The sequence below is a fragment of the Aotus nancymaae genome, unplaced genomic scaffold (genome assembly GCF_030222135.1).
Source record: "Aotus nancymaae isolate 86718 unplaced genomic scaffold, 86718_ANA_hifiasm-v0.15.2.pri h1tg000019l, whole genome shotgun sequence".
Taxonomy (NCBI): domain Eukaryota; kingdom Metazoa; phylum Chordata; class Mammalia; order Primates; family Aotidae; genus Aotus; species Aotus nancymaae.
The window spans coordinates 24,875,609-25,363,195 of record NW_026988431.1 but is presented as its reverse complement, the minus strand read 5'-3'; the positions used below and the strand labels follow the sequence as shown (position 1 = coordinate 25,363,195).

The 487,587-nt window shown below is 40.4% G+C and overlaps 6 protein-coding genes, 1 long non-coding RNA gene, 1 other non-coding gene and 1 pseudogene across 37 annotated transcripts; 3 read left to right on the top strand and 6 right to left on the bottom strand.

Moving 5' to 3' along the window:
• Window positions 1-632: 632 nt before the first annotated feature.
• On the bottom strand, window positions 633-37,547 carry METTL6 (methyltransferase 6, tRNA N3-cytidine). Of its 7 annotated transcripts, none has more exons than XM_064378670.1 (7): window positions 37,355-37,523; window positions 36,283-36,635; window positions 35,284-35,418; window positions 26,292-26,462; window positions 24,000-24,141; window positions 20,627-20,819; window positions 3,501-3,569 (listed from the first exon to the last, which is right to left on the bottom strand). In XM_064378670.1, the coding sequence occupies exons 2-6, from the start codon at window positions 36,505-36,507 to the stop codon at window positions 20,638-20,640; spliced, it is 855 nt and encodes a 284-aa protein (XP_064234740.1). In that variant the 5' UTR covers window positions 36,508-36,635; window positions 37,355-37,523; the 3' UTR covers window positions 3,501-3,569; window positions 20,627-20,637. The 7 variants fall into 7 exon arrangements, with proteins under 7 accessions (XP_064234742.1, XP_064234740.1, XP_064234739.1 ...); XM_064378669.1 differs by lacking the exon at window positions 3,501-3,569 and adding an exon at window positions 13,240-19,253; XM_064378671.1 differs by lacking the exon at window positions 3,501-3,569 and adding an exon at window positions 13,240-15,236.
• A 37-nt stretch (window positions 37,548-37,584) lies between these two features.
• On the top strand, window positions 37,585-52,261 carry EAF1 (ELL associated factor 1). Its single transcript, XM_012466786.3, has 6 exons — window positions 37,585-37,888; window positions 40,077-40,171; window positions 42,235-42,371; window positions 44,454-44,644; window positions 46,420-46,653; window positions 48,827-52,261. Exons 1-6 carry the CDS (start codon window positions 37,786-37,788, stop codon window positions 48,871-48,873), a joined length of 807 nt encoding a protein of 268 aa, XP_012322209.2. The 5' UTR covers window positions 37,585-37,785; the 3' UTR covers window positions 48,874-52,261.
• On the bottom strand, window positions 43,246-43,349 carry LOC135275932 (U6 spliceosomal RNA). The gene has a single exon (XR_010343521.1). It is a non-coding gene; the product is annotated as a U6 spliceosomal RNA (small nuclear RNA).
• LOC135275874 (uncharacterized) lies at window positions 51,868-56,614 on the bottom strand. The gene is made up of 2 exons (XR_010343447.1): window positions 55,715-56,614; window positions 51,868-54,812 (listed from the first exon to the last, which is right to left on the bottom strand). It is a non-coding gene; the product is annotated as an uncharacterized LOC135275874 (long non-coding RNA).
• Window positions 56,615-58,122: 1,508 nt separating this feature from the next.
• COLQ (collagen like tail subunit of asymmetric acetylcholinesterase) lies at window positions 58,123-122,256 on the bottom strand. Of its 4 annotated transcripts, none has more exons than XM_012466780.2 (17): window positions 122,009-122,254; window positions 91,128-91,240; window positions 89,812-89,913; window positions 86,286-86,330; window positions 85,924-85,950; window positions 84,181-84,252; window positions 82,470-82,532; window positions 81,950-81,976; window positions 81,264-81,308; window positions 81,038-81,073; window positions 77,324-77,404; window positions 73,083-73,188; window positions 65,492-65,631; window positions 64,387-64,506; window positions 63,825-63,945; window positions 61,793-61,895; window positions 58,123-59,707 (listed from the first exon to the last, which is right to left on the bottom strand). In XM_012466780.2, exons 1-17 carry the CDS (start codon window positions 122,112-122,114, stop codon window positions 59,638-59,640), a joined length of 1,377 nt encoding a protein of 458 aa, XP_012322203.2. In that variant the 5' UTR covers window positions 122,115-122,254; the 3' UTR covers window positions 58,123-59,637. The 4 variants fall into 4 exon arrangements, with proteins under 4 accessions (XP_012322203.2, XP_012322205.2, XP_012322208.2 ...); XM_012466782.3 differs by lacking the exon at window positions 122,009-122,254 and adding an exon at window positions 99,464-99,922; XM_012466784.2 differs by having other exon boundaries at window positions 59,618-59,707; window positions 63,825-63,911; window positions 122,009-122,256.
• A 628-nt stretch (window positions 122,257-122,884) lies between these two features.
• HACL1 (2-hydroxyacyl-CoA lyase 1) lies at window positions 122,885-202,035 on the bottom strand. 5 transcript variants are annotated; one of them, XM_064378666.1, is made up of 17 exons: window positions 201,722-202,033; window positions 201,430-201,534; window positions 196,318-196,358; window positions 193,223-193,303; window positions 191,033-191,105; window positions 187,584-187,661; window positions 186,167-186,261; window positions 183,382-183,494; window positions 180,731-180,866; window positions 175,911-176,016; window positions 173,802-173,885; window positions 172,446-172,547; window positions 170,123-170,277; window positions 169,533-169,691; window positions 166,101-166,208; window positions 164,914-165,100; window positions 122,885-123,148 (listed from the first exon to the last, which is right to left on the bottom strand). In XM_064378666.1, exons 1-17 carry the CDS (start codon window positions 201,800-201,802, stop codon window positions 123,107-123,109), a joined length of 1,746 nt encoding a protein of 581 aa, XP_064234736.1. In that variant the 5' UTR covers window positions 201,803-202,033; the 3' UTR covers window positions 122,885-123,106. The 5 variants fall into 5 exon arrangements, with proteins under 5 accessions (XP_064234736.1, XP_064234735.1, XP_064234737.1 ...); XM_064378665.1 differs by lacking the exon at window positions 122,885-123,148 and adding an exon at window positions 156,521-156,738 and having other exon boundaries at window positions 201,722-202,035; XM_064378667.1 differs by lacking the exon at window positions 122,885-123,148 and adding an exon at window positions 156,524-156,738 and having other exon boundaries at window positions 201,726-201,808.
• LOC135275968 (U6atac minor spliceosomal RNA) lies at window positions 191,141-191,239 on the top strand (annotated as a pseudogene).
• On the top strand, window positions 201,723-237,716 carry BTD (biotinidase). 3 transcript variants are annotated; one of them, XM_012466777.3, is made up of 4 exons: window positions 201,723-202,110; window positions 228,418-228,682; window positions 233,966-234,115; window positions 236,222-237,716. In XM_012466777.3, the coding sequence occupies exons 1-4, from the start codon at window positions 202,001-202,003 to the stop codon at window positions 237,392-237,394; spliced, it is 1,698 nt and encodes a 565-aa protein (XP_012322200.2). In that variant the 5' UTR covers window positions 201,723-202,000; the 3' UTR covers window positions 237,395-237,716. The 3 variants fall into 3 exon arrangements, with proteins under 3 accessions (XP_012322200.2, XP_012322201.2, XP_012322202.2); XM_012466778.3 differs by having other exon boundaries at window positions 202,085-202,234; XM_012466779.3 differs by lacking the exon at window positions 201,723-202,110 and adding an exon at window positions 203,183-203,309.
• A 20,938-nt stretch (window positions 237,717-258,654) lies between these two features.
• On the bottom strand, window positions 258,655-459,115 carry ANKRD28 (ankyrin repeat domain 28). Of its 15 annotated transcripts, none has more exons than XR_002479185.2 (29): window positions 389,383-390,985; window positions 388,186-388,269; window positions 352,571-352,649; window positions 337,142-337,212; window positions 324,918-325,118; window positions 323,250-323,337; window positions 315,460-315,602; window positions 311,726-311,938; window positions 305,039-305,117; window positions 303,704-303,818; window positions 302,365-302,447; window positions 301,440-301,503; window positions 299,893-299,961; window positions 298,165-298,305; window positions 290,528-290,639; window positions 289,597-289,623; window positions 289,170-289,244; window positions 284,535-284,736; window positions 280,925-281,012; window positions 280,707-280,824; window positions 279,259-279,478; window positions 271,303-271,390; window positions 271,128-271,211; window positions 269,717-269,862; window positions 269,001-269,083; window positions 268,498-268,580; window positions 267,435-267,526; window positions 261,679-262,128; window positions 258,655-259,887 (listed from the first exon to the last, which is right to left on the bottom strand). XR_002479185.2 is itself a non-coding variant. In XM_012466765.3 (29 exons), the coding sequence occupies exons 2-29, from the start codon at window positions 410,675-410,677 to the stop codon at window positions 261,842-261,844; spliced, it is 3,153 nt and encodes a 1,050-aa protein (XP_012322188.1). In that variant the 5' UTR covers window positions 410,678-410,725; window positions 458,682-459,115; the 3' UTR covers window positions 258,655-261,841. The 15 variants fall into 15 exon arrangements, 13 of the variants coding, with proteins under 13 accessions (XP_012322188.1, XP_012322187.1, XP_012322194.1 ...); XR_010343446.1 differs by having other exon boundaries at window positions 389,374-390,893; XM_012466765.3 differs by lacking the exon at window positions 389,383-390,985 and adding exons at window positions 410,660-410,725; window positions 458,682-459,115 and having other exon boundaries at window positions 258,655-262,128.
• Between the last annotated feature and the right edge of the window lie 28,472 nt (window positions 459,116-487,587).

The following is a 487,587-nucleotide window of genomic DNA, read 5'->3' as shown; positions in this document are numbered from 1 at the left end:
CCGCCCCTGCTGCCCTCACCCCAGCACCCTAGCATTGCAGGGCCCACAGCTGCCTACCATACCTACTGATAAACATCATCAACAGAAAAAAATGGCCTCTCCCTCCCACCTTCCAACCAACTTCACATAAGTGCCTTCCGCTAGCAGAACCTACCTGGCAAGGAACCCAGCTGACCAGGAAGTGTGGGAAATGCAGTTTCCAGGCTTCTAGCCCCTGAGATCTAGAGGAGAATGTGGGCTGGGTGTGATGACTCACGTCTGTAGTCTCAGCACTTTGGGAGGCCAAGGTGGGAGGATCACCTTGAGCCTAGGAGTTTGAGACCAGCCTGAGCAAAATAGTGAGACCCCATCTCCAAAAAAATAAGAGAATGTGGAAAGGCAGGAAAAGCCATAGACAATCTCTGCGTATAGTTACTAGGAGGAAGTGAACAGGCAAGAATGTGATACCTGAAGGTGAAGTTTTAGAATTCAGACATGTCCCACCAAGAATAATCAGCAGTGCTGAGGATGTCACAAATTCCATCTAGAAGAGGCTTTTTTCTCTGGTTTTCTCAACAAAACTAGCCCAGAGGAGAATCTGCTCTCCTGCCTCAGAGGAACAGCTGAAAGAAGCTGAGTACCTCCTCCAGGAGGTCAGAAAATTCTGCTCAAACCAAGAAGCCAAGAAGCCCAGAGGTGCCGCTCCACACTCAGGCCAGGAGCTAGATTGGTCAGCTGGAGCTGCCATGACAAAATGCCACGGTCTAGGTGCCTTTAACAATAGAAATTTGTTTTCTCATACTTCTGGAGGCTAAAGTCCAAGATCAAGGCAGGTTTGGCATCTCCTTAGGCCTCTCTCTGAGACATGCACGGTCTCCTTCCTGCTGTGTCCTTGTGTGCATGGCATCCCTGGTGCATCTTCCTCTTTTATAAGAATGCCAGTCCTATATGATTAGGACTCCACCCCTATGCGCTCATTTAATCTTAATTACCTCTTTAAAGGCCTCATCTCCAAACAGAGTCATGGGGGATGGGAGGTTAGGGCTTCAATTTAGAACAAGGGATACAATTCAGTCCATAACAGGAACTGAGTTGATATCTGCAACTCTGAGAATAAACAGACCTCACTTTATTTTTATTTTTTCTTTTGAGTGTCTCTCTCTCTTGCCAGGCTGGAGTGCAGTGGTGCAATCTCAGTTCACTGCAACCTCCACCTCCTGTGTTCAAGTGATTCTTGTGCCTCAGCCTCCCAAGTAACTGGGACTACAGGCATGCGCCACTAATCCCGGCTAATTTTTGTATTTTCAGTAGAGACAGGGTTTCATCGTGTTGGCCAGGCCAATCTTGAACTCCTGACCTCAAGGGATCTGCCTGTCTCGGCCTCCCAAAGTGCTGGGATTTCAGGCGTGAGCCACCATGCCCATCCCAGAGTCCTAACTTTTAAGCCCTGGTCAGGAATATGCTGAGTCATCCCTGACTCCCACCTCTAGTTTTAATTTACGTTGGTTTGTTCTTCCATTTACTTACACCACAAATATTGAATTCCAATTATGTGCCGGACACTGTACTAGCACTGGGAACATGGGTGTTGACACTGGGCAGGTGACTACAGTGCAATACGACAGAGGCATGCTCACAGTGCTTAGGGTCAGGCTGTTGGTGGGATGCACTGCAGGCAAAGATGCCAGACAAGGCTTTCTAGAGGACGTGGGATGGGAACCCAGTTCCGAAATGTGAGGAAGAAGTATCTGGTTGTGGAGGGGATTTGTTTAATCAGTGGGCCTCGGGAGAGGTCTCTATTTGCCTAGACTTGTACAGGAGAGGAAGGTAGGGTTTATGTAAAACTTTTCTACTCCAGGTGTGGCCCACAGATCAGGAGTATTAGAATCAGCTGGGAGCTTCTTAGATCGACTCACTGACTCTCAGAGTCCATCCCAGACTTACTGAATTAAAAGCTACTGTTTAACAAGCTCCCCAGGGCACAGGTGGACATTAAAATTTGGGAAATGCTGATGCAGTGAAATCCTATTGCTTCACAGATGGACAAACCAAGACCCAGAGAGAGCAAGGAATTCTTTTAAGATAATGCAGATAACACAGCATTGACAGGAAAAAAAGAAAAGTCTTAAATCTAAATTGGGGTCGGGCACAGTGGCTCACGCCTGTAATCCCAGCACTTTGGGAGGCTGAGGTCAGGAGATCGAGATCATCCTGGCAAAAATGGTGAAACCCCGTCTCTTTTAAAAATGCAAAAAATTAGCTGGATGTGGTGGCACGTGCCTGTAGTCCCAGCTACTCGGGAGGCTGAGGCAGGAGAATCGCTTGAACCTAGGAGGTAGAGGTTGCAGAGAGCCAAGATTGCACCACTGTGCTCAAGCCTAGGTGACAGAGCGAGACTCTGTCTCAAAAAAAAAAAAAAAAAAAATCTAAATTCGACACCCCCCTCCAGTCCGACGGATTGACACATTTGGCAGTCCACCTACAGCCTGGCCAACATGGTGAAACCCTGTCTCTACTAAAAATACAAAAAATTAGCCAGGTGTGGTGGCAGGAGTCTGTAGTTCCAGCTACTCAGCAGACTGAGGTGGGAGAACAGCTTGAACCTGTGAGGCAGAGGTTGCAGTGAGCCGAGATCGCGCCATTGCACTCCAGCCTGGGTAACAAGAGCGAAACTCCTTCTCAAAAAAGAAAAATATATAAAACTGAAGAGGGAAGTAGAGAATTGGGAGACATGACTGGAGAACATAATTCTGCTGCAGGATAGCGAGCCCCAAAATTGGGGTTTAGCCCTGAAGGTTGTCAGCCTCACGAGGAAAGAATTCAAGGACAAGCCTGTGGTGTTAAACAGCAATCTTAATGAATTGTACCTCTCCTGGCAGAGCAGTGGTAACTCCTAGGCAGTCAGCCCAGAGTCTGCAATGTGTGGGCTGTTGGCAGCTCTATTTATAGCTACTTGTACCCAGTTTCAATTACTTGCAAATTAAGGGGCAAGTTATTTAGAAAGAGCTAGGAAGTTACTGCCCCTTTCCATGACTACTCCGGGTCGTTGCCATGACATTTATAAACTGTCATGGCGCTGGCGGGCGTGTCCTATGCTAATAAGCAACGAGGTTGGCTAGGGATTGCTTTTGTCGCCATCTGCTGGTTTCCGCCGGTTTCTTCACTTGATCCTGTGTGGACCATCTTCTTTCGGTCAGCACGGTTGTGACCAGAAGACAAGTCCTGCCGGTCTCCTTCCTCATTTCCAAGAGACAAAAAGATAGGGTGTGCAGAGAAATATAAAAAAGACTTCGAAAACATTTAAACATCTAATGAACATTTGTCAGAGACCCAGAAGGAGGAGTGAGAGAATGGGCAGCGACGACGTTGAAGATGGAGTGGCTGGAAAGCGGACCTTCACGGCACCACCCATGAGTAAGGGGCTGCTGTAAAGAGACAGGGGTGGTCGCCATGCTCCTGCAGCCCAGCGGGTTCCTTCTTGGAATCAGAGAATCAAAACAAAAGGGCCGAGTTCCACCTCCAGTCTCATTCTTGGCTTCAATATTTCCCCTCCAGATGTCTTTTTCATCTATTTCCAGTAGGTCCTTATTCTATGTGAAAAAATTAAAAATCCGGTGTTTATTTTGGATTTCAAAAACACAGCAGGCACAGTCCCTAGACAAAAATACATAACTCAGTGCTCAAGAAAGAGTTTTGCATTTCCTGGCACTGTGGATGTTAGAGGCACCTGGGCCAGGGAGCAGATCTCTCTGGCGTCTGAGTGGCAGGTCTGCCGCCTGCAATGGTGTGGTTTGTGCACTGTACGAAGGTGCCTGCTAAGAGGACAGGGTCCTGAATTCCAGCTGTGGCGCTGCTTGACAAGCTGTGTGCCTCAGCTACGGCCTAACAGAAGGCTACCTTCTACCAAACTACGAGGCCTGCATTTACCCAGAGCAGGCCCTTTTTCTGTTTTTGCACAAAAGCACTCACTGAGTAATGGTGTTCCAATCCAACTGTCCACTGGAGAAGTGTCTAACAAGAGGCAAATCCATTCTTAGGTACTTCGCAAAGGCCAGCCAAGGCTATGTAATGGTGTGGTTGCTCTATAGATACTGTACCCACTTTCAATTACTTGCAAATTAAGGGGCAAGTTAATTTGGTATAGCATGGTTGTAGGGTGGCCAACTGTGAGCCCACACTAAGGGGTTTCCTGCCATGTGTGGCTGCCATGCTAAAGTCAAGACAGTGTCAGCAAACCCAGATGGCTGGTCATCTTACTCTTGGAGCTCCCTGGAGTTTGGGCAGCTGTTGCCTGTCACTACACAAAGGACTGAATTCTTGATGTCGCCCTTTCCCTTCCCCTGTTGCTCCCTTGCCTTGTGCTGACACTTACATTTGTAGGACACAGACCATGTTGTAGCAGGAAGAATTCTCCCCATACAAAGTTTGCATCTAATGGGGATGTTCCTGTGTCAACGCCTCAGTCACCATGGCTGATTTGGAAAGTCACTTCTTTTCTCCCCACACTAATGCTCCTACAGGGGTCGGCTTATCTACTGCTTTTTTACTCTGTGCAGCATCCTGTTCTCTAACTACCCCCTGCATTACCTCAGAGCACCATGTCTCACCTTTTGGATTTCTGGATATAACCAGTTCATTTCCTAATCTGAACCCCCCAAGTTCTACCTCTGACCTTCTGGCTGTTGTACAGAAAAGTACTAATACTTTATGGCCAGGTATGGTGGCTCAGGCTTGTAATCCCAGCATCCCAGCACTTTGGGAGACTGAGGCAGGAGGCTCACTTGAAACCAAGAATTCTTTTTTTCTCTTTTTTTGAGACAGAATCTCTCATTCTGTCACCCAGGCTGGAGTACAGTGGCACAATCTTGGCTCACTGCAACCTCTGCCTCCTGGTTCAGGCAATTATCCTGCTTCAGCCTCCCAAGTAGCTGGGACTACAGGCAAGTGCCACCATATCTGGCTAATTTTTGTATTTTTAGTAGAGATGGGGTTTCGACATGTTGGTCTGGAACTCCTGACCTCAGATAATCCACCCGCCTCAGCCTCCTAAAGTGCTGGGATTATAGGCGTGAGCCATCATGCCCAGCAAAGCCATGAGTTCTTTTTCTTTTTCTTCTTCTTTTATTTTTTTCAGAAGTATGTGATGAGAGAAACCAGAAGTTCAAGACCAGCCTGGGCAACATAAAGAGACCCCATCTCTACAAAAAGTAGTAAAAATTAGCTGATGTGTGCCTGTAGTCCTAGCTACTCAGGAGACTGAGGTGGGACAATTTCTTGAGCCCAGGAGTTAAGGCTGCAGTGCGCTATGATTGCACCACTGAACTCCAGCCTGAGTGCCAGAGCAAGACCCTGTCTCTCTAACAACAACAACAGAAAAACTGAATGAAAATATTTTAGGCTGGGTGCAGTGGCTCATGCCTATAATCCCAACACTTCGGAAGGCCAAGGCGGATGGATTACCTGAGGTCAGGAGTTCAAGACCAGTCTGGCCAATATGGTGAGACCCACTCACCATACATACTAAAAATACAAAAATTAGCTGGGCATGGTGATGCGTGCCTGTAATCCCAGCTACTTGGGAGGCTAAGGCAGAAGAATTGCTTGAACCTAGGAGGCGGAGGTTGCAGTGAGCTGAGATCATGCCACTTCACTCCAGCCTGGGTGACAGAATGAGACTCTATCTCAGAAAAGTAAAATAAAATAAAATATTTTATTTTATGGTACTAAATTTCTTGCCAGTTTATTTTTCTGTATATATTTTTATATAGTTCAGAACAGATTGTATACTTTCATATTTAGCTTTTTTTAACCTAACATTATAATGTGAACATTCTATTAAAATGTTGAAAACAGTGTTTTTCCTAGACACAATGTTCATTGACTATATTCAGCTCCATCATATGGCTGTATCTTAGCTTGACTATTCCCCTACCAGTCATCTACACCGGGGTCAACAAACTTTTCCTTAAAGGTCCAGATAGCCAGGCACGGTGGCTCACACCTGTAATCCCAGCACTTTGGGAGGCTGAGGCAGGAGGATCACTTGAGCCCAGGAGTTTTGAGACCAGCCTGGGCAACATAGCAAGTTCCATTTCTCAAAATAAATAAATAAATAAAAGGTCCAGATAGTAAATATTTTAGGCTTTGTTGGCCATATAGTCTCTGCCCTTGTAGCATGAAAAGAGCCATAAGCCATAAACAATACATATACGGGTGTGGCTGTATTTCATACAACTTTACCAAAATCACAGGAGGATTAGATGATTCCGTGGGTCATGTAACCAAGTCCAAAGCAGGTACCACTCACTACAGGACATCTAATAAGTTGAGAAACAAGGGGTTGAGGCAAGGAAAGTGACTTTTATCCAGAGAGTCAGCAAACCAAGAAAATGACAGAGTAGAGTCCTAAAGAACCATTTTAAGTCAATACAAATTTCAGGCTCCTTCTGTGTGAGGGGAAGGTGGAAGAGGGCGAGAGCTGAGGTCAAGAAGTCACCCATGATCACAGACACCTGGGTGGCAGCAAACGTCCAAGGAGGTGGTGAAACTTTGTCCTTGGTCAGGTCACAAGGCTCTTATAAAATCTTTAACATCACATTATTATTTGCATGCAGCCTCCTTATCTCCTCAGGGGTTAGTTTTGGGGGAGGCACTATTACCATCCTTGCTTTAAAGTTAAACTATAAACTATTTTCCTCCCATAGTTAGTTTGGCCTATGTGCAAAGATAAGCAAAAGCAGTTAACCTAAACGCTATAGGTTATCCCTGCAGGGGATCAGGAGCAAAATGGAGTTAGTCACGCTAGGCCTCTTTGTCACAAAGTTAGATGGAGTCTCACTTTGTCGTCCAGGCTGGAGTGCAGTGGTGTGATCTTGGCTCACTGCAACCTCCGCCTCCTGGGTTCAAGCAATTCTCCTGCCCCAGCTTCCCGAGTAGCTAGGATTACAGGCGCGCACCACCGCACTGGGCTAATTTTTGTATATTTAGTAGAGACAAGTTGGCCAGGCTGGTCTCGAACTCCTGACCTTAAGTGATCCACCTGCCTCTGCCTCCCAAAGTGCTGGGATTACAGGCATGAGCCACTGCACCTGGCCCAATGCTGAGAATTTATTTTCTTTGTGCAGTGGGCAGGAAGAACCTGTCAGGCAGTTACAATAAGAGTTCCAGGCCATAGCTCACACCTGTAATACCAGCACTTTGAAAGGCCAAGGCAGGCTGATCACATGAGCCCAGAAGTTGCAGACCAGCCTAGGCAACGTGGTAAAACCACATCTCTATAAAAAAAAAAAGTGTAAAAATTTAGCCAGGCATGGTGGCATGTAACTGTAGTCCTAGCTACTTGGGAGGCTGAGGTGGGAGGATCATCTGAGCCTAGGAAGTTGAGGCTGCAGGGAGCCATGATCACGTCAGAGGTGTTTGAACCACAATGACTCCATCTTGAATAGGGGCTGGGTAAAATAAGGCCTGAGACCTACTGGGCTGCATTCCCAAGAGGTCAGTATTCTAAGTCACAGGATAAGTCAGCACAACATACAGATCACAAAGACCTTGCTGACAAAAGGATGTGGTAAAGAAGCTGGCCAAAACCCACCAAAAACCAAGATGGCAAGGAAAGTGCCCCCGGTGGTCCTCACTGCTCATGATACGCTAATTAAATACATTAGCATGCAAAAAGACATGCCCACCAGTGCCATGACTGTTTACAAATGCCATGGCAATGTCAGGAAGTTACCCTATAGAGTCTAAAAGGGGAAGAACCCTCAGTTCCAGGAATTGCCCACCCTTTCCCCCTACCCAAAAAACTCATGAATAATCCACCCCTTGTTTAGCATATAATCAAGAAATAACCATAAAAATAGCCAACTAGCAGCCCTCAGTCTGCTCTGCCTACAGAATAGCCATTCTTTTATTTCTTTACTTTCTTAACTTGCTCTCACTTTACTCAAATTCTTTCTTTTTTCCCAAATTCTTTTTTACTCGAGCTCCAAGAACCCTCTCTTGGGGTCTGGATTGGGACACCTTTTCGGTAACAATCGCACCACTGCACTCCAGCCTAGGTGACAGGAGTGAGAAACTGTCTCAAGAAAAAAAAAAAGGAGCGTCAGGAGAAACCATGTGTGTGTGTGTGTGTGTGTGTGTGTGTGTGTGTGTGTGTGTGTGTGTTGGAGGTGGTGGGGGTAGTCCTGGAAACCGTGTGTGTGTGTGTGTCGGAGGGGTGTGTGTGTATTTGGAGGTGTGTGTGTGTGTTGGAGGGGGGTGTGTGTGTGTGTTGGAGGTGGTGGGGGTAGTCCTGGAAACCGTGTGTGTGTGTGTGTATTTGGAGGTGTGTGTGTGTGTTGGAGGGGTGTGTGTGTGTTGGAGGGGTGTGTGTGTTGGAGGTGGTGGGGGTAGTCCTGGAAACCGTGTGTGTGTGTGTGTGTGTCGGAGGTGTGTGTGTGTATTTGGAGGTGTGTGTGTGTGTTGGAGGGGTGTGTGTGTGTGTTGGAGGTGGTGGGGGTAGTCCTGGAAACCGTGTGTGTGTGTGTCTGTGTGTTGGAGGGGTGTGTGTGTGTATTTGGAGGTGTGTGTGTGTGTTGGAGGGGTGTGTGTGTTGAAGGTGGTGGGGGTAGTCCTGGAAACCGTGTGTGTGTGTGTGTCTGTGTCTGTGTGTGTGTTGAAGGTGTGTTGGAGGTTGGAAGTGTGTGTGTGTGTCTGTGTGTGTGTGTGCACGTGTGTGTTGGAGGTGGTGGGGGTAGTCCTAGAAACCATGTGTGTGTGGGTGTGGGTGTGGGTGTGTGAGTTTGTGGGTGTGTGGGTGTGGGTGTGTGTTGGAGGTGGTAGGGATAGTCCTGGAAGTGTTAGGGAATCATTAAATAAATAATTCAAGTAAGTAAATTTCCCCAAACTATAGAATAAACATTTCCAAAATCATAGCAGCCATGGAGAGCCCAGCCCAACAGGTGAAAATATCCCATCCAAGGCACCTCACCATGACATTCAGGAACTGGGGGACTGGAATGTTGGGGCTCAAAACATCACCCTAAAATATGACTGTGGAAGACAAAAATATGCCACCTCAAAAAATATTTTGGCATATTTTGAGATGGCTGTTCTGAGAAACTGAAGACACGGGAATAGCTCTGAAAAAAACCTCTTTTTTGTGAAAGAAATTTACAAAAGAATTTTGTAAAAGGAAATCTACATTAGCAAACAGCAGATGCAGTCAGAGGCTTTCTCTCAGGCCCCCTTATCTGCCTAGAGATGGAGCTAGGAAAAATCATATCACAGGAAGAAGAGATAGTGGGTGGACACCTCTCAGATAGAGATGGCTACAAGCGGCCCCCTTCTGAAGGGTGCTACCTGAGAGATTTTATCTGCATAGGACAACCTTTGTGGGCTGTGCATTTCCTCCCATCTCCCTTCGATAATTTGTGCCGTTACCTCCTCTCTCCGCATCCCCACCAAGTGCAGCACCAAGTGTACCCTCTCCACACCCTCTCTGCACCTCACCAAGCACCGGGTCCCCTATTCCTTTCTGTGGTCTTAAGATGGTATGCAAACTGGCCTTCTAGGAGTTTCATATTTTGTGAGGCCCCCATGCATATGTGCACATAATAAATTTGTATGTCTGTCCTCTTGTTAATCTGCCTACTGTCAAGTTTATTCCAGAGACTCAAATTACTGAACCTTCAAAGAGTGAATGAAAAGTTCCCCTTTCCCCTATAGAAAAAAGAAAATATCCTAAAAGAACTCATTTTCTTATTTCTGAGAGATATCATTTAGCTCATGGTGGGTAAGAATCTTACATGTTGAAACAGCATTTCTACTAGAATTGTCACAAGGATTTAGTTCACTTAAGTTCAGAAAGAAGTTCTACGGATGCTAGACTGCTTTATTTTTTGGGTAATGTAAAAGTAATAAAGGGCCATTACAGAAAACAGGAATTTCAGAAAAGTATAAAGAAGAAAAAGTAACAGCTACAATTGAACAACCCTGAAATAAATAGTGTAACTGTTTTGGATTGCTTCCTTCTTGCAAGTGAAGTTTTTTTCCCATATATCATCTCTCTATCCTTTAATAATATTTAACATTAAACGTAACTGAAACTATACTTGTGTACAGTTTTGAAGTGCTGGAGAGCCACGGTTGGATATCAGCTCACTGCAACCTCAACTTACCCAGGCTCAGGTGATCCTCTCGCCTCAGCTTCCCGAGTAGCCAGGACTACGGTCACGCACCACCATACCCAGATCAGTTTTGTACTTTTCGTAGAGACAGGATTTCAACATATTGTCCAGGCTGGTCTCGAATTCCTGGGCTCAACTGATCCACCAACCTCAGCCTCCCAAAGTGCTGGGAATACAGGCATGAGCTACTTGTGTCTGGCCCAGTTTTATAATGTTTATGTACATGACATTATATTATGAGCATTTTCTACTTTGTAATGATTGATTGAATGATACTAATTATACTATAATTTATATAACCAATCGCCTAATTTATTTTCTATTTTTGAGATGCAGTCTTGCTTTGTCATCCAGGATGGAGTACAGTGGCATAATCTTGGCTCACTGCAACCTCTGCTTCCTGGGTTCAAGCAATTCTCCTGCCTCAGCCTCCTGACTAGTTGGGACTACAGGCACCAGCCACCTTGCCCAGCTAATTTTTGTATTTTTAGTAGAGATGGAGTTTTACCATGTTGGCCAGTCTGGTCTTGAACTCCTGACTACAGGTGATCCACCCGCCTCAGCCTTCCAAACTTCTAGATTACAGGCATGAGGCATGGTGCCCAGCCCAATCTTCTCTCTTTAGACATTTGAGCTGTTGCCATTTTTTCACTGTTCTAAATAACATCATGATGAAAATCTAAATAGCATCATGACGAAAATGTCTGGAAGTTACCCTATACGGTCTAAAGCAGGAAGGAACCCTTAGTTCTGAGGATTGTATAAACACCTCTGATTACTAAATTGGATTACAAAACATACCAAAGATCATATATAGATTTAAGGCATTTGATATATGATGAATACTTGTGTTCTAGATCTGTCCTGTACAATATGGTAGCCACCAGCCACATGCGGCTATTATCATAATTTTGTCCCAGGAAGGTGGCTCACACCTGTGATCCCAGCACTTTCCAAGGTGGGCAGATCACTTGAGATCAGAAGTTTGAGACTAGACTTATTAACATGGTGAAGCCTAGTCTCTACCAAAAAATATAAAAATTAGCCAAGCATGGTGGTGCACACCTTAGTCCCAGCTACTCGGGAGGCTGAAGCATAAGAATTGCTTGAACCCAGGAGGTGGAGGTTGTAGTGAGCCAAGATCACACCATTAGGCACTCTAGCCTGGGTGACAGAGTAAAACCTTGTCTCAAAAAAAAAAAAAAAAAAGTGTATATACACTTTGGGCGGCTGAGGCAGGCAGATAGCCTGAGATCAGGAGTTCAAGACCTGGCTTGACAGCATAGCAAAAACCCTGTCTTTACAAAAAAATTTAAAAAATTAACTGGGTGTGATGGCATGTGCCTGTAGTCCCAGGTACACAGGAGGCTGAGGTAGGAGAAGAGCCCGAGCCTCAAAGGTGGAGGATACAGTGAGCCATGTTCACGAAAAAATAGAAAAGAAAAAAAAAAGAAACAGGTCACAAAGACCCTGCTAATAAGACAGTTTGCAGTAAAGAAGCCTGTCAAAACCTACCAAAATCAAGATGGTGATGAAAGTGACCTCGGGTCATCCTCAATGCTCAAAGTACACTAATTATAATGTATTAGATGTATTTTGTATTTTGGGCATGGTAAAACACACACCCACCAGTGCCATGACAGTTTACAAATGTCTGGAAGTTACCCTATATGGTCTAAAGCAGGAAGGAACCCTTAGTTCTGAGGATTGCCCACCCCTTTTTCAGAACACTCATGAATAATCTACTCTTTATTTAGCATACGATCAAGAAATAACTGTAAGTATACTCAGCTGAGCAGCCTATGCCACTACCATGACTACAGAGTAGCCATTCTTGTTTCTTTACTTCTCTAATAAGTTTGCTTTCACTTTATTCTATGGACCCGCCCCAAGTTCTTTCTTGCATGAGGTTCAAGAATCCTCTCCTGGGGTCTGGATCAGGACCCCTTTCTAGTAACACAGTGGATTCATTTTGCTTACTGCCCAGATAGAGCCAATCTATCAAGGCAGAGGAACTGCAATGGGGAGAGAGTTTCATTCCCAGCTGAACGAGAGACCAGAGTTTTATTACTCAAAACAGTCTCTCCACAAATTCGGAGACTAGGGTTTTTCTTTTCTTTTTTTGTGTTTCAAGGATAGTTTGGTGGGCAGGGGGCCAGGGAGTGGGGAGCCCATTGGTTGGGTTGGAGATGAGATCTTATAGAGTTGAAGCTATCCTCTTGGGTTGAAGTGATTCCTGGGTGGGGACCACAGGAACAGTTGGCAGGTCGGAGTGGCAGTCATCAGAGATGCAAAAACCTAACCAGATATGGTGGCATTTTGAGAGGCTGAGGCAGGCGAATCACCTGAAGTCAGGAGTTTGAGATCGGCCTGGCCAACATGGTGAAACCCCATCTCTACTAAAAATACAAAAATTAGCCAGGTGTGGTGGCACATGCCTGTAATCCCAGTTACTTGGGAGTCTGAGGCAGGAGGATCACTGCTCTCCCAACTCCTGGTCTCAAGCGATTTTCATGTCCTCAGCCTCCTGAAGTGCAGGGATTAAAGGTATGAGCCAATGTGCCTGGCCTCGTTTAATTTATAATTATTTCTTTTTTTTTTCCCCAATCCTATATTGAATAGGAGTGGTGAGACAGGGCATAATTTATAATTATTTCTAATTAGAATTGACCATTTTGCTAGCAGTTTACTTCAGGAATTGTCTCATTTTGCCAGTCCTGGTATTTTCCTTATAGATCTAGACATGTTTGGCAGCGTGCTCTGAGGATCTACGTGTCATGTTCTCATCTCCGTGGCCATGCCCCAGACCAGAGAATATAAGGCCTCTAGTGTGAAAATGTGGAAATATTCTTTCCAAATAACAGTGACAGTTATGGCACTCATGTTTTCCACAGCTGTTCTTCCTCTTTTTTCTTCCGCTGGTTTTCTGTTTGTATTTGGTTTCCTAGTGTATCTTACTCTGGTGGCTGGGTGAACATACGACTGGAGCTGTTTCCCCACCTTCTAGCACATGCACATGTTACTGGGAAGGGGTCCCTCTATTGGAAGACTCCAATAGAGGGTTCTTGGATCTAGTACAATAGTTCAGAGTCCATAAAGTGAAAGCAAGTTTATTAGGAAGGTAAAGGAATAAAAAATGGTTACTCCACAGACAGAGCAGCCCTAAGGGCTGCTGGTTGCCCATTTTTATGGTTATTCCTTGATGATATGCTAAACAAGGGGTGGATTATTCATGCCTCCCCCTTTTAGACCATATACGGCAACTTGCTGACATTGCCATAGCATTTGTAAACTGTCATGGCGCTGGTGGGAGTGTAGCAGTGAGGATGACCAGAGGTCACTCTTGTCGTTATCTTAGTTTTGCTGTAATTTGGCTGGCTTCCTTATTACAACCTGTTTATAAGCAAGGTCTTTATGACCTATATCTTATGCTGACCTCCTATCTCATCCTGTGACTAAGAATGCCTTAACCTCCTAGGAATACAGCCCAGCAGGTCCCAGCCTCATTTCACTCAGCCCCAATTCAAAATGGAGTTGCTCTGGTTCAAATGCCTCTGATACCACACTCTCCCCTCATCCCAACCCTGCACTCCAGCCAGAGTGACCCCAGAGTGCCCTGAACCCAGTTGGTACCCACTGAACACTATTTAATGAAATACCACACATTTGAGAAGGACAGGAAGGAAAAGTGAAAAACATCTAATTTATTTTATTTTGCTTTATTTTTTGAGATAGAGTTTTGCCCTTGTCACTCAGGCTGGAGTGCAGCGACACGATCTGAGCTCACCGTAATCTCTGCCTCCCAGGTTCAAGTGATTCACCTGCCTCAGCCTCCCAAGTACCAGCTAATTTTTCTTTCTTTTTTTTTTCTTTTTTGTATTTTTAGTAGAGACAGGGTTTCACCATGTTGGTCAGGCTGGTCTCAAACTCCTGACTTTAGGTGATCCACCTGCCTCAGCCTCCCAAAGTACTGGGAATACAGGCATGAGCCACAGTGCCTGGCCCTTCTTTTTAAATTTTTATATTTTTAAAGACAAGGTCCTGCTATGTTGCTTAGGCTGGAGTGCAGTGGCTGGTTTATTCACAGGTGAGATCATAGTGCACTGTAGCCTTGAACACCTGGCCTCCAGTGATTCCCCTGCCTCAGCCTCCTAAGTAGCTGAGACTACAGGCATGTGCTACTGTGCCCTACTAATTTTATTTTTAATAAAGCATTGGTTTCAGTTGCAGAACTTATTTAAATTTGTGAGAAATGTCTGCTTCCCAATAGAGAACATGGCCCTGAAAAAGAGTCTTGGTTTACCTATTTCCCAATTTTCCTTTCCTCAGTTGACAACTGTGAAATAGGGAACCAAATGCTATCATCAAAGATAGCTATAAACAATATTTGTGTGAGGCAGACAATTATCTGGGCTGCAGTCCCTTCTCTGCTTTGGCTTTAATTCTGAACAACAGTAAAAGCAAATCCACAAAACCATTTGGGGATAGGAAGTGCAAAGGGGTATTTACTCACAGGAAAAAATTAGGACCCTGATTGGCGTCCAGCACGTATTCATGCTCCCCAGTGTGTGGGGGGCATTGCAGACACCTTTTGAGCCCATCACAGACATTACCTTAAAATGCTTCCCAGATTTAACTGACAGCAAACACTTTCCGTAGGTAAAACAGACTGAACGTTGGGTAAAAGCACCCTTCTTTCTAATCTCCAGTGAAGCCACAATTGATCTTATGAACTCATAAGTTGATCTAGAAAACACATTTGTAATAAATATTTTCCATGATCTTCAATGACAATTAAAAATGGACACTATATAACTAATTAAGATGGGATTGATCTTATGAGTTCATAAGTTGATCTAGAAAACACATTTGTAATAAATATTTTCCATATTTTTCAGTAACAATAAAAAATGGACACTATGTAACTAATTAAGATGGGAGTAGAAGGCCAGTAAGAACATTTAGTGTCTAGCACCACCTTGTGGTGCTACGTGCAAATCCCAAGCCCTTGCAAGGACCCCAAGATTAAACCTTCTTGAAAAAGAGTTGGTTCGTGAGCTGCTCCACCATTTCGATGTAACAATATACTTCCTGGAGAAATACAAAATAATAGAAATAACTAGTACTTGACTGGTACTTTATAGTAAACCAAGCACTCCCATCTGAATTATCTCATTTAATCCTGGCAGCAGCCCCGACAGGTACTAGGTACTAAGATCTCAGTCTTAGACATGTGAAGTCTGAAGTTCAAAGAAGTTGGTAATTTGTACTGGGCAAGTTTTGCACTTGAACCCATTTATTCATATTCCAAATCCTGTAATAAAATTGTATTAGTACTATTGTATGGTGTGCATATATATATATATATATATATATATATAATCACTATATGTATTAATACACGTGAAAAGTTCGAAAGAAACATTTAGTGCTATATAGGATATTTTAACATAATATAGTATTTCTACTATTTTTTATAGTATTTAACGTTAAACAGTATTCACTACATTTCTGGGGGCTGTTTTGTCTGTGAAGACAGTGCAATATTGGTTGACTGTTTGTGGTCTATATGATTCCACAGTTTTGCTACTAAACCCACCATGGTCTTGCTTTCCTGGGCCCTAAGCACCCAAACTGTGGGAGAACCTGATCCTCTGTTGTCTTAATTTGGGGTGCACTGATGGAAATGTGCCCAGGGAGAATGAACACAACAACATAGAGGCAGTGAGACTGAAGTCATTTTTATGTTTGGCCTTTAAAATGCTTGTGAACCAATCTACTGTCTCACAGTTAAAATACTGAAGGACTGCGTCATCTCATTAATTTAACAAGAAGCACATTTTACAATCAACATATCTTAAAGTTGTCAGCTGCCTGGGCCCACTTCCAATCCTGGCCTACCCATGAAAAAAAATCTTAAGTTATAATTTTTTTTTAAATGGAATCTCACTGTTGCCCAGGCCGGAGTGCAATGGCACAATCTTGGCTCAGTGCAACTACCACCTCCCAGGTTCAGGCAATTCTCCTGCCTCAGCTTCCTGAGTAGCTGAGACTAAAGACACTTGCCACCACGTCTGGTTAATTTTTTGTATTTTTAGTAGAGATGGGGTTTCACCATGTTGGGCAAGCTGGTCTCAAACTCCTAACCTCAGGTGATCCACCCAGCTCGGTCTCCCAAAGTGCTGGGATTACAAGCATGAGCCACTGTACCCAGCCAGTTAAAATCTTAATGTTTCTTAAATATATGAAAGGCCACTTGCTCAGTATCATGTCATTAAACCAGCTTTAAGCATTGTATGCATGTATTTATTTATTTGAGACAGAGTCTTACTCTGTCACCCAGGCTGGAGTGCAGTGGCACAACCTGGGCTCATTGTAATCTCCACCTCCTGGGTTCAAGTGAGCCTCAGCCTCTTAATTAGCTGGGATTACAGACATGCAACACAACACCCAGATAATTTTTATATTTTTAGTAGAGATGGGGTTTCGACATGTTGGCCAGGCTGGTCTCTAACTCTCGGTCTCATGTTATCCACCCACCCCAGCCTCCCAAAGTGCTGGGACTACAGGCATGAGCCACCACATCCAGCTTCAGCTTTAAATATTCTAAATGAAAACTTTTGCAGCCTGGCTTTATGGGATTAGAATCTGGGGCCATAATTACTCCTGTGGGTAGAGACAACTCCAAGTTGTATTTGGAGGAAACTGTTGGCCCTTTTCACAGGTGTACCCCCAGCCAGCACTGGCAAAGGAAGAGGGCTTCATCAACCTGTTTTGCTTTCTCTGAAGTCATTCCTACTCGTCTCTTGGCCAGACGGTCTGCCCAATACCTGCCCTTCTAAGGGAGAAGAACCTAGACCTCCTGGTTCTTATCATCAAACCCTCCACTGAGAACACTACTGATGGAAGACTGCCAAAAGGACCAACAGCCCGTTAGTCTACCAGAGATTCTAAAACCCACCTAGACCATCTCCTTTCAGTCCTCTCCAGCTACAAAGTATTTGACTAGTCCTTTAGGGAGTATATCTATGTTATGCAACATCAACAGAAACAATGCTTTGATACTTGTGTTTATCATTGGTAAAGCTGTTAAGTTTGCTATGTTATAGTGTTCTCTTAATGGGAACTAGAGAAAGGTTCCTTAGATCTCCAGATTAGGTGTAGCAGCCTCAGGCTAATCGCATGGAGTCTGGACTTGATCTTGTTTCCCTCTTTACGCTGACTACTAGGAAGCAAAATTGGTTATTTATCCTTAAGTGTATAAGACCTCCTGTAATGCAGTTTGTGTGGTAAGGTTATTTTCCTGGGCTCAACTTATTTTTTCCTTTAGCCCAATTTCCTTACTTAAAATCATGTAATTTTTGTATTTTTGTAAGTTGTCCTTGAACTCTTTGGGGAAGAATTTTAAATAGAAGAAAAACTACTTTCTGGTGTTAGACTTCAGAACAGAGGATATCCTTACAGGGATAGTGACTGGAACGAGACACAGAGGTGGGGAGGTTTCTGGGGTGCCAGTCCTGCTGGACGCATCACACAGGTGTGTTCACTTTGTGATGTCAGTGAGCTATTTATGATTTGTACACTTTTCCGTATGAATGTGTAACTTCTATGCTCAAAAAATGATTAAAGGAAATGATACTTATGTGCCATATATATGTACTTCCTTTAATCCTCTGAACATTTTGGAGTTAGTAGTTATCCCCATTATAAAAATGAGGAATGTGAGGTTCAAACAGGTTAAGGAATGAGGCCAAAATTCCAAATAACTTCTGATAACAAAAGCACAGGCTTATCATACTATACTACACTATACTGCTCCTTGCTCCTTTTTTTTAAAATTGGAGACAGGGTCTTGCTCTGCACCCAGGCTGTCGTGCAGTGGAGTGATAACGGCTCACTCCATTGCTGCAGCCTCCAATTCCTGGGCTCATGCAATCCTTCAACCTCAGTCTCCTGAGTAGCTGGGACTACAGGAGTACACCAGCACACCTGGCTAATTTTCTTTTTTTTTTTTTTTTTCATAGAGATGGGGTCTTGCTACATCACCCAGGGTTCCACTTTTCTACTTTAAATGGCCTGTCTTTAACCAGCTTAGCCACTAAAATCCAAGAAACATAGGCCAGACTTAGCAAAGACACAGGTGAAAGGACTTCTGTGGAGGGGACAGCGTCTGGGGCTAAAGCTGAAGTGGGATTCATGTGGTGGAGGGGGCTTTGGGAAGGAGCACTGGACTGAAAGCGGGGAGCCTGAGGCTGCTTTTGGTCAGGGCTGGACTCTCACTGTGAGAAGGCCAATGAGGCTCCCTTTAGGTCCTCCTTCTTTATAAGTTCCATCAGCGCCTCCCAAGAAGTCGAGGACTGATGGCAGAATCACAAAGCCCAGCAAGCACAGTCTGAGCCCTGCTGCCTGTCCCTCTTCTCTTCAGGGGCCAGGAGGATTTATTCTGATTGTACAGTGACTATGACTATTATCCAACCCTTCAATCTGGGACCCATCCTCCAGATGTGGTTGGAATTGAAGGGCCCAGGCCTGCTGCACGCAGTCCAGTCACATACTCAAGACTGTTCTCACAAACAGCTTTCTACAGAAAGGCAAACAGAAAGGTTTACAGGCTTAACTCTTGTGAGCAGAACAAAAGAACTTGGATTTTACTTCATAGAGGAAAAGTCATTATAAGGCAATGATTGGGAAACAGGTCAGTAGACCAATTTAGGGATTTCCCCATATTCCATAACACTAGCTACGTGGTTTTGGGCTCATCGTTTACCTTTTGCTACTGCTTCCTCATTTACCAAGAGGGAGTTGGAACAATCCATTCTAACGCCCCTCTCAACTCTGAAATTCTAACTCTAAATTAGACACCAGCCATCTTCTCAGAGAAACAGCACTGGACAAATGGGCAGAGGGGAGGACAGGTGGTGGCCATCCCCTCTCTCCCAAGGCAAACAGTGTGGCAAGGAACTGGCGCAATGACAGAGGGTCTCAACAATCAGGCAGGGAGCCATGGAGAGTTCTTGAGCACAGACAGAGCAAAAGTGTATTTGTGGAAAACTGGTTTTGAGAAATACATAAATGAACTAAAGTGGAGACCAATGGGCAAATTTGACACTGGAAAAAGAAGAAAAGAGAACAATCCTTTAGGCTAAAAATACATATGAGTATCTTATTTTAGTCTACTTAGCCTCATTTTTCTCCATGGCTGTCCATCTGACATGCTGCCTGGAGGAAAGGAACACTCACAGAGTCACATGAGTAACGACAAGGATCTCTACGTGTTACGGACTCCTTAGGCTTTTCTTTGTGGAATTTTACAGTGAACAATATGGCTAAATTATGTTATTCTATAAAACTTTCATTACTTTTCAGGCCTTGAAGTTTTATTTACAGGTCCTTAACACACACACACACACACACACATACACTTCCTATTTTTTAATACAAAAAGTACATAGCAGTTTCCCCTTATCTGTGGGAGATATGTTTCAAAACCCCCAGTGGTGGCCTAAAATCACAGATGGTACCAAATCCTAACTTTTTGTAATAAAGTTAAGTGAATGTGATCTCTCTTTCAAAATATCTTTTTTTTTGAGATAGATTCTCGCTTTGTTGCCCAGGCTGCAGTGCAGTAGCATCATCTCGACTTACCGCAACCTCCACCTTCCAGGCTCAAGCCATTCTCCCACCCTAGCTGGGACTACAGCCACATGCCACCACGTCTGGCTAATTTTTGTATTTTCTGTAGAGACAGGGTTTCTCCATGTTGCTCACACTGGTCTTGAACTCCTGGGCTCAAGGGATCTCCTGGCCTCAGCCTCCCAAAGTGCTAGGGTTATAGTCATAAGTCTATAACTTACTTCAAAATATCTAAGTAACTGACTGCAGTTGAAAACAGGTAATTGAAACTGTGTTAAGTGAAACCATGGATAAGGGGGGACTACCGTACATGCTCATTAAAAAAAATTAAAGGCCAGGCATGGTGGCTCACACCTGTAGTCCTAGCTACTCAGAAGCCTGAGACAAGAGGATTACTAGAGCCCAGGGAGGTCAAGGCTGCAATCACACCACTGCACTCCAGCCTGAGCACCACGAGATCCTGTCTCAAAAAATATATAAAGTAAAAAGAGTAATTTTATTTATTTATTTATTTATGAAACAGGGTCTCGCTCTGGTGCCCAGGCTGAGTGCACTGGCATGATCTCGGCTCACTGCAACCTCCGCCTCTCAGCTTCAAGCAATTCTCCTGCCTCAGCCTCCTGAGTAGCTGGGATTACATGCACCCGCCACCATGCCCGGCTAACTTTTTTGTATTTTTAGTACAGATGGGGTTTCAACATGTTGGCCAGGTTGGTCTCGAACTCCTGGCCTCAGGTGATCCCCCAACCTCGGCCTCCCAAAGTGCTGGGATTACAGGCATGAGCCACCGTGCCTGGCCAAAAGAGTAATTTTAAATTTCCTCTTCAAGGGAAGGTATGAATGCCAACCTCATGAAAGGTCAGGACTTATGATCCAGGCCCAGGATCACAGGAGATGGGTTCTTAGGAGGCTTCTGAAATTTGCTCTGAAGGAAAACTCTCGGCACACACAGGCCTTCTTTTTTATTCACCGTCTCTCGAAACACATACTCGTTTACCACTTCTTCATAACCTGTGTCCATAAAGAGCTGGGCCAGGAATGCTGTAAGACAAGTATCAACAATGCTCAAAAGTCTTGATAACATTACAGTTGCTTTGCAGTCCTTGAGGAGGAGGAATAGAGGGCTGAGACTATTTTAATATTTTTTAAATGAAAACCTCAGTGCTACAATGTAAAGGTTTTGATTAGAGAACTAATACACTCCTTCTCTTCTACCCAAACAGAAACCTTTAATTAAACAATTTAATCAGAACAAGGTGAAGAACAACCTGGTGTGTGCATCTTGCCCTATTATGAATTCTCAAATACAAAAGCCTGAGTAAAAAGAAACAATTTCAAATTGGTTATATTCCTTTTTTTTTTTTTCTTTTTTTTGAGACGGAGCCTTGCTGTCTCCCAGGCTGGAGTGCAGTGGCGCAATCTCAGCTCGCTACAACCTCCGCCTCCTGGGTTCAAGCAATTCTTCTGCCTCAGCCTCCCAAGTAGCTAGGACTACAGGTGCACACTACCACGCCCAGCTAATTTTTGTATCCTTAGTAGAGATGGGGTTTCAACATATTGGTCAGGCTGGTCTTGAACTCCTGACCTCGTGATCCACCCGCCTCGGCCTCCCAAAGTGCTGGGATTACAGGCGTGAGCCACCACGCCTGGCCTATATTCCTTTTTTAAATTAAATATTCTTTTTTTTTTTTGAGACAGAGCATGGCTCTGTCACCCAGGCTAGAGGGCAACCTCCGCCTCCTGGGCTTAAGTGATCCTCTTGCCTCAGCCTCTTAAGTAGCTGGGACTACAGGCACACACTACCATGCCTGGTTAATTTTTTTTGTATTTTTAGTAGAGACAGGGTTTCACCATGTTGGCCAGGCTGGTCTCAAACCTGTGACCTCAAATGATCCACCCATCTTGGCCTCCCAAAGTGCTGAGATTACAGGTGTGAACCACTGCGCCCAGCTGATTATATTCCTTTTTAAAATTTATCTTATTATTTCCCATCTCTGAACAAAAACATAAAAATTGACAACATTCCTACAAGGTCTGCATGTGCTAAATTTGTTTACCTCAAACATCTTATTCTTCATAACACGAAGGAGGAAAATCTGTGATCAGAGTGGAGAAACATATCCAATGGTGACCTAGCTGCAGGAAAATCTAACCCAAATAATACATCACTACACCTTAAATGAAACAAGTAGAATAAATGGCTAGGCGGCAAAAATAAGGACTCTTAAGAGTACTGCTCCAGAGAACATGCTCTGAAGCACTTTGCAGGTTTCACTGCATCTTCTCAAGATTCACAATTGGTTTAGATGTTACGAATTAAAACTGCTTTTGAATTTTAATCTATTTTAATAATTTTGCAGGTTTTTTTTTTTGTTCTGTTTTATTTGAGACAGCTTTCTCACCTTGTCACCCAAGCTGGAGTGCGGTGGCATGATCATAGCTCACCGCAATCTCTATCTTCTGGGGCCAAACAATCCTCTTGCCTCAGCCTCCTAAGCAGCTGGGACCACAAGTGCATGCCACCAATCCTGGCTAATATATTTTTTAAAATTTTTAGTAGAGACAAAGTTTCACTGTTGCCCAGGCTGGTACTGAACTCCTGAGTTTAAGTGATCCTCCTGCCTCAGCCTCCCAAATAATTTTGCAGCTTTAATAGTAATCACTCAATTTTAGCTCATTTTGGTATCTAAAAGAATATTTCATTTCAAGATGAAAAATATTTGTTAAAATAGAGGTTAAGGAGGTAATTATCTCCTGGTCTAGATGATTAGGCAGCCTTTGTTCAAGACACCTAGAAGACTGAAATAATGTTCCACATTTTCTTATCAAAAATGACTTTTTTTTTTTTTAGATGGAGTTTCATTCTTGTTGCCCAGGCTGGAGTGCAATGGCGCTATCTTGGCTCACCACAACCTCTGCCTCCCAGGTTCAAGCCATTCTCCTGCCTCAGCCTCCCTAGTAGATGGGATTACAGGCATGCGCCACCACCTCAGCTAATTTTGTATTTTCAGTAGAGACAGGGTTTCTCCATGTTGGTCAGGCTGGTCTCAAGCTCCCAACCTCAGGTGATCCACCTGCCTCAGCCTCCCAAAGTACTGGGATTATAGGCATGAGCCACCGTGCCTGGCCAAAAATGACTTTTTAAATACCTCTTTGGGCTGGGCATGGTGGCTCATGCCTGCAGTCCCACAACTTTGGGAGGCTGAGGTGGGCAGATCACTTGAGACCAGGAGTTTCAGACCAGCCTGGCCAACACAGCAAAATTCCATCTCTACTAAAAATACAAAAATTAGCTGGGTGTGGTGGCACACACTTTAATTCCTGCTACTTGGGAGGCTGAGGCATGAGAATCACTTGAGCCTGGGTAGTGGAGGTTACAGTGAGCCAAGATCATATCACTGCACTCCAGTGTGGACAACAGAATAAGAATCTGTCTTAAAAATAAATAAATAAATATATCTTTACAGCAGATATGCATATTTAGTTAAAAACAGATCCAGGCCAGGTATAGTGACTCATGCCTGTAATGCCATCTATTTCGGAGGCTGAGACAAACGGATCATTTGAGCTCAGGAGTTCGAGACCAGCCTGGGCAACATGGTTAAAACCTCAACTATACCAAAAATACAAAAAATTAGCCAGGCATGGTGGCATGTGTCTGTGGTCCCAGCAACTTGGGAGGGTACGGTGGATCACTTAAGTCTGGAAGGTTGGAGGTTGCAGTGAGCTGAGATCATGCCACTGCACTCCAGTCCGGGTGACAGAGTGAGACTCTGTCTCAAAAACAACAACAACAACAAAAACCCAAAACAGATCCAATCAATTCTACAGAAAAAGGTTTCCTCACTTTGTGCCATGAGAAAGTAATTTCAAGGCATTATACTATCTGATTTGCTTTATTTTTAACTAGACAAGGAGAAGTTTCTGACTTGCCCTCCCTCTTATTCCAGCACAATTCCCAGTAGGGCATCAACATAGTATGTCGAGGCTGTCCACTAAGGGAGTCACTGACACCACAGAAGGCTTGTGAGCTCCTCAAGGGCAGGGGCCAGGTCTGTGCCTTCCAGGTGCTGGGTAAGTGTTGTGCAGCAGATGGCTTGCTTCGGGGTCTTGTGCATGTGTGCTAAGTGTAGTCGCAAGTCTCCAAGCAGCCTTGCAGTGATAATGCAATCAAATAAACAGAAACAAAGAATAAAACATTCTAGATTCCATTCATCTTACCATCAGTAAAAAAATATGATCTGGTCCCATCTTGTCTAACATAAAAGTTTTCTCCAAGTTTGCTGCCGGCTTTAAACCTAAGCATGGCATGATCATACAGCCCGTAGTCACGAAACAAGACACTTTTTCCTGGTTTTAATACCTATGAAACAAAAGCAGGCTAAATGTGACTTTGGAGAACCCTGTCCAAATAAAACCTGATTAAGTTAGGACTTAAAATGAATTTGTGATCATTATTAAGGGGACAGACTGAAATACACATAATATGGAACCAAAATGGCCTATTAGTTAAAAAGATATTAAGATCGGTCAGGATGATTCCACAACACCAAGACACTTCTGGTTTTTTGTTTTTTTTTTTTAGATGAAGTTCTGCTCTGTTGCCCAGGCTGGAGTGCAGTGGCATGATCTCAGCTCACTGCAACCTCCACCTTCCGTGTTCAAGTGATTCTCAAGCCCTAGCCTCCCAAGTAGCTGGGATTATAGGTGCCTGCCATCATGCCCAGCTAATTTTTTTTATTTTAGTAGAGATGAGGTTTCACCACGTTGGCCAGGCTGGTCTCAAACTCTTGACCTCAAGTGATCTGCCCAACTTGGGCTCCCAAAGTGCAGGGATTACAGGCATGAGCCACCTTGCCAAGCCCTGAAGACACTTTTTGAGTACCTCAAAGAGCACTTTGGAATGTCCAGTGTCACAGGATTAAAATGTTAGAGACCAACCTGGGCAATATAGTGAGACCACATCTCTACAAAAAATTTAAAATCAGCTGGATGTGATGGTGTGTGCCTGTAGTTCTAGCTACTTGAGAGGCTCAGGTGGGAGAACTGCTTGAACCCAGGAGGTTGAGGTTGCAGTGAGCCACGTCCATGCCACTGCCCTCCAGCGTGAGTGACACAGCAAGACTCTGTCTCAAAAAAATAAAGTGTTAGAGACAATAAATAAAAGTGTTATCCTCATCAAAGCACTTACAACATTTTATTCACCATCTCCTAGTACTCAAACTGTATTCAATTCTTTTTTTTTTTTTTAACAGTCCAGAGGTCTTCTATTTTTTTTAACAACTATTATGCCATGAATTCATAGGGAATAGGTTCCAGCAGCTCAGGCTCCTTCCCATTGGTTCTCACACAGTACACCTCTCTGGGTGGAGCAGGCTGGCGCTTCACTTGAACCTAGGTACCTTTCTCTTTGGCTTCTTTCTTTTTCTGATCATTCTCCTTCATGCATTTCAGGAAGCTATCTCAACTCTTAGAGTGCTTGATGTGCTCAATACGCACATTAATTCTCTTGGCAAGAATCTTGCCCTTGTTTGCTTACAGCAATGCCAACAGCATGCTAGGGAACATTGTAGACTCTTCCAGTTTTGCCATGATAACATTGGTGGGGCATTCCTTTTTGAACAGTACCCATTCCCTTGATGTCCACAATAGCACCTTTCTTATAGATTCGCATATACATGGCCAAAGGACAACTCCATGTTTTCTAAGAGGCCTAGAGAACATATATCGAGTGCCTCTCCTCTTTCCCTTTGTGTTTGTCATTTTGGCGAATTACTGGAAGATGGCGGTTCCTCAACTCTTTCTTTAAAAAAGAAAAAAAACAGAATGTCATTTTGGCTTTTTACTGATTCAGGTTGGTTTTCCTCATTCTGAGTCTCAGCTCTCATTTCACTGTGCCACAATATGTAGCTCAATGACAGTGCTAATGACTGATACACGCCTAGCATTTGACAGCTTAACCATACATTTTCTCATTGTATCTTCACCCAATTGTGAGACAAAGGAATGTGATTATTATTCTCATGTGAGATAAGGAAACCAATACTCAAAAGGGTTAAGTGATCATGCATTAACTTTTTTTAAGAGACAAGTAATCGCTATGTTGGCCAGGCTGGTTTCGAACTCCTGACCTCAAGTGATTCACACACCTCGGCCTCCCAAAGTGCTGGGATTACAGATGTGAGCCACTGCACCTGGCCAAACTGTGTACTCTTGACCACTGAACCATAACTCCTCTCACCTCATAGCAGGACTCCATGGATGCCAGGTAACTGCAAAATCATCCTTGTCCCAGGGCTGGCCAAGCTCTAAAGAGCAGCCATGCCACTACACAAATCAGAATTTAGAGTGAATGTTTTATGCCAGAGGACCCCTTTCTAAACACTGACTACAGTCTACCTAGTGAGGATGGAGAGACCATGTTAATTTAGACAGTACATGAGCCTCATGAGAGAGGGTAAGCAAAAGAATCAGGACTGTCCAACCCTCAAGTGCAGGCCCCAAATCACTAACCTTGTAAATGTTTTGTAAGACAAGGTACATCTTATCAGGATGAATAGCTGAGAGCACAAATATCAACATAACAACATCCACAGATTCTGGTGGTACATGATCCAGAAGATCATCTTTCGTTAGATCACACTGGAATACCTTGCATCTTTCCGTGTCATATAAAGGATTTTGCTAGAGGGGAAAAAATACAAATGGATTTCAATGCAACCACTATGCTGATACATACAGAAAAATACAACATTAAAAGGTGATCCTATTTCCACTTGTATACATAGAAATGATCACTTTGTTACCAGATAAAACTGATTAACAAATCACTCGCATATAAAGCATGTAATATTCACTACTGCTACAAGGGGCAAGACTTCATTTTAATAAATCATTTTTAACTGAGGAGAGAATAAGAGTATCATATATTCAAAACTGAGCATTTTAGAAGCCTATTATTTCCAGAGGGATGATGATCCAAAACTGGCCTCTGCTTCTTTCTGTTTCTTTAAAGAGACAGGGTCTCACTCTGTCCCCTGGGCTACATGTAGTGGCATGATGATGGCTCACTGAAGCCTTCACCTTTTGAGCCCAAGTCATCCTCCCACCTCAGCCTCCAGAGCAGCTGCTGGAACTATAGGTAGGCACCAGTGCATCTGGCTAAATTTTTATTTTTGTAAAGACGGGGTCTTGCTATGTTTCCAGGTTAGTCTTGAACTCCTGGCCCCGAATGATCCTCCGACTTCAGCCTCACAAAGTGCCGGGATTACAGGCATGAACCACCATGTCCTGCTGGCCTCTGGCTTCCTTAATCCTCCTTTGAATCATCTGCTACAAGCCTAAACTCTATGAGAAGCGCATCCAATTCCCCTTGTTGAGATATTCCCACAGTTCTTCTGTGGTATATTTTCTCTTGATGCAGCAAGTTAAATAAAGTTAACCTTTTTTTGAATACAAATGTGTCCCTGGTACATTTTGGTTCGTAGGCTTCAACACATGTATAAGAGTATTATGAAGAAAAGTATTAAACTTTTCTTTCATGTAAATGGGGACCCGAATAAATAGATAAACAAAGTTACTGGATGGGAAAATTAAATGCAAAGTTAAAAAGATGTCAATTTTATTCATAATTCCATTTGTAAATCCAATGCAATCTCAACTGAATCCCAATAGATTTCTAGAAACTTGACAGGATGAATCTAATTCATCAGAAAAAATCTTTAAGAATAGCCAAGTCAGCCAGGCAAGGTGGCTCAGGTCTGTAAACCTAGCACTTTGGGAGGCCGAGGTGGGCAGATCACGAGGTCAAGAGATGGAGACCATCTTGGCCAACATAGTGAAACCCTGTCTCTACTAAAAATACAAAAATTAGCCGGGCATGGAGTGTCTGTAATCCCAGCTACTTGGGAGGCGGAGGCAGGAGAATCCCTTGAATCCAGGAGGTAGAGGTCGCAGTGAACCAAGATTGTGCCACTGTACTCCAGCCTGGTGAAAGAGCAAGATTCCGTCTCAAAAACAAACAAACAAAATCATAGCCAAGTCAATTTTTTAAATGATGAACAACGATGTGGGTGTGGTGGCTCATGCCTGTAATCCCAGCAACTTGGGAGGTTAAAGTGAAAGGACTGCTTTACTTCAAAGCTGCAGTGAGCTATGATCTGTGTCACTGCACACCAATCTCATCTTATAAAAAAGAAATAAAAGAATACTAAAGGAGGAGGTACACTACTGGACATCAAAATATATTACAAAATGTAGTAATAAAACACAGTTTGAGAATGGAGACAAATATATCACTGAGACAAAACAGAGTCCCAAAACAGACCTGTGTATACTGTATATATAAACAGGAATTTTGTATGTTATATGATAAAAGATAGACAAAGATGACAACTAGATAAAAAGGCAGATAAATAAAGATGACAATTACTAGTGAGGAAAAATTAATTTCTCATTCAATTTACAGTGTTCAGAAGAACTGGCTACCCATTTGAACTAAAGGACAAACACAGGCCCACTGTACCAGGTCAAATACGGACAAGCAGAACATTAGAGAACAACCCCCTCTCCCACACCCTACCACCAAGTCTCCAAGAATAACAGTAAACTGCAGCTGGGAGAGCTGCAACACACAGACTCTTTGGGAAACAGTACAAAGGGAAGAACCAAATCCAAGAGAGGAGACAAAGCAAGTTGCTAGAGGAGTTTGAAGTCTCTGGTACCCACAGCAACAACAAACCTCACAGACAGCAACAACAGACTTCAAACAACAGCCCAATTCCTGACTAGATCACTACAAATCCCTATCCCTCAGTGTCTACTGGCCCTTAGAATAAATCTGTCCAGCTTGAACAGAAAAGTAGAAAATATCCCAGAAAGCAAGAAAAAATACAGTGTGAAGAGAATAAGCAATCACCAGAGCCAGACTCAAATATGACAGATGCTGGATCCAAAAGCTTGGGTATTTAAAATAATTACGATTAAAACGTCAAAGATTTTGATGGAAAAGATAGATAACATGCAAAATCAGATACATAATTTCAGGGATGGAAACTATAAAAAGACTCAAAGAGAAATGCTAAAAATCAAAAACATGGTAACAGAAAATGAACACTTTCGATAGGTTCCTCAATAAAACATGTACTGTCTAGGAAAGAGTCAGTGAACTTGATGATAGGACAATAGAAATTACACAGACTGAAAACGCAAAAAGGAAAAAACTGTGGGAAAAACCCTAAAACAACAGCATCTGAGGGTTGTGGGGAAATAGTAAATGTTACACATGTAACTGGAATCCCAGAGGGAGAAGAGAGAACAAGAGCTAAAGAAAGAATTTGAAGAAATAATGAACCTAATTTTTCCAGATTAAAAAACATAACCAAAATTATAAAATAACTATTTAATCAAGAATTACTAAGAGCAATATGTAGGTGATTATGTCTAAATCCTAGCAGTAGCTGGGCGCAGTGGCTCACACCTGTAATCCTAGTAGTTTGGGAGGCTGGGGCAGGAGGATCGCTTGAGCCCAGGAGTTCAAGACCAGCCTGGGCTAGTAAGACCTTATCTCTAAGAAAAATAAAGTCAATCCTAGGAGTAAAGGACTCCTAAACAAGACATAAAAATGCACTTCAAAAGGAAAAGATTAATATTTTGCCATAATAACTTAAATCCTTTGTAGCCTGGGCAACACAATAGGTCCTCATTGCTACAAAAATAAAAAAAATTTTTTTTTGAGACGGAGTTTCTCTCTTGTTGCCCAGGCTGGAATGCAGTGGTGCAATCTCGGCTCACTGCAACCTCCACCTCCTGAGTTTAAGTGATTCTCCAGCCTCAGCCTCCAGAGTAGCTGAGATTACAGGCATTCGCCACCACACCCGACTAATTTTTTTATTTTTAGTAGAGACGGGGTTTCACCATGTTGGCCAGGCTGGTCTCAAACTTCTGACCTCAGGTGATCCACCCGCCTCAGCCTCCCAAAGTGCCAGTATTACAGGCATGAGCCACCACGCCCGGTTCTACAAAAAAAATTTTGAAAATTAGGCAGACATGGTGGCGCATGCCCATGGTCCCAGCTCAGGAAGCTGAGGATCACCTGAACCCACAAGGTTGAGGCTGCAGTGAGCTGCGCTTGTACCACTATACTCCAACCTAGGCTACAGTGAGACCTTGTCTAAAAAAAAAAAATCCTGTGTGGATATCATAAAGCAATGCTGAACATACTGGAAGAAATATTTGCAACATATATACCACAATATCTAGAATATATCCTGAAAATAAGAAAGAAAATGACAATCCAGTAGAAAAATGGGCAGAGGTTATGAATGGACAATATAAGCTTCATGTGGGTGGGAATTTTTGTCTGTTCACTGTTTAACTCTAGTGCTTAAAATAGTGATTGGCACACATTAATCTCTCAATAAACAAATGTGGACCAAAGGAACTCACAGCTAACTAATGCTATCGACCTTCCACAAGGTCTTCAACCTCTCTAGTAATAAGGAAAACCAAATTAAAATATGGAGACATTTTTTGCCTACAAGATTGGTAAATATAAAAAAGACTGATATCAAGTGTTGAGGCAATAAAGAAAAAGGTACCTTTATATTATTGGTGAAATTATAAATTAGTATGATCTTTTTGGAAGGAAACTTAGCATTGTCTATTAAAATGTAAATGTGCATGCTCTTCTTCCAAAGAATTCTACTTCTTCCATTTTTCATCATAGACAAATGTGCACGCACGTTTTGGGAAGCATATGCATGATGCTGATCACATTAACTCTATTTATAAGAACAAAAAATTAGAAACAATTCAAATAAATATCAATAGGGTAACTTAAATAAAGTATGGTATTAAATAAAATCTGCATGTACTAACATGAAAAACTCTGCAAAATATAATAATGTAAAGTGAGGAAAGCATGTTATAGTAAATATGATACCACAACTATTTAAAAAAAAATCTACCATGTATATAATGGACAAACAAGGGCTTATTTAAAACATCTAGACTTTCTAGATGTTTAGAAGTGCACAAAGTATGTTAAAAAGTAGAGGTAGTACACATTTTGTAGATATCCTTTTGTTAAAATTCACTGAAGTATCACCTTTTGGAAATGAAATGATCAAACCACTTCTCTAAGCAGTATACATCATTACGTTTGGCTCAGGGGAAAAGGAGGAGAATAAAGTGCAAAGAGCTTTATACCAATGTGCTTATAGTGAGGCAAGACTGACCACTGTACCTTATTGTCCATGCATTTTCTTTTACTTTGCTGAGCATATAGTGTATATGAAGGACAAATGCATCCTAGTTTAGAACATCTAGTTCTAGATGTTAAAGAGGTTGCCAGCGTATGACAAGAGTCAGTAACCTAATACATTGAGTACACTTTGTGTTCAAACTCATAGGAAAGACTGTTCTTAAAAACACTTACGGAAGTGAAATTGTTAAAGTCCCCTCTAGGCATTACAGATGCTTATACCTATCCACTGAGTTGATACAGGTGGGAAGTGTTCTGTGCCAGAATGTTCCTATTTAGATGGCACTTTCAAATGATAGCTTATTATTTATGTGTATCACTTATTCAATGCTATGGTATATATAGTGGAAAACTTAAGTCCTATTTGAAACATCTAGTCTTTTCTAGACATTTTAAAGTACACAACATATGTGTACTTCTGGCATTGTAGAGGGCTAAAGTAACAAAAGTAGAGGGCTAATGTAACATCCTGTAAGCATTTTCTGTTATTTCATAGGACTGGTTGCATTTTGGGAATGGAATTTTTGAAACTGATGATGTCTTAGAGGGTATGCTGACTATTCACTGGGTAGTAGTGGGCAGGGGGAGGAGGAAGTATGCAGAGAGAAGGATTCTGTGCCCTTGAGTCAGATTACTTCAGATTGTCTAGCCATTGTTTCATATGTGCGTCTCAGTGAATACTGCTGTGTATTAAAGGATAAACAAGTCCCTGATGCTCAAACTATGCTAAAAGTAGAGGTAGTAAAATAATCCGTTTTTTAGTTTTTAGGAAGGACTATCCTCTGGGAGTGACGTTTGTTAACTGACCTCTTGGAACTGGACATAGTCCTGACTTAGTCACTGGAATGGTAGAAGAGGAGGAAGAAGGGGTAGAGGGAAGGGCTCTTTGCCAGAATTTCCATATTTAGAAGATGGTTTGAGATAACCACAGGTCTATATGTACATTTTTTTAGTAAAGTACCTGTGTTTATTGTGGACAGAGTTCATTATTTTGCAACACCTAACCTTTATAGATGTCTTGATGTGACAACATGATAAAAAGCAGAGCTACCCCATAACTATATATGTCTACTATGTACCTATAAAATTATTTTAAAACTAGGGCTAGTGAATTTGCCAATTTGTAAATAGCTTTTTGTTATAATTGATAAAAAAGATGAATGTTGGACATGGAATTGTTAAACCACCTCCGAGCAATGTATATATCAGGATTTGTTCATTAGAGGGGAACAGAGGGATAGAAGTATAAAGAGACAGACGTATGCAGATGTATTCATATTTACGTTTTGACAATAGCCACTAATATATGTTAGTTTCTCTTGGTTGTACTATGGGAATACGTTAAGTAATTCAATGGAAACATATCTTCTCCGTAATATTTTAGTGGTAAAGATCTCATAATAAATTCTCTCGGAAACATTATACTTGGTATACTCTGTTACTTTATGTTCCATTTTAAATTGAGCATTAAGGCAATACAGTCTTTTAATGGGAACTCTGCCAATACTTCTACCTAGACGTCTGTTGCCATTTTTGTCTTCTACGAAATTTCTTTCCCAAGACAGGTGAGATTATATTTTCTTCAAACAGATTGAGTTGGTGTAGGGTGTTCTTGGTTATCAAAATACTCATACAGCTTTGAGATTTTCAATTGGTAAATATTCATAATGTGTGATAAAACATGATACATACTACATGATATCAATCCCATAAAATGGGATAATGTGTCTATACATACACAGGACCTAGAAGGACAAGGTAAACTGTAAACTGGCTGTGATTGTCGATGACTTTGTTCTTTGCTTCTTGTGTTTCTCAGTTTCCTATAGTAAACATACTAACTTTTTAAAAATAAAGGGTTTAGGTTTTGCTTTTGGTTTTGTTTTTTTTGAGATAGGGTCCTGCTCTGTCACCCAGGCTAGAATGCAGTAGCATGATCATAGCTCATGTGGCCTCAAACTCCTGAGCTCAAGTGGTTTTCCTGCCTCAGTCTCCCAAACAGTTGGGACTACAGGCACACACCACCACACCTGGCTAATTAAAACTTTTTTGGCCAGGCGAGGTGGCTCACACCTGTAATCCCAACACTTTGGGAGGCTGAGGTGAATGGATCACCTGAGGTCAGGAATTCGAGACCAGCCTGTCCAACACAGTGAAACCCCATCTCTACTAAAAATACAAAAAAATTAGCTAGGCGTGGTGGCAGGTGGCTGTAATTCTAGCTATTTGGGAGGCTGAGACAGGAGAAATACTTGAACCCGGGAGGTGGAGGTTGCAGTGAGCTGAGATTGCACCACTGCACTCCAGTCTGGGCAACAGAGGAGAGACTCCATCTCAAAAAATAAAATAAAATAAAAAAATAAAGGACATAAGCATAAGAGGTAGTGCTTGACTGGATTATAAAAAGCTATAGGTAGCGGGTGGTGGCTCATGCCTGTAATCCCACACTCTGGGAGGTCAAGGCAGAAGAATCGCTCGAGCCCAAGAGTTTGAGACCAGCCTAGGCAATATAGGGAGACCTCATTTCTACAAAAATTTGAAAATTAGCCAGGGTCAGGTGCCATGGCTAGCACCTGTAATCTCAGCACTTTGGGAGGCCGAGTTGGGAGGACTGCTTGAGCCCAGGAGTTCCAGCCCAGCAACGTAGTGAGACCATATCTCTAAAATTTAAAAAAACAAAAAAAATTTTTTAATAAAAAATAAAATACTAGCTGGGCATGGTGGCACATGCCTGTAGTCTCAGCTACTTGGGAGACTGAGGTGGGAGAATCTGCTTCAGCCAAGGAGGTCAAGACTGCAGTGAGTTGTGATTGTGCCACTGTATTCCAGCCTGGGTTACAGAGTAAAATCATGTATCAAACAAAAACAAAAACCAGCTATAAAAGACACTTGGAAGCCAGATGCAGTGGCTTATGCCTGTAATCTCAGCACTTTGGGAGGCCGAGGCTGGTTGATCACTTGAGCCCAGAAGTTCGAGACCATCCTGGACAACACAGTGAGACCCCATCTCTACAAAAAATTTTAAAAATTAGCCAGGCGTGGTAGTGCACGCCTGTAGTCTCCGCTACTTGGGAGGCTAAGGTGGAAGAATCACTCAAGCCCAGGAGGTGAAGGCTGCAGTGAGCCATGTTCATGCCACTGCACTTCAAACTGGGTGATAGAGAAAGATCCCCTCTCTAAAAAAAGTTAAAAAATAAAACTAAAAGACACCTGGAACTATCTGGGGAAATCTGAATCTGGAATGGATGTTAATGACATTGGGGGATTATAGTTATTTTATTTATTTATTTATTTTAAGACAGTCTCGCTCTGTTGCCTAGGCTGGAGTGTAATGCTACAATCTTGACTCACTGCAACCTCCACTTCCCGGACTCAACTTATCTTCCCACCTCAGCCTCCTGATTAGCTGGGATTACAGGCGTGCACCACCATATTCTGCTAATTTTTCTATTTTTTTTTTTTTTTTGTAAAGACAAGGTTTCACCAGCTGGGCACAGTGGTTCATGCCTGTAATCCACACTTTGGGAGGCTGAGGCAGACGAATCACCTGAGGTCAGGAGTTCAAGACCAGCCTGGCTAACATAGTGAAACCCTGTTTCTAGTAAAAATACAAAAGATTAGCCGAGTGTGGTGGTGGGTGTCTATAATCCCAGCTACTTGGGAGGCTGAGGCAGGTTCACTTGAACCCAGAAGGCAGAGGTTACAGTGAGCTGAGATCACACCATTGCACTCCAACTTGGGCAACAAAAGCAAAACCCCATCTCAGAAAAAAAAAAAAAAAAAGGCTTCACCATGTTGCCCAGGTTAGTCTTGAAGTACTGGGTGCAAGCCATCCACCAGCGTCAGCCTCCCAAAGTGTTGGGATTACAAGTATGGCAGGCCAGATTATAGTTATTTTTGTTACATATGACAAACTTATTGTGGCTGTGTACAAGGGGAAATATATGCAAACATATTTAGGAGTGAAATGTCTTGACATTTGTAATATACTTTAAAATGGTTCATCAAAGAAAAATTGTAAAGCAAAAGATATTAATTATATGGGTGTCACTATTTTTCTTAAATAAAGCTGTGTTTCTGCATGCACTGTATATGTATGTAAGCAGGAAAACTACATTTATGGTGACTATAGCTGGTTAGCTCCAGGGAAGACTAGAATTGGGCAAATGGGTATAGAAGGCAGATCACACAAGATCTGCAAGAAAACAGAAACATAACAGAATACATGGATGGTATACCAACCTTAACATATTCAACTGCTCTTGGAGAAAAATCACAGGCATAGGCAAAGATATTCGGATCTTCTTCTAAAAGTGGGAATAAACAGTTTCCAACCCCACAGCCAGCTTCAAGCATTGTTAACTTTTGATCTTCAAACTGGAGAAAAATAGCCCAAAGTTATAGTACATTACATTTGCATAACGAAGAAATAAACCAAACTAAAAGGTCCAGAATATGAGAGGTTTCTGACCCCATGGAGCAGATGATAAACAAGTGAACTAATAAGCAAAAAAAAGCTAAGACTGGTACTTCATTTGTCATCCAACATTAACAGTTCGGTGTGGAGGATAAAAACAGCACAATGGCTAACTCAGCTCTGGAATTAAACTCTCAGCACTCAAATCTCAACTCCTTGGGCAAATCACAGCTCTGTGCCTCAATTTTACCTTGGGACAAATGAGGACAATACTAATACACTTCACAGAGCCTGTAGAAGGCTCAAATGATAGGACATGTAAAGTTCTTAGAAAAGGGCCATGGTAAATAGTTCACTAACATTATTATTAATATTATTATTATTTTGACTTTGTCACTGAAGTCACTCAGTATGAATTTATATTTTTGTTCTTTTTAAATTCTAATGTTTAAATTTTTTAAAATTTAGAACACAGGGTCTCACCATGCTGCCCAGGATTGGCTAATTCACACAGGCACAAGCTGCCTGCCAGAGCCTCTGGAGTAGCTGGGCAACAGCCACCATATCTAGCTCTTGAATTCAATATTTAATGTTTACAACTATCAGATCAGCTTAAAGAAACAGAAAACACCCTCTAAAGTTCTCTCTCCAAATGAGAAAACTTTGGTGTTAAGACCGAACAGTATATTTCTCTCCTAAAATGCAAAGCTTTTGGATAGGCTTCTTAAATTTTCTACTTCACACTCTCCCTAAGGTTGCAATAAAGCACACCTTTTCACATTTTAAATGAAGAACAGCTCAGATAAGGTGTAATATTAGCTTACCTCTCTACATGATCTTAGCTCCTTAAACTCTCTGGTGGTCCAGTGTCTATCTTTGAAGAAATTAGTGCTATTTCTTTTGTAAAAAAGATCCCAGTTTTTCTGAGCCTCTTGTTCCAATTTTTGCTGTTTAAAATCAGACACCAAAGTTTGGTCTCTTTTCAGTTTCTCCTCTTCTTCAGAGCTGAGAATCCTTGCCTGCAGCCCTTTCCTTTGCAAAGAAGCCATCTCAGAAACTGACAGTAACAGAAATTTAAGGCAGCTGAAGATTCTCCATCCCCAAATAATATAAATCCATGCTAATGGATCAGATGCATTTCCTCAGGTGAGTTTCACGCCTCAAACAGCATAGGGTGCTTCGCAGAAAAAAGAATGAGATTCTGGTTAGTGGTTCTAGAACAGTGCAAGACGCCAGGTTCAATTCACCAAATATTTATGAGATGCCAACTGTACAAAAAAAGATCCTGCCCGCTATAGGAGAGGTCACAAAGAAGATCAAGACACAGTTTGTACTTCAGAGAGGATACATTCATTCAGTGGCCAGGACTATCTCATGCACCATACTTTTATTCAAACCAGATGAGTCAACTATTACAATAAATCGATTTAGTTTAGAAAAAGGCCCTCTCACGAACTGACTGGGAAACCTTGTGGAGAAAATACTCCTCAATTTTTGGTGCCCATGAAAGGGGTAACTTAAAAACCACAATGGCCTTAGCTGCAAGCGGGTGGTCAACTGCCAGATACAATTGAGTTCACCGTTTCCCAAGGGTCGGAGCTCCGTTTTTTGGGGGGAAATGAAGCGAAGCCTGGCGGGGGGGCTCCGTTCCTGATCGCACTCACAAGAGGCTGTCGTACGGACCAGAGGGGACGTCACTTTCCAGGGACTGAGGCCCTCGCACCCCTATCACCGCACAAAGTGGAGGAAGAGACCCAGTGACGCGTGGCTGAGGTCCGGAGGATCCACCTCAGGACACTCAGGATAAACTAGGCCACGTGAGGCCCTAGACCCTGAGGAGGACGCCCTTAATGACTAGCCGACCCTCGTATCTACTCAGCCACGCTCAGGGCTTACCGTCATCAGTTCCTAAATTCAACTGTAGGGGTAGGGCCAGGAGCACTCACCCCACAGCCAGTCTCAAGCTTCGGAGGCAGAATATGGGAAACATTGCGGCACAACTCTGAGCCAATCCTGGGGACCTCGCATTGGGATTCTCCGGGAGGAGTTCTTTTGCCATGGCACCGCCCCCGCCACTTCCGCTGGGAACCCGGAAGTTCCTACCCAACGTCGGAAGTCCAGCGGCCTTTCCGCCTCAGATTTTTCCCCCACCTCGAGGCAGAGAAGAGGGCTTGCTTGTGAACCCCTGTGGGCGCCGGCTCGGCTCTCCTTGCTCTTCAGTGCGGTGTCCTCCCAGGAGCACCGTCCTTCCAGACGCCAACGCCGGAAGCTCGGGTCGCGGCTGCGCCAGGAGAGCACCGATCCGGGTGCGAGGTCGGTGCGGGACCATGAACGGGACCGCGAACCCGCTGCTGGACCGCGAGGAACATTGCCTGCGGCTTGGGGAGAGCTTCGAGAAGCGGCCGCGGGCCTCCTTCCACACGATTCGTTGTAAGTCAGCGCTCCCCACAGTTCCCTTCGGCCGCTCCAGGCGCCACATATCAACCCCTACTCCTTCCTTTCTTCCCTCGACCCTTCAGATTCCAGGCCAGCGTCAGTTACCTTCTCTCGAACCCCAAATCCTTTGGTACCTCGATTTGTTCCTTCTTTTACCCAGATTATTTCTCCCAAATCTTCGTGACCCCCTTCTATTCTTGTACTTCATAGTCTCAAACACTGGTTCCAAAGCTTATTGGCCTCTTTCCATTCCCCGACCCCCACCTCACCCCTAAGGCAAACCTTCCCCTCCTTCACCAGGCAAACCTTTCCTCTCTTATCCAGGTCCACTTCTCCCCCCTTGATACCCCTCTTCCTCCTTTCTGATGCTCCCATCAGGGTTCCCCACATTTAAAAGACAGTTCTTGTTTGCTATGAGCCTCATCCACTCCCTCCGAATCCATTCTCTTCCCTGTTTTCCTCCTCCGACTTGGTCCTGGACACCCAGATACTGTGCTTTGTCTCCCGCCAAAGAATTGGCATCCTCTCTGCCCTCATCAGAGTCTTCTTCCATCTCCTTTCTGTGCTTCCTTTGACTTGGATCTCTTTTGAGGTTACCTTTACCACCCTGACTTTTCCTCCAGACCAAGTTCCTTGGTCAAATTAGAGTTCGTGAGCCTGGGGTAGGTTAAAGATTGGTCTATGTTTGGAAGCAGAAGCGATCAGGCGCAAGGAAGGCCGAAATAGTCATTATGCCGGACCTTTTTCTACATGATTATAGACTCTGTTGAGCGAGTGCACTTCCACCCTATGTCCTGGGTGAAGATTTGGCAGTTAGGAATTGGCTGACAGAGCATCCCTCCGTGATTCATGAACTTCTGGTTTCCGTGGCACTAACGCTGTCGTTAAGACTTGTTTTTGTCAGAGGACCTAATAGATGTGACTCAACACATGTGAAGAGGGCGTCTTAGATAATGAAATTCCATCTTTGTGTGGTCACTTGCCATGCCATTACTATGCTTCCTACTGACAGATCCAGCACTTTCAGAGAGAGGAGATTGGGAATGAGATAAGAACATCATTTCCTGAACAGTTTACTAAGTTGATGTTTTCTTCTGGTGAAGGGCAAGGTGGAATTTATCATACCGTTCATGTGTGCACCTGGCCTGCAGTTTGAGGCAGGTGTGAATGTGAATTAAGATGGCTATTCATGTTGTACTCTTAACTGCAATTTAGAAACACGAGCAGGATAAATTTTGGAGATACAGTTGTCTGCTCCAAACATCTACAGAAGTGTCTTGGTTAAAGCTGTGGAACTGGCCAAGAGTGGTGGCTGACACTATAATCCCAGTACTGTGGGAGGCCTAGGAAGGCAGATAGCTTGAGCCCAGGAGTTTGAGACCAGCCTGGGCAGCATAGTGAGACCCCATCACTATTCTTTTTCATATGCTATTACTTTTGATCCTCACAACCCTAAAAAAGCAACTTATTATGGATGATGAGGCATTAATTTTCATCTCTCCCTTGGGAGAAGGGAATGTCTTTGTTTAATAAAATAACCTGTAAATTCCTTTTCCCCCCTAGAATAACTCAAAGAGGGTCAGAGGAAAAGTATGTGGAGGTGTAGATGAAACAAGATTGTCCCTGAGTTGGTAATAATTGAAACCAGATAATGGTACACCAGGGCTCATTGTACTATTCTCTCTACTTTTGTGTATCTGAGGTTTTCCATAATGAAACAGTTTTTTAAGGCGGGATGCAGTGGCTCATTCCTGTAATCCTAGCATTTCGGGAGGCCAAGGTGGGCGGATTGCCTGAGTTCAGGAATTTGATACCAGTCTGGGCAACATAGTGAAACCCCGTCTCTACTAAAAAAATATAAAAAATTAGCCAGGCGTGGCAGCATGCACCTGTAGTCCCAGCTATTCGGGAAGCTGAGGCAGAAGAATGTCTTGAAACTGGGAGGCAGAAGTTGCAGTGAGCTGAGACCATGCCATTGCGCTCCAACCTGGGTGACAGAGTGAGATTGTGAGACTTTGTCTCCAAAAAAAAAAAAAAAGAAAGATAGATGTTTAAGAATTCTAAATTAGTTTTATTTTCTATTAATCTGAGTAATAACAGTTTAAATTCTTAAATGGAGATGCCCAGGAAGCCTTATTATTAGTAACCTGAGGGATAAGTGCCTTGTTTCCTTTCCCTTTAGATGATTTTAAACCAGCATCTATAGACACTTCCTGTGAAGGAGAGCTTCAAGTTGGCAAAGGAGATGAAGTCACAATTACACTGCCACATATTCCTGTGAGTTTATTTCATTGTTTTTTTAAATATGGGGTCACAGTGAATTCTTGTCTTTTATATTATTGCAATTTAAACTTCCTACTTTTAAAAATGTTTAGATTTCTAAAGTGGCAACATAAGCAAATAAGGGATTTGGGGGAGTGGGGTGGGGTGGACTTCATGCTAGGCAGGTGCTTGATTAAAAATAATTCCTGTAATCCTAGCACTTTGTGAGGCGGAAGTGGATGGATAACTTGAGCTCAGGGGTTCAAGACCAGCCTGGGCAATATGGTGAAGCCCCGTCTGTACAAAAAAAAAACAAAAAATGAGCTGGGGGTGATGGCACATGTCTCTGGTCCCAGGTACTTGGGAAGCTGAGGCGGGAGGATCGCTTGAGCCTGGGAGGTAGAGGTTGCAGTGAGCCAAGATGATGCCACTGCACTCCAGCCTGGACGACGGAATGAAACTCCCTCTCATTAAAAAAAAAAAAAAAAAAAAAAGATTCTTTGTCGTTTTGCCCAAGCTTCCTTTTCCCCTATCTGCTACTGAGTAGACAAGGTTCCTGTTTGGACACCTAGCCCCTCTTTTGATATAGCTTTTCTCCCAAGCAACTCCAGAGAGAAAAGCCCTAGGTGCCCTGCTGATTATATGGCCACAACAGCTCAGGAATGTGAGGCAACCAAGCCAGGAGTTAAGGCAGGCAGGAGCCGGAAGTTTGGCACATTCCGCTGATCCAGGGATGGAGAACTAAGTTAAAAGCTGGATTAAGAACCCTTGCAGAGAAAGACTTTTGTGAATTAGTGCCCAAGGCAGCACTAATCACAAAGCACCAGAGGGTCACATGATGCTCTTAGTGAACATGTGTTATTGCATGTCACACCCCCATCCTGGAACATTGAAGTTCTTGGTAGCTGGTGACAGAATGAAAAGTGTCTGGACAGGGAGTTCTGGAAAGCTTTATACTGAGGAAAAATGGTCTGCCTGTTCAAACTGCTGTTTGATTACTTGTTGCCTTTGGCAAGTTACATCATCTCCCTTTGGACCTTAGTTTCCCATATGTAAAATGAAAGGTTTAGATAAATGGTCCCTAAAGTCCTTTCTAGCACTATAGTTTTACTATATAAATAAGCAGTCAAAGAGCCAAGTGGTTTTTGATTCTAAGCAAGGCATTAAATACTATATTCAACAAATATTAATCAAATGCCTCCCACATATTGGCCCATTACTAGGCATGAAGAATACAACCTTGAACAAAACAAGCACATTTCTTGCCCTTGTGGAGCAAGGTCTGGAGTTTAAATAAATATTAGAAAATACAGCAGTTATTCTAAATCAGGGGCGGCTTCCTTATGGAAGTAACCTGTGAGCAGATCTGGAGGTTGGGTAATTTAAAGAGAGCGGGCAGGATATAGCCAGAGAAGCCTTGTTAAACCCAGAGGCAGGAGAGAGCTTGAGGATCTGAGAGAAGCCAGTTGCCTTCTGCTTTGAAGCACATGCCCAGGGGCATCTGCGGCAGGGTAAGGTGGAGAGCCAGGGAAGGGCCCAGTAGTGCAGGGTTTAAAGATTTTATCCTTTGGCTTGAGAGCAACTGAGGAGTGATTGAAAGGCTTAGGCAGATGAGTGACCTGACTGATTTATTCTGAGCCAACCAGGATAATGACCTGCTCTTGGAGAATGCTCTGTTGGTTGCTTGACTTGAGAAGGGGAAACCCTGGACTCCCTAATTTTGAAGAAATAAAGGGATCACTCACAGTTGTAACATATAGAGTGATAGCTCTGCTTAGTATAATGCAAGTAATGGTTGATTTGTTTTTATCTCTTGGAACATATACAGTAATTTAAAATTTTTATACTACCTTTCTTGATTACTTAGAACGCATTGCACATTCACAGATTCTTGCTATATTATTTCTCCTTTATTTTTGCCTGGGAAACCAGAAGGAGTTAAAATAGAAATCAGTTCAGTCTATTCTTTTTAAATAGCTCTAATAAAACATTTTATTAGGTAGCGTCATCTATAAATTCAGTTGATATTCATAACTGGTATGTTTAGTTTGATCATCTTATACTTTTGTGGCAAATAGGGATCCACGCCACCCATGACTGTGTTCAAGGGGAACAAACGGCCTTACCAGAAAGACTGTGTGCTTATTATTAATCATGACACTGGTGAATATGTACTGGAAAAACTCAGTAGCAGCATTCAGGTGAAGAAAACAAGGTATGTGAATAGCTAGATGCAGGTTTATATCATGTTTCTAAACCTGTCTTATCTATTTAGTTTTTATAAGGTTGTGAACATCTGCTTATTCATAGTGTTCTGTCAATAATCTTAACAGCTCTACCTGTGTCTTCTCAGACAAATTGGTAAAATATGTCTTACTCAAATGCAATAAAAAGAAATAATGTTTTTAAGACCTAAAACATGGGAACCATTAGGGAAAGGGATGTACTTTATAATTAAGCCAATTTTGTTAATCTCATGATTGCTACAGTACCACCTAAGGATTAAGATAACTTATAGACTTATAATTATGAAAGAATAATATATACTATACTTCATTGGAGTGAAGACATTAATTTTTTTACAAGATACATTTGAGATCACTATAATACCAAAATAAAACTTTGCCTGTTTTTTAATATAGTGAACTCTTTAATTCAAGTTATTACATGTCTAAAATGAAGGCAGTTAGAGTTAATTTGAAAATAAAAAATGCATTATATAAACAGAAATAACTGAGTGGTTCTATTTGTTACCTTATTATACAGTAGTATTATTATTATTAAGAGTCAAGGTCTCTTGCCCTGTCATCCAGGCTAGAGTGCAGTGGCATGATCATAGCTCACTTAGAATACAGTAATTATTATAATACAGGCATTAAATTATAAAGATTGTCACAACCTGATTTTTTTTGTTTATGTTTCAGTAAGCCATTTTTTTGTCCCTCACTCATTGCACAGAAAATGAAAATAGGTAGCATTTATTGAGGGGCTATCATGCCCCAGGCTCTGCTAGATGCTTTATGTGCATTGTTTTTGCTAACAAGTAATTTTTAGAAAGGTGCTATTATTATTTTTTACCCCTTTTTATTAAAAATATGGAGTGCTTCATGAATTTGTGTGTTTTCCTTGCACAGGGTCCATGCTAATTTCTGTATTGTTCCAATTTTAGTATATGTGCTGCCGAAGCGAGTATGAAAGGTGTATGATTATCTTTAAAAACAAAAAGAACATATGGAGACTGAGGGTTAGAGAGCTTGACCTACCCCAAAAAGTGTGCTGCAGAGTCCTTGCTCCTGCCTTGCCTCTCTGTTTGTGTTTATTACCTACAGTGAACCAGGTGCTACTGTTACTCCTCCAATATCTGATGGTTGTGGTCTGTTCCCTTACTACTCAGTGTGATATGGGAACTAACAGCATCATATCATCTGGGTTCTGTTAGACAGGCAGAATCTCAGCACCTATTAGATCTGAATCCACAGAGATTACAAGGTGATTTGTGCATATGCAAAAGTTTTAGAAGCACTGGGCTAGTCCATTTACAAAAGAAATTGTTAACTAATAGAATATTCTCAGCTTGGGGTGGAGCTCTGCTTGTCTGTGACCAAGAGCTGGCATGTGATGAAATGAATAAGCAGTATATAGATAATGGAAAAAAATGCAAGCTGGGCAGTATTGTAAGAGCTAGTTCATTTAGGAACTCCTGCATTCATGATTTTAACTACATAATGATGTTTCAGTCAGTAAGTGAACTACATATATGACATTGGATTCTAATGGAGCATATATGGAAACCTGATATATGGCACCTGATACTGGCATTGCAGATCAGGTAGGGGAAGTGATTGATAGTAATGATGGAACGTTTGGTTTTTCATGTGAAAAAATTATATAACATGCTATCTATGTTTGTGTAAATACACTCTGATGTTTGCATTATGAAATCACCTCATGATGCATTTCTCATTGTTAAGGGATGCATGACTGTATTTTCTACTAGTAAATGGATTCTCATAGTTGCATTGTATCCTACATTGTTTGCTATAACATTTGAGCTCATTGAAGGCAATGAATATTCTATTCATCTCTGTATCCCTGATGCATAATATAGTACTGGAATACAATAGACACTCAAATGTTGAATGAATAGCTCACATGATAAAATTACAAATATCAGCATTTTGAAGTGGTCTGGAAAGAGCATGGGGTTCTACAGAGACTTCTGAGTTTTCAGTCACCTGGACAAATTTGAGAACCACTATTTTTGCCCTTCTGATTTAATGTCTATATTTCCTTTCAGAGCTGAGGGGAGCAGTAAAATCCAGGCCCGAATGGAACAGCAGCCCACTCGTCCTCCACAGACGTCACAGCCGCCACCACCTCCACCACCTATGCCATTCAGAGCTCCAACAAAGCCTCCAGTTGGACCCAAAACTTCTCCCTTGAAAGATAACCCCTCACCTGAACCTCAGTTGGATGATATCAAAAGAGGTAGAGAAATTTTCTGGATCCATGGTAGCAACATGGAGATCACATGACTGCTGTATTGCTATGGTGGCTGGGGCATTCAATGCCATCAAAAAAATTTCTGCAGAGCTCACTGTTCAGAGATGGGGAGGGTGGGGCCCTCTACCACTTACCACATTTGACAAGGGTGAGTCCTGGAATAGTGACTTGAGTTTGTGGCTATCTTGGTAGCATTCTGCTTAGGGGCCCAGGATTTAAACAAGCATGACTCCCATCCAAAGCTCCATGTGGCACACCTCTAAGGCTCTGGAGAAAGGATTCTAGGTGTTGGAGGTGAAGATTAAGTGTAGGTGGCAATATTTCTGAGCTCTACATTAGTATAGCAGCTGGAGGGGCTGACCATGGTGCTGCACACTAATAGTTTCAGCTACTTTCAAGGCTGAGGCAGGAGGATCACGTGAAGTTGGGAGTTCAAGGCCACAGTGTGTTATGATCATGTCTGTTGGTAGCTACTGAACTCCAGCCTGGGCAGTAACATCTCTTTTTTGGCAGCGGGGGGGAGATTAAAGTGCCATTTAAAATACCGTAAGCAAATGTTCTGTGCTAACACAAAGTTTGTGAATATGAGAGGCCACGAAGACTAATGGAAACAGATACTGGCCTAGAAAGACTTAGAGGTCTGGTTTGGTTGTCTCCACTGCAAACCTGAGACAAAGAGGCTTACCTTGACTTTTTCCTTCACATGATGAATGGTTTTAGTCCTCCAGACTCTTTAGAAGTTGTGAGGCCAAGTGTCATGTTTCATATTTGTAGGTTTTAGAAAACAAATCAATACTAATAGTAGGGAAAGATAAAGAGTTGTCCTTGGGCAGTTTGCCTTTTCCACCCTGTAGAAGGGCTGCAGACATCACTCTGCACTGTGCACAGTTGTTTTGCCTCTTGTTGTTTTTTTTTTCCCTCATGGCTACTGGAATGCTGTTATGAAAGTTTTCACTTTGGCTGAATAGGAATCAGAGCATGAGTGGTTAATTGCTGCCAATTATGCTTAAAGGAGCCATAGCCATTTAAGGCTACATGGTACGCTTGGACAGGAAAATCTAGCATCTTTCTTGAAATGGTTAGTTAACATTGAAATGGTTAGGTAAGGCATGTTTTTCCTTCCCTATTTTATATCTGTAAAAAATGTAGTACCTGACAGGCATATGTAAAGAGTGAAGAGGAAAAATGTTGTTTCACCATTTTTCTTCAGTCACCGTGGTTCTTCCTGCAAGCCTCCATTTATTTGTGGGACATGAGAGCTGGAAAGGACCTTAAAGGCTGTCTGGCTTTCATTTTTCCAGAGGGGCTTAGAAAATTCATTGACTTCTACCTGGGTGTCACTGCTGGTTACAGGTAAATCTAGAACAAGCACTCAGACCTTCGAAGTCCTAGTCAAATTTTTCAACCACTTTACATAATAGTTGTTTTCTTTTATGTGAGAATGATGGTTTTATCCCATAGTTCACAATATTCCTGATTTTTTTTTGTTAGTAGATAAAGGCAATTCATTTTTTATACAGAACAGTCATTATTCTGAAACAGTCTTGCTTTTTGTTTATTTTGAGTGAATTTAATGTTCCCATTGATTCTCTGTCTGGTTTTGGTAATTTTCTATGTTTTTTAAGGAATTGAAAAGTAAGATTTTGTTTTAAATGATTTCTTATTGCTGTTGGTTTTGCTGATTTACTATTTATAGGAGCTCCAATGTGTTGCTTTGAAAAGGGCTGCTTTGCTGACCCATGTCATATCATTTATTCCAGAGCTGAGGGCTGAAGTTGACATTATTGAACAGATGAGCAGCAGCAGCGGGAGCAGCTCTTCAGACTCTGAGAGCTCTTCGGGAAGTGATGACGACAGCTCCAGCAGTGGAGGCGAGGACAATGGCCCAGCGTCTCCTCTGCAGCCTTCACACCAGCAGCCCTGTAACAGTAGGCCTGCCGTTGCCAACGGAACCAGCCGGCCACAAGGAAGCAACCAGCTCATGAACACCCTCAGTAAGTGTGTGCTCCCCTTTATGGCTGAGAGAGGGCCATAGGTGCAGCTTCTGTTTATCTTATTGCTAAAACCTATAAACCTAAAGACATTTAAGGTATTATTAAAGATAATGTGCAGCAGAAAGGTGTGAGGTACTAAATAGTAAAAAGGGGAAATGAGATGAAAAATCTGTTCTTTGTCTTTCTATTCCCCACTGGCTCATACTGGTGTTTGTGAACTCTGGAAAATGCTAAAGCATGAACAGGTAGGCTGTTTTTGCTTTTACTTCAGGGAGCTACCTGCCATCACACTGCTCTCGGCCTCTTGGTCTTCTTTTTTTTTTTTTTGGAGATGAAGTCTTGCTCTGTTGCCCAGGCTGGAGTGCAGTGGCATGATCTTTTTATTTTTTTGCAGAGACAGTGTTTCCCCATGTTGCCCAGGATGGTCTGGAACTCCTAGACTCAAGCAATCCACCTACCTTGGCTTCCCAAAGTGCCGAGATTACATGCAGGAGCCACCATGCATGGCCATTTTTTAAATTTTCAGTAGAGACAAGGTCTCACTGTTTTGCCCAGGCTGGTCTTGAACTCCTGAGTACAAGTAATCTCCCCACCTCCCAAAGTGCTGGGATTACAAGCATGAGCCACCATGCCCAGCCTGGGTGGCTTTTAATGGAGTTGATGCTAAAATAAAACAGGAAAACAAAAACAAATTTACTTGTTTTGAAGGTGAGCAGAGGGCTAATTTGCTATGCTTTTCTCTCTTTGGAACCCTGATGAATGTTCTCTTTTGGTACACCTTCCTTTGAGGAAGTTGGAAGGTCTAGAGGCAACAGTGGGGAAGTTAACCTAGTTAACACAACTATTGTGGATCAGGCAGAGATAATCTCAGCCTCAGCACTATGGACATTTTGGGCCAGATAAGTCTTTGTTGTGGGAGGTTGTCCTGCACTGTTGGATGTTTAAGAGCATCCCTGACCTCTATCCACTAGATGCCAGTACCAATCTTCTCCCACCTCCCCAGCCCTGTAACAGCCAAAAATGTCTCAAGACATTGCCATATGTGCACCATCTTTAACATAGACTGAAGTATATGAAGAAAATCTGGCATTGTAGGTAGTTAGAAAAGGGGTGACTTCAGGATCAGCCCCCCTGAAAGGGTTTTGTGGACCCCAGAGTCCTCAGAATAGACTTTGAAGAGAACTGGCTTAAAGATTCAGAAATAGAGAAATTCACAAGTAGTATCAACTGGAGTTCTGTTGTATGTATTCCTATTGTATTAGATTGAAATGTTGAGAATTATGTTCTTCTAAATTCTGCACAGTAAAGAAGAATCTGGGGCTTTGTAAAGCTCGTTAGTTCAGATTTGAAGTTTAAGGTAATGTGAATATCCTGGAGGTATGAATATTCTGGCATACCTCTGTGTGCCAGAACAGATACTGCATTAGCATATTACTGGTGTTAACAGTATTCACTTTTCTTAATGGGAAACCTAACAATATTTTCTTAAGTTGCTTTTATAAAGCAACTTAATGTGATTAGTTCTACCAAATGGTGAATCAGTTATTTTAAATATATATATTTTTTTCTTCCCTTTGAGAGGGAGTCTTGCTCTGTTGCCCAGGCTGGAGTGCAGTTGTGCAATCTTGACTCACTGCAACAACCTCCACCTCCCAGTTTCAAATGATTCTCCAACCTCAGCCTCCAGAGTAGCTGGGATTATAGGCATGCGTCACCACGCCTGAATAATTTTTGTATTTTTAGTAGAGACGAGGTTTCACCATGTAGGCCAGGCTGATCTCGAACTCCTGACCTCAAGTCATCCTCCCACCTTGGCCTCCCAAAGTCTTGGGATTACAGGCATGACCCATTGTACCCGACCATATTTTAAATATTTTCTTGCTATTTATTAAGCCACTTAAAAGCTATTTAGCTTATTCCTTCTTTGTTCTACCCTAATAAGCAGTATTGCTGTGCTTTGCAGATGCCAAAAATAGCATCTGTTTTAAAATGTTGACTGCACTGTTTTGTTTCAGTGAGCCAAATATATTTTTTTTCTTCCCTAAGTTGAATTAACAAGGTTTTACTGTATGTAGTGTGATATAGCCAAGGCACCAAAAAATTGTGAGGAAGTCATTTTTAAATTCTGCACTTTTGTTTGATTCTACTATTTGACTTTTTTTTTTTTCAATAGGAAATGACTTGCAGTTGAGTGAGTCTGGCAGTGACAGTGATGACTAGTGCTGGATCTTTCGAAATCTACTTTTTGGTGCACAAACATGCTGCAAGACCGGGCTACATTGGCGTGGAGTCCATTGCCAAGAGGAAAATGTTATGAATCAGTGACTGTAGTAGGAGTTTGAGGCTCTGGAGCTCTCACATATTCAAGTCTTTAACTTAGTGGTGATGGGTGATTTTCTCGTGTCATATTTGAACAATCTCATCTTTCAAAGTTTAAATAGACCTGTAGAAGAGCTAACAATTATGTTTCTATTTAGTTAACATTGTTAATGAAAAACAAGACAAATGATGTGCCCTGCTCTAGGTTACTCACAGGCCGTATCTTCACCAGGCCAGGGATTCAGTTTTAAACCTCAGCAGCCATCAGTTTGGCCAAGTGGTTGTCACCAGTGACGTGAAAGTCTTTGAGGGCTAGGAGAGAGAGGGAAAACCTCAAACTACATCATAGAAATATATATGTTAAAACCGCTTTAAATTGTTGACACAAAGTGGTAAGGAAGTTTTGTCTGAATCAGCCTGACAAGCCTGGATAGAAATGGATCTGAGAATTCAGAATGGAGTCCTTGAGTGTCAGCTGGTAAGGACCATCATTTACAGACTAAGAAAGGGAAGTACACACCAGCTTGTGGCCAGTCTCCTGCCCCCTCTCTGGGCTTTCCTCACTCTTCTCTCCCTTGAATCTCATTTGTAGGAATCAAGAGATTTCTGTACATAGGACTTGTAGATGTACATTGGCACGTTGATTAGATTCTAAAAGACAAAAGTGTCGGGTGCTTCTAGCTTGAATTCAGATCTGGGCATCCCTAAATACATGAGACTGGGTGAGCAGATGAAACTGGTAGCCGCTGTGCCGATGCATGTGACTCCGTTCAGTTCGTACTTTTGGTTCCATGTGGATCCATACTAAGGATTCTTCAGCCAGTGGATTTTAGCGGGGGAGGAGTAGCACAAGAGAGGTGTGACCTCTCTGAACAAATGAACCAGCAGTAAGTTTCTAAAAATCAGAATCTAGATAGGAGTTCTGCAATATGAAATGAGCACATTCTTTGATAAGGCATTTCTGTTCATGCTTTTGTACCACTGTTTGTACCTGACTCCCTGACTGATTTGTGTTTTTTATATACAACTAGAAGAAAGTCACAAGATTGTCTTCTTCAGTGTGCCGTTTCCAAATGAATCTGTTGTTGCAGGAAACTGGTTGCTAGTAAATGTTCTATATTTGGTGAATGTGTGATAAGTCATCCTATAATCAGTATGGAGTCGCCTCTTTCTGTAGTTTGGATGAGTATGTCCTGAGAAATTTTCATCCACTTTGGTTCAGCAGACATCGAGATAGTAATAATAGTTTTTCCTTCGCAGGTCCCTCCACTCAGATGGCCTCTCCCTTCCCCGCTAGTGGAGGGAAGCAGTCTGTACTTAGAAAGGAAATAGGTGGTCTGTGGTGGGGGCTTTGATTACAATTACACCTCATAGAGTCAACTGTTGCATCATTATAGTAAGCCCAGGGAGCTATTGCCCAGCAGCATTCTCACACCATCTACCCTAGTGTAGGTAATAGGTCTACGCTAGGACCCCGTGCTGGGTTCTTAGCCCATCATGAGATTTTGTGGATTTAATGGCAGGTAGGAGCTTATTTAAATGGATTGGTAATTGCTTTATAATTCCTTGGTAATGACAGCTCAGGGAAGGTTTTACAAGGTCATGATTAGGAGACTTGAATTGTTACTGGATGTAAGAATTGTTTTACTGCTCTTAACTTGCTCAAACCGGGGCAGGTTCCAGGAACCTGAACTAAAAATACCTAGTTAAAGCTCTCTCTCTTTTTTCCCTACCTTTTCTCTGAAAGCCTTGATTTCTGTAGACAGACTGTGGCATTTGGCATGTTGGGTCAAGACGTGTTTCTATAGGAAATGCTTGCATGTGGCACTGGCTTGGTGAGTCAAGCTTCCTGAGCTTCAGACTCTCAGGTCCTGCCATCTGTCCTGCCCAACACTCTATGGTTTTTCTCTAGCATAGCTTCAGTTTTATTCTCTGCACAAAACCTTTGGTGGGTCTGTCCCTCTGCCCTCTAGCTTTACCCACCAGAGTAAAAATCTTTTCTTTTTGGAAGTCAAGAATTTGGCTTCACAGATGGCTTCTCACGGATGCCCTCCTGCCAGCCAAACCAGACTTGTTCTTCCTGCCTCTATGCCTTCTCTCATTCTCCTTCTCTCCCGCTCCGAGCCCCTGTTCTGAGGCTCTGTGGAGTGCCCTGTGTGTACATACTGACTTTTTTTTTTTTTTTTTTGCTTGAACTCTGGTTAGTATGAGCTCCTTAAAAGCAGGAACTGGGCTGGGTGTGGTGACTCATGCCTGTAATCCCAGCACTTTGGGAGGCTGAGGTGGGAGGATTGCTTGAGTCCAGGAGTTTGAGAACAATCTGGGCAACGTGGTGAGACCCCATTTCTGCAAAAAGAAAAAAATAGCAGGGACTATTCTTATCTCTTCTCTGGGGTAGCCACAGGAATGTACATTCAAATGATTGTAGCCTAGTAGGGGAGGGAGAAGGCAGAGAAAACTACTCAGCCAGTGAAGTGCAGAGGATAGACATAAGAAAGCATTCCAGGCACTTGGAGACAGCTGAAAGTATCCATGCTGACTTACATGAGTTAGAAGTCTTTAACTGAATTGTTAAAATTGCCTTTTCTTTGCGCTGTACAATGTCTACTGTACTGTGGGTCATTTAGACGAGATTAAAGACTTAATTAAATCTGGTGTCTGAAGCGCTTAGTAAACCTTAGTAAAGTTGTGATTGAGGAAACAATACAAATGAACTAGAGATTTGTAATCATGCCACTCATTAATGATTTTATTTCTGTATTAGAATTATTTTTTCTGTGTCAGAGGTTAACGTATGTGTATGTATGTGCTTTGGTTGTAGGAAAACTTGAAAATTCCAAAATCCTTAAATCCTTATTTCCCTATTTGAGAGGCTGGTTCAGCAGGGTGTGTGTGTGTGTGTGTGATGTATTTATTATTTTATTTTGAAAGAGTATTAGTGTGTTACAGGGATAATGTTAGATACAGCCAAATTGGATGTTTCTATTTGGCAAGGAAGATAGGATTTCTGAAACTCAGGCCTTAACCAGTAGGTTGGAAGATAAGACCAATTGAAGAGTTATGAAATGTGAGTTTCTGTTGCTTCCATTATTTCTGTCTTGGTTTTGTTGTCTCATTCTTTATTTTTAAAATCTTGTGCCTGAAAGTTGTTGTTGTTGTTTTGCTTAATTATGAAGTAGACGTGCATGTTTACATTTATGTAAAATATTTTCTGTGTGAAGTATTTTTTGTTTATTCTCTTAAAAGATCACTATATTTAAATAAAAATGAAGGTCAGCAATACCTTTAACATCTTGGTGGGTTTCATTTTCTTTCTAGAAATCAATGATCAATATAGGTTTCTTTTAAGAACCTTCTGTGCTTAAGCCTAAATAGCTAACTAAATGGATTCCTTTTTAATTTGATGTTTATAATCATTAGGAAATATACCTCAGCTTTTAAAAGGTATGAAGTTCAAAACTAAATCACATCTGAGGCCATTTTACTTGGTCTGAAAAGGTAGGCTTAGTTTTGGGTCTGAGAACCATACAATGGCTAAACTGAATCCCTAGACATAGCCTATTGTCATTTTAGTTTAGCGGATTCTTTTTGCCTGGAATGCCGTGCCACACACACATACACCTCTGACCCCCAGCCGACATTTGGCTAGAAGTGATCCTTCCCTCCTGCTTCCATTCTACACTTTTGCTTCTGCAGTGCTCACATTTACCTGTGGTCTTGGCTCCCTTGCTAGACTGTATAAACTTTTAGGTGGGCAGTGGCCATATTCCTTTTAAATTCTCTGTAGCATCATAATGGGTACTCAATACATTTGGATTGAATTAAACAACTACATGTTAAGTCTAGAAATCCTCTACTACTTATTCTGCGATACGCTCGTTCCCTCAGATGGCAATAGGAGTTAGACTTGAACCATCTCCATGGGGAAGTCATGTTCATCACTGAAGGGAGACCTATCTTCATTAACTATTGCCTCCGTAATGTTATGTAACAAACCATCCCAAAACTCAATGACTAATAAGCATTTATTTTGCTCACAAGTTTGGGTTGGCTTTAGACTGGCCTTGGCTGGACAGTTCTGGTCTTGACTGGATCCTTCATACGCCTGGCAGTTGACTGAGGTTCACCTGATCTAGGATGGCCTTGGCCAGCACAGTGGGGGCAACAGCTCTGCTCCATGTCATCTCCAGTCCAGGCATGTTGTCATGGCAAAGGCAAAGAGGTGTAAGAGTAAGAGAGGAAACAAAATGCTTCTGTCACAATTGCTAAGATGTCCTTAGCCAAAGCAAGTTAGAGGGCCAAGTTCAGAATGAAGGGGTGGGGAAATACATCCCACAAAATTGATGGGAGGAGTTGCAAAAGACATTGGAAAGGGTATAAATATAGGGAGGTGGGAAGAATTGGGGCTATTAATACCATCTATTACATTCACATGCCCTGTGACTCCACCATGGTTGAGAACACTAGGCCACATGAGCTCTAAGTCCCCTCCCAACTCTGGCATTGTCCCTGGACAGATAAATGAAAGTTCCAGTAGGAGTTAAGACATTTATCTTTTTTTTTTTTTTTTTTCCCTAGAGGGAGTCTGGCTCTGTCGCCAGGCTGGAGTGCAGTGGTGCGATCTAAGCTCACTGCAGCCTCCACCTCCCGGGTTCAAGTGACTCTCCAGCCTCACCCTCCTGAGTAGTTGGGATTACAGGTGTCCACCACCACGCCCAGCTCACTTTCGTATTTTTAGTAGAGACGGGGTTTCACCATATGGCCAGGATGGTCTCGATCTCTTGACCTCGTGATCCACCCGCCCTGGCCTCCCAAAGTGCTGGGATTACAGGTGTGAGCTACTGTGCCCAGCTTGAGTTAAGACATTTCTATTCATGGTTCATGCAGAGGGCACCAAAAGCAAGCCAATGGCTTCTCTTGGGTTGGCACTCCCTCCTTTATTCACTGCGTATAGTGTGCTTCCCTCTTGCCATTTCTTAACAAGAGCACTATTTCCCTTATCTGCTGCTAAGTAACAAGCTCCTCCCCAGAACTTGGCTTAAAACAATCAATCACCATTTTATGTCATGGAATTTGTTTGTTAGGAGTTAGGACAGAGCTTGTCTAGGTAGCTCAGCTTCTTGTGGCTTCAACTGAGATCACTCAGCGGTACTTAGCTGGCAAATGGGCTGGACTGCAGGGTCCAAGCTAACTTCACTCACATGCCTGGCACCATAATGGGATGGCTGAAAGCAGGCTCCTGGAAGCTCTGGGCCCATGGATTTTAATGGTGAATTGCTCAAATGTAACAATCTACTTGGTGAGTCGCCAAGGTCCTTGACCTGTAAGCTGATTATTACTACACAGGTGCTGAAGAACTGCTTCATTGAAAATTTAAATTGACTCACTCTACTATGGGGGAAGGATGGGGCCAAACAACTCCAGTAGAGCAGGCATTGTAGCATAGGTCAGCCCACTAATTGTAATGAGCTTTGGAGTTTCTTTAGCAATTTGACCCACACATACCCTCCATGCCCCTAACGGAGTGATGGCCTGTGTGTCTGTCCCAGGAGACACTCAGAAATTGTCCCACCCCCTTCCCTAGCACTGGTTCCTAAGTGAAGTGCTGGTGACCAAGCTTCCATCAAAAACCTTACTTTGGTTACAAATCTGTTACTAAAACGGCTTTGCAGGTGAATAGGTAAGAGGCCTAGGGCCAAACCCCAACCCTACACTTCCCTGGTCATGGTAAGAGTTCCGGGACAGCCTATAGAATCCCAGAGACAGCCTGGATCCTTGGAGGTCAGTTGAGCAGAGCCTGAGCTTCTGTTACTGGTGAAAACATCAAAACCAGTCCAGCACTGAAAGAGTAAAAAAATCAGTCCAGATCAAGAGAATAAGTCAGCTCCGTGCCCCTACCATGCCTCAAACTCTCATAGCCGACACTCAGAAAGCCAGCTGCAATATTACCAGGAGGAATATTTCTCCCACACTGCTGCAATTGAAAAGTGTCATAACCAATTTTTTTTTTTTTTTTTTTTTAACCTTGAGAGGGAGTCTTGCCCTGTCACCCAGGCTGGAGTGTAATGCATGATCTCAGCTCACTGTAACCTCTGCCTCAAGGGTTCAAGTGATTCTCCTGCCTCAGCCTCCTAAGTAGCTGGGATTACAGGCACCCACCACCACGCCCAGCTAAGTTTTTTGTATTTTTATTAGAGATGGGGTTTCACCATGTTGGCCAGGCTGGTCTCGAATTCCTGACCTAAGGTGATCCACCTGCCTCGGCCTCCCAAAGTGCTGGGATTACAGGCATGAGCCACTGCGCCCGACCAACCATTCCTTTTTTTGAGTGACTACTACTTTCTTTCCAATGACATCTCTACCTTTGCTTTGTTACTCCCGATACCTGAAAAAAATCACTGTGAAACTTTGTGAATACCCCTAAATCCCCAAAGAAGTGACTGATTTGGCCTGAGCCACTAAATAATAATGACAAATAAAATCCAACACTTCTTAAACAGTTTTGGTTTTTTTTTGACAGTCTCGCTCTGTCACCCAGACTGGAGTGCAGTGGCACAATCTCGGCTCACTGCAGCCTCAACCTGCTAGGCCCAAGAGATCCTCCTGCCTCAGCCTCCCAAGTAGCTGGGACTGCAGGTGCACGCCACCCCACCCAGCTGATTTTTGTATTTTTTGTAGAGATGGGGTTTTACCATGTTGCCCAGGCTGATCTCAAACTCCTAGACTCAAGCGATTCACCCACCTTGGCCTCCCAAAGTGCTGGGATTACAGGCATGAGCCACCATGCCTTGCTGGAAAAGAATTTCTTGAGAGCCACTGGAATAGGCATTGTCTCTTCCTCTGGATTTTGCAGGGTGCAGATGTAAGCTTGAAACTGCAGCAGTCAACACTCTAAGGATCAAATTAATGGAAAGGTTCAAATAGTTGAGAGGATAGCAGAGGATGGAGTGGGGACCTTGATTGAGTCATGCCTGATCTCCACCCCACCCTAGTGGACTTTTAAAGTTATATGAACCAATAAATATCACCTTATGGTATTCAGATTGGATTATCTGTTCTTGCCAACAAAAGCATATGGACTGGCATAGCCTTCTTTGGTGACCAACTGCATCTCTGAGACCCTGTCTTATTCTAAGCCACCCCATGTGATAGCCTCAGGAGCAACTGAGGGAATCCATTCCTGCTCCTAGGGCATGTGCTGTCAGAGCTGAAGGACAAGGGCCACACTCACAACCTGTTAGACTTGGAAGAAAAATCAGCCCTTATTGAAAGTCTTTTTCACATGAGGAAATTGAGACCATGAGAAGTGATGAACCCAGCCCGAATCCAGGTACCTGCAACCCCCCTGTTCAGTGCTCTTCCAACTTCCTCCTGGACCAGCAGATTATCTCAGGAAACATTTACTTGGCACAGATGAGCTCTTGGATACCAACTCTGTGGCTCCCTGGGCAGCACACCCATTTCTGTTCATGGGGAAGCAGCTCCTTACATCACAGTTAGCATTTCAAGGGAGGGCTTGGAGCCATTCATCTTCCCTGATCTCTCATCTTTTCATTTCAAAATGCCAAAGGGGCAGAATTACTACTATTATACATATTCTTAAAACATGTGACTTTGAATCCTTCCATTTCCTGAGCCTTTCAGAACTGTCCCTTGAAATAGCTCAAGACAGGCACAGCCCTAATGTTTCAGGTTCCAGGAAATAACACATATGGACACTCACATACCAAATGTCTACGTATTTACATTACAATCAAAGAATAGACTATTTTTGTTGTTTTGCTTTTTGTTTTTTAGAGGTGGGGGGGTTCACTGTGTTCCCCAGGCTGGCTTGAATTCCTGGACTCAAGTGATCTGCTCACCACAGCCTCCCAAGTAGCTGGGACTGCAGGCACATGCTACCTGATATGGTTTGGCTGTATCCCCACCCAGATCTCATCTTGAATTCCCACATGTTGTGGGAGGGACCTGGTGGGAGGTAATTGAATCATGGGAGCAATTCTTTCCCGTGCTGTTCTCGTGATAGTGAGTAAGTCTCACGAGATCTGATGGTTTTAAAAAGAGTTCTCCTGCACAAGCTCTCTTTCTCTCTTTGCCTGCCGCCATCCATGTAGGAAGTGACTTGCTCCTCCTTGCCTTCCACCATGATTGTGAGGCCTCCCCAGCCATGTGGAACTGTTAAGTCCATTAAACCTCTTTCTTTTGTAAATTGCCCAGTCTCAGGTATGTCTTTATCAGCAGCATGAAAATGGACTAATGGAAATTCCTGGACTCAAGTGATCCTCTTGCCACAGCCTCCCATATATCTGGGACTATGGGCACATGCCACGACTCCCAGCTAAAAGATTCAATATATTCTATTTGTTTCCCTCAAAAAGGATACTTTCATAAAGAATAGAAGGCCAGGTTTGAATTTGGAATTTTGGATTCCATAAAGTCTTGTGGTAGCAAGAAGAGAGCAGGGTCCAGCCCCCTGCCAGACCTGCTTGTTTTTACCCCCTGCCCATCCCACACTGAGAAGAGCCTCATGTGTGCCCATGAGGAAACCCCAGCCCACATTCTAAGCCCCATCTATCATTCCTCCAAACAACTTTTTGCTGGCCACCCCCAGGCCTGCATGTGCAGGTCACACTCAGGAGAACAGACATGGGCAAGAGGCCTGCAGGTACAGGAAGCAGGCTCAGGACCACTTGCGTGGGGAACTGTGGTTTCCCAGGTGCCTGGAGCATGGTCTAGGAGTGGGGTGTGCAAGTGCCAGTGGGTGTGTCACTTTGGCCACATAGACACCTCGCTCTGTGGGGAGGGTAATGGCCAGAGGAGGGCCAGAGTGGGGCCCTCCAGCCTTGGGACCCAGGACAGGGCCTCTCTTGGCCAGGTCCAGAAGTAGTACTAGACCTCCATTCCATCCTCAACAAGGTCCTAAAACTAAGGCTGGGGACGAGACTGGGCTAGCACGACTGGGTTTTGTGATCTTGGGCAAGTCCATGACATCCCTGGATCTGTTTCCTCCCTTGTCCCTGAGGGAGCTGGAATGCTTCCACATTCCAGAACCCTCCACAGAATTCAGAAGCAGATTTGAATTCAGACTCCTCACTCCATCTGGCAATGTTAAGACACCAGCCCCACCCCACCACGGAAGAGAGAGCCACGGAAGGGAAATGAACTGCCTTTATTTTTTGACTTCCCATCCGGAAACCCCAGTGTGATGGTGGAAGCAGCATGAAAACCACATCTCCCCTGGCCTCGCAGTAGAGGTGAAGGGGACAAGGCTGACCATGTGCCTCCCTCTAAATACACCACCCTCGGGTTGATGTCACCTGTGGGAGACAGGGTCCACCTACAGACACCAGGCGATGGTTCACCGGATCCCAAGCTCCAGCCTGCTGAGTCCCCAAGACTCAGGCTCATTAAATAGCTTCATACAAAAACCCAGGAGTGTCCCTCCAGCTGGTAACAAATGGGCAAATTCCACTTGAGGTCTGCTGTAGCGGTGGACCTCACCTTGGAGATGTCTTTCCAAAATAAAACTAAGCCCCACTCCAGAAAAATGGTGATGAAAGGCAGCTCACAGACATGCAGGACTAATAATCTTATCGAAAAGGGAGCAGCTCAGGCACACAGGAGGACAAGGCTATGCAATATGCAGACACGAAAGGAGGGCCACAGGGTACTGTCGGGGGTCAGCAAGAGGCAAGGAGGTAGCGCTCCGGCCAGGAACGCTCTGCCTAGAGACAGCACTCACGGTGGGCCCTAGATGGGGGACCCAGGACAGTATCTGTCTAAGGACCAAGGAGACACCAACGGCTTGCCCAGGTGTGGGCTTGTGCAAGTCACACAGTCCTCATGAGTCTCCTGGACAGGAAATGGACATGAGGGACATTTGCGAGACAGGGGCCAAAGTACAGAGAGAGCCAAGAGGTCAGGATGGTGCTGGAGATTTTGAAACCACAAGAGCCGCCCCTTTGGGAAACACTGAGAAGAGGAGGCTCATCTCTAGCCTCTGCTTGGGGGAAGCTTGTGTCAGGTGGGTTCTCAGTACTTTTTCACAGTTAAGTCTCTTCCTGGGCAGCCACATCCATATCAGGCTGGGCTGGGCTGTGGCCAGTTGCGGGGTCCTGTGGCACGTTCAAGGCTGTGAGCCACACCGAGAGAACGTGCCCACTTCCCTACTTAGTGGTCCACAGGCCCTGAGAGCCCTGAGAGCTGGCTGCCCAGGCCGAGTGAGAATGCCTGTTCCTTTCGGAGGCCAGGGGGCAGAGAGGCCTGTACTCCAGATTCCCCAATGAGATCCAAACATACCAAAACAGCCCTGCAGGTCTATGTGTGTCTCACAGTGCTCAGCCACGTTGGCGGCCTGGGTCAGCGACGTTCCAGAAGAGGAAGAGCATTGCAACCGGTTGTTTGGCCTATGGCAGCGATGGGGAACAGTTCTCAGGTCGGGCATGTGGAAGGTTTTCCGGTACTTTGGATTAAGACAGGATGCAGTGGTCCTAAATTCTTCCAGTCACACTGAGTTAACAGCACGTCTTAGTAGCAGGAATTTGTCCTTGTTTTTGTCACACAAAGACTGGTGGAGACGGGGCCAGGACAGTGCATGGCCAGTTTGATGATGGTGAGAAGCTGCTGCCAGTTCCGTGGGGCGCAGCCCACCTCCTCCTCACAGCCTCAGGTGAAGTAGCGGCAGGGCGTGGAGTCGATGTAGCAGTACTGGGTGCATCGCAGGTCTCCATATGACCTGAGGGAGGCAAAGACACGTTCTAAAAGGCCACCTCTTACCTGCTGGTGACTCCTGGTCAAACCTTATCAAACAGTGGCCAACGGCCAGTGGTTCTATAAAAACTTTTCCCATTCTCATTTGGGGTGAGAGGCCTGGGGGAGCTGAATCATGTCTCTGGGATTTTTGTCTTGAGCCCCCGCTAGGGGTCTGGGTGGAAGGAGATGGTCACCCTGCTCTTAGCACAGCATCTATAAGATAATCACCCCCTTCTCAAGGTCTGAAAAGTTACAATGCGCCATACTGACAAAAATGTCCTGTATCTGTGAAGCTACTAGCCAGATGTGGCTATTGAGCTCTTGAAATGTAGCTACTGTGACTGAATAACTGCATTTTTTTCCTTTTCTTTGAGACACAGTTTCGCTCTGTCCCCCAGGCTGGAGTGCAGTGGTGTGATCTTGGCTCACTGCAACCTCTGCCTCCTGGGTTCAAGTGATTCTCCTGCCTCAGCTTCCTGAGCAGCTGGGATTACAGGTGCGTGCCACCATGCTCGGCTAATGTTTGTATTTTTAGTAGAGGCGTGGTTTCACCATGCTGGCCAGGATGGTCTTGAACTCCTGACCTCAGATGATCCACCTGCCTCGGCCTCCTACAGTGCTGGAACAGGCGTGAGCCACAGTGCCTGGCCTGAATAGCTGCATTTTCAGTTTACTTACAATTACTTTAAATTTGAACAGTGGCCTGTGAGATTGGACAGTGCAGTTTATACCTCTGTAGGCCAGAATGATCATTTGAGACAGGGTGTTAAACCTCACATGCACAGTCACAAGCGTCCCTCTGAGACTTCTGGGAAGAAGCTGCATAACCACAGTGAGCATGGGGGAGCCCTCGGCTCTACTTGATCCTGCACTCTATCTGATCGTCTACACTCATTTGTCTCCGTGGAGCCATGAAGAGCCAATTCTCTAGCAGAGGCCTATCAGGGGTCTTCCTTCCTTCAGGGAGAGGGGCACTGCACATACATGGAGTGGGGTCCTGGCTGAGCCTAAACGGGCTTGGAGTCTGGGGGAGACTATAGGTCTGTAGTTCTCCCAGCCTGGTTGAACATGCTAATATATGAGTGTTAGGGAGACCCCCTAGGAAGAGAGCAGAGAGCAGGCAATGGAGGGACAGGCATGGCTCCCCAGCCCTGCCAAAGGCCCAGGTCTGAGTCTATAAGAGGAAAAGGGATGGGAGCAAAAGCTGAAGAGACTGGACTCAAGAACAGAAGAGGTTGGAGATACCAGTAGGATCCACTCTGGAACCAAGGGAAGGGCAGGGCATGGCCTGGGTGGGAAGGAATGGCCTCCCCATTTTCCTGAGAACATTGTACAACTCTGATTCTGTAAGGACTGGGGAGACATGTATCTTCTGCACCTTGGAAGGAGCCCAGGGGTTACAATCTGGGCATGGAATCAGCGCCTCATGGGATGGTGGCCCTCAGTTGGCTTGGCAGATGCCAGCGTGGAGCCAGGACATGTGGAATACTTGTCCTGAGCAACATAAATAGCCACTGAGGAGTCTCAGAAATAACTAGAGGTGTCCTTGGAGGGAGTAGTTTCTTGGAGGGGCCATGAGCTTGCAAACTTAGATATTAAGGCTGATTTGATCTCACTTGCATTCACAGGCATGCCTGAGGGGTGGGCAGCGTGTTCCAGGGAAGTCAGGTTAGGGAGACGTATGGATTCTTTGAAATGCGCTGAGACCTTTACTCTCCACTGGGCTTCCCACCTAGGCCCGCAGCCCAGGAGACTAAGTGGTCACAGTGACCGCTGGGTTTCGGGTCTGCTCATACAGGGCAGCAGCTGATCTCAGAGACTGCACTTCCCCTCTGGGCCTTAGAGCAGGTGGCTGTGTGTGCCGTGGCTCAGCCTCAGTGGCATGCAGGCAGTGCTGACCAAGAGGGCACATGATGGGCGGGGAGCATGTGTCATTCATCCCCATGCCTCAGTGTCTAGAAGGCACTACGAAATGGAGAGGCACTCAAAATATTTGTGAAGGAAAGAAGGAAAGCAAGGAGGAGAGCGGGAGAAAGAGGGAGAAGGGGGAAGAGGGAGTCATCCCTACCCAGGGAGATAGGTCTCGCACGTCAGGTAGCCAAAGTCGGAGCCATCACAGTCCTCCACACCCTCATGCCGGTGACCGTCTCCACAGTAGGCACGGTGACAGCCTGAGGGGACATAAGGAGGTGCAGTCCTGAGAAGGCGCAGAGGTGCCAGGCTTGCCTCAGCTTGTAAGGACCATGCAGCCTAAGGGATCCCCCCTAAATACTGCACTGCTGAAAGAACTTGCCTCCAGTAAGCTTCAGACTCCTCCAGGGACTGCCCCTCAGGCTCTGGTCCCACACTGATGTACTATGGGACAAGAATGAGGAAACCCTGGCTCTGGCCCCGCCTAACCACTTACTAGCTGAGGGGTGGGGAGACTCCAGTTGGTTATCTGCAAAACTGGGACACTGACATGACCTCCATCTCATAGAGCCAGTGTGGGGGTCCTGGGAGTGAGCGCTGGGAGACTGCTGATCCCCAGTGAGGGTGCATGGGGACTCTCATGGTCAACAGAGAGCTTCTGTGTGACACTGGTGAGCCCAGCCTTGGGTCCCTGGGGAGCCACATGATCTTCAGCAAAGACCTCTGCTCTCACACAACGGGAGGGTCTTGGAGTATGGACTCCAGCATCATTTTCACAGGACGGGAGAGCCCATTTGCTCCTTCCTCCTGTGAGAGCTCCTATTTGACACTGCACCAGAGGCAGAAGGGACTCTGGGCTGGGCCAGCCTCCTAGGGGATGCCATCCCTGGAGCTGTTGGGAGACAGCAAGACCACGCTGAGATAATCAGCAGCATCTCCTGACACCCACTCTGCCCTGTCATCCTTCCTCTGAACTTTTTTTTTTGAGAGAGAGTCTCATGCTGTCACCAGCCTGGAGTGCAGTGGTGCAATTGCAGCTCACTGCAGCCTTGAACCCCTGGGCTCAAGCCATCCTCCCACCTCACCCTCCTGAGTAGCTGGGACTACAGGTGTGCACCACCAGGCCTGGCTAATTTTTTAAAATTTTTAATTATTTTGAAGAGATTGGGTCTTGCTCTTGCCCAGGCTGGTCTTGAACTCCTAGGCTCAAGTGATCCTCCAACCTCAGCTTCCCAAAATGTTGCAATTACAGGTATAAGCCACTGCGCCCAGCCTCCCCTGAGCTTCTTGAGAGCAAGGACCATGACTTTGCATCCACACCCACCCAGCCCGGAGCCCCAGCCTGGCTCTTCAGAGGAGGGGCTTAAACCACACTCCCTAAATGAATTCTGTGAACGGTGGTTGAACCCTTACTATATCCAGATAATCCCTGCACATGTTAGCTAACAGGATCTCTAGGGACTTGAGCAGCCAGCACATTTCACAGCTAAGGAAAGTGAGGCTCAGAGCCATAAACTGCCCCCCATACCCCACCCACCGTGTGGCCTCTGCCTTGAGCCTGAGGGTGGTTGGTGGTTCTCAGAACCTACATTCAATCTCTGTTGACTCTTCAGCTCATGCTTTCCACCACACCTCCTGGTTTTGTTACTTGATTTAAAGAAGAGAAAAAAAGCAAACCCTCCAGAGCTTGCTGCCTACCAGTTAACGCAGCAGCCCATGAGGCTGATGAAAGCTCTGGCTGGCCCAGCGTCCTCTATGGAGGGCTTTGCCACTAGAGCTCTACCTGGCAAATGAGCCCTCATTCAGATTCTTGGCCTCACCCTTTTGCCTTTCACTCCTCCTTGCAAAGTGAGAGCCCATCACCTTTATCTTCTGCACCTATAACATGGATTTTGCTAAGATGTAGGACTGGAAGGATCTGGTGGCTACATTTTGGGATAAAGAAGGTCTAACTGGGGGAGGACCCTTGACATCCACCCCTGGTGAGGTGCTTGAGTGGTGGGAGAGTTAACATCTGGGCTGAAATTGGGGAAGCAGGGGCTAAGGTGGATGGCACAAGACAGCCTGGGTACACCCTTCTCTGGGTCTAGAATGGTCCCAAAGCACTACAGCTGGTGTTCAGGGCTAGTCCCCAGTCCCACCCTCCTGCTGTTCAGGCCTCAGGTCCTCCTGGGCTGGACCTCACTCACTGATGCAGTCGTCACCCACATCGTTGTTACCGTCGTCACACTCCTCCCCAGGCTGCAGGAGCCCATCCCCGCAGGTGCCGCGCTGGTCTACAGTGTAATCCACAGGGTAGAGAGGGGTCAGCTGGCCAAGGAAGCACACAGCATTAACTGGAGCATGGCATGCCTGGGCAGCCGCAGGCAGGGAGGTCACTGGTTCTGGGTCCCACGGCACTGCTGGGCGGCATGCCTTGACTTCCTCCCAGGGGTGGGAAAGATACTCCTTTCTTGCCACCTAGAGCTCTGTAGCTGGGTGAATGCTGGGTCACATCAAAATGGCAACCTGGCACGCAGGGATGTGGAGACCATCTGGAACCTTGGCTCAGAGAGGGGCTTCTAATTGGGGGTCAGGGTAGGGGAATGGAGGGCTTCTCAGAAACAGTTTGAGGGAGGATGCTCAGCCCTCCCATGCAGATAGACTGCAGAAAGCCCTCCCCAGGCCCAGTGGGGTGGCCTGCCCTTCCTTTAATGGATGCATCTCTTCCCTGGGCAGGGAGTATGTCCTGAGATGATGGCCTGGGGGTACCTGGATGGGGAGCCAGCCAAGGCTGTCCTTGAAGTAGAGAGATCTCTGGTCTCTGCGGAAGGCAATGGCATTTTGGGTGTTCAGCCTCTCAAGCTCCTCCTGGTTGTTGACCACAAAAATCTGCCAGAGAACACAATGGTGAGGATTCCAGAAAACAATTCTACAGGGGACAGGGAAAAAGCTGGCAGAGGAAACCATCTCTATCCTTGGGCTGCTCAACAGTGGGAAGAGGGATTTGCACATTACACTCTAGCATTCCTTCTGAAGTGAGAGGAGTGTCTTGATTCCCACACCTTCTCAATCCAGTTCCTAATGTCTGAGTTTGAAACTAAAATATTCACTTGGATTTAACACTTTTTCATATTTAAAATGCTCCCAAGACTTAAATCAAAAGGCAATGTCATATAGTCAAGTAATTTGACATCTGGAAGTGATTCTTAAAATTATCATACTCAAAGATGTTCTCTACAGTATTATTTACATTAGTAAAAAGCTTGGGGGTGGCCAATAAACAATATGTTGCTTAAACACCAACACTGATTAAATAAATTGTAGCCCAGTCACACTGAATGGATGATTGTGATGAATTGATGTCCAAGGTTTACTTCAAAATAATCCGACAGAAGATGGGCAGTAGTGAGTGGGCATAAAGAGAAAACTAGGATACAAGGCTCGCCATGAGTTAACCATTATTCAATTGGGTGAAGGGCACACGGTGTAATAGTTTATTACACTATTCTGCTTTTATATGTATTTGAAATTTTCCCTTAAAAAAGCTTAAAATGTTATTTCTAGAGGGTGGAAACATGGCAGGATTTCAACTAAGATAACAAAGTACGACATTTTTATACAATATAATCTCAACCATATAAAAGTTAGATTTTAAAAAGACAAAGAAAATACCCCCAAAATGCACTCACAATCAAATGGACAGTTTGGTTTTCCTCTTTTGATTTTCTCATATTTTCCAATTTCCTATAATGAACGTGTACCCAGAGTCATGAAAGAAAGTAAGTTTTACTGAAAGAATTTTACAAAGCCCCATAAGGATCAGATGAGAGGTCCTCACAGATAACCACCCTAGACTTCTCCCAGAAAGCCTTACCACAGGAACTCGCGAGGAACTGGGCCCATACACGGATTCCCCGTAGGAAGGGTTATTCACATTCATAGGGGGTCCACAAAGACATCTTCCTGGAGGCCCGGGAAATCCTCTTTCCCCTTTGGGTCCCATTATAAGTTGTCCTAGGAAGCAACAGACTGCTGTATTACTAGAGCCAAGGAAGAGAAGACCAAACAACCCAGGGAGATGTGAGCGATCTATGCAACAGAAAAAAAGGTTAAAGTCCACAGCATTTCAGGGTATGCTTGAGGAAGAGGTTAAAGAAATGCTTTTGGCCAGGCGCAGTGGCTCACACCTGTAATCCCAGCACTTTGGGAGGCTGAGGCGGGCGGATCATGAGGTCAAGAGATCAACATCATCCTGGCCAACATAATGAAACCCCGTTTCCACTAAAAATACAAAAATTAGCTGGGCTTGGTGGCACGCACCTGCAGTCCCAGCTACTTGGGAGGCTGAGGCGGAAGAATCGCTTTAACCCGGGAGGGAGAGGTTGCAGTGAGCCAAGATTGTGCCACTGCACTCCAGCCTGGTGAGACTCTGTCAAAACAAACAAAAAAATAGATGCTTTTGATCCAAGATATGGAGGAGATAAGGTAAGAAAAATAGTTGTGAGGAGACAGTTTCCCCCTCCTTCCCGCCTTGAAGACAGGGAAAACGTCTGGTGCTGCAGCAGCCATGTTGCCAACAGGAAGTCACAAGCATGAGGAGATAAGCCAACACGCAGGAAAAGACAAAAGGCTCATGGGGTCTGGGGCCCTGACAGTGACAGTCAGAGGCTGAATCAAAGCCAGCTATTGTCTACCTCTGGATTTCTTTTTTCATTTTGTTGTTGTTGTTGTTGTTGTTTTTTTGAGATGGAGTTTTGCTCTTATTGCCCAGGCTGGAGTGCAATGGCACGATCTCGGCTCATTGCAACCTCCGCCTCCTGGGTTCAAGTGATTCTCTTGCCTCAGCCTCCCGAGTAGCTGGGACTATAGGCATGCGCCACCATGCCGGGCTAATCTTGTATTTTTGGTAGAAACAGGCTTTCTCCATGTTGGTCAGGCTGGTCTCGAACTCCTGACCTCAGGTGATCTGCCTGCTTTGGCCTCCCACAGTGCTGGAATTATAGGCATGAGCCACTGCGCCCGGCCTGGATTTCTTTATTGGAGAAAAACAATGCCCTATTTGTTTAGACCATTATTAACAGAGGGCTTCTTGCCTACAGACACATTATTGACTGATGACTTTAATTGTTTTAAACATTTTTTGTTTTTCTCATATATAGAATCTTTTTTTTTTTGAGACAGAGTCTTGCTCTGTTGTCCAGGACGGAGTGCAGTGAAGCAATCTTGACTCACTGCAACCTTCGCCTCCCAGGTTCAAGCGATTCTCCTGCCTCAGCCTCCTGTGTAGCTGGGATTACAGGTGTATGCCACCAAGCCTAACTTTTGTATTTTTAGTAGAGATGGGGTTTTGCCATGTTGGTCAGGCTGGTCTCAGTCTCCTGACTTCAAGTGATCGACCCACCTCAGCCTCCCAAGGTGCTGGGATTACAGGCGTGAGCCACCACGCCCGGCCAATGTAGGATCTTTACAGAATAATTTCTGGGTGAGGGTTTCTTTCATTTCTTCTGGAAGAAAATAGAATGTTAGTATATGCTCAGCCCATTTACCCTCCCCTGGTGCTGAATAAGTCAGGACATGTCTTGAAAAGATATGATCAGAAAATATATTCCCTAGCAATGTGGAAAAACAGTGAGGGTAATACCTTGGCTTTTAAAGGCCCTGATGCCCAGGATACATCCCAGACCAAATTCCACCAAGGCTTCTGAAAACTGAACTGAATGTAGGCAGCATCCACACTTTTATTTATTTATTTAAAATTTTTTTTATCACATTAGCATAAGGCATCCCCCTTTTTTTTTTTCTTTTTTTTGAGACTGAGTCTCACTCTGTTTCCCAGGCTGGAGTGCAGTGGTATAATCTCAGTTAACTGCAACCTCTGTCTCCCAGGTTCAAGTGATTCTCCTGCCTCAACCTCCCGAGTAGCTGGGACTACAGGAGCGTGCCACCACGCTTGGCTAATTTTTCTGTTTTTAGTAAAGACAGGGTTTTGCCGTGTTGGCCAGGCTCATCTCGAACTCCTGAGCTCAACTGAGCCACCCGCTTCGGCCTCCCAAAGTGCTGGAATTACAGGCGTGAGCCACTGAGCCTGGTCAGGCAAATTTGTGCCAAGGTTGAGAACTGGTCCATTCCTCTGCCAGATCATCCTCCCTTCATCCTCCATCCCTCCCAGCTGCCTCTCAACTGCCTTCTGATCTGGGTTCAAACATCATTTCCTGAGGGAAGTCTTTTTGAATCCTCAGTCTCTGTCATGTACACCTGGGATACAATTTCATGGTTTCCTGTTCCTTTTCTTCACAGCACTTCTCTTTGTTTATGATTCTATATATTTCGGGATTATTCCATCAAGGTTGATCTCCAGTAGAATATGGGTCCACAAGGACAGGGCTAGTGCCTGTTTTCATCCACCACGGCTGACACAAAGTAGGGGCACGGAAAATGTTTGATGATTGAATGAATGAATGCAGACTAATTGGAGAGAAAAAGTCTTCAGAAAAAGCTAGAAGTCACATTCTGGCTGGCAGGAAAGCACCAGAACAAGAGCCATCCAACAGGAAGTGGGGAAAGAGAAGAAAAGATGGAGACTGAGAAGAGAAATAAGGATCCCTTCTTTGGGAAATGGGGGGAGGGGTGGGTTTGGAGGCCAGCCAGTCGTTGGTGTCAAGTAGTATGATATCTAGGGCAGCCAGGGGTTGGGAACACAGTTCACAGATCCAGGAGGGCAGGAAATAAAATGACCCCAGGGGAGAGATCTGGCCAGGACACCAGGGAAGCTACTATAACCAGAGAGGGAGACTGAACCTTCCCAAGCAGATTGACAGGTGTTCCTACAATCAGAATGCTGACAGATCGAGGGGAAGGGAGCTTTGCCAACATCTTATCCTAAGCTATGGTTGTTTGTTCTAACAAGAAATGCAAATATAATTCTGTGGGAAGAGCTCCAGTCTGTGTTCTGATATTTTCAGAAGAGCCCAGAGAGACAGGGAATCCACCAGCCTAGGAAAATTCTGGGTAATTAAGTACTTGGGGAAATTGAAGTGGAAAAGCTCTGTGATCAAGAATGTGAGGGTGGCATTGGAGCAACCTTCCAACTGCTCTGTGACCCCAACAAATCCTCCAGAACTGTGGCCTGAGACAGAGTCAGGAGTTGGTCCTATTAGCTGCTGATGAATGGTGGGGCTGAGATTTTAATTCATGTTTGACTTAACACTATGCTGTTTAAAAGACAAACATCCAAGAATACTGATGCTCTCAGGAAGCTGGCAATTCCCAGGTACCACACTGATTCACTTATACTCTGTCTGGGTATAGGAAGGACTCAGCCAAATTTGTAATTTGATTATTGCAAATTACATCCTAAAAGCATTTAGTCTTTATTCCCTCCCCACCCTTCCCACCCCTTAGCCCCTCTTTCCCTGTGACTTGGGTAATTACAAAGCTCTCACCCTTTCCACCTCCCTCAGCACCATCCGTTCCCACAGAGCTGGGCACCAAAACTCGAGGTCACCTCCTGACAGGACATGGCAAGGAGCCTGCTGCCACCACTACAGTTTCCATGCAGCTTCCTCCCAGCTGCTGGAGGGCATCCGTTAGCCCTGCCTGTTTTCTGCCAGGCCATGCTGAAGGACACAGCAACCTGAACTTCCCCACCCCAACCTCTGGGAGATCATGTCTCAGCCTGGTTTCATCCCTACCCCCTGCAGCCAGAAGACCCGGCTCTCCATCTTCACCTAGGCAGCCTCCCACTTCCATTGGCTGCCTCGGTGGGAAAAGGTCAGGAGTGAGGAATCTAGGAGAAGGCAGAGGAACCAGCACAACAACCTCCAGAGGCCGCCTGGCTGACAGTCACAGGAGTCACAGACCGATTCTGGACCAGAGTGGCCCGCAGTCACTGCTGTGACCTTGCAGGCATCACTTCTGTTTGAGGTTCAAGATTCTTATCTCTAAGGGGAGGGTAGGACTAGACCAGGGGTGTTTTCACCTGTGGTCCGCAGAGGCCAAGGCTATCTCACGAGGGCTCTGGGGCAGGGGTTCTGGAACCCTGGGAAATGAGGTGCAAAACCTTGGGTGTAGGTATACTCAGTTTCCTTCTCTCTGAGAGGGGGTTTGGGACTTTTAACAGACTGTCAAAGGTAGTGTTGGAACTGCTTTGGGGGGCCTGTTCCAACTCTGGATGATTATCCAACTGGGCCCAGGCACAGGGATATCTCTTTTGTTTATTTAATTAATTTATTTATTTTTGAGATGGAGTCTCACTCTGTCACCCAGGCTGGAGTGCACTGATCTGATCTCAGCTCACTGCAACCTCCGCCTCCTGGGTTCAAGCTATTCTCCTGCCTCACCCTCCTAAGTAGCTAGGATTACATGTGTACACCATCATACCCGGCTAATTTTTGTATTTTTAGTAGAGACAGGAGTTTCACCATGTTGACCAGGCTGGTCTTGAATTCCTGACCTCAAGTGATCTGCCCGCCTCAGCCCCGCAAAGTGTTGAGATTACAGGCGTGAGCCACCACACCTGGCTAGATATCTCTTATAAACTCCTTCCCTGCCCTCTCTCCTACCCCTCCAAAATTTTCCACATAGCAGGATTATTTATTGCCCCGTCTTCTCTTTTCCCTCTTCAGCCCCCTCACTCAGGAAGGCTCCTCAGAAAGGAATTGGCTCAAAGGAAGGGAGGGAACATCACTCCAAAGAGATGGCCATACCCTGCTTGGCTCCTAAGGAGATGGGCTGTGAACCCACAGAGCCCCTGCCTGGGAGCCCCTGCAGGAAGCAGCCCTGCCCACCCACCTGCTAGGTGCCACTGGGGACATGATGCTGACTCAGCCACAGACCCTGCCCTTCAAGGATGTAGCAGGAAGATGAAACACATCTGCAGAAACGTTACCAATGGAGGGGCCATAACAGAGAGGCAATATGTGATCAGGGCTCAGGGGAGGGTGGTCTATCCTGTTAGGGGCCAAGAAGGCCTTATTGAAAAGAGAGCTTTGAAGGAAGAGAGATTTCGCTGGACGGCAGGCAGGTGAGAGGAGTGGCATGTCAGGCCACGTGAACCCAGAGAGACCATAGGAATAGCTCCAGCTCCACAGATGGCAAGCTGTCCTCTGAAGGGTAGAGGGCAGGGTGGCTGGGATTGGGCAGAGGCTGGAGTAGTCCAGGAAGAGAGAGGTAGCCGTACTGGGTGGAAGAGAGGGAGGTGGAAGGCCAGGGAGAAGGACGACGACTCTGTGGGGCCTGCTGACAGGACAGGATTGCAATACACCGAAGACTGACAAGACAAGAGAAACAGCAGGCACCAAGGAGCTGCTGACAGCTCCGGCCGAGCCCTTCTCATCCATTCCGCAGCCCCAGGAGGGAACCAGAGTTCAAGTCGGGTGAGGGCTGGCCTTTACAAAGAGATAAACACAGTGAGACCATTAAGATCTCAGTCTGCTAAGGACATCCTACATATCCACCCATCACATGCCCCTGGACTACTCCTCAGTTTTGTGAGCCCCTAGGTACCCTAACGGCCAAGAGTCCCTTCTGAAGGCACAACCCAGACCTCAGGCCATGCTGTCAGTCTCTGGGGTTGGTAGTTTATAGTCATAGGGCTCCAGGGGGACATCATGCCTTCCAGAACCAAGGAGGATGAGAACTAGTTGAAAGGACCTCCATTCAGATCATCCAGCCAACTCCAGAAATGAATTATGGAGTGTGGGCATGTGGCCTGGACTGCATCTCCAATCTCCCCTAACAGCATGGAAACAGCTGCAGCAACATAAGTTACTACCATACTAACCAATGTTTGTTCTATTAGTATTTCCTTCCTCCTCTCCCAATTTCAAGGACACAGCAAGAGTTCGTGCTCTCTCGCCCTTGCTAAAAGCAGGTACTACTGGAAACAAACTTGCCTTTCTACTTTCTGTTCCCTGAAGGACAAAGCTCCTAATTGGGGTGCTGGTATATGAGTATGAGGAGGGAGGGGGTCAGGGATGGAAGAGGAGAGACTTCCATAGGCATGGACAGGAGAGGGACCTCTTGTGCCCTGGGGAAGAGACAGGTTTCAGAAAGAATGGTTGTGGGGTGCTCTCTGGGAAGTCGAACCGGAGGGACCAGGACTCCCAGCCTTCAAAATGTTCTGATACCCAAGTATGGCATGAGGACAGCAGCTACCAGCTATCTATGGGCCACAGGGACTTGGACAAGGACAAGTCTATTTCTATTTCTACTCGATTTCAGATGTGAATAGAGTAGACCAAAGGCTGGAGGGACCTTCCCTGCCATAATTCACCAGGATCTTTGCCCAACCCTTTCATGGCAGTTGAGGGAGTAGTGAAAATCCTAATAATGCCTGAATTAAATTTTTTGGCATCCTAGCAGGTTGGACTCTCTGAGCCAGATTTAACTTCATTTAAAGGATCTAACAAAATACGACATTTCTTTCCCATCCCACGATGTGGCTGCAAATATATTTCCATAAACACAGGAGGAGGGGGAATACACTATGGAATTGCAAATGTCTTCATTTTCTTAAGAAAAAAAGCTGGAATAAAAATTGTTTGGATCCCTTTTTTATAACTGAAGACAAAAAATATTGCACAGTCAACAAATGAGGTTTCTGATACTGTCTTTATATAGTTGATGTGCTGTGAAAGCCCCTACCATCAGCTGATAAGGGAACGAAATAAAGGGCTTAGCTCCCCCTTTTTTTTGCAAGCAGAGTATGCCCTTTTCAATAGTGGACTTTTAATTTTTTTTATTCCATTTTAGTAATTTCTTTCTATATCTATTTTTTTTGAGACGGAGTTTCGAGACAGCACGATCTCAGCTCACTGCAATCTCCACCTCCCAGGTTCAAGTGATACTTCTGCCTCAGCCTCAGAGTAGCTGGGATTACAGGTGTGTGCCACCATGCCAGGCTGATTTTTGTATTTTTAGCAGAGACGGGGTTTCACCATGTTGGCCAGGCTGGTCTCAAACTCCTGACCTCAAGTGATCCAGCTGCCTTGGCCTCCCACAGGGATAACAGGCGTGAGCCACCGCACCCGGCCTCTTTCTCTATCTGTTGCAAACAAATAATGACTCTTTTATAACACTGTAAGATGGAAAAACAATGTTACCGTTACTTCTAGGTTTAAGAGAACTGCTTGGAGCCATGAAACTTTTTTATCTAGAAAAAGGTATTAGTTGATGAAATATGTTCCTGTTATTTTTCACTTAAGGTATAAATGACATCATTAATGCACTTTTTTTCTTTCCTCTATTTGTTCTCCAGAATGCTAAAACAAATTCAGAATGGCGTTTATCTCTCTTGCATAAAAGTTGAATGAGCTAAATTGTGGAGAAATTATAAAGATATTGGAGTGCCTCTGGTAGTTTCTAACTTGAAACACAAGCCATCTCTGCTAGCATCTCCTTGCGTCCTCTCTGGGAGGCTGGCCAGTATTGCAATAGTGGATCAAGTGAAGCAGTGTAGCTCTTACCTGCAGATGGGGGGCCTGGGGCGCCTGGGGAGCCTGGACGGCCAGGTTGACCAGAAGGCCCAGGCTTGCCGGGTGGGCCCATAACTCCACTATCCCCTTTCTGTCCCTGACAGAGAGAAAGGCAGAGCCTGTTACGAAAGCATGACATAGCAAGCTTCCTGCCTCATTTTGTCACTAAATCAGAGTTCACCTTGCACTTAAGGAGAGCCCAGTGGGAGATGCAGCTCCAGAGGGCTTGACCATCAATCAAGCTCCTAAGCAGCTTGGGGCAAGTGACATTTGAGATAATGAAGGTTACAAATTTGCAGACCTTAGTTCTTTCTTGCTATGTCCTAGAAACGTGGCACATGGCAGCTAAAAGGAACTAGTCCAATCTACTCCAGGCCCCGGGTGGATGAGGAAATGGAGGCCTAGAAAAGAGCTGTTTTCACTCATTGGCTTCCCATTGTCTCAGGATTAGCTCCTTACTGCAGCCTGTGAGGCCCCACATGGCCAAGCTTTCCAGCCTTATTCCAGCCTTTTGGTCTTTTTGGTCTTCAAGAGCACCATGTCTATTATCTCCCTTCTCAAGACCCTTCTCTCTGCCCCAAACCCTCCTCCTTCCCCACTGCCTAGTTAACTGCCACTCACCCTTTGGCTCTCAACTCAAATGCCCTTATGTCAAAGCCTTCCCTGACCTTCCTGGGCGGAGTCAGTTCACCCCACTATAAGCTCTCATAACTCAGCCTGTTTCCTTCATGGCGTTTATCCCAGATCGTAGCATATGGATTATTTGTGTGGTCATTTCATCAATATCTCCCCATGAGACATACGCTCCCTATGGGCTGGAATTTGTCTAGCTCACCTCCTTTCCCCAGATGAAATGAGGGAGGAGAAAGACGCTAGAAACACAAAGGTAGGCAGCTTTGCTGATCTGTAAGTCCAGAGGTTTCACCTTGACTATGAGACTCCAGGTAACTCATGTCATTGCTTTGTACCTCAGTTTTGTCATCTTTAAAATGGGGCCAGTAAATTTACACCCACATAGGTTTGCTGTGAGACTAACAAAGATCTCAGAGGTGAAAATGTGGTTTGTACACAATGAAGAGCTATGTGGGGCAAGCCAATTATCACAGCAACTGGTCTGGTTCCATCTATCTCACGCAGTTAAACAAGTCCTGATTTTATTAAAAAAGGCACACCTGTGGCTACAGCTGTTCCACATGGAGTGTCCTCTTTGCTGCCTATTTCGCAAGCATCATGAGCAAAGACTGGGCTCTTGGTTCTCCCTCAGGGTTGCCCTGAGGAGTCACACCGAAGCCACGGCTGCTGCAAGCTATCCACTGTTCCCCTGAGCAATTTGCTAACTGTCCGTTCTTGCCTTAGGCCTAATCAAAGCAGTGATTGATACCTGACGTTTTTGGCCTGGTTCTTCCTACTGCACTTGTGCCTTGGCAGGCTTGCCCTAATGAAATATAATCTTCCTCAAATCTGGGGAGCAGGCATGCCAGGGACTCCTTTCCAGCCACAATGGTGACAGGTGACCTGCCGCCTTGTCCACATGACACTGGGGGCCCTCTCAGCAATGTTCAAGGAGTTCTTACGCTCTCAATATGGGACCTGGGAGGTCAGAGTTTATTTCCGATTCCATGTTTATGGAGGGAGTTCTTAAGCCTCAGCCCAAGCTGAAGCATTCCCTGCAGTAACCAAGCTGGGTCCCAGGATGGCAAAGGAAGTCACACTGTCTTAATATAGCCACAGTTCAGGCTTGTTTTTCTAACGGCCATGTCAGCTGGTTCTGAGCACAGGAAGTGCCAAAGCTTGAAGGAGGTGGAAATGCTCCTTGATTCTGACACCAGCAGTAATGGAATATTCCGCTTATCAGTCATTGCTCAGAATGAGCCACGTCTCTATCAGCAGGACTCACTGAGCAGAGCTTTCCAGGAAAGACATTCTTAATTCCTTATTTGCCACAAAGTTGGGTGATCTCTCTCAAGGAAATTGTTTCTCAGTTACTAAAGCTTTTTTTTTTTTTCCATTTTAAACAGACATTGCAGGAGAGGATTTTTTTTTTTTTTTTTTTTTTTTGAAAGACAGAGTCTTTCTCTGTCCCCCAGCCTGGAGTGCAGTGGTACGATGTTAACTCACTGCAACGCCCACCTCCCAGGTTCAAGCTATTCTCCTGCCTCAGCTTCCCAAGTAGCTGGAACTACAGGCATGTAATACCTTGCCCAGCTAATTTTTGTATTTTTTAGTAGAGATGGGGTTTTACTATATGTTAGCCAGGCTGATCTCAAACTCCTGACCTCAGGTGATCTACCTGCCTCAACCTCTGAAAGTGCTGGGTTATAGGCATGAGTCACGGTGCCAGGCCAAGATTTTTAAAATAAAGTCAACAGCTGCTTTTCTGGGCTTGCCTGAAGGCAAGTCCTGAAGCATGAAGGTAAGAGAAGAAGTGATGTGGGGAAAATTGGCCTCAACTCTCTAGATTCTAACCCTGGCTTTGAAACTAGCTGAGTGGAGGGGTCTTGGGCAAGCAAATCCACCTCCTTGGCCCTCAGCTTCCTTGTGAATAACCTGAGGAGACTGGATTAAGTGGTCTCTGTAATCTTCTGGCACAGCAATTACTATCCTAAATTCCTTCTGAATTTCCGATTTTTGCCTTTGGACTGACTTAACAATAACTTGCAGAGACTCTCAGCACTGCTGGCCCAACAAACAAATAGTATGTGAGACTCTATGCTAGGATATTAATTCATGATAAAAACAAAGTACTCCGGCAGGCTTCTAAGGCTAGCAACTCATTATCTGCCGACTGGAACAGCACCAACACCGAGGGTTTTCAGCATCCCCGGGTTGTTTGCAACGTCTTGTCGAAAGCGTGAGCTCATTTCTCTAACTTCTCTGAGCTCTCAGATGTGGTTTTGGTGTAGCTTTTACAATTCCAATGGAATCAGTCTCAGCAGGCTCAAGAAATGGCCTTCCTGGCTTTGGTTATCACCAGGAACAAGGAAAAGACAAATACTGACCAAGACAGAAGGAAGCCAGGAGGCTTCTTGAACCCAAGCTTAAAATATTATGGATGGAAATCATTAGGAGGGGATAAAGTGATATCAGAAAAGATTTCTCCCCTATTTTTTTTCCTTTTTTATCTGAGCCTACTTTTAAGAAATTTGTATCTGTGGCATCATTGTGAAACCATTACCATGTTACTCATGATCAAACTTTGAAAACTGGACTGGAAGACTGTAACTTCAAAAGTTACTGTGCAGTCTAAATTATCCAGGTTGGAGTCTGTGTTCTTTCTAAATTGACTGGGAAAAGACCAGAATTGGCTTCATAGTGTTATTATGGTTCTGAACCCTGGCTGCACATTAGAATCACATGGAGCTTAAAAAAAATAGCCAAACCCATGCCGAAAGCTCACTCCAGGTCTTTGGAAAATAAGGCCTAGACACGGTGGGCAAGGAGTAGCAAACTTGGTACTACAACCATTGCTCCTGATGTGGGGGAATCTGCACATCTGTATTCAATCACCGGCCCCACCCCCAGATGATCTTGATGTAAGATTAAGTTTGTAGGCCACAGATCTAGCCTAAGGAAATAATTAAAAGAATGGGAAAAGCTTCCATCCAAAGATGTTTACCTCTCAGTATTATATATAAGACACCCAAGGCTGTCTCTAGAGCAGTCATGTCACATCACATGGCTTAACACAAGAGCCTGCTGACCAGAGGGAGTTCAGAATGAACAACTGCCTTAAGTGCATTAAGAAACCCAAGAAAAATGGTCACTTACAAATTGCAGGCCTGAGTAGGGGAAAACCACCCTATTGTTGAGACCCAGAAGACCCCTCAACAGCAGGAAAATATCTAGGCTCATTTTCAAAACTCCATTTGTGTCTGGGACACTGAAGCATAAAATAGGTTTTCTGGCTAAATGACCATATCTGGCTTCCACTCCTAGCTGCTTTGGTTGAGACAGCCTTGTTCTCATGAACCAAATATCCACTCTTGCTTCTGGCCTTGGGCACAATTTGAATGGAGCATCGTATCTCATCCACTTCAAACTATGGCTAGCCCAGAAATGCCAGCAGCTTCTGGAAGTGGTGCTGCTCCTGTCCGCTAGCCCAGAGGACATTGGAGTCTAGGTCTACAGAATATCTCTGATTGACACCACTTGTCTGCCACTCCCCACGCCTCCCCCACTCCCAGGTCAAGAAGTTCTGACCTCAGGCAGGTGGTAAGCCCTGGGATCCTTACCTGCTTCCCTCGTTTTCCTGGTCTTCCTGTGGGTCCTCGGTGTCCTGCTATCCCAGGTTCACCCTTTGGACCCATTTCACCCTGGAAAGGGGAAAGAGAAGCAAGAGAGGAATTAGGGCATGTGGAGGAGGCACATCTACACAGGTCTAGCCAGTCATTGGCTACAAGGGCAGTCTACTTGATTCTTCTGAATTTATTCCAACTGGGCTTCCCTGAAAGGTTGGGAGAGTGATGAAGTCATGAGAAAGGTAGACATGTCTTTCAAGGAAAAGGAGGGAAGGAAGAAGGTAACTCTGAGTGGGTTATCTGTTATCTGACAGGGACAGCTGTGGAGTAGCGCATATTTTGATGGCCAAACAGGAGAGACAAACCATCACCCAGAACAGACAGCGGAATGCTTGGGCATCCAGCACAATGTGCCTGTGCGACTTAATACAAGCTGTCTAGGAATACGCTTTCCCTTCTAGTTAGAATTTTATGTTGTGCTTTGTTATGTCTCGTTTTTAGCACAAATTTAAATCTGGAGGTTTTTAAATGACTGGACACAGTTTTGCCAACTGTCATATTTGGGAAATTTCTGCTCATTTAATGACTCTTACTTAGAATCACGTACTTGCCCACTCTTAGTAAGCACTGGTTTGAGTTCCAGCTTACTTCCATTTGATTTGGATGAAAGCTTTTTTGTGGGGAGAGATGTTCCAAACATATGTTCAAATATTCAATGTAATTATTGAAAAAGGCATGGAGAACAATGGCAACAATATTCCTATTTGAAAAGCTCTGTGTTCAACTATCCAAACCAAATGTACTCGGGCAGGGCGTATTGGCTCACGCTTGTAATCCCAACACTTTGGGAGGCCAAGGTGGGCAGGTCACCTGAGGTCGGGAGTTTGAGATCAGCCTGGCCAACATGGTGAAACCCCTTCTCTACTAAAAAAAAAAAAATTAGTCGGGCACGGTGGTGCATGCCTGTAATCCCAGCTACTCAGGAGGGTGAGGCAGGAGAATTGCTTGACCCTGGGAGGTGGAATTTGCGGTGAGCCAAGACTGTGCCATTGCACTCCGGCCTGGGCGATAAGAACGAAACTCTGTCCCCCTACTCCAAAAAAAAATGTATCCATTGCAGAATTTCATAGTTTAAGGCCAATATTTCACAAAACCCATTTCTCCATCTTAGTTTCTCTCCCTCTTCCCCATGTTCTTCTTGGACTCCGGCCCCACTTACTGTTTCTTCGGGTTATGGACCCACAGCATACTTCATTCCTATCTCCAGTAATCCCCCAACAGCCCAGAATGTGCTGCCAACAAGATAAATTTAGCAATAGCAACCATGAGTGTCTGTTAGTCAGCAGCCAGTGCCCACGAAGAGCTGCCCAGCTACCCAGAGAGAACAATAAACATCCAGGCACTTTTTCACATGGGGGTCAGAGGAGGTATAACACAATGGAAAATTCCAGGGAACACCTGTATTTGGAAAGGATCAAGCGTAAAGCTCTGAAATTATCTGTCAGCTCAGCCAGTGTTTCCTTACCCAAGCCACCAGTGTCTTGTTTCACCAAGAATTGTCCTTAAATGTATTATTTCTTTCCAACACACACATCCTTCAACATTCTCTAGGGAATGGGAGTGTGAGAGGATAGGATGGATGCTACATGGCCATGGAGATGATTGCAGCTTTCCCCTGGCTGTTTAGAGAGGCTCGGGATGTCGTCTTGGCTGGGAGAAAACAACAACACAGCAGCATGTTTTCCCCCCAGATATTGTCAGAAGGAAGTGTGGCCCTTCTCTATATCAGCTGGAAGCAGTCAGGAATTCCTTGATCTAATTTCTCTCTCAAGACCTAATTATGGTCATCATATCAGCTCTGTCTTAAAACAGCCTGTCATAAAAGGGGAAGACAACTCTTCAGATGGGAAGTCTAGTAAATGGTGCAGAGGACAGAGGAGCTGCCATACTTCATTTACAGTAATTTATTATGCTTTGACGTTCACTGTTGCCCTGAATGAAAAGCTAGTCTAAATATTTTTAAGTAAAACTGGTTTTTCTCTTTTAACATTTCTTTTAATTTGCTTATATAATTAATCTATTTTTTTTAACCCAACACCCTACCTGAAGCAGCAGAGTATAGTTGCTGACAGCTTAAGGTGGTGATATAATACATTAACGCAGGATGATTGAAAATATTTAAGCATGTTCCACTGACTAGAAAAGGTCAGATAAAAATTGTCTTAGTATGGGAAATAAAACTTTAAGGTGAACTTTTAAAAATCAAAAATACTAACAAAGCATCCCCTTTGCATGCTTGAAGAATATGATGGTTTGAGACCTAGGTTAAAATAACAATTTCCAATGTCAGTGTCTCACGGTGTGAGGCGCCAGCACGATGTTAGCTTAGGAGCTGTTCCAAATGGCCATGTATGCACTTTCCTCTCTTTATTCTCTCACATTCCCCCTCATCTACTCTCATTCTTCTTCCCCAACTCTAACCCTCAGTAAAAGTTTCAAAAAATCTGTCGGTCAACAGTCACCTTCACAATTTTTGTTGTCTCTATATACAACTGTTTTGCTATTTACTGAATATTTTTTCTTTTTCTTTTTTTTGCAGAGACATGGTCTTGCTCTGTCGCTCAGGCTGGAGTGCAGTGGGGTAATCTCAGCTCACTGCAGCCTCAATCTCCTGGGCTCAAGCAATTCTCCCACCTCAGCCTCCTGAGCCGCTGGGACTACAGACATGTGCCACCATGAACTGCTAATTTTTTTCTTAGAGATGGGGTAGCAGTATATTGCCCACGCTGAACATTTTTTTCTTTAAGTTACCTGAACAGATTCCTTTTTGATTAAGCCCTGTTGCAAGCAAGATATCCACTAAATATTTAACTATTTATTTATTTTTTGAGACAGGGTCTGGCCCTGTGGCCCAGGCTGGAGTGCAGTGGTGCGATCATGGCTCACTGCAGCTTTGATTCCTGGGCTCAGACCACCCTCCTGCCTCAGCTTCCTGAGTATCTGGGACTATGAGTACGCACTACCATGCATAGTTTTGTATGTTTTTCTTGGTAGAGATGGGATTTCACCATGTTGCCCAGGCTGGTCTTGAACTCCTGGGCTCAAGCCATCTGCCCACCTTGGCCTCCCTAAGTACTGGCCAATATTTAACTATTTAAATATAAAATTTAACTATAAAAAAATGTTAGCAGTCTTCACTTCAAATACTTTTGTGTCCTTCTGGCAGTGTGTGCACCACCCTTGAAGAAGGACTGCAATAAGGCATGATGCCCTTCAGCTAAAGACACCTGGGCCTTACACTGGGGCCTGCGTGCTGAGAGGGGCTTTCACCCTTGTGGCTAAGATCTGAGTCCCTTGTGAGAAAGGTTTCTGCATTTTAATATGACCACAGCCCTATACGAGGTAGGAAAAGGAAAAAAGCAAAAACAAAAAACAAACAAACGAAAACCACACACACACAAAAAAACAAAAAATCCAAAACCCAGAAGGGTTGTCCTTTCCTTCCCATTGAGCTGGAGGGAGGCCCCAGACCATCCTGCCACCCTCTCCCCAGGGTGAAAGGCAACTTGCTTCCCACCCCAAACTAGAAGTTTCCATGGTTAAACCCACCAGTCCTCCTGATAACAAGGAGGCAAAGCTCTTTTTGTTGTGCTTGGAGGACCTCATATTTTTACTGAGGCCTATTTTCACTACCTCAAGGTTACTTACTTTCTGCCCCAACATTCCAGGAAATCCCGGGAAACCCTGTGAAAAGAGCAACAGATATTATTACTGCCTCTGAAATAAACCTGTAACAGCTGTGGATGGACTTGGTCGGTCATTTTCAAGATGGAGGCCTCTCCATCAGTCCATCCTCAGTCCACAGATAGGGGTGGGTGGGGACTACCACTTGCATTGACATTTATTATTTCTATGGAAAGGTTTTCTCCATTACCTTTTCTCCTTTGGGACCCAAGTCACCCTTTTCACCTCTGGATCCCTAGGAAGAAACCACGGGAGAAAAAGTCAATGAGTTAATATCTTGGGAGGGAAATTCAAGCATTCCAAACTGAAAAGCTCCCTAAACCAAAACTCTAATTTTACAAGTGAAGAAACAGGCTCAGAGATGTCAGGTGACTTGTCCAGGGAAGGAATGCTTTGTGATCTACTTTTTGTTGAACCTCGAAGACCTCTTGCATTCATAAAGGACAACTCACAGAAAATTCTGGGCCCCAAATCCTCTCTCATCCCATAGGAAATTTGTCCACAGGTTGATGCTGGTTTTTTTTTTGCCAGGTCAGAAGGTTGTGTGGTGACAGCTTGGCCTAAAGACATGCATCACCAATTTCCTCCAGCACTCCGTGCAAACTGTGCTTTTTCTCTACCTGGCACGGCCTTCATTTGCTTATCTGCTCCACATGAGGGGCCTCTGCTGCTACCGGGAGCCCTTCTCTTACAGGCCTGCCCTGGTTCAGGAGGTCTCTCACTTCTCTCAGTCCACTGGCAAAGTGCAGGGAATAGCTAGGGATGGTGGCTTCAGTTGCAGACTAAAGAGAGGCCTGGGCCCATCCTCTGTACATCTGATTCTAAAGCCAGTAGCCCAGACCAGGCTCTGGGATACCATCCAAGAAAAGCACTAACCTTTTCCCCTCTGGATCCAGGATAGCCCTAAAAGAAAGCAGAAGATACATTTACAATCAGCCCTGTAGGACTTTTGAGTCTGGTGCAAGAATAGAGGGAATCCCTGAATGTGGTGATAAGGTGTGTCTCCACATTGCACTGTTTTAGTGGGGCTGCAGCACCAAACACAAAGATGTCCCAGAAGGTTGTGTTTATACCAGGCTTAAAGGGAACATTGCTTTTATCACCCTGCAAAGGGCTGATCAAAGGTTTCCATCTGCTCTGATGTCCAGAAACTTGGTTCTTCCTGCCCAGGAGAATAGTGGGAATGGCATCCCTATGCCCCTGCATCCCAGGGCATGATATTCTCCAAAGTACTCATAAAGGCAAGCACCCTGGCTGGTAAGGGCAGGCTCTCCAATATCCGTGACATTCCCTAGTTCACGACTGCTGCCCCACCTAGTCCCTATGTTTGTAGACAGCAGCTGCTCCAGAGCCTTACTGAGAAGATCTGGAATGTCCATCTGGATCACACACTGACCTTGGAGCCCATTGGTCCTCTTGACCCTGGCAAGCCCATCATACCCAGGTCACCTTTTTCACCCTGTGGGAATTAGAAGAAGAAAAGACCCATAGTGACATTTCTTAGAGAAATGGAGCCAGGAGAGTCACAGGCAAGACTGGGAAGGAACTGGGGATATCAGGGATGGCTTGTAAACTGGAGAACCCCAGATGCACCCACTTTCTCCCTCCCAGGGTCCTGAAGCTCCATACTCTACATTTCATTCTTGGGTTTAAGATTAAATATAAAATGAAAATGCCCAAGTTGAAGCAGATATCCACACCAACTGCTCACTAAGATGTTGTAAGTGGTAGTACATAGTATTTTCTTAGTGAGGATAGTGAGAGAGTAGTGGAGGAGGCATGAGGGAACTGGGGCCTCAGAAAACAAGGTGTCAACACATGCAAAAAATTTGCCTGCTTTGCTCTTTACATAGGAAGGCTCTTCAGAATGATTTGTAGTTCGGACTTCCAGCACTCACCCTGTGTACTGAAAACACTCTAAACCAGTACTAACCAATAGAAATATAAGGTGAGCCACATACTTAATTTTAAACTTTTAAAAGATGTCACCTTAAAGTAAAAGTAAATGAATGAAGTTAATTTTAATATATCTTATTTAATCTAATTAATTTAATCATCATAACATGTAATCTATATAAACATTATTGAGATATTTTACATTGTGTTTTTCATAATAAGTAGCTGAAATCTGCTGTGTAATTTACATTTAAAACACATCTCCATTCAGGTGCTAAATTTTCATCCAAAATATTTGACCCGTATTTAGAGATCATAAAATTTATAGTTGAAAAAGCAGATTCACACATTCAAGTTGCTCCAAACATACTTTAACATTTTCAAATAACTGAATTTACTAAAGATTTTGAAATTCAAACAGTTAAAATTTAAAAATTAAGTTCCTTAGTAGCACTAGCAACATTCCACGGGCTTGAGGGTCACATGTGGCCACTGACTGCTGTGCTGGTCAGCTCAACTCTATGCAGAGGATTTTTAAAACATCCTTAGGACTTTTCCTAAGAGGACTGGAAACACAGTTTTCCACAGCTATGATACAGCCAGTAAATGAATCAGAGCAGATGGTGAAATCTACCTGCCCAGCCCTGACTTCTGCAGATAAAACTCCAAGTCACAGCCTCTGAACCCTCTAGTCTATGACTACCAATGAGAAAAACAGAGGCACCGATGGGGGTGTGCTTGCTTTCCATACCCCGAGTGAGGAAGGGGATTTCATCAGCACTCAGCAATCCCTCTCTGGATGTAGGATTTCCATCCTTCAGCCAGACAACACCACCCCCTCCACTCTCCATTCCCTGCCAAGTCAGCATGACAGGTAAGAGCTTCCCAGACATAAGCCCCTCTTAGGTCATCTCAGGGAAACCAAAGTGGGGTGCTAGTTCTAAGGACAAAGGAGAACCGGGGCCTCTGTAAAACAGGGGAGCAGCCCCCTATTTCTCCTCCCACAGGAGCAGAGCTGTTGCACTGACCAAGGTCTTGCAGGCCAAGTGAAGGAGGAAGTGTCTGGGGCCCTGTGGCCAGTTCTTAAGCTCTTTTCTCTTCCCCGTCTTGAGGAAGGGATTCCCTGACTATGTGCCAGAAGCCAGGACAGCTGCCATCTTCCCCACTCTTGTTTTGACACCACATGAGCCCCAAGAGCATGCCACACTTACCCTAGGTCCTTCAGGGCCTGGCCAACCGATGGGCCCAGGCATGCCAGGAACACCTGGGGGGCCAGGTCTACCCTTCAAAGACCAAGAACAAAAGTCAGGGCAACTGGGCTTGTTTCTTTACTTCCAGTAAATATGTTTTGTCACACTGTGTCACCAAACGAGATCTTATTCTTCTCAAGAAATGGAGGGTGGTGTGAAAGGGATTCTAAACTTCTTGGCTTTTCAGTTTTTATCACTCTACCCACCCCCACCCCAAAATCCCCTGTGTTCCAATGGGTTCTTCCCAAGGACGTGCTATGGAATGAGATAGGATGACATTTGAGGGGCAGCAGCAGATGCTGTTGGCACTCTTTCAAGGTCTTTTTGACCTGCTCAGATTGCCCATTGCCCAGAGGCTACTTTCCTTGCTGCTAACAGCTCATTCCTGCAACCTATAACTGCGGTTTGCCCTTGAGCAACTGGAACTGCCCAGTAATTTATGTAACTCCCCTTCCTGCAGCCAATAGCCCAGCTCCCTTGCCTTTGGGCAGTTCATACTCTCAAGTTCTCCTTAGGGATCAAACTGCTAAAGCTGTACTTCACCTGATACCACACCCTTGCTTGGCTTCTTCCACTCCTCCTACAGGCTCCTCCTGAGAGTGGCCCCATAATAATGTATTCACTTGCACATGGTACCTGTCACCTCTGTCTCTGCCTAAGCCAGGGCTATGGAATAGCAAGCCCTGCCAGAGAGAGTGGGTGCAGGTGCTAAGGGCCTATCCTGACCTTGTACCCATTAGCTAATTTCACAGTTAGTTAGAGATGTGAAGGGCTCAGCCCCTAAACCAGATATGCCAAATCCTGGCATGTATACTGGTTTCTACTCTTGCCTCTCACATCCATGGCAGACATCACTAATCAATCATGGTCCTTGTAAAGTCTGAGCATGGAGACCACAGCAGAATATTCTTTGACCATTGCATGGAGACCACCCCAGCACTTCAGACAGCCGCTGTGCTTCGCTATCGTTTTCATCTGTGCCCTAAAGAGTTGTAACTTTGTCTTTCAAAGGACTGTTTCAGGATCTTGTTGACAATGAAACCATTTAATAAACTATTTAACAAGAAATACAGTAATTTATATTTAGAGCCAGGGACATCTTTCTTGGCCAAAGTTTTGCACCCCTGTCTATAACCAAGACCTATAAATTCAGTGCCAATATCCACTGACCTCAGCAAATAAATATAATAGTCTGCTGATTTACTCCCTCTTGACACTAATGAGAGCCTTGATAACATGAGTTTGTGACCTTAAGTAACCTCCATTTATTTCAGCTGAGCCAAAAAGCAAAAGCCATTTGTTTCTGTCTGCTCTGGCACTTTATTCCAATTTAATCAAACAGACAATGAGAGTCATTCTGTGTCACTGGTTGGAGCTATGGAGGGTTTCTCTGATGGGTAGCAGAACGATATGGTCTGAGGTGGGGGCAGGAAGTGAGAGGGGTGGAACCTGGCCAGGCTTGGCAGCCCCTGGAAGAAGTGTGAATGCCTGGTAGTAGCAGGCTCCTGCTCCTGACCAAAGAAGCTGGCAGAAAGGGCAAGGTTACTACTGTTACCATCAAGACAGCAGCACCATCACTGTCCACCTGGGTGTTAGTAGCCACTGAAGTGCATTGTTGGTCCCCCATCCCTAGGAGCACATGTACACACATGCACGTGGAGCACAGATGCCCATGTGACACTCACAGAACAGCGCAGACCATACCTTCCTTCCTGGTCGGCCAAGCTCCCCCTACGGATGGAGAAGACAGGTGAGGAGAGGCTGCTTTGGAAGACATGTTCTGGAAGCAGAAGGCTAAGTAGAGCTGATAACTGGGCAAGGCGATGTGGCTCAGTTGCTTGGCTGCTGCTCAAAGCCCCACTGCAAGTCAGTGTGCCATGTCAAAATACACCAGTGGTAACTCACACCTGCTGCAGCAGCTCAGCCACCACGGAGCCCATCCTCTCACACCAAGGCAGAGGTAGCACATGTTTGGAAATCTCAACTAGGAAATTCTCAGTGGCACCCCCAGAAAACAGGCTGGAATTACCAAGGAAAGAAGGGTTGAAGAAAGCAGTGGTTCATACCTTTTCTCCCTTTGGTCCTGTCTTGCCAGGAAGCCCTGGTGGACCCTAATCAATCAAGATAAAAAGTGAAGAAAATATATATCAGTCCAAAGCCAGATGGATAAGGAGGCTTTTGGTACACTGGGCTCCTACAGCAGCAGCCTCATTCTCTGGGCAGATGTAGGGCTACAGGGTCCCATGGCTCTTCCTGTGCCCTCCAGCCCAGTCCCCTCCTCTGTTCTTCCTCCTCTTTAGCTTTCTCTGAGCTGTGTTTCCAGTGGCTCCATGGTTGCAATGCTTACATATCTACTCTCTGTGGTTTTAATTTTTTCCCTGTAACTCTTTGTTTGCCTAAAACATCCCAAGTGTTTGTTGAGAGTAACCAAAGAGTCTTGAATAAATGTCATTTGTTGAAAACAAGAGGCTTCATCACCTCTCATATCTTTTCAGTAACTCTTGCCAAACTTTCCTGGGGGCTTGACAAGAGACAAGTTAAGTTTTGCACACAGCAGCAGCTGCCACCTTGGGAATTCCCATGGTCAATCTGTGGGTACTAGGTGCCAAATAATAATAATTTTCCTTTCTTCAGCAGGAAAAAGTCTTCTTTTTAAGACACTAAGAATGTGGGCAAATAAACAGTGCATTATTATCCCATTGGAGGGAGCTGACTCCAGCTCAGGGACTCTACAACTCACTGCATCAAAGCTTTGCACATCCACAGCCAGAATGTGTCTGCAAAATGCTCAGTCAGCTGTTTTCCAAATTCTCCAAAATAGCAGAGAGGAAATTCATCAAAATTTCCCAGGCCCCCATTGCACTCCCAGGATCTGCAGGTGAACAAGCATAATGCAAAGCCTGTTTGAAATATGATTTCTACAAAACTTGTCCAAATGACAAACAGCTCCCCTCAGCCAGTGATTCCCAAGTCTATCAGCACATTACAATTCCCTGGAGATGTTTGAAAAGTCCCACAACCCAGGCCCCGTCCCAGCCCAATTAAATAACAACCTCAGGCTGGGTGGGGTGGCTCATGCCTGTAGTCTCAGTGTTTTGGGAGGCCAACATGGGAGGATTGCTTGAGCCCAGGAGTTCGACACCAACCTGGTCAACATGGTGAGACCCTGTCTCCACAAAATATTAAGAAATTAGCCAGGTATGGTGGCACATGCACCTGTGGTCCCAGCTACTTGGGAGGCTGAGGTAGGAGGATCACTTGGAGGCTACAGTTAGTTGTGATCAAGCCACTGCACTCAAACCTCGGTGGCACAGTGAGACCCTTTCTCTAATAATAATAATCATAAATAGCAATCTCAGGTGAGGAGGAACAAGCATCAGTAATTTCTGAAGCTCCCCCAGGGAACTGTAATGTGTAGATAAGTTTGAAAATCACTATCTTTGCTTTATGTATCTTCTATTTTTGGATGGGGAAGCCGAGTGGCGGTTTGGCAGGGGGAGGGCGGGGGGCTCATTCCATTCTCTTGATTCTTCCAAGCCTTAGTTCTTTCTGTTTCTTGAAGTGGACTAGAACTATTTCACAAGATCACTGTGCTCTATCTCAGTGCCTCTCAAACTTTAATATGAGGATGACTCACTCCATTCACTTGTTGGAGGGGTGGTATCTTGTTAGAATGCAGATTCTGATAGAATGAATTTGTCAGGGGGATGAGACTCTGCATTTCTAACCAGCTCCCATATGATGCCAATGTTGCTGGTTCATGGACCTCACTTTGAGTAGGGGCAGCATCCACAGTCCCATGTTCTGGCTACACAGGACCCTGCAGCTGGCTACACAGGACCCTGCAGCTGGCAACACAGCCTCCACGTGCTTCAGAGGGGATTGCACAAGGTTAGAGATGTGTGTGACCAGAGAGTTGCTGTTCTGAGGTCAGCAGAAAATCCCCCTTTCCTTTTCTATGATCCATGGGTTCTCACATGCCTGAGACCTATTAGAGTAAACTGTTGAAGATGGGAAGATAGAAATGCACCTCCAAGGATTCTCATCTTGTTTTTCTGCAGGCTTCCCAGCTTCTCCATGGCAGCCTCTGGCCAACTCTGGGTTCAAAGTCCTGTTTTCTTTCCTGCATTCAACAAGTAATTATGGAGAACCTATCCCAACCCCGTGCACAGTTGTAGACGGGGAATATAACAGTGAGAGAGATGGACAGTGTCTCTGTTCCCATAGACAAAGGCTTGATACATGCTTTCTTTAGAAGTCTACATCATTAATATCTTAGGATTTGTGGGCCACATTTGCTCTCTGTCACAACTACTCAACTCTGCCTTTGTCCTTCAAAAGCAGCCACAGACAGTAAAACTTCAACGTTTTATTGAAACTTTGTCACAGGATTTGATCCAGAGGTATAGTTTGCCAGCCCCTGCCACTGAACTTACGTTTTACAGAGGGGAGACCAGGAACAGAAAAACAAATAAGAAAACTGTAACAGGATGAGAAAATCATGCAGAGAATTAAAATAGATCATTGTGGCAGAGAGTGACTGGTGGTGGGTGCAGGCAGGAGGCGACTTTAGACTAAGTGGTTGAGTGGCTGGTAGAAGGCATGTCTAAGGAGGTGGCATGGAAACTGAGTCCTGAGTGGCTACAAGGAGCTAGACAGGATAGAAACCAGAAAGATGAACATTCCAAATAGCAGGAACCGCAAGTACAAAGGCCCTGTGGCTGAAGCAAGCTTGGAGTATCTGAGGACCCAAGAGATGGTCACTGTGGCTGAGTCAAGGGGACAACAGTGGTGTGAGATGCTGTAGGAGACATAGGCCGGAGTCCCCTCCTGTGGGGCTTTGCCATCCAGGTGAACCTTCAAGTGTCCAGAAGCCATAGGAGAGTTTACCCAGGTGGGTGATGTCATTTCTACGCCCCCTGCATGGGAAGGCACTTGGGGAACTAACTTCTCCCTGCACCCTCTTTTTCCGTGTGGAAGGCCCAGGCCCAGCGGTCCCTTACCGATGGAGCACCCTCTTGGAGGCAGGCCAGAGGGGCCAGGAGTCTGTGGGGTGGGGTCTCTGGAAGGTACTCTTGTTTGTCTAGGAATCTTTTCTCCAGCATTTTGCCTGTTCATCACTCTCCCCTGTAGCTTTGGTGGGAAGGGGTAGGCTGCTTGGGGGCCCAGTGAGGCAGGAAACAAGCTCCTCTGTGCCTCCACTTTCCTGTGCTGAGCACAGGCACCTCTGGGTCCACAGGTGGGGTCAATGGTTCCATAAGGGGCACTACCATCAACTGTTTGTTTGATTGTAACTATAATAAAAACCACATCCATAGAGGCAGCATCCTTATTTGATTCCCCTAAAATCTAGTATTGGAGGGACAATTATTATCCCCATTGCATAGATGAGGAAATCAAGACTGGGAGGCCAGAATTCACCCAGCAAAGAGCCAGTGTTCTATCCATGTGGCTTTGGAACAGGAATTAAACAAGAGAAGGAAAAACAGTTTTGCATCACATGAGAAGGGGCAGACACTAAGAAGCTCTGTGCAGTGGGCTTTCCTGCTCTAAACAGAAGACCACGAGAGGGGACCGGTAGAGTGCACCAACCTGGGGGCCAGGAGGTCCAGGGGAGCCTAGTGAGCCTTGCATGCACGGAGACTGCGAGGTCTCCAGTTCCAGGATGAGATTCTTCATGTCTGGGGAGAGAAGCTTCAATACAAAGCAACACACAGTTAGAGGTCAGGCGTGGGAGACAGAGGAAGGGTCACCATCCTGGACATAGACCTGCTCCGGGGTCAGGTCTCTAAGCCTGGCAATTCCCTGACACCCCAATGACTGCCCCAAGAAGATGGCATCTTGGGCCACCAGCTTCTGTTCTCTCATCTGCTCTTGAGGCAAACCTGGCTTATATGGATTCTTGCAGACACCTTGCAGCTACTTTAGATAGAGTTAGGAAGCTCATTTCAGGGGCCTCTATCCAATGTCTAGGTTAGCACTGTCCAATGGAAACACAACTAACACAAGCCACCGATAAGAGCAACGTTGTAATTTTAAATTGTCTAGTAAGTCACATTTCTACCTTTTAAGAAGGTAAGAAGAAAAAAATGAAATTAATTTTAACAATATACTTTCTTTAACCCAACAAAACCCAAATATTATCATTTAACATATATTCAATACTGGAAAGTTAACTAATGAGATGGTTTACATTCTTTTTTCATACTAATTCTTCAAAATCCAGTATGCATTTTACATTTACAGCACATCTCATCTTGAACTAGCCACACTGCAAGTGCCAGAGAGCTACATATGGCTAGTGATTCCTGAACTGGACAGCCCAGGAGAACGAGCATTGGGAAGGAGCTGAGAATCCCACGTCCCTAGAATGCCCCGGCTGTTGTCTTCTAGGCCAGTTTCCCAAATCTTGCTCTTTTCCTCACCTGGTCCTTTCTTTCCAAATTCTGCTCCCTCTCACACCTCAGTGTGGCTACAGGAGGACTATTTCCTGAGTCACCTCATGGAAATGGTCTATGTTAGGCACGGGCTGTAGAAGGGAATTTCATAAACACTTGGGGAGAAGAAAAACAGAAGGGGAAATTCCATATTTGAGCAGCTGATGGGAACCCATAAAGTTATATTATAAATTCACCTCATTGTTTATGAGATGAGAAACTTTGCCCAATCCAATTCCTGCTGAGAAGAATCTCCCCCCATCATTTATGTAAGATAATTGGAGAATGGACATGCCCCAGAAACTGCAAAATGTCCATTCCAGGTCTCAGCCTCTGGGTGAGAGTGGAGGCTTGAGACTCTCAAAACGATTCTGGAGGCAGCGCAGGTTGAGTGGGGCAGGCAGGCGGGGCTGTGTGCTGGGCACTAAGTAGCCTGCCCTTTTTTTCTCTCATAAATCCCAAAGTACTCACCGGACTTCGGCCACCTCTGAAGAATGGTGGTGGGAACAGTGGTGGTGGAGGGGGCGTCAGCAGGCAGCATGCTTTGTGGCCGGCACGCTTCTTCTGATCCAGGCCAGGAAGGGCTGTTCAGAGAAAACTGCTGCTCGTTAGGGTGTAGTCAGTGGTGGGCCTTTGTCATACCCACTGTGCCCAGGGAAGACCCATCCTGCCACCCCAGACTTCCAAATCTAAATATAGCCTGTTAGATGTGGGGAGAACTCCTATTTGCTACTTGACATAGCAATTACGTCCTTGCCCTTGCCGTTGCTGGATTAAGATGGTTCATAAACAAGGAGATTACTTGTTTGGACACTGTGACCGTTAGAAGGTTGATTTCTCCTTCCTCAGACACTGACTTGTCACCTTCTAGATGTAGCAGGAAATGCAAAGTTCAAACAGACTCATCATATGCACCCAGTAGTTGAGGAGAAAAAAGTGCTTGCTAATAACTTTACTATTGTACTCAGAAAGACATTGTTTAGACAGGGAGGCAGGCAGGGCTGGAGGCAGCATCACTTACAGGACACCCAGATCCACGATTTAAACACACATATTGATTCTAGACTTTACTAACACATTCACGTGTCACCCATTTCACTACAGAGTTACGGTTTAATGTCTCAATATATGGGTAGCCTAATCCGCAGTGTTAGGAAATGAAGGGCCCTGGGCCTCTGAAGCTTTATTTTCACAAAGAGTCTTGCCCATGTTCAATGTTAGTAAGTGTTCAGTGTTGAAATATGCCTTACAAAAAGTACACAGATCAGTTAAGTTACAGCCCACTAGATCTCCATAAGGTGAACATATCCTAGAAACTAGCACCCAAGTCAAGAAACAGCATTCTCCAGCACCAAGAAGCCCCTTCAAGCTCAAATCTCTTCACCCCTTTTCCTCCTGAATTCTAACACTAGAGATTCATTTTGGCTAATTTTAAATTTTATGTAAATGGAATCATACAATATGAACTCTAGTCTTCGGCTTCTCTCTCTTTATGTAGCGTCTGTGGGAATCATCTAGGTTGTTGCTTATCGCTGTCACTGCTGAATAGAGTCCCACTGAGTGACTATATCACAACCTACTCATCCATTCTGCTGAACATTGCTGATGTTCATTGGGTTGATACCACTACACACCCACCAGAATGGGTAACGTGAAAAGGACAGAATATAAGAAATGTGGCAAGGATGTGGAACAACCACAACTATCACACATTAGCTGCCAGAATGTAAACTAATGCAACCTCTTTGAAAAATTGCATGTTATCTTCTATTACAACTGAACATAGACATACACTCCAGCCCAGCAATTTCACTCCTAGGTATTTACCAATAGAAAAGTGGGTGTATTTTCACCAAAATGCATGTACTAAAATGTTCATAGCAGCGAAATCCATAATCACCCAAAGCTATGGTTTTCCAGTTCTCAGTTTTGGTGTCACGATGGTACCTTCACTTCCACCCCTTCACGATACCTCTGATCTCACAGAACACACATGCCAGTTGATCACCACATGCTCTCGGCCCTGATCCCAATTTTCTGTCTTATCTCCCAGGGGCCAGCATCTGTCAACCATCTCCACCTTGTGCTCCAGGACCTGCCTCAGACACTAGGCAAGTGCCGAGTGCTTCCCAGAAATCGCCAGGTCGTGCGGTGTCCACAGGAATGCTGGCTTCGTGCACACACACTCCCTCGCACCCTTGATGATGGAGCATTCTACTGGCCTGTGCCAAAGGCCCTCAGCCTTCTGAGGCCAAATGCCACCTTTTGTGAGAAATATTTTGTAAAGACACCTGTAGTATCTGGAAATGAAATTCATAAATAATACAGGACGCTGATACATGATTTGAAAAATCAATATCGTGCTCTGAACGCTATGTAAAAGAGAAATATAAGCAAGTGATTTATGATATAAAAGTAAACATTTTGAGTATAAGTGGTCAGACACAACCATATTAGAATACACAATGCTGTAGTTAGATGCTCGCACTTATACGAAATCATGGTGAATGCAACAGCTCAAATACAGATTATGGTATTGGCAACTCACATGCTACAAGGGATGTGTCCACCATGTGATGTGATTTTCTGAAATAATAAACAACACTGGGTAAAAATCCTGACTAGACAAAGCACAACCATTACTCTGTAATTGTAGTCTTAGAAAACTCAATTTATATTAAAACAGTGCTTTAAAAATGTTGCATAAAAGAGAATCTGGTTCTAGAATGAGATAATTATATATAGGTTTAAATGTTCCTTGGGACATTTCAAAGTCATGTAGGATGTGGGACAATTGTGTCCCACCCTTTGCAAGGTAGCTCTTACTTCTGACCCGGCTCAACAAAGAGAGTGGTGCTACCCATCCCAGCCTTTGAAACAACCAAAAATATCTTGAAAATTTCCAAAATGACCCCAGAGAAAACTGTTGGCCATCCAATGCTTGGTGCCTAGCTTGGTCACAAAAAGTTCTATAGGACCCAGCATCCAACACCAAAGCAGCATCCACTCCAAGTCGTACAAGTTAACAAGGGACTGAAGGAATTCAGAAAAACAGGAACAACAGGTGGCCATCAGCTGGGATGGACCTGGCCATCTTTTGGGAAAGATGGCATTCCTGCTAATTCTGGAAGACCAAGGAGAATTCAGACAAGAAGTCTTCCAGTCCACAAAAATATCTGGGGAAGTCACGGGTACTTGAGCTAGGCCTTGAAGGGCAAGGGCCAGCTGGAGAGGCAGGTGATGGGAGGAGGGGAGGCTCCCCAGGGAACAGGAGGAATGGCAGGAGAGAGACTGTTCCATTCAGGGCTACTTGGATTGTGAGAAACAGAGCTTCACTCACAGGGGATCTGGGGAAAAAGGAGATTTAATGTAAAGTTAAAAATGACAGAAAGAGCTGGAACCAACGCGTCAATGGGATATGACACTGTCATGGTATTTCTGTCACCTTCCCCGGTCCGCTGTCCCCATCTCCCCTTTCGTGCTTCTTTCTGTGCACCTGACCCATTCCACCTTCTCTGGTGTCTTCACACCCATTTCCCCATGACGGCTGACCCAGTTTTGCCTCACCTCTTTTACCTCCCCCATCTTTTTTGTCTGGAACATCCCCTTGTGGGTCTTAGTTCAAACATCCACCATAGGAAATCTGTTTGCCTAGCCAGGTGACAGGCCATGGGGGTGGCTGAGCAGAGCCTGGCCTGGACTGGGCTCAGACCCAGTCTTTAGCAGGATCTCAGGGTCTGTCACCAGCTCAACAAAGGCTGTGGGAGGAGTTTCTCCTGAGGAAGGCAAGGCAGAAAAGGAACTCAATATGTCAAACAGGTCAGGTGTGGTGGTTCACGCCTGTAATCCTAGCACTTTGCGGGACCGAGGCTACACAGGGTGCTGGGTGAAGGAAGGGACTGGAGGCCATATATGGTCTGGAAAAATAATGGTGATGAGTGCATATTAGCCATGTGGGCCTGCCGGCCTCCCACTTGCTTTTGGAACACTGCAGCCTCAGCCCTGAGGCAAAAGAGAAGCAAAGGAGGAACTGCAGCCAGGGGACCTTAAAAAGGTTCCAGGATTGCTGTGAGCCTGCTGGCCTCCACCACCCGACAATGGAAGCTGGGGTTAGGAGTTCGAGACCAGTCTGGCCAAATGGCGAAACCCTGTCTCTACTAAAAATACCAAAATGTGCTGGGTGTGGTGGCACGTGCCTGTAATTCCAGCTACTCAGGAAGCTGAGACAGGAGACTCACTCTAACTTGGGAGGCAGAGGTTGTAGTGAGCTGAGATAGTGCCGTTGCACTCTAGCCTGGGCAAGAGCTAAACTCCACCTCAAAAAAAAAAAAAGTTAAACACAGCACAGAGCCAAGACACTTCAAGGTGGTGGCCTAATGAAGAGCAGGCTCTCAAAGGAACAGTGGGTGGTGGGGCCAGGATGCAGGGAAAGCTAGAAAGTTAATTTGGGGCTAGATTGTGCCGTTTAAGCTTTAATCAGAAAGTTGTAGGAAGCCACGGCAGGTGGAGGGTAAAAGGAGGACAGGATCAAAATGGTGCTGGAGAACACGTGTGCAGGGAAGTGCAGGTGTGGGGAGGACAGGCTTGGAGGATGCAAGCATGCAGCAGGGCATGGGACAGGAAAGGAGGTACCAATGCAGAGAAACTGCGGGCCAACGTGCTGCAGCATAAAAAGAGCAGGGAGAATCGAGGGTGGTTTTGAAGTTGCAGGGGACCTGGGGCAACAGCAGTCACAGTTTGAGACAGAAAAGTCACAGCAAGCACTAGTGTATAGGGAATGCTGCTAATTTGGTGTTCGACATTTATTCATTTGAGCACGCTCTTCACCAGTACAGGGCCAGGCTTTGTGGGAAGCAGAAATTACCTAAATGATGTCTGTAGCTGGAAAGGCTTGCAGAGCTTAGAGGCCTTCTGTTTATACCCCAGTCCCTGCCCTCCCATAAGCAGCCCATCAAGAAGTGTTCAGGTGCCACCTCCACCAGGAAGCTTTCCTTGACTTCCGAGGCCAAGATTGAGTGGCCCTGCTATGTTTTTCTCTGGGTTTACCCCTATGTTAGGTTTTCTCCATGGGGAAAAATATTTCCTTGTATCTCTCTGACCAAACTGTGCTTTGAAGGCAAGAGCCAGTTTTTATCCCCAGAGTCTAGCACTGTATCTGGAATACACCAAACCTTCCACAAATGTTTGCTGAATGAATAATGACAAATACCACATGCAATGCACCATTTAAGTGATTCACACATATATATTCACCTAATCCTCACAGCAACCTTGAAAGCTAGGTACTACTCTTATCATCATCTCCATTTTACAGATCCATTGACTGAGGCAAAGAGGTTAAGCAATTTGTCCGAAGTTATATAGCTAGTAAGTGACAGAGCCAGGCAGTCTGGTTCCAGATCCCTTCCTCTTAAACTCTCCACCATGACTGCATGCGGTAGAAATGAAGGTCTGGAACTACAAGTCCCATAACAACTTGGGGCTACAGTATCAATGCCCTCCAAGCAAAGGCCGCAGGGAACCAACCTGGGTTTACTGACTCACTGCAAAGAGGGAGAACACACGCCAGAAGGAACCACGGGGCATCTCAGTTAGAGGGTGCAGGAAAGGACTGATTCTTTTCCAGCTGAAAGGGTTGGGGCTTTTGCTAGGTGATTGAGGGGAGACTCTGATGAAGCAAAGTCTGGCTTCACTCTGGATTGGATGCCATCAGGAAGAAAGGGCTATTCTATAATTGAGTATCTTAATTCATATCTAGAAGAAGAGAGGGGAGCAGCCTAAAGCTGTGATTGGCTTTTTAAAAAGCAGCAGTCACTCATCTTACCAAGGATAGGAGAATGTTTAGTCATTTTTGTGGTTGGATGATAGTCCTGTTTTCGTCTGTTCGGTTGTGCTAATAGAGTGATTCTTACTTTTGCCTCGATCCATCAAGGTCACAAGGTGCCCCTGTCTGATGTTGGTGTTCTGTGACATCGCTTCTTTGTGGCAGAACACCATGCCGAGCTCTGCGTGTCCAGCAGCTCCAGCTGTCATGGGCTACTTTTCTTTTCTCAGTGGTAAAATAATCTGGCTACATTGTTCCAGAACTTGACATTAATGCCAATGTATTCCTCTTCGAGCTTCTCCAAGTTTCCTAGAGTGTAAAGTCGCTAGGAGTGGGCAGCTTCAGCTGTAGGGTGGTGGAGGCCGGCAGGCTCCCACCAATCCTGGAACCTTTTTAAGGTCCCCTGGCTGCAGTTCCTCCTTTGCTTCTCTTTTGCCTCAGGATTGAGGCTGCAGTGTTCCAAAAGCACCTGGGAGGCTGGCAGGCCCACATGGCTAATATGCACTCATCACCATTATTTTTCCAGACCATATATGGCCTCCAGTCCCTTCCTTCACCCAGCACCCTGTGTGGCCTTCCACTGATGAAGAATCTTGTATCATTTAAAGCATCGCCTCTCTCCTTTCTTGCTGGAAACTGGAGGCTTCTTCAGTGACCACAAATTACCAGCTGCACTTCTGGCTGAGGGCTCTGCATCATTCATCCCCCGCACCCCACCCCATTCCCCTCAACCTTTCCCCCTCAACCCACTTTCTTCCCAGCAGGGGAAGGCTATCTATTTCTGCCCTTCCCCCACTCCCTGGAGCTGTTTGTTTTTAGCAGCCTAGTTTATTTACAGCTCCTTCCAGCTCAGAATATTTCCATCAGGTGGACGTGTTTGGGAGCAGCTTCCCCCTCCCGCTCCTTCCCAATCAACTAAGCCAGGACTTCACATGTCTATTTTGGTGTCATCCGAGTGGCCTGTGGGTATCTCTCATGGACCTTCTCTGTAGAATCATGTTTGAGCTCAGGCTTCAGTCTGGAAAAGCCCCGGAAGGCTCTGTTGTATTGAAAGCAATCCTGTGAGTATCTCCGTGGAGCCTGCAGAAACCTGGGTGCAGCTCGTGGCTCAGCCCCAGGCAGCTGCCTTGGAAATGCCAATCATCACGGAACTTCAGGAACTTGTGCCCCAACTTAAAGACATCAAGGTCATGTTGTATGTGGCCAGTGCATTGCCAAATTGCGGGTAATTGTTTAATGCAGGCTTTGGGCAAGTGTTGGGGGCTTTTGTTGTTGATAATGCTGATTTTGCCCTTTGGACTCAATACCCATTCTTGAAAAGAAGACTTTCTCCTGTTTCATTTCAAGAAACTGAGGCACATCTTTGGAAAGTGATTCTCTCCAATTTACTCTTGGAAAGACATGGACTGGGATCAAAGAGTGTTAAGTCCGGGTGCAAGTGGCCATGTAAGCCAGTGCAACTCACTTACTCAATCTGAAATTTAATTTCCTCATCTGTACCACAAGGACTTTTGCCCAAATCATCCCCAAAGTCCTTTAGTCTTTTGTTTGTTTGGTTTTTGAGATGAAGTCTCTGTTGCCCAGGCTGGAGTGCAATGGTGCATTCGTGGCCTACTGCAACCTCCGCCTCCCAGGTTCAAGCCATTCTCATGCCTCAGCCTCCTGAGTAGCTGGGATTACAGGTGTGTGCCACCACGCCCAGCTAATATTTGCATTTTTAGTAGAGACGGTTTTGTCATGTTGGCCAGGCTAGTCTTGAACTCTTGACCTCAGGTGATCCACCTGCCTCAGCTTCCCAAAGTGCTGGGATTACAGGCATGAGCCACTGCACCTGGCCTCCTTTAGTCCCTTTTTAAAATAAGTATGACACCAGGACCACCACCGTGTCCCTCTTCATCTCTCCTCTTGCAAGGCCAGCCCCACAACAGGTTACTAGAAACAGCCTTTTCTGTTTCTGCCTTCTCTCTTTGCATCAAGTAGCCTCCCCTCCCAACCCCTCAATTCAACAAATGTGTCATGAGATGCTGCCAAAGGAAAGAAGTGACATAAGCATCCTGCCTCAGCAGTTTGGGATAATTACAAGTGCAGCCATATAACTGTTCTGCACCTGCCTGTCCAGTTGGTGAACTGGTCAGCTTTTTACTTCCTCCTCCTCCTTTGGGGCCTTTCCCTGCCTATGGGAACTTGCATGAGAAAGCCACCCAAGAGAAGAGAGAAGGCCAAAGGCACACTCTGTATGACATCTCGGACTGCTTTGACTTTACTGCAGTGAGTTGGGTCTCAGCTACAATAAAGTTCTTACATTAACTGAATGAAATTTGCCCCAAATTTCCCCCGAGTCACATGTTCCATAGAAGGCTGCCCCCTACAACTTTCCTTCAATCCCCACCACAAACCTTGAAAAACAAATTCTGATCCTAAAAGTTGCAGGTAATTTGAACTTCTCTCTGAAGGAGTTTGCCTTCTGCTGTATGTCTGCGAACAGGCAAGGATGCAACCTACGAAGAAAAATTTGGTGGCTTGGTGGCCGTGCCTCTGAGCCAAATTACCGAAGGCAGTCCACTCAAGAGTGATGGAGAGTGTCTCAGCCACCAATGCCAGCGGGTGCCCAGACCACAGAACACGATTTTACTTCAAAGCCAAGGTAGCAAGTGCCAGCCAGCCAGCCTGAAGTCAAGGACACAAGAGGGACACAGACAAGTGCACACACTCGTAAGTATGTATGCCAGGTCCCCACCAACTCTACTGCGAAACCCCTTTGCATTGCAATTTCAAAACTGGCTGAGAAGTTTAAAATTTAAAGGCTTTCACACTGAGAAACTGCCCTGTGAAAGAAAAAAAAATTTAAAGAAAAAAAATTTAAAGGCTCCTAAAACCTCCTAGTACAGTCTGCTTTCATAGAGCCTTTTTTCCAAAACAATGCGTGCATGTGCGTGTGCACACAACACACACACACACACACACACACACACACACAACTCACCCAAGCAGCCCGCTGAGTAACAGAGCAGTCCTGAAATGATGAGCAGATGAGCGAGGCTGAATGATGAGCCCGTCATTGTGAGGCAAGGCCCAAAACAGACTGGCCAGGGAACACTAGCTGGAGACAGGCTGAGATTCGTCACGCCTCCGAGTGCTCTCAGTGCATGGCCTGTTTGGCATTAGGGGTGGGAGTTGGCCAATCCCTGCTTTGATGTTGCTTCTGCCCCAGATGCCAGGGGTCTGGGGCCAGTCCTGAGCTCTCGGGAGAAGCAATGGGTAAGCAGCCCTGCTCTAGCTGGCCAAACACTGCTCTAGGGGAGGCTTGGAGGACAAGAGTGCCTTCAGGCCAGGGGAGGACATGAGGTTGGGAGCCCAGGGATACTTATCCCCCTGCAAGCCAAGAGGAAATGGAGTGCAATCAGTCACACAGGCTGCTTTTTATTTGGCTCAAAAACCGCCTTGTCAATACTGCTCTGGTAAGCCTCAAAGTCAACCCCCCACAGAGACTGTCCAAGGGGAGCCTGCCCTCCTCTGCTTCAGGGAAGACCTTCATGGCCAGGGGTCCCAGCTCTCATCTGGTCTGGGCCAAAGTGTTGCTGACAAAGCTAAAAGTAACTAAAGAACAACAACAACAAAACCACAAGCAAACAAACAAAATATATGGATTCCCAAAGGGTATGTGGGCAGTTGCATGAAGCCTGCCTATAAAATAGTAAAGTGGCATATACCAGTTATATGCTCAAATCTGTCTTGATACTTTATAGGCACACCCAGGGCACAAGCATGGATACACACAATATTTTAGATTATGAAAGACAAGCTTATTAGTATACCACTTAGCAATAAGCACTATTCTTTTAATCAGCTTAGTAAAGACCACAGGCTATAGCAGAAGTCAGCAAACTTTTGCTATAAAGGGCCATATAGTAAACATTTCGGCTTTGTGGGTCACACGGTCTCTGTTACAACCTCACTTTGCCATTGTACAGGAAAGCAGTCATAGACAGTACATAAAGGAATGAGTGTGGCCATGTTGTGTAAAAATTTATTTACAAAAATAGGAGGCAGGCTGGATTTGGCCTACAGGCTGCAGTCTGCCAAGCCCTGCACTATAGCCTTCAAAAGAAAGGACCCTTCTCGTGTTCATTCATTCATTTACTGTTTTATTCATTCAAAACACAGCAAGTACCAAATTGTGCAAGACACAATGACTAGACACAGTTCCCGCCCTTGGAATATCTTGTTCAGTGTCACAGGAAGAGTACTGGCCCTGGAGTCATCCAAGTTGGGCTTAAGTCCTTGTTTTGCCACCTAGTACTACCGTATGACCTAAGGAAGTTATTCATTCTTTGGGAGTCTAAGCTTTCTTACTAATAAAGTGGGCGTGCAAAGCCGACTTTGATAGTTTGTTGTAAGATTAGAGCTACAGCTTTTGGAATTCCTGGCACAGAATAAGGGCTCTCTTATCGACATATTCTTGGATAACTGTTGTATGAGGTAAAAGAGAAGAGTGGCTAACATAGGGTAGGGATGCCTGAAGGGATTCATAGAAGGAAGAAATGGGTAACAGTTGAGAGGGAGAGGGTCCAAGTGAGATATCAAGGAAGGGTTCCTGGAAGAGGTGGCATTTGAGCTGATACTTGAAAGCAGAAATTTGCTGTATCAAGATGGGAGGAGTGGGAGGTGAGGCTTAGGATGTGCTCCTTCTCTGGGGAATTCCCTTTTGTCTTCTCAGAAACTGGGTCTAAGACCTCAGATAAAGTAACAGTAAGGTCAGGGAGTCCTCAGTCCTGAGTCCTGGAGACTTGCAGAAGTATCTGCATCACATTTTCCCGACTTTCTCTATTCTAAGTCATATTCTTGCAGCTCTTCATTTTTCAAATTTCATTTCACAAACCTTCAGAGATGGAAGTTTTGCCACTTTTCACACCAAAAGCACTTACATTTTTTTTTTAACCACATGGCATCAAACTTCTTCTAAAAAGGTTGACATATGTAAACCACTCAGCTGTACTTTGTTTCATTATTGTAAAAACAAAAGTAGCTGGAGTAGATGATTGCTGGGGTCCTGTCCAACTCAGCAGGCGTATGAATCTCTCTTTGAACCTAATGGTTCAGGCTCACGAATATCTTCTGCCTCTTCTCTGTGTTTCTCTCCTTCTGCCACTCTTTTCTGTCTCTGTCTTACCCTCTCTGCCTCTGTCTCTCTCTGTTTATAACTTTGTCTCATTCTCTGGCATTGTCTCTGTCTTTCCAAGCACACACCATTGAATTTAAGTCAAATTTCTGGATGTATGCTCAACTACTTTTAACTGCTCTCCAGCCAAGTGCGCCAGCTTGGGATTAAGAGCCCTGGTCTTTAGCCCTGGCAGTAACTCACTGTGTGACCTAGGACAGTTCATTTCCCCTGTGGGTCTGGATTTTTCTAGATGTATAATGAAAGCCATTGGACCATATGAGCTCTAAGCCCTTTCCAGCTTTGGCCTCTACCAGGGTCTGTGATGCCTGAGACATCAAGGGTTCTTAGACAGAGGTGGAGAAATTCCCCTCTTTCCACTTGGTGAGCAATCTTCGCCCTCAAGTTCCCTCAGGTGCCTTGGTCTGGCACCAGCTCACCACAGCAGAGCTGCCTGCAAAATCTAATTCACAATACAAGTTTCCGGGGCCTTCCTGCAGCTGTCAGCAGGTGTCACAGTCACAATATTTTGTCTTAATTACAGCTCTGGGATTTGTCAGCCAGGCTAGAGACCACTTCTGGAATACGGCATCCCTGGGAGCTGTTCCAGGCGCTCCTGTGCCTGCTGCTGCCACACACAGGCTTGTTCCCTGCCTATGGGGCCAAAGTGGATTCTGCTTTGCATGGTTCTCCTGCTGTGTCTCCCACACTACCGCACAGAGAGCCTGTGGGGCTTAGATAACTCCCTTCCCAGGGACCCAGAGGCAAAGACATCTACTGTTTGGGGGCAGTGCCAAGGGTCCCACCATCCCTAGAGCATTTCATGTCCTCTGTCCCATCCCAAAACCTTGGTGGGCAGAGCAATAGGTAGGAGGACCCAAGTTCTACCTTCCCACTGACAACGATTCTCTCCTCGGCCAAGCTTTGGTCAGGCTCTCCTAAGCCCTCTTGACTAAGCCTTGAAAGTGGGCTTCCGTGTCCATCCTTGCAGAGTCCAGTTACAGCCAGAGTCTTGATAAGTCAGTTTAGAGAGAATCCCCCTCCCTTGAGAACTGATCATCCTGGTCTGCCTTCAGCAAGAATCTGTTAAGTTGGTCAGCCGAAATCCCCCTACCCTGATGTTTTCGCTTAGTATTTTTAATCCACTGACCCACCCGACCTGCTTCTTGGTTATAAATCCCCATTTGTCCTTGTTGTAATGGAGCTAAGGCTGACTCTGCCTCCTATTAGGATAGTCTTTAAACCTATTGCAACAGTCTTGGATAAAATCTTCCTTACCTGGCTCATTGCAACCTCCACCTCCCGGGTTCAGTGTCAGAATAATTTTTTCTTTAATTTCACCTCTAGATCCAATGGTTTTGCTTAGTCAGGAGAGTTTTGTAATAGAACAACATGTTGGGGACAAAGAGTTTTCATGTCATCTGCTAACATGCACTAATTTTTTTTTTTTTTTTTTTTTTTTGAGATACAGTTTTGCTCGTGTTGCCAAGGCTGGAGTACAATGACATGATCTCGGATTATTGCAACCTCTGCCTCTGGGATTCAAGTGATTCTCATGCCCCAGCTTCCTGAGTAGCTGAGATTACAGGCACTTGCCACCACGCTTGGCTAATCTTTTGTATTTTTAGTAGAGATGGGGTTTCACCATGTTGGCTAGGCCACTCTTGAACTCCTGACCTCAGGTGATCCACCCACCTCAGCCTCCCAAGGTGCTGGGATTACAGACATGAGCCACTGTGCCCAGACTTTTTTTTTTTTTTTTTTTTTTTTTGCCCAAGTCTTGCTCTGTTGCCCAGGCTGGAGTGCAATGGCATGATCTCCACTCACTGCAACCTCTGCCTTCTGGGTCCAAGCAATTCTCCTGCCTCAGCCTCCTGAGTAGCTGGAGTTTCAGGTATGTACCACCATGCCCGGCTAATTTTTTGTATTTTTAGAAGAGACGGGATTTCACCATTTGGCCAGGCTGGTCTCCAACTCCTGACCTTGTGATCAGCCCAGCTTGGCCTCCCAAAGTGCTGGGATTACAGGCGTGAGCCATTGCTCTCGGTCTATACATTTTTTTTTCAGACAAAGTCTCTCTCTGTCATTCAGACTAGAGTGCAGCAGCGCGATCCTGGCTCACTACAACCTCCACCTCCTGGGTTCAAGAGATTCTAGTGCCTCAGCCTCTGGAGTAGCTGGAATTACAGGCACACGCCTCCATGCCTGGCTAAGTTTTTTGTATTTTTAGTAGAGACAGGGTCTCACCATGTTGCCCAGGCTGGTCCTGAACTCCTAGCCTCCCAAACTGCTGAGTTTACAGGTGTGAGCCACTGTGCCCAGCCTAACTTGCACTGATTAATACAGGTTTCCTGGAATGCTGTGTTAAGAAGGACTCTGAGGAAAGGGGGCCATGACTTGTTAGTATCACGTTCCCTGAGATGAGGGGAAGGAGTATTGTCTGCACTGCATACTCACAGACTCTTGTTTGGCAAGACCCACATCATGAAGCGACAATGATCCAGGCTCAGCATTTCCTAGGCGTTATTGCATTTAACTCTCACAGCTGATTATCCCCATTTACAGAGGAGAAAATTACTCTTGGAGAAGTCAAATCAATTGATCTGGACCACACAGCTAGTACAGAATTGAGGTTAGAGTTCCAAAGAAATCTTGCACACAGCCCTAGGAGGAGGTGCCCTCCTGCAGTCATCTGCCCCTGCCCCTTGGGGACAGCTCACTGGTTCAACCACTTCCAACCTTCCTGCTTTCCTCACTGCTCTGGTCTAGTGGGGAAGTTTCCCAGGCTAGCTGGCTGTCTCCACCACTAACTCCCAGCCACTGACTTCCCATCAGAGGACGTCCTCCGAGTTAGGCTGTGTGGAGAAGGCTAATATTCCCTCCAAAATGTGTGTTCCCTCTTCCACAGGCCGGAGAGATCCTTGTGAAGTAGCTGCATTTCCCAGCCCCCTGCAGTATAGAGAGATGGGGGCATGTCATTATTCTTGCCAATGATTCTGCCTGGGTGCACAGACTCAATCCCTGGGGGACGGTGGAGCTACGGGATGGAAAGGACCTGCATCCCTGAATGCCAGAAGGGAGGTGCGCTGTCCCCCACCAGGGACACTGGACTGTCAGGTGAGCAAAAAATAAATTTTGATTCGGATAAGCCACTAAAATGCTTACCTGTTATAGGAGATAGCATTGCCCTAACCCAGTAGTGAGGTGCCAACATGGGAGACATTCCATGATGTGCCCCACTAATCCTTCTTTGATCCCCATAAGGTATATATTAGTACTATCATCCTTGTTTTCAGATAAAGCTCAGGGAGATGCACCCAAAGTCACATGCAACCAGAAGGCAGTAGGCCAGGACTGAATCTGGATTCTGACTCTAGAGATTTCTGAAGATTCAGTTACCAGCACACAGTGGAGACCTTCCTCCACCACCACCACCTACAGAGAACGAGCAGAAAACCTCAGAAGAAATGGCACCCAAAGGAGCCAGAGGTGTTGCCTCAGCCAGCTAAGGTTGGAGTCACTTATCAACACCCAGAATCACATCTTTCTAATCAAACCCAATGACTGTTCATCTCTGGGTTTCAGTTTCTTGGTTTGTAAACTCCCATGAGTAAATAATCTCTGATTATCCCAACTACAGAGAAGGTTCAATCAGGTGTGCTGGTGGTCATCAATCAAACATGGGTTTACCTTCCCTATTCAATTTTGCAAAGAGGGTGACAAATCAGCAACTCACTTGAAATCCATCAATAAAAAAGATGAATAAACAGATATACGATAGAGTAATTACAGCAAAATGATAGCCAGTGCAGAATCGATGCAGTGTGTGTATTCGTTTGCTAGGGCTGCCGTAACAAAGTATCACAGACTAAATGGCTTAAACAACAGAGACTTGTTTGTCATAGATCTGGAGGCTGGAAGGTCAAAACCAAGGTGTGGTAGGTTTGTTTTCTCCTGAGGCCTCTCTCCTTGGCTTGGGCATGGCCACCTGCTTGCCATGTCCTCACATGGCCTTTCCTCTGCCTATATCCCTCATGTCTCTTTGTGTGTTCAGATTTCCTCTTCTTTTAAGAACACCAGTCAAGTTGGATTAAAGCCCAATCTAATGGCCTTATCTTAACTTAATCACTTTTATAAAGACCTCATCTCCAAATACAGTCACACTCTGGCTGGGCGCGGAGGCTCATGCCTGAAATCCCAGCACTTTGCGAGGCCAAGGCAGGTAGATCACTTGAGGTCAGGAGTGGGAGACCAGCCTGGCCAACATGATGAAACCCTGTCTCTACTAAAAATACAAAAATTAGCCAGGTGTGGTGGTGGGTGCCTGTAATCCCAGCTATTTGTGAGGCTGAGGCAGGAGAATCACTTGAACCTGAGAAGTGAAGGTTGCAGTAAGCCGAGATTGCGCCACTGCACTCTAGCCTGGGCAACAGAGCGAGACTCCGTCTCAAAAAACAAAAACAAATACAGTCACATTCTAAAGTACTGGGTATTATTGGGTCTTCAACATGAATTTGGGGGAGACACAATTCAGCCCCAAACAGTGGACATATTGGTGTTCCTTGAACAATTATCTTTACTTTTTCTGAATGTTTGAAATTGCTGGTAATTTTAAGAAGAATAAAATTTAAAAGTTTAGGTAGGCAACACAGAACCAGAAGATATGTTCACAAGGATTAGGGATGGGAGTAGGTCTGCCCAACTTCCTTATTGGCCCCTGAAGCTGCTGCACAGAGCTAAGGCACCAGCATTGCCTGGAGGTACCTGAAGCCACTCACTGAGAGGCCTTGAGCAGGTCACTGAATCACTGCAAACAACATGAGAAGGATATTCTCTTCTGCCTCCCACCCCTAACTCACAGAGACATCTTGAGGAGGAAAAGTCTGCCCTCACTACAAGGATGAAAGAAAATCAGTCATCTCATATCCATCATTATTGTATATAAGTCATATATCAAAAGTGCCTCCTTTGCACACATAGAGACGAGGAAACAAATCCATTCCTCTTTCCCCTGACAAGGGAATTATTTTCGACCTTATCTAAAGAAAGCCATCTGCTTTTTGAGTTCAAGTTCTAATTTGACCAAATGGCATGTGGTAAGTAGAGAGGAAGGAGGAGACAATGCTATTAGGAGCCAAGGGAACATAAAGAAACCTCCCCATGGCTGGCTGCGCCTTGGCTCTGAATTTGATTACAGCGGCCAGCATAAATCAGCCAGTGCTATTAAATCTTCTGCCAGAGCTTGATAGCGGAGGACAAGTTTGTAGAATTATTTGGGAGAATTGGCCATAGGTCAGAGACAAAGCCCTCCAGCTGCATCGGGCCCAAAGGGTGGGTTATTTCCAACACCTGCTGACAACTGTGACTGTGACTGTGGAAAGACCCTGTGTTTCCAGCCACTGCGTCTCCATGCCTTCATTTTTCCATGGTGACAGTTTAGCTCTATGAGCACTTGTAATTCAAAACCACCTGGCTCAATTATTCCTTTCCCCAGATCCACCCCTGCACCCCCCACCCCACTTCTAGGATCTATTGTCCAAGGGTCCACAACAGGTGGGGAGGAGGAAGGTTGGCTTCCTGGGAGTCCCATGGCTGCCCACTGGCACAGACTGGCATCTCTACCCATTGGTCTCAAAGTCACTCAAATCCTTGGATTCCAGAAATTGGGGAACCTAGGGCTGATCCCTTTGGACTCAGCTGAGCACTAGCACTTATCACCTGAGCAAGTTGGCAGGATGAACCTTAGGCTTTTTGTAGCACTATAATCCTGTGATTCTACTAATCTGGAAACTCTCTGAGATCTCAATTTTCCTTGCTGCTTTGGATCTAAGAGACTTTTAAAGACAGAAAAATTCCATCTTATGCTCCAGATGAAAGGTGGCACTTGATATGTACAGATGGTGTTTTGTTTAATTGTTCAGAATAGGTAATACACACATGTGATTCAAAGTTCAAAACATATAAACAAGTATACATTGTAATTCTCTCTCCCACCCCTCTCCCTCAGCTACCCAGTTCGAATTATTTATTATCAATCATTACTTAGTTTTCTATGTATACTTCTGGGAATATTTTATGCATATACAAGCAAAGAGGTACGTATAATATTTCCCCCTCTCACTCAAAGGGTTACTTGTAGTACTATATTATACATATGGTACTCCCTCTTGGTTTCTTCACAGTATTTTTATTTAAGAGACAGCATCTCAGCCAGGCGCAGTGGCTCACGCCTGTAATCCCAGCACTATAGGAGGCCGAGGAGGCAGATCATCTGAGGTCAGGAGTTAGAGACCACCCTGGCCAACATGGTGAAACCCCATCTCTACTAAAAATACAAAAATTAGCTGGGTGTGGCAGCGTGTGCTTGTAATCCCACCTACTCAGGAGGCTGAGGCAGGAGAATCATTTGAACCCAGAAGGGAAAGGTTGTAGTGAGGCCAGATCATGCCACTGCACTCCAGCCTGGTGACAAAGCTAGACTCCATCTTAAAAAAAAAAAAGAGAGAGAGAGACAGCACCTCATTATGCTGCCCAAGCTGGAGTGCAGGTGTAATCCCATTAATGATCAGCACAGGAGTTTTGACCTGCTCTGTTTCTAACCTGAGCGGGTTCACCCCCTCCTGGAGCAGTGGGACACTCCGCTCCTGAAAGGTCACTGTAGTGATGCCAAAATTGGTGTGAACATCCCATCATCATAGTGCACTATAGCCCAGAACTTCTAGATTCAAGCAATCCTCCTGCCTCAGTCTCCTGAGTAGCTGGGACTATAAGCACACATCAGTGCATCAGGCTCTTCAGAGTATGTCTAAGAAATTATTCTGTAACCACATAAAATGCATCCACATTGCTTTCTTTTCTTTTTTTTTTCCCTCTTAGAGTCAGGATCTTGCTATGTTGCCTAGGCTGGTCTCATATTCCTGATCTCAAATGACCCTCCTACCTTGCCCTCCCAAATTGCTAGGATTACAGGTGTGAGCCACTGTGCCCAGCCCACATTCTTATCTATGGCTGCATAATATCCCTTCCTTTGGAAGAACCAAAATTTGTTCACTCTGCCCCCTACTGATGTGCATTTGGATGATTTACAAACATTTGCTGATGCAAACAATGGAACTAAATAATCTTCCACATGCATCTCTGTGTATGTTGGTAAGAATATCCATGAAATAAATTCCTAGAAATAAAAATACTGGGTCAAAAAGTATGGACACTTGTAATTTTTACACATACTGCCTAATTCATCTCCAGAAAGCATCCATCAATTCAGGTCCCCTCCCGGGAGCAGTGGATGAGAGCGCCTGTTCCCACACAACTTCACCAACAGTCTGATGTCCGACCTCTTGAATTTTGCCCATTTGATAGGTGAAAAGTGGATCTCACTCTGTTGCCCAGGCTGGAGTGTGGTGGTACAATCACAGTTCACTGCAGCCTTGACCTCCCAGGCTTAAGCAATCCTCTACCTCAGCCTCCCAAGTAGCTGGGACTACAGGTGTGTGCCACCATGCCCAGGTAATTTTTTTTATTTTTTAGTAAGATGGGGTTTTGCCATGTTAGCCAGCTGGTCTCAAACATTTGGGCTCAAGTGATCTGCTAGCCTCAGCCTCCTAAAGTGCTGGCATTACAGGCGTGAGCCACTGCACTCAGCCTTCGGCATGGTTTTAATTTTCATTTCTCATATAGCAAATGAGACTGAGAAAATTTTCAAACATTTTGAAGCCATGTATACTTTTTAAATTTTTTTCATTGGGTTGTCATTTTTTCTCTTACGTTTTTTTTTCTTATATATAGGAAAAAAACACTTTGTTATATGACTTGCAAATACTTTCCCTCATTTGTTTCGACCTTCTGACTTTGTTTTTGCCACACATAATTTTTTTTATGTAGCAGAATTTAATGTATAATCATTTTCTTTTATGGTTTCTGGGTTTTTCCACACACTAAAGTTACTCCCCAAAAAATCTCCCAAGGTTTCTTCTAATAATTTTATAGTTTCATATTTCAAATTTAATTCTTAATTCATTTGTAACTCATTCTGGTGTTTTCCAGAAGACATCTTACCTGTGGCCTAAAGCAGAACACAAAAACAGTCTTACAACTAACTTAGGTAGCCTGCCAACACCAACTATCACAACTCTCAACAACATGTATGTATTAAGCACTTACTATGTGCTAAGCATTGGCCTACAATGGCCTGAATGTTGCCTTCATTTGAGACGTTACTTATCTGAGATAAATAAACTGAAGCTCAAAGAAGTGCCCAGGTAAATGGCAGAGTCTGACTTGAACATAGGTGGGTTGTCTTCTTGATTGCTTCGCTCTTACACAAACTCCAACCACTTGTATAATGAGTAGCCAAGTATATTGTAGGAGGTATAATAAATACTGGTCATTTGATTTAGGGGAAGTATCTCAAATGCTATGTATCTTAAGTAATGGTCATAATGAATCTAAAGACTGAAAGACAGGTTTGACGAATGAATAATTCATCAAATAATTCCACAAACCATCCATCAATTCACATCCCCTCCTAGGAGTAGTGGATGAGAATGCCTGTTTCCACACACCTTAACTAACAGTCTGATGTTTCACCTTTTGAATTCTGCCCATTAGATAGATGAAAAACGGCCAAATTTTCAGTCTCATTCATTATAAGAGAAATGAAAATTAAAACCACACTGCCAGCCAGGTGTAGTGGTTCACGCCTGTCATCTCAACACTTTGGGAGGCTGAGGCAGGCAGATCATCTGAGCTGAGGAGTTCAAGACCAGCCTAGGCAACATGCCGAGACCCCGTCTTTACTAAAAATACAAAAATTACATACATAATAATTATAAGAAGAACAAGTATCTCAATCAATTCAAGTGGATTGTATTGCTTCAATTACAAAAAAATATTGAGCAAAATGCAAAGCAGCAGTGGATGAGTATATGGCCAGAAAATTGGGCATCTATGTCACATCAGCCACTATTTACTGGAGCTCCACTTGAAAATCTCATATTTAATCATCTTCCTCTGATTGCCCAGGAGGACCTGCACTTGGCAGGCCTGGTGACTTGATGGCCACTGTCCATCTCAAAGGGGGCGTGCAAGGCAGATGCCATATGGACAGAGGGCCTGTTCTGATGATGAATTGGATACAGTAAGTGGTTTGTCTTCTTGCTAGGTTTTGCATAGAGTTGCACAATTTCCAAAGAGCAGACACTCTCAGGATTGCAGTGCCTTGTGGGGTTTCCACGTAAGATCACCCCTGTCTCAGAAGGGGAGAAGCTTCCTCCCTCACAGTCACAGGAAGAGCTCCTGCCTGTGAACTTTGCCAGTTTGCAGGCCTCTCTGCTGAGAACTCAGAATGGCTAAGGTGCTGTCCTCAGGTGTGACCATCCCATGCCCTGAAAGTCAAATGTGGCCCCTCGAAGTACAACAATAATTCCTGAGTACATACTCTGACCTGGGCCCAGAGCTGGGCCCTTCCCAGGCTCTCTCCTTGGATTCTCGTAATGACGTTATGAATTGTATTTTATTATGTCTCCCTTTTCCAGGTGAGGAAAACTGAGGCTATGACATCCAAGGTCCTGTGCAGCTGGGATTCCGAATCCAGACCTCCGGTTCCATTGCCTATGCACTGGGATGTCCCCAACTCCGCCTTAGACTTTAGATGGAGCCTCTCAATTCTGAAACTGGAATCTTCAGCACCGAATAAGAGCAGATGGGATGAAAATGGAATGAAGCATCCCAGGAGGAGGCAATTCCAGTTCCTCTCCACCATTTGGAATAATGGGTTGCAACCAGAAATTGAGAGCCAACTGCGTGACAGGTGCAGTGCAAAGCTCTGTATGTATTAGCTCATTTTATCCCCATCACCATCTAAAATGGAGACTCATACTATCCCCATTTTACACATGTGGAAACAAATATGAAGAAATTAAACCATGGCTGGGCATAGTGGCTCATGCCTATAATTCCAGCACTTTGGGAGGCCAAGACAGGTGTATCACTTGAGCCCAGGCGTTCAGGACCAGCTGGGGCAACACGGCAAAACCCCGTTTCTACAAAAAATACAAAAATTGGCTGGGGATGGTGGCACGTGCCTGTAATCCCAGCTACTGGAGAGAGAGCTGAGGCAGAGACTGCAGTGATTGCACCTCAGCACTCCAGCCTGGTGACAGAATGAAAAAGAAGGGGAGGGGAGAAAGAAGGAGAAGGAAGGAAGGAAGGAAGGAAGGAGGGAGGGAGGGAGGGAGGGAGGGAAGGAAGGAAGGAAAGAAGGAATTAAACCAAAACCAAAAAAGATCATACAGTCAAGATTCCTCAGCTCATGGGTTAGAGACTCACTAAGCCCAGAGCTGTCTGAATGGGAACTCCATGCCTTTTACTCTCACATCATGGTTCTCAGTGCCAATGCTCAGAAGAGAAACACACCAAGACCCTTTCTTTGTGTGGCGCTAATTCTGTAAATTTCCAAACAGCATATTAGCCACAAAGTCAGGGAAACACTAAGTCTAAAAGGATATTTAAGGTCTGGTCTATCCCTTAATTTTACAGATGAGGAAATTTATAAGAGAGCAAATGGCTTGTGCAACACTATAAATGTGTCCTGATTTTACTTGAGCTCCTAAGCACTGCGTGGCAAGTCTGTCTAAAAACACAAGTAAACAGGCAAATGGCTAACCTCCTGCCTACATGTCTCTACTGGACATGAACAAAATAACCTTGGCAGTTATGCCCAGGGCAGCTGGCTCCTAAGCCTGTCCAGCCAATGCACTCTTATTCTGTTTGCCTTCTCCGAACTTCTCAAAGACACCCATAGAAAGAGGTGAGTGAACCAACCCAAATGCCCATCGATGATAGACTGGACAGGGAAAATGTGGCACAAATACACCATGGAATATTATACAGCCATCAAAAATGATGAGTTCACGTCCTTTGTAGGGACATGGATGAACCTGGAAACCATCATTCTCAGCAAACTGACACAAGAACACAAAATCAAACACCGCATGTTCTCACTCATAGGCGGGTGTTGAACAATGAGAACACATGTACACAGGGAGGGGAGCACTACACACTGGGGTCTGTTGGGGGGAAATAAGGGAGGGACAGCGGCGGGTGGGGAGTTGGGGAGAGATAGCATGGGAAGGAAGGCAGCAAATCACACTGCCACGTATGCACCTATGCAACAATCTTGCATGTTCTTCACAAGTAACCCAAAACCTAAAATGCAATTAAAAAAAAAAAAAAAGAAAAGAAAGAGGTGAGTGGTGCAGAAGGATGAGGAGTAAGTGTGGGATGCCTGGGAGGGGAGGAACCTGCCCAACTCACATGGATGCCTCCTTCTTTTCTTTCCTCTCTATTTTCATGTGCAGCCCCCAGCTGGTTGGCGGTGCAAAGCCTGTAGCAGCCATGAGGCCTCTCCTTCAGCTGTCGCCAGCTCCCAAACACGCGCCTCATGCCTGTGTTTATGCTGGTTGCCATGAGAGATAAGTGAGGGCTTGAATGGAGCTAACTGCTCCTGAGCTGGGAGATGGAAGAGGGCCAGGTGTATTTTTAAAGCATCTGGGAAAGCTGGTCACCACAAGAAGAGCCTCCTTCTCTGGGCAACGTGTTCCTTCTTTAGGGGCTGGTTTACAAATGCAAAGTGGGTGGAAGCTGAGTCTCTTCTTTTTTGCCCTAACTCACTGGATATTTTAAGCAAAAAGTTCTTTGGGTTGTATTTGAAATTTTTGCCTTTTGACACAATTAATTATAGAAAAAAATCGTGACCTCTTGCCATGTGTAGAGACATCATGAGGTTCTAGAAAGAATGACAGAAAATATGTATATATCACCATTGTATGCCAGGCACTATTGAAAGTACTTTATGTTCACAATTAGACCACTTAATCCTTACAATTTCTCTGGGAATTAAATCCTACTTTTAGAGCCATTTCATAGACAAGGAAGCTGAGGCACCAACAGGGTAAACTGCCAAGATCACAAAGCTAAGGGAATACAGGATGTGAACCCCAGCAGTGTGGCACCAGAGGTCCTACTCCTAACCACTCTGCAATTGTGCCTTTGCCATGATTTGGGATCAGAAGTCCTGATGTGGAATGTTGACCCAGCCACTGGGTGACTGCACCTCTACGAATGTTCCTTTCCTCTTTGGTAAAATAGGGGTACTAATGGCTCCCTTGTGACATTATAGTGAAGACTAAAAATAGTATGTGTCAAGAGTCTGGTGACTAAAAAGTACTCAATGAAAGGTAACTTTAGTGTCTTAGTGGCGGTTCCATGTGCCCGCTGGATCCCAACTTCTGATCCCAGCAGGGAAGGGCTGCTGAGCTGTAACTGTTACTGTCCAGAGGGGTGACGGAGGCAGGGAACTGAGTAATGGCCAGCAGGACACAGCTGGTCTCTCACACTGTCTACAGCAGACAATGCTTCCCTGCCCATATTCAGCAATCCCGCCCATTCATCCATCCTGTCCACGCTTTCACCTTCCCACCACATGGTCTTGTGCCTACGCCAGAGCGCTTCTCCAACCCTAAGGAAGGTGTTTGGGGTAAGCAGGAAGAATAGAGTGGTGAAAATCCCCAGCAGTTGGTGGATAAATAAACCAGTCCCTGCCTGTCTCCCTAAGGCCCCCAGTCGAATTGAGCCCCAGTTGCTCCTAGCAGTAACCTGCTCCGGAACACACTCCATACTGACTGCCTTCTCTTCCCTGTCTCACTTCCCCACTGCCCTTCTGGGATCACCTTCCAAATGAACTACTTGCACCCAAATCCTTGTTTGGCTCTGCTTCTGAGAAGGAACCCAAATGAAGGCAGTACACATCCCTGTGCCTTTGATTCTGATGTCACTTTAACAAAACACTCATGGGTCTGTTTACCTAGTGGAAAAACTAGGTAACCAGCCCCCACGGATATCCAGATCCTGATTCCTGGAACCTGTAAATGTTACTTTATATGGAAAATGGGACATGGTAGATGTGATTAAATTAAGAAATTTAAAAAGAGGGGATTATCCTGGATTACTTGGGTGGACCCTAAATACAACCACAAGGGTCCTTATAAGAGACAGGCAGAGTACATCTGAAATAGAATGAGGCAATTGACCACTGAAGCAAGACACTATGCTGCTTGCTTTGAAGGTGGAGAAAGGGGCCAGGAACCAAAGAATGAAAGAAATGAAGCTCTAGAGCCAGACAAGGCAGGAAACAGATGCTTCTCGAGAGCCTTCTGAGGGAGCTCGGCCTTAGCAACACCTTGATCCTACCCAGTGAAACTGATTTCAGACTTCTGACCTCCAGAACCATAATCGATGTGTGCTGTTTTAAGCCACTAAGTTTGTGATGATTTATGACAGTAGCCATAGGAAACTAATACAGGAACTCAGAGGTGAGCTAGAGCAGAGGCTCTTACAGGGTGGTCCACAGATGGGCAGTGTCACAGCTCCTGGGATCTTGTTAGAAATGCACTCTTGGGCCCCATCCTAGAACTACTAAATTCAAAACTCCCAAGGTGTGTCTCAGTGGTCTGCAGTTTAACAAGCTCTCCAGCTGATTTTGATGCTGGCCATAGTTCAGCGATTAGCCCTGGTCAGACATTAGAATCACCTGGAGGACTTTAAGCACTCCCGATGCCTGATCCAATACCCAGAGATTCTGATTTAATTGGTCTGCTCAGCTTGGACTCTGGACTTTCATAATGCACCCCGGGTGCATATTGTTTTGTCTAGCCAGGGCTGGGAACCAGTGCTGTAGTTGTAGAGGATTGTAGATCCTCTGATCTAGAATGCTGACTTTCAAACTGAGCTGTGCAGGGCTTTGGGATTCTAGATAGATGCTGAAGAAGGGGAAGGCAGAGGCCATGCCAGCAGGGATCCTGGTCCCAGAGACCAAAGAGTCACATGCCCAGAGGGGGGTCAGAAAGGTAGATGCAGTACAAGAGACAGACCAGGGTTAAGAGCAGACTTGGCAAGTTAGAGCAGCTCCACTCCAAATAGTGATAGCCATGCCAGAATGTGGGTCCAGGACTGCCAGCCTGTCCTGCATTTCAAGATGTTTGCTTCTTTATTTATTTATTGCTAAGAGACATCAGAAATACTTTTTAAAAAAATGTTAAAGCATTCAATTTTTAAATGTTAGCAACTAAGGCAATTTTCAGAAATCACCACCATCCAACCACCCAACCGCCCTTTAGTACTATAAGGGCTAAGCATAAAGGCTGGATTTGGTCTTTGGGCAGCTGGTTCACAAGCTCCGTCTCTGCCCCATGTGTCTTTCATTCATCTCTTAGGACTGGCAGGCTCGCCTGGACAAGTTCTCAGAGAGATGACAGAAACTCCGTATGAGTGAGATATTTTTGTCTGCCTGCTCACTGCTGCATCCCCAGGCATATAGTTGGCACTCATGAAATGTTTGTTGAATTAATAAATCCTCATAGCAATTCTGTGAGACAGAGACTATTATATCCATTTTTCAGATGAGAAACTTGGGGTTCACTGCATGAAGTGAACACTCCACCATCACACAATTCATAACTGAGAGAGGTGCAATTGGCACCCAGGACCCCTCACAGTAGGGGCTACTGTGAAGAGCAAGACAACTGTAGTTGTGTCTTCGTAAAACAAGAGGCTTGTGGGATCACTGGTGCCAATCCATAGGAGAAATACAAGTGGTACTCATGACTGAACTGCATTTAAAGAAGATGGGACATGAGCTTATTTGGTGTCTCATCGACGCCAGAGCAGCTCTTTGTTCACTCTGGGGCTGTGTTGTTTTTGTACAGATGTGGCAGTGGTGGCTGTGGACCTGAAGAAAGGAGGTGTGGGTGTGGCGAACAGTAAGGTCAGGGCGGGGCGGGGGGGGTTGGCCCAACTTATCAGAAGGGAAAGTCTTCCATCTCTCACACCCACCTCTCTCTTTGTCTGAACGGGACATGAGCCCTCTGCTGCATGCAGAGGCTTGGGATGGGGTGCAGCAGGAAGCCTGGGACCCCTTAGAGAGTTATTTAATTTAAGAACCTCTCTGATGTTATTATCCATAGGAAATATGGGGCGGTAAATCAGAGGAGATGGCTGGCAAGTGCATTACAGAGCATTAAACAATAGCTGATCAGCATCAGACACAAATAAATGGTCCATAATCTAGTGCCAAGAACATGGATGGTTCCCAAGTGGTGGCATGGCTGGTTTCCAGACAGGGGAGCACGGGGCTGGACATCAGGCCCTACAGGCCACAAAATGCCTGTCCTGGGTCACATCCCAGCAGGCAACAGGAGAAGATTCCAGTACCCAGACAGAAATCACAACCTTCCATCTGATCTCACTCTGTAGGACTGGATTTGGGTGTTCTCTCCATCTGGTTTCTGAGACCTGAATCCAAGCATTACCTGGAGAGTCCCTGCCTTCCTGGAAAATCCTGTATTCCATGAGGGAAGCCACATATGTCTGTGGGGGCACTGATGGGTCGGCTCACAATGCCTAAAGAGAAAGCTTGTGAAGTGGATTCCCCTGGCTCCCCACCCTCAAACACCCTGGTTGACACCATTTCACTAGAGCATTGTTTAGCTTAGATCCTTAACCTCCATTAAAATGCAAGAACCATAAAGGAGAGATAAATCAGTACCCTGGCAAGTCACGCACACTTTAGTATAAAGCAATATTCAATCTTTTGCTAGAGTTTTGGGCATTGATATCCTGAAGAAAAAGTAGGAGAGAACAGAAAATAAAGAATCCAGACCAGGTGTGGTGGCTCACGGCTGTAATCTCAGCACTTTGGGAGGCTAAGGCCAGCGGATCACTTGAGGTCAGGAGTTTGAGACCAGCCTGGCCAACATGGCAAAACCCCATCTCTACTAAAAATACAAAAATTTGCCGGGCATGGTGGCGCATGCCTGTAGTCCTAGCTACTCAGGAGGTGGAGGTATGACAATCACTTGAACCTGGGAGGAGGTTGCAGTGAGCCGAGATTGTGCCACTGCACTCCAGCCTGGGCAACAAAGCAAGACCCTGTCTCAAAAAAAAAAAAAAAAGAAAGAAAGAAGTAAAGAAAAAGGATCCAGAGGAGAGTTTCCAGAGGATAGGAGGGTAGCCTGCAGGACTTTAAAAGCCAATATCACTATTTATCCAGAACCATAAGCAGATTTGGTGTATATTGGTGAAAGCCCTGGACTTAGAGTAAAGAAGCAGGATTCCAGTCTCCAGCTCTCCCACGTACCAGCTGCATGACTTTGGACAAGTCACTTAACCTTTCTTAGCTGCCATTTCCTCATCTGAAACGGGAAGTGGTGCTGCCCCCATTCAGGAGTGCTGTGAGAATTACATAGATTAAACTGTGTGGAAGGCCCGCCCTCCTGTAAATGTTGCTCTTTGTGTCTGTGCCTCCACATTCTGGAAATGGTACTGCTACTGAGCTACAACTGTGGGTGGATACTGGAGCCAAGCCAATCCACAGACCCGTAAGTGAGCCCTGCCAGGGCTAGCCAAACCCAAGCTGGATCAGCTGACCCTTAGTTTACCCACAAACACATGAACTTCAACAATAAATGATTGTTGTTTTAATCCACCAAGTGTCACGGTGGTTTATTACCCACCAATGGTTAAGTCAATACACCAAATGTGGGGCTCTTGGCATTTTTAATAATTGCCATGTTCAACAGAAATCATTCCAAGATATAAATGGCATTTATCTACCTTCTTAAGCAAGATAAAGTGGGCACAATCCAGTCATCACTGGAGCTTCATGCTCATCATAATGAAAACCAGTTAATATGCTGCAGTCAATGATGCCTTCAGGGGTTACAGACAGAGCAGAGGCTCTAGGAGTAGTTCTAGTCTACTTTTTATTTTTGTTTTTGTCTTTTTTTTTTTTGAGACAGAGTTTCATTCTTGTTGTCCAGGCTGGAGTGCAATGGTGCGATCATGGCTCACCGCAACCTCCGCCTCTCGGGTTCAAGAGATTCTCCTGCCTCAGCCTCCTGACTATCTAGGATTACAGGCATGCGCCACCATGCCTGGTTAAATTTGTATTTTTAGTAGAGACGGGTTTATCCATGTTGGTCAAGCTGGTCTCGAACTCCCAACCTCAGGTGATCTGCCTGCCTTGACCTCCCAAAGTGCTGGGATTACAGGTGTGAGCCACTGAGCCCAGCCTACTATTCTTTTTGAAATCTCAGACCCATTTCCTAATTCTTTATTGTTTTTCTTGTAATCATTCTTATCATCTGTCATTATGTCCAACTTAAGCAGCAAATCTTCCCTCCCCAGTAATTCACCACATTTCAAGACACCTACTATCTATGTCTATTAGAGTGCTGTCCAAAATAAGAGTTAATAGGCTTAGAGTAAGGGCCCAAGATAGTTTTGTGTGTATCAAATATTATGTGCTTTAGCAGTGGCATTTCTATCATTAGCTCTGGCCTCTGATGTTTTTTTGCTCCCTCCCTGGTTCTCCTCTGGGACCCAGCAGTGGAGGTTGCCAGGTAATGAGCCTCAGATCCAGATAGCTGGTGCTAGGCAACTGCTAGAATACAGTCTTTCCTGAAGACAGTGAAGGAGTGGATTATCTATGAAGGTAAGCACTGGCCTACAGGCCCATGAGAGCTCTTCCTCCAGCACAGCCCCTTTCCAGGGCATTTACCATATGCCGCCTGTGTTTCAAAAGCAGGTGATCATGGAATCCCCCAGAGCAGAGGCTATATCCTACTTGTCTCTGTGTCCCCTGAAGCACACATTAGAGTGCCAGGCACACAGTAGGTACTCACTAAGTTATAATGCATAGAATGAAAAGATTTTCCTAGTTGCCCAAATTTTTTGTGCATACACAGCCTATCTTCAGAAGAATAAGAGTTTATAAGCTTCTGAATATGGAATATTTCACATCAAAATGTTGGAAAATATTTTCAAAGGATTAAAGTTGTCTTTTCAAGGAACGGTTTCCATTTTAAGGCTCAACTTTATTTCTGAACTGTGCTATCATAAAGCCATGGTGACTACATTAGGGGGACAAAGCCAAGTGACCACTGGAGAAAACATATCTTTGTGATACTGAGCTGGTTACCTTAGTGATTCCCCCTAGGTCTATTCCATTGTTTTACCAAATGTCTAATGACCACACTCCCAGCCAGAAGAACCTGTGGATGTGCACACTGGTTGTTCTCCATCCCAACCCTTCCCTTTGCTCTCTGCACTAAGTGTTCTGGTCCCTGACCTCCATGGTCTGCCCTCTGGCATCAAGTTGGGTTGGCCAATGAGAGGCATTGCCAATAGGTACTTGGATGGGAGGAGAGAGAAGTTGCCGTATTTCTCCTTCACTTTCTCCCTGCTTTAGGTCCCTCCATGACCAATGCTTCTGCTTGATGGCCCCTCCTCCAAGGCTCCAAATCTCCCTGGGATCCATTTCCCTATTTTCCCCTCTTGTCTTTTCAAGCACAGGGTGGTAAAAGCATCCTGCAATTGCTAATCTCTAGGTGCCTCAACGTTCCTTGTTGGTTCCCTTAACTCCACCCACACCTCTCAAAGTGATCATCCCTTCATTCAAGTCTTTTCATCTGAACCATCTGAGTTGCTTCTTTATCCTGCTGTTGCCCTGACTGATACAGTCTGCAAAAACCTTACCTAAGAGATATCTATGCTGGCCAGGGTGCTCTCCAAATGAGAGTTCGAAAGAAAACCAGAGGTTCTTTTCTCTCTAGTTTTCAGAACTCCTTAACCACTTTGGTGCTATTTAAATTAAGTAATACAAAATGATGGTAAACCCCAGTTTGTAGATGAGAAGTCTGTATTCATTCATTCATTCATCAAATATTTATTGAGTACTATGTGCCAGGCACTGTTCTGATCCTGGGAAAACAATAATGTACAAGACAGACACATGCCCTGCCCACATGGTGCTTATAGTGTAAGGTCACTGTCTCTCAGAAGTCAGAGAGCTCATCAGAGACACGGCTGGAACCAGAAAACTGAGTTTCCTTAAGTCCTAACCTTCAGCAGATTCTCAAAGGAATCTATGACCCAAACATGATTAAGAACTGCCAAATTAAGCCAAATTAACTCTTAAGCTTCTCCCTTGAACAGGGCAATAATGACTACTCACTCCTATAAGCTTGATGCTCTTAACTTGAATTTGCAGGAGCATGTGGGCACACACCCATGGTGACACCACCACCCACCTTTCCTGCCTACCCTCCTCAATTCTCCACAAATCCGCCCCCACCTCCATTTCTCACACTTTTATAATTAGTCCCACACCAGTCTCTGAGTCACTCCCTCACGGCTCACAAACGTTGGCTACACAACTTGTTGATGAGCTGTTTTTATCAATGGACAGCAGCTGGGAGCGGGATTCAGCGATGTGCCCTCTCCAGGAGCCTGGCATTTCTGGCCCTCCCTGTGTTTCCAGCAAAGGCAGTGACAGTGAAATTTCTGTCTCAGTTGGAGTATTTATGAGATTCATGTTGGAGGGCATAACTAAAACTTTGCTGGGGAGAGCCAGGGGTCACTGAGGTGAATTGAGGGGGGCTGTGAGGGTCTGCCTGCCTTTTTCAAGCCCTCCGGAAGCATGTGAGTTTCCTCAGACAGGTTTTAATAGGCCATACCAGTAACCCAATACTTCCCCTGCTCTGGGCCAGACAGGACAAGGGCAACAGCCTGGTGACCTCAGAAAAGGTTGCTAGGCTGGCAGACACAGCCCCTTCCCCAAATCTCCCAGCCCCGTACCCAGCAGACACACTCAGCTCCAGACCTGGCTGTCACTCTGGAACCCCCTCCACTTCTCCCCGGAAAGCCCGCTTCTCTCAGGACCTCCAGCTGCCTTGTCTGAGGCTGAAGGGAAGTCGCACCCAGGAAGACAGGGCTGGAGAAAGGCAGAAACCTAGTCCTGAGGCTACAACTGCCCCCGCTGCCCTCCCTTCCACCTGCATTTTCCCTTCGCGGGACTGCTGTGCCCATGGATGCTGCCTGGGTCTGGAGAGAGGCTTGTTTACTCCACAGCATCCCCTGTGAGGCAAGCCCCCTTCAAAGAGGTCAGAGATCCATTTATAGAAACATCTGAGATTCACTGCTCTATCACTTGTACTCCTCTGTCTCTTTTAAGCTCTCCCAAATTCCTGACCAAGAAGAAATCATGCAGCAAATGGGGAGAAGTAGGGAAGAAACCATTTTTCAAAGCATCTCTGCTTTGAGCAGCCAGGTAGGAGCTGGTTGGAACAAGGACAGAAGGGGTTTCCAAGACAAGCTCAGGTGACAGGAAGCTGCAGGGTGGCCGTCTCCCTTCCAGCTTCCCTCCACCAAGAGTTGAATGGCAAAAATATCAGGACACATTGCAAAACAATCTTCCTTCCTCCCCCTGTCCCCTGACAGATGGAAGAGAGGAAAGTTGTGGCCATCATTTACCTGCTGAGATTGGGAGGACGCTGTTGATGAAAGTCGGCTGAGACACCACAGAGCGGAAAAAAAGCTGAAGATAAATTCCCAAAGTCATTGGATTCAGGACAACCATGCTGGCCAGGGTCTGGCGAGTGTCAAGTTAGAAAGAAGGCTGCTGCGGAGCCTTGCTTATCTCTGCTTTTCTCTTCCTCACTGCTGCTGCATGCGTGTGCGTGTGTGTGTGTGTGTGTGTGTGTGTGTGTCTTTCCCTCTTTCTCTCTCCCTCTCCCTCCTCCTCACCTCCCCCTCCCTCCCCCACCTCTCCTGTCCCCCATGCCTTTACCAAGAAAGAATGCCAACCATTTCCCATTAAACCGTCTCCATACTACACAGAGTTATATTTATCTCAAGCACCATATCAAATGCTCACATTAAAATTAAGATGTCAAAATGTTCTTTTTTGGAGACTGAAGTAAGTGGCTAGTGAAGAGGTGATGAGAAGGCAGCCAAGTCTCAGATGTTCACTGGAAGCAGTCCTCAAGGGCAGAGAGATTCCTAACTGGTCATGCGTCACCATCTACCTGCTTGGAACTGAGCAGAAACAACTCTCCTGATTCAAACCGGACTTCATGGAGACAAACCCCTCTGCTGTCAACCTGTGACATTTTTACCCACTGTGTAACAAATGTAAAGTTGACTTTTAATTTTTTTCTTTAATTATCCAATAAAAAGGAGGAGGGAAGTAGTTTATATTTCCAAACAGCTTTCTCTGTGAAAAAGTGTTTCTCTCTTCAAAAGCTGCAACCTTTTGATTCAATGTAAAGCAAAATAAATGAAACAGTAAAAGGATAGAAAAGTGAATGATTTTTATCAAAAAAATAATGGCTGGGCACAGTGGCTCATGCCTGTAATCCCAGCACGTTGGGAGGCAGAGGCAGGCAGATTATGAGGTCAGGAGTTCGAGACCAGCCTGGCCAACATGGTAAAACCCTGTCTCTACTAAAGATACAAAAAAATTAGCCAGCAGGGTGGGATGGTGGTGTGCGCCTGTAATCCCAGCTACTTGGGAGGCTGAAGCAGGAGAATAGCTTGAACCTGGGGGGTGGAGGTTGCAGTGAGCCAAAATCACGCCATTTGTTGTTCCAGCCCGGGCAACAGGGTGAGACTCTGTCTCAAAAAAAAAAAAAAACAAAAAAAAATCATTAACTTAATCTTTGGCTAGACGAAATTCTCCAAATAAAAATTATCATACTCTTAATGTTTATATTAAGTTTATATGAGTTTATAAAGCTGGTTATAGAGATGATTAGATTACTAAAACAAAATAATAATTCACAGAGTTGTTCATTTTGCTTTAATCTACATATTACATGCCCCATAGGAGTTAACTCAGAAACTGGTAGTTACTGGATGCTGGGGTGGGCATCGTGCCCCCGTGCTCATTTTGGGGCAGGTGGATTTGGGTCAGAGCATGGTATAAGGCAATACTTTACAGCTATAGTACCACACTTCGGCTTGACTCTCAGCTCTGAGTGGCAGTGGACAAACTGACCTCTCTAAGCCTCAGTTTTCTCATCCATAAAATGGAGACAATGTTCTCTTTACAGGTTTGTTGGAAAGTTAAGTGAGGTAGCGGGGATGAACCCTACACAGATTAGAACTTGCATATAGAGACAGCACAAAGCAGACCCAGGGAGCCATGGGAGCCTGGGTGCAAAGATGGCCTCCAAAAGTCCTCCCACCCCAGTATGAGCATGTCATTCTTCCCAGCAAAAAGCGGGGCTAGTTCCCCTCCCTTGAATCTGAGGTGGTGCTGTGACTTACTTTAACCAATAGAATGGCTAAAGGGATACTGTGGCATGTCCTGGCCTAGGTCTTAAAAGCCTGGCAGCTTCTGCTTTTGCCTTTTCTTGAAAATTAGCTGCCACTTAAAAAAGTCTAGACTATTGAGGAGGCCACATGAAGCGGGAAGCAGCCAGCCTCCAGCTGTTCCGACTATCCCAGATGCAGCATCAACAGACAAGTGAGGCCATTTTGGAACATCTAGCCCTGTTCCAATCTCAGCCACAGGAGTGACCCCAAGTGAGACCCTCCGAAGAACTGCCCAGCCTAGATTACAGAGTCATGAGCAAATAAAATGGCTATTGTTTGAAACCAGTAAGTTTTAGGATGATTTGTTATGCAGCAATAGCTAACTGATACAGAGTTGGTAAGGAAAGCTTTTGAAAGCATGAAAAATATACCTGAACTACATTCAAAATGTACAGGACAGAGTAAAGAGGGGGTACCCCCATTTAGCTTCTCCCAAAATTTTTACCAGAAGGAGCTATGATTGTTGGCCAAACCAAATCAGGACATTCTCAGGCTCACTCTTGTTAACTCTTGCTGCCCAGCAGCCAGCTTCCGGTGGCTTGGAGAATGTACGGTCTACCTGGGAGGAAGGTATCTCTTGAGTAACTTGGTGTCGGAATATGAGCTTTCACTATCTAATTCAATTCCTCCTCTGCAAAGCCAGTATGACTTCTTCCTTCTCTCAGCACAAAGAGTTCACCACTGACCATGCCCTTGGAACAAGTTATGTCAATATGTCCTACCAGTGACACCTGCTGCTATTTTTGAACATCACCTTGTGTTGCTGTTTAGTGGGCATTAACATCCCTAAACATAGGGGACTGTCCCACAGCTCTGTGTACTCTCAAGGCTCCCAGGACAGTCTTTGTCACCTAACAGATCCTCAATAATGTAAGTAACTTTGATCAAGTCACACCACTGGATAGGATGAAAAGAGAAGAATGCAGAAAAATAGCATAACTTTATGCTTCAGCTTCCTGCACAACTTACATTTCCCCAGCACCCCTTAGAGCCTCTGCACATACAGCTGGCTGGCCTGGGCCTGGTACAAGGTAGGGCTTTGACAAGTATGGTGAGAGCATGATAGGGACTATGGATGGCCATCTTGAATTAGGACCTGCAAACAGAGAAGCTAAATTTATAATTCAAGTCACTGGGGAATGAGCTACTGCTGATCTAAGGTTACTACAGGAGCCTCTACCCTTTGGGGAGGCCCCAACACAGAGTTACTTATAACGCCTCAATACTTATCAAACAATTTTTAGTAAATTTCCATCTCCTCAGGCATCTTACATTTTACGAGCCCATTTCTTTTTTTTTTTTTTTTTTTTTGAGATGGAGTTTCGCTCTTGTTACCCAGGCTGGAGTGCAATGGCGCGATCTAGGCTCACTGCAACCTCCGCCTCCTGGGTTCAGGCAATTCTCCTGCCTCAGCCTCCTGAGTAGCTGGGATTACAGGCACGCACCACCATGCCCAGCTAATTTTTTTTTGTATTTTTAGTAGAGACGGGGTTTCACTATGTTGACCAGGGTGGTCTCGATCTCTTGACCTCGTGATCCACCCACCTCGACCTCCCACAGTGCTGGGATTACAGGCGTGAGCCACCGCGCCCAGCCCACGAGCCCATTTCTTATAAGATTACCCTAACTGACCAAGACAGAAATTACCATCTTTCTTCAAATCCTCCTGGAAGGGCTCTGATATTTCCAGAATCCAATCACATAGGCTATTAGATTTGTCCAGAAGGAAAATATTTGAGATTTGAGAAAAGCTGACACCAATAAAGCCATTCAAAGTCAGAGTCTTCCCTCTCAGACCTTGTAGGCTAGAGTGTATACTGGAGAACAATCTGTTGGCCCCATCAAACTTAAAATATGCTTGCCATCTGCCCCAGAAGTTCTCAGAAATACTTATTCAACTGCCCACTGGTTTAGGTGCAAGGATGTGCATTGTTGCTCAAATTGGAAACAGCCTCACTGTCCGTGAATAAAACATTGGTGGAATAAATCATGGGACATCCATTCAAAATGTTATGCAGTGATTAGAAAGAATAAGGTAGTCTTTGCAACAAATGGTGCTGGAAAAATTTGACTTCCATATGCAAAACAAACAAATAAAGTTTAACCCTTACCTTGCCCCATGCATAAAAATTATTTAAAAAATAGATCATAGACCTAATTGTAAATGCAAAAATATTAAACTTCTGGCAGAAAACAGGAGAAAATCTTAGTGACCCTGAGTTAGGCAGAGATTTCTTAAATAAGATGCAAATACAAATCTTAAATTAAAAAGAAGTTAAATTGGACTTTATAAAAACTTTAATGCTTCTGCTCTTCAAAATATAATACTAAATTGGAAAGCCAAGTCAAAAAGTAGGAGATAATATTTGCAAAACACATATGTAATAAATTATTTGCAGCTAGAATATATTAAAACATTCACAACTCAATTAAAAGAAATGGAAACAACTCAATTAAAAGAAATGGAAGGCCAGCATGGCTCACACCTGTAATCCCAGCACCTTGGGAAACTGAAGTGGGCAGATCACTTGAGGCCAGGAGTTTGAGACCAGCCTGGCCATCATGTGAAACCTCATCTCCACACAAAATACAAAAATTAGCTTGGTATGGTAACACACACCTGTAATTCTAGGTACTCAGGAGGCTGAGGCACAAGAATCACTTGAACCTGGAAAGCAGAGGTTCCAGTGAGCTAAGATTACGCCACTGCACTCCAGACTGGGTGACAGAGCGAGACTCTGTCTCAAAAAAAAAAAAGAAAGAAAGAAATGGTTACGGACCCTGTATCTACCAAAAAGAAAATTAGCTGGGCGTGGTGGTGCATGCCTGTAGTCTCAGTTACCTGGGAGGCTGAAGATGGGGATGTCACCTGAGCCCAGGAGGTCAAAGCTGCAGTGAGCTATTACTGCACCACTCCAGCCTGGGTGACAGAGTGAGACCCTGACTCAAAAAAGGTAGGGAAGAAAGGAAGGAAGGAAGGAGGAAGGGAAGGAGGGAAGGAGGGAAAGAGGGAAGGAGGGAAGGAGGGAAAGAGGGAAGGAGGGAAGGAGGGAAGGAAGGAAGGGAGAGAAGGAAAAAGATGCAAATAGATATTTCACCAAAGAAGATACATTAATGACAAAAAAAAATTTGTAAAGATATCCAACATCTTTAGTCATTAGGGAAATGCAAATTAAAACCACAGTGAGATACCACTACACAGTTAAAATTTAAAAGACTGACAATACCAAGTGTTGGTGAGGATATGGAGCAACTGGAACTCTCAAACATTGCTAGTGAGAATGCAAAATGGTGTAACCACTTTGGGAAAAAAATGTCAGTTTCTTATAAAGTCAAATATACACTTATTATACATCCAACAATTCTACTCCTCAGTATTTATCCAAGAGAAATGAAGCACATGTCCATCATAAAGACTGTACATGAAAGTTCATATCTACTTCATTTGTAATAGCTAAAACTAGAAACAAGTCAAATGGCCATCAATCAGTGAATGGATAAACAAACTGCATGTGTACATACAATGCAAAACTACTCAGCAATAAAATGAAATAAACTAAGTAACATGGAAGAATCTCAAGTTCATTATGCTAAGTGAAGGATGCCAGACACAACAGGCTGCATACTGTGTAATTCCATTAGTAGGACATTCTGGAAAAGGCAAAACTATGGAGCTGGAGAACAGATCCATGGTGCCAGGAGTTAAAGCTGTGAGAAGAGAAGGGGGCCCAAGAGAACTAGTAGCGATGGAAATAATCTTTATATTGATTAGAGTGGTTGTTTGTACATTTTGTCAAAACTCATCAAACCATACTCTCAAAAGGGTGAGTTTTATTATATGTACATTTTCCATCAGTAAACTTGACTTTGAAAATTAAGAAAAATGTCACATGTATGCACTGACATGGAAGATTGTCAGTGGAATACTGTTGAGTGAAATAGGAAAGTGGCAGTATATCTGACCAAATTTCTGAACAAACAAGCAAATCTATTTATCAATTTTTATATGCACATATAGAAAGATCTAGAATGATGTACATCCCAAGAATATGGGATGAGGGAAGATAAAAGGAGAATTCCCTTTCCAAGTTTATACATATTTGTATTGTTTAAAATTTTTACAAAATTAAATAAATTTTATTTAATTTGTAATTTAAAAACAAAATTCTTTTTTTTTTACAAAATCAAGTTATGGCAATCTTAGGAGTAAAGAAAAAAGCAGAAAGGAAAAAGGCGCCAATCCTGCATTTGGTGAGGTCCAACAGGTCCTTTGCAGACGTGTTGTGAAGAGCAGACAGAGTTATTGGTTGGTCCTGGCACAGAAACAGAGCTCTGAGCCTGGTCTCTCTGGCCCAGAACTGATGATACTTCAGTTATGCAGAGGTCATAGCCACCTTCTGCCAGCAGGCCGGAGGCAAGTCTGGGCAACTGAGAAGCCCCAGGAAAGCCCCTCCTCACAGCTCACTGTTCCCTGGCAACTCAGGCTTAAATCAGAGCCAGAACTGACGTGGCCTGGCAGTGCAAAGGGTAGCTTCATCAGAGGACCAGAAGAGCTAACAAGTCTGATAAGACCTATCAAACATATCCAGGCATCTAGCCCACAGTTACATCTCCAGGGTCAGGAGTTTGGTTTTCCTCACTTTCCAGGCAGAGATAGTAGGCTGGCCTTGAGCCACCTGGAGTGCAATCACAACACTAGCGACAATAATCTTATCCAATACAGTGTTTTTCACACTATGCTGGGAGGTGTGCTCATTCTGATATATGCAGTTTTTGAAAAGCAGAGGAGTCCATGGACATTAGGAAACCCTGCCTATTTTATGTTGCTGCTGAAAATTTACAATGTATAGTAGCATATGAAAAACACTGAGAAGTCCTGCAGTAAAGAAATGCATTGACTTTGCTTTTACCCCAAAAATATTTGATCCTCAAACCCATTTTTATTTATTATTTAGCTCCCCACTTTTCTCTTATCTACATGTTATACACTAAAAATGTTACTGGTATGATAAATAATTTTTATATAGGGCTTTACTTGTCTTTTTTCTCATTTGATACTCATAAGTGAGGCAACAAGATTAGAATTATAATTCCTATTTTACAGATGAGAAAACTGAGGCTTATGTGAGGTTTGGGGACGGCAGCAGAGGTTCAGGTCACTGGCTGAACAATGACTAACAAGACTAGATATGAATCATGCAGGCTGCTGAATGACACATCAAGCCAGATGTCACCAGTGCTCTAGCTTTTAGGGCTAGACATGTTCTCCATGGAACATCAACCAACCTCATCTTTACCCAAAACCAGACTCAAGAAAAGCTGTGAGTCCAAGAATCATTCAACTCTGAGGATGTAAAACCACATTCTTGGTAGGGAGACAGGAAATCAGGGAAGGCCAGGGACTTCAGAGGGACCCCAAAATGGTTTACAACAACCCGAGGATTGATGGTTCTTGAACTAAAGCCCGTAAGAAGGAAAAACATCCTGAATCCTGAACGAATAAATCCTAATGTTATTTATTTCAAGAATCACAGGAATAAGTGAGCTCATAATATTTAGTAAGCCACCAAAGGGCAAAACAAATCTGCCTCACTCTGTCAGGTGGAGTTTGCCCCAGATTTCCCCTAAGGTAAACCCTGGGAAACTTAGGTGACATTCACTGCAAACTCTTCTAGCCAGTCCAAATACACATTTGTAGTATACTATTTGTACTTAACACAAGTTAATTGTAAATTTTTATTTTTATATATTTATTGCAATAATATTACCACCACAATCCCATTACCTACTCCAACACCATTAGCCCATCACTGGCCTCCCCACTCCCCCACCCCACCACCTTGCCTCCCAGAGAGATGGTTCCTCTTGCATTTGAGGAGATTGGATGGGGTGGGGAGGAAGGCTCACCTAGCAACTTGATTTGGCCCAAGGCCATTTTCAAAACTTGAATCTTGTTTCTGCCCAGCTAAAGGTGGAAATGGAGGGCATGTGGCTGTGTTTGGCAAAACCTTTAACAACAACAGGCTAATGCTGACTGAGACTGAGAAGTAAAGGGTAAGAAAGGGAACTGCTCTAACTGCATATGATTATGCATTCTGCATTCCAGTTATGAGAAGAGAGATACTGGCCAATATGCACAATAATCAGACACTGCTGGGGAGTATCGTAGAGTCACCTACTAGCTGAGGCTGGCTGTGTAGGAAATAATCTCCTCAGAGATGGACAAGAACATACGAAGGCACCCACGCTGCTCCAGTGAAGCGTTACAATCCCTGCAACAAGGAGATTCTTCCAATCCTGCAGGTTGTAGTAGAACAAGTTGCACAAACCAGAGGCCTCAGTATGTTCTGTATTTAATCCACTCCTTAAGGCCTTAAAGGGCTTTAAAAATACTCAGCCACAGGGAAAGGGTTATCTCCAAGGCCAAAATGTAAACATACACAGTCTGAGATAAGAGGAACAGGTGATTTTTTTTTTAAGCACAAGAGAGATTAAAAATTTCCACCCAGTTATCATGGATTATGTGGCAATTCCTTATATAAAGAGTTACCAAATATAACTGTGATGTTTTAAAACCACAAGTGTGTCCTCAGGAAGTAGATGAACAAGACTAAACTGGAGAAGACAGAAACAGAAAAGCAATGATTCAGGAAGGTAAGAGAGGTCAGAGAATTCATTCATTTACTATTTTTATTTTCTTTCTCTTTTTTTTTTCGAGACAGAGTCTCACTCTGCCACCCAGGCTGGAATGCAGTGGCACAATCTTGACTCAGTGTCACCTCTGCTTCCCATGTTCAAGTGATTCTCATGCCTCAGTCTCCCAAGTAGCTGGGATTACAAATGTGCACCACCACGCCCAGCAAATTTTTTGTATTTTTAGTAGAGAGAGGGTTTCACCACGTTGGCCAGGCTGGTGTTGACCTCCTGGCCTCATGTGATCTGCCTGCCTCGGCCTCCCAAAGTGCTAGAATTACAGGCGTGAACCACCCCACCTGGCCCATTATTTTTTTCATTCAATAAATATTTACTGAGTTCCTACCGCAACACAGGCCACGATCTAGGAGTTGGAGATTCAGCATGCACAGAATGTACAAAAGTCCTTGCCCTTAGGAACTTACATTCTACGGAGGTCTCAAGACCGAAGCACACTGGTGTTCAGTGTAATGCAGAATAACGGAAAGATATAATTGATCATGGAGGGCCTCCCTGAGGAGGTGATGTCGGAGCAGAGACCTGAGAAAATAAGCCATGCAGGTATCTGAGAGGAAAGCATTCTAAGACATCAGGTGCAAACATCCTAAGGCACCAACAGGCTTGGTTCCAAGAGGAGCAGAATGGAGTTACGTGTAGCTGGAGCAGAGTAAGCAAGAAGGAGAGTGAAGGAAATAGAATCCAAGAAGCCACTGGGGCCAGGTCACGTGGTATTTGTAAGCAATGCATGGAGTTTGGACTTTGTTTTAAGATGGAAGTCAGTGGAGGGTTTTAAACAGGACAGTGGCAGCTCTGATTTATGTTGTAACAGGATCACCCCTGACTTCACCATAGTAGATTGTAGGGAGAAGTAGGAGACCCAATAGGAGGACACTGAAGGTGGAGATGATGGTTGGTTTTCCAAGAAGTGACAATGGAGGTGATGAGTAATGATCAGATTGGATATTTAAGATAGTATAGCAGATTGTATTTTCCAAAGTCTGCAGCGCCACCAAATACCCCACCTCCACTGTCTTCTTCCGATGGAATGTTGCCACTTCTCCTTGAGGGATGGTGTGTGTTTGCCTTCTCTGAACCCTGGCTCCTTTGCCTCCCAACTCTCTGTACCTCTATTGTTTCCCAGGTCACACTTATCCCAACCTAATGCCTCCTTCTCCCCAGCCTCCAGGCCTTTATTAAAGTTACCAGAACACAGAAAGGGCCTTCTCGCAGACACAGATGCCTCCTTCTCCCCAGCCTCCAGGCCTTTATTAAAGTTACCAGAACACAGAAAGAGCCTTCTCACAGACACAGGTGCAGGTGCCAGGCTCGGCTTCTAGGCTAGCGTAGGATAAAGTAGGGACGGGATAGGGGAGAAAAAGTCTTTCCCCAGACTCTGCAGAAATCTGGAGGGAACTTAGCATGATCAGAGCTATGGAACTGGGGTCAGTGGTGATCTGAGAGACTTCACTGCCATCTGAGTTACAGGAATTTGGAAGGAGGTGTACCAGAGTTGATGAAGAAGGTAAGAGATGAATTTTAATTGTAGTTCTCTGGGAAGTATGCATGCAATAGTCATTTCTGACCTTAAGGGATGAAAATATCAACTATAACCACCATTCATTAAATACCTATAAGGTTCATATACATGTGATTTATTGAAAGCCTCTAGGCTTTTGGGCTAACTCTATGAGGTAGGTATTACTATCTCCACGTATAGAGGTTGACAAAGGTAGCTTAGGTAATCTGCTCAAGGCCACAGAGATAGAACGCAAAGCCAGCCCACCTCCCCGAAGGCCTGTATTCTCTACACCACACTACCCAGCTCCAGGACCAGACACAGTAGGGGAATGAGGAGGCAGGTGAGTGAACTGCCCCATCCCAGGGCACAGAGTGGGCATGATCATGGCCCTTTGGGGGCCAGTGGCAGGGCCTCTTGGCTGGAAGCCCTTGAAGAAAAATAGAATGAGCTATGCTTGGATGACAGACTGCTGGCAGATTCTGGTGGCTCAGCATAGCAGAAGGCTACTTCCAAATTTGGACGGCTAGACAGTGGAGGAACATTTTATTTGGGCTCAGTGCACTCCAATTCCTGCTCCTGCTGGGAATTGCCAGCAAGGACACCTTGCCCTGTGTTTTCCCTGGCCTGACATCCTATTCCAGAATCCCTGCACCTCCTCCACCTGGAAAGCCTCCTGTCCCCATCCCTTGGTGTCCAAATCCTCCCAATTCTCCCAAGTTTAAATGTTTCCCCTCAACAAAGCCTTTGCCAGGAGGAATGTGTTCCCTCTGGGAACTTCGCTAGTTCACTCTCTGCTTTTCTTCCTTGGCACCTGTAGGGCAGTGTGCTTAAGGGCAAGAGCACCATGGTTTAAAGCAGACAGTACCTGGTCTGATTCCTGGCTCTGTAACTCCTTAGCTAGGAAACTCTTCAGAGTTCCTCTGAAGGAATCCTTCTGGAGTTTTGATAAAGTGTCAGAGATTACTGCTGAGGCTCCTTAGACAATGACAATCCAGATCTCAGGACTCAGCCCTCCTCCCTCCTTCCTTCAGGACCCGTAACTAGGGAAGCTCCTTGTAAGACTTAGCAGGCAAGTGGAAATGGGAGGTCACCTTAATAATTGTGGTAACAACCAAACAGGTTCTGCTAAAGTTGGGGGATGTAGGTTAGGCCTGGAGATGACAGAAAATTGCCTGCTTCCTCCCCATGGAATCTAAGATGGCCAGCCCCTCTTTGGGCTCCTGTCTGCCTCCCCTCCAGGGATAGGAAGGATAGAGGTGGCATAGAAACCAGATCTGTGTAAGCCGCTGTTAGCAAGCCTCCTGACCATATGCATGGGACAAAGGTGGCCCATGCCGTGGTGCTGATCATTATGGTAGGGTGACACCCACCCATGAGTAAAATGACCCAAAGAGTGTCCTTGGTTCTGATCAATCAAACTGACAACTCCTTTTTTTCTTTTAGGACATGGTGGCATGGATTTAGATGGGGGTAGCCCAGGTAGAAATGTGGGGAAAGGGGTCTCCTCTTCAACAGTATGGATTAGACATACAGCATCTAAAACACCTTATAAAGGCCAGGCACAGTGGCTCATGCCTGTAATCCCAGCACTCTGGGAGGTGAAGGTGGGCAGATCACCTGAGGTGAGGAGTTTGAGACCAGCCTGGCCAACATGGCAAAATCCCATCTCTAATAATAATAATACAAAAATTAGCCAGGTGTGGTGGCACATGCCTATAATCTCAGCTACTTGGGAGGCTGAGGCAGGAGAATCACTTGAACCTGGGAGGCAGAGTTTGCAGTGAGCTGAGATCATGCCACTACACTCCAGAATGGATGACAGAGTGAGACTTAGTCTCAAACAAACAAACAAACAACCTCATAGAATGTCTTGCCATGTGGCGAGAGTGATCTATTCTGAAATATGAATACTGATGTTTGTGTGTATGTAAACGTAAATGAAGCTCTAGTCTGTTCTTTCAACCTTGCAATATAATTGTCTTGGTCTGTTTGGGATGCTGCAACAGAATATATTTTGCTGGGTGGCTTATAAACAATGAAGATTTATTTATCATAAGCTCTAGGGGCTGGGAAGTCCAAGATCAAGGTGGTGGCAGATTTGGTGTCTGGTGAGAGCTCATTTTCTGATACATAGATGGCAGTCTTCTCACTGTGTCCTCAACATGGCAGAAGGGACAAGGGGTCTCTCTGAGACCTCTTTTTAAAGGCGCTAATCCCATTCATAAAGGCACTAAACTCATGACTTAATCACCTTCCAAAGACCCTATCTCCTCATACCATCACTTGGGGATTAAGTTTCAACATATGAATTTGAAGTGGGGGACACAAATGTTGGTCTACAGCCGTAATTATTTACATATGTGCTTTATTTCTCTGAGTAGATTATTAATTCTTGAGCACAAGGCCCTGGCTGCTTTATCTCTTTATTCCTCTAGGTACCAAATCTGATTCACAGTAGGCGTTCAATAGTGTTGAATGAATTAATGAGTTGATATGCATGATGCATGCAAGATAAATAAACTACATTGCATATATCTAGAACCTTGAAAGTAATTCAGGCCAGGCGTGATGGTTCATACCAATAATCCTAACACTTTGGGAGGCAGAGACAGGCAGATCATTTGAGATCAGGAGTCAAAACCAGCCTGGCCAACATGGTGAAACACCACCTCTACTAAAAATACAAAAATTAGCCGAGTGTGGTGGTGGGCACCTGTAATCCCTGCTACCTGGGAGGCTGAGGCAGGAGAATTGCTTGAGCCTGGGAGGTGGAGGTGGCAGTGAGCAGAGATGGCGCCATTGCACTCCTGCCTGGGTGACAGAGCAAGACTCTATCTCAAAAAAAAAAAAAGGCAATTCAGCTCGGATCAAGCTTCCTTTATCAAGTCTCAGAACAGATGTGCCTCTTGCCAAGAGAACCATGGATTTGCAGCTCCAGGGGCCTTTGCTTTAAATGGAATGACACATGGAAGGCATTTTACACAAAGTCTGGCCCAGAAATGTGAGGTTCCGGGGCCCTCTGTGTGAGCTGACAGCTAAGTAAGTGCCTTGATGCCCACCTGCCTCCTCTAGTCTCTCTCCACGATATGCCAGACAGCTCCCACATCAGGGATGCCACCTAGCCTGGGACAAAAGAACCAGCTCTCCTCAGCTCTGGCTTCAGGAAGTGCCAGGTCACTGATCCTTGAAAAACTAGTCTTTAGATAGGAAGACGCTGACATAACCTCAATGACAGCCTGTGATTGATTCTCCACATGCTGCCTGGAAAATGCATTAGCCCGGTGTATTAGTTTGCTAGGGCTCCCATAATAAAAAGTACCCCATGTTGAGAGGCTTAAACAACAGAATCTATTTCTCATAGTTCAGGGGGCTAGAAGTCCAAGATCAACATGCAGATGGAGTTGGTTTCTTCTCTGACTTCTCTCCTTGGCTTGCAGATGGTCACGTTCTTGCTGTGTCCTCACATAGTCTGACCTCTGTGTACACATCCCTGGTGTCTCATGTGTCCAAATTGCTTCCTCTTATAAGGACACCAGTCGGATTGGATTGGGGCCCACTCTCATGACCTCATTTTATCCTGACTACTTCTTAAAGACTCAATCTCCAGATACAGTCATATCTGAAGTACTAGAGGTTAGGGCTTCAACATATGAATTTGGAGAAGACACATAATACCCAGCTTAAATGGTTTCAGCTGTGGAAGAAAGCGGTGCACATCTCTGGGGTCAGAAGGACCTGAATTTAAGTCCATTTATTTCCCAGCTATATGATCATGGGCAAGTTGTTAAACCTGTCTGAGCCTTTGCTTCCTCATTTGCAAACTGGGGTTTCTAGGTTTGTGAGAATCAAAGAACAGTCATGTGGAAAGTTTCCCCCTCAGCCTACATATAGGAATGTCTGGACTCTTGAATACACATGGCAACTTGCTGATGGAGCCCTGGGGAAGAGGGGGAAGAAGGAGGAGTGCTCATGGCTCCCTTTAGCCCTGCCTTACCCTAAGGAGAAAGAAGGCCGCAATGGAGCAGATGCATTAAGGACATCTTCCCTACCCCTGTGCTGCTGGGAGGCATCACTGTGCCAGGCACAGAAAATGGATCAGGTTTTAGGCTACCTAGTGTCAGCCACATAGAGACGGCCAGTACCTCTCTTTAGGGAGAGACAGCCCTTGCTATTTGAATTGAATAACGACAAGTTGTGATATAGACAAGGCTGGACTTTCTCTTTTTTTTTTCTTTCTTTTTTTTTTGAGAAGAAATCTCACAATGTCACTCAGGCTGGAGTGCAGTGGTGCAATCTCGGCTCACGGCAACTTTCGCCTCCCCAGTTCAAGCAATTCTCCTGCCTCAGCCTCCTGAGTAGCTGGACTTTCTAAAGTTTGAAAATGAGCAATCTGGTTAATAGCTGAAACTAACAATGAAAGCTATGATTCCTGCTTAAACTATAGTCCAAATCTGGGAAAGGGAAATGTGATAAAACTCTTTTAAGAGCCCCAAACTTTCAATAAACTAGTTATTGATACTTATTATTTCTTGTCTCTTTGGCGTCTTAGATTCCTAATACTTCTTCAAAGCACTGAAAGTTCAGATCTTCCAACTTTTCCCACAATACAAGGGTCAAGCCAAAGCACTCTCCTAACTGATTTATCCCCTTTGAATAAAATCTTACATCTCACTTGATTTTTACCATTTGCCCCACACAAAAAAATCCCAAACCTCTTATAAAGCACTCTTTAAAAAGCATGTTAAAATGTAATACAGACTGAAACGGAGGGTTCCAGTGCAAGTGTGGGTGAGGAGAGGTGGCAGAGGGTGGAGACAGGAAATATGAGTCAGGGTGCAGGAGGATGCAATGAGTTCAGTCTTTGCAGTTACCTGAAGAGTTAACTGGGACTGGAAAATCTTCAGAAACCTAGACTTCTTCATAGGGCTTCATGAGCATCTTCAGAACATGTCAAGTGGCTTCCCCAAGAGCAAGTGATCCAAAAGCAATATAAAGGAAAATGCCACCAGGCCTTTTGATGACTTACTCCCGGAAGTGACAAACTACCACTAGAGCTAAGTCACTAAGTCCAGGCCACACTCAAGAAGAGAATTAAGCTTTACCACTTGAAGGAAGGAGTACATATGAATCTGTAGACATATTTCAAAACCATCACTTTCTCCTACTCATCTGCTTTTCTTGAGTTAAGCTTGTGCACACCAAGGTTCTCCTTCCTTAGAGTGACTTCCTTCTCATAAGGCTCCCTGGTTCATTATGCAAATGGATCCTAGCATCCTCTCTGCCAGCTCCCCAAATTTTCAGGGGCACACAGCCTGGTCTTTCTCCTGAGCCTGGCACACTTGCATCCTATTTGTATGCCATCATGGCCCAAAACAAACTTACACCCAAAATCCACTTCCCTATCCTTTTGATATCCTGTACCTCAGGAATGAGACCAAACATCCATGTACACCTGGACAGAAGAAAAACTGACCAACTTTTCTTCTTAAATACTTAAAACTAAAAACATATCACCCTGTGGGTAAGCAGAGAGGCCAAATCTTAGCATGCATCGGGTCACCCAGAAAATGTGTTAAAACAAAGATTTTCAAGTTTCTGACTCAGAAAGCCTTGGGAGTTGGGTGGGGATTTCCATTTCTTATATTTCCAGATGACACTCCTGCTGCTTGTCCAAGGGCTACACTGTGAGAACCACTGGTATAAGGATTAATGGAGCAAAATGAATGCACCTATGGTGATTGAATTATTGGGACACACTTATGCAGAAAGTCATTTTCAGCAGGATAATTTGGACAAACTTAGAGCTTACCTGCAAAATTCTGATTTGTGGCCATGTTCTTCTGGTCTTTTATCTCCTTCCTACGTTCTTCCCCTCCCATTAAATATATCCACCCTAAAAGCATATATAATCTATTTTTTCTTTTAGATTTTTGTTCATAACTGCCTTTCACATTACTGGTACACAAATTCTGAGAATTGAGGTCTTGGAGGAGGCTTGTGGTTTGCAAATTCAAAAACACATTTTGAATTCAGGCCAACTTAAAAGCATATCTCATTACTTTTTTTTAGACTTTCTTACATGCTCCAACTTTCCATTACATTTCTCCTCTTACCTATCAGTTTGAATCTGCAAAGTACTTGTCTTAGGAATTTCACAAACTCAAAGCAACTAATATGTGGTAGCATCTAATATGCAAATGACCTTCTAAAGTAATTTTCCATTTTTATTCTGCTCTATTTCAGTCAGTCTGGGAGATTTCTGGAAAGAGCATGTTCTAAAAACATTTCCATTTATATTAATAATTGGCTCCACAAATGGCCAATTTGTTTTACTTTTCTGTGGATCATTCTCAACCTTATTTGTTCCAGTTGAGTCAAATTGTCAAAGAAAGCTGAAATGGCTTATATTCCCGATGTACAATTTTAAACATATTTCAAGAAAAGGAAAACTACAGTAGCATATAACATTGTTTTTATTGGTAACCTCTCTCTCTAGCCAGCTAGTAATCTAGTTCTATTTAAAATGGAGCCTGGCTTTTAAAAATAATGAATGCTGGCCAGGCATGGTGGCTCATGACTATAATCCCAACACTTTGGGAGGCTGAGATGTGTGGATTGCTTGAGGCCAGGAGTTCAAGACCAGCCTGGCCAACATGGCAAAGCCCGGTCTCTACTAAAAATACAAAAATCAGCTAGCGTGGTGGCACACACCAGTAGTCCCAGCTACTCAGGAGGCTTAGGCACAATAACTGCTTGAACCCTGGAGGTGGAGGCTGCAGTGAGCTGACTGTGCCACTGCACTCCAGCCTGGGCAACACAGCAAGACTCTTTCTCAATAATAATAATAATAATAAATAATGAATGCTGTTGATAGTGGGGAAGGTTACGCCTGTGTGGGAACCAGAGGTATATGAGATATCTCAGCAATCATGTTCACTTTTAATGGGAAAAAAGAAAAAAGAGATATCTCCATGCCTCCTCTAAATTTTGCTATGAACTTAAAACTGCTCTTTAAAAATAAAGTCTTTTAAAAAATGAATGCAGGCCGGGCACGGTGGCTCAAGCCTGTAATCCCAGCACTTTGGGAGGCCGAGGTGAGCGGATCACGAGGTCAAGAGATCGAGACCATCCTGGCCAACATGGTGAAACCCTGTTTCTACTAAAAATACAAAAATTAGCTGGGCGTGATGGTGTGCACCTGTAGTCCCAGCTACTGGGGAGGCTGAGGCAGGAGAATTGCTCGAACCCGGGAGGCAGAGGTTGCGGTGAGCCGAGATCGCGCCACTGCACTCCAGCCTGGCGCCTGGCGACAAAGGGAGACTCTGTCTCAAAAAAAAAAAAAAATGTAAAGTGTTTATTGCATAATAACTTAACACCAGGATGAAAATATATTAAAATATCCATTGGGAAGAAATTTTCAAAGTTAAGACCCCAATGTCAAAGTCTTTGGTGAGCACTTTCCCACACTGGCTGGGACTCATTAAAGCTCCCTCCTGTTGTGTTGAGTTCCATGCTGCCCTGATTTTGAGGAGGAGCAGATTCGGATGCACACTGTCAGGCACACTGTCACATGTTATTTTTGCTTAGGTGCTAAATGTATCCCCTAGGTGGTCACTACTCAGGGCCCTGAATCCTGTGTCCCTGGAGAAGCCCACCTCATGTCTCCTCCAATTTGAGGAGCACCATCTCCCCCGCTTTTTCTTCTTTATCAATCTCACTGAATCAAATCTCATCCAATAGTTTGTCTAGTTGCCCCTTCAGCTGTCCTGTGGGAAGTGTGTGTAGTGTCTTTTCTCAGATGAGCAATCTAGAGGCTGACATCTTGCCACACACAAGGTTAGCAAAGTGCATGGCACACAGCAGTGACTCAGTAGAAGCTGAATGAAATGGAAACATTATGATCTATTTCTTTACCACGTTATCACTGCTCCTCCTTGTACTTTGCCATTGCTGTTCTTTAGGTAATCCTGAGTTTTGTCACCTAAATATTAAGACCAGAACTTTGCAAGAAAATCAAAATGGAAAAATTCAAAAATTCTCATTTTAAAACCACAGGCCTATTTGTTCTCTTTTGAATCTTTTCTCTTTTAAAATTCCACTCTTCAAGATTAAAACCACACAATATGTGACCTTGAAAAAGCCACTTAATTTCCTTGAGCCTCTTTCCTTACCTGGGGATAATAACCACTCCCTTCAAAAGGTTTCTGTGAAGATTGAAATAAAATTATGTGTATGAACACTCCTAAGAGTTAGGTAAACTTGATTATCATTATTCCCTCAATGTAGATCAAAACAATACCAATAATCAACATTGATAGCTACCTAAAACAGAACATTAGCCATTTTCTCTTCCACATTTTCCTCTAATTTTTCCAAAGTCCTCCATTCCTTGGGTCATCTCAGGGAATGGATGGGTCAGCCAAGTCTGGGGAACCCCTGAGCCGAAGAGACCATTGCCTGACTCTCCAGAGTGTGGACCCCAAGGAGAAGCCCTTGCCCAACATGACATCCAGTGGCAGCATTCCAGTGTCTGAAGAAGTCCAGGCAGATGGGCCTGAGAGACCTGCAGAGATCTGTTCATCCTAGCATAGCATAAGAAAAGCTGCCAGAAACTTCCCAGGTCCCCACGGGGATGTGGAAGAGCCTAAGCAGATGGCAAACTGGAAGAGTTCTGTTTGCAAAGAGTAGATCCATTAGCAAATTAAAAGTGGAGCCTCAGGATGGGAACGCCATGAGGAGAGGGGACAACTGTAGTAGCAGGTCTCCAAAGATGGCCCCCCGCCAACCATACCTCCCAGTGATTACATCCCTGTGCAGTCCCCTCCCACAATGAAACTGGCTTGGTCCTGTCATTTGCTGTAACCATCAGAATGCAGCAGAAGTGACACTGTGCCAGTTCCAGGACTGGTAACTTTTACTTTTCCCCTCATGAGAAAAACCAGGTACCCTACTGGAGAGAGACCACATGGAGGAGCACCAAGGGGCCACGGTTGTCCTGGACCAATCAGCTTAAGGCTGTCAGGAACAAACTTGAGGTCTGACAAAATCAGGTTTATTCACCCATTGCAGTGAGGGAGACAGCAACCCAGAGGAACTGTGGGGCAGCTAGCCAAACAAACGTAAAGTGGAGTTAGTTTAGGATTTGGGGGAAAGGTGGAATTTAGGTGGAATTTAAATGAAGTAGATTATTTGATTGTTTTAGAATTAAAAAATTGTTCTATAAATTGAAGTCATAAAGGAAACTTGAAAGTGACATTAAGAGTCAATTTTCACACAAAGCATTTGAAAAATGTATGTGTATTATGTAGATGAGAAGGCGGCTCAAGAAAAATGAGTGCGGGGTAGCCACGGTGGCTCATGCCTGTAATCCTAGAACTCTGAGAGACCAGTGCAGGTGGATCACTTGAGACCAGGAGTTTGAGACCAGCCTGGACAACACGGTGAAACTGTCTTTACAAAAAATACAAAAATTGTCTGGACATGGTGGCACATGCCTGTAGTTCCAGCTACTCAGGAGGCTGACGTCAGAGGGTCACTAGAGCCTGGGAGGTAGAGGTTGCAGTGAGCTGAGATTGTGCCACTGCACTGCAGCCTGGGCCACAGAGCAAGACCCAATCTTGGAAAATAAAAAAAAGAAGGATGAGGGGAGTATAGACCAGAGGGTGAGGGATGAGGGGGATGAGGGAAACTTAGGATCCTAGCCCAGTTACACTGAAGCAATGGAGATTTGCTGGGAGCCAAGTAATAAGAATAAGGTAATACTGTGCCTGGCTGGCCCAGGAAATGCCAACAGATGCAAAGCCATATACAACATTCAAAGTCTTTTAATGTCCGTCACTTCAACAGACTGAGATGTCATATTCCACAGACCATAAATTCATGTAAGTCACCATCTTAGACTACACAATTTTTAGTATTGATCTGAGTGTTGATGGTCTCAAAGCAAAGCAGGCTCTGTGTAAAGGGTTTAACATCAGGTCTGGACTATGAAGAAGACCCCAGAGTCCTCCTGCTTCCTTGGATATTAGAAAGCTGTGGTAGATGTAGGAGTGGAGTGTCCAGAAAGCCCTCTGCATCTGAGTTGCAAATTAAAACTGTTTATCTGCCAAGTGACTTGGCGCCTCCAGGCAAAAGTGGAGTATATCAATCTGACTTATAAAAGTTTCCAATAATCTGTGATTTTAGAAAACAAAGCTTCTCACTGAATAAGAAAGGCAGTTGTTAGCCACTTACAGCTGCTATGTGCCTCTGGATGAAAAATTTCCTCCTGTTAATTTTGCATCTGGCTTTATCCATGTATTAGTGCATTCTTGCACTGCTATAAAGAAATACCTGAGACTGGGTAATATATAAAGAAAAGAGGTTTAATTGGCTAATGGTTCCACAGGCTGTAGAAGAAACATGGATGCTGCCATCTTCTTGGCTTCTGGGAAGGCCCAAGGAAATCTATTATGGCAGAAGGCGAAAGGGAAATAGACATGTCTTATGTGGCCGGAGCAGGAGTAAGTGGGAGTGGGGACACCACACACTTTTAAACAACCAGGTCTCACGATAATTCGCTTACTCACCATCATGAGAACAGCACCAAGGGGATGGTGCTAACCCATTTATGAGCACTCTGCCCCCATAAGCCAATAACCTCCCACCATCTCCAACAGGAGAGATTACAATTTGACATGAGATTTGCTGGAGACACAGATTCAAACCATGTCAATCTGACTTTATTATTCCAGCCTAATGTCTATCTAGGTGGATTTTTTTTTTTTTTTTTTACATTCTTAGCCCAAGCTCATTTTTATTTTCTCAGAGTGAAGAAGGCAGACCTTCCAGCCCAGTGCTGTCCTTGAGAGGACCCAGCTTTAGCTGCCATCTGCCTGCAGCTGCATAAGATAGCTCAAGTGGGATAAGCAGAAGAACGACTGAATCCAGTCAACCCACAAAAAAGTGAGAGAATAATGCCTCGGATTTAGCCAATCTAGTTTGGGATGGTTTGTTGCATATAAATGGATTATCGAATCAGTTATTCTTCAAGAACTCTCCCCTGATGGCAGGATGGTAATAAGACCCCTGAAAATTAGATCCTACCCAGAGAAGAAGGAAACAAGGAAGAGGAATGAGCCTAAATTAAAGACTTACTCAAAAGAGACCTGAGTTTTAACCTCTAGTGATGGAAGTCAGAAAAGTAATGCCTCTGGGGGATGGGGCTTGGCTGGAGAGGGCATAAGGGAGCCTTTTGGATTGCTGGCAATGCCCTATACTTTGATCTGGGTGGTGGTTACATGGCCACATACATATGAAAAATTCAGTGAGCTGTACACTTAAATACCAAGTGGGAATAGAGTTCGAGAGCTAATTTCTATTATAGAGTAATAAAGAAAAGTTAATGAATTATGTGAAATCTACACCTGCCACAAACATGTAAGTGAAAACAAAGAGTGGCAGACACATGAAGTAAACAAACATTTATATAGAAAGAAGTAGTATTTATGAATCTAAACACTGAGTGACCAAGATGCCAAACAGAAACATGATTAAGAACAGGGAACTTGAGAATATAAAATTATAAAACATTGCTGGAATACTCATTCTTGTAACTCCTACTTCAATTTAATTTAGAAGTAGACTATACCCTTTTCAAGGTCATCATCCCTAGAATTAGAGATGGAAAGAAGCTTTGAAATCCTCCTACACTGGTTCTCAAACTGGGCTGCACACTGGAATCACCTGGAGAGCTTTAAAAAATACTGATGCCTGGGTCCCACTCCAGAGATTCTGATGTAATGGGTCTGAGGTGTGGCTTGGGAATCAGGAGTTTTAAAACTTCCCCAGGTGATTTCAATGTGCCGCCAGGGTTAAGAATTATGGGTCAATTTCAACCACTCTTCTCACAAATGAGAACACAGAGGCCCAGGACTGGCAAATGGTTTGCTAAATATCCATTAATTGGCTGCAGCCAATTTTCTCTGATGTGCTCTAATAGGAGGGAGCTGTGGTATGGATAATACCAAACAGTGAATAATCTAAGAATAATTTCTATTTGGTTCGGGAAAGCAGCACATGACTTCCTGGCTGCCGACTGGCCTGGCTAATTCAGTTGGGTCAAAATGAATGTGCTTTCTCCTGCACTGACACTGACAACCCAGCTCTGTGCTGAGATGTGGAAAGAAGGTGGCCGAATTAAACGCCGGCTGGGGCCAGTTCTCCAGTGGGCAACAGTCAGGCTGTCAATGGCACATAGTCACCATATGGATGTAGGAACTTGTCTTACCAGAGGGTTCCACAATGGATCAAAGCTAGCTTTCTCCTTACCCTATACTCCATGAGGGTTGGGGACCAGAGGCATAAAGAGGGAACAAAGGAAGAGGGGATAATATTTTTCAAGGAGCTATTTGGTGCCAAGTTTCATACTAAGCATTTCTATAAACACCACATTGTCTTAGGCAGCTCTATGAGTTAGGCATTCTATAACACACAATATAGAGATGAGGAAACTGAGGTTGAGAGAGGTATATAACCCAAAGCAGAGCCAGAATAGAAACTCCGGCTTATCACACTCAACACTTTCCAACATACCACCTGTCTGTCGAAGAGGGAGAGATGCAGATGGACTTGGGTCATATCCTTAGATTTTAAGTGCTGCTAAGCAAACTTCACCTCCCAATTTTTCAATTCTAATAGTCTAAAGGTAGCAAGCAGCAAAGATACCTCCAGAAAGTGCCTGTGACGCCATGAGAATCTGTCTACAACCACAGGAGCATAACTGACCAAGAGCCCCAGCTGCCACTCTCAGACATCTGTCACCCACATTTATACTGAGGCCACATTTCCCAGGCATTGTGCTGCTCCTCTCCAATGTCTGAGTCCAGTAGGAATACAAAGGTGGGCCTGTTCCTGGGAGGCATGGGATTCCTCTGATGGAAGACTTGCTAAATTCTCCTCAGATGGCACCCAGCCTGGATGCTTCTGCCCATCCTTCCTCCCCTCTCTCCTCATTGGGGTCTGACCTGCATTGCAGTCAGATGGCTCTCAGCCTTTTCCAGCTCTTCTGTTTTCTCTCACGAGGCATTTCCCTAAATAAAGTCCCTCATGTATTTAATCCTACCTTGGCATCTACTTTTCAGACGACCTGGACGACAGCAATGCCCCTCCATAATGGTGCCCCCAACCATATACACATCACAGTAGGGAAAGGGAGGGAGAAAAGGTCACCTGTGACTCATTAAGGGGAAGCTGGACTGAATTTTTTTAAAAAAATTATAGGTACATAGGTGTAAAAATTTATGGGGTGTATATTTTCATACAGCCATATAATACATAATAATCACATCAGGGTAAATGGGGTATCCATCACCTCACACATTTATCCTTCCTTTGTGTTACAAACAATCCAATTATACTCTTTCAGTTATTTTAAAATGTACAATTGTTGACTAAGTCATCCTGTTGTGCTATCAAATACTAGGTCTTATTCATTCTTTTTATTTTTTTGTACCCATTAACCACTCCCACTGCCCCCTCTCCTGACCACTGTTGGCAGCCTCTGGTAACCGTCTTTCTACTCTCTATGTCCATGAGTTCGATTGTTTTAATTTTTAGCTCCCACAAATAAGGGAGAACACGTGGTTTGTCTTTCTGTGGCTGGTTTATTTTACTTAACATAATGGCCTCCAATTCCATCCATGTTGTTGCAAATTACAGGATCTCATTCTTTTTATGGCTGAAGAGTACTACATTGTGTATATGTACCATATTTTCTTTTATCGATCCATCTGCTAATGGACACTTAGGATGTTTCCAGAACTTGGCTATTGTAAACAGTGCTACAATAAACATGGGAGTGCAGATACTGCCTTGATATACTGATTCCTTTCTTTTGGGTATAAACTTAGTAGTGGGTTGCTGGGTCATATTGTAGCTCTATTTTTAGTGAGGTTTTTTTTTTGTTTTTTTTTTTGAGACAGGGTCTTGCTCTGTCACCTAGGCAAGAGAGCAGGGGCACAGTGTCGACTCATTGCAGCCTCTCAACCTCTTGGGCTCAAGCAATCCCCCATCCGTAGTCTCCCAAGTAGCTGGGACTACAAGCATTTATCATCACACCTGGCTAATTTTTTTTTGTATTTTTGTAGAGACAGGGTTTTGCGGTATTTCCCAGGCTGGTCTCAAATGCCTGAGCTGAAGCAATCTGCCCTCTTTAGCCTCCCAAAGTGTGGAGATTACAGCTGTGAGCCACCGCACCCAGCCCTCCACTTTGTTTTTTGAGGAACCTCCAAACTGCTCTCCACAGTGGTTATACTAATTTATATTCCACCAACAGTGTACAAGGGGTTCTTTTTTCTCCACATCCTCTCCAGCACTTGTTATTGCCTGTCTTTTGAATAAAAGCCATTTTAACTGGGGCAAGATAATATATCATTGCAGTTTTCATATACATTTTTCTGATGATCATGATATTGAGCACCTTTTCATGTACCTGTTTCACATTTGTATGACTTATTTTGAGAAATGTCTATTCAGATCTCTTGCCCATTTTTTTAATTGTATTAGATTTTTTTCCCTACAGAGTTGTTTGAGCTCCTTATATATTTTGATGGGTAGTTTGCAAATATTTTCTCCTGTTCTGTGGGTTGTCTCTTCACTTTGTTTCCTTTGCTGTGCAGAAGCTTTTTAACTTGACGTGACCCCATTCATCTATTTTTGCTTTGGTTGCCTTTGCTTGTGGGGTATTACTTATGGTTCAATCTTGGTAGGTTGTATGTACTTAGGAATTTATCTATTTCTTCTGGGTTTTCCAATTTATTGTCATATAGTTGCTCATAGTGGCCTCTAATGATCCTTTGAGTTTCTGTGGTATCAGTTGTAATGTCTCTTTTTTCATCTCTGATTTATTTGAGATGAAATAATTTTTTTTCCTTCATTAATCTGGCTAAAGGATTTTATCTTTTAAAAAACAATTTTGTTGACCTTTTGCATTGCTTTCTTTATTTCAATTACATTTATTTCTGCTCTGATCTTTATTATTTCTTCTATTTATCTTAAGTTTGGTTTGCTCTTGCTTTTCTAATTTCTAAAGATGCATTGTTAGGTTAAGTTTTTCTTTTTCTTTTCTTTCCTTTTTTTTTTTTTGAGATGGAGTCTTGCTCTGTCTCCCAGGTTGGAGTGCAGTGGTGTGATCTTGGCTCAGTGCAACCTCTGCCTTCTGGGTTCAAGTGATTCTCTTGCCTCAGCCTCCCAAGTAGCTGGGATTATAGGCATATGCCACCACACCCAGCTAATTAATTTTTTTCTGTATTTTTAGTAGAGACAGAGTTTCACCACGTTGACCCAGGCTGGTCTCAAACTCCTGACCTCAGGTGATCTGCCCAGCTCAGCCTCCCAGAGTGCTGGGATTACAGGCATGAGCCACTGTGCCTGGTCAGTTTTTCTACTTTTTCAAGGTAGGCACTTACAGCTACAAACTTCCCTCTTAGTACTGCTTTTGCTGTATTCCATAGGTTTTGGTATGCTGTGTTTCCATTATCATTTGCTTCAATAATTTTTTCAGTTTCCTTCTTAATATCCTCACTAACCCATTGGTTACTCAGGCATATATTGTTTAATTTCCATGTGTTTGTATAGTTTCCAAAATTCCTCGTTATTCTAGTTTTAGTCCATTGAGATCAGGGAAGATACCTGATATTACTTCAGTTTTTTTAATGTTTTAAGACTTGTTTTGTGGCCTAACATATGGCCTATTCTTGAGAATAATCTATATGCTGAGAAGAATGTGTACTCTGCAGCCATTGCATGAAATGTTCTGTAAATATCTGTTAGGCCCATTTGGTCTGTAGTGCAGATTAAGTCCAATGTTACTTTGTTTTCTGTCTGGATGATCTGTCCAATGCTGAAAGTGGGGTGTTGAAGTCTCCCACTATTATTATATTGGGGTCTATCTCCCTCTTTAACTCTAATATTTGCTTTATATACCTAGGTGCTCCAGTATTGGGTGCATATGTACTTATAATTGTTATCATCTCTTGCTAAATTGACTCCTCTATAATTATATAATAATCTGGTCTCTTTTTACAGTTTTTGTCTTGAAGTCTATTTTGTCCAACATAGATACAGCTACTCCTGCTTTTTTATTTCCATTTGCTTGGAATATCTTTTTCCATCCCTTTACTTTGTCTATGAGTATCTTTATAGGTGAAGTGTGTTTCTTGTAGGTAACAGATCATTGGGTCTTTTTTTTTTTTAAATCCAAGATTGGAGATTTTAGTCCATTTACATTCACTGTTATTATTGGTAAGTAATGACTTGTTTTCTGGCTGTTTTGTAATCTTCTCTTCCTTCTTTCCTTCCTTCCTGTCTTCCTTTTAGTGACGATGATTTTCTCTGGTGGTATGTTTTAATTTCTTGCTTTTTATTTTTTGTGTTATCTATTGTATGTTTTTTAATTTGAGGTTACCATGAAGCTTGCAAATAGTATCTTATAATCCATTTTTTAAAACTGATGACAATGTTTGTATAAACAAGCAAAGAGAAAATGAATTAAAATGCTAGTTTTTACATCCGTGTAGTATGGGAAATAAAAATAAAAATAAAAATCTCTACACTTTAACTTCTTTACCCTACTTTTTATTATGTTGTTGTTTTAATTTATATCTTATTGTACTCTCTGTCTCGAAAGTTGTTGCGATTGTTTTGTTTTGAGATAGGGTCTCACTTGATGCCCAGGCTGGCTGCAGCCTCAACCTCCAAGACTCAGGTGACTCATACCTCAGCCTCCTGAGTAGCTGAAACTACAGGCACATGCCACACTACCCAACGAATTTGTTTTGTATTTTTTCGTAGTGACAGGGTTTCACTATGTTTCCCAGGCTAGTCTTGAACTTTGGGTTCAAGTGACCTGTCTACCTTGGACTCTCAAAGTGCTGGGATTACAGGCAAAAGCCACTGTGCATGGCCATTTTTGACTAGTTCATCATTTAGTCTTTCTACTTAAGATATGAGTCTGTATACCACAATTACAGTGTTAAAATATTCTACGTCCTTCTGTACCAATAACAGTGAATTTTGTAGCTTCAGATAATTTCTTATTGCTCACTAACGTCTTTTTCTTTCAGATTGAAGAACTTCCCTTTAGCATTTCTTGTAGGACAGGTCTGATGTTGATGAAACTCCTCAGCTTTTATCTGGAAAAGTATTTCTTCTTCATGGTTGAAAGATATATTTGCTGTATATATTATTCTAGGGTAAAAAATTTTTCCTTCAGCACTTGAAATGTGCCATGTCACTCTTTCTACTGGTTTGTAAAGTTTCCACTGAAAAGTCTGCTGCCAGATGTATTGGAGCTTCATTGTATATTGTTTCTTTTCTCTTTGATTTTAGGATTATTTATTTATCCTTGACCTTAGGGAGTTTGATTATTAAATGCCTTGAGGTAGGCTTCTTTAGGTTAAATCTGCTTGGTGTTCTATAACTGTCTTGTACTTGAATATTGATTTCTTTCTCTAGGTCTGGGAAGCTCTCTGTTGTCATCTTTTTGAATAAACTTTCTACCCTCATCTCTCTCTCTACCTCCTCTTTAAAGCCAGTAACTCTTAGATTTGGCCTTTTGAAGCTATTTTCTAGATCTTGTAGGCATGCTTCATTCTTTATTCTTTTTTTCGTCTCCTCTGACCATGTATTTTCAAGTAGCTTGAAATTGAAAGCTCACTAATTCTTTCTTCTGTGTAATCAGTTCTGCTGTTAAGAGACTGATACATCCTTCAATATGTCAACTACATTTTTCAACTCCAGAATTTTTGCTTGATTTTACTTAGTCATTTCAATCTCTTTGTTAAATTTATCTAACAGGATTCTGAATTCCTTCCCAGTGTATCTTGAATTTCTTTGACTTTCCTCAAAACAGCTATTTTGAATTCTGTCTGAAAGGTCACATATCTCTGTCTCTTTGGGATTGCTCCATAGTGCTTTAGTTAGTTTGATGAGGTCATGTTTTCCTGGATGGTCTTGATGCTTGTGGATGTTCATCATCAGTGTGTGCACACTGAAGAATTAGGTATTGATATGGTGTGGCTGTGTCCCACCCAAATCTCAACTTGAATTGTATCTCCCAGAATTCCCACGTGTTGTGGAAGGGACCCGGGGAGATCATTGAATCATGGGGGGCTGGTCTTTCATGTGCTATTCTCGTAATAGTGAATAAGTCTCATGAGATCCGATGGGTTTAACAGGGGTTTCCGCTTTTGCTTCTTCCCCATTTTCTCTTGCTGCTGCCATGTAAGAAGTGCCTTTCACCTCTCATCATGATTCTGAGGCCTCTCCAGCCATGTGGAACTGTAAGTCCAATTAAACCTCTTTTTCTTCCCAGTCTTGGGTATGTCTTTATAAGCAGCATGAAAATGAACTAATACAGTAACTTGGTACCAGCAGAGTGGGATGTTGCTAAAAAGATACCTGAATATGTGAAAGCAACTTTGGAACTGGGTAACAAGAAGAGACTGGAATAGTTTGAAGGGCTCAGAAGACAGGAAAATGTGGAAAAGTTTGGAACTTCCTAGAAACTTGTTAAATAGCTTTGTCCAAAATGCTGATAGCAATATGGACAATAAAATTAAAGCTGAGGTGGTCTCAGATAGAGATGAGGAACTTGTTGGGAACTGGAGCAAAGGTGACTCTTGTTATGTTTTAGCAAAGAGAATGGCAGCGTTTTGCCTCTGCACTAGAGATCTGTGGATCTTTGAATTTGAAAGAGATGATTTAGGGTTACGTGGTGGAAGAAATTTCTAAGCATCAAAGCATACAAGAGGTGACTTGGGGCTGAGCACAGTGGCTCACCCCTGTAATCTCAGAACTTTGGGAGTCCAAGGTGGGTAGATCACAAGGTCAGGAGTTCAAGACCAGCCTGGCCAAGATGGTGAAACCCTGTCTCTACTAAAAATACAAAAATTAGCCAGGCATGGTGGCAGAAGCCTGTAATCCCAGCTACTCGGGAGGCTGAGGCAGAGAACTGCTTGTACCCAGGTGACGGAGGTTACAGTGAGCTGAGATTGCACCACTGCATTTCAGCCTGAGCAACAAAGCAAGACTTGGTCTCAAAGAAAGAAAAAAAAAAGAGATGACTTGGGTGCTGTTATAGGTATTCACTTTTATAAGGGAAGCAGAGCATAAAAGTTTGGAAAATGTGCAGCCAAACTGTGCAATAGAAAAGAAAAACCCATTTTCTGGAGAGAATTTCAAGCCAGCTGCAGAAATCTGCTAAGTAGCAAGGAGTCTAATGTTAATCCCCAAGACCATGGGGAAAATGTCTCAAGGCAACGTCAAAGAACTTCACAGCAGCCCCTTCCAACACAGACCTGAAGGGCCAATGAGGAAAAAGTGGTTTCGTAGGCCAGGTCCAGGGTCCCCATGCTGTGTGCAGCCCAGGGACTTGGTGCCCTGTGTCCTAGCTGCTCCAGCATGGCTGAAAGGGGCCAATGTACAGCTCAGGCTATGGCTTCAGAGGGTGGAAGCCTCAAGCCTTGGCAGCTTGCACGTGGTGTTGAGCCTGCAGGTGCACAGATGTCAAGAACTGAGGTTTGCAAACCTCCGCCTACATTTCAGAAGATGTATGGAAACACCTGGATGCCCAGGCACAAGTTTGCTGCAGGTGTGGGGCCCTCATGGAGAACGTCTGCTAGGGCAGTGCAGAAGGGAAATGTGGGGTCTGGGCCCCCACACAGCGTCCCTACTGGGGCACCACTTAGTGGAGCTATGAGAAGAGGGCCACTGTCCTCCAGACCCCAGAATGGTAGATCCACTGAAAGCTTGCACCGTGTGCCTGGAAAAGCCAGAGACGCTCAATGCCAGCCCATGAAAACAGCCAGGAGGGAAACTGTAACCTACAAAGCCACAGGGGTGGAGCTGCCCAAGACCAAGGGAACCCACCTCTTGTATCAGCATGACCTGGATGTGAGACCTGGAGTCAAAAGAGATCATTCTGGAGCTTTAAAATTTGACTACCCCACTGGATTTAGGACTTGCATGGGCCCTGCAGCCCCTTAGTTTTGGCCAATGTCTCCCATTTGGAATGGTATTTACCCAATACCTCTACCCCTGCTGTATCTAGGAAGCAACTAGCTTGCTTTTGATTTTACAGGCTCATAGGCTGAAGAAACTTGCCTTGTCTCAGATGAGACTTTGGCCTGTGGACTTTTGGGTTAATGCTGAAATGAGTTAAGACTTCGGAGGACTAACATTGGGAAGGCATGATTGGTTTTGAAATGTGAAGATGTAAGATTTGGAGGGGCCAGAGGCAGAATGATTTGGTTTGGTTGTGTCCCCAGCCAAATCTCAACTTGAATTGTATCTCCCAGAATTCCCATGTTTTGCGGGGGGGAACCCAAAGGTAAGTAATTTAATCATGGGGGCTGGTCTTTCCTGTGCTATTCTCATGATAGTAAGTGTCATGAGATCTGATGGGTTTATCAGGGGTTTCTGTTTTTAATTCTTCCTCGTTTTCTCTTGCCGCCACCATGTAAGAAGTGCCTTTCACCTCCTGCCATGATTCTGAGGCCTCCCCAGCCAAGTGGAACTGTAAGTCCAATTAAACCTCTTTTTCTTTCCAGTTTCCAGTATGTCTTTACTAGCAGCATGAAAACAGACTAACAAAGGTATTTTTTGTAGTCTTCACAATCTGGGCTTGTTTGTACCTATTGTTCTTAGGAAGGCTTTCCAGGCATTTGAAGGAATTTAAGTGTTGTGATCCAAGTTTTTGGCTGCTGCAGCCATATCTGCATTAGGGAGCACCCCAAGCCCAGTAATGCTGTGTAATGCTCCAAGACTTTGGTGGTCTTGGATAAGATCCAGAAGAATTCTCTGAATTGCCAGGCCTAGACTCTTGTTCTCTTACCTTACTTTCTCCCAAGCAAATGTAATCTGCCCGTGCTGACCTGCCTGGAGCTGGGGGAAAGATGACACAAGCATCCCTATGGCTACTACCACTGGGACTGCACCAGGTCAGACCTGAAGCCAGCACAGCACTGGGTCTTGCCCAAGGTCCATGGTAACCACTATCTGGCTACTGTGTATGTTCACTCAAGGCTCTAGGGCTCTACAATCAGTTGGACAAAGCCAGCCAGGCTTGTGTCCTTCCCTTTAGGGCAGTGAGTTCCCCTCTGCCTTGAGTGGGTCCAGAGATGCCATCTGGGAACAGGACAGAAAACTTTGTAATTTACCTGGTTCTCTATTTTACTGAGGCTGAGCTGGCACCTAAGTCACAAGAAAAAGTCCTTCCCACTCTTCCTCCTACCATTTCCACAAGGAGAGGAATCTCTTTGTGGTCACCAACACCCAGGCACACAGCAACTACTGCCTGGCCACTGCCAATGTTCACCCAAGGTTGAAGTGCTCTTCAGTCAGCTTGTGAAGAATTCAGCAAGGCCTGGGACTCTCCCTTCAGGTCACTGGGCTCCCCTCTGGCCCAGGGCAGGACCAGGAGTGCCATCCAAGAGCCAAGGCCTGGAACTGGGGACTCCAGGAGCCTGCTCGGTGCTCTATTCACTGTGGCTGAACTGGTAGCTAAGCTACAAGACAAAGTCACCTTTACTCTTCCCTCTCCTTTTCTCAAGCAGAAGGAATCTCTCTCTAGAGACACCACAGCTGGGAATGCGCTGGGTCACACCTGAAGCCAGCACATCTGAGTCTCACCCAAAGCCCATGATGAGTACCACCTGGCTACTACTGCTGCTGATTATTCAGGGCCCAAGGGCTCTTTAGTCAGCAGGTGATGAATCCTGCCAGGACTGGGTCCTTTCCTTCAAGGCAGTGGGTTCTGGCCCACGTATGTCTAAAAATGTCATCAAGCACTTAGGGCCTGGAACAGAACCTCAGGACTGCCTGGTCTGCTACCCTACCGTGGCTGAGCTGGTATCCAAGTTCCAAGACAAAGTCCTCTTTACTCTTCCCTCTCTGTAGGCAGAAGGAATGAGGTTCTCCTAGAGCTGCGAGGTGTGCTGCCTAGGGCTGGGGGGAGGGGTGGTATAAGCATTCCCTTGGCTACCCTGGCTGGTGTCTCCCTGGATTGTGCGCCCCTGAAGTCTACTGGCTCCAAGCCCAACACAACATCAAGACTTGCCCAGGAATTGAAGTCCCTATGGCTTGAACTGCCTTTCAAGTTTATTTAGGACCCCAAAGCACTTTAGCCCTTCTGACTAGGACTGATCTAATGCTCCCTCAATGGACACCAGCTAAGTTCTGCCTCATGATGCTTTCTGCTGTGACACAGCAGCACTAAAATGCAAAGTCCCACAATCATTGCACTTTTCCTCCCCTAAATGCACAGATTCTCTCCATAACACACAACCACTACTGGGGCATGGGGGAGGGGTGGCATCAGCAATTCAAGATTGTCTTTCCTATCCTCTTCAGTGCCTCTTTCAGTGATCAGGGATAGGAAGTTAAAAGCAGGTATTGTGACTGCTCACCTTATTTTTGGTTCTTATGAAGGTGCTTTATTGTGTGGATAGCTAAATTCGGTGTAAGGAGGACAATTGGTGGAGGCTCCTATTCAGCCATCTTGTGCCACCGCCTCCCTCTTTTCTGGTCTGAGATTTTGAAAGTGAAGACTACAGAGGAACAGCTTTTTCAATATGTTTGCCTTTGTCATTGGTCTTGGTGCTATGAAGTAAGGTGGTTTAGACAAGTAAATGACTAGCATTTCAACTAGCCCTGATTGAGGGCTAATTGCCAATAAGTCACTTGTTACTGCAGGTGACAACAAGTCCCAACTTGGAAATGAGAGGTGCTCTTTTTTGATCTTGTCATGTATTTTTGGGAAAGACATTCAAACCCTGCAGCCTCAATAACTCCTAATAGTGAGGTTTTCTTGTCATCTTTTACTCCTCCTGAAGAAGGAAAGTAGATGACATGGTAATTCTAAAACACCTAGAAGGAAACGTGCATGCCCACCAATGCCATTTATCATTGCTTTGGAAGTACTTGCCAATGCCACTAAATAGCAAAAAAAAAAACAAAAAAAACAAAAACCAAAAAACAGAATAATGTCTAGAAACAAATCTAACAAAAATTGCGTAAGATCAATATAATGAAAACTTTAAAACTCCACTGACAACTGGGCCTCAATGACCCTGAAAGAACTGCCCAGCACAGGGTTAGACAATTCCCAGTGACAGCAAATGATTCATCTGCTTGAGCCTTGCAGACCGTGGAGAGGGCAAAGAACTCGCCTTTCATACACAAGCTGTTCAATCCAGAGCTCATAACCCCAGCTTCCCTCTTCATGGCCCTCTTTATGGTGCTCTCATAGTCTGGGAGACTATACAACTGCCCAAATCACCCAGGCCCACATCCAGACAGCTAGGGACAGCCTCTGCACCATTCCTGAGCTCATCGACATTGTTCAAACAAATCAATCCTAAACTTGTTTACCCTGCCTCATTTTCTTCTTCCTGCAGTAATCACAATAGGGCTTTAGCCCACTAGTTCTCATTCCCTTTCTACCTGACACCTCTTCTTGGGAACTCTTGAGTAGTAACTATTTTTTTCAATGGCAACAGTCTCCTGATATGTTGGCCTTACTGAATGTTAAGATTTTCTGTGAACACACTCTATTTTAAAACACACTCTAATTAAAATATCAGATTTTTTTGCTACTAAAGTTAATATGGAAAAATAATCAAGTGAAAACAACTGCTGGGCAGGGTGGCTCACACCTGTAATCCCAGCACTTTGGGAGGGTGAGGTAGGTGAATCACTGAGGTCAGGAGTTCAAGACTGGCCTGACCAACATGATGAAACCCCATCTATACTAAAAATACAAAAATTAGCTGGGTGTGACTGTGGGCACCTGTAATCTCAGCTACTAGGGAGACTGAGGCAGGAGAATCGCTTGAACCCAGGAGGAGGAGGTTGCAGTGAGCTGAGATCATGCCACTGCACTCCAGCCTGGGCGATAGAGAAAGACTCCACCTCAAAAAGAGAAAAGAAAAGAACCATAAAAATTCTGAAACACAAGAGTAATGTAGGGTGGTGGGGAGAGGGGATGGATAGAGTGGCTGATGGAGGGTGGGGAGGCAGGGATGGCACTACGAACCATTAAATGGTTTGATGAACATAGCGGTATAAATCTCAGTCAGCAACAGTATGAAAGAAATATTTTCAGTAATTCTATCTAATTTTCATTTTGACCTTCATTTTGCCAGGGTGGAAATAAAACGTCAGTCATTTCAGGGTCTCATGCCCACCAGCCCCATCCCCAGCATTGCTCTAAAAACTGTTGAGCTTACTTAATACCCAGGCATCAGGGTGGGCTTCTAATCCTTGGTAGCTCATCTATCTACCCTGCATCCTTGTTTAAAATTGTCTGCTATAGCTTTTGTGATATAAATCCTTCCTGAATTACCTCCTTCCCAAGACAAGATGGTGAAGGAGATGGGAATGTAACTCACCATGAACACTGTGAATTTGTGACGGGGTGCACCCCAGGTGCTGCAGGACCATCCAAAGAAAGAAGGCTTCATGGAAGAGGGGACTGTTGAGCTGGGCCTTGAAATATTAGCCAATTCCACACGGCAAAAATGGGTGGCTGTGTACATAGCATCACAGCAGAAACAGCACAAGCAAAGCTGGGGCTGAAGTGAAACCAGGTCTGACTTCTTGAACCCAACTTGACCACGCACTGGGTAGGCAATTCCTGGAAATATGGAGGGACCAGGGAAGTGAGCCGTGGGAGTGAACGACATGGCTGTAGATTAGCCACTCCACAGAGCAGGCTCCAGAAACCACTGGATAGAAGGAAAATCATGGGGCCAGGCGCGGTGGCTCATGCCTGTAATCCCAACACTTTGGGAGGTCAAGGCAGATGGATCACAAGTTCAAGAGATCGAGACCAACCTTGCAAACATGATGAAACCTGGTCTCTATTGAAAACACAAAAATTAGCTGGGTGTGGTGGTATGCGCCTGTAGTCCCAGCTACTCGGGAGGTTAAGGCAGGAGAATTGCTTGAATCTGGGAAAATCATGGATCTTGCCATCTCTGCAGGTATTTCTAGACCCTGAATCAAAATTTAAAGTGGTCCCTTTAAACTCTGAAACAGGAAATCCAGGAGTTTCTATGTGTTCCTTTCACAGCTCCCTAATTGGAAGAGTGATTATACAACCTGAATGTGTCATGGGTTCACTGGCCAGCTAGCCCTCTTCTGAAAGAGAGGGCCCTGGAAGGGAGGGAAGATTCAAGATAATCTAGTGAAAGCCAGAGGTGTAGGCAATCCTGCCAGTCAGATCAGAATCCAAGGCTACAGTTCTATCTCCACCTCTTTCAAGAGTAAAATTGAAGGATTGTCAATTTCTTCTTTCCACATTATTCCATTTATTCAGATTAGCACCAGCCAATGCAACCAGAAAACGCTAGGTAATTCACACTTTTTCTGTATTTTACCCTCCATAATAGTCAGTAGTCAGTTTTCTCGGGGTTTCTCAGTCACAATTCCCATCTGGAATGTAACTGGTTTCCTACTTTCTTAATAAATTCATATGCTATTCTACTGTCATCCCTTTACATTTGCATTATTTCAGAGTTACGGGCTGCTTCTTCACTGGCATGCACTGCTTCCCCATTGCCTAGCTAAGTGTCTTGAAAATAATAAAGGAACAAGAATGTTTTTAGATTCAATATAATTTTCCTTTTCATTTTCTTTTTCCTTCAGTGTCCAAAAGTCCTATTATTTTCTTCCAATGGATTTGAGACTTTTTTCCCCATGGCAAATATACTCACTTCACAAAACAAGCTGAACTACTTCAAAATAGCATGTATGAAATAACTGTAGAACATCTCCACTGAGCTGTTTTTAACTATTATGAGTTCCCATTCAACTAGTAGTTAGTGAACTCTTACAGAGCACTATGGTTATATAAAGACGTGAAAACACACAACCCCTGATTTCCAGAAAATGTCTAATTTACTTGAAGTAAGACCCACTTACTTGAGAAAAGGGAAACCACTATGTCTACTTTTACATTCACTGCTAAGCAGGGATTCCAGTTGGTGTTCTCTAAATTCTCACTTTCCAAAAAGGCAGTGGCACTTACTGAGTGCCTTTTCTATGCCAGGCATTGGGCTAGCAGCTTCTGGGTGCCTTTCTGAATCCCCAAATAACCCCATGAAATATGAAAGACTTTTGGAAAGAATATTAGTAGAGAAAGCAACCTAAAAAACCATTTCACTTTGGGAGGTTGAAGTGGGAGGACCACGTGAGCCCAGGAGTTTGAGAGCAGCCTCAGCAACAGTGTGAGACTCATCTCTACAAAAAATTTTAAAATTAGCCAGGTGTGGTGGCATGTACCTGTAGTTCTAGCTACTTGGGAGGGTGAGGTGGAGAATTACTTGAGCTCAGGAGGTCAAGTCTACAGTAAGCTATGATTGTGTCACTGTACTCCAGCCTGGCCAACAGGAATACACTGTCTCAAAAAACTAATAATAGTAAAACTCTTTTCCCATTGATCTCCTCAACCCTGGATTCTGGGTTTTCCTAAATTAAGAAAACTGCCATAATCTTTCAAAGCTCAGTTTTTATGAGGCAATTGGTTATTATTATTACATATACTAGAATCACATAAGAAGTTCATTATTAAACTTGGGGCTGCAAAATATTCTATGAAATATCTATCAACCAACAGATTCATTTTAGAGAGGTATTTTCAATATTTTATCCTTCTAAGGAAAATCTTCTATAAGGGAACTAATTTCAAGATCATTTTTACTAAATAAGCTGTCACTGGATTCTGTCAATTAGTGTCCCTGGACTAATATGGTCTTTATACATTTAGACTGACCTCTGCTGGACAGTCTAATAACCTTTCAGCATTTTTTTTTCTCTTTAAGATAATATGATTAGGAAAGGGGCATGCCCCCACCCTCTTTATTTTTTTTGAGACAGAGTCTTGCTCTGTCGCCAGGCTGGAGTGCAATGGCGCAATCTCGGCTCACTGCAACCTCCACCTCCTGGATTCAAGCAGTTCTCCTGCCTCAGCCTCCTGAGTAGCTGGGACTACAGGTGCGCGCCACCATGCCCAGCTAATTTTTGTATTTTTAATAGAGACGGGGTTAACCCTGTTGCCCAGGATAGTCTTGATCGCTTGACCTCTTGATCCACCCACCTCAGCCTCCCAAAGTGCTGGGATTACAGGTGTGAGCCACCACACCTGGCCCCTGCCCCAAATTTTATCTAGTATTTAGTAACAGATTTACATAGTTCAATTTACAAATATTAATCAAGCCCTCTACGCCACCTAATGGCAAAATCTTATATTGCATTTGGCTGCCAGAGATGTGCCCGGAGGCAGAGTGGGAGGCTGATGAGGTTAAATGATCTATCCAGTCTGAATACTCCTTGTCATAGTCTCTTCCTCCTGTGCAGGCCAGGCTCTCTATCGTATACATAAGAATACCTGCGAAATGGGGCTGCTTCCAGGGGCCTGTCAGGGGCCAAACCACCGTATCTTCTGGGTTCACCTTAAAACTAAAGTCTACCACTTTGTGGTGGTCACTTGTGCCCAAACTAGCCAGCATAGATAAGTCTGATTTGGGTGGTGCAAACAAGCTGAATTTTGATACAAAGTGCTAGGCTTCAATTTATATAAAATTGCAGATAAAAAACATGAATGACCCTGAAAATAAGTGATGCTTTTCCATTTCAAATACTCTTTTAAAACAACGCCTGCTTCTGATAATAAAAATATATAATTATTTTTAAAATGCTATAAAGGAAAAAATTAAAGAAAAATTGCCTACAATTCCATCTACCAAGTTGTATTACAATTTTAGTTTATTTGTGCCAATCTCTTTTCTGTAAGCGCGTATGCATAAGTATGGGTATTTCCTTACTTCACTCCATTTTGTAGCTTGCCTTTTTCACATATTGTGTTGTGATTATTTCTCAAACACAATTTTTATTTTATGATGATACACCATTATTTACGTAACCAATGTCCTACTACTAAACATTGGCGTTGTTTATAAATAAAACTATGCTAAATGGCCTTTTATATAAATATCTGACCAAATATTTTATTATTTTGTTAGGATATATTCCCTAAATAAGGTCACTGGGGCCTGGCACAGTGGCTCTTGCCCGTACTCCCAGCACCCTGAGGCAGAAGCAAGAGGATAGCGCGAGTCCATGAGTTTGAGACCAATCTAGGCAACCTAGTGAGACCCTGTGTCTACAAAAACAAAGTAAAAAATTAGGCAGGCATGGTGGCATGCACTTGTAGTTCTAGCTACTCGGGAGACTGAAGTGGGAGGATCACTTGAGCCCAGGAAGTCAAGGATGCAGTGAGCCATGATCATGTCATTGCACTCGAGCCTGAGCAACAGAGCGGTCTTGAAAAAAAAAAAAAAAGTGAAAGCTCATGGGGTCAAAACTTACGGAGTATAAACATTTTCAAGGTCCCAAATACAAGCAATGCTAGAATTATTCTACAGAAATGTACCAATTTCAACTTCCATCAGCAGCATGGGAGTCTCTATTTTTACTTCCACTTCACCAAAATTCAGAATAATTTAGAAAGTTCTTTGCCAAATGGATAGTCCAGGAAAAAAAAATTTCCAGTATAACTAACATATTCATATTTATTTATACTCATACTTTTATTGGGCATATGTATTTTTTGTGAATTATACACTCATGCCCTTTGCCCATTTTTCTATTGGTACTTTAATATTTTTCTTATATATGAGTTATCTATTTATTTTCAGATAGAGTCATGCTAAGTCTGTTGCCCAGGCTAGAGAGCAATGGCGTGATCTCAGCTCATTGCAACCTCTGCCTCCCAGGTTCAAGCGATTCTCATGCCTCAGCTTCCTGAGTAGCTGGGATTACAGGAGTGTGCCACCACGCCTGGCTAACTTTTGCATTTTTAGTAGAGATGGAGTTTCACCATGTTGGCCAGGCTGGTCCTGAACTGCTGACCTCAAATGATTCACCCACCTCGGTCCCCCCAAAGTGCTGGGATTACAGGCACCAACCACTCTACCCGGCCTGAGTTCTTTATATAATAAGGTTAACTCTGTTGGTCTCGATGTGGTAGCATGAACTTAGGTCACTAGTCCAAATATACCCTGAAATTATTAGTTTCGGTGTGCTGTAACTTTACCTTTGGCTCAGTAAATTCTTCCCAGGAAAAAAAAGAAAAACCCAACTCATAAAGTATAGGACAAGCCCTACTAAATACTGGGGACACTTAGGTATTGAGTGGTCAAAACATAAAATAGGAAGGGCCAGGCACAGTGGCTCACGCCTGTAATCCCAGCACTTTGGGAGGCTGAGTGGGGTGGATCACCTGAGGTCAGGAGTTTGAGACCAGCCTGACCAACAGGGCAAAACCCGTCTCTACTAAAAATACAAAAATTGGTCGGGTGTGGTGGTGGGCACCTGTAGTCTCAGCTACTCAAGAGGCTGAGGCATGAGAATCACTTGAACGCAGGAGGCAGAAGTTCCAGTGAGAACAATTGTGCCACTATACACTCCAGCCAGGAGGCTAAAGCAAGACTCTTGTCTCCAAAAAAAAAAGGAAGTAGAAAAAGGCTATGTATCTCAACAACTAACTGAACATGTCTCTTTATTAGATAATTCTTACAGCTTTTTTTTCAGTTTTTAAAAGATAGGTAACTGCCTTAGTCTGTTTAGTATTGCTATAAAGGAATATTTACTAAAGCTAAGTAACTTGTTTTAAAAAGAGGTTTATTTAGCTCACAATTTTGATAGCTGGAAGGTTCCCGACTGGGCATCTGGTGAGGGCTCAGGCTGCCCCACTCATGGCAGAAGTGAAGGGGAGCCAGTGTGTGCAGAGTCCACATGGAGAGAGAGGAAGCAGGAGAGAGGCGGGGAAGGTGCTAGGTTCCTTTTAACCACCAGCTCTAGTGGTAACTAATAGAGGGAGAGCTCATTACCTTGAGAATTCACCAAACCATTCGTGAGGGAGCCACCCCCATGACCCAAACACCTCCCATTAGGCCCTACCTCCACCACCAGCGGTCAGATTTCTAAATGAGGTTTTGGGGAACAAACATCCAAGCTATAGCAGTAAGAGAACATTGATCAGTAAATCAACATTTAGGCAGTTACAATGCTATTATAAAGCTCTCCATTCATCTGTAAGTAGTTATATTTGTGGCAGAATAACTTTCTCTGTTACTTTTTCTAACTTTTTCTGTTTTTAATCAATTCCTTTACTGTAAAATGTCATTTTAAAATGTTTATTTTATACAATTTTAACAGTAGAGTGATTTTGCTGTGGAAAATAAAATTTCATCTTGCAAGAAAGAGAAAACTCAAGACCAACTGGCATCTTTATTTACATATTAGAGCGGGTCAACCAATGAAAATCCTAGAAAAAGAAGACAACAAACATTCAGTCAAAAGAAATAATTGTCTTAAATTATATCCTCATTGTTTCACTTGTTCTAAAACCTAAAAGTCCTATACAATGGTGGCAAAATGAGGTTTGTCTTTGTTCTGGTGCTTTTCTCAAAAAGGACCTAAAAACCTATTAGTGAATCTTCCTGCTGTGTCCTACAAAACAACCTAAAATGGCATTCTGGGTCCTCTTCCATTAACAGTAATCAGAGCACAAAAACCAGAAGTACACTAAAAGGACCAGAAGTACACTCAGAAGGAGAAGGGAGACGAAGGAGGCCCACAGAGGGCTGAGCTCCCGGGTCTGAGAACATGAGTAGGAAGAACTGGGAACGGAAGCCTTTTCCAGAACTAACACCAGCCTACACATATGGCCTGGACACAGGCACAGATTTACGCACTCCCATATGGAGGCAGGAAGTGGCCAGCCTACACTGAGAATCAATGACAAATGGCAGATTGACAGACAGAAAAAAATCAAGTTTGGAAAGTATAATGTATGTAAATTCTACTAAATGAAGATAAATAATTTCAAGTGATAAATGCAAGAAATATAAAGATAATCCTCATAGAATTGTGAAGGAGGAAGATAGGAACTTATATTTCTCCAGCAATATCCAAACAAAATTCATAGAGAAATTATAGAACAGATCATTGGAAGCAAATCAATAGAAGTGTGAACTCACTAGCAGAGATGACAAAATTTGTTAGAGATTTTGTGATTAATATAGGTCTCAAGATGATGATGATGATGATTATTTTGAGAGAGAGTCTCACTCCATCACGCAGGCTGGAGTGCAGTGGTGCAATCTCAGCCCACTGCAACCTCCACCTCCCGGGTTCAAGCGATTCTTGGACCTCAGCCTCCTGAGTAGCCGAGATTACAGACATGCACCACCATGCCCAGCTAATTTTTTCTATTTTTAACAGAGACAGGGTTTCACCATGTTCGCCAGGCTGGTCTCAAACTCTCAGCCTCAAGTGATCTGCCCACTTCAGCTTTCCAAAGTGCTGGGATTACAAGCATGAACTGCTGTGCCCAGCCACCAAGATTATATGTATTCATCAGGCTTCTTATAATGGCTTTAGTTTCCCTAGTCCTTTGATGGCCTGATGCCAGGAGGAGGGTGTTTTTGGTTACCAAACTAACATCCCAGTCACTGGAAAGTATAAACTGTTATAAATCCATAAATCGGCATGAGATGAAAAAACCTGTCTATTGAGTGTCTGACTGGCAGAAATCATTTTACCAAATAGAACTTAAGAAAAGACAATCCACAAGCCCATAAGAGTACAGATAGATTCTGAAAGTTGCTGACCCTCCCTCCAAACAGTCTGCCTGCTTGCTCCGCAGAAATCCCTGCTAATGCCCCCTGCCCTCCAGCTTACTGGCCTAGTATTTCTGCATTCATCTTCCTCATCACTAGGCTTCTTGAGTATCTCCTCTCTCTGCTAGGAGGTAAATGCCAAAGTCTCTTAAATCTGTTTTTATACAAACAGAATTTCAGTAAAATTCTATATATTTTAGTGTCTAAATTAGTTAATTTATATTTCATTGATTATCCAGGTGTCTGTTTGCCCATTCATCCACTGCTTTGTTCACAAAAGAAAGAGATCTCATATGTTTAAGAACCAATACAGAAAGGACTTGAAAAAAGTATCTGCTCTGGAATGAGTGGCTGATACGCAGTGTTCACATGGAAGACAGATTATAAGAGGAGGCAAGTGGCAGTACCAGGACAGCAGTACAAAATTAAGTATGAAATGCAACTTAATCTGGGATAGGAAAGGCTCATGCTATGAACTTTGTCATTTACTTTACTGCTGTAATCAATACTGCAGTTTCATTTTAGTCAAAGTAACTAATTTTCAATGTACCTGTGCAAATCCTCGTATTACAGTTGCATCTCCCTCAGTCTTCTGGCCTCTTTGGCTGGAAGTCACTTCCTCAGACTTGCCATGCTTCCTCTTTCCTCTTGCTACAGGGCCTTTGCCCACCTCTCCCCTCTTCCCTTTGCTGAGTTAGTCTCTGCTTATCCTTCCGATCTCAGTTTAAGAATCACCTCCTCTGAGAAGCCGTCCCTGGAACCCCAACATAAATTGGATTCCTTTGTGGTATGTTTGCTTAGACCTGGGTTCCTCTCCTTCCAAGCAATTGCTTCACTGTCACGGTGTGTTCAGTTGTGAGGTTACCAGACTGTCCCTCTTTCCTACCAGACTATAAAAGCTCCATGAAGGTGAGGACTGAGCCTGGTTTGGCTCACCATGCTATTCATAGCACCTAACACGTATCTCAATATTCACTGAATGAACAAATGAAACTGCCAAACTCAGAAATGGTTTAGAAAGACTTCTGTGGATGATACAGGGTGTTCTGTTTGGTAGACACTTTTTGGATAGGGGTAAGGGAGGCAGATGCATTTCTTGCTTTCTGCTTAGCAATTGTATTTACCTGGGCCTTCCGTGTAGCTTGTGGCTCAATCATGATGTTGATAAGAGAGGGTTTAGTTGTGTCCGCTAGGCTCTGTCTCAGGGATTTTTGGAGTTCTTCTGGTGTTTCTACAAAATACCCCTTGCCTCCAAATGCAGTCATGACTTGCTCATAATGTGAATTTGGCAGTAAACACATTGGAGGGACCCTGAAAAACAAGGTCATGAGTCAATGAAATTTAAATTTTAAACCTCGTACAAAAAAAAAGTCATTCTCTGAAATACTTCATTAAAGAATTTAGGCTGAACTGAAAGGCATACTTTTATCTTCAACACTTAAGCTGAGATGCCAGTACACTGAGTTTTTCCTGTATTTACAATTGTCTATATAGCAATGTCCAATAGAACTTTCTGTGATGATAGAAATGTTTTAAACCTGTGCTATCCAAGATAGTAGCCACTATCCACCTGTTGCTGTGAGCCCTTGAAATGTGACTAAACTGAGGAACTATATTTTTAACTTCATTTACTTTGAAGTAATTTAAATCTAAACTGCAACAGTTGCAACATGCCTAGTGACCACTATACTAGACAGTACAGGCTACACTATCAGCTATTATGAATCCAGAAGAAAAACATGGAAAAAAAAAAAGATTACTGCAAAACAATAAATAACAAGAAAACAACAAAGAAAGTTAGTGAGGCATAAACAGACACACCCAGACCCTGTTCCACCCCAAGACTGGTTCACAAATTCACATCTGTCTCACATTCCATGGCCAGCTACAATACCTTCTTAATCTGGCTCTGCCATCAGATGATCAAGATTTAGCCAAGTGGTTAAAAGGAAGGTAGACCTCTGGAACATAAATAATCTGTAAACATCCACATTTCTACATGGTGTAACAGGAATAGTAGGACTGTGAGCATTTTGCAATAAGCCCTTTCATTAACAAGGCTCAGACATTACACTCACTTATCTGAATCTTTAGTGGCTCCCTGATTATAAACCATTTATTGAAGTGCCTAATTATGGATATTTGTGCAAAGAGGAACTAAGACAGGATTCCTGCCCTTTAGAAGGACTGACAATCAAAACAGACAATACTCATACCATGTAGGCAATACTCATTCCAATATAGAAGACTTTTTTAAAAGAGATGAAAACAGGTGAGAGAAAGTAAATATACATTGGTCTTGGTTACTTACACTGCAGTAGGATCTCGAAATTTTAACGTTTCTTTCCAAGTATTCATATCAAAACCTTGGTAAATTCCATTGTTATTCACTACCAAGAGTATGATTGGCAAGTTGTATCTAAAGTGAGAGTAAAATATGAAGGAAATCATTCTTCATTCTAAAGTAATTTCTTTTCTTTGTGTTGAAATTATAACTTAAAAATGAATAGTTTTCCGTAAGCTTTTTGTAATATTAGAGGAAGACTAAAAATTAAGCATTTATTGTCCTAAGACAGGCTAGCAAATCATTAACAGAAACATCATGGAAAAGCAGAAAGAATGCAAGATTAAAAGTTGATAGTCCTGACTGGGCACAGTGGCTCATGCCTGTAATTCCAGCACTCTGAAAGCCAAGGCGGGCAGATCACAAGGTCAAGAGTTCAAGACCAGCCTGGCCAATATGGTGAAAGCCCAATTCTACAAAAAATACAAAAATTAGCTGGGCGAGGTGGCTCATGGCTGTAATCCCAGCACTTCGGGAGGCTGAGGCAGGCAGATCACCTTACATCAGGAGTTCGAGACAAGCCTGGCCAACATGGTGAAACCCCATCCCTAATAAAAAATACAAAAATTAGCAGGGTGTTGTGGTAGGCACCTGTAATCCCAGCTATTTGGGAAGCCGAGGCAGGAGAAATGCTTAAACCCAGGAGAGAGGTTTGCAGTGAGCCAACATGGTACCACTGTACTTCAGCCTGGGTGACAGAGAGAGACTCTGTCTCAAAAAAAAAAAGAAAAAAGAAAAAAAAAAAGAGTTCATAGTCCTTTAGGGATTAGCTATGGATCTCAGACAAATCACTGAACTTTTCAGAATCTGGGTTTTCATAAGTCTAGATGGTATATGAAGAACACCTTCCCTATTTAATATTCTCTAAAGTATCACCTCTAGCTGGTTCCTAGGAGCAGTGTTTGCACAGTACCTTTCTATTTACTGAGCTCCTCACAGACACCCAGTCCTTGCTAGATGCTGTGGGAGATATACAAGAGACTAGCATACATAATCTGTGCTCAAACCACCACACCCATAATCAGAAACACATGACATGGTGTAATCACCATTAATCAGTACAGAAAAGAAGTATTTAACGTTGTGCTAAACAGTACAGCAAAGACAAAAAAGAAAAGCTTGATTAAATGTTCTTGACTGAAAAGAAAGTAGGTTTTATTTTCTAACATAATTTCCAAGGGCAAATGGTAAAAATAAAACTAAACTGCATACTGTTAAATAACAGGATTGTGGTAATCATCTGCTCTCCATGCTCAAAAGGCATCATTATTTCCACTAAAAGGCTGACTGCCCCATAAGTCATCTTTTTTGTGTATATCACTTGGTTGTCAATAAAGACACTCTAACAGACACATATAGTCAGACCTCATTATCTGAGTTCTGCATCCACGGATTTAAACAACTGGTCAAAAATATTTGGGAAAAAAATGGGTCTGTACTCAACATACACAGACTATGTTCTTGTCATTATTTCCTAAGCAATACAGCACAACAATTATTTATATAGCATTTATATTATATTCAGTATTTTAAAGTAATCTAGAGATCATTACAAACATATGGGGGGATATGTGTAGGTTGTTTGCAAATATTACTCCATTTTATATCAAGGACTTACTTGAGCATCCTTGGATTTTGGTATTTGAGGAAGGTCCTGGAACCAATCCCCCATGGATACGGAGGGACAACTATACCTTCCCAAATCTTGAACATTTTATATACTGAAGCTTTGCCAGTCCCAAAGCATGGTTCACAAAAGCCCTGATAAGAGCCCTGGCTAAGAACAGGATCTACAGTCTAAATACAGTTGGAAAAATAAAACCCCCATCCTTCTATAGTAGGATCTGTAATTAATGAGTTTCTCCATGAATTCTCATAACTACACACATGATCCAAATGGCTCATGTTCACTGAGCATCACCTCAGAATTCAGCTGGGGCCAAACACGGTGGCTCACACCTATAATTCTAGCACTTAGGGAGGCCAAGGCAGGTGGATCGCTTGAGCTCAGGAGTTTGAGACCAGTGTGGCCAACATGGCAAAACTCTGTCTCTACAAAAAAATACCAAAAACTAGCTGGGCGTGGTGGTGCATGCCTGTGATCCCAGCTACTCTGAAGGCTAAGGAGTGGGGATCGCTTGAACTTGAGTGATTGAGGCTGCAGTGAGCTGCAACTGTGCCACTGCACTCCAGCCTCGGTGATAGAGCAAGACCCTGTCTCAAAAAAAAAAAAAATGGCTTGGATTATCTCATTTGTTCCTCATAATCATCTTTCTAAGGTAGGAACTATCACTATTCCTACATTTTTTTTTCAAGGAATTTCTGCCTAAAGGATACCATTCCAATTTTAGAAGAGAGGAGACAGGCTAGGTTAAGTGACTTTTTTTTTTTTTTTTGAGACAGGTTCTCACTCTGTTGCCCAGGCTGGAGTGTAGTGGTGTGATCTTGGCTCACTGTAACCTACGCCTCCCGGGTTCAAGCAATTCTCCTGCCTCAGCCTTCCAAGTAGCTGAGACTACAGGTGTGCACCACCACACCTGGCTATTTTTTGTATTTTTAGTAGAGATGGGGTTTCACCATGTTGGCCAGACTGGTTTCTAACTCCTGACCTCAGGTGATTTGCCCGCCTCAACCTCCGAAAGTACTGGGATTACAAGCATGAGCTGTCATGTGGCTTTAGTTAAGTGACTTAAAATCACATGGCTCTCACTTGATAGAACCAGTATTTAAATCCAGGCCATTTGTCTCACAAGCCATGCTGCCTTTTTTTTTTTTTTTTGAGACGGAGTCTTGCTCTGTCACTCAAGCTGGAGCGCAGTGGCTGGATTTCAGCTCAATGCAACCTCCGCCTCCCAGTTCAAGCAATTCTCCTGCCTCAGCCTCCAGGGTAGCAGGGACTACAGGCGTGCATTACCACATCTGGCTAATTTTATTTTTTTATTTTTTTGGATTTTTAGTAGAGACAGGGTTTCACCATGTTGGCCAGACTGGTCTTGAACTCCTGACCTAAAGTGATCCGCCTGCCTTGGCCTCCCAAACTGCTGGGATTATAGGTATGAGCTAGCGCACCTAGCAGAGGCCATGCTCTTAACCACCATACTCGCTATTTCCCACAGGAAACAAGCTTCTTTCAAGTCCCAATATTTTTTTCTCAGTGACCTCAAAACCACTCCCCAGAGTTTTACAGGTTTTTAGCACACAGTGAAGAGGCCAGAAACATAGTGTTCTGGAAGAGAAAGACTGTGGGTTACTGGCACTAGCAATCCTCAGGATAGAACACAGTGCTATGCACAGGGCACCTGGTGAACACTGGGTAAGTATTTGTTAGGTGACTGAGTCTTGTGTGTCATTTTTCATATTCTGGAGAATGACATGCTCTGATTCAGGGTGATTTTTTACCTGCAGATGGTTTCCACCTCCATGCCAGAAAACCCAAATGCACTGTCTCCTTCCACACAGATAACCCGTTGCTCAGGGCTTCTATCTTTAGCCACCATGGCAGCTGCAATAGCAAATCCTAAACCAACTCCCATTGTTCCAAAAGTACCAGCATCAAGCCTGTTGGAAAACAAAGCTAAAATGAAACCCTCTGGGGCATGTCATAGAGGGTGGGGTTGGCACAAACCTTCTAGTCATATTTACACAGTTCACAGAAAAATAAAGAGCCATAAAAGCATTCTCTTTCTTCAATATAAAATCATTAGACTGTTAGGAACTAATTTGTCAAGGACAGAAAAAAGCGTCTCATGTTTGCTTGGAAGACTGTGAACAGACTCCTAGAACACTAAGTAAACAAATTATTACATGATACCAAGAACACATTAAGCATAAAAACTCTATAAAACCTCATCTAAGGATACTTTTATGAAATATGTCATTACATACTGAACATGTATAATTCTCAAATGTTTTCTTAATCAGCACTATTGTAGTTTCATATTAAACGCATTATAATGAATTATCATTTCTTTCTGCTTTAGAAGTCTTACCTGTGACGAGGAAGGTAGTTCTGAAGCACAGTCCGTCCAATGTCCATAGTATTTGCTCCTTCACTTACCACAAAACAGTCTCTAGGTAGTTGTTCTTGAACATGGTAGAATACCGTGTAATAATTCATAGGCAGGGATTTTTTGGAAGCTAATTCCTGAAAAGTAGATGGGAATACAATTAAATTAAATTGGGATACAATGAAAATAACCAATGTAAACAAGCTACTATCAAACTTATTTGGAAATAGGCAACAACTACAAGCCACAAGGTTCCCAAATGGCTACAAAATGGCCACTCTGAGAAGTTAGCTGATCTGTGAACAGCCCTGGGGGACATGTGTCCCACAGTCCCAGTTTGGAACACAATTAAATAAGCTCAGGAGTATCCCTCCTCTTGGAGATCTGCAATGTATAGGAGCATATTAAAGACTCTGAGAAGCCCTATCGTAAAAAGAGCTGGGAAGCATTGGGTTAAATAAAACTAAACATTCTTATTTGAGCACTCTTAGGAAAACAGTGCCTTAGAAAAAGTGAAATTTATTCTAGAATATTTTCATCTGAAATATGACCCTAAACTTAAAATGTCACGATTTTAGGATACAATCTGAAAAGCCAGTTTTCCTCCCAACACACTTGAGAGTAAAGGAGATAATGTTACCCCCACTATTCTAAAGAGTCCCTGAATGGAGAGAAAAACAGCAAGGTAAATGCCTTTGTCTAGCCACATGCCTTTCAGGGCTAAGAGAAAGCTACAGAGAACTTTAGCAGCAAAAGTCCCATCTGACCCCGGCACTGCCTCTTCACCTATGCTACTTTGTTCTGCTGGAAATTACACCCAGCATAAATGAGGGACCCTCCCATACGCCTGCACCAGAGAAGAGAGGCAAATCCCTTCCATCTTAAACCAACATCATTCCTATGGGAAGGAAAAGATTAGTCATGATATGACATAGGAAATAAAATTGAGACTTGCTCTGGAAAGGAACAGTCACTGATTAAAATTCCAATGTAAGATAGATTCATGTATAATCAATTCTGCTATAATGTTTGATGCAAAAACGTGAATTTATTCTAAGACAATTGATATATTAGGAACAAGTGAGCATAACTTGAATTTTGTATTTGCTCATGCATGATTCCACCAGTAAGAAACACGGGTGGAATCGTGCATAAGACACAGAAAACTGCACCCAGCTGAACAAAGATACATAGGAACACATAAAACAATTTTAAAAATCATCTTTCTCACATAGGGAAAGCACCACACACACACACACACACACACACACACACACACACTCTTAACTAGAAATCGCCAAATCCTGCAGCACTGACCCATCTTAGTGCTAGTAGTAGTTTGATGGTTTCTAGCATCACCACAATTTCTAAAACCTTAGCTACCAGGCAAAGCCAAGAGTGCAAATGAGAGCACCACAAAAGAATTTCCAGCATTGATACAAAAATTAAAAAAAAAAAGGAGGCTATACATTGGAGGAAAATTTCAATTTTGACGAAACAGGTATATAATATAATAGCATGCCCTGAAGGACATATATCTTAAAAGCAGAAATACATCTCAAAAGCCCTAAGACTTAAGGATTCCAACAACAACAACAAAATCACCTAATGGTTAATTTTTTTTTCTTTTAGAGACATGGTATCACTGTCACCTACGCTTGAGTACAGTGGTATGATCTACCGCATTGCCACTTCAACTCCTACACTCAAGCAATCCTCCCACCCCAGCCTCTGAGTATATAGGACAACAGGTGTGCCATTTTTTTTTTTTTTTTGGTAGAGACAAAATCTTGCTATGTTGCCCAGGCTCTCAAACTTCAGGCCTCAACTGATCTTACTGCCTTGGCCTCCCAAAGCGCTAGGATTACAGGTGTTTAATTGTGATGTTCTATGCCAACATCAAACTGAAGACACACCCATCCACTTCCATGATTATCACTTTCCATCCAATGTCCAATCACCCTCCTTCCACCAGCTCACAGTAATTCACAAGCTACAACCCTTCAGAAACTCCAGGCCTTTTTCAAGGTAAAATGCTATATTAATTGGCATGTATTCCTTAACCATTTAACATGTTTAAAACTTGGCTACCATTTCTATTAGGTTCTTATGTTATTTTTATGTTACAAAAAGTTTTTGAGCGTTGTGCCACCTAAGCTCCTTCTTCCATGAGCCCTGCCTGAGGTTTTCATTGTACAATTTTGCACAGCAAGGTGATTTTTAGGAATGCACATGTCACATTACAGCAGAAGTAACTGAACCATGAACCTGATGTGTTCTTGAGCTTCAGTAGGTCCCCTTTTACCTTGGATGCAGCTTCATTGCTCTTCATTTTTTCTCTCAGAGTTTTCCACCACTTGCTCTCTGGAGGATACTCCCATGATGTTTTATCAAGTTCCTCTAAAAGCTAAAAAACAAAACAAAAACCCACAAACTTTTTCTTTGCCTTTTTTTTTTTTGAGATGAAGTCTCAACCCATTCTGTCACCCAGGCTAGAGTGCAGTGGTGTGATCTTGGCTCACTGCACACTCCACCTCCCAGGTTCAAACAATTCTCCTGCCTCAACCTCCTGAATAGCTTGGACTACAGGCACCTGCCACCATATCCGGGTAATTTTTGTATTTTAAGTAGAGACAGAGTTTCACCATGTTGGCCACACTGATCTCAAACTCCTGACTTCAGGTGATCCATCCGCCTCAGCCTCCCAAAGTGCTGGGATTACAGGGATGGGCACCATGCCTGCTCTGCTTTTCAAAAATAAATTTAAATCATATCAACATGGAAATCTCTTCTTAAGGAAGACAATACTGCCCCACTACCCTTCACATCACTCAGACTCTTTTTTTTTCTCTAATTAGCAAACACCTGATAGAAGATCAATGGGTAACATGCAAGGCTTTTGTTTGGGTCAGTATGGGCTTCTGCCAGACGCTGGGATGTCCATAGGACAGACTGAAGTGCTACTCCTCCATACTTCAAGCAGGCGCTCTGAGACCCTCCTCAGTTTTTGACACTAGGAGAAAAACCACTCCTTCCACAGAACTCTTACAGGAAGACCAAAAAATAATCATGGACTCCTATGATACAGACCAAATGCTCCAGAGTGATTTAATATGCGATTCAGGATTACATCCTATATTGTGTAATCATCACAACAATACCAGTTGTATCATCCAAAATCAAGTGATAAATGTGACTACATTTTATCTCCTGTACAGTGAAATGTACAAACTATGTACAAATAATAAGAACCTGGAAAAGTCAATGATCAGTTTGAAGAGTAAAAAGCTCTTTTTTACCTAAAGAAATACTGTTAGATTTTTCCAGTGCTAAGCCATTTCTTGGCAGTAAGTTCAGTTCCTTTGGAAGGCATCCTTTTTCAGATAGCTGGATGCTATTTAGTAAAGTACTGTTTGCCTACTGAAGGATGTTACATTTTCAACCACCTTCCAAAAATGCTTAACTTCCATGAAAATGAGCCATATACAAGAAGTTGGATTTATCGAGTTCCAAAGTTATATTTAAGAATAGTTTTCAAGCATACATTTTGTTTAAAACAGATATTAATAGTAGACCTGTTACCAAGTGAATCAAGATTAAAACATTTTCAAGAATTGACTATTCCCTAAAGAGCACTCCACATAAACTAAAAAGTTCTCACCTGCTTACTGACAGCACTTATGTCTCCTAGCAAAGTAACAGCAGGCTTTAAATTATTACCCAATTCTTCTGCACAGATATCAACCTAAAAAAGAGACAAGGCTAAAGAACAACCCATGTTTATTTTGAAAAATCTGTAAGAAGTCAATTAAGACTGAATAAATGAACTGTGTATATAGGACACACGATAAAGATTTGATATTCAGAAGTTCCTTAATAAAAAAAGTAAAAGTCCACAGAACTATGTTAGTATCACAGCTAGTATAGAGAGCCTCATTATCTTCCCTCGTTTAAAAATCTACTCTATTGAACTTTGGTATTGCTTCATTATACCCACAGGGAATGCATTTGACCTGCAATGATAGTTTTGCATCTAATCAGTAAGTTTTACTGAATTATATTTGGAATTCCTGCCTAGAGTGTGGGTTGTCAAATTTGAGCATATATCAGAGTCACCTGGTATATTCTGGGCTTGATAAACAATAGACTGTAGGCGTTTACTTCAGAGTTTGTTATTTTAATAGGTCTAGGGTAGGGTCAAGAAATGTGCATTTCTAACAAGTTTCACAGATGGTGCTGATGCAGCTGGCCAAGATCATGGTGTCATTACTTCTTCATTTACTCAGAAGTTCCATTTCTGGATGGCCATGAACAAGTGAAAATGGCTTCTGCAAAGAGGAATAATTTAGCCACTCCAAAGGAGATGTATCTTATTCTGTAATCGAGAGGGGCAATCAAGAGGTAGCAGCATCTTCCAGGTAACTCAGTCTCGCTTGTCTGTAGTTTTAGTTCTCAATGGCTGCAGGTGGGAAAGGAACAATTGGAAGTTGACTCCTTAAGAAGTAAAATGCAGGCCAGGCATGGTGGCTCATGACTATAATCCCAGCACTTTGGGAGGCTGTGGCGGGCAGAACACGAGGTCAAGAGATCAAGACCATCATGGCCAACATGGTAAAACCCTGTCTCTACTAAAAATACAAACAAAAACTACTTTTAGTATTAAAATACTACAGGTGGTACATGCCTGTAGTCCCAGCTACTCGGGAGGCTGAGGAAGGAGAATCGCTTGAATCAGGGAGGCGGAGGTTGCAGTGAGTGGAGATCACGCCACTTCAGCCTGGTGACAGAGCGAGACTCCATCTCAGTAAAAGGTAGACTGGAAAAAGAGCAGCTGTAGCTGGGTCATCCAACATCAAGCAAGCCAAGCACAGAGGCTCAAGTCTGTAATCCAGCATTTGGGAGGCTGAGGTAGGAGAATCGCTGGAGGCCAGGAGACTGAGATCAGCTTGGGCAACATGGTGAGACTTTGTCTTTACAAAAAATAAAAAATTACCCAGGCACTGTTGTACGCGTCTATAGTCCCAGCACGTCAGGAAGCTGAGGTGGGAGGATTGCCTGACCTTGAGAGGTTGAGGTTTCAGTGAGCAATTATTGTGTCACTGCACGCCAGCATGGGTGACAGAGCAAGATGCTGTCTCAAAAACAACAACCAAACAAAAACATCAAGCAAAATGGGGCCAATCCATGTAGAGCAAAAAGGTTTGCATGCCACTTTGTAGGCAGTACTGTCTGCACCAGTAAGGGAACTGGCTTATAAGGTGGGTCATAATGATACAAGAATCAACAAAGACAAGTCAAAATACATTCCCGATGCTGTTTAATGACATGTAAAAGCAGTGTCATTTAGAAATTCCCATCCGAAACGTGAAAGTTTTGGCATCTGAAAGAAAACTTCACTCCCTAACAATGCTGAATGTTTTGTTCTAATCTACCATCCTACCTAAGTCTCTTTTCTCTACCTTTAAATATACTTGAATTGTGAAGAAAAGACAAATTAGGCTTTTTAAATTATTTGAAACTTGATTTTGAAAGGTTTTCTGGCTAGAAATAAAGCAGCACATTATGTTTCATAGGCTTGAAAAGGAAACTTATTTTGGTACCTGTAATTATGTTAGACAATTTATAAAATTCTACCTGTGTAAAAAGAGAACAGTTTTTTCTTTTTCTTTTTTTTTTTTTTTTTTTTGCACAAACCAAGAAGAAAACAGGGCTGACAGGGAGAATAATGAATATAAACATTTCTGATTTTAAGTTCCTCCTCTCTAAGTACCTGGATAAACTTCACATCTGGCTGATATCTTGGAGGCAGTCCAAAATGTAAAATCCAATTTAGTCTGGCACCAAATAAAACAATCACATCAGCAAATTGCAAAGCCCTATTAAAAAAAATTGATATAAAAGTATAACTGTATTTCTTATGTGAATTATTCTAAAATTTATCTCTAAAGTATTTGAGATGTCTAAATCATTTGAAGCTTACATCAGACATCAGAAATCAGCTTTTGGGTTTATTTGATCTTTCAAGCTAAAATAATTTATAAAACCATTTTAAATAAGTAACAATCTAAAATATAAATTAAGTAAAATACAATAAGCTGTATTTATACTCTTTTATTTATTACTTTTTTATCATTAGAAAAATTGATACAAGTCTACTGTAGACAATCCAGAAAGAACAGAAAAAGTCTAAGGCAAAAAACAAATTCACTCCATAATACTTTCAACTTATAAATTATTATAAATATGCTGGCATATTTTCATCTACTTTTTTTTCCATGCAAGTATATTTTTACATAGTTGAGCTTATATACTAACAACTGTATCATACACATTTTTTGTTTTGTTTTGAGATAGGGTCTCAATCTTTTGCCCAGGCTGGAGTGCAGTGGTGCAATCACAGCTCACTGCAGCCTCAACCTCTCGGGCTTAAGTGATGCTCCTACCTTAGCCTCCTGTGTAGTTGAGACTGCAGGCACATGCCACTGCACCTGGCTAATTTTTAATTTTTGTAGAGATGGGGTTTTACCATCTTGCCTAAGCTGGTCTTGAACTCCTGGTCTCAAGCAATTCGCCCACCTTGGCCTCTCAAATTGTTTGGATTACAGTCATGAACCACTAGGCCTGGCTGTCTCATATACTTTTGCTTACCATAAATGTTTTCCTTTGTCATTAAGTACTTAAATACAACTTTTAAAGGCTACATATTTTGCTGAACACATATACCAAAATTTATTTAATGTTTCCTCAATTGCTGGATATTTTGTTGTTAATAGTGCTGGGTTGCACATCGTCATACTTAAGTCTTAATGCACTCTTCACATTGGTCCCTAGAAGCAGGTATTTTAAGACTATTGATTCATATTCCAGAATTGCTTTCTAAAATATTACATCTGTTAAAACACGCATACTGAATGAAGAGACCCCCCCAAACAGGCTTTGTGTGAGCAAGATGGCTGTTTATTCACCTGGGTACAGGGGCGGGCTGAGGCTGAAAAGGGTATCACCGAAAGGCGGTGGGATAGGAGTTGGTTTTATAGGTTGTGAGGGAGGTAGTGGAAAGTTACAAAAGTTAAGTTTAGGGCAGTTTTTTGCAAGCTGGGAGGGGGTCGTAGGTTTGCAAGCTGGGAGAGGATCTTAGGGTGTGGATCACAAGGTTGTCCAAGCTGGGAGGGGTCGGAGGGTGTGATGTCAAGAGGTTGGCCAAGGTCAGTTACAAAGTCCAATGGCCTTGTCAATTGAGGCCGGAATAAGAAACAATAGAAGAATGTCTCTAGTTAGGCACTGCAGAGGTTGATTGGGTGTACATGCAGGTTACAGAAATTACCATGCAGTTCATGGCGTGGTCAGACCTTACAATACCAACTAGATTTCTAAGTTTTATTTTATAGATTTTAATACTATTGTCAATATAACTTCTAATATTTTAATGATTTTTACTTTCATAAGACAATCATCCTTGCTTTCTTTTTGTTTACTTCACTTATCTTTGCCCGGTCTCGTTTTAAAGCTGTATCATTATGTTTTAGATGTAGCTCTTATAACACACATAGTTGCTGTTATTACTAATCCAATCTGAATGTCTGACTTTTTCCTGGAGAGTTTATTATCATAATTGCCGTGGGTTTTGTTTTGTTTTTCACTTCTCATTTTCCTGCTTCTTATATCTGTTTCTCATTTTTCCTGCCTTTTGCCACACAGGATCTCTATTTACTGCTTTTGTCTTCTTTGGTGATAAATGCAATTTTTCACAGAAATTATATACTCAAAAATAAAATACACACTCAAAAATCATCTTCAATATTGTGTTAGTCCTATGAGACCCAATTTAACAAACAGCAATCAGCAGGACAGACTTGCTTACTGATACTCTAAAACTCTTGAAATCATTGATTCAATTATTTTTAGCTCCTTGCAACCTTTTTTACACTAGTAATGTCATTAATACTATCCTCTTAAAATCTGGCTAGATTGAAGATAAACTTCAACCTAAGCATAAAAAAATTAATAGTGTAAGAATTAACTTGGTTACTGTATAAAGTATACTGATATAAAGTAAAGACAATATATTAAGATAGTATTAAGTGGGCGACAATTAAAAATCTAGCAGCAAACATTACATTTTAGTATACATTACACATGTATACATATAGTATACATTAGTATACTGTATAAAGTATACTAATATAAAAAGACACTATATTAAGATGTCATTAAATGAGCAACAATTAAACATCTAGCAGAAAACATTAAATTTTAAAAACCCTCAGAAGCCAGGCACTCACACCTGTAATCTCAGCACTTTGGGAGGCCAAGGTGGGAGGATCACTTGAGCCCAGGAGTCTGAGACCAGCCTAGGCAACACAGTGAGGCCCTGTCTCTACAAAATAAAAATAAAAAACTCTCAGAATTAATTTTATTCCATGAATGAAAATATGAAGAACACCAAATACATGACAGTGGTAAACTATGGAAAGGGACAGAAGAAATGGGATCAAAAAAGATACATAAGAGACGACAAATGAATCCATAATTTTTTGCTTCCTAAAAAGAAAACAAAAACCCTAGGCTGGGCATGGTGGCTTATGCCTGTAATCCTAGCACTTTGGGAGGCCTAGGTGGGTAGATTCCTTGAGCCCAGGAGATCGAGACCAGCATGGGCAACATGGTGAAACCTCGTTTCTACAAAAAATACAAAAATGAGCCAGTGTAGTGGCACATGCCTGTAGTCCCAGCTATTAATACTTAGGAGGCTGAGGTGGGAGGACTGCTTTAGCCCAGTAGGCAGAGGTTGCAAACAGCTGTGATTGTGCCACTGCACTCCTACCTGGGCAACAGAGCAAGACCTTGTCTCCAAAAAAAACCCTAAAGCAAAATAAAATAATGTTAGTAACTGACACAATCCTACTTCTTATGTATTATTCCCAAATGAAACCTTTTTTTACTTAGAGATTCATCTGTCTACTTTTTATGTTGACAGTGATAAAGTCGAGTGGTGGTTACGTAAGTGTTCATTACATTATTCTTTCTTCCTGTGTGTATAGTTAGAATATTTCATAATAAAGAAATTTCAAGAAATTAAAAATAAAAAAGGTATAGTACATCAAAAAGCATGTCTTAAAAATCTAAAAAGAGGAAGCTTCCAATGCCAGCCAAGATTGGATACATTGGAAGAAGCAACCCACACAGAGGGCGAGTTTCCAAGGTATTTCTCCCCCATGTTTTGTCTCCTAGCTTTGACTCAAAAGCAGTCCTAGTTGCAGAATAGCAAGCAACCAAAACTTGGAGAGAAACTGTTTTTTTGGCCAAAGGATCAGGAAAAGGACCCCTGCAAGTTGGGGAGTATGGGGGGAAATTGTCAGATTTTTTTTCTTTTTTCTTTCTCTCCCAGTTCTGTTCTGAGGGCAGCCCTACTACAGAGCTGCATTGTGGTGGCTTCCAAGCAGCTAAAATTCCAAGAGAAATGTGCGGTCTGAAGAGCATGGGGACAATCCCCATTATTTTTTTCTTCCGCAGCTTGTCCAGAGGGCAGCTTTAGTTATATGATACTACAGGGGAGCAGCAAGAGCCAGGAAAAGGGGGACCTGGGAATGGGAGAGTTGGGGGTGGGGAGACTACAGAGGAGAGAAAATAAATCCCTAATTCTGGGTATGAACCAGTACATGTCTGGGGCTCACCCCAGGGCTAGGCATGTGCCGACAGCCCCAAAATAGCACAGCAAAGGCTCTGAAACTGAACTGACCCTGAAACTACTTACTTATGGTAAGTTCACACTTCAATTTGTAGTCTGAAGCTAATGTAATCATGTTGATTGTCTGCTAAGAGAAACCAACAAAAACCAACGTTCTACAGAGGATTTTAATATGGCCCAGAATCTCAAAATATAATATTCAAAATTCCAGGACAAATCCAAAATTACTCAGTACAAAAAGAGCCAGAAAAATGTGACCAACTCTCAAAAGAAAAGATGATGAATAGATGCCAATCTGAGATGACTCAGATGTTGGAATTAATAAACAAAGACTGCAGAAACTATCATAACTATACTCCATCATGAAGTATAAAACAATATTCTTGAAAGCAATGTAAAAATAGAGGATCTCAGCAGAGAAACAAAATATAAAATAAAAGGATTAAAAAGAAATGAACAGATACTCAGGGGCATGTCAAACAGTATCAACATGGATAAAGGTTGATGTAGAAAAAAACATTTGAAGAAAGAATGGTGAAAACTTTCCAAATGTAGAGAAAGACGTAAATTTTCAGATTCAAGATCTGAGAATCCCAAACAGGCTAAACTAAAATAAACCATCTCCAGACACATCATAATTAAACTGCTGGAAATGAAAGATAAAGGAAATTCTTGGGAGCAGCCACAGAAAAACAACATATTACATACAAAGGAACAATAATTTGAATGACTGCAGATTTCTCATATGAAACCATGAAAGCCAGAAGATAGTCCAAAAATAAACATATGCTTAAAATTCCACGATTCTTTCAGAACTCCATCCTAGATTAAGATCACAAAATAATTTAAATTAGCCTACCATCTACCAAGCCACTGGATTGAAAATCTGGAATGTCACATACCTGGATCTGGCTGCACCTACACAGTTTGGATGGTTGTCAGGGACAACCCCCTTCCCCATAGGGGTGGGCAAAAATGGCAGTTTATATTGCTCCACCAATTTCTTGATATTCTGTTCTGCATGAGCATAGGCAGCACCTACAAGAAATGCAAATATATTGGACGATTCAGTTAAGCTATAGGCACTGTGACCCTTAAAACAGTTCATGTGAAACTGCTTTTTATTTATTTTTTCGAGACAGGGACTCACTCTATCACCCAGGCTGGAGTGCAGTGGCACGATTTTGGCTCACTGTAACCTCCACCTCCCTGGCTCAAGCAATCCTCCCTCCTTAGCTTCCCAAGTTGCTGGGACTATAGGCACACACCACCACCACACTTGGCTACTTCTAAAATTTTCTGTAGAGACAAGGTCTCCCTATATTGCCCAGGCTGGTCTGCTGGTGTTGAAAACTCATGGGGTCAAGCAATCCTCATTCCTTTACCTCCTAAGAAATAGATCTTCTTAAATATTCTCCTTCTGCCCAAACCTGGGCTTAAACTCAAAACAAATTGTGACTATAGTTTTTATCACTGGCATTTTAAAATGCTTAACAAAGTAAGAGTTCTAATTGCCCACCAATAACTCTCAATTATTCTGAAAGATGTCTATCCCAAAACAAAAGTCACATCTCACAGCTCTTGCTAGTGTCACTTACCCATTCTATGCTATGGTCCTACTGAGCTACTATCTACAATTCCCTGGACACACTATCTTTACTGGGAGGCCCAGGTGGCCAGGGAAGAATGTTGTCCTGAAAGAGAAAGGCTCTCTCTACCCTCACATGTTGGTCCTCATCTCCAGCAAACCTCCTGTTCTACACAAGGTCTCCTACTCTAGGCATGGAAATCCTAAGGTGCATTAAGTTTCTAAAGATCTGCAGATCTTTCTACAGGCTCTATAATTCTGTGATTGTAACAGAGCTAACTCCAGGGGGACACATTATCATTTGTTTTCACAGTTGTGTGCCTGGGAATAACCCTATGCCCTGTTCCCTTGATGAGACTAAAAATATCTTACTGTTCAAATATTCCATTTCTAATGTCATCAAGACCACTGTATTTTTTGCTATTTTATACTTTCCAAGGCCAGTATATTATTCCATATTCTGTATTTATAATTATCTACTGAATCCTAGTAAACAGTATCATGCACTTGCAGATTCAATATAATGTTCCACGCTACAAAACTACCTTAAAATCCCTTCTCATACACGCATGATGAAAAATAGTTCCGTTTTTTTCATCCAGAAAGTTTTCTTGTATTCTCCTTCCCATCTCAATGTCTCTGTACACTCAGTTCTCTCTTCCTGCTTTGTCTTTGGTCTCTGTCCATTTGGGAACTACTGTCTGCTTTTTCAAGATATAGCTGTTGTGCTATCTCTTCTGGATAGTCCTTCCATACTACCTACACAAGCAAACTGTTGCTGCTTTCCTGAAGACCTGCCTTACTCTCTGTACACACCACCCAAGAGTATATTACACTTATTTGTTACTAGGTCTATCTCCCCTCCCCAATAGGTAGGAACCACTATTTCTCTGTATCCCTCATGAATGTTCTGTATAATCCCTGCCTTATCATAAGTACTCATCAAATGTTTGTTAAAAGAAGAATAAAAACTGGCATCCACTGAGTGCTTTCCACATGTTTTGCTATTTAATTATATCCTGTTGAGGCAGTTAATATCTCTGTTTTACAAGTGAGGTAATTTGAAACTCGAAGCAGTTGTTTGCCAAAGTCACAGAGCTAATACATCATATAACACATTCAACTTAGTTCTGACCTCAATTTTTTTGTCATCCACTACCAAACTTTTTTTGTTTCTACATACTTAGTTCCCAAGCAGTTCATAATTGATTAGCATGGTCATAGATGATCCCAGCAGCCTCAGTTCTAGAACACGAAATGAATACTATAATAAATTGCTGACAGGAGTATAAATTGGTTGGTTCATTACCTCCGGAGAAAGCAATATGACAATATGTACCAAAAGCCTTAAAAATATTCATATCCTCTAACTTTTCTTTCTAGGAATCTTAAATCCTAAATACAGAAAAAGTTTTAGGCACAAACATGTTTGCTACAGCTACTCTACACAAACAAACGGTAAATGGCAAAGATGTAAATGTTTGCCAGGAAAGAAAGTGTTAATGTACATATGAAGAGACATTAAAAATTATATTTAAGAAATGCTTTTAAGATGAAAAATATTATAATCTTAAATGAATAAGGCAGAATATGAAACTGTCTAGTATGAGCACAGTACGTAATATACATGTAAAAAGTAATAGAAAAGTATTGCATGTTAAAAATGGTTACCTCAGATGAAGGAACTTCTACTTTTCTTGATTTTTCAAAATGTTTTAAAATAGAATAAACGCATTTTACTCATAAGACCAAAGAAATTAAATAGGTGGTATTTCCTTAAAAGCATGAAATCTCTGGGCATTAAAGAATAATTCTATAATTTCAAAACAAATAATGCAAAATGGATGAAGAGAATTCTTATTCCAATTTCAAACATTAGAAAAGACGTTAATAAACAATTAAAATGTATGAAAAGAATCAGTACTTTCAAAAGCCTAGCAAGACTTAGAGTTCTGTTCATGCTACCTTTTCCGATGATAAGAAGGGGCTGTTTGGCGTTCCTAATAACAGAAGCTGCCATGCGTACAGCAGAGGTTTCTGCCATGCTGATAGGAGGTGACATGCAGCACTCCATGTACCTGGGAAAAAAGAGCCCTGTTAATTAAAAGAGGCCAACTCTAATCTTTTTATTGTGGACATCCCAAATATATAGAAAGGTAGGAAAAATAGCACAATAAGCCCCCATATGCCACCATGTAGATCTAACAACTTAATCTCATTTTACCACATTTGTTTCATATATATATACACAAACAAGCGTTTGTTTCCTGAACTATTTTAAAGCAAATAATACGCATCAAGACACTTCACCCTTAAAAATTTCTCCATGTGGCTGTGAATAAGGACTTTCTCCTATATTCAACCATCACATTATTATCACATCCAGTAAATTAATAGTTATTCTCCAATATCATCTAATAGCCAGTGAAATGGCCAATTCATTGACAGAAAATCTGAGTTAATGGCTTTGTACTGTAGTAGCAGTAGTGCCGTTGTAACAGTAAAAACATACTAAAATCTAATATTTGCTATGTGCCATTTATTCTCGTTTAATTATCAAAACAATGAGGTCAGGTATTAACATCATCTCCATTTCACCACTGAGGAAAAAAAAGACTCAAGAGAAAGTAACTTGTCCAAGATCTCCAGATGACATGTGGCAGAGACTGGATTGAACCAGTCATTCTGTCTCCAAAGTCCATGCTTTTAAACACCTTACCACATTTCTTTTCTTTTTTTTGGAGACAGAGTCTCACTCTGTCACCCAGGCTGGAGTGCAGTGGTGCAATCTTGGCTCAATGCAACCTCCACTTCTTGGGTTCAAGTAATTCTCCTGCCTCAGCCTCCCGAGTAGATGGGACTACAGGAACATGCCACCACGCCTGGCTGATTTTTGTATTTTTAGTAGAGACAGGTTTTTGCCATGTTGGCCAGGCAGTTCTCAAACTCCTGACCTCAGGTGATCCACCCACCTAGGCCTCCCAAAGTGCTGGAATTACAGGCATGAGCTACACTACATTCCACTCACTACATTCCACTCACTGGGTGTTAATATTCTAGTATCACAATATGCATTAGTAAAAGAAACATTAAAACTGTCACAGTTGCCGGGCGCGGTGGCTCACGCCTGTAATCCCAGCACTTTGGGAGGCTGAGGCAGGTGGATCACGAGGTGAAGAGATCGAGACCATCCTGGTCAACATGGTGAAACCCCATCTCTACTAAAAATACAAAAAAAAAAAAAAAAAAAAAAATTGTCACAGTTAAGTATTTCTGGACATCAAGTTCTGTGACATTTCATTTATTCTAATTAATATAAATTATACTGTAAAAAATTTAGACATATAGTCAAAATATTTAGACATATATTAAAAAAGAACAATCTGCATAAAATTTAAAAGGTTTATAGAGTTAACTTACCTGACACTAGCCTTTTTCCCCTTAGTATTATTTTGATTATCATGTTCAGGTATTATGCAGAATAAACAGATATCCTTTTTATCTGACTATCCCAAATAAAAATCACTCCTTGGTACACAGAGTATACAGTAAGATATACTGTCTGTCTGTAGTCACTAGAGAACCATTTGGTCCACAATGGCACTTGGTACACAGAGTACACAGTAAGATCCACTGTGTGTCTGTAGTCACTAGAGAACCATTTGGTCCACAATGGCACTTGGTACACAGAGTACACAGTAAGACACAGTATGTCTGTAGTCGCTAGAGAACCATTTGGTCCACAACGGCACTTGGTACACAGAGTACACAGGAAGACACACCGTGTGTCTGTAGTCGCTAGAGAACCATTTGGAGCACAACGGCACTTGGTACACACAGATACAGTAAGACACATTGTGCGTCTGTAGTCACTACAGAACCATTTGGTCCACAATGGCAGAAATGCACAAAACGGTACCCACGATGCTTTAACCCAAGTAGCTATCCTTATCAGGGGAAGACTTAGATACCACTGAAAAATGTTTTTTGTACTTCTTTTACTTAGTGTTTATTTAAAAAATATGAGAAATCATAGAAACCTCTGTTTGGAATATTTGTTAACCATAGAGAGAGACAGCTAGATACTTTCTTTTCTTGAGTCCTAATAATTTTCAATAATCAATCTCTTGGCTTACGTTATAAAGATTCTCAAGGGCCCATACCACATTAACAAGGGATGTATATTTATGGTTACTGAAGGAATAATTTCAATGAAGAGTTCAGGAAGTTCCAAGTATTTGGTTTAGTAATTAAATCCAGAAATAACTACTAATAAATTTCTTTTTCTTTTTTTTGAGATGGAGTCTCGCTCTGTCAGCCAGGCTGGAGTGCAGTGGCGCGATCTCAGCTCACTGTAACCTCCACCTCCTGGATTCAAGCAATTCTCCTACAGAAGCCTCCCAAGTAGCTACAGGCGCCTGCCACTAAACCCAGCTAATTTTTGCATTTTTAGTAGAGACGGGGTTTCACCACATTGGCCAGACTGCTCTCGAACTCCTGACCTCAGGTGACCTGCCCGCCTCAGCCTCCCAAAGTGCTAGGTTTACAGGCGTGAGCCACTGTGCCTGATAATATCATTTTAATTGAGAGAATTAAGCCCTTTGGCTAGGATTCAGTTTAATTACTAAATCATCAAGTTAAGACAAACGGAAATTAACTCATAAACTGCTGGGTAAATTCTTTTAAAAAGGTAGGCATTATAATAACACATGTATATTGAAGAAAGAATTCCAGTATAACTATTACTCACTTTATAGAATTCACATTCACCTGGAGGTTCACAAAATCTGCTGGTATGTCAACATAGCAAGCACCTGGACGACCATAGATACTGGTTCTCACTGCCTACATTTATTACAAGTAGAAGAAAAGATTTGTAAAATCTCAGTCTTATCATATTCCACTCAAAGATAATTTAAAACTGTAAAATAACACTATTTTCATTTTTCTAGACATCCTTAGGTAGAGAAAAAATAATTATAATCAAAATTGAAATGTGCTCTATTGACTACATTTTTAAAGATTTTTTGTTTAAAAGGGAAGAGAGATAACAAAGTATTCATTTAGGGCTTTAAAATTCACGTTCTATTACACTTTGGTTTTGGAAATTATTCACGAGGCTCTGCATGCCAAGTTTTTGCACTGTACTATGTACTTTCACCTGCTTCCTAATCTTCTTTTTTGTTTTTCTATTTTTTGTTTTTTTACCTGCTTCCTAATCTTAATAATCTGGCAGTGTTTACAGAAACTGTGATATGGTTACATGTATCAAATGGTTTCTGTAACTCCTGGTTTTGAAACAGCTCAAACATAATTTCATGTATAAATGCTGATTATAATTTATAATATAGGCTAAGTATCTGTAATCCAAAAATCCAAAATCCTCCAAAATGTGAAACTTACTGTGTGCCAACATGATGATACAAGTGGAAAACTCCACATCTGACCTCATGTGACAGCTCACAGTCAAAATGCAGGTGTATAAACAGTTTATTCAGTGTCCCCAAGGGAAAAATAAAGTTACCATCAGACTATGTATATAAAGAACCTATGAAACATAAATGAATTTCATATTTAGACTTGGGTCCCATTCCCAAGATGTCTCATTATATATATGCAAATATTCTAAAATCTGAAAAAATCTGCAGTCAGAAACTCTATGAAAAGCATTTCAGGTAAGGAATAATCAACCCATATGCTGCTTAATTAACTAACAGAGGGTCTTATATGGTTTTGGTTTAGTCCCAATTTTCAAAAATAATCTTTTCCGAAAGCACAAGAGAAAAGGTACTCAGGGGTTCATTATACCTTTCTCTTTACTTTTGCATAATTAAAAAGATAATTTTAAAAACTAAAGCACAAGAGAAACTTTTTCCAAAAATAACTTATTTTACCTCTCTATAATTAAATGTAATGATAGCGAACATTAAAATGTAAATAGTTTTTTAAGAATGCCATTTTTAACTGCCTGGGTATATTCCTAACTGTCACTCATTCTCTTGAGAATAAAAATAACATAAGTATGAGCAACTGAGAAAAACCAGTTGATCTGGAGCAATTCTCATTCCACAGCCTCCTGAGTATCGGAGTCACAATCTTGTCACAAAGGTGTATTTCTTGAAAGCTTGTTTCTAAGCAGGGCGTAAGCTCACCCTTAAATACTGTACCTTTTCAATAACAAAAGGAATAGCTTCTATGCTGCTTGGACGGGCAGAGAACTTGGTATATAATCTACAAGCTTCAACCTACATGAAAAATGAAAATCACTTATAATTAATCTCAAAACTATATTACTATCCTGAAAGAAGACAAAATGTTAAGTCATTACTTTCTTTATGTTTAGAGGCAAGACGGAGAAGATGCATTACCTAGACTGTCCTTCAAAAGCCTATTCAAAGCACAAAGTTTTGCCTTGGTATGATTCAGGAAGCATATTAAAACAAGATATAATTTTCATTTCTCAGATTGGCAAAGATGCAAAGGTTTGATAATACCCACCATCTAACACAACCCAGGAAAATAGGCATTTCTATAAACTGCTGGTCAGACGATAAATAGGAAAGTTAACAAAATCTACAAAAAATTTAAATCAGCATACCTTTGGATCCAGCAGTTTCACAGATAAGAATATGCAACTTCATCTGTTATATTTTGTTACAATAACTTATATTTCTGTCAGTATTCCTTTTATATACTTTCTTGCTATGCTGTTTAGAACATATGAATTCAGTAGTGATAATTTTTCACTGTTTAATAGATCTTGAAGCATTATATAGAAACTGTTTCTCTTGATATGTTTTAGTATGAAATCTATGAAAAACTGATAGTCCCACAAGCATGACAGAATTAAGATCACCCCCCGCCCCCCCCCCCGATTTTCAGTCTATGTTCATGTCCTTTAGTTTTAAGGACTTCCACAAGAAACAGATATTTGGATTATCTTCTGATTTATTAATTTATTATTATTTTTTTTCTTTTTGAGACAGGCTGGAGTGTGGTGGCCCAATCTTGGCTCACTGCAACCTCTGCCTCCCAGGTTTAAGCAATTCTCCTACCTCAGCCTCCCGAGTAGCTGGGATTACAGGCGTGAACCACCGCACCCAGCATCTCCTCTGTTTTTAAATTTGATCTAATAAACTATTATTTTCCATTTCAGGAAAAAAAAAATGTAGTGGACATTTAACCTGTTTTCTTTTTCACCTATATAGTTTTTGAAGTAACTTTAGATTTCCTTTTAATTAACTTATCTGCCCTACTTATTTTTCAAACACATCAGCATCTTCTAAATAACTGTTGTCTACCATTAACTAAGTAAAACTTAATTCCCTTCTAAGAGTATAAAAATATGACTTTTGCATTAACTTATACTAGAGTTCAGTATTTTATATTAGTTTATCATATATAAAATTTTACTTTTGAAGTTCTTAACAATTACTTCTGATTTACAAACAGATTTTGCCTAATGATTTTATTTATGTATTTATTTTTGAGACGGAGTTTTGCTCTTGTTGCTCAGGCTGGAGAGCAGTAGTACGATCTCAGCTCACTGCAACCTCTGCCTCCTGGGTTTAATTGATCCTCCTGCCTCAGCCTCCCAAGTAGCTGGAATTACAGGTGACCATCACCAAGCCTGGCTAATTTCTGTATTTTTTAGTACAGACAGGGTTTCACCATGTTGGCAGGCTGGTCTCAAACTCCTGACCTCAGGTGATCCACCCACCTTGGTCTCCCAAAGTTCTGTAATTACAGGGGTGAGCCACTGCACCTGGCTGTCTAATGATTTTAACTTTGTCCTGTAAATGCTCAAATATATTTATATCTTAAGTGTCAATCATTCACTTTGTTTCCTACAACTCTTCCTTTTTTTTTTTTTTTTTTTTAAGACCAGGTCTCTTGGATGGGTGCAATGGCTCACGCCTATAATTCCAGCACTTCAGGAGGCTGAGGCGGGCGGATCACTTAAGGTCAGGAGTTCAAGAACAGCCTGGGCAAGATAGCAAAACCCTGTCTCTACAAAAAATACAAAAATTATCTGGTCTTAGTGGCATATGCCTACAGTCCCAGCTACTTGGGAGGCTGAGGTGAGAAAATGGCTTAAGCCCAGGAGGTGAAGGTTGCAGTGAGCCGAAGATCAGGCACTACACTCCAGACTGGGCAACACAGCCATACCCTGTCTCAAAAAAAAAAAGAGAGAGAGAGAGACAAGATTTGAATACGTTGCACAGACTAGTCTCAAACACCTGGGCTCAGCAATCCTCCCATCTGAGTCTCCTGAGTAACTAGGAATACAGGTATGAACTACCGTGCTCAGCTTTATTCCTAAAGCTATAGCATTTTGTTGACATATTCTTTCAAGTTTCTTTTAATTTTGAAATGTTTTCCTTCCTCCTTCTAAAATAAAAATATACTTGTCTAGAGTCTACTGATAATCATTTTGAGTAAGATTTTTCCTCTCAAGTGTTTATTCCCCCAAGTCTGGGAGGTATAGTCCAAAATCATTTTTATTCCTCTATCTTCTTGACTCTTTTAATAGTCTATCTTCAGAGCTTAACGTCCTGTCACAAAGGTGTATTTCTTGAAAGCTTGTTTCTAGGCAGGGCCTAAGCTCACCCTTAATATCTACCCTGAGGTTGTCTTGTAGTAGCTCAAGATAATTACCTTTAAGCTACTTCAGGTACTTCTAATTGACTTATATTATTTTGCAAACAGGAGGCTTTTTTATATCTTCTCCCTAACTCTTAATGGTGTGTATGTATTGTGTTACTAAAATCTTAGAGTTGCAGGCCAGGCGCAGTGGCTCATGTCTGTAATCCCAGCACTTTGGGAAGCTAAGGCAGGCAGATTGCTTGAGCTCAGGAGTTCAAGACTAGCCTGGGCAACATGGTGAAATCTCGTCTCTACAAAAAATTAAAAAATTAGTCAGGTGTGGTGGTGTGAACCTGTAGTCCCAGCTGCTTGGGAGGCCAAGGTGGGAGGATTGCTTGAGGTCAGGGGGTCAAGGCTGCAGTGAGCTAAGATCGCACCACTGCACTCCAGCCTGGGCTGAAGAAGGAAATTAAATAATAGCAATAATAGTAAAACAAAGCCTTATAATTTGTAGTTTCTATATAATAAAGTTTGTTGTGCATTGTTTAATGTACTCTCTCCTTCTCAGCTCTGCTTAAGCAGAAATGTTAAACTGACTTCCTGCAAACCATTTAACCTTTATCTATTTTCCCCACATTCTTAGCAAAGTTCACAGGCATCTAGAAATTCCTGTTTTTCTTGCTAACCAGCTGCAAGGTCACAGAGCAGCTAAAAACTGCAGAAAAATGTTACTTTTCAATTGTAAAGTACACCACAAGGCATGTTACAAATTAATTAACTGTTCTTTGTTCTGACTTCTGTAAACCTGTTTACTGCTGCATCATCCTAAATGTGTAAAAGTTACCCCATTTTCTTTGTCCTTTGCTCAGTTTTCGGATACAAATCCATGGAGCCAGTGCACCTAAACAAAATCCTCCTGTTTCACCCATTGGTCTCTCCACTCTCCTGATATCCGCAATAGGGCAATAAAGCGAGACCCTGTTTCAAAAATTAAAAATAAAAAAAATAATAAAATCTTAAAGTTGGATACCTGAGGAAACTCCTGGAAAGCTCCCATTGTTTCCTGATTTCTTTCAGAGGAACCACCAATCACAAGCAAGGGCCTGAAAAAGTCATTTATTTTAAAAAGATAATTACAGTGTTGTATGTAAGGAGAGAAGGTTAGCACTCCCCTTGACAAAAGGATAATTACAAATGAGATCATCAAATAAAATACTAAACAGAGTGTTCAATTCATAACAAATATTCAATAAATGTTAAAGAGAGAGAATATTACATTTTTCTCTTAGAAACTGTAGATTAAGGCTGAGCAAGGTGGCTCAGCCTGTAATCCCAGCACTTTGGGAGGCCCAGGAGGGTGGATCACTCGAGGTCAGGAGTTCAAGATCAGCCTGGCCAACATGGTGACACCCCATCTGTATAAAAAATTCAAAAAGTAGCCAGCATGGTAGCAGGCACCTGTAATGCCAGCTACTCGGGAGGCTAGGGTAGAAGAACTGCTTGAACCTGGGAGGCAGAGGTTGCAGTGAGCCAAGATTGTGCCACTGAATTCCAGCCTAGGCGACAGAGCAAGACTCTGTCTCAAATTTAAAAAAAAAAAAAAGTAGATTAAAAAATATGTAGGAAGCAACCTGATATAAGAGAACCTTTCCTCAATATCAGAGAAAGACAAAATGTATAGCAAATGTTTTCCTTCCCTTCTTCCCTTTCCCCTCTTGGATGCTGATGCTTAATTTCCAGCTATATTGACATAAAATAAATTTTTACACCTTTCTTATTATTCTTGGGACAAGGGGAAGAAAAATTTTACATTCTCCTAAGTGAATCTATTTGGAAATGGCAAAATGAGTGACATTCCTCAGCAACGAAATTCTTATCCTTCAACGTGGGGAAAAAAAGGATATGGCAAACCTTAAGGTACTTAAAAAATATAAGACCCTAAGGTAGATAAAGAAGAGAAAAACCAAAGCAAAGTACAGAAGAAACTATAAGAAACACAGGGCAAGAAAGAAAACAATGTCCTTTCCACTAGAAAGACTTCGTTTTTTTTGAGACGGAGTCTTGCTCTGTCACCAGGCTAGAGTGCAGTGGCGCGATCCCGACTCACTGCAAGCTCTGCCTCCTGGATTCAAGCGATTCTCATGCCTCAGCCTCCCATGTTTCAAATTGACTAGAACCTAACCCTCTTTAACCCGATCTCATCGGTAAAGTGCCAGAGATAGAGTTAAGGGCAAGATCAGAGAATACGTACTAAGTAGTCTACATATAAAGCAAACTCAATGAATGCAAGAATTTCAAATATCTTCCTACCTATGCAAAACAAGGTGAAAAATTGGCCACATTTTTACAATCTTTAAAAAAAAAATTCTTCACTTAAAGTAAATGGAACCACATACACATTCACACACACACACACACACACACACACACACACATTTTAGGAAACTCAAAAATGTTAAAAGTATTTATCTCAACTGGGCGCGGCGGCTCATGCATGTAATCCCAGCACTTTGAGAGGCAAAGGCAGGGAGATATCCTGAGGTCAGGAGTTTGAGACCAGCCTGACCAACATGGTGAAACCTCGTCTCTACTAAAAATACAAAAATTAGCCAGGCGTGGTGGCGGGTACCTATAATCCCAGCTACTCAGGAGGCTGAGTCAGGAGAATCACTTGAACCCAGGAGGTGGAGGTTGTGGTGAGCCAAGATACCAACACTGCACTCCAGCCTGGGTGACAGGGTGAGACTCTGTCTCAAAAAAAAAAAAAAGTATTTATCTCTAAGGAAATAAATTAGTGGTGCTTTGAATTTTCTTTCTAATGCTCTTTTTTTATATATATTTAAAGTATACCATGTGATGTTTTGACATACATGTAGTGAAATGATTACTATAGTCAAGCAAATTAACATATTCATGTTACTTTTTTCTCTTAGCAAATTTACAATACACAGTGTTATTAACTATAGCTTTCTTGTTGTACATTAGATCTCTGGGCTTTATCCTGCTTGACTGAAACTTAGTACTCTTTGACTTTTATCTCCCTATTCCCCTCCTCCTCCTCATTCCCTCCCTGGTAACTAACTTTCTGCTTTCAGTTTCTAAGAATTCAAGGGTGTTTTTTTTCCAAGTCTTTCTACTCTAGATCAGTATTAGCTCTACTCAGCATAATCCTGCAGTGACCTTTTTAAGAAAATGTTTTCAGTAATAATAACATGATTACCAGCAGTTCATGTTTGCATTTGCCATACCACCCAAGGCATGGATGAGACCTGGGCCAGAAACAACAAGGCAGACTCCTGGCCTAAAAGCAAAACAGAATTTATTTTATTAACATCAAGCCAAATTTAACAACTGATTGATAACACTTCAGCGTGAAACACGGCAATCCTGGACTTCAAAGGAAGGACATACAGGTCTTTACTATAACTGGTAAAACAATTATTAGAATATTTTTAATTTAAAAATGTGTGTGTGTGTGTGTATATATATATATATATATATATATATATATATATATATATATACTTTTTTTTTTGAGATAGTATCTCACTCTGCCTCCCAGGCTGGAGTCCAGTGGCACAATCAGGGCTCATTGTGGACTCCAGCCTGGGCAACAGAGTGAGCTGCTATCTCAAAAAAAAAAAAAAAGTATATATATAATCAACCTCCCAGGTTCAGGTGATCTTCCCACCACAGCCTCCCAAGTAACTGGGACTACAGGTGGGCGCCACTACACCCAGCTAATTTTTTGTATTTTTTTTTTTTTGGTAGAGACAGGGTTTCACTATGTTGCCCAGGCTGGTCTCAAACTCCTGGGCTCAAGAGATCTGCCTGCCTTGGCCTCCCAAAGTGCTGGGATTATCTTTCTTTCTTTGGGCATGAGCCAGCATGCCTGGCCCAAAGAAAGAAAGATTACATCGGTTTTCTAGCGAGAAATAAGGTACCTATCACCTTCACAACGTATATTACTAACCACTTATTTTGATCCTACATCTGGCCTAAGTCAAGAGTACATTTTTGTATGAAAAAAGGTTTTTTCCATTTCTTAACAAATAAATATAGCATCAACTGACCTTTGATAGGAAATTCTGAATGCAGTGCTCTGCCCAAAATCTTTTAAACCTGAACATGAGGCTGGGTGTGGTGGCTGACATCTGTAATCCCAGCACACTGTGAGGTTGAGGCGATGGATCGCTTGAGCCCTGGGGAACATGGTGAAACCCTGTCTCTATAAAAAATACAAAAATTAGCTGGGTGTGGTGGTGCGCACCTGTAGACCCAGCTATTTGGGAGGTTGAGGCATGAGAATTGCTGGAAACTGGGAGGTGGAGGTTGTAGCGAGCAGAGACGGCACCATTGCACTCCAGCCTTGAGGCAACAGAGTGGGCCTCTGTCTCCAAATAAAAATAAATATTGAACTTGAATGTTTTACCTTTGGTGTGACTAAGCTTAAAGCACTCAGGGAAAAGGTATCTCAATATAATTCAGTTTGCCATTTTACATTTATAAAATAATTTCTTAAAATTTTCTGTTCAAGACAGACTTGAAAATAGATAAGTATCACTAAGTAAACTAAACTTCTAAAACAGTACTATCCAACAAGAACTCTGCATAGTAATAGAAATGTTCTGCATTTGCAGTCTGATATGGTAGCCACTACTGACATGGTTACTGAGCACCTGAAATGTGGCTACTACAAACTGAAAAACTATAATTTAAATATTATTTAATTTTAATTAACTTAAATATAAATAGGTACATACAGCTCGTGACGACATTTGCCAGTGCAGTTCCAGAAGTTCATTCAAATAGCAAAAATTTTTTAAACTATGAACTTTTAACCATTCTCTGAATCATCATTCTAGCATTTTTTTACCTTAAAACATTAATTAATGACTATAAATGCTTTCCAAGCTAACTGAAAAGATTAAAGTATTTGCCATATGTAAATAGAGTGGCAGAAAATGGTGACAATAGTGTTTCTCTTCAGGCCCAAATTCACAACTTTCTTATTACAGAAAAAAAACTATTCTGATGAGGTCTAGACTTTGAGATCTTATTAGTTTTCATTTCTTGGCAACTCAATTACTAGTTTCATTTTTGGAAATAAAAACATGTATTAAAGCTAACATAAATGAAAAAAGTATGATACATATTACCGTGAGAGTCCAAATTCTGCTTTAAAAATACATATATGTAGGGGAAAAAAATTTGGAAGAAAATGACAAATTCTTAACAGCTGTGAGATCACAGGTGATTTTCATTTTCTTTTTTTCTTTTTTTTTGAGACGCAGTCTCGCTCTGTCACCCAGGCTAAGAGTGCAGTGATGCAATCTCAGCTCACTGCAACCTCCACCTTCTGGGTTCAAGCTGATTCTCTTCCCTTAGCCTCCCATGTAGCTGGGATTACAAGTGTGTGCCACTACATCTGGCTGATTTTTGCATTTTTAGTAGAGACAGCGTTTCACTACATTGGCCAGGCTGGTCTTGAACTCCTGACCTCAGGTGATCCACCTGCCTCAGCCTCCTACAGTGCTGAAATAATAGGTGTGAGCTACCGCGCCTGGCTGATTTTCATTTTCTTCTTTATGCTTTCTATATTTTCCAAAATGTATGTTTTTAAAATGTATTGGCCAGGCGTGGTGGCTCATGTCTATAATCCCAGCACTTTGGGAGGCTGAGGTGGGTGGATCATGAGGCCAGGAGTTTGAGACCAGCCTGGCCAAGATGGTGAAACCCCGTCTCTACTAAAAATACAAAAATGAGCCGGGCACGGTGACACGCGCCTGTAATACCAGTTACTCAGAGGCTGAGGCAGGAGAATCACTTGAACCCAGAAGGTGGAGGTTACAGTGAGCCAAGATTGTGCCATTGCACTCCAGCATGGGTGACAGAGTGAGACTCCGTCTCAAAAAAAAAAGTATTAATTTTTAATAATAAAAAGGGAGTAGTAATTAGGTAACATGGATACATACTAAAAAATCAGAATGCATGGAACAGGTTCCAGCAGTCACATTTTAAACCAAGCATTTTTGTATTAAGTGTGCTGGGGTAGTTGTGAGATCCAAGACAAGGTATCACACATCAACTCACTATCCAGTCACCAGTGAAAATGGCAACGTGTTCCACTCTAAAACACTTCTGGTGTCATTATTCTTTTGATGTGGCCCTCAGAGAGTTTTAAAATTTTTTATCTTTCATTATTTAATACATTCTTCTATAATCTTTCCAAATGAACTCATCCTTCAGCTGAAAGACATAATGGTTCTACCCCAAAATATTAAAGTAATTGAAGTGAAACAAATTTTAGTTTACCTGCCTGTCAGATATCCAATCGCGGAAGCAGCATAACAAGCCTACAAAGAAAGAACACTGGGACTTGAGCATATTGGGACCCTTATAGTACATTTATGAGAGTAGCTTACTATTAAATAAGAGACAAGAACATATGGTAAAAGCAGAATTGAAATACTTCCCATTTAGTAATAAATGTTCTACACATAAATTTCAAATAATGATTAAGGTATCTAATTTTTAGTTTTTCAAGAAATTTGTTCATATGCATGTTATTCAAAACATCCTCTAACAATTGCTTAAACATCTGCAGGATCAACAGGAATGTCCTCTTTTATTAGTGATATTGGTAATCTGTTTTCTTTCTTTTATTCTTCATCAGTATCATGAGGGGTTTATGAAATTTATCCATCTTTTCAAAAAAAATTTGTGCCTTTGTTGGTTTTCTTTATTGTTTGTTTTCCATTTCACTGATTTCTGTTCTTGTATTTATTATTTCAGTCATTTTGAATTTGATTTACTTTTCTTTTTCTAGCTTCTTAAAATACAAATTTAGAACATTGGCTTTTAATTTTCTTTACTAATAGATTTAAAATGATTCCCGCCAAGAACTGCTTTAGTTATAGGTTACAAGTCTGAGATTGCATCTTTTCATTATCATTCTATTCAAAATATTTTCTATTTTCCATTGTGATTTCTTCTTCAACCCACTGGTTAATTAGGATCTGTAGTGGTATCTCCCTTTATTGGTAATCTGTTTTCTCTTTTATTTTGATCAATCTAGCTTGAAGTTTATTGATTTTGTTAATCTTTTCAAATATTTACAAAGTACCAAAAAGTATGTTGCTTAATTTCCAAATATTTGAGGGTGTTTTTTTTTGTGATCTGTTACTGAGTTCCACTTTACTTCTACATGGTCAAGTTACATATACTTCACGTTTTCAATCCTTGGCATTTTATTGAGATTCCCTTTACGGCCTGCACATGAATAGTTTTTACCTTGTAATTCTACTTCAGCTCACAATCAGGAAGAGAGAGGGCACTAAATTAAATGCACATAGATAACCTGGAAAAATGCTGATTGCTCTCTCAAATCATTCTTCTTAGTCTGGGACATAATTTTTTCCCAGCATTATTTCTTCTCGTTTCTTTAGAAATAACAATAAATTGGGTATTTCCTAGCCTTCATTCAGCTTTAAATGTAGTATACCGTCTTAAAAAAATCCACATTTAAGACATAAATGTAAAAAAAAAAAAAAAAAGTTTATGGATCATAATCTTAACTGGATCCAATATCATATGCCCACTGAGGAGCTGCACCAAGGCTCTGCTCTTTTCCTGTGTTGCTATTCTCTTTCGGCCGTGTCTCTCTTCCCTTTTGCATATAAGGCCAAATTCACATTAGGACAATAATAAGACAACTCCTAAGAAATGCAGGCATGTGAATACCTGCTTCGATAAGAACACTTATTTAGACACCCAAAAGAATTGCCCACTTATGATAGCTGGGTAAGAAATGGTGCTAGGTGCCGGGCGCGGTGGCTCACGCCTATAATCCCAGCACTTTGGGAGGCCGAGGCGGGTGGATCACGAGGTCAGGAGATCGAGACCATCCTGGTCAACATGGTGAAACCCCGTCTCTACTAAAAAAAAAAAACAGAAAAATTAGCTGGGCATGGTGGCGCATGCCTGTAGTCCCAGCTACTCGGGAGGCTAAGGCAGGAGAATTGCTTGAACCCAGGAGGCGGAGGTTGTGGTCAGCCGAGACTGCGCCACTGCACTCCAGCCTGGGTAACAAGAGCGAAACTCCGTCTCAAAAAAAATAAATAAATAAATGATGCTAGGCAATGCACAATATACAACAACATGTAACAAAAAGTATATTCCTTTGGTAGTAAATGTCAAAAGTTGAGAGGTAACTAGTTTTATGACCATAAAAAATCTGTTTCAATACTAAACTACCTCCATTCACAGGCAGAACGGTGCACACAGTACTTAGAGAGCAGATTCTAGAGCCAATCTGTTTTGATTTGAATCCCAGCTTCCCTACTTTCTACTGTGTAATTTTGGGAAGTTGCTCTGCATCTTTGTTTCCTCATCTATAAAATGAAAATAATTCAAAGCATTGTTGTGAGGATGAAATCAGTTCATATGTGTAAAACACTCAGAATAGCCCTCATACACAGTAAGCTCTCAAGAACAATTAACTTGCTGCCAGTCTGCCTACTTACTGGCCAATTGGTCGATATGTCTTGATTATGCAAAAGATCTAATCAAACACAACCACATCTTTCTCTTTAGCACAAACATGCTCCTGAATGCCTTAGGCTGTTTTTATGTTCCCTCTGAATCATTCTGTCACTACCCTTAGTTCAGGCCCCATTTAAGTTTACCTTTGACTACCACGAAGTCAGGCTGGGCCAGGTGTGGCAACTCATGCCTGTAATCCCAGCACTTTGGGAGGCCAAGGCAGGTGGATCACCTGAAGTCAGGAGATCAACATCATCCTGGCCAACATGGTGAACCCTTGTCTCTACTAAAAATACAAAAAATAAGCCAGGCATTGTGGCAGGCACCTGTAATCCCACCTACTCAGGAGGCTGAAGCAAGAGAATCACTTGAACCCGGAAGGTGGAGGTTGCAGTGAGCCAAGATTGTGCCATTGCACTCCAGCCTGAGCAACAAGAGCAAAACTCCGTTTTGAAATTAAAAAAAAAAAAGTCAGGCTGCCTGAGCTTGAGGAACATATGCACTGGGATGGTCCACCAGAATCTCAAACGCATGTGTTCAAAACTGAACATCACCCTTCTCCTCCAAATTGGCTCTTCCCTCTATATTCTCAGTCTCGGTCACAGACACTATGATCCACACAATCAAGTAGGCCCAAAATCTAGGAATCATCTCCAGAGGAGCCTTCTCCTTCCTAACTAATGCCTGCTCATCCTTCAGGACAGCTCAGACATCATCTCCTGTGGGAAACTGAGTGGGGTACTCCTTCTCTAGGCTTTGTAGCACCCTGGGTATCTTTCTATTACACTTACCATATTATAATACAATTGTTTGTGTCTGTCTCCACAGCTAGGTTGTAAGCCCCTTAAAGCCAGGAACAGACTATCATTCACCTCTGTATCCAGCATCCAACATAGCACATGGGACCTAAAATCCCTTGCCCCAGCTTACAGGGGCTGAAATACAACTTAGAGACAGAGGTCGTGCTATGTTGCCCAGGCAGTCTAAATCCTGGACTTGAGTAATCCTCCTGCCTCAGCCTCCTAAGTAGCTGGGATTACCGGCGTGTACCACCATGCCTGGCATCATCTTTCTGAAGTACAAGCCTAATTACATCTCCCACCTGTTTAGAAAAACCTTTAGTCTCCCCCATTGCCTACTGTAAAAAAAAAAAAAAAAAAAAAAAAAGTTCAAACTCTTTTTAGATTCTCCACAACCTCCCTTCAGCCTACCAGTCTCACAGCTCACCATGCCATCACCTACATTGATGGAACCACATGAACTAACATTATTTCTACAGGCAATCTTCTTCGACCTCAAAGAGAATCAGTCACCCCTTCTGTGCTTCTACATCTGTTGTGAGAGTTATAATTGATGAGTTTTTTTCTTTACATCTCTCTCTCCTACAGGTTACATAGCACAATCTTTAGTATATACTACTTAGTCAATAAATGTTTCCTGTAGGAAGAAATCAGTGGCAGATATGTCATCTCTAGAAAAACAGTTAAATACAGGTTCCATTTAGAGGCCAATACTTCATTTTCTCACGCAGATATAAGAATAGAATGCTGTTCTAACAAAGAAAAGTAAAATGTAGAAGCAACAGGAACTCACCTGCTAGTTTTAAGATAAAAAATATAAATCTCAAACTTTGTAGAAAAAGAATATCATTCAATGAATAAATAATTTATAATAGTAAGCATCTACACCATGTGAAAGCACCAACCAAGTCAGGCACTGTGATGTAACAAATGAACCGGCAGGGCATGGTGGCTCATGCTTGTAATGCCAGCACTTTGGGAGGCTGAGGTGGGCAGATCATGAGGTCAGGATTTCAAGACCAGCCTGGTCAATATGCTGAAACCCCAGCCGGGTGTGGTGGCATGCATGTGCCTGTAGTCCCAGCTACTCAGGAGGTTGAGGCAGAAGAATCGCTTGAACCCAGGAGGCAGACGTTACAGTGAGCCAAGATGACACCACAGCACTCCAGCCTGGGCAACAGAGTGAGATTCTGTCTTAAAAAAAAAAAAAAACCACACAACTTCTGCCCTCCAGGCACTCACATCTGATGGCAAAGGGCACCACTTAAGGAGGCAAAGGCCACTGTCTGGGCAAGAGGAGGCAAGAATCTAAATTAGAAGGCAACAGTGGGAGTGTAAAGCAGGAATACTTAGCCTCAGCTGGACTGACAGTATGTGATATCACACAAGCGGATTCTTGCTCTTTTAAGCCAGCACTACTGAGAAGGGCAAAGCTGGATTGGCAGACGATGCACTTTAAGTTGATTGACAAAATGTCATACCTTCCTTATCCTGCTTCCAAATAAGCCTCTAAGAAAGGTGGCAGTGTGATGCGGTGGAAAGAGAGCCAGGCTAGGATCTGAGACACTTGAGTTTTCATCAAGGCTTTACCATTTGTAATATCCTCCAACCTGCCCCAAACCGATCATACAAGAGACTTTGCCTTCACTCATTCATCCCACAGGTAATCTCTGAACACCTTTCTTATGCAGGCACCATACTAAGCACTGGGGGTACAGATGTGTAGTGAAGAAATAATATCCCTGCTCTCATGGAGCTCGTAGCCTAATAGAGAAGTCAGACTTTACCCAGAAACTGTTCCTTCCAATCGCGACATACAGTATAGTAGTAAGAGCATGGACTCAGACCCAGAATACGTGGATTCAAACTCTGCTTCTGCTACTACCAGCTGTGTCACCAAAGGCAAGTTGTATGTCTTTTCTCATCTGTCAACTAGGTTTAACAACAGTTAATATTCAACAGTGATTGATATGTGTAAAGCAGCAGAAGAGTGGTAAACACTATCTGAGTGTTCGCAATGCTTATCTACCGCTATTACTGATCATTCCCAGTAATGGATTCAGCCACCTGCGCCCATACTCACCGCTTGCTCATTCCTCATCCCAATGTACTTGATGCCCAGCTGCTGGGCAGCAATGGCGATTTCGGTTACTGGGATGCCTACGATGCCAAATATGTACTCCACATCCTGAGGGACGAAGAACATAGGAATAAACTCCCTGGGCCCCCCCACATCGCCACATCCTTCCCTCTCTTTCAGGCGCTAAAAGGAAAACCCCAGACTCCTATCGCCCAGTTCTACTCGTCTCCAAGACAACATCCTGGTCCCCGCCGGCTTCCGTAGGAGCCTTTCATTCCAGGAGGGTCCACCGTACTTGCGTTTTCAGGGCCTGGGCGATGACTTTAGCACCAGACATCTGCTCCTCGCTGCGCTCTGCGAAGTTACTGTCCGGCATCTTCCACCGAAAAGCTCAAGGCACTCTCGCAGACCACAACCAAGCGGAGTCACCCAGCAAAGCAAATGCGAAGACGGCGTCACGCTACCTGAGGGTCCACACCTCTGACGGACAGGAGGGAAACCAACTGCCTTAAACAACGGGAAGGAAGAGGCGGGCTAAATTCGTCCACTCCCCGGGAGAAGTGGGAATGTAAACATGCAGATTCTCCAATCAGAACCGTACTCTCTTCCCGGCTCCTCCATTCGCGCGGCCAGAGTGCCAGAGGGAGGCGGGAGTAGCAGGAGACTGCGGCCTATGCCGAGCAGGTAAGAAGGCTAACTCTGAGGCCTCTCGCCAGGGTCTCGGAGTCGGCCATCCGGAGAGTTTTCGGGACTGCTAAGTGCGAATAGCGCATGCGCGTATTCGGGGCGGAAGGCGCGCTGAGAGCAGGTACGGAGGGGGCGTGGTGCGAGCGCGCGGTCCAGGCCCCGCCCCGGGCCGCCCGAGGGGCTGCGGGCGGGCTGCGCAAAGGCTGCCGGGAGTCTGGAAAGCGTGGCGCGCTTCTCTCGTTGCGGCTCTTGTCTTTGTGCCTTGCTGCTGTGCTACCGCGTTGCGTTTTTCTAGGCTTTTACTTACACGCTTTATGGTTTACGCTCTCATAACCTTGTGGTTTTGTAGTCCTTAAATCATTATAACGCACGTGACTTAAATCCAGAAGCAAATGTGTACCCCAGCAAGAGATAAAATGACACCCAGTGTCAATAGATCCAGACCGTGCCTCAGACCTTGAATCCTGTTTCCGCTATTCAGCCATTGGGTCACGATGAAAAGAGCACCCTGAAAGTACCCAGTTTTGAGCACTGTTTTCTCCATCCCTTGGTACTGACCCATATTACTCTCCACTATTATCTTTCCAAAGTCAGGCACTATGGCATAATTCTTAGGTTCGATCTTACTTAGAATCAGCCCTGCACCTGATAGCCTTTTAAAACATTTTTGTGTGAAAATTGTTTGCAGTGTGAGATTTCTGAAACTAATGCCTTGGAGTCATTAGACCATCTGCTCAGTGACAACAGACATAAAATTTCCAATTATAATAAACAGTGGAACTTTAATTTTTTGAGGATTTGGGGTCATTTTGTTGTAACCCAGCGAGCTGGAAATTACCACTGAGACAAAGACTAGGCCAAATTACAGGTTCTTTATTGCCGGCGCCGGAGGAGGACTCGCATATCTCTAACCCGCGGCCCGAAAGGAGGGTGTCAAGACCTTTGAAGCCCGTAAACCACCTCCTAGACGGGGGGCGGGCTTTGGACATTCTGAGGGCCAGGGTACTTTGGACATTCCAATTGTTACTTAAGTGGTTCACAAAAGTCAAGATAAGCGTTAGTTTACACGTCTGGGTAGGGTGGAAGTTACAGACCTTAGTTACTTATTACAAGTCGCAGGGGCCAAGGTGACATTGGTTTGGACTACTTGCCTGTCACATCAGGGTTACAGAGAGCAGTTTCAACTGAAAGCAGAGGTATGGTCGAAGTATGCAGTTTATGGGGTAATTACCGTGTCACATTCCCCCCTTGTTTTATTTATAGGAATTAAATCATTTATTCCTCCAGCAGGTTAGTATTGTTTGTTTGTTTTAAGGGCCTATGTTGAAACCTTAATAATATTAATTTTACAGAGTTTACCTTAGATTTAATGAACCTGAGAGTTGATTTAGGAGGCAGGGGCGGAACATGAGTCCCAGTAGGGCCAGAGGTCCCACCAGGCCTGTAAGGAGGGAAGTGAGCCAAGGGGACCAGGAAAACATTTTTTTGATACCAACTTGTTGAAGCCTTTTGAAGTTGTTTTCTGGTTTCGAGATTTTGTTTGACCAGGGAGAGTCTCTCTCAGATGAGGCCTGACCTATTAGCATAGAAGCAACATTGTTTATTAAGGGCGGCACATAATCCCCCTTGTTTTGAGAATAATAAATTTAGTCCTTGCCTGTTTTGGAGGACCATTTTAGACAAAGACTTAACCTGATCAGTGAGTTGGAAAATGGAGTTTTTTAAGTGGCTTAAATCAGTATTTATGTGCTGAGAGAGAGTTTTAAAATTTTAGTCCCCAGATATAAGAGCTGATATTCCAACTGCGGTGGAGCTAGCAAAACCTAATTTAACCAGTAAAGGGATGACAATAGGGATTTACAGCACGGATTGGGGTGGCGAGGGTGGTGACCATGAAGAGCGCACAAGTCTTAGTTTTAGTGAATCGAAGGATGAGTGTTTGACGCTCTATTGTCTTTCTGATGGGGCAGTCTTGACGTGGGTGTGATGAATTTAGGCGTTTGTCCAGCTTGAGTGTGGTGGCTGTGGTCAGGATAAGTGTAGGGTCCCTTATGAGGCAAGAGGTGGAGAATTTTTCACAAGGACAGAGTTTCCAGGCTGGAAGGGCTGTGTCGGCTGGTCTGTGAGGTTTATTAGGGTGGGACAGGTGTCTTTAATGAGCTGGTGTACCTGGGATGGAACAGATTGGAGTGCCTGTAAGGACTTAAGGAGTGTATGGTTATGGACTTTAGCATGCACGGTATCCGTAGATCTGGGGAGTAAGGGAGGGGGCCTGCCAAACATGATTTTAAAAGGGGAGAAACCTTTCTGATAGGGTGTGCATTGGACGTGGAGGAGGACAAAAGGAAGCAGGCTGACCCAGTTTTCACTGTTCTCTAGGATAAACTTTGTTAGGGTTTCTTTTAGGGTCCAGTTTATTCGTTTGACCTGTCCTGAACTTTGGGGACGATAGGAACAGTGTAATTTCTAGGATATACCCAGGACCTTAGCGAGGCCCTGAGAAATTTGTGCAGTAAAGGCAGGCCTATTGTCTGACCCTAGCATTAGAGGGAGGCTCAACCGAGGAACAAGGTTTTGTAATAGTTTTTTTGTGACCACTAAAGCAATCTCACACTTAGTGGGGAAGGCTTTGATCCATTTAGCGAACGTATTTATAAACACCAGGAGGTATTTATAGTCATTTACTAGGAGTTTTATTTCAGTGAAATCTACTTTTTAGTGCTTTTTAGGGCTAGTTCCTTTGAGTTTTACTTTTACCTGCCTAGACCTGTTTTTTTCCGGATTTACTTGGGCACATACATTACACTGAGTAGTGACTTTCTTGATAAATTTATGTAAATGGGGAATGTAATACTTGGCTTTTAGCAGTTCAGTTAGTTTGGTTTGTTTTAAATGAATGGTCTGGTGTGTGTTTTTAACTAGGGCCCATCCTAGAGCCTCGGGGACCACAATTTTTTGGTCTGGCAGTATTCACCATCCTGTGGAGCCCTGTGCGGCACCCCATTCCTTTGCAAAGTTCTTCTCACCTGAGGAGTATGTGGGAGTAGGGGGCAGAACTGGGGTGGGCAGGGTTACAAGGAGGGTCAGCAGCCCTGTCTTCCCTTGCCTCTGGTGAATCCCCCTTTCGGTGTCCCTTGCAATGGACTAGTGCCACAGTCTTAGGCTTCCATATAGCCTCCAGCAGGGCTAGAATTTCCTCTTTCTTTTTAATAGCTTTTACTTCTGACGTAAGTAGTTCTTTTTCTTTATATATTGCTCTATGTACATGAGCTATAGCGAAGGCATAACGGCTGTCGGTATAAATAGTGACAGTCTTTCCTTCTGCCTAGTTTAAGGCTTTTATCAGCGCTATAAGTTTAGCCTTTTGGGCTGAAGTCCCATGAGGAAGGGCCTGGGCCCAGATGACCTGCTCTAGAGTGACTATGGCTGCCCCCGCATACCTGACTCCATTGACCATAAAACTGCTGCCACCCGTATACAGTACCTCCTCCGGGTTCCATAAGGGGACGTTGGCGAGGTCCGGTTGAGCGGTTTGGATGACATCTATTATTTGTTGACAGTCATGTATGGGTTCTTCTGGCTCACTATTAGGCAGGAGTGTGGCCGGATTTACGACTGTAGTCTTCAGGAACTTGATGCGAGGCTGGTCCAAGAGAAAAGCCTGATACTGTACTATGCGGGCATTAGACATTCACCTTCCTGGAGCCCCGCGGAGTAGTGATTCTACTGCATGGGTGCTACTGGGTTTAATTTCTGCCCCAGAGTCAGTTTGTTCACTTCTTTTACTAACAGGGCTGTTGCTGCCACGGACCAAAGGCAGGCTGGCTACCCAGAGGCTACAGGATCAAGTTTTTTTGATAGGTAGGCAACTGGCCTGGACCATGGTCCTAATGTCTGGGTGAACACCCTCTTCGTGATTCCTTGTTTTTTATGTACAAACAACCGGAAGGGTTTAGAAATAACTGGCAAGGCCAGGACTGGGGCCGAGGTCAGAGCGGCTTTAAGTTTATTAAAAGCCTGTTGTTCTACTACTGTCCAAATTAGGGGTTGATTCCCTCCTGTGCAGGCATACAGAGGCTTGGCTATTTCAGCAAAACCTAAAATCCATAGCCTACAGTACCCTACCATCCCAAGGAACTCCCAAACTTAGCATTTTGTGGTAGGGGTGGGTATCTGTAGTACTGCTTGGACTCGGCTGGGCGCCAGTGCCCGGTTGCCCTTTTCTATGATGTAGCCCAGGTAAATAACCTTTTGTCTTTTATTTACTTTCCTTAAGTTCTGTAGTGGCCGGTAATCCTTTGTGCTAGGTTTTAGAACAGGGAGCAGAGGGGTGTTCCAGGGTGACTTACAGGTGCTGAGAATTCCTCCTTCCAGGAGTCTTGTTATGTGCGGAGCGATTCCCTGCCTGGCTTCCTGACTCATGGGGTATTGCCGTACCTGGACCGGAGCTGCCGTCACCAACAGTTGGACCACAACCGGGGTACGGTGTTCTGCCAGACCTGGAGGATTGGTCTTAGCCCACACTCCGGGTACACTCTCCTGGAATTGATGGAGGAGGTTTGACGTTGATTCCTGATTTGTTTCCGGTGATAAAGCTTCCTGCAAGAGATACTCGTCTGACAGAGCACAAGTGATGAGGATTTGCTGAGGTGCTTTCGATACAGAGGGCAAAAGGGGGCATAGAGAGGCAGGCTTGATTTTTGCAGAAGGAGATGGTTGCTCGGAGTTTGTAAAGTAGGTCCCACTCTAATAGCGGGTAAGGGCATTCTGGAAGAACTAAGAAGGAATGGGTAACGGTGTCCTTTCTTAACAACTCGATTTGTGGTCCATAAACTGGTCATGGTCTTTCCTGGATGACTTTTTCTACTGGATAGTGGTCCCAGAGGCTGAGTAAGGACAGAGTGGGCCGCCCCACTGTTCACTAAAAAAACTGATAGATTTGCCCCCAATCTTTAAAGTAACCCTGGGCTCCTGGGGTCTTAACAAATAAGAGTCCTGGCCCAGTTAATCCTGACTTTAAAAAAAAAACCACCTTTGGTTTTTTTTGAGTGGTTACTCATTTTTTTCTCTCGGGGCACTTATTTTTTAATATCCCTCTTGTTTACAGTACGTACATTGATTTCTTCCTAATGGGGGCCGGGGACCCCAGGGGCCCTTTTGCAAGGCCCCCTGCTCTTGTGGGATGACTCGTGATTTCTGAAGGCTGCTATTACTGCCTTAGTGACTTTTTTGTTTTGTATGGCTCCAGGAGTATCCCTGTTATTAAAAACCTTCTGGGCAATTTCCAGCAATTTGGTCAAATTCAGTCCCTGGAATCCATGTAGTTTTTGTAACTTTTTCCTGATATCTGGGGCTGATTGGGAGACAACAGCCAAGTTAATGTCCTGTTGATTTTCCGGGGCCTCAGGGTCTACAGGAGTATAGATACGGTACGCCTCTTGTAGGCGTTCTAGGAAAGCAGCCGGTGACTCCTGTGGACCCTGAGTCACTGTTCCTATCTTGGAGAGGTTGATGGGCCTCCTAGCCACCTCCTTAACCCCTGCTAAAAGATACCAGTGAAAAGCATTCAGAGCCTGGTGACCCCCCGAGGTGATGGGGTCCCATTGGGGTTGGGTAGAGGGAAAAACCTCTTCAATTAGATCCCAGTTCTCTTCTACTGTTCCTCCCACTGGACCTGTGATGGCTTTCAGTTCATCCTGTCTAATTGTGCCTCTTTCCTCTGTGGTGAACAGAATCAGGAATAATTGTTGGCAGTTGTCCCAAGTGGGGTGATGAGTCTGGAGTACAGATTCTAAGAGCCCTGTCAAAGCCTGTGGCTTCTCAGAGAACGGGGGATGTTAAGCCCAACTTACTCCATCTTAAAACCCCACCGCTGCCTCAAGTTCCCCAGCCTCCTAGCATGACCCCCTCCCAGGGAACTTTCCATCTCAGCAGGTCCTTAACCCTCCCCTTCTCGCCATCTCAGCAGTTCCCCAGCACAACAGTTCCCCAGCCCCTCCCCTCCTGCACAGCCCCTCACACCAGATGCTTCTGCCAGCTTGCATGCCATAAAAATTTTTTTTGCCACGCCATGGGTGCTGTGCACCAATTTTTGGGTGCAGCCCAGCAGCTTTTCCCCTGCTCTTAATAAAGCTTGTTCCCACACCTGGTGGTTCGGCCCTTTCTTTAATTTTTATCATCTTCTAGTTATATAAGTCAATTGATGAGAAAGGGATGTAAACAAAGAATGGGCAACCCCGATCGTTTTCTCCTGTTGGGGACCGCCAGTGGGTGTAGAGCACCACTGCGGGTGTGCAGGAGGGACAGGGGTTGGTTACTGGTGCTGTCCGAGAATCGGGGTGCTGAGGCCCTGGTTCCAAGGGCCTTGGGTAGGGTGGAGGTAATTCCTGATTCTTCACTGGGGAGGGAAGTATGGCTGGTGCAGAAGGGGCTTTCTTAGGGCCTGCCAGCATAACTTGTAACTCAGCTTGTTTTATGCAGCGTTCAAGCCATGAAGGGGGGCTGTTGAACTAAGCCTAGCCACTGGTCAATGTATGGAAACTGATCTGGGTGCCCAGGGGAACCTGTTACCACATTCTATATAGCCTGGGTTACCTTGGGATCATATGTCCCGGTGTCTGGCCACCCCACCCCAAACAATGGCCACTCCAATTTAAACAGGGTACAGAGTTTTTTGGGGGGTTAGTTTTACTCCATATTGGCCTGAAAATCCAGCCTTGAAATTGGCCATCATTCACTGGAGTGGGGTGCAGGGCTGGGAACCAGACAATCCCATCTGTTTTTGTTTTTGTTTTTTTTTTACCTACCAGTTGTTACCCAGACCTGTTTGCTTTTATGGGACTCTCAGTTCTGGAAAGTGTTGTACTTGTGCCTTGCCCTTTCCAGCACCGGTTTTAAGTATGCCTCCGTAGCAAGGTTTTGTAAGGAGGGGGCAACAAGCTTGATGGGCCTATCCCTGGCACGAGGCAAGGAGACAGGAGGAAGCAGCCAGGGGTGCAGGTCGATGTCACCCGTGTGGGACCACAGTGGTGAATGGTAAGCTTTTAGGAGATAAAAACCGCTTTGGTAGGATCTTCCCTTAGATGTGCCCTGGAGTCAAAGGGCTTAGGGAAGTTTGGAAAGTGACAAAACAAATGAACAAATGGGCCAGCAAATTAACTGGGTATGAATTTTTAATTCACCATGGCTCATAGAGATCACAAAACCTTTTCCAATTAGTATCAACTGGTTGGTGGCAGTGAGCCTCCCAACACCAGGGGTGATGCCAAAAGTCGGAGATCAGGTGAGGATAGGAGCAGGACCCATAACAATACTTAACCGCTTTCTGACAGAATATACAGTGGTTTCTCTCTTTTTTTTTTCTTTTTTTTTTCTTTCCACCCTAGGCAGACAAAGAGTCCTTGCTTGTCTTCCCTAGAATCTGACTTCTAAGATTCCAGAAAAAGCTACAACTGAGTTGCTGGGGGCAGAATCGCCTCCCAGACATTTAAAAGAGAAAAGGAGGGACCTAATGGTGAAAGGGGAAGAGGAAGAGGAAGGAGAATAAAGTTATTTCTCGGGGCATAAAGTCAGTGAAAGTCCCCTGCAACCAATGGTTATTTAACCAATTGAGAACATTGTCTGGCCTTAGTGAGGCAAGCCTAAACCACCGCAGATCAGTTAATAGGCACCTCAGAAAACTACAGAATCTACAATAAAGACAGGACCACATGAGAGTTAGACAGACACAGGGTGGGTGTCCCCCGTGGGAGACCAATCTGATGCCTGCCCAGCCACGTTCCCAAAGGGATATTTCAAAGCGTCTTGGCTAAGGTGTACCTGTATAAACCCCAGGCCTGGTCACTGCAGAGGTGAATCATCATTATGCCCTATGACGTCTCCGTGGAACCGCAGGTGAAGGCCCACACAGGTTCCGTAGCCCACCGGCCGTGGGACCACGCACGTATGCACTCACTCTCTCACTCACACTGAGGTTACAGAAGACAACCGAAAACTGAATTACCCGAGCCTCCAGTGATGTCTCACGGTAGGCTTGCCTAGTCAGAGATTAATGACTGTGTCTGGTCTCCTGACTTAGGCTCCTGACAGACCAGCCCCCCGATTTCCAGACCTGACTTACCTCTGGAGGTTCCTGGGACCCTGAGGAATTTTGGGTGAATGTCAGCCAGGTAGTCGCCCGTCCACCACGGGGCTGGAACTTTGGGGCCCTGGAACGTCTCAGGGAGTGCCTTCCCTAGAGATCCCCGAGGTGGGAGCGGCTTTGGACATTCCGAGGGCCAGGGTACTTTGGACATTCCAGTTGTTAGTTAAGTGGTTCACAGAACTCAAGATAAGCGTTAGTTTACACATTTTCTGGGTATGATGGAAGTTACAGACCTTAGTTACTTATTACAAATCACAGGCGCCAAGATGGCATTGGTTTGGACTGCTTGCCTGTCACATTAGGGTTACAGAGAACAGTTTCAATGGAAAGCCAAGGTATGGTCAAGGTATGCAGTTTATGGGGCAATTACCATGTCACAATTTTAAGCAAAAAGACCAGTGATAAGTGGACAGTAAAGAGATGAGAGGGGAGTGGGTCATAGGTAGTGAAATGAATGAGAAGCACTGGAAGTGAAAGGATTTCTAAACCCAGACATTTTCAAATTACTCCTGGGTGTTTACAAAAGGTCTTACCCTCTTTTTCTCAACCCCTCTCCCCTACCCCAAGCAGAGGGGAGTGAAGTGGTTGCCTCCCTGCATCTGGGGACTGTGTTAGTCCATTTTCATACTGCTATGAAGAAATACCCAAAACTGGGTAATTTATAAAGAAAAAGAGGTTTAATAAACTCACAGTTCCACGTGGCTGGAGAAACTTCACAATCATGGTGGAAGATGAAGGAGGAGCAAAGGGAAGTCTTACATGGTGGCAGGCAAGAAAATGTGTGCAGGAGAACTCCCATTTATGAAGCCATGAGAACTCGTGAGACTTACTATCACAAGAACAGCACGGGAAAAACTCTACCCCATGATTCAATTACCCCCCACCAGGTGCCTCTCACAACATGTGGGGATTATAGGAGCTATAATTCAAGATGAGATTTGAGTGGGGACACAGCCAACCCATGTCAGGGACCCATCTAAAAGAATGATTTCTGTCAAGTCTCAGAGTATATCCAAAAAGAAAATACAGATTTTGCATTCTACTTTAGAATGTATACGTATTTTAATTTTAAAATGACATTTATTGAGGTATAATAAACAAACAATTAAATGCCCAGATCTTGAAGATTAGTTAGATGTGTTTTGACAGTATTATATACCTGTGAAACCACCACCCAAAATAAAAATGACATTTTAAACTGCTTACCTGTCAAGTAAAATGGACGTTCTGGAAAGCTGTGAAATGGGCTGGGCACAATGGCTTATGCCTGTAATCTCAGCACTTTGGGAGGCCGAGGAAGGCAGATCATTTGAAGTCAGGTGTTTGAGACCAGCCTGGTCAACATGGTGAAACCCCATTTCTACTAAAATATAAAAATTAGCAGGGTGTTGTGGGACACGCCTGTAATCCCAACTATTCAGGAGGCTGAGGTGGGAGTATCACTTGATTCAGGGAGTGGACATTGCACCACTGCACTCCAACCTGGGTGACAGACTGAGACCCTGTCTCAAAAAAAAAACAAAAAAAAGGTATGAAATCATCTTTGCACTTTCAGTAGTCCTTGATACAATGCCTTCTGTCCTTGTTGGGAAAAGTACAGAACCCACCCCCTGCCATCATGTATTATTTATATCAGTAGCATTTGTGACAGTCTCTGTCCCTATTGCATCAGAGTCCCTGGGAAAGCTTTTTCCAAATAGTCACTTGGGCCCTATGCCAGATCTCCTGAATCAGCATCTTAGGACAGGTTAGGCACCTGTATTTTATACAGAGAACCCTAGCTCTGTATTCATGCTGGAAGCATGAGTTACTAATTAAACATATGATTGCCTGTCACCGAAGTAATACTGTTGATTAATTTGTATTGACAGGTTCAAGGGTGATTTGGCATTGACAGAACAAGCTGTATCAATGGTAGATAGCTCACCGGGCCTACTTTTGTGTCAAAAGAAACACTGACAGAACCACTCAGTATAAAGTGCAGTGAAAACTGAACTCTGAATTAGAACAAATACCTGGAATTCAGTTAACTGGTTTTGCAAAAAGACAAATACTCAACTGGCTGGATTCTGCCATTTAACAAAGAGAAAAATCATTGGGATTGTTTAAACTTGCTTTCACCTTTACACCTTTTAGTTCAAGATGCAGTGTTCAGTTGTGAACTTGGGCTTGATGATTCAGCAGAAAGAAGTGATTTGAGTTCTGGTTCCCAGGATTAACAGGGCCAAGGAGCAACTTTTTTGCAATCTAATTGTAATTACAGCCAGCTTGTCCCACCCTCAGCCCAGGATGACTTTGAATGCAGCCCAATAGGATTAACAGGGCCAAGAAGCAACTTTTTTGTAATCCAATTGTAATTACAGCCAGCTCGTCCTCAGCCCCAGAGGACTCTAAATGCAGCCCAATACAAATTCATGAACTTTCTTTTTTTTTTTTTTTTTGAGATGGAGTCTTGCTCTGTCACCAGGCTGGAGTGCAGTGGCGCAGTCTTGGCTGACTGCAACCTCCATCTCCTGGGTTCAAGCGATTCTTCTGCCTCAGCCTCCTGAGTAGCTGGAACTACAGGCGCCTGCCACCACACCTGGCTAATTTTTGTATTTTTAGTAGAGACGGGGTTTCATCATGGCCAGGATGGTCTCAATCTCTTGACCTCGTGATCCGCCCACCTCGGCCTCCCAAAGTGCTGGGATTACAGGCGTGAGCCACCATGCCAGGCCAAATTCATGAACTTTCTTAAAACATTATGGATTTATGTACCAACCCTTTTTGTTTTTAAGCTCGTCAGCTATCATTAGTGTTAGTGTATTTTATGTGTGGCCCAAGACAATTCTTTTTCCAGTGTGGCCCAGGGAAGCCAAAAGATTGGATACCCCTACAAAATCCTAAAATTCTTTTGTAGCTTATCAGAGGCCCTCTGTGCATACTCTGTAAGCACCATCCACATTCTTTGTTACAATATTGGCAGTAGGCATAAAATTTTATTTGTTGGATATTTTATTGAAATTTTGTTTTCGCTTATTTACTTACTGGTGGGAGGAAGTCAAAGGAGGAATGAATCTAACCTTTTTAAAAGAAAAGGCTAAAGTATTCATAACATGCTCTCCAAAGAACAGAGCTAGTCATCAAAGAATCTGCATACCAATTACTCTATTTGTGGGTTCTGAATTTGAGATTATGAAAAAGAGCAAATTGGAGTCTTTCTTCTAACTGGGTCAAGGAGATATCCAGGCAACCAGGTAATTTAGTAAGAGTTGCAAATATAGTGCCTGGAGAAAATTTGTTCTCTAAAGACTGCAGCTTCTACAGGCAGTAACTCTTAAAGCCCCCAAATTGGGATAGTGTATTTTGATTTCAATGCAGTAACAAGGACACTAAAAATCCTTGTGATTATTTTGAAGCATAACACTAGCTGAATTTGTGATAAAATGTTCTCACAAACATGTTATCAAAATGAGAAATGTTTGCTTATCAAATGAAGATATGAATCAGGTTCATTTGTGATACATTATAGAAGCTAAAAATGAAATTGCCTGACATAAAGAAGATAAAACTGAAACTGAATATCTTAAAAACAAACAAAAAGGCAGAAACACAAAAGGAATCTATATAGAATACTATTTTGTATAGCAATACAAATTACAGCAGGAAATGTGCTGTTAGAGATATGTCAACATAGGAAGCAAAATAATGTCATGAAAAGGTTCTTTGAATAAAGTGGGTTAAATTGATTTTCTTTGCTTCTCATTAAATTTGTAGACTTCAAAGTACCAAAGCTCAGCAATAGGCTTGAAACAAACCCAGTGAAAAGCAGCTTTATTATTGAGCTGAGGATTGATATCGATAATAACTCACTAATAAAAAAGCTTGATATACACAGCAAAAAAGAAAAAGAAAAAGCTTGATAATAAAAGCTCCCAGTGCCTGATGCCACTTGACAGACACTGGGAGTTTTCCCCCGGTACTCTGTGACCTAGAGAAAGTTTGGATTCCTGCCTTTGGCTTGGGCTGGCAAGCCCTGTACTTTTACTCTGAATTTTAATGCCAGGGAGACCTGGGACTGGAGCAGGGAGTGTTGTGGGAAGAAAACAGAAGGAATATTGTTCCCTTGTTTTAGCTTTGTGTTCATCCTTTATGGGTTGTTTTTTTTTTTTTAAAGAAAATTTGAGATAGTTTAACAGCAGCAGTCATTACATCACTGACAAGGATGTTTACGTGTGTAAAATGTACCAGGAAATAGTGACAACTCTATGTTGTGCTATAAAGATGTAAGAGGTTTATATCAAATGGCTTAGAAATCATCATATAGGCCGGGCACAGTGGATCACACCTGTAATCCCAGCACTTTGGTAGGCCAAGGTGGTTGGACCACAAGGTCTGGAGACCGAAATCATCCTGGCCAACATGGTGAAACCTCGTCTCTACTAAAAATACAAAAATTAGCTGGGCGTGGTGGTGCATGCCTGTAGTCCCAGCTACTTGGGTGGCTGAGGCAGGAGAATCACTTGAACCTGGGAGTCAGAGGTTGCAGTGAGCCGAGATCGTGCCACTGAACTCCAGCTTGGGCAACAGAGCGAGTCTCCGCCTCAAAAAAAAAAAATCACAATATAGTATTTTTCAGTTTGATGGAACTCCACACTCGGGAGTGGCCCACAGGGTAGAGGGGCAGCTGTCACCCAGAAATATGGTACTAGTAGTGAACTATTGTCTGTTTTCACTTGTTCCTTCTGCCATTAGCATTTATTACAGCCCCTTACTTTTCAATTTGTACCTTATTGCTTGGCTTTGATTTTAATCTATTCTCTGTGTCAGCAAAACAAAGACTTATATGTAGGGAAGAATCTCTGAGTGATTCCCAGGGTTTGGGATTGAACTGGGTGTAACCCCAGGTGAGGGACATCTTCATGATGAACTTAAGCCCTTGAACTTCCTTTTGCATCATAACCTTTGAGTTCTTCTTTGGAGTTTTGCTTTGATTTATTGTTTTCACTTTTAAAAAATACATTGAACATTTATGACATCTTTGCCATATTCTCAAGCTCAGGGATTTCTTCCTCGGCCAAGCCCAATCTGCTAATGAATGTGTTGAAGGCATTCTTCATTTCTGTTAGTGTTTTTTAATCACAAGCATTTCTTTTTTGATTATTTCTTAGAATCAAAAATGCTTAATGCTTACCTTACCCATCTGTTCTTGCATGTTGTCTGGGTTTTGTTTTCTTTTTCTTTTTTTTTTTTTTTACAGTAGAGCCTTTGGCATATCCATCATATTTATTTTAAATTGCTAGCCCGATAATTACAACATCCCTGCCATATCTGACTCTGGTTCTTCTGGGTTTTGTTTGTTTGTTTGTTTTAGACAAAGTCTCGCTCTGACACCCAGGCTGGAGTGTAGTGGTGTGATATCAGCTCACTGCAACCTCAGCCTCCTGGGTTCCAGCAATTCTTGTGCCTCAGCTCCTGAGTAGCTGAAACTACAGGCATGTGTCACCATGCCCAGCCAATTTTTGTATTTCAAGTATAAAGACAGGGTTTCACCACGTTGGCCAGCCTGGTCTTGAACTCCTGGCCACAAGCTTTCTATCTACCTTGGCCTCTCGAAGTGCTGGGATTACAGACATGAGTCGCTGTGCCTGGCCTGTCTCTGGTTCTGATGTTTGTTCTGTTTTCAAATTCTATTTTTTACCTTTTAGTATACCTTGTAATTTTTTGTTGAAAGTTGGACATGATGTTCTGAGTAAAGGAACTGCAGTAGAAACGCATTTAATTGAAATGTGGTGGGAGGGAAAGTGTTTTATTGTCTTGTAATTAGACCTCAGTCTTTAGGGAGCCTGGGCTTCTGGACTGTGAACTTTGCAGGTGCTTCTTCGTCCCCTACCCGACTCAGGTGGGACAGAATGGGTCTAGAGTTGGGTATTTCCCTTCCCCCAGGTCAGTTAGGCTTTGATAAAACCCCAATAGGTTAGGCTCAGGTAAAAATAGTTTCTCTTGAGGAGAGGCCTGCTGAAGAGCAGAATGCTTTGGTTACTTTCCCTCTTCCTCTGCCAGAAGCATGGGAGGATTTTTTTCTCCAGTCTTCATTGTGAGAACCTGGTAGAGCTCCTAGAGATAAAACTCACAAAAGTGAGAGTACCTCCATCTAAGACTGGGCCTCTCTGGAGTTTTTAACTGACTCGTCCACACTGAGCCTCCAGCAATTCATCAGTTATATTTTAGGTTTTCCTGCCCCAGTGTTGGTTCCCATAGAGGTTCTGCTTGTGGGTTTGTGCTCTGACTCTCTGAATTCACTTGTGTTTCTCTAATACAGGGGGCAGCAGTTTGCCCTGTGACCTCAACTCCCTGATATATCTAGGAGGAGCTGCTGGTTTTCACCTTGTTTAGTGATCTACTTGTTAGGATGGTGTGGCAACTTCCAAGCTCCTTACAGGCGGGACTGAAAACCTGAAGTCCACCATTTATTGTTTTTTTTCTTATGGTTTTCATTTATTAGAAAAACAGTGTAACATTTAAGAAGACATTTTAAATCCTCATAAAATAGCCTGCATGTTTTCATTTATTCACATTCATTTTCAATCTTTGTTTACATGCATACATTTTTAACTGAGCTACGATCACAGTAAATATATAAAATTTGTCATTAAGTATTTGTTTACCACACCTTAAGCATATTTTATTTTCAGAGTCTTCACAATTATCTTTTATATTTTTAATATTCCACCTGACCGATTGATATTCATTTATTTTCCTAATTTTCTTCTGTTGGATATTGTTTGTTTCTAGCTGTCATCTATTGGGATTCATTCTTCAGTTTTAGCTAGCCTCAACGTATTAAACATGAGGCATTTTATATCAGATTTTAACTTTTTTTTGGGGTAGAGATGGGGTCTCCCTATGTTGCCCAGGCTGGAGTGCAGTCATGCAATTACAGCTCTCTTCAGTCTTGAACTCCTGGGCTCAGGTGATCCTCCCACCTGAACCTCCCAAGTAGCTGGGACTATAGGTATGTACCACCATGTTCTGCTAATGTTTTTTGAATTTTTTGTAGAGAAGGGTCTCCCTATGTTTTCCAGGCTGGTCTTGAACTCCTAGCCTTAAGCAATCCTCCCACCTTGGCCTCCCAAAGTGCTAGGATTAGAGATGTGAGCCACCACACCCAGCCGTTTCAGATGTTTTTATTTCAACTTGTAGATGAAGAAATTTAAGTTTAGTTATGTTAAATATAACAAGATTATATAACAAGTAAGCACCAGAGCAGGATTTCAACTCAGATGTGTGGAAAATTAAAAGTCCATATTCTTTACCTCCACAGTATGCCATTACTTCAACAAATATCTTTTTTCCTTCTTTTGAATGACTTTTTAAGGTAAAATCTCAGAAATACACTGTTTGTGACTCATAATATGACTTTTCAAACTTGTTTATACTAGGAAGACATTGCTATTCTTTATCACTTTACTAGTTTATCCCTTAATGTTTTTCCAAAATTAATATTTTGAATAGTACCAGTTTTAATTTATTTTGTACATAAGTTCAAAGCCTTCCAAAGTGTCTGCTTATGATTTATTTTCTTGTTAAAATCTGTTCTTCTTCATTGCCTGTTTATAAGTGTTGTCTTGATGTTTATATTTTGCATGTAAATTTTAATTTGTCAATCTATTTCTTCTTTTATTTTAACTGCTCCAAATTTTAGAAAGTCGTTTCAAGTATCTGATACCTAATTCTAATTTATGCTAGTTTTTCTAACATTTGATATCCAGCTCCCGATTCTGAGTTTATTTTTGTGTATGGCCCAAGATACTGCTATTCTTATTGTTATTCAGTCATCCCACTATTATATTCAGTCAACTTCCCCCTCCCCCACCACCACCACTATTTTGAATGTGGTTGCATTAAAAAGCATGTGGAGGCCGGGTGCTGGGTGGCTCACGCCTATAATCTCAGCACTTTGGGAGGCCGAGGCGGGTGGATCAACAGGTCAAGAGATCGGATCAAGAGGTCAAGAGATCGAGACCATACTGGTCAACATGGTGAAACCCCGTCTTTACTAAAAATACAAAAAATTAGCTGGGCATGGTGGCGTGTGCCTGTAATCCCAGCTACTCAGGAGGCTGAGGCAGGAGAATTGCCTGAACCCAGGAGGCGGAGGTTGCGGTGAGCCGAGATCGCACCATTGCACTCCAGCCTGGGTAACAAGAGTGAAACTCCATCTCAAAAAAAAAAAAAAAAAAAAAGCATGTGGACTTTTGGTCAGAATAGATTTGGGTGAAATCCTGGCTCTGCATATCATCAGTCTTCTTCTACTTTAAGAGTAACTTCTTCCCAAAAGGAGCTAGAATATCCTCTAGTGCTTTGCCTCTAGTGCTGAGAAATGTTGCACCTACAACCATCTTGGAAGATGCTGAAACCTCTAGTACCTAACCCTGTACTCCCAACACCCTCAGGGAGCCCAGCTCTGGAGGACTTGGACTTTCATGCCAGAAAAAGCTGTAGGACAGAGGCCAGGCATGGTGGCTCACAGCCATAATCCCAGCACTTTAGGTGAGAGGATTGCTTGAGGCCCTGAGTTCAAGACTAGCCTGGGCCACATAGCAGTAGCCCATCTCTACGAAAAATTAAAAAATGAGTCAGACACGGAAGCATGCACCTGTAGTCCCAGCTACTTGGGAGGCTCTTGGAGAAGGATCATGTGAGCCTAGGAGTTTGAGGCTGCTGTGAGCTATGATCATGATGATCATGCCACTGCACTCCAGCCTGGGTGACAGAGCAAGACCCTGTCTCAAAAAAAAAAAAAGAAAAAAGAAAAAACTAGGGGTAGGGGAGCCAGTCATGTGTCTGCCCTACTAAGAGTCTAGATGGCACAGGGCAATGGCACTTGTGTTAGAACCAGAATACAGCTATAGCTGACTTGGAACCCTCTGTTAGAGGAAAAAAGGCATGCGCATAGTTACTCATTTGACCAAAGCAGAAGAAAACAAAAATGCCCAATGCCTTCAGGGAGAGAGGCAAAAGTAGAGATACTAATCATTTTTCTACACATCTGCCATGCCATGGGGGAAGAAGACGGCAAAGTTGGTCAATAGATCTGGAAAGGTTACTGTCATTCTCGAATGAGCTCTGCCCTCTGACCAAACACCCTTGAACAGCTGCGGCATGCCGGCTCACCGTGCTTCCCTCTGTGCATGGATCAAGAGCACCTCCACAGGTACTCAGGAACTGCGGCATCAGGACCCATTTGCCTGCTTTGTGCTGTTTCTCTCGTTATCTTTTTTTTTTTTTTTTAAGACAGGGTTTTGCAATCACAGCTCACTGCAACCCGTGCCTCCCAGGCTCAAGCAGTCCTCCCAATTCAAGCCTCCCGAGTGACTGGGACTACAAGTGCATGCCACCATGTTCAGCTAATTATTTTTTATTTGTATTTTAGTTTATTTTTTATTATTTTTTTGAGACAGAGTATTGCTCTGTCACCCAGGCTGGAGTGTAGTGGCCCAATCTCGGCTCACCACAACCTCTGCTTCCCAGGTTCAAGCAATTCTCTTGCTTCAACCTCCTGAGTAGCTGGGATTACAGATGCACGCCACCGCGCCCAGCTAATTTATATATATATTTTTTAGTAGAGATGGTGTTTCACCATGTTGGTCAGGCTGGTCTCAAACTCCTGATCTTGTGATCCACCCGCCTCAGGCTCCCAAAGTGCTGGGATTACAGGCGTGAGCCACCGCTCCCGGCCATGTCCAGCTAATTAAAAAAAAAACAAAAAACTGTTTCTCCATGTTGCCGAGGCTGGTTTCGAACTCCTGGGCTCAAGCGATCCTCCTGCCTCAGCCTACCAAAGTGTTTGGATTACAGACATGAGCCACCGTGCCTGGTCTCTCTTGGTAATTTTGACTATGCCTCTCCCAAATATATATCTCTTGGTGTCTGCACAGGAGAAGGTGACATTCAGTATATTATTTCCAGCACTGTGGTTTACTTTAGCTTTTTAAATTGTTTCTGTCATAATTTCTTTTTTTTTTTTTTTTTTGAGACGGAGTTTCGCTCTTGTTACCCAGGCTGGAGTGCAATGGCGCGATCTCAGCTCACCGCAGCCTCCGCCTCCTGGGTTCAGGCAATTCTCCTGCCTCAGTAGCTGGGACTACAGGCACACGCCACCATGCCCAGCTAATTTTTGTATTTTTAATAGAGACGGGGTTTCACCTTGTTGACCAGGATGATCTCGATCTCTTGACCTCGTGATCCACCCGCCTCGGCCTCCCAACGTGCTGGGATTATAGGTTTGAGCCACCGCGCCTGGCCTTCTTTCATAATTTCTAATATTATCTAGTGCCAATGTTTCTAGCCTATCCTATTAAGGGTTATTCTTTTGTTTTGTTTTTTGAGATGGAGTTTTGCTCTTGTTGCCCAGTCTGGAGTGCAATGATGCAATTTGAGACGAAGTTTGGCTCTTGTCACCCAGGCTGGAGAGCAGTGGTGTGATCTCGGCTCACTGCAACCTTCACCTCCCAGGTTGAAGTGACTCTGCCTCAGCCTCCTGAGTAGCTGGGGTTAGAGGCATCCACCACCATGCCATGCTACATTTTTGTATTTTTAGTAGAGATGGGGTTTCACCATGTTGGCCAGGCTGGTCTTGAACTCCTGACCTCAGGTGGCCCCCCCAAAATGCTAGGGTTACAGGCATGAGCCACCATACCTAACCTAGCCCCAAGGGTTATTCTTTTGATTTGGGGAACAGGGTTTCTTGGCCCTATTACCTATCCCTTTGTTCTCCACTCTGCATCCTGAGCATCTCCATCTGCATTTTTCACTCCTGAGTATTGGTGGAGATGAGCACAAGGGTAATGGGACTTGATATAGTGACATTGTATCCACCATAGGATTAAAGAGGTTACATCCACCATAGGCTTAGAGATTCTGTATCCACCACAGGCTTAAAGAGGTTGTATCCATCATACAGTTATGGTGTATCCACCATACATCTAGAAATGTTGTGTCCACTATACAATCAGCAATGTTGTATCCATCATACATTTAATAATCACAGAAAGCCATTACATTGCCCACTTTGCTGAGCACATCTTCCCTGAAAATTTTGACATGTGGTTCTAGGATATCATATTTTCCATGTACTGGTTCTTTTTCTTCTGGATGTCAAGCCTCAGGTCCTCATTCTCTACAAGATGGTTCTTAAGGTAGTCCAAGAAGGAAATGGGGGAGAAATTTCCCAAAGCCTTTTTTTTTTTTTTTTTTTTTGAGTGGAGTTTTGCTCTTTTTGCCCAGGCTGGAGTGCAGTGGCCTGATCTCAGCTCACCGCAACCTCCACCCAAAGGCTTTTAAAAGCAATTCCTTGCTGACACCCATTGAAACTCATTTCAGAGAATTTGGCCATGGTTTTTGGAAACCATAACCATTCCAGAAGAACGGAGTAGCTAGAAGTGCCCCCACTATTCATCTGTCCTAGGACTGACTGACGGTGGAAAAGCCTTATGTGTGTGTGTTTTCCTTGCTGCCTGGTCAAGGTCTCTAATCAATAGTGTAAGACTTTTTCACAATTCATTTTCGAACACCCAGGATTCCTCTTATCTTTCCTGCAAACTCAAATATGCATTCAAAAATAATCTGTTCCATTTTTGCAGGATATGGTTGAAAGATTTTTCAGATTATCTAGTCTACCGTATCGCCCCTGTTTTTGTTTGTTTGTTTTTTAATCAGGAACTTAATTTAAACAAAAACCAATAACAACCTGGTTCTCCAGTGGTATCCCTGTCATGGCTAAGATAAGCACTGAGTCCTTTAATTAACCTGGATCCAATTATTTAGGTGAGATTTTTCCCTCTAGTGTGATACTTTCTTTGCTGCTTATTTTCACTTAATATGGTAGAAACACTTTGAAATCTGCCAAAATTCCATCAGTCCTACTGGAGAGGCACTTGAGAAATGAAGATGATGTTTCTGACTCATAACTTTCTTTGACATAAGGGAAAGATAGGAGTCATAGAATACATTCCTTTATCTTCTAATCAAGTAGTTCTCTAAGCATGAATCAGACCAGGAGCATCAGCATCACCTGGGAATTTGCCATAAAATGCAGATTCTCAGAGCCAATTCCATACCTACTCAACCAAAACTTCCAGGCATGGGGTCCAGAGATCTGTGTGTTCAAGCCCTCAGGTGACTCTGATGGCATGCTTACATTTGAGACCCTCTGTCCTGGTCTGATCACCCAGAATCTCCCTTGGGAGAGCTATCTTGAAATTTCTGCTTATTCCCCTGCAGCTGTATTGAAGACTCCACGGTGGTCTCTCAAAGCCTCACCACTAAATTGCCCTGGTTCTTCAACATGCACTAGGCAGGCTGGACCAGAAGCCAGGAGACCTGGCTTCCAGTCTCATTCTCATCACTAACCAGTCCTGGAGTTTTCCCTCACCATGAAAATAGAATTTTTACCATCTGCTTTCTTTGCTTTGTGTGGCAGGAAGATAAAAATAATGGATATTAAAATGGTTTACATTGCATGTAAAAAGCAATGTGGCATTGATATAAAATTTTATCCCTGTAGATCCCTTAATTCAGATTTCCCCATGCAGACGCTGTGTGTCACAGTGGGGATGGGCAGCATCACTTTTTACATCCACTCATATTCTAAGAAATTGCAACAAATTCGAACTTGTGAATATAAAAGATGCCATCGTGGGAGTGTGGTGAATAAAAAACAGCTTTTGTGAAACTCAAATCTTGAAAATCAAATGCTAGCCGGGCGCGGTGGCTCACGCCTGTAATCCCAGCACTTTGGGAGGCCTAGGCGGGTGGATCACGAGGTCAAGAGATCGAGATCATCCTGGTCAACATGGTGAAACCCCGTCTCTACTAAAAATACAAAAAATTAGCTGGGCATGGTGGCACATGCCTGTAATCCCAGCTACTCAGGAGGCTGAGGCAGGAGAATTGCCTGAACTTGGGAGGCGGAGGTTGCAGTGAGCCGAGATTGCGCCATTGCACTCCAGCCTGGGTAACAAGAGTGAAACTCCGTCTCAAAAAATAAAATAAAATAAAATGCTTTCTGGGTCTTCTTTAACTGTAAAAGAGATAGATGAAGTATTAGAAATGAAAAAGGAGAAGGAAAGGAGGGGAAAAGCCATCCATTTACTGCTTAAGAATAGCTCTGCTATTGAGATACCGGAGGTCACATGCATAGCCACTTGGGTTAATGATACTCAGTTTGTCCACAGAGTGGCAGTAGCAACTGTCTGAGAATCAGTCTCAGCTGGGGTTCCTTCTGTCTATAGAAAGTGAAAGACAGACTGTTATTCAAATTCCACATGCAAAAAAAGCCTTCTCATGTTAAATACCTGGGCATTTCAGGAAGAAGTTTTATTAGACTTAAATTGTGAAGGCAGTTTCTCATTTGAGGAAAAGAGAGCTATAACATGTTTCAGTTAAAATGTCAAGATCCTTTGATTGCACAGTTTCCTGGGATAAATTATTCTAGCCACTGGAGCAGAAACTGGCTAATCAAAGGCACAGCGCACAGTTCCACTTCTGTATATCATTCTCTTTTTTGAAAATAATAGCTGGAATTTTTTTTAAAGTGAAATTACAATTTACCACCCCAACTCAGAGGCCATATTAGCTTGATAACTTCATGGTTGCTGGTGAGTTCAGGCTTAAATCATCAGCTGCAGCGCACAAGTGTTTGCACTTGACCTTTCCAAATGAGACATCAAACGTCTTGGTAGTGGGTGGGTTTGAGCAAAGCTGCCCACACTGGAAGCTTTGTGGAGTTTCTTGTTCCAGGCAGAGACCAGTCCCGGAGAAGCTCATGACCAGCACACTCAGATGCCACAACCAGATAACAAGAGGCAGCTAGAAGACTTTCTGGGAAATAAAATATCATTTTTGTGATTTCTTTCAATTCAGATCATGTAAATTAGGTGGAGAGAGACATTATTTCCCCTGTTTATGTGAAAGGATTTAGACAAGGAAATCTCGAATTCATGAGAATAGTTTAAAAACTGTTGGAACTTCCGAGTGTTTTTCTTGGCATTCTGTCACTATGCATAGAAACGTATGCTATGCTGATTCCTAATGATTTAGCAGTTCCCTTAGGCTTTGTTCCACAGGATGTGACATTTCCTCTGCCAACTTTTCCTGCCTCCTTTCCCAGACATAAGACTGCTGTTCTCTCTAACAAGTAAAGAATGACAAGATCTCTTATTAGAAAGATCTTTTATGTATCTTTTAAAGATTTTTTTAATGTATATACCCGCCTCTGAAATTATCTTATTAAGAATGCCTTAATAATAATCATTTTATTGTAAGAGGCACTATTATAATAGCATGGCTAGGAAGGAAACACAGCTAATTATTAAGATGAATCATTTAGCAAGGTGAGGAAAAATCCCTTGTGTAAAAATATCTAGTGATTGACATGTTACCAAATTTACACCAAATAGATTTCCATGTAATTGAGACTGATTTTTCCTCTTAGATGCACAAAGAACCTTCCTGATCAGGACTGGTGTTGGGGGAATGTTTTTCTTAGGAAGCTAGAAGCAGAGCTTCTGTAGGGCCGTCCGAGATCAGGATGCTTGCTTAAAGGTGCCACTCTGCGTCTCTCTCCACCTGCCCAGCATTTGCTGTCTCATGACGCTTCCTATTGGCTTATTGTAAGGACTTTGACTTCTACACTGCATGAGCTGGGAAGTCACTGGAAGAGTTTGAGAGGTGTGTCTTGGTAGACTTAGGCTTTCTCTGGATCTCCTCTTATGAGTCCAGAATGGAAGAGGATAAGGACCAATGCAGGGGGATGTTAGGAGGCTGCTGGGCAGGTTCCTGTCATTTATCTCTCTGTGATTTCTCTTTGCCGCCACGTGACTTCCTCCTGAACCTCCTTCAGGCCTCTGTTCAAACATTACCCTCTCATCAAGGCCTTCCCTGACTGCACTGCTTAAAATTTTCCCCCTCACCCCACCTTACCACCTTCACTGCCTCATTTCTCTTTTGCACTTTTCACCATCTGACATGGTCATCCAGAGCATGAGCCCCACGAGGAAGTATCTATCTTGTCCACCGTTAGACCCCTGACGCCTACCTCTGAGGCTAGCCCACAGTTGGGCACTGCATGGCTGTCTGAAGCCAACACCCTCCGGGTTCTGCTGTTCACTGGAAGTGGGGTTTAGGGCACCTCATGAGCCAAGACCCTTATCTCAGAGGGCAGAGTGTGCCCTTCGGGGCCTGCACATGGTCGCCTCAACTGTGCATTCACACTGGGCCCTTCCTGCAGTTTACTCTCCTATGTCAGGTGCCCTTCAAGGAAAGCAAGTACACTGCCACCTTGTCACACCTCTAGTTACCATTTTCTTTATGGTCCAGGTCCTGACCAGCTCTAAAGATGGGTCAGCTGCTGTATTTCCAAGAACCCCATGACTTCCAGAGCCCCTTGTTCGCAGGGAGCCCTGCACCCCCGTCGTCCTGTGCGTAGCCCCTAGTAGCTGCTGGAAGGCATCGGGGGAGGCCTGGGCCCCTCCGGTCCTGCCTCTAGTCCTGCCACTTTACAACTGAGCAGCTCCTGATGCAGTGCCCAGCCCTTCCGAGTCCTTGCCTCAGACCCTGTTTACTCTTTCCTGAGAAGGTATGTGCGATGCCAAAGAGAGAAAAGCAGCCTTTGCTAATTTGGGTAAAATGTTTCTTTGGGAAGGGCAAATTGATATACAGTTGTCCCTTAGTATCTATTGGGGACTAGTTCCAGGACCCCTGTCGATTCCAAAACCCTCAGATGCTCAAGTCCCTTATATCAAATGGTGTTGAATTTACATATAACCTAAACACTTCCTTCTCTGCACATTAAATCGTCTTTAGATCCCTTGCACTACCTAATACAACCTAAATGCTATATAAATGTTATACTGTATTGTTTTTTAATCGTTATTATTTTTTATTGTTGGGCTGTTATTTTTATGCCCCCCCCACCCCCCCAGTAATTTCAGTCCAAGATTGGTGGAATCCATGGATTCAGAAACAATGGATACTGAGGGCCAGCTGACTAGACCTATTTTTATTATAATTACTCATTCTCTTCTACCTCATTAAGCTTGGTTCTTTCAAGCATAAATACCTGGCTGAATCTGCATAACCTCTTATTATCGACCTACCTTTGTTCACACACAAATGATTGCCACTTACAGCTCTCCTAGCAGGCTCCTTTTGTAAAATAAATGTTATTTTCTCAAGATAGAAATGTGATACCTTGCAGGTTCTGCGGTTTCCTTGTTTTGCTGGATTGCAAGTCCTTTAGACTTAAATGTTCTGTACCCCCACATCGGTGGTACACAGCTCTCAGTTGAGAGAGAGATGTAGTGTGAATGCCACTCTTGGCCCCAAGCACTCCTGACTTGCCTCCACTGAAGACCGATTCATATGCTCCTCTCCTGCCTCAGTTTCCACACCTCTTAGTGAGACCTCTGCCTTATACTTCAGAAATATTATCAGTATGACTTTAAAGATGAAAGTTCACCCCCCAAACCACTTTCTGTTATCATTATGAAACCAGAGATGGAATGGAAAAATGGATTTTTGTGACATTTTAAATTATTCCTTGCTTGTCTTTAGAGGCAAAATTCAGATAAGAAAGCTTATCAATTATACTTTTGTTTCTACTGGAAAACTCATGACTGCTCATTCAAAGGCTCCTTGTTCTTATCTTAAAACATTGTTTACAGTATCCCAGATGAATGGGAGCAAATCCTGGGGTTTGGTGTTTGGATGGTACATTTATTCCCTGGGGAAAGAAGTAACAGTTTGAGGTGGAGCAGAGTTGGGGTGGGAGAATACTTTGAATTCTGAGGAATATTTAATTTTGACAAGGTGAGCATTCTTAGTGGTTAGTCTGTTGCTGGAAATAACTATGGTCTGTTTGACAAAAAAATAAAGAAATTTGTAGCCTAGGGAGTTTGGTTTTAAAATGCAAACACAGGAGTTCTGAGTTGAGACCCGGACAGGGTGTCATTTTCTTTTTAAAGGGCAGCAATATGATTCCTTGATTTGCCTTTGTTATCTTGACTTTTAAACCGGATTCCTGGCCAGTTGGTCAGCCCCAGGACATCTCCCCGGGCAGGTGGCCCGGCCTTGGCACACTACCCAGTAAATCTCTGCCCAAGAGGATGCTTCAGCTGCGAGGCCAGGCTGATTTTTTAAAGGCAGAATTGGACTATTTACTCTAAAACACTCAGTAACACACAGTGTTTGGAAAGAACATTCCTATTCTGGGAGGAAGGAGAGACACACACAAGTGTCATTTATTTCTAGTCTTTTCTGGTAGAAGCTATGAAGTTGAGTTTACTCTCTGGAAATTTGTAGTTTGTCTTCTAGAAAATTGCGTTTTATCACTGCAAAAGGATTTCCTTTCCAAATAGGTATGCTTTTGAGCAAGAGTTTTGGAGTCACAGAGACGGGGTTAAGAAAGTGATAATGTGCAATGGCAGCTCTCAAGTTCAAGGAGAAAAAATAACATGCTTTTACTGGGAGACTTTGCTTGTTTATAGAAGAAAGTAGCTATTGGCATTTATGTAGAAGTCAGCAGTTTCTTGGCACCAAATAAATAATGTGCTGAATAAAGGGAGAGTTATCCATAATATTTGTTACTAACCAAAGAAACACAAGGAGAATTGTAATCCATCAAATTTTGATGGCCAGAAATGCCAAGCTGTGTTAGTTATTAGGATCGTGACAATCACAGCTGGTACGGGTGGCCAACCTGTAGCACATTTGTGTGGATAGAGGGCAGAGGGTAGGGTGTGAAATATATCACAGAGTTATGTCAAATACTGTGGATGATTGCTATTCCTTAAAATTTAAGTGCACAGCTAGAAAAGTAGGTAGTGACGCACTACAGTCTTGCTGAACACTGGGTAAGAAATTCATGGCAAACGTTGAGTCTGTTTTGGAAATGTTCTAAAACCAGACTATTAACACAGTGAGCCATTTTAAACGTGGCTTGCTACGTGTTTGGAGAGAAACACATACTCTTTTATTAGGAACATGAAACAAACTCTTTGAGCTGTAGTATCACTGCGGGTGAGTTTAATTGCTGGGATTAATAAATCACAGCTGCGGACGTTAAATTCTTGGCAGGATTCTTTATTCAGCTGTTTTCCTCTTGCCCCATTACATTCCAGATTTATGGTCTGCATTATGTCCGGAGCCAGAAGTAAGCTTGCTCTCTTCCTCTGTGGCTGTTACGTGGTTGCCCTGGGAGCCCACACCGGGGAGGAGTGCGTGGCCAAACATCACGAGGCTGAATCTTACGTGGCTGCCGTGTACGAGCATCCATCCATCTTGAGTCCAAACCCTCTGGCTCTCACCAGCCGCCAGCAGGCCTTAGAGCTCATGAACCAGAACCTTGACATCTATGAACAGCAAGTGATGACTGCAGCCCAAAAGGCAAGAAATGCTCATCAGAACATGAGTTTCTCTTGTAGAACAGAGCAAATTGCTCTTTACCCCTTGATCGGTGGTTGGGTGATCCCAGACTTCCTACAACTCCTGAAAAATTATCCAGCTAGTTGACCTGAGCTGAATTAGTCACTTGGATTAGGAGTCTTACTCCTCAGAGGGTGGTCTGTGGACCAGCAGCATCAGCATCCCTTGCGAGCTTGTAGAATCTTGGGCGGCACCCCAGACCTGCTGAATCAGAATGTGCATTTCAGCAGGATCCCCAGGTGATGCTTTCGCACGGCAAGTATGAGATGCCCTGGACTAGATCCCTGGTTCTCAAGTGTGGTTGTACGTAAGAATCACCAGGCAAGGCCGGGCGCAGTGGCTCACGCCTATAATCCCAGCACTTTGGGAGGCCAAGGTGGGTGGATCACGAGGTCAAGAGATCGAGACCATCCTGGTCAACAAGGTGAAACCCCGTCTCTACTAAAAATACAAAAATTAGCTGGGCACAGTGGCGCATGCCTGTAGTCCCAGCTATTCGGGAGGCTGAGGCAGGAGAATTGCTTGAACCCAGGAGACGGAGGTTGCGGTGAGCCGAGATCGCGCCATAGCACTCCAGCCTGGGTAACAAGAGCGAAACTCCGTCTCAAAAAAAAAAAAAAAGAATCACCAGGCAAGTTGTAAACAAATATGTCTGCCTGGATCCCGCACAGTTTGTTGTAATTGGTCTGGATGGCCTGTGAACTGGGCATTGGGATTCTTTGAAGGCTCCCAGGGCAGTCTAATGTGCAGAAAACTTTGAAGACGCCTGGGCGTGGTAACATCTCTGAGTCATTCAAAGCTTAACTGAAGTAGAAAGCATCTGTGAGCCTGCTGTTTCGCTCCCTTCAGACTGTTTGGGACCCATTTCTGATCTCTATACCAGACTGAACAGTCTGAGACCTTTGCCCAGACAGAATTGACCCGAAACTGACAAAGGGAAGGTCAATGCTAGCCTTTTTGAAGGCTTCCTGCTTGGCCTGCATTTCCTGCTCCCTCCAGGAAGGGTGGAGACAAAGGAGAGGCCCCCTCTTGGGGCAAAGAGGGAAATGTCGGTGCCAGAGATTGCCTAAGAAAATGCCCTGCTGGAAAACACATCCCCAAAGGGAAGTTTGGGCTGTAACTCTGGTGGCGGAGGACCAAGCGCGGCTGCTTGGGGAAGCTCTGCTCTGCCTCAACAGGATGTACGCTCATTGTGAGCAACACTTTCCTGCTCTCTGTGAATGTAAAGGGCAGAACCAGCCCTGCTAGCAGGTCCTGCCCAAACAGTCCCTGCCTTAGAGCAGGGTGGTCAGGGTGGCCTGGACAGCCACAGCAATTTAAAAATTGCTACATTTTAAAATTTTAGTCCATAATACATATACATAGGCTGATAGGCTGTGTGTGTGTTGGGGGTGTGTGGGGGATGTGGGGGGTGTGTGTATGTGTGTGAGGGGGGTGCGTGTGTGTGTGTGTTTACAACATGATGTAGAAAGGGAACTTGAAGATTTGGTCCAGCTTCTGATGAGTGATACATTTGTTTTTTCAACCAAGATCAACTTTTGCAAGGGTGACACTTTTCTTTAGTCCCAACCTGACATCCGGTTTCTCCTCGAACACCTTCAGTGGCTGAGAACCCTCAGTCTCACAGGCCTATTTGTTCCAAGGTAGGAACTTCTAGACAGGTCTTCCTTTCAATGAGCAGCAGTCAGCCTCCCTGTAACTGCTACCACGGTTCTGACCTCAGAGCTAAAGGGAGCAGACCGTGTCCCTTACCACAGCATGCCATCTTCTCCACCTTTGAGGACAGCTGTCACGGCCCCCCTGGCATCTTCTCTGCCTCCCCACCCCTGGCTGTATATCCTCAGTCCTTCCACAGTTCCTTAGGAGACTCGGTTTCCAAACCTTCTATAAGGACTTCCACGTTTTCTCTGTGCTCAGAACTGTATGCAGCTCTCCTGACTCTGTCTAACCAGGGCACGGTGGAGAACTCTCACCTCTCATTCTAGATGTTGTCCCCAGAAAATTGCTGGCAGCCATGTCTCACTGTGGGTGTACAAAGCACTTGCTGTCAACTAAAACACCTTTTCACACGAATAGACACACATGCTGCTCTTGCCATCCTGTAGTTATAAAGGTGATTGATTTGAGCTAAGAGCAAGACTTCTTATTTATGCTGTTCAATTTCATCATCCCAGCCTGTTGGACTATTTAGGGATCTTTACTGACATCCCAAGTATCAGTTACCTTCACGTCATTCACACATTTGATACACACCTCATTTATGTCTATGCTGAAGTCAGTGTAAAAAAATCCCATGCTGTGCCCTCAGACCTCCTGATGACACTGATCTCCTAGAGGGCAGCCATTCTCTTGATAGAGATGTTTGCCTGCATGGCACTGAGTCCAGCACCTGAAATGTCATCTGCCTCTTGCTTCTCTACCCTGTCCACAGGACCATTCTGAGACATTTGGCAAATGACACACTGAAACCCAGACTGTGACTGTAGAATTCTCCTGCATTTACCTTTTAATAACCTGCCTCCAAAAGAAACATTAACACAGTTTTATTAAACCCATGCCAGCTGCACTGCATCACTCCATCTCTATTTGTTTTCCAGGAGCCAGGATGAAGCTGTTGATACGATCACTTTAAGAATTTACAGATATCTCAGTTCCCATACCTGGTTATGTTTCAAAGAAACTTCTAAGACAAATTGATGGCAAGTTCATGTGAAAGTTTTATATCAAAGTTATTATAAGAGGTTCCTGAGAAAACCAATTGAAATACAGTCATGCATTGCTTAATGACAGGGATGTGTTCTGAAAAGGATGCATCATTAGGCCTCTTTGTCATTGTGCGTACATCATAGCATGTACTTACACAGACCTAGATGGTACAGCCTACTACACACCTAGGCTATATGGTATGGCCTGTTGTTCCTAGTGGGCGGATCACTTGAGGTCAGGAGTTTGAGACCAGCCTGATGGTGAACCCCCATCTCTACTAAAAATACAAAAATTACCAGGGTGTGGTGGCACAGGCCTATAGTCTCAGCTACTTGGGAGGCTGAGGCAGGAGAATCACTTGAACCCAGGAGGCAGAGGTTGCACTGAGCCGAGATCACGACACTGCACTCCAGCCTGGGCAACAGACCAAGACTGTCTCTCAAAAAACCAAACATTTAATTTTTATACCCTTTAACCCAGTAGTTTCACTTTTAAGACTTTATTCTAAAGAAATAATCAGAGTGGCACTCCAAGATTTGTGTACAGTAAGTGTAAAATTATGCAGTAAGTGTTTTGAGTACACTATGCAGATGGTCACCACAGTTTTCTTTCGTTTTTTTTTTTTTTTTTAAGATGGAGTCTCTCTCTGTCACCCAGGCTGGAGTGCAGTGGCATGATCTTAGCTCACTGCAACCTCCGCCTCCTGGGTTCAAGTGATTCTCCTGCCCAGCCTCCTGACTAGCTGGGATTACAGGTGCCCACCACACCACACCCACCTAATTTTTGTATTTTTTAGTAGAGACAGGGTTTCACCATGTTGGTCAGGCTGGTCTCAAACTCCTGAACTTGTCTCCGCCCACCTCAGCCTCCCACAGTGCTGGGATTACAGGCGTGAGCCACCACACCAGGCTCAGTTTTCTTTTTATTATGAACAACTGGGAACATTTCAAATTCCAATAATAGAGGATGAACCATAGTGTCCTCATAAATATAATGTGGCCTCATTACAAATGTATTTTTGAAAGGTTTTTGTTTGTTTGTGTATGTGATGGAGTTTCACTCTGTCACCCAGGCTGGAGTGCAATGGTGCAATCTTGGCTGACTGTAACCTCTGCCTTCTGGGTTCCAGTGATTCTCCTGCCTCAGCCTCCCGAGAAGCTGGGATTACAGGCGCCAGCTACCACACCTGGCCAATTTTTGTATTTTTAGTAGAGACAGGATTTCACCGTGTTGGCCAGGCTGCTTTTGAACTCCTGACCTCAGGTGATCTGCCCGCCTCGGCCTCCCAAAGTGCTGGGATTACAAGTATGAGCCACCGTGCCCGGCCTTAGTTTTGAAAGTTCTTAATCAGAAAAGTCAAGATGCAAAACCATATATTTATTATTATCTCCATTATATATACATACACATATTCGGAGAGAGAAAAATTAATGAAAATAACCAAATGTTAACAATAAGTGCCTGTTACAGAATTATGATTGGTTTTTTCCCCTCTTTTCCAAATTTTCTACAGCTAAATTTTTAAAGTTTTTATAACCAGGAAAAAAATTTAAAAGTTTGCAATGCATTCCAGAAATAAGTGTCTCAGACTTTGCTAATTTAAATTATTCATGCCTTCTCTGCCTGCCTTCTCCGCCTTGCTTCCTAGGGCTGGTGTTCCCGACTTGACATTTTCAACCGTGTAAGTGGAGAGCAGTGAAGAATGACGCCCCAGCCCTGAGAACTGAGGGCTGCCCTATTTGTATTTCCTTGGGTTGCTGTAGATGTCACAGGGAGTCCCAAGCCATCACAACCAGGGAGCACAGGATGTTGCCAGGTGTGGGAAAAGGCCTTAAGGGTGTCAGAGTCCCGAAAGAAGCCTCCTAATTCCCAGCTGGGGAATGGAGATTTCAAGTGAGTTCTTGTTTCTAGGCTGAGATCAACACACTTGCTTCTTACCCACTGGCCCAGTGTGTCCTAACCTTGGCTACAAATGAGAGTCAGCTGGGGGACCTTTAAACAAACACTGTTGCCAGTATCCCACCCATAGTCAATTCAGTCAGACTTTTAGGGGTGGGCCCCAGCATCAGTGATTTTTCAGAAGTTCCCCACCTGATTTAGATGCATGGTGAAAGTTGACAACCACCAGACTCAAGATACCACATGTTAATGGGCCCAGTGTATTCAAGGCCCTGTAGTCGGCTGCATCTCCCCTGGCATCCTAAGAACTCTAAATCCCTTCTAGCTGTTTGTTTGTCAAACTCCTCAGCTTACTTTCAAAGGAGCTTACTCATTCCCTCCTTCCCTCACATGACCCCAGGCACAGTTAATGGTTGTTCCTAAAGGATTTTGTCTTTGTTCCTTCAGGATCAGATCAAGTGAGACAGCATCCCCAAGACTAAGATCTCTGAGGAGAATAAAGGCACCATCTCTGTACCTCTGGTTCCTGGTACAGAGTAACTTCTTGACGGTTATCAAATGAATGAACAAAAGAATGAATGAATGCAGTGGTGTCCCATCATCTGGTAACAGACTATTCTTTGATGTTTTCATTTTCAGGGTGTACAGATTATAGTGTTTCCAGAAGATGGCATTCATGGATTCAACTTCACAAGAACATCCATTTATCCATTTTTGGATTTCATGCCGTCTCCCCAGGTGGTCAGGTGGAACCCATGCCTGGAGCCTCACCGTTTCAATGACACGGAGGTGATTCTGGTCTTTTTCCTCAGTAGGCTGAGGGTACACAGAGATGAGCTAAGTCAGGGACCAAAACTGTGACATGTTATTTGAGATCAAAAGGAGACCTTAGGATCCCAAAAATCCATCCCAAACTCCCAATGATCCATGTGCCACATGTTCATTCCATTAAAGAGTGTCTGATGTTACAAGGCACTTACTCATCTATGGATCTTTCCATTTATTAATTACACAAGAAATACATGAATGTGTGCTTAAACCAAACCAAAACAAACCAAAAGTCAACACGGAAAAGTTCTTCTTCGCCACAGCCTGCCCTCATCCTATGCCTTTTCTTAGAGCCATTAACAATTTGATGTACATTCAGCTGTATTCGTTTCTATGCATCTCATAGTTATTGACATCCTCTTTTTATGCATACTCTATGCTTATTTGTTTTTAAATTTTTGCTATTATAAGCAAGTTTCAATGAATATCCTTGTACATATATTTTTGTAAACATGTTCAAGTTTTTCTGTAAGATAAAATTTTTAGAAATGGAATCCCTCAAAGGATATGTACATTTTAAATTATATTAAGAGTATAGGCTGGATGCAGTGGCTCATGCCTGTAATCCCAGCACTTTGGGAGGCCAAGGTCAGTGGATCATGAGGTCAGGAATTTGAGACCAGCCTGGCCAAGATGGTGAAACCCCGTCTCTACTAAAAATACAAAAATTAGCCGGGCACTGTGGTGGGTGCCTGTAATTCCAGCTACTTGGGAGACTGAGATAGGAGAATTGCTTGAACCTGGGAGGTGGAGGTTGCAGTGAGCCAAGATCACACCAATGCACTCTAGCCTGGATGACAGAGCGAGACTCAGTCTCAAAAAAAAAGAAAAAAAGGGCCAGGTGCAGTGGCTCACACCCGTAATCCCAGCACTTTGGGAGGCTGAGGCTAGTGGATCATGAGGTCAGGAGTTCAAGACCGGCCTGGCCAACATCATGGAACCCTGTCTCTATTAAAAATACAAAATTAGCACACACCTGTAGTCCCCCCTACTCAGGAGGCTGAGGCGGAGAATTGCTTGAACCTGGGAGGTGGAAGTTGCAGTGAGCCAAGACCATACCATTGTACTCCAGGCTGGGTGACAGATTAAGACTCCATCTCAAAAAAAAAAAAAAAAGAATTAGAAAAGAGTACCAAAGAGTACCAAATTTCCCCCTTAAAAATCTCTGATTTCACTACAGCTTCAGTAATCCAGTAATACAGTATGAGTGCCTCTTTTCCCATCCTTTGGTCAATGCAAGATAGAATAATCTTTTGAGCCTATGCACAGTGGTTCACATCTGTAATCCCAGAATTTTGGGAGGCTGAGGCTCGCAGATAGCTTCAGCTCATGAGTTCAAGACCAGCCTGGCCAATATGGTGAAACCCCATCTCTACAAAAATACAAAAATTAGCTGGGCACAGTGTTGCATGCCTTTAGTCCCAGCCACTGGGGAGGCTGAGGTGGGAGGATGGCTTGAGCCTGGGAAGCAGAGGTTACAGTGAGCCAAGATTATGCCACTGCACTCTAGCCTGAGCGACAGAGCCAGACCCTGCCTAAAAAAGAAAAGAAAAGAAAAGAAAAAGAATAATCTTTTGAATTTTTGCCAGTCTTAAGAAGGTGAAAAATGATGGATAGCTCATTGTTTTAATTTGCATTTCTCTCTTACTAATGAGATTGAGCATCTTTTGAGATGTTTGTGGGCCATTTTGCTTTATTCTTCTGTGAATCGCCTGTTTACATGCTTTGCACATTTTCAGTAGTGGTTGCTTTTTCCTTATTGATTTATTCTTTTTTTATATAAGTTTTTTTTCTACTCTTTTGCTGATAAAGACATACCCAATTGATTTATGATAGCTGTTTATTATGGATACAATGTAAGTGCTTTTGTATTTGAAAACTGTGAGAGCCAAGTACAATGATGCATTACCTGTAGTCCCAGCTTCTTAGGAGGTTAAGAGGAGAGGATTGCTTGAGGCCAGGAGTTCAAGTCCAGCCTGGGCAATATATAACAAGACCCTGTCTCTTTAAAAAAAAAAAAATGAAGCAAAACGAAGGATTTTAAAAACTCATTTATTTATCCTATAGGTGCTCCAGCGCCTGAGTTGTATGGCCATCAAGGGAGATATGTTCTTGGTGGCCAATCTTGGGACAAAGCAGCCTTGTCATATCAGCGACCCAGGGTGCCCAAATGATGGGAGATACCAGTTCAACACAGATGTCGTGTTCAGCAATAATGGAACCCTGGTTGACCGCTACCGCAAACACAACCTCTACTTTGAGGCAGCATTTGATGTTCCTCTTAAAGTGGATCACACCACCTTTGATACCCCCTTTGCTGGCAGGTTTGGTGTCTTCACGTGCTTTGATATATTGTTCTTCAACCCTGCTGTCAGACTCCTTAGAGACTACGAGGTGAAGCACGTTGTGTACCCGACTGCCTGGATGAACCAGCTCCCACTCTTGGCAGCTATTGAGATTCAGAAAGCCTTTGCTGTTGCCTTTGGTGTCAACGTTCTGGCAGCTAACGTCCACCACCCAGTTCTGGGGATGACAGGGAGTGGCATACACACCCCTCTGAAGTCCTTTTGGTACCATGACATGGAAAACCCCAACGGTCGCCTTATAATTGCCCAGGTGGCCAAAAATCCAGTGGGTCTCATTGATGCAGAGAATGCAACAGGTGAAATGGACCCATCTCATAGTAAGTTTTTAAAAATCTTGTCAGGTGATCCATACTGTGAGAAGGATGCTCAGGAAGTCCATTGTGATGAAGCCACCAAGTGGAACAGGAATGCTCTTCCCATATTTCACTCTGAAATGATGTATGACAATTTCACCCTGGTCCCCATCTGGGGAAAGGAAGGCTATCTCCATGTCTGTTCAAATGGCCTCTGCTGTTATTTACTTTACGAGAGGCCTACGTTATCCGAAGAGCTGTATGCCCTGGGGGTCTTTGATGGGCTTCACACAGTACATGGCACTTACTACATCCAAGTGTGTGCCCTGGTCAGGTGTGGGGGTCTTGGCTTCGACACCTGTGGACAGGAGATCACAGAGGCCACAGGGATCTTTGAGTTTCACCTGTGGGGGAACTTCAGTACTTCCTATATCTTTCCTTTGTTTCTGACCTCAGGAATGACTCTGGATGTCCCTGACCAGCTTGGCTGGGAGAATGACCATTATTTCCTGAGGAAGAGTGGGCTGTCCTCCGGCCTGGTGACGGCAGCTCTCTATGGGCGCTTGTATGAGAGGGACTAGGAAAAAGACGTGGTCTGTGGGGTGGACTCCGGCCATCATGTCGACAGGCTTCCACAGACCACAAGCCCTGGGACCGCCTCTCTGCCTGAAGGGCAGGAGCCCATTTCTGTGGCACCAGATTCCACCCTGGGAATTGTGGGAGCAAGTAGGAGAGGCGGATTCCCTCAGTGTCTTCCTCTTAAACCTCAGTTATTGAGACATTAGCTGATATTTTCTATTCACATTTGTCTTTTTCAAGCCACATCTTCCTCTAACAAATCTCTCAGTATGCAACTGGTCTCAAGCTAAAACAAAAAATAAATGTCAGTTTCTATTTAACACATCCACAAAGCAGTGGCTTGGTTTTTTTTTTTTTCTTTTTAATCTTCATCAAGTGACACCCAGGACATGTAAATACTTCATAAGCCTTAAACATTTTCTGAGGTAAGAAACAAGCTCTCAAAGCAAAAGATCTATTAGAAATGGCCCCTGTGGGGAACTTTCCCATTCTGGCCATCCAGAACTCTATGCAGATGAAATGGCAACGCTAGTGCCACCAGCAACGTCAGAATTGTAGACCTTAAAGCGGCTCTTAAAAATAGAAAAGAAGGGCCGGGCGCGGTGGCTCAGGCCTGTAATCCCAGCACTTTGGGAGGCCGAGGCGGGCGGATCACGAGGTCAAGAGATCAAGACCATCCTGGTCAACATGGTGAAACCCCGTCTCTACTAATACAAAAAATTAGCTGGGCATGGTGGCGCGTGCCTGTAATCCCAGCTACTCGGGAGGCTGAGGCAGGAGAATCGCCTGAACCCAGGAGGCGGAGGTTGCGGTGAGCCGAGATCGCGCCATTGCACTCCAGCCTGGGTAATGAGCGAAACTCCGTCTCAAAAAAAAAAAAAAAAAAAAAAAAAAAAATAGAAAAGAAGTGTTTCTCACATCTGCCAGTAATGGAATTTTCTGTCAGTAAGTGGAATGTGTGGGCAGGACTTGGAATAACTGGAGAGGGTGCAGTGCTTCGGGGTGAAGGGCAGGCAGGGACTGGAAAATGCTGAGACGGGGGCAGCCATGGGAAGTAATAGAATTCTTTCTGTACAGCACAGCTCATCCAGGGATTCCGAGGGCCTTAATAAATCACGGTAGCTTTGGGCAAGTGTTGGGCACGTTGCCCGACTGTGCAGGATGGTTTGATGCTGGTATAATTTGATCTGGAGCCCTGTAGAGGATCTCCTCACTTTGCAGTGATGCATGGCACCCCGTGGAGGTAAGTTGCCACGAAGGGCGTGAAGGGCGGCCCACTTTAGTCACGCATTTATTCAGTCATCCAACAGGCACAGAGCAGGGGCTTCCTGTGTTAGGAATTCCAAATGCAAAATTATCAGTTTCAATGCGGCGAAGGCATTTTTAGGCTACTGATTTCTGTGTAATTTCTGTCCAACATTTCAAAGCCCTTTAAAAAAGGGATTTTGACTTCATGCCTAGTAACTGTTTCAGGTCATTTTTTAAGTGCAGAATGGATAATTAGTCTTCGGCGATTTGCCTCTTAAATGTGGCCATTTTGTTTGAACTCCTTTTTCGTTTTTTTAAACAGTATATGCTTAAACACCACACGATTTTATACAGCAAGAAAATGAACTGATCTCCCTGTTCCCTCACAGTGCAGCTTTCCTGATCATTTTCCGGCTCTTAGGCAGGATAATTAATGACATGCATGGATTCTGCAGTCAGATTGATGGGGTTTCCAGGCATGGCCTCAGCATTTACTCCTCACTGGAGAGACCTCGGGCCCCGGTTTTTTATTCACAGAATGCATGTTGAATAAACCGCATGGGAAAAAGCAAAGCCAGCCCCAGCCCCTGCTGACTCACTGCTCCCTGGAAGAGACCTGGGATGAGTCAAGTCTTCAGGGAATAAGCAGGAAGGACTTGGAATTCCTGAGCAAGCCCTGGGTTCCCCGCGCCCTAGGAAGTCCCTCTGGAAGGGGAGCAGAACCTCTCCCACCAGATGACAAGTTCATCTTCCCACCCAGTGCGGATCCCACCAGGCGTGAGCTGTCAGGCCAGAAGTGGCCCCAGATGTGGCTGTCCACCGCCTACTCTGCTTCCCTGCCTCAAACTCCAGGGAGACAGAAATTACCTAAAAATGCGTATCATTGCTTTATGCCAAGATGATTCAAGTAAGCCTGAGAAAGAGAGGCCAGTTCTAAATACAGACTTGGCAGAACTACTTCACCCAGTAAACCTCGAATAAGCACCTGCAGGATTCTCATTCTCCCTTCTGGGCGGGGCACCACAGATTTTCCCTGAGTGATTTTCTACCGACAATTTAGAATGAATTGCTCATGAAGTAGAAATGAGGGGAAAAGCAAATGATGGTGGTAGAACAAAGTTGTTTTTACAATTAAAAGAAGTAGCTGCCAGATGACAGAACAAAGTAGAGGACGGGAAAATAAACCATTTTCAGGGAGAAAATGTACCCTATGACTGATGGCTGTGATATGCTTTTGTCGATTGTGATCTTGAAATTCAGGAAGCAAATGGCAATCTTGACCACAGCGTGGAGGCAGGAAAGCAAATGCCTTTTTGGCTAAACCAGGCTGGAGGGAAGTAGCTTGGCTGGCGTGGTTTCTCATGTAGGTGCAGCTGTGCTTTTCTGTGGTTTTTCTCACACGGGAAGTGAGAGGCACAGTGAGCTGTATTCACGCCGAATTGAAAAGCCCTGTTCTTAGAGAAGAAAAAACCATGCCTCCTCACAGACTGCCAAGTCCCACAGCCCACCACGTCCGCTCCCAAGACACAGGCCCGTCCAGAGCCCCTGCTGAGGGAAGCCCGCCCAGGCACAGGTGGCCCTGCTTGGTACCTGCGCCCCCACCCCCCGGCCATGGGATATTGAACCAGGAGGAGGCACCCAGCCCAAGGCCAGCCAATCAGAGCATTGGCTGGTGTTCCAGGTGGCCTGGCACAGAAGATCTGCTCAGAGAGAACTGACAGTGAATCAGCTACTCTGATTTTCAAGGAAACTCAGAATTGCTCAAGTGAAATGACCACCCAACGAACAATTTCTCAACGGAGTGGATTTATATAGGACAAAATAGAAAGGCATGACAATATGAAATGTATTGTGCACAAAGGCCTAGATTTAAGACAAGAGCTGATGTGACCTGAAGCTCTGTGAGCAGGAGACTGCCTGGGGGGCCGTGTTGCTGCTCAGGCCAGAGAAAGGTCCTTGTCTTCTGGCTTCAGTCTTTCATGGCCAAGCTTCCCTTTGAATGTTAGTTACCTATGCCCACATAACAAATTGCCCCAAAACTTAATGGCTTAAAACAAGCATGGATAGGGGCCGGGCGCGGTGGCTCACGCATGTAGTCCCAGCACTTTGGGAGGCTGAGGCGGGTGGATCATGAGGTCAAGAGATCGAGACCATCCTGGTCAACATGGTGAAACCTCGTCTCTACTAAAAATACAAAAAATTAGCTGAGCATGGTGGTGCGTGCCTGTAATCCCAGCTACTCAGGAGGCTGAGGCAGGAGAATTGCCTGAACCCAGGAGGCAGAGGTTGCGGTGAGCCGAGATCGCGCCATTGCACTCCAGCCTGGGTAACAAGAGCGAAACTCCATCTCAAAAAAAAAAAAAAAAAACAAGCATGGACATTGTTAATTCACTCAGTTCAGTGGGGTAGGAAAGCGAGAGAGGCTTAGCTGAGTTTTTCTGGCTCGGAGTCTTTCGTGAGGCTGCAGCCAGTTGAAGGCCTCACTGGATTTGGAGAATGTTATTGGTTGAATTGTGTCTTCCCCCGAAAAGATACGTTGTAGTCCTAACCCCTAGTAGCTCAGAATGTGGCCTTATTTGGAAATAGGGTCTTTGCGATGTGATGAAGAAGTTAAGATAAGGTCACACTGGAGTAGGTGAGTCCTTAATCCTATATGACATGTCCTTCTCAGAAGAGAAGAAGACACACAGGGAGAAGATGGCTATGTGACAGCAGGGGCAGAGACCCCCTGGTAGAGGCAGGGATGCCTCTACCAGAAAGGCACACCAGGGTTTGCACACCAACAACAAACACCAGAAATTAGAAGAGGCGAGGAACGACCCCCACCCCCACAACCCACCCCTGCAGGTTTCAGAAGAAGCATGGCCCTGCCAACACCTTGATTCTGGATTTCCAGCTTCCACAACTATGAGACCGTAGTTTCTGTTGTTTTAAGCCACCCAGTTCAGGATACTTTGATATGCCAGGCCTGGGAAACAAATACAGAGGATCACTTGCAAAATGGCCCAGTCACACAGTGGCAAGTTGGTGCTGGCTGCTAGCAGACGGTCTCAGTTCCTCACCTGGGCCTTTCCATGGGAATACCTGAGTGTCCTCGTGATGTGGCCCCTGGCTGCCCTGAAGCAAGTGATCCAAGAGAGCACAGGTGGAGCCGTGATGTCCTCTATGGTCTAGTCTCAGAAGTCACACTGCTGCATCATTTGGCACCATCCTATTGAGTTACACAGCTCAGCCCTGCTCCCCATGGAAAGAGACAGAGGGTATTAGATGCCAGAGGTGCTCACTGGGGACCATCCTGGAGACGGGCCACCTCTCTGCTCAGTCCACATCACAGCTTTCCTGTTTCTCACCTCCCAGCAGTTCCTGTTCCTCAGGTTGAAGTTCACATTCTTCACAGCCTTAGCCTGCCTAACCTTTGAGCTCACATGATGGCCCTTACCCTGAACCTGGGTCTCTGGTCCAGCCATGGCCACTTCTTTAAGCTCCTCCAGTATGCTGAGCACAGTCTGGCCTCTGTACTGTTGTCTGCTTGAAATGGCACCTTCTGATGAACAGTCATCCATCCTTCAAGGTGTACTCTCTCATCACAGCTTGTGAATCTTCACTTATTGAACTGATATTTCCCATTCCCAGTTCCCAGAGCCCTTTCTCATTGAACTATTTATCTAAGTTCTCTCTGGTAGTGAGTGACACCTCTGTGCTAGATGCACATAAATGGACACTCTTAACCTCCATGAGCCCTAAAGAAAGTTTGCTACAGCTATTTTGCAGATGGGAAAATAGCTAGTTGGTTGGTGCTATCTGTAGAAGACAGTGTTGGGGGTCACAGAACAGGATGGAGAGGTGTGGAGCATGCAGGGAAAACAAATGCATCCCTGGCATGATTCTTCCAGAACATTCTGGAAGCTCATAAACCAGTTCGTTTGAGAAGAGTTAGAGGAATTAGGGGAGAGAGAAGCTTTTTAAAGAAGCTTTTTAAAGCTACAGAACATAACCATGGTAGCTAGTCTCCAGATCAGCCCCCAATGCTCCCCACCTGCTGGTACCCCTTGTGTAACACTCCCCACATTTTTCTGGGGTCGTTTTGCATAGCCAATACAATATGGCAAATGCAATTGGTATGTTACTTCTGAAATTAGGTTATAAAAGATACTGCAGCTTCTATCTTGGTTGCTCACTTGCTGTCTTGGGTCCCTCCCTCTGGGGAAAGCCAGTTGCCAAGTCCCAAGGATCTCTATGAGCGGGTCTATTTGGCAAGGAACAGCCACAAGCTAGCTACATGAGTGAGCCATGTTGGAGGTGGATCCTCCAGCCTCAGTCAAGCTTTCAGATGACCGCTGCCCTGGGAAACAACTGCAACCTCTCTAAGTCACCCTTGATTTTCTACCTCTTGAAACTATAAAATACAAATGTGTGTTGTTTTAAACTTCTAGGTTTTGAGGTAATTTATTACACAGCAATAGATAACTAATAAAATAATCTTGCTACCAGCACCTTAATCTCCCACATCAAAGTTAAGATTCATCCAACGTTCAATCTCACAGCTATCTTGACTGCACCTATACAGCTTGCTGTCCCACTATAGATACCAAGTGCTATCAGTGGCTGTTCTTTGTTGGGTTACACAAAGCCAGAAATCATCTACATCTACTCTTTTCTTCTGGTTTTGAATAGTAAAATGCAACAGGGAGATGCTCTCAGATAGAGGGAGAACAGCAAAAAGAGGGGTCCATGCTGAACAGACCTTGGTTGCTTTGAAATTGCAAGTTCTGGCCGGGTGTGGTGGCTCATGCTTGTAATCCAAACACTTTGGAGGCCAAGGTGGGCGGATCACGTGAGGTCGGGAGTTCAAGACCAGCCTGACCAACATGGCGAAACCCCGTCATTAAAAAAAAAAAAAAAAATTGCAAGTTCTACAGGAGGTATTCTGACAGTGTCCAGGAAAATCTCCTGTCCCCAGAAGTTTGCCTAAGCCAACCCAGACAGAGGTATCCAACAGCCTGGTATGGTGCAGACCAGAGGTTCTCAAAGGTGGGCTCCAGGCAGCAGCACCAGTAGCACCTGGGAAATTGTTGGAAATGCAAAATCTTGGGCTCCACCCCAGATCAACTTAATCAGATTCTCTGGGCGTAAGGCCCATCAATCTGTGTTTAACAAGCCCTCCAGGTGATTCTGATCCTAATCAAGTGTGTGCCCACTGCTCTAAGGCTGCATACCAAAGCAGGTGCACGGTCTTAATCATCACCTTAGTCCTCTGAAACAGGCAAGTGTGTCCATTTTACAGAAGAAGGAGCTAAGGGCTGGAAGGAAAGTCTTTGCCCAAGACTAAAAACAAAATCCCAGCAACACAGGGCGAGCCTGGAATTCCCACCCCGGGACCAATGCACAGTAAGTGTTTCCACATCACTAACCCCGAAATGTTTTCTTTCCCATCATGCTAATTTTCAACCTATTATTACCCTTTCTGGGTGACTTATTCATCATCCAAATATATTATTTTTGTTTTGTTTGACTAAAGGCAATTACATTTACATTTTCCCCAAGTACTGGAATGTAATGGTTGAAATTCCTACCAATGATCTAGAAGAACTCTCTAAGGTTCTTTTTTTTTTTTTTTTTTTGAGACGGAGTTTCGATCTTGTTGCCCAGGCTGGCATGCAATGGCTTAATCTCGGCTCACTGCAACCTTCACCTCCTGAGTTCAAGCTATTCTCCTGCCTCAGCCTCCCGAGTAGCTGGGACTACAGGCGCCTGCCACCATGCCCGGCTAATTTTTTAAATATTTTTAGTAGAGACGGGATTTCACCATGTTGGCCAGGCTGGTCTCAAACTCCTGACCTCGTGATCCACCTGCCTTGGCCTCCCAAAGTGCTGGTATTACAAGCGTGAGCCACCTCGCCCAATAACTTCAAGGTTTTAAAGTGATTCATAATTAAAGAGATAATTATGTATAATGTGATTCGTAAGATAAGATATAACTTTAGGCATGTTCTAATTCTTTAAAAATTATTGATTCAACTCTGGATATCTCACAACTCTCAAAAAATGATGTGTGAAAATTAAGTATTAGTTCTGTGTAAAATACTGTGCTAGAAACTGTAGCATATGCAAAGTCACATAAGACTGTTACTGTTTTTTAAATTTTATTTTAAATAGAGACAGGGTTTTGCCATGTTGGCCAGGCTGAATCTCAAGTAATCCACCTGCTTCCGCCTCCCCAAGTGCTGTGATTACAGGCATGAGCCACCACTCCTGGCCAAGACTGTTACTTTTAGAGAGAGCTTATTATCACCTAGTATTCTTATAAACATAGGATTTAAATACAAACACACACACAGACCCCAAAACAAATTGCTAATGGATATTTGTGCAGATTTTATTTTTTAACAACCCCTCCAGGTGATTCTGATCCCAATCAAGTGCGAGCCCACTGCTCTAATGCGGCGCATACCAAAAAGCAGGTGCACGGTCTTAATCATCACCTTAGTCCTCTGAAACAGGCAAGTGTGTCCATTTTACAGAAGAAGGAACTAAGGGCTGGAAGAAAAGTCCTTGCCCAAGACTAAAAACAGAATCCCAGCAACACAGGGCGAGCCTGGAATTCCCACCCCGGGACCAAAACAAATTGCTAAAGGATATTTGTGCAGGTTTTATTTTTCCAAAGAGCCAAAACAATATTTGAAGAACTAAAAAGTTTAAAAATATAAAAGGCCAGTAAAGCAACATTGGGCATTAGGGCAAGTGAAGGGGAGGGAAGGAGCGTGAAGTCAGGAGAGGGGCAGTGGCTGGTTCTGCAGGCTCTGCAGGCCGTGGGGAGAGTTAGGGTTGATACGTGCAGGCAGCGTTGCAGGGGCTTAGGCAGGGGAATAACATGGTCATTTAAAGTGATTCTTCTACCTGAGGACAGGTTTTCAGACGCTTCACCTCCTCCTAAGTCAGTCACGCCTCATGTCTAACCCATCAGGACTCACTGAGGAAAATGTAATAAATAGCAGTTTAAGGGAAAAATAACAAAAAATCTATAATAGCAGTTTAAGGGACAAAAAAACCATTTTTTTGGAATTATTCATGTTAAGCTTAACATTTTCTAGTATAGTCCTGCATCAGTTTTTTGTTTTTTGTTTTTGAGATGAAGTCTCACTGTGCTGCCCAGGCTGGAGTGCAGTGTCATGATCTTGGCTCACTGCACCCTCTGCCGGGTTCAAGTGATTCTCCTGCCTCAGCCTCCTGAATAGCTGGGATTACAGATGCCCACTTCCACACCTGGCGAATTATATATATATATATATATTTTAGTAGAGATGGGGTTTCACCATATTGGCCAGGCTGGTCTCAAACTCCTGACCTCAAGTGGTCTGCCCACTTCAGCCTCCCAAAGTGTTGGGATTACAGGCGTGATGCACCATGCCCAGCCTCCTGCATCAGTTTTTAAAAGACTATCAGACAGGTCAAAGCCATTGGAGGAAAAGCCCCTGCATTCATGTACAACACAAAGGCATTTGTTTTCAGTAAACATGCACATCTTCAAAGAATGGTTGCAATCCAAATTGTTTAGTAACCATTAGAAGAACAAAGAAGGCTGTGTCCTCTGAACTGTAATGTGCATTTCATCTAAATTGCTGCATATTGGGGGCTGAACCATGCTGGGAGTTTGACGTATGTAAGGAAAATAATTAGGTTGATGGACTATAAAGATACTTATAATAAAAGCCAATATTTTGGCATTTACAAAGGAATTTGAAAAGGGTGAAAAAGTTCATTGTTCTGCAGTTAATATCCCACACTGTGGTCTTGTGTTCTACTGGTCCCTGAAAATGGTTTCAGATCTTTCCTCGGTGCAATGTATATTGAACAGTAAAATGGACATAGGTCACAAAACAGATTTATTCCTGCAAATTTACATACAAAATAAGTGAAAAAATAAACACAGGTTTGGATTGTGCTGGCTTGGGAGTCCAGCGACCAGGCCTGGCTTCCTTTTACGTTGTTGTGTGACCTCAGACATGTACCTGTGCCTCTCAAGGCCTAAGGCCCTCTCTGTAAAAGAGGGGGCTACACTAGATAATTTCAACTCAGATATCCTTGGAGACTCTCATTGTTTGCTAATTGTAAATTATGCTCTTTCTAATCGTAAATAAGAAAGTAAACAGTATTCATGTATGACAGAGAATACTTCGTTGTTTTCGTTTTTTTTTTTTTTTTTTTTTTTTTCTTTGGAGACGGAGTTTCGCTCTTGTTACCCAGGCTGGAGTGCAATGGCGCGATCTCGGCTCACCGCAACCTCCACCTCCTGGGTTCAGGCAATTCTCCTGCCTCAGCCTCCTGAGTAGCTGGGATTACAGGCACGTGCCACTGTGCCCAGCTAATTTTTTGTATTTTTAGTAGACGGGGTTTCACCATGTTGACTGGGATGGTCTCGATCTCTTGACCTCGTGATCCACCCGCCTCGGCCTCCCAAAGTGCTGGGATTACAGGCGTGAGCCACCGCGCCCGGCCTCGTTTTGTTTTTGAGACAGAGTCTCACTCTGTCACTGAGGCTGGAATGCAGTGGCACGATTTTGGCTCACTGAAACCTCTGCCTCCCAGGTTCAAGTGATTCTCCTACCTCTGCCTCCCATACAGCTGGGATTACAGGCACCTGCTACCATGCCCAGCTAATTTTTGTGTTTTTAGTAGCGACAGGGTTTCACCATGTTGGCCAGGCTGGTCTCAAACTCCTGACCTCAAGTGATCCGCCTGCTTCGGCCTCCCAAAATGCTGGGATTACAGGCATGAGCCACTGCACCCAGCCTACTTTGTTTTTATTATAGATTATTTTATAAAACAAAAGCAAAGACTCAATTCGTAACATGAATCCTCTCCCTCCAGGCTGGAGGCTATCCACCCCCTCCCGACTCATTCATTTGTTTAATATGTTTAGATTTTCATAATCAGTGTGTGATTTTCAATGAGTGCGTAAGTTTCACTTCATTTCATTAAGTTCCACTTAGTTTAAGTTTCAACTATGAAACTTAACTGCTTGAACAACCATTTCATTTTGCTCATGAATTTGGGAAGGACTCAGTTATGCGGCCCACCTCTTTCTGGCTGGAGGGTGGGGGATGGAGAACCCACTGCGAGGATAGTTTCTCCACTCAGGTCCCTGGCACATTGACAGGGCAGCTGGAAGGCTCCTCTGCGCCTCTCCATGTGGCCTTTCAGCATGCTGGTCTGAGGACAGTCACACTTCTAACAAGACATCTCAGGTTTCCCAAAGACGATATTGTAAGAGACAGGAAGAGGAAGCTGCCAATTTCTTAAAGCTCTGGCCAGAAACAGGCACAGCGGCACCTCTGGCATATTCTATCAGTAAAGTTGCTACAGAACCCTCCTAGATTCAAGGAGAGGAAACAGAGCCCACTCGTCAGTGGGAGGAGTGTCAAAGGATTTGTGGCTATTTAAAATCTACCTCAAAGTAGGCTGCTGTACTGATGTCAGTTTTTATTTATTGAGTGCTTAGCAGGCATAGTAGTTCATTTAATCTTTCCAATAACTCTGAAAGATAGATAACTTCATTAACTCCATTATACAGATGAAGAAACTGAGACACAGAGAGGCTAAACAACTGGCCCAGTGCCCTCAAGAACTGTATGTGAGCTAGGTTTTGAACATAGGCAGTTTGTGCATGGGAAACTGATGAGCTAATTAGGCTGTTACTGTAACTTCATGTAATTATTACAGCAATGATAAGGCATGTTACAAGCACTATGCGAGTAGGTAGCCTTTCCGTATTCCAGGTAAGCACCGTTCTTGGGTGGGGATGGTCCCAGTTGCTTTTTTGCTGTGGGTTCAGAAAATTGTGCCTATAGGTGAGTTTAAGGGCAACTTCCGCAGGAATCTTTCTCAGTTTCTCTAGGCATGTATCTTGCAAATAAGATAAAAATCTTCAAGTGGCCAGGTGCAGTGGCTCACACCTGTAATCCCAGAACTTTGGGAGGCCAAGGCGGGTGGATCACCTGAGGTCAGGAGTTTGAGACCAGCCTGGCCAATGTGGAGAAACCCCGTCTACTGAAAATACAAAGTTAGCCAGGCGTGGTGGTGTACACCTGTAATCCCAGCTACTCAGGAGGCTGAGACAGGAGTCACTTGAACCTGGGAGGCAGAGGTTGCAGTGAGCCAAGATCACGCCATTGCACTCCAGCCTGGGCAACAAGAGCAAAACTCTGTCTCAAAAAAAAAAAAAAAAAAAGTCTTCAAGCAACACTTAAAAAAAAAAAAAGTACCAGAAACCCAAGATATAACAGATTGACAAAGAAAACAGTTGGAGGGGGCCAGGCATAGTGGCTCACGCCTGTAAATCCCAGCACTTTGGGAGGCCAAGGCAGGCAGCAGATCACTTGAGGTCAGGAGTTGGAGACCAGCCTGACCGACATGGTGAAACCCTATCTCTACTAAAAATATAAAAATTAGCCTGGCATTGTGGCAGGCACCTACTTGGGAGACTGAGGCAGGAGAATCGCTTGAACCCGGGAAGTGGAAATTGCATTGAGCCGAGATTGAACCATTGCACTCCAGCCTGGGGTGACAGAGAGAGACGCCATCTCAAAAAAAAAAAAAAAAGGAAAGAAAAAGTAAAACAGTTGGAGGGAATTTCAGTGACAGAATACAAGTTACACTGGTGCTCCTGTCCACAGTCTCCTATGGACATGTTACAGATGGCACAGCTAACAAAGCCTGTTCTGTGTGGAACACGTGTTTCAGCCCGCTGATGGCTATTACCTGGTTAGGGAGAGAATATCTCCTTCCAGCATCTGTTAAGTGAGTGACAGACACTATGTTGCCCCACAGGAACAATGGAACATTTGGGTGCCATGGAAATCGGTTCCAAGGCAATCTCACCAGGCACTCAGGTCTAGCCTTTGTACATGTAGCCCACTTTTATCTTGCTCAAACTTCAGACTGATTTTTTTTTTAAACCAGATATTCAGACTGAGTTAAACACCTTTAATCCAAGATCCCCTAACGATCAGAGAGGAAGCTGCCCTACCCAATAGCAAGGCTCCTTGACACTTCGAGGAACCGAACTCAGTCCTCCCAGGCAAGGCACACCTTCAATGCTACCTTATCCCTTTAGTTTTCCCTGACTTTTCTGGGAAAACGAACTGCCATCCAATCTGTATCACTGGATTCCTCTAGAATAGCTTATTGGGTACTTACTGTGCCACTCCCTTTCTGCAGAATACTTTTGGGAATCAACTCCTCTGATTTGTACAGAACCATGGAGTGTTTTCCCATCCATAGTAGAGCTGATGAAAACTCAAAAGAGGTTATGTAACTTGCCAAAAATCACACAGGTTGTCCTGTCTGCCTCCAGAATCCACAAATTTGACCACTCAGCCCTGCTGCCTCCCACTGATCACAGGGGCTATATGCATCTGTCCCCATGTCCAGTTCCCCATCAGCTTGTAAACTCCATTTGGGCTGGGGCTGGTGCTGAGCAAGGCTCCCAGGACATAGTATATTCTCAGTAAACGCTTGAATCAAGTTTATTAAGGTTGAGGACATCTCCAGGGCTCTGTGAGCCCAAGAATCCTGACTCAAAGTTGGTATATCTCACACACCTGCTACTCTAGGAAGCATGATGACCTAGGGTTCCTGCTGCAGTTTGAAATCCATTGCTGTGCTTGTAATAAGGGCCGTGCTTCCATAGATGGCTTCTCATCCATGACTGAGTGTGGGGTGGGGGTGGATAATACAGCAGACACATGCCTGGGAAAGGGGGCACTCTGGGTCAATGGCCCACTTCAGTCCAAAGACTCCCAAGTGCTTTGCCAAACATTCATTAGGCACACATGGCAGGTAGGATGTTCCCACGTAACCTTCGATCTTGATCTCCTTCACTGGGGTTAGACTTGCAATGTGGTTTGACAGTTTCCCAGCCACCCCTGGCTCTAAAATCTCTTATTTCCTTTCACAGAGGTGCTTTCTCTAGTAAAATTCTTGTATGTTTAACCCTGCCTTGACCAAATCTGCTTTTTGGAGGACCCAGACTGAGTTGATATTTTAATTTTGTATTCATTCATTAACGACTTTACTTCTGTTCACTCTCAGATGACCATGTAGATTAGGGAGCTGAATGGCATGGCAGCAACGCCCTCTTCTCAGATGCCTTTCAGGAGTGCTACCCACATACAAGGCAGTGTGCCAAGTCCTTTGGATGTAGTCTTCCCTTCGTTCTCCAACAGTCCTGTGAGATCAGTACGATGACTTTCCTATATGATAGGTCATCCTACTGATGACTAGCCTGTCATTTCATAGATAGGACATTGGAGGCTCAGGGAGGTTAAATTATTTGCCCAAAGGTCACACAGCCAAAAAGTGACAGAGTTCAGATTCTAGACTGTTTATCATTTCATTTAATTCTTCCCATGAACACAGTGGAAAATACAAGCAAGAATAAGAAAAGCAAGGCTGGGCGTGGTGGCTCACACCTGTAATCCCAGCACTTTGGGAGGCTGAGGTGGGCAGATCACCTGAGGTCAGGAGTTCAAGACCAGCCTGGCCAACATGTCGAAACCCTGTCTCTACTAAGAATACAAAAAAAATTAGTCAGACGTGGTGGTGGGCACCTGTAATCCCAGCTACTCAGGAGGCTGAGGCAAGAGAATCACTTGAACCCGGAAGTTGGAGGTTACAGTGAGTGGAGATCGCACCACTGCACTCCAGCCTGGGCGACAGAGTAGGACTCCGTCTCAAAAACAAAAACAAACAAAAACAAAGAAAAAAAAGAAAAGCTAGGCCAGGTGCGGTAGCTCACGCCTGTAATCCCAGTACTTTGGGAGGCCGAGGCAGGTGGATCATGAGGTCAAGAGATCGAGACCATCCTGGTCAACATGGTGAAACCCCGTCTCTACTAAAAATACAAAAATTTGGGGCCGGGTGCGGTGGCTCACGCCTGTAATCCCAGCACTTTGGGAGGCCGAGGCGGGTGGATCACGAGGTCAAGAGATCGAGACCATCCTGGTCAACATGGTGAAACCCCGTCTCTACTAATACAAAAAAATTAGCTGGGCATGGTGGTGCATGCCTGTAATCCCAGCTACTCAGGAGGCTGAGGCAGGAGAATTGCCTGAACCCAGGAGGCGGAGGTTGCGGTGAGCCGAGATCGCGCCATTGCACTCCAGCCTGGGTAACAAGAGCGAAACTCCGTCTCAAAAGAAAGAAAGAAAGAAAGAAAAGCTAACACTGCGTGCTTATGTGTCAGACACTTCCTATGTATTTTTTCATTAATTCCCACCACAACCCCTTGAGGGAGGTACGATTGTCCTCATTTCACAGACAAGAAAACTAGGGTGGGGAGAAATTAGATTTGCCCAGGGTCACCCAGCTAGGGAGTGGCAGAGCCAGAATTCCTGCTGGGACCAACTGGCTCCAAGGGCCCATGTACTCCCTCCTTCTTGCCTCTCACTAATGACAGTACTGTCCCAGCCATTCAGAAAGGTGCTTTACCTTAGCTGATATTCATGTGGTTTTGTTTGCATCTATTGCTATTCATGAAGGGAATTACAACTCAGGAAAACCGACCTTTTCTACTTCTGATTCAACTCCAGACACAGGTCTAGTCTTGTTTCTGAACCCTCTGCTTTTCCATTGATTTGAATCCATAAAAAACCTAATAGCCTATGTATCTAATGCCTTACAATTGAACACTAAGAAGCCATCAAGCATCATATTTATTGTATTTTATATTTATACACAATGTGTAGACACAGAAATTTACAGCAAATAAAAAAGTTACAAACTTGACATATGCCTCCATTTAAAAATGTGACTCATATTCATAGTTATAGATTTGGAAAATATAAAACCAACTTGTGTTAATGATCTGTTAGTGGTAAGTTTACAGGTGGTTTTGTTTAAAGTATCATAGTAATTTTGCTCTCCTAAAAATCCCTTGTTCTTTGCCTATTCCTTTCCTCCCACATAACCCTTGGCGACTGCTGATCTTTCTACTGTCCCCATAGTTTTGTCTTTTCCAGCATGCCATATCAAATTTCCAGGAGTAGGATTGCTGGATCATATGGTTTAAGTATGTTTAGTTTTGTAAGAAACTGCCAAAATGTTTTCCAAAGTGGCTGAGCTATTTTGCATTCCCACCAATAATCAAAGAGTTCCTCCAAGTCGGGCACAGTGGGTCATGTCTGCAATCCCAGCACTCTGGGAGTCTGAGGCTGGCGGATCACTTGAGGTCCTGGGTTTGAGACCAGCCTGGCCAACATGGTAAAACCCCGTCTCTACTAAAAATACAAAAATTAGCTGGGTAGGGTGGTGGTGCATGCCCGTAATCCCAGCTACTCAGGAGGCTGAGGTAGAAGAATCGCTTGAACCCGGGAGGTAGAGACTGAAGTGAGTTGAGATCATGCCACTGCACTCCAGTCTGGACAACAGAGCTACACTCTGTCTCAAAAAAAGAAAAAAGGAAAAGAAAGAAAAAAAGAGCTCCTCCACATCCACACTAGCATTTGGTGGTGTCAGTGTTTGGAATTTCCACCATTCTAATTAGTGTGTTGTGGTATCTCATTTTGTGTCTCTGATGAGATGTGATGTGGAACATTCTTTTCATATGCTTATCTTCCACTTGTAACTTCTTTGGTGAGATGCCTGTTAAGGTTTTTGGTCCAATTTTAAAAGTTGGTTGTGTTCTTATTCATGAGTTTTAAGGGTTGTCTATTTTGGATAATATTTATCTGTCTTTTGAAATTTTTTCCTCCCAGTCCATGGCTTCCCTTTTCATTCTGTGACAATGTCTTTCACAGAGCAGAAATTTTAAAATTGTAATGAAGTCTAGCTTATCTTTTTTTTTTATGGGTGGTGCCTTTGGTTTTATATCAAAAAAGTCATTGCCAAACCCAAGGTCTGGTAGATTTTCTCCTGAGTTTTGTAGTTTTGCATTTTACATTTAGGTCTGTGATCCATTTTGTGAATTCTTAGGAAGGATATAAGATCTGTGTTTACACACATTTTTTTGCATGTGGATGTCTTAGTTATTCCAGCACCATTTGTTGAAAATACTGTCTTCACTCTGTCACATTGCCTTCGCTCCTTTGTCAAAGATCAGTTAACTATATGTGGGTCTATTTCTGGGTTCTCTATTTGTTCCACTGCTCTGTCCATTCTTTGACCAATACCACACTGTCTTGATTACTTTAGTTTTTATAGTATGGGTAGTGAAAGTCTTCTGATTTTGTTTCCTTCAATATTGTGTTGGCTATTCTTGGCTTTTGCCTTGCCGTATAAACTTATTATTTTTTTGACATAGAGTCTTGCTCTGTCACCAGGCTGGAGTGCAGTGGCATGATCTTGGCTCACTGCAGCCTTGACCTCCTGTGCTCAAGCAATCCTTCCACCTCACACCCCTGAGCAGCTGAAACTACAGGTGTGTGCCACCATGCCTGGCTAATTTTTGTATTTTTTGTAGAGACAGGGTTTCATTATATTACCCAGGCTGGAGCTTTTTTTTTTTTTTTTTTAAGTAGATGCTCTTTATCCAACTGAGGAAGTTCCCGTTTTCTTATTTTACTGAGAATTTTTTTTATCATGATTGTGGTGTATCTTTTTTTTTTTTTTTTTTCCAGGTAGAGTTTTGCTCTTGTAGCCCAGGCTGGAGTGTAATGGTGTGATCTTGGCTCACCGCAACCTCCACCTCCTGGGTTCAAGCAATTCTCATGCCTCAGCCTCCTGAGTAGCTGGGATTACAGGCACGCGCCACCATGCCCAGCTAATTTTTGTATTATTAGTAGAGATAGGGTTTCTCCATGTTGGTCAGGCTGGTCTCAAACTCCCAACCTCAGGTGATCTGCCTGCCTTGGACTCCAGAAGTGTGGGATTACAGGCGTGAGCCACCACGCCTGGACTGTAGTCTCCTTATAATCTTTGTTTTTGAAATTGAGGTAATCCTGGCCTCCGTGACTGAATTAGGATATATTCTTTCTGCGTCTATCTCTGGAAAAGACTGTTGAGAATTGGTATAATTTCTCCCTAAGTATTCAGTAGAATTCACCAGTGAATCCATCTGGGTCTGGTGCTTTCTGTTTTGGAAGGTTACTATTGATTCCGTTTCTCTAATAGATATAGGTCTATTTCTTCTTGTGTAAGTTTTGGCAAATTGGCTTTCAAGGTCCATCTAGGTTATCAAAGTTGTTGGCATGAAGTTGTTCATGATATTCCTTTATTATCCTTTTAATGTCCATTGACTCTATTGAAATTTCTTCTCATTTCTGATATTGTGTCCTGTTTTTTTTTTTCCTGGTAATTATAAGCTTTAAAAACCACAGCTTTTTTTAATTTTTTTGAGTGGAGTTTCGCTCTTTTTGCCCAGGCTGGAGTGTGCAGTGGCACGATCTAGGCTCACGGCAGCCTCCGCCTCCCAGGTTCAAGTAATTCTGCCTCAGCCTCCAGAGTAGCTGGGATTATAGGCACTCGCCACCACGCCCAGGTAATTTTTGTATTTTCAGTAGGGATGGGGTTTCACCATGTTGGCCAGGCTGGTCTCCAACTCCGAACCTCAGGTGATCTGCCTGCCTCGGCTTCCCAAAATGCTGGGATTACAGGTGGGAGCCACAGCGCCTGGCCATGTCCTTGTTTTTTTCTTAGCTTGGCTAGAGTTTTATTCATGTTATTAATCTTTTTTAAAAAAATCAACTTTTGGTTGAGTTCCTCTGCTGAAATTCTTTTTCAATTTAACTGATTTCTACTCTTAATTTTTGTCTTCTGCTTACTTTGGATTTAATTTGCTCTTCTTTCTCTAGTTTCCTAAGGTGAACACATACATGATTGATTTTAGATTTTTTTTTTTTTTTTTTTGAGACAGAGTTTCACTCTTGTTGTCCAGGATGGAGGGCAATGGAGTGATGTTGGCTCACTGAAACCTCTGCCTCCTTGGTTCAAGTGATTCTCCTGCCTCAGCCTCCCGAGTAGCTGGGATTACAGGTGCTCGCCACCAGGCCTGGCTGACTTTTCTATTTTTAGTAGCGACGAGGTTTTGCCATGTTGGCCAGGCTAGTCTTGATGTTCATTAGATCCAGCTGGTTGATGGTGTTAAATTCAACTATGTCCTTACTGATTTTCTGTCAATTAGTGCTTGCTAGTTTCTGTCAATTTCTGCTTGCTAGTTCTGTCCATTAGTGATAGAGGGGTGTTGAAGTCTCCAACTATGATACTGGATTCATCTATTTCTCATTGCAGTTCTACTGGTTTTGCCTCACACACTCTGTTAAGTGCATTGGTCAAATAGTTAGTTGAGAATAAGGTTTTCAAAGAGCTCTAGCTTTGTTTTGTTTCCTCTGGTGGCTGCTAGGCTGCAACAGGAATGTGGGCTGTAGTTAGTTTACTACAGCTGGACAGTGAGAAATGCATCTAATCCAAGTTAAAATGTGACCAAGGCTGTTGTTCTTAGGGAGATTCAACAGTTTTTCTTAAATAAATGCTCCTGAGGTTGCTGACAGCCTTTAATTTTCAGACTTCTGTTACAGTCAAGTCAGAAAATTAGCCAGTTTTATCACAGCTCATATTAAGGAGCTAATTTTTGAAGTCATCACTCTGCCATTTTCACTGACATCATTTAGCAAAAGCTTTTTGACCATTTGGGCTTTAAAGATGAAAATTTATGTTGGTTTCCATGAAGGGATTAAAAAAAGGTGAAAATTTATTTTTTCTTAAAGGTAAAGAGAAAGAAACACTAAGATTAAATTACTATTTTTTTCAATGAAAACACATGGACACAAAGGGGGAACAGACACTAGAGCCTACTTGAGGGTTGGAGGGTGGCAGGAGGAACATGTTCAAAAAACCACCTATTGGGTACCACGCTTCTTACCTGGGTGATGAAATAATCTGTACACTAACCCCTCATGGCCTGAAGTTTACTTACATAACAAACCTGCACATGTTCTCTTGAACCTAAAATGTTTTTAAAAATTAGCTTCCAATTAAGGAAATACTACTTCAGCCTGTATTACAATTCTCATTAAGACGGTAGACAGGTAAGTCATAGGGGAAAGGGAAATGAGACAACCACAAGGAAATGAGAAGTAACACAAAAAGAGGATGAAGCAGAGAGATGGACACAGTTTAAGTGCTGGAGAGGGAGAGATGGAGAACTGATTTAGAATGGAGAGCACTATAGATCAGCATTTTTTCTTTATCTTAAAAGTAGCCACCAGCCAAGCTTTCTTTTTTTTTTAATTTTTTTATTGCATTTTAGGTTTTGGGTCAGTTTTCTTATATTTTTTCAGATTAGGATGTGCTTTGGAAGGGATGAGCACAGTAACACACCAGAAAAGGGTCTGGTGCTACATTTTTCTGGAGACTGGGGTAGGGGAAGAGGTTGGTGTTCTACCTTTGGAAAAGAGCAGATCCTACAACCAGACAATCAGTAGCACTGCCAAGCAAGAACTTTCCAACTCAAAATACATGTTTGCTGTCCAGTTTTATATCTGGACTACCCACACTGTAAGGGTACCACAAAATGGGAAGGAACAGGAATAAAGGAAAGGCTACCAAGCATACCCACTGAAAAACTGAAAACAGCAACAAATCTGTTGGCATCATTTTTAGCAAACTGGGGAAACGGAACCCAAACTGTCCTCCTCCAAATGGCAGCGAATACTGCCTCATTCCAGAGGTAGGGCTTTGCCACGTGATTTGTTACGGCCAGTGGAGTGTTGGCAGATGTGATGCACGCAGAAGGCACGAACCATACTTGTGTGGTTGGGCTTGCCTTGTGTTTCTATGATCAGTGTGGAAACTTCTGTATAACTTCTGTATTTCAGCCCAGGCCCAAGGATGAACATAGATGGAGCAGGTGGAAGCACAACTCATAGCAGGTAGAAAAGCCTAGCCAGAGACCTAGCTTGAAGCAGTCACCCAAATAAGCTATGTCAGCCAATCTGCAGAGGCATGAGTAAGACTGAATATTTCAAACAACTGCGATTTGGGGTGGCTAGGTGGCAACAGCAACTGAAATATAAGTAGATGTCATTCTTTTAGGATCCACTCCTGAGAGCAAACTAGGTTACCTCCCCCTTTACTGCTGTATGCCGAGAAGCTAGCACAGTTCCTGGCACAGAGCAGGTGTTCAGTAAACAATTGTTGCAGACAGATTTACATGTTTCTTCTAAAAATAGCCTAGAATAAAACTGAGGGGAACTTACATAATTTAGTGTTCAGTGTGTGTCTCAACTTCAAAATCAACAATTTATACAAAGACCAGAAAGCAAGTCAGCAGTCATTAGGGGGTAAGAGCACTATGAACATGACTGGCTGGATTTGAATCTAGGCTTCACAAATTACCAGCCAGGTCACCTTGGGCAAATGCCACGTCATTTCCCTCTCTTTCCTCATCTTTTAAATGGTGCTATTAATAGTACCTACCACATAAAACAGTTGTGTGGATTAAGAGATAATTTATTTCAAGTACTTACAACCTTGGCTGGTACATGATAAATGCTGTATAGGCATTTTCTATTATTACCTGCATAAAGACCATTTTGAGAAAGGTTATTAAAGCCCTCTTAATCTGTTCCTCCAATCACCTATTTATATCTGTTATCATTTCTGTTATCTAATCTTGTACGTTTCCAATTAGCTCCTTTGTATATTTTCATCATCTTTCTATGCTCAGGATTGCTAAGTGCTGATACCTACTCTATCCCAAAGCACCCCTCCACCAAAACTATTTTAAGAACTGCTGATTTTGTTCTTTTCACATAGGATATCATGTGCCCCCTTCTCCATCTGTTCAAATCATATCTGATTCTCAATGTCTAGACCTAGTCTTCCATGATGCCTGTTCTGATCTTCCCTCCCAATGTGGTCTTATTCTGTACCTTTAAGCAATTCATCACTACCTCAGTTGCACTTTTATTACTTTCTACTTATACCTTTCCACAATAAAATTGCAAGTTCCTGAAGGACAAGATCACAATTTCTTGGTTTTCTGCCCATTCCCACTCCCAAGTATACAGCAGGCAAGCAGTATCTGTTGAATAAATATATTTGAAAATCCCATATAGATAGGTTCATTTAAAGTCTAAAACAGCTTTACTAAAACGTCATTTTTTTTTTTATTAAAAAAAGGAAAGAAGTCACAATTCATGCTAGACAGTTTAAGGGAAAATAATTTTGCATGTAAAAGAGGCAGACAATTTATTGCATTAAAAAAACTTTATTTCTTTTAAAAGGTCCAATATAAGCCAAATTAACCCCCAAATTTATAGCTACACTTAGAGATCTCCTTAACTAAATGGCACTGAGTTGAGTGTCTTGTTAAAAGAGGTCATTTGCTATTACCACCATTTCCCCCAAAACAGTTCTAGAGCTGGTACTGTATAATACACATCAGATATTTCAGATGCCATCTTTCATGCAGAATTTAAATTAAGCAAACAGGCTTTTCTACTCTGTATGAGGGTAAGAAACACTACAGAACAGGACCTGAATGCTTTAGACATACAAGGTGTTAACCATAAAGGAAATTTCTACGGTTCCGTGTTCGTTCATTCAAGCAGTTCATGTACTTATTCCAACAATACTGGTGGTGGTCAGATACCATTTGAGACAGTACTTTGGGGTTTCCCTTCATTGGGTGCAGACCAAAGGAAGTGGTTAAGTTGTGGGGGGAGCGGCAACTCTCACAGATGGACTACAAAAGTAATGAAAAAGATTTTAGTGGGCTGGCATTCGCAAGAACTACCTCAATGTTTTTGGTAACAGCATCATTTACATATAAAGTGATGCAGGATAGAAGTTCTGGTATATGTGATAAAAACAGCTTGTCACTTTATAGCTACACCTTGGATTCCATTAGATGTGGCAAATCTAATAGTGTGTCAAATGAGTCCTTCTGGAAATCACTTCAGCAGAGAAGTCAAACAGCCTGTAAAATAGAAGACATGGCAGAATGTGCGTGATTCATCCTTCCAACATTCTCAGGGTTCTCATGGAGGACAGACCCAGGCCCAAAGACAGAAGTTACCAGGAGAGAGGCTTCAACTCCATCTAAGGAAGACCTTTCTAACAGTTAGAGCTGCTCAACAACTGAATGGACTGCTTGGTGAGGTAGAGTCACTTGGAAGTGTTCAAGGTGGAAAGATCACCCTTGTAGAAGGGACTCCTGCATTTGTTAAGAGGTTAGAGAGTGGATGAACCTCAGGTCTCTTTCAATTCTGAGATTCTAGAAAATTCCCTCAGGGAATTCAGAAGAGAATTCCTAAAAGGAAAGAGAAAGCACACATATGTATACTTTTAGAATCTGCTTGAATTTTTTTTAAAAAAGGTACAATAGAAAATGTAGTCCACTATCATTAAAATGCATATTTACCTTCCTACTACTAATAATCAGGAAGGATTCATTATGACTTCTTTATATTATAAAGAAAAGATGGGGGTTTGGTTTATAATTTCTGTGAATATTTTAGAAAAAATGCTTAAAATCTAGTAGTCAATGCCCTAGAAACTTTATAGATTTGTAGATAATATGCACAGATACAAATACATTATTCATTAAATACAACTCACATCTGTGTTTTATTATACTCTAAAATATACAGGAATCTTGATGTACTGAAAGAGTGCAAGTAAATACAGTATTCAAGCAGTCACTATTTCTATGTACATGCTCATTAATTCTTCAAAAAACCCACAAAATTATCAAATAGATCAAAATACTGTTCTGTGTTTTCACAATTTATATTCAGAAAAACCAGCTGATAATTTACAATGTCATTTAAGTTTCCAGTTTCACGATACAAAAAGGATAAAATGAAATTGGGTATCATTTTGTTGCAATTTATAGAATTTTACCCATACCTGTAAGACCCTCAACATATATGAAATCATTTTCACTGGGAAAATGACAGAGTAAAAGCAGAACCATAGAAATTGTTACTTAAAAGCCGAAATATCAGCCTTCTCTCTCTCTTTTGCGATATGAAAGGTAGTCTTCAATTTGGCAGGCAATTGCTTCTCTCACCCAATAGTAACTGGTTACAAACATGCTACCTTAAATATGAACAGGACCTAAGGCTTTAGTATTTTAAATCTTGCCCAGTACAGAAGTGCTTTCCAAGAGACTTAGTGATGTTTAACTTATGAACAACAAGGGATGATTTTCCTTTTGATTATTCACTTTTTCAAAACTCATAGATCAGAATAAACAAAAAAATCTCCCAAGCCATGGTGGGGACACAAAAGTAATATAAGTGACTAAGGTGTGCCATTCAAAGTAGAGAGGTTGAAGACTCCAGGCCCCAGGACCACTACTATAGTTGCAATAGAGTGAAATAATCTACTTTGGATTTCATGAATTTTTTTTTCTAGGAAATTCTTTACATTTTTAAACAAAAATAGTACTATTTTAAACCCAAACCATTCAACACAGGGCAAAAGCCTGACCCCAATCCATCTCAATGTCTGTCACAAGTATTTTCACCTGTACTGCACCCAGTCAGCTGGTTTTTAGTTCTAATAGTATAAAAGTTGGAAATTTGAAATTTTTATGTAAAAGAAAAAAATGTAAAAATACATCTGCTTTCTCTCATGGTTTAATACAGCATTGGAAGGCTTTCAGATGTTTTCTTAAAAACAAAAACAAAAAACCCAACATTTAAAATCACATCTCAGCTTCATTTCCAGAAATGTTGCAGTTTGGTTTAGGTAATGTTTCATTTCATCTACTCCAGTTTCCACAAAACGGCATTTTATTTAAAAAACCTTTCCGTTATTTGGTCCTTTTGCAATTTGCTGTGCACATAATGCCTACTGCACCAAACTTTTATTGCCTTTAAATTTAGTTGTAATTTTATTGATAAAATTTAAATCTAGTGTCCTTATTTCTTCTGTTACAATAGTGTTGCTTGTGTAAGCAGGTTAGAGTACACAGTGTCCCCAGTTATTCCTGGCACTGCAAAACCAAATTAAACAATTTCACAAAGAATTCTGACATCAATGTGTTTTCCTCAGTCTATTTCAAGATTCTAGAAGTTCCTTTTGTAAAACTTGCCTTTAAAACTCTTCCTCCTTAATGTCATCACATCTCTTAACATTGGCTCACTGTGCGATCTTTCCTCTTAGGTTGAATTTGTATGTGAATATGAAAGTGCCTTTTTTTCCTGAAAAAGCACAGTTTGAAGCTTTAGTGTGAGAACTCCCTTCTCCTCAGCCTCTCAGTAGGTCTCAGAATCGGAGTCGTTGAGCTCATCCACGTCAGTGTATAAGTACTCCTGTTCCCCGCCAATGTTATTGAAACTGCAATAGGAGCTAGGTTCATTCCTCATGATGGGCAAAGCTTCAAAGCTGACTGTTTTTGAGGTGTTGGTATAACGGTTAATGGCATTGAATGTCAAAGATGATAAAGGACTACTTGATGAGACAGGCATCATGGTGGCCAAAATGAGAGCCAGGCAATCAGCGACATCCTTGTTGGGAGCACAGGCCAAAGCTGGGGTGTAGCCTAGAATTACAGATAAAATTTAAAAATTAAGCATCCTGAGACATATTTCACTAAAGATAAGGAAATAAGTCTAAAGTATGTCAACTTTGGATATATTTTACATTACTTAGCTTATAATAAATTGCTGTAACCAGGATGATTTGCAAATTTCTAATAAGTAGAAAAAAAAATAGCCATAGAAACCTAGGGTGGAAGGAGACATTATGGAATAGATAAAAGAGGAGGAAACAGGCCCAGAAAAGAAAGTTTTTCCCAGGATCTGACAACTTATCCATATCCATCTGAATTCACAGAAGAAACTGGGCTAGAATAAGAAAAACATCATAGATCAGTGAATCTTCTTTCAGGATGGTAAGCAGAGATTTACTGTTAATTTGTAGTTATGTCAGTGTCAAGATAAGAAAAAATAAAAACTAATTTGTAGTTATGTAAGTAAGCTTTTAGATGCTAAGAAATAGAAATGTGTACACTTCATGAATGAAACACAGGGCAGGTGCTCAAAAATACGTGCTGAATGAATGACACTGGTTGTCAATTTAACTTTTGTTTTGGGGTCATAATCTCTTGAAACAACAGTAGTTAAACTGAACAGATGAACTTTAAAAACTACTAAATCAAAACAAGTATTTCCTTTGTAAATATTCTCTTAAGTGGAAGACAACTGACCTTAGGCATAAGCAAACTAAGGAGGAAACATTTGGTACCTCAGTTGGTACACGACTCAGTCTTGAGGATGGAGTGGGAGAGAAGTGAATACATAGTGTGATGCCAAGGTTCAATTATACCATATGGAACTTTAATGGTTTACCACAAAGCATACATTTGTATAACCACCATACAGGTTAAGAAAGAGAACACTACCAGCATATCAGGCTTCCACATATCCTCTACCCAATCATTACAATTTTCTTCTTCCACAATGGTAACCACTGTCCTAACTTATGGGGTAGTTATTTCCTGGCTTTCAACTTGGAGTCATAAACACTACAGTTTCATTTTCTTTTTTTCTTTTTTTGAGACCAAGTCTTGCTTGGTCACACAGGCTGGAGTGCAGTGGTGTGAACTTGGATCACTGCAACCTCTACTCCCTGGGCTCAAGTGATTCTCCTGCCTTAGCTTCCCAACTAGCTGGGATTACAGGTGTGTGCCAAAACACTCAGCTAATTTTTTGTATTTTTAGTAGAGATGAGGTTTCACTATGTTGGCCAGGCTGGTCTTGAACTCCTGGCCTCAAGTCATCTGCCTGCCTTGGCCACCCAAAGTGCTGAGATTACAGGTGTGAGCCCACCTTACCCAGGCTACAGTTTAGAATTTTTAAAAAAACTTAATATAAATGGAATCATGTAATATATATTATTTCATATCTGGCTTTTTTGTGTAGCATTAGGTGAGATTTATCAATGTTGTTGTATGTAACTGTAGTTGGTTCATTTTCATTTTTATACAGTATTTCATTGTGTGATTATACCATGGTTTAGTTATACATTTCAACTACTGGGCATCTGGCTGCTTCCACTTCTACATATTTTCATCTATGCTTTATTAGCCTTGATAAAGTTTTTTTTTTTTTTTTTTTTTTTTGAGACAGGGTCTTGTTCTATCACCCAGGCTAGAGTACAGTGGAATGATCATGCTGACTTCAGCCTCAACCTCTGGGCTTAAGTGATCCTCTTCTCGCTTCAGCTTCCTGAGTAGCTGGGACTACAGGCGCATGCCATGCCTGGCTAATTTTTAAAATTGTTTTGTAGATACAGGGTCTCGCTTTGTTGCCCAGGCTGGTCTCAAACTGCTGGCTTTAAGTAAGTGATCTTCCTGCCTCTGCCTCCCAAAGTGCTGAGATTACAAAAGTGAGCCACTGTGCCCAGCCAGAAAAAGTAATTTTTCCCCCCTTTGTAAAGTTCCCATTTTGTCAAGGGTCAAAGGGAACAACTGATGTCCTTGCAAGTTTGGCAGCAGTGGCTGATGGCTGTCCATGTTTTAAAATTACATTTTATTTGTCCAAAGTAATTAGGGGAGTGCTTCACTGCCCACACTTCTTTCAAGGGTTCTTCTGAAGGTGCCTGCTGCTGCTGTTCCTGCTGCTGGCAGACAGAACAATTCATTACATAGGCCAGGATGCCATGGATGGGAGTCGGGGTGGGAAAGAAGCATGTTTCAGGTGTGTTTTCTAGTCAGAATATGACTAAAAACCGGCTCCTCTGGCTGGAGGGGTTTTTTTTTTTTTTTTTTTTTTTTTTTTTGAGACAGTCTTGCTCTGTCACCCAGGCTGGAGAGCAGTGGCCGATCTCAGTTCGCTGCAACCTCTGCCTCCTGGGTTCAAGCGCTTCTCCTGCCTCAGTCTCCCGAGTAGCTGGGATTACAGATGTGTGCCACCACGCCAGCTAATTTTTATATTTTTAATAGAGATGGGGTTTTGCCATGTTGGCCAGGCTGGTCTTGAACTCCTGACAGCAGGTAATCCACCTGCCTTGGCCTCCCAAACTGCTGGGATTACAGGTGTAAGCCATCGCACTCGGCCCAGTTATCTCTCTTAACAAGCCAATTCCTTTGCTTAGAAAGTTCCTTCCCCACTTTCTACTTGTCCTTTGGATTTTGGCTTAGGAGTCACATTTTTTGGGATGCCTTCTCTGATCCTCCAATAAAGGATCCGAAGACCCTATTAAGTACTCTCATCAATTAAACTATTTTAAGTGAATCATTAACAGCCTGTTTACACTCATCTCCATTCAAAGGGAGTAGACTGTCTTATTTTACACACTGTATCTTCAGAAGTTAGTACAGTGCTTGGCATAATCACTCATGCAGCAAATATTCACTGAGCCTCCCCTTGCTCAGGCACTATTCAAAACACTGAGAATATATCAGTGAATGCAACTGACAAACATTTCGCTGTTCTTGTGGAGCTTACATTCATTTTAGTGGGGAAGACACACAATCAACATAAAAGAAGTACATTATATACATTATGTTAGAAGCTTTATGTAAAAAGAGAGGAAAGACTAGAGCAGGTTAACAAGGATTGAGAATGCTGTGGTAGGGGTATCTAGCAAGTTGTAGTACAAACATAGTAGTCAGAATATGCTTCATTGAGAAAATGAAATTGGAGCTAAGATTTGAAACAGTTGATGGATTTAGTCAAGGAATGTTTGGGGACAGAGTGTTTAGCCAGAGTAAACAGCCAGAATGTAGATCACAATGCATGTACAACCCTGCTATGGAGGGGCTGTCATGGCAGAATGAAGTGAGGGAAAGAATAAGAGTAGGAAATAATATCAGAAAGGTAATAAAGTGGAAGACACATCATATAGGGCCTAGTACGGTCATTTTAAGAACTATGAGTGGGGCGAGGTAGATGGCTCATTCCTGTAATCCCAGCACTTTGGAGGCTGAGGTGGGGGGATTGCTTGAGGCCAGGAGTTCAAGACCAGCCTGGACAATATAGTGAGATTCTATCACTACAAAAAAAATAAATTAGCTGGGCATGGTGGTGCATACCTGGAAGGCTGAGGTGAGAGGTTCTCTTGAGCCCAGGAGTTCAAAGTTACAATCAGCTATGATCTCACCAGTGTACTCCAGTCTGGGCAACAGAGTGAGAGCCTGTCTCTTTAAAAAAAAAAAAAAGGTGAACTGAAATTCAAGAGTAACATGTTCTCATATATTTTAAAGGGATCCAGGGCAGTTGGTAGCAGTAAAGAAAACAGTGGGCATATGTTAGATCTACTTTAGAGGTGGAGTCAATAGTACATGCTGATGGACTATACACTGGGTATAAGCAAGAGGAATCAAGGATGACTCTAGGGTTTTTAGCCCTGAGCAACTGTAAGAATGAGAATTGTCTTTAACTGACACCATGATGCTGTGGGGAGAGAAGGTCTAGCAAGGGGAGTGGAAAGGATCAACAGTTCAGTTCTGGACATTTTTGGTTTAAGCTGTTTATCAGACATCCACATGGATATGTCAACTAGGCACATGGATACATAAAGAGACTGTGAGAAGTCTGGGCTGGAGACATAAATCTGGGAATTCTCAGATTCTAGGTAGTATTTAAAACCAAAGGACTAGATGAGAGCACTACAGAGTCAATGCAAAGAGAGAAAGCAAAGAGAATGAAGGAATGAGTCCTAGAGGGAGAAATTTTGTAAAAGAAATTGAGAAGGAATAACTAGTAATGTAGAAGGAAAACCAAGAAAGTCTGGGGTTCAAAAAGCAGAGTAAAGAAAATTTATCAAAGGGAAAAAAGTAATCAGCTGTGCCAAAAGCTGATCTTTCAAGTAAAACGAGAACTAAGAATTGGCTCTTAACATAGCAGAAGTCATTGTGGTTTTGATGAGAATAGTTTTGCTGTGTGTAAGGATTGAATGAGAGGAGAAGACCTGACTATAGGGAAATTAAGAGAGGATGGAAGAATGAGGCCAGGCGCTGTGGCTGTAATCCCAACACTTTGGGAGGCTGAGGCAGGCACATCATCTGAGGTCAGGAGTTTGAGACTAGCCTGGCCAACATGGCAAAGCCCCATCGCTACTAAAAATACAAAAAAAATTAGCCGGGTGTAGTGGTGGTGTAATCCCAGCCACTTGGGGAAGCTGAGGCACGAGAATCGCTTGAACCCAGGAGGCAGAGGTTGCAGTGAGCTGAGATTATGCCACTGCACTCCAGCCTGGGCAACAGAGCTAGATTCTGTTTCAAAAAGAAAAAAAAAAAAGAAAGAGAGAATGGAAGAATGAGAGAGGAGAGGAGAATAACTGGGGACAGCAAGAGAGTGGTTTTGTTGCAAAGGGAAACAGAGAAATATGGCAGTAGCTGGGAGAAGTAGTGAGAGTTATAAAATATTTTTTTAAAGATGAGGGAACTAATGTTTATATACCGAGGGGAGAAATCCAGGAAGAGAGCAAAAAATTGTTACTGCAGGACACAAACGAGAACTGTCAAAGTGACATTATGAAGTAGGCGAAAGGGGGCAGGATCTGGTGCATGAGTGGAAGCACTGGCTTTAAATAAGAATATAGCGCTTAAGTAGGGTCTTAATAATATTTGCAGTAAGAACAAACTCTTGGGCTATTAAAACAATAAAAAGTGGCAAGTATAAACAATAAACACTAACTTTGGTTTAACAGATGATACAGGAATTCAGAAGTTCATCTGTTAGATAACTTTTCCTATTTCTTTTTCCCTTGTTCCTTTGCCACAAACTACTATTCAATATTAATTTCAGTTCTCCTCTTTGACCAATAAAAAATACCCAAATTTGTTTCTCTTCAAATAATAGAAGCTCTAGGTTAAGAGAAGAAAACACAGAACCAACTTACCATTTTCATCTACTGCAAGCACACTTGCTCCTTTTCCCAAAAGTTCCTGAACCACCATTGTTAGCCCATTTCGGGCAGCAACATGCAGAGGTCTAGAGGAAAAGAAATGATACATGTACACATATGTGCATGTGCATACACATACTACCTGGCTGTCAAAGAGCATTTCTATCAAGTTTTGAAGACCAAGAGTTACAAACTCGAGATAACTAGCCCTAATAACAAAGATGGGGGCAGGGAGAGCAGAACATCTGTACAGTGCACTGTCACACCTGTCAACGTGTAGCCTGACATCAAGTTTAGCCATGGGCCCCATCAACAAGGTCCCTACATTCACCCAATTCTTTTGTTACTTTTCTTCTCAGACTCAATGTTTAAACAGATTTTACCATTGAAATTGCATTCCTCCATTGTTAAAAAATGAGGCTGGTAAAGACATAGACTATATATCAAAAATTGCGAATTGCAGTAGCACAAATTCTAATAGGCTTTGAAAACGGCTTACAAGCATCATCACTAATTTTTGGACCTTCAAGGGATCTGACTAATCCCAGAATGGGAAACAATATTATAAGATTTTTATCTTTATCAAATCTCAAAACGGAATAGCAAAGGACAACGAGAGACACTAATGTAAGATCTCTGTTAGTCAATCTGGAGGTCGGCTACTCACATTATTAAAAACTTGATTCTTTTATTGGCTTACAGACACATATAAAGCTTTTTACCTCATTCATTGTTACTTTCAAGTAACATATTATTACAGTTGATTTCCATAAAATACACAAAATAGTACTACCTTTTCTTGAGAAAATTAGGTAGGTGGATTAAGGAAAAAATACATTATTATCAATGTTGTAATAAAGTTTCAGTTCAAAAGCATTTTAAATAATATGCCTTTTAGTTGTGATGATTTTAGAAATGAGTTTGGACAGTTGTAAAACTTACTGAAATTGCTTCTATGACTGATACCTATTTCAATAGTCACATGTTTAAAAAAATCCATTTATCATTTTTATAATTATAGGTCACAGAGTTTACACTAGACACCGACAGTACTCACGTTTGCAAGGCTGCGTTGGTTGCATTGATGAGGTTTCTATCTGTTATCTTTTCCAGTATTAACAAGGCACTAGTTTCATGACCCTAAAATTGTGGCAAATAGTTATAAAAACTTGGGCACCATTACAGATAAATTTATACACCCAAAAATCCACAACCCTAGTCCATATAATATGTACACCACTATACATATGCCATGAATTTTCCTGGCCAGTATCTTAGTAGTTGCCAAAACACATCTTGGGAGTGAGGGTAGGAGAAGAGGACAAAATGAAGATTAAAGAAAGAGGATAATTATGCTTAGGTTTGTGTTCCAAAACAGCTTACTGGAGACTTTGATATGCATGGTGCCTAGTAAGTCAATAATTTTGTTCAAGAAATCTAATACCAGTGATCATTAGAGAGGTTTGGTCCTGAGTTCTGTTCATTTCAATGAAATCAAAAAACTTTTAATGACATTGTTAATATTAACAATAAAAACATGTTCTTAAAATGTATACATACCTTGCTACAAGCCAAATGGAGGGCAGTATTTTTACTGTTATCTTGTAAAGTCAGATCTGCACTAGCACTGCTAACCAGCATCTCTGGGAGGAAAAAGTGCATCAATTCTTATGTTTATGAACATGTTTCTTAGATTACCAATAACTCACTGTAGAGAAATGAAGATACAAAGCAAAAAAGTCCCTCTCATAAAAACTTAAGTACAAGAAAAAGATTGTAATATGTAACATATATCTTCATACAATTGCTTGAGACAATTATATTGTTATATAAGTCACGCACACAAACAATGGCAATTAACATTTATTTTGTGACTGTTTACTAAACTTAAAATTATGCTCTGGATTTATAGTAATTTATTTAACCCTCACAACAACCCACAAAGTGATACTGTTATTTTTCTCATTTTATAAATGAGAAAACTGAGGCATAAGGTTACTTAGCTGGAAGATGTAGGACTCACATTCAGGCAATGCAACTCCAGAGCCAGTGTTCTAACCACTATGGTATAGGGCCATGGTAAAGCAGACTCTTTAATCGGTAAGAGCAAACTAAAACTTGTATCTCTAAATGAAAATGTGGATTGCAAACAGGTAAAAGGTTTTAAGTCTTAGGAGTGGTAAGATAACTAGTTGAAGTCAGAGTTGTTGCAATCTAAGTTCTATGTAAGTAATATACATACTTAGGAAAATAAAATTTTACAGAAGTTTCTTTACCAACTGTATTTGTTTGTCCATTTTCTGCAGCCATCATAAGAGGTGTTTTCCCGGTAGAGTCCACAGAATTGACTTGAGCATTATGGCTGAGCAGCAGCTGTAAACACTCGACATGGTCTGTGAAGGCAGCTGCATGGAGAGGAGTTCTGTAATAAAGATAAATTGAAATACATGACTAAATTAGAATGTTATATACTCTGGAAAAAATATTATTTTATTTATGACAAGCAGTTTTCAAGGGTTTACATACTAGGCTATAAAAGCAATGCCTGTATACAAACAGGCTCAATAGAGCTTACTAATTTCTCCCATAGAAATGTGTACTTTCAATAATATAGAAGGCCTTAATTAAACTAGAACGAGTATGAAGTAAAGATTACAAAATTGCTAAAATAATATTACATTAAAGAAAATTTTGAAAGAAACAAATCCTGACTGGAATACTGCCACCTATTATAACTGCTGAATGTTTATTCCTATTTAGAAAACTGTTAACTTTGTTAACAATGATCTTTGGGAAACAGAACTTCTAAAGAAAGGGGAAAATATGGTCGGGCATGGTGGCTCACAACTGTAATCCTAGCACTTTGGGAGGCCGAGGTGGGCAGATCATGAAGTCAAGAGTTTGAGACCAGCCTGATCAACATGGCGAAACCCTGTCTCTACTAAAAATAAAAAAATTAGCTGGGCATAATGGCATGCATCTGTAATCCCAGCTACTCAGGAGGCTGAGGCAGGAGAATCGCTTGAACCCAGAAGATGGAGGTTGCAGTGTGATGGGCCAAGATCACACCACTGCACTCCAGCTTGGGTGACAGAGCAAGACTTTGTCTCTAAATAAATAAACAAATAAATGGGAAAATAAATAAATAAATAAATGGGAAAATATTTACATTTTAAAATCGTTTAAAGGAGGAAAACTGCCTAAAATCTATTCATAGAAAAGCCTTTTATAATGTAAAAATAAAATCTTATAACAATTTATACTTGCAAATATAAAAATAAACTTTTAATTAGTAATTGGTTTTCTATAAATTCTCTCATACCAGGCCAGTAGTTAAAATTTATTTCTTCTTGAAAATAAAACTTTTTTTGGGGGTAGGGCGGAGATGGGGTCTCACTCTGTCACCTAGGCTAGAATGCAGTAGTGTAATCATAGCTCACTGCTGCCTTGAACTCCAGGGCTCAAGTGATCCTCCTGCCTTAGCCTCCTGAATACCTGGGATCACAGGCATGCACCACCATGCTTTTTTTTTTTTTGTAGAGATGCAAGTCTCACTATGTGGACCAGATTGGTCTTGAACTCCTGGCTTCAAATTATCCTCCCACCTCGGCCTCCCAGATTGTTAGGATTATGGGCATGAGCCACTGTGCCTGGCTAAAACTATTTACTACATAGTTGAATTCCTACCTTCCTTTTGAATCTGTGGTGTTCACGATGCTGGCACCTAATGTATCAATCAACATCTCAGCAGCACCTTCGTTGTCATTTATCCTGTGTAAGGTAACAAGGTGATCATTCTCACAGCAATGGTGTATTTCTTGAAACACTCAAACCAAATCTGATTCATTCTGGCTTTACTTACACGGCACAATGCAATGGACCAAAAGCATTTCCTTCTGTTTTCTGGAAAACTTCCTGTTCTAAAAGAAGTTCTACACATGTCTCATGACCTAAATAGATATAAAGAACCAGATATTAAAATTCAAAGGAGATACTGGCAAAAATCACAGACACACGTAAGTGTTTAAAGGAAAAATGTAAAAGTCTCTCTCCCATCCCATCTCCCAGGTCCCCTCTCTGGAATATAGTCACTAGTAGCTTAACAGCTACCAGTAGTTTCAGAAAACTTCTAGACATATACAACTGCACACACACAAATACATATAGTTGGCTCTCCGTTTCCATGGGTTCTACATTCATCAATTCAACTAACCCCAAATTAAAAATATTTAGGGGGGGGAAAAACAGAGCAGACTTTTTTCTTCTGTCATATACCCTAAATACAGCATACCAATTATTTACATATTTACCTACCATTTACATTACATTGGCTATTATAAGTAATTCAGGCTAGGTGCAGTGGCTCATGCCTGTAATCCCAGCACTTTGGGAGGCCAACATGGTGAAACCTTATCTCTACTAAAAATACAAAAATTAGCTGGGCATGGTGGCAGGCACCTGTAGTCCCAGCTACTCGGGAGGCTGAGGCAGGAGAATCGCTTGAACTCGTGAGGTGGAGGTTGCAGTGAGCTGAGATTGCACCACTGCATTCCAGCCTGGGCAAGAGCAAGACTCTGTCTCAAAAAAAAAGTAATCCAGAGATGATTTAAAGTGTAGCAGAGAAATGTGCATAGGTTATATGCAAATACTCATTTTATATAAGGGACTTACTTGAGCACCTGTTGGTTTTGGTATTCACAAAGGGTCCTGGAAACCAATCCTCAACAGCAAATGAGAGATGATTGTACTTTCTAGTTTTTTTTTAATGGCAGTGGGATGTTTAATTCTGTAACTTGCTTTTTACTTAATGTAACTACACATATCCTTCTATAATAGCATATATATATAATGTATTTTTTATTTTTATTTATTTATTTATTTATTTTTGACAAAGTCTCGCTCTGTCGCCCAGGCTGGAGTGCCGTGGCGCGATCTCAGCTCACTGTAACCTCCACCTCTGGGTTCAAGCAATTCTCCTGCCTCAGCCTCTCGAATTCTCCAGTCCTCAGCCTGTAGCTGGGACTACAGGTGTGTGCTACCACGCCCAGTTAATTTTTGTATTTTTTAGCAGAGATGGGGCTTCACCATGTTGGCCAGGATGGTTTTGATATCTTGACCTCATGATCCGCCCGCCTCGGCCTCCCAAAGTGCTGGGATTACAGATGTGAGCCACTTCGCCTGGCCCAAAATCTTATTCTTTAATGTTCTAAAGAGCTTCACAGTATCAGAGTGTATCCTGATTTAATCTAATTATGAATTTTTAAATGATTGCTAGCTTAAAAAAATTCTTTATGATATCAACAATGCTGTAATGAAACATTCTGGTATTTAAATTTTTATTTTATTAAAACAATTTTTTGAGACAGGGTCTTGCTTTGTTGCCCAAGTTGAAGTGCAGTGTGGCATGATCATGGCTCACTGCAGCCTCAACCTCCAGGGCTCAAGCTATCTTCCCACCTTAGCCTCCCAAGTGGCTAAGACAACAGGTGCAAGGCTACCAGACCTGGCTAATTTTTTGATATTTTGTAGACACGAAGTTTTGCCATGTTGCTCAGGCTGCTCTTGAATTCCTGAGCTCAAGAAATCTGCCTGCTTCAGCCTCCTGGATTACAGGTATGAGCCATCATGCCCAGCATTCTGTTTTTATTTGAGGAAGTATTTTTGTAGGACAATTTCCTACCAAAATGATATTGCTGTAGTAAAGGACAAGTATACAGTCCTTGGTATCCTTGGGAGATTGGGTCCAGGACCCCTCAACAGTAAAAATCCATAGTCCCTTATACAAAACAGTTTATCTGAATGCTTATAGCTCATATGTAATTTAGACACACAATTCCCACCACCCAGAAGAACTGCCAGTGGAAACAACATAACTGGATTTGAGGAGTAGGCTTCATGTTTCCCTTCCTGGAGGACCACAAGCCACCATTAGGCCAAACATGGGAACATGAATCAGTGAAGCTAACAGGGACCTATGGGGCATAGGATATGCCACATCTAGTGAACATGACTGAAATGTCTCCCACATTGATCTTGAGGACGTTCCAACCAGACGCTTAAACAATACAGAGATCGCATTCTGATGCACAGATGACAGAATAAATTAATTTACTCTGCTAAAAAAAAAAAAAGTTTATCTGCATATAACCTATGCACATCTTCTCATATACTTTATAGATTACTTACAATTTAATTCAATGTAAATGCTATATAAATAGTTGTTATATTGTATTGTTTAGGGAATAATGACCAAAAAAAAAAAAGTCTGTACAAGTTCAGCCTAACTATATTTTGGATCGACATTTAGTTGAATTCATGGATGGGGAACCCATGGATATGGAGGTCTGACTGTACTGACTACTGATCAATATCTGGTCCATAGTTTTTAACAGCAACTTCAAAAACAGAAAAATCCAAACTTCAAATTTTCTTACTCTAATTTCAAAGCCAGGGTTTTAATTTAATAAAAGTACCCTAATTACCATAAATAAAATGTTGCTTATTTTATTTCGTTAGTCATTTGGGATCTGCTTTAGGAATAAATCAGATTCTTACTCAGCCTCTTTATGTATTTTCATGGTTTAGTATTTGCCTACAAAGGTGATGTTATATATTCTTTTCTTTTTAAATTTCTCAAACTTAATCAGCTTAAACTGTATCCTATAGTGGTGGAAAAATAATTTTATTTTATTTTTTATTTTTTTTATTTTTTATTTTTTATTTTTTTATTGCATTTTAGGTTTTGGGGTACATGTGAAAAACATGCAAAGTTGTTGCATAGGTGCATTCATGGCAGTGTGATTTGCTGCCTCCCTCCCCCTCACCCATATCTGGCATTTCTCCCCATGCTATCCCTCCCCAACTCCCCCCCCCGCTGTCCGCCCCACTCCCCCGCAACAGACCCCCGTGTATAGTGCTCCCCTCCCTGTGTCCATGTGTTCTCCTTGTTCAACACCCTCCTATGAGTGAGAACATGTGGTGTTTGGTTTTGTGTTCTTGTGTCAGTTTGCTGAGAATGATGGTTTCCAGGTTCATCCATGTCCCTACAAAGGACGCAAACTCCTCATTTTTAATGGCTGCATAATATTCCACGGTGTATATGTGCCACATTTTTCCTGTCCAGTCTATCATCGATGGGCATTTGGGTTGGTTCCAGGTCTTTGCTATTGTAAACTGTGCTGCAATGAACATTCGTGTGCATGTGTCCTTATAGTAGAACGCTTTATAATCCTTTGGATATATGCCCAGTAATGGGATTGCTGGGTCAAATGGAATTTCTATTTCTAGGTCCTTGAGGAATCGCCACACTGTTTTCCACAGTGGTTGAACTAATTTACACTCCCACCAACAGTGTAAAAGTGTTCCTATTTCTCCACATCCTCTCCAGCATCTATTTTCTCCAGATTTTTTAATGATCGCCATTCTAACTGGTGTGAGATGGTATCTCAATATAGTTTTGATTTGCATTTCTCTAATGACCAGTGATGATGACCTTAAACTAAAATTGACTCCAGATGGATTAAAGACTTAAACATAAGGCCTAACACCATAAAAACACTAGAAGGAAACCTAGGCAAAACCATTCAGGACATAGGCGTAGGAAAAATAATTTTTTTTTTTTGAGATGGAGTTTCGCTTGTTACCCAGGCTGGAGTGCAATGGCGCGATCTTGGCTCACTGCAACCTCCGCCTCCTGGGTTCAAGCAATTCTCCTGCCTCAGCCTCCTGAGTAGCTGGGACTACAGGCGCGCGCCACCATGCCCAGCTAATTTTTGTATTTTTTAGTAGACACGGGGTTTCACCTTGTTGACCAGGATGGTCTCGATCTCTTGACCTCGTGATCCACCCACCTCGGCCTCCCAAAGTGCTGGGATTATAGGCGTGAGCCACCGCGCCCGGCCTGGAAAAATAATTTTTAGAAAAACCTGTAATTGTGTTCCATCTTTTGTCAGTTCTTTTCTCTAATTTAAGTAGTTTTCAAGTGGATTTTCCCCTCAGGAGATACTGTGTGTGGCAATGCCTGCAGACATTTTTGTTTGTCACAACTGAAGGTGGGGCACTGCAACTGGCATCTAGTGAGTAGAAACCAATGATGCTGCTAAACATCTTGCAGTGCACTGCAGAGTCCCTTGTAATCATCATCTGGCCCAAAATGTCATAGTGCTGAGGTTGAGAAACTGCTTTCATTCCATCGTTCTGAATGTTAACTCATTACTAAGATACAGCAATGGAAAGTTGTCCATTGTTGACTTAAGAGCCTCCCATTCTCCAGGTATATGGGTTCTTAAGCTGTGGCCTGGGGAACCGTGGGGTGATGCAAAAAAGATGTGAATAAAAACACAGACATGAGAACCCAACTATTCTCTTAAACTAGCTATAAAGAAATGTGCTACTCTTCTCACTAAAAAGAAAATACTTTTGGAAAATAGTTTTCATAAAAAAAGATTTTTTATGTTAACATGTAATAGACATTATTTTAAAATAAATCAGTAAGTATTTAAAACCTTCTCACTTCCAATTTCTAATACAGTCAATATCAATCCATAGTTCCTGAGTCCAAAGGGTTTGAGAGCCACTCACTATCTGAATACAGATTGAGAAAAGGGAGCAGTGGGGCTCTTGGTTACCTCCAAAAATCATTACTGGGTGCTATCAACCGCACAATCTCATAACTTTCTATCACTGTATAGAATGGTAAACTGGGTCCTCCTCTTGAGTTTCAGAGGCTATCCTGAGGATGTTTAGAGCTTCATAAAAATGAACATATTTTTTAAAGGAACACATAAGTATTGTAAGTTCTGTGACTGAATGACTATATAAACTGAAATTGTGGACTTTTAGTATCTACAGCCAGTCTTTCCAAAACTCAGCCATCATTTCATTTTAATTTTGAAAGGTTATTTTCTGTTCTGTTGGAGTGCTTCCAATTTTCTTTACAGCTGTACAATAATTACTAGTCAAAGTAAAACCATTTTACATATTCTACTTTCAGAATGTCAAATTATAAAATGGGCTTTTGACTATAAATGTAGTATTAATTTTAAATTGTCTATGTAGTCATTTATTGCATATAGCCAACACACATTTAATTCCTTCCAGTTCAAATTCAGAATCACCACAATTTTGCTACAGACTGAAAATCAGACACATCTGTTATGATCTTTAAATGGCAACCAGGCATGCAGTTCTGCAAAATTCTGTCTCTTGTACAAAACATGCTTAGAGTCTAAATTTAGCAGCAACAGAGTAGGAACTCACTTTAGGGAAACTGTTCTACATATAGATCTGATAAGAAATATTATAATAGAAAGCACTCTCCAAAGGACAGTTACAGCAGTATATTTATAATACGTGTTCTTCCTGAGGAAAAATATCTCACTGTGTGATTTTTCCAGTGGTTAATCTTCAGGGATATATTTTTTAAAAAATTAAGGAGTAAGTCTTTGCTTCTAAACAGTTTTATCTCACTGACATTTTTACTGAAACACAACTCACATTTGTATTTATTTTCCCACCCACTATATTAGGTATTCTGGGTTTTCCTTATACTTGTAAAATGTCAAGTCACAGTATGGAAACAAATCAAACATCAATGGTAAAATACAGTATCTTCTTTGTACTAGTACAAGTACTAGTCTCTGGCCACTTCACTACACTGACTTCTACTTGCCTTAGTGAGTAGAAATGAGAAAAAGAGAAGTCAAACACCAAAGGTTTTTATAGTTTTCAAAACTCTGTTGGTTAAGGACTTAAGGTAATAAAAAGGAAAGAGACTAAACTAAGCTTGTTGAATGAGCAACAGATTTAACTATTCAAGTTTTTATGGTACTATCAGTACTCAGCTAAAGGATAACCAACAGTAATCACAGGACAAACTTCAAGAGCCCAAAAGTTTCTCACAGCAAAAGAATGCAACTCCCAGGGTCAGGTGTGGTGGCTCACGCCTGTAATCCCAGCACTATGGGAGGCCGAGGCGGTGGATCACAAGGTCAGCCTGACCAACATGGTGAAACCCTGTCTCTACTAAAAATACGAAAACCAGCCGGGCGTGGTGCCATGTGCCTGTAATCCCAGCTACTCAGGAGGCTGAGGCAGGAGAATCGCTTGAACTCAAGAGGCAGAGGTTGCGGTGAGCCTTGAGTACGCCATTGCACTCCAGCCTGGGTGACACAGCGAGACTCCGTCTCAAAAAAAACCAACTCCCAAGTTTGGCATAAGGATTAATATGAAAATCTAAATAGTACATTTCAGAAATACTTGTGAAGACATTTAATGAAGTCATAATTTTACAAGGTTCAGCTTCTTCCTCTTTTGCTATAACTTGATAACTTTGTCCGAACGGCTCCCGGTGAAAGAACCATAAAACGGCATATTACAGAAAGATAGCAAATCTCAACTTCTGGTTGAGAAGATCATAACATTTAAAGATCATAACAGATGTGTCTGATTTTCAGTCTGTAGCAAAATATAATATCTGATTTTAGAACAGATATTATACTTATTTATTTTAGCAAATGGATATTTATCTAAAGAGGCAATTTGTGTTATCTCTACATTTTGAGGGAAGGCTATCAGAATTGTGAACTACAGCTTTGTAGATCTGCTGTCATAATGAACATTAATCTTGAAGCTACACTGAAATTGAAAACAAATTTTAAAAACCTCTAATTTCTCTGCTAAAGCCCGAAGCTTAAACTTTGACAAGACTGATGCTTACACTGTATATAATGTACCTGAGTTTTCTAAGATGACCAAATCTATTGCCCTGCACAAGGAAAAAATTATTATCTCAACATGCTTCATTATGTAAATTATTTTAATTAGTGATATTTCATAAGCCAAACTCCATTTTTAATTATCTGTACCTTCAAAATAGCTTTATGCTTCCCTAAATGACCTTTTGTGAGTCTACGTACAAAAGTGATGACTCTGACTGTGAGCCTGTAGGAGGCCAAAGACAATCTCTTCTAACCATGTAGCAAAGTTAACCCATCAGTTTATAATTCTAAGACCTGCTAGGATTTTATTCCTTTACAACATTGAGCATGGATGTCAGTGGTGATATAAGAATGTTATCTTGCAATGTGCTCAGAAAACATACACAGATTTCAGTTTAGAATGTGATGCATCTCACTGTTTTTCCTACTTTTGGTCATTTTTTCCTAATACAATTGTATTTAGAAAATAAAAACATGGATGAATACAATGGCTCATGCCTGTAATCCCAGCACTTGGGGAGTCCGATGTGGGAGGACTGCTTAAGCCCAGTAGTTTGAGACCAGCCTGGGCAACCATAGTGGGACTCTACAGAAAAGGTGAAAGAACACAATCAAAATACAAGCATACCATATAAAAGCACTGGAAATACTGTAAAAACCTCCTAAAAATGCAAAATATTTGTTGAAATAAAGATCTAAGAAAAACTTTAGGCTGCATGGTAACTCATGCCTGCAATCCTAACACTCTGGGAGGCTAAGGTGGGAGGATCACCTGAGGCCAGGAGTTCAAGATCAGCCTGGGTAACACAGCAAGACCCTACCAAAACTAAAAAGAAAAAGAAAAACCTCAAAAATACTTCATGGCTTATCTCAGAACACCTTTAACAACTACTGTCTTGGCTTTAGCATGACAGGACAGAAGTGAGCCTGCATAGTAATTATTACTAGTAAGTAAGCCTACATAGATTATTCCCAAGGTTTTTACTAATTTTAAACTTAAAATCTGTCTTATAAATATGTCATTCTCATTACTATTTGAATATATTATACTTATCTCTGTTCAGTACAGAATGATATGCATTTGTGTTTGTATACTTAACCATTGTAGCAAGCCCAGTGAAGTGCTGTATATCCATGATTGTCTGCTATGGCTGGATTTGCATCCATAGATGCTGCTGACTGCAAAAGGGCTCCGAGAACACCAATGTGTCCACAGGCTGCAGACAGGTGTATAGGTGTCCGGCCCCTGCTATCCCGAAGTAAGCACTTAGCACCATGTTGAAGTAATGCATCTACACATTCTTCATGGCCTGTAACTGCCTGAAAGAAAATAATTTACAAGTGGTCAAACATATTATGCTAAATGTTACATGCCAACCTCAGCTAATTAAAAAATTTTAGGCTGGGCACGGCGGCTCAGGCCTGTAAACCTAGAACTTGGGGAGGCCAAGGCAGGCAGATCACAAAGTAAGGAGATCGAGACCATCCTGGCCAACATGGTGAAGCCCTGTCTCTACTAAAACTGTAAAAATCAGCTGGGCGTGGTGGCTGACACCTGTAATCCCAATTATTCAGGAAGCTGAGGCAGGAGAATTGCTTGAACCTGGGAGGCCGAGGTTGCAGTGAGCCAAGATTGCGCCACTGCACTCCAGCCTGGCGACAGAGCAAGAGTCCATCTCAAAAAAAAAAAAAGAAAAAGAAAAAGAAAAAATTTAAAAAACCATACACCCTATATCCTTCTATTAATCAAAGCCATTTATCATTTTATGAGTGATTCTATATTTTTATTGGAAGTGGTTTAAAAATTCAGTTATAGCAGTAACTGTCAAAATGCAAACAGTATGAAAACAGGAAGAGAGAAACTTAGTATTCAATGAAAATATTTCAAAGGTGAAAAAGTTTAAAGTATATAAGAAAGTGAGATAATGGAAAAAAGCCAAATTGACATTAATTCTACTCAAAGTTTTAGGGTTTTAACATTTTGTTCTAACATTGTTTTCTAGATTAAGTTTTAATCTAGATTAAGTAATCTCTAGAACAATGTAAGTAAAAACTAAGATACTGGCTGGGCACAGTGGCTCACGCCTGTAATCCTAGCACTTTGGGAGGCTGAGGCGGGTGGATCACCTGAGGTCAGGAGTTCGAGACCAGCCTGACCAACATGGAGAAACCCCATCTCCACTAAAAATACAAAATTAGCCAGGCATGGTGGTACATGCCTATAATCCCAGCTACTTGAGAAGGCTGACGCAGGAAAATCACTTGAACCCGAGAAGCGGAGGTTGCAGTGAGCCGAGATAGCACCATTGCACTCCAGCCTTGGCAACAAGAGGGAAACTCCCTCTCAAACAAAACGAAACAAACGAACAAACAAAAAAACCCAAATTAAAAAAACCCAAAGAAAACCAAAAAACTAAGAAATTGAAAGAAATAGTAAAGACTATTTGATAAACATTTAATAAAGAAAAAATAAACATAACCTAGTTTAGTGCTAGGTGGTATGAGGTCATAAAAGCTTTTTGAAAGGAAAGAGCATATTTCTGCTTACCCCTCTATGCAATGCTGTCCTTCCCCATTTATCTTTGGCATCTACATTTGCTCCTTTGTTCAGCAATGAGTAAACACAGTCTGTGTGCCCGTTGAGAACAGACAGCATCAGAGGCGTCCTGAGCAACAACAGGAATAGGTTCAGTGCTCACTTAAGACTGTATTCTGGTTTTCGAAATACGCCTTTCTGTGATGCAACAATTATCTATCGAAACTTACTGTCCATTTCCATCTTGAATATCTACTGCATTCTGCGGTTCTGCATTTCCTATTAATAGCCGTAAGCATTCTGAATGACCGTTTGTTGCTGTAAAGTGAAATTTAAAAATTTCAGTAATTAGATATAATGATAAAATAGAAAATGTCCATCTTAGAGCACATCTTCTAGAATTTAACTTTGGGATAGTTTCACTGAATTTAATATGCAAGAATGAAATTATCTATAGGTACAAAGAAGGTTTCTACTGCCTTTGATTGGTAAAGCTGAACAAATACGAATTCCTCACAGTAAAATATGACAGGCAGACTGCCTAACCAGCACCCATCCCTTATCATCTGCCTCTAAAAGAATGCTCATTTTATTTAGCTCTCTGGCAATGTGGTCAGGAAGAGGGGCTTGCCTCCAGCAAAGGAATGATACCATGACTGGACCAAGTCAATCATAACAACACATTCTCCTCTGATAGTGATCAATTTTAAGGTGAGCAGCACAGGGACCAGGTCTGACTACTGAGATGCTGGTAAGTCTAGCAGGCTGCTGGGAAATACTTTTATCTCTGATAATGCAAAGCCCCCATTCCCTCCTGATTTTAGGTGCAATCCTTAAAAGCAGCAGCACTCATCCTGCAACATGAATGGAAACATAAGAGAATAACAGAATTTAGTCCAGAGCTCTGACACTATTGTAGAATCAACCAACCCTGGAACTGCATCTACCTCTGGATTTTTTTTTTTTTTTTTTTTAAGATGGAGTCTCGCTTTGTTGCCTAGGCTGGAGTGCACTGGTGCGATCTCTAACTGCCACCTCTGCCTCACGGGTTCAAGCAATTCTCTGCCTCAGCCTTCCGAGTAGCCAGGATTACAAGCGCCCACCACCATGCCCAGCTATTTTTTTTGTATTTTTAGTAGAGATGGGGTTTCACCATCTTGGCCAGGCTGGTCTTTAACTCCTGACCTTGTGATCCACCGGCTTCGGCCTCCCAAAGTGGTGGGATTACAGGTGTGAGCCACTGCGCCCAGCCTGCCTTTGGATATTGTATGTGAGAGACTAAACCCCATCCTTTAAGCTATTTTCGGTTGGGTACTCTGTTATTTATGACTGAAATAATTTCAAATGATATATACAGAGTACAAGAAAAATGTTACATCTAAAGTATGCATTTGTTAAGTCCAAATGCATAAAATGGGCAAGGGTACAAGCAGAAGTAGTCCAAAGAAAATAGCTTCTGAAGTAAGTTAAATCCTCTGCCAAAATTCAGATCCTGTTCATATATACAAAGTCTGAAGTTTAAAGAATATATTAGTAATTATAAAAAATGTATCTTGCATATGATACAGAAAGGAACATCTATCACTATTTCTCCTGATTAAAAGATGACAAAACTAGCAAAAGCAAGCTAGGGTTTAAGACGAATATTCTACATTACTTTCTGACAATCATATTAAATGCTAATAATTACTAATTAAAACTTGTGGCTTAAACCACCTTTCCCACCTTAGTCCAATTTGTATGCTGAACTCTGCCAGCAGCTCTCACGGCTTAGCAATAAAAAACAGTGTCTTAACATTTGGCAATGTTCAAAGAGATCTTATTTGACCCACCGTTTTTCAAGTTAGTTCACTTACACTCAGTGCACAGTAGCTACTGATGAATGTTTATGTCATCTAACTTCAATACCCAAACACCAAGCACAGCATCACCATGAGAAAGGACTGATAAACCTCCAGAAAAAAAACCCCAGTGTTCTTTTCATGATATATAGACACTCTCTATAGACCTCCAAATTTGAAAGGCATCTATAGACACAAATCTTAGATTTATTGAATAGGTAGGCACTAACAGTAACCTGTGGCTCTTTGTAGGTAGGACTTATGCTGAACTATATGGCGTTGGTTAACAGCTTCTAAGGGACTAGCTAATGTCTCAGTTCAGTATTTACCTATTAAGAGTGCAATCACTCCATGAAAGCTTTAAATTAGTTCTGCGTATGATCTGTAATTATGATGTAATTTTTCTAGTTGTAGATATAACTTCACTCTTTTTCAGAATAACAGAAATTAATGCATTTTGACCTCTTGTTCAAAGCATATAGTAGTGTATGTATGTTTATTAGACATTCTCATCTATTATTAAAATATTTTTCTCAGCACTGCTTGAACATCTGATAGCTTTGAAGGGCGACTCTGGGAGCAACAGTGGGTGTTATCCATAGTCTTCTAAAATGTAAACTTCCCAAAGGACTAGAAAAAAAATCCAAGGCGTGTATTCAAATGTGTTAAGGATCACTCTATAAAAAGAGAGTTGTGAATCTGCATCTGCCAGTGATACACAGCGGGTAGCAAGACATTTCATTGACTTCATTATAGACCTTTGTATTTTAATGTATCTGCTACATCATAACATCACAATATGGAATAGTTCTTGCATAAAGTAGGTGCTCTGTAAAGCCTCTATGCATAAATGTTAATGCAGTACACTGGTAAAATAAGGCAAAACGTGTTATTATTTTTTAAATTAAAGATTATACCAATCCAGAAAAACTTCTATCAGAAAGAAAGAAATACTGCACTGTTTTGTTGATGAAGTGTTTCAGAAATTAGACTATTACATAAATCCAACTTCTAAGACGGATAATTTTTTAAGCAATGATAGTCTCATTGTTGGTATTCCATGAGAATACAATCATTTTACCAATTAAAGTCAAAATTTTCTGCAGAAAGTCACAGCCACTGGTAATCTCCTTGGGTCTGGAAACCTTCGAAGAGTCAAGCTGACATTTTTCAGGTCTTCAGGCCACTGGGTTTTACAGGGATAAGTCCAGAGATAAGTCTAGCCTGTAGCACAGCCTTCAAAACAACACAGGTGCATCTCTGATCCTACCCTACCTAAGCTTCGAGGGTAGTGGGGCTTCTGTCTGCAGAATTGTCCTGAAAGGGTAACCAGTAGGTGTGACATAGAATTGGCCAATGTTAGCATCTATGGCTATTGTCAAAAGATGAATCCACTGCCACCGCCCCCCTGAGGGCTCCCTAAGATTGCAGAAGGTATCAGTAAGGAGGCAGCCCAGGTTGTTTTCCAGGAGAGGTCACAGGAGGAAGGGAGCTACACAAGGGCACTGAAATCTTTTGTGCGCAGGAGCTTTTTTCATCAGAGCAGGGGAGTATATTTTAATGACTTCTTAAACGCTTGTGTGGGACAGACTTGAGCATGAGGGAGGTCTTAAGCCAGGCACAAAGTTAGTTTCAAATACTAGTTAATAAATCTATTTTTACTCCTTTTTTTGCACAGAAGCTGGTAATCTAGGACTTACATGTAAATAACTTTATATTTTTTGTACTTGGTTTACTTGCGTTGGTATAATACACTATATTTAAGTTCCTTGAATACTGCAGATACTCCTAATGGGTATGAATGACTGAGGCTTTGTAAATGAAGGGACGTTTGTGTGAACAAAGTTATTTGATGGGGTCAAAGAATCCATATATGATTTGGAAAAAAAAAAAAAGTCAGAATTTTAAAGACAATTAACCAGAAATATTATATACCAGAAACTGAAAATGAGTATTGGATAGGAAGTTATAAATAAATCAAGCATAATATCTGGCATACCTGCTGCATGTATAGGTGTCCTCTTCAAAATGTAATCTTTTACTAAGATTGAGGCTCCCTGATTAATCAGTACATCCACACATTCAACATGGCCCTTAAATGCTGCAAGATCTAGGGGTGTTCTTCCACTACTATTTCTGACATCAAGATCTAATAAAGACTGTACCAACACTTCCAATGCTTGATGGTGACCATGATAGGCCTAGAAATAAATAAAAATGCAAATTAAAAAATACATATTTAGACTGATTTCCTAAATACTTTAGAAAATATAAATAAGCGGCCGGGCGCGGTGGCTCAAGCCTGTAATCCCAGCACTTTGGGAGGCCGAGGCGGGTGGATCACGAGGTCAAGAGATCGAGACCATCCTGGTCAACATTGTGAAACCCCGTCTCTATTAATACAAAAAAAAAAAAATTAGCTGGGCACGGTGGCGTGTGCCTGTAATCCCAGCTACTCAGGAGGCTGAGGCAGGAGAATTGCCTGAACCCAGGAGGCGGAGGTTGCGGTGAGCCGAGATCGCGCCATTGCACTCCAGCCTGGGTAACAAGAGCGAGACTCCGTCTCAAAAAAAAAAAAAAAAAAAAAAAAAAAAAAGAAAATATAAATAAGCAAACTTGTCTTCATATTATCATCTTATTTAAGATAATCCAAACTTCTACATTTAGAATTCAGGAAGTTAACTACATATTTTTCTAATAATCAACACAGTAGGCTAGTGTTAGAGAACAGGCATTCTATAAATAATAAAAGTTCAAATGACAGGTAATCTTTTCATGAGTATATACAATGCCTGTTCATGGCAGACATTCAATGGATGTGTGATAGGAGGGATCCATTTAAAGCCTTGACTTCAAGTCTGATTCCAAGAAGCCTGTGTTTTTTGTTTGTTTGTTTTGAAACAAGGTCTTGCTCTGTTGCCCTGGCTGGAGTGCAGTGGCATGATCATAGCTCACTGCAGCCTTGACTTAAGTGATCCTCCCACCTTAGCCTCCTGAGTAGCAGGGACCACAGGTACATGTCACCATGCTCGGCCAATTTCTAGCGATGAGGGTCTTGCTTTGCTGCCCAGTTTGGTCTCAAATTCCTGGCCTCAAGTGATCCTCCTACCTTGGTCTCTCAAAGTGCTAGGATTACAGGCATGAGCCACTGCACCCAGTCAAGCCTGTGTTCTTAATCACAGTTCAGTGCTCCACATTAACGCCAGAGACAGCTAGCAACTTGAGTTGAGTCAGTGCTTGAATGTTCTGATTTCCCAAACTAAACTGATTATTCCCACCCTATAATGTACCATAGCTAAAAAAAGAAGCAATTCTTTTAGCAAAGAAATACTTAACTGAGCCCTGCTTGAATATCACCACGTATCAGGCATTGTCCTAGCTGTACAAGAGTAACACTGAAGATCTTTCAGACTGAAGTTGCCTTCTTCATACAGTCTAATAAAAGGGCTTTCTGGAAAAGTCATTTCAAAATCCAACATGGCAACTGAACATATATTATTTACACTGGGCTAAATGCTGAGGAGGACATAAAGAAATAAATAAACTTCAAAGGACTATAAAGCCATTTCTGGTAGAAAATGTCAGAAAGTAGCAGCCAGAGATAAAGCTGCTCTGGGCCTTACTGATCTCTTTATAATACATCTGTGTAGAAACTTGACTACTTAAACTTGACTACGTGAAAGATTAAAATGACGATAGGTCACAGAATTCTACTGTTTTAGGATCACTTCTAACTTTGCTCCTTAATACCAGGCCAATGAAAATTATTCTACTGAAAGAATGAACTCTGAGGAACCATATATTATATATAGAAGACACTATAAAAAGAAGAAGTTAGCCAGGTGTGGTGGCTCACACCTACAATCCCAGCACTTTGGGGAGGCTGAGGTGGAAGGATCACCTGAACAAGAGTTTGGGACCAGCCTGAGCAACATAGTGAGACCTCATCACTGCAAAGCAAAAAAAAAAAAAAAAAAAATCCTGGTAGCATTTGCCTGTGGTCCCAGCTAGGCAAGAAGCATAGGTGGATGGATCACTTGAGTCTGAGAGGTAAAGGCTGCAGTGAACTGTGATTGTACCACTGCACTCCAGCGTGGGTAACAGAGTGAGACTGTAGCTCTAAATAAATAAAAAATAAATAAGGTTGGGTATGATCACTCACAACTATAATCTCAGCACTTTGGCAGTCCAACACAGGAGGATTACCTGAGGCCAGCAGTTTGAGACTAGCCTGGGCAACAGTGAGACCCTGCCTCTACAAAAAATACAGAATTAGCTGGTAATGGTGGTGTGAGCTATAGTCCTAGCTACTCAGAAGGCTGAGAGAGGGAGGCTTGCTTGAGCTCAGGAGTTCCAGTCTGGAATGAGCCGTGATCATGCCACTGCACTCTAGCCTGGATGACAGAGGGAGACACTGTCTGAAAAACAACAGCAAAAATAAATAAAAAACAAAAAAAGACAAGAGAGAAAAATAAGAATGAATGGGAGCCATTTTGATTTGCCACAGGGCTTTCCCCATGATGTCCTTGTATTGGACTGAGAGAAGAAGCACAAATGTCCAGTATGAGCAAAGTTAGGAATTCAGACCAGTTTCCGAGAGCCTTAGACCAGTATGTTTTCACTGTACCAAGTTGTCCTGAATGGGAGAGTCTGGAATAAGAAATTAAAATAACTTCTGAAAACCTCCTATAGATAGATATGAAATGCAAAAGTGGTGGTATAATCACATTTCATTGAGCCTAATTATTAAATTATTTCAATTTTTAGCTTAAAAATATTATTTATATATAATGTATACCCATGTCAGAGCAGCACTCATTCATAATAGCCAAGAGATGGAGGCAACCCAGATATCTATTGTCAGATGAATGGATAAAGAAAAATGTGGTACATATTTAACAGCATATTATTATTCAGCTTAAAAATGAAGGAAAGTCTGCCACATGCTACAACATGGATGAAACCTGCTAGATGAACCAAAAAACACTGTTATGATTCCACTCAAATGAGGTATCTAGATTAGTCAAATCCATAGAAACAGAGGGTAGGCTGGTATTATCAGAGTTTTAGTTTTAATCCTTACAAGATAAAAAGATTCTGGAGATTGGTTGTATAGTAATGTAAATATAATTAACACTATTGAACTGTACACTTAGAAATGGTTAAGAAGATATGTTTTATGTTATGCTTTCTTTTTTCTACCATTACCACCATATACACATACAAAATCTTTGATAAAAAATTGTAATTGAGAGAGAGGGGGAAAAACCTACTAATCAATGTATAGCACATCATTAACTTGCAAGCACAAAAAGAGAAACTTGCCAAGTTGAGGGGTGGGGAGAATACAAATGAGAAATTTCTAAAGAAACAATGTCATTAAACTAATAACTAAGTCCGAAAGACTACAGGGCTTTTGGGAGTCTTTAATATGCTACTTGTTGAATCTCCCCAAGGGGTAAATAGTCTGGCACCTAGAAAAAGCTCAAGAAATGACAGTGATATTATTATAATGAGAATGATGCTGCTGCTGTTAATGCTGCTCAGTCTTCATTTCTTGTCATCAGTAGTAAAATGGCTGTTTTTTTTCCATGCTGGGTTTGCCTTTTCAGACTATTTACTATGCGTGTCTGGGAGAGATGATGGTGTTTCTAAGGATGCAAAGGGCAAAGAAGCAGGAAGCTTCAAGAATGCTTTCTTAGTTATTTAGGACATGATAAGAAGTATCAGTGGGGAGAAATAGCAGAAAATTTAATGTATATATGTCAGTGTCAGAACACATGCAAGGAGAATACTAAGATAAAAAAAAACAGTAAATATGAAAAGAAATAATCAAATGAATCACTGAACTTGTAGTGTTCCACATTAAATTAAGGATATATTCTTACAAGCATTTTACTAAAATATCAGAGATCTCACAAACAGCTAGTGTGGTACCCTGGTCTCCTGATTCTCGAAGTACCCCCTTCCCTTTAACTCTAACATTCTTTGTCTCAAAAATAAATTCTTTCAGTACAGAAAGCTAGATTAGGATTTACTTGAAATTTAAGGTAATACATTCTCATTTGACTTAAAAAATTGTCATATTCTTTCTTAACCCTCTCCATTTAGTGACTGACACTGAAAAAAAAAAATGAGAGGAATCTTAAAGTGGAAGGGATATAACAGACAATGTAGCCAAATACTATAGTGTGAGCACCTGAAGGACCAGTGAACATACAACCAGTTAGCACCCCAAGATCACAAAGCAAGCAAAAAATTGTACAAATACCACAGAATGTGTGTGTGTATAGCAACTGCTTAGCAACTTATAAGGCATTCCACTAGGGCAGCACATTTTAAAATTCACCATCACAGGCATATTCTCCATATTTTCTCCCTATTTCTCCCCAGAAGGCCCTGAGGGAAGCCCAAGGATCATTGTCTGTCTTTTTTAAAAAAGAAACAGAAATAACAAAACAAAAACCCAGCACATTAATTAATTCTCTGAATTAAAGAAAGTTCTCAAAATTTTAATTCCATGATAACTATTACATGGGCCAAAAGTTTATGGTACTAGTTTGAGTCAACACAAACAAGTATTAGATATTTTCAGTAAACTAGGTATCCAATTGGCTATGAAGGCAGTACTCACAGCCAAGTGTAAAGGGCTTATTGTTGCTCTATTATCGGAATCACTCAGCATGTCTGTTCCTGAGGTTTCCATTAACTGAAAAAGAAGAAGCATTTTAAATGTCAGAAAGATATACTACTGCAATTATTCTCTCCCATACCTCCAGTTCAAATCAGTTTTAGAGTATTATTTGGTAACTCAGCAGCTTATAAAACACAAATATTATGAAAGTGTAGTAAGGACCACAGACTAAAAGCTTTGAAGACAGGCTATAAAACTAAGAGTTTGGGGGAAATGCTATTCAAGTGCCACCAAGTAAACATTTTCCTTCCTTCTGTACACGATTTCTGTCACTGTCTTTGCTCCTAAGGTTATGCAAAAAGACCTTCAGCTCTAATGAGGGGAAAAAGATAAACATAATTGGTAGGAGGAATTGACTTATACTTACAACATCTAGAGGAGTTTCACTTGCAATCTGAAATAAAGGTCAAAACAAAAATATTTAGTTTGGTAAGTATTCACCTATATTAAGTCTCAACTTACATAGGGCTTTGCTAACTTTTATTCTAAACCCCTGCTTCCTTTGCCTCCAAAAAGTTAGGTGTTTTAAATGATTTTATATCACAGCAGACATCAAATCTATATACATAGGTCTAAAATTTGGTCTGAAGATCCATAATAACCTAAGAAAACAGTTGTTATTTTTGTAACAGGGTTCCAAGTGCTATATTAAATTGTCAACCTCCTTTTTCTGCTTTTATATCCACTCTCCTTGAATTTTATTTCCCCTTGAAGGGAAGCAAAGTTTAATGTAATTTATGACATAAGTCTAAATAAAAGAATCTTTAACCTAAAGTATCTGTTACACACATGAATACCTTTTCCTTGACTTTCCTTCTGGTTTGGCAAATTTGGTGAATGATGGTATTATATTTCAAAATAAGACCACAATAAAAATAAACTTCCTTTGCAGAAGTAGAGTCTCCCTTATTAGGAAGGGCTGTGAAATAAATAAATGGGCCTTTTGGAATTCCCTGAATATATGTGGAAGATATTCCTCTCACAGAAACTTTTATTTCTCACATAAGACACAGTTATAGTTCTTTAGAAACTTATGAGAAATATTTATTTAAAGGGGCAGGAGAAGTAAACACTGCAGACACAGACATGGGGTAATCAGTAGCTCTCTCCAGAGATCTAATTTTCTCCTTTTTTAAAAGGAAAAGAGAATGAGATATATCTTTTTAAGAGGTATATACATTCTGAAAATGTTAAAAAACAAAATGAAATTTGTTTCTTGATCCATTTATCATCATTTTTGTTAAATTATTACACTATAAACTCACATCAGACCTTTCACAAGAATTCAGGAATCTTACCAGCTGAAGACATAGACGGTGACCATAAGCAGCTGAATAATGAACTGCATTGTATCCTTGCTTATCACGGATCCCTGGATTTGCATCGTTTCTTAGTAAGTATTCCAGGCACCTACATACAACAACAACATACTGAAAATTCTAAATCTTGCATATCAACCAATGATAAGAGACTGAAATTAAAAACTGATAATTTTTCTGATACTTAAGTAATATAAAAATCATAAATGTATCACACTGTAAAAATGTCATTTAAATGACACTATCATAAAAATGCAAATGAAACATTCATAAAAGAATCTTCTTGATTCAAAGTAGATACCTTGAAAGCCTGTCACGTTTTTCGTTTTTTATACATGAAGGCTCTTTTTTACAGTCTGTATCTATACCACCACCTATTCTACTCAGACAATGTTGGACGGGATTAAAGTTTTGTTGGTGAGTACATAATACTGGTAATATTACTATTTATCTATCTAGAACACAGAATAAGTAAATTTTTCATCATGAAGCTCAAGAAAGGATGTGAAACAAAACCAAACCCCAAGAAATCAAGGTCAGAATTCAATGAACCTGAATTAGAAGACTAAGAAGAGGTATATACACAGAGTAAAGTGGTAATAAGGTATTCATAAGAGATACTTCATTTCATTTCTGTGATATTAAAATATGACGAAAATAATAATAATAATAATAATAAACGACTATATGTACAACCACTATGGAAAAGTATGGAGATTCCTTAAAGAACTAAAAATAAAATTACCACTTGACCCAGCAATCACACTATTGGGTATCTACCCAGGGGAAAAGAAGTCATTATATGAAAAAGGCCCTTGCACATGCATGGTTTTTTTTTTTTTTGAGATGGAATCTCACTTTGTCGCAGGCTAGAGTGTAGTGGCCCAATCTTGGCTCACTGCAATCTCTGCCTCCCGGGCTCAATCAATTCTCCTGCCTCAGCCTCCCTGAGGGACTACAGCTGCGTGCCACCACGCCCAGCTAATTTTTGTATTTTTAGTAGAGACAAGGTTTCCCATGTTGGCCAGAATGGTCTTGATCTCTTGACCTCGTGATCCGCCTGCCTCGGGCTCCCAAAGTGCTGGGATTACAGGCGTGAGCCCACTGCGCCTGGCCACACATGCATGTTTATAGCAGCACAATTCCCAATTGCAAAAATATGAAACCAGCCTAAATGTCTATCAACCAACAAGTGCATAAAGAAAATGTGGTATATATGCACCATTGAATACTACTCAGCCACAGAAAGGAACAAAATAACAGCATTCGCAGCAACCTGGAGTTGGAGACCATTATTCTAAGTGAAGTAATTCAGGAATGGAAAATCAAATATCATATGTTCTCAATTACAAGTGGGAGCTATGAGGAGACCCAAAGGCACAAAAATGACAGAATGGACTTTGAGGAGTCTTGTAACCAATGTGTAGTCTTTTATCCCTCACACCGAATAAAATTTTATCCCTCACATTTATAAAAGACTACACATTGGGTACAGTGAACATTGCTCAGGTGATCTGTGCAGCAAAATCTCAGAAATCATCACTGAAGAACTTATCCATATAACCAAAAACCACTTGTTCCCCAAGAACTACTGAAATAAAATATAATAAAAATAAATTTAAAAACACCATATAGGGCTGGCTGTGGTGGCTCAGCCTGTAATCCCAGCACTTGGGGAGGCTGAGGTGGGTGGATCATGAGGTCAGGAGATGGAGACCATCCTGGCCAACATGGTAAAACCCCGTCTCTACTAAAAATACAAAAATTAGCTGGGTGTGGTGGTGTGCGACTGTAATCCCAGCTACTTGGGAGGCTGAGGCAGGAGAATCGCTTGAACCTGGGAGTGAAGTTTGCAGTGAGCCGCGACTGCGCCACTGCACTCCAGCCTGGGCAATAGAATGAGACTCCGTCTCAACAACCACCACCACCACAACACTATATAGTCCACAATTTATAATTGTAATAAATTTTATTACAGCAAATAAAAGTACTGAAATAGAAATAAAAAAATTTTCCCTTAGTTTGGTACCAGTGATCTTGGGCCATAATGGTAAAATAGCCTCTGTTTATTCATTTGATACATGGAGAAGCCAACTAAAAAAGTCTATTCATGTTCAAATTCCAAGTTTGTAATTACTCAATGATCATTTGTCTGGGATTCAACTATGTCTACCCGAATATTAAACTATTTGGGGAAATGCTCCTTGTTAAAACTTTCCAAAATCACACTGAAGTCATACAAAAACAAATAAAAAGAAATTCTATAGCAAAGTAACCGATCTTTCAGTAACTAGCTCACAAATATATGAGTGCCATTACTTCAATGCTAACGCTTATTTCTTTAAATGCTGAATTTCTTAAAATGCTTTAGATCTCTTAAAAATTACTTTCAGAATCTTTATTGTAATATCTTCAATGGTAGCAAATGTTCCTCCATTTAAGTGCAAATGGTATTTATGCAGCTAAAATTCTTTGGAGTCAAGCATAATAATAAAAAAAGATTAAAATGGGTATCACTATGATTAAAAAAAAACTAAACAAAATCCAAGTCTGGCTCTAAAGTAACAAGACTGGTGTTTTTCTGGTTTTGTTTTGCTTCATAAACTAGCTCTGAGAACAAGCCAGGAAAAGGAAGTATTTCAGTTAGTGTGTAAAATCTGTTTGTACATAGCCTTCCTTGGTGCCCAGTTGAGAGGACAGTGCTCACTGGGATGCAGAAAAAGCCTGCAAGTCTGTAGGAAGATTCATTTACAGACAAAAATATTTTATCCAAGGGCATTAAAATAAATCTTTAATCAAGTTCTCTAGATGTGATAAAACAGAAACGGTTCTCCCTTACTGAGACCTGAGTACAAGACTTATACTAATATAATTTCTTTTATTGGCATACCCTTCAGATTTTGCTAAACAATATAAATTTTCATAATTACTCTGTGTATTATCTTTAACGAGTGAAAAAGATTACTGACACTAAGTTAAATGACTTTCCCCAAATTCTTTGGCTAGAATTCTTTGGCAAACCAAGGACTAAACCTCAGGTCTTCTTCTCTTTATCCACTATTTTTTCTATGTTCCCACAAAGGTTTGGAACAGTGGTTAATCAGTTATGGTGATAAGTTAACCGGGGTACTTATAAAATACTGAACCATAAAATTACTAGATCTTGAAAATGTGGACTTCATTAGAGGGTGGGGACAGCAGAGTCTGTCTATTCTTTTTTCTGCTTGTACATTAACACATGCTCATTTTATAAAACCCAGACAATTAAGAAATGAAGATTCTCTATAATCTGTCTGAAATAAAATATATACACAAAATCTGAAAAAACAGTTATGGCTAAACAACAAACTATTCTGTTATATTTTTTCCTCAATGTTAGGCAAATTAAATATCATCATCCCCACTAACCACATAGGTTAAGTAGTTTAAATCAATCTATTTAAATTTCTCCTACTCTTACCCTACCACTCATAAACCCTACCACTTTGAGTTCTGATGCAAGTTCAGATTGATTCAAGTTCATGTGACCCATGGCTGGTCAGAGCACTGGATAAGGACCACTCAGCCAGAAAAATAGATGTGGTACTGTCACTCCCAGAGGCCCTCCCTCCTTTCTACTCTTCCTACATCATGGCATATAACAGTTCTTACCACCCCTGCCACCCCACCCCTGGCCCAAAAAATCAGTTTTAAAAAACACAACGAACCCTTATAGGAAGATTAGGATATGTCAGAGCTGTTCCAAACAATTCATATATACTAAAATCTTTTAAACTCTACATAGTCGTGACTGAGTTTAGACTATTATCTCCATATTCACAGATGAAATAGGCACAGAGAGGTTAAGTAATTTTCCCAAGGTCCCATAGTAAGAGGTAGAGAAAGTATCAAACACAGTGCTCTTACAGACATAAACACAGTAAGCTTAACGAGGTTGCTGAATGTACATCACATACAAAAGGCAAATACATCTTCTATATACCAAAACAAAAAATATTTAAAGATTTTGGGTGAAGTTATTAGGAGGTAGGGCCTTTAAGGGGTGATTAGGTCATGAGGGAAGAGCCCTCCCTCATGAATCGGATTAGTGCCCTTATAAATAAGGCCCAAAAGAGCTCTTTCACCCCTTCTACCATGTGAGGATATGGCAAGAATATGCCCTCAAAGAGTAAGTGGGCCTTCTCCAGACACTGGCCTTGATGTTCTTGACTTCTCAGCTTCCAGAACTGTGAGAAATAAAATTTCTGTTGTTTATAAGCCATCCAGTTTTTGGCTTTTGTTATAGCAGTCCAAACAGACTAAGAGAATTGTTATTGCGTAGTTAGGGTGTTGCTGAAACAAATATCTAAAAATGTGGAAGAGGTTTTGGAACTGGATAATGGACAGAGGCTGGAAGAGTTTCGAAGTGCGGGCTAGAGACTGTCTCCCATGAAACATTTTCTAAAACTATATATAATATTTAAAAAGCTGTATGATAACACGTATCAGGGCTTCAACTTTGATTAAGGCTGTGAGGGACATAAAATGATCTATATACACATACAGCAATACAACTGCTGATGATGGTTATCTCAGGAGAGCTGGTCTGAGGGGAATTTCTTCCTTATAGATAATCAGGAAAAACAGCCCTCAACCTTTCCCTTCTCTTATATACATACTATACACATGTACATACTATACACATATACAAGGAGAAGACCCTCATCATCTTGCTCAAAGACAGCCCTGTATGTCTTTGCAAAAGGCAAATACAATTTTATTAATATGTCACATGTTTAATATGTTTATTGTGATAGCAGCCATATATTTGTTTGCTGGATTCTTACATGATGTAAAATAAAGACACTTCAGAGGACTTGCTGAATGACTATCAAGAATGCAGGCATCAGGACAATGTGGGTGACTTGCAGAATGACTAGAATGAGTCAGGAAAGATTTCATGTATTTTTCCAATTATTTACTCAAAGTGAGGACGAAGAGATATAAGGCAGAGCAGAACTGTAATTACTGTATGTCAGTCCTAAACAGCAGAAAACCAATGTTGGATTGTTAAAAATTCCAAAGTATAAACAGTAACTTTTCCTGGGGAGCTTTAAAGGTAGAAACTGTGATGCTGACCGGGGATTAGTAAATAACCATTTAATAAACAAGCAAATGTACATTATTAAGTAATAGTTATTGGAAGCTCTCAAGAATCTCTTCTTTTAGAAAATAATTCATTCTTGCTTTGGCAGAATGAATCAATTATGCCTGATTCTCTTATTACTCAAGTTATTTCTGAGAATTAAAACCTTTCAATTTAAGAAAAATAAATCAATCCTTTAATGCCACTGTTTGAGCCTCCAAAACAATCACTTATTGAAAAGATGCCTCTGGCATCCTAGAATAATTACTGTGGCTTATACTTTCTACGAGGCTCCCAAGGAACAAATCACTGAATCAACAAATGACAGCATTAGACAGGCTCTCTGGGATTTTGATACTTAATAAACATAGGAAACAGAGGCTCCAATTAACAGTGATAGATTATGCACAGTCTCATTTATGCAAGCTAACAGGGAGGATTCATTTTCCTTTTACAAATGAAAAATATTCTGGCTTAGCAATTACTTGCTCATGCTCAAACAGGTACAGTATGGAAACTCCAAGATTTAAATTGGCTCTTTCTGATCCCAAAGCTCATGTTCTTTCCAGTATATCACGTTTAGTGTACACACTGAGGATTAAATATTTAAATAATAAAAATCACTGCCTGCTTACTCAAAACAGTTTATATTCAGTGAGAAAACCAGTGATTTTAGTACTGTACCCTTCTATAGAAAAAGTAGATTGGCTTAAAAAGAAACCACAAATCTCCAACACTATGGGTTGAATTATGTTATTCGTGTGTGTGTGTGTGTGTGTGTGTGTGAGAGAGAGAGAGAGAGAGAGAGAGAGAGAGAGAGGGAGAGTGAGAATTCAGGTTTAGTGCATTTGTTTAAGGGCAGAAGGACCAAAGTGTAATCTTTTTTGGGGGGGACTGTGGGGGACAATCTCAGTGGAATCTGGTTCATACTGAGCTGTACTCAATAACCAGTCTGTGAAAGTAATGGTAAAGGACTACATATGGTGATAAAAGTCATTTTAGGTATAACTTATTTTAAGCAAATCTATAAATAAAATCCTGAAATTATAAAACTGATAAATTAGGGATAATCTACTTATCCAAGTTTACCGAAGTATTTTCTGATTTACAGTCTTTATCACAGATTTTATTTAAATAGTTGCTACCTCAAAACATATTTCATATTCTTGCAAATAAAGTACACATTACTATTGCCTTTAAGATTAGAATTTTAGGCTGGGCACGGTAGCTTACTCCTGTAATCTCAGCACTCTGGAAGGCCAAGGTGGGCAGATCACTTGAGGTTAGGAGTTTGAGACTAGCCTTGCCAACATGGTGAATCCGTGTCTCTACTAAAACTACAAAAATTAGCTGGCCATGGTGGTGGGTACCTGTAGTACCAACTACTTGGGAGGCTGAGGGACGAGAATTGCTTGAACCTGGGAGGTGGAAGTTGCAGTGAGCCAAGATTGCATCACTGCACTCCAGCCTGGGTGACAGAGCAAGGCTCCATCTCAAAACAAACAAACAAACAAAAAACCCCCTAGAATTATAGCCACAAATCCAATGTAACAAAATGTTACTTATAAAAATGGCTTTGAAATTAAAGAGTTTATACTAAATTAACATTTGTGAAGAATCAAATTATGCTTATTTTGAGGGTAAAAAATAAATATTAAAAACTGAATAATTTTATGTTATATGAAGTACATTTATAACATTTCCCCCCAGAAACCATTACTTATTTTCGCCAATGATATTTTTACTCTTCACTGACCCACATCATGGAGAATTACCAGACACTGAAAATCTTTTTCTGTTTTCAATGAGTTTATTTTCTTCCAAGAAGAAAAAAAAAATGTATCAAGATACAATAAGCAGGTCTTACAATTTTAGGTGAATATTACTATACTTATGAAACAGTTTATGCATCATTTATTCTTGTTTTCACTTATTCTTGGCCAACATTTACTTATTCTGTCATCTAATTTACTTATTTAAGCAACATGTAGTGCCCACTACATACCAGGTTCTGCCAGTTCAATTACTACCTTTTGGATACCAATTTACAAGGGTTCCTTGCAAATCTGAACTGGAATACAGGTACTTCTGAAGGATACCTGTATTCTAATCTCTACCCAATTTTATGATGATATTGCTCATATAGCTCCTCTCTCCCTTTCCCCATGATACAGTCATTGCTGTAGCCTCTGAGAAGTCAGGTGGAAAACATGAAAGTGATATTAAGACGCTCTTTTGGCAGGAAGGACAAGAAGGGACCTTATCTTTCTTTCACCAGAGCAGCTAGTAAAGCTGGTGCTGAGAACAGGCAGTAATAACTATGATTTAGGAATTAACTATGAAACCAATTTATTTCCCTAAACAGACTAAGGGCAAAGATAATCAACAAAAAATACAAAGAGGAAACACAGATTTGCAACAAAAACAACCATGTGGAAGATGCCAGTTTACAGAAATATTGATCCTCTACTCTCACTTATATGGTACTTACTTGCCATCTGTGTCTGATGTAGCTGCATAGTGCAGGGGTGTGCAGCCTCTTTCATCAAGGTCATTCACACTTGCTCCTGATCCCACAAGAGCAAACAGGCACTGGTAATTGCAGTTGGCAGCAGCATAGTGCAGTGGAGATCTTTTGTGTCCAAGTTAATACAAGAAAGATAAAAGCCAGAGGCATAACTAGTAAACAGAAGCATGGTTGACTCCTACTCCTTCCAGTTACAAATACTGTATTTACATTGAGACTTAGACTGCCATATACTAAGTCTTGTGGAAGACTGGATGGAAAGCTAGAAGAAGAAAGTAAGGTGGCAGAGAACCTTTAAGTATATGAAATAAGATAAAAATGAAGTTATTTCCATCGTCTCCAGGCCGTAGCAATCCTAGTCCCAGTCCTTTGAGTGACTTTCAAATAACCTTCATATTCTGCTCAGAAATGTGAAAGCTTTCATTTTAAGAAAGTTTCCCCTACATTAATAAAAATGTTCTACAGTACAGAGGTAGCAATTTCTATTCATGTTTCAGTAGAAGAACAAAGGATAAGACAAAAAATAGAAGAAACATTTAAAAAAAAAAGCAATTAATCCTGAATTACTTTGAAGCCTCTAAACTCAAAATATTCTTCAGAAGCCCCCTCTGTTATTTGTAGTATAGAATACCTGAGGTACTAAAAATTAATATAAACTGGATTAAAATATAATTATAAAAGCAAATTCACTATAAAAATATTGCATTCCAAAGCCAAAGTGATTTTTTTATTTTATGGGTCATTAGTTCTTTCCATTAGCAGGCTTACGAGAGCAGTCTGTTCTTCAAAGTAATTATGGCGTCAAATAGCTTTTATTTTCTTCTATTCATTTCTGATTTCCTACCATGCCCAATTCTTTTTACTTCTCTTCTGCACTGGTTCTATCACATGCACTGACATACATTCACATTTTCTTCTGACATACACCCTTCCCTCTCATATACTTTGCTATGTATAATTCTCAAACTGTTGACACACATAGTTTTGCTTATATTGTCATCTCTATCTTTCAAACCAATGTCAACTGCCTGTAATTCTTTCCCTGTATGGTTCTAATGCACTCTGTGTCAATTCCTACTCTAAGTAACTTAACAGTAGTTTCAAATACTGCTAGCACAAATGCTTAACAATGGGGCCTGCTGAATGACTACAAAGACTGTCATTTCACAGCTGCCTTCCTGCTATGAAATACTTAGTGGGATGTGTGTGTATGTAAGATTTATATAGAAGAGGAGAAAGAAAAATTACACACATATATTTATAACCTATTTCCTCCCTCTTACTACTGCTCTGGAACAAGATATGGGCAGCAAAATCTCTCACAAAGAAATGACTTGGAGAAAGGAGAACTATATCACCATTTTCTAGGTATTGTGAGTTTCTTGAAAACACCAATGTTCTATGGGGCTTTACATTTCCATAGCCATAATTATGGGAGAGCAAGTACAGAGGCATTTATAAGGCCAAGGCTGTTGTTGGTACACTAGGGCTGTGATAGGGACCAAAGAAGAAGAAAACTGTGAGTGAGAACAAATATTTTTAAGTTACTGACTTCAGCTGGGACTCTCAATGAATCATAATCACAATGTACAAGACGCTAAATTGTTCAGTTAATTTTCAGAAGCCAGTTAGAAGGTCAAGCAAGTCATTCGGTAAAAATAGGCTCCATTAAGAAACTATATCATACCCTACCTCCCAAATTTGTCCTTTTTGTTGAAGTCTGCACCAGTATTCAGCAGAAGGTTTAGGCACTCCAAATTCCTATTGAGAGAAAATACAGTTAAAAAACTTAATTGGCAGTGATTTTATAATGAAATTGGTAGGTTTAAAGAAGCATGGAAGCATGCTTTTAAATGAAGATAAATGTGACAAAAATGACGATTTACATTCTATGAAGAATAAAACATTAAAATGCATCTTATCTAGAATTCAGAAAGTTACATCCTTATATATTGGCACACTGATAGGAAATAACACGATTCATGTTGTCACTGTCTAAAAGGAAGATCACATTTGCAAGAGATTCTGAGGCAGTTTCAGGAAATAACATGCTTACAGTTTTTTTCTTTTCTTGAGACAAAGCCTCACTCTGTAGCTCAGGCTAGAATGCAGTGGTGCAATCACAGCTAACGGTGGCCTCCAGCTCCCAGACAAAAGTGATCCTCCAAGTCTCAGACTCCTGAGTAGTTGAGCTTACAGGTGTGAGTCACTGCATGAGTCCGTCAGCTTTCCCTTATCTTCTCCTATACTATGACTGCTTATGTATACGTATCTCTAAGTTAATATTGGAGGAAAGGATATTACTTAAGTATTTCCATAATTTTATAAACCTGAACATCAACTTGCTAGGTTACAATGAAAACTGTAACTGCCAAGCGACAGACACTCAAGTCTGTTGTCCCTCTCTCTGCAGGCAAGTTACACGAAAGTTAGGTTTTAACTGGAAGGTTCTCTGGCAACCTTGGAAGAACAAGGAAGCCAGTTACATGCCACAATCCATCTCTACAACTTAGATTGAGGTGGTATATTCTTGGTTCAACATACTTGTCCTCTGAAATCACTGAAAAATTTTAAGGAATTATCAGTGAGAATAAAGTTCTTACAAAATGTCCTTTTGAGAAATCATGAATTAAATGGCTTATCACAGATCTAAATTCCAGAGGCATTAGATAAGCAGCATGTTTCACCGACCATGAGTTTTAGCTGAAGTTTGTTGCTCATTTGAACCAACTGCCTAATTTTCCCTGGTGGTACTATTTAAAACTTGGTACAAAATCTTCCAATCTCAAACTTAACTCTTCCTAGTAGAGGTAAGACACAGCAAAAAATGAACATTTTTTTTTTCCTGAAAAAAAAAAAAAAGATTTTAAAAGAAATCTACTTAAAAGAGTACTTGTATTATTTAGCATATTCCCAGTATTTTGATGTTCTCATTTGAGAACATACTTTTTAAGAAATGATTAGTTGTTTTTTTTTTCACTTATCCAGGAATTACGTTCTTTTACAGAAGGCAGTATTTCCTTTTATAGGTTTATTCTCTCTCTCACTTATAACCTACACCTTGGCTGGAAGATGAAAAAAAGCATTCTGCCACCGTGGACATTTTTTTCCTAAACGACTCCTGTTTTGTTTTTTATTTTCTGGCAGCCCAGAATTAACAAAAGAGGAACAAAGATAGGAGAAAACCTGCCATGACCAGCTATCTTTTTCTTAAAGAAATAAAAATACTATTAACATACCCTCCAGCTGCAGCTGCATGTAGACAAGTCCTGCCAAAATCATCTGGGGTATCTATATCAAATCCTACAAGAATGAATATATCTTATTTATAACAGACTTTACACTAAATAATTTTGTAACAGACTTTAAAGAATTATGCCACGAAATGTCAAGAATCACATCCTTCCCTCCAATCCCAAACAAAACTATGGGTTCTGAAGTGCCAGAGTGCCTGTAAAAGGCAATACGATACAATGGAGTATTATTTAGCAATAAAAAGAAATAAAGTACTGATAGTGATACATGAATAACACTTGAGAACATTATATTAAGTGAAATAAGCCCATCACAGAAGATCACACTCTGGGTGATTCCATTTATATGAACTCTTCAGAACAGGCACATTTATGGAGACAGAAAGTAGATTAGTGGTTGCCTAGGGCTGAGGGAGAAAAGAAATGGAGACTAACTGCTAATGGTTCTTCATTCATCAGGGGATGAAGAGGGTTTTCTTCTTCTTTTTTTTTTGTGACAGAGTCTTGCTCTGTCACCCAGGCTAGAGTGCAGTGGTGCAATCTCAGCTCAATGCAACCTCTACCTGCTGGGTTCAAGCGATTCTCCTGCCTCAGCCTCCCAAGTAGTTGGGATTACAGCTAATTTTTGTAGTTTTTTTTTTTTTAGTAGAGATAAGTTTTCATCATATTGGCCAGGCTGGTCTTGAACTCCTGACCTCAAGTGATCTGCCTGCCTTGGCCTCCCAAAGTGCTGGGATTACAGGCATGAGCCACCACTCTAGGCCTGAACCCAACATCTTCTAAGAGAGGTTATTAAATTATCCATACTGGACCTGTCTGCATGTAATTTTTAAAAAGCAGGATAAAGAAACTGTCAAAAATTTTGAGGGGTTTGAGGAGACATACAAAAGTCTTCAAAAGTTGTACTTACCTGAAGAAAGAAGTTTTCTGCAGCAATCTGAAAAGCCACTTAAGGCTGCCAAGTGGAGGGGAAACATTCCATGTATGCCGCGCCTAAAGTTAATAGGACAGGACAGTATCTTCATTTTAACACAAGAAAAATACAGTTACATATACTACAAAGAGACCACTTATTTAAGTGAAATACAACTAAAAGAGTCAAAATGTTGTAACACTTTGGAGAGTAATTTGGTTAAAGTTTGATGGTGGGCATAACTTACTACCCAACTATTTTTCTCCTAAAGTAGGGTTTTTCACCTTCAGGACTATTGTCATTATGGACTTTGTTGAGGGGAGGTAAGAAGCCATTCTGTGCATGCAGGCTTACAGGCTGTTCAGCAGCATCCCTGGGCTCTACCCAATGGATGTCATTAACATGAACACCTTCCTCCCCAAATTGTGACAACCAAAAATGCATCTGGATATTTGCTTAGGGAGCAAAATTCACTACTCTGTCACTCCACCATTGAAACATTTGCATAACAAAATATGTTCAAGAATATTTATTGTAGAAATTCTGTAATAGTGAAAAACTGGAAGCAACTTGTATTTGGAAATAAGAAGAATGAATATATTATGAAATCGTTATACAATAATTAAATTCTATAAAATGAACTAGAGCTACTTGTACAGATGTAAAAGAAGAACCAAATTCATATCTACGTGGCTAAACCAACAAGCTCATGTAATTTTTTGGAAAAAGTTACAAAACAGATAGGTTCAGTACCATACCATTACAGAAAATAAAAAAGATTTAAAACTTGTTAATAAATACATGTAAATGTGATACCAAGAATTAGCAGGAGGACTCATCTTTCAAATAAAATATTACACGGGAACTTTAATATATAAAATAAATAAAGGTAAACTGTTCTGACCAAGATGGGGGTGATGGGAGCAGGAAATCCTTTGTAGGATTCCAAGGAATTACTGAGGTTGGCACAGCACAGGCTGAAAACTATTATCTACAGATAGCATTTGATGAAAAAAAAAAAAAGGCATTTGGCACATACAGCTTTCTGGGACTTTTAAGTACTTCTAGTTAAAAATAAAGAGAACACAAAAATTAACAACTCTGATCAAAACTGCGTTATGGTAAGACACAGAAAAATACACCAGCTTACCAAATAAAATCCTATTTAAACATTTTAACCTACCATTTTGTCAATACAAAAGATAAGAAAGTTCAAGCAATTAATACAATATTGAGAATAAAATCCACATTTCCATCTGCAATATCTAAAAAACTGCAGTTCACTTCCCTTTGTGCTTGCCTGTGGCAGTTATCAACACTTCAGTTAAGTACTTACTTTGCAGTGTCAGCACCACTTGTAATAAGAGTGTTGATCAGCAGCTCATGGCCATACCGGGCTGCTATGTGCAAAGGGGTATTTCCATTCTTATCCTCACAGTCGATTACAGCTCCTGCAATACAGGACTTACTGTCAGACACCGGACCATATAAAGATCAAATCAAACCTATTACATGAAAAGTAATAAAAAATGCTGTTCATGCACAAACTAATAGATACAGCAACATTTTTTTTTTTTTTTTGAGACGGAGTCTCACTCTGTCGCCCAGGCTGGAGTGCAGCGGTGCGATCTCAGCTGACTGCAACCTCTGTCTCCCGGGTTCAAACAATTCTCCTGACTCAGCCTCCTGAGTAGCTGGGACTACAGGCGCGCACCACCATGCCCGGCTAATTTTGTATTATTATTTCACCATATTGGCCAGGCATGGCCAATTGGCATGATCCACCCACCTCGGTCTCCCAAAGTGCTGGGACTACAGGCGTGAGCCACCATGCCTGGTCAGAAATAGCAATTTTAGCTAGATTCTATTTATAGCTCATTGATCAGGCCAGGCAATGGATTTACAGATTTTATACTTAAAGCAATTGTGTGAATTAAGCATAAGATTTTAGTCAATTTTTAAACCGACAAGAGGGTTCTGGGGTCCAATAAGTTTCAAAACTGCTGTATTAAAACAAAATTAAACACACAATTCTTTAGAGCAAGACTTCAGAACTTTAATGTGCATACTCTGTGTCATCAAGACTGCATGCAATACTTCAAAAATTATTGGATCATAAACCTATTTCAACTTTTCCCCTACAAAACTGTAGTACCTATTATCTTGAGGATACTTGACAAATAGTTTCTTGAAACATGCCTTGGAAAATGCTGATTTAAAGTAATATACTTAAAAGTTCTTTTGATTTAAAAGTTTAGCTTGCCTAATATCAAACACAAAAGAATACAGGCTCAGGAAATTAAAATCCTGAAAATAGTTGCAGATTCTCAACAGGGGAAAATGATAAATGTATAATGTATATACAGAGTACACACACTAACATATAATACAAATCATGGTAGAAAGGCAATTTTCTATTTAGCAATATTAAAAAACACTAATACTAACTGCTAAAGAAATAACATAATTTAGGGAAACAAAACATGAAAAACAAAAGTACGAAAGATACATCTACATGATTATTTTATACTCTTTAATATTTGATTTTCATGAACTCTGAAATCATGTATTAAAAATACACAAACTGCAATGACAATTCCTCAATACCATTCATGTGGTGGATGTTTTTACTACATTTAAGAAAAAAAAAACAAACAGAAATACTTTTTACCACTCTGGATAATGGTTTGTGATCGGGAGAATCTACCGTGGAGGGCAGTCATATGCAATGGGGTTTTCCCATCTTTACTCTGTGGGGGGAAAAAAAAAAATTACTCACTCTACTATGTCCATAATATGTGATCCTTGGTTCTGTTACCCTCTTGCATCTTTATTTTATAACTATTATACAAGAATTAAGCTTAACTGAGGCCTATGGAAGTAAAACAGCTGTTTAAAATTATGAATTAATTTTTTTAGCATGTATATCATAAAATGCAAATATACAAAAATTCCATGCCTACAGTTTATAACTGGGAGTGGGACAGTAAAGATGTGCCTCCCAAGTTTCAGATTCAAAATTTCACACTGCTCCCATGCTTCCATTCTAAGAAATTCTGAATCCCTCCTTGACCAAGTAAAAGTGAATATCAGAATTAACTTTGTGAATGTTGTGTGGATACATTTAAAAAGATAACTAAAAATAATTAATTTCAGCCAGTATAATTTAAAAACTACATATATTTGTTTATAGTTAGTTATGTGTAATAAATATTTTCTCAAATCACTTAAAATAATAAATCAGACTGGCTCCACACATATATATTTCATGGAGAAGTTCTAAAGGAGTTCCAAATATGAAGAAAAACAATCCTTGAGTTAGGTTATCTTTTCTTCTGAATAGGTGGTATCTTTTCTTCCCTAAAATCTTTAGGTTAACCAAAACATACACATTACCAACGCAAAGGAAATAAACTGTTTAGCAGCTTCCTAATCTCACAGCAATATTCTAACTGTTTAGCAGATTCCTAATCTCACAGCAATATTCAGTATGCCTTCTGTGTAGGTACTAAAATAGAAATGTCACAAGTATCCTAAGTTTATGCTAACACCGTACAATGCAGATATTCTTAAGAAATCTTCATGTCTGCTAGGCACAGTGGCTCATGCCTGTAATCTCAGCACTTTGGGAGACTGAGGCAGGTGAATCACGAGGTCAGGAGTTCCAGACCAGCCTGGCCAACATGGTGAAACCTCGTCGATACTGAAAAATACAAAAAATTAGCTGGGTGTGGTGGCAGGCATCTGTAATCACAGCTACTTGGGAGGTTGAGACAGGACAATCGCTTGAACCCAGGAGGTGGAGGCTGCAGTTAGCAGAGATCACGCCATTGCACGCCAGCCCAGGCCACAGTGTGAGACTCTGCCTCAAAAAAAAGAGAAATCTTCATGTCATTATAACAGAGTAATTAGATTATAAATATCCACTGAAGTGTTTGATTTCAGAATTTTGTATGAATTTTTCAAGTAAACAAGTCATCAAATTGGCCAGTAATCTTAAAGAAGTTCTAATCTTTTGGAGGCAGTGTAAGAAAGGAAGGGAAGGAGAAGAGAGAACGCATGTATGAGTAGGCTCTGAAGTCAGAATAACCTCAGTGTGAATCTCAGTTCTCCCACTTACTACAAGCAAGATTTTGGACAAGCTGCCTAACTTCTTTGTGCCTTCACTTCCTCAAATGAATATGAGGATAAAGCCATCTATATCTCATTGATCTGTTGTACAGAGTAAGTACAGTAATTTTTGTAAAACACTCAGATAACACATCAGTGTTCTCAGGATATAAAATATTTATCATTATTTTTAATGTACCAGTTGTTATTTGTTGAACCAGAAAAAAAAAAACATCTTGGCAAAAGGATTCTGGTTTAGTTTTTCCAAAATGTTCCAGACAGGACATATCATAATTTTTAATGTTAATATTTTAGCTATAGCCTATATTTTTTCTTTTTTTGAGACAGAATCTTGCTCTGTTGCCCAGGCTGGAGTGCAGTGGCACGATTTCTGCTCTCAGCTCACTATAACCTCTGCCTCCTAGGTTCAGGCAATTCTCCTGCCTCAGCCTCCTGAGTAGCTGGGATTACAGGTGCGAACTACCATGCCCAGCTAATTTTTGTATTTTAGTAGAGATGAGGTTACACCATGTTGGCCAGGCTCGTCTTCAACTCCTGACCTCAAGTGATCTGCACCTGCCTCAGCCTTCCAAAGTGCTGGGATTACAGGCGTGAGCCACTGCGCACAGCCTTTTCATTTTTATTTTTTCTTAAACAGATGAGGGTCTTGGTCTGTCAGCCAGGCTGGAGTGCAGTAGTGTAATCATAGTTCATTGCAATCTCAAACTCTAGGGTTCAAGTGATCTTCCAGCAACAGCCTCTGGAGTAGGTGGGACTACTGGCACGTGACATTACACCTGGCTAATTTATTTTTTGTCTCTCATTAAGTTGCCCAGGCTGGTTTTGAACTCCTGGGCTCATGTGATTCTCCAGTTGGCTTCCCAAAGTGCTGGATTTACAGGTGTGAGCCACAATGTCTGGCCAGCTATAGCCAATTTTTACAGACATAAGAAAAAAATGTAGATTCCATTGATTAGAAGGGTAAGAAAAATAAGAGGTAAAAAAAAGAGAAAAAACCAAACCCCCACAACCCAAAATAAAAACTTGTAATAAAAATTTGATTAACAAAATGATGAAATATGGAAGATATAACTAAAGTTAACATTTATATATACAGCACTATGTTTCAGGCACAGTTTTAAAACGCTTCATATGGTCAGGCATGATGGCTCTTCCAGTGCTTGGGGAGGCCAAAGCGGGAGGACTGCTTCAGCTCAGGAGTTTGAGGCTGCAGTGAGCTATGACAGTGCCCCTGCACTCTAGGCTGGTCAACAGAGAGTCTGTCTCCCTACCTCCTGTCCTCCTAAAAAAACAAAACCAAATCCACTTCATAGATATTATTTTATCCCCACAACCCTTTGAGACTGATACCATTAATGTTGTTTTACAGATGAGGAAATGTAGGCCCCACGGTTAAGTGATAACTAGGTCTCATAGCTAATAAGTGGTAAGAGTCCTTTCTTTCTTCTTTTTGTTTTGGAGACAAGGTCTTGCTATATTGCCCAGTCTAGACTTGAACACCAGGCCCCAGTGATTCCCTAGCCTCAGCTTCCCAAGGGTAGCTGGGCCTAAAGGCACAAACCACTGAGCCTGGTTAGAATCCTTTAATTATAAGCCTATAGGTGGCACTGGATCATCAACATTTTTACTTTTTACATACTGATCATAAAATCTATTCTAAGTATACAAAAGATTACCAACTAAAAAGTCTGCCGTAAGATACATTAGGAGGGGAGAAGGCGTAGTTATTTCTCTCTGAATTGGAGAAACAATGTGGAGTTTTCTTTTTCTTAATCACCTCAAAACATTTTAGTAGCAAACTAGGAGTATTAAGAAAAAATAGAAAGAAAAATAACAACAAAAATAAAAAATGAGATCTACAAAAATCCTAACAGTTGATCTCATAGGTGACCAAAAACAGTAATTACAAGCCGAACATTTCACAGTATTTTTTAGGTTTAAATTTCAAAACAAGCATTTGGTGTATTTTGTTTAGCAGACCAAAATCTATTCCTAAAGAACAATGTGGGTGGGAAAACGTATGCATGTAAATGAAGCAATCAGTGTAGTAAGGCTCATGTCAAGCAGTTCTAAAAAACAGAGCTATACTGCTTTAAAAACCTGATTCATTTTACCTCTGCCACTTTGTAGGAAAATGAATTTAAAACCTTAGAAACTGAGTTATTACAAACTTAAATTCACATTCCAATTTCTAGTCCTCTACAACTTGATCAAGGTCAGAAACAACAAAACGGAGACTGTAGTGGGAGGAAAAGATTAAGCAGGAAAAAACAGATAATGTGGTAAGAACATGAGGGTAAGCAAATCAAAATTTTAAAACAAAATGCAAATGTCAAGTGTCCCCTTAATAACTTAATAACACTGATTTTACAAATATAAAAAATACAGGTGTCAGGAATGAATATATATTCTTGCTGGTTGAAAACTCACAGTTATCAACATATTGTGTGTAAGAGCTGGACGGGACATGGGAAATCAACAAGGGAAACATGTTTCAACAGAATTTGGCAATAAAATAACTGGACAATTGCATATAGATGAGATGTCATACACCCTTAGATGAGATTGAGGCAACTTTCATGAAATCTATTTTGAAACTAACATCACAGGCTGTTGCCTTCAAATCTACTTAAACATATCTTAATCCCTTTGCTAAAAAATACCCTTGTCATATATGAAATTCACCACTGAACTGTCTAAATTATTAAGGAGGTAACTTCAAATGAGACCACTGGTTTGAGCATTTTACTCTAAGTGGGCTTCTTTATAGAACTGATTCTCAATTCTTCATTTCAAAAGAAAATACAGACTTAAAAACAATCACAGGTACTACAATCACCTATGTAGACACTAACATGAATCAAATGACTCATTTTCATCAAATTATATTAAATATTCATGCCAAAATGGCAGTGCATAAGACAGGAAGCCAAGCATATACCCTTTAAAGACAGCATCATGTGAACCAAAAAATGAACAGTAGCTGATGACACAGGTGAAGTTCCATAATACTAACACACAAAGATGATTTCAATACATTCACTATCATAAACGGGTCTCACAGAGATTGACAAAACTTGGTTGTGACGTTTGCTTTTGAAAATGTTAAGATAATTCCAAATTTTAAATTTTGAAATAGCCTAACTTTCATGAAAGCAACATTATTGGGCCTCTGACGAAAAAAGTAATTTTTCTCCTCACAAGGGTTTAGATACTTTTCTGGGCCCTGATTATCCAAAGTGCAGGAAATCTTCAAATTCAAAAAAGCAGTTCGAACTTGCAATAAATAAATTTTCTAGTAATTATCTAAACTATAAAAAATGTTACTAGGCGATCTGACCAAGACCTAGAAACTTTTAAAAGGATGATTTAGCTGTAATCATAGTGGGGTACTTTATGATACCTCATGCCTTTTCTTCATTGAGTGTAGTATGTATACCTTTTGTCTCGTAGCTGAGAGAGGGCAATTTAAAGGAATGACTTAATTACAGATGGGTTTGCTGTTGTTACAGCTGTCAGAATCAGCCAGTGGCATCATTAAAGGTTTCACTGAAGTTAGGTAAGAAAATGTTGTAATTAAAATGCTCTGGAAAAAATCACATTTTAAGCTTAAACATTTTTACTAATCATAAATGGCTCAATTTTGTGTCTGGTTTTCTTTTCTTCATACCACAAGATAGAGTCTGGCAAGTGCTCAAGATGTAAACTGATGAAATTAATACAGACATATCTAGTAAAAGAGTACTAGAAAATCTAAAATGATTATGTATTATAAAATAGCAATGCTCAAAATCTGGATTGCATGTGCTCACTTACAGAATTACACAGTGAAAGCATATTTACTTTGGCTCCAGAATTTTCATTCATTTGAGACAAGGTCTCACCTGTTGCTCAGGCTAGATAGAGTACAGTGGTACGATCATAGCTCACTGTAACTTTGAACTCCTGGTCTCAAGCAATACTCCAGCCTCAGCCTCCTGAGTACCTAGGACTACAGGATAATTTTTAAATTTTTCTTTTTTTTGGTAGAGACGGGGGTCTTGCTATGTTACCCAGGCTGGTCTTAAACTCCTGGCCTCAAGTAATCTTCTTACCCTGGCCTCCTAAAGCACTGGGGATTACAAGTGTGAGCCAGACTGTATCCGGCCAAAATTTTCATTCATTCATTCATTCATTCATTTATTTTTTGAGACAGGATCTCACTCTGTCACCCAGGCTGGAGTGTAGTAGCATGATCTTAGCTCACTGAAGCCTTGATCTCCACAGCTTAAGAGATCCTCCCACTTCAGCCTCCCAAGTAGTTGGGACTACAGGCATGAACCACCATGCCCGGCTCATTTTTTATTTATTTATTTGTGGACCCAGGTTACATTGTCCAGGCTAGCCCTGAACTCCTAGGCTCAACTGATCCTCCTACCCTGGCCTCTCAAAGTCGTGGGATTACAGGCAGAAGCCACCATGTCAGCCCAGAATTTTCACATATTTCTAAAATCCAAATGTTTACTCTTCAAAGTGACTATAACGACAACAAAAAAACAAACCCAAAAAGCAACTATTCCTTATGTGCAACACACTAATAGTTTTTTCCCCTAACATTGTGTAAAATTTGAAAAGACCTGTAGAGTGAACATCCATATACATACCATCTAAATTCTACCAGCAGTATTTTACTCTGTCTTTTATTGTAGATTCATCTATCTTTCCATTCACCCAGTTATTTGATGCTTTTTAAAATTAGACACAGACATCATACATGTCATCTCTAAACACATCATTAACTAGGGTTCAACATCTGTTTAGATTTTTCCTTCAGAGAGAAATTTATATGCTATGAAAGCATTAAAACTCTTATGAGTTTTGACAAATCTATATAATATAAACCACTGTCAAAATACCAAACATTACCATCATCACATAAAGTTCTTTCATGCCCCTTTTCCAGTTGATCCCTCCTCCCAATGGCGATAATTGTGGTGATTTTTTTCAATGATAGATTCTGGAACCCCATATAAATGGAATTACATTGGTTCTAGAACCTTACATAAATGGAAAGGACGTACATACTCTTGTGTAAGTCTTTCACTCAGCATAATATTTTAAAGATTTATCCATGTTCTTGAGTCTATCAGTAGTTCCTTTTTTATTGCTGAATGGTATCCACCATTGATATTGTTTTAACAGTGAAATACTAAATACTTAAAGCCAAGTTTCTGATTTTGTTTCTTACCTTCATATTGACATCGGCCCCATTGCCAACTAGAAGTTCTAAACACAATGCTCCATGTGTTGATGCAGCAGCAAAGTGCAAAGGAGTAAATCCTTTTTCATTCTTTTGATTTACAATAGCACCACAGTCTATAAGTTCATTCACTACAACATCTTGTCCATTATAGCAGGCTACATGAAGAGGTGTATTTCCATAGGCATTTGGTTCATTCATCTGTTAGAGGGGGAAAAATGTGAATGTTAAAGTAATTTTGCTAATTATCAATATTATGAGCAATTTTAGTAACCTGTGGTTGCAACAAATTACTAAAGTGAGAAATGAAGACAGGATAAATATGGAGAAGAGCTTTTTTTTTTTTTATGAGATGGAGTCTCACTCCGTCAACAGGCTGGAGTGCAGTGGCATGATCTCGGCTCACTGCAACCTCCGTCTCCTGGGTTGTTCACGCGATTCTCCTGCCTCAGCCTCCTGAGTAGCTGGGACTACAGGCACGTGACACCACACCCAGCGATTTTTGTATTTTTAGTAAAATGGGACTTCACCATGTTGGCCAGATAATCTCCATCTCTCGACTTTGTGATCCACCCGCCTCAGCCTCCCAAAGTGCTGGGATTACAGGTGTGAGCCACTGCGCCTGGCCGAGGCTTACAATTCTAAAGTTTGTTTACAATAATAAACCCTTGACAAGCATTTTGGTATTACAGTGGTATTATATTCAGGGAACATAATTCACATGTACAATGTCTACTTCATGACAAAACTAAATAACACCAAAAGAGATATTTTAGGAAAATATAAACTGATGTATTTTTAGAGGTTCCAGGTAAGGGATTTATAATTATTTATCATCATAAAAAATAAACACAAACTGAAGATTCTGAGGTATATTCAGTAAAATGTGTATTTCCACCTTTTTCATTTTGCAGTGACAAAGGCTAAACTTAGTAATAAAGTACAAATCAGGATTTTTTAAAAGAATGAATGGCACGTTCTTCTATTTATTTAATTCATTTTTGCCATAAACTTGGGCTCTAAATATTTTCGGTATCACATTTTTTCGGTATTATATTTTCAGTATCACATGCAAGTATTTTATCACAAGTCAAAAGAATATGCTGAAAAATGAGAAACAATTCATGTATTAAGGGTTTTGCTTTACTTTCTTTTTGTTTTTGAGACAGGGTTTCAGTCTGTTGCCCAGACTGGAGTGCAGTGGCACAATCTTGGATCACTGAAACCTCCGCCTCACTGGCTCAAGCGATTATCCTGCCTCAGTCACCCAAGTGGCTGGGATTACAGGCACACACCACTACTGCCTGGCTAACTTTTGTATTTTTAGTAGAAACAGGGTGTCACCATGTTGGCAAGGCTGGCCTTTAACTCCTGACCTCAAATGATCCACCTGCCTTGGCCTCCCAAAGTGCTGGGATTACAGGCATGAGCCACCATGCCCAGCCTTGTTTTTCTATTTCTAACAAATAAGGGAATACTTTACATGATTTCTGTGTAGTAAAGAATCTGACCTTTCCCAAAGAGAGGTCTGTCCTTTGCCCTTGGCTTCAGGGAGGTAATCTATTATACATACCTGAGTAAAGAGTCTCTATTTAGAGTGGGGGCTTTAAGTTACAAGGTATCACGTATTTGGAGGCTGAAATCAACCACATGGACAACCAATCAAGTCGACATAATGGAACCCCAATAAAAACTGAAAATGAAGCTCAGGTGAACATTCCTTGATGGAAATACTTCATTCATACTGTCACACACTGATCCCAGGGAAGGAGAGTAATGTGTTCTGACTCCATGAGGAGGGGTAAGGGAAACTTTGCCTTTAGAATACTCCTGCACTCTACCCTATGTGTCTCTTCCTTTGGCTGCTCTCAATTTGTATCTGTCCCTGTAATAAACCACAACTGTGAGTATAAAGTTTTTAAATAATTTTGTGAGACTTTCTGGTGAATTATCAAATCTCAAAATGGTTTTGAAAGCCCTCTAAATTTATAGTCATAAGTAACGGTAGCCTTGTGTGCAGACTATGGCCTCTAATCTTGTAGTTGGTCCCAACGTAATGCAGCTTTAACATTTCTTTTCTGGGATCACTGGTAATAGAAATCAGAGGAAGTAAAAAAGTTAACACTTAACTTTAATCAAAGTACCTAGATTTTGTCATAAGAAGCTAGAACAGCGACAAGAAACAGATTCTCCCTCAGAACCTCCTAAGGAAACAATCTTGCTGACATCTTGATTTAGAATTTCTATACTCTAAGACTTCCAGAAGTTAAATTTCTATTAGCCCTCCAGTTTGTGGTAATCTCCTAGGAAACTAAAAAAAAAAACAAAAAAACTACACAATTGGGGGGCCACATATTACTAAAAGGTTGTAAGTCTGGCCACTTATTTTGATGAATATAGTCACCAGAGATTACAAATGTAATTGACTGTCAATAAAGTAAGTTTTAAAAAATTGCACCAGAATGGACTTGAAACAGTAATCAGAAACAAAGTTGCCTCATTTATCTAGATCAAGGGTCTTTTAAGATATTATTTCACCCTGCTGAAACAGAGCTACAGGAATTGAGTTCAGATTTTTGCAACTTCTTCTCGTGATCCTTACACTTTCAGTATTTATTAGCTTGTTTCAGGCACAGTGTTTCACATGGTCTGTAAATTAAGACACTATCTAGCCCTACAGTTCTGTCATGTATTCTTTGTCTAACCAGGCTATCACCTACTTTTCTTAGTTTTTTGTAGCTGATCTAAACTGCATCTCTCTAGCAAATCTTTATCCTACATCTTCTAATGTGCCGTTTTAAAGAACCAATGAGTTCTTGAGAATTTGTGTTTCAAAGAATCAGTGACTTTGTCACTAAGAGTATGCTGGGTGTGGTGGCTCATCCCTGTAATTCCAGCACTTTGGGAGACCAAGGCAGGAGGGTCACTTGAGGTCAAGAGTTAGGGACCAGTCTGGGTAAGAGCGAGACCCCATCTCTACAAAATTAAAAAATCAGCCTGTAATTCTAGCTATTCAGGAGGCTTAGGTGGGAGGATCACTTGAGCCCAGGAGTTCAAGGTTGCAGTGAGCTGTGATTGTGCCACCACATTACAACCTAAGAGAAAGAGACCCTGTTTAAAAAGAAAAAAAAGCCAAGAGTGGGAGTAAAGTACCGTGTTTGTTTAAAGGATGGCTTGTGAAAAGTTACAGGTATTCTAAGTTATCTCAATTCAGGAATCAAATATATCCAAATAAAGTCTCATCCCTTTTAACCAGAGAATTATATAGTAAGGAATATGTACACTTGGTGGGCAAAAAGCTTTTTGTTTACCTGCCTAGCTCTTGTCAATATTCTGTAATGCAAACTGCTACAGTCATTTTAAGAGTATCAGACTAGGCAAAGAAGACTAACAATAACCCAACTATCTAATAATACCAATGTGTCTGATCTGCTGGTTGCAACAAGTGAAATGGAATTACAGGGCCTAGAATGTGATACAGAAGAAAAACTGGCAATAAATAACCACCTTTGAAGTGTATTTTACCTCTTAACATGCTTTGACTATTTACATGCCTTGATCATAAATCAGTGCATTAGATATTACATAAAGGACTATAAATATCCAATTAAAATATGAAACACTGTATACAATCATTTCTTAAACTTGAAATAACTTCTGTCAATAATGTAACAAGTATAAAAGGGCTCCATAATTTTATACTGTTCAATCTATATACCTACATCAACTCCAAGATCTAGAAGGTACTTGACTACGCTGATCATTCCACTAGAGGCTGCTGCATGAAGAGGTGTATAAGACTTCTTATCCTTGCATGTCACTTCAGCTCCATGCGACACAAGTAATTTCACTACTTCAATGTGACCTAAAAATGTATTTTTGAAGAAAAAAAGAGATGAGCATATGAAAACTATTAAATATAATCCCAAATATCTTTAAGCAGATTTAAAAATGCAGAATAACCAGATGATGCATGACAAGTCACCAATGAATCATGCTATAACTTGAGAGAGGACAGAGGAAAATTTTAAGACTTCAGGGCTGCACATAATGGCGCATGCCTACAATCTCAGCACTTTGGGAGGCCAAAGTGGGAGGATCACTTGAGTCCAGGAATTTGAGACCAGCCTAGGCAACACAGTAAGAACCTGTCTCCACCAAAAAAAAAAAAAAAAGAAAAAAGAAAAAAAAATTAGCTGGGTATGGTGGCATGCGCCTGTAGTCCCAGTTACTTGAGAGGCTCAGGTAGAAAGATCACTTGAGCCTGGGCGGTTAGGGCTGCAGTGAGCTGTGATCATGCCACTGCACTCCAGGGTGGGAAACAGAGTGAGGCCCTATCTCAAAACAAAACAAGACCAAAAAAAAATTCAGGATAATTTTGATTAATATCGGCAGAGATAATTTGTTGGCCCTCTGTATCACCTGCAGATTCAAAAACTGCAGACTGAAAATAGTTGAAAACATAAAAACAGTGAAAAAAAAATGCAGTACAACAACTGTTTACATTGTATTAGATATTATAAGTAATCTAGAGATGAATTAAAGCACAGGTTATATACATACATACTATGGCATTTTATATAAGGAAGCTGAGTATCTTCAGATTTTGCTATCCAAAGGAATCCTGGAACTAATACCCTATGGATACCAAGGACAACTATAATTCCTTTGATTATTTTATTCAGCAATAACCCTGCAATCTATAATCTTCCTTTTGCCTAGATCTTGTTTTTGGTCTAAGGTTACTTTAATACATTAATAAATTCTAAAGTTAACTTTTCATTTCTAATTTTATGTAGTTTGCTTTACTGTGCTTTGCAAATATTGCATCTTATTTCTTAAAAATTGAAAGTTTGTGGCAACCTTGTGTCAAGCAAGTCTATTGGCATCATTTTTTCCATCATCATGTGCTCATTTCAGGTGTCTGTGTCATGTTTTGGTTATTCTTGCCAATATTTCAAACTTTTTCAAAATTATTTTATCTGTTATGGTGATCTGTGATCAGTGATCTTTGACATTCCTTCTGTAATTGTTTTGGGGCATCACAAACTGCATTCATATAAAATGGTAAACTAATCAGGTACAGTGGCTCATGGCTGTAATCCCAGCACTCTGGGAGGCTTAGGTAGGCGGATCACCTGGTGTCAGGAGTTGAGACCACCCTGGTCAACATGGTAAAACCTTGTCTCTACTAGAAATATAAAAATACAAAAATTAGCTGGGCATGGTGGCACACACCTGTAGTTCTAGCTACTTAGGGGGCTGAGGTCCGAGAACTGCTTGAACCCCAGAGGTGGAGTTTGCTATGAGCCAAGATCACATCACTGCACTCCAGCCTAGATGAAACAGTAAGACTCTGTCTCAAAAAAAAAAAAAAGTGAACTTAATAAATGTTGTGTATTCTGACTACTATATTCTCCCATCTGTCTCCTCTTCAGGCCTTCCTCTTCACTCAGACACAACAGTACTGAAATTAGGCCAAATAATAATAGCCCTACAGTAGCCCCTAAGTGTTCAAGTGAAAGACAGCTGCCTATCTCTCATACATCAAAAGCTAGAAATGACTAAGCTTATTGACAAAGGCCTGTTGAAAGGTAAGACAGGCTGAAAGCTAGGCCTCGTATGACAAAGTTACCAAGTTGTGAATGCAAAAGAAAAATTCTTGAAGAAAATTAAATATGCTACCAGTGAACACACTAATGATAAGTAGAACACACTAATCACTAAGTAGCCTTACTGAAGATATACAGTAAGTACTAGTGGTCTGGATAGAAGACCACAACAGCTGTAACTTTCACTCAAGCCAAAGCCTAAACCAGAGCAAGGCCTTAACTTTCAATTCCATGAAGGCTGAGAGGTGAGGAAGCTATAGAGGAAAAGTTTGATCTAGCAAAGATTGGTTCATGAGGTTTAACGAAAAAGCTGTCCCCGTAACATAAAAGTGCAATGCGAAACAGCAAGTGCTGATGTATTAATAGAAACTGTAGCAAGTTATCTAAAAGATCTAAGATTATTAATTAAGGTGGCTACATTAAACAACAGATTTTCAATGTAGATGAAACAGCCTTCTACTGGAAGATGCCACTGAGGTCTTTCATAGCTAGAGAGAAGTCTATGCCTGCCATCTAAACTTCAAAGGGCAGGTTGACTCTCTTGACAGGCTAACATAGCTAGTGACTTTAAGTTAAGCCAACACTCATTTACCATTCTGAAAATCCTACAGCCAGCGTAAATTATGCCAAATCAACTTGGCCAATGATCTAAAATGGAACAACAAAGCCTGGATGACAACACATCTGATTATAACACGGTTTGCTGAGTATTTTAAGCCCACTGTTGAGACATACTGCTCAGAAAAAAAAAAAAGATTCCTTTCAAAGTAGTACTGCTTATTCACAATGCACTCGGGCACCCAAGAACTCTTACAGACAAGGAGATTACTGTTGTTTTCGTGCCTGTTAACACAAGTCACTCTGTTGTCCCTGAATCAAGAGTAATTTCAACTTTCAAAGTCTTTATTATGTAAGAAATAACATTTGACACAGATATAGCTGCCATAATTAGTGATTCCTCTGATGCATATGGGCAAGTAAATTGAAAACCTTCTGGAAAGGATTCACCATTCTAGATGCCATTAAAAATATTCCTGGCCTGGCATGGTGGCTCACGCCTGTAATCCCAGCACTTTGGGAGGCTGAAGTGGGTGGATGAGGCCAGGAATTTGAGACCAGAGTGACCAATATGGTGAAACCTCATCTCTACTAAAAATACAAAAATTAGCCAGGCATACTGGTGGGTGCCTGTAATCCCAGCACTTGGGAGGCTGGGCTGGGGCAGGAGAATCACTTGAACACAGGAGGTAGAGGCTGTAGTGAGTCGAGATCACACTACTACATGCCAGCCTGGGCAACAATAGAGTGAAACTCTGTCAAAAACAAACAAACAAAAATTTCTGATTCACGGGAGGAGGTCAAAATATTAATATTAACAGGAATTTGGAAGAAGTTGATTCCAACTCTCATGGATGACTTTGAGGGGTTCAAGACTTCAGTGAAGGAAATAATTGCAGATGTGGCAGAAACAGCAAGAGAAGTAGAATAAGAAGTGGAGCCTGAAGATGTGCCTGCATTGCTGTAATCTCACAATAAAATGTGAACAGATGAGGAGTTGCTTCTATAGATGAGTAAAGACAGTGGTTTGGTGAGATGGGATCTACTCCCGAAGATGCTGTGAATGTTGTTGAAATGACAACAAGGCTTTTAAAGAAATGACTGTAATTTTGCAGGAAATTCTATGGATAAAATGCTATCAAACAGCTTCACATGCTACAGAGCCATCTTTTGTGAAAGTTAAGAGACCATCGATGTAGTACATCTTTATCTCATTTTAAGAAATTGCCACAGCCATCCAAACCTTCAGCAGCCATTCACATTGACGCAAAACTCTCCATTAGCAGAGATTATGACTTGCAAAAGGCTTATGACAGTTACCATTTTTTAGCAATAAGGTATTTTTTAAGACAAGAACACTGAAAATTAATTTAAAAAGACCAAAGACATGTACATTGTTTTAGCTGCACATTTAATAAACTACAGTACAGCATAAACATATTTTATAATTAATTATTTTTAGAAAGAGTCTTGCTCTGTTACCCCAGCTGGAGTGCAGTGGTATGATCACAGCTCACTGTAACCTCAAACTCCTGGATTCAGGTGATCCTCCCACCTCAGCCTTCTGAGTAGCTAGGACCACAGATGCATACCACCACACTGGGCTAATTTTTAAATTTTTTTTGTAGAGACAGTGTCTTGTTATGTTGCTCAGGCTGGTCTGGAACTCCTGGCCTGAAGCAGTCCTTCTACCTTGGCTTCCCAAGGTGTTGGAATTATAGGTGTGAGCCATCACAGCCAGACTAAACATATTATACGCACTAGGAAACCAAAAAATTTTTATGACTTGCTTTATTGTGATATTTACTTTGCTGTAATGGTTTAGCACCAAACCTACAATCTCTCTTATCTCTGCCTTACTGGAATCGTTTCAATCTGGGAGTTTCTTGGGCATGTTTCTTCAGAAAGTTAGGTCTTTAGAACATGCAGCCAAAAACCTCTTTTTCCTTATCATTTCCACCAGATCTCCTTAACTAACTTAGTACTCACCCTCGTAAACATCAGGAAAGGGTTGGTTATACTGTGTGATGGTTAACAATCAACTCCCAAATCTCAGTGGCTTAAACAATTAATGTTTTTATTTCTCTCTCAACCCTAACAGGTTGTCAAGAGGGCTTCTCTAAGTTACTCAAAGAACCAGACTCATGTAACTGACATCATCTTCAAGGTGGCTGGTCACTGTAACAGAAGGGGGAATAGACTGCAGAGTTTTCCTTCAATTAAATGCTCTGGCCCAGACTTATGTTGCTTTCATTCATGAGTCAGAACTAGTCTCAGGCCCCAAGCAACTACACAAAAAGGCCAGGAAGGGGGCCATGTATCTGGAATGTGAGAGAAACACTATTCTCCTTTTCTAACTTGTGACTTTTTATCAGATTAGATTATATAGTGCTTTCTCCTCCTCCCACAATCCTTTACACCTCTGTGTCTTTGCCCATGAAACACTTTCTTTATGTGGATCATTCTGCTTGGATGTCTCCTCCCAATCATTGCTATTATACTAATCCTTGAAGAACCATGTCAGATCCCACCTTTCTGACCAACCCAATCAACTCTCTTCCCTAGGCCTATTAGCCCTATGATGTTTCTTAAATGGAAACATTAATTACTAACTTTTAAGTTACTTTTTCTGCATTAATCCCCAAATATATTACATACTTTCAAGACTGTTCTACTTCTTGATCTGTTCCACAAAGTCAAGAGCAGCATACAAAACAGGCACCCAATACATTTTTGTTACATTAAAGAAATTGCTTGTGATGCCATTTTAAAAATCCCTTCATGTAGAATGAGTCTATAAAAAGTTAGCAAATTATAAAATGAGATTTTCAAACAGAGGCCCCCCCCCCAAAAAAAAAATTAAGCCAGGATACTGCAAGATGCATAATCAGGCAGATTCAGTTGTATATAAATATAAATTATCAAGTAAAATAGATATTTTCAGCCTCTTTACCCCTGTTTTAATATGGAAAAGAAATATTTACTATTATGTTTCTAGGAAAGAAAAAAGAATGTAATGAGTTATTAAGGTAATTTTTAAAAATTATTAGACATTTTTTTTGAGACAGGGTTTCGGCTTTGCCACCTTGGCTAGAATGCAGTGGTAAAATCACAGCTCACTGCAGCCTCGACCTCCTGGGATCAAGCGATCCTCCACTTCAGCCTCCTGAGGAGCTGTGACTACAGGTGTGTGCCACCCCGCACACAGCTAATATTTCAATTTTTTTTTGTAGAGAGAGGGTCTTGCTATGTTGCCCAGGCTGGTCTCAAACTTCTGGGCTCAAGGATCTTTCCATCTTGGCCTCCCAAAGTGTTGGGATTACAGGCATGAATCACCATGCCCTGCCCAAGGGAAAAAATATTTATTCAGAGTCATCACAATAAGGTAACTGGAGGCTAAACTTGGCTGAATATTGCTAAAAGTACTGAAAGCAACAGGAAAGATCAATGTGTAAAGGGACCTTGATAAAGGGTGATGGCAGGAGCAAGCACAAGGTGGGAAGAAGAAAATGATCAATTCATTTGGAGATGAGGTAGGACGCTAGTGAACAATGACAAATAATTCAATAGCATAAGAAGTAGAGCCTAAAAGGAAATTAAGGGAGCCTCAACCAGGGAATGGAAGGTCAGGGCTAATAAAGAAAACTGGGATAAATAAATTACAAGACTAAACATAATCCCCAATGTCTCTTACGCTAATATTGATGAATTCTCTGAATATAACCTAGAGGTGACAATGCCTGTATTTCAGGTTTGTATTCTCTTAAAAAAAAAAAAAAAGGGATTCTACTGCTTTTGGTTGTTTTTATTATAGGCATAGGATTTTCCTGGGTCTTGTGGGTTATCTATAACTGGTTTAATATATGCAGACATATATGTATAGAAAGAGCATACTAACTATTTTATATCTATTTTACATATTATACAATTGACCCCTGAATAACAAAGGTTTGAACTGTGTGGGGCCACTTATACACGGATTTTTTTCTACCAAATGTGGTTCAAAAATACAGTATTCAGGGGATGTGAAATGCTTATAGATAGAGAGCCAACTTTTCATACACATGGGTTCCCCAGGTCTGACTGTGGGACTTCAGTATGCAAGGATTTGGTATAAGCAGATGGTCCTGGAACCAATCCTTCACATATATGAGGGATAGACTATATAGTTCTTGAGTTAATATTCCTCCATTGAATCTTCTGTTAACCTTTTATTTTTAAATGAGAGTTAAGAAAAGACAAAAACCAAGAGCAGAAAGTAATGATGATAAACTATGACTTTAAGAAACGTGGTTAGCTAGGTATCTTTGTAATCAGGTAGAGTGACTGATAAATCAGGAAATGATACGAGTATTACACAGAAAACATGTCAGTTCATATGTGCTTTTTCCTACCCAGGAGTTAAAACAGCAGAAGCAGAGAATTATAACCTCTGGCGAGAAGAAAAAATGCCCTGGGATCTAAGGCTGCAAAGTGAGTTATTTCAGCTGTTTTAAGAACCTTGAAAAAAGCCATGTCTACATCCATGGCTTCTTCCTAGAGGCACAACTCCAGCCTTATATGACTTTAAGGATTTATGGCAAGGTGCACTTCCTCTGCACTTAAGAGATCTACTTTCATCTGCACTTTTAGCATCCAGAAGTGAGCATTTCTACTCTGCTGTTTTTGCATGTTTTAAAATATCCTGTGATAGGCTGATTTGCCTCCCCAGCTCTGCAAGAACGAATTACTGTTTTTGTTAGTGATGTGGTCACACAGTTGCAAAGGTTTTGGGTGGTCTACCCCAGGTCTATCATCCCCAAGAGCTCTATTAGTTTTAGGGGACAATTTTGTTGACTGTAAGATTTTTCAAGAACATATACATCATGTTACAGCAGAAGTCTATATTCCAAGCCCAAGTTTCTTTCTACAAAATTATTATTACAGAAATCAAACATGATGATACATATTTAACCTAGTGGTTGGCCCAAAATAATAGGCTCCTTAACATAACTTTGTAATTTTTACCTTAATATTCTCATACAAACAAAAATGAGTATAAGAGTAAGATTAGCAAACATCAATCCTAAATTATGTATCACAGGCCTGTGTCTGGGATGTCTCTTCCTTTGGAATTAATTTCAAACAGCTTTTAGATGAACTGGACCCAGTGTACTCCAAACCTCTCCCATTACCAGGCTTGTTCTGCCTGAACATCAAACTCAGATACTGTGGAGCTTTTCAGTACCCTTAAAGACAAATGTTACACAAACAGCCAAGAACTCAAATGTACAATTTTTTTTCTAAATACATTTAGATATATAAATACATAATATCAAAAACTAAATTTAAAAAGTACATACCCATATACGCTGCCCAATGGATAGCACGCCTATCTTTCTTGTCAAAAGCATTAATATTGGCACCTCTAGACAAGAGTAATTTGACCATCTGGAATAAAAGTAAACACAGTGTCATCAAAATTGTGAAGTACAATTGTCTATGAATGTACATTTGTGACAGTTACTCATCTCAATTTCTCTGGCAACAAATGGCTGCCATTATAGAACAGAAGGAGCTAGACTAAATACTCAAGGTCATTTAACATAATAACAGGACAAAATATGAAAAAACAGTTAACTGTGGGTATTACTGAAGTCAGGCATCAATGCCTTTTTAGGATGCCACTTTGTGTCTCGGCATTTTATGAACTAAGTACAAATCTGGAAAGTCTAAAGCTGAAATATTTAATAAGAGGTTTTGATTCTATTCACAGTCTAAAATGTCATTAAAATGCAAAGTGCATTCTTATTCTATAAATGTCTTAAACTTAATTCAAACACAAACACAGTACCTACAATATAATTAGACCTGGAGGTCACTGCATGGTCTGCTTACCTCACAATGTACCAAGAATAATAATTGCACCTAACCACATTTACAGTAACTTCTCCACTGGAAGGCTACTGCAGATTTCAAATAGGGATACATCTGTAACCTTAACTGCAGTGGAGGCAAGGACTCTTTATATTATAAAATCAGAGAAGTACAGTAGTCTCGCTTTATCTACAGTTCCGCTTTCTGCATTCAATTACCTGCAGTCAACCATAGTCTGAAAATAGGTAACTACAGGACACTGACAATAAGATATTTTGAGAGAGAGACTACATTCATGTAACTTGTATTACATTATTTGTTAAAATTATTCCATTTTATTATCTCTTACTGTGCCTAAATTATAAATTAAATTTTATCATTGGTATGTACAGAAAAAAAACATAGTATCTACAGGTACTATCCAATGTTTCAGACATCCATAGGGGGTCCAGAAACATATCTTCTGTAGATAAGTGGAATTACTTTGAAAAAGACATGGCAGCCACTAGCTCCCAGTCACAGAATCTTAGGAATGTTGCTTTACCTACGAGTTCCTATCCCTGCAACAAAAATGAAAGACTAGGTAAGCTGGCTTCAAAGGTTCTTCTGTTACCTTCTTCCCTAAATATTCAATGTATACATAAACCCCAACCTTTGTTATGACAATACCTAGCACAGACATTTGCTGTATAAGATAACTAAATAGCAATTTTCTTAAATTGTTTTGATGGTTCTATCACTAAAGGATTCTTTTGACTAAGTGTTGATAATAAACTACTAAAAAGAATGTTTTCTAAATTCTGCCTTCCTTTGCTATTTATTATACACTTCTGGAAGAACAGTAACATATCTCTGTCTTCACATATTTTTCCTCCCACAATAATAAAACATACTTTTCCTGTTGTATTAGAGTTGGCAGTGTTCTCCTTGGTCACCCCAGGTTGACTGTACAAAGGCAGTATCTATTAAATAGATTTCTAAACTTGAGAAAGTTTTAAAAGGAAGTCTGAGGGTTTGCTAAAGGCAAAATCAGACAAAAATAACAAAGATAAATAGTTCTGTATGCTTTTACTATGCATAAATGAAAGTTCTTTAATAACAGGTATGGCGGGGGAGACAGAGGAGAGAAAAATCACTGTCGAATTGCCACCTACCTCACCATGTCCACTGAAAGCTGCATGATGTAATGCAGTTCTCCCTGCTCGATCAGACACATTTACATTACTCAGAAGAGGTACCAAAGCTTCAGCACACTTTACAGCTTTATTAGCAGCAGCTATATGTAAAGGGGTTTGCCAATTTTTGTCTCGAGCATTAACATCTGCAGAATGTTTCAAAAGTACCTGAACTGCTTCCTAAAACATGTGGAGATAAAAGTTAAAAAAGACATATGAGTTAAGAGTTTAAGAAATTACTTCTATATATAGTGTGTATCTGTGTGTTTGTGTATAATTATGTATCTACATATGAAGAAAATAAAAAAGCTCTCAAAGAACTCACTATAAACAAGTAGGAATTTACCCAAGGAAACAAAATATTTTGAATGTAAAGGCAATACTCAGAGTACTCAGAGCAATATAAGATGCATCAATATCAAACATTCCCTTTCCAAACTACCCTACCATTAAATGCATAAAAATTCCTATCAAAAAGTGCAAGAAGAAATACTAACAACTATTATTCAAAAACATTCATTCCTTGTATCTTATTTTTCTAGGTAACTAAATACAATTTATATTTTGAATAGTTTTTGTTTTTAAGAGACAGGATCTCGCTCTGTTGCCCAGGCTAGAGTGCAGTAGAGCAATCATAGCTCACTGTAACTTCAAATTCCTTGGCTTAAGTGATCCTCCCACCTCAGCTTCCTGAGTAGCTAGGACTATAGGTGCATGCCACCACCTCTGGCTAATTTTAAAATTTTTTGTAGAGACAAGGTCTTTGTATGATGCCCAGGCTGGTCTCAAACTCTTGGCCTCAAGTGATCCTCCTGCCTTGGTCAAAGTGTTGGGATTACAAACGTCAGCCAGTTATAGAGCCATACGTGGCTCTTTGAATAATTTTAAGGAATATATTTATTACTTTACATTGCATATGTAAAAATTAAAAACATACTATTTCTCAAAGTATTATACATGCTATATTTTACAAAATGAAAAATCACTACGATTGATTTCACTGAAAAAAAAAAAAAAGACATAACATATACAAGGCTGTTTTTGCAGTGCTGCTTAAGAGAGAAAGTTAAGGCAATATAAGAGTCTACTGTCCAAGGGATTTATCTTCCAGAAGCACATGGAAAACCTTACAACACTACCTCTATAAATTGGACTCATGGCAGGATTCTAAGGAATTCAGTATGCCATCAACATTAAGCAGTATAATCAGAACTAAACTTAGCAAAATTTTTCTCCTTTCAGCGATAATCCTATATTTTGGAAAATGAATGCCAAATTACATATGAAAATGAAAAGTACCAAAACCAGAAAAGAATCTGGGTTCTCATCTCAATTCTACTATTTACAAGGTATACTACTGAAGTTCTATAAAACTAACCCTAAATGTTCTTACCTGTAAAGGAGATGGGGGTGGGGGAAATAACATCTGCCTACCACTCTTTAGTACATAAACTAATGTACATGAGAAGTGTTAGAAAGTGAAAATAGCTATAAATATACAGAGCATTAAGGAAGACTCAACAAAATACTATTAGTCATGAATCACCCACAGCCTTTTAGGCCTCCGAAATAAAAAGTAGTCAGAACTGTTTGAAACATGGAAATAGCACCAGTACTTAACAGGGTTGGCAAAAGACTGAAATGATGCCCAGTTATATATCATATTGCTAAGGAAGTCAGCCAGCTAATCAAAGATATACGGAGGCCTATGACTCCACAATTCCACAACAGTGATTTATCCAAAAGAAACTTTAAAAAAATCCATCCAAGAATGCTCATAGCAGTTTTGTTCCTAACCATCAAAAACCAGAAATGCAAATGTCCATCAATAGAAAAACATATAAACAAACAGTACATCTGTACTACATACTCAGCAATAAAAATAAACCAATAATGCATGACACATGGATAAATCTAAAAAATGCTGAACAAGAGAAGTCATGACAAAAGAATACATATTGTATGATTCAATTTTTATAAAGTTCTAGAATAGGGAAATTATGCTGAGAGAAATAAGAACAGTGGTGGCCTCTGGAGACAAGGAAGACTGACTGAAAAGGAACATAAGGGAACCTGCTGGGGTAACAGAAATCGCTGTATCTTGAATGGGATAAAGGTTACACAGGTGCATACATTTGGCAAGACTTAAGGGTGTACACTAAAAAAACTATATATTTTAAATCTAAGTTATACTTCAATTTAAAAAGGAATACAGAAAGAACACATATATGAATACTCACAAAATTATGAAAAAACAAGGTATAAGCACTATCAAGACTCCTGATCCTCACCTCTAAGAAGAGTACATTGTGATTTGGGGGATCTAAAACTAACACTGTATTGGGAAATGTTAGTAGGTATGTTAGTGAATGTAACAAATAACTTAAAATGAAGAATTTGTAATTGGATAAACTGGGCAAACACAGAATACTAGAGATGTCAGCCTTGCCTTATTCCATTCTGGAACTCACAATATAAACATTAAAGCTTCTGGAAAGTTTGGGAAATACTTATGTTATATTAGTAATAACAGGAAAATCAAATCTACTTTTTTGTTTCACTAAAAAGCAAGAATAAATCTGGTTCATAGTAGGTGGTAAGTGGGAACCTAAAGAAGACAATAAACAGCAATTAAGACACCAGAGTATCAAGACAGATCAAGGTGTGACCCCTGGGTCCACTATTTCCTACTCAGAGTAATACATGTCAGATCATAACAGCAGTGATCTTTGAAAACTCAAGAGAATGCTGAAGAAAATCCCTAAAGGCTGGAGACATTAAAAAAGAGGTGAATTTCTAGAACTACAAATCAAAGAGCCTGATGTCATACCTTAGTATAATTCTATATCATATTATCAGCGTATCATAAGCACACAGAAAATAATGTGGGGATAACCAAGGGCACAGATGATTTTATTAACAAAAAATATTATCACAGTAATCTAAATTTTCAGTTATTAGAGGGTATGTGTAAGAAGTGCTGCTGGTGTAACTTGATTTTTTTTTTAAAGCCAAGTAAATATTCCATGACATTAATTCAAATGAGATTATGAAATATGGGATAATGACTAAAGATTAAACAACTGTACTCAAAGAGTATTTATTATTATCATGGGGTCAGTATAGAAGAGGCTCCACAGTACCAGTTTTCCCCTTTGGTTCTATCTTTTTTTTTTTTTTTAAGCAATTCTTACCATTGATTTGAAGGCAAGAACAGGAAAAACAAGGGTTTAACATATTTGCAAATAAACACAAACCTCGGAAATACCAAACAATATCTCATGTGATAAAAGAATTTAAACTCAGTTATCTTGACAGACCTAAAACGTTAATTCCTGATTAGGTTAAAAAATAAGTTGTATGCCCTCCAGTAGTGTGTTATGGCTTTCAGAAACACACACAATCCCTAAAAAAAACTCCTACTACTTGGATATCCATTTATTCAGAAAAATATGCAGCACTTACACAGAGCTGAACCACATGGTACTCTTAAGGAATGCCAGTCACAATCACAGTAGTGGAGACAGACTGAGGCAGCCAGCTAGCAGAAGGAAGTATGGAAACTAAGTCACTGAAGAAGAGCTGCGGAGTCTGGGATATTTAACTTGAAGCAGTCTTTCTTAACCTAGGTTCAATCAGAGAATTAAGCCCTAAGGTAGTACTGTATGTGCTAAATTAAATTCTCTCCTATGCATCTACCACTATGCTAGCTATTCTGTCCTTAGGAGAATTTAGAAAATAGTCACTCCAATCGGCATGCATAGGATTTAGTTCTCCCATGGTATCCCAAAAATATAAACCAAAAGCTATCTAAGATTTTAAAAACCCATCTCTTTACATATCTCTCTGTGGCCATAGCTATATTTTCTGTTAAATGTAGTAAGTATCACTACTTTTGCTCTCAGGATGTAATGAAAATAAATAAAAGAACAATGGTGAAAGTGATACTCTTGACTAGGTTTTCTAGCAGTTTTACCAATTAGGAGATTTTTTTCAAAAGAAAAATGAAACTGTTTACAGAAGTTATGTCTTTTTGGAGCAGCCACATTTTACAGCTGTTTCTCATAATCCTGCAAAAGAGTTATCAATACTACATATAGCCTTGTAATTTTTAGTTATTTCTTTTTCCTTTCTTTCTTTTTTTGAGGTAGAATTTTGTTCTTGTCGCCCAGGCTGGAGTGCAACAGCACGATCCTGGCTCACTGACACCTCTGCCTCCCAGGTTCAAGCAATTCTCCTGCCTCAGCCTCTGGAATAGCTGGAACTACAGGCATGCACCACCATGCCTGGCTTATTTTTTTTGTGTGTGTGTGTGTGTGTGTGTGTGTGTGTTCTTTGTAGATAAATTTAGTATTTTTGTATTTTCGCCATGTTGGGAAGGCTCGTCTTGAACTCCTGACCTCAGGTGATCCAACCACCTTGGCCTCCCCAAGTATGGGATTACAGGCGTGAGCCACTGTGCCTGGCCAATACCACATTTTCTTTATCCAGGTGTTGACTGATGCACATTTGGGCTGGTTCCATATTTTTACAATTGCAAATTATTCTGCCATAAACACGTATGTACCAGTATCTTTTTCTTATAATGTACCAGTATTATTCTTATAATGTACCGTATTATTATAATCTCTTATAATGTACCAGTATTATATTATTATAACATACCAGTATTACATATATATTATATAATATTATAACATATAAATAATATATATTTCTATATAATATATATCATTAATTATATATTAATATTAATATATAAAATATATATTAATATTGTATAATATACAATTATATAATTATATATTATATTATAAATTATAATAGTGCAACACTTATATATATTTTATAATTATATATTATATATAATTATATAATTCTATAATATATATAATATATAATATATATATAATACCAGTATTATAATGTACCAGTATATTATTCTGCCATAAACACATATGTACCAGTATCTTTTTCTTTTCCCATCTAGTAGTGTGATTGCTGGATCAAATGTTGTTTAGTTCTTTAAGAAATTACCATACTGTTTTCCACAGTGGTTGTACTAGTTTACATTCCCACCAACCGTGTAAAAGTGTTTCCATTTCACTGCATCCACACCAACACCTATTATTTTTTGACTATGGTCATTCTTGCAGGAGTAAGGGTATCGCTTTGTGGTTTTGATTTACATTTCCCTGGTAATTAGTGATGTTGATTATTTTTCCATGTTTGTTGGCCCTTTGTACATCTTCTTTTGAGAAGTGTCTATTCATGTCCTTAGCTCACTTTTCTTATGGGATTATTTTTTTCTTGCTGATTTTAGTTCCTTGTAGATTCTGGCTATTAGTCCTTTGTTAGGTGTATAGATTCCAAAGATTTTCTCCTACTGTGTGGGTTGTTTGTTAATGCTGCTGATTATTTTCTTTTTTCTTTTCTTTTTTTTTTTTTTGAGACAGAGTTTCACTCTTGTTACCCAGGCTGGAGTGCAATGGCACGATCTCGGCTCACTGCAACCTCCACCTCCTGGGTTCAGGCAATTCTCCTGCCTCAGCCTCCTGAGTAGGGAATCTTTTGTATTAGTAGAGACGGGGTTTCACCATGTTGACCAGGATGGTCACGATCTCTTGACCTCGTGATCCACCTGCCTTGGCCTCCCAAAGTGCTGGGATTACAGGCTTGAGCCACCGCGCCCGGCCCGCTGCTGATTATTTTCTTTTGCTGTGCAGAAGCTTTTCAGCTTAATTAAGTCCCATCTATTTATCTTTGTTTTTGCTGCATCTGCTTTTGGATTCTTGGTTATAAGTCTTTGCCTAAGCCAATGTCTAGAAGGGTTTTTCTGATGTTATCTTCTAGAATCTTTATGGTTTCAGGTCTTAGATTTAAGTCTTTGATCCACCTTCAGTTAATTTTTGTATAAGGTGAGAGATGACGATACAGTTTCATTCTTCCACATGTGGCTTGGTAATTATCCTAGCACCATTCCACTGCTTTTGTTTGCTTTGTTGAAGATCAGTTGGCTGTAAGTATTTGGCTTTATTTCTAGTTTCTATTTCTGTTCCATTGCTCTATGTGCCTATTTTTATAACAGTACCATGCTGTTTTAGTGACTATCGCCTTACAGTATAGTTTGAAGTCGTGTAATGTGATGCCTCCAGTTTTTTTTTTTTTTTTTGCTTAGTTTTGCTTTGGCTAAGCAGGCTCCTTTTTGATTCCATATGAATTTTTTTTCCTAGTTGTGTGAAGCACGATGGTGGTATTTTGATGGGAATTCAATTTGTAGATTGCTTTGACAGTATGGTCATTTTCACACCACTGATTCTAAGCATCCAATGAACATGGGATGTGTTTCTGTTTGTGTTAAGATGTCTTTCAATACTGTTGTTTAGTTTTCCTTGTAGAGGTCTTTCACCTCCTTGGTTAGGTATATTCCTATTTTACTTTTTTTCTGCAGCTAATTGTGAAAGGAAATGGGTTCTTGATTTGATTCTCAACTTGGTCACTGTTAGTGTACAGCAGAACTACTGATTTATGTACATTAATTTTGTATCCTGAAACTTTGCTAAATTCATTTACCAGTTCTAGGAGCTTTTTGAACGAGTCTTTAGGGTTTTCTAGGTATACGATCATATCATCAGCAAACAGTGACAGTCTGACTTCCTCTTTACTGATTTGGTTGCCCTTTCTTTCTTTCTCTTGCCTGATGTCTCTGGCTAGGACTTCCGTAAGTACTATTATGAATAGAAGGGGTGAAAGTGGGCATCCTTGTCTTGTTCTAGCTCTGAAGGGGAGTGCTTTCAACTTTTCTCCATTTAGTAAAATGTTGGATTTGTCATAGATGTGGGTTTGTCATAGATGGCTTCTATTACCGTAAGGTATGTCCTTTCTATGCTGATTTTACTGAGAGTTTTAATCATAAAAGGATGCTGGATTTTGTCAAGTGCTTTTTCTGCATCTATTGAGGTGATCATGTGATATCTGCTTTTAATTCTGTTCATGTGGTGTATCACATTTACTGACTTAGGTATGTTAAACCATCCATGCATCCCTGGTATGAAACCCACCTAATCATGGTGGATCATCTTTTTGATATGCTGTTGGGATTTGGTTTGCTAGTATTTTGTTGAGGACTTCAGCATCTACACTCATCAGGGATATTGGTCTGCAGTTTTCTTTATTATGTCCTTCCCTGGTTTTGGTAGTAGGGTGATACTGGCTTCATAGAATAATGTAGGGAGGATTTCCTCTTTCTCTATCTTTTGAAATAGTGTCAATAGGACTGGTATCAATTCTTCTTTGAATGTATGATAGAATTCAGCTGTGAATCCATCTGGTCCTAGGCTTTTTTTTGGTTGGCATTTTGGTTGGCATTACCATTTCAATCTTGTTGCTTATTATTGGTCTGTTCAGAGAGTCTCTATCTTCCTAGTTTAATCTAGAAGGGTTGTATATTTCCATGAATTTATCCATCTCCTCTAGTTTTTCTAGTTTATGCAAGTAAAGGTGTTCATATTAGCCTTGGATAATCTTTTAAATTTCTGTAGTATCAGTTGTAATATCTCCTATTTCATTTCTAATTGAGCTTAATTGAATCTTGTCTATTCTTTTCTTGGTTAATCTTGCTAATGGTCTATCAATGTTATTTATCTTTTCAAAGAACCAGTATTTTGTTTCATTTATCTTTCCTGTTTTTGTTTGTTTGTTTCAATTTTATTTAGTTCTGCTCTGATCTTCATTATTTTTTTTCTTCTGCTGGGTTTGCATTTGGATAGTTCTTGTTTCTCTTAGATTGTCTATTTGAGCTCTTTCAGATTTTGATGTAGGCATTTAGTGATATAAACTTTCCTCTTAGCACTACTTTTGCTATATCCAAGAGGTTTTGATAGGTTGTGTCACTATTATCGTTCATTTCAAAGAATGTTTCAATTTCCATCTTGATTTCCTTGACCCAATGATCATTCATGAGCAGGTTATTTAACTTCCATGTATTTGCATGATTTTGTGGCTTCCTTATGGAGTTGATTTCCAATTTTATTCCACTGTGATCTGACAGAGTTCTTGATATAATTTGGATTTTCTTAAATTTACTGAGACTTGTTGTGTGACCTGTCATACAGTCTATCTTGCAGAATATTTCATGCGCTGATGAATAGAATGTATATTTTGCAGTTGTTGGGTAGACTGTTGTGTAAATATCTGTCAAGTCCATTTGTTGCAGGGTACGGTTTAGATCCATTGTTTCCTTGTTGACTTTCTGCTTTTTTTGAGACAGAGTCTTGCTTTGTCACCAGGCTGGAGTGTAATGGCATGATCTCGGAGCACTGCAACCTCCACCTCTCGGGTTCAAGCGATTCTCTTGCTTCAGCCTCCAGAGAATCTGAGACTACAGGAGTGAATCACCACGCCCAGCTAATTTTTGTATTTGTAGTAGAGACCGGGTTTCACCATGTTGGTCAGGATGGCCTCAATCTCCTGACCTTATGATCCGCCTGCCTCGGCCTCCCAAAGTGCTGGGATTACAGGCATGAGCCACCGTGCCCAGCCAACTTTCTGTTTTGATGACCTGTCTAGTGCTGTCAGTGGAGTATTAAAGTCTCTCACTATTATTATGTTGCTATCTCATTTCTTAGGACTAGCAGTTATTGTTTTATAAATCTGGGAGCTCCAGTGTTAGGAGCATATATATTTAGAACTATTATATTTTCCTGTTGGACTAGTCCTTTTATCATTCTATAATGTCCTGCTTTGCTTTAACTGCTGTTGCTTTAAAGTTTGTTTTGTCTGATATAAAAATAGCAACCCCTGGTCACTTTTGTTGTCTATCTGCATGGAATATCTTTTTCTATCCCTTTACCTTAAGTTTCTGTGAGTCCTTATGTGTTAGGTGAGTCTCCTGAAGACAACAGAAACTTGGTTGGTGAATTCTTATGCATCCTGGCATTCTGTATCTTTTAGTTGTTTGAAGTGGAGTATTTAGGTCATTTATATTCAGTGTTAGTATTGAGATGTGAGGTACTATTCTATTCATCATGCTATTTGTTGCCTGAATACTCATTATAAAAAAATTGTATTATTTTTATATAGGTCCTGTAAGATTTATGCTTTAAGGAGGTTCTATTTTGGAGTATTTCAAGGATTTCTTTCAAGATTTAGAGCTCCTTTTAGCAGTTCTTGGTAGTGGTGAATTCTCTCAGAATTTGTATGTCTGGAAAAGACTGTATCCCTTCCTTCCTTTATGAAGTGTAGTTTAGCTAGATATCTTGGCTGATAATTGTTTTGTTTAGGAAGCTAAAAATAGGACCCCAATCCCTTCTAGCTTTGTAGGGTTTCTACTGAGAAATCTGCTGTCAATCTGATAGGTATTCCTTTATAGGTTACCTGATGCTTTTGCCTCATAGCTCTGAAGCTTCTTTCATCTTGACTTTAGATAACCTGAAGACTTTTGCCTAGGTGATACTCTTTGTGATGAATTTGCCACGTGTTCTTTGGGCTTCTTGTATTTAGAGGTCTAGATCTCTAGGCAAGGCTAGGAATGTTTTCCTCAATTACTCCCTCAAATATGTTTTCCAAACTTTTAGATTTCTCTTCTTTCTCAGGAACACCAAATATTCTTAGGTTTGGATATTTAACAGTCTCAAACTTCTTGGCAGCTTTGTTAATTTTTTTAAAAATTATTTTTTCAAAAATTATTTTTTCTTTGTCTTTGACAGATTGGGTTAATTCAAAAGCCATCTTCGAGCTCTGAAGTTCTTCTGTTTGTTAGATTCAACAGCTGAGACTTTCTGGTGCATTTTGCATTTCTCTAAGTCTGTCCTTGATTTCCAAAAGTTGTGACTGTTTTTTATTTATGCTATCTATTTCACTGAAGAATTTTCCTTTCATATCCTATGTTTTTAATTTCTTTAAGTTGGACTTCACCTTTCTCTGGTGCCTCCTTAATTAGCTTAATAATTGACCTTCTGACTTCTTCTGGCAATTCACAGATTTTGTCTTGGTTTGGATCCACTGTTGGTGAGCTACTATGATATTCTGGGGGTGTTAAATAACCTTGTTTTGTCATATTACCAGAACTGTTTTTCTGAATCCTTCTCACTTTGGTAGACTATGTCAGAGGGAAAGATCTGGGATTCAAGGACTGCTGTTCAAATTCTTTTGCTCCATGGGGTGCTCCCTTGATCTGGTGTTCTCTCACTTCCCCTAGGAATGGGGCTTCCTGAGAGCCAAACTGTAGTGACTGTTTTTGTTCTTCTGGGTCTAGACACCCAGTGGAGCTACTAGGCTCTGGGCTGGTACTGAGGAGTGTCTGTAGAGTCCTGTGATGTGATCTGTCTTCAGGTCCTGCAGCTGTGGATACCAGAACCTGCTCCAGGGGAGGTAGCAGGAGAGAAGTGGACTCTCTGAGGGTTCTTGGTTGTATTTTTGTTTAGTGCTCTGCCTTGTAATTTTTAGATTGAAGAGTAGAATTAAGAAACTTACTAGGATTATTTGCTTTCTGACTTACAACATGCCCTTAAATTCAGGCTGAATACATACTTTTTTAAAAATTAGGAGTTAAGTCTCTGGCAGAATTTGCCATCTTCCTCCAACATCAATTTTTCTTTAATAATTTTTGGTCTGTTTTACAACTTCTGCAAATATATAATCTTATGACTTAATCTGGTAAAACTACATTACTTCAATAGCCACAATCCCAAGAGTCTTAATAAAAAATGCACAGGTATGGCTAACATTAATATGTTCCAGTAACAGTAATGTTTATCTTAACTGGTTTTATTAAAACAAAATCTTTATGGAGAGCTAACCACAAAATTAATAGCATTAAAATGGATTTTCAAAATTCAAAGTATTTTGGCTACTATGTCTTAGTTTTTATAATTTCTAGACTTGCCCAACATCACACAGCTGAAGAGTTACAAGTAATAACCGAAGCTGGTGTCTCCAAATGTAAGTTCCATAAGTTCATAAACTATAGCACATCAAGGACCCAGTTCAGAGTCAGGTTGTGTGTTCAACTGCACCCCTCCCTTCTTCTCCTAACTAGGAGGCTACAGCTAATAGATTGCCTCTGTTAATTATAGGGTTTATAATCCTTCCCAGTCACATTTCACTTTTATGACTTCACTTGCCCAGCTCTTACTCAGGGTTCAAAATGTAGTTCACAATGAAGACTACAAAGAAGGACAAAGAGGCAGAAGCTCCATAGTTTCTCCTGAGGCTCTAGTTAAGAGTTCCCTTTCCTTCTCCTGAACTATAGACAGAAGAAGCAGTAGCTACATTTAAGAGTTCCTTTCTTAACCTCACAATTTGAATAACTAAACAAATAGTAGATGAACATAAACTTATACTATCACATACTTTTGTATTTTAAATTATTTTTGAAGCTTTGCAACAAGCTACAACTATTGTAAAGCAGGCAAAAGGGGTGCTTTGGACACAATTCATTTTAGAAAAGCACCAAATATACTTTATAAAGTAAAATGACAGGGGAAAAAAAAAAGAAAAGATCCAGGCTTTTGTCCCCTCTCTATCATTTACCAGCTGAGTAGTTTTTCATGAATCATTAACTATATAGTTTCCTCAAGACATTTATCTTACAAAGATGTCCTCAGGACTAAAAGATATGAAAAATACAAAAATACTTTGCAAATAATAAACATTTTCTGAAACTGTCAGTTATCTTGACAAGCAAACAACACACAGGGCTGTAAACAAGAAGAAACTATTCTTCCTTGTAATCCCTCTCACACATTTTAAAGTTTTATATTTATAACTGGTAAAATGTGTAATCCAGTAATGGTTTTGAAACTAATTTCAGTGTTTAGCTAAGTAACATTTCAGTTAATTATTATATACTGATGATATTATTTCTTGATCACAATCAGTGAAATCTTTGTAACAGACTACTGTAAACCAGTAGAGAAAAGCCTTGAGGAAGATTATGTAGGACAGAAAAATGATTTCTCTTGTAGAAGGGACAGAGATAGGGTTTCCTATTCTCTGCCACTTCAGACTGCCAAGAGGCCTTATAAACAAAAGAAGAAATGAAACGATTAACTTGGTTTGTACAAATTCTAAAGTAAAATGACCAGTCTAGGTATCTCAGTAGCTTTCCCTTCTTTTGAAAACATAGCATTTGAATATGGATTTACAGGCATGCCTATTTAATGTTTTCATATACAATATATTTACTAAGAGAAATTTCATACCTCACTACAAGATGCAACTGCTCTGTGTAAAGGTGTCAACCATTTGCTGTCTTTGGCATTAACTCTAGCTCCTGCAACAAAAAGAAAAAAATAAATTGAAATATTGTACATAAAATGTTTTAAATAAATCTTCTGAAATCATAGTTGTATATAATCCAAATTGGATAAATGACAATTGAAAAAGTACTTTATTTTTTATACTTTCTGGTGATAAAATTATCCTTACATTAGAAAACAAAATTAGCCTTTTAAATTGATATAATTATTCAATAAAGTCTTAGCTTTTTATTTAAAACAAAATAAACATCATTTTATATATAGGTTAGAAAAGCCACCTTTATACAGAGCATATCCAAGGTAAAAATCAGACCCCATTTTAGAATATGTTTTAAAAAAATGAATATAAGAATATACTTAGAGATAAAATGTAGACTATTCTAAAGCCTTCATTACATTTCTTTACTAATGAATATATCACGCTGTAAGGTTAAGATAATAACATCAAAATAGTTCTCCAGCCATTAAAAACACATTAATACTATAAAGTTATTATATAAGATAGACACAATGGTTATAGACTTAAAATAATTGAGAAAGAAGTGAACCAACTCATGTCTTTCTGGGTTGGTTAAGAAATAAAGCTTAAGAAATAAATTTTTTTAAACAAATGAATTCTGTACAGTTGTTTAAATATCATTAAGTCAATGGACAAAAATTAACCTTAACAGAATGCAAACACATTAAGACAAAAAAATTTAAATTATTTGAGGAGGGAATAATTTATCTCCTATATAAAATCCGCTGATTTAGTATTTAAATCCTAAACAAATAAAAGGAGCACATGCATGGTAGGATGATTCTATTAATATATCTAAGCAGAGAACAGCCCTGGCTCTTGGAAGTACAGAACTGGCTGACAGATCCTAACCTGTAAGCAACCCTAGATTTCTATCTCAAATCCTAAATAACTCATTTTCTAAATGATGAAATACAGGTACAGAAAATAGCCCAACATCAGAGTCAACTGTAACAGAAACAAAGCTTCATATTTCCTAATGCTTACATTATTTCTAGGTTTTGTGTGTGAGGAGTCAGGGAATAATCAAGTCCAGTGACTTCATGTAATGCCTTCAATAATTACTGGCTCTGAGTCCCTAGGTAGTTGTGTTACCCCTCCAAACCCAAGTTTCTTCATCTATAAAACAGATTTAATAGTATTTTGTTACAAAGATTAACATATAGTAAGTGTACCTAGTACATAATGGCAAATATGTTATATGTAGACTTTAAAGCCTTGAAAATGAGAGGAAATGAAATGGAGATGTAGGAAACATCCAGAAATGTAGCAGTTGGGATGCTGAGAATAGCCAAGTTCTCTGTGGGCAGAGACAGTGAGGACACAAAGAATCAAGAGTCAATTGGAGAGCTTTGAAGAAAGCTCAGAGTTAGGCTATGGGAGAAGGAAAGGAAATAAGCAAAATTAAGAACCATCCAGAGAACATCACATATCATGTAATAAACATTTGGGCAACTATCTGCCAGGCACTGTGAAACCCAAGATGGTTAAAACACAGATTGCCTAATCATAGTAATGCCAACGTTTGTTTTGGGTAGAAGACAGAATGTAGAAAGTACACACACTGGAAATGTTTGCCAGCTGGAAGCTGGAACGCCAGAGATAGTGAAGAAGTGATACAGAAGCTAGTGTCTTTCATTTTCCCACTTATCTGCTTAGGACTTCAATGGTTCTCTTTAAGCAGTGTGCCTCTCTCTACCTGCACATATATTATCTATACACAGTAGAAAGGAAAGCTCTGGCAGTAAGGACCAAAGGGTATCAACACAGACACCCAATACAGACAGTATCCTGAATCAACAAAGGCAAAGAAGAAATGAGGTCTCATGAGGGATGCTGAGAAGTCTGATTCAAGGTATTAACTAGCAGGAGAATAGAAGGGCACGGGGGCTCATGGCTGTAATCCTAGCACTTTGGAGAGGCTGAGGTGGGCAGATTGCTTGAAATTAGGAGTTCAAGACAAGCCTGGACAACATGGTGAAACTCTGTCTCTATTAAAAATACAAATATTAGCCAGGTGTGGTGGCGCATGCCTGTAGCCCAGGGAGGCTGAGGCAAGAATTGCTTAAACCTAGGAGGAAGAGATTGCAGTGAACTGAAATTGTGCCATTCACTCCAGCCTGGGAAAGACAGTGAGAATCTGTCTCAAAAAAAGCAGATAGAAGGTGGCTGTCACAAAGAACTGAGGAGACTCTCTATGTGCTGATGAAGATCTGAGAACAAAAAGTAAAAAAGCAGTAATTGTATAACTAATATGCTTTACTTTTATGTAGAGTAAGGAAGTGATAAGTATTTTTATCTTATCACACAGTAGTCCTCCCTTGTTTCCCTTTTCATAATATGTTATCCAGTCACATATTAAATGGAAAATTCCAGAAATAAATAATTCGTAAATTTCAAATTGCTCACTGTTCTGAGTAACATGATGAAATATGGCACCATCCTGCTCCATCCACCCAGGACGTGAATCATCCCTTTGTCCATCATATCTTGCATATGCCATCCACCCTTTCCTTACTGGACCCTCTTGATTATCAGATTGACTATCATGGTATCACAATGCTTGTGTTCAAGTAACCCTTACATTACTTAATAATGGCCCCAAGGTGCAAGAGTAGTGATGCCAGAAATTCGAATATGCCAAAAGAAGCAGTAAAATGCTTCCTTTAAGCAAAAAGGTGTAAGCTCTCAATAATAATAATAATAATCATCATCATCATCATCATGCTGAGGTTGCTAAGATATACAGTAAGAACAAATCTTCTATCTGAAATTCTGCAGAGGGAAGAATAAACTTGTGCATGGTATATAGGGTCCAGTACTATCTGAGGTTTCAGGGATCTATTTGAGGGTCTTGGAAGGGGAACTACTGTATTTGCTTAATATGCATAAAGAAATCCTATAGGAATGCTAAGATATTAACAAGATGGGGTGCTTATACACTTTTGTGTTGGTGGGGGGCACATTGAAAACTGGGCATATGGCAGGTACTAGACTAGCAATGCAACTTTATATTGTACCTTTAAATATGTACATATTTACTAATTTTTAAACAAAACTGAAATATACTTAAGGGAGAAGAAAAGGAATGGTCACAAAAAATAATCCAAGAATTTGGTCGGTTTCAGGTGCAAAGAAAAAATTAGAAAAGTAACTAGGAATACGGTGAAGATAGTTTTTTCTTTCTTTTGGAGATGGGTTATTAAATATACAACTTCATGAAGATTTAATGGTGTATTTGGGAGACTAAAGTAAAAAATGATGCTGGTCTTATTGTGTCATTTTAAGTTACAATAATTAGTCTTTCTTTCTCTTTACTTGTAATAACAAAATTTATTTATCAAAACACCTAATTACAAAAAAGAATCCCCAATGGCTGACTGAGGATATATCATACTGCTACTTGTTACTAATTTAATTAAAAATTTGGCTTCTTTTGATTCCAAATATACTTTTATCTTCAGAAAGACTAGCACAATGGCATCATTCTCTTTCATTAAATCATGCATTTCTTCTACAAGCCTAATCAAATGTTTTAATTCCTTGGAAAATAAAGGTCAACTATATGAGAAATCAGGGCTATATCTGAGGGCACCAACGAATCAATATTCCCCCATCCACATTAGTTAACTAATATGTTTACAATATAAACATACGAAATATGACGCAGTAATGTACACTACAAGAGCAGCAGCTGGCTATGTTCCTATAAAATGAAAAATAGTGTAAAAGCCACAAACATAGCCGCACACTTCAGATGGTTCAGATTCCCAGAGCTCATGTCAGGGGGCTGTCTAAAGGTAAACAGAGTTCTGTTCTACACAGCACACTCCAAAGTTATCTATATATTCATATACACATTAAACTACAAATTCATTCTAGAAATGGAAAAGACATTTCCAGAATATAGTTAACTAGTTCAACAGCTAGTTGGAGTATCAAACACCAGCCACAACAGCTAACAATGAGGATAGAGATGCAGGGGAGGAAGGGAGAAATCACACTCACTTAAAACAAAATCAGTCTTTGTAGAGAGAAATAAAATCAAATGTTAACAGCCCTCTGGTGGCTTAACCACATGCTCTCTACATGGCAGAAGACAGTATTTGTGGTTTATAAGGATGACCTTAAGTAACCAAGAAAAGATTCTTTCTTTACTATTTCCTACTCATTAAGACAGAAAAGATTATAAAATAGCAGTCCCATGTCATTTGTTGAAGTTAGGTCACTGGCAGAACCCGTGGTGTGAAAAAGCACTGCTAAGAAACAAAAGACAATACGCATAGCAATTTAAGGAAGATATAATCAGTGAGTAGTATAAACCAGTATTTACAGAAAACTTATGTGCCAGAAGCACATCTCATTAAATTCAAAATGGTTATGTCCAACTGGATAATCAGTATTTTCTTTACATGTCTTTCCTTGTCCCTCACAAATCCATGTATACCAACTGAACTTTCTGTTCAGATAAATAAGCAGCCAGAACTTATACTCACACATAGATTTGAATTCGGATTCACCTTTCTAGAGTAGAGATGTGACTGGGTTTCTGATATTATATGCAATAAATAACACAAACAACTAAAAATCAACTGCAGGATCACCTAAACAGGTTGTATCCATTTCATACCGCAGTTAGATTATATAGAAAAATCCAGCTAATCAGTTTCCTGTCACCCAATCTTTTCATGTAATAATTCATCCATATAAAAGTGCACTCTGAAAACAATAGTTTTGTAAAAGAAAAGGTTACCTAAGGCAAGATATCTAGAATTAAATGTCTAGCTATTTGGAGATAAACCATATATTAAAAAACAAAAACAACCTGATTTACTTACTTACATTAGTCTAGGGCTCTAGAAAGCAATGAAGTTGAAGAGAGGTCTGACCTTGTAAAGACACAGTTAAGGGTTAGTGGAAGGAACACTGGAGCAGGAGAGATCTGTGATCTCATAATAGCTCTATAACCACTTGGCTATGTGACCTGGAACTGTTTCCTGGGGCCTGGATCTTCCTTTTCCTAATCATAATTCCTGCATCCTATGCTGTGTATGTGGTGAGGTGAGGGGGAGGTGGATATGAATATGTATGGATGGGAAGGGGTAAGGATGGACTCCAGATTTAAACAAAGGGCACTGTTTCTGTAGAGTTCTACAGTCAGCAATTTCATTAGGAGTATCCCATTTGACTTTACATCTCATTCTGCAAGATAAGTAATTCACTTATTATTTCTCCTAATCTAACTGGTCACTAAGTTCTGCCAATTCTTTGATTTTTGAACCTTAATTACAGCTGACCCTTAAACAACACTGCTTTAAACTGCAGAAGTCCACTTACATGTAGATTTTCTTCCATCTCTGCAACCCGAAACAGCAAGCCCTCCTCTTCCTCCTCACCTTATTCAATGTGAGGATGAAGATGTTTATGATGATCTGCTTCCATTTAATACATAGTAAATATGTTTTATGATTTTCTTAATATTTTCATTTTATTGCAAGAATACAGTATATAACATGTATGATATATAAAATATGTGTTAATCAACTGTTTATGCTATTAGTAAGGCTTTTGGTCAACATTAAGCTATTAGTAGTTTTTAGGGAGTCAAGATTATGTTCAAAGTTCCTTTGGGGTTAGGGTTGAGGGAGTCAGTGCCCCTAATCTCCACATTGTTCAAGGGTCAACTGTACCTGCAATATTAGTAAGGCTTTTGGTCAACATTAAGCTATTAGTAGTTTTTAGGGAGTCAAGGTTTTATTCAAAGTTCCTTTGGGGTTAGGGTTGAGGGAGTCAGTGCCCCTAATCTCCACATTGTTCAAGGGTCAACTGTACCTGCAAAATAAAGAATTGTGCTAAATCATTCTTATGATCCATTTCCAGTTATAACATTCTAACCTATTTGGAATAGAATAAATTATTTCATACTTATTAACCTTGAATGGTCTGAATGTTTGCATTCCTCCAAAATTTATGTTAAAATCCCAACCCCAATGTCATGGTATTAGGAAGTGAGGTTTTTTGTGAGGTAATTAAGTCTTGAGGGAAGTGAATGGGATTAATGCCCTTATACAAATAGCCCAAGAGAGCTCCCTCTTAGTATAGCTATATGAGGTTATACTAAAAAGACTGCTGGCTATGAATAAGAAGTTGGTCCTTACTAGACACCAAATCTTCTGGCATCACGATCTTCCCAGACTCCAGAACTGAGAAAAATTTGTTTGTAAGTCTCTCAGTCTGTGATATTCTGTTATGGCAGCCCAAAAGGACTAAGACACCTCACTCTACTTTAACATTAAGTAGATGAGGTAGTATCTTTATTCTCTAGTTTAGGGGTCTTCAAACTACCACCCACAGGCTGCGAGCCATCTAACTTGTAAAGTTTTACTGGAACACAGCCACATCTATTCAATTTAAATATTAAATACGTAGTTTTCATTACAACAAAAGAGTTGAGTAGTTGCCAGAGTCTGTATGGCCTGCAAATAGTATCTGGCCCTTTACAGAAAGTTAGCCAATCTCTGATCTTGGCCAAGAACTTGACAGTAGGTACTATTAAAGTTATTGCTAATTTCATACATGTTTGTAATAGTCATAAAGAGTCTCACAAATCATTTTCCAAAACTATTTGCAGAGAATTTTTTCTTCTCTGCTCCTAAATCACAGAGGAGATAGTCCATAACCAGTGAGCTGGGCCAGAAGCCAAGTACTTTCATCCCTCTTCCCAAACTGGAAATAATGCTTTTCTTTGGGTGCCTAACAGTCAGTGCAGTGGCAAAAGCTTCAGATTCTGTGTTCAGGCTTGGAATAGACATCAATTACATTTCTACTTTTCCAACTATAATACTGAAAAAAATAGTTGCTACATTGTATCTTCCTCCCGCCGCCCCCTCGAGATGGAGTCTCCCTCTGTCACCTAGGCTGGAGCTGCAGCGGTATAATCTTGGCTCACAGTGACTTCCACCTCTCAGGTTCATGCGAGTCCCCTGCCTCAGCCTCCTGAGCAGCTGGGACTACAGGTGTGTGTCACCAAGCCCAGCTAACTTTTTGTATTTTTTTTTTTTAAAAGAGAGATGGGGTTTCACTGTGTTAGCCAGGATGGTCTCGATCTCCTGACCTCAGTGATCCACCCGCCTTGGCCTCTCAAAGTGCTGGGATCTGGCCTGCATTGCATCTTTTAAGAGTGTTGTGGACACCAGCTATTATGGGTTGAATTGTGTCACTCCCAAAATTTATATGTTCAACTAACCCCTGGCACCTCAGAATACAACTTTAATTAGAGATAGAATCTTTACAGAGGTAACTAAAAAATGAGGTCATTAGGGTGGACCCTAGTACAGTATGACTGGTGTCCTTACAAGAAATCTGAAAAAAGTCATGGACAGAGGAAAAATAAAGGGAAAAGACAGCCATTTTACAAGCCAGAGATAGATATCCTGAACAGATCCTTCACTCAACAGCCTTCCAAAGGAACCAATCCTGACAGCACCTTGATCTCAGACTTGTAGCCTCTACAACTCTGAGTATATACATTTCTGTTTAAGCCACTCAGTTTGTAGTACTTTGTTACAGCAGTCCCAGCAAACTAATGCACCAGCAAGGTAGTAAAAAGAAGAGACACGTACTTTAGCTTTCATTCATAATACCAGGAAAATCAGAATGGTGTTTTCTATTTAGGATAGTATATTTCTATTAAGGATAGTACAGTTTTTGACAAATGCCTTCCAAAATGCAGTCATTCAAGGACTTAATATGTGCTGGAGGCAGTCTGAGGTCTGAAGTACTGCTAACCATATAGTTTTGAATGCAAGCATTAAGTGAATAAGCTCCCAAACAAAACATCTACACCCCAGTGGCCAGAAAATAGTCCTTATTCAATAAATAAGCTCTTCAATAAAAGTGACTTCACATGTAAATTTTACTAAAAGCTAAGTAGGTGGTAGGGGGAGGAGGGTGGGCATTATGATGGGAAGAAAAGAGAAAGATTCTGATTATGGCAGGATTAAGAACAGAGATTCTGTAGTCAGACTGCCTGGATCTGAATTCTGGCTCTAGCTTTTACTAGCAATACAAAACCTTTGAAAGTTTAAAAGCTAAATGCCTTAGTTTCCTTATAGTAATACCTTCACAAATTTAGGATAAAATGAGGTTAATGAAATGGCTAAATTTAACAGTATTCGAAATGTAATAAGCACTCAGTGTTTGCTATTATTTCACCCCATTCCATAATAATTATAACATTAATTCCAGTGGACTCTAGTATTACTATAGATTCTATGGATGTATTCACTTGTTTGATTACAGGTACCATGCCAAAAATTATACCTCTCATACATAAATCTTACAGTTTTATCATGTAGAAATATTTGGTTTCCAATGAATTTAATTCTGGACTGCGAGTTAAAGAAAGTGAGTAATTTTACTCTAAAAGAAGTCACCAAAATATAAAAGAGAATGAGAAGAGATACCATCTTCAATACAATACAGAGACAGTTACAACCACACACCAAACTGAATTATTTCTATCAATAATAGAGAAATATGTGCCAAACTGAAGGACGCTGAGTCAAGTGAAGCTTCTTCAGATCTTGGGAAGGTTATTGAGTCCTCTAAAAGGTCATGTTTGAGTGTGTGTCCCATTTGTTCCTTTCTCTCTGCTGTGTCTTAAAATCCCTAAAAATCTTTTAGACGATCCAGAGCTGTCTGGGTAATTCACGAGAAAAGCCCCTATAGAACTCTTAACCTCACACTGCATAACAACGAAGTGGAGCAGTGCTAAAGAAGAGACCAAGAAGGCATCAATAATTTTTCATCCAGCTGGAGGTGAGGGAGAGGAACAGCCAATCACCAGCAGATTACTACCTAAGAATCCACTGATCTAAGAAGCTGCTGAGCCAGCCCAACTACCTGTGGTACATCAACAAAAAAAGGAAACTAAATGATGAGAACATATGGACATATAGAGGGATACAACAGATACTGGGGCCTATCAGAGGATGGATGGTGGGAGGAGGTAGAGGTTCAGCAGAAATAACTAATGGGTACTAGGCTTAATACATAGATGATAAAATAATCTGTACAACAAACCCCCATGACACAAGTTTACCTATATAATAAATCTGTGCATGTACCCCTGAACTTAAAATACAAGTTAAATAAAAAAGAGAAAGAAAGAAAGAAAGAAAGAAAGAAAGAAAGAAAGAAAGAAAGAAAGAAAGAAAGAAAGAAAAGAAAAGAAACAAACACATGTGGTTTGAGAGTTATTTGAAGAAACAAACCTAACAGATGCTTTTTCTCCCCCTTCCTTTCTGTTGTAAAAAGAGGCATATTCCTCAAAAATATGTAAGAATCTGAAAGCATCCAGCACAGGACTAGGACAAAAATATATAAAGTAGAGTAAACTAGGAGAAATACAGTTGGAAAAAAAATCCAAAAAATAAGAGAATGAATTCATGAGCTACTCTACATACTCAATTTCATTGAATTTAAGCTCTGAAGAAGAGACCTTAATGAAAAGTTACAAGGAAGAAGAGATAAGACAATGTAAAGATACTATGAGAGCTAGCTGAGTTGGGGGAAAAAAGGAAAACTACTAAAGATAAAAACCTAGAAATAACAAAAAGTAGTATAAACATGACTTAAATGGTCAAGAATTTGAAGTCAACACCAGAGAATGAATCTTTAAAAACAGAAGTCAGAGAATGTCATTCCACCCCAAACAGAACTCTCCATTGGTTTTCCACATCACTCAAAGGGCCAAGGCAACAAAAGAGTAAAACAAATTGAAGAAAACATAAATGTCCTTATTTCCTAATTTTTAATCATAAGTCAGACATAATCAAAACCTGAAATATGAACATAGAAGAAAATGACTCTGAAAAGTAATCTCAATCCTTTTATATTTTTTCATGTTAGAGAAATATATTTAGAGAATACGGAACTCTTGCTATGAATATCATTGTAGTTTTTAAAATAAAAAATTATAGTAACTGATGTTATTATATGTTCTTACTAAAGCATACCATGATTTTTCCATAATGCAACTATATTTTACATGACTTTTATATAAATGTTTTTCATATTGTTTAATTTACTTCTTTAAGATTATACCTACTTACTATTATAATGTGGTATTGTTAATTAACATGAAGTGTAAACTCCTACACTAAATTTTCATTACTAACTATAAACAAATTAGCCTAATTTTGTTGACTGTATTTCTCTTCATGTATTTTTTCTCATCTTTACCTAGAAAATTGACCAGATCAAATATCTAGTTTCAATTCTAATTTATAACTCAACTTACCATAAATTCATTATAAGGCTGTTTAGTGGATCCAGAGTTTAAAATCAGGGTTATGGGTATCAGTGAGTTTAACCTGGGCCTCAGCAACAATGGCATTCAAACCAAATTTAAGTAGAACTCCTAGAGCATCTCTATGGACCCTTACAAGTCTATGTACTATATACTGTCTGAACACTTTTCTTCTGCTATTTATTCTGAACTAAAATTTGGATACGATTAGTCTTTTACTACCCTACTATTCTGGAAATCTAAGTAGTAGTACTAACCTACTATTCTCTGGAAATAGATTTTACCAGTTAGCTTATACTTGACTTCTAAAATGTGTAGTATATCTTCTATAAAACTGTCTTAATCAACACTTTTTTTTTTTGAGATGGAATCTCGCTCTGTCGCCCAGGATAGAGTGCAGTGGCACAATCTCTGCTCACTGCAACCTACATCTCCTGAGTTCAAGAGATCCTCCTGCCTCAGCCTCTCAAGTAGCCGGAACTACAGGTGCCCACCACTATGCCTGGCTAATTCTGTATTTTTCGTATAAATAGGGTTTCACCATGTTGGCCAGGCTGGTCTCGAACTCCTGTCCTCAGGTGATCCGCATGCCTCGGCCTCCCAAAATGTGGGATTATAGGCGTGAGCCACAGTACCTGGCCAATCAACTTTTAATTTAAAGAGTTAATGGGAATTTAAAATGGACATAACATGAATGAACTGAAGAAATAGCCACCAACCAAAATTCCTTCCTGATCAGATTTCTGGTTCAGACTTCAAAATCTCTCCTGGATTGGGTGTAGTGGCTCACGCCTGTAATCCCAGCACTTTTGGAGGCTGAGGTGGGTGATTACCTGAGGTCAGGAGTTTGAGACCAGTCTGGCCAACATGGTGAAACCCCATCTCTACTAAAAATACAAAAACCATCTGGGCCTGGAGGTACATGCCTGAAACTCCAGCTACTTGGGAGGCTGAGACAAGAGAATCACTTGTACTTGGTAGGTAGAAGTTGCAGCGAGTCGAGATTATGCCACTGCACTCCAGCCTGGGTAACAGAGGGAGACTCTGTCTCAAAACAAACAAACAAACAAACAAACAAACAAACAAACAAACAACAGTAACAACAAAACAAACCTCTCTTGGTTCCTTCCTGAATTATGCCAAAGGGTATTTTTATAAAAGGCTATGGCAGTTATTTTCTATAGTGTCAACTTTTATAGGTTAGGTACACACCCTGATTACTACTTATCTTCTTGTTAAAACTCTGTTATCCATAAATTATATGAGCCCTTCCTAATTTGCTAAGGGGAGCAAATACCTACCCTGTTCAGGAAGGTATTTATATCATATAAAGCTTTACAGGTTGTTTCTTGATTCCAGAATTTAAAGCATATGAATACACTTCTCCAGAGTATATGGAGTCTATTTTTTTCAACCTTTGTCTTTTATGATTGTGGAAATAAATTCTTTTTCATTTCTCTCCAGTAGGTAAGTCATACCTTCCTTTTTATCATTTCAGAATGTAATAACTGAACTTCAAAACTGATAGGGGAGAATTTTTAAGAAATCATATCTACAAGTCACAGAGAAGATAATTCCTGACATCAAGGAATTTATTTATTTGGCAGAATCAAAAAAGTGAAAGAAAAAAAGAGAACTGTTGCTTAAAAAAATAATGGCCATAATTTTGAATACTACATGCCAGGGACTTTTCTAGGTATCTTAATGACATAGTCTCATTTGCTTCTTCAAGCCTATAAAATTTATATTATTCCCATTTGTTTTTTTTAGATGAAGAAGTTGAGGCTCAGAGAGAAAATAAACTTCAAAAAATCATGGAGGTATTAAGAGGTAAGGTCAGGACTGCATCCAAATCTGCTTGGCAAAAGAGATTGTGCCATTCACATTATCTGTAGTGTCTTTCATGGCAACACAAAGCCTGGTTTATTTATTTATTTTTTGTTGTTTGTAAGTAGAAAGCTAAGGTTCTAGTTTAATAGAAATCTAGTCTTGGATTTTACTCCAGCTAATTTTACTCCAAACTCAAGTAAGTTTTTGTTCTATTTTTCTTAAATTAGAGCCTAACTGGTAAGTCTAAAGAGAAAATAAGTCTAAGGGAGAACCTGAGTAGCACTCACAGGAGACACATCATTCGTCTTCGTCTTTTTTCCCTTTCCACTTACCTTTCAACCCCTAACTCCTACCCATCCCCACCTTTCCCATTCTCATTTCCATTAAAGACTTGAGAAACAGAACAAAATGTAAACAAATTTCTGAAAAGAAGACACAGCCTAAACTTATGTTGTTATAATCACCATCCTAGGCACTATAAATAAATATAGCAGGAAAGCAAAGCAGACTAATCACCAGCCTTCTTGGAGTTTACATTCTGGAGGAGAGAAATTACAGTAAACAAGTAATTTAAAAAGGATGTCAGATAACAATAAGCACTAGAAAAAAAGATAACACAGAAGCAGGGATTAGGTGGTAGTGGTGGTAGTGACCAAGGAAGACCTCGTTGATGAGGTGACATCTGAGCAAGGACATGAAAAGGTTCAGGGTGTAAGTGGCTGAGGAAGAAGGCGGCCAGTGAGGTTAGAGCAGAGTAACAAAGAGAGTAGCAGAACTTGAAGTCAGAAAAAATCTGGGGTGGGGAGACAATATACAGCTCTGAGGCCAATGTAAAAAGTTAATTTTTTTATTCAGAACTGAAAAGAACTAAATTCATCTAAAATTGTATTTTTCCTTTTTAAATAGCTACATGAAATATATTATCTCTTAAAACTGACAAAATATTATAAGTATTTTTTCTGCTGGGCACAATGGCTCACACCTGTAATCCCATCACTTTGGGAAGCCAAGGAAAAAGGATCACCTATGTCCAGGAGTTCAAGATCAGCCTGGCCAGCATGGTGAAACACCAGCTTTACTAAAAATACAAAAATTAGCCAGGCGTGGTGGTGCACACCTGTAGTTCCAGCTACTCAAGAGGCTGAGGCACGAGAACTGCTTGAACCCGGAAGGTTGCAGTGAGCCAGGACTATGCCACTGCACTCCAGCCTGGACAACAGAGCAAGAGACTCCATCTCAAAGGAAAAAAAAGGTATTTTTTTCAAAGGTAAGTTGAAATAGCTTTTTTATAAAAGTATAATGGTTAATTTTATACATGATTTGTACTTGGATTATTCAGAAGAAACTAAGCATTCTCTCAAACACTTATTTCAAAGCTGAAATCTAGATACTATCATCCTCATGATAAGGCTCATCTTACTTACACAGATCAGGAAGTCAACCTTTTATAAGTAACTAAGAATCCTTGTTGCAAACATTCATTTTTAAAAGGAAGAGATTAAGTCAACTTTGAGCATTTGAAAAGCTTCTCATAGGTGTAAAAATGAAAAAGAAAAAAAGAAATCCCTCCATGTGGAATCATATAAAATAATCTTTAGGACAAAACAAAAATAATCAGAATTCTGTCTTAAAATAAAAAATGTAGCAGCAGACTTCTTATCTAAAGTCCTAAACTGTTTCTTGGACAATGTTTGTATAGAAAATTCCATAAAATCATGTCGAATTAATTTATATTATTAAAATAAATAATTTTTTTCAACCTACTCAGTTCTTATCTTGAGTAAATTTTAGCTGAAAATTAATGAGGAACAAGCATCTTCAGGGAAGAACATCAGCAGTGAAATTATTCATAATCAACAAAATATAAGCCAGGTCCATATTTAACCATATTTAATTTTATATGATCATAAAATCTGTTACAGAAATAAGGCATTTTTTAAAAATTAGATTGACTTTAAAATTTTTAAGAATTTGTAATAGCAAAACTCTGTTTGGGTTATTATTAATGAAACCTTCACACAAAATCTCTCCCTTTGAGCCCTCCTTTCCACAGACTATCAAAGGAATACTACTACATATCCAATTTCATTATGCATATATTTGTGCAATTTGGCAACACAATCTCAAACCAATGACATACATCCTTTCCCAATAAATAACATTACAATCACCTGGCTATAACACAAGTATTTCTAAACACTGTCTGTTTGCCCTTTTTGGGACTGTAGGTAGTCTGACCACAATAGGAGCTATTCTATTATAGAGAGTTCTAGTATTACTTCATATTGTAATAGTTTAGAAAAAATATTAAAGGAGTATAATTGACTAAAAATATTTTACATGCTCTCAAGTGGGGTTAGATAAAACCTATTTGAACACAGAAATCTTTCTGGCATTGCCTTCAAAATATATCTACTATGAGATTATTTCTTACTGTCTCCACTGTTGTACTTGGTATAAGCCACCATTACCTCCCCCTCGGAGAACTGCAACCATCTTTTATAATTCTGTGCTCAATGAGGCCTATTATAACTGCTCTATATAACACCTGATATACACCAGGCACCTTGGCTCACGCCTGTAATCCCAGCACTTTTTGAGGCCGAGGCTGGCGGATCACAAGGTCAGGAAATCAAGACCATCCTGGCCAACATGGTAAAACCCAGTCTCTACTAAAAATACAAAAATTAGCTGGGCATGGTGGCATGTGCCTGTAAATCTTAGCTACTCCAGAGGCTGAGGCAGAAGAATCGCTTGAACCAGGGAGTTGGAGGTTGCAGTGAGTTGAGATAGCACCCAGTTTGGTGATAGAGTGAAACTCCATCTCAAAAACAAAACCAAAAAAACCCCAGAAAAACAAATATCCTATATATAGTGCTTATCCTACCCCCATTATCCTAATCTACCTTTTCATTTTTTTCAAAGCACTTATCATCATTTAATATATTATAAAATTCACTTTTATTGCTTGTTTTTCTTTATCAGAGTATAAGCTCCAAGAGGGCAGCAATCTTTGTTTTGTTCTTTAATGTACTCTAAGCACCCAGAAAAAGATATGTGATCAGTATAGAATAAATACAAAAATAAGTTTCAGCTGATAAAACAAATATGAACAACCAGGTCATGCAGTAAGTAGTCAATTATGATTGAGAAACATTAAGAATAACAAAAATATACATAATATGTTCTTATTACTCAGAGGTTACCATACCAGATAAAATAAGAAGTTCAATGATTTCTGCATCTCCAAGATAAGCTGCAGCGTGCAATGGGGTTCGCTTTTCATTGTCCTGTGACAATAAGGCGGGAAATAAGTTTTAAAATAAGGTTAATTTTAATAATAGTTTAAATAACCACCACAACAACCCCCCACCTCAAGCCATTATTAACTATCAACTTATTACTTCTACAACTTTAGCCCGGTCTACAAGTCCCAATTGGAAAAAAAAAAAAAAAAAGGGTGTGACTAGCCTGGGCAACACAGTAAGACCTTGTCTCTACAAAAATGTTTTTTAACAATTAGCCAGGCATGGTAGCATGCACATACAGTTCCAGCTAGGAGAATCACTTGAGCCTGCGAGTGAATGAGGCTGCAGTGAGTCATGACTGCACCACTGCACTCTAGCCTGGGTAACAGAGCAGGACTTGGTATCTATTAAAAACAAACAAACAAAAAACAAAGCAAAACTACAGGGTATTTCCTTGCTAAGACAAAAGCCTGAAAAGAAATACTTGACCTTAAAGTAGTGATATGAAGTGCAGCAAAAAATAAAAATAAAAATTTAAAAATGACATAGAAATAGCTTCTTTGAATAAAGATGCTTGTGCTGCTGATATATACAGGAAAACTTTACTTCATACTAATCTTTTCTTTTTGTCAGTGTATTTCTGCAGTTTTACAGTTTAGAACTTGTGAACCTAATTGAATAAAATAAACCTTAACAACCCCAAAGATTTGCTTATCAAAATGTTTCCACAAGAGTACTCTTAAGGACAAAAAGAAGAAAACATTTCTGGGGATTTGACATTATACTTTAAAGCAATTTTAAGTTTTTTCTTGACATTCCTGCCAGTTTTACTTTCATCTCCAAAATATATTCATGTCTGTTTCAATATAAAAAATACATACTCCTCAAAATCCTGCTCCAGGAAAAGAAGCTACCTCTAATGCATGTTTCATGGATCTCCTCCCAGAAAACAACAGTGCTCTCCAGTTCAAGATGCAAGGTTTTAGAGTAATGTCAAATTCAAGAATTTTTAATTCATAAATACCCAAACCAAAGTTGCAACAGAGTATTACTGAGTTGGCTGCATTTGAAAAAACTATTGAGAAATACTTATATTGAAATTTACATCCTTCATTTTTGATTAAGGCTTTTGTGACAAAAAATGTTAGTTGTTTTCCACTATGTTCTTCCCTTTGTCCACAGGAATAAAATTTCAGCTGGTCACTTAGCCACCCAGTGAGAGAATAGAGTTCCTAGCCCCCCTTGAAGTTGTTACTTAGTGTGGACCATTGGTATGTGAGTGGAAATTAATAATGGGCAGCACAACTTCCAAGTCATCTTTAACTTAAAAGACAACTACTATAGAAGTGGGCTAATTATTTCCCACTTCCCACAGGGTGGAAGGCACATGTGAAACTAAGCCCCTCTGACCATGTAAATGCAAGCCAACATATTAGCATGCTGTCAAGCAACAAGATCTGGAATAAATAATCTTAGAGAAAAGAGCTGCCCCACCAGCTTGGATCACTGACTTTCAGGCTGTTAAGAAAAATAAACATATTTAAAGTAGGTGCTATACTGTGGGGCCTCTTACCATATTAGAATACTACTACAGTTTTCAAGATTTAAACAAATGAAAAACTTATTACTTCATTTTGTAGTAATTTTCTAGTTTGGGAATCCGTTAATTACTTTAAGAAAAAAATAGTTGAACCATCAAGAATTAAAGTAAAAACCTGCTTGCTAGGCAAAAAAGGGATTAAATATCTATAGGCAATCCAAAAAAGGCTTAGCTGTAGCATATGACGTTATTATAAAGGCGTATCTTAACATTTCGGAGGCTGAGGCAGGAGGATCACTTGAGACCAGGAGTTCTACATTAGCCTGGGCAACATAGTGAGACTTTATCTCTACAAAAAACCAAGTGAATAAATTAGCTGGTGGCATGCACCTGCCGAGTAGCTAGGAGGATGGCTTGAGTCCAGGAGATTGAGGCTGCTGTGAGCTAAGACCATGCCATTGCACTCCAGCCTGGGTAACAGAGCAAGATCTTATCTGGCTGGGAGGGGGGTGAAGGAAAATGTATGTAACATATAATTATCACTGGTCTCTTCAAACATTTCTTCCTATAATTTTAATATTGCTTTTGTCCTTAAAATAGTAACAGGTGTTCCAGTAAAAGGAGGTTGATACAGTGCCAATAATGTTAAATTGTTCAATAAGCTGAGTTCTTTCTCTAACCACAATTATAAGACCTTGTTTTTTATTCCATTATATATCACCCAAGGAAACAGAATGCTCTGCACAGAAATTATTCAACAAACGAGTGTTGAAAGAGCTAACTCAGGATCACTAAAGTAACAGGATACATGCAAAGATGAGTTCTAATTTAGTCATTTTTTAAAGAAAAGATCATTTGCCTAGGCTTTTCACTGTTACTCATTAACACAGCAAACTTCCTAGAGTGTTTAAATATGAGCAGATTTAGTCAAATTGAGAAACATACTGCACCAGATAAACCACACACACAGCAAAACAACACAGAAAGTGAGTCATCTATGTGTGAGATGTCTGGAATTCTATGACTCAGTGCCTCTCGAATCCCATTTACGTGTTTTATGATTCATATGAACACAGTCTTTCTTCTCTACAAATCAATTTGAAGAAAAGGGAGACATAAAACTGGTTAATTTTGAAAGAAAGAGTTTATATATCATACTTTACTACAGTTAAACATTAAAGATTAGGTAATAAAATATTTAAGATTTCTTTTAGCAAAATGTATTAAAATTAAAAAGTGACTATCCCCTTAGACACAGTAATTCCATTTTAAGGTGTTTTTTAAAAAAAGCCCACATGTCCAGATAAAATGATTAAGCACATTTATTGAATCACTGTAGGAGGCAAAATGCCAGAAACAACTTAAATGCCTGCTAAATGGTTACCTAAAATTATAAAACACAAGAAGCGTTAATTAATCTTTATTTAACTGACTCACATGATTAACCAATATCCTTGGCTTCTGGAGGAAAATTAATAGATGCTTTGGCACATTAAATATTTTGACTAGCAGTATACCACTAATAAGCCCACACATTTTTGCTCCTATGATGGGGTATGGTTATCAAGGGTAAGATGTGTTTGTTACCACAACTGAAGAATCAATACAAGCGAACTACTGAAAGAAGGAAAGCGCTATTGAATTGGGTATGGCTAAGACAACCAGAAACACTAAGGCAAACAGTAAACAGTAAAAACCTTAGGAGTTTTGCCCTAAGATTGTTTCTTAAGGGTTTAATTTCTCATACAGCTACAGAAACTCAAAATGGAAGTTATAGATAATGCATTGTGAGTATAGTCTGAGCAAGAAAGAGAACACTGAACACCTGTCAGTGGACTCCACATCCAATGAAAAAGCTTTGGCCTAATTTAAAAAAAAAAGCTGGAAAATACAGTCACAATGAAATGCTCAGAGATCACTTTTTACAATTCCCAACTACCATATACCTGATGAGAGACCTTCTAGTTGTACATCTACACAATGAAATCCTACGCTTCCAATATAAAAGAAGCAGATCTCAGTGTTCCTTATCAATGGAACAATCTCTAAAGCACAGCATTAAACAAAAATGCAGACTCAGAACCACTGTAGTTAAAAGGTTCTGCATATCCTTAGGCTTGAATATGTATGAAATATCTCTGGAATACTACTCAAAAAATGAATACAGTGATTGTCCCTGGGGAAGAAAGTTTGTTGACTAGGATTTGAAGTGTGTAAAAAAGTTATTTTTCATTATATCTAGTCTTCTACAGGTACATGTTTTACAAAGTAAAAAAAGAAAAAGTTAAAAATAACATATTCAATCAACAGAAAAGCATCATAATAAAAAAATCTAAAAATAATTTCCAATAACCAGGCATTTTGTAAGTACTAGGTGTCTATTAAATTTCTTTTTTAGTAAGTCAGTTTGTTTAGAAGCCATTAGATCTCAATGTAGTGTTCCAAAATAACCCCAAATTATTAAATACACATCAGACTGAAGTTTTCAAACTCATTCAATCATATATATTTTTTAAAAATTTTCTCTAAGTTCTGGGATGTATGTGCAGAACATGCAAGTTTGTAAAATAGGTACACATTTGCCATGATGATTTGCTGCATCGATCAACCTGTCATCTAGGTTTTAAGCTCCGCCTGCATTAGGTATTTGTCCTAATGCTTTCCATTCCCTTTCCCCCTACACCCAACAGGCCCCAGTGTGTGAGGTTCCCCTCCCTCTGTCCATGTGTTCTCATTGTTCAACTCCCACTTATGAGTGAGAACATGTGGTGTCTGGTTTTCTGTTCCTGTTAGTTTGCTGAGAATGACGGTTTCCAGCTTCATACATGTCCCTGCAAAGGACATGAACTCATTCTTTTTTATGGCTGCATTGTTTCCCATGATGTATATGTGGCACATTTTCTTTATCCAGTCTATCATCGATGGGCATTTGGGTTGTTTCCAAGTCTTTGCTATTGTAAATAGTGCTGTAATAAACATACATGTGGATATGTCTTTATAGAATGTCAATCGTATATTTTTAAGAAAATACATTTTTCTTACAGTTCTTATATAAGTGCTATGAAAGGTATTTTGTGCATATGATTAGGACTACAAGAATGCTCCCCAAATTTTAAAAAAAATTGTTTTAGCTCTTATAGCAATTATCCTGAAAGACAGAAGATGAAATACATCAGAATGCCTAAATGAGATCAATGATTGTTAACTACTCTGGAGTTGGGTCATAGGCAAGAGCTGAGCCAGTGCATTAGTGAAGTGCTACACAAGTAGTCGTAAGATGAGAGAATTTCTTTGTGGTGATGGAATGGTTCTGTATCTTGAGTGTGCTGGTGGTTATACATGTGTCAAAATGCCATAGATTCATGCACAAAGCCATCACCACAATTACTACATACCACACACAACTCCTCTCCCCCAAATGAGTGCTTGCAACAACTGCTGAAATCAAAGTAAGGTCTGTAGTCTAGTTAGGTGTATTGTGTCAATACCAATTTCCTGGTTTTGATAATGCACTAAAAGTAATCACCACTGAAGGAATCTCATGATGAAAACATGGGGCTGCTCCATACCATCTGCAACTTCTGGTATGTTTATAATTTCTTCAAAATAAGTTTTAAAAAAGTATTCAGAAGCACCCTGAATTATTCTTTATTTATATGTATGTTACAATGAACCCTAAAAGCAAGCTAAAAAAAACACCAGGGAAGCTTAGATAACTTAGGAAGAAATGAGGCTGTGAGAAAATGAATCTATGGTGGGATGCCAAGCTCAGGACAGGAAAAGGGTTAGATCCATGAGGTGGCTTAAATCAAATCTGGAACTAAGACTGCATTTGTACATTTTCAGTGGAAGTTTTACCTTAATGCAGATTTCAAGATCAAGCTCTAAGAGGAAACATATAAAGTAGGATAATAGGGAAGTGAAAAGAAAGAAACGACAAAGTGAAAGATAGAGTATTTGTTCAAGGCAAAATACTTAAAAGTGACTCCGAATTTACCCATTTAGGTTGGATTCAATGACAACCTTTATTGCAATGATACAGGTCTGTAATTCTGCCGTTGTCCAGGTCTTGAAAATGTTCATGTACATTAGCTATAACTCCTTAGGAAGACTAGTAGCAATAGAAAACAAAACAATTAACACTTACCTAGTGCTTACTTTCTGCTAGAACTGCTTTAAGTACTTACCCCATAGGGCTAAGTATGCAATTATATCCCCTTATTTTATAGAGAAGGAAATCAAAACATAGAAAAGTTTAAGAAACTCATTCAAGATCACAGGTAGTGGCAGAATCAGACTCCAGCACAGGTAGCTGGACTCTGAGGTGCATGTTGTTAATGTATTATGCTGCCTCTATTTATAATATTCCTCTATCTGTTTAACCACAGTCCACTTAAAACTAATCATTCTCCCCCAAAATATTCTGTGGTCTGACTTCACTTTTTCTCATTGATAGTGGCACAGTTTTCCTTGTGTTTTTCTTTCCTTTCTCTATTTTTCCCATTTACAGCTAATAGTCGCTCTCTTTCCTGCCCCTAACATGATGCTTTTTTCTTCTATTCCTATCAGCTAAAACTTCCCTGCTAATATTTACATATCATCAATGCTCAGGTTATGGTCCCCAGAACTCAGTTAGACCTGGCTAGGACTCATGAGATCCACTCTTTTTCCCCTTTATGAAGTAAGTTTTGATTATCTATCTGTCCTTGAGATCTGCACTCAGGGAAGCCTCATGGTGAACCTCAGTCTTAAGGATGTAACTCTGTTAAGATACTGGAGAATATCTATAGCTGCTTCAAGCAAGACAATTCTGGCTACTTTGGTGCAGAAGTGATGGTTAGCAGCTTTACAGCTATTTGGGAGAATATTTATGTTATGTTTTTAGTTAACTTCATTTTTAAATTTACTACCACTCTTCTAGGATCTTATCTCATTCTCAGATCACATTAGAGATCCAACTGGCTTAGCTGGCAGCAGATAAGAGTTGGAAACAATTTCACTTTCATTATCTCATTTGCAACACTGCTCAATCACCTTTACTGGCTGTTGTCACCATCACCAATCACCTCCATTATGCCTCCTTAACCTGATATTCAAAAACTATTAACCAATAGCTGGAACCGTAACAGTAACAGAATATATGGCTTATTTTCATCTTTACATATATTCCCTCTGGCCAGATGCCTTTCCACTACCCAAATCCCCTCTACTCTTCAAGGTCAAGTTCGGTTTCTATTTCCTTCACAAAGTCTTCAGGACCATGTCAGTCCACTGAGATTTCTCTATCCTATGCTCCTATTACAACATTATTATCTGTACCATATAAGGTGGCATTCTTGTTACTACTCAATTTTGGGTTTATGTCATGGCTTCATAATTAGGTAAAAAGTATCTAGAGAAAACAACTGTCCACGTCCATACATTACCTGGCTGAAAGTTATGTAGCTTATAGGCCTAGAAAGGATCTAACAAATTAAAATGGCAGAAACAATTTAGGAGGAATATAATGAAGTTGGGGGCCTCACACCGTTTGATTGCAACAACTACGATAAAAGTGAAGTAATCAAGGCAGGGTGGTAAGAGAAAAAAGGCAGACATGACCAGAGTAGAGTCTAGAAACAAACCCATACAAGTATGATTGATTTTTAACTGAAGTACCAAGGCAATTCAATGTAGAAATAATCTTTTCAACAAATGGCCCTGGATAACCACATGCCAAAAAATTAGCCTCCATCTATACCTAACACCTAATGTAAATATTAACTAAAAATACAAAAAATAGCCAGGTGTGGTGGCATATGCCTGTAGCTCCAGCTACTTGGGAGGCTGAGGCAGGAGAATTCCTTGAACCTGGGAGGCAGAGGTTGCAGTGAGCCAAGATTGTGCCATTTCTCTCCAGCCTGAGTGACAGAGCAAGACTCTGTCTCAAAACAAACAAACAAACAAACAAACAAACAAACATAACTTTAAAGGAATCACAGAACTATCTCCCAAATCTAAAATTATTAAACTTAGGAGAAAATAGTGGGTTGTATAAACAGCTCTTAGACACAATACCAAAAGCAAAATCCATGAAGTTAATGAACTAAAGTTCATCAAAATGAAACTTCCGTAGTGAGAAAGACACACTTAAGAGGATAAAAAGACAAAGCATACACTGAGAGAAAATATTTGCAAATCACAGATCTGACAGAGAAACTGAATTCAATATATAAAGATCTCTTAAAACTCAAAAAAAACCGTTTCACTCAACGAAATATGGGCATTTAAATTATGCTAAGACAATATGGTACCTATTTGGAAAAGAACAAAAACAAAAACCAAACCCAAACTACTACCTCACATTACATGTATGATTTAACTGCAAATATAATACAAAACTAAATGTAAACAGCAAAATGTTAAAAGCCCTCATATGAATATGGAATATTATCTTGACAACTCAAGTTAAGGAAAGACTTCTGAAATAAGACATTAAAAGTATTAACTATTTTAAAAAAAAACAACTGAAAAACAAGGCACAAAAAATTAAGACCTCATGTTAATGACATCATAAAGAATTTTGAAAAGACAAGTTGGAATGGCAGAAGATATCTGTAACATCCGCAGTTCAAAAAGACCTGCTGCAAATTAATAAAAGACAACTCAAAAGAAAAACAGGCAGGAGATTTATTTATTTATTTATAAGACAGAGTCTGAATCTGTCGCCAAGGGTTCTCACTCTATTGCTCCAGGGTTCAAGTGATTCTCCTGCCTCATGCTCCCTAGTAGCTGGGACTACAGGCACCTACCACCATGCCTGGCTAATTTTTTTTTTTTTTTTTGAGACGGAGTTTCGCTCTTGTTACCCAGGCTGGAGTGCAATGGCACGATCTCGGCTCACCGCATCCTCCGCCTCCCGGGTTCAGGCAATTCTCCTGCCTCAGCCTCCTGAGTAGCTGGGATTACAGGCACGCGCCACCGTGCCCAGCTAAGTTTTTGCATTTTTAGTACAGATGGGGTTTCATGTTGGCCAGGCTGGTCTCGAACTCCTGACCTCAAATGAACCACACACCTTGGTCTCTTAAAGTGCTGGGATTACAGGTGTGAGCCACCATGCCTGGCTCAGGAGATTTAACAGTACTTCATAAAAGAGGCTGGCCTATATGCATGTCTAACAAACATATAAAAGGTGCCTGAAACCATCATTAAAAAAGCAAGCTAAAATAACAACATACAAGTATGTAGGAGGAAAGATCAGTTTTTTTCCTTCTACTCACACACCACTCTATACAAAACTGATACTTGATGTGTGAAGGTTATTTCCTCATACAACAAAGCAATTCCCTGGAGGACACCAGCTGGGTGTACCCTAATTCCATTCAATCCTGATACCATCTACCTGAAGATAGCATCAGATCTCAAAGTGAGTGCTCAGTCCCATTAGACTCCCCCTTACTTCAATGCCAGTCCCGAGTAGTAGGTTTTCACCTATACCTCTCACCAACTGGCTATAAATTGAGGTTCTAACTACCTCCTTCTCACATTTAATTTGATGGAGGAACTCAAATATAATCTGGGAACACTTTACTTATATTTATTGGTTTATTAATAAAGAACACAAAAAAGGTTACAGATGAACAGCCAGATGAAAGAGATGTATAAGGCACGCAGCTTCCATGCAAGAGAAAGAAATTTCTATTTCCTCTCTGGGTACACCACCCTCCAGGAACCTCCACATGTTGTTTCTGGAAAAGCCCTGAACCCAGTCCTTTTGAGCTTTTATGGAGGATTCATTACATAAGCATGATTGATTAAATAACTGGCTACTGGTGACCAACTCAACATTCAGTCCCTCTTCTCTCTCTAGAGGTTGGGAAGTAGGGGGCATGAAAAGTTCATGCTTTGATCTTTCAGGTGACAAGCCCTCATCTTGAAGGTATCTGAGGGGCCTCTAGCCACCAATCACCTCATAAGCATACAAAAGACAGTTATCACCCCAGAAATTCCAATGGTTTTTAAAAAGCTATATGCTAGGAAACTGTACTATGTCCAAATAAACACTTTACCTTATGGTACACTACATACTTCAAAAACAAAGAATGTAGTCCAAAGATGTGAACCAATTAAGAATTCTCACACAGTCCTCACAGTTTAAGTTGTTTAATAATATGACATTATCAAGTAAAGCTGAATATATGTATGACCAAGTACTTACGACATAGAAATGCATGCTTATGTGTATCAGAAGACATGTTTACAAATAGCTGCATTGTTCAAAATAGAAAAAAATGTGTAACAACCCAATTATCCATTAACAGCAGAATGGATAAACTGTGTTGGCTACATTCAGTGGAATCAGGTAAATTTTTAAAACAAAACAGCATTGCACAAAAGAACCCAGACTCAAAGAATATATATTATATGATCCATTTGATTCAAAATATGCAAAACTAAATTATATTGCTTAGGGAAGAAAAAGTAGGTGGCAAAATTATAAAGAAAACCAAAAGAGACTGTTACAAAAATTTACTGGTTACACTGAGGGGTGGGGTGAAAAGTTTTGATCATAAAGTGGTCACCAACAACGGCACTTCTGAGGTGCTAACAATGTTGTTTTCGGATCTGGGTAGTGGTTACATTTACATATTCATTAAAATTACATTTGTTTTACATAATTTAAGTTAATTATATTTCCAAATTTTAAAAAGGTTAAAAGAAAGAAGGAAAAAAAGTTGGTTATGAAAGTTTAACCATTCTTCCAAAATATCAATTAAAACACATCTGAATTAAGAGGTAAAATATATCAAAGAATTGACAGAGACAAAGGCTCTGAAATATTTCCAGCCTAAGAACAGTAGTTTCTTTTGTTGGTTTGGGAAATTTTGTTCTCCTGAACTAATGTTCAAAATAAAAAAAAAGAGTCACCTGAAAACTGAAAAAACTACTTATCCTAATTTATATACCCATGCCCCCTCCCCCAATCACCAATTTGGTTCTACAAGGAATCAGGAATAAAAGTAAAAATTTTATTACCAGAGATCACTGCAAGGCAATTGGGGGTGGCGGGGGGAGGGGGACGGAAAATCTATGTAAATAAAACCTCAAACCCTCACTGTACATATTTATCTTCCAAACCAATGATGAAACCTTGACCTGCACAGTATTTGTAACTGTTACTTTATTTCTCATATACATAGACACATATGTTCTAAATGATGACTTTATTATTTTTTGAGCGAGTCATATCAACTGCCTAAGTACAATTAAGCTAAACAGGCTTCTTTTTAAATAAATTTGAAACACAAAGGCCTAAACAAAACACACGTGTACCTGAAATATGAAGAAAGACAGTATTCTCTTAAGAAATAATAACTTTGCTATCATTTGCAGTTTTCTGTTTATGGTCTGTCAGATCATTGACTTCAGAGGGGCAACTGAGACAGCTGACTGCTCCCATCACCAAAACCAAACTACAAACACACACACCCACACCCATACCCTCTTTCTGCCCTATCCCCCTCAATGCTCACACATAATATAACCAAATACCTTTAGATTATACACTTGCTAAAGTCAGGGGCTGTGTCTTCTTTTTATTCATTCATTTCTAACACTTTTTAAATAGCTACTATTTACCATACTCTGGGTATAAAAGCAGGAAATAAGTCAAACAAGATTTCTATATCCAGAGTTTAAAGGGATATGATGACTGTTACAAGGAAGAAGTTCAGAGTGCTATGGACACGTATTAGGCTAATGTAATACTAGCTGGGAGACCAGGAAAGGAGTTCCAGAAAAAGATACTTATGTATGATAGTCTTTTTCTATTACTGCATAACAAATTACCAGAGGTCCAACAGCCTAAAACAGGTTATCTTTTAGTTCACAGTTTTAAAGGACAGTAGTTTGGCATAGTGTGACTGGGTTCTCTGCTGAGGATGACACAAAGTTGAAATCAAGGTGTTGATGGGCTATGTTCTCACCTGAAAGCCTGACTAAAAAAAGAAAAAAAATCTGTGTTTTGGTTCATTCAGTCAACAGTCAGTTCTTTTTTCTTCTAAGATCTCCATTTTCCTTCCTGGTTGTCAGCCAGAGGTCACCCTCCAGTCACAGATAATGCCTATGTTCTTACCATATGGTTCCCTCCATCTTCAAAGCTAGCAACAGAGAATATCCTTCACATCAAATCCCTCTCATACTTCTAATCTACTCCCTTTGTTATGAACTCTAGACTCAGATTTAAAGAGTTCATGTGATTAGGGCAGACCTATCTAGATAATGTCACTTACCCAGAGCCAGCTTTGTGCTCTGCCAGATGACATAAACTAATCAGGAATGATACCTGATATGGTTTGGCTCTGTGTCCCCAGGCTAATCTCACCTTGAATTGTAATAATCCCTATGTGGCAAGGATGGGTCTAGGTAGAGGCAAATGAATCATGGGGGGCAGTTTTCCCCATGTTGTTCTCATGATAATGAATCAGTCTCAGGATATCTGATGGTTTTCTAAGTGTGTGGCATTTGCTCTCCTGGCAGTCATTCTCTGTCCTGTCGCCCAGTGAAGAGATGTCTTCTGCCATGATTGTAAGTTAAGTGAGACCTCCCCAGTCATGCAGAACTGAGTCAATTAAACCTTTTTTTAATAAATAAATTACGCAGTCTCGGGTATTTTCATAGCAGCGGGAGAACAAACTAATACAATACTCTATCATGCTTACAATACCAGAAACCATACAGATGACCATCTTAAAAGTCTGCCTACCGTAAACTGCAGCCTGAAGAATGAACATAAGTTTAAGATGAGGCAAAGGAAGATGTAGAGAATGAAGGCACAACTGAATCTGATATAAGGAAATAACATTAAGAAGCAGGGAGAATAAATTATGCATGATTAGACTTGCTTCAAAGGACCCAGCATAGTAACTGGCACATATTACTAGTCAAATGAATAAACCAACATACCAAATTTTATCAAATTACACAAGTATTTACTAAAGAGCTTATAAGCTTATAGTTACAAGAGAAAAAATAAGAAATTACTTGTAATGATAAGCCACTAAAAAGAACTGAGAGGTGACACACCAGGGGAGACAACATGGACAGAAAACTAAATTTGACATAAAGAAAACTGGGCTCTTAAGATATCTTTGAGATCTTGAAAAGTGACCAAATGGGAGCGAGCAAATCAAATAATTCCAAGGTCCTTAGTTTTGCCTCATGTGTAACAGAGTTGATTTAACTACTTAATCTTTATGAACCCCTTCCAGTGCTAACTATCCTACAATATGGAAGGCATGGTTCTTGGCCCGGGACAAATTTCCTGTAGGTATTTTAGAATCTAGTTATTAATTCATGTTTGTAATCTAGACATTGCTCTATAATAATATACAAAAATACAGACAACATCCTATGCTAAGTACTGAATTTAAAAAACACCAAAATTACACATCAATAACAGGTCCTATAAAGACCAAAAACGGCAGGCCCACAGTTAACATCACACTTCACAGTAAAGGTTAAAAGCTTTCTTCTAAGATGAGAGGCAAGAATGCTGCTCACCCTTACCACTCCTAACCACCACAGTGCTGCAAGTCCTAGCCAGCACAATTAGGCAAGAGAAAGAAGTAAAAGACATCCTAATATCCTAATAAGAAAGAAAGAAATGAAACTGTATTTGCAGACATGGTCTCACACAGAGAAAACCCTAAAGACACACCAAAAACCAAAAACAAAAATAAAAACCAACTGAAACTGACAAATTAATTAAGTTGCAAGATACAAAATCAACATATAAAAAAATGAGCAGCCTTCCCACATATTAACAACAAACTACCCAAAAAGGAAATTAAGAAAACAATCCTACTTACAATAGCAACAACAAAAAACCTAAAATATTTATGTGAAAATTTAACCAAACGAGTGAAAGATCTGTATACTAAAAAGTATAAAACATTAATGAAAAAAATTGAAAAACCACAAATAAATGAGAAGATACACTATGCTCACAAACTAAAAAAAATAGTTAAAATGTCCTTATTACCCAAAGCTATCTACAAATTCAGTGCAATCCCTATCAAAATTCCAATGTCATTTTCCACAGAAAATAGAGAAACAATTCTTAAATGCATATGGAATAATAAAAGACCCTGAATAGCTAAAAACTATCACCAGCAAAAAGAACAAAGCTGGAGGCATCACACTGGCTAATTTCAAAATATATTATAAAGTTACTGTAATCAAGACAGCATGGTATTGGCATTAAAACAGACACAGTGATCAACAGAACAGGACAGAAAGCCCAAAAATAAATCCACTCATTTATGGTCACTTGATTTTTGACAAAGGTGCCAAGAACACATAATGTGGAAAGAACAGCCTCTTCAATAAAAGACATTAGGAAAACTGAATATCCACATGCAGAAGAGTAAGACTGGATCCTTATCTTATACCATGTACAAAAACCAGCCCAAAATATATTAAGACCTTAAATTATAAAACTACAAACACTGGGGCAGTGGTGGGGAAGCACCACAACACTGGTCTGAGCAGTATTATTTTGGATATGACCTGAAAGCACAAGCAACAAAAAGAAAAACTGGCAAATGAGACTGCATTAAATAAAAAACTTTCGCAGAGAGAGAAAAAAAAATCACGTTTTATTAGCAAACCATATATTTGATAAAGAGTTAATATCCAAAGTATATAATAAACTCAAACAACTCAACAGCAAGAAAACCATCTAATTAAAAGAGGTAAAGGACCTGTGATAAATTTTAGGTGTCCATCTGACTGAATCTGAAAGGATACGTAGATAGCTGGCATGGCATTATTTCTGTACAAATCCATGAGGATGTTTCTGGAGGAGACTGGCAAGTTAGTCAGTGGACTGAGTGGGGAAGATCTGCCCTGAATGTGGGCAGGCCTGGATGGAACAAAAGGGTGAAGGAAAAAAAAAATCCCAAAAAGTAAGTGAGAAGATATATTAGCTTGATTTAATCATCCCACGTTGTATACATGTACCAAAATATTACATTGTACTGTATAACCATATAGAGTTATGATTTGTCAATTAAAACTAATATAAATAATAGTAAAAAGTAGAGGTGATGCCATCTATGACTAGACAATTTTAATCATCAAATGTAATCCAATTGTTTGGTAGGCTAATGTTAAGAATTTCTATTCCAAAAATACTGCTGGAATATAAAATTACCATTTCACAAAATACGTAATGCATTAAGTCTGAAAACATTCAGTGGAATGTCAGCTGCTTTAATCAATAAAATCATTAATGCTGTATACAAAGTTTTATTGTTGTTGTTTTTAATTCCCTGAGTTTAGGAGACAGTCTGGAATGAACAAAAGGGCTGCAATTCTCAGGACAGAGCAACTTAGGAGAAAGTAGTACATGGAAAGAAAGATCTGCAGAATCTCCGCTTGAGTATTCAACTGAGTACTGGGTGGGACAGTTGTGTAAGAATACTACCTGAAGCTGGTGAAAGAAACAGCAGTGTTTTTCAACTTTTTTTTTTCTTACTACCCTTTTCTGATAGTTTATTCCTAATTGTTCCTCATGAAATCTTAATACCACTGTATTTCTAATTTACACACTTTGGCCCTTTGGAAGGCCACAAATCAGTGGAATATGTAAGATTTTTCAAATATACACATACTCACAAAGAATCTATTTTCTTTCAAGTAGGTATGATATCACCCCCAATGAGAACAACGGATCACAAAAAACAGAGTATTCTGTTCCAACTAGCCAGGCAGGGAAAATTAATAATTCCTGGAACATGGAGTACTCAGGAGAAACTTGTTTCAGTAGTGGAGAATAATTACGCTAATTTAAAATTAAACAAAACGCCATTTACATTAGGATAAAAAATTATATAATACTGATAAGTCTGACAAAAGACTTATAATGAAATTACAAAATACTGGTGAGAGAAATTAATAAACTCTGTCATATACTTTGTATCATACACAAATATTAAGTAAAAATAGCACATTTCAATCTGTGAACTCTGAAAGAGGCAATCTTTCAAGATGGATCCTGAGTGACTAAGTGGAACTAAATTTGAAATAGAGTCAAGTGGCCATTTGGTAACCAGAGGTTACACACATACTCAGTGTTCCAGGAAAAATGCCATACTCACTAAACTTTGGCACTTTCATAGTTGTCTGTTCCTGTTTATGCTACATCAATGAACCAATAGACTATGACCTGAGCTAAACCATCAGAACCCAACAAGTTTCAAACAACCAGAACTAAGTAAGTTTGCATCCCTCGTTTGTACAAGCAGATCAGAATGGGAACCTGGGCAAGAACTTTTGCCATGAAAGACAAACTTTCTCTCTGTTCTCTTAGAATACACCTTTGTTTTGTATATAAGACTGCATTTTCCTCGTATACAAACTGTTAGCTGGCATAAAGCCTCTTTCCTTTTAGAAATAAAATCCTTTTCAGTGGATGTGTTAATAAATGTGAAATTTAAAACTCTAAAACTTCTAGAAGATGAGAAAAACAACATAACAATGGGACAGAGGTTTTTTGTTTGTTTGTTTGTTTTTTAAGATACAACACCAAAACCAAACCAAGATCCATAAAAGAATAAATTGATAGGCTGGGCGCAGTGGCTCATGCCTGTAATCCCGGCACTTTGGGACGCTGAGGTGGGCAGATCACAAGGTCAGGAGTTCGAGACCAGCCTGGCCAACAAGGTAAAACCCTGTCTCTACTAAAAATAAAAAAATCAGCCAGGCGTGGTGGTGGGCACCTGCAATCCCAGCTCCTTGGGAGGCTGAGGCAGAATTGCTTGAGCCCAGGAGGTACAGGTTGCAGTGAGCTGAGATGGCGCCGTTGCACTCCAGCCTGGGTGACAGAGCAAGATTCCATCTCAAAAAAAAAAAAAAAAAGGAATAAACTGATAAATGTAGATGTCATCAAAATAAAACTTGAGCTTTTCAAACTCTTAAGAGAATGAATACACAGTCAAAGATCTAGGACTTGTTTCCAGAATATATAAAAGAACTCTGAAAACTCAAGAGTCAGAAAACAATTCAATTAAAAAAAAAAAAAAAAAAACTTGCAAGGACATTTGAAAATACATTTCACCAAAGATAGAGACTGACAAGACATGAAAAGATGCTCAACATCATTCTTCATTACAGAAATACAAATTAAGACCAAACTGAGATACTACTATTATTAAAATGTTTAAGACTGATTACATCAAATATTAGTGAGAATGTGGAATATTTAGAATTCTCATATCCTGCTGGTGAGAATGAAAAATGATACAACCATTTTGGGAAAACAGTTGGTCAGTTTCTTAAAAAGTTAAGCATGCATATTTAATCATTCCACCACTAGACATTTACACAAGAGAGAAAAAAGCACACATTCATACAAGGACTTGTACATCAATGTTCATAGTACATTTAGTTGTAACAGATGCCATAGAGAAGCACCTAAATGTTTATTAGAGAAGTGGATAAACAAATTCTGTGTATCATTACAATGGAATACTACTCAGCAACAGAAAAGAATAAGCTATTAATGCATGCCACGATCTAGATGAATCTCAAAATTACACTAAATGAAAAAACCAGAAGAAATACTTGAAGAAATAATGACTCAAAATTTCCCATGAATGAACTAGGGACAACAAACCACAGATCCAGGAGAACACTAAGCAGGAAAAATATCCCCCAAAATATATCAAGGCATATCATATTTAAATTGCAAAAAATCAAAGATAAATAAAACTACAGGGGCTAAGATAATAACTACCTCTGACTACACCTCAGGTGCCATGAAAGCAAGAAAAGAGTGCAGAGAAATATTTAAAGCTTTGACAGAAAAAAAAATACTACCAACCTAGAATTCTGGTATCCTGGGAATTGCCTCAAAAGTAAAGAAGAAATAAAGATTTTCTTAGACAAAAATTGAGAGAATCTGTCAGCTGAACTTCCCTGCAAGAAGTTCTTTAGAGAGAAATAAGATGTTATAGTCAGAAACTCAGATCTACATTAAAAAAGGAAGAGCATCAAAGGAGTAAGTTAAATAAAAACATTTTCTTATTCTGAATTGATCTAACAGACAATAGTTTGTTCAAAATAATGGCAACAATATGACATATGCTCACATATATGTGCTTATGTATGCTCATATGTTAAGTGTAAGGAATGACAGCAGTGATACAAGGAATGATAATGAGGAATTAGGATTCTTTTGTTGTTAGATCCTCATACCACCTGTGAAGTGGTACAGTGTCGACAGTTAGATGTCCATTAGATTAAAATGCATATTGTAGACTGTAAGACACCTACTTAAAAAAAAAAGGTATAACTGATATCTTAAGAAAGGACTGAAAATATAATCACATGAAATGCTCAATTAAAAGCACAGAGAGCAGAAAAGGAATGGGCGATAAAATAGAAACAAAAATCAATGGTAACAAATATAAAACAGCAATAAAAATGATAAACAGTAATTCAACTATAACAATAATCACTCTGAATGTCAATGGTCTAAAAACACCAGTTAAAAGACAAAAATTGTCACACTCAATCACAAAACAATATCCAAGTATGTATTTTCTGTGAAAAAAAAAAAAAATTAAAATACAAAGACACAAATAGAAGGTTAAAAGTAAATGGGCCGGATGCTGGGATGGGTGCCCATCCCAGCACTTTGGGTGGCTGAGGTGGGCAGATCACCTGAGGTCAGGACCATCCTAGCTAACATAGTGAAACCCTGTCTCTACTTAAAAAAAAAAAATTTTTTTTAGCCGGGAAGGGTGAGGCAGGAGAATTGCTTGAACCCAGGAGGTGGAGTTTGCAGTGAGCTGAGACTGCGCCACTGCACTAAAGCCTGGTGACAGAGAGAGACCCCATCTCAAAAAAAAAAAAAAAGTAAATAAATGGAGAGGATTCTAAAAATATGGCAGAGTAGGAAGCACCAGGAATCTCTCTCCCTAACTAGAAAATAATTACACTGGCAGGATCTGTCCAATGTAACTACTTTGGAACTCTGTAGTATAATGAAAACTTGCTACTTTAAAGGAAAGACTCAGAGGGGTGTATTGTGATTTACTGTGGTCATGGTAAACTGCAATTAATTTTGGTCAATCTCAGTTCAAAACACAGTAGCAGCTACTCATGCCCCACCTCTCAGCCGCATGGCAGGTACCTGTGCCCAAATTATAAAACTATAAAAATTCAAAATTATAAAACTCTTGAAGATAAAAGAGAATTCTTGATGACCCTGGGTTTGGGGATGACCTTTCAGATGCAATATCAAAGGCATGCTCAATGAAAAAGCATCGATAAGCTGTGACTTCGTTAAAATTAAAAAGTTCTGCTCCACAAAAGACATTGCCAAAGAATGAAAAGGCAGCCTGGGAAAAAATATTTGCAAAAGACCTATCAGATAAAAAACTGTTATCCAAATTATACAAAGAAATCTTAAAACCGAACAATAAGGACACAAACCTGTTTAAAAAAAAAAAAGGAACCAAGGACTTTAATAGACATTTAGCCAAAGAAGATATATAAATGGCAAATAAGCACATGAAAAGATGCTCCACATCATGTAATTAGAGAAACGCAAATTAAAACAACTGTAAGATACCACCATGCACCTATTAGAATGGTTAAAATCCAGAACACTGATAATGTCAAATGCTGGCAAGGATATGAAACAACAGAGGCTCTCATTTATACCTGCTATAAATACACACTGGTATACAGCCACTTTGACAGGTTTTTAACAAAACTAAACATATTCTTACCTTACGATGCAGCAATCACATTATTTGATTTTACCCAAAGAAGCTGAAAATATATGTCCCAAGAAAAACTTGCACATGGATGTTTATAGTAGCTATATTCGTAACTGTCAAAACTTGGAAGCAACCAAGATGCCCTTTAGTAGATGAATGGATAAACTGTGGTACATTCAGACAATGGATTAAAAGAAATGAGCTACCAACCATTAAAAAAAAGCAAAGAAGAGGAGTGGCCAAGATGGCGGAACAGGAACAGATCCAGAGCACAGTTCCCAAAGAGAGCAACACAGAGGGTGAGTGATCTCCGCATTTCCAACTGAGGTACCAGATGCATCTCAATGTGACTGGTTGGACAGTGGGTGTAGCCCAAGGAGAGAGAGCCGAGCAGGGTGGGGTGCTGCCTTACCCGGGAAATGCAACAAACCAGAGGACCTGCCCCTCCGACCCAATGGAGGCCATTGGGGGCTTTTCCAGCCACTCCGGCACTACGGTTCAGACACTGCAATTCTCCCGTGGCCTTTACTGGCCCCACAGATCAGGACATTCCGGGGCCGACAAGCCTTGTGGGTTTCCAGCACGGCTGTTTCAGCCGATGCCTTGGGCATCCAGCATAAAAACCTCACAAATCTGGGCGGCCGTTTTAACTGGTTCCTGGAACACCTGGAAGACAGCCGCCCATTCACCTGAAAAAGAGGGGGCTGAAAGCAGGAAGCCAAGTGATCTGGCTCAGCAGGTCCCACCACCACAAAGTCCGGCAATCTGAAACGCAATGGCTTGAGAGTTTCTGCAACCAGTACAGTTGTTTGAGCTTGACCCAGGATGGTAGAGCTCCATGGGGGAAAAGGGCGTCTGCCATTACCGAGGCAGTCCTAACATTTTACTGAGGCAGTTTTAACATTATCTGTGTAAACAAAGCTGCAAGGAAGCTTACACAGCAGCTCAGCAACACCTCTGCAGGCAGACTGTGACTAGACTCCCTCCTTGTTGGGCAAAACATCTCTGAAAAAAGGCAGCAGCACATCAGGGACTTATAAAGACCCACCTTCCCAGAACAGAGCTCCTGGGAAATGCGGTTGTTGAGTTCTGCTGCAGCAGACTTAAACGTCGCTGCCCAGCAGCTCTGAATGGAACAACAGAGCTCCTAATATAACACTTGAGCTCTGATAAGGGAAGATTGCCTCCTCAAGCGACTCCATGACCCTTGCATATCCAAAAAGGCACCTCATAAAGGAGACCTCTGGCTGACACCTGGCAGGTACCCTTCTGGGATGAAGACACCAGAAGAAGGAACAGGCAGCAACCCTTACTGTTCTGCAGCCCTGCAGCCCTCACAGGTGATTCCCAGGCAAGCAGGGTCTGGAGTGGACCTCCAGCAGTCCTGCAGCAGAGGGGCCTGTTAGAAGGAAAACTAAAAGACAGAAATAGCTTCAACATCAACAGAAAGGATGTCCACTCAGAGACCCCATCTGAAAGTCAGCAACTTCAAAGACCAAAGGTAGATAAATCCATGAAAATGGGAAGAAACCAGCGCAAAAAGGATGAAATCACCAAAAACCAGAACATCTCTCCTCCGCCAAGGGATCACAACTCCTCACCAGCAAGAGAACAAAACTGGATGGAGAATGAGTTTGACGAACTGACAGAAGCAGACTTCAGAAGGTGGGTAATAACAAAATTCTCTGAGCTAAAGGAACATGTTCTAATCAATGCAAAGAAACTAAGAACCTTGAAAAAAGGTTAGACAAAATGCTCACTAGAATAACCAGCCTAGAGAAGAACATAAACGACTTGATGGAGCTCAAAAACACAGCACGAGAACTCTGTGAAGCATACGCAAGTTTTCATTGCCAAATCGATCAAGCAGAAGAAAGGATATCAGAGATTGAAGATAAACTGAATGAAATAAAACGAAAAGGCAAGATTAGAGAAAAAAAGAGTAAAAAATGAACAAAGCCTCCAAGAAATACAAGATTATGTGAAAAGACCTAATCTACACTTGATAGGTGTACCTGAATGTGACGGAGAGAATGAATCAAAGCTGGAAAACACTCTCCAGGATATTATCCAGGAGAACTTCCCCAACCTAGCAAGGCAGGCCAACATTCAAGTCCAGGAAATACAGAGGATACCACAAAGATACTCCTCAAGAAGAGCAACCCCAAGGCACATAATCATCAGATTCACCAGGGTTGAAATGAAGGAAATAATGCTAAGGGCAGCCGAAGAGAAAGGTCAGGTCACCCACAAAAGGAAGCCCAGCAGACTCACAGCGGATCTCTCAGCAGAAACTCTACAAGCCAGAAGAGAGTGGGGGCCGATATTCAACATCCTTAAAGAACTTTCAACCCAGAATTTCATATCCAGCCAAACTAAGCTTCATAAGCGAAGGAGAAATAAAATCCTTTACGGACAAGCAAATGCTGACAGACTTCATCACCACCAGGCCTGCCTTACAAGAGCTCCTGAAGGAAACACTAAACATGGAAAGGAACAACCAATACCAGGCACTGCAAAAACGTACCAAATAGTAAAGACCATCAGCACAACGAAGAAACTGCGTCAACTAATGGGTAAAACAACCAGCTAGTATCAAAATGGCAGGATTAAATCCACACAGAACAATATTAACCTTAAATGTAAACGGGCTAAATGCCCCAATCAAAAGAAATAGACTGGCAAATTGAATAAAAAGTCAAGACCCATCGGTGTGCTGTACTCAGAAGACCCATCGATGTGCTGTACTCAGGAGACCCACCTCATGTGCAAAGACACATACAGACTCAAAATAAAGGGATGGAGGAAGATTTACCAAGCAAATGGGGAGCATAAAAAAAGCAGGAGTTGCCATCCTAGTCGCTCATAAAATGTACTTTAAACCAACAAAGATCAAAAGAGACAAAGAAGGGCATCATATAATGGTAAAAGGATCAATGCAACAGGAAGAGCTAACTATCCTAAATATATACACACCCAAGACAGGAGCACCCAGATACATAAAGCAAGTTCTTAACGACCTACAAAGAGACTTAGACTCCCACACAATAACAGTGGGAGACTTTAACACTCCACTGCCAATATTATGTCAATGAGACAGAAAATTAAAAGGATATCCAGGACTTGAACTCAGATCTGGACCAAGCGAACCTAAAAGACATCTACAGAACTCTCCACCCAAACCCACAGAATACACATTCTTCTCAGCACCACATTGCACTTACTCTAAAATTGACCACATAATTGGAAGTAAATCACTCCTCAGCAAACGCAAAAGAACAGAAATCATAACCACCGGTCTCTCAGACCATAGTGCAATCAAATTAGAACTCAGGATTAAGACACTCCCTCAAAATCGCAAAACTACATGGAAACTGAACAACCTGCTCCTGAATGATTACTGGATAAATAATGAAATGAAGGCAGAAATAAAGATGTTCTTTAAAACCAATGAGAAAGAAGACATAACATAACCAGAATCTCTGGGACACATTTAAAGCAGTGTCCAGAGGGAAATTTATAAATGCCCATATGAGAAGCGAGGAAAGATCTAAAATCGACACCCTATCATCAAAATTAAAAGAGTTAGAGGAGCAAGATCAAACAAATTCAAAAGCTAGCAGAAGACAAGAAATAACTAAGATCAGAGCAGAACTGAAGGAGACAGAGATGCAAAAAACCCTTCACAAAAAAATTTAATAAATCCAAGAGCTGGTTTTTTGAAAAGATCAACAAAATTATCTGCTAGCCAGACTAATAAAGAAGGAGAGAGTGAAGAATTGAATAGATGCAATATAAAATGATAAAGGGGATATCACCACCGATTCCATAGAATGCAAACTACCACCAGAGATTACTACAAACAACTATGCACATAAACCAGTAAATCAGGAAGAAATGGATAAATTCCTGGACACTTACAGCCTCCCAAGACTAAACCAGGAAGAAGCTGAATCCTTGAATAGACCAATAACAAGGTCTGAAGTTGAGGCAGCAATTAATAGCCTACCAACCAAAAAAAGTCCAGGTCCAGACAGGTTCACAGCCGAATTCTACCAGATGTACAAAGAGGAACTGTTACCACTCCTTCGGAAACTACTGCAAACAACACAAAAAGAGGGAATCCTCCCTAACTCATTTTATGAAACCAACATCATCCTGATGCCAAAACCTGGCAGAGATACAACTAAAAACGAAAATTTCAGGCCAATATCCATGATGAACATGGACGCAAAAATCTTCAACAAAATACTGGCAAACCAAATGCAACAGCACATCAGAAAGCTTATCCATCACGATCAGGTAGGCTTTTCCCCGTGATGCAAGGTTAGTTCAACATATGCAAATCTATCAACGTAATCCATCACATAAACGGAACCAAAGACAAAAACCATGATTATCTCAATTGATGCAGAGAAGACCCTCGACAAAATTCAACAGCCCTTTATGCTAAAAACAATAAACTAGGTATTGATGGAACGTATCTCAAAATGATAAAAGCAATTTATGACAAACCCACAGCCAATATCATACTGAATGGGCAAAAACTGGAAGCATTTCCTAACTGCACTAGACAAGGGTGTCCTCTCTTACCATTCCTATTCAACATAGTATTGGAAGTTCTACCAAGAGCAATCAGGTAAGCAAAAGAAATAAAGAGTATTCAGTTAGGAAAAGAGGAAGTCAAACTGTCTCTATTTGCAGATGACATGACTGTATATTTAGAAGATTCCATGGTCTCAGCCCAAAATCTTCTTAAGATGACAAGCAACTTCAGCAAAGTCTCAGGATACAAAATCAAAGTGCAAAAATCACAAGCATTCCTATATGCCAATAACAAACAGAGAGCCAAATCATGAGTAAACTCCCATTCACAATTGTTACGAAGAGAATAAAATACCTAGGAATGCAACTAACAAAGAACGTGAAGGACCTCTTCAAGGAGAACTACAAACCACTGTTCAAGGAAACAAGAGGACACAAACAGATGGAAAAACTCCATGCTTATGGTTAGGAAGAATCAGTATTATGAAAATGGCCATACTGCCCAAAGTAATTTATAGATTCAGTGCTATCCCCATCAAACTACCATTGACCTTCTTCACAGAACTGAAAAAAAAACCACCTTAAACTTCATATGGAACCAAAAAAGAGCCCACATAGCCAAGACAGTCCTAAGCAAAAGGAACAAAGCTGGAGGCATCACGCTACCTAACTTCAAACTATACTATACAAGGCTACAGTAATCAAAACAGCATGGTACTGTACCAAAACAGAGATATAGACCAATGGAACAGAAGAGAGGCCTTGGAAGTAATGCCACACACCTACAATCATCTGATCTTTGACAAACCTGACAAAAACAAGCAATGGGGAAAGGATTCCCCTGTTTAATAAATGGTGTTGGGGAAACTGGCTAGCCATGTGCAGAAAGCAGAAACTGGACCCTTTCCTGACACCTTATACAAAAATTAACTGCAGATGGATTAAAGATTTAAACATAATACCTAACACCACAAAAACCCTAGAAGAAAACCTAGGCAATACCATTCAGGACACAGGCACAGGCAAGGACTTCATGACTAAAACACCAAAAGCAATGGCAACAAAAGCCAAAACAGACAAATGGGATCTAATTAAACTTAAGAGCTTCTGCACAGCAAAAGAAACAATCATTAGCGTGAATCAGCAACCAACGGATTAGGAAAAAAATTTTGCAAGCTACACATACACAGAATCTGCAAAGAACTAAAACAAATATACAAGAAAAAAACAACACCATCAAAAAGTGGACGAAAAACATGAACACTTTTCAAAAGAAGACATATATGAGACCAACAAACATGAAAAAATGCTCATCATACTTCATCATTAGAGAAACGCAAATCAAAACCACACTGAGATACCATCTCACACCACTTAGAATGGCGATCATTAAAAAATCTGGAGACAATAGTTGCTGGAGAGGATGTGGAGAAATAGGAACACTTTTACACTGTTAGTGGGAGTGTAAATTAGTTCAACGATTGTGGAAGACAGTGTGGCAATTCCTCAAGGATCTAGAAATAGAATTACCATTTGACCCAGCAATTCCATTACTGGGTATATACTCAAAGGATTATAAATTGATCTGTTATAAAGACACATGCACATGTATGTTCATTGTGGCACTGTTTACAATAGCAAAGACTTGGAACCAACCCAAATGCCCATCAAAGATAGACTGGACAAAGAATACGTGGCACATATACACCACGGAATACTACACAGTCATAAAAAATGATGAGTTTATGACCTTTGCAGGGACATAGTTGAATCTGTAAACCATCATTCTCAGCAAACTGAAACAAGAACAGAAAACCAAACACTGCATATTCTCACTCGTAAGTGGGTGCGAACAATGAGAACATAAGGATACAGGGAGGGGAACATCACACACTGGGGTCTGTTGGGGGGTGTGGGAGGCTAGGGGAGGGAAAGCAGGGTGTGAGAAGATTGGGGAGGGATAACATTAGGAGAAATACCAAATGTAGGTGACAAGGGGATGCAGGCAGCAAACCACCATGGCATTTGTATACTATGTAACAATCCTGTAAGATGTGCACATGTACCCCAGAACTTAAAAACAAAAACAAATCCCCGCCCCACACACAGAAGAAAGTTAAATGCACACTACTAAGTGAAAAAGATGTCAACCTCAAAACGGTACATATTATATGATTCCAACTATATGACATTTTGGAAAAGGCAAAACTATGGAAACAACTTTAAAAAAATTAAGAATGAACAGGGGGTGCAAAGAGGATATAGCAGTGAAACCACTCTGTATGAAATTATAATGGTGTATACATGTCATTATACATTTGTCCAGTCCCATTCAATGTATAATACCAGGAATGAATCCTAATAAAAAGTCTGGTTTTTTAGTCATAATAATGTATATTAATGTAGGTTCATCAATTTTAACAAACGTACCACTCTAATGGGAAATGCTGATAATGGGGAAGGCTATTCATTTGTGGTGGCAGTAAAGTGTATCAGAAATCTCTGTACCTTCCTCTCAACACTGCTATGAACCTAAAGCTGCTCTATAACACAAAATCTATTACGAAAAAAAAAAGCTAGACAAAAAAATGACATACTGTGTAATTCCATTTATATAACACTCTAGAAAAAAACAAAATTATACAAACTAGGTCAGTAATTATCAGGGGAGAGGAAAGAGGAAGGGATTCCCAAGAGGCAAATGGAATCCTTTGGGAGCCATAGGAATGTTAACTATTTTGACTGTGGTGATGATTTCATAGGTGTATGCATGTATCAAAACTTACGAAATTTTATACTCTACATATATGCAGTTTATTATACATCAACTGTATCTCAAAAGTGTTTTAAAAATAGGCTAAGACATTAGCTGAGACTTTTCAGACCAAAGTTACTTTATTTCAGTATGAAATTTAGGACATAATTTATGGTATTTTTGCTATACCATATAACTATCAATATCTGTATAAGTAATCATCAGCATTATTTCTGAGTATGTAGGTATCGATACTTGAGCTTTATAGAAAACGCCAGTAATTACCTTCAATTCATATAAACCTATGCACTAAAATTGCTTTAAACACTGAACCTAGAGGAAAGGTAGTCTGTAAAAATATATTTAATAAAACATATAAAATACAAACATTTAAAAGTTTTTGCTTGTCCACTGAAGTAGAATTTTTGTTAACTTGATGAAAAGATCCCATTTATTACCAATGAACAGGGTTAGTAATAACCCAAATGTCCTCTAAGAGGGAACTAGTTCTGCTTGTTAAATAAATTACGCTATGAAATACACAATGGAAATATAGCTATAAAGAATGAGGAAAGTCTCTATAGACTAATATGGACTGACTTCCAAAATACATTAGGGATGAAAAAGCAAAATGCAGAACTCATGTATAACACGCTTACTAAAAATAAATACCTCAGTAGAATACAAAAAAATTTCTGTATTTTGAACCTCTAAAAACTGCTGGTTCCAGTGGATAATATCTTCTTTGTTTCAGGACCACCACAGTAATCATTCGGTCACAGTGACATAGGACATATATTCGGTTATGGATCTTCGGAGAAACCTCAACATTGATGAAGAAAATTTACAGATCTGAAACTGGAATCTAGAGGCACTGGCTACATACAGCTGGAGAGAGGTGTCATTTCTCTCTTGAGAGGAAGGTGAGTTGGTTCTTCTCCCATGCCTGCCCCCACTTCACTCCATGTTCTATACAATCCAGCTGAAAGCTCGGGAGATATACCTGAGATGGGGATGGAGGGTTGTGGGCTCCAACATTAGTTACTTGAATAGCTATAAGAGAAAGCCATGTACACACATGTGTTTTTAGGACAGAGAGTGCGCATGACCTCAAATAATGAGTGAAGAGATTTTAAGAGCTCAGAAACATCAACAGCTTGGTGTAGCGACAGTCAGCAGAAGCAACATGTGGCCACTAAAAAAGACTTTTTGAGGATTAGACTGCTTCTTGCTAATTTTCAGAAGAGTTTATTTGCTGAGCACTTCATCTGAAAAAAGTAAAATAAACATCATTTCAATGATCCCAGAAAGCAGTTTTGAAAGCTTAAGGGATAATAATAATTTGGAGGACTACTTTTGCGATTCATTTTTGATTAGTAAAGTACATCTAAATTCAGAAGCCAATAAGCAAATTATACAAGGTAGCACTTTTTAAAAAATATTAAGTTATATGCTACATCTAAGATATACCACTTAGCTCTTAAATCAGCTCTTTAGAGTTTAAAAAGGGTTGCTCATAATGTTAGCCTTCCTATGTTTAGACACTAAAAACGGTTTGGCTGGATCCTTAGTGTAATACTACTGTTGACATTTTTATCTACCGAAAAAAATACAGCACTGAAGGAGGCTTGTGTCTTATTTGTCTCATCACTTGTTTGCAATGCTAAAATCTAATAGCACTTCGTATTATCAAAATTAGGATTATCTTTATAGCACAGCTTAAAAGGCAAGCGTTATAGGGCACAGACCTAACTATTTTAGCGAGAAAACCCCATTTTCGTACTATTTTGCTTTATAGTACTATTTGGCAGAAGAAAAAATATTTCTCTCTCAACAATATGCTTTATTTCTCTAGTTACTATTAAGTCTGACAAGCATTCAAATTTCCATTCTGCTATACTTACAGATTCTGCAGAAGGTTAATTTTTGTGAATTTTAGTAGAAATGTTAACATGTGAATTTTACAAAACTGCTGTACAAGTTAAAATGAATAACATAAAATGGCTTATGCCTATGTCTGTCTCAAAAGTAAAATTCTACAATTAACACCAAGTTTTTCACTCTTAAGAAAAAGCAATTTATGCTTGTAGAAAATAATTTCCTTATAAAGAAGAATCAAGGTTTTCCTCTAAAATGTGGTATAATTAATATTTCAGAGTAACTTATTTGGGTTCCACAACAGGGCATTAAGTTCTAGTAAATCTTAGGGAAAGGCATTTATGATTTTGGTCACATAAATCTAGAAATACAAATGAAAGCTTCTGGGCAAAAGCAGGAGGTCACTGAAGGTCATTTAGAATTTTTACAGCATCCTGAATTTGGGGTGTGGAAAGACTGTGAAGATCATTAATATAATCCCAAACATTTACCAAAAAAAAAAAAAAAAAAAAAAAAGTGAGAGCTGAAGTTAACAAGATTCACTTAACTTGTATAGCCAATGAGGCTAAGAAGATATGAAAACCTAGATCTTTCAACTTAGAGTCCAACGTTCTTCATGTTCCATTACCACTCTACTTTTTAAACAGTTTGATTGCATTTCCCCTTTTATGGTTTACAGTGATTCTTCCACATCCAGGTGACTTATTTTTCCAAAAGTTGGCTATTTCAACAGTTTTTAGGCAACTAATAACCTTCCCTGTAAGGTTCCTATCCAAACAATGATTTTCCCTTTCTTCCTTCCTATGAAAATCCTAATTTACTCCTGAATATGGCAATATATTCATTGAAATCCACTGAACCCTTATTCCTGCTCCAGCGGATGAACCAGGTGATGAACCAAGACCGATCTAGCAAAAAGTGAATCCCATTCTACTTTACTGGTGAATTAGTTAAGAGCAGTCTTGTGACCAATGGAACCTTAGGAAGGAATTTTGTGGGGACTCTGGAAGAGATGCTTTCTCCTTTTTTAAAAGAAAATGTACAGGAGAGTCCTTTTTCCACTTTCTTTGGTTGTTTCTCACAAGTACATGAATGCAGCAGTCATCTCTTTATTATGAGAAAGCCAAGCATTTCACAGAGAAGCTCACCCAGAGCTCTGACATTGCTGTTTTAACCAACCGTAAATCACTATGCTCTAGATTAAATTATTAAACAAGCAAAATAGTTCTATTTATTCAGGTAGTCAATTATATCTGTGGCCAAAAGCCTCCAAATATAAAACTCCAGTATTTGCTAGTGAAATCATGTTACAGGACTTCTACCACAGAAGATTTCATCTCATACCAAATAATATGAATGTATAATTTTTTTTTTTTTTTAGATTGAGTCTAGCTCTGTCGCCCAAGGCTGGAGTGCAGTGGCTCGATCTTGGCTCACTGCAGCCTCTACCTCGTGGGTTTAAGCAATTCTCCTGCCTCAGCCTCCCCAGCAGCTGGGACTACAGGCACGTGCCACCACGCCTGGCTAATTTTTTGTATTTTTCATAGAGATAGGGTTTCACTGTGTGAGCCAGGATGGTCTCAATCTCTTGACCTCGTGATCCACCTGCCTCGGCCTCCCGAACAGGCGTAAGCCACTGCGCCCAGACTGAATGTATATATTTTTTAACATTAAAGTTTTGTTAAAAATCTATTAGGGAAACAAAAAGTTGATTAAAAAAAAAAAAAAACTGACAAACTTTTAGCCAGACTAAGAAAAAAAGAGAAGATCCAAATAAAATCAGAAATGAAATATGAGACATTACGACTTATACCGTAGAAATCCAAAGGCTTGTTAGTGGTTACTATAAGCAACCATATGCTAATAAACTGGAAAATGTAAAGAAATGGATGAATTCCTAGACACATACAACCTACCAAGACTGAACCAAGAGGAAATTCAAAACCAGAACAGACCAATACCAAGTAATGAGATCAAATCTATAATAAAAAGTCTTCTAGGAAAGAAAAGGCCAAGGCACAATGGCTTCACTGATGAATTCTACCAAACATTTAAAGAGCTAATACTAATCCTACTCAAAATATTCTAAAAAATAGAGGGGGTACTACTTCCAAATTCATTCTACAAGGCCAGTATTACCCTGATACCAAAACCAGACAAAGACACATCAAAAAAACAAAACAAACAAACCAACAAACAAAAACCCCCAAAAATCTACAGGCCAGCATCTCTGATAAATAATGATGCAAAAATCCTCAACAAAATACTAGCAAACTGAATTCAACAATATATTAGAAAGATCATTCATCATGATCAAGTGGGATTTATCTCTGGGATGCAAGGATGGCTTAAAACACACAATCAATCAACATCATACAGCATATCAAAAAAATAAAGGATAATAACCATATGATCATTTCAATTGATGCTGAAAAAAGTTTGATTAAAAAATTCAACATCCCTTCAGGATAAAAACCCTCAAAAAACTGGATATGGAAGGAATATACTTCAACATCATAAAGCCACATACAACAAGCTAGTATCATACTGAATGGTGAAAAACTGAAAGCCTTTCCCCTAAGACCTGCAACACAACAAGGATGCCCACTGTCATCACTGTTATTCAACATAGCACTGGAAGTCCTAGCTAGAGTAATCAGAAAAGAGAAAGATAGAAAGGGCATCCAAATTGGAAAGGAAGAAGTCAAATTATCCTTGTTTATTGGTGATATAATCTTGTTGTTAGAAAAAACTAAACATTCCGTAGGAAAACTAGAACTGATAAATTCAGTAAAGTTGCAGAAATCAAAATCAACATACAAACATCACTAGCATTTCTATACGCCAGCAGTGAACAATGTGAAAAAGAAATTAAAAAGCAATCCCATTTACTACAGCCACGCATAAAACTAAATACCTAGAAATTAACCAAGGAAGTAAAAGATCTCTATAATGGAAACAATAAAACATCAATGAAGAAAACTGAAGAGGACACCAAAAAAAGTGGAAAAATATTCCATGTTCATGGACTGGATAAATCAATACTGTTAAAATGTCCACACTACCCAAAGTAATCTACAGATTCAATGCAACCCCAATCAAAATACCAATGACATTCTTCACAGAAATAAAAAAACACTAAAATTTATACAGAACCACAAAAGACCCTGAATAGCCAAAGCTACCCTAAACTAAAATAACAAATATTCTACTGGTAAATCCCATTATCTGACTTCAAATTATACTACAGAGCTATCGTAACCAGAATAGCATGTACTGTCATAAAAACAGACACATATACCCACAGAACAGAATAGAGAACCCCCAAAAAAATCCAAACACCTACAGCGAACTCAATTTTGACAAAGGTGCCAAGAACATACGCTGGAAAAAGATAGTCTCTTCAATAAGTGGTGCTGGGAAACTGAATATCCACATCCAAAATCATGAAACTAGACCCCTATCTCTTGCCATAGACAAAAATCAAATCAAAATGCATTAAACACTTCAAACTGAATCTAACACAAGAAGACACTGGGGACAATCTCTAGGACATTAGTCTAGGCAAAGATTTCTTGAGCAATAGCCCACAGCACAGGCAACCAAAGCAAACATGGACAAATGGGATCACATCAAGTTAAAAAGCTTCTGCACAGCAAATGAAGTAATCAACAAAGTGAAGAGACAACCCACAGAATGGGAGAAAACATTTGAAAACTACCCCTCTGACAAGGGATTAATAACTAGAATATAAGGAGTTCAAGCAACTCTATAGGAAAAAACCTAATAATCTGATCAAATATGGACAAAAGATCTGAAAAGACATTTTCTCAAAAGACACACAAATCGCAATAAGGCATAAGAAAAGGTTCTCAATATCACTGATCATCAGAGAAATGCAAAACTACAATGAGATATCACCTCGCCCCAGTTAAAAGCGTTTTTATCCAAAAGTTAGGCAACAACAAATGCTGGTGAGGATGTGAAGAAAAGGGAACCCTTGTACACCATTGGTAGGGATGTACAACCATTATAGAGAACAGTGTGGAGGTCTCCCAAAAGACTAAAAATAGAGCTACCATATGATCCAGCAATCCCACTGCTGGGTATATATCCAGAATAAAGGAAATGAGCATATCAAAGAGATATCTGCACTCCAAGTTTGCTGCAGCACTGTTTACAATAGCTAAGACTCGGCAGCAACCTAAGCATCCATCAACACATGAATAGATAATGAAAATTTGGTACATACACACAATGGAGTACTAGTCAGCCAAAAAAAAAGAGACCCAGTCATTTGCAACAACTTGGATGGAACTGGAGATCATTATGTTAACTCAAGTAACGCAGGCACAGAAAGACAAATATCATATGTTCTTACTTACTTGTGGGATCTAAACATCAAATCAACTGAACTCATGGACATAATTAGAAGGATGGTTACCAGAAGCTGGGAAGGGTAGTGGTGGGGGGTGTTGAATGGGAGGTGGGGATGGTTAATGGGTACAAAAAAATAGAATGAATAAGACCTACTATTAGATAGTACAAATAGGTTGACTATAGTCAATAATATAACTTAATTGTACATTTTAAAATAATTTGAATGTAACTGGAATGTTTGTAACTCAGAGTAAATGCCTGAGGGGATGAGTATCTCATTCTTCATGATGTGATTATTTCACATTACATGCCTGTACCAAAACATCCCATGTACCCCATAAATACAGACACCGACTATGTACCCACATTTTATTTTTCAAACCTACTAAAATAAAAAGAAAAATCTATTCGGTGTGTTACTAAGAAAGGTGCTATTTAGTGGTCTACAAAATTCAAAACTTTAGGATGTGACTAAAGAAACCAATCTGATTATATAATGACTATGTAATGGTATAGAAACAAATTTGAACTTACATCCATTCTAAAAATGTATAAAAACAACCTCAAAAACCTTAAGAGAAAACTGAATTTCAAAAAGTCCAATGTCATTCTCCAAATACTTATTTAAATAAATTTATTTTGGGAAAACACCGTCACACTGACATAAAGCTTAAAAATATTTTATTAACTATTAAAAGTCAGTGAATTTAACATCCATTGCTTTTTAAAACCCCCTATGATTCCTTATCAAACAGAATCAGAAGATATTTACCATCTTAAATTCAAAGAATGGCCAAAAAGTTAACAAATCTTGACATTAAGACAATGCTCTCAACTACTAAGAAAGGGTTACAAGAGAAAAGGCCTAAAAGCAATCATAAAAGTTGCTGTTAAAACCTTTGTATCACTGAAGTGATACAAAGAGAGCATGAGTGAACTGATGCTCTCAATGACTCTAAATATTTTTTTTAATTTAGGATAAACTGATTAAATATAACATAAAAGTAATGTTAGCTATAATAATCTTATAATGATGGGGAAATTAGCACTGGTAAATGGAATTATAGTCAAAACTTGCTCACCAAGGTAGTATTTATTAGTACTATTAAAATAAAACCAAAATAACAATAAAATCTTAAGAGTTAAACAAAACAGAAAACATGTTTTCCGCCTGTTCACGCATCTATACCCCTTTAGCTATTTTCTAAGAAATGCATAGTCTTCAGTATACCCTGGGTAAAGTGACCAGACGCTCCATTTAAAATAAATAAATTCTGGCTGGGCATGGTGGCTCGTGCCTGCAATCTCAGCACTTTGGGAGGCCAAGGTGGGCGGATCACCTGAGGTCAGGGGTTTGAGGCCAGCCTGACCAACATGGCGAAACCCTGTGTCTAATACAAACAAAAAATTAGCCAGGCATGGTGGCGGGTGCCTGTAATCCCAGCTACTTGGGAGGCTGAGGCAGGAGAACCATTTAAACCCGCAAGGCGGAGGTTGTAGCGAGGCAAGACCGTGCCACTGCATTCCAGGTTGGGCAACAGCGCCAGACTCTCTCTCTAAATACATCAATCAATTAATCATTCTATCCAGCCATCCATCCTGAATTAGGTGCATGTTTACAACTATATATAAACTTGAAGGCAATTCACTTAGAAAAAGCTTCAGAAAAAAATATAATGATAGCATTCTAGTCATTACTCAATGTTAGAATTAACAGTTTTAGCCAACAATTGAAATCTACTCAGATAATCCATATTTTAAAAATAAGGTAAAACCTTTTGGTATCTACCTAACATTAAGTTGTCATAGCAGTATTGTATTAAAAAAAGGAGGAAAGATAAGAGTTAAAAATGAGCTTGCAACAGATGCTTTCTTAGAACCACAATCATTTCTAGGTCATCTGTTTGGTGCTGCCACAGTGACTTTATGAATCATATGACTCTTCACCCCCTTCATATCTCAGGGGTACATTTGTTTCTGGTAAAAATATATACATTAGTGGATGTAATTGTGAAAGACTACATAATGTACTTTTAGCTACAATTTAGTAAACTAAATACTGGCCACTGAAAAAACATAGAGAGAGAGAAAATTATCCATATATCCACTCTTTCTAAAACTGTCCAACATGTCAGCACTGAATATACTACTGTATCTTTAAGTCTGAAAACTTTTCAATGACTTTACTGAAAGACTAATCTGACAGAAATTAATCAACAGTCATTGTAAAATGCTCACTATCATTTACAGAAAGCAAATGTGATCTTACATTTAGATAAAATAATAATCATCTGAAATGTACAGTTAAGTATGTAATAGTGAGGTATCATGGTTTCTGCAACTTAATACATATATATGTGAAAGTTGTATATTAATAGAGAAAGCAAATGTGGCAAAATGTTATCAATGCCAAACATAAGTGAAAAGTATATGGGTAGTCAGAGTGTTTTTTTAAAACTTTCCTGTGTTTGGAAAACTTCAAAGTAAAAGCTGGGAGAACAAAAGACCCCTACTGGCTTCTAGTACTCTTGCACTTTTAGTTACTGTCCTCAGTATATGCCCAATGTTTTCCCGTTTGCCTCCATATCTTTCTGCCCTCAATTAAAACAACTGTTACAGAATAAGGTCTTATAAGTAAAAATCACAATTCTAGGAAAGAATTTTAAAAAGTAGTTTCAAAGGCTGGTGTCAGTGAATTAACTGTTTTACCTGAAAGTTAACATCTTCTTTCTTAAATATTAGTGCTCGAACTTCGTCGGGATCTCCGTTAAATATAGCTTGTACCAGTGATGGCTAAAATACAAGAGAGTAATACAAACATTAGAATCATCCATGTGGGGTGACTAAGGTTATTTATACATAGCTTCTCAATCTACAAGTTTTCTTCCCTGTAGCAATAATCACTTTTTGACATTAGCCAGAAGTTTCATAAAACCAAATCATGCCAAAGTACAGGATTCCTCCTTGGGGAAAAAAAAAAGGGGGGGGCCTCATTAAAAAAAACATCAATTCAGTTTGACCCAATTTAGGTAGAATAAACATAACCAGATTTTATTTCTTATAAGTAGAAGCCTTTTGTTTGTATACATCACAAAAAGAAAGACTCTTCCAAATACAAATGTGACATCTCAACATCTACTTGTGGGACAGAACTTGTTAAGCAATTTCCAGCCCATGAAGGAAGCCTCTTTTGAAAAGGTCCGTTTGGGGCATCAAATTATCTTACATAGATTAGCATTACATGTATAAAGACACAAATCACAAGAAAGCAAACCTGGCAGTTGATGAAAATAGCCACTAATCAAAGAAAAAAAAATACTAGATACTTAAATAAAAAGACAAACACATGCATATATAAATAAAATAATTTCTTAATCAATGATACAGCCTCTCGATAAGGTATACTATACTAGTCAAATAAGGAGCCAGTTGACAGTAGCACTAAAACCAAGGTAAAATATCAAGAGTGAATTTCATAAAAACCTTTCTAGGATTCTTTTTCATATAAAATTCATTACAGAAAAGGCCATGCCTTGGTGTTGATGGGAGTAGTCAACCTTTCCTAAAATATGCAGAGTTCCTGATTCTTGTTACATCAGTTTCTGAAACCACAAAATGAAAACAGAAACGCGGTTGCCATAACTACTAATTCTCAAATTATTTTTAAAGTCTTTTTAAGAGCTTAATAAGAAAAAATAAAGACTGAAATGTTATTTCAGCATACGAAAAAGTAAAATGCAAAGTGTGCATTTTATACAAAAATATTATTGCATCATATTTACACACATATTGCTTTAATTTGGGTTTGTAAACAAACTAGTGGAAACTTACATCTATTCTTAAAAAACAAGATTTACACTACTAGTTCAGTAGAATATAGTAAACATATAAACTTACATATCTTACCAATACATTTCCAGAAGGTGGAGAATGTAGGGATTTACTTTCCTGTGGCAATTTAGAAATGAATGCAGGAGATTCATCTTCTACCTCCTCCAAAACAACAATACACACTCGACTCATTCGATCTTTTAAAACGCTAAATTCCAAGCTATGTGATAAAAGTCACAGTTGGAAGGGCACAAGTAGTTTTTCCTCCTCTTCTGTACAACACTTACAAACATTCTCTGAACAGCACAGCTGGGTTTTTTTCTTTTTAAGTTAATAAGTACTATTGGAAAAACAAGTTTAAAATTATGACTACATAATTTGTAACTTCCTAAAAATAACTAAATTCTATTATTTCTGTTGGGTTACTGCAATACTTAAGAAGAAATGTCACACCAACACATCAATAACTAAAACTGAGTCCAAGATCATTTAAAAATTTTTTCCCTTACTAAAATAGTCTTACTGCTCTACCTCTGAAATTTACTTGCACAAAATGATCATTGTTTTTGGTGACACAACACCACATAATATAGAATGAAATGAGAAACAATTGCTGTGACAGAGATAATCACAGAGATACCCACTCTTGCCTGCAAGGTCATATAGTTAACCAGTAGCTGTTTTGCTTATAATTGAAAATAAAAAATAAAATCTCACTATTCTGTTTCCACTTCTAATTTGTCTTCATTTCTTCAGCATCACTGGTTTAATGCAGATACTGTACGCAGATACTATTCACAGAAAAAAAGATCTAGAGCTCAGCACAAATTCTGAAAATGAAGCTCAGAGGTTTACAATTCTTTCAGTGTTTGGGAAAGGGGCAAGGAAAAAAAAAAACCACTCTGCATTAATAGCAAAGCTGCAGTACATTTACATGTGATGAGTCAGACCACAAGAGACAATAGGACTCTTGGTACTAGAATACAGCCTGATTAATCCAGATTTCCCATATAATAGAAGAAACACAGCTAGCTTTATTTCCATCGATAGCATAAGCAAGGCAGAGCGTTCATTCTTTCTCCATCAGGCAGTTGTCTGTGGCTGCTCCAGCAAAAGGGCATAGGCACCGGGCAGAAACGGTGTTAGTGGAGAATCCTAATAGAACAAGCAGGCTGTGAAGGAATTAGAAGGCATTTGAGCTCAAATTACTGCTTCAGGCTTTTTGTTTTCTTAAAAAAAAAAAAAAAAAAAAAAAAAAAAAACGGAGGAAAAAAAAAACCTAGTAGTCTATCATTCCAGTGTTTCCTTTGATCTCCACATGAATACAGCTTCCATTAAACAGTCTTCATTCAGAGGAAAAAACAGCAGACTGTGCATCTTCTTTGAGCCAACTACTTTATTCAATCATCTGCCTCTTTGCCAATATAGTTTCCTTCCACTGTGAAAACCGCTACAGTTATCCTTTTCAGTAGATTTCAGATGCTTTCGTGTTCCTCAGATGATCTTGCAAAACACCTCTGACATCCCCAAATGAGTAGGTCCTTAAAAAATATCTACAGAACCTCAGTATCGGTCCCACAGAAGCATTCCAACCAAGCAACAGTCTGAAGAGCAAAGACTGCAGACCCGCAGGATGAAATGCCTAGTAATGCTCACATGTTACACTTACCAGAGATCTGAGCTACTGTTCGGGATGTAACTTCCTCTAGCTGGAGGAAAAAAATAGTGCATTTGGACAGCCTTCACAATTAGAAGGTTCATGCCAGTTCTGTGACTAATCCAGATCAAACTAAAAAATTCTATAACTGAAAAATGAGTGTGCTTTTAACATTTTCCACTAAAAGCCACAAGGAAATCTGGTGTACTGCCTCTGCTGACTAACAGTGGTTTTAGCAAGTAAACAATTCCAAACGGCTTAAGTGCTTGGCTTAACTGCTTTCGTGTGTTACAATATAGCAAATGTTTAACCCTATAATGACAGTTGGAATAAGAATATGCCTACAGTGAACTCATAAAAGAGGTTTAAAGATGGATTAATTATTTTATGAGATTATAAAAACCATGAAATTGTTTTATATGTATTTTTGCCAAGATCAGTTTTAATCTGCCAGATGTATTTTATTTTTTAGAATGCAAAAAGTTTAAACAAATGAAATTTAAGACTGTCTAACAATTTCTAAATTGGTGAATTTAATCAATCATTGATTAATATGTCAAAGGGAAAAGTAAAAATTTCAGAATGTAGAAATCCTAACTCTAAAATCATATAAATCATTTGATTTTTCACTGAAGAAATAAAATAATCCACCTTCCCATTTGGATAGGGAATAAAGCCTTAAAAATCTGTTAAGAGCTACATGAAAAAAAAGTGTCCTTTGTCCTCAATTACCTATGTCAAAAGGGCAAAGGGTAATGCAAAGAGTCCCCCTCCCTATAAATTTCCCAAAGCCACAAATAAATGTCAAAACCAGTCAATTCAGAGGTTTTTTTTCCTCCTTTCTCTGTTTACCCAACATGGGGGATATTTTTCAAGTTACAAAGAAAATACCATGGTCCCCCTTCATTCTGTGTTCTTCATATTAACTAGTATTTTTATTAATAAACATAATAGTTATTTTTGAACATTTGTGATATGCTAGGTGCTGCACATTCTCATTTAACACAATAACCTTGCTTACAGTGGGAATAAGCAGACTCAGAAATGATGTATTTTACCCAAAGTTGTGCAAATTAATAAAGTTGTACCTAATTTTCAACACATACTCTTTCTAATCTATTCTGCTATCACTGAGTACACACACATACAGACACACTCTCTCTCCCTGCTCATCTCCAGATCTTTGCAACCTATAATACTAGCTTATAAAAGTGATCTTAACAAACAGGTAACCTATAAAGGTTGTGTAAAGTTTAGGTAACAAAGGAACATACTATTTAATATTATAAACAAGTTATTTTAAATGGGTACTTCAGAGCAAGTCTTAAAGCCATAAAAAGGGGGGGGAAAAAAAAACCCAGCACGATACAAATAAGAAAGTCAGAATTTAAAACAAGAACCACTGAAAGCTATCAAATATACTAATCTATGAAAGAAGCTATAACTCTAACATACTTGTACCAATTAAAACATGCTAACAACTCATTAGTCATATTTTAAAATATATAAAATACTTTTAAGCCACATCAAAGATATGTAAATATTTAACACATTAATTATTTATCCATCTCCACATGACTGCATCAAAAATACCGCAATATTTGAAATATCTGAAAGTGAAACAACTATAATAACAATATCCTATATTTCACCTTCAGGGTTCCTGAGCCCCCAAAGCAAAATCTCTTTTTATCTTAACAATCTTAAGTTGTTCCAAAGTATCTAGTATGCAAGTTCACCTACTTAAGACTTAAGCAGGTACATCCTGTTTTTTGTTCTAGGTCAACTTCCATACTTAAGTCTTTCCCAGCCAGAAAGCAAACTCCTAGAAGGCAGGGACTGTGTCACATAGTTCCCTTCCACTTTCTCCCACCTATAAATAACTTTACTGAAATAAATTCTATCGTCACAAGATTCTGAAAGGGTTGGAAATTTATAAACAAGAATAGTGGGGTTGTGTTAGTATACATATACTTTAACCAGAAAATATAGGAGGCATTAAGGTGCAACAAAGTAAATTTCATACATTTAATAAGTCAACAATTAAAATTTCAGAAGTTGACAGGATATTAAACAAAGGTATGGGGAGATGGTTAAAACTAAGGGCTCAGGAGTCAGCCCACCTGAAGTTCAATTCTGATTCCATCATTTCCTAGGTGTGCCCTTAAGCAAACTACTTAAATTCCCTAAGCCTAAATTTCTTGACACTTATGAAAATAACCTGCAGAGATTTTTATCTAGGAGAAATAGACTAATAGTACAGTGTTTGAGAATGTAGGCTATTTGGTAGTCAAATTGCCTTAAGTTCTAATCCAGGCTTTCCACCAACCTAACTCTATGATCCTGGGCTACTCATTTAATAACCTTTCTGTGTTCATTTTAACATCTATTAAGTGACATTAACAGAATTTACTTCACAGTGTTGTGAACCTTATTGTTACGGGTATCTGGGATACCTGAATGATATCCCTTGGGAAACCAGTGAGTGGATTAAAGGCTATTAAACTTCCCCTCCCCTTGACCCAGTGCCAAGTGAGGTAATTCAGACTAGTGTCGGGAGATCCCATTCAGTTGCTAAGTCCCCAAACTTTTTTTCTTTTGTCCCTTGAGAGTCTGCTAAAAGCTCCTTTAAGACGCTAGTAACTAGACAAGCACATACTAAGTGTTAATTGCGGAGAAGGAGCAGTAAACTTAGGCAAGAAAGACTACAGTTTTTCCATTCTGTACCTTCACTGGATTTTACAGTTTAGAGACTGTAAAATTCCTTTGGGCAAAAGGATAGAAAGTATTAGCCTATGGTACATTATAAAATCAAAAGCAGATAAAAAAATACTAAGAGAAATACTAAGAAAAATTATTTAAATTAGCAGCACTGTCTTGGGTCTTCTTCTATTGAATAAGACAGGTCCCTACCTTCAAGGAACTCACATTGTCAAGGAAAAGGAGACAAGTAAATATTTAAGAAATTAGAAATGGAGAAAGTACTTCCGATAAAAAATTACTGATATAAAGATTGTGCAAACTATAAGCTCAACATTTTTTTCTTCACTTTGAAAAATATCAAGGGGATGTGGTTTTTTTCTTTCTTTGGCACTTATTTTTGAGGCCATATTAGATTAAGTTTTTAATAAGCTAACAAGTTCAACTCTGACGACTTTATAATCTTTCTATTCTTTATACTAAAATGTATCCTATCAAGAGCTTACTCCTACTATTAAAAGAATCACATAATGGTAAAGCTGGCTTAAACCTTTTTACTCATTAGAAAAACATCTAGTCACTGTAAGAGAATTTTTTGGTTCCTAACCAGAATTTCTTTTTTTGACACAAATGATTTTTCCTTTCTGCATCAAGATTCAACCTAAATCTCACCTTTTCTCTTATACATCTGTGAACTCCATATTCATTATCATAGAATGGAATACTTTACTCTGGGTATGTAAGTGGCAACTCTGTGCCAAGTAACAAGCTGGTCTCTGAGTATTCAAGAACAAAAAGCTTGTGGTCAAAGATGGTAAGGAAGTGGGTTCCAACCATGTTTCAGAAAACATTTCTGGCAGATCAAGAATCCTCACCAATCTTCTTGAGCTATGCCTCTTCTATCCATGTACTTTAGGGGAAAAAAAAGTTTTATGAATAAAGTTAAAAGAAAATGAGGTAGAAAGTGAGGGGGGAGAAATCAAGGAAGAGCTGCTTTCTAGGCTATACAGGCCAGAATCCCTGCAACTACCTATGTGATTATTAGAGTCACTGCAAGAAAGTCACTACATATTTAAAACACAACTTGCAATCTTCAAAATAGATCAGATTTAACTCTCTGCATGTAATATATTTATGATCCAGGCCACTTATTTAATTTTTATGCAGTCATGATGCCAAAATGGCTAATAACCAATACTGTTTGAAGATCTCAAGTGGTTTGCTCCCACTGGTACGTTACACTGGTAATAAGTACATTGTTAACCCTTCCAATATTAATAGTACTGCATACTGCAGATTGTTAGCACATATTTATATTACATATGTTTTTTTGCAAAGATCTGTATTTTGTCCATTCCTCCAGGCTTCCATTCCAGCTTTAGGTAGGTACAGAGTCTCACAGAATAAAGACTACATTTCTCAGTTCTCTTGCAGCTAGGAGCCACATGAAAAAGTTTGACCAAAATCTTAAGTAGAGGTGTTGTGTGACTCCCAGAAAACTTTCTTAAAGGCTAACTAGCATATTCAGCTTCCTTCCTGTAACACAGATGATTGGCCACTCACTTAAACCAAAAAAGGATCATAGTCTAGGGTAGTGAAACTATGATGCTAGAAGGGAGCTGGGTCTTTGAGGACTTTGCCAAACAGAACTGCCATACAAGCCTTGGACTGTCTACTTTCTGATTTTTATGTTAAAAGGAAATAAAAAGTCCTGCCTTGTTTAAGTCACTGTAATTTCGCATCTCTGGTACTTGGAGCTGAGCCTAACTCTAAATGATAATCTTACTCTTCCTTTAATTATCTATGAGTGGGCATATATCCTTCCAGCCCTGTTCTTCCAACATCCATACTCGAGTACAATGTAGCTACTTAAATCTTCAATAAATAAAATGAGTTAGAAACTTGAGCTGTAACATACTGTACTAGAAACAATAACTGACCAGAAATCTGCTGGGAAATAATTCATATTTTCCTGGATAAACTAAGGACAATCAGAGGAGAGAGAAAGACATGGAAACAATCATCACAAATATTCTCAACAATCTTCAGCCACCATTTGGTGGGTACTGTTAACAAATCTGTAAATGGGAAACAGAGGCTCAGTAACATCTAGTCAGCCAATCACTCATCTGCCCCATCCATCCATACATGAAGTAGCTTGTATTCATATACTATGTGCCAGTCTCTGTGCCAAACTGAGGAAACAAAATTATGAATAGTCAATCCTTGTTCTAATGAACCATACACACAAATAAATAGTATTGACTGCAACTGTGATAAATTCTAGAAGAAAAAACATTTCTGAAGGACAAGGAACTGACGGGTGGTCCATGCAGCTGGGACAAGCAATAATGACGGACAAATCTTACCAGTTGGGTAAGTGAGTATGGTCATGTGATAGGCCTTGTAAACCAAGTTATAAAGTTTGTATTTTTTATTGACAACTCATTAAAAATTTTTAAGTAAGGAAGTCATGATTTGCTTTTGCTTTAAAAACATTATATGGCTTTGATATAAAGAACGAATTAAAGGGGCAGAAGAATGGAAGCCAAAGGACTAGTTAGGAGACTACTACAGTAATCCAGTAGAGCAGGTGATCTGAACTAGGACATGGCCACACAGATGGAGAGATAGAAACATATTTTAGAAGCCAGGCGTGGTGGCTTGCACCTGTAATCCCAGCGTGTTGGAATTCACTCAGGGTGGCTGGCAAAATATTTTAAAAAGTTTATAAAATATAATCTCTAACCTTTTAAAATACAAAAAAAAAATTATTAACTTATAAAACAGGCTAAAGGCAGCCAATTCTTACATTAAAACTTTAAGTCACAGGGTAAAAATTAAAATAATAAACGCTTCCCCAATTAACTATATTTACCCCACATTCCTTTATCCCTACTCTAATTTATTTACTCGTGTAACCTTTATGCTAAATAACCCTCTTAGGAGGAGGTAAAAAAATATTACCCATTAATGGTGTTTATTCTAGGCCCCAAAACCAAAACATTTTGTCAGCCATAAAACCACTCTTTTAACCATATTAATTATCCATAAGCGTGTTAACTTAAACCTCTATTAAATCTATGCTAAATAAATACCAAAAAACCCCAAAAAGTCATAGTCGGTTAGCTACACTCACCCTCTAAAAGCAGTTAACAATCTCCCTAACCCTCTCAAATTCACTGTAATCTGATATATAAAAATGTATTTCATTCATCTGTCACTAAGTCAGGGTCTGCAAAACAAACTTCCACAAGTGGTAATCAACGTCTCAAATGGCAACCCCAATATAACATCCATCATATCAGCACTTTGGGAGGCTGAGGCAGGCGGATTATGAGGTCAGAAGTTCAAGACTAGCCTGACCAGCCTGGTGAAACGCTGTCTCTACTAAAAATACAAAAATCAGCTGGGCATGGTAGTGTGTGCCTGTAATCCCAGTTACTCAGGAGGCTGAGACAGGAGAATCGCTTGAACCTGGGAGGTGGAGGTTGCAGTAAGCCAAGATTGTACCACTGCACGCCAGCCTGGGTGACAGAGCAAGACTCCATCTCAAAAAAACTCAAAATAAATAAGTAAATATATATATATATTAGAAATAGAATTTATAGGACATGTTAATAGAGTGAATAGAAGGGTGAGGGAGATGATGATAATCACAAACCTTGAGGTTTTTTACTTAAGCAACCAGTGCCTATTGGAATTTAAGCAATTTGGGCCATTTTTAGTTTCCGAATTTATATAATGAAGAATATGACTTGTTACTAAGGTCCATTTCAAGTTCTCAAAGTCTGTTTTAAATTGTAATACAGAGCCCATACCTTAGCATCTACCTTCATGATTTCAAAACGAAATGTTAATAATCCCAAAGTTGCCTACAACTAGGTGAATATAAAAAAGTTCATAAAGAATGGTGAGATCTGGCTAATTTCTACACAGTCCAGTACATTGAAATTATCTAAAAATTTTTGGCAAGAATATCTTACTTTTTTTTCTGAGACAGTCTTGCTTAGCCACCTAGGCTGAAGTGCAGTGGCGCCATCCTGGCTCACTGTAACCTCCACCTCCCAGGTTCAAGCGATTCTCCTGCTTCAGTCTCCTGAGTAGCTGGGATTAAAGGTGCCCGCCACCATGCCCAGCTAATTTTTGTATTTTTAGTAGAGATGGGGTTTCACCATGTTGGCCAAGCTGGTCTTGAACTCCTGACCTCAAGTGATCTTCCCACCTCAGCCTCCTAAAGTGCTGGGATTACAGGCATGAGCCACCATGCCCAGCCAAGAATATCTTACTTTTTAAAACATTCACCAAAAATACCATAGCACTGATCCAACAAATACTAAATATCCATCTCTCTACTATACATACCATACCAAAGAATTATAAGGTATCATATATTATCTTCAAACTCCTTATGCAACTTAAATAGGGTATCATGCCATAAATGCAAAAATCTAACCAGTAGAAGATAAAGACACAAAAGATACTAAAAGACATTATATATTGAAGGCCAAGATATAGACTATACCTGCCACCAAGTCCATCACAGGAAAAAGTATAGCATATTAATTGTAACTGACATATACAGATACCTAACTATCCATTCTCTTAAAAAATTGGTATTTTTACACTTAGATCTTGCCACTGGGAAAAAAATGATATTTTAACACAACTATCCATAAATCTCATTGTTTTTCTTCTATTTATAGGAAAGTGCTTTGTCAAAGAAATCAATGGTCTGCTAGTTAGAACATTCCATATAAAAACTGCGGCCGGGCGCAGTGGCTCATGCCTGTAATCCCAGCACATTGAGAGGCCGAGGCGGGTGGATCACGAGGTCAAGAGACCGAGACCATCCTGGTCAACATGGTGAAACCCCATCTCTACTAATATAAAAAATTAACTGGGCATGGTGGCGCGTGCCTGTAATCCCAGCTACTCAGGAGGCTGAGGCAGGAGAATTGCCTGAACCCAGGAGGCGGAGGTTGTGGTGAGCCGAGATCGCGCCATTGCACTCCAGCCTGGGTAACGAGCGAAACTCCATCTCAAAAAAAAAAAAAAAAACTGTATCACATTTTTCAGAAAATGGTTGAAGATGTAAAACTATCATATAAAACATATAATTGTTAAGCTACCCAAAGCTTAGATCTATATGGTCTAACAGAAATATAAGGACAGCCATATATATAGTTTTAAATTTTGTAGTAAATACGTTTTTAAAAGGTAAAAAAATCAGGTAAAATTAATTTTAACAATATTTTATGTAACCCAACATATCCAAAATATTATTTCAACTTGCAATCAATATAAAGGTATCAGATATTTTACATTTTTAACAAAGTCTTCAAATTTTGTTGTGCATTTTACACTCGCAGCATATCACAACAAAAACACTAAGTTTTCATTGGATATAACTGATTTGTATTCATATTTCATAAAATTTACAGTTGAGTAAGTAGATACATGTGCACAAGTTGTTCCAAACACACTGAAAAGTTTTCCAATAAGCATTTTTAACTTAAAATTAAAATGAAACAAAATTAAGAACTTAGTTCCTGAGTTACATTAGCTAGCCACATTTGGCTAGTGACTATCATTTTGTATAATATAGGACCAATTTTTTTAAAGTTTAACTCTTCTAGATAGAAATCTAAAATATGCTTTATTACTGTCTTTTTTTTTTTTTTTTTTTTTTTTGAGACGGAGTTTCGCTCTAGTTACCCAGGCTGGAGTGCAATGGCGCGATCTCGGCTCACCGCAACCTCCGCCTCCTGGGTTCAGGCAATTCTCCTGCCTCAGCCTCCTGAGTAGCTGGGATTACAGGCACGCGCCACAATGCCCAGCTAATTTTTCGTATTTTTAATAGAGACGGGGTTTCACCATGTTGACCAGGATGGTCTCGATCTCTTGACCTTGTGATCCACCCGCCTCGGCCTCCCAAAGTGCTGGGATTACAGGCGTGAGCCACCAAGCCCGGCCGCTTTATTACTGTCTTAAGGAAAAGTACGTGGTTTGGGTTTTTATGGTGGCCCAGAGTCCACGAATATACACTGTTACACCACTTTGCATACAATAACATTAGGACTTAGTTGACTTTTCCTAATTATTTCAGGGGCCTTCTCACATACATTAGGGTTCCGTATAGGTTTCATAAGTTGAAGTTAACAGAAGTCAGCTCCCTATCTGTACTTTTTAAAAGTACCTTCATTTTACTGTTAAAAAAAAAGAAACTGATCAAATGATTTTTCCAGTTCTTTTCAGTTCTAATATTTTAAGTTTATGTCCCTTTTCTCTGTTAAGATGTTGACTAATAAAAGAAATGGCCATGGTAGTGACCAGAGATAAGTTTTTACAGGAAGTTTGACTGTGAAGAAGGAATTAGGCAATTCCAAAAAAGGATTTTTAAAAAGCTTTATTTTTTTAATCAAGATTAACATTGTTGATGGCTAAAGAACTTGTCTATCAGAAAGGAAAGGTGTAGGAAAGAAAAGGAATAACTGATGAAGGAAAATCACAAAGATGCAGGAAAGGAGGGGGGTTTCGAGGTAGAAAAATTCACGCGGTGGCTCATGCCTATAATCCCAGCACTTTGGGAGGCCAAGGCGGGTGGATCACGAGGTCAAGAGATCGAGACCATCCTGGTCAACATGGTGAAACCCTGTCTCTACTAAAAAAAATATACAAAAATTAGCTGGGCATGGTGGCGCGGGCCTGTAGTCCCAGCTACTCAGGAGGCTGAGGCAGGAGAATTGCCTGAACCCAGGAGGCGGAGGTTGCAGTGAGCCGAGATCGCACCATTGCACTCCAGCCTGGGTAACAAGAGCGAAACTCCGTCTCAAAAAAAAAAAAGAAAAGAAAAGAAAAGGGAATCTTCCTTTGAAACAAGAAGGGTTGATGTGGGTAAGTTAACAGGTAGAAGAAAAATAATTAAGTTGAAAATGAGTATGAGTGAGTGTTGAGCAGCTAAAAGCAATCGCTCATGGTGTCTAGGATAGTTAAGAACAAACATACAGAAGCAAAGATGAGACAAGTTGTAGGCTGTGGTCATTGAAGTGGTTAGAGCCAAGTAGAGGTGGTTACAGCCAAGTTTAGAGATGACCACTGTGTAGAGGTTGTTAAATAGTTAAGTATGTCCAAAATGCCATCTACAAAGAAATGAAATCACCTGATGACAGACAAACATGATCCAGATGAAGAACTGGGGAACAAGATTTGACAGATGATAGCAACAAGAAATAGAAGGATCACCTAGCCAAAGAGTACATACCTCAAAGGAAAAAAGGTTTTTATAGATAGGTAGACTAGTAACATTTTAACACTATAATGGGGGACTAGAAGAATGCTGATGTTGCTCTCTCTCCTCCTCCCAATACACAAGTACTTAATGTACTTATGAAAACACAAAGTTTCACTGACTTTTCTGAATAAGCGTAGATTCAAAAGTTACACATATGAACTTAAGGTTTAAATTAATATTCAAATGACTATTTTGAGATTTCAGTCTTAAGTATTTCCTTCCAAAAGAATATAAGCAAAAAATTTCAACAAGCCAAACTAACATAAGTTAGTTTTCTAGAATACATTTACTATGGCAAAACTAAGGAAGAAAGGGAGAAAAACTACTCTGCTAGCAAGTATGTAGTACTGTATTTAAGTCATGCTTTTAAAAGTTAGGTTATTTTCTTCACAATTTTGGTTACCTTGAGAAGTAGTTTGAAATTAAGCTAAAGGACTCATAATTTTAGAGGTCTTTTTTAAAAAGTTGTGTTACTTTTTAAAATATCCTAGTCAATCTTATTGGTAAAATTCTTAGCTAAGATATGTGATTAGTAGTATCCCTGACATATGACTTATGTTCTATTAGGCCCAGGATAAACACATTCTCTGATATTTAACTACATTATTATTTGCAAAGTTCATTATCGTTCAGCAACTGTATCAAAGACAATTTAGCCCTCATATTACAAATCAGTTGAATGTAAAATTTTTATTTTAAACAGGCTGAATTTTTGTCCTTCTTAAAAAAAGACTGAGGAAAGATTACGTGCAATTCATTCTGGTTTTTACAATGTGGTGACACCAGAGTAAATGCAGTATGAAATTACTGCACTTTAAAAGCTAAAGAGAGAAAATTTTCAGTTTAAAAATTAAGTTGCTATGGTTACACAATGTTTACACCTTTATAAGCAATAATTATGTGAGATGTCCAAGGAATTCCCAAAAGTACAGTAAGATCAGTATCTGAAGTGTACATTCGTTATTTCACAAACAAACTGAACCCAACTGCATACATCACTTCTGTTTCAAAGTGGCTATCATTTGGGAAATACTAAAAAACAAAAATGATTCATGTCTTTCTGAACCATATTGGAGTAGAGACAAAAATACAGACCGTAGCTATTTTTAAATTCAAGTTATGACTCAGAGAGTTAGAATGTTTTTCATATACTTTAGTTCCTTTTATCAAAGAGTACTGTAATTTTACACAGCAACTTCTACTGTTGAAAGAAGGAAGGTATCTTTCTAATGTGTTTCAGCTGTGGAGTTTCTTTTATACATAAATTGTCATGCCTTTGATAAACTTTTAAAAAGCCATGCTTGTAAACAAGTTAATTCAGAGTAAAACAATGTCAACTCCTTTAGTGATAGACAACTTTGAACTTCTTAAAAGGGAAGAAGAGGCCCCTGTAAGAATTGATAATTAGCCCATTCCTAAATAGGTTGTTAAATCTGCTATCAGTAAATGTATTGTAGAACTTTTTTGTGTGCGTCTGTGTTTTATATTTAGAACATTCAGTATTGTAAGAACACTTATAAAACTTTCAACCCAATACAGCTGATCTTAAAACTACAGGCTCATCATGACCTCTTAGAAAGCAGCTACATTCACCACTATACCACCACTGCTGCCATCATCACAATTTTTTTTCTTGAGACAGTCTCACTCTGTCACCCAGGATGGAGTGCAGTGGTGTGGTCTCAGCTCACTGCAACCTCCTCCTCCCAGGTTCAAGCGATTCTCCTGTCAAGGTTTCACTATTTTGGCCAGGCTGCTATTGAACTCCCGGACCTCAGGTGGTCTGCCCACCTCGGCCTTCCAAAGTGTTAGGATTATAAGCATGAGCTACTATGCCGGGCCCATCATGACATCTTAATGGGCCTTCCACATGTGTCTACTTTCTTTCTTGAGACACAGTCTTGCTCTGTAGCTCAGGCTTGAGTGCAATGGCGCGATCGGCTCACTACAACCTCTGCCTCCCAGGTTCAAGCGATTCTCCTGCCTCAGCCTCCTGAGTAGCTGGGATTACAGGTGAGCACCACCATGCCCAGCTAATTTTTATGTTTTTAGTAGAGATGGGGTTTTACCATGTTGGTCAGGCTGGTTTCGAACTCCTGACCTCGTGATCTGCCCACTTTGATCTCCCAAAGTGCTGGGATTACAGATGTGAGCCACCATGCCTGGCCACAAGTGTCTACTTTCTATGTAACAGAATAGTAAATACATTTGTTAATATTAGGGCTATCCTAAATCAGAAAAAAAATTATAAAATAACATTACTCTCGACTGGCTTAAACAAAAGGATTATCATCACAAACATCAAGAATGAAAATAAAGAGACTTTAGGGTAACTGAATGAGTTATCCAATGCCATCACATGTGATCTAGGCGCCTTTCAGCTTTTTCCTCTGTCAGACTCACTAAGGACCTTAGGACAACTCCCTTCATAGCCACATGTTAACTGTTATACTTCATGGCACCTTATTAAACACATATTGTCATGCAGTGGAAGTGCAAATATCCTTCTATGTCTTCCTTTTTAGGTATAAGGAAGACTCCTAGAAGCCCCACAAGCTGACCTTCCCTGACATGCAAAGGGCCAGCCTTTAATCACATGTCCCTTCCCTAAGAAATCACTACTAGGCAGAATAGGATTACCCTGATTAGCTCAAAATATTCAGGGTTTCCCCAAGTCATGTGTGACAGACATGTACATATAAACAAAACTGGGGGTAAGCATGCAAGAAGGAAGAGGGTAATCGCCAGTCAGTAGACAACCAACAGTACGCTATGCATTACACAGAAAAATTCAACCTTGACATTTTCTTACAGTAGTTTAATTTTGCCACCATTATGAATTAATCACAACACATTCGCACTGGAAGACATTTTGCAGGCTCTAGACTTTTTTAAAGGGAAAAAAATCAATCAGTAATTCATCTTAAAATACTAGAGGAAATCATTTTATTAATATATGGACATACAAGAAAAATGTCAAACATAAGAAAATACTTTAGAATATGAAATAGTAAAATACACCTTCATTTTGACCTGTTAAAATAACAGTTTTATCTCTAAAATGTTTCCTATTAATCTCATTTTCCTTCTCTATGAAAAGCAAGGCTAATTACTAGACACCGGGCAGACGACCACTAGAGTAATGAAACTAGAACACATTCAGAAGGGCAGCTAGTATAACGCATAATCTAGAAACCATTTCACAAAGGGTTGATAAAGTTGAAGATATTGTTTTAAAAGGGGCCAGGGAGAACATCGTAACTTTAAAATATTTGAAGTCACTGTGAAGACAAATACACAGTTTTAGAGATAAAGAGCTAAACTGATGAATAACAACCAAGAGAAAGATGAAATATTTCAACATAAGATAATAGTTTTATCTGGCATTTTTGAGTCTGAAGGCATAACAAGGTTGGCTACTCATACAGGGCAGGGATGAACATCCCAGGTAGCTTGAAGAGCTACTATGGTTGTAGGCACTTTGTGTGCATTCACTTACTTGTAACAACATACCTGCACACTAGTTTTTAATCCCAATTTAACAAATAAAAATGTGAGTTGGACAAATCAAATACTGAAAAGCACAAGGCTAAGCAATAGGGAAAACTGGATTCTAACCCAGACCCATCTGTCTCCAAAGCTTGGCTTTTCCCACACATTATATACCTAAGAGAAGTTAAATTAGCAGTTGTTAAGGAAGCAAATGGGGGTTTTTGAGCTGGTGAGAACCAAGTATCAAATGATTTGAAGTCCTATTCAAAATTAAGATGCCAGAAATATAAATATTACTTCCCTCCATTTGACCAATACCCAAATATCAACTGATTTGAAGTCCTATTCAAATTTAAGATGCCAGAAATCTAAGTATTACTTCCTTCCATTTGAACAATACCTCCTAGTTTAAGAATGTTTTCACATCGATCCTCCCATTGGTTCCTCACAGCAATGCTTGAAGGTAAATTAGAGAGGCCTTATCCCCTGGCTTTCTACCTCAGAGAAGAGAAACAGTAAACAAAAAGATGAATCCTGTCAACTTTCCTCTGTTTTATCTCCAAATATATTTGTATTTTCAATTTTTTCCCTATGATCTTTCATTTATTCAACAGTCACCTTTCATTTATTAAACACTTATTTCATGTCAGGTGTCACATCTTCATGACTTTGCAGTCTAATGGGAAGACCTCATAGTTGTAGAGGAAAAGGTTCATTCAAGGCTGTACCTACCTTCTTACAGACCTTACTTTTTCAATTCTGATTCCTTTCTTACAGAGCTTTGGTTTAAACTTCTGTTCCTTTATTTTGTCCTATAGAAATCTTTCCTGCTTCTTTACTAAACTAACACTCCTTTTGTTTGTTTTAAATTGTTTCAACCCACTGCAATCTAGCTTTCCAGCAATCAAATGAAATTGGTACAAGGTCACCAATGATAACTTATTACAAAATCATCATTGTTCTCAACTACGCTACAATATTGGGCAGCAATGACCTTTATTAAACTATCTTCTTGTTGCTTTCATAATATTTTCACCTGTTTTTCTGGTCCCTTTCACTTGGCTTTTCTTCTACCCATAGTTTAAAATAATGTTTTTTTGTTTTTCTCCAGCTGCTTTTAATCTCTTTCTGGACAATCTCATGTCAAAATTCTACTTATCATCTGTAGTCCACTTCCCCAAAGCATTCTTTTTCTGAATTCTCATGTTGGTTAATAGTAATGCCATCACCATGTACGAAGTAGCCCAACACACAGTAGCCTTCCCTTACTTCATCTCCCACTTTTAGTCAGTCACCAAGTTCTATGCATTTTACATAGTCTTCTTAAACTCTCTTCCAGGTGACCTAATTCAAACGCACTTCAGTTCTCACCCAAGATATCATAACTACCTCCTAACTAGTCTCTCAACTGTTGACTCTCCTTCTAAATTCCACACATCCTTGCAGCAGACACAGGTACTTTCATACAAATCCTTTCCTTTAAGGACAGCCTCTGGTCCTGAGACATACAAGAAACCCAAGCCTGACCAGAGTACTACCCATCCCTAGTCACATGTCTAGGTCAGGAAAGAACACATGACTGAAACTAGACAATGTCTTCCTGAGGACTTCACTTTCTGGCCAAGGCTACTAGGGAAAGATACTGTCTTTTCTTTTGGGATTGTGAGAACACAATCCCAGTAAGCAAAAACTGCTCATAGGAGGAAAGAAAGAATGGGTAAGGATGGGAAACCCACTGTCACCAAGTCCTAGAACTAGCGCTGCTTGCCTGGGCAGTAAATATACTTTTGCATTTAAGCCAATTTGAGTTGGATTTCTGTTGTTTGTAACCAAAAGTCCTGATAAACAATTCTCTATGCTACCAGTTACTTTTCTAAATCACAGATAAAATGTTGTCTACTTTTATTTAGTCAACTAAATTTTGTTCCAGTACACTATACTAAAGAATCCCACCACCCTGGTTTCACATACATCAATGTGCTTGTTGCAATTCAAATGTACTATGCCACTTCATGCAGCTATGCCCTTACATATGCTGTTCCTTCTGCCTAGCACACACCCCTCCCACCTCTTCATCCACAAAATGTATAGTGGTTTGCATAAAATAAGGTGGAAAATTAGACAGTAGTCAAATCGTGAAGGGCGTTGAATGACACAAAGTAAATAAATACACTTTAACCTAAAGAATTTTAAGCCAAAAAGTTACAAAATAAAACTTCTATCTTAAAGAACTCACTGTGGGTATAGTGTCAAGGATGACCTAAAAATAAGGTGATACTAAAGGCAAAGAAAACAGTTAGTAGGCTACCACAATTAGTTTAACCCACAGGCCATGTAGGATGGTGAAACAGTAAACTAGGACAACTTCTCCGGGGCGAAAAGAAACCTGCCAACAGCTATCAATATCATTGATAAGTCTTTCAAATTTCAAGCTAGCATTTCTACTTGCAAGAATGTAGACATAAGAAAATAATGTGAGGCCTATAAAAATTTACATATCAAGATTTTAGTGAGGTATTATTTATAACAAAAGATTGAATATTTAAATGTTGAATAAAATGATTTTATATTTCACACAGTGAAGCTGTATCTAATACCTAAAAATAAAATCTTTAAAGAATTTCTAAAACATGAGATACACTAAAAAATGTTATACAGAATACAACACTGCAGTATATACAAAATAATCTTAATTATGTTAAATAGAAGAGGTTTTTTTTTTTTTTTTTTTTTTTTTTCATTTTTAGCATCAACACTAGATGAGTTAGGTCAGTGGCAGGATTATGAGTAATTTGTTCTCTCCTCCTTTTTATCCCCAAGTAACATTGTCCTTAGCCAGGATCCTTATTTGCTAAACAAAATTACTACTTTATAGGTTAAGAAAAATAAGGTCTAGAGTGGTTACATGACAAAGTTCACATTCTAAGAGTTAAGACTAAATCTTAAACACTGCCTGTGTGAAGACTCACTGCCAAGAAGCAAATCTGCAAAGCCAGTCATTTAATCCATAACTCCTATAAGCTCGAGTCTCAAAGGCAGACCAGGTCTACTGTGACTTTAAACCTGCTGAACTACAATACCCTCTAAATTCCTAACTCAAAAGCTATAAAGTAGCAAGTGAAGAGCAGACTACAGAAAAGGGTAGTTTAAGATGCTTGTTTTTATGACTTTATTTTTATCTAAATGACCCTTCAAAGGATAGAAAAGGAAATAACAGCAGACCAGACTGGATAAACAAGGCCTCAGAGTAAGTTATTAAGGAACATTGATGTTCTGGAGTCTGTTTTATTTTGATCTTTAAAAGAAAAAGAGAATACTTTATTAGATAAGATTATTTCCCTGAATTAAGAGCTCCATAATCTGTTACAATCACAAATAAACTCTACAGACCTAAGTACTCAACTCATTTAAGTAAGATACCTAACAAAAAGTCATTTGGTAGCTGAAAAAAACAGAATTTGAAAATAATACTTGTGAAAGAAAAGGGCTTCAGGTAAAGGAGTTTGAACAGCTACTGAATAGGAGAAAATAATCATCAGAGACAACTTTAAAAACCTTTATTTTAACCTTATAAATTAAGAAATTGTGGCTTTCTATAGATCCCATGTAAATGATAGTACCACCTAAAAACAATCAATACATTTAAAATGTTTTTAAGCCAGGCGTGGTGGCTCATGCCTGTAATCCCAATCCTCCTTTGGGAGGCTGAGGCAGGTGGATCACTTGAGGTCAGGAGTTCAATACTAGCCTGGCCAACATAGCGAAACCCCATTTCTACTAAAAACACAAAAATTTGCCAGGCGTGGTGGCGTGCACCTATAGTCCCAGCTATTCAGGAGGCTGAGGTGGTACAATCGCTTGAACCCAGGAGGCTGAGGTTGCAGTGAGCCTGGTCGACAGAGACACTCTGGCAAGCAAAAAAAAAAAAAAAAAAGCCAAAAACAACAATAAAATGTTTCTAAGGTGATAATCAAAGATGGCATCACAGAGCCGGGCACAGCTGTGTACACCTAGAGTCTCAGCTACTCAGGAGGCTGAAATGGGAGAATTACTTAGCCCATGAGTCTGAGGCCAGCCTGGGCAACATTAAGGAGAACGCATCTCTAGAAACAACAAAAGATTAAAAAATATAGGCACACTTAGCTCTTAACCAATTTCATTCACATAGAGGAATTTTTTTTTAAACAAAACCCAAAAACTTAATTTGTATACTGTGATACTTATGTTTTACTCATTTGAATTTGTCTATTTGTATGACTAAACTATACCAATATCTTAATTTCATTGTTTTTTAACTGAATTTTCAAATGGTGCCCTTACGTAAATTCAGAAAGGGTTTGGAGTAACCAATGCAAAAGCACCGTCTAGTGGTACAAGATGATAATTACAATGTATACAGTTATTAACAGCAAAATTAGCTAAATGATTTGTGACTCTGCCTTTTCTCCAACACACATTCCAGGAAGAAAAAGTAAACTGGCTATATAATATTGAGGGTATCTGCTGTTTGTTACCATTTTCTTAATGAAATCTTACTCTTACTGTATTAAGTTGGCATTTTTTGTTTGTTTTTCTATCTTGCTACCAATTATCCAAATGCTTGATTGAAAACAGAATTAGGATAGGAACATTGTTCAAATTCATCCAAAGCCTTTATTAAGGCACAGGATAAAAAATGGTTTATAAAAGTGTGTGAGGGGGTGAATTTCCAACGGAACTCTGGTTATCAACAGCCATTGCACACAAGTCATCCTATGTACTTTTTAAAAAGGTGATCATTTGGTATGTAATCTAGACCTTCCTGAAAAGGGCCAGGTAAAGATTCACAATCAGATATTTCATAAAGAATTCAGGATTTCTAAAGGGAACATGAATCTTGAATGTGATCATATTCACCCCAATCTGAAGAAACAACCAGGCAAACAGTGTGTTCCTAATAATCTACTCCTAACGTATCAGAAAACAGAAGAATAAAATCTTTAGTTTTCAACAAAACAGCTTTTTAATCACTTCCTTTTTTAGAAAAAAGTAAAAAGTTCAATACAATGGCTCACACATGTAATTCCAGCACTTTGAAAGGCTGAGGTGAACAGTTCACTTGAGCCCAGGGGTTCAAGAACAGCCTGGGCAACATGTGAAACTCCATCTCTACTAAAAATAGAAAAATTAGCCAGGCATGGTGGCATGTACCTGTAGTTCCAGCTACGCAGGAGGCTGAGGTGGGAGGAGCGCTTGAGCCCAGCAGGTTGAGGCTGCAGTGAGCCCTGATCATGCCACTGCACTCCAGTCTAGGCAACAGTGAGACCTTGTTGCAAAGGAAAAAACAAAAAAACAAAACCCCAAAACTTTTAATAAAACTAAAAACATACTATTACAAAAACCCAGTAAGGATGATTTTTTTTGTTCTGAAGCAACTTTACATCAAGTCTACTTGATATCAAATGGTATTACTGTTTGGGATATTTAACAGAAAGTACAGCATATTGTACCTTGGTAATGGCAAAAGTCAATTACTGGACCATAATTTTCTCCTTTTGTACTCTAAAAAAAATTTCAGTATGTTCGAATATGAAAAAATTTTAAAAGTTTGAATATGAAATAAGCCTAATAAATACTAACAATGATATCAAACAAGCTTATACTGTCTTCACTAGTACCTGCAGTCCAACATACCTGGAGTTTATGAGATTTTTTAAAAAAACTACTTTCATTAAAAACACAGGAGTCACTCAAATAATGAGGTTCCCCAGTGATTATTGAATAGCTGTTAATATTTAAAGTGTGCACCACCATCATTTAACATGTAAGAGAATGAGCTATGAGCAAAATGATGCATACAGTTAAACCAAAGTTTGAAAACCTCTACTAATTTATTAGTATTTCAGGCCAAAATAAAACTAGTTGCAATACTGTTATTTTCAGCTGTTTAATATTTTCTTCTCCATGACAGAGATCTTAAATTATATTTATAAGTTCCCTCCACTGAAAATCTATTTGAATGATTAAACTGCTATACTAAGTCTTCCACTAACACAGGGCCTACTACTATAAATGTTTCTACAATAAAGGACTTTTTGGCTGACACTAAGTATTTGCTCACATACAGTTATGTATGAAAGCTAAGTTACAAGGTGGCTTAAACAGAAACAAACTGACAAATTATAAGAACTGCCTATATTACTGGAAGAGACTACTAGAAAATAACCTACCATAATAGGAATTCCCATACTATTTTCCTCTGGTGGAGGCAGTTGTATTCAATTCCAATCACAAGCCTGTAGCAGAAAACAGATATCAAAAGAAAGAATATGCTGATCCTAGAAATTAAGAGCTATGTTATAAAAAACTAGTACCTTAAGAAAACAAGGAATTATTAGATAATATTCAAAAACTTACTTTGGATTTTATTAATTCAGAATTCACTTTTATCCTTCTGTGAAGAAAAAAATACTAATCTGTGTAACAGAACATTTTTTAAAGGCTTTCTTTATATATTAAACAGGATTGGCTTCCCAGAAGAGACGTAAAAAGTGGTATTGGTTTCTTAGAATTGCTAGCAACAAGTCATCCACATAAATCTTACACACACACACACACACACACACACACACTTTTCAAATATATTCACTAATAACATATTCAGCTACTTACTAATCAGTAATTATTTATCCATGGGGATGTCTTAAGAAACTGCCTACAAAAGGTTTAAAATATTTGATCTATACATTTTTTGAATATGTACAACAAATTCATTTTAGTAATACATAAAATTTAAGAAATCACTGTAATATCTCTCAAAGAAAACTCAAGTAATTATATATATACACACACACACACTTTCTTAATGGATAGGATAATATATACATATTATTTAGGAACTTGCTTCTCTCCATCACTCCCCACTTAATGTGGACCTTACCCATGTCCTTAAATATTCTTCTACAACACCCTGAACATGATATTCCATTAAAAAATACTGTATTTAACATATTTCCTAAGAGTAAATATTTGGGTTGCTTCTATTTTTTAATTCTTATATAATAAAGAGTATTACATATTCTTATACAATACTTGTCCCAGGATAAAAAATAAAATTCCCACCAGTTAATTTTAGTGAAATGGCTTGTCTTTACATAAATCAAATTAGGGCTAAAAAATTATGGAGCCATAATCCTCATGTGCAATGACCTACAAAGAACAAATGTCAGAATTACATTCCCTACATGAAAGTGTGCTGCCAACCATATTTCTTTTGTCTTTCTTTTCTTTTGAGACAAGATCTTGTGCTATCACCCAGGCTCGAGTACAGTGGTGCAAAATGTAGCTTCAACCTCCTAGGTTCAAGTGATCCTACCACCTCAGCCTCCTGAGTAGCTGGGACTATAGGTATGCATCACCTCACCCAGTTAATTTTCAAATTATTTTTGTAGAGATGGAGTCTCATTATGTTGCCCAGGCTGGTCTCAAAATCCTGGGCTCAAGCAATCCTTCTACTCTGTTCTCCCAAAGTGCTAGGGTTACATGAGTGAGCCACTGAACCCTCCCACACATTTCTTATTGTTCTGAAAAAATCATCATCATTGCTATGACAAAGAATCATCTTTGTTATAGTAATTACTGTTGTGGTAACGCCTTCTAAAATGTTAGAAGATATAAACTATCCTATCCACTCTGTTGCAGGAAGGTTAGCTATAGTTCCAAACATAAAAATTTGTTATTTCTTCTTTTGTCAAAATTATTTATGAACAAATCAACTTCATCAGAAAATATTAAAGGTATACTATTTTTAGTATGTGTTCTACAGCATGTAACAGAAATGGTAATAGAATTAGTCTGCCATATGGTGGCAGCAAATACAAAAGAAAATTAATTTCTTGAGTAAGTCTATTTACAAAGGTAATTGTCTTCCCTGAGTCATGTATTTTAAACACGGTTTCAAAAAAAAAAAAAAGGAGGCTTTACAGGTTTTCATAATTATGTTTTAATATTGTTATATTAATAAGCTCAAAACAATATCATGAGCAAAATTCTGATTGAAAATAGCCTTCTGTTACTATAGCATTTACCAGAACAAACTGCCTCAAAAACTATGTGGCTTTTGATCCTTCTCAGTCAACATGCAATTGCAATGACTTTTATTGTATTAACTAAAATGTACATATCTTACATAAAAATTATATTTTCTTACTTTAACCAAAGCCACCTAGCCTAGCCTCCTACCTCCACAAATATTTACTCATTGTTTGTTAATAACTACTTATATGCTAAGTTCATGAAACTTACACAAAATCTCTCATCTATTTCCTTTTCCCTGATTTGTAATATGGGATCATTAAGACCACCTTAAGAGCCTAAGGATAAAAAATACTATAGTGTCTCTTCACCTATAATTTGCAATGGAAAAAAAAAACACTACACAGAAAAATTCGAGTAAGAAAGTTTTATTTTTCCTTCTATGACTGCCTTAACGTCTTTCTGTTCTATAGAAATAGTTATTTCAAAGGGAAAAATGTTTGGTGCCCTTTATTTACTACCCTATTTAACCTACTAGATGCTAAGTAACAAACATTTAAGTTACATGAAACAACTGAAAAATGTATAACGGTATCTTTTCACACACAAATATGAAAATATGTCAATCGTCTCTATTTATTTATAGAAGTTACAGCCAAAATGTCTTACAATCCAAGACACTGAGAGCTAATAGGCGAGGGATCATGAGTAGATCCAAACTCAGAGTAAATTCGTGCACAGACTGTGCATAATCAGAGTTAAAACACATCTGAAAACCCATCTCTATTAAAAAAGAGGGGGGAGGTGGGCACAGTGGCTCATGCCTGTTATCCCAGCACTTTGGGAGGCCGAGGTAGGAGGATCACTTGAGCTCAGGAGTTTGAGAACTGCCTGGGCAACACGGCAAAACCCCGTTTCTGTAAGAAAACAAAACCAAAACCAAACAACCAAAACCAAAAACACACATCTGAATATTGTAAAGGCCCAGTCTGCCAGAGTGTGCATTTTCTTTAAGACAGGGGCTATATTCTCACTCATTTCATCAGTATGTCTACTTCTATGACTTTCCTTAACATATAACAGTAATGAACAATTTCTCATGCACAAACATTTCACATACTGATGATTTTACCTTGCCAGCAGAAGTACCCTGGTTTTTTTTTTCCTTGTTACTTTGTTTTTGTCTCAACTAGATACAAAATTGTATAGGTTATCAACTAATACTGGCAATTGCATATGATCCAACCTAGTATCAATTGCTCACAATACAAGTAAGTTCCCAGAGCTACTGACAGGTACCATTTCTTACTGCTCTAAGTACTCACCTTCTAATAAGGGAAAAAAATAAAAAGTAAACTACAAAGCAGTGCAGTAAGTGCTCTCCTAAAAGTTGGCGTGTATCTGTGAGAGAGGGAGACTGACATACATGCATATAGCTCATTAGGAATCACAAGATGTAACAGTTGATGAATGCTATGAGGAAAACTGGAGAGCAACCTAGAATATAAAATTAACTAAGATTCCTCTGCTAAGTGATCACAATACTGAGATATATTTAGATAAATATAAAATTACCAGGAAACTACTAATTTCCTCCTAAGATGAGACACAAGCAAGAATGTATGCTCTTACCACTCTTATTTAATATCATACTAAAAAAGCACAGCAAGAAGGCTATAAGGAATAAAAGATATATGGTTTGGAAAGGAAGAAATAAAATTGCTTGTATTCATAGACAACATGATTGTCTTTATAGAAAATTCCATGGAATCTATTAAAAGGTGCTTAGAATTGATAAGCTTAGCAAAGTCATAGATTACAATTGTTATTTCTACACACTACCAATGAACAACTAGAAATCTAAACAAAAAGCAGTATCATTTATAATACCCCAAAACTCAAAAATACTAAGGCATAAATTCAACAAAAGACATACAGACTCATGCTGAAAATCACAAAATACTAATGAAAGAAATCAAAGACAACATAAAGAAAAGAGATACAGGACCACCCCGACCACCACCCCCCTCCACCTCCCCGCTCAGTTATCCACACACAGTGTATATAGGGTTCAGTACTACCTGAGATTTTTGGGCTTTTATGAGGTGGGGGGTGGGAAAGAATATATGCCACTCCCACCCCCACCTCATAAAAGCCAAAAATCTCAGGTAGTACTGAACCCTATATATACTGTGCCTTAATATGGCAATTCAAAATCTGAAATGCTTCAAACTCTGAAACTTTTTGTGTGCTAATATGATGCCACAAGTGGAAAATTGCACACTTAAGTACTTAACAGAAACGTTTCATGCACAAATTAAAAATATTTTACAAAATTACCTTTGGGTTATATGTATAAGATGTATATTAAATAAATGAATTTCATGTTTAGACTTGGATCCCATCCCCAAGAGCTCCCATTACATATATGCAAATATTCCAAAATCACAAACACATCTAGTTCCAAGCATTTCAGACAAGGAATACTCAACCTGTATATACATACAGTCAACTGATTTTTGAAAAAGGTACAGAGGCAGTTCAACACAGTAAAATACGATCTTTCCAACAAATCATCCTGGAACAACCGGATAATTCTATATTATCTATTATTATACAGATAATTCTATATTATCTATATTCTAATTTTGTATCTATACATATCTATATGTGTATATATAGATGTATCTATACATATATACATACTCAACCTGTATATACATCAGTCAACTGATTTTTGAAAAAGGTACAAAGGCAGTTCAACACAGTAAAATATGATCTTTCCAACAAATCATCCTGGAACAACTGGATAATTCATCTGGAAAATGAGGGTAACTGATATTTGCTTATATAGTCACAAAAGGCTGGGCGTGGTGGCTCACACCTGTAATCCCAGCACTTTAGGAGGCCAAGGTGGGCAGATCACAAGGTCAGGAGATAGAGACCATCCTGGCTAACACGGTGAAACCTCGTCTCTACTAAAAAATACAAAAAATTAGCCGGGTGTGGTGGTACATGCCTGCAGTCCCAGCTACTCGGAGGCTGAGGCAGGAGAATCCCTTCAACCTGGGAGGCGTTGCGGTGAGCTGAGATCATGCCACCACACTCCAGCCTGGGTGACAGAGCGAGACTCCACCTCAAAAGAACCAAAAAAACAATGCTTTCCTCAATAAATCACTAAAATGTATGAAGACAGATATATTTTACTCTGCCAGTCTGTTTTCTTCCAGCTGTTAAACCAATCAGAAATCACTAGGTGGGAAGCCTGGGAATTTATAATCTTAAACTAAGTGATTCTAATTCAGAGCCAAGGTGTAGAACCAATGATAAGGCATGGTTATCATATGCAATGCACTGTACTAGCCAAGCTGAGTTAATAAAAAATTCCCTTCCCTAAAAAGCAAATGACTACGATAATGATTGTACGTGGAATATTAATCTGGTGACATGGTACTACAGAGGAAATAATTTTTAAAAAATCATTTTTGCTAAACCCCAATGAAAACATTAGATAAAAGTTTGGTAGGAAACATGATGAATCAAGCTGACAACACTTGCACAGACTGGTATCACCACTAGGAACAGAACAACTTATGTGCCCACCTGTTGTGCAGCAATGTATGTTTATCTACATGTATGTATATGTGTGTGTATATATGCATATATATCAACCTGAAATATACATGACATACAGAATAAAGTGATAGGTGGCTATATGCATATTGACAACTGCTTTATTATGCCTGACAGTCTTTGTTGAAACAAACAAACACTGGAATCTAATCAAATCTTTAAAGCTACTGATTCACCGAAAAAAAAAAAAAAAGGAATATGTTAAACAACACTATGAAGATACAATAAGCTAAACTAGAAGGTGGGAAATCCTACAGAACAAATGACACAAGTTCTTCAATAAATAGGTTCATTTTTTAAAAGGGAAGGGGAAGCTACTATAAGAAAGACTTAGGAAACTAATCATATTCAATGTTCAAACTTGGTTTAGATCTATTCTAACAAAGTAACCTTCAAGTTATCTGACACACACACAAAATGAAATGCCAATGAATTTTGCTTCAAAACACTCCAAAGACATTGAGAAATGGTAAAATGTTGGTAATTGGTCTTAATTCACAGAGGTTCATTAATGTCTTTTTTGTATAACAAAGTTTAATAATTAAATTATGTAAAATTAAATAAATTCAATTATATGGTGATACTGCAAAAAAAAGAAAATAATGCAATTTTAGATGAACATTTCTCTATTATTCTATTCATAGATAATATTGTTTTCCTTTTTTGACACTTCATTCTGAAAAAGTTAAATTGGTTAGGTCCAAATTTAGTCACTAGACTTCATAGCAATACTTTATCAACCAATTTAAGGAAATCTAGAAGATCTGGTAAATCCACATCAGGGTTTCTCAATGTTGGCACTCCCAACATTTTAGGACATAAAATTCTTTGTCATGGGGTCCAGTCCTATCCCACTGCAGGATAATTAGTAGCATCTCTGGTCTCTACCCACTAGATGCCAGTAGCATAACCCATTCCCCTAAACTGTGATGACTAGAAATATTTCAAGATACTGCCAAATGTCCCCTGGAATACAATAACACCCCCCATTTGAGAAACACTGATCCAAATTAATGAGTTCTTAGAATGGAGAGCTTACTACAAAAAGCAAAAGGAAAGTAATAGTTACGTTCCTTAAAAATCTGGCAAAAACAACTTGAATAAAATGACTAGCTAGCAACAGACAAATGGTATTTTCTCTATGTTAACAGCAATACTCAAGTATTTGAAGAAAGACTTAACCTTTTAGAAAATAAATATGTAAAACCTTTACTTTTAAAGACAATATATTAAACAAATTAGGTTTTAATGGTTCGAGATAATGAACATTATATCTACTTATGTTCAGCTCACTCAAAAAAGTGGCAATAACATCACAATATATAGCACAGTAAGAACTCCAAAACCCCATCTCTTCATAAAGCAATGAATAGATGGCCAAACAGCCAGAATCAACATTTTCATAATTCTAGAACATTTTCATAATTCTAGAATCAAAACCTTACAACAACCAGAAGAACACATAATGAAGAAAGATGCTGCTAGGTTTTCATAGGAAAACCCCATGGAATTTTAACTTACTGCATACCACTCCCAACTCCCCTTACATGGCAGCATCCATGATAGCAGCCCACATTTGGTGCCTGTTGTGGGTACCAGATAAATTAATATGGACCTTATTCTCAAATAATTGTGGTTGTGTGTTTTGAATTATGCAGTGGCTCCCTCAAGGATTGGGTCAAGGACTTGTCTTTGCTTCATCAGCCTTGGAGATTCCTAGGACTGAAGTGGCTTCCCCCGTGGTGTCTGTCGAAAGCGTTTCTCTCTGTCATCTGTGGTAAGAGGTAACAATTGGGGCAACCAACAAACATCTAAAAACCTAGGAATGAAGAAGCTGGAGAAGGAGACACATATGAAAATAATGACTTTGAAAACGCCCATAAATACTGGGAAACCTAGAGGCCACATGATGTCCAGGACTGACCATGTGTTCAGAGAAGACTCATGAAGACCCTCAACTTTCATCTCTGGCTGATCTTTCAGTTCTGTGCAAGCAAGAAGTGAAGACTAGGGCAGAACTGTAAGCAGTCTGGCTGAGCATTATGTACCGCAACACAGAAGCAATTTGTAAAGTCTAGGAGAGTTTGTTTTTGTTTGGGCTTTTTGGGGCAGTTGTTGGGGGTAGATTGAGGCATTTAGGAAAATCTCTGCCAAATCATAGCCGAGTGCTAAGAGAATGAACAGAGAATTCAGTGGACATACACTATGAAGAACACAGACTTTACAAAAATAGTTTTAAAAGACTCATTAAACAAACAACCACTAGAATAAGCAGCAATAACAATCCTCGGGGAGGGGGGAGAAAAAGGCTCTCCAGCTACAATATTCAAAATATCCAATTTCCAACAAAAACATTTGAGGCATGCAAATAAAGATGAAACTATATCCTGGTCACGAGAGAAAAAGAAATTAATAGTAACTGTCCCAGAAGAAGGCCAGACACTAGATTTACTAGACAAAGACTTTATATCAACTGCCGTAAATATGGTCACAGAACTAAAGGAAACCCTAGACAAAGAACTAAAGGAAACCAGAATGTTATCTTACTAATTAGAGAATATCAATTTAAAAAATGGAAATCAATAGAAAAGAACAAAATAGAAATTCTGGAGCTAAAGAATAAAATAATTAAAATGAAAAATAGCTAGTTCTTTGAAAAGATCAACAAAACTGATAAGCCTTTAGCTAGACTGACAAAAGACTCACATTACTAAAATCAAAACAAAAGTAGGCATATTACTACTGACCTTATAAAAGGTTAGCATAGTTATTAAGATTACAACTGTATGCCAACATATTAGCCTATTTACACAAAATGAACAAATTCCTGGAACCAAACTATCAAAACTGACCCAAGAAATAGAAAACTGAACAATCCTGTAACACAGTGGTCTCCAACCTTTTTGGCACCAGGGATGGGTGTCGTGAAAGACAATTTTTACATGGGAGGAGTGGGGGGTGGGGGGATGGGCTGAAACTGCTGCAACTCAAATCATCAGGCATTAGATTTAAGGAGTGCACAATCTAGATCCCTTGCATGCACAGTTTACAATAGGGTTCCTATGCAAATCTAATGCAGCCACTGATCTGACAAGAGGCAGAGCTCAGGCAGGAATGCTCGCTTGAAGGTTGCTCACCTCCTGCTCTGCAGTCTGGTTCCTAATGGGCCATAAACCATCTGTGGCCTGGCGGTTAGGACCCCTGCTGTAACAAATGAAGATATTGAATCAAGAATTAAAACCTTCCAACAAAGAAAAGTCCAGGACTAGATGGCTTCACTGATGAAGTCTACCAAAAACTTAAAAAATTAACATAAGTTCTTCTCAAAATAAAAGAAGAGGGAGGACTAAAATACTCTTCAAAAAATAGTGCTAGGACAACTGGATATCCACATTTCTTAAAGCCAAAACTAGATACCTGATACCAAAACTACAAAAAGACATCATGAGGAAACAAACAATAGACCAATATCCCTTAAGATTATGTAAAAATTTTCAACAAAATACTAGCAAACCAAATTCGGCAGCATATTGAAAGAATTACAGACTATGCCCAAGTGGGGCTTATACTAGGAATGCAAGGGTGCTTGAACACTTTAAAATATTTAATGTATCACATTAATAAGACGAAAGGAATAAACACATGATAATCTCAACTGATGCAGAGAAAAAGCATTTACAAAATCCAGTATGTTTTCATGATAAAAACATTCAACAGCATAGGAACAGAAGGGAAGTTCTTTACCATGATAATGACTATTTAAAAACCCAACCCTAATATCATAGTTAAGGGTGAAAAACTCAATGCTTTCTTCCTAAGATAAGGAACAAGACAAAGATGCCACTTTCACAACTTTTATTCAATACTGTTCTACAAGTTCTAGCCAGATTGACTAAGTAAGAAATAAAAGCCATTCAAATTGGAAAGCAGTAAAACAAACCAAAAAACCATCTCTATTTGCAGATATGATCTTATGCATAGAAAATCCTAAAGAATGTTTTGTTCTGTTTATTTTGAGATGGGGTCTTACTCTGTCACACAGGCTGGAGTGCAGTGACACCATCTCAGCTCACTGTAATCTCTGCTTCCTGGTCTCAAGCAATCCTCCCACCTTAGCCTCCTGAGTAGCTGGGACCATAGGCATGTGCCACCACAGCCAGTTAGTTTTTTGTATTTTTGGTAATGACAGGGTTTCACCATGTTGCCTAGGCTGGTCTTGAACTCCTGAACTTAAGAAATCTGCCCGCCTAGGCCTCCCAAAGTGCTGGGATTACAGGTGTGAGCCACCAAGCTAGGCCAAGACTTTTTACAAAAAAAGCTATCAGAGCTAATGAACAAATTCAGCAAAGTTGTAGAATATAAAAGAAATTCACAAAATCCGTTGCTTTTCTATATACCAGCAAAGAACAATCCAAAAGTAAGAAATTAAGAAACAATTCTATTTGGCATCAGAAAGAAAGAATAAAACTTAGGAAAAACTAGCTCTGATAATTTGATGACTAAGAAGGCCCAGGCCTAAAAATGGGCACAAGGAAAATGTTTAAAAGTAAAAAAACACATTATTGGTGTGCTGAATACATCCATGTGCACACCTGCCATCAGGTATCACTTATGTCAAAATGACTTACAGAACAAGGAGTTGGTTTAAACTCATTGTTAAAAGGCATTCCTAATAAAGAGGGCAGGATGCAAAGTTGACTAGGATGCAGGAGGATAGACTGGAAGAAATAAAAATGGATAAAGCCTCTGTGCAACTGGCAATCACTAGCACAATTTTCAATGCACATCCCACTGAAAAAGACCTCCAAGATATTTCAGGGTTGGGGTGTAGTACAAAACAATCAAATAAGCCAACTTGTGTGTTAAAAGGAAGAGAAAATTAAGAATAAATTTGTATATACTTGGCTTATCTCTTGTAAAATTACCAGTACTCTCTACATCATGGGGCAGAAAGCTTAAACCACTCTTCCCAGAATTTTTTATTGAATGATTCAAGGATAGTCTCTGCCAATGAGGGGCATGTATGCAAGATTAAATGAAGAGAAAGAAATGCAATTCTTGTCTGACAGCAAATGGGAGTAAATTCACGGGCAGACAATAGGCATGAGGTTGGAAGCAGCTGTTGCATAAGAAATCATCTACCTTTTCTGGACTCAATACTGTACAATGCCAATTTTTCAAATTAAACCCATAATCTCAATGGAATATCAGTTATGTTCAACAACTTTCGTGGCACTCCAAAATGTTTTAAAATTTTATATGGAAGACCAAAGGGTAAAGAGCCTTTTGGGGCAAAAAAAAAAAAAAAAAAAGGTTGAACTACACATCATATACAAAAATAAATTTTAGGTCATTCAGAAAACTGGGGGAAAAAATTGCTAATTTTTAGAAGAAACAATATTTTCTTAAGACCTTGATAGTTGCTTACACAACATAAAAAAAAGAGGAAAAAACCCTGAAAGATTAGTAAGAATGATTATACTATAAAAGTTCTGAATAAGTGACCCTTGAAACAAAGTAAAGACTAGCCACAGAATGAGGTATAAAAAAACCAATAAAGATTCATAACCTACAGATCTATCACTACAATACAAAGAAAAAAATAGGCAATTCACAAATTTGTCAAAAATATATAAAAATATATTCAATCTTTTTAGAAATCTGGAAAATCCAAATTAAAACAAAGTATTCTCATATACATCAGAATGCCAAAATTAAAGTCAAACTAAAATAATTATCGGCAAGTTTGAAAGTAAAGAATAACTCTTACTCAAATGCTTGTGGCAATATAATCAGTATAGCCCCTTTGAATAAAATAATAATTACATAATAAAGGTGAACGTGTCTATATCCTATGACCCAGCAATTCTATCTTCACATATCAATCTCAGAGAAATGGTACAGAAAAAGATACATACACATTGTATTAGAATTTCTACAATACTATTTGTAATAGCTAAAACTATAAGATACCTAACCACAGAATTTTAAGAAAATAAATGCCAGTTTATTTCTATCAGATATACGGCAACTATTATTTTTATTTGTGTAATATTATCAGGTGTAAATGCAATTTTGTTACATGCATAGATTGTGTAGTGCTCAAATTGGGGCTTTTGGGGTATCCCCAAAGATACAGATATACAGCAATTACAACAAATATATTATCATGGATGAATTTTAAAAGCAGTGATAAAAAGATACATAAAGCATACCATTTATTTAAAATTTTAGAAAACATAATAGTAATATACTCTTTATGGATATGTAAATAGAGTGTAAGTTAAAAAAAACCTAGATGATAAAAGCTAACTTTCAAGATGGTTACTTAAAAAAAAGGGGGGGCAGATCTCTAGTAATATGTAACTATTTCATCCTTTAAGATACACAAAGGAAATGTGGCAAAGTATTGACAGCTGTTTATTCCTAGTGACAGGTACTTAGGTTTATATTTTATATTGAAGTGTCTGAACACTTCAATTTAATTAAAAACATTTTTCAAGAAAGATCATTCTGATTGGTTTGAGTGTAGAAGATGAACTGAATGAAATGGGGGCAAGATTGGAGAGTGTAGACTGGTCAGAGAACGACTGCATTAATCCAGTAAGAAGTGACAGCAGCATGAACTAAAGCCATTAAAGTACAAGGGAGAGATCAGTATTTATACATACAAATTAGGACTACAGAGTTCTTCATACAGTTATGCAAGCATGGTATGCCTGTGGGTCATTTTCCTTTCTTTAAAATCTCTTATATTAGACATTTCTGAAAAGAAGACACAAATGGTCAAGTATATGGGAAAAAAGTTAACTCACTCATCACCAGGGAAAGGCAAATTAAAACCATGAGATATCAGCTCACATCTGTTAGAATAGCTGCTATCAAAAAGATAAAAGGTAAAGTGTTGGCAAGGATGTGGAGAAAAGAAAATCCCTGCCCATTGTTGAGGGGAATGTAAATTAGTACAGCCATTATAGAAAACAGTATGAAGGTTCCTAAAAAATTAAAAATAAAATTGCCATATGATCCAGTAATCCCACTATAGGATGTATAACCAAAAGAAATGAAAGCAATACGTCAAAGAGGTATCTGCACTCACGTTCATTGTGGCATTATTCAAAACAGCTAAAACATAGACTCAACCTAAGTGTCCATCAATAAATGAAGAAAAACGTGGTATATGTACACAATGGGATACGATTCAGCCTTAAGAAAGGAGGAGATCCTGTCATTGCAGCAACATAGATGAAACCTAGAGAACGTTATGTTAGTGAAATAAGCCAGGCACAGAAAGTGGAAGATCACATGATTTCACCTATTTTAGAATCTAAAAAAGTCAAAAATGTAGAAGTGGAGAAGAGAATGGTGGGTCCTGGGGGCTGGGGAAGGGAGGGAGGGACGGAGGGAGGGAGGGAGGGAGACCCTGCATCAGAATTAATAAACAAATTCAGCAAAGTTACAGAATACAAAAATAAACATAGAAAAATCAGTTATATTTCTATATGCTTTATTTCCAAACAGGAAATTAATAAAACAATTATTTGGTCCCTTACCATATACATACAAAAATTAACTCAAAATGTATCAAAGTAAGGGCTAAAATTAATGGACCTCAAAGAAAGAGCTAAAACTATAAAACTCTTGGAAGAAAACACAGGATAAAAGCTGCTTGACACTGGATTTGGCAGTGATTCCTTGGACATGGTAACAGAAGAACAGGCAACAAAAGAAAGAAGATAAACTGGACTTTGTCAAAGTCTAAAATGTTTGTGCGCAGAAGGACACTATCAACAGAGTGAAAAGGCAATGCAGAGAACAGGAGAAAATATTAGCAAATTATAGATCTGATAAGGGATTATTATCCAGAATATCTAAAGAAATCCTACAATTAAACAACAATTTTAAAAATTTAAATGGGCAAAGGGCTTGAACAGACATTTATCTAAAGGTATACAAACGGCCAATCAACAACATGAAAAGATGTTCAAGATCACAAATTATTGGGGATATACAAACCAAAATCATGATACCACTTCACACACATTAGAATGGCTACCATAAAAATTAAACACCCACATTGTAACAGATGTTGGCAAGGATGTAGAGAGACTGGAACACCTGTACATTTCTGGTGGGAATGTGAAATTGTACAATCATTAATGCATACATTACACTATAGTGATTCCTCAAAAAATTAAACGCAGAATTACTGTATGTTTCAGCAACTCCACTCTAGGTATATACCCCAAAGAACTGAAAGCAGAAATTTAAATAGATATTTGTATGCTCATGTTCATAGAATTATTCACAGTAGCCAAAAAGATACCTGGGAAGCAACCCAAGGGTCCATCAATGAATGAATAAATAAACAAAATGTGGTTTATACATATAGTGGAATATTATTCAGCCTTAAAAAGGAAAGAACGTTGTATATGCTACAACACAACATGGATGGGCCTCAAAGACATTTTGCTCAGTGAAATAAGCCAGTTACAAAAGAACAAATATTTTATGACTCCACGTATATGAGGCTGAATGGTGGTTTCCAGAGGTTGAGAATGGAGACAGGGCAAGTTACTGTTTAATGGGTATGGGTTTTCATTTGGGGAAGAGTTCTGGAGATAGACGGTGGTAATGTTTGCACAACAACGTGAATGTGCTTAATGCCACTGAACTTTATACTTAAGACAGTTAAAACAGGCCAGCCACGGTGGTTCACACCTGTAATCCCAGCACTTTGGGAGGCCGAAGCAGGTGGATCACTTGAGGTCAGGAGTTCAAGACTGGCCCAGCCAACATGGTGAAACCCCATCCCTACAAAAAATATAAAAATAAGCCAAGCATGATTGTGTGCATCTGTAATCCCAGCTACTAAGAAGGTGGAAGCAAGAGAAACACTTGAATCTGGGAGGTGGAGATTGCAATGGCCTAGATCACTCCACTGCACTCCAGCCTGGGCAACAGAACAAGGCTCTATCTCAAAAAGAAAACAAAAGGTTAAAATAAATTTAATGTTATATATGTTTTACAATAAAAAAAAACTAATAGCAAAATATTTTCCTATTACATAAATAATTCTGAGTTTAGAATAGATATTTTTGTTTTAGAATGAGAATTTCTTTGGTGCTTGAAGCAAAGCAAAGTAGTATTCTGATGGATTCTATTACACATACACACACACACACACACATACACACACAATTTATGAAGACCTATGCCCCTAAAAATGGAATGTCACTGATTAGATAGAATAGGAATATAGGCAGAAATCATTTGATCTCAAAGAAAGCAGAAGGTAAAAGAAAAGAAAAATAATATGGAACTTAAACTGATACATGTATCTACTTAAATGTTTCGAAAAGTATATAGGTGACTTGAAAAAAATCTTGTTTTCAAGGCAAGTTTTTAAAGACAGAACTTCCTCACATTTAGTGAAAAACATTGAAGTATACAAATATCAATGCTAAGTATTATTTGTACTAGTGCTTGAAAAAAAAATTATGGTATTGTTTTAACATGGTAGTTCTTAACACTCACCATGAAGTGATTACAAATTACAAGCCTCCCATGGCTTAAAGTACTGCATATAAGAAATTCTATCTATAACATCAGCTTAACTAAAATATTAGTATGGGGGGGAGGGAGGGATCATTGCCTTTACATTTTTAACCTAATCTTTGACAGATTTTCCTGATTTCCTCTGTATCCTCCACAGGTTTGCACCACACTTCACTTGTTCACTGACTTCACAGATGTTTCTCAAAACCTTACCCAAGCACAAACCAAACTTACTCTTTATAAAGACGTAATAAAGGCCAAGACTCTAAATCAAGGTAATCCTAATTAATTTTATATAGATAAGAAAACATTTGCAGAGAGTCTCTTTTCCTCTAAATAATTTTCAGGAAAGTTTTCCTACATGTTGCCTGAAATAACTTCCATAATACCTACTAACAATTCATTCAAGCACACAGTTTATTTTCATGATTTACAGAAACAGAAAACATATTTAGAATAAAGCTGTAGTGTGTTCACTACTAAAATGCTCGTCATACTCTCTTTTAATGGGTATGCAATCTCTTACATTTAAGGTGTTTGTTAACTTCATGTTTCTCTCTCTCTCTCGTTTGTTTGTTTGTTTGTTTTGAAATCGAGTCTCACTCTGTCACCCAGGTTACAGTGCAGCGGTGCTACCTTGGCTCACTGCAACCTCCGCCTCCTGGACTCAAGCGATTTTCCTGCCTCAGCTTCCCAAACAGCTGGGATTACAGGTGCCTACCACCATATCTGGCTAATTATTGTATTTTCAGTAGAGATGGGGTTTCACCATGTTGGCCAGGCTGACAGATTTTCTGACCTCAAGTGATCTGCCCACTTCCCAAAGTGCTGGGATTACAGGTGTGAGCCACTGCGTCCATCCCTAACTTCATGTTTCTCTCTGACATTCATAAGGTAATAATTTTTCCAAAATCATTTGCCTATTTTGACCTCTAGAAAATAACATATTTACCATTCCCTGCAATTCTTTGTCATTCTTTCAGATCTAATTCTCCATTCACCACATCTATAAGTGATGCTATTCTAGCCATATGAAGTCAAAATTTGACCACACTAAATTCTGCCATGTATTTCATACATTAAAAGTATATGCGCATCTGAAATATAAAGCCAGAACTTTCCAACAAAGCCCAAGAAATTTAAATCTCCTAGTCTGTGGTAGCCAAACCCAGTAAGGGAGACAAACTTAGGTTCAACAATATCTGCGAATCCAATACTAGAAGGCTGTTTTTAAATTTTTTGGTCTTCAGATCTCTTCACATGTTAGAATTATTTAAGAACCTAAAAAGTTTTGCTTATGAGGGTTATTTCTACTGATGTCTACTGTATTAATTAAAACTAGGAAACTGCTTAAAAGTATTTATTTTTAATTTACTTACTGCTTTATCCACTACATGTCAATATAAATAACTTTAAATGATTAATTTTTTAAAAAATTAAGTAGCACTGTTCATGTCTGGCTTAACAGAAAATAGATGGAATCTCACAGCTGCTTCTGCATTTAATTTGCTGCAATAAGTTATTGTGGTTCAAGTACATGAAGAAAATCGATACTCATGGTAGCATATTTTCAGGTACCTGTGGATAATCTTTGATATTACATCAAAGATTGACAAGTGATACCTCTTACAAGTTAGCTATAATGTAAATTATGAAGCCATATCAATAAGCTTTTACTACTTTTTTCACATTAAAATCCATTGGTCTAACTGCACTTTGAATGGATCTTTTTACTCATGTGTGATTTTACAATATCATTCATCAGTCATTTAGAAAATGCTGGTTCCCTGGTTACACAGGTCTTCAACTGACAGATTTCATGATATACAATATCAAAAGTCACATTTATTAATATTCTACCAATGCCACCAGAAAAGTCTTTATGTATGGTAAAGCTATCAAGCTCAAGGTAGCTACCCAAATTATACAGAGCTACCCAAATTATAATTTTTGCTTGGAAGGTCAAATTTGATCATCTGTAACAAATATTGACAGTTGCTTTCCTTGAAGTGATAAATTTACTTTGTTCCTTTTCAAGGAATATTTTCAATAAAAGGTTTGCCAAAGAGCCAAATCTGAATAAGCATAATGTCAGTTGTTTTTCAAGTAAAAATGTATTCTATTTTTTTTTAAAAAAAAGACTAGTCCAGTTAGCAACTCAATCACATAAGCATTTTTCCTGCGCAGTATATACTCATTTTATCATACAGATACCCCATGGTCAAGTGTAATATAAGTAACTTACACTTAAAAACAGTCTTAAGGGAAATAGGTTTTTCTCTTCTTAACTGTGAGCAGGACAGTGAAAACCACAGACTACCAGTCTGGTGCCACTAACCTGATTTATAATACATCAGCAGTAGATACCATTACTTTTGTACTATTAGACCAAATGTCAAAGTAAAAAAGGCATATAATATTTTATTATTATTATTATGAGAAAAGTTTCGACCTTAGGGACTTCCAGGGGTTCATGGACCATACTTTGAAAAGTCTCTTAGCAGGGTCCCAAACCCCTGGGCCTAGGACCACTAGCCATTCGGCCTGTAAGAAACTGGGCTGGACAGCAGACAGGGAGCAAACATGCATTACCACCTGAATTCTGCCTCCTGTCAGAGCAGTGCAGCATTAAATTCTCATAGGACTGCTAATCCTATTTTGAACTGCACATGTGACGGATCTAGGTTGTATGTTCTTTATGAGACTAGCTAATGCCTGATGATCTGTAGTGGAATAGTTTCATCCCAAAACCATCCTACCCCCACTGCCCTCCATCCATGGAAAAACTGTCTTCCACGAAACTGGTCCCTGGTGCTAAAAAGGCTGGGGATTGCTGCAGTAATTTTGGCCAAAGAAAGGTTTGGCCCTTACTCAGTTCCTGGAAGGTAATCACTAAGCCCTTGGAATGTCCTGCTTGATAAAGAGTCATTGTTTACCTGGGGGCCTTTTTCCATGCCAGATAGTCTTAACAATATGATTTTTGGTGGGTTTTAAGTCACGCAGTTATCAGTTTGACCTCTGGAGGAGATGGACACTAACATCAGCCACAGGTGTGGTCAACTGTGACCACAGAGTTGTGACTGACTTCTCAATAAAAACTCTGGACAGCAAACCTCAGGTGGGTGGCCCTGGTTGGCAATACTCCTTGATTGTTGGCAATACACCATGTATTGTTGCTGGGAGAAGCAAGCATTGTCTGCACAATTCCATTGGGAGAGGACACCTGGAAGTTCGTGCCTGAAACTCTCCTGGACCTTTATCCTATGCACCTTTACCCATTGCTGGTTTTAAACTGTATTCCTTTGATGTAATAAATCATACCATGAATTTAACTGCTTTGCTGAGTTCTGTGAGTCCTTCTAAGCAAATTATAAAATCTGAGAGTACACAATCTCCCTCGAACTAAACAAGGTTGGTCAAGATCAAACTCCTGAGTATACATATAATAACAGCCAATCCCCACCTACATGTTTCTTTACACAAGACATTGTTTGGCCCAAGACCAAAGCCTAGTGTGCATATGTGCCAGATCCAAACTCCACAAAACTACCAGTCTCTTCTCCAAGCAGCTTGTTTTGGAGCAGGGATTCTTGATCTTTGAAATATTGACATTTCAGACCAAATGAGTCTTTGTTATGGAGGAATGTCCTGTCTATTGCAGGATGTTTAGCATCATCCCTGGCCTCTGTCCAATAGGTGCCAATAGTATCCTTCTGTCCTTCCCAGTGGTAACAACAACAAAAAAATCTTCAGACATTGTCAAATTCCCCTGAGAAGCAGAATCGCCCTCCCCTCAATATTGAAAATCACTGTTTTAGGAAACTCATCTAGGCAGTCTGACCTTCCCTCTTCTTTTACAAAACAAGGAATAAATTCATTTTTAGCTCTATCTTCCCACCTTTCCTGTTAATTATTTGATGGAAAGCAACTGAGCATTCTAAGTTCTACCTTCAAAAATATTTGGATAACAGTGGTAAACTAAAAAACTCTTCCTTCTGGGAAACTCAGTCAGATTACCAATTTCAAGAGAAGGATCTTTTAAAAAGGATAATATATATCTTCTGTATCTCATGCACACCACAGAGGGAAGATAGACTAGTATTCTTCAACCTTGGGAGTATACATCAAAATAACCTTAAGTAGTTTTTAAAAACATGGATGCCAGGTCCTACATAGACACAATCAGAATTCATTATCCAGCAACTGAGTGTCCACTATATGCCAAAGCATTGTTACAGGCGCTGGAGATAACAGCAGTAAATAAGACATCTTATTTTCCCTTGAAGAACTCACATTCCAGTAGAGGGAGACATTTCATAAACATACAGACAAATAAGATCACCTCAGATAGTGCTACAGGGAAATACAGAATACTAGAACCAATTTCTCTGCATTCTCAGCAGTATTAGCAGAATATATTCAAAGTTAAACGTGGTGAGTGAAAATATCATTTTGCATTTTAGTATTCAGAAAGCCCATGACATAATTATATGCCTAAATTTAAAATTCCTTACGTGTAGGGGTGCTGAGCAAAAGTGTCTCTCCCTATTCTTTGGGAACCTTTAAGCTCAAGATTAGGTAATTTCCTCACAGTTTCAATTCTAATCTCCATCAGTTCAATGAAAACACTATGCTTAAGTTTTAAAACGTATTTAGGGGAAACAGTGTAGACTTCTTACATGGATTTACTGTATAGTGATGAAGTGTGCTTTTAGTGTAGCAATTACCTAAATAGTGAACACTGTATCCAACAGGTGATTTTTCAGCCCCTGCCCATCTCCCACCTTTTGTAGATTCCAATATCTATTATTCCACTCTGTATGTCCACATATACCCTTGTTTAGCTCCCACTTAGAAGAACATGCAGTATTTGACTATGTTTCCAAGTTATTTCACTGAGGATAATGTGCTCCAATTCCTCTCACATTTGCTACAAAAGACATGATCTCATTCTTTATACATATACACCACATTTTCTTTATCCAGTCTTCTATTGATGGATATTTAGGTTGATTCCATATATATGTACTGTGAATAGCACTGCAATAAACATACCAGTGTAGGTATCTTTTTGACATAATGATTTCTTTCCCTTAGGGTATATTCACAGTAGTGAAATTGCAGAATCAAATGGTAGTACTATTTTTAGTACTTTGAGAAATCTCCATACTGTTTTCCATAAAGGTTGTACTAATTTGGTACTAATTTACATTCCCACCAATATTGTACAATGTATAAGCATTCCCTTTTCTCCATACCTGTGATGGTTAAAACTGAGTGCTAACTTGGTTGGATTCACGGATGCAAAAAAAAGTATTGATCCTGGGTTTGTCTGTGAGGGTGCTGCCAAAGGAGATTAACATTTGAGTCAGTGGGCTGGGAAAGGTGGACCAACCCTTAATCTGAGTAGGTATCATCTAATCAGCTGCCAGCACAGCTAGAATATAAAGTAGGCAGAAAAATGTGAAAAGACTAGATGGCATAGCCTTCCATCCTACATCTTTCTCCTGTGCTGGATGCTTCCTGCCCTCAAACATTGGACTCTAAGTTCTTCAGTTTTGGGACTCAGACTGGCTCTCCATGCTTCTCAGCTAGTAGATGGCCTATTGTGGGACCTTATGATCATGTGAGTTAATAAACTCTCCTTCATATATTGTATATATTATATATTTCCATAACATATATTTATATGTAAATATATATTTATGTAATATACATTATATATATAAATAAGTGGTATATTAGTTGGTTGTAGGTATGTGGCTTTATTTCTGGGTTCCCTATTCTGTTCCAATGATATATGTACAATGCTGTGTTGGTTACTATATTCTTGCAGTATATTTTGAAGTCAGGTAATGTGATGCCTCCACATGCCCTTGAATATGGGAGAGTTTAATGTTATTAATAAGGATAAAAAGAGCTCCTGCAAAAGTCATTCAAAGGGAAATATTATTTATTATATATAAATGGAAATATATAAGATGTATACATTATATATAAATTACATATTATAAATATATGTATATAAAAAGTGTGTGTGTGTATATATACATACATATATATATGTATTTCCTATTAGTTCTGTCCCTCTAGAGAACCCTGACTAATACAGCACCCTTGGCAACATCTGTTGTTTTTGACTTTTTTTTTTTGAGATGGAGTCTCGCTCTGCAGCCCAGGCTGGAGTGCAGTGGTGCAATCTCAGCTCACTGCAACCTCTGCCTCCTGGGTCCCTGTTCAAGCAATTCTCCTACCTCAGCCTCCCAAGTAGCTGGGATTACAGGCACGAGCCATCATGCCCAGCTGATTTTTGTATTTTTTAGTAGAGACGGGGTTTCACCATGTTGGCCAGTCTGGTCTTGAACTCCTGACCTGTGATCCGCCCACCTTGGCCTCCCAAAGTGCTGGGATTATACGCATGAGCCATTCTGACTGGTATGACATGGTTTTAAACCATTATGCTGGAGGTTGCAATATTTTGAATTTTTACATGAGAGAAAAATCAGACCTTGGCAATGACCTTCAGCAGAATATAACTCCCACATGCTTAGCGTTTCAATAACGGGACACTAGGCATACATGGGTTAATTTGCATTTCTTTTATGACTAGTGATTTTGAGCATTTTTTCATGTTTATTGGCCACTTGTACATCTTCTTTTGGAAAATGTCTGTTTCTGTCATTTGCCCATTTCTTTCTTGTTGAGTTCCTTGTAGATTCTGCATATTAGTCTTTTGTCAGATGCATAGTTTTCATATTTTGCACATATTTTTTCCCCTTTCTGCAGGCTGTATGTTTACTCTGTTGTTTCTTTTACTGTGCAAAAGTAGCTATATTTGTATCTGACAGAACTTTTTTTAATTGTCTCATTTGTCTTTTTGTTTTTGAGGACTTGGTTATAAATTATTTGCCTAGACCAATGTCCAGAATTTTTCTCAGGTTTTCTTCAGTTTTTTGTTTGTTTGATATGGAGCCTAGCACTGTCACCCAGGCTGGAGTGCAATGGCACGATCTCAGCTCACTGCAACCTCCGCCTCCTGGGTTCATGCGATTCTCCTGCCTCAGCCTCTTGAGTAGCTGGGATTACAGGTGCATCCCAGCTAACATTTTTGTATTTTCAGTTGATTAAGGGTTTCACTATGTTGGCCAGATTGGTCTCGAACTCCTGACCTCATGACCTGCCCACGGTGGCCTCCCAAAGTGCTGGGATTACAAGCATAAGCCACTGCGCCAGGCCTTCTTCAGTATGTTTACAGTTTCAGGTCTTAGGTTTAGGTCTTTAATTCATCTTGAGTTAACCTTTGTATGTGGTGAGAAGTATGGGTCCAGTTTCATTCTTCTACATATAGCTATACAATTTTCCCAGCCTCATTTATTGAACAAAGTATCCTTTCCCCAGTGCATATTTTTGTTGACAATTAGTTGGCTGCAGGTATGTGGCTTTATTTCTGGGTTCTCTATTCTGTTCCAATGATATATGTATCTATTTTATGCCAATATTTTCATGCTGTGTTGGTTGCTATAGTCTTGTAGTACATTTTGAAGTCACATAATGTGATGCCTCCACATGCTCTTGAACATGGGAGAGTTTAATGATTTTATTAATAAGGATAAAAATAGCTCCTGCAGAAGTCATTCAAAGGGAAAAAATTCCACTGACAAGCTAACCATCATAAGGATTGTTTAAAACAGAATCTGGCAAGACTGGAGAAGGGGACATTTTTCTCCATTCATTTCATACTTCTATGAAAAACTGGTAGCAAAACCCAGGAATATAGAAATTTTCTGCTCTTCAATTTTTCCAAAGAATCAAAAACAAAGATATTCCTATATCCTTTCTATGGTTAAAAATAGTAATAATGAAGTTATGGGTACCAAAAATATTTACAAAGTAAAGATCAAACACTTTCCTGTTACATCACAAGTACTAAAAACAACTGGTGATATATACTCAACCTGCCTTTAAGAATTAAAACCAAAGGCAGGAGAATCACTTGAGACCAGGAGTCCGAGACCAGCCTGGCCAACATGGCAAAACCCCATCTCTACCAGAAATACAAAAATTAGCTGTGCGTGTTAGCGCACATCTGTAATTCCAGCTACTTGGGAGGTTGAGGCATGAGACTCTATTTAACTCGGGAAACAAAGGTTGCAGTGAGCTGATATTGCACCACTGCACTCCAGCCTGCTGTGGGAAAGGGGAAAGGAGAAAGGGAAAAAGGGAAAAAGAGTAAAAGGGGAAAGGAGAAAAAGGGGAAAGGGGAAAGGGGAAAAAGGGGAAAAGGGAAAGGGAAAAGGGGAAAGACAAAAGCAGAGAGAGAGAGAGAGTTAAAAACAAATAAAGGTCAGATACCAGAAGATGTTTTATCTAATTTTTCAATACACACCTCATTCCATATACACAAACAGTAAGCAATCTGTTCATCCTATAATAGTGGCTTTGCAAATCTCACAGAAAGCCACCATGGTTCCCATTCTACAAAGTATATTGCATTCTGCCGCAAATCTGGAAATATTTTATGCCTACAAGGAAAGAGCTATTTGGATATCAACAGCTTTTAATTGCCCTAAATAGAGAAAGAGGAATCACAGGAGGAAAAAAAAAAAAAAAAAAAGGCAGACTTAACCTTCCTTTTAGAGCCAGTGGCTTGTCGCTACCATCTCTAAACAAGCATTTAGAACCCAGGCTTTGAAAAGTCCTTTCCTCAAGGCACAAATCTGATGACAGAACTCTGTGTCAAAGTTTCCAATGGTTGCCCCCACCGCTATAAGAATAAGGTTCAATTCTCAGAGCTTAAAAAGTAAGATACTACAGGAGTTGACCTCTACATACTTCTCTCCCAGACTCATCTTGTGCCATCCCTTCATAATCCTTAGTCAACTAATGCCACATAGGAATATGATGCCCTATGGAGAAGATGGAAGTGAAATGACTAACTCTAAAATGTATTCCTCAGGGTATATAGATGAAAGTCAGATACTAAAGGAAATTATTCAGGACAAAAGTGACACCAGACAGTAATGAATCTACATGAAGAAATAAAGAGAACTGGTAATGGTAATTACAGGTAAAGAAAAAATGGCAGTATAAAAGACTGTATAAATAAAACTTCTTTTTTCTTCTCTTTATTTAAGAGGTAATTGCATAAAACAATTATAAAATTGTGTTGTCAGGTTTATCCCACATAAAGATATAATATATATGAAAATGAAGCACAAAAAAAGGAGGGAATGTATTACATTGAAAGAAAAATGACAGAAGACACCAGATGGTGACTCAAATCCACAAGAAATGAAAAATAATACTGATGGTAAATACACAGATTAATATAAAAGACTATAAATGTTTTTCTCTTCTTTAAAATATAAACTCTGTACAAATCAATTAAAACATTACTGTGGGTTTATTTATTACATAAATGAACGTAATATATATGACAATAGCAAAAGAGAGGAGAGAAAACAGAGCTACACTGAAGGATTATCAGTATGTAATAATCATTCATCTGAGGTAGATTGTGATGAAACAAACACTAAAAACATAATTTTTAAAAAATCAAAAAAGAAAATATAAAAAGTGATAAAAGAGAAACACAAAAGACATGAGATGCATAGAAAACAAATAGCACTTGAGAAACAAATTCAACCATTTCAAAAGCAACATTAAATATCACTCCATTAAAAAGAGAGTTGTTGGACTGAATTTAAAAAGCAATACCCAATTATATGCTGTCTACAAAACACTTTAGATTCAAAGACACAAGCAGGTTGAAATGATGAAAAAACATATACCACACAAAGAATATCCACAAGAGAGCTGAAGTTGCTATATTTGTATCTGACAAAATAGGCTTTAAGTCAAAAAAAAAGTTACTAGAGACAAAAAGGAATATTTTATAATATTAATTCAACAAGATAAAACAAACATAAACATATGGACCTAACAAAACAGTTCCAAAATAAGGAAATCCAAAAAATGACAGAAATGAAAGGGCAATAGGCAACTTAACAATAATGATTAGAGACTTCAATGTTCCACACTCAATAACAAATAAACAAGGCAGGAAATTAGCAAAAATATTGAAGATATGAATGACCTAACTGACGTCTTTAGAAGACTCTACCCAACAGCAGAATAACAAACTCTCAAGCACACATGAAACAATATCCAAAATAGATCATATGCTAGGTCATAAAACAAGTCTCAAATTTAAAAAGAACTGAACTGATTTTTTAAATCACAGTATAATTAGAAATCAATGATAAAAAGAACTTTCAGAAATCCAAACATGTTTGAAAATTAAACAATACACCTAAATAACCAATGGACCAGAGAGAAAAATCACAAAGGAATTTAGACTATATTACAAGCAGAATGAAAATGTAAACAAAACACATCAAAACTTACAGGATACAGATAATGCAGAATTTAGAGGGAAAATTATACCAGGGCACAGCAATATTAAAAAGGAAAATTCTCAAGAGACTTCAACCTTAAGAAATTAGAAAAACAAACCAAACCCAACACAAGTAGCAGAGGAAAAAACAATCAATATCAGAGGGAGAATCAATAAAACAGAAAAAAGAAAATGTGAAGAAAATGAAAACCAAAATTTGGTTCTTTAAAAAAACCCAATAAAATGACAAACCTTTAATTAAGCTAACTAGAAAAAAGAATGAAAGAGAGGGTATCACTACTGAACTTAAGGAAATTAAAAGAATTTTAAGGGAATATTATAAACAACTGTATACAAACAAATGTAAACAAACAGGAAAAAATAAACAAAGTCTAATAAAGACACAAATCACTGACTGAAGAGGATATAGCAAATACCAATAGAACTACATCAGCTAAAGAAATTAGTAATTAAAATCTTCCCACAAAGAAAAGCCTTGGGCCCCCAGTTTCACTGGTTAATTTTACCAAATACTAAAGAAATAATATTTATCCTTCACAAACTCATCTAGATATTTAACTACAAAACACTTTCTAATTTCCTCTGAGGCTAACATTACCTTAATACCAAAGCCAGACAAAGATAACAGATAAATAGAGATTTCTTAAAAATCCTAACAAAATACCAGCAAACCAAATCCAGCAGCATACAACAGGAATCATACAAATTGGCTAGTTGTAAAACATCAAACATAAGCCTATCATACGACCCAGCAATTCTATTCTTAAGAATCTTTGTGGCCAGGCGTGGTGGCTCACATCTGTAATCCCAGCACTTCGGGAGGCCAAGACGGGCAGATCACCTGAGGTAGAAGTTCGAGACCAGCCTGGCCAACATGGTGAAACCCATCTCTACTAAAAATACAAAAAAATTAGTGGGTCATGGTGGCACACACTTGTAATCCCAGCTACTTTGGAGGCTGGGGCAGGAGAACTGCTTGAACCCAGGTGGTGGGGGTTGAAGTGAGCCAGGAGGGTGCCACTGCACTCCAGCCTGGGCAACAAGAATGAAACTCCATGTCCAAAAAAAAAAAAGAATCTTTGCAAGAGAAATTAAAACGTGTCTACACAGACTCATATGTGAATATTCACAGTAGTATTATTCACAGTTGCCAAAAATGGGAAAGAGTTCAAATTTCCATCAACTTGTGAATGAACAGTATGTGACATATCCATACAATAGAATAACTATTCATCAATGAAGGACCAATTAATACATGGTACGATATGAATGAACCTCAACATTTATACCAAATTTTTAAAAGCCAGACAAAAAAAGATCACATACTATATGGTTCCACTTATATAAGATGTCCATTAAAGGCAAGTTTACAAAATAAAACCATTATTCAGTGGTGGCCTGGGGCTGGAGGTGGGACTCCTCCTATTTTGCAGGAGTAACTGCAAAATAGGTACAAGGTATCTTTTTGGGGTGATGACAATATTCTAAAACTGGTTTGTAATGATGGGTGCAAAATTATTTACATTTACTAAAAACACTTAAATTGCACTCTTTAAGACATTTTATGAATTTTATGGTATATAAATTATACCTCGATACACTGTTAAAAAAAAAAACCAAAAAACACTGATCTAACCAATCACCAACTCTTTTAACCCAACTTGAAAGGCTGATCGGCTGTTCAGGATTTTAGCTGTAGAAAACCTAACAGAAAACAACTCAATTACAGCTGGAGAGAACTGAAGTGGGTAAAAGGGAAGATTTTCTGACATGTTGATTTGGCACACAGGAACACTGAATCAATGAAAACTATAATCACATTTCAGAATCAATGTGGCTCAGACAGAAGGCTACCTGAAGAGTGGGTCAAATTTCCAACTGCAGGGTAAATAATGAAATGATACATGAACCAGACAAAGACATATCAAAAAAAGAAGAAAGAAAACCATAGGCCAAAATCACTGACTCATATTGACTTAAAAATCCTCAACCAACTACTAGCAAACGAATAAACACACTAAAAAGATCATTCATCATGACAAAGTGGGATTTATCCCCCCAGGGATGCAAGGATGGTTCAACACATGCAATCAATTAACATGTTATCAACAAAATGAAGGACAAAAACCATATAATCACGTCAAATGATGCTGAAAAAGCATTTGATAAAATTCAACATCCCTTCATAATAAAAGCTCTCGAAAAACTAGGTACAGAATAAACACACCTCAACATAATGAAAGCCATATATCACAGACCCATAGCTAGTATCACACTGAATGGGGAAAAACTGAAAGCCTATTCTCTAAGATCTGGACCACAAATAGGATGTAAACACTGTTATTCAACACAGTACTGGAAGTCCTAGCTAGAGAAATCAGACAAGAGAAAGAAATAAAAAGTATCCACAATGGAAAGGAAGAAGTCAAATTATCCTTGTTTGTAGACGATATAATGTTATATTCTGAAAAACCTAAAGACTCCACACACAAAAAAACTATTAGAACTGATAAATTCAATAAAGTTGCAAGATACAAAAATCAACATACAACCTTCAGTAGCATTTCTATATGCTAACAGCAAACAATATGAAAAAGAAATCAAGAAAGTAATCCCATTTATAACTGCTACAAATAAAATACCTAGGAATTAACCAAAGTGAAAGATCTGTACAATGAAAATTATTAAAACATTGATGCAAGAAATTGATGAAGAAACACAAAAAATGGAGATACTCCATGTTCATGGATTGGAAGAATCAGTATCATTAAAATGTTCACACTACCCAGAGTAATCTACAGATTTAATGCAATGCCAATGACAAAATACAATAGACATTCTTCACAGAAATAGGAAAAAATCCTAACATTTACATGGAACCACAAAGGACCCAGAATAGCCAAATCTACCCTAAGCAAAAAGAACAAACTGGAGGAATCACATTACCTGACTTCGAATTACACTACTGAATTATCCTAACCAAAACAGCATGGTATTAGCATAAAAAGACAAAGATCAGTGGAACACAATAGAGAACCCAGAGATAAATCCAAATATCTACAATAAACTCATTTTTGACAAATGTGCCAAGAATACACATTAGGGAAAGGGTAGTCTCTTCAATATATGGTGCTGGGAAAACTGGTTATCTACATTCAAAAGAATGAAGACTCCTGGCCGGGCATGGTGGTTCACGCCTGTAATCTCAGCAGTTTGGGAGGCCAAAGCTGACCGATCACTTGAGGTCAGGAGTTCAACACAAGCCTGGCCAATATGGCGAAACCCCATCTTTATTAAAAATACAAAAATTAGCTGGGCGTGGTGGCACACACCTGTAATCCCAACTACTCAGGAGGCTGAGGTAGGAGAATCGCTTCAACCCAGGAGGTGGAGGGTGCAGTGAGCCAATATTGTGCCAGTGCACTCCAGCCTGGGTAACAGAGTGAGACTCCATCTCAAAAAAAAGAAAAAAAAGAATGAAGACCCCTATCTTTTGCCATACGCAAAAATCAAATCAAAATGGATTAAAGACTTAAATCTAAGACCTCAAACTATGAAACTACTAAAAGAAAACATCTGGAACACTCTTCAGGACATTGGATTGGGCAAAGATTTCTTGAAGAATACCCCACAAGCACATGCAACCAAAGCAAATATGGACAAATGGGTAACATCCAGTTGAAAAGCTTCTGCACAGCAAAGGAAATAATCAACAAAGCGAAGAGACAACCCACAGAATGGGAGAAAATACTTGCAAACTACTGCTCTGACAATAACCAGAATATATAAGGAGCTCAAACAAATGTACAGAAAAAAATAAAACCTAATAACCCAATCAAAAAATAGGCAAAAGATCTGAATAGGCATTTCTCAAAAGAAAACATGTAAATGGGAAACGGGTATATGAAAAGGGGCTCAGCATCATCGATCATCAGAGAAATGCAAATCAAAACTACAATCATCCCAGTTAAAAGGGCTTTTATCTGAAAGTCAGGCAATAACAAATGCTGGAAAGGATGTGGAGAAAAGGAAACCCTTGTATACACTGCTGGTCGGAATGCAAACTAGTACAATCACTAGGGAGAACAGTTTGGAGGTCCTTCAAAAAACTAAAAATAAAACTACCATATGATCCAGCAATCCCACTGCTTGATATAACCCAAAAGAAAGGAAATTAGTATATCAAAGAGATATCTGCACTCTCATGTTATTACATAGATATAATTTACATGTGTATGTTATATACCATGTATAAATTTTATATAAACATTATAATTTATATGTAATTATATTTTTATAATTTTTATGTTAAAAATTTTATAATTTATATAACAATTTACATATAATATGCATATTATGTATAAAAACCTTGGTTATTATTCACAATAACCAAGATTTGGAAGCAACTTAAATGTCCATAAACAAAGAATATGTGGTCCATACACACACAATGGAGAACTATTCAGCAATTAAAAAAAAAATGACAGTCATTTGCAACAACATGGAACTAGAGGTAAGTATGTTAAGTGAAGTACACCACGCACAAAAAGACAAAGTTCACATGTTCTTACTTATTTGTGGAGGCTAAAAATTAAAACAACTGAACTCATGGAGATAGAGAGTAGAAGGATGGTTACCAGAGGCTGGAATCGGTAGCTGGGGGATGGAGAGGTGGGGAGGGTTAATGGGTACAAAAAAAAAAAAAAAAAAGAAAGAAAGAATGACTACTACCTAGTATTTGGTGGCACATCAGGTTGACTATGGTCAAAAATAATTTAAATAAACACTTTAAAATAACTAAAAAGGAATAATTGGTTTGTAGTACAAAGCACAAGTGCTTGTGATAGATACTCAATTTGCCCTGACGTGATTAGTATATACACTACACGCCTGTATCAAAATAGCTCCTGTAACCCATAAATATATACACCTACTGTGTACCCACAAAAATTAAAAACAAAAAATTTTTAACATTAAAGTTTGTTTTTTGGAATATTATATATTAATATTTAAACTTGACATATGCTGATGGAAATTAATGTTTTCACTAACTAAAGAAATTCAACTCAAACAAGTTTGATTTACTGCTTTATACTGAAGAAAAGATTTTTAAAGTTATACTGTTATATACAGCACACCCAGACAGAAACAAGCCTTGTTAAGGCAAAATTCTGTAATAAGTGTTGCTTATCTGGTATATTAGACTGTTCTCGCCTTGCTATAAAGCAATACCCAAGACTGGGTAATTTATAAGAAAAGAGTTTAATTGGCTTACGCTTTTGCAGGCTATACAGGAATTATAGTGGCATCTGCTTTTGAGGAGGCTTCAAGAAGCTTTCCTCCGTGGTGGAAAGCAAAAAGGTAGAGTTAGCAGGCACATCACATTGTGAAAGTTAGCAGGCACATCATATGGTGAAAGTAGGAGCAAGAGAGATCAAGTGGGGAGGTGCCACACACTTTTAAATGATCAGAACTCACAAGAACTCATTATCACAGGGACAGGGGATGGTGCTAAACCATTCATGAGAAATCTGCCCCATGGTCCAATCACCTCTCATCAGACCCTAACCCCAACACTGAGGATTACATGTCAACATGAGATGTAGGAAGGAACACACACCCAAATTCTATCACTTGGTTTTGCCCAATCTGAGCATCAGAATCTTAATAGTGTCCAATATATAACAGTATGTAGAGGCAGGGAGAGAAGTGCAAAAAAAAAAATAAATAAATAAAAAATAAGAGATAAACAATACACCTAAATTTAAGATAAGGATAGAATTAAGAGTACAGTAGAATAGTTTGAGCCAAACCTAAGAAAAAAATAAAAAAGAGGCAGAAATCAAAGTGTAGAAATAAAACAATTTATCACGAGGTCAAGAGATCGAGACCATCCTGGTCAACATGGTGAAACCTCGTCTCTACTAATACAAAAAAAAAAAAATTAGCTGGGCACGGTGGCGCGTGCCTGTAATCCCAGCTACTCAGGAGGCTGAGGCAGGAGAATTGCCTGAACCCAGGAGGCGGAGATTGCGGTGAGCCGAGATCGCGCCATTGCGCTCCAGCCTGGGTATCAAGAGCGAAACTCCGTCTCAAAAAAAAAAAAAAAAAAAAGAAAACAATTTACAGTAAGAAAAGGAATCAGTAAGAAAGCAATGGCTAAAAAATGAATACAAATAAGAGATAAACAATACATCTAAATTTCAGATTAAGAATAGAGTAGAGTAGGATAGTTTGAGCCAAAAATAAGAAAACAGAGCCAGAAATCAAAATGTAGAAATAAAACAATTTACAATAAACAAAGGTATCAACATGAAAGCAATGGGCAAGCTGCAAAAGGCAGAAGATGGAGATGAAAAGGAGAAGACTGAAAGTGTGTGTAAATCAGCAGTTAAGGCTTAAAAAGGCTAAAGGAAAGGAGGTTGAGGTGGAAATGCAGAAATGAAAGCTGAAAGATAGGTAGGGTAGGTGACAGTTGAACAAAAAGGGAATGGGCGTTGAAGAGAATAAAATGAAGAATAAAACTACAGAATGGCTGATATAAAGTGAGCTGGGAGACCCTCAAATAGCCCAGAATAGTGCAGACATGGGATAATCATGCCTCCAACATTCGGTCTGGACTATTGATTCTGGACTGTGAGCAAGGAAGTATCAGTATCTGGTAATTAAAGTAGACTGGTCACCCAAACAAAATCTCAAGAAACACACTGGTGTAAAAACTGTCCCACACTCCAGAAAACACTATTATAAATAATATTGCTCAAATCAAGAGGTCAGGACTTCTCAAGAGGTCAGTCTGTGGCCAAAGGGAACCAAACAGACTAGATGAAGTAGGTTCCAATATAGCAGAGCTCAGGTTCACTGTAGGCAAAGAAGTAGGAGAACCGATTATGAAAGAAGTTGTGGTCAGAGGGGAAAAAAAAAATCTCAATTTCAAAACTAAGGCTCTAAGGAGGTAAAAGAACAAGAAGGTGAGCCGGTAAAGAGTTCATGTGATTTTACAATGGATCTGGAAGGCTTAAAAGGTAGATTATTATTAGTAAGGAGACAAAAATACAAACAGGTTGATTAGTGACATTAAAAGCAATACTTTAACAGCTAAAACATAGGAAGTTCTAAAACCAATAACACACCAAGACATGCAAAATAATCACTGTATTGATAATCTGTAATAGTTAAAGTCACTGCATCTAAATTTAAGTGAAGATGATATATAGAAATTCAGTTTTATGATAAAAGATTATCTGAATGAAAATCTGTTTTGTTAAGGGATTCTATCTGTATTAGTCCATTCTCATACTGCTATAATGAAATACCTGAAACTGGTTAAGTAAAGAAAAGAGGTCTAATTGACTCAGTTTTGAAGGTTGAACAGAAAGCATAGCAGCTTCTGCTTCTGGGGAAGCCTCAGGAAACACAATCATGGCAGAAGGCAAAGGAGAAGCAGGCATATCTTACACAGCCGGAGCAGCAGCAAGGTGGGGGCAGTGGGGTGGCTAGGCACTTTTAAACAACCAGATTTCACAAGAATGTAGAATAGTACCAAGGGGGAAATTCTCCATGATCCAATCACCTCCCACCAGGTCCCACCTCCAACACTGGGGATTATAACTAGACATGAGATTTAGGCAGGAACACAAATCCAAACCATATTACTATTTTTAAAATAACTTACAATGCATTTCTTCAAAATAGCAAGTCACCTATTATTAAATGGGTTGATTAACTGTTACATAATACATACACAATCTTCTAGAACATTTCTACATTACATATATTCCATATTGCATTTATCCCTCTTGACCAGCTTCTTAACAGGGAAATACTCCAACTAGGCCTTTTTGTCCCCACTACAACATCAAATGAGAATGTCTGAAAGGTTACACAGTTCCTTGGCCTTATCTGTTGAAGTTTTTGTATTTCAGACATCTCTATTTGAATCATTCAGGCTCTTACAGACATGCTAGTTTCTAACTACCTGCCTATACCTTGAATTAGGCTACTCATCAGATCTACTTGACTAATACCACACTTGGTATTCTACCTGGTTTCAATTCCACTGCTTACCCTGATGCTGAAGTTTGCTTATACAAAAGCCAGCTGTTGTTAACCTTCAGGTATTAGTCCATTCTCATACTGCTATAAATAACTACCTGAGACTGTAATTTACAAAGAAAAGAGGTTTAATTGACTCACAGTTCCACAGGCTTAATAAGAAGTATGACCCAAGAAACTTAAAATCATGGTAGAAGGTGAAGGGGAAGCAAGCATGTCTTACCATGGCGGAGCAGGAGGTGAGAGGATGTGCCACACACTTTAAACTATCACATCTCGTGAAAACTCACTATCATGAGAACAGCAAGGGGGAAATCCACCCCAACAAGCCAGTTACCTCTTGCCAGTCCCCCTTCTGTAACAGGAGAGGATTACAATTTGAGATGAGATTTCAGTGGGGACACAGAGCCAAACCATATCATTCCACCCCTGGCCACTCCCGAATCTCATGTCCTTTTCACATTTCAAAACCAATAATGCCTTTCCAATAGTCCTCCAAAATCTTAACTCATTCCAGTATTAACTCAGAAGTCCAAGTCCAAAGTTTCATCTAAGACAAGGCAGTCTCTTCCATCTATGAACCTATAAAATAAAAAACAAGTTAGTTACTTCCAAGATACAATGGAAGTACAGGATTGGGTAAATGTTCCTGTTCCAATGGGAGAAACTGGCCAAAACAAAGAGGCTACTGGTTGGCCCCGTGCAAGTCTGAAACCCAGCAGGGCAGTCATTAAATCTTAAAGCTCCAAAACAATCTCCTTTGACTCCATGTCTCACATCCAGGGCATGCTGATGCAAGAGATGAACTCTCAAGGCCTTGGGCAGCTCTGCCCCTGTGGCTCTGCACGGTAAAGCCCCTGAGGCTGCTTTCACAAACACAATATATACAAGGTCTGGAAGTCAACAGCTGAAAGCTTACCTACCATCTAAATGAGTTAAAAAATACAAACAGTATAAACCAAGGGCAACAGTTCCTAAAGTAATAGTGGATGTTGTAATAGATAAGTCCCAAATTACCACATAACAGAAGAGGTTATTTTTTATTTCATGCTCACATGAAGTCAAAAATCCATGTTAATGATCAGCTGGGTGTGCCCTGAGGAGGCCAGAGACAACCCAAGCTGAAAGAAGTTCAGCTCTCTTTGACTCATCATTTCCAAAGTTGCTCTGGCAACCACCACCCAGCCAGCAGGTAGAAAAGAAAGAGAATCTTTCAAGCGAAGTTTCTATTTGCCAGGACTAAAGTAACACTCAACACTTCTGCTCAATTTCCTATGGCCAGATTTCAATCATATGGCCATCCCCAAACACAAAAAGGGGGAGTAAATATAAGTTAGCTGAGGTGTGGGAGAAAAGAAAACAAGCTTGGTGAAGAACAAGCTAGTTTTTACCACAAGAGGTATTAAGACACAGATTCTGGGGCATCACCCCCAGGTGATCTTCATTCAGCAGATCTAAGAGGATCCCAAAGAATCTGTATTTAAGCTTGCAATGTGATTCTGATGCCTAAGAAAATACAGATGCAATTAGGATTGCCTGTGCTAGCAATCTCTTATGGCTTTCTTCCTAACTCTAGTAGCCTCTTAGGTTTTCTTTGCTCCGCTTGTTCCATATTCTCCATTATACTCTGCTGGGCCATGAGTTTTTTCTCATTCCTTGAGTGATCTCATTCACTTTAACTACCACCTAAAAACACTCTTCTGAGCCCAGTCACACATTTAACTCTTATTATAACAACACATCTCCATTTAGATGTCCTATGAGGACCTCAATATATCCAAAACTGAATTCATCTCACCTTCAAACCAGCTACTCTTCCAGCATGCTCTATCTACTCAGGCCCTCTAGTCAAATCTGCAGGAGTCACTCAAGAGTCATCCTTCTCCTTCAGCCCCTACAATCCAGTTATCCAATTTTACATCCTAAGTATCTCTGAAATCCATCCCCTTTGCCAGTGTCTTAGTTTAAACCTCTTATCAAATGGATAGCACTTCCTACCAGTTCCACCTGCCTCCAGCTTCACCCTCAACACAAACCTATATTCTACAATGTCTTCCAGAATGCATTCAAAATACAAATCCTGTACCAATTCCCTGCTTTGCCTCTTCCATGGCTCATCATTTGCTTTCAGAATAAAGTTCCAACTTAGAACTCAGCACATAGGATCTTCATGATTTGGCCCTTATCTCCAACAGGGTCATCTCTTCTCAGTTCAAGTATTCTGTGTTGCAACCATATTTACTTCTTGACAGTTCTCCAAACATACTCTTGTGTCCTTTGGAGGCTGGTACAGCACTTGATGCACAATAAAACCAGAGTCAAAAGAGTTTATAAAGTCATGCTGAATTTGGGGCAAGAAAAATGTAGCTAATTGGAATTATCAAAGAGGCAAATGTTAAAGAGATTCGAACTTAGGTGAAAACTCAAAACCAGAGCCACAATTTTGGGAATCACCATTAAAGAAATAGTATGTGGAAGTCTTAAGTATGAAGACGCTCTGACAATAATGTGACCTTGGTTGAAATCAGGGGATTTTTCTTTCCTAAACTTTCATTATACCCAAATAGCTATGCTGCCCAAGACAGGGGCTAGTATTTAATATCCATGTTTAAGAAGCTAACAATGGCTGAATACAGTGGCTCACACCTGTAATCCCAGTGCTTTGGGAAACCAAAGTAGGAGGATCACTTGAACCCAAAAGTTGAAGACCCAGCTTGGGTAACAGAGGGAGACTCATCTCTACAAAAAATATCTAAAAATTAGCCAGGCATAATGGCACATGCCTGTGGTCCCACCTACTCAGGAGGCTGAGGTGGGAGGATCGCTTGAGCCCAGAAGGTCGAGGCTACAAGTTGGTCATGATCACACTACTGGCACTATAGCCTGGGTGGCAAAATGAGACCCTATCTCAAAAAAAAAAAAAAAAAAAAAAAAAAAGAGCAGCAGCTAACAATCAACAAACTAGAAATAGAAAGGAACTTCCTCAACCTAATAAAGCCATCTATGAAAAACCAACAGCTACATCATACTTAATGATGAAAGAAGATCACAAACAAGACAAGGACGTCTACCCTCACCACTTCTACTGAACATTGTACTGGAGGTTCTAGTCTGGGCAAGTAAGCAAGGAATAAGAAGCATCCAGATGGGAAAGAAAAAAGTAACATTATCTCTAGTTACGGATATTATCTGTATACAGAACAAAATTGGGACTCCACTAAAAAATTATTAGTGCTAATAAGAAAGTTCAACAGGCTGGGCAGTGGCTCACACTTGTAATCCCAGCACTTTGGTAGGCTGAGGCAGGCAGATCATGAGGTCAGGAGGTGGATGCCAGCCTGGCCAACACAGTGAAACCCCATCTCTACTAAAAGTACAAAAATTAGTTGGTTGTGGTGGCGGGTACCTGTAATCCCAGCTACTCAGGAGGCTGAAGCAGGAGAATCACTTGAACCCGGGAGATGGAGGTTGCAGTGAACCAAGGTCACGCCACTGCACTCCAGCCTGGGTGACAGAACTTTGACTCTGTCTCAAGAAATAAGAAAAAGTTCAACAAAGTTGTAGGATCCAAGAGCAATATATAAAATGACTTGTATTTCTATACATTACTAATAATCTAAAAATAAGAAAATTCCATACACAATAGCATTTAAAAACCTTAGAAATGTAACAAAGTCCAAAACTTGTACTCTTGAAACTACAAGATAAGATGAGATTAAAGATCCTTAATAAACGGAAAGCATCCCATGTTCATGGAAAGACTTATTATCATTAAGATGGCAATATTTCCCAAACTGACCTATTGATTCAATGCAATACCTATCAAAATTACAACAGTCTTTTTGGCAAAAATTGACCCATGGATGCTAAAATATGATAATGCAATGGACCCATAAAAGCCAAAATCTTGAAAAATAAAAAAAGTTGGAAGACTTGCACTTTCCAATTTCAAGCTTACTACTGAAGGAGTAAAGGATGTGTTATCCCAAAGTAAAGTCAGATTGCTATAGTGATTATTTTGAGTTGAAAACATTAGAGAAATTGTAGTTTCCTACAAAGACAGGGTGAGCTAACCTGTCTCTTCCTACACACGGCAAGACATAAAAATTTCTCCAGGAGGGGTAGCCTCACCATACCAGGGAGAGAAAATAACCCTTACTACCAGAGACTTGAAATTGGAAGCTCTAATGGACCTGAATAAATATTCTTAAGGAAGTAATCCTTATTTTCCACCTGTTTCACACTCCTCCCCAATGTATCTCCTAGTGACTCCCCTAGAAAATGTTCTGTCCCAGCCAGATTTTCTTTGTTCTATCATTTCTTCTCAAAATTATCATTCTTTGTCTAAAAAGTATGAAAGCATTTGGCTTGGGTCACTTCTTCAGAATTCAATCTCGTGAAGATCACCACAGGAAAAACGAATTAAATTTGTGTATTTTTATCTTGTTAACCTGCCTGATGTCAATGTGGTTTCTAGACTCAGTTGAAGAGCCCAGTAAGAGGTTAAAGAGGAGTTGGAAGCAATCTCTGACTCTGTACACCACAAAGCTACAGTTATCAAGACAGCATGGCACTGGCACAGGGACAGACATATAAACCAATGGAATAGAACTGAGAGCCCAGAAATAATCTCTCACATTTACAGTCAATTGATTTGTGATACAGATGCCAAGACAATTCAATGGGGGAAAGATAGTCTTTTCAACAAATGGCACTGGGACTACTGGATATCTAAATGAAAAAAAAAAAAAAAAGATGTTGAAATCCTACCTCATAGCATATACAAAACAACTCAATGGATCACAGACCTAAATGTAAGAGTTAAAACTTTTCCTTTTATTAGTTCCCTAGGACTAACAAATGACCATAATAGATGACCATAAATTTGGTAGCTTCAAAAACAGAAATGTGTTCTCTCACAGTTAGAGACTACTAGTCTGAAATCAAGGTGACCTTCTGAACACTAGCGGAAAATTCTTCCTTGCCTTTTCTAGCATCTGGGTTCCTGGAGTTCACTAGCTCAGAACTGCATGACTCCAACCTTTGCCTCCACCTTTACATGGCCTTCTCACCTACTATCTCTGTCTTCTACTCTGTCTCTCTCATAAGGACACTTGCCATTTGGATTTAGGGACTACCCTAAACCAGGATATCAAGATCCCTACCTTACCTACATCTGCAAAGACCCTTTTTCCAACTAAGGTTACATTCACAGGATCCAGAGGTTAGGACTTGGACATCTCTTTGAGGGGGACTACTATTCAACCCACTTTATTCTTATCTGAAAACACAGGAGTATATCTTCATCACTTTGGATTAGGAAAGGATTTCTTAGCTATAACAGCGAAAGCACAAGCAACCAAAAAAAAAAAACAACCAACTAAAGGTAAACTGAACTTCATAAAATTAACTTTTGTGCTTCAAAAAAATACCATCAAGAAAGTAGCAAGACAACCCTCAGAACGGGAGAAAATTTCTGCAAATCATGTCTGATAAGGGACTTGTATCGAGAATATACAAATAACTCCTAGAACTCAATAATTGTAAGATTATAAAATATGTATTTGGCCTTCCTCATTTCTTGACATACAACTTCTAAAACCCTTGGAATCTCTGAAGTGCTAAGAATATCTTTTGCATGCTAATAAAACAAGTGGTGGCTCCCAGTCCCTAGACAGCTTCACCTGGAAGACCAAGGCATGATCAGAGGATAGAACTTTCAACCCCACATCCCAAACTCTGGGGAAGGAAAGGAGCTAAAGATTAAGCTGAGCATAAATAGCCAACGATTTAATCAAATTACATCTATGTAATGAAGCCTCCTTAAAAATCCAAAAAGCCAGGCCAGGCGCAGTGGCTCATGCCTGTAATTCCAGCACTTTGGGAGGCAGAGGCGGGTGGATCACGATATCAGGAGATTCTCCTGCCACAGCCTCCCGAGTAGCTTGGATTACAAGCTCCCGCCACTACGCTAGGCTGGCTTTTGTATTTTTAGTAGAACAGGGTTTCACCATGTTTCCAAAGCTGGTCTTGAACTCCTGACCTCATGATCCGCCCAACTAAGCCTCCCAAAGTGCTAGGATTACAGGTGTGAGCCACCGCACCCAGCCTTGAAGTGGAAACAGTCTTATGGGACTGTGCTTGTGGATCTGACAATATCTACAGGTATACAGTGTCAGAACTAAACTGAATGAGAAGACATCTAATTAGTGTACACCAGAGAATTTGTTGAAGAACTGGTTGCTTCCTTGGTATGTGGGGGAAAACTGAAATGTGACACATTTGCTCACCAAAGCATTCTGTGTTGTCAGAGTATAGTAAGAGAAACTGGGTTTGTTTTTTCCTATATCCTTATCATAATAAAAAGACAAACAGCATAATTAAAAAACAGGTAAAGCATCTGAATAAATCTCTAAGAAAAGGCACACAAATGGCCAATATGCACACAAAAAGATGCTCCACATCATTATCCATCAAAACTGCAGTAAGATAGTACTTCATGACCAGGTGCAGTGGCTCACACCTATAATCCTAACACTTTGGGAGGCTGAGTGGGCACGTATCGCTTGAGCTCCTAAGTTCAAGGCCAGCCTGGGAAACACGGCAAAACCCTATCTCCGCCAAAAATACAAAAATTAACTGGGCATAGTGGTGTGCACCTGTAGTCTCAGCTACTTGGGTGGCTGAGGCAGGAGGATAACTTGAGCCCGGGAAGTTGAAGCTTCGGTGAACCATAATCATGCAACCTGGGAGACAAAGCAAGACCCTGTGTCAAAAAAAAAAAAAAAAAAAAAAGAGATACAACTTTAGACACACTAGGATGGCTATAATTTAAGACAGACAATAACGAGTAGTATTGAGGATGTGGAGAAATTGGAACCCTCATGCACTGCTGGGAATGTAAAATGGTGCAGTCACTCTAGAAGAAAGAACGGCAGTTCTTTGAAAGGCTAAATACAGAGTTACCATATTACCCAATGATTCCATTCGTATATCCCAGAGAAATGACAACTTGTGTCTACATAAAATCTTGTACACTAATGTTCATATCAGCATTATTCATAATAACCAAAAAATGTAAATACAAACGTCTATAAACTGAAAGTGGATAAATAAAATGTGGTATATCCATGCAATGGAATATTATTCAGCAATTAAAAATAAATACTGATACTTGCTACAGAGTGGATGAACCCTGAAAACACACGTGAAACAGGAAAGTCTTCAGAGACAAAATAGCAGTTGTCTAGAGGCTGGAAAGAATGGAGGTTTGGGGGATGATGGTTTAGGGGTAAAGAGGTTTGTTTAGGGCATGATAGAATGTTCTAAAATTGATTTTGGTGGTACTTGCACAGCTTTGTGAATATACTAAAACACACTGAATTATACAATTTAAGTTTGTGTATGAATTATATCTTAATAATGTTGGTTAAAAAATAAAAAACTATCAAACTTTTTAATACAGAAACTGTTTAAGAGAAAAGGCTGCCTTGCTATACTAATTTATACGTCCTTATTATAAAACCTGTTTTTTTTTTGTTTTTTTTTTTTTAGTACTTTTGGCAACAGGAAATAAATGTAATGCTCATCTGTAACAACTCTGATTCTAAGGTTCTGAAACAAGTATTTCTCTACTCAATTGCCTTTTTAAAGTATTTTTACTGTCTTGTACTAGATGTTTTAATATTATCTTTGGCCTTAAATCACGAGCAATAGAAAATACATACCTTTAAATTTATAAATAGATAAATTTAGATGAGTAAACCCTTACCAAGAAGAATTTCAACTTAAATTGATTTGGCAAAAGTAACATTTGCACAGAAGTTAATAGGCATAATAATTCTATCCAGACTCTACTATGTAAGCCAATCAGCATACACACAGAAGAATACTGGTAACTTTTTTTTTTTTTAATCAGTATCGCATAAGGAGAGTAGATGAATCACTTAACAGCATAACTAAGATGAGGGATGGGAATGGAAATTAAACCTCAAGTATTTCAAAAATTAAATCATTTCAACTTTACATTGTATACAATATCCCAGTAACAGTTTAAAACGTTACTGTTTTAAGAAACTAATCATTTCATTAATTTTGGCTTTAAATTTAAGGCATTACTTCGTGGCTGATTTGATGTATGAACTGCCCATAGTTCATATCATATTTTGCCCATATTCAAAACAAAAGACTTAATCCTGAACTATTTTTTCCAAGCACAGGACATTTTCCATGGGCATCTCTCCCCAGCCCAGAATGAGCACATTCACTGAATATAAATTTTACATTAGACTAGAACATTAAAAAGGAAATAAGACAAAATGCTGAAAAACTTAATGTATACCAAATTTAGCTATATGGGTTAACTGCTCTTTACCATAATCAGTTTAACTGTATTTCCATAATGTTGAATTTACCCTACTGGAACTATGTAACAAAAAATTACCAATTATCATACAAATCTAAGACACTCTCAATTGTAGATATAAATAGGTTGTTAATATAGCTATGAGAAATATGTTAAGATATACTCATTCTAACTTTTGCTTAGTACTTAATGTTCTCGGTCTGTACTAAAAATATTTTATGTATGTTCTGATTTACAGCAGTAGCTATCTAACTGGTATTGGTGTCCCTGTTTGTGTGCCTTTTGTAATCTACTCTTCTAAAACCTATAACGATTCTCTAACTTTTGGTGGTAATAGAACCCTCTGAGGATCTAATAAATTTATCAGTCCTCTTGAGTAAAATACATACCTGCACATTCTTGCCAAAACTTTCAGAAGTCCAAACTTCTCAGCCTGGGATTCAAAGTACTTAGTGTAGTCACTGTTAACTTAGCTAATTTATCTTCTCTCTTTTCCAACTACACACACCAATCAAGAGTATCTCCTCATTACCCCAATCATCTTTCCCGGCTTGCCTTCACAGTTCCCTCTTGTTGCCTTCATTGAAAACTGTTTGCTTTCCACATCCACAAATACTTCCGGTGAACCTAAAATACCTCCCCTGCCATGAGGGTTTCCCTCTACTTAAAATCAGATTATCTGATCTTTTGAATTCTAAAACATGTCATCTGCACCTCTTATGGAGCGCACTAGGTTCTATTTTGTATTACAAAAGGTATCCAAAAAGTGAAGAAACACAGAAGTTGTTTTTGAACTGTATGTTAGTTACACTTTCAAATAATACGCTCCATATGTTTTCCTTCAGCCTCTATAAACCTCTTCATGTGATGTATCTCACTTACCCTACATCTACGTGTTTTTCCCTTTCTTCTAGTCACTAAGATCTGTAACGGTAGAGACAGTAGCTACTTCGTGCTTGTGTCCTCCATCATCTCCAGCACAAAACAGGAAGACAGGCTAGGCATGGTGACTCACGGCTATAATCCCAGCACTTTGGGAGGCCAAGGCAGGTAGATCACAAGGTCAAGAGATTGAGACCATTCTGGCCAACAGGGTGAAACTTCATCTCTACTAAAAACATAAAAATTAGCTGGGCATGCTGGCATGCACCTGTAGTCCCAGCTACTCGAGAGGCTGAGGCAGGAGAATGGCTTGAACCCGGGAGGCAGAGATCATGCCGCTGCATTCCAGCCTGATGATGGAGCAAGACTCTGTCTCAAATCAAACTAACAAATAAGACAGGAAGACACCTGCTACATAGAGTACCTGAATATCTGGGCATCAGTGTTCTTCAGGCATTTCATGCATTCTATATCCCCAATTATAAGATTTCTCGAGAATCGTTTTTTGTTTTTTTTCTGAAAGATCAAACAATGTTCCACTCTTATTGTGTACTTGGTCAAATGAGAACTTAATAACTATCCAAAATAGTGGTTAAGTTATTTACATCCACCCAACATCTTTCTTAATGATATATGCCAACCATGTTTTAAAAAAAAAAAGAAAAAACCGAACACCTTAAACATACCAATCCTCACCATTAACCCATAAAGGAGCACATAAAGACGGCTCCTACACAAAAATGATCCAAATGTAAAAGCTATTACCCTTTAGTACTGCTGCAAACAGAGTTTATAAAACAAATTCCAAAAACAGAAATAAATACCTTCCCAGATTTCACATATCCATACTACAGTAGACAGTGAGATGACCTAAGTATAGGACTTTTTTTTAGGAATTCCTAAACATGACACAAAAATTTATGACCAACACATTCATGCTACAACACGGATGAACGTTAAAAATATGCTAAGTGAATGAAATGTGACACAAAAGGCCACATACTGTATGATTCCACTTATCTGAGATATCCAGAATAGGCAAATTCAGAGACAAAGTAGATTAGTGGTTGCCAGGGGCTGGGAGAAGGGGAAAATGGAGAGTAAGAGCTAATGGGTATGTGGCTTCTTTCTGGAAATGATAAAAATGTTTTGGGATTAGATGGTCTTTTTCCGTCTAATAATGATTGCACAGTTTGGTGAATATACTAAAAACCACTCAACTGTACCCTTTAAGAGGGCAAATTTTATGATATGTAAGCTTTATTTCAATTTTTAAAAAGTGTTTTGACCATGCTGGCTGTTTTACTTAGAAGAAAACTGTATTTAATGGGAATCTTGTTTTGTATTTTCTTCAAACTTATCTAAAACAGCAATTATAAATTAGTTCCTTACTAGCCCCTTTTTAAAACCAAAGCATTGTCAATGGTAGCTACCAACTTGCCAACATAACAAATACCTGTAGAGAGTGATTTTGTCTAGCAATCTGAATTTCTGGTTTCAAAAAAAAAGGGAGTTCTAAAAAATGCTAGGCACACCAGCAATGCAACAATGGCCTAGAGCTAGACAGCAACTAACATACTTGTTGTTCCTATTTGCCATGATGTCCACTACTCCCTATTGTCTTCTAAACACTAAAGCCCAATGTCAATTACCATTTAGCTTACTAGTTGTGAGTCTATGAACCCTACTCTAAACAACCTTCTACCCTTCTTATCTGCTGATAAATTAAAATGTAATCACATATGATTAAAATGTAATCATATGTGATTACATTTTAACATGCCAACTGCAAGAATAAAAATCATGACACTGATATCTGTTAGAAAAAACCCTACAATTGTCACAAATTCATTCAAATTCAAGTAAATTCAGGGAAAAAATGTGTCCATTCCTTTAAACACAAGGCCGGGCGCGGTGGCTCAAGCCTGTAATCCCAGCACTTTGGGAGGCCGAGGCGGGTGGATCACGAGGTCAAGAGATCGAGACCATCCTGGTCAACATTGTGAAACCCCGTCTCTACTAATACAAAAAAATTAGCTGAGCATGGTGGCGCGTGCCTGTAATCCCAGCTACTCAGGAGGCTGAGGCAGGAGAATTGCCTGAACCCAGGAGGCGGAGGTTGCGGTGAGCCGAGATCGCGCCATTGCACTCCAGCCTGGGTAACGAGAGCGAAACTCCGTCTCAAAAAAAAAAAAAAAAAAAAAAAAAAAAAAAAAAAACACAAAACAAATTATTTCAGTTTACAATTAAAAATCATTTTCGTCTACTCATAGAAAGTAGTGCAGTAATAACTTTTCACCCCCATAATTAAGTGGTGGCACAAAATTGAGAGAAAATTATCTCATTCAAATTGATTGGCTATGAGAACAAATTGCTTTACTTACTGATTGTATGTTTAAACCATCTAGAACCCTCCTGATGCTTAAATACACAAAGAAAAACAACTCTTTTCCATTTGTAGCTCATATATATTTAACTGTATTTTACAAATGATGGAAGAAAACAAAATACAAGGTGAATAGGGAAATAGACCTAGAAAAGTAGATTCTACGACTTCCTACATCGTGTATATAAGGCTTTTGAGCTAAAAGCCATGGCAAGTATCTTTCAGCTTTAAAAGTCTGTGTGCCCTTATCCGTATCTTCTCCATACTGCTTTCCGATAGATGGGAAAGTTTAAGGGAATTTGCTTTCCATTTCATTTTTACTATCATTTCCAATAGCTAATAAAACACCAAAATAAGGCTGGGTGCTGTGGCTCTCACCTGTAATCCCAGCACTTTGAGAGGCTGGGGCCAGCGGGATCATGAGGTCAGCAGATGGAGACCATCCTGGCCAATATGGTGAAACCCCGGGTCTACTAAAGATACAAAAATTAGCTGGGCGTGGTGGCACATACCTGTATTCCCAGCTACTCAGGAGGCTGAGGCACGAGAATAGCTTGAACCCAGGAGGCAGAGGTTGCAGTGAGCCAGGGTTGTGACACTGCACTCCAGCCTGGCAACAGAGCAAAGACCCTGCCTTTAAAAAAAAAAAAAAAAAATCAACATAGTAAGATGACCTCTAAAAATAACTATTCCCTTTAAACTAAGCAAAACCAAACTTACTTCTCAAAGTCTTCCAAAAGAGAGACCAGATGAGCCAATTACTTAGTAGTTTAGAGGTAAACCTCATTGTTCTTTCTCCCAGAACCATTAAGTTTACAGGTTACTATTTATTTATTTAGAGATGGAGTCTCACTCTGTCGCCCAAGCTGGGGTGCAGTGGTGTGATCTCAGCACACTGCAACCTCCGCCTCCAGGGTTCAATAGATTTTCCTGCCTCAGCCTCCTGAATAGGTGAGATTACAGGTGCGTGCCACCACACCCGACTAATTTTTGTATTTTTAGTAGAGACCAGGTTTCATCATGTTGGCCAGGCTGGTCTCGAACTCCTGACCTCAAGTGATCTGCCCTCCTCTGCCTCCCAAAATGCTGGGATTACAGGCATGAGCCACCGCGCCCAGCCACAAGTGACATTTTAAAGCTCAACATTACCACTGAATATTAATGGATATTATGTAAGACTGGAGTGGCATCACAATTTTCTCACAATTGCAATTACAAAATACACAATGCAAAGGTGCAATTGGAATTATGTCCAACTGAAAAACACAATCCTGTTTCTGTTTAAACCTGATGGTGAATCAAACATGAGGTTCTCCTAAAAGTTCACCAAATTTCGAATGCACATAGTAATCTAAATCACAAAAACAACTTTTTCAAAAATACAGGACTAGAAACAAAAGAAAACATCAGTTATTACTTCAACCATTAACAATGGAAGCACAAAGTGCCATCTGACTAGTAAAGGTTACCGGAAAACCCAGATCTCGAGTTTCACACTGTTAAGAGTATAAGATGCACGGACTGTACTGGAATTAGCAGAAATGGTTTCTGCTCTAACTGTGCTTTGCCTGCTATTCTTTAACACTGCTGTCCAGTAGAACTATCTGAAATAAGATAAAGGTTCTATGTCTGTCCTATTCAAGGGACAGCCAATAGATACATGTGGCTACTGAGCACTTAAAATGTAGCTAGCAAAACTAAGACACTTAGTTTTTGAATTAAATTGCTACACGTGGCGTGGCTCTCTTACAGGACAGAACAGTGCTATAATTTGAAATACAAGGTAGAAACTGTATTGACTAAACTGTAGAGTTTTTCAAAGTTTCATGCCCCTACGCTGTTAACAACAGGCATGACCATTCTGATACCAAATGATACACAAGGTCAGCGATCAGCCTAAACATAAAATAAAATTCACTTATGAAATGAGAATTCTTGATTTTACTTAGATTCAAAATTTAAGGTACAATACTTACTAAGTAATATGAAAAATACATCTCAGGTTCTTCCCCATTGCTTTTGCAAACGGGGTGCTCACTTTCGAAATAGTTTCCCAAAGCATGGAAGTTATTTTCCCTTCAAATCTGTTCAACATCTTCCGTTCAGGAAAACAAATGGCAAAAATTAACTTCTCAGCACTAGTCAGTGCCCTGTGACAAAGTAATGTGTAAATTTCACACATTAATTTTCCTTTTTCTTAAAAGAGAATAAAAATGTTTGGCAGCGTCCGGATCTTTCGAAAGCCTTATTACCCATCTTTCCAAGTTTTTAGGTGTACCAATCATTCAGATACAGTTGCGATTTCGTTCCTAGATACAAAACATTTTTGCAGTTATAGAGAGTCACAAGTCTTTTTGGCACAGGTATTCCTTGACCAGCTCTTCCTAAGTCAAGAAAAGTAACAAGATGGTGCACAAAATGTCAAAAGAAAACAAGTCTGGAAACTAGCACTGAGTAACTAGTCGCTAAGCAGAATCAACTGCCTTTAACTCGGAGAGAGTGCCTCACACTACCCAGCCAAGCAAACAGAGCAAGGTCGTGACCCTGGGTCACGGCCGCTAGCACCGCTCCCGCCCGGCAGCGGGAAGCCACCTGTTAGGCCCGAGCCTCACCTGGCAAGAAAGAGGAAGAGCTTGCCCGGCAGCTCTCCCGACGCGAGGGCGGTGAGCTTGGAATCCGCCCCTCTTGCTGAGGCGGCTAGACCCCCGGCAGCACGTGGGCTTCACCCGGGCCCCGGTGGCTCTGACAGGCGGGTCGCCCGCGGACCCCGGCCCGCCGCCTTGAGCCGGTCTCTGGGGCGGGACCCCCGTTTCTCTAGCATCCATCCCGCCAAGGAGGCGCCCAGGCGGCCCACACCGCCGGTTCGCCCTGCTTCCCTTCCTTCCCGGACGGCGCGATGCCGCCCTGCCGCCCCTCACCTACCTGGTCGCGGAGTTTGAGGAACGCCATGGCGATCGCTTCCGCGCCCACTCCAGCCTCCGCCGCCTCCGCAGCCGCCCGGCCCACCGCTCCGCCCCAGTAGCCTCGGCCGTTGCCCTGGACCGGCGGGTCGGCGGCCGGCTGCGCTGAGGAGACCGGGCAGGGGGCGGCGCCGCCTCCCGGGCTGCCCGCCGCCGCCGCCGCCGCCGCCGCCGCCGCCGAGAGGTGAGGAGTCCGGCCGGTCCCGCCTCCTCCTCTGAGGACTCCCCGCCCTCTTCCTTCCTTTCTTTCTCTTTCCCTCTGCTGCCTCCCGGAGCAGCCCTACCCGCCGGTGCCGCCGCCGCCGCCTCCTCACGCCCCCTTCCCGAAATACCCTGGCAGCCCCCGCGGCCGCGCCGTTCCAGCCCGCGGCAGCGGCGGCATCCAAACTCCACAATATTACCACCACCGCCTGCCGCGATTGGCGGCCGCGCGGGGGAGAGGCCAGAGTAAGCCGAGCGCCCATTGGCCACGCCGCCGCGCTCGCTGTTGCCCCCCGCCTCCCGCGGAGGGAGGGGCGGGCGGAGGAAACCGCGAGGGTGGGCGCGGAGTCGCGGCGCGGGCGGGGCGGGGGAGTTGGGAGGGGCGCGGGCCGGGGGAGGGCGGCCAGGTGTCCCGGCTCCCGGGCGCGCGCCTCAGGCGTGGTGGGCGGAGCCCAGGGAGGAGGGGGGTGGGGAACGGCCGGGGAGTCGCACGTGGAGGTAGAGGGCGGACACCTCCCTCAGCCAGGGCAAGACTGAGGAGGTGGGTGAGGGGCCGGAAGGGATACGAGGGGTGGGCACCTGGGGGCTGCGACGAGTGGCGACGGGTGAGCCGGACTTGCACGTGGAAAAAGCGTGAGAACGCCCCTGAGTTTGGGAAGGGTGAGGGAGCCAAGGAGTGGAATGAGAGGTGGTCACAGAATGGGGGGCGCTGCTGTTCTCCCGGGGGGCTGCGGGCCGAGACCGGGTGAGGGGCGGGGGTGATGCTGGCACTCTAGACGGAAGGGCGTCGTCTTCGCAGCCGAACAGGTTGTGGACACCCAATCCTTTTTCTGCCCGCAGTCCCAATCTGAAGCTAAGCTGTGTGGTTTTTCCCTTGAAAGCTCCCCAGCCAGGCTTGCTCCCTCCACCCTTTCTTTCGTATCTGAAGGGTTTTGCCTCCCACTCGAGAGAAACCAATTTTCTTTAAAAAAAAAAAAAAAAAATGCAGGATTTCCAATAAATAGCATCCTTGGATGGAGGAGAAGAGGAATGACTCCCTCACCCTGCCATACACACCCCCACGCCACCCCGCAGCTCTGAAACGGCTTTTCTTTCTTAGGCAGCCGCACGCTGTTGCCATTCCAGGCTCGTGTGGGAGAAGATTGTTGTGCGCCTGGGTCTGTCTGCCCGGGCGGCTCCAGCCCCTGGTTTATAAAAGGTGCAGATGGTTAAAACACAGACGTGTGACGTCAGGCTCGGTTTTTAAAAGTCCCCTCTTCCCTACATCAATTGTGTCTCTTGGGATGGACTTTATTTAGGTAATCGATTCGACCCTAATGGCAGTCTAGAGGAATGGAGATCTTCGTCAGGACTATCAGGTTATTATAATGCTGCACTTATAACAAAAAAGCTTAGCTTTAGCCACGCAAAAAAATGAAAATAGAGTGCAAGATCAAAAACACCTGATTAACTGATAGTACAACCCTTCCAGTATTCTTTGACATAGCCATGCCATGGTTCCATTGAAACAATTTCTCAGCTAAAATTACGTCCCTCATCGTGATATTTTCTACTTAAAATGGAGGAATTCTCATAACTGTGATCTAACCATCATAATGAGGCTAAAAAGGAAATTAAACTGCTCTTGCTTTGCATTCTCTTCAGTAGCTCCTTTCCCCTTTATTTCAACTCCAGCAGATAAAATAGAGATGCTATTTGTCACTGAACCCCTCCTTATCAGTTCAGTGAGGGTGAATGAGTTAATGTTGTGAAAGCATTTGAGTTCTCCAAAACAAAGGTGTTGTGATAATATTACTAGAGTACTTTGTGATTATAAATTAACTTTGTATACGATTACCTATGTGCCGTATCCAATCCAGTCCAGTTCTATCTTAGTCTAAGAGTTAGGATTTACCCTCATTTTTAAGTAAGCCTGTTAAGCAGTATGGATGTTGAGCTTGGAATTAATACATTCTTCCTCTTTCCCCCAAATAATCTCTCCTTTATGTTAAAGTTCTAGAATTTAAAAACATGGTGAGAACCTGATTAGGAACATGGCAAAGATTAATTTTTGGAAGAATGTAAGTGTATTTGAGAGTATGAATTTATGGATGGAATATGCATTTTAATGGATTTTGTGATTGAAGCTATGTAAATTTTCTAATTAACAATTATTAATGAAAGTGTTTTATGATGTACCATCTTCATTATAGTAGGCATGGAGCTCTCCTTATAGATGATGCTTCAGACCTAGCTGGGTTCTCACCCTTCTGCACCATGGACACCATTTAACCTCTCTGTGTCTCAGTTTCAACATTCCTAAAAAACTAAGCTTAACATTACCTGGCCTATTCATCTCACACAGTCAGATAAGATAATGATATGAAAGGCTGTGGAAAACTCTGAAGGACCATTACAATATATTATCATTATGACGGCAACTACAGGGTACTTCAAAAAGTTTGTGGGAAATAAAATTAAAGATTAAATTTAAAAATATAAACTTTATTTCTCAACATAAGATCTGTCAAGTTCCAGATGATAAGCAATCCCTAAAGAACCGAGGATCCTGAGAAGTTAACCATGTCAATACAGTCTTTTTTACATTAATAATATAATGTTAATAACAGAAGAAAAATGCGTGCCTTTTAAAAAATTGTTAAGATTAGGAAACAAAAATAAGTCAGAAGGAGCCAAATTAGGAGTATGAGGTAGATGCCTAATGGTTTTCCATCAAAACCCTAACAAAATTGCCCTTATTTGATGAGAGGAATGAGTAGGTGCATTATGGTGGAAGACTCTCTAATGAAGCTTTATTAAGCATTTTCCTGCTAAAGCTTTGACTTTCTCAAAAATACTTTGATAATAAGGAGATGTTATTGTTCATTGTCCCTCCAGAAAGTCAAGCAAATTGTTTTGAATATTGACTGTTGCCATGACCTTTGTTCTTGACTGATCTGCTTTTGCTTTGACTGGACCCCTTTTACCTCTTGGTAGCCATTGCTTTTATTGTGCTTTGCCTTCAGGATCACACTGGTAAGGCCATGTTTTATCTGTTAGAATTCTTTGAAGGCGTGATTTAGGGTCTTGATCCTACTTGTTTAAAATTTCTACTGAAAGCTCTCCTCTTGCCTGAAACTGATCTGGGCCCAATGGTTTGGGCACCCATTGAGTTAAAAGTTTGCTCAACTTTAACTTTTCAGTTAGAATTATGTAAGCTGAACCAATTGAGATGTCTGTGGTATTGGCTATTGTTCATGCGGTTAATCATCAGTCTTCTTCAATTAAGGTACAAGCAAGATTTTTTTCTCACAAATTTATGTGGATGGTCTGCCACTGTGGGCTTTATTGTCTTGTCCCTTCTTCTTTACAAGTTATCCATTTGTAAACTGATTTTGGTGGGGAGGCATTGTCCTCAAACTACTCATAAAGCATCAGTGATTTCACCCTTCTTGCACCGAAGCTTCACCATAAATTTGATGTTTGTTCTTGCCTCAATTTTAAGAGAATTCCTGTTGTTCTAATAGGGACTCTTTTCTTCTTCTTCTTCTTCTTTTTTTTTTTTTTTTTTTTTTTTTTTTTGAGACAGAGTCTCCCTCTGTTGCCCAGATGGGACTGCAGTGGCGTGATCTCAGGTAACTGCAACCTCTGCCTCCCAGTTCAAGTGATTCTCCTGCCTCAGCCTCCTGAGTACCTGGAATTACAGGCATGCACCACCATGCCCAGCTAATTTTTGTATTTTTTTAGTAGAGACAAGGTTTCACCATATTGGTCAGGCTGGTCTTGAACTCCTGACCTCATGATCTGCCCGCCTCGGCCTCCCAAAGTGCTGGGATTACAGGCATGAGCCACCATGCCCAGCCATAGGGGCTCTTTTAAAACTGAAGTCTTATCCTTCTTAGTGCTGCAAACTGTGTCCTGTTCAGATACATTATAACAGGTTAGTATAAGTTTATGTTGGTGAAAAAAAAATTGAAATCTGGCAAGACACAGTGGCTTATGGCTGTTAATCCCAGCACTTTGGGAGGCCGAGAGAGGTGGATCACTTGAGCCCAGGAGTTTGAAAGCAGCTTGGCCAACATAGCGAAAGCCTGTTTCTTCTAAAAATACAAAAATTAGCCAGGTGTGGGGCTGCGCGCCTGTAATACCAACAATTTGGGTGAGTGAGGCACAAGACTCGCTTAAGCCTGGGAAGCGGAAGTTGCAGTGAGCCCAGATGCCACTGCTGCACTCCAGCCTTGGCAGTGGAGCAAGACTCTGTCTCAAAAAGGAAAAATTTAAATCCATGCAAATGTTTTTCATGATATGTATTTTCCATGAACTTTTGGAAGACTCCTTGTACATTTTCATAGCTGCTGAGAGGGTAACAATTGTTTATTCTGGAAAAAAAAATAGGAGAAAAAGTCTATACAGACAGGTGCAGCGGCTCATGCCTGTGATTCCAGCACTTTGGGAGGCCAAGGTGGGCAGATAACTTGAGGTCAAGAGTTTGAGACCAGCCTGGCCAACATGGCGAATCCCTGTCTCTACTAAAAATACAAAAATGAGCTGGGTATGGTGGCACACACCTATAATCCTAGCTACTCAGGAGGCTGAGGCACAAGAGTTGCTTTAACCTGGGAGATGGAAGCTGCAGTGAGCCAAGATTGTGCCACTGCACTCCAGCCTCAATGACAGAGTGAGACTCTGTCTCAAAAAAAAAAAAAAAAGAAGAAAAAAGAAAACTATGCAATTGAGCAAAAATAAGATTCATGTTCAAATTCTAATATTTTGTAAATCTTTATTATAAGACTATTCCTGCTTGTAATAAAATATTTAAATATTAGGGGAATTCTTGGCACCAAAAAAAAAAAAAAACCATATCATCGATGCCAATGGGGCCAGGAACTTAATTGTTGCCAGTAATAATCTCTTTTATCTCTCTTGTTTTCTACATGTCTTTTTCTTTCTCCATTACTACATCCAGTAGCTCCACTGACACATTTTAAGTACTCTGCAATGATGAAAAGAGTCAATATTCCTGACACATCTGAAGTAATGACTAACTGGTTGGACTAGACTCACATGGTCATGCCTCAGCCAATCACTACTGCCAGGTCTTGGAGCTGATGACAGTCTCCATTCAGAATTCATGTCCAAAATTATAGAAGGAAAGATGTTATACAGATGTGATCGCCAGGGAATTTGCTGTGAGCTAGGCAGCGACACCAAATTTTATTTACTATTCTACTATTGTTTTTACTGTTGGGTACTTACATAGCACCTTATATGCTTACTTCATTTAAATTTTCTATTAACCTTTTTATGTTGGGAACTGGAACCCAAAGAAATTGTGTGTTCCCAAAGTTACCCAACTAATCAATGGCAGGGCCTGGATGCGTAAGGACCTTGAAAGCCAGAAGAGTAACTTATGTGGTAGGAAATAGATAAATATTAAAGGCTTTTTAGCCAGAATCCCTATCTTATGAAAATGCACATAATACACTAACAAAGCAGCAAAAGGGCAAGACGCAGTGGCTCATACCTATAATCCCAGCACTTTGGGAGGCCAAGGAAGGAGGACTGCTTAAAGCCGGGAGTTGAAGACCAGCCTCCCAGTAGTTCAAGAACAGCCTGAGCAGCATAGAAAGACCTCATCTCTACTAAGAATAAAAGTTATCTGGGCATGGTGGCACACATCCATAATCCTAGCTGCTTGGGAGGCTGAAGTAGGAGGATCCCTTGAGCCCAGAAGTTCAAGTCTGAAAAGTGAACTATGATTATGCCACTGCACTCCAGCCAGGTTGACAGAGTGAGACTGTGTCTCAAAAAAAAAAAAGAAAAAAGAAAAGGCAGCAAAGGTAAGTTCAGAGACCCAGAGAATGGAAGTAGAAGGTCCAACATAGATCTAAGAGTTTCAGGAGGAGAGAAGGAAGGAGAGGTGATACCAGAGATGATGTTTGAGAAATTTTCGGACTTAAAAAATGTGAGTTGTCAGATCAAAGGAGTATTCTGTCTCAAGAAGAATAAATTTTAGAAATTGAGACCTGTACATAGCAGTGAAATTAAAGAATACCAAACACATCAACATTATGTTAAAAGTTACCACTAAGAAAAGTCAAGTTACCCTAAGAGAAATGGCTATCATCCTGTCAACAGATTTATCAGCAACAGTTGGTGACAGAAGATGATGAAAAATATTTTTGAAGTTTTAGACCAAAACTGAGACACTAGAATTTTATACCTAGCTAAACCATCTTTCATGAGAAAGGACAAAATAAACACATTTTCAAAATTTAGGATGTACACATACTCATTGCAAGAAGTCCTAGACAGTATACTCCAACAACAAAAAGGCTGAACCCTGAAAAAATAATTAGCAAATATCTTGGTTAATATCAATCAAAGTAGTTTTTAAGTGCTAGTATTTTGGAATTTTAAAACCAAGTGAAATTAAAATATTATCTGTTAATATCTGGTAGATGATGGTAGGTGGAAGTTTTGAGCTAAAGTATTTTAGAATTATTTTATTTAAAAGCAATGAAATATGCCTTCACTTTAGACTTTGACAAGTTATACTGGTTAAAGTTCTTTGTTGTAAACAACAGAATCCATGAAGGAATTTTAAAAATTTATAACAAAATTATTGAGAGAGCTGGAAAAACAATCCTGGGCTAAACTTGTAGAAAAAATGCCCTAAACCATTCCAGAACTAACTGGCATGCTTTTCCATCAAACACCAAATAGCTGGAGCTCAACTTTTCTTCATTTGCTCCTGCTCCCAGGATCAGTGCCAGTTCTGTGTCTGGAACTTTATCTTGTAACCAGGAGAGTAGAAGCTGTGTGCAGAGCTTGTATCCTCACATTCCTTATATTTCCAGGGTACATCTAGTAAGTAGAGCCTATGTCACAGGCCTACATTCTAACTGCAAGAGAGGCAAGAAATTTGAGTTGTGAATTCTATTCTGAGTAGGTAGGACCTATAATCAGAAAAGTATTTCAAATATAGAAAGGCTATTTAAAAGATTATGGCAACCATGGATATGATACAATCCATTACTGATAGACATGTTAAACATTTAAAGGTATTCACCAAAATAAGAGAAATATAATATGGATGTTCCAAACCTATAGAAGAAAAAAACGGCTTAGAGAAAACTTAGTTAATGGAATAGTAGGCAAAAAAAGAAAAAGAGAGGCAAGTTAATAGCATGATAAATAAGAAACTTAAATGAGATCATACAAAGCAGTCCAAGGATATTGTTAATCACAAAAAATATAAATGGATTCAATCTGTCTATACAAAAAACAACAAACACATTCAGACTAAGTTTTCTTTAAAAAAAAAAAAACTTTGCAAGCTATATGGTTAAAACATTGCAAAAATTTAGGGAAAGGATTTAAAAGAAACTATACACCAAGAAAATATTAAAAGATTATTCATCTAATATTAATATCAGGCATAAGAATTTAAGGCAAAAAGGATTGATAGGAATTAACAAGTAATGTGTAGTCATCATAAAAGGAACTTCCCACCAAAAATATAAACAGCCACTTCATGAACTTGTGTGCATCTAACCACATAAAGCAAAATTTGATGAAACTATGTAGAGTAATTGGCAAATGCCCCATTAAAAACAGGCTGGGCATGGTGGCTCATGCCTGTAATCCTAGCACTTTGGGAGGTCGAGGCTGACAGATCACTTGAGGTCAGGAGTTCAAGACCAGCCTGGCCAACATGGCAAAACCCCGTCTCTACTTAAAATACAAAAATTAACTGGGTGTGGTAGCACGTACCTGTAATCCTAGCTGGAGGCTGAGGAAGAAGAATCACTTGAACGTGGGATGCAGAGGTTGCAGTAAATCGAGATCGTGCCACTGCACTCCAGTCTGGGCAACAGAGCGAAACTCCTTCTCAAAAAAAAAAAAAAACAAAAAAAAAACAGTAATAGAGAAGCAGACGAAAGGACTGAATGCCGTAAAATCAATAAGCATGATATTATGTGAGATTATATGCACACACATATATAATCAATAGTTCACACCACTCCCCCAAGACACTTAGTCCAGCCATTTTAGAGGTGAATATTATCAAACATGACCTTTTCTTTGTTTTGTTTCACAAATAGTAGCTAACATCAAGTGTATTAACACCAACATTCCTGATGCAGCAAATGCTTCTCACACATCTTTTATTTCATCCCAACCCTCTTACATCCAAATTTTTGACAAGTACAGTTATTTTAAAAATAGGGCCATTCAGAACCATTTCATTTATTCAAAAGCTTTTTCAAGAGGATCTCTACTTAACTGCTACAAGTATCTCTCTGCTGCTGACATCTTTTCTGTGGTTGAAATAGATGAAAAATATAAATAATAGACTACGTAAGAAAAATGTGTAACAATTGTATACATAGTATAAACTCTGTAAAAAAAAAAACAAAAATAAGCAAACATGTATAAATAGAAAAACTAAAAGACCAGAAGACAGTATACCATAATATTAAATGAAGTTATGTTTGAGTGACAGAATGAGTCATTTTTTCATTTATCTGTATTTTGCGTGTTTTCTTTAATGAGAAATCATTAGTTTCCCAACATGTTGGCATTTTATATAAACTTAAATTGTAATAATTTTATTGCCACATTGGAACAAAAAAAAGACATGACATAAAATAACTATCAGAATTGTAAAATATTCTAAATATATCAGTAAGTACATTGGTTATAAATGAACTAGACATCCCCACTAAATATTATCAGACTGAATAAAACAAGATATACACCTGAGATTCAAAGACATAAGTAGGTTGAAAGTAAAAAATGGAAAAGATACATTATGCAAACAGTAACCACAAGAGATCTGGAGTGGCTACATTAATAACAAAATAGTGAACTAAAGAAATATTACCAGAGACATTTTGATAAAGGGTCAATACATCTAGAATGATAAATATTATATAAGAACTGACCTCCAAAATAAATGAGTGAAGCAAATTTACCAATTGTAGAGATTTACATGTAAGAAAACAATCCCATTTATAATAGCATTAAAAAAATGCTTAGGAATAAATTTAACCAAGGAGGTGAAAGACTTATACACCAAAAACTATAAAACATCATGAAAGAAATTGAAGAAGACACAAAAGGAAAGATATCTTGTGCATATGAATCAGAAGAGTGAGTATTGTTAAAATGTCCATACTCTCCAAAGCAATATACATATTTAATGCAGTCCCTATCAAAATCCTGATGGTATTCTTCATAGAAATAGAAAAACAGTCCTAAAATTTGGAACTACAAGTGACCTTGAATAGCCATAGGAATTCTCAGAAATAAAAAACAAAGCTGGAGGCATCACACTTCCTGATTTAAAATTATATTACAAAGCTATAGTATTGAAAAGAGTATGGTATTGGCATAAGGACAGACACGTAGATAGTGGAATGTAGTAGTCCAAAAATAAATCCAAACATACATGATTAACTAATTTTTAACAAGCTCACCAAGAGGACATAATGAGGAAGGGATGATCTCTTCAATAAGTGGTGCTGGGGAAACTGGATTTTCACATGCAAAAAAAAAAAAAAAAAAGGAAATTGGACCCTTATACCATGCACAAAAATCAGCTTAAAATGGGTAAATGATCTAAACATAAGACCTGAAACCATAAAAGTACTAGAAGAAAACAAAAGGGAAAAACTTCTTTACATAGCCTTGACAATGATTTTTTGGGCATCACACCAAAAGCTCAGGCTACAAAAGCAAAAATAAGTAAAAAGAGCTATACCAAACTAAAATGCTTCTGTACAGCAAAGGAAACAATTAACAAAATGAAAAGGCAACCTACAGATTGGGAAAAAATATTTACAAACCATATCTCTGCTGAGGGGCTGATATCTAAACTTTATAAAGAACTTAACACAACTCAATAGCAAGGAAACATATAAGCTGATTTAAAACTGGGCAAAGGACCAGAATAGATATTTCTCCAAAGTTGACATAAACATGGCTAATAGGTATATGAAAAGATGTTCAACACCACTAATTATCAGGGAACTCAAAACTACCACGAATTACCATTACCACTTCACATCAGTTAAGATAGCTCTTATCAAAAAGACAAAAGATGATAAGTATTGGTAAGAGTGTGGAGAAAAGGGAACCCTTGTACACTTTTGGTGGTAATGTAGACTGGTACAGCCATATGGAAAACCATATAGAAGTTCCTAAACAAGGGCCAGGCGCTGGTGGCTCATGCCTATAATCCCAGCACTTTGGGAGTCCGAGGCAGGTGGATCACCTGAGTTTGGGAGTTTGAGACTACCCTGACCAACATGGAGAAATTCCATCTCTACTAAAAATACAAAATCAGTCAGGCATGGTGGCACATACCCGTAATCCCAGCTACTCAGGAGGCTGAAGCAGGAGAATTGCTTGAACCCGGAAAGTGGAGGTTTCAGTGAGCCGAGATTGTGCTATTGCACTCCAGCCTGGGCAACAAGAGTGAAACTCTGTCCCTCCCCCAAAAAAAGTTCCTAAGCAAAAATAGAAGTGCCATATCACCCAGAAATCCCCTTTCTGGGTATATACTCAAAGAAAATGGAATCCCCGCAAAGATATCTGCACTCCCATGTTCACTGTGGCCTTATTCACAATAGCTAAGATTTGGAAACAATCTAAGTGTCTGTCAGTGGATGAATGAATGAAGGAAATGTGTTACGTATACTTACACAGTGGAATATTATTCAGCCTTAAAAAATGAGGGATCCTTCCATTTGTCATAGCATGGATGAACCTGGAAGATATTATGCTAAGAGAAAGAAACCAGACACAGAAAGAAAAACACTGTATGATCTCAATAATACACGAAATCTTTTTTTTTTTTTTTTTTTTTTTTTTTTTTACAGACCTGTCATGAATACCTTTAAAGCAAAGATGACTATTGGAAATGCTGTAATATCTCCTTTCTCTTTTTTTTTTTTTTTTTTTTTTTATTGCATTTTAGGTTTTGGGGTACATGTGAAAAACATGCAAAGTTGTTGCATAGGTGCATTCATGGCAGTGTGATTTGCTGCCTCCCTCCCCCTCACCCATATCTGGCATTTCTCCCCATGCTATCCCTCCCCAACTCCCCCCCCCGCTGTCCGCCCCACTCCCCCGCAACAGACCCCCGTGTATAGTGCTCCCCTCCCTGTGTCCATGTGTTCTCCTTGTTCAACACCCTCCTATGAGTGAGAACATGAGAACATGTGGTGTTTGGTTTTGTGTTCTTGTGTCAGTTTGCTGAGAATGATGGTTTCCAGGTTCATCCATGTCCCTACAAAGGACGCGAACTCCTCATTTTTAATGGCTGCATAATATTCCACGGTGTATATGTGCCACATTTTTCCTGTCCAGTCTATCATCGATGGGCATTTGGGTTGGTTCCAGGTCTTTGCTATTGTAAATTGTGCTGCAATGAACATTCGTGTGCATGTGTCCTTATAGTAGAACGATTTATAATCCTTTGGATATATGCCCAGTAATGGGATTGCTGGGTCAAATGGAATTTCTATTTCTAGGTCCTTGAGGAATCGCCACACTGTTTTCCACAGTGGTTGAACTAATTTACACTCCCACCAACAGTGTAAAAGTGTTCCTATTTCTCCACATCCTCTCCAGCATCTATTTTCTCCAGATTTTTTAATGATCGCCATTCTAACTGGTGTGAGATGGTATCTCAATGTAGTTTTGATTTGCATTTCTCTAATGACCAGTGATGATGAGCATTTTTTCATATGTTTGTTGGCCTCTTGTATGTCTTCTTTTGTAAAGTATCTGTTCAATCTTTAAAAAATATTCAAAAATACAGAAATGCAGACTAAAACAGTGATTATTAGGAGCAAGGTGGGAAGTAGAGAAAATGGAAGAGGTAGTTCAAATGATAAAACATTGTAGGATGAATAAGTCTAGAGATCTAATGTACAAAATCAGGACTGTAGTTGATAATTGTGTATTGCATTTGAGATGTTTGCTAAATGAGTAGACTAGCTGCTCTTGCTACACAAAATGTGAGTGCCACACACTGTGAGATGATGGATATGTTAATTTGCTTCACCATAGGAACCATTTTACTATCCATATGTATTTCACAAAATCGTATTGTATACTTTAAATATACACAGTAAGAATTACTTTAAGCCGGACGCGGTGGCTCACGCCTGTAATCCCAACTACTTAGGAGGCTGGGGCAGGAGAATTGCCTGAACCCAGGAGGCGGAGGTTGCGGTGAGCTGAGATCCGCCATTGCACTCCAGCCTGGGTAACAAGAGCAAAACTCCGTCTCAGAAAAAAAAAAAAAAAAAAAAAAAAAAAGAATTACTTTAAAAAGATTTCAGTACCCCACTTTCAATAATTGATAAAATGAAGACTAACACTATCAATTAACTGATATTTATGACACGCCACTGAATGACTTCAGAGTACCCATTCTTTTCAAGTGCACATGTGACATTCTCCAGAATAGACTATGCTCAAGAGCCCAAAACAAGTCTCAATAAAATTTTTAAAAAGATTGTAATTGTACAAAGTATTGCTCTGACCACAATAGAATTAAGTTAGAGATCTATAAGAGAAAGAAACCAGAGAAAACACCAAATATTTGGAAATTAAACAACACATTTCTAAATAACCCATGAGTTAAAGAAATCACAAGAGAAATAAGTTTTACTGAATGAAAACAAAAACAACATCAAAATCTATTGAGTATGTCTTAAGTAGTACTCAAAAAGAAATATAACTTAGATATCTATATCAGAAAAGAATAAAAGACTTAAAAAATGTAAGCTTCCACCTTAAGAAACTAGAAAACAAAGAACAAGCTAAGCCCAAGACAAGCAGAAGGAATAAAATAATAAATATTAGAGCAAAAAAAAATAGATAAAAAATTTTAATCCCTAAACGTTTGTTCTTTCAAAAGATCAAGAAAATTGACAAACCCTTAACTACTCTGACCAATAAAACAAGAGAAACATCACTAATTACCAAAATCAAGAATGAAAGAGGAATAAAGCACCAAAAAAACTCCACTTGATTTTCTCAATAGAGTAGGAAGAACCAGCAAAGGAGATTGAAATAAGAGAAACCAGAAACCAAGAGAGAATCTATTTCAATAAAGAGAGAGTGGTTAACTGGTTTAGTGCTTCTAATTCCTATAAAAGAAAATGAGAACTGACTATTGGATTAGATCATGTGGAGTTTGTTGACAACCTTAGAAAGGATTTTGGGAAAATAGCATAAATAAAATCTGAATGGAATGACTTGAAACAAAACTCATTGTAAGCAGTGAAAGAAGTGGAAAAAAATGAATACAGACAACTCTTCCAAGGGGTTTTGTTCAAATTAAGGACAGCAGAGATATGGAGTAGTAGGGAGAGATAAGAAGCCTAAGTGGAGATGTTTTTGTCTTTTAAGATGGGAGATGTTATATGTATAGACTGAGGAGTAATTGAAAGTTAAAAGGGGGAAAAGTTGGTGATGCAAGAGAGTAGATACCTGCAGGCACAAAGTCCTTGAGTAGGCAGGAGGGAATGAAATATAGTTCAGAAGTAAAGCGTGTCAGGAATTCTAAAAGGTCTGAGATTTTATTGTATTTATTGTATTGTATTGTATTGTATTGTAATCTAACAAGTTAGCCTGCCGCTATTTCATGGATGCTCAGCAAACAGGAAACTCCTGGGTCAAAGACAAAGTCTTTGATTTCTCACAGCACCAGTTCCCTGCACCCCAATTCCCCAGAACAATGTGAAGAGGGCCAGGTGACACCTGCATATGCAGTGAGTTACATTACAAGTGAGGAACTCTGAACTTAGGGAACCTGAATCTTTTATATTGGACAATAAGGATGTGTGCCCTTTGCGCCGGAGACATTGTTTTTATTACATTGAACAGTAAGCATTTTTGCCGTTTGTTCCAGAGGGAGATACTATCTCTGTCTTCCAAGGCTATTAAATATTTAAACATCCTTGATTACATAGTCTAGAACAAGGAAATGTGAGAGACTCATAGAGAATTGTTTCTCAGTAGAGTTTAGCCTTTAGTAAGAGCTTGGACACCTCATCCATTTTAAATGGTGGAAGTTGAGGGGTGGGGAAGATAGATTATTGAAAAAGATTCTAGTACCTCTCTTTTGCTTTTATTTCTTTCCCTAGCAAATCAATAGATAAAGGTATCAGTTAAAATTGAGGAGTGGGCAACAAGAGTATAAGGTTTAAAGAGAGATAAAGCTGTCTAAAAGAGTAGGAGAGGGTTGACCAAGGAAATGTAAAATTATCGGGTACTGCTGAAGACACTCCTATAGTTTGTGATCATAAATTTAAGCAGTCAACACAATTGTGTCCGTTTTATCCAGGTTTATTTCATGCTTGAGTGCAGGAAAAGATCAGGCAGAGAGTTGGCTTTAACCAAGACTTGAGTTTTTTCAGGACAGTATAAGAAAGAATGTGGCAAGGGCCTTAGGGGTATACACCCACAAACCCTTAACTAGGATGATTACAGTAATGGATCATGGAATCTAGGCTGGATAAAGAGGAGGGTGAGGAAAGGCTGGCCTGTGAAAAATTGATGAGGCCCAAGGATCAGAGTTCCTGATGGGATTAATGAAGAGTTAGAATGGGTGTTTTAGAATAAGTGAACTAAGAAGACAGGAGGTAGTCAAATAATGGAATGCCTAAAATCAAGGTTTTAGAGTAACAATATATGATGAGCATGGGAATGGGTAGCTAAGGGGTGGAGAAAAAGATCATTAGAGGTGAGGAGGTCAAGAAACTGAGTGACCACAGTGTCAAATGTATCATTTAGTGTTTGTTGAAGTCACCAAGAGTAACAAGTCTCAGTGGAAAGACAGGGACCTATATACTAAAATTTTGAATGAGAAGAAGTGACTGAAAAATCAGCAACATAGAGGGGTGGCAGGTGCCATGGACTGATGGCAAACTATTCCCTTATTTAATAAATATTTATTTACATATGACCAACTGATTACTGTGGGAAGAACAACTTATCACATCCTCAAAGATTATATACTAATTATAAGATAATACATTCATCCATCAGAAGTGAAACAGTAAGGCAAACATTGCAGTATGATGAGGCAGAAAGACCACTTGCCTAAGGGTCATAAAATCTGATTATTATAAGTTCCAGCTTTGTCAATAATGAGCTGTGAACCTGGATAAATCAATTAAACTCATCAGGCCTCAGTTTCCATATTTGGATACAGATGAGAAGATTCTCACATTTTCTCAGGGCCTAACATTTCATAATTCTATGATATACAATAATAGCTATTTCACATGGAAATTGAGGAGAATAAATAAGTATGACTGTCCAGATTTTACAGACAGAAGAAATTGTGCCTCAAAGGACTATGTAATTTGTCCAGCATCAGAATGTGAAGTCAGATTCATTGTTGTTTGTGTTAGATCATATAATGGAGAGCAGACGGCCTAATCTGTGTTTGTTTCTGTCCACTTTCCTGAATTTTTGTTTGTCTTTCCATTATCTCTGTTTGGTTCTAGCTAGGTCACAATTGCTTATGTCAAAGAAACAAAATACCACAAGAATTTATAACTGTAACAATAATATTTAACACAACTTTGAATACATTTTTACAGGAAGTAAAGAAGTGTGTTGCCCTCCAGGAAATGTGTATTGCTCTAATGTAATTAAGTTGGCATGAATTTCCCTGGTAGGCAATGTAAGGAATGGGTCCATTAACCCTTGACATCAGAAAATGTTGGGGTTGGATTAGATGTCAAGGTTGGGAAGGATATTATCTGGGTGAAGGGGTTCATTAACTGTTGTTCCTCTATTTTCCTTTATAGCTGTGATGTTACCCCCATGTTCTTGAATACATACAAGCATATTCAGTGATACTTTGAGATCGAACTATATGCTAAGTACTACCGTAAGGACTAGAGGCATTGTGGAGAGCAAGATGGCTAAGGTATCCGTCCTATCTCCCTTTGTTAATATGTACTGAATGATGAAGGTGGACATAAACAAGGAAGTGAATAAATAAGATATTTTTCAGAGCATGATCAATGTTATGAAAAATATAAAACAGAGTAATAAGATATATCTGACCATGTTTTACATTCCCCACATCTAGAAAATAAATGCTATAAGAGTTAGGATCTTGTCTGTTACATTTCTCAGTGTACCGACTATGCCTTGGTTAGTGAGTTTTGGCTGTGGACTTCTTTAGATAGGATAGTCAGGAAAGGTATCTGTAAGGTGTCCTGAGAGCTGAGAACTAGAAAATGAGGAGTTTCCAGCCAAAGATCTGGAGAAGAATCATTCTGGGGAAGAGCAATGTAAAATTCCCAAGGAAGCAACAAGTTCAGCATAGTTAAGAAACATAAGGAAGGAAGGCCAGTGTGGCTAGAAAATTGTAAGGGTAGAAGTTTAAATTTTAATTTAATTACTGTGGTAAGCCATTATAGTTTTTTTTTTTTTTCTTTTCTGGCCATGTTTTCCTCCTCTAATTTTATTTCCTTTTTTTTTTTTCCTAAAGAGTTTTATTCAGGGATTTTAAATAACCTTATTTTTATTTTTGAAAGTTGACCCAGACAGTTTTGTGGGGAATAGAGTGAGAGTAGCATGAGAGGAAGCAAGAGATCTGTTAGGAAATGCGTGGTGATGGTGGGCTGGCGCAGGGGAAGAAATATTGAGCAGTAATTGAGTTTGAGATATGTTCTAGTAGGCTGGGTATGGTGGTGCTTTGGGAGGCCCAGGCAGGAGGATAGCTTAAGGCTAGGAGTTTGACAGTTTGAGAGATATATTCAAAAGAGAACAACAGGACTAGCTGATTAGTTGGATATGGAGTGAGAGAAAAAACAAGAAAGACTCTGTTGCTTTGGCCTGAGTAACTTGGTGGTAGTAGTGCCACTAACAGGGACGCTGGGAGAGAAGCAGAGTTTTTCTAGGGAAAATCAAGCAGTTGGTTTTGTCCATGTGAAGCCTACAGTGCCTGTTAGATCTCCAAATGGATATGTAGATTAAGTGGTTGATATGTGAGTATGGCAAGATGTCAGAACTGAAGATATTATCCTTCTGTGAGTCATTGGCATTTAGATGCTATGTAAAGCCACAAGACTGAGTGAGATCATCAGGGGAGAGCATGTATGTATGAGCAGCAAGGACTAAGCCTTGAACATTTTTGCCTTTGAAAAATACAATATTTTATAGACTAGAAGTACATTATTTACCAGGTAAATCATTCAGTTTTAAAAACCCACTTTGTCTTCCTTTCTCAGCAAGTAGTGGGAGGCCATCTTAGATGGAATCTATCCTGGTGAGAAGCTCTAATCACACAGCAGCCCTTGGGACTTGCCAGTATGTCATCAGATACACAAGGAAAGGCTCTGGTTCCATTATGCCTCTGTCTCTTTCATCACAAGTCTTCCCTGACTCCCCCAGGCCACAGTGATTCCTCCTTCTCCTAATTCTCCTTCCTCATTACTTTCTGTACCTTTGCAGACATTCCTCCTGGTGTTGTAGCTACTTATGCAGAGCAGATGCTCTAGTATGCGTTTGTTTACCTTTATTTATACAAAGTTTGTATTTGTCAGTTTGTTGTCTCTATATCTAACTAGGCAATGATTGCTTATCACCTCCACTTTCAACAATGTTATAATTTCCTCAAGGGCAGGTTATTCTTATATATCTTTCTATCCCTTATCATGTTCTTATTTCCCCATTTGGAAAATAAATACCACAAGAGCTAAGATTTTGTCTGTTATGTTCACCACTGTACTCTTTGGCCTGAGTCTGAAACAGTATTCTTGAATACACACAAATAGAATGAAGGAATATAAAAGCTGTCAATAGTTGTCTAGATAGATGATTAAGTGCCCTGCCTAGTTGTCTAGATAGATGATTCAGTGCCCTGTCTACAAGCAAGAATTTCTCCCTTTTCCTTGGTAGACGTAACCTCCACTCTTGGTCCCCTTTTAACACTGTTATATGGAGAAGCATTTCACTTCTTACCACCTTTATGGACTCTTTCCACACGTTCTGCCAGTGCTCAAGTAGATAAGAATAGGGCATATATTTATGGCCTATGTAATGCGTGTATATAGTTGGGATCTGTGGTGGATTGTCTGCAAAGATGGTGGATTGTCTGCAAAGATGGCCATCAACAATTTCTTTCATCTTTATATGTGTACATTGCTCTTCCCAAGAAGAGATGGAGTCTGTTTCCCCTCCCCTTGAATATAGATGACCATGTGACTAGCTTTGGCTAATAGAATGCGGTAGAAGTGATGTTATCTAACTTTGGGGCCTGGGCCTTAAGAGGTCTTTCAATTTCCAGTTTTGCTGTTTTGGGATTTGGGCACCATGTTTAAGAAGCTTGGCCTTCTGAATGATGTAAGACCATATGGAGAGAGAGAAGCCTAGCTAGCACCCAACCATTCCAGCTACTACAAGTGAGGTACAAAATATGTGAATAAAGTCATCTTGTATTCTCTAGCTCTAGCCAGGCTATCCCAGCTTCCTCAGGAGTCACGAAGCAGACACCCCATGAAGCAGAGACAAGCCATTCTTTTTTTTTTTTTTTGAGGCAAGCCATTCTTGAGGAGTCCCACCCTAATTGCACAATCATGACAAATAATAAATGGTAGTTGTTGTTTTAAGCCATACTTTTAGGCATGATTTGTTATATAGCAGTAGATAACTGAAATAGGATCTGTTTCAGGATTTCTTTTACGACAAAACTTCCAGAAAGACATTGCATTTAAAAGAATACCTTCTACAATTTGTAGCAAAATTACGATATAATTATCTTTTGTCCCAGCAGTCATCCTTCTAGGATTCTATCCCAATATACTCTGGCAAAAATACAAAGAGACATATTGACTATTCATTGCAGCACTATCTAAAATAGCAACAAACATTAAACAATTCAAATGTCTATCAGTAGGGGACTGATTGAATATGTTATGTAACATCTACATGATAAAGTAATATGCAGCTATAAAACAAAAATGAAGAACACCTCTGTAAACTGCCATAATCACCAAGGTTGAGGTTGAATGAAAAAAAGCAATGAATGAAAAAAAGAAAATTATGTATGGTATGATATGCTATTGTTTAACTTATTTTTTAAAGGAAAGATAAAATAGAAAAACTTTAGGGTGTGCCCGCTGGTTCACACCTGTAATCCCAGCAATTTGGGAGGCCGAGGCAAGTGGATCACCTGAGGTCAGGAGTTTGAGACCAGCCTGGCCAATATGGTGAAACCACGTCTCTACTAAAAATACAGAAATTAGCCAGGTGTGGTGGTGGGCGCCTGTAGTCCCAGCTACTCAGTAGGCTGAGGCAGAAGAATTTCTGGAACCCGGGAGGCGGAAGTTGCAGTGAGCCGAGATTACACCATTGCACTCCAGTCTGGGTAACAGACAAGACTCTGTCTCAAAAAAAAAAAAAAAAAAACCTTAAAAGAAGTTATTACCTTAAGGGAGGAAGGGAATGGGGTAAATGATAACACAGAAATACAATCTGCAAACTCTAGACTGTAGGAAACTATAGCACAAATAACCTGGTTTCTTCTATAAGTAAAATTTACAAGTAAATTTAGTTTCTTCTACAAGTAAATTTAAAGAAAACAAAAAGGGATGGAATGGGAACCTTGTGATTAAAAAGAGGAACTTAAGAGGCATACCAACCAATTGCAATTTACGAACCAATTTGTATTCCAATTTGAATAAATGAACTGAAAAAGTTTATGAGACAGTGGGGAAATTTAAACACTGGTTGGATATACAATGCTATTAAGGGAATTATTATTTAGGTATCATAATGATAGATTATATTTTTAAAGAAGCTTTATATATTAGACACATACTGAAATTTTTATGGATGAAATGATATTATACCAGGAATTACTACAAAATAATTAGATGAATTGGTAAAGTGGGTGAAGTTATAGATAAAACAAGATTGGCCATGAGTTGGTAATATATGAATCTGGATAATTGGTTCATAGAAGTTCATTCTGTTGTCTTCTTTACTTTTGTATATGTACTTATCCCTTGGTATCCAAGGGGGATTGGTTCCAGGACCCCTGCTGATACCATAATTTGTGGATGCTCAAGTCCCTTATATAAAATAGTATTATTTAACCTATGCACATCCTTTTGTATACTTAATTATGTCTAGATTACTTATAATATCTAACACAATATAAATGCTATATAAATAGTTGTTATATTGCATTGTTTTTTAATTTGTATTGTTTTTGTTGTTATATTGTTATTTTTATTGTTTTTCGAATATTTTAAAGTTTTTCAATTCCTTTTTTTGTTTTTATTTTAATTGACACATAAGAATCATACATATTTATGGGATACAGTGCGATATTTTGATACATGTATATAATCTGTAATGATCAAATCAGGATAATTAGCATATCTATCACCTCAAACATTTATTTCTTTGTATTAGGATCAAATAGTTTCCATCCATGGTTGGTTGAATCTACACAAAGGCAGAACCCATGGATATGGAGGGCCGACTGTATTTGAAATTTTTCAAAACAAAAGGTTAAAAAGGAAAGCCTCTGAGACCCAGCATTTTAAGGGCACTGAATTTGTTTTCTTCATGATATCATACCTCAGATCTATTACTCCAAGTAAACCCCATCTATATAAAATGGAAGTTATATCTGTAATACCATGATGAGTATTTAGAACTGTCTGTGATTGACATCATGTTAGTGATTTTGAAGTTATAATGAGTTCTCAGAAGACCAGATGTTTTTGTTAGTTTGCTTTGGGTTTTTTAAAATAATAATTTCCAGTGTCACTATTGTCTCTTAGTAAAAGTTTTTTTTTTTTTTTTTTTTTTTTTTGAGACGGAGTTTCACTCTTGTTACCCAGGCTGGAGTGCAATGGCGCGATCTCGGCTCACCGCAACCTCCACCTCCCGGGTTCAGGCAATTCTCCTGCCTCAGCCTCCTGAGTAGCTGGGATTACAGACATGCGCCACCATGCCCAGCTAATTTTTTGTATTTTTAGTAGAGACGGGGTTTCACCATGTTGACCAGGATGGTCTTGATCTCTTGACCTCGTGATCCACCCGCCTCGGCCTCCCAAAGTGCTGGGATTACAGGCGTGAGCCACCGCGCCCGGCCAGTAAAAGTTATAACTAACATGAATAGTCTTTTTTTCCTCTTCCAAACATGTGTCATCATTCATTCACTCAATTAACACATTCTTTTTTTTTTTTTTTTTGAGACAGGGTCTCACTATGTCACCCAGGCTAGAGTGCAGTGGTACAATCACAATTCAGTACAGCCTTGACCTTCCGGCTTCTGGGCTCAAGCAATCCTCACTCCTCAGCCTTCCAAGTTGCTAGGACTACAGACATGTGCCACTATGTCCAGCTAATTTTATTATATTTTTGTAGAGACAGGGTCTCACTGTGTTGCTACCCAGGCTGGTCTCGAACTCCTAGGCTCAAACCATCTTTCTGCTTTGGCCTCCAAAGTGCTGGAATTATAGGCATGAGATACTGCGCCCAGCCTTAACACTTATTTTTTGAGCTGCTGGTATTGGGGAAATGGTGCTGCTAGCTAACAGGAGTCTGCAGCCCTACAGCACAGAATTGTTAACATGCATGCCCAGATGCTTACAATACCATGGAATAACAGGGCGGCTAGAATTGAAGTCTTTCAGAGGACACAGAAAGGGCCTGGTTGCTCTTCCCCTAGCAGGAGATGAGAGGAGAAATCTTGAAAGGGGATGTTAGAGCCTATTAAGATGCTGGTTCTGGGTAAAGAATACCAACAGACTGGATATAGTTTGTTTTGGAGTAAAGATGTAACCTAATGCTTTTTAGGTTATAAAATTCTTTCATTTTTAAATACCTATTATATCTTATCTGAACCAAAATGAATGACCTATATCTGTGGTTCTCAAAGTGTGTGATCCCTGGATCAGCAGCATCACCATTCCCAGGAAACTGGTTAATGCAACTGCTCAAGCTCCACTCCAGACCTACTGAGTCTGCAACTCTGCAGCTGGACCAGTGACCTACGTTTTAGTAGGCCTTCTACATGATGTTAATGCTTGCTCACATTTGAGAACCACTGGTTTAGGTAAAACTAGTAATTGTTTCATAAATTTAAAGAAGGAGAAAGAAGCCTGTCCTTTAGCCAAGTTAAAAAAAAAAAAAAGATGATTATAGGGGAAATTTTGAGAGCATCTAATGTTAAAAAAAAAAAAAAAAAAGTAGGCTGGAGGCCTGGCAGAGCCGTAGTTGTGGAGAAACCAGTGCTCCACAGAGAGAACCACAAACACTAAACTGGGCAGCTGCTATCCGCCACTCAGGAGCAAGCGCAGACTACACATTTATGGGGATCAGGTCTCCAGTATCTTTCTCTAAGATACCAATGCTTAATTCAAGAAACCCAAGGCTAATAGCTAAGTATAAAAGTGATTCTCTGAGAGTGAGAATACATAGATAAGGGATAATGGATAATAAAGCTGTATGAGGCCAGGCATGGTGGCAGTTGCGGTGGTGCACACATGTAATCCTAGCACTTTGGGAGGCCGAGGTGGGCAGATCACCTGAGGTCAGGAGTTTGAGACCAGCCTGGCTAACATGGTGAAACCATCTCTACTCAAAATACAAAAATTAGCTGGATGTGGTGGTGCACGCCTGTAGTCCTAGCTACTCAGGAGGCTGAGGCCATTAAGAACACAGATCCCTTCTATCATTTTGTCATTTTAAAGTATATAGAATGGCCAACATTCCATTTGTACATCACTTCATGGGCAAATGTGGCTGCTGAAGCACATTTGCTCTGGGAAGGAAGCAGGAGGAAGGACAAGAGGATTTATCCAGTTATTTCCTCTGTTTAAGAAGTTGTGGTAGGCTGAATAATGACTATCCCAAATACGTCCATTCTAATTCCCATAGCCTATAAATATGTTACCTTATGTGACTTACTAGTCCTTTTTCACAATGCTGAGAAAGACATGCCCAAGACTGAAGAAAAAGTTTTAATGGACTCACAGTTCCATGCGGCTGGGGAGGACTCACAATAGTGGTAGAAGGTGAAAGGCACTTCTTACGTGGCAGCAGCAAGAGATAATGAGAAAGAAGCAAAAGTGGAAACTGCTTATAAAACCAGCTCTCATGAGACGTATTCACTACCACGAGAACAGTAGGGGGGAAACTGCCCCCATGATTCAATTATCTCCCACAGTGGAGGATTATGGGAGTAATTTAAGATGAGATTTGGGTAGGGATACAGAGCCAAACCTATCAGTGACAAAAGGGACTTTGCAGGTTTGATTAAGTTAGAGATGCTGAGATAGGGAGATTATCCTGCATTATTTTGATGGGCCCATAAAGGTCCTTATCAGAGAGGGGCATGAAAGAGACAAGATGTAAAGACAGAAGCAGTATCTATCCATTCATTTATCCTATCGGCTTTGTTTCTCTCCTAAACCCTGACTAATACTGATTTTGGTGCCAGGAGTAAGGTGTTGCTATAGCAAATACCTACAAATGTGGAGTGGCTTTGGAACTGGATAACAGGTAGAGGCTGGAAGAGTTTTGAAGAGCATACTAGAGAAAGCCTATATAGCCATGAATAAACTGTAAAAGATGATTCTTGTGGGGCCTCAGAAGGTGAGGAAAGCTTTAGAGAAAGGCTCAGTTTTCTCAGAGGCTACCTAAGTGCTCATGATCGCACTGTTGGTAGAAATATGGATGGTAAAGGCCAATCTGATGAGGTCTCAGACAGAAATGAGGAATATATAATTGGAAAGTTCAGGAAAGGTAATCCTTATTATAAAGTGACAAATTACGTGGCTGAATTGTATGTGTCCTAGTGTTTTGTAGAAAGTAGAACTTCTGAATGATGAAATAGGATATTTAGTAGAGGAAATATCTAAGCAAAGTACTGAGAGTGCAGCATGGGTTCTCTTGACTGCTTATAGTAAATGCAAGAAGAGAGAAACAATTTAAAGATGGAATTTGCTATCAGAAAGGAAGCAAAAATTAAAGATTGGAAAATTCTCATTCTGTAAAAAAAAATGAGAAAATGTATTCAGGAGAGAACACCAAAGGCGTAGCCAACAAACATTTGATAAGGAGATTAGTATGGCTAGAAGTAAGCCAGATGCTAATTATCAAGACAATGACGACTGATCCTGAAAACATTTCAGAGATCTTTGAGGCTGCCCTACCCATCACAAGCCCAGAATACCAGGTCCTTGGGGCGGCAGAACAATTTCAAGGCTATGCTTCTTACATTCTAGTGCAGTGCACTTTGGCCAACCTAGCTGTGGTTCAAGTGGTCCTAGGTGTGGCTTGGGCTGCCTCTCCAGAAGGCACATGTGGTAAACCTTGACATGTGTCCAGGTGGTGCTAACTCTGCAGGCACACAATGCAAGAGCTGTGGGGGCTTGGCTGCTTTCACCTATATGTCACAGGGTTCCAGAGAGCCTCAGAGCCCAGGCAGAAAATTGCCACAGGGGTGGTGACACTGAAAAGAGCCTTCTCTGGGGACTGCCTAGCAGAGCTGTGGGAGCAGGACTGACCCCAAGACCCTAGAATTGTAGAGCCACCAATGTGCATCTCCAGCCTGGAAGAGCCGCATACATCAGACTCCAACCCATGAGAGCTGTCTGTCACTTGAACAGCAAGGACATGAGAACAGGGCCACTTGGAGACTTGGGGACCCAACTCCCATTCCCATGTCTCCAGAAGGTGAAACATCAAGTCAAAGAAGACTATTTTTCAAGCCTTAAGATTATTATTTGCCATGTAGGATTTTGGACTAATTTGGGAACAGTTACCCATTTCTTCCTTCCTATTTCTCCCTTTTAAGATGGGAATGTCTATCCTGTACCTGTCCCACCATTGTATTTTGGAAGCACATAACTTGTTTGGTTTCACAGACTCAATGCTGGAGGGGAATTTGAGTCTCACTTCTGATTTACATGTTTAGATGAGACTTTGGACTTTAGACTTTTGAGTTGATGCTGGAATGAGTTACAACTTTTGGGGCTATTGGGATGGAAAACATTTATTTTGTATTTGAGAAAACATGAATCTGGTGGGGAGGCAGGGGTGGAATGCTATAGTCTGAATGTTTATGTTCCCCTAAAATTCATAGGTTGAAACTTAATCCCCAATGTGATAGTAATAAAAGGTGGGGACTTTTGGAGTTGATTAGATCATGAGGGCTTAGCCCTCATGAATGGGATTATTGCCCTTAGAAGTCAAAGTAGCTTGCTCACCTCTTCTCCCATGTGAGAGAGAACACAGTGAGAAGGTACTATTGATTAAGAATAGAACCTTACCAAATGCTGAATCATCTGGTGCCTTGATCCTGGACTTCTTAGCCTCCAGGACTATATGCAATGGATTTCTGTTGTTTAGAAATTACCCAGCCTAAGGTATTTTGTTATAGTATTTCAAATGGACTAAGACAACTTCTGACTTCCAGAACTGTAAAATAATAAATTTGTGTTTTAGTAAGCCAATAAATTTGGCAATTCATTACAACAACAATAAGAAATTAATACAGGAGTCTTTCCAGAAGTCCCTCTCAATAATTTCCATTGAGAATGGACTAGAATTTATCCCATTGGCTAAAGTTAAGTCAAATGACCACAAATGGCTGCAAAAGAACCTAGAAAGTAAAATCTTTACCAGATATATTGACAACTCCAATAATATGAGAGTAAGTTAGTGAGAAGGAAGGGAATAATGGATGGTCAGTGGACAACTAGAAACTTCTACCAGTTATTGCTTAGGGAACACTTAATATGAGCCCAGTACTTTGCTAAGCATTTTGCATACATTCTATTATTTATTCTTCATCCCCCTAGGTGGATAGATGTTTTCTTTATTTTACTAATGGTTGTGCCTGTCTCACCATTGTATGGAAAACGTCTCTAAAAAAGACATTTAGAGGGAATTAAGTAGTGAGCTCACTAGATTATTTTCTGTTGGAGAACTATGACTGTGTTACTGTTTTACTTTTTAAGACCAGCAACCAGTTTATAGTAGGGACACAATGAATGCTGATTGGATATGAATTTCTAAATGCCAATATTATATCCCAGATCTGACTCCAAAGTCCAAGTTTCTGTGCACGTACACATGTTCTCTCTCACACACATGCTCTCTCTCTTCTCTCTCTCATTGTCTCTCTTGCTTTCTCACTTTCTCACACTCTCTCTGCTGTGTATGTGTATGTGTGGTATATGTGTTTCTATAGTAGAAATGCTATTGATACTGTTGCCATTCAAGAAACTTTTAAGTGTGCAGTTAGAAGGCATTTTATCAACATAGATTAGTGGTTGTGATTAAAAAAAGATTAAATCCAAGAGGAAGTAACACTGGCAAAAGCATCACATTAAGGGAACTCTCAAGGATACTTCATTTTATTGAAAGTGCGATATTGAAAGTGCAATGTTGGAAGCTAGTATAAGTTTAGAAAGGATATGACAATTTGCCAAGGCATAGAAAAGATGCTTTGAAGGTAGGCACTATTCAAACTACTCCTGACAAGATTTTTACAAACAAACAAAACACTTTAATTATCAATGTTTCTAATGTTTTAAATCATAATCTATTAAAAAATATTAGTTTTACTGTTTTAAAAATATCCCTATACAATTACAACTCAAAGTAAGAGAATTTTTAACATTTAGGCCAAGAATTTTTTGGACCAATTATAATTTTTCCTATTGATTAATAATATCACTTTGCACAATGTCTGCTTGCATGGTCATCTGTATGACTCTGCACTATCATGCTAAGTGAGGACTGCCTGGTTATAGGTAAAACAAGGAATTCAAAATGATGGCATCATATTTATGTTTTAGCAATGTAAGTGTATTTTAAAGTATAATTGGAGTTTGGAAAATGATAAAAGGTATGGTAATATTGTAGACACACCTGCCAATGCAAACCATTAATTGACGTAGCTATTCAATGGTGTATAACACATTTGAGACAGAGATTATCTGGGTATTCATTTGTCTGGAGAGAGAGGACAGGTATGAATGACTATTGTATGTCTCATCCTTGGAAAACATGGCAGCCAATGTCAACCTATCTTAAACATTTGCTCCCTTGAGTTATGAATCTATAACAATTGGAAGGCCATTGGGTGTGGGTACATCAGGACTCCATCTCCTCTTGCTGGTCATTTCTCTTGGCCCTGCCATCTACTTGCATATTGGCTCAGTTTCAGGCTGGCAGCTCATCATGACAGTTGTACCAGGCATTACATCCCAATGCTGTTAGGGGCTGTCTTTTTTCCAGAGTCTCTTCAGGAGTAAGGAGAAACCTGCTATGGTTTTGATATTTGTCCACTTCAAACCTCATGTTGAAAATTGACTCCCAGTGTTGGAGGTGGGGCCTAATGGGAGGTGCTTGAGTCATGGGAGCAGATCTGTCATGAATAGATTCATGTTCTCCTTTAGGGGTGAGTGAATTCTCACTTGCTTAGTTTTTATGAGAGCTGATTGTTAGCTGGGTGTTGTGGTGCACCTGTAGTCCAAACTACTCAGAAGGCTGAGGCAGGAAGATCACTTGAGCCCAGGAGTTGGAGGCTGTAGTGGACTACGATTACACCTGTGAATAGCCATTGCACTCCATCCTGGTCAGCACAGTGAGACCCCATCTCTAAAACAAAGAGCCTGGCACCCCCCTCAATACACACCAGTTTTGCTTCCTGTCTTTCCCTGTGATCTGTGTACACACTGGTTCCCCTTTGCCTTCCACCATGAATGGAAGCAGCTTGAGGTCCTCAACAGATGCAGATGCCCAATCTTGAAGTTTTTAGCTTTCAGAATCATGAGCTAAAGAAACCTTTTCTTCTTACCCTGGCTTGGGTATTCCTTTATAGCAATGCAAAATGGACTAAGACAAAGCCCTCCAGCCAATCTCCGCTCACATCCTCTACACAGAATTAATGGTACCCACTACTGCTGAGAGAGTGGGAAGATGGGGATGAGGTTCAAAAGCTCTATTCTTGAATGTCAGAGGAGCTGACCCTCAGTGATCTAAGCCTGGAACACCTAGGTGCATATTAATATTTCCTGAAGTTTGTACCAGGCAGCTACTAGGAATTTCTCATTTGCCCTGCTATACAGCTATAATCATATCCAGAGGAATAATGTTTTTGTCTTTCCAAATCTTACCTCTGTTCTTATGAGTAATAAACTGGAACGAGACAGAGATGGTGATTCTAGGACACATGGTGGTAGTACTTTGCTGGCAGCAGAAAAATTCAGCATACTCACCTCTAAACCAGCCCTAGCAAGGGGAACAGGCCACTGGGATTATCTTAGGCCCGTCACGATTTAGTCCTTTGATCCTAAAGGTAGAGTGTGGTACTCTCACCTGTGTCACATGGGGAATGGTTGAAACCCACCCAATTCAGGGCTTGACTAGTGAGGAAAACAAAGAAAAAGCTGTTGGTTAGACAAGCAGCAGTGCCTACTACATACTGTATAACAACATAATCATAGTTTTCTTTGCAAATAAACATATATGTTACCAAAGTAGCTAGCTATAGAGTTTAAAGAAATATGCTGTATAACATTGACCATGCATACCTGTTATTACCGACAAGGTACAAACTCCCACAAGTTGTTCAGGTTTCAGGCTAAGCTATAAAACTACAGTCA

Excerpts from the sequence above, each read along its gene's own strand:
- METTL6 (XM_064378668.1), bottom strand. The coding sequence starts at position 36,507 with ATGGCTTCTTTGCAAAGGAAAGGGCTGCAGGCAAGGATTCTCAGCTCT. Across the intron at positions 26,463-35,283 it reads GAGCAGTTGAATATGTTAAG|CAAAATCCTTTATATGACAC; the intron begins GTTGGTATACCA and ends TTTCCCCTCTAG. Across the intron at positions 24,142-26,291 it reads TCTTACAAAACATTTACAAG|GTATTAAAACCAGGAAAAAG; the intron begins GTTAGTGATTTG and ends TTTGTTTCATAG.
- EAF1 (XM_012466786.3), top strand. The coding sequence starts at position 37,786 with ATGAACGGGACCGCGAACCCGCTGCTGGACCGCGAGGAACATTGCCTG. Across the intron at positions 42,372-44,453 it reads ATTCAGGTGAAGAAAACAAG|AGCTGAGGGGAGCAGTAAAA; the intron begins GTATGTGAATAG and ends ATTTCCTTTCAG. Across the intron at positions 46,654-48,826 it reads CCAGCTCATGAACACCCTCA|GAAATGACTTGCAGTTGAGT; the intron begins GTAAGTGTGTGC and ends TTTTTTCAATAG.
- COLQ (XM_012466780.2), bottom strand. The coding sequence starts at position 122,114 with ATGGTTGTCCTGAATCCAATGACTTTGGGAATTTATCTTCAGCTTTTT. Across the intron at positions 84,253-85,923 it reads TTGGCCGACCAGGAAGGAAG|GGTAGACCTGGCCCCCCAGG; the intron begins GTATGGTCTGCG and ends TGGTCTTTGAAG. Across the intron at positions 82,533-84,180 it reads CAGGCCCTGAAGGACCTAGG|GGTGAAAAAGGTGACCTGGG; the intron begins GTAAGTGTGGCA and ends TAATTCCCACAG.
- HACL1 (XM_064378665.1), bottom strand. The coding sequence starts at position 201,802 with ATGCCGGACAGTAACTTCGCAGAGCGCAGCGAGGAGCAGATGTCTGGT. Across the intron at positions 196,359-201,429 it reads GGATGAGGAATGAGCAAGCG|GCTTGTTATGCTGCTTCCGC; the intron begins GTGAGTATGGGC and ends CTTTCTTTGTAG. Across the intron at positions 180,867-183,381 it reads CCTTCTTATCATCGGAAAAG|GTGCTGCCTATGCTCATGCA; the intron begins GTAGCATGAACA and ends CATTTCTTGTAG.
- BTD (XM_012466777.3), top strand. The coding sequence starts at position 202,001 with ATGCAGATTCTCCAATCAGAACCGTACTCTCTTCCCGGCTCCTCCATT. Across the intron at positions 202,111-228,417 it reads CTGCGGCCTATGCCGAGCAG|ATTTATGGTCTGCATTATGT; the intron begins GTAAGAAGGCTA and ends ATTACATTCCAG. Across the intron at positions 234,116-236,221 it reads ACCGTTTCAATGACACGGAG|GTGCTCCAGCGCCTGAGTTG; the intron begins GTGATTCTGGTC and ends TTTATCCTATAG.
- ANKRD28 (XM_012466762.3), bottom strand. The coding sequence starts at position 389,499 with ATGAGTCGAGTGTGTATTGTTGTTTTGGAGGAGGTAGAAGATGAATCT. Across the intron at positions 298,306-299,892 it reads AAAAAGGACAAATTTGGGAG|ATCTCCACTGCACTATGCTG; the intron begins GTAGGGTATGAT and ends TGGACACAAAAG. Across the intron at positions 271,212-271,302 it reads GGTCCATTGCATTGTGCCGT|GATAAATGACAACGAAGGTG; the intron begins GTAAGTAAAGCC and ends TACCTTACACAG.